This window comes from Acartia tonsa, chromosome 2 (assembly GCF_053477335.1).
Source record: "Acartia tonsa isolate MP-2025a chromosome 2, ASM5347733v1, whole genome shotgun sequence".
NCBI lineage: Eukaryota > Metazoa > Arthropoda > Copepoda > Calanoida > Acartiidae > Acartia > Acartia tonsa.
Genome location: NC_137261.1, coordinates 58,226,680 through 58,803,395, shown reverse-complemented (window position 1 = coordinate 58,803,395; position 576,716 = coordinate 58,226,680). Strand labels below are relative to the sequence as shown.

The 576,716-nt window shown below is 32.8% G+C and overlaps 3 protein-coding genes, 1 long non-coding RNA gene and 1 pseudogene across 4 annotated transcripts; 3 read left to right on the top strand and 2 right to left on the bottom strand.

Annotated features, from left to right (window-relative positions):
• Nucleotides 1-43,847: 43,847 nt before the first annotated feature.
• On the bottom strand, nucleotides 43,848-60,054 carry LOC145312634 (uncharacterized). The gene is made up of 3 exons (XM_080151895.1): nucleotides 59,196-60,054; nucleotides 56,862-59,157; nucleotides 43,848-43,855 (listed from the first exon to the last, which is right to left on the bottom strand). The coding sequence occupies exons 2-3, from the start codon at nucleotides 58,435-58,437 to the stop codon at nucleotides 43,848-43,850; spliced, it is 1,584 nt and encodes a 527-aa protein (XP_080008021.1). The 5' UTR covers nucleotides 58,438-59,157; nucleotides 59,196-60,054.
• Nucleotides 60,055-162,802: 102,748 nt separating this feature from the next.
• LOC145312633 (uncharacterized) lies at nucleotides 162,803-375,000 on the top strand. Its single transcript, XM_080151894.1, has 4 exons — nucleotides 162,803-162,992; nucleotides 357,354-357,423; nucleotides 370,821-370,870; nucleotides 374,498-375,000. The coding sequence occupies exon 4, from the start codon at nucleotides 374,503-374,505 to the stop codon at nucleotides 374,998-375,000; it is 498 nt and encodes a 165-aa protein (XP_080008020.1). The 5' UTR covers nucleotides 162,803-162,992; nucleotides 357,354-357,423; nucleotides 370,821-370,870; nucleotides 374,498-374,502.
• On the top strand, nucleotides 366,740-368,641 carry LOC145312228 (uncharacterized). The gene is made up of 3 exons (XR_013876961.1): nucleotides 366,740-366,964; nucleotides 367,518-367,613; nucleotides 368,495-368,641. It is a non-coding gene; the product is annotated as an uncharacterized LOC145312228 (long non-coding RNA).
• A 3,574-nt stretch (nucleotides 375,001-378,574) lies between the features above and the next one.
• LOC145312229 (uncharacterized) lies at nucleotides 378,575-382,660 on the top strand. The gene has a single exon (XM_080151453.1). The coding sequence runs from the start codon at nucleotides 378,656-378,658 to the stop codon at nucleotides 381,044-381,046; it is 2,391 nt and encodes a 796-aa protein (XP_080007579.1). The 5' UTR covers nucleotides 378,575-378,655; the 3' UTR covers nucleotides 381,047-382,660.
• Nucleotides 382,661-422,417: 39,757 nt separating this feature from the next.
• On the bottom strand, nucleotides 422,418-422,927 carry LOC145312227 (cellular retinoic acid-binding protein 2 pseudogene; annotated as a pseudogene).
• Between the last annotated feature and the right edge of the window lie 153,789 nt (nucleotides 422,928-576,716).

The window sequence follows — 576,716 nt, the reverse complement described above, 5'->3', positions numbered from 1 at the left end:
AATCAATATATCTGCTAAATGTAATATTAGCTGTAATGAAAAAGCATAATATTATTACCCAAGAAACTATTTTTTCTCCTCTTTTCTTTAGGTCAAGTTTACGCCATTAGAGTTAAACATTTTTTATACAATTTTCACATTTTAATTGGCAATGGAATACAATTTTAAATAATTAGTACAGGTCTTTCATATTCGATGATATATTTAGTAATTCTAAGGTAAAAAAAAAGCTACATATACGTTAAATATGTAAATAAAATATATTTTCCCTACTCATATTATAATATACTAGCGGCTTCGCCCCTAGCCTCTAGGGGCTTTGCCCCAAGAAAAAAAATAATTTTCTGCACCAGCACCAGCAGCACCAGCAGCACCAGCAGCACCAGCTGCACCAGCTGCACCAGCAGCACCAGCTGCACCAGCAGCACCAGGAGTATTTTTTGGGGGGGGGTAAATTTTCATTTTTGGAAGGGTTGGGGGTGTCCCACCCCCCAAGAAAATAGCTTAAAACCACCACAGGACCGATAGGTATATACCCTGAAGAGTAGAATCCAATCGGTTCAGTGGTTACCGAGATCTTAAGCTTCAGACAGACAGACGGACAGACGGACAGACATCAAGCTACTTTGTATTATAGATTATGCATGAATAATCCTTGGTAGGTCTATTTTCCCTAAATCGAACAAAAAGTTGGAAAAGTAACGGCTAACAGCTGACGGCTCAGCCGTTTTGCCATTTTTGGGGTATCTTAATAGGAAATTAGTCACGAAACCTATCTCCACATAATACTTTTGTCGCTAATAAACCTTATCAAACGGTTCTAGCCGGTAGCTGTTGGTACTAGAAATTTAAAATATGGTTATTGCTATCATTTAACATGAAAAAATATGTTTTAAAAAGTTGATTCCTACGTAATTAATGATGGATTTGCCCTGAAAATAGGCCAAAAACGGCTAAACGGCTGAGCCGCCAGCCGTTACTTCTCCAACTTTTTGATTGATTTAGGGAAAATAGACCCACCAAGGATTACTCATGTGAAATTTCAGATCAAAATTCGAATTCTAAGTGCCATTTAATCATTGATTACGAGATGGTTTGGTTGCATTATTAAACCCCCCCCCCCCCCACACTTTAAACACATGTAATAGTACCAACTATTTAAGAGAAAACTGCAGTTATTTCATAAAATATTTTAAATCCATAGAACGATTCCATTATGTCACAATTTGGCATTCAGTAAATATAAACAAACGGTTAAACATTTTGCAAATAAAATTTTCCAAATTTTTTACGTTTCAATACAGTAGATATATGTTGGTTAACACTTTCTTAAGATTTATCGCTGTTTTAAGCATTTTGGGAAGAAGGGTCAAAACATATATTACCCCATTCTTAATAAAGTTCCTTTAATTTAGCTAAAAAATAATAATTCAAGCCAATATAAAAAAGAGATATTAACTATTTTTTTAGCTATCGTAAATTAAACCTAGCACTTCAAATTAAAAATTAGAAAATTTTAAAATTATTCAAGAGGTTTTGCTCATAACATTATAGCTAGGCTATACTCAAAAAACGCCCATCTCGGAAAACGCCTATCTAAAAAAACGTCAATTTTAGAAAATGCCTACTACATATTCATTTGAAAACACCCTGTTTTATTCTAAGTCTTTAATAGATTTATAGTAATTATGGTCTTAGTAAATAAGAAAGCTAACAATCCTTCTATATAACAAGTTGAAAACGATAGGACAATTCTAACATGTTTAACTAATGATAAGAGTTATTCATTAACGACCGACCATAGATGTAGATAAGCTTCGTTTTGTTTGTAACATAAAGAAATCAGAAGTGAGTTTATTATTATGTTGTTTTGCTGGTCTACCTGTCAAAATAAGAATTGTGCACTCGTGTGTAAGTTTAATTTTACCATTATCCTTTAAAGGAGTGAAATTCATTATTATTATAAATAGGACCTTTGTCTTCCAGTCCTACAGATACAGACAAATATTCTAAAAAACGTTCCAAAAAATATATACGCAAGGGAGGGAGAGGACATTGTACTTAAATTACACAAGTTCCAAAAGATTTTATAAATTTTGATTGGCTGACTAGTAGTGACTGAACTTTTTTAACCAATAATCTTAATTTATGCGGCTTGTGTTAATAGTAGATAAATACTACGCATACCGTTAGAACGCTAAGAAGTCTATCTTTAGGAAATATAAAAACGATTCCTGTGCTACGCATAGTTCAGGAGCTAAAATTTACTCGCAAGTCAAGTTTTACATCAGTTGGGACATTTTAACACGTAGCTCCGTAACTATACGTAGCAGAGGAATCGTTCTTATATTTCCAAAAAAAATAGACTTCTTAGTGGTTCTAATGGTATGCAATTTCAATTTTTAAAAAGTCCGCATTTTTTTGCATACCCTTTACAAAAAGAATTATTTTGTCTATCATAATTGGGGACGTATATAGGTATACTTTTCATTGTCTTATCTCTTAAAATCACTTGAAAGACAGTCTTAAAGATAACCTTTATCTTTAGGTGCTAATAACAAATAGTGAAACAAGGAAGACAAAATTAATAGTTATTTCTCGCATCGTATTATAAACAGCTTTCCGCGGATATAGAATGTACATTTATAAGATTAAAACCAACTTTTTTAGCCCCGAGGTGCCGAAGGCACGGGCTAAAAAATAGTCTTAATCTTATGATTGTAAATTTTTATATTTGTAGAAAGCTGGATATAATACGTTGCTAGACATAATTTTTTCGTATGGATGAGAACCGGTTCTTTTCCACCGGATTCGAATGAATACGAGAAAAATCTTTCCTCTATGTAAGGGATGTCTGTCAGTACGTCTGGATAGCTCTTTAAAGATAAAAGAATCGCCTTATTGACTCAAAAAAACTTGTAAGATGATTTCTCTAATAATGAGGTAGCGTTATAAAAGTATAGCAACTCTATATTTACTATTTTGAATGTATCCTTTTATCTTAATCATATGATAGTCATTCATTCCTATGACGATAAGTTTTAAAAGTAAATGATGCATCTCTATCATAGTCATTCATAGGCAATCATTCTTTTTTTAGTCAATGTTCGTTTGTCCGGATTTCTAAGCTGTTTTACTATAGTGAAATAACATAAAACCATCCTGGGACCTTTAAAAAAATATTGCTCTGTCTGTTTTCAGATTTAAGTATGAATTTAAGTGGGATGTCCCAATATTTAATACAGAGAATTAAAAAATTAAATTGATACAAATCCACAATAATAATAAACAAAATTGCCCCTTATTTAGTTTAGAGTTATTGATTGTAAAGTTTAAACACTGATTGTTTGTACCAACCAATCGAAGTTCAACAAAAGTCCCAAAGGTTGTTGAGCCAACGAATAAGATAACGTAGTAACATAACAATTAAATCATTAAGACTATTTTTGAAATTGTTTCAGTTTTGACCAAGGCAACGTTAATGAATGTCCTCAAAAGATTGATAATAATTGCTTCAGATGAAAGGCCAAAGAAAACATCAATTAAACAAAACTCTTGTACAGTTAACAAAATGGTTAATTTATCAAAAAAGATTTTCTCCACTTTTCATGAAAATCAACGTCAAAAAGGTGTCAAAAATTTGTGAGAAAATAGTGAAGATTTTGAGTTGATTGCTGATAATTCATGGATCCAATAGGATAAGACAATGGCCGATAAATTGATGTCCATTCAAATAATGACACACAACATTGCCCCTTCTGTAGATTAGTGGTTGAAACGTTTGTAAACTCAACTTGATGAAACAACCGATCAAGATGCGTTAAAAGTCATTTAAGTTGTTAACCCAACGAATAAGAAATATTCTATCTTTCTATGTGATTGCACAGCACACCCCCGATCATGATAACATATTGTGGATTAATTGTATTAGTATAAATATGAGGATACTGCTAGTTGGTATAAAATATATAATATGTATGGATAGGTTTTTGAGCCAACGAATATAGGAACGTTGCTACTAGTGTAATTTAAATTACATTATCCCCTTCCACAGGTATATATATAGCACGCTTAAGTTCCATTTATTCCACTCAAATCCTTTACAGAAAAAAAATCTACAGAAAGTAAAAATTTCCCCCACTCTGTTATCCATGGTTTATGAACAGAGTGGGATGTGCTTACAATTTAGCTTTAATCGCTATTCTGATGCTAGAGTACATAGTAAATTGTTGTATATTAAACTAGGTATCACTTTAGGTCAGGTTAGGTTAGGTTATGTTGGTTAATGGGTAGCACCAAATTTAATATAATTATACAATTTTAAAATTTTCTTTGAATGTTAGCCAACAATATTGTTTTGTTTTATAGATGGATTGGATATTTTATTCAGTGATTCCTTGAGGGGGGAAGGATTGCACTCCATAATTATAATAAAAATCAGTACGTGGAACTTAAAGAAGCTTCATTGTCTAGGAGAACCATATCAGTTCAGCGGTTAGCGAGATCCTTTGATAAAGACATTTACAAACATCCTGCTACTTTTATAAAAGGATAAAAGATACTACAGGCAAAAAAATAAGATAGCTCTTTATATATTTTACTGTTTTATGGGATAACTGTATGAGCCTTTAGATATATTAGTAATGGAGACAACCGTTTAACCTTAATTATCAAAACTTTTATTTATTTAGATAGATACACATAGAATTAGATAGTTATATAGATAGGTAGATAGATATTAGATAGCTATAAAGAATATACTGTTTAACCTTAATTATCAAAACTTTTATTTATTTGGATAGATACACATAGAATTAGATAGTTATATAAATAGATAGATAGATATTAGATAGCTATAAAGAATATACGTATAACCTTAATTATCAAGACTTTTATTTATTTAGATAGATACACATATAATTAGATAGATATATAGTTATATAGATATGTATTAGATAGCTATAAAGAATATACAATTTAATCTTAATTATCAAAACTTTTATGTATTTATATAGATACACACAATTAGATAGTTATATAAGATAGATAGATATTAGATAGCTATAAAGAATATATTGTTTAACCTTAATTATCAAAACTTTTATTTATTTGGATAGATACACACAATTAGATAGTTATATATATAGATAGATATATTCTATATTTATTCTATGTTAAATCATATATAGATTAATTCGTTCTTGTTAGTTGGCTTAACAACTTCTGGGACTTTTATTGATACACACAGAATTAGATAGCTATATATATAGATAGATAGATATATATTAGAAACAGATAAATCTATTTAAGTTATTTTGGATATTTAGATGGTAAGATATTGTATTAAGGTATAAGAATGCTATACTTAAATAAAAATTACAAAATGTATGTCCGTCTGTGTGTATGTAGCTGTAGATCTTGCTAACCGCTACACAATTATGGTTCTCATTTACAGTGAATCCTCATATATGTCCAAGAAAAGCTGTATTTTAAAAACTAAAAAGAAAAAAAAGAAGAGTCGACTTCACAGTCCCTACTTCCCTGAACTGCCTATATAATGATGATTTAACGTGTTTAATTTTTTGGGACCTGTATAATTTATAATCAACTGTCCATTCACTGCTTGACTTTATAATTAAGGAGGGAGGGGACTTTTAACTGTTTATTACTCTAGTCCCCAAAGTTTTATAAAAACGTTATCTTATTCATCTGCTTTGGTGACTTTTTTGAATTTTGATTAATTGTTTATTAAGCTGATTGTCCAAACGTTTCAACCATTTATTGTAATTTACAAAAGGGATAATTTTTTGTATCACTATTGGGGATGTACAATCAACAAATATCAGCCATTGTCTTATCCTTTTAGAAGCTTTTTAGTAGGTTAAAAGTTGAATGATAGAAAAGTTCCCATGATCTATTCAGATACTTTTAAAGCACCACAGGGGAAAAGGATTTATAAGGTTTATCTTTTTATCATTCAAATAATCAAATTTTGCCTTTATAATATTAATAAATTGTTATTTTTGGGCTTTCTAATCCCCTGTTTTTAGATGGAAAATAAGGCTAATTTGTATTTAAATATAACAATTTCACTACAAGAGGGCCTTCTTATGCGAAGCCTTTACCTGCAGTTTCTCATAGCCATTTGAGGCTATAAAGTATCCGATAAAAACTAGCCTAACCTAATACAAAGTAATAAACAAATTACCAACCCATATATAACTAGGGAAAGCAACATTATTTTTGATGAAATAGGAAGTTTTACGATATCTTTCTTTTGCTCGTTAAATCACTTAAATCGTTGAATATCTTTAAATCTTTCTGTGGATCATAGGCTAAATCCGGGTCTAATTGTGTACAGTATATATTTATAAATAATAATGGTTTTTCTCAAAATTTATAAATATTTTATTGTGTAATTTATTAATATGTGTTTACAGTACTATTATTAAATCAAATAATAATTTCACTTTTAAAGACATAATAGATAAAACCTCAAAAAATTACTTTGTTTATAATCTAAAAAGAAAATAATAACATCATTCACTGAAAATATTTAGTAGTCTGATATTCTATCTCTTTTGCCGTGAAAATATGGTTTAATTATGGTATAAAAACCAATACTATAAAAAAGTATAGCTAACTATCCTTTCATCCATTTATCCCTGCAAATATGGTTTAATTATGGTGTCAACCACTACGACAAAAAGTCTATCCATTTATCCCTACAAATATGGTTTAATTATGGTGTCAACCACTACGACAAAAAGTCTATCCATTTATCCCTGCAAATATGGTTTAATTATAGTGTCAACCACTACTACAAAAAGTCTATCCATTTATCCCTGTAAATATGGTTTACTTATGGTGTCAACCACAACGACAAAAAGTCTAGTTACCTATCCATTTATCCCTGCAAATATGGTTTAATTATGGTGTCAACCACTACGACAAAAAAAATCTAGTTTCTCATCTCCTTTTCAAACTGACAAGAAAGATATGGCTCATTAGTAGCTAAGGTTTATGAATAACCATGTGAAATTTCTCGTAGTGTTTTCTGATTTATGCTATCTAAACATTGTTAAAAGAAGGAGGGATTTTTTGCCTTTTAAAATTTCACTAACCATGACTTACTGAATTCTCTTTTTTTTTGTGAAGTTTTTTGCATGTCTCGGGATTTTTTAAAGATATATATTTTTTAGATATTAATGGTAAAACCAATGTCTAAAAAAGTAAATAATTTCATTGAATTCGGATAGAAAAAAAAAATATTTGGGCATTTTATATAGACATTCTGACCCTGTAAATATTTATAGCAGCTTCGCAATAAGAAAAAAAGGATGAAAAAGAAAGTTTTTTAAGTACAAAGAAAAGTTCTTCCTGTTTTAATATTACATATCAAAATATCTTATATGTCAGACAAAGAGAGTAAAAGTTTTATTTCATAGAAAAAAAAGAACCAAAAAAGTTTAAAAGTAGCCAAAAAAGAAATAATAAAAGTTATCTGTTAGTCTGTCTAAAGCCTAAGATCTCGGTAAATTAATTAGGCTCTTCTCTCCAGATAATATAGATTATTAGATACTGGTTTATGGTGCTTTTTAACTATTGTTTTTTTTTTTTTTTTGGGGGGGGGGAGGGGTGATTTGGACACCCACAACCCCCCTAAAAAATTCTTTCTTTGTGATAAAACTATGATTTTTACTCTCATATAACGATGCCCATAAATGATAGGGGCGATGTCACTAAAAAAGCATTAACATGTGAAGAAAATGATGGATTGACGGACGTACATATCATTATTTTAAAAATCATTAAAGTAAAGATTTTTAATTAATGCATTAAGAGAGTCATGTGTTTATATTCGCAATGTTATAGATGACATTGAGTGTATAAAAAGATATTGCTAACAGCTGGACCTGGATTGGAATCTTGAATCATTATAGTGAAGCTTCTTATACGTGCTGACGTAGTTGCCTCTAGATGCAGTCAAATGAGTTGAAAAGGGCGAACAACCACATTTAAAATTAGATTTAAGAAAAAGAACTTCGGGACCTTTTAAAAGCTTAACTTTAAAGGAAAGCTAACAGTTAAAACTATTTTAGGTTCATTAATATATTTATCAATTTTAATATGTAATTGTTCAAAAGGCTGGAAAACAGAATTAAAGTGAAAAAAGTTATGAAAGTAACCAAAAATCCATTTATGTATATGATACAGTAGTAAAAAACTAATCTAGACATCATAAATTCAATTAAAACAAACAAACATTTTTTTAGAAACTTTTTGACCTTGTAGCTTTTTAAAACAGATACTGATAATATGAAAAGTATAAAAGTAACTAAATGTCTGTCTGTCGATTTTTCTGTACTTGAAGATTTTGCTAACCGCTGGAACGATATGGTTCTACTTTTACAGGGAAGTTTCTTACTTACTAATTTTAGTTCTTAGCTTAAGTAGCTGTCAAATGCTAATCTAATATTTTTTCTCGTATTCATTCGAATCCGGTGGATAGGAACCGGTTCTTACCCATACGAAAAAACTATGTCTAGCTTCGTATTATATCCAGCTTTCTACGAATATAGAAATATACAATCATAAGATTAAAACCAGTTATTTTAGGCGTTGCCTTCGGCACCTTGGGGCTAAAAAACTGGTTTTAATCTTATATTCTACATCCGCGGAAAGCCGTTTATAATACGATACGAGAAATAACTATTACATTATAAATTTAAAAAAAAGGAACATTTTCTTATTTGATTAACTTGTGTGTGAATTAGTTTGAAGAATATTATACCCTGTTTTGAACCTTTAAACTATTCTCATTAAGAACATCGTTACATTGATATATATAAAGATAGCTATTTATGTAAACATACGAAATTTGATTTTTATCTTATTAGCAGAAAAAATAAGGAAATGTATATAAAATATATGTGGATTAAATGAAAGGGTAAAATTTGTCGTCGATTTAGGTTGCTAACATGGACCATATTTATTGGACAGTTCGTTTGGATATCAAAAGCTTATAAAAGGACATTAAAATTAAATATATAAGCAAATTAAAATAAAAACTAGGGCTCGGCATCCGCTCGTCAGCTGCGGGCAATCATCATGGAAATCGTCATATAATAACTTCAAAATTTAGCTGGATGTCTGAACCTGTTGCCCAGCCCTAACATTGAAAACTAATTATAAAATTTAATTTCTTCAAATCAATATTATGGCAATTGAATTATTAAATGCTGGTTCCATGGTTATTATATTAAATATAATTATATCATATTACGTCTTTTAGTGGTGTCTCCCTTTTTTTTTATCAAGGGGTTCTTTATTCAAGGGGATCAGAAAAATAGCCTAAAACCAGTTTGTAACCTTCCTTTAAACTGAGAACTAAATAGGGTAAGTAGTTAACGAATTCTTGACGGACTAACAAACATAAAACTTTACTACTTTATATTGCAGGAAAGTATCAGGGACATTTATATCATTTGTATAAGTTGAACAATTTTGACACTAGTAAACTATTTTGTGGGAGGGCACCACCACCCTTCCATGAGAAATCACAGCAAAATCGAATTTTTTTTCTTCAATATTTGAAGGACTTGAACGCCACATAAAGAAGTATCGTAGAGACTTGAACAAAAAAAACATTTAAAAGTGCCACTAGAGGCATCCAGGGGGCGTAGCAGCTAGTTAATTAATTAATAAATTAATCTAACAAGAGTTAACAAAAGTACCCAAAGTTTTAAAGCCAACTAACCTTACATTATATTCCAATGTAATCCTTTTATAAAAGTAACAGAATCTCTATGTGTCCGTATGAACCGAAGGATCTCGCTAACCGCTGAACCGATATAGTTCTCCTTTACAGTGTAGTTTCTCCTGGAAAGCTATCTGATGGGACGTTACCACCACTCTCCCAAGATAAATCCCTGAAATTATTTTCAAAATCCGCTAAGCAGGCAGTGATTATACACATATAAAAATCCGCGGAACCAATTTAAATGAAGTCGCCCTAGGCCACGCTAATATGTTATAGCTTTAACTAATATTGGACAAATTATAATCAATGAGATTTAATATATTTCCTTTCATCAAATAAATCCCCATGTAATTGTTACTGGACCACCCACCCGTCTTTCCACAAAAAAAATCAGAAAACGAATCATTACTTTTTTTAAAAGCTAGGGTCGATCCATCCGTCTGTCCGTTCGTAACAAATAACTATTTTAGTTAAATTATATATGTTTGAATTGTCCTATGATTCCTATAACGGTTAGCTCGTTTCGTTAGAAAGCGTAGCAACTGTTTAATCGTTACCAAAAAGTCCGTCAAAACATTAAAAAACATGCTGATTATTAACAACAACTCTTTGTATAAAATCTTTTTTTCCTTCCAATAAATGTATAAATTATCATTAAAACTTTTTGAATGAATAATTTATTGTTTTTGTTATAAATATATTTAGTATAGATGTATATTCTAGACAACTATCTGACCCAAGTGGTTGGGATCTTTTTCGTCTGCCAGCAAATTGCTTTTTGCTCTTATGAAGCTTCTTGGCGGTTTTGATAATTACGACGCTATTGGCTGATATTTAAAGACCCAATTAAAAGTTGGCAAAAAGTGCACACACCCGTGAGTATAGTTAAAATAGCTAGTGCCCCCTCTATTATTTTACTTTTGTGTTCTTGTTTTAACAATATAAATAGAACCCAACTGTTTTTCAATTAAAATCTAATAAATATATCACCATAAAAAAAAATCCGGAAAAAAGTCGAGGAACTTTTTTGACGAAAATTGCATGAAAAGTTACATCTAAATGATGAGAACCTTGAACTTTTAATTAAAGTGGAATGTGAATGATTAAAATGTTCCTCATCGTTCCAAAAAGACTTATATGTCAGTTTTGATTTGATTGATTAAATTGGTGCCGGGACGTTTCATCTATATAAATCAATAAATTTTTTCTTAGATGTTGCATGCTATTTGTATGTACTCTGATTAAGTGGTGCTTGCAGCTGGCTAAAATAAGTATACTATCAGTTACCTAATCCCCTCCTCTCCTATTGGATGAACAAACTGACCAATAAAACTGTACACATTAGAAAAAAGGTTTCTTTTTGGTTGGTTGAGGGGGTAATCATTCCCAGCATATAATTATCTTAGAAAGGAGAAACTAACCTCTAACTTAATATATAAAAACCTGCCCAGGATCTGTAGGAAGCTTACTTGTAAAGGATATTTAGATTTTAATCTTGTTACTTGTGCTTCAATTTATCTGTATTCTTAATATTGTCATTTTGAATTTCACCTTAACCCATTAATGACAAGAGGGTCTTAAACAACGCACAAATTCAAACATATACTTTCACTCTATTTTTTTATGCTGTCCTTTTTAAATGTTTGTAAATAACTGAATAGAGCTTCAAGTTTTGTCCTCTACATTGCTTGGCCTCTCACTTCATTCGATGACCAGACGAAATCATATTTTCATGGCAGAAGTGGAAAAAATAGGAAAAAATTTCCACGCCAGGCCTAACTTTTTTCTTTTAAAGAATTAAAACATACTTATTTATAATTAATTATAGCATTTGTTATATATTTTTAGTTTCTGCTAAGTTTTTTTTAATTTTAGTTAGTTTACATACTTTTTTTTGATAAATTGTTGTGCGTCGTATTCGACTCATTCGGACTAATCATTTTAGCCATTGCGTCCTTTTTGACCTTATAGGACTAATCATTTTAGGATTTTACTGTATAATCTCCTATAATCTACTAGTTGCTACGCCCCTAACCTCTAGGACGTGTGGGGGATGTCAGGAAAATAGCTTAAAACCATCCCAAGGTATTTATAAAGCTTCCCTGATAAGTAAAACCAATTCAGACCTTCAATTTCTGTAATCTTTGGCTTGAGCCAAAAAACCTTACTACTTTATAGTATGGAATACAATACAAGCAGCGGCTACGCCCCTAGAGGCATCTAGGGCCCCTTAGATTGCAGGGAGAGTCAAATCCTCTCTTTCAATTACATTTTTTTAAAGAAAAAGTTTTTTTTTAATTTTGGTTTTTTTTATTTTCTAGGGATGATTTCTCTTAAGGGATGGTGGTGGTACCCTCCTTCAAAATATTAATAAACCTTACCAGGACCTAGTAGAAGCTACCATGTAACGGAGCACCATATAGGTTCAGAGGTTAGCAAGGTCCTTTGGTACACACACAAAGACATACAATAACCTGTTACTTTATTTTAAGGATATAAAAGTAGTAGCGCAGATAATCTACAACTAGGGTCTGTCTGTACGTCCACCTGTCTGTATTTCCATAATTGCATCCAAATAAATAATAGCTACCTTACAACTAGGGAATGTATGTATGTCTGTCTATATATCCAAAATTACTGCCAATTAAAGACTGTAAATATGTTTATACTTCCGTAATTTTTATTGCAGCCTAGCTGTTAATATATTCATAAAAATAGCACAAATACTCTACAATCATGGTCTGTCTGTACATCCGTCCGTCTGTATATATATAATTGCATCCAAATAATTAACAACTACCCTACAACTAAGAAATGTATTGGTTAGGGATCTAAAATAGTAAGTCAATGGCCGATAAATTGATGTACTTACTCAGGGATATTATACCATAAAATCTTTCTGTAGATTACATTTAGTGGTTGAAACATTTGGACACTTAATAAACCAACCAATCAAAATGCAAATACAATTCCCCACAGTTGGTAAGACAACAAATAAGAAAAAGTTATCATAAAACTTTAAGGATTAACAGGGGCTGGGGGGGGGGGGGTAGAGGGGTTGTCATGTATTGGGTTGTTCGATATAATTGTCGACAAAATCATATTTCTTTGCTAAACATTGTAATAAAGTGAAAGGGTATCTATCTGTGTATCTGCTTAACTGATATGCTTCTTTTTTTACTTTGTAGCTTCTCATAGGTCCTAGGAAGGTTTACAACTATTTTTGGGGAGGTTACCTCCACCCTCCAAAGAGAAATTGCCCCTTGAAAAAGACCCCCCAACACAAGAAAAAATAGAATTAACTTAATGAAATTAATTCTTTTTAAATAAAAAATATTGTTGTTGAATTCAATGACCTCTCCCCATCTCAAGTGCTCCTAAAGGCCTCTAGAGGCGTAGCCACTAGTACTAAATAATTATATTCTGAATTGTTTCATACAGACGAATGGACGTACAGACCGACACTGATTGTAGAGTATCTGTGTTATGTATCCTTTTAATAAAGTAACAGGATATACTTTCTACATGCGTCTGTGTGTTGTGTACCAAGGGATCTCACTAACCACTGAACCGATATGGTTCTCCTTTACATGGTAGCTTCTCATAGAACCTGGTAAGATTTATAAATATTTTGGGGGAGAGTACCACCACCCTCCAAAGAGAAATCGCCACTTAAAAAGACCCCCAACACAAGAAAAAATAGAATGAACTTAATGAAATTAATGACCTCTCCCCATCCCAAGTGCCCCTAAAGGCCTCTAGGGGCGTAGCCACTAGTACCAAATAATGATATTCTGAATTGTTATATACAGACGAATGGACGTACAGACAGACACTGATTGTAGAGTATCTGTGTTATGTGTCCTTTTAACCCATTAATGACAATAGGGTCTTAAACGACGCACAAATTCAAACCTATGCCATCACTCTATTTTTTTATGCTGTCCTTTTTAAATGTTTGTAAATAACTGAACAGAGCTTCAAGTTTTGTCCTCTACATTGCTTGGCCTCTCACTTCATTCGATGACCAGATGAAATCATATTTTCATGGCAGAAGTGGAAAAAATAGGAAAAAATTTCCACACCAGGTCTAACTTTTTTCTTTTAAAGAATTAAAACATACTTATTTATAATTAATTATGGCATTTGTTATATTTTTAGTTTCTGCTCAGTTTTCTTTAATTTTAGTTAGTTTACATACTTTTTTTTGATAAATTGTTGTGCGTCCTATTCGACGCATTCGGACTAATCATTTTAGCCATTGCGTCCTTTTTGACCTTATAGGACTAATCATTTTAGGATTTTACTGTATAATCTCCTATAATCTACTAGTTGTTACGCCCCTAACCTCTAGGACGTGTGGGGGATGTCAGGAAAATAGCTTAAAACCATCCCAAGGTATTTATAAAGCTTCCCTGATAAGTAAAACCAATTCAGACCTTCAATTTCTGTAATCTTTGGCTTGAGCCAAAAAACCTTACTACTTTATAGTATGGAATACAATACAAGCAGCGGCTACGCCCCTAGAGGCATCTAGGGCTCCTTAGATTGCAGGGGGAGTCAAATCCCCTCTTTCAATTACAATTTTTTAAAGAAAATTTTTTTTTTTTAATTTTGGTTTTTTTTATTTTCTAGGGATGATTTCTCTTAAGGGATGGTGGTGGTACCCTCCTTCAAAATAGTTATAAACCTTACCAGGACCTAGCAGAAGCTACCATGTAACGGAGCACCATATAGGTTCAGTGGTTAGCAAGGTCCTTGGTACACACACAAAGACATACAATAACATGTTACTTTATTTTAAGGATATAAAAGTAGTAGCGCAGATAATCTACAACTAGGGTCTGTCTGTACGTCCACCTGTCTGTATTTCCATAATTGCATCCAAATAAATAATAGCTACCTTACAACTAGGGAATGTATGTATGTCTGTCTATATATCCAAAATTACAGCCAATTAAAGACTGTAAATATGTTTATACTTCCGTAATTTTTATTGCAGCCTAGCTGTTAATATATTCATAAAAATAGCGCAAATACTCTACAATTATGGTCTGTCTGTACATCCGTTCGTCTGTATATATATAATTGCATCCAAATAATTAACAACTACGCTACAAATAAGAAATGTATTGGTTGGGGATCTAAAATAGTAAGTCAATGGCCGATAAATTGATGTACTTACTCAGGGATATTATACCATAAAATCTTTCTGTAGATTACATTTAGTGGTTGAAACATTTGGACACTTAATAAACCAACCAATCAAAATACAAATACAATTCCCAACAGTTGGTAAGACAACAAATAAGAAAAAGTTATTATAAAACTTTAAGGATTAACAGGGGCTGGGGGGGGGGGGGTGTTGAGAGGTTGTCATGTATTGGGTTGTTCAATATAATTGTCGACAAAATCATATTTCTTTGCTAAACATTGTAATAAAGTGAAACGGTATCTATCTGTGTATCTGCTTAACTGATATGCTTCTTTTTTTACTTTGTAGCTTCTCATAGGTCCTAGGAAGGTTTACAACTATTTTTGGGGAGGTTACCTCCACCCTCCAAAGAGAAATCGCCCCTTGAAAAAGACCCCCCAACACAAGAAAAAATAGAATTAACTTAATGAAATTAATTCTTTTTAAATAAAAAATATTGTTGTTGAATTCAATGACCTCTCCCCATCTCAAGTGCTCCTAAAGGCCTCTAGGGGCGTAGCCACTAGTACTAAATAATTATATTCTGAATTGTTTCATACAGACGAATGGACGTACAGACCGACACTGATTGTAGAGTATCTGTGTTATGTATCCTTTTAATAAAGTAACAGGATATACTTTCTACGTGTGTCTGTGTGTTGTGTACCAAGGGATCTCACTAACCACTGAACCGATATGGTTCTCCTTTACATGGTAGCTTCTCATAGAACCTGGTAAGGTTTATAAATATTTTGGGGGAGAGTACCACCACCCTCCAAAGAGAAATCGCCACTTAAAAAAGACCCCCAACACAAGAAAAAATAGAATGAACTTAATGAAATTAATTCTTTTTAAATCTAAAATAAAAAATATTGTTGTAGAATTCAATGACCTCTCCCCATCCCAAGTGCCCCTAAAGGCCTCTAGGGGCGTAGCCACTAGTACCAAATAATTATATTCTGAATTGTTTTATACAGACGAATGGACGTACAGACAGACACTGATTGTAGAGTATCTGTGTTATGTATCCTTTTAATAAAGTAACAGGATCTAAATACATTCTACATACATGTGTCTGTGTGTACTAAGGGATCTCACTAACCACTGAACCGATATGGTTCTCCTTTACATTTTAGCTTCTCATAGGACCTGGTAAGGTTTATAACTATTTTGGGGGAGAGTACCACAACCGCTCTAAGAGAAATCACCCCTAGAAAATAAGAAACCCCTCTCATTATTTTTTAAAAATTTTTCTTAAAAGAACTATAATTGAAAGAGGGGGTTTGACTCCCCCCAAACTCAAGGGTCCCTGGATGCCTCTAGGGGCGAAGCCGCTGCTAGTATAGTGTTCCATACTATAAAGTAGTAAGGTTTTTGTCTGAAGCTAAAGATTATAGAAATTTCGGGTCTGAATTGGTTTTACTTATCAGGAAAGCTTTATAAATATCTTGGGATGGTTTTATGCTATTTTTCTGACATTCCCCACCCACCCTAGAGGTTAGGGGCGAAGCAACTAATAGATTATACAGTAAAAGCCTAAGATGATTAGTCCGATATGGTACCTAATAGACGCATGGAAAAAATGATTAGTCCGAATGCGTCGGAAACGACGCAAAAAAAAAACTTCTTTGGTATGCCACAAATCAAAAAATCTAAAAATACAAATGTCTTACAATCCCTTAAGGAAGCTGTGTTTAAAATTTCAAGTGATTCTGACGACAGGGGGGAAGTTCGGCACTAATGGGTTAATAATGTAACAGGATCTAAATACATTCTACATACATGTGTCTGTGTGTACTAAGGGATCTCACTAACCACTGAACCGATATGGTTCTCCTTTACATTTTAGCTTCTCATAGGACCTGGTAAGGTTTATAACTATTTTGGGGGAGAGTACCACAACCGCTCTAGGAGAAATCACCCCTAGAAAATAATAAACCCCTCTCATTATTTTTTTAAAAAATTTTCTTTAAAAACTGTAATTGTAAAGGGGGTTTGACTCCCCCCAAACCCAAGGGTCCCTGGATGCCTCTAGGGGCGAAGCCGCTGCTAGTATAGTGTTCCATACTATAATGTAGTAAGGTTTTTGTCTGAAGCTAAAGATTATAGAAATTTCGGGTCTGAATTGGTTTTACTTATCAGGAAAGCTTTATAGATATCTTGGGATGGTTTTATGCTATTTTTCTGACATTCCCAACCCACCCTAGAGGCTAGGGGCGAAGCAACTTATAGATTATACAGTAAAAGCCTAAGATGATTAGTCCGATATGGTACATAATAGACGCATGGGAAAAATGATTAGTCCGAATGCGTCTGAAACGACGCAAAAAAAAACTTCTTTGGTATGCCACAAATCAAAAAATCAAAGTGATTCTGACGACAGGGGGGAAGTTCGGCACTAATGGGTTAATATTAGGATATATTTTTCAATTTTGTATCATTCTTATACCAATAAATATTTTCAAAGCCATTAGATGAAATAAATTATCACTGTGAATTAGAATGATAATGCAATAAAGTTTTGGAGATTCACCAATAAGATTAACTTACAAAACAACTTAATTCATTTTTTTGAAACATTTTTTTAAATAGAAGGTCTAGCACAGTTAGGGATAGCATTCATTTTTATCTATGCCAGTTAAATTTTTTTTACTTTAAAGTTTGCATGATGATTCCTAAAACAATTGAGTACAGTGTAACAACTGAATCATCTAAATGACCATGAGTTCATTGAACAAATTTAAACCTATAGATATAAAGACTTAACTTTTTACGTAATGTTTGTTATCATGATTTCTAGAACGATTGGAAACAATGTAATACTAATTTATATTATTGTATTTTATCATTAATTTAAAATTGTCTGAAATACGATTTTTAAAAGACTTTCAGTATGGCTGAGAACCGGTTCTAATCCAGCGGAAGTTAGTTGGTTTCAAGCAATACTAAAAAATTGATTCTTTTAAGGGACCAACAGATTTGAGTGTGGACAAAATTAAAAGGTTTTTCTGTTAATTTTAGCTGTTTTCTTTGAACTCTTCCAATAAATCCCCATCCCTACAACTCCCAACTACAATCTTTGAAATGATTTAATTATCGATGCTTTTTATGAAGATTACCAGTGAGTGATTGTGGTATATCATCGTTCACTCGAGCAGGGAAAAAATACTTTCGTTGTTATATAAAATAAGAACTAGCGGATGTTCTTTCTATCTAAACCTGTTGTCATTATTTATATTAAAGGTTGTTTTTTTTTATTAACCTCCCCTCCTATGGGCGTACAGAGCACTTAGTCAAAGGAGGGGTATTTCGACATTTTGCAAAATTTTTCTCCCCTTGAAAGCAAAGCATTTCGAAGGTATACCTTTGATTTTGGGGGTAGGGCACTTTGATTTACTACAAATATTTTCAAATAAGAACATTTTAATTTTTAAGGGGGGGGGGGGGCTGGCTTAAACCCCCTAAACTTATTTTGCGGATGTTGACATTAATCAATGATTAAGTAAAATGTTGACAAAATAATTCTTGGCCATGAAAATAAACGTACAATTATAGATGTATAATTCAGACAACTACCAGGCCCAAGACCCCTTCTGTTCATATTTCCAATGCTTTTAGTTGATTTCAAAGGCCCAATACAAAATAGAGACAGTGTCCCCATTCTGTGGGTAGAGTTACATATAGCTTGTGCCCCCTCTATTCTATTACTAATAGAGTAAAACACTAGAGGGAGAAAGTGTTAAATAACTGTATCTCCCCATCCCAACCACCTTGTGCAACCTTCCTATGGGTAATTGAAAATCAACCAATGGTGTCGCTTATATTAACAGAGCCAAGAAGCAGAAAATAATTTAGAAGGAGACGAAAAAGGTCTTTGAAAAAGTAAGGGAGGTAGTTGTCTGTATATACATCTATACTAAAGATCTGTTATATTACATTAATGTCTTCAATGGCGCATATGGCCACGAAAGTACATTTATGTTCCCCACTGTAGTGGAACACTGTGACTTGTCATGCACCATAAATTTAATCACAAAAACAGAGATCTTAATGTTCTGATTATTTTGGGGGGAATGTAGCTCCTCTGCATGTCTATATGTTCGATTGTTTCTACACACTGAAAAACCCATATAAGATAATAAACAATAAAATAATGTTCATCTCGAATGATGACAAACAATATTACCCCTTCTGTAGAATAGAAGATTAGTTGCAATTTTCGAAACCAAATAATTTCCAAACAGTACCCAAGTTTTTGAGCCAACGAGCAAGATTATAAAACTTTGGGTACCCGTGTAATTTAAAGGCTAATATCCCTTACACACTATATGACAAAATGGTTTTATCTGTCGGAGTTTTTACTATGAATGTTTTAGTCCTTGTTTTGAAATGATAATGAATATGAAGCTCCTTATATGTGGATATTTTAGGTGTGTTATGAAGGCAGTCTTGTTGCCATTTGTGTTACTAGGCGGCTCCGCCTCTATCATCTAGGGGCTCTGTAATCAAAGATTGTAAAACTAGCCTAATACCATCCACAGATTTAAATCTTAAAATAAAATAGCCTAAAACCACTGCAGGACCTATGTGAAACTAAATGGAAATACAATTACTTTAGTATTAAGCTTCCTTAAAACAAGGATGACAACATCCATAAAAGCGAAGCACTGAAACGGTAGGACAAACGGACATTAACACTTGTATAGTATCTGAACTGAAAAATCGGAACATAAATGTATAAATGTCGAATCAAAATTGTAGGTAAATTTGTTGAAAAACTGCTTAAAAACAGGATAATGTTTATTTTATGGACATACTTACATTTTTGGACTTGATTATAGAGTTGCTTCGCTTATAATATTGTTCTTTGTTGTCCCAGGAATCAATATACCAAAAATCAGATCAAACGGATAATTAAAACGCTTGAAAATTTGTTGTTAAAAAAGTAGAAAAATCAACATGTTTAAAATGGACGCACGGACATTCTGGTAATGATTATAGAGTTGCTACGCTTTCTAAATCGTACCCAACTACTACAGGAATCATCATGCAAAGTTTGAAATCGATAGAAAAATTCTAACATGCCTAAATTAACGAATAAAATCTATCTATCTCGGACGGACGGACGTACGGACCGACCCTAATTATAGAAAAGCTTCGCTTTTAAAAAAACCTTACTACGTTATATTATAGGATATGTAACTAGTATGATAACACCCATATAATCAAAGCTCTACTTATCAGGATTAGGAAACAAACAGAATATAAGGTACGAACTTTTAGAATGACATTTTAGACATGCTTCGTGTATAGCATTATTTATGATTGTTCTAGGAATCAGTGTTTCAGAGGGATATAAAGTTGTAGGGTTTTCGTTTGAAACAGCGTATAGTGGCCAATAAAAAATGACGTCACACAATACAAATGACAATGATAGGCCAGTATACAATTTATCATTAGTCAATTACAATTTATACTGGCCTATAATTGGCCTTTTGTATTGTATGACCCCTTTACACGATTTACGCACAAAAAAAATTCACAACTCTCAAAGAAAAACCATTAGAACACTAAGATTATTTCAAAAATTTGAGTTACAGTTAAAAAGCTCATTAACCTCCTTATTTTGATATTTTTACTTATTGATCAAAATTCCAAGAATTTAGCTTTGTATGTGAAATACTCAAAACATTAACTGGATATTTGAAATAAATAATTTATGTTTTATAATTATCAGGGATCTAGAGGGATGTGACAATGGCCGACAAAATGATGTACATCCCCAATGATATAAGAATACCCCATCTGTAGATTACGATTAGTTGTTGAAATGTTTGGACATTCAACATAATGAACCAATCAATCAAAATTCGTACTTAAATTGTTGAGCCTACGAATAAGAACAAAAAAATCATAAAACTTTGGGGACTAGTGTAATAACAACCTAATGGCCCCTCTCCCTCCCTGTATAGATATATTCTTTTATTCGTCGACATAAACCTTGATCTGCTGGTACAATATAGCAGTGAAAAAAATGTATAGAAAAGTATCATGATGTTTGTATCTGTTTTTATATATTAAAAATAATTTTTAAAAGCGAAGCTTTTCTATAATTAGGGTCGGTCCGTCCGTCCGTCCGTCACTGACAGTTAGCTCTTTTCGTTAATTTAAACAGGTTAAAAATTTCCTATCGATTTTAAACTTTGAATGATGATTTCTGTAGTAGCTAGATATAATTTAGAAAGCGTAGCAACTATATAAACAACAATTTTTTATATGTTAAAATTATCCGATTGATCTGATTTTTGGAATACTGATTCCTAGGACAACAAAATACAATGTTATAAGATAAGCATCTCTATAATTAAGTCCTAATAATGTCCTTATACAATACTCTGTTATTTTTAAATTGGAATAATTGGTGGAAAAGTTTAATCAGAATCAAGATTTAACAAAACAAGGATGACAACATCCATAAAAGTGAAGCACTGAAACGGTAGGAAAAACGGACAATAGTGTCAGAACTGAATAATCAGGTTGACAATGTATAAGAGTCTAAGCAAAATTGTAAGTAAATTTGTTGAAAAACCGCTTAATACATGATAATGTTTATGGACATACTTACATTTTTAGGACTTGATTATAGAGTTGCTTCGCTTATATTATTGTACTTTGTTGTCCCAGGAATCAGTATACCAAAAATCAGATCAAACGGATAATTAAATCACATAAAAATTTGTTGTTATAAAAGTAGAAAAATTAACATGTTTAAAATGGACGTACGGACATTCTGGTAATGATTATAGAGTTGCTACGCTTTTATAAAACGTTTCTAACTACTACAGGTATCACCATGCAAAGTTTGAAATCGATAAGACAATTCTAACATGCCTAAATTAACTTTAAAAAGCTATCTGTCTCGGACGGACGTACCGACCCTAATTATAGAGTAGCTTCGCTACTAAAAACAACGACTGAGAAAGCTTGAATATAAACTTAAGGTACAAGTATAATATCCAGTCTAATTATCCCCCCCCCCCCCCCATTGATATTTTATGTCACATTTGTCCTTCCTATCCTCCCCCAAAATATTGTAGCCCTTAGCGTTTTTTTGTAGCATCAGCCTCCCCCCTACCCCAACCTCTCTTCAACAAAATCGATATATTATGACTTGGATGTTGCAGCAGATTTCCATGTACTCTAATAAAGTGATACTCGCCGCTGGCTAAAATAACGATACGCCCCATCCACATCTTTTACATTATCTTCTCCTCTCCTACTGGATGAAGGAACTGACCAATAAATGAGGCCAGGACAAATTTTCTCCTGTCAATATATCCACTTACATTCTATATCCGTTTAAACACACACTCAGCCCATAATTATTCTCCCCCCCCCAAACTTGACATTGAATTTAGAAATTAAATAATTTTCTCCACCAATTTTGTGGTCTTGTTCCCAATGTTGTACGCCCCATGTTTCTCTCATTTTTAGTAGCGAAGCTACTCCATGATTCTCTTTGTCTGTCCGTTTGCCATTTTGGTCTCTCTGTGACGCTATGGGAGAAATGATATGTCAGATGAAGGGTATTCAGTAGGTAATTTATTTGTTCTGATGGTATATAGGTCATACTAGCAGCTTCGCCCCTAGCCTCTAGGGACTTTGAACCAAGAGGTAATTTTTAAAAAATTAAGTAATGTTGCCGCCAGTAATTTTATGTGAACTAACTTCCCCATAAGAAAAAAAAATTGGGGAAAAATAGGTACCTACGCAAGAAAAACAAAAAAAATGGGGGGAATTTTTTTTGGGGGGGGAGGGGTTGGGGGTGTCCCACCCCCAAAGAAAATAGCCTAAAACCACCACAGGACCAGTAGGTATATTCCCTGAAGAATAGAATCCGATCGGTTCAATGGTTACCGAGATTTTAAGGGACAGACGGACGGACGGACAGACAGACAGACATCGTTCTACTTTGTATTATAGATAACAAAGAACATGATTACTTCTTCTTTCCTGATTTTTAAGAGATATTGCATATTCTCTTTCTTTTCTTGTGTTTTTTATCAACTTAACATCTTCAATATTTTTCCCTTTGAACGTTTGTTCATTAATGTTTTTTTGTGCTTCGCTACTTATGGATGTTATCATCCTTGACTATCTTTGTCTCATTTTCTATCTATCTATCCATCGTTTTGGTAGCAAATATTTTCTCTAAACTAAGTCTGTACGCTTGCTGACTGTATGAAAATATATAAAAAAAATATCAAACTGTCCTATTTGCCAGGGAGGGAGGTGTTATTAGGCAGTTCACTTCCTTAGTCCCCAAAGTTTTATGATAAAGTTTTCTTATTCATCAGTTTAACAACTTTAGAGACTTTAATTATTGATAGGTAGGTTCATTAAGTTGAGTGTCCAAACCAATAATTGTAATATACAGAATGGATGATTTTGTGTATCATAATTGGGAATGTACATCAATATATTGTCCATTATTCCTTTGGATCCCTATAAAAGGTTGGTTTTAAAACACTTATAAATTTCTTGTAAATGACAATACAGTTTTCTGTATAACTTTTGTATTACAATAATTAATGTTCTTTATGATTTGTTGGTATTGATATTGCTCTGCTTCTTTTGGACATAAATATACTTGTCTGTCTTTGTTTCACTATCTTTCTACTAACGGAGGCCTCTAGGGGCACTTGAGGAGAGGAGAGTCGAATTTTAAAACCCAATTTATTATTTCAGATTTTGAAAGAAAAATTTAAAAAAAAATTGGGGGGGGGGAATTTTTTTTAGAGGCAATTTCTCTTGGGAGGATGGTGGTACCCTCCCCCAAAATAGTTATAAACCTACCCGGAACCTATGTGAAGCTACCCTGTTAAGGATAACCCGATCGGTTCAGCGGTTAGCGAGATCCTTCGGTACAAACACACAGACACACAAACATACAGACACACAAACACGCAGAGAAACAGACATCCTGTTACTTGAGTATAAGGATTTCATATCTATATAACACTTCATTATATGAATAGATGCGAAGCATCTGTATAATTATAGTATGGCCTCCAAATCGATTAGTATCCGCTGGATTTTAACCGGTTCTCAGCCATACTGAATAAACATTTATATCATCTGATTTCATCTATACTAGCAAATTGTTTTCTGTTCTTTTCTAGCGATTCGACTGTGTTTATATTTCCGATGCTATTGGCTGATATTCAAAGACCCAACCCCGTGTGTAAAGTCACATATGGCTTTTTTTTGTAGTTGTGGTGTTTTTTAGTAGCGAAGCTACTCTATAATTCACAATGTCCGTCCGTCTGTCCGTCCGTCTGTCCGTCTGTCCGTCCGTCTGTCCGTCCGTCTGTCCGTCCGTCTGTCCGTCCGTCTGTCCGTCCGTAATTAATGAATTGGGGGAAACGTGATTTTCTCGGCTCCTATAAAGAGCTGAAATTTTTTGACAACATTCTCATCAATAAGGAGCACAATTAACTTTAAAACATCAATGGCGGTCGGACTGCTTTTTAGCAGGTTTTAGGCTATTTTTTATATTTTCCAAATTTTCCCCATATCTTTGATGTTTATGGTCCGATTTTCAAATTTTTTTCAGTTAAAGATATCAAAATTAAATTTCCCGTCATTTGAAGAAAACAACAATGACGGTCATACTGCCTTTTTGCAGGTTTTTGGCTATTTTTATATTTTTCACATTTTTCCCCATATCTTTGGTGTTTATGGTCCGATTTTCGAAATTTTTTCAGTTAAAGATATCAAAATTAAATTTCCTGTCGTTTGAAGAAAACAACAATGACAGTCAGACTGCCTTTTTGCAGGTTTATGGCTATTTTTATATTTTTCACATTTTTCCCCTTATCTTTGGTGTTTATGGTCCAATTTTCATAAATTTTTCAGTTAAAGATATTAAAACTAAATTTCTGGCGTTTTAAGAAAAGAAACAATGGCGGCCAAACTGCCTTTTAGCAGGTTTTTGGCTATTTTTATATGTTGATATATTTCCCCATATCTTTGGCATTTTTTGGTACAATTTTAAAACTTTTTTGCATTAACAGTTTCAAAATATTTTTCCCATTGTTATGTGCATCTAGTATGTAATTTACTTTAACCATCTTCATCATACAAAATAAAACAAGGTTTCATGTTTATTTTCTCCAATAAATCTATTATTGATTTTAATAAATACACTTTAAATCTACTTCTACGTATTCCCATCCACAATTTTTGTGCTTCGCTACTTATGGATGTTGTCATCCTTGTTTTCTTCACTTTCCTAGATGTGAAATATAATATATTTGTTCTTGTTGTGTATGGTGTATATTATAATTAAGATTATTATTTCTATTCCAATTTTGGTATTATAGGTGGGGGCATGGTAACTAACATTTACACGTATAAATGACTTTTTTGTTCTCAAGTATTTCTAAGTATTTCATAGTGATTTTTTTTCAAATTTAAGTGCTAAACCTTAGACAAGTTGTCTAATTCGTTGACAATAGAAAATTATATAACATCTTTAAATTGGCTAATACAAACTAAGAGTAATTTTTCCGGCTACATTTTTAATTATAGGTAATTTTGTTTATTCTAATTGAGGGTGTACATAAATCTATCGTCCATTGTCTTATCCCTTATAAAATCTCTGTCAAAAAGCATTTCATGAATAATGTTGACAAATCAGCCCAGACCAATAGATAGATAATATCATGGATGTTGCACCAGATTTTCATATACTCTATTTAAGTGAAATTTGTTGCTGGCTAAGAAAACGAATCCCTCATCTACCCCCTTCACCCCCAACTCTCCCATCATACTTAATTACCTGACCAATAAATGAGGTCCATATTAGCAAACTAAGTTAACTGCAATTTTTAATCTGTCAATATATCCACGTATACTATTTCCATTCCTAGACTCAAATATTCTCTCGCCTAAGGCCAATAAAATATTAAAGTGTTTAGTTAATACTGTTTCTTTATAAAGAAAAGTAACAGGATGTCTGTCTTCAGCTTAGGATCTCCTTAACCACTGGACTAGGGTTGGGCCGGATACTTTTTTGGCCGGATACTGGATATCCGGCTGATTTCTAAACCCGGATATCCGGTTTCGGCCGGATATCTGGCCAACGTTCGACATCCGGCAAATTACCGGATATCCGGCTGGATAACCGGATATCCGGCGTCAAAAATCAGTTGGATATCATGTAACCGGATAGTTTTAATATCCGGTATCAGGCCGGATATTGAAAATGACCGGATAACCGGCCAGAGCGGATATCCGGCCAAACACTACACTGGACCTTTATTGTAACCATTTGCTGTAAAGAATATTTTAGGTCAGGAAAAAGTTTTTAACAATGTTTGGGGAAGAAGACCTCCACCCTTTAAAAACATTTTTTTTAAATATCTTTTTCTTTTTAAAGTAGAGGCTTGCCCCTCCCCCTCCCTCCCCCTTCCTTCTCTCAAATGCCTCTATAGCCTCTAGGGGCGTAACCGCTAGTTTTACAGCTAACAGCTAACTGCTTTTATTTGTAGATTTTTAATAAAATTTTTTTGCTAGAAAAATAATATGAAAAGTCAAATAAACACCAATTTCATAATATGTGTGTTTTATTTAATCTGCTTCCAATATATATTACTTGCTGATATACCCCTAGAGGCATCTAGGGGCATTTGGGTGGGAGATACTCCCTCTCATTTTTAAAAAGAAAAAGCAAAAAAAATATTTTATATAAAGGGGAGTATTTTTTTATAGGGGCTATTTATCTTGGGATGGTGATGGTTTTCATCCCAAAAATGATTTGAACCCTCCCGGGACCTATGAAAAGCTGTAAGAGTGAACTATAGGTCATGCTCAGGATGAATAAAAAGGACACAAAAAATATCTATCTACTTTTATGATAGAATTATGCGCAATTTTAAATGTAACAATGTTGACAAGAAATAAACAAGCATAGTTTTAGGCCTACAGAAGTAAGGCTACGAAAAAACATAAAAATTATTTTTAGTGGTAATACATAGATAGCACAATATTTTTATTATTAAACAATACACACTGATGGCTAAAATAACGATACCCCCATCCCCTCATCTCCTACTGGATGAACGACCTGACCAATACATGAGATCCATATCAGCAATCTTAATTGACGACAATTTTCCCCTGTAAATATATCACATATATCCTATATCCATTACTAGCGGTTACGCCCCTAGAGGCCTATAGTGGCACTTTATATGTTTTTTTTATATTTAAAATATGTCTATGTTGCGTTTGACGTTTATGTTTTCGTTGAACTCTCTTTCTAAAATCGAGAACGTAAAAAAAAATTTCTCTTGGAAGGATGGTGGTGCCCTCCCCCAAAATAGTTTAAAACCTTCCCGGGACATATGAGAATCTACCTTGTTAAGGAGAACTCGATCGGTTCAGCGGTTAGCGAGATCCTTCGGTACAAACACACAGACACACAAACACATAGACATCCTGTTACTTTAGTATAAGGATAGTAGTGCAGCTACTCGATAATTAGGGATAGACTAATGGAGGGAGGGCTCCAATAATATGTATGAGTGAAAGAACTGAATAGGTGATTATGTATGGACTCGCAATATCAACATTTTTGTATCAACAACTACCTTAAGGATCATAGGCTACTTGAGAGTCATATTTTGTACAGTATACACGGTTTTAAAAAAAATGTCTAGATATAGATGTATAACATAGACATCTACCCTAGTTACATTTAGCCAGTGCCCCCTCTATTCTATTGTTTTTTGTGTTTTAAAAGTTTTTATACTAAAATATATACCAAACAAATAGATTTTATTGTACATTATTGGTGTACAGTGTATCTGTAATTGCCTAAAGGTATTCTAAAACCATACAGATAATACACATCATATCAAACCATCAAAATTAGGACAAAACTGCCATTTATTTTTCTGAAAATAGCAAAAAGATTACAACATCCTATAAGTTGTGCTTATGTTTCATTTATTATTTGGTGAATATTTGTATATGCTTATTATATAAAAGTAACAGGATCTGTGTCTGTCAATCTGTTTGTCCCTAAGTAGGACCTTTTATCTGCTGAACGGATATGGTTTTCCTTTAAAGGTAGCTTCTCACATGTCCTGGGAAGGTTTAAACTATTTTGGGGGTAGGGTACCAACAACCTCCCAAGATAAATCGTTCCTAGATAAAGTAACCCCCCCCCCTTAATTTTTTTTCTGAGATTTTTAAAACTAAAATTAAAAGTTAGGGGGTCGACATCTCCCCAGCCCCTGCCTCAAGGGTCCCCTAAGGCATCTAGGGACGTAATCATTAGTTCAATTTCATTAAGTATTATATCATTGCAACATTTCTATCACTCAAAATATACAAGTTTTGGCTATATTAGGAAATTTTTCAATATTGTAAGAACATTTGAAGCATCAATTCAAGGACAGTTTTAGATTATCTTGTGGTGTTCATATAAACATTTAATGATAATACCTGCCAGAGTTTCAAAGAAGGATTTTATTTTAATAAAATTATCTAGGGAGGGGAAAGGTTATTTGACTGACCATAGATATAAACTTTCTCTTACCTCATTCGTTTTCTTAAAAGTTTTGGGTAAATTTAAAAAACTTAACTTGAGTTTGACAAAAAAAACATTGCTCTAAAAAGCCTATTTTTTCTAAAATAAGGAATTTGGGGGGGGGGGGTGGGCTCGCTGTGCACTGTTAAGGAAAGTATGAAAAGTTAATTTACTAAAAAAATCTTATAGTTGGAATGTGGTTACATTTTAAATAAAAATTCTTATGCAGTTTTTATTCATCTGTTTATATCATTTGTTTCTTTATATGAATGGATGGAGACAAAAATAAATTCGACTCTTTTGGACCTCCGTAACAGTTCCGCTTATATAGAATGTTGCGATACTGTCTTTATAAGATCACCAGGACCTATGTGAAGCCTCACTGTTAAGGAGAACCATATCGGTTCTGCGATGAGCAAGATCATTTTGTACATACAGGCAGACAAAGATCCTGTTAATGTCTTATCACTTTATATCCCTGAATTTAAGAGATAGCGTTATCTTTCTGAATGAAAGAGGGACGGAATTGTGGAGGGGGTTAAACAAACAAAATATTATCATCTCCAAAAACTTTTATAAATATTATTCACCAATTTAAAAAAAATGATTATCGTTTGTGTTAATAGCATAAAATCTTTTATATATTCAAACACTTTTTTTCATCATTTTACATATTCATATATTTTTTTAAGCTTCCTATTTTTATAATTTAGTGGCTACACACCTAGCTTTTAGTTTTTATTTAATGTAGTTTAATTTAATACCGCTAGAGTACTATAAGTTTTTAATTAAAATTAACAGTTGGACGATGTTAAATTATATAGCAGACTAATAATTTCTAAAATTTTCTTTTAAATTACAAAGTTTTATAATAATCCTATTTGATAAGTCTTAAGTAAAAATATCTATTGAAACACTTGTTAATCAATAAAGTTTTGTTTAAGTCTAAATAACAAACATCCAGCTGAAGAAATGAAGAAAAGTAGAACTTGTGTTTTCTACAATTTGTGTTGCCTACGGGCAATTAAAGAATTACTGATAAGTAGTTAACAGGATCCTAGAATATGATGTGTCTCCCTTCGGTGACTTATGGACGGACATTTCAAATTATGAAGTTGCTTCGCTTTTAACATACTAACTTGCAGAAAAGATGTTAATGATGTTAAACAAAATTTTCGGATCAACTGCAGTTCAAGGTAAAATATTCCTGGTAACGAATATTTCCAAAAATCTATAAATTTAATGGCTGCTAGCTGCCAAACGGCTGAACGTACAGCACCTTATTTTAAGCGGCATAAGAAAGCCTACAAATAATCTGGAGTAGCCAAGATCCAATGATGCACAGGGAAAGCTTCACTGAAGAAAAAACGAATACATTAGGTCTTTTTCGCGCATTTCACTGCGAGATAATTATGCATTATTGATTTATGGCTATTCTTATGTCGCTTGAAATGGTGTGCGGGCATGATCTGTACGTTCAGCCGTTTAGCAGCTAGCAGCCTTCAAAATTCATAGATTTTATGAAATATTCGTTACCAGGAATATTTTACCCTGAACTGCAGTTGGTCCAAATTTTCCTATCTGTTTATTAACAGTAATAATGGTAAAGTTTGAATAATTATACTTTAGAAAAACGCATTCAAAATTATATAAAAGTATTCAAAGTTTTAGAGCCAACGAATAAGATTACGCGGTTATAAAACTTTGGGTACCAGTATAATTTTCCCTTCCATCCTGATAAAGTGTGTAAAAGCATTCATCATAATCTAACCTAAACTTATCCAAGAAATTTAGTGTTGTTGTGGTATCCGCCTAGGATAAATGGCAGACACCAGAGTTCAAATGACTACGGCAGTGTGAACAGACGTGGACACCTATACTATAGAGAAGCTACGCTTCTCTAGCAATCACTAAATAATAAACAGAGTCTATTCAGTTGTTCCTTTATTCAGGGTCTAAGGTTTACTAACGTTATATACAACAAACAATAAATACACAGATAGGAATAAATAATCATAAACAGAATCAATATAATACATATACAATAGTCAGTTTGGGCAATAATGATCCCTCATCCCTGGAAAGGGTGGGGGGAATTAACAATACAGCTTAACCATAATAAGGCTGTCAGAATCTATCATTAATTTTAGGCATAGGGAGGGGGTCGGCAGACCCCTTCCCCAGGACTCGGGGGAGGGCCCTCGGCCCTTCCCCGAACCCAGGTCAGGGTTGCCATAGGCATGGCTCACGGTTGCCAAATACCACATTGTAACAATAATACTGAAATAGCTATTTATATTTTTTTCTACTCTATAAATAGTGCTTAGACGTCATGCTTCATCGTGAATTTGAAGAATTACTTTAGTTACTAACCAATACTTATCTTTATAAAAGCTAAGCTTTTCTATAATTAGGGTCGGTCCGTCCGTAACGGATAGCTTTTTTCGTTAATTTAGACATGTTAGAATTGTCCTATCTGTTTCAAATTTTGCATGGTGTTTCCTTTTCTAGTTAGGTACGATTTAGAAAGCGTAGCAACTCTATAATCATTACTAAAATTTCCGTACGTCCATTTTAAACATGTTTATTTTTTTACTTTTTTAACAACAAATTTTTATGTGATCTAATCATCCTAATGATCTTATTTTTGGTATAATCTTATTAGCAAAACAACTCTATAATCAAGTCCTAAAAATGTAAGTATGTCCATAAACATTATCCTGTATCAAGTAGTTTTTCAACAAATTTACTTACAATTTTGCTTTGACTCTTATACATTTATATTGTGATGATTCAGTTTTGACACTCTATAAGTGTTAATGTCCGTTTGTCCTATCGTTTCAGTGCTTCGCTTTTATAGATGTTGTCATCCTTGTTTTTTTTTTTATAAAATCTGTATAGTTTTTAGCCATCAGGCTAAATAGAATCTATATTATAAAAGCTTTATCCGAACACTTCCAAGCTATAAATTCATTCTAATGACGATTTAAATGGTTCCTGCATTTTTTGTTTTTCCTTCTTTTTATAAGAGACTTTAAAAGCAGGGAGGGAGGAGAATTGGAGACAATGTAAAGAGGGTGGTAGCCAAAACCTGCAACCCACCCCCTCAACTTAAAGTGAGTATTGAAAATAGATATAAAGAAGGAATAGGGTTTGGTTTACGGTGATTTATCCTTCTAAAAAAAGCCTAAAACTAAAGAAAAAAAAGGTTTAGACTTCATGACCCGCAAAATTGCTGAAACTGTCAGTGATATACTATGAAACAAATATAAATTTAAAATAAAAAAATGAGATTTTTGAGCTGTTCCGGTTAGCTCTAATACTTCCCCACTTATTTGAGAATAGATATATTATTACTTGGATGTTGCACCAGATTTTAATGTACTCTGATAAAGTGATCCTCCAGCTTCCACCCCCCTTTACAACCCCCCCCCCCACCCTCTATAACGAACTGACCAATAAATGAGGTCCATATTAGCAAGCTTAATTGATCAACTTTTCCCTGTCAATATATCCATTTATTTATGCCATTTTTGCACATAGATAATATTGCAAAAATGTTTTCCTTATTCAATCACATAATATTAGAGGCTGCGCTACCAAGCATCTAGAGGCTGTGCATTCTAAGGGTAAATAAAAGGCAGAAAAGTAGCCTAAAACCATTTTAATGCTTTAAAAAATGTTAAATAGCCTAAAATCATTCTGGGATCTGACAAGATTCTCTAAAAAGGAGAACTCAATCAGTTCAGCAGTTATTGAAATCTTAAGTTTCAGACAAAAAGAACCATACTTCTTTATATTTTAAGATAGGAGTTGTTTGTTTGTTTGTACTATAACCATTGAAGATTGAACTGATTAGTAGCTTATTTCAGGGAAGCTTCACATAGGTCTCAGAATGGTTTCAGCTATTCTATTCTCAAATTTCAATCTCAAAGTTTTAATTCTACGAATGAGAGAATACTTTTATGAATCTTTGTTTTAATTTACGGTCTAATATTCCCTTCTGTCCTGGTATAATGTCCTTTTAGTAAATTTTGCAGAACCTTTTTTGTTAAAATATTTTTTCAGATAACTTTTTGTTGCTTTGCTAAAATTTATATCTTAATAAAGATACTAGAGTTTTTTTTTTCATTATTTACAAGAATTCTTTCGTAGATAAGTTATGTATTTCCGTTATAGTTTCAAAGCTAATTTTTCTTTTTAATATCTGCGGAAAGCTGATGTATACATATGCTAATGATCTTTAATAACAACCCAACAAAATATATTTTGATCAGAGTCCTTCAAAGGTCCCAATTTTGTACAGTACATACAGAATACCTAGTGTTCCACAAATACTATAATAGTTATTTATAACATCGTATTGTAGACAGTTTTCCGCAGTAATCATAATGAAACATTAAAAGAATAAAACCAGTTTTGTTAGGCTAACAACACTGAAATAACACTAACACTGATTTTTTTTTATATTCTTTGAAAATTATCAGTAATATGCTATAAATATTGTCAATTCCAATTTTAGAAGTAATTTGTTAGTGGTTATTTGCCTTTGTACTTTTTAAACTTGCGTACATTATTGGAAGGTATCTACTACATAACCTGTATATAATGATATGTTTATATTTGACTAATGATTGTATCTAGCTACTAAAAGTGTGTCGTGTCAGTAAGAAGGGACATGCATTAATCGTTTCTCAGCTATAGAGAAAAATCATGTATAGCATCGTAATACAGACAATTTTCCACGAATATTAAAATAACAATCCTAAAATTAATACCAGTTTTGAAAGCCCGGGGCTAACACAATTGGTTTTAAACTTAGAATTTTTCTTTTTAATATCCACGGAAAGCTCTCTATAATATTTAAATAACTGTTAAGACATTGGAAGCGACTGTAGTTGGCTTTGCTCCCATTTTCTGGAGACTTTCCTAGTCATGGAAGAGAGTGAGACTTAATAGTTTGATTTACTTGCTAAATAGCTTAAAACATGCCCTATTCAAATTCAACAATTTATTGAGAAAATTCCGTCGTCTACGAGATGTTACTAATCAAAAATATTTTCAACTTCCGTGGTGTCTTTTAAAAGGACTAATGGTCTTGTATGTGTTTTGTATATTTAAACTACTCTAACATTATAGGTTTATTCAAACCTGTAGCGTGGTTTCTATAAAGCTAGCGGCTACGCCACTAGATACCTCTAGTGGCACTTGAGGGAGAGGGGAGGGGCGACTTTAACTTTAACTTTAATTTTAAAAAGGCTTTGTGGTATTTTTTCAGGGGAAATTTCTTTTGGATGAGAGGAGTACCCTCCCAAAAAAGTTATAAATACTGTAAATGAGAACCAATTCATTTCAATAGTTAGAGAAATATTAAGCTACACACAGACAGACATCTTGTTATTTTAATGATTGAAAGGATACAGACGGACAAACGCTGAAATATGTCACTAGTTAAACATACAAGAATAATGGATATTGGATATGCGTGGATATATTGACAGGGCAAAATTTCTTGTCAATTTAGTTTCCCTATATCTACATCTATTATTGGAGAGTTCGTTCATCCAGTAGTGGAGGGAATGGGGTAAATTGGGTTGATGGAAGGTAGTGTTTTTAAGCCAGCTACGAGCATCACTGTATAAGAATAATAAAATGGTGCCGCATTCAAATAATTACAATAATGTATATTTTAAATTTGCAGTTTTACAGTAACACTATTGTTATAAGTATGTCTTGCTTCTGAAACGGAAATAAAAAACTTGATGAATATTCTTCAAGTCTGTACTTTTATAAATGTCAAAATTTTCCTACTACTTTAAAACTTGAATGATTTCTTCTATTTAACTCGAGAGAAAAATTATGCCTGAATTAACAAAATCAGGGCCTTTATGCATATATGGACAGACAGACAGACAGATCCACCTTGAATATAAAAAAATCTTCGCTTTTAAAAAAGTATTTTATATTTACTTTACTTTTTTGTGTTTTTGTAAGTAGAGTTTTACGACGGAAATGAAAATTGTTCTAATAATTAGGCAAAACTAGACAATTTTACATATAAGGTGCAACAAAAATTAATAAAATAAAACATGAATGATAATATCCATAAAATTAAAGCTCTTAAATCAGAAGGAAAGAACAAACAATTTGTCTTAGAAATTGCCAGAGCTTATATAATAGGCGAACATTAATATGTAAGTCTAAACAAAATAGTACATAGATTTCTTACAGAACTGCGTAAATTCAGGATACTGGTCAGAGACATACTTTCATTTTTAGGATTTAATTATAGAGATGCTTTAATTGTTATATTGGAACTTGTTGCGGCAAACCCATATACGCGGATATAAAATAGAACTCGAGGCACCCCATGAAAACCATTAAAGCTCACATATTTTTTTGCGAACAAGCAAACTCACTTTTAGTGTGAGCTACTTTTGACATGCAGGCGTTTATTCAATGTTGTATATTATTTAGAAAAATAACGAGTGATATAATAATAGTTATTTATTGCATCTTATTATTGAAATCTGTCTGAGAATAATTAAACGAAGAATTATAAAATTTTAATATTCGTGGAAATTTTTTTGTAATACGTTGTTATACATGATTTGATATTATGGCTGAGAACCGGTTCTAATCCATCGGATATAATAAATTTCGAAGCCATATTGGAAAGATTATTCTATTCCCTTTTCTCCCCTTCTCAGAAACTTTATTTGCTATCTTTAACATTAGTAATTTTGTACCCACACTGTTTGACATAATTTTCTCATTAATGCAAGAAGCAGCACTATTTGGGACGAACATGGATATTTTCTCTGAAAAAAACAGATAGAAGCTTTATTCTTTAAAAAAAGAAATTTATTATTTTTTTAAATCTTACACTAGATTATCATATACTCTAAAGTGAAACTTGTAGCCGGCTAACAAAATGAATCCCTCATCTATCCCCTCTATTCCATCTTTTCTCCTACTACTGGATGAACGATATGACTAGTATATGATGTCCATGTTATTAGCCTAAATCGACGACAATTTTCCCCCTGTCTTAACCCATTAGTGCCGAGCGCCACTTTTATGGACCGATCGAGCTGAAAATCTCAGGGAAGCTTTATAATTGTAAAAACGGAATTCCAATTTTTTTGTTTTGCTCTAGTGGCATGCACAGGAAAGTTGCAGGAAAACCCGGTTCGGCGCGAGTAAAAAAACCGTTCGGCATTAATAACCGTTTTTGGCGTTTTTTGGTGCTTTCCCCCGGCATTAAAGCCCGTTTTCGACCTAAATACCCGGTTATTTGGCCCAAAAAATTAAAAATGTAATTTTTGAACGCCCAAAGTGAGATGAACACTTTTTAAAACTACGATACGATCCGTAATTGAAAACTACATAACCTCATGTAATTGATAGAGCTACAACTAACATACAAAACAATTTATATCACATTTAAGATTTTGGCTATAGGTACCACCCCTTTTTGGTTAATAAACCCGGTTTTTGTTGTTGTTGTAAAAAAGATCTATTAGTAAAACCGGGTAATAAAAATTTCAGACTTTCCCCCCATGCCGAGCCGGGCCTATATAGAACGTAAAAAAACGATAAAAAAATCATATAAAAAATAATAATTTGAATAAAACGAATTCACAAATGAATGTAGTTGCCAATAAAATTTAAATTTCACGAAAAAAATCACTAACTTTACTTCATAAACAAAAAAGTTAGGAGGGGTATTTTAAAATCACCTTGTTTTTCTTGGTTTTCAAATTTTGTTGAGCTATACCGTCAAACGGAAGTAAGCAAATCTGCCTGCTCCAGGGGGAAATGAAAACCAGGGTAGTAGAGGGGGGATTCATACTGAGAATGATGCAATCCTAAAACTGAGAACCGTTTTTTTTCGGCATTTTCTGGAACCGGGCGTTAAAAGCCGGTTCGTCACTAATGGGTTAATATACATGTAAGGGATAACATGCTTTAAAAACCCTGGGGACTTTGCTTACAGTTCAATGTTGTTATAACAAGAAATCTGCTCTTGTCGATAATAGTCAGTCATTATCATTTTTAGTCGGCATAAAATATGTCAACAAAGTTATTTAAAAATTTAAAGAATGTTTATCCATGTCTTTGAAGGCCATCCAAAATTTCTTTTTGTAGGTGACAAAATTAGAGTTTATGGAATCCTTACCCTTGACTTTTCTTAATGGGACCTTACTATACATATATATCAGAGATATAGAGATAGATAATATTAATATTTATGGAATTCTTACCCTTGACACTTCTTAATAGGACCTTACTATACATATTTATCAGAGATATAGAGATAGATAATATTAATATTTATGGATTCCTTACCCTTGACACTTTTTAATGGGACCTTACTATACATATTTATCAGAGATATAGAGATAGATAATATTAATATTTATGGAATTCTTACCCTTGACACTTCTTAAAAGGACCTTACTATACATATTTATCAGAGATATAGAGATAGATAATATTAATATTTATGGACTTCTTTACCCTTGACACTTCTTAATAGGACCTTACTATATATATTTATCAGAGATATAGAGATAGATAATATTAATATTTATGGATTCCTTACCCTTGACACTTCTTAATAGGACCTTACTATACATATTTATCAGAGATATAGAGATAGATAATATTAATATTTATGGATTCTTTACCCTTGACACTTCTTAATAGGACCTTACTATACATATTTATCAGAGATATAGAGATAGATAATATTAATATTTATGGATTCTTTACCCTTGACACTTCTTAATAGGACCTTACTATACATATTTATCAGAGATATAGAGATAGATAATATTAATATTTATGGATTCTTTACCCTTGACACTTCTTAATAGGACCTTACTATACATATTTATCAGAGATATAGAGAAAGATAATATTAATATTTATGGATTCTTTACCCTTGACACTTCTTAATAGGACCTTACTATACATATTTATCAGAGATATAGAGATAGATAATATTAATATTTATGGATTCCTTACCCTTGACACTTCTTAATAGGACCTTACTATACATATTTATCAGAGATATAGAGATAGATAATATTAATATTCATGGATTCTTTACCCTTGACACTTCTTAATAGGACCTTACTATACATATTTATCAGAGATATAGAGATAGATAATATTAATATTTATGGATTCCCTACCCTTGACACTTCTTAATAGGACCTTACTATACATATTTATTAGGGATATAGAGATAGATAATATTAATATTTATAAATTCTTTACCCTTGACACTTCTTAATAGGACCTTACTATACATATTTATCAGAGATATAGAGATAGATAATATTAATATTTATGGATTCCTTACCCTTGACACTTCTTAATAGGACCTTACTATACATATTTATTAGGGATATAGAGATAGATAATATTAATATTTATGGATTCCCTACCCTTGACACTTCTTAATAGGACCTTACTATACATATTTATTAGGGATATAGAGATAGATAATATTAATATTTATGGATTCTTTACCCTTGACACTTCTTAATAGGACCTTACTATACATATTTATTAGGGATATAGAGATAGATAATATTAATATTTATGGATTCTTTACCCTTGACACTTCTTAATAGGACCTTACTATACATATTTATTAGGGATATAGAGATAGATAATATTAATATTTATAAATTCTTTACCCTTGACACTTCTTAATAGGACCTTACTATACATATTTATCAGAGATATAGAGATAGATAATATTAATATTTATGGATTCTTTACCCTTGACACTTCTTAATAGGACCTTACTATACATATTTATTAGGGATATAGAGATAGATAATATTAATATTTATAAATTCTTTACCCTTGACACTTCTTAATAGGACCTTACTATACATATTTATTAGGGATATAGAGATAGATAATATTAATATTTATAAATTCTTTACCCTTGACACTTCTTAATAGGACCTTACTATACATATTTATCAGAGATATAGAGATAGATAATATTAATATTTATGGATTCCTTACCCTTGACACTTCTTAATAGGACCTTACTATACATATTTATTAGGGATATAGAGATAGATAATATTAATATTTATGGATTCTTTACCCTTGACACTTCTTAATAGGACCTTACTATACATATTTATTATGGATATAGAGATAGATAATATTAATATTAATGGATTCCCTACCCTTGACACTTCTTAATAGGACCTTACTATACATATTTATTAGGGATATAGAGATAGATAATATTAATATTTATGGATTCTTTACCCTTGACACTTCTTAATAGGACCTTACTATACATATTTATTAGGGATATAGAGATAGATAATATTAATATTAATGGATTCCCTACCCTTGACACTTCTTAATAGGACCTTACTATACATATTTATTAGGGATATAGAAATAGATAATATTAATATTTATAAATTCTTTACCCTTGACACTTCTTAATAGCCCCGTGGCTAACAAAACTGGTATTAAGTTTTATGATTTTACTTTAATATTCGTAGAAAATTGTTTGTAATACGCTGTTTTACATGATATCCCAGTTTTCAGTATGGCTAAAACTGTTTCTAATCCAGCTGATATTAATCAGTTTCTCATATTTTCAAATTGAACCCTATTACAGGAGTTCAAACCCTTTTGTGGCTTCAAAAAGAATTGTAACTGTATTTTATTCAAAAAATAATTGAGTTTCTTTTATTATTTATATGTTATTCTATTATAATATCAACACATAATTTTAAACTTGTTTTGGTTCATTTACATATCTTTCCTACTCCTGATTTTTCTAATTTCTTTTCCTTTCCTTCCTCACCTTTTTTGGGTTACACATTAACTTAAATATAATATATGAATATCATAGAAAACTAGGGGTTAGAATAGTTAAATAGGTAGATGTTTATTTTTGAATTACACATTAACTTAAATATAATATATGAATATCATAGAAAACTAGGGGTTAGAATAGTTAAATAGGTAGATGTTTATTTTTGAATTACACATTAACTTAAATATAATATATGAATATCATAGAAAACTAGGGGTTAGAATAGTTAAATAGGTAGATGTTTATTTTTGGGTTACACATTAACTTAAATATAATATATGAATATCATAGAATACTAGGGGTTAGAATAGTTAAATAGGTAGATGTTTATTTTTGAATTACACATTAACTTAAATATAATATATGAATATCATAGAAAACTAGGGGTTAGAATAGTTAAATAGGTAGATGTTTATTTTTGAATTACACATTAACTTAAATATAATATATGAATATCATAGAAAACTAGGGGTTAGAATAGTTAAATAGGTAGATGTTTATTTTTGAATTACACATTAACTTAAATATAATATATGAATATCATAGAAAACTAGGGGTTAGAATAGTTAAATAGGTAGATGTTTATTTTTGAATTACACATTAACTTAAATATAATATATGAATATCATAGAAAACTAGGGGTTAGAATAGTTAAATAGGTAGATGTTTATTTTTGAATTACACATTAACTTAAATATAATATATGAATATCATAGAAAACTAGGGGTTAGAATAGTTAAATAGGTAGATGTTTATTTTTGAATTACACATTAACTTAAATATAATATATGAATATCGTAGAATACTAGGGGTTAGAATAGTTAAATAGCTAGATGTTTATTTTTGGGTTACACATTAACTTAAATATAATATATGAATATCATAGAATACTAGGGGTTAGAATAGTTAAATAGGTAGATGTTTATTTTTGAATTACACATTAACTTAAATATAATATATGAATATCATAGAAAACTAGGGGTTAGAATAGTTAAATAGGTAGATGTTTATTTTTGAATTACACATTAACTTAAATATAATATATGAATATCATAGAATACTAGAGGTTAGATAGTTTAAAGGTAAAGTTTACCACAATTATAAATCTTTAGTTATGACGCTTTCAATCACATATTCAGATACAGCAGATGTTTTTTAGAGTAGAGCAGAGATGTTTTTTAAACCGGAGCCACATCAATCGATGAATTATTACTTGGATGTTGCACCAGATTTTAATCCTTATACTAAAGTAACAGGATGTTTGTGTGTTTTTACCGAAGGATCTCGCTAACCGCTGAACCGATCGGGTTCTCCTTAACAGGGTAGTTTCTCAGAGGTCCCGGGAAGGTTTATAACTAATTTTGGGGAGGGTACCACCACCCTACCAGGTGAAATTACAATAAATCAAATTTTTTTCCCTCTTATCGAGAATCATACGTAACATTGCAAAGTATTGTAGCAATTTGTGCACTCATAAAGTATTGCTCGCAACTGGGTAAATTAGAAATGATATCCATTCACTTTACCACATTCCCACCCCTTCTACTGGATGAACGAACTGACCAATAAATGAGGTCCACATTAGTCAATATAAATACCCTTTATCAATTTCCACATCACTGGAGTAGTGTGCATGGCAATGAAAGTTTTGAAGGGAAGCATACCTAAAAACTGATTTTTGTAGAATGATAATGAGTTTCTAAAGTAAAGTATGCTTGCAAAACAGCCACGAAAATATATAAAACGTGTCTTTAACACATATCATTATCAGCATAGCGTTATTCTTATCATCTCAGTCTCTAATACTTTTCCAAGCAGACTAATTGTCATTTACCTTGTTTATAGATGGATTTGAAAAAAATGATAATATTAGATGAAGTATTTAAGTAATTTTTCAACAATTCCTGCCGAAATATTTTTCTTATCATGAAGTTACTTATTGTTATTTCACTCAATTCAACAAGGATAACAACATCCATAAAAAAACACCCATAAAAGCGAAGCTCTGAAATTAAACGGTAGAACAAAAAACAAGATTACTTGTAGTATGTCAACACTTAATGTGCAGAATATTTATTTTAACATCTTTAAGACTTGATTATTGAGAACTTTTGATTATATATATTATACCTTGTTTTCCCTGGAATCATTGTTCCAAAATTTAGATTTATAGGATAATTATATCATAAAAAAATAGTTAAAAATCAATATGAACATTTAGAATTTCTGGTAACGATTTTAGAGTACCTAAGTTTTCAAAAATTATCATGCAAAGTTTAAATTGTAGTTATGCCGATTCTATATTAATGTAAAGGTCTAATCATTACTGACGTATGGACTATTATTATAAAAAAGCTTTCTGGATTTGAACAGTTTGCATTATTGGAGAAACATATAGTTTAAAGTTAATAATGTGTACCTTATTGATTGATGTGCACATAGTTAAATTTTAGCTACATATATAATCGATATATTATTACTTGGATGTTGCACCACATTTTTATGTACTCTAACAAAGTGATACTCACAGCTGGCTAAAATAATAATAATCATCATCCAGCCCTTTTATACCTCGTACTGGACGACAATTTGTCTATATATCCACGTATTTTTTACCCATTGCAATATATATGTGTGCAACCTAAATTAAGGCTTTGGAAGATTAAATTTATTTCGCAAGATTTCCCTTATTAAAATAAATCAGTCAAAATGCCGTATGGTGTTAAAGCAAAGTCTTTCCACTTTAAGGATGCAAACGTCCGTCTGTATCTTTGTAATGGTTAGCTCTCAGATCGAAAATTTGGGTATGTTAGAACCATCCTACTGATTTCATCCTTGTTTATATGTGATTAGGGTATAATTAAATTAAATATCTACTGTTATAGACATATATTAATTCTAATTCTAATTTTTTTTTGTAATAAAATTCTGCTATACATATATATACATCTTGCTTATTTCCAAAACGTATACTGGATATTTGGCATTTGAAAAGAGCTATTTTTAATCTTTTAGCGGCCTAGCTGCCACTGAAAAGTAAACAGCAGCAATTATTTTAGCAATGAAATTAATTTTGGTTAAAGTGGCTGCGGCAGCTGACCAATATTAAAAAGGATATCATTAAAATTCCAGAGTTCCATATCAAAGAGAAATCATCATATTAAATTTCTTTAATTAATTATCAAGAGATAAGATGTTAGATAAAAATAAAAAAAAACTAGGTATATAAGGATACCATAATTGGACATTATTTAAACACTTATAAAAGTAACAGGATGTCTCTCTGCCTAATGTATGTAGTTTAAGATGGTGCTAACCGTTGGAACGATATGTTTCTCCTTTTTATAATTGTAGGGTCAACTTTCTTCTTATTCCTTCCTAGAGGCCTCTAGGGGCGTATCGGCGTATATAGATAAAATAATTTCACAAAAAAGACTGTTTCATTTAATGATATACATTGCAAATGATGACACACAAAATAAATACCCCTTCAGTAGATTAAAATTAGTGGTTGAAATGTTTGAACACTCAACCTTATAAAAAAAACAATCAAAATTCAGTCAAAGTCCCCAAGAGCCAACAAATAAGAAAACATTATTGTAAAACTTTGGGGACCATTGTCCCCTCTCTCTCTCTCTCTGATGATACCCAAATTCCTGTGTTTATTGGACTATGCTGTTTTTATTAGCTGTGACATCAAAATATTTTATCATAAATCTTCAAACTTGAGGGATCGGACAATGAACGATAAATTGGTGTAAATCCCCAATTATGACAAACATTGTTACATAAATTATTGGTGGAAAAGTTACGATACTGCTGTGCTAGTCTGTGATAGCAAATAAGAATTTAATAAAAGTTCACTAAGTTTTAAGTCATCGAATGATAGAATGGGTTTCATTACACTTGAAAACCAATCTGCCAACCTAAGAGCAAGTTGTAGGAATAAACAGTAAATAAATTTCACCCATTTTTATTTTTCAAATCTAATGTTACTCTTATATGACCAAAAAGTTATTTTTTTTTTATCAAAATATATCCAATTTTTACGGAGTTTAAATGGCTTCCTGTATCTAATCAAAGAACTCTAAAAAAATCACAATTAAAGTTGTTGGAAAAGTGACTAGCAAAGTTTTTTTTCTCTCGAAAAGATTGATTTTACAGTCAAAAGTCATAAATTGTTTTTGGGACCCACAGTTTTATACACATGTTCTCTCATTTGATGGCTTAAATATTGGAAGTCTTTGTCAAAATTATTTTAATCTATAGAAGTGGTCATTTTGTTTATCACAATTAGGGGTGTTCAATAAATTGTCATATACCTCAAAATCTCTTGGACTTTGACAAAGAACGTGCAATAAAAGGGTTGGTTGTCTGCTAAGCTGGGAAAATTAGTGCCTTAAAACAACTCTTGAGATTAACCACCTACAATTATATAGTTTATATTTAGCATCAAAAGAATGTATATATCTGTAAAAGAAACAATTTGTAATCCATAATAAACTTCAAAGCTAAATACTTTTGTGAGTTTTAAATGTAATACAATTATTTTAGATAAAACTTTTTTTTACAGTGTAAACTATTTTTGGTGACAGTAATAAAGTCAGGTTCTAAGATGAAATACTCAAAATATAATAACACCAATAAAATTAGGTAGTCTAGGCTTCAATTGTACTGTAATACTAATGTAAAAAGCTACTCTGTAAACGGCTATGAAGGGTTGGTCGTGATATGAATTGAAAAGTTTACAATATCATAACATCTCTAAGGAAAGGTTCATTTCAATACTAAATCTTAGGGCGGGGGGAGTGTTCCAAAAAACAACTAATTTTAAATTTTATTAAAGCTATTATTCCTAAATGCTATGTTAATAATATGTATTTAATAATATTATTTCAGGAGGAATGTGGGGGGGGGGGGGGGGGGGTGGTTGGCTCCTAAAAACTCCTACATCGAGATTGGGAGGGTGAGGTTCCAACCTTGGAATATGTATAACCAACTCTTTAATTACACAGCCTTTGTATGGGAGTTATATAAAGTGCCTGTTTTTATTCCTATTTTTGTATCACTTGAGGGAAGGGCGTTAGTCTCCTCTAAACTTCCAATTTTATTTTTCTTAAAGGCAAAATAATAATTTCTTTGTGATAATTTTAGAATGATTTAAAATTTTGTTAAGAAGCTTTACTGTTCAGGGGGACCATATCGGTACAATGGTTAGCGATCTTCAAACTACAGAGAGGCAACTAAACATCTTGTTAAGAGGATTACTAGCCTGACTTAGCAGCAGTAGAAACCGTTTTTGATATCTTCAGTTATGACGAAGTTCAAGTATAAAACACAAAATCTCCACCTTCAATAAGGAACGATTTTTTTACGGCATCGTCATCACGTTTTATTATATTAGGGGTGTTTTTTACAACTATCCACCCCGCTAGGTTAGGAACTAGTGCTCAACATTTATTCTAGTTTTATTATCAAAGCGTAGCTAATCTACAACTTGTTTTGCTGTACGTTGTCACAATATATTTTGCCGTAATTTTTATGACTAAAAATATAGTTTTATATTTAGAGGAACTTATGTTTTGATCATGGATTTAAAGCGATAAGACAATGGCCGACAAATTGATAACATCTTCAATGATGCTACTCAAATTACCCATCTGTATATTAAAAATAGTGGTTGAAACGTATGGACATTCAACTAAATGAACCAACTCATCAAAGTTGTTAAAATACTTTGGGGACTAGTGTGAACAATGTCCCTCCCTCACTTGTTTTACTGAGCTTGATCTTTAAATCGTTTTTATGCCGCGCTGAATCGGGGCGATTCAGAGGTGAACTGTAGGCGCGCTGGTGGTAAGCCACAGCGCACCTGATTTTTAAAAGATTTTCGGTGCGGTGTTGTTAAATCGCTTGCGCACTCACTAAAATATCGATCCGCGCCAGTACAACTTTATTACTTAAGCAGTAAGGTATTTTATATAAAATACCGTGTCAGTATAGTATTTTATATAAAACATTAATATATAATTTATTTTAAAAATAACTATAAAAATGTTTTCACGATAGTTTTGCAATAAAATATTAAAGAAATTAAAAAAAAATATTTATTTATTAAATAAATCACCCCGATTTAAACCGCCAATGCCACTCGGTGAGTGGCATTGGCGCGCCGGGCCCGCGCCACTGCCCGATTCAAATCACCCATGCAAATTCGATTTAAAGATTGATATTAATAATTTGATGGTGCGCCAAATGAATCGCCCCGGTTTAAATCACCTATAAACGATTTAAAGATCGAGCTCTGGTAAAAAAGTTTCAATCGAATAGACAAACAATCATTAACAAATATATTTAGAGTAACAATACCTTTAATATTTATTATTATTTAGAAGGAGGTTGACCAAATTTTTGGAATAAATCTATTCGAAATTTAAAAAAAAAATATTGTTATAGAAATACCTCGCATCCTAAAAGTCCCAGGAATCGATATTCATAAAATCGAGTAATATTGATAATTCTATAATATAAACACACTTTTAGAGGAATTTTATTACAATTTTTTAATGATTGGTGATTCATGTGACAATTATACAATCATATGAACATTAGAGTAAAATAATAGAGGAGGCATATGTAACTCTGTCTACAGGGCGGGGACCTAGTTCCGATTTGAAATTTGGGTCTTTGAAATCTGCTAATATCGTCGGAAACACAGGCGGGTTCTTACAAAAGAACAGAAAGCAATTTGCTAGCAGATGAAAAGGGTCTCTGACAAGTGGGCTAGGTAATTATACATCTAAACTTATACATTTATTATATGAACGACCCTATTGAATATTTAGAAAAATATATTAAAGTATCTCCTAAAGATATATTTTATCCTTGGTGATTATTATTTTTAATTACTTTTTGTTCTAGGCGTTTATGACTCATACAATACGTTTAAGATCATTTATAACATAAATTTTCGGGTTGTTTCCCTTAAAGTGAATAGTCGATCTAAGAAAACCCTTCTCCTTATTCTAAAATATATAGAATATAGATGCAGATAGTTTTTCGTTTGTTATTATATCTATGATACAAAGAAGTACGATGTCGGTCTGTCTGTCTGTCCGTCTGTCTGTCTGAAGCTTAAGATCTCGGTAATCATGGAACCAACTGGGCTCTACTCTTCAGGGAATATACCTACTGGTCCTGGGATGGTCGACAAACTCCCCCCCCCTCAAAAAAAAATATTTTTTTTCTTTTTAAATCTAAAAATTATAAATTAGGTTGATCACCTCTTGGGGTGAAGCCCCTAGAGGCTAGGGGCGAAGCCGCTAGAATTAAAAAAAGTGTCAAAAAAGTTTTTAAAATTTACATATTTTAATTGGACCTACTGATTCTTATAAAGTTGCTACGCTTTCTAAATCGTACCTCTTTTTTACAGGAATCCTCATACCAAGTTTGAAATGATAAGATTACTTTGATATTTAAATTATAGAGCTATCAGTTACTAACGTACGTATTATTACGAGCTTTGTTAAAAGCGAAGCTTTTCTATAATTAGGGTCGGTCCGTCCGTCCGTCCGTCCGTCCGTACGTCCGTCCGTCCGTACGTCCGTACGTCCGTCCGAGATAGATAGCTTTTATTCGTTAATTTTTAAAAGCGAAGCTTTTCTATAATTAGGGTCGGTCCGTCCGTCCGTCCGTCCGTCCGTCCGTCCGTCCGTACGTCCGTCCGAGATAGATAGCTTTTATTCGTTAATTTAGGCATGTTAGAATTGTCCTATCGATTTCAAACTTTGCATGATGATTCCTGTAGTAGTTGGGCACGATTTAGAAAGCGTAGCAACTCTATAATCATTACCAGAATGTCCGTACGTCCATTTTAAAAAACGTGATTTTCTACTTTATTAACAACAAATTTTCAAGTGTTCTAATTATCCGTTTGATCTGATTTTTGGTATATTGATTCCTGGGACAACAATTAACAATATTATAAGCGAAGCAACTCTATAATAAAGTCCAAAAATGTAAGTATGTCCATAAACATTATCCTGCTTCAAGCAGTTATTCAACAAATTTACTTACAATTTTGCTTCGACTCTAATACTTTTAAATTCTGATTATTCAGTTCAGATACCATACAAGTGTTAATGTCCGTTTGTCCTACCGTTTCAGTGCTTCGCTTTAATGGATGTTGTCATCCTTGTTTTTGTACAATTCTTCCCAACCCTAAAAACATAAATAATCTGAAAATATATTTTTGAAAGATAATAATTAAAAGATCATTACCAAGGAGTCAGAGTTGAAAATACAACATTGAATATATAATCGATATATTATTTCTTGGATGTTGCACCAGATTTTCATGTAGTCTGATAAAGTCATGCTTGCAGCTGGCTAAAATAACGATACTCTCATCCCCTACCCGTTAGTGCATGGACGAGCTGACCAAAAAATGATGTCCATATTAGCAAGCTAAATTGACGACAAATATTCCCCCTTTTAATATATCCACGAATATATTTACATCTGATCATAGGCTATTCAAGGTTCCAATTTTGAACACTACATATTTTGTACATAGAAATTGTTACAAATATTTTATTCATATATTCATCGCATTGTACGTAGACAGCTTTTCGCGGATGTTAAAATAAAGAAATATAAGATTATAACCAGTTTTGCTTGCCCCATTGCGACCTTTCAGTGTCGTTTAAAATTCAAACAAAAAATCTTTTGCAAAGGAGAACCAAATCGGTTCAGGGGTTCGCAAGATCCTTCGCAACTGACACACATCACTTTATCTTTATATAATGACGGCAAAAGTGGGTAAGTTCTTGAAATGTTTGCTTTTACCCTGTAAGTGTAGAACACTAAATTACATACATAAATGGGGCCTCTTGGGGCCTAACCACTCATATACAAGTTCAATCGTTGTCTATGGGTGTTGCTTTGTTAAACATTTAACATTTAATGTTTAACTCTTAATGAAAAATAACATGCATTTTATACATTTTTCAAATTATTCCTTTTAGGATTAAGGATATTTATTCTATATAAAATTATTAAATAAAATAAACATTTATCTGTCTTTGATTTATATTCAAACAGTTAAAGATTTAATAAAAACCCCAACAAGTTTGTAAGCCAGCAAATAGAAATTTTTTTAGAGAACATTTAATAGTTATTTCTCGCATCGTATTATAAACAGCGTTCCGCGGATATAGAATATACAATTATAAGATTAAAACTAGTTTTTTTTAGCCCCTAGATGCCGAAGGCACGGGCTAAAAAAACTAGTTTTAAGCTTATGATTGTACATTTTTATATTCGTAGAAAGCTAGATATAATACGATGCTAGACATAGTTTTTTCGTATGGATGAGAACCGGTTCCTATCCACCGGATTCGAATAAATACGAGAAATTATATTCCTCTTTTTATATATAATCTTCTTGAATTCCGACTTTTTGTGAGGCATAGCTTTTCTTTAATTTTAATCAATTTCTAACCTTACAATTTCCTTTGTCCGTCAGTCTATCAGTCATGGTACAACATATTAATATTAAATAATATAAAATTAGGTAAAAAAAGGTTTTGCGATTTTTTCTCAAAGAAATCTATTATTGAATTCAACAAATACTCTTTAAATCTCCTTGTCCGTATTTCTTTCCATTATTTTTGTGCTTTGTATCTTATGGATGTTGACATCCTTGTTTTGTGAGTGCATATCTCTTTCCCTTAATATTCTACATCATGACCTTGACCGACAAAAATCATTAAGATTTAAATGAAAGGTTTTAAAATTTACTCCCAAGAAAAAAAGAATGACAACATTTATAAAAACAAAGCTCTATAATAAGACGGAATAAGAAACAAAAATTGCCACTTGTAGATTGTCAGAACTTAATAAGTAGAATATCAATCTATAAATCTAAACAAAGTTGTAAATAAATCTGTTGTAAAATGCGTAAATACTGGACAATGCACAAAGGAATTGATTATAGAGATGTTTTGCTTAAAATAGTGTACCATGTTGTCCTAGGAATCATTCTTCATATAAATAAGATAAGTACATCATACAAATTGTGAACAAAAGTTCAAAACAGCATGAAGCATGTTTTAAATGGACGTACAGACTTTCTAGTGACAATTATAGAGTTGATACGCTCAAATTGGAATTATTATGCCAAGTTTGAAATTGAATGGACAATTCTAATATGATCAAATTAGATTAACGATAAAAAGGAGTACATCCCCACTGAGAATTAACAAATTACCCCTTTTGTAGATTAAAACTATTGGTTTGACACTACTAATTTAAAGCAAGCAATGGATGTTTTTTTTAAATACTCAAAGTCTTTAAGCCAATAAATAAGAGAAGTGTTTATAAAAATTTGGGTCCAAGAATGATTTACAGTCCAATGTTTCTAACCTCCCTGTGTATAAAAGTAGTTTGTATTAATTTCTTGTGCCTAAAATTACCCTGCTATTTTGTAAAATTACAAATGCGCACCATTAAAGTTTTTAGAGTTTGTATTGTTGATACATTGTTACATCTGGAAGGGCTTTTTACTAGTTATCTTTTTTCTTAATTTTTGGCTTAATAACTTTGGGGCCTTTTTTAATATTGATAGTTTGATTCATTAAGTTAAGTGACGAAACGTTTCAACCACTAATTAAAATCTCCAGAAGGGATAATTTTGTGCATCATCATTATGGATGTACATCATTGGGTTTCACTAGTTTCTTTGGATGATTCTCCAATTTTAACTCAAATTTTCCACCATCATAAAAATAAAAATATTAAAATTTTTTAAATATTTTTTTAGTTGAAGAAATATTTATCATATAGGTACATACAATTATATGGTTCATTTTGATGAAATAGGAAAATGCTCTGATTATTGGGAAGCCAACCTCATATGATATAATCCAAACTGTTTAGTAACCAAACCAGTTGTGTTCGATGCCCCTTATATTTAAGATCAATTATCCCAAACATCTATTGTTTCCCGCCCTAAATCCCAGTCTATTTAAATCCTTGATCCGCTCCTCAACCTTCATAAAATTTTCTCCTCTCATCAGTTAAAAAAACTACAGATAAGAACTCTTATATGTTAAATTACTTATTTTGGGTATAGTCCCTCTCATGGCAACGCCTCTTAATGGGCGTTTTGTCGTATTTTCGCAGTACCTTTTGATAGGTTATCTAAGGTTAGGTTAGGTTAAGTTGGGTTAGGTGATTGCCCAGCAGGGTTAGACAATTGGCCCCGCAGGATTAGAGCCCACCGCCGCAGAGGCTAGAAAAGCAACTGTGAAAATATTACAAAACGCCCCTTAAGAGGCGTTGCCACGAAAGGGACTATACCCCATGAATTTTTTATGTAGAGTGTATTTTTGTTACTTAGAACACATAAAACTTTTAGATTTAGTTGGGCTTTCAAACAATAACTTTAAAATAAGAGGGGAAGAGTCATTTTTTTTCCTTTTCTAAAACCCGTCGGGGGCGCTACATCTTCCGGGCAACCCAATATAACCCAACCAAACATCTTATGAATATTTTTGAGGGTTTAAGTGATGTAAAATTTAGAGTGAATACACCATATTACTAATCTGTTGAACCCTGAGAGAGAATGATAAATTCACTAAGTGAAAAAGTCTTTGATACTTCCCAGCTATTTATTGAAATATATTTCGGTGGACATTGCACCCTCATCAGTCTTGAGTTTAGTTGGATGTTAAAAGTAAAGAGAAGTCATTTACATAATTTCCGGAAAGTCAAAACTCAAAGTTTCACAAGTTTTAAATATTTTATTATAATTGGGTTAGTTACCATACAAAACTGCAATTTTTATATTGTTTTCTGTATCTACTTAATCTACTTTTTTAAATGATAAAAACGACCCAGATCGTTAGGAAAATCCACGTATTACATCTTTAAATTTCAACAAATTGTTCGAATTGCTGCTATTTTTAAAAATTGGTTGTATTGTAAAAAGATGATATTAAAATTAGATAGCCTGATATCTAGTTGCCGAATGTGTACGCAGTTTCCTGAGTGTTTCCTCATCCTAGCTCAATATTTACTACTAGCTAAAAATCTTCAAACTTCCCTCAAAAAATCTAAATTTGAATGTATAAACGATTTATACATTATAAATTTGAATTTTTCAAATTTTGATATTTTTTTTAAAGTTTGAAGCTTTTTTAGCTAGTAGTAAATATTGAGCTAGGATGGGGAAACACTCAGGAAACTGCGTACACATTCGGCAACTAGATATCAGGCTATCTAAAATTAGGCAGTCTAATTAATGCCTCATACATACACATTATCAGTTATGTGGTTAGATGTTGGATCAATATTTTGCTATTTATTGCAGAACATTCATATGTGAGTTTAAACAAAATTTAACATATTTTTTAGTGCAAAATTGCTTAAATACGATACTTCGCTTATAATATTGTACCTTATTGTCTTGGGAAACATTTTCTAAAATCAGATTAATAGGATTACTTTATCATAAGAAAATCTTTAAAAAAGTTTAAAACATTGGCATATTTTAAATGAGCATACGGACTTTCATGCAAAGTTTAAAAGAGAGAGGACACTTCTAGCATGTCTAAATTAACGAAAAGACCTACGGACAGGCTCTGATTATGGAAAATGAAATATTAATCCATCTAATTAAGAATATTAATAAATTTAAATACTTTAAAAGATTTATTCAATACAAAATATTGATTTATCATATGCAACTATTTAGATTCTTAGTGAAAATAGGTAATTATTCTTCCTAATTATAAATCTCAAGTGGCTTCATACCTAGCCTCTAAGGGCTTCGTCCAAGACGTCATAGAAAGGAACACAGTAATAGTGTCTGACTGATTATGACGTAACAAAAAAAATTAGCCAATGAGAGGCCACTATAAATGTTACCATTGGTCAATAACAGCCTCTCATTGGCTAATTTTTTTTTGTTACGTCATAATCAGTCAGACACTATTACTGTGTTCATAGAAAGTCCAACCCCACGTGTTTTCTGTGTGTTATAATCTTTTGGTGGGAGTTATGAGTATCTCACCCCTAAGAAAATAGCTGAAAACCATAGCAGGACTGGTAGCTAAGTTTCCTGAAGAGTAGAGCCCAATCAGTTCAGCAGTTACTAAGGGTAAAACTGTGGTCAATAAATCGAACTAAGTTTAAGTTAAAAAATTTTCAAAGCAAGTAATGCTAGGACTTGTTTATAAAACTGTGGGTACAATGAATTAATTACAGTCCAATGTCCTCTCCCTCCCAGTTTTCTATTTGGTGTAAAAGAAAGTAACTTTCATTTACACCAGACACTGCAGGGAGGAAGGGAGGGGACATTGGACAGAATATTTTACTGGTACCCAAAGTTTTTAAACATGCTTACATCACTCGTTGGTTCAAGAAAGTTGGATACGTTCAAAATATTCTTCAAACTATGAAAGTCCAAATTTTATTACTAATATTTATAATCTGCAGAAAGGAGTATTTTGGGTATCATCAAAGATTATTTACATAAATTTAAAGTCTATTATCTTATCCCTTAGGATCCCTGACACAAAGTGACAGCAAAATTTATTGTAGACAAAATTCAAAATATTAAAACATAATTAAAAGTAAAAATATTTAAACACATGGCTAATTAATGAAATTAGTAAGGGTGTGAGTGAAAAAGAAAATTTGAATCAAATGAAGTTCACGCTAAATGGGAACGATTATGTCCAAATATCTATGAACCGAAAAGGCTACTAGCTGCCAAACGATAAAACACTATGAGCTGCATGTAAATGCCATCAACTTATAGTATGATATACATAATTATGCTATTCATTAGATTTTTGTATTAATGATGCCTAGGATAATAAGGTACAACTATGCAAAGCAAGGCATCTCTATAATAAAACCCTCTATTTATGTAATCTTATTTTGTTTATTTTGTTTAGACTTACACATTTATTTTTCTGTTTATAAGGCTCTGACATTCTCAAAGAGTTTTGTGCCTTTTTTTCTACTTTCTGATTTTAGAGCTTTGCTTTTAAGGATGTTGTAATCCTTGTTAATTATTACATAAGATAAAAAAACATGTAATACTATAATAGATAGAAAGCCTTCTAGTGTCATGTAAATAAGAGCAAATCATTACAAAAACAAGAATATACCATTAATAAAACATCTCATTACAGTGAATCTCTTATAAGCAGCTATCAAGACTTAAGAATATGTGCAAAATTTAATGATGCTCCACTCTGAATGAACATTTTAATTAGCAGAGTACTTTAAAGTGCATGGTTTAAATTGACCTAAAAGAAAGTAGAGGCGTCACTTTCTCAATATTGAGCATTGCATACTCTAGTTTTAAGATGGTAGAAACAGCTTAATATTAGAAATGGGCTAACTACTTTTATATCAGACTGAAAATAGGTTAAATATATTAAAATAATTACATTGTTTAAGTAAAGTAATTAAAAATAGCTTTAGTTAGTTACAATTAAAGGGTTGAATAAAGGACAAAAAAAAGGTATAATAAAATTATGTATCATTGAATATATATATTTTGATGTAGTTATAGAGATACTTCTCTAAATGACACGTTGGCCGTTTTGCCCTAAGTTTTTGAAAGATATATTTCTCAAACTTGAAACACAACGAGTAATAAATGAGTAACAATTCTTATAATAAAGTAACAGGATATCTATGTATGTGTCTGTACTGTAAGATCTTGCTAACCGCTAAACTGATGTGGTTCTCTTTTACAATGTAGCTTCTCATAAGTCCTGGAAAAGTTTATAACTATTTTGGGGGAAGGTACTACACCACTACCCTCTAGGAAAAAATAACACCCTAGACAATTTATTTTTACTTTTTAATTTTAAAACGAAAATCGAAAAAAATGATTGTCGATTTCAACCCTTCCCCCTTATTCCCCTCTCAAGTGCCCCTAAAGGCCTCTAGAGGCGTATTTGCTATTGAGATATTTTGATGGACTTGCATATTCAAGGTCCGATTTTGTACATTACATAGTTATAAATATTCAGTACATATGAGTTTTAAAACAATATAACACCAAAAGCAATTCAACTTTCAGAAGCAGTATTTTAGTTGTTAGTTGCCCTTGCACTTTTTAAACCTGTATACATTTTCAGAATACTGGGTACCTGTCATCGTCATAAAGAGAATAAAAAGGAGAAACATAAAGATACCTTACTCCCATACCACTTTTATTGCACACAATTAAATGGTCACACATACCCAGGGAAGGAGGGGATATTGGGCTGTAAATTTCACTAGTTTTCAAAGTTTATGATCTTATTTGATGGCCCTAAAAAATAGGATACCATTAAGATAGCGGCAGATTTTAATGAAATTTTAGTTGGTCATGTATAGTTGTTAGAATAGCTTAAGTTTAAAATTTGAGGTCTCTAAGTAAAAAAATTGAGGTAAAAGGAGTTAATTAAAGATTTCTGGAGACCTGCAGGATCATACCTGGAACCGGAAATTGACTTGAACACATTTATGTAGTAATATAGGATATTTTAGTATTTTGGTAAGATGAAATGTTAAGTTTAAGTCATAAAAAAAATATTTTTGCTCTTTACCTGTATGATCCTGCCAGGTATCCTGGCATCCTGTGCCCACCAGGATGGAGATATTCAACTTTCAGTTATGTGTCGTACCCATTTTAAACAAGTCACTCAGTTATAGCTCTCTATCTTTCACACAAAGAAAATGAGATAGAAAATACTAAAAGGGGGGAGGGTCGCTCCCCCCCCCCCGACTATAAGGGTTAACAAACATTGTTAGTTGGGTTGTGTAATATCTTTTGATATGATTCCCGTCAATGTTGCTTAGAAACAAAGGAAGTTACAGCTTCTGAAATGTGCTTATTAGACTAGCTTTACACCCCCCCCCCCTTGACGCCCCTTGTGTAAAACCCTTATTATAAGTATTTTCACCATTATTTTAAAAGATATATGTATACTTATTGCTATTTAAATAAAATTTCATCAAAATTTTCAAATATACACTCTCTATGATTTTTTGTCATTTTTCGGGATTTCTGGAATACAGTGCAACACAATAAAAGGGTTAATTTGGTTTATCATCAATGGGGATGTATTTTAATTTATCAATAATTGTCTTTTCCCTGAAAGTCCATAAAAACGAAGCTCTAAAATCCGAAAGAAAAGAACAATAACTGTTGTACAGGATTTGATTATAAAGATGCCTCGCTTATAATATTATACCTTGTTGTCCCAGGAATCTTTAACACAAAAATCAGATGAATAGGTTAGTTATAGCATACAATAAAAAATAATTTTCGAAAGTTAAAAATTACCATGATTTTATGAACGTATGGAATTTCCGGTAACGTGTTGCTAAATTGTACCTAAGTGTTGTATGAATCGATAAGCAAAGTTTGAAATCGATATGACAATGTTAACGAAAATTTTACGGACAGACTGACCGACTCTAATCATATACAATTTCACTTAAAAAGTATACATCTACTCTGAAAATATATGCGCATGTACTTCATTTGTAGATAAAGTGAGAAATTTTACTAATTAATATTCAGGTCGCATAAGAATTTGTAATAGTACATTTGTGGTATCCGCCTAGGGTAAATGGCAGACACCAGAGTTCGAATAAAGACTACGGCAGTGTGAACAGACGTGGACACCTTACTATAGAGAAGCTACGCTTCTCTAGCATTCACTAGACAAGAATCAACATCTATTTCAGTTGTCACTTTATTGAAGGTGTAAAGGATACTAAAGCTATATACAACAAACAATAACTACATGGATAGGAATAAATGATCATAACATAAAAGCATTATAATACATATACAATAGTCAGTTTGGGCAATCATGATTCCCCATCCCTGGAAAGGGTGGGGGGGATTAAGAATACAGTTAACCATAATATAAATACATATGGATTAGGAATAAAGATGGTTAAAGATAAATCATACAGTAAAACATAGATAATTGCAATGGTTAGGTAGATGGCTATCCCTGTCTGGGGCAGGCAGGATAGCCCATGGAGCAGCACAATAGGTAGATAAGCATAGAGGGGTTGAGTGGTAGGTCTGGGTACTAAAGAGGGAAGGTTTGATGATTACTTGTGACAACAACAGTCTGTGTGGGGGCAGGTTTAGATCCTTTATCCTCAGGGTTGAGGTGGTGCTGATAACTTGGTGGTTGAAGGGGAAGGTTCCGGTGCTTAAGATGGGAGAGGGAAGGGTAACACCCCTCCCTCCATTTGCAGGACAACTGAGAGGTAAAATCAGTACCGTTATCTGACATCTTTCCAGGTGGCTTCATAATTGTAGAATAACAGGATTTAACTAGGTGCGTAGCATCACTATAATGTCTTGGTTTCTGCATGGTCCAGAGCTGCCGCATACCACAACTCTCCCCTCGGAAGGCTGGAGGGGTTACGGACACCGGTCCCCTGTGGTTGCGGCTGAGGTCCAGGCCAACCCGGTTGGGTTCAGCCGCTCCTCCCAGCACGTTGATCCTGGCCACCATGGTCCCAATCTGAGACACAGACTCCTGGGTAGCCGCGGCCCCAGCGGCGGCAGCTAGTTGGGGTGACGGCTGGGCATCTCCCTCCAGGTGGACCTGGGTGGCAGACGGGTTGCATGCAGGTTGTTGGGCGGCCTGGTGTTTCTTCGTGGCCCGGTCCCAACCGGTTCTACACTTGGCGGCTGTGTGGCCGTTGAAGCGGCAGCGCCCCTTCGTCCAGCTGGGTCCCATCAGGCCGGCTTCCCCAGGGTGTATCAACCTGCCAGGTCTCTCCTCCTCCAGTTGGGGCACCAGCTGACAAACAGGGTCTCCCCTACTAGGGGTCAGGCGGTGCTGGGCTGCTTGTGGTGGCTCCTGGGTTACATTCAGCCTCCTCCCCATACACACAGGTTCCTTCCATCCAACAGCGGCTCTCCTCCCCTGGGTGGCGAGGCCAGCCTCGGCCTTAGCTTCTGCAGGTGCTTCTCCACATGAGGGATCCTGCCTCTGGGTATGCCAGGTGGTTGGTAGCAAAGGCTGTTGATGGTGCCAGTTGGAAAGGGGGCTATGATCTCTGGGGGGTACCTGTGGCCAGTGTGTGGACAGGTACCCACAGGTGGACCAGCAAGGCCCAGAAGATGCCATACTGATGGTAGCCTGAACTGTATTCCGGACTGTCAGCAGACTGTTGGTAGCCACCTGAGTTGGGCCAGAGTTGCCAGCTAGTATTGCGTCCCTGCCAGGCTCCGTCAGCGGCTGGTGGGGAGCCCCTGCGGTGGTTCTGGTTTTGGCAAGGGGTGGCCTTCTTATTGACTTTCCTAGTTGGAGCTCTGCATCCTGGTGGGCCTCCATCTTCAGCAGCATGGGGGAACTCGGCTGGGACATGTGCAGTGGTTCAACAGCGTAGCGGCATCTGGTCTTGGAATGTGGGGGAACAGCCTCACTGCTGCTGGTCAACCCTGCTCTCTCCGTGCTGGGTAAAGTCTTCCACTGCAGCAGGTCACCAGTCCCCATCCTTAGGCCGGTCCCCAGTCGTTCCATGCCTGGGGGCTCCCAGGGAGGCTTGGGTGGCGGCTCCCCCACCCCCAGGTACGCGTCGGGCATCTGGGTGAAGAGCCTATTCCCCTGGGACAGCTCCCCATCCTCCAGATTGGTGAGGCCAGTGCCAGGGAGGACCTTTCCACCCCAGAAACAGGTGGTACTGGCCCTAGGGCTGGGCCCCGTTGAAATCTCAGTTCTGGTAGTAGTGTCCATCTTGGGGCTGGCCACTAAGTCTCTGAAGCTTGTCACCTTCTCATTAGGCTCAGTTGCATTGTTCAACACCCCCAGGAGGACACCTACAGGTTCAGCAACCCCCAGTCCAGTATTGCTATTTCTCGTACGTTGAGCACCAACTGAACAGGAGCTGTGCAGCGGACATTCAGTCACCCTTCCAGACACGGGCATCTCAGGGACCAGGGGTCTGTGACCTGGCATGTGTTTGATGTTCACTGTACTCGACACAGTAGGCCAAAGTAATAACAGTTTAGTATCTTGTAGATATAGGAGCAGAGTAGAGTAGCCGCACCGCAAGGAGGTTCGAGCCGGCTCACCCCTAGTATAAATACTATAGCTGTGTAATTAGGGTGGTAGTCCACGTAGCCGTAGGCTCGGTCCTCCTGGCTCAAGAGTTTCTGTGGCTGGCGCGCCCCCATGATAAGTAGTAGGGGGTTGGTCTGTTGGTGCCAGCGTCTTGTTTAACTGTTGAGCCTGAGTTGTTCTCCTTTCCAGTATAGCTCTTGATTTCTGTGGCAACCAGCGGATCTTAGCTTAAAGGTAACAGGGAATATGTTAGGTATCACAGATGTCTCTAGGAGCGTATCCGCTAGTGGATATATGGATAGGTAGGTTATCTATATATATACATGGCTACACGCCCATATATATATATATACGTGTATAGGAATATCCCCAGAGCTAGATAGCTTTTCCTCCTTGCTTCAAAAAAATCACGCTTCCTCTGTATATAGTTCACAACTATGAAGGTCGATGGTCCAGGTACACACCACCACTGCCCAGTGTGGGGCAGCAAGTCAGGCTATGTCCACAGGGTGGGCGTACTTTCGTTCAGTTATCATATCAGTTTCCAGTGTTGTTTGGTGAGGTTAGTATTCACTTACTTGTACCCATGATACAAAAAAACAACCTTATTTATCACTTGGGTATTTATATATACATATATTTGTTTCACTGACCATTCAGCTTTGAAGTAGGGTTGGCAGGCTAGGAAGATGTTGAGGGTCTGAGCGGGTTTAAGGAACTGGTTTAGTTTTCCTTATCACACTGTAGACAGGGAGGGAGGAGCTTGCAAGTTTTTCTCCTAAAAAAATATCTCTGATGTATGCTATAGAATGGCCCCTCTCCTGTGTGGGTGTGTGTGTGTGTGTGTGTGCGTGGAATCTCCTGTCCTTGTAACGCGCGTCCGCGCCGTCAAATCCGCGCACACGGGGAAAACGCGCTCTCACCCCTCAACTCGCTCTCTCATTGGTCCGCTTCGTCCGTTGGATTTATGATATTTTCCGCACTCTGTTGCGCTATCCGTGAATGGCGCTCTGTGTGTCCGATCGCTAGCCCCACACTACAGACGGACTTAGTCTAGTGTGGGTAGGAAGGGGGAAGCGCGTGAGGGGACGGGGGTAACTCCGTCCGTTCCCCCTGTGAGGGAGGGGGGTAACTGTGTGCTGGTGTAATAGGGCCTTTTCTTCTTAATCCTAGGTTTATCTATTATATCACCCTGATTGTATTTGCCTTCAATGGAGAGGGGCCCCTCCCCTTCCCTTGGAATAAGGGGTGTATTGTTGTTGTTGTGCTGTGGGCTTGAGATTGTTTTGATTGTATATCAGGGTCTTTATTATGTTACATCTAGCTTCTATTTCTGTCCTTATCACAATTGCATAACAGATTTGTTTACCAACTCTGTTCTATTTTTAGCTGTTATCACAATACACAATAATCCAAGCCTGTTCTATTCTTAGATTTATCACAACACAACAATTTGTTTGCCAAGCTTTGCTCATAAATCTATTGTTTGGCCATCACACTAGGGTGGTAATCCCTGAAATGTGATATAATATCTGTTTTCTAGATGGGTGGCTGCGTTGTAGCCTCTCAGGATACTCGGAGTTGACGTAGTTTTTCTCTGTTCTGGTGCACTACACTCGTATGTTAGCTCGCAGCTTGCAGCTATGTGGCATGTTTCAGCCTATCGGCGGCAGGGAATGTCCCGTCCTGCTAGCGCCGCTTGCAGCTATGTGGCGTGTTTCAGCCTATCGGCGGCAGGGAATGTCCCGTCCTGCTAGCGCCGCTTATCCAAATCCAGCTGATGGCGGCAGGGAATGTCCCGTCCTGCTAGCGCCACTGGTTCGGATCCTGCTATCTCTTGCAGTAAAATTGGCCTATTTTCAGCCGTTTACACTTATTTGGCTTGTTTCAGCCGGTCCGCAGGCCTGTTTCAGCCCTTTTGGCGCTCAATTCTCCGTTAGATATCAGCGCTGCTCGCGGTTATTCATCAAATTTCGCTGTCTCGCTTCCACAACTGCCGGATGCAGAGTTAAACTTTGCTGTCCAGGGTGGGTAATTCAGGTTGCTTGCGTCAGTTTTGCCAGATTCACTGCTGGGAGTACCTTAGCCTCAGATGCGCGTCTGCTCTACACTTGTGGTTCGCCGTAATCTCACACAGCTGTCACCAAAGTTGTGGTATCCGCCTAGGGTAAATGGCAGACACCAGAGTTCGAATAAAGACTACGGCAGTGTGAACAGACGTGGACACCTTACTATAGAGAAGCTACGCTTCTCTAGCATTCACTAGACAAGAATCAACATCTATTTCAGTTGTCACTTTATTGAAGGTGTAAAGGATACTAAAGCTATATACAACAAACAATAACTACATGGATAGGAATAAATGATCATAACATAAAAGCATTATAATACATATACAATAGTCAGTTTGGGCAATCATGATTCCCCATCCCTGGAAAGGGTGGGGGGGATTAAGAATACAGTTAACCATAATATAAATACATATGGATTAGGAATAAAGATGGTTAAAGATAAATCATACAGTAAAACATAGATAATTGCAATGGTTAGGTAGATGGCTATCCCTGTCTGGGGCAGGCAGGATAGCCCATGGAGCAGCACAATAGGTAGATAAGCATAGAGGGGTTGAGTGGTAGGTCTGGGTACTAAAGAGGGAAGGTTTGATGATTACTTGTGACAACAACAGTCTGTGTGGGGGCAGGTTTAGATCCTTTATCCTCAGGGTTGAGGTGGTGCTGATAACTTGGTGGTTGAAGGGGAAGGTTCCGGTGCTTAAGATGGGAGAGGGAAGGGTAACACCCCTCCCTCCATTTGCAGGACAACTGAGAGGTAAAATCAGTACCGTTATCTGACATCTTTCCAGGTGGCTTCATAATTGTAGAATAACAGGATTTAACTAGGTGCGTAGCATCACTATAATGTCTTGGTTTCTGCATGGTCCAGAGCTGCCGCATACCACACATTCCCTAAAATGCACCGCAGACCCACCCTTTTCATCCTACTTGTAACTCAAGTTTTACAAACACTTTCCTTCATACGTGGGTTTAAAAACTTTTATTACTTTTCTCGTATTCATTCGAATACGGTGGATAGGAACCGGTTCTCATCCATACGAAAAAAACTATGTCTAGCATCGTATTATATCCAGCTTTCTACGAATATAAAAATGTACAATCAGAAGATTAAACCAGTTTTTTTAGCCGGTGCCTTCGGCACCTCGGGTTATAATTTTACATTCTATATCCGCGGAAAGCTGTCTATGATACGATACGAGAAATAACTATTATTAAATCTTGATTAATTTTTGGTTACAGAAGGGAAATTTTGTTTACCACATTTGATGATGCTCACCATTTTATTGTCTAGTGTCTTATCACTTAAGATCCCTGACTAATGTATGTCATTTCTTAAAAATCTAAACAGAGAATGGGGGGGGGGGGGAGGCTTATGGTTGCCGCACTTGCTCTTATAGGGATAGAAAATTTTGATAAGCTTTAGTATCAAGGACATGTACAATGCAGTGCTAATTTTATATCTTAATTTATACAATGGATATACAATATTACGTGGATATATTGACAGGGGAAAATTTTTCATGAATTTAGGTTATTTATATTGACCTCATTTATTGGTCAGTTAGTTTATCTAGTAGGAGGGGAGGGTATAGGGTAAAAAGGGTGGATGAAAAGTATCGTTATTTCAGCCATCTTCAATTATCACTCTATCAAAGTACATGAAAATCTGGTGCAACATCCATGTAATAATATATCGATTCTTAATTTATTCAGAGACAAAGAAAAGAATTTCCAGGGATCTGAAGGGATAAGACAATGGGCGATAAATGGATAAATATCCCTAATTATGATTGGAACCAACCAATCAAAATCCAAGAAAAGTACAAAAAGTATTTTAGCCAACGAATAAGCAAATATGGTTATTCTAAAAGAATTTAAACAAGGATTTAAATTGATCATTAAATTTTAAATATATTTGTTAACAAAACTGGTATTAATTCTTTGATTTTTAACCCTTACAGATCGGGGGGGGGGGGGGTCTCCAAGAGCCCCCCCCCCTCTAGTTTTTTCAATCTCATTTTTTTGTAGGTAAGATGGAGAGCTGTGACTTCATGACTTTTTAAGTTTAGTAATTATACGTCGGCAAGAGTTGATTTTATTAGGATATCTGGTCTGTGTCAGTCTTGGTGTCCGGTCAAAGTCAGTTGGGTAGAACCAAAATTAGAAAAAAATTCTAAATAAATCTTAATTTCTACATTATGACTTTTGTGTATAAGGTAGAAACCTAAAATTTTTTTGGTGAATACTTAGATATCAATGACCTTCTGAGAAAAGTGGTGTTATGACCGTTTGACCGCTCCCTGACCGACTTTATGACCGGTTTTTTTGTCCGGCTTTTACTATAGACATATATCATGAATGTTGTGGCTTCTATTACAGCTAGAGACCCATAATTTTTTTGGTAAATCCTTGAACAACAATAAACAGAAAAAGGGTTAGAAATATATTCATTATTGAATTTGTAAAAAAAAATTATGTTTGTTTTTTAGTAGAGAAGCTTCTTTATAATTCGCATTGGTATGTCCGTCAATGTATATTTGCTTTTTAGTTCTGTTTTTTGCTTATTTTGGAAATTGCCATCCTTTTTTACTCTAAAATATACATAGGTATATCAAACGCTTTTTAATCTAAATTGTAGAAAAAACTCGCTAAAAAATGTAGAGCAAGAAAAAACTAAATTAATAATACTGTTAGGTGTTAGAAAATTCGTGAATAAGACAAGAAGCTAAAGGGTATACTTCTCACAATAATACGAATATTTTAAAATAGCTAAATATTAATTTGGTCAATAGTATGAAAAGAACCATGGAGCGAGATCTTAAAGGACATACTTATATACAAACAAACATCCTGTTACTTTAGTATCCAGAATTATGTTATATCTTTTTTAATTATTTAGTAATTTTTAGATCCACTTTAAATTACTAAAACTTTTCAGAAAGAAAGTTTATAAACTATGAGTCAATCTAACACTCTAACTAATTTACTAAAATATGATGCTAATTTATAATTTTATGTTGGTTTGTGGGATTACTTAAAACAACCCGAAGGCTATAACAGGGATTAACTTTTTTGTCCATTTCTTAATTCTTTTACTGAGAATAAAGCGTTTTCAGTCTTTTTAGGTCATGTTCAGATGCTTATTAATGTGTAATAGCTAGGTTTGTGTTACTATATGCAAAGCTCATGACTTTGGCCTTAGCTTATATGTTTATTCTTGATAGTTATTTAACCTTCCAGAAATTGATATAAATATATATTTTTCTAAAAGGAAAACCCAATCGGTCAAAATAATTTTAAAAGTTATCATATGGTTAACATATTGGGTTATCATGTTGCCTAATAGTTTAAGGATTATCATTTCATGTTACAAGATTATTCCTTGTAATTTTATGAATCTTCGTTCACGATTTGGAATAAATATTGCTTTGAAATTATGATCAATATGTTGGTCACAACCTGAAATAAAGCTAAAGTAAAGCCTAATTTAAGTTAATGTTATTAAAGGGTGAGCAAAATAAAGTTAGAGAATAGAGGGAGCAAGGGTACATGACTATATAGAACTATCGCAAAGACCTATCAACTCAATCTCATTGCTCAAGAAATTTGACAGCTTAGACCGAAAAATGGCTGAGTTTTATACAGGGTTTTTCATTTTTAGAAACAATGCCATAACTACAAAATCTATTATGTATTTGTGTTTGTCCTTTAGAAATAATGCATATATATTAAAATTGATAAAGTAAAAAAACAATTTTGGCATTGTCAAAAAATTATAAAATTGTAAAAATCTGGATAATAATTTCATTACAAGCTGTCTTGAGTACAATCATTTTGGAAAGTAGACATTATTAAACCATTTTTTATAATAACAATGTTGATTGCTTATATTAACATGTTAACAGCATTATAGATTTAATTTGTTTTTAAAAATATATTTCTTTTTTGAGGAGGCTTTTAAATCTTAACCTTAGTACTATATAGATAACTTTCTTCCTTACAACTTTCCTAAATATTTTAACTGTCCGTAGCAATGTGAACTGAACCAGTGCGCAGGTCTATTTATATGTTATATTTAGTAGCGAAGCTAATCTATAATTCACTTTGTCTATTCATTAGAAAGTCCGGATTTTTTTTCAATGAATTTGTAATTAAAATTAATCTGTATTTGCCTTTCATAAAAGGATTTTACATCCTGATAAATATATAAATTGTAGCTCTTTTATGACACTATACATGCTATACTCTGCTTTTACAGCTACCAAATAAATGTAATTATTTAAAATTCCTGAAGATCATAAAAATCTGTAAATTGCTATATACAGTTTCAAATTTTATTCAATAAATCAATTGGTTTTTGAAAGACATATTTGTTAAATGTTGCTACACTTGATGTAATCATCCTTGTTAGAATGTACTATAGTATTTATAACACAGTACAAATAATAATAAAACAGGCTTTGCTTACAAAACTCAAACACATCAATGGAAACACATTTGAAAAGATAGCATTGATTTTAAATGATAAATATGCTCTAATTTTTTACAAAAACTAGGCAAAACATTTATTTTTCGTTGTTGATAACAATATCTTATTCTTATAGTCTTATTTACAAATAGTTTTACACTAAAATCGTTTGATTTAATTGTTTTAACTCTTGTACATTAGGTCACATGACTTTAATTAATAATAAAGGTCCCCCAAATCCTTATACCAAAATGTTTGGTGATTTTGATTAATAAGTAAAGTTCCTTTAAACCTTATTCCAATGACAGCTTATAAGCTTTCTAGCAGCTAAGTAAGAAAGCAAAATTTCTTCTGATAAACAACTTTCTGCATTTTCAAAGGTCTTTGAATAGAGAAAATGGTTTCATAGCTATTTATCACTCTATATATATTACTTTAATGTGAGCAAAAAAAATACTTACCTTTTTAAAATTGAAATTGCACGGCTTGTGTTAATTTTAGAAAAATACTATGCATACCGTTAGAACCGCTAAGAAGTCTATTTTTAGGAAATATAAAAACGATTCCTGTGCTACGTATAGTTACGGAGCTACGTGTTAAAATGTCCCAACTGACTTTAAATTTGACTTCCGAGTAAATTTTGGGACATTTTACCATCTGTCTCCTAGATTATTTGTAGCACAGGAACCGTTCTTATATTTCTAAAAAATACAGTTCATAGCGGTTCTAACGATATGCGTAACATTTTTCTACTATTAACACAAGCAGCGCAATTTGAAATAAAAAATGTAGGCATCTCTTTTTGCAAAATATCTTCTCTAATTTTTAGTTATATTTTAAAATTTACTCGCAAGTCAAGTTTTACATCAGTTGGAACATTTTAACATGTAGCTCCTAAACTATGCGTAGCACAGGAATCGTTCTTATATTTCTAACGGTATGCGTAACATTTTTCTACTATTAACACAAGCCGCGCAATTTGAATTTTAAAAAGGTACGCATTTTTTTTTTCCTCACCCTTTTAACATACCAACGAAATTGATTGTAGAAATACCTGTTGCTTTGCTATGTTTTAAACTGAAAGGGTCATTCTAGAATGCTTATATTATATGGACAATAAGTGTTAACAATTATGCATCGATTTTAAAAATGTTCTCTATTAGACTGTATGTATATACTCAAATTTACTGTAGTAGCGGTTACGCCCCAAAATTTTGCATTTCAGTTTTAAAAAGAACAAAACATGATTTTTTTAGGGGCATTTTCGCTTGGGAGGGTCGTGGTACCCTTCCCCCCAAAAAAAACCTTCTCAGGACCTATGTTGTAAAAGAGAACCATATCAGATAGACTTAGAGACATCCTGTTTCTTTTAAGCACAACTGTGCATAACTGTCCTTGTTTACTGCTAAACTGTGTATGTATAACGGTTTCAACCTTTTTTTTTGCATCCCCAAGATTTATTCAAAATGTTAATAAATGATTTTGCCCCCGGGGGAAACACGATAAAAATTGTTGTTTAGAGTCACCAAGGCGGTGTGCGCTCACATCTGCAAAAAGTCTTCTTTTGATTAGCACAGCTATGAAAAAAAAACTTTACAAGACGAATAACTTTTTTCGTTAATTTAAGCATGTTAGAATTGTTCTATTGATTTCAAACTTTGCATAATGATTCCTGTAGTAGTTAGGTAAGATTTAGATGGCGTAGCAACTCTATAATCATTATCATAATGTCCGTACGTTCATTTTTAACATGTTAATTTTTTACTTTTCAACAACAAATTTTTATGTGATTCAATTATCAGATTGTTCTGATTTTTGGTATACTGATTCCTGCATGCGACAACAAAGTACAATATTGTAACCAAAGCAACTCTATAATCAAGTCCTAAAACATTATCCTTTAACAAGAAGTTTGTCAACAAATTTACTCACAATTTTGCTTTAGAGCTTTTATGGATGTTGTCATCCCTGGTTTTTGAAACTATTAGATAAGGCGGAATTAAAGTTAAAATTTTGAGGGAATGTGATTCTACACCAAAAAGGCAACCTTTAATAAAGCTTATACGCTTCTTCAGGGTTATCGGATATTTATTTTAAAAAATATTAAAATTTAAAAGGTCTATATTATAATATTACCACGAGAAATTGTTTTTTATTTAAATACATAAAATTAGGTCATATTCATCACTTGTTTAAGATTTTTTCTTATTGGTAAAGCTATAACACGGGATATGATATGAATGATAGATTAATGTAAACCCCAATGTGAATAAACTTATTTACCCATTGTGTAGATTATAATCATTGGTTAAAAAGTTTGGACACTATCAGTGTGAAAACAGCCACTCAAAATCAAATAAGAAAGTAACGTTACCAAAGTTTTGAATTAACGAATACGAAAACATGGTTATAAAACTTATTTGATGGATCTAAATCCATTAATTTTTTTTTGTAAAATTCAAGAAAAATGTTATTTCTATTCCCTTACTCGTGTAAATTACGTATGCATAAAGCAAATTGTGGTCACAGCCAAAAAGATAATATTACTAATGGAGGGTGGGAAGGGGGGGGGGGGGTTATTAAAAGTACACCCCCCCCCTCTCTCTCACAAGTGCTGAAAAAATGTAAAATATCTCAAGAGAGGGAGAGGACAACGGAATATAAATTTTACTGGCACCCAAGGTTTTTATAATCATATATACTCCAATTGGTATTGCTTGAAACTTTGGGTATTATTAATATTAATAATAATATTACTAATGGAGGGTAGGAAGGGGGGGGGGGTTGTAAAAAGTACACCCCCCCCCCTAACAAGTGCTGATGAAAAGGTACATAATGGACTGGTACCCAAAGTTTTGTATATACTTTTCTAGTTGATTGGTTTAAAAACTTTGGGAGCGTAGTGATATTAAGTATTGATTGGTTGGCTCAAATGTTTCTAATATAAGATGTAATTTTGCCTATCAACTTATTTATTGTCTTATCCCTTTAGATCACTGTAAATTTGTTCGAAACTTTTATTTAATTTGCTTGAAATTAGTTTAATTTCTTGAATTTAAAAAAAGGGCTTCATTAGAAGAAATCAAATTAGTTATAATTGAAGGTACTCTAAAATTTACAATGTTATTAATGTTTTTGGGAGTCATACAGAGAGAGAGAGAGGGGACATTGGACTGAAAATTATCCTGGTAATCAACGTTTTATAACCATTCGATGGCTTTAAATGATTGGGTAAATTTATTGATTTATTATTGGTTGGTTCCAAACTAGCAGTGTCTAAACAATTTAGCTAATAATTTTAATCTACAGAAGTGGATGTGGATCAATTTATTGTCCATTGTGATATCCCTAAAATCCCTGGAAATTTAGATTTTCTTGGATGCTATTTAAAATAAACGTATATTCAAAAATTTGCAATGTACATCGTTGCTCATAATTTTTGTTTTTGCTCTAGGATTCTTGGGATATTGTCATCCTGGTTAATTTGTAATAATTGAACAGTTAAACAAATTAAGAGATGTGATTTAGAATGTCATATTAGTTAATTATTGCATCGTATTATAAACAGCTCTCCGCAGATATAAGAATAAAAAATTATAAGATTAAACGTGTTTTGTTAGCCACCAGGGACCGAAGGCCCAATGATGATAAACAATGTTTCTTTCTCTGAAGATTAATTATCGGTTGAAAAGTTTAAACACTGCACTGCTATAAGTTTAAGGCATCCAATCATGATTTTTTAAATGAACCCAAAGTTTTAAACCCAACAATGAGAGAAATGTGTTATTCAAGCTCTAGACACAATCAAAATTTACAATCCAATGTCTCACCCCTCCCTGTATCTAAGTTTTGTTTAAGAAAAATCAAAATTATCTATCTATCTGGAGGGAATACATACTTATTATACATAATGAGACCACACCGTAAAATAGGGGACATCTATCTATCTTATTAAATATCTAGCTATCTATCATTTACACCCAGGAATAAGTAGAGAGGTTAGCAAATCAAAATTCAAACTTTTTTCGTATAAAATATCAAGTTAAATGTTTGATATTTCCATTAAGCTCTACTTTTCAAAATTAAAGGTCTTCTGAATTGCTTTTGAAACTTTGAAGTGTTTAGCAGCCATTCTTGCAAAAGGTTGATTATTTGAGCATAAGAAAAATGCGCTAAAACCATTTTTAGATGTTGACACCTAAGTTTTTAATTTTCAACCTTACTGTACTTTTTCAACAAAAACTGTAATTTTTTTGTTGTTTCATAATTTCCCTTAAAAAACGAAGAAAATAAGCCATTAATCATTAAATTCTGATAACTATAAGTGGGGTAAAATTGCTTTCAAAAAAGTGCTCATAAAAAAAAACACTGTATTTGAAATATAAATATTTTTAAAAATTTATGTCAATGACCCAGGGAAGGAGGGGCCATTATTATTAAGCTGTTTATTTCAATAGTAGCCAAAGTCATATGAAACCATTTTCTTATTCGTTGCTCAACAACTTTTAGGACCTTATTAAATTTTGATTAAGTCGAGTGTCTAAACATTACAACCACTAACTGTAATATACAGAAGAGATAATCAAACATCATTGGTGGTGTACATAAATTTATCGGCTATTGTCTTATCTCATTAGATCCCTGTTATGACCACAGCAACGCTCTGGGCAATGTCAACCCAAAAAAAAAAACTACATAACAGGCGACCAATTTCAATATAGGGGAGAGAACAATATTTGGAAAAACAATTCTAAAATAAAATAACCCGCAACGCGTCTTACTAGAGACATTTTACAAAGTTATATACTGATTTTATACAATGTGTTTTAATTCAATAGTTAGAGCAGGGGAAATGCACTGGTTTATAAACAGGCGCAACTCACTTATTATTAATTGGAACTTCCAGACATAGTTTGTTTGTAGTTATGAAAGATACCCAATGTTTTTAAGATACAAATTATTGGGTACAAGCAACATTTACAATCCAATGTTCCTTTATGATTTTTTAAAGTGCTTGTCCTTTTCCTCGGGACCAATTTTAATTTCCAGACCATCTCTTTTTTTCATGGGAGCAAAGCTTTTCTATATTTTACGCAGGGATAAGGGATGGGAAACGTAGGAAAATATTATTTCAGGCCTATTTCAAGCCTAGGCCTAATAAACCAGTTTTGGGATGACGCAGTGGTTCGTCCTATACGCTAATGAAAAAGCTGTGTGTGTGTGTGTAGATAAAGTATAGAATCAAATTCAGGTTGCTAGTTTAAAGTAAAAAACATAACTTTTTATAAACCTATATATTAATGGCTTTTGTTAAAATGAAGTTTTTTCTCTCCCAAAATTTTTTTATCTTTTACTTTGGTAATTTGAACTGTCAGAAAGCTATCGTTGGGTTTCCCTCAGACAGATTTAGTTTGTATTATTTGCATTTTTATTAATGAGTAAAAATTTTATTTGAAAATTTCATTGCTAATTAAAATTCAAAATAAATAAATAAATATGCACTTGGGTAACATTCTATCAAGTTCTTTGGAACTATAATGTAATGATATTTCTGTACTGTGTTGTATTGTACAAAAATTAGGGTTAAAGTGTTGTATCAATTCCGTACTAAATTTTTAAAATTCAAAATACAACATCTAATTTATAAACTACCAAATGAAAATTCGTAGCTACCTTCTTTCCAAAATAATAATCCCGTTATTTTTGTTTTTTCTATATGGCCCTTTTTTAATGTTTAACTCGAAGCAGATTTAATAATTAAACTAATGTGATCTAACACCATTTATATTTATTTTTTCGTAGCAGACGAAATCATTATTTTTTCTAGAATTTTCTGCTTCTAAAATTTTCGCCAATTGGTGATTGGTTGATACAAAACAAGCCCAAATCACAGAACACTATTGGTTTAGAGCGGTAGCCAATATGAGCCGTCCGCCAGTAAGGTCATTAAATTAGCCCTAGTAATCTCTGTCTCAGCAATTTACCTTTTTTTGTGCTTATATAAGCATTTTTGTCAGATTTAAGTAGGACGTGCTCACATCGGGAAAGTCAGCACTTTACAACAAAAGTGGCTTACTTAAATCGGACATGTCGGACTAACGAGCCATTTTCGTAGGTTAATTGCTTACTTGAAGAACTATTATTGCCCTATAAACCCCTAAAAATCCCCAAAAATAAGGGTGGCTGATAAGAATCAGCCAAATCGGACACTTTTGACATAAATGTCTTACAGATTAAGATTTTAATCCGGATTATTTTTCCTCAAAATTTAATCCCTTCTCAGCCATTTAGGCTATATTTGTAGTTGATTGCTTACTTATATCTTCCATTTTTGCTACAAAATCCTTACTTAAACAAGCCATTTTTGTTATTAATGTCCTACTTATATCTTCCATTTTTGCTACAAAATCCTTACTTAAACAAGCCATTTTTGTGATTGATGTCCTACTTATATCTTCCATTTTTGCTACAAAATTCTTACTTAAACAAGCCATTTTTGGGGTTGATTGCTTACTTAAATCATCCATTTTTGCTACAAAATCCTTACTTAAATAAGCCATTTTTGGGGTTGATTACTTACTTAAATCATCCATTTTTGTTGCAAAATCCTTACTTAAATAAGCCATTTTTGGGGTTGATTGCTTACTTAAATCATCCATTTTTGCTACAAAATCCTTACTTAAATAAGCCATTTTTGGGGTTGAGTACTTACTTAAATCATCCATTTTTGTTGCAAAATCCTTACTTAATTAAGCCATTTTTGGGGTTGAGTACTTACTTAAATCATCCATTTTTGTTGCAAAACCCTTACTTAAATAAGCTATTTTTTGGGTTGATTACTTACTTAAATCATCCATTTTTGTTGCAAAACCCTTACTTAAATAAGCCATTTTTGGGGTTGATTGCTTACTTAAATCATCCATTTTTGCTACAAAATCCTTACTTAAAAAAGCCATTTTTGGGGTTGAGTACTTACTTAAATCATCCATTTTTGTTGCAAAATCCTTACTTAATTAAGCCATTTTTGGGGTTGATTGCTTACTAAAATCATCCATTTTTGTTGCAAAATCCTTACTTAATTAAGCCATTTTTGGGGTTGATTGCTTACTTAAATCATTTATTTTTGTTGCAAAACCCTTACTTAAATAAGCCATTTTTGGGGTTGATTACTTAGTTAAATCATCCATTTTGGTTGCAAAATCCTTACTTAAATAAGCCATTTATGTGATTAACTTCCTACTTATATCTTCCATTTTTGTTACAAAATCCTTACTTGAACAAGCCATTTTTGTGATTAAATTCCTACTTATATCTTCCATTTTGGCTACAAAATTCTTACTCAAACAAGCCATTTTTGTGATTAATCTCCCACTTATATATTCCATTTTTGTTACAAAATTCTTACTTAAACAAGCCATTTTTGAGATTAATTTCTTACTTAAATCTTCCATTTTTGCTACAAAATCCTTACTTAAACAAGCCATTTTTTGTGATTTTTTATTTCCTACTTTCATGATGAAAATTGGCAAAATTGAACCTATAATTAATGTAAAAAAAAACTTTATAAGTCAAATTATATTAAACTACATGATATTATACAGTATTACAATACATTCAAAAATTTTATATTCTTTTCATGTTTAAAAAATGACTGATGAAAGTTTGTTTTAAATTTATACAAATTAGATGTTTAAATCAAATTCATTAGTTTTCTGCATAAATCAATCTTCTATTTCTGATTTAAAGTTGTGTTATAAAGTTCCAGCAAAACCACTCTAACCACAGACTGAGACAATCTGTCTTTGAAGTGATTCTAATGTACTCTAATGATATCTTGATTGATTTATCAACTCTGTTCTCCAATGAAGGTAACTCCTGAGAAAAAATTACTAAAAATAAGATATATTTAATATTGATATGAAATACACAAAACTACTCTTTCTAACATATGTTTCTTTAATATTTACAATAAATATTCATGAATTATTATTAACATTTAGAATAAATAAATAATAGTAAAATATCTAATATAGTATTTGTCATTTGGGATTAGACTTTTATTCAAAAAAAATTTAAAGTTATTTTATATAAAAACAAGCAATGAAGTGCACTGATGTCTAAGGAGGGAGGGATGTACAGGTATGATAACCCCCACCCCCAATGAAATTTGGCATTTAGGAACTAAGACATCATTGTGGAGCTTCTATGTAATACAGCATGACACACAAAAAGTATTTTTTAGGGTTTACAGACCATATTACTTAGTGTATCAAATGAAGTAGCATATGTTGTTGATCTCTTAATATTTCCACACAAGAAAAAAGTTTTAGAAAGAGCCTAAATTTTGAAAAAGTAACTTAAGAAAAAGTAACTTACATAAGTTTTAAGTAAAAAGTTAAAATAAGTTTTAAGTTGAAAGCATTTTTTGAGTCTTGTAAGGTTAATGATATTTTCATGATCCTAACTTTATTAACAAAAAAGATATCAACAAAATAAAATTTCATCAAAATGAGTTTTGATTTTCAAAAGCATAATTTACCAGAGATCTAAAGAGATATGTCGAAAAGGGGGCCAAATAAATGTCGGAATTCATCCTTTATTATTCACATTGTGATGAAAAAATTAAGTTTTTAAAGTTAAAAGCATTTTTCTATTATTGGGATTATTTATACCCACAAATTTTAGTTCCAAGGTTATAAGTTTTAAGAATAAAACAGATTTACAACTTAAAAATGTAAGAATCGATCTAGCACCCCAAACAATTGGCAAAACTTAATGATACTTGGTAAAATATGAAGATTATTACCATAATTATCCCTAAAAACTTCAGCTCTGTATCTTTTATAGGAGTTGAAAAAATCATGTTTTACCCTTTCTGTCTCTGACAGATGGACAGATGGACGGACAGACAGATAGACATTTCATATAATAGAGTAGCTTCACTACTAATTATAGAATAGCTTTGCTACTAAAAATAAGCTCAGAACTCATATTTATAGTTTTAGAGGGGGTCTTTTGCTCCACTAGCCTCTAGAAAGGAAGTCCCAAAATAAAATCTGTAATGGTTAATTAGTTAAGTTATGTTAAAAAAGTTTTCTTTAAAAAATCAGATTGATATCTTTAAAAATAAGCTCAGAACTTACATTTTTAGTGTTTTCAGGGATCTTTTGTTCCACTAGCCCCTAGAAGAAAAGTCCCAAAATTCAATTTTTACAGTTTTACAGGTGGATCCAATCAAATAAATGAGCTTACAAGCTATAAAAACAAGCCCAACAATCCAGGGCAAAATTTGGTACTGAATTATAAATATTATTGTAGCATTTGCTGCATAACAAAAACACACACACAGAAAAACTTTAGGGTACCTATATTTTTGGGTACCTCAATGCTAAGAAATGATAAGGGAGTAATAAAAAAAAATATTTGTGTAAGAACCAATTATATTCAGAAAGTTTTTAAAAAACAGAGGGGGAGAGGAATGAGGATACTTTGTTAAATAGTTTAATGTTGCTGCCCTACTTATGGATATACTTATCCTTGGTAAATTAGTATAGTATAATGTTGTTGTTTTACATATGTATATAACTGTCCTTGTTAACATTAGAAGGAATAATGTTGCGTTACTTACAGATTGGGGGGGGGAGTCATATTGACCCCCCCCCCTCTAGTTATTTCAATGTCATTTTTTTTGTAGGTAAGATAGAGAGTTGTGACTTCATGACTATTTAAGTTTTGTAATTATACGTCGGCAAGAGTTGATCTTATAAGGATATCTGGTCTGTGTCGGTCGTGGCGTCCGGTCAAAGTCGGTTAGGTGGCACCAAATTTAGAAAAAAATTTAAATAAATCTTAATTTCTACATTATGACTTTTGTGTATAAGGAAAACCTAAAATTTTTTTGGTGAATACTTAGATATCAATGACCTTCTGAGAAAAGTGGTGTTATGACCACTCCCTGACCGACTTTATGACCATTTTTGTCCGGCTTTTACTACAGACAGATATAATGAATATCGTGGCTTATATTACAGCTAGAGACCTATACATTTTTTTGGTAAATCCTTGAGCAAATATAAACATAAAAAAATATTAATTGGCGTCGCCAACCGCCGTTTTACCGCCGAAAATGGTGGTTTCCGTTATTTGCCGTTTTTCGGCGATGATCAGAAAAAGTTTTTTTTTGTTATCAAAAATTAAAAGTTCGTCCAAAAATTTGGTCATCCTAGCTGCAAAATTGGCCGCCCTACAGCTGTTTTAATATTTAGCGGCTGGCCGCTAAAAAGCGGCTAAGGAGCGGTCTGACCGCTATGACTAGAAAAAGTAATTTTCTCTAAAAATACACATGAACCACCAGAAAAAAATTGTATGTCTCTAACTGTAACAGGTGCCGAGATAGAGGGGGAGGGTCAATATGAACCCCCCCCCCTCCCCCCAATCTATTAAGGTGGGAATTGGGGCCCGATCTGTAAGGGTTAAATTTAGATTATCATAATGTTGCTGACAAACTTGTGGATATAAATGCACTTGTTAAAATCAGTAATTTACCACAAAAATGGCACAATTAAGTAAGCAATTTACTTTTTTTCATGCTTACTCCACGAGGAGAGATTACTAGGGACAGCATAATATAATTTTGCCGCGCTATTTATGAATATACTTCAACATTACTTAAACATCACTATTGTATAATATTGCTGCTCTACTTATATTTATACTTGTCCATGTTAAATTCAGTATAGTAAAATAATGCTGTTCTTCTTATGAACATACTTGTCCTTATACCAGTATTACCTCTAGGGGCTTGGTGACGCTTTGGGTAAAAGTCCTCTCCACCCCACCTTGAACCTACTCTGTGTCTAAATTGCAATGTAACGCGCTCAATCGCCCAAGGGTATTAAGTAAGGTAACACCAAATAGATAGCCAAATCTTTAATTGCACGAATTTTGTCTAGAGGTCCTAGAGGCATGGTAATGAGTTGCACCTGTTTTAAACCAACACATTCTTCATACTAAAACTATTAATGTCACAAACCTCCCTCCTTGTTTGCTCAAACAAATGCATCTTAAAAAGTTTTAAGAAATAAAGCCAAACATTAACCCATTTACTAATTTAAAACAAGGAAATTTAAATAACAAAATGATTTGCTCATAAAAAAATTTAAAAGGGTGGGGTCAAAATAGGTAAACAAGGATGACAACATCCATAAAAGCGAAGCTCTGAAAAGGTGTGATAAATGAACAATAACACTTTTAGAGTGTCAGAACTAAATAATCAGAATATAAATGTTTAAAAGATGAAACAAAATTTTGAGTAAATTTGTTGAAAAACTGCTTAGATGCAGAATAATGTATAAGGACATACTTTCATTTTTATAGATGCTACGCTTACAAAATTATACTTTGTTGTCCTAGGAATCAGTATTTCAAAAATCAGATCCTTCAAAAAATTATATAACACAAAAATTAGCTGTTTAGAATGGACATACGGACATTCAGGTAACAATTATAGAGTTCCTACGATTTCTGAAGTCTACCTATCTACCAAAAGAATCACCATACAAATTTTGAAATTGATAGAAAAATTCTGACGTTCCTATTTTAATTTAATTTAATGCATAATTATAATTAACACTCAAAATATTCTTAAAAGTATATGTCCGTCTGTCTGTCCGTCAGTTTGTCTGTCTGTCCATCTGTTTACGTCTGTATGTCTGTCAATACCTTTTTGTTAATTTAGGCATGTTACAGTTATCCTTTAAATTTCAAAGGTTTTAGGATTTAGTGCTCAACAAGGTATCCTGAGTGAAAGTTACAATTTTAATTGGGATAAGACAATGAATGTTTCATTGAAATACATCCCCAATGATGATAATAGTTATTTATTGCATCGTATCATAGACAGCATTCCGCGGATAATAAATTTAAAAGATTAATTACGGTTTTGTTAACCCTGAGGGGCCGAAGTCCTGGGCTTACAAATCTGGTATTGATGTTATGTTTTTTTCATTTTAATATTCATATAAAATTGTCCAGTATGGCTTTGAACCGGTTCTAATCCTGCGGATATAAATAGGTTTCAAAGCCATACTGAAAATAAAATAACCCCTATTGTAGATTAAAATCATTGATTGTGCAATACTTGTCTGGAACCAACCAATCAAAATTAAATAAAAGTACCCAAAGTTTTTATGCTAAATATAGGCGAGGATGGTAATAAAACTTTGGGTACCTTTGAAAATATAGTCCAATGTACCCTCCCTCCTTGGGTAAAAATGTAATTTACTGCTCAATGATCCCTACATCCCTGGGTATGGTGTGTCTACAAAAAGGCAGTGTTCAAACTTTTACACCAATTATTTTAATCTACAAAAGTGGTCCCGTTTTATAATTGTAATTGTGCATATTGTAAACAGTTATCGCGCAAGTAAATTTCTGTTTTTCTACAATATAATATTTTTTTTTCATTTTGACTCAAAACCTATCAAATCAAGAGGGAAAACTTAGATTCGTAGCCACACTAAAATAGTTATTCATAGCATCATATTATATACACTAAACAGCTTTCCGTGGATTTTAAAATGTATAATTGTAAGAGTAAAAATAATTTTAGAATAATGCGTTGAAAACTTCATTTTATTTGCTCAAAGATGTGCCTCAAATTAAAAACGTTTCAAGAAAAATGCCACCCCCCTTCTCCTTATACAACCTATCCTAACCTGACCCAAAATTGAAGGTTTCAGTGCTCATCAAGGTACTTCGAGTGAAAGCGCCAATATTTTGTTTTAGAGCATTGCAGTTATATGGATTTATATTTCTTGTTTTTACTTTAAACTAAATTTTCGTTTTAACTAGGAATCTTAAAGACTAAGATAATGGACGATATTTTGATGAAAATTCCCTTTTTACAAACAAGTTTGAAAACTTATCTAATCAAAATTCAATAATCTATCATTATTATCTTTAGTGTTCAAACGTTTCCAACCCTAATTGTAATCTACAGAATGGGTAATTATGTTTACCATCAAACTAATTAGTTTTCCAACCCCAAAAAACCATACAAGTCAACAAACAACAGATTAGTTTTTGGGACAAGTATAATTTCCAGTCCAATGTGCCTTCCCTCCTAAATTGTAACACAGAAAGAAATTATCAGGGGAGGGGACCTTTGGCTGTAAATTACACTGCTCCACAATGTTGTGTTTGATGGCTCAAAAACTTTGGGTAATTTGAACCAATAATTTTAATAATTGTTTTTGGATGTATAAAAAAAATATTATTATCCATCGCCTGTTCTCTTATGATCGTGATTGGATAGTGTTAAAATTTATGATTTTATTAAATTTGGATTGGTTAATTAATTTACTTGCAATGTGCAAACGTTTCATTCAATAAAATTACAATTTCTGAGGGGTAGTTTAACATCCTTGAAGATATATATTAATTTATCATTCATTGTCTTATCCCTTTAGATTATTTAATGTTATATATTTAGTTCCAATAACATTTCTCTATACGCGGAAATCTGAAAATTAATATGTTTTGATAAATAACTATTACATAAATTATTGTTTCAGAGATCAACAATATACTCTGAGAAAAACACCAGTATTTTTTTAGCATTGCTTTCATGGATTCTACATTACCAAAGTCTTAAAATATTGTTTTCTTATTCGTTAACTTAACAACTTTGGGGACTTTTAAAATCTAATAAAAGTCCCCAAAGTTGTTAAGCCAGCGAATAAGAAAACGTTATCGTAAAACTTTGGGGACTAGTGTAATAAACATTGTACCTCTCTCTTTGCTAGTTCCCAAAGTTTTATAATAACGTTTTCTTATTTGTTGGTTTAACAACTTTGGGGACTTTTACTGAATTTTGATTGGTTGGTTTAAACACTTCTATACTTAATAACCTAACCATTCAAAATTTTATAAAAGTCCCCAAAGTTGTTAAGCCAGCGAAAAAGAAAACGTTATAGTAAAACTTTGTGGACTAGTGTAATAAACAGCCCATTGTTCCTCTCTCTTTGCTAGTTCCCAAAGTCTTACAATAACGTTTTCTTATTTGTTGGCTGAATTTTGATTGGTTGGTTTAACGGCTACTATACGTAATAACTTAAAAATTAAAAATCCAATAAAAGTCCCCAAATTTATTAAGCTAACAATAAGAAAAAGTAAAACTTTGGGGACTAGTGTAATAAACAGCCCATTGTCCACCCTTATTTCCGAAGTCTTATAATAACATTTTTTTATTAATTGGAGACTAGTGTAATAAACATTGTACCTCTCTCTTGCTAGTTCCCAAAGTTTTATAATAACTTTTACCTATTTGTTGGTTTAACAACTTTGGGGACTTTTACTGAATTTTGAATTTTTGGTTTAACCACTACTACACTTAATAACCTAACCATTTAAGATTCAATAAAAGTCCCCAAATTTATTAAGCCAGTGAATATGAAAACGTTATAGTAAAAGTTTGGGGACTAGTGTAATAAACAGCCCATTGTCCACATTACCAAAGTCTTATAATATCGTTTTCTTATTCGTTAACTTAACAACTTTGGGGACTTTTAAAATCTAATAAAAGTCCCCAAAGTTGTTGAGCCAGCGAATAAGAAAACTTTATCGTAAAACTTTGGAGACTAGTGTAATAAACATTGTACCTATCTCTTTGCTAGTTCCCAAAGTTTTATAATAACGTTTTCTTATTTGTTGGTTTAACAACTTTGGGGACTTTTACTGAATTTTGATTGGTTGGTTTAAACACAGCTATACTTAATAACCTAACCATTCAAAATCTAATAAAAGTCCCCAAAGTTATTAAGCCAGCGAATAAGAAAACGTTATCTTAAAACTTTGGGGACTAGTGTAATAAACAGTCCCCTCATTCTCTAATTCCCGAAGTTTTATAATAACGTTTTAATTTTTGATTGCTTAACAACTTTGGGGACTTACAGATGGGGTATTTTTAGGAATGTAAATGAATCTATCGGCTATTGTCTTATCCCTTTAGATCCCTGGTGGCGATAAACTTAAATTAAAGTACCTAGAGGTTTTTGGCCAGCTAAGAAGGTAATTTGCAGTTCAGTGTTCCCTACCTCCCTGGGTAGAGTAAAAGTTGTCTACAGGGAGGGAACAATGGACGAAAAATTAAATAAATTATGTCTATAATAACATGAGAAGGACAGTAGCGCCCTGTAATCGTTAACAGAAAGTCTGAACGTTAATTTGGCGAGGCTTTTTACATTAAGACAATATACATTAATAAGATACATACACAACGTTATTGTTTCTAAGCAACAAATAAGGTAATGTGGTTATAAAACTTTGGTTATCTGTGTAATTAACAGCCCAATGACCCCTACCGGTGAAGTATTATCTATCACATCGTTTTAAAGGCACTTTCCAGGGATAAAAAAAACTTTTATTACAAGATTAATTCAAGAATTGTTGGTTCTGGTAAAAAAATTTATTATTGGTGGAAAGTTATCTATAAAACGACATTATACATAATTTTAAGAGTTTCTCAGAAATGGTTTTTATTTTTTATATCGCAGAAATTAATTAAATTCACAGCCATACTGGACAGAGAGAGTAGGGACAATGACCTGTTTATTACACTAGTCCCCAAGGTTTTATAATAACGTTTTCTTATTCGTTGGCTCAACAACTTGATTTTAAATTTTGATTAATAAATTTATTAGTATAGTGTCCAAACGTTTCAACCACTAATGGTAAAAGACAGGGGTATTTTGATTGGTTGGTTAATTAAGTTGAGTGTCCAAACGTTTCACCCACTGATCGTATTCTATAGAAGGGGTATTTTTGTGTATGAAAATTGGGAATGTCTATTAATTTATTGGCCATTGTCTTATCCCTTTAGATACCTACTTAATGGAATAGTTATTTATCGCATCGTATAATAAACAGTTTTCTGTGGATATAAAAATGTACAATTATAAAATTGTTATTCCCGCGTTTCGATTATAATCCCCTGGATTAGAACCGGTTCTAATCCATACTGAAAAATAATGTATAGCAAAGTATTACAAACTGTTCTCCACGAGTAATAAAATAAAATTATCCTAAAATTAAAATAAGTTTTGTTAGCCAGGGCCTACGACCAATCAGAGCTTACAAAAATGGTTTTAATCTTAAATTTTTTTAGATTTAATATCTGTAGAAAGCTGAATATTATGATGCGATAAATAATTATTTTTTTATATAATCATATCCTTACAATAAAGTAACAGGATGTGTGTTTGTCTGTGTGTCTGTACCGAAGGATCTCACTAACCGCTGAACCGATCGGGTTCTCCTTTACAGGGTAGCTTCTCATAGGTCTCGGGAAAGTTTATAACACAACCCTCCTAAAATAAATCGCCCCTAGGAAAAAATTACCCGCCCTAAAAAAAAGAAAATTATTAAAAAAAAACTAAATTAAAAAATGGGGTCGGGTGGCGGGACCCCCCCCCCCCCCCCACTCTAATAAAATTTTTTTTACTTTTAAAAAGAATCTAAATTAAAAAATATGTTTTGAGATTCAACTCCCCCCTCCTCAAATGCCCTTAGAGGCCTCTAGGGGCAGAGCCGCTAAAAATATATAATACAAAGTAGAACAATGTCTGCCTGTCTGTCTATTTGTAATGAAGGATTTCGCTAACCACTGAACCGATTGGGTTTTTTTTTACAGGGTAGCTTCTCATAGGTCCTGGGAAGGTTAATAACTATTTTTGGGGAAAGTACCACCACATATACTCATCCATATGAAAAAACTATGTCTAGCACTGAATTATATCCAGCTTTCTACGGATATAGAATGTACAATCATAAGATTAAAACCAGTTTTTTAGCCGGCTCGGGGCTAAAAAAATAGTTTAAATCTTATAATTGTACATTCTATATCTGTGGAAAGCCGTTTATAATACGGTGCGAGAAATAACCAACATAAAACTTTGGGTACCAGTGTAATTTATGGTCCAATGACACCTCCCTTCTTTTTTGCTCGTACATGTACATCAAACGTTTTAAGTACCAAACATTAACCTATTTATAGTATTATGCAAGTTCGTTATCCAAACATTTCTTATATTTGTTTCTTATATATAGTAAATGTAAATAACAAAATGCTTAGCTAATAAAAATGTAAAAAGGTTTGTGTCAAAATAGTTTTTAAAAACCCATATATAACAGACGCACTGATGGGCTATATGTACTGTATATCATATATTACTAAAATAAAGTAATGCACAAATAAGGTCCAAAAAATACATATATTAATCTTTTGATTTTCATACAATTATATGTATATGCCGCTACCAAAGTAATGGTGCGTCCTACGTGGTTGCTAATGAAAACCACTTTTGTTGGGCTTGAGGAGTTCTAGAAAAAAGTATTTCTTGGTCAAGTCCGTAGAATGACTCCCAGGACCACTTTAAGGGGTCGAAAAGGTTACCCCGTTTTCGGCGGCAAGTTTAAAGCAAATAATGTTATGTTGTAATGGCCAGATTAAAACTAAATTTGGGTATTTTGCCGGATTTAAAACGTTTACTTTATTTCAGTAATATATGATCATTGATACTTAATAAAAAAGAGTCTAACCTTTCAATTAATAGAACTCCCATTATCCATGCATAGTTTCCTTTCAAGATAGCTTGACTTGGTTTAATTTGATGCGTAGTTTTAATTTAACTTTACGATTTTCTACAATTCAAATATTCTTTAAAGTATTATTGAATAGTTGAAATTGTTGATAATGTATAGTTAAAAGGAAATAGAATTCACTTGAGAATGTTTCTTGATTTATCAAAACACTTTTACTATAAATAAAAAGTACATTGCACAATCACATATACATAACAATAACATGTTTCTCTCTCGCTTACCATGAATGTACTGACTCGTCTTCGGGTCAGCCTAGTGCTGACCCTCGCGCTTACACCACATACACACACACACACACAAGCACGCACACACTCACAATTAAACACTTATTCCCGCATTCTAATGTTACTTTACTTGGGAGAGTGGAGTTAACCTTTTGCAAAACAGATAAAAACATTTGCAATAAAAAAGCTTCCCTGTAAAGCAAACTTCAGTTCACCTGCAAGATTGTTTTTTTACATACAGACATTCTGTTACTTTTGTATAGGAATAAAAAGATAGTTAATAGTTTTTCATTTTCCCGCCCAAATGTATAACATTTTCAAATCAAAACCTAATTATCTTTACAGCACAAAATGACTTTTTAGTAGTGAAGCTACTCTAGAATTCACTTTGTCTGTCCACCAGTCCGTCCGTAACGCTATGGGGGAAACGTGATTTTCTCTCATAGAAAAATGAGACAGACAAGAAAAAGACAGTATAATATCAGAGAAAATTTTTGGGTATAGTCTCATTTGTAGCAACGCCTCTTAAGGGGCGTTTCGTCGTATTTTAACAGTATCTTTTCTCCTATTTCTAGACCCTGCGGGGGCTCTAACCCTGCGGGGCCAATTACCTAACCCGGCGGGGCAATCACCTAACCTTACTTAACCTCTCAAAAGCTACTGTGAAAATATGACGAATCGCCCCTTAAGAGGCGTTGTCATGAAAGGGACTATACCCAAAATAAATTTTCCATGGTCCAATCCCTTGCATAGTTTCTCTATAACTTCTGTTAATTTATAAATGTTATCATGTTATAGATTTCAAACTTTGGGTAAAGATTCCTTTAACATAAATAAAACTTGGGAAGCAAAGCATTTCTATTAAAAACATATGGCAAAACTCTTTACATTAAAAATTAGTATAAACGTGGGTCCGCATATCTGGATTGGGTGTCCAAACTTTTCAACCAATTAATATAATCAAAAGTAACAGTTTTTAGTACCAAAGCTACTCTATATTTTGTAATGTCCGTCAGTCCGTCCGTCTGTCTGTCCGTCCGTCCGTCTGTTAGAGACAGAATGGGGGAAACATGATTTTCTTAGTAGCAAAGCTACTCTATAATTCGTAATGTCCGCCAGTCCTTCCGTCTGCCCGTCCGTCCGTCCGTCTGTTAGAGACAAAGTGGGGGAAACGTGATTTTCTTAGTAGCAAAGCTACTCTATAATTCGTAATGTCCGCCAGTCCTTCCGTCTGTCCGTCCGTCCGTCTGTTAGAGACAAAGTGGGGGAAACGTGATTTTCTTAGTAGCAAAGCTACTCTATAATTCGTAATGTCCGCCAGTCCTTCCGTCTGTCCGTCCGTCCGTCTGTTAGGGACAAAGTGGGGGAAACGTGATTTTCTTAGTAGCAAAGCTACTCTATAATTCGTAATGTCTGCCAGTCCGTCCGTCTGTTAGAGACAAAGTGGGGGAAAACTTTATTTTCTTAGTAGCAAAGCTACTCTATAATTCGTAATGTCCGTCAGTCCGTCCGTCTGTCCGTCCGTCTGTTAGAGACAAAGTGGGGGAAACATGATTTTCTAAGTAGCAAAGCTACTCTATAATTCGTAATGTCCGTCAGTCCGTCCGTCTGTTAGAGAAAAAGTGGGTGAATCGTGAATTCTTAGTAGCAAAGCTACTCTATAATTCGTAATGTCCGTCAGTCCGTCCGTCTGTCTGTCCGTCCGTTCATCCGTCCGTCTGTTAGAGACAAAGTGGGGGAAACATGATTTTCTTAGTAGCAAAGCTACTCTATAATTCGTAATGTTCGTCAGTCCGTCCGTCTGTTAGAGAAAAAGTGGGTGAAACGTGAATTCTTAGTAGCAAAGCTACTCTATAATTCGTAATGTCCGTCAGTCCGTCCGTCTGTCTGTCCGCCCGTCCATTCGTCCGTCTGTTAGAGACAAAGTGGGGGAAACATGATTTTCTTAGTAGCAAAGCTACTCTATAATTCGTAATGTTCGTCAGTCCGTCCGTCTGTTAGAGAAAAAGTGGGTGAAACGTGAATTCTTAGTAGCAAAGCTACTCTATAATTCGTAATGTCCGTCAGTCCGTCCGTCTGTCTGTGCGTCCGTCCGTCCGTCCGTCTGTTAGAGACAAAGTGGGGGAAACATGATTTTCTTAGTAGCAAAGCTACTCTATAATTCGTAATGTCCGTCTGTCCGTCCGTCTGTATGTTAGAGACAAAGTGGGGGAAACATGAATTTATTAGTAGCAAAGCTACTCTATAATTCGTAATGTCCGCCAGTCTGTTCATCTGTCCGTCTCTCTGTCCGTCCGTCTGTTAAAGACAAAGTGGGGGAAACGTGATTTTCTTAGTAGCAAAGCAACTCTATAATTCGTAATGTCCGTCCGTCTGTTAGAGACAAAGGGGGGGTAACGTGATTTTCTCAACTCCTATGACTGATAGAAGGCTAAAACGTTTTGATAACATTCCCATCATTAAGGAGCATAATTAACTTTAACACAACCATGGCGGTCGGACTGCTTTTTAGCAGGTTTTAGGCTATTTTTGTATTTTTCACATTTTTTTATATATGGATATCTAAATTAAATTTCCTGTTGTTTAATGAAATATCTATGGGGGGTTGGACTGCCTTTTAGCAGGTTTTTGGCTATTCTATATTTTTACATATTTCTCCATATCTTTGGGGTTTATGGTCCGATTTTCAAAATTTTTGTAGTTAAGAATATCAAAATAAGATTTCCAGTTGTTTAAAAGAAATATCCCTGGTGATCAGACTGCCTTTTTGCAGGTTTTTGGCTATTTCTATTTTTTTATATAGTTCCTAATATCTTTGGTGTTTATGGTCTAATTTTCAAAATTTTTGCAATGAAGAATATAAATTTTTTTTTTTACTTATTTAATATTGTACACTATCTTATCCCTGAGCAAAATAAAAAATCATTTTTAGGACCAATTATTGAAAAATATTTTATTTCACACCCTAGCAGCCAAGATTAGTTATTATCGCAGCATTCTATAATTAGCCTTTGCAGATAGTCAAACGATAAATTTTAAGATTAGTTCCGGTTTTGTTAGTCCTGAAGGGCCGAAGGCTTGGTCCAATGAAAACTGGTATGAATATTAGGATTTTAATTTTACTCTTCATAGAAAATGTCTATATTTTGATACGATACATGATTTTGCAGTATCTAGAAACAGTTCTAATCCGGCAGATATTAATTGATTTTGAAGCCATACTGGAAAATCAAATAAATTACAGACCGAATTATGGGAGGAAAAAAGTGAATCATAGAGTAGCTTTGCTTTTTATACTTTCTTGGTTAGTATTTTTTTTCCAAAGGGAGAGCGGAGACAATTGGCTGTTTATTTCAATAGTCCCCAAAGTTTTACAATAACGTTTTCTTATTCGTTGGCTTTGGGGAGTTTTACTGTATTTTGATTGGTTTATTAAGTTGAGTTTATAAACGTTTCAACCCTTAATTTTAATCTACAGAAGGGGTAATTTTGCGTGTCATATTTAGGGATGTGCATCAATTTATCGACTATTGTCTTATCTCTTTAGATCCCTGATTTGTTTCATAATTTTATTTGTTATCCTTGCTTAACCCATTAGTGACGAACCGAGTATTAAAACCTGGTTCCAGAAAATGTAAAAAAACAGTTTCCAGCTTCATAATTGCATCATTCTCAGTATGAATCCCCCCTCTACTACCCTGGCTTTCATTTCCCCCTGGAGCAGGCAGTTTTGCTTACTTCCGTTTGCCGGTATAGATGCTGTGAGTATTGGTGCAAAAAATATGACGTAACAAAAAAAATTAGCCAATGAGAGGCCACCATAAATTTTACCATTGGTCAATAACGGCCTCTCATTGGCTAATTTTTTTTGTTACGTCATATTTTTTGCACCAATACTCACAGCATCGCCGGTATAGCTCAACAATCATGAAAATTTAGGTGAATTCAAAATACCCCTTCTAACTTTTTTGTTTTTATAGTAAAGTCGCTGATTTTTTTCGTGAAATCGAAAGTTTATTGACAAGTACATCTATTTGTGAATTCGCTTTATTCAAATTATTATTTTTTATATGATTTTTCTATTGTTTTTTTACGCCCTATTATGACCCGGTTCGGCATGGCCATAAATACCCGACAGTTTTAAAACCCTGCTCGGTTTTGGTTTTATTACCCGGTTTTTAACTTTTCAACCATTAAATATTTTTTTATGATCTATTATTCTTGAGCCACCCTAATCAGTATAAACTAGTAATCTCTATATGTGTCCTCCAATATTGTTATGCTCTTTTTCTGATATGTAACACCCAAATTTTATATGTTCTTTTTTTGTAGTGTGTGTGTTTTAAAACTTCGACAAACGTTTTTTTTAACCAAAAACGGCGGCACCTACAGCTGAAACATTGGATATAAATCCCTTCGTATATTACTTGTAGCTCTTAAGATTACATGAGGTTGTGTAGTCTTCAATTACGGATGGTATCAAAGTTCTAAAAAGTGTTCATCTCACTTTGGGCGTTCAAAAATTACATTTTTCATTTTTTTGTCGAAATAACCTGGTATTTAGGAAAAAACGGGTTTTAATGCTGGCAAAAACCACCAAAAACGAGTCAGAATACCCGTTGTGCATTTATGGCCATGCCGAAACGGTTTTTTTTGCAACTTTCCTGTGCACGCCACTAGAGCAAAACAAAAAAATTGGAATTCCATTTTGACCATTATAAAGCTTCCCTGAGATTTTCAGCTCGATCGGCCCATAAAAGTGGCGCTGGGCACTAATGGGTTAAGAGAATGCTTTTTATAACACGACAACAACATAAGTTTTAAGTATGTGTAGTAACATATAATATAGGCTAAGCTTATTCTTGGAGGGATAGGACAATGGCTGATTGATTATTATACATTTTTACATAAAAATGAAATGGTTTGGCAAGGATAATTAATATTCCATCATCCTTCTCCAATATCCCAATGTTAATTAAATCTACAGACCTTTGAATCTAATTAATTAAGCTAGGTATATGAAATTTAAAGTTGAAATCTATTTTTTTCCGTTTTAAAGAATAATAAGATAATTTCTCTAATTTAAATGAAAACAATTAATTTTTAATGTTTTTCTCAATCCTTATATAAAAGTAACAGGATGTCTGCCTGTGTCCCTGTATGTATCTATGTCTGTCTGCAGTGAAAAACTTTGCCAAAAGCTGAACAAATATGGTTTTCCTGTATGAATTTTTAATTGTATATTTTTATTTTATAAGGGTACCACACTCCTCAAAATATAAATAGTTCCTAGAAAAATTGTATTCCCCCTCCCTAATTTTTCTTACTTTTTTTCTCTTAAAACTAATTAGGGGAAGGTCAATGTACCCTTTTTTCCGACTTCAAATTTATCTAGTGGCCTCTAGGGTAAGCCAAATAAGCAATAAATGTGATTGATTGATTGTAAGTAATCTATCAAAAAATTGCATGATCTGGTATATAAGCCAAATAAGCAATAATTTTCATTGATTACTTATAAGTAATTTATAAAAAAATTGCATGATTTGGTTTATAAGCCAAATAAGCAAATATTGTGATTGATTGCTTATAAGTAATTGATCAAAAAATAGCATGATTTGGTATATAAGCCAAATAAGCAAAAAATTTCATTGATTGCTTATAAGTAATTTATCAAAAAATTGCATGATTTGGTATATAAGCCAAATAAGCATTTATTGTGATTGATTGCTTATAAGTAATCTATCAAAAAATTGCATGATTTGGTATATAAGCCAAATAAGCAATAATTGTGATTGATTACTTATAAGTTATTTATAAAAAAATAGCATGATTTGGAATATAAGCCAAATAAGCAATAATTTTCATTGATTACTTATAAGTAATTTATCAAAAAATAGCATGATTTGGTATATAAGCCAAATAAGCAAAAATTTTCATTGATTGCTTATAAGTAATTTATAAAAAAAATAGCATGATTTGGTATATAAGCCAAATAAGCAAATGTTGTGATTGATTGCTTATAAGTAATTGATCAAAAAATTGCATGATTTGGTATATAAGCCAAATAAGCAAATATTTTCATTGGTTGCTTATAAGTAATTTATCAAAAAATAACATTATTTGGTATATTAAAATATGCAAAAATTTAGATTAAATAAAAACCTTAACATTCTATTTCCAATTTGTAGACCAACCATGCCCATGGAACATTGATCTGTAAATTACATTTATACCCAAGGTGGGAGTGTACATTTGACTGTATTTACACAGGTACCCAAAGTTTCATTACCATCCTCGCTCAATGGTTAGCTTAAAATCTTTGGGTACATGTAGTGCACTCGCTTGCCATCAGGGAGGTGAAAGCTATATTATATCTCTGCCTAAGCCCCGTGTCATAACTAAAGACGTTATAATGGTTCCTACTGCTACTAAGTCAGGTGCGCAACAATAATAGTTAGAGTAGGGGGAATGCCTGGGCCCAAAACAGGGGCAACTTATTACAAAGGTTGTGCAATCAAATGGTTGGTTTGGTTGAATGATTGGTGAATGGATGCTTTACACCAAACACATAAGAAGAGTATGTTTTAAGGTGTTTGGAGAGGTCTAGAACCCAAAGCAACACCAAGCAACCTACAGTTTTAACTCTTACTTTCCTTAGGATGCTACTTTGTCTGAGGCTGCTTTGTCCGAGGCTACTTTGTCCGGAGGCTACTTTATCTGAGGCTACTTTATCCAAGATCCAATTGCTGTCATACCAATGACTATTCAATTGTAAATTAGTTAATTACATTAATGTCTGAAACATCCAGCATAGAAGAATTTTCGGGGTTCCTTTCATGGCAAGCCTCCTAAGAGGTGTTTCATCATTTTTTCACAGTATATTTTATAGGTTATGTTAGGTTATTGCCCTACAGGGTTAAGCAATTGGCCCCACAAGGGACAGAAATAGAGGAAAAGTTACTGTGAAAATACAACAAAATGCCCCATAAGAGGTTGCCACAAAAGAGAATTTTCTTCTACAATTTCTATTTAACTATTGACTGATTGAATACAAGCTTATGCTCAGGTTTTTTTAAAGGGGGTGGGGGAAAGGGCATTTGCCAGAAGAAAAAAAACAGCCTAAAACTATACCTAGAGGTAAATTTGCAATTGCAGTAGCCTAAGGGAAACATCTCCAAAATGGAAAACTCAATTAATACTGCATTAGAATTTATCTGCTGAATGCATATACAACGTCAAGAGAAATGATTTAAAAAAAAACTTAATTATGCATAGAAAAGTCCAATTATTCCAAAGACCTTTTTTTCAAAGATTTGTGGATTTCAAGGTTGTGCCAAAATATTCACATTTTTTAAATTCAAATTGTACTACTTGTATTAATAGTAGAAAAATATTACTCATACCATTAGAATCTTCATAAGCTCTAGTTTTTGAAAATATAAAGACTGTTTTTGTGCTATTTGTAGTTTATGAGGTAAGTTGAAAAATGTGAGAAAAAGGTTGAAGTTTTCAGTAATTGGAACATTTAACCACGTAGCTCCTATACTATACGTAGCACAGGAATGGTTTTTATATGTTAAAAAACTAGAGCTTATGACAATTCTAACTATATGCATAACATTTTTCTACTATTAAAACAAGCCGCATAATTTGAATTTTAAAATTGTGCTTATTTTTTTAACAACCTTTAAATCAATAAATCCTCAAAAATAAGGCCTTTGGAAAAAATGTTTTTTAGCGCATAATTTGATGAAATAATCCTGTTTAGATATTTGAAATGTAAATGTCTCAATGGTTTTCCATAATAATTTTATTTTCTATGCATAATTAAGTTTTTTTTTATAAATCACTTCTCTTGAATGACCCTGTAATACAAAAGTTTTTTTAAAAATCATTTCTCTTGAATGACCCTGTAATACAAACACCATAAGATTTTTTTGATGAAAATTACTCCATAACACATATTACTTATAAGCAATCAATAACAATAAATGGTTATTTGGCTTATATACCAAATCATGCAATTTTTTAATAAATTATTTACAAGCAATCAATGAAAATGATTGCTTATTTGGCTTATATACCAAATCATGCAATTTTTTGATTAATTACTTATAAGCAATCAATGAAATTTATTGCTTATTTGGCTTATATACCAAATCATGTAATTTTTTCATAAATGACTTACAAGCAATCAATCACAATATATGCTTATTTGGCTTATATACCAAATCATGCAATTTTTTGATAAATTACTTATAGGCAATCAATCACAGTAAATAGTTATTTGGCTTATATACCAAATCATGCTATTTTTTGATAAATTACTTATAAGCAATCAATCACAATAAATGCTTATTTGGCTTATATACCAAATCATGCAATTTTTTGATAAATTACTTACAAGCAATCAATCACAATAAGTGCTTATTTGGCTTATATACCAAATCATGCAATTTTTTGATAGATTACTTATAAGCAATCAATCACAATAAATGCTTATTTGGCTTATATACCAAATCATGCAATTTTTTGATAGATTAATTATAAGCAATCAATCACATTTATTGCTTCTTTGGCTTATATACTAAATCATCCAATTTTTTGATAAATTACTTACAAGCAATCAATCACAATAAATGCTTATTTGGCTTATATACCAAATCAAGCAATTTTTTGATAAATTACTTACAAGCAATCAATCACATTTGTTGCTTATTTGGAATACATCAGCCAAATCTTCTCTTTTTTTCATAAACTGCTTACAGGAAGGAAGGGATTAATTATTACTCCTCCTTCTTTTTCTTCAGTTCAACTTATATAAGCCACTTTTACTGTAAATGACTGAGTATTTATTTACTCCACCCTCTTTTAACTCACAAGTAAGACCAAATTGTTGTTGAATGCTGATATAAGTAAGCAATTAGTATTTTTATGGCTTATCAGTAATTTACCACAAAAATGGCACAATGGCACATTTAAGTAAGCCAAAAAAAATGTTAATTGCTTACTTACTCGTTTTGAGATTACTTTTGAAATATATACTTTTCTAAAAGGAAAATCCGATCGGTCAAAATTAAAAAAAAAAATTATCATAAGGTTAACATATTGGGTTATAATGTTTGTTAAATTGTGCCTAATTGTTTTAGGAACCACCATTTAAGGATTATCATTTCATATTACAAGATTATTCCTTGTCATTTTAGGAATCTACATTCGCGATTTGGAATAAATATTGCTTTGAAATTATGATCAATATGTTGGCCACAACCTGAAATGAAGCTCAAGTAAAGCCTAATTTAAGTTAATGTTATTAACATACTAACAAAATTGATTGTAGAAATACCTCACGCCAGGCTACAATTGCCGAGCTCTGGGACCTATGTATGGTGAAATTAGACATAAAACCATGATGATTCCAGATAAAGCCAAAATATTTCAGCGGGGTCTTTTTGAAAATTTTGAACAACTTTGCTTTTATGAAGTCTTTTATAAAACCTCTCTATATATGATTTATTTAAGGCTGAATTTCCGTGACCTTAGCAAAGCAACTGATAAAAACGGCAATTAATTAACTCCCTTCAGGAGTTGTTTCATGAAAAACTTTATAAAAGCAAAATTGTTCAAAATTTTAAATATATAATCTTTGCTTTTCTTGTCATGATTATGCGGCAACTCCTAGGGGATGACAATTGAACTTGAAATTTTTAAATCTAATTTTCTCAAAAAGATCCCGCTGAAATATTTTGGTTTTACCTGGAATCATCATGGTTTTATGTCTAATTTCACCATACATAGGTTCCAGAGCTCGGCACTTATTTTTGTCTTGATTCAATTGTAGCTTGGCGTGACCTGTTGCTTTGCTATGTTTAAAACCGAAAGGGCGATTCTAGAATGCTTATATGGACAATACAAGAGTTAACAATTATGCATCGATTTTAAAAATGTTCCATATTAGACTGTATATACTCAAATCTACTATAGTAGCGGTTACGCCTTAAAATTTTGCATTGCAGTTTTAAAAAGAACAAAACATGATTTTTTTCAGGGGCATTTTCTCGTGGGAGGGTGGTGGTACCCTTCCCCCCCAAAAAACACCTTCTCAGGACCTTTGAAATCAGATAGACTTAGAGACATCCTGTTTCTTTTAAGCACAACTGTGCATAACTGTCCTTGTTTACTGCTAAACTGTGTATGTATAACGGTTTCAGCCTTTTTTTTGCATCCCCAAGATTTATTCAAAATGTTAATAAATGATTTTGCCCCCGGGGGAAACACGATACAAATTGTTGTTTAGAGTCACCAAGGCGGTGTGCGCTCACATCTGCAAAAAGTCTTCTTTTGATTAGCACAGCTATGAAAAAAAAACTTTACGAGACGGATAGCTTTTTTCGTTAATTTAATTATGTTATAATTGTCCTTTTGATTTCAAACTTTGCATGGTGATTCCTGTAGTAGTTAGGTACGGTTTAGAAAGCGTGGCAACTCTATAATCATTACCCGAATGTCCGTACGTCCATTTTTAACATATTAATTTTTATACTTTTTAACAACAAATTTTTATGTGATATAATTATCAGATTGTTCTGATTTTTGGTATACTGATTCCTGGGACAACAAAGTACAATACTATAAGCAAAGCAACTCTATAATCAAGTCCTAAAACATTATCCTGTAACAAGAAGTTTTTCAACAAATTTACTCACAATCTTGCTTTAACTCTTATACATTTATATTCTGATTCTTCAGTTCTGACATTATACAAGTCATTAACATTAAACAATTATTATAAAGTATTAAATTTAAAATTTGGGGGGAATGAGATTCTACACCAAAAAGGCAACCTTTGATAAAACTTATACGCTTCTTCACGGTTAATGGATAGTTATTACAAAAATATTATATATGATAAGGTCAATATTAACAAGAGAAAATAAAATTTTTTGAATCAAATACACACAATTATATCATAACATTTATAATGTTTTTGTCTTATTATTCTAGCAGATACTCTATAAAAGCAGGAATCTTAAGGGATGAGAAATTAATGTTAACTAAATTTAAACCCCAATGTCGATAAACTAAATTACCCATTGTGTAGATTATGATTATTGGTTAAAAGTTTGGACACTATCAGTTAGAAAACTTAATGAATGAGCACAACTTTAGAGCCAACGAAAAAGAAAATGTAATTTTAATACCTATCTAACAAAAATAGATAATAGGTAAACATTATTTATAATTCTGGAATTCAGTTTATGTATCTAAAAAACTTGAAGAAAAATACTATTTCTAGTCCCTTACCCGTGTAAATTACGTATGCATAAAGCAAATTGTGGTCACAGCCAAAAAGATAATATTACTAATGGAGGGTAGGAAGGGGAGGGGGGTTGTTAAAAGTATACCCCCCCCCCCCTAACAAGTGCTGATGAAAAGGTACATAATGGACTGGTACCCAAAGTTTTGTATATACTTTTCTAGTTGATTGGTTTAAAAACTTTGGGAGCGTAGTGATATTAAGTATTGATTGGTTGGCTCAAATGTTTCTAATATAAGATGTAATTTTGCCTATCAACTTATTTATTGTCTTATCCCTTTAGATCACTGTAAATTTGTTCGAAACTTTTATTTAATTTGCTTGAAATTAGTTTAATTTCTTGAATTTAAAAAAAGGGCTTCATTAGAAGAAATCAAATTAGTTATAATTGAAGGTACTCTAAAATTTACAATGTTATTAATGTTTTTGGGAGTCATACAGAGAGAGAGAGAGGGGACATTGGACTGAAAATTATCCTGGTAATCAACGTTTTATAACCATTCGATGGCTTTAAATGATTGGGTAAATTTATTGATTTATTATTGGTTGGTTCCAAACTAGCAGTGTCTAAACAATTTAGCTAATAATTTTAATCTACAGAAGTGGATGTGGATCAATTTATTGTCCATTGTGATATCCCTAAAATCCCTGGAAATTTAGATTTTCTTGGATGCTATTTAAAATAAACGTATATTCAAAAATTTGCAATGTACATCGTTGCTCATAATTTTTGTTTTTGCTCTAGGATTCTTGGGATATTGTCATCCTGGTTAATTTGTAATAATTGAACAGTTAAACAAATTAAGAGATGTGATTTAGAATGTCATATTAGTTAATTATTGCATCGTATTATAAACAGCTCTCCGCAGATATAAGAATAAAAAATTATAAGATTAAACGTGTTTTGTTAGCCACCAGGGACCGAAGGCCCAATGATGATAAACAATGTTTCTTTCTCTGAAGATTAATTATCGGTTGAAAAGTTTAAACACTGCACTGCTATAAGTTTAAGGCATCCAATCATGATTTTTTAAATGAACCCAAAGTTTTAAACCCAACAATGAGAGAAATGTGTTATTCAAGCTCTAGACACAATCAAAATTTACAATCCAATGTCTCACCCCTCCCTGTATCTAAGTTTTGTTTAAGAAAAATCAAAATTATCTATCTATCTGGAGGGAATACATACTTATTATACATAATGAGACCACACCGTAAAATAGGGGACATCTATCTATCTTATTAAATATCTAGCTATCTATCATTTACACCCAGGAATAAGTAGAGAGGTTAGCAAATCAAAATTCAAACTTTTTTCGTATAAAATATCAAGTTAAATGTTTGATATTTCCATTAAGCTCTACTTTTCAAAATTAAAGGTCTTCTGAATTGCTTTTGAAACTTTGAAGTGTTTAGCAGCCATTCTTGCAAAAGGTTGATTATTTGAGCATAAGAAAAATGCGCTAAAACCATTTTTAGATGTTGACACCTAAGTTTTTAATTTTCAACCTTACTGTACTTTTTCAACAAAAACTGTAATTTTTTTGTTGTTTCATAATTTCCCTTAAAAAACGAAGAAAATAAGCCATTAATCATTAAATTCTGATAACTATAAGTGGGGTAAAATTGCTTTCAAAAAAGTGCTCATAAAAAAAAACACTGTATTTGAAATATAAATATTTTTAAAAATTTATGTCAATGACCCAGGGAAGGAGGGGCCATTATTATTAAGCTGTTTATTTCAATAGTAGCCAAAGTCATATGAAACCATTTTCTTATTCGTTGCTCAACAACTTTTAGGACCTTATTAAATTTTGATTAAGTCGAGTGTCTAAACATTACAACCACTAACTGTAATATACAGAAGAGATAATCAAACATCATTGGTGGTGTACATAAATTTATCGGCTATTGTCTTATCTCATTAGATCCCTGTTATGACCACAGCAACGCTCTGGGCAATGTCAACCCAAAAAAAAAAACTACATAACAGGCGACCAATTTCAATATAGGGGAGAGAACAATATTTGGAAAAACAATTCTAAAATAAAATAACCCGCAACGCGTCTTACTAGAGACATTTTACAAAGTTATATACTGATTTTATACAATGTGTTTTAATTCAATAGTTAGAGCAGGGGAAATGCACTGGTTTATAAACAGGCGCAACTCACTTATTATTAATTGGAACTTCCAGACATAGTTTGTTTGTAGTTATGAAAGATACCCAATGTTTTTAAGATACAAATTATTGGGTACAAGCAACATTTACAATCCAATGTTCCTTTATGATTTTTTAAAGTGCTTGTCCTTTTCCTCGGGACCAATTTTAATTTCCAGACCATCTCTTTTTTTCATGGGAGCAAAGCTTTTCTATATTTTACGCAGGGATAAGGGATGGGAAACGTAGGAAAATATTATTTCAGGCCTATTTCAAGCCTAGGCCTAATAAACCAGTTTTGGGATGACGCAGTGGTTCGTCCTATACGCTAATGAAAAAGCTGTGTGTGTGTGTGTAGATAAAGTATAGAATCAAATTCAGGTTGCTAGTTTAAAGTAAAAAACATAACTTTTTATAAACCTATATATTAATGGCTTTTGTTAAAATGAAGTTTTTTCTCTCCCAAAATTTTTTTATCTTTTACTTTGGTAATTTGAACTGTCAGAAAGCTATCGTTGGGTTTCCCTCAGACAGATTTAGTTTGTATTATTTGCATTTTTATTAATGAGTAAAAATTTTATTTGAAAATTTCATTGCTAATTAAAATTCAAAATAAATAAATAAATATGCACTTGGGTAACATTCTATCAAGTTCTTTGGAACTATAATGTAATGATATTTCTGTACTGTGTTGTATTGTACAAAAATTAGGGTTAAAGTGTTGTATCAATTCCGTACTAAATTTTTAAAATTCAAAATACAACATCTAATTTATAAACTACCAAATGAAAATTCGTAGCTACCTTCTTTCCAAAATAATAATCCCGTTATTTTTGTTTTTTCTATATGGCCCTTTTTTAATGTTTAACTCGAAGCAGATTTAATAATTAAACTAATGTGATCTAACACCATTTATATTTATTTTTTCGTAGCAGACGAAATCATTATTTTTTCTAGAATTTTCTGCTTCTAAAATTTTCGCCAATTGGTGATTGGTTGATACAAAACAAGCCCAAATCACAGAACACTATTGGTTTAGAGCGGTAGCCAATATGAGCCGTCCGCCAGTAAGGTCATTAAATTAGGCAAATGGTAAAAGTTGCATGATCCCTTTCAAAACCAGGCCGAGACCTAATTTATGGCCAGGTTTCCTATCCCTTATCCCTGATTTTACGATCTTATCATATATTCTAATACTAACAGATATACCCCTAGAATCTAGGGGCTTTGCACTCAAAGTGACAAAAAGGGTTAGTAAAATAGCTGAAAACCAACCTACTAATAATATCTGAAAATAAAAAATAATAAAACCAATACAGGAACTATTGCTATCTTAAGCTTCAGATAAAAAAAAAACTTATAGGAAATTCGGTTATGTTCTTCATTTTATTTTCGTCTTTCAATATGCCTTCTAATATAAAGCTCGTGGATGCTAGAAACTCTGCCGCCAGTGTTTTAAAATATGATATTCATTCAGCTGTTGACTGACGCATCCTTGTATGTTTGTGTCTCTGCGACCCACCCATATCAATTTGATTGATTACTAAGGTCTTTTTAAAAGTAATATCACATAACACGACTAGATAATATATAATTTAAGTATGACAACATTCATAAAAGCGAAGCTTTACAAAACATGTATAAATTTTATAACTTGATTATAGAGATGCTTACATCATAATATTGCACCTACTTGTTCTAGGAATCAGTATTCCAAAAACCAAGGATATCATATTAGAATTATTACGTCAAGTTTTAAATCTAGGATGTCTAAATTGATGATATGTACTAGCCGTTACCTTTGGAGAAAAACTTTGCTTTTAAAAAAGGTACTGTGACAATACATATTTAATAACTTTAGAATTCCATCAAATTTTTGGCCAATTTGTCTCAAACTTTGTTTTGTTTTTATATAACAGTTTAGACTCAGTTTTTGTAGTTTATTCAGTAATCTTTGGGGATAGGACAATGGAGTCATTGGAGTGCACTGCCAGTCAATATCAATAATAGTTACCAAAGTATTAAGCCAGCAATTACATAAACTTTGGTTACCAGTATAGTTTGCAGTCAAATGTCCCCTTCATCTCTGAGATTATTCCAATCATTAAGTATAACACTCTCTGGATTAATGTTTTAATTAATAAACTTTATATTATCTTCAGAATACCTACACCCGACCATTATTACAAGGTGTTTTATCCAAGAAATAAAACTAAATAGTTGTATTCAGTATAACTCTATATATAAATATTATATAAACTTTATATTATCTTCAGAATACCTTTACCTAACCATGATTACAAGGTGTTTTATCCAAGAAATAAAACTAAATAGTTGTATTCAGTATAACTCTACGTATAAATATTATATAAACTTTATATTATCTTCAGAATACCTACACCCGACCATGATTATAAGGTGTTGTAACCAAGAAATAAAAGAAAAAAGTTGTATTCAGTATAACTCTATATATAGAAATTATATAAACTTTATATTATCTTCAGAATACCTTTACCTAACCATGATTACAAGGTGTTTTATCCAAGAAATAAAACTAAATAGTTGTATTCAGTATAACTCTACGTATAAATATTATATAAACTTTATATTATCTCCAGAATACCTACACCCGACAATGATTATAAGTTGCTGTATCCAAGAAATAAAAGAAAAAAGTTGTATTCAGTATAACTCTATATATAGAAATTATATAAACTTTATATTATCTTCAGAATACCTTTACCTAACCATGATTATAAGGTGTTGTAACCAAGAAATAAAACTAAATAGTTGTATTCAGTATAACTCTATATATAAATATTATATAAACTTTATATTATCTTCAGAATACCTTTACCTAACCATGATTATAAGGTGTTGTAACCAAGAAATAAAACTAAATAGTTGTATTCAGTATAACTCTATATATAAATATTATATAAACTTTATATTATCTTCAGAATACCTTTACCTAACCATGATTATAAGGTGTTGTAACCAAGAAATAAAACTAAATAGTTGTATTCAGTATAACTCTATATATAAATATTATATAAACTTTATATTATCTTCAGAATACCTTTACCTAACCATGATTATAAGGTGTTGTAACCAAGAAATAAAACTAAATAGTTGTATTCAGTATAACTCTATATATAAATATTATATAAACTTTATATTATCTTCAGAATACCTTTACCTAACCATGATTATAAGGTGTTGTATCCAAGAAATAAAACTAAATAGTTGTATTCAGTATAACTCTATATATAAATATTATATAAACTTTATATTATCTTCAGAATACCTTTACCTAACCATGATTATAAGGTGTTGTAACCAAGAAATAAAACTAAATAGTTGTATTCAGTATAACTCTATATATAAATATTATATAAACTTTATATTATCTTCAGAATACCTTTACCTAACCATGATTATAAGGTGTTGTAACCAAGAAATAAAACTAAATAGTTGTATTCAGTATAACTCTATATATAAATATTATATAAACTTTATATTATCTTCAGAATACCTTTACCTAACCATGATTATAAGGTGTTGTAACCAAGAAATAAAACTAAATAGTTGTATTCAGTATAACTCTATATATAAATATTATATAAACTTTATATTATCTTCAGAATACCTTTACCTGACTATGATTATAAGGTGTTGTAACCAAGAAATAAAACTAAATAGTTGTATTCAGTATAACTCTATATATAAATATTATATAAACTTTATATTATCTTCAGAATACCTTTACCTAACCATGATTATAAGGTGTTTTATCCAAGAAATAAAAGAAAAAAGTTGTATTCAGTATAAATCTACGTATAAATATAATATAAACTTTATATTATCTTCAGAATACCTTTACCTGACTATGATTATAAGGTGTTTTATCCAAGAAATAAAACTAAATAGTTGTATTCAGTATAACTCTACGTATAAATATTATATAAACTTTATATTATCTTCAGAATACCTTTACCTGACTATGATTATAAGGTCTTGTATCCAAGAAATAGACTAAATAGTTGTATTCAGTATAACTCTATATATTACATAAACTTTATATTATCTTGAGAATACCTACACTCGACTATGATTATAAGGTTCTGTATCAATAAATAAAAATAAAGAAAGAAAAAAGTTGTATTCAGCATAACTCTACATCTAAATGCATACAAATTAATGGCAATACAAGGTGTCCATACAACCCATAAGTTTTCTTTTATATTCATATATCAATAAATGTCACCAAAGTTTTAAACCAACAAATCAGAGATTATATTTATAAAATTAGTGTAATCTACAGTCTAATGTACCCTTTCTCACTGGAATGAAAGAAAAACATTGACAAATGGACAAAAAGACCTCAAAAAAGAAAGTCAGTATAACAGCTACTCTATATCAATTATGGATATGTATGTAAGTCTGTCACAACATTGAACAAAAGCCTACCATAGTGAGTCATTTATCGCATTGTATTATAGACAGCTTCCGCTAGGTATAAGATTAAAACTGGTATTGAGTTTAGGATTTTTATTTCAATATTTGTGGAAAATTGTTTATAATATAATGCAATATAATGCATGATATTTCAGAATGGCGAAGAACTGGATATAATCCAGCGGATATTTATCAATTTCGAGGTCATACTGGAAAATATGTTAAAAATTCAAAAGTCTATTATTATCATTAAATTTTGCTATGTAGGAACACTATTTATGCATTTTAAAGGCCTGGAGCAAACAAATCAAACTAGATCCTTATCTTAAAATAAAAGTATGATGTTTCCTTATCATTAACAACAGGGAGAGAGAGAGACATGTGGAGATGCGATCCCCAAATTTCAAAATTCTTTGAACGTACGAATAAGACTTTTACAGAAATGCTTCGCATCTAGTTCACTTACCTATGTTTACTATAAATTTTACACCATATAAAAGTTGAATCTGAATATTTGATTGACATGCCATGGTAATTATCGAGCGCAACTCAGGCACGAGATACAATTACTCTAGCTAGCCCTAAGGCACTTTTTATATGTTTTTAAGTATTTATTAGCCTATCTTTACCAATATAATACCTTATATGGGTAACGCTAGCCTAATCATAGTAAACTGTATGTGATTGATTATTGTTATATGCGTATTAAAACACTATGTTTATTGTTAAAGTAACCATGTAACCACTTTGTTCTAGTATGTATGCCTACAACCATAGTTTGATTTACGTCACAAGTTTAACATACAAACACTTTATTAAACAGACAAGGGCTTAGATCCTTATTAATAGTTGATGTTATAACTTGCACTTCTTAAAATATCTCAGTTATTTATTGACTCTCTAACCATCAAGTTCTTCTGGCTTTAAAGGTAATGACTTAGTTGTTTGGCATGCATTGTAGTTTAAATTTAGGACCCTCAGTACTTAGCATGAATTGAGCTTAGGCCTTATGTTAGAGATCTAACACTTAGCACAATTCAATGCTTTGGACTTGGGGCACTTTTCTGTCCTACACTACTTATGATTATTATCACTTATCCTGTAAATACTTTCATACTTAACTTATTCACTTGTAATGTAAATACACTTTATAAAACCATCTTCCTTCTTGAGTGCTTAATATACTTATATGATATAGATTGAATACCATAACCAACCATTTATTCTTAGTTTAAAGCAATATAATACCTCGCGTGGGTCTTTGTTGAGCTACCACGGGCTCAACCAAATTCGTATTATACTTGTGGGAATAGAGGGATAAGCATTCTAAATTGACGAACCGACGATGAGAATGTCTATGTGTATTGCAGTAAAAGTAGGATTTTTAGTAGTACTCATAGAAGAGCGATCTCTATACCATAATATTGGACAAGCGCCCCATTCGCACTACCACATGTGCTCTTGAAAATAAAGTAATAGGATGTATTTCTTTTATAAGAAACCTAATCCTTAAGATGTAAATCATTAGACATTTAAATATAAGGGGTTGGATGTCTTTCTATCTTGCTGAATCATTAGGTTTTATTTGAACAGGAAGCTTATTATAGGTCCTAATTCTAATTTTAAAAAGATGTAAAAATAAAATTTTAAAACAAATAGGATGTTTGTTTATATGTCTTGCTAGATTCCCCTTTATATTAATTGTAACTGCTATATTTTAAATATAAGGTTCACCGCATCATTTAGTTACGCTAAATTTATATACATCCCAATGATGGTAAACAAAATTACCCTATATGTAGATTAAAATTAATGATTTTAAAGTTTGGACACTTCTAGCTTGGCAACAACTAATCCAAACTCAATAAAAGTATCAAAAAATTTTGAGTCAGCAATTGAGATAACGTTGATATTTAACACCTTGGGTATCAGTGTAAATCACAGTCCAATGTCCCCTCCCTCTCTGATAAGAATGGCTTCATCCTAATACTAGACATGAATAATCAGGGGAAGGGGAAAATGTACTGTAAATTATATAAGTACCCAAAGTTTATAACAATTGTTGAGTTAAAACTTTGGGTACTTTATCCAATAATGATTGTTTTGATCAAAATAGTAATGTATAAACTTTTCAACCAATTATTTCAGAATATGACTGGAGATGTTTCTACATCAATTTATCTTCCATTGTCTTATCCCTTGAGATCCCACACCGCCCCACCTTGACCTCCAAGCTCATGATCACCAACTCTGCACGTCTATGCTCATGATCACCTCATCTCGCACGTCCATGCTCATGATCACGACTCTTGTTTAAACAAAGTGATGACAAATTAGGGTTTGTTTTCAAATTAACCGGAAGATACAAAGTCGCATCAGTAGGCGGAACAAAGTGTCTCAAAAATCAGCCATGTGACGTCAAATAAATGAGGGAGATGAGAAAAGTGTAAAAGAAAACCAATAAAAGAGAGATGGCCGATGATCTCTCATTTTTATGACGTCACGTGGCTGATTTTTGAGACACTTTGTCCCGCTCTGAAATCTTGATAGTTATTTGTAGAGACAGAAGTTAAAATGAAAAATTTTAAGATTAATACTAGTTTGTATTTACTTTCAGCAAAGAATATATTTTAATTGCTGTTTGTTTATGACATAAACCATCAAAGATGATAGAAAACAACAAGGATGAAATTATACAAAAATAGCAGAACACCCTATAATAAAATCCAATTATAAAACCAAGAAAAGGCAAAAAGAATATAGAATTAAAAGTATTAGTATTATTAAAACTTCGTAATCTGCAGTTCCGAATCTGGTAGTCAATATTATGAAAAAAGCTGATTAAGCTTAACTTAAAAAGCATAGAAAATAGAGTTTTATAGTAGCTTTATATAAGAAACTGTTCTCTGGACCTAACAGTAGCTTCACTATAAGAAATAAGATTATGTTACTTTTGTATAAGAATTAAACTTGATTATAGATCAACTTTTGTAACCCAGATGTAGAAAAATGAACTCTTTGATCCATGAAAAATGAAAATAAAAGCATTGTTTAGGGCTAAACTCTTTAGACCTTAAAATTTAGGGAAGGGTGTTTCTTTAAATTACAAAAATATCAATTAATTTCTTTTTCATTTTAATTATAAATATCTAATTTTGTCGAAGCAAAGCTACTATATCTTTCCGGGTTGTCTGTCGGTCAGTCAGTCCGTAACTAAAAGATGGACTTTTCACTTTTATTATTTAAGATAAAAGTCTGAAATTTTATGATCAGATTCCCCTTACCAATAGCATTCAGTATATAATTTACTTGGTCCGTCGGTCTGTTTGTCATGCCTAAAAAAATGGAAATCAAGATTTGATGGGCTGTTTTAGAGGACATCCGATTGTCCGTCTTTGGACAATAGTTGTCTAGGGATGGGGTGTTTACCTCCCTCAAACTCTAAAACTCATTTCTTTTCTAGGGGCTATTTCTCTTGGGGTGGTGGTGGTAACCTCCACAAAAAAATAAACATTCCCTGGACACATGAAAAGATGTTTTGTAATGGAGAACCATATCGGGTAAGCGGTAGGTGAAATCTTTCGGTACAAACAGACTCTCACAGTTTCTGTTATTTTATTATAAGTATAAATTAAAAAATAAGGCTATTTTTTTACTTAGCTTTTTTGTTGGGACACCTAAGAGGAACAATAATAATAATAGTAATATGTGTTGTAAAGTGAATTTCAGTTTTCACCCCCTTTTGTCGGCGGATAAGGGTTCCAAGTTGGCAAACAATGCAAAAAAAAATAATAAACAGGGATCTCAAGGGATAAGACTATGGAGGACAATTTGATAAACATCCCAGTTATCAAATTGTGTGTAGTTCAAAATTTGGCAACAAAAATTGGGAACAGCCAATCCAAATTCGATTAAAATACCCAATGTTTTTAAGCCAAAGAATAAAATAATGCAGCTTTTAAACTTTGGGTACCAGTTTAACCTACAGTCCAGCGTCCTTTCCCTTCCTGAAAAAAGGGCATGCACGCAGAGCACAAGAGTGCAAAAAATTGCAAAACAACGCACAAAAATGAAATACTTAACCGACAAAGATGCATATTTATAAATAGCGCCTCTGCTTTATAATCGGGGTATGTTCAACTAACATTAGGAATTTCTTCCAGTTTTACATTTTATTATTAAGATAAATCATAAAAGTTATACCAGTTTTGTTTTCCCTTAAGCCCTCAGGGAAGGGGTAAATTTTAAATGGGTGGGGGGGGGGGGGGGTAAAATGAAAAAATATTTTGGGGCACCCCCAAATTCGTTTGGGGGGGTAATCACCCCTTAACCCCCCCCCCCTTGGACGTCTATGCGAGAGCATGTAAGATTTTATACTGAAAAGAAAATCTTAATCGTTTAAATATATGATAATCCTTATTTAAAAGTAACATGATCTGTGTCTTTCTAGCTGTACTGAAGGATCTCTGTAACGGCTGAATTCATATATGGTTCTCTTTAACAATGTACTCCTCTCAATGTTGATAAACTTTTTTAAAACCGAAATAAAATTTACCGTATATCAGTTAACTGTTCTCCTTTTAAAAATTATTTTTTATCTTGACATAGCTTTGCTACAAATGTATATATTTATCCTTGTTTAGCTTGTTATTCCAAAGTTTTGATATGTGTATGGGGTTATGATTATAAATACTATTTTTCTTTATAATTAATGCAGTAATTAGGTATGTATTATGGGACATAAGTGGGGAGGGGGTGGGGGAAGAGTGATATTGGGCTATAAATTATGCTGGTCCCAAAGTTTTATGAAATCCTTCTCGTTGGCTTTGAGACTTTTTATTGACAAACTTCGCTTTTAATGATTATTATTGATATTTAAATATACTGTTACTAGCGGCTTCGCCCCTAGCCTCTAGGGGCTTTGCCCCAAGAGGTGATCAAAAAAAAATTAAGGTGAAATTCGTAAAAGGACCAAGGAAATCTTCTGCAAAAAAAATAAAGGACCTAGGAAATCTTCTGCAAAAAAAAATAAAGGACCTAGGAAATCTTCTGCAAAAAAAAATAAAGGGCCTAGGAAATCTTCTGCAAAAAAAAAAAAAAAAAAAAATAAATGGGGGGGGATTTTTTGTTTTTTGGGGGGGTTGGGGGTGTCCCACCACCCAAGAAAATAGCTTAAAACCACCACAGGACCAATAGGTATATACCCTGAAGAGTAGAATCCAATCGGTTCAGTGGTTACCGAGATCTTAAGGGACAGACAGACGGACAGACGGACAGACATCAAGCTACTTTGTATTATAGACTACTTTGTATTATAGATATGAAAAAAAATTAAAAGAATAAAGCTTTCTGCTATTTTATTAATAAAACTAAGTATTATCTTTTGCTTCTTGTAGACATTATTGCCCTTGTACGGTTATGAGTATGATAATAATGATTTATATGTATAAATATTGACAAAAACAATGAATATTCATAAAATTCATGTATAATCAAAATTATTTTCAACAATAAAGCCAAAATTATCTTGTGATAACCCTAAATGGTATAAAATAATCGTTATGTTATTATTTGAATGTTGCGCCAGATTTTCTTGTAATCTAATAAAGTGATACGTAAAGCTGGCTAAAAAAATTATACCCCAAAACCACCTCCTTATCCCATCTCCTCCACTCCTACTGAATGAACGAACTGACCAATAAATATACAACAAATATTCCCCTGTCAATATATCCACATATACTATATACATTGATAAATGGGGTCAGCTGATTTTGAGTTTCCGATTGTGTACATAGTTTCCTCATCCTATCTCAATAAATACTACTAGCTAAAAAAATCTTTAAACTTCAGAAAAAAATCAAAATATTTTAGATTAAAATTTTGAATGTATAATGTATGAATCGTTTATACATTATATCGCTTTTTCCTTTGATCTGAGTAGCTGAAAATAGGTTTTGCAATATTTGGGTTATCTGCTGTACAACTTCGGAAATTAGGGAAGAAATGGGCAATAAATTTCCAGTTGATCCCCCCAATTATATAAATTTGGTGTTCAAAGATATTCAAATATATACAATCACTTTAAAGTTAGAGCCCGTACTGAATAAATAGTCCCGAGCTAACAAATTTGGTATTGATTTTATGATTTGTATTTTAAGATTTGTCGAAAATTGTCTGTATTACGATGTTATACAAATTTTTCATTATAGCTGAGAACTTGTCTTTATTTTGTGTATAATAATCGGTTTAGAAGCCACACTGGAAAAAATATCATATATTAAAGATTTTACCTTCTACCACTTTGGTAGACGTTGTAAATATACTATACTGCCCCTTCTGTAGATTCAAATTATTGGTAAAAATGTGCCAAATTGATTATTTTAAGCAATGTGACAAAAAGGCTTTAGAATTAGCTGTGCATGTATATTAGCTATGCTTTTAATTTTTTTTCTAACGGATGGAGAAGACAATGGAAGAATGGACTTTTTATGCATATCAATATTTGATCTTTAGCAGGGTTGGAGCCTGGAGGGGACATCGAACTTTATAATACCCAAAGTTATAAACACCAGGGGCGTCCAAGCTTTTTATTTTAGGGTGGGTAAAATTTTTTTAAGGGGGGGGTAAAATGGTGCGCGAAGCGCGCCGCAAATTTTTTTTACCCCCCACAAAATTTTTACCCCGTGGGTAAAATTTGCTTGGGGGGGGGGTAATTACCCCCCTGAAATCTGTTGGCAGGGGTAAAATTTGTTTACCCCCCCCCCCAAAATTTACCCCCGGGGTAAAATTTTTTGTGGGGGTAATTTAAATTTATCCAAAATTTAGTATTAAAAATGTGCGCAAAGCGCGCAAAAATTTTTTTTGTTAGAGATTTTCTATTTTGCGGGGAAGTATTTACCCCCCCCAAATTATTTGGGGGGGGGGTAAACACCCCCTCCTAAATGGTTGGGGGTGCCTACGGCACCCCCAGGGTAGGGGTAAATTTTAAATGGGGGGGGTAAAATGAAAAAAATTTTGGCCCCCAAATTCGTTGAGGGGGGGTAATCGCCCCATTACCCCCCCCCTTGGACGCCTATGATAAACACAATCTGTTATTTGTAGGCTACATTCTTTGGGTACTTTATTGACTTTTGGTTGATTGGACTCAACTAGCATTGTTAATACTATTTTCACCAATCTTCAGTATGGGTAATTTTGATCATCATAATTGAGGGTGTATAGGTATTACATCAGTTAAACGTCTTATAATATTTTCTTATTCCTTGAGACCTGGCATCTGAAATTCAGGATTCTAAAGGGATAAGACAATGGCCGATAAGTTGATGTATATTCCCAATTTTGATATACAAAATTACCCTTTTGTAGAATGTAGATTAAAATTAATCATTCAAACGTTTGGACACTCAATAAAATGAACCAACCTATAAAAGTCCCCAAAGTTGTTAAGCCAACAAAGAAAACGTTAATATAAAACCTTGGGGACTTGTTTAATAAACAGACCTCGCTTCCTGTTTACAAATTATTGATAATTAGAAATGATATTCTAATAACTTTTAGGTTTTAATTTGATACTTTATATCTATTTTTAAACATCTTTGACTTGCTATAAAACCATTATCTCAATTAATACAAAATCAAGGTTAAAAATACAAACATATTTATATAGAATTAGGATGTAAACTCTATAACAAGAACAAAAAAATGTGTATTTAGCGATGCAAAATGAGCCTTTGAATTGAAAAATAGCTGTACAATACAATACAGAGGAGCTATTCATGACGTTTTTATAAATAAGTTCCCCGTTTTAAGGCAAATCGCTTTTTATCTCAAAAGAACTTTTTGAATAAAACATATATTTTATGCTTAAATTAGGTCAGGTTAAGTTAATGTAAGAGCCCCGTAGAATAAACATCTCTCTTGTGTGATTGGGGGAGTGTACTAGCCTGTACGGGTACCTTTGATAACAATACTTACTGATAAGGAAATTATTTTTTTTATAAACCCAGAACCACTTCATTATGCAATCTATATTTTCCTGGATATTTTGTCTACGGTAGTCCATAAGTGTACAGCTTTACAGTACATTGTTTCTATTTGTTAAAGCAACACATATGACAAAGAAAAAAATTCTTTTTAAAGTAAAATGCTTATTTTTCAATCAAAATCTATATTTTTGTATTTTTTACCGATGCACTTCATTATGCAAATCAAAAGAAAATCATTGGGAAAACGTTTGTTTTGCACTTTTCTCCACTTTTAAAAAATGATTCTGATCAAATAACAATTTTTTAAGGGATTTATGCATTAATTATAATGAAAAACAGTTTAAGGTAGATTTTAATGATTTTTCTAAATAAGAAATAATTGAAAAAAAGAAATTCTATCCCTATCACTTTAGAGGACAGCTGTTGACCCCCAGTCTTATGGATTACCCTGAAAAGTATACAAAAATGTTTTTTTAAGTGTTAAAAAATCCATTTTAAAATCTTGATTTTGAGGATGATGGCCTTTAAGATGCTCTTACTGGTGGTGAAGGTGAGCTAAATGTTAACTAATTACATGACCATTACAACAACTTGTCTATTAACCTATGTACCAATTTTTGTAGTCATAGCAGCCTCCAGTGGAGCCTCTCGACATGAAATATAACCATTATCTAAAAACTACATTATTTACTTTATGAATTTTAGTAGTTAAATTTGCAATTTTTTTCTTTTTTAATATTGCTTGGCTGGAGGCTGCTATGACTACAAAAATTGGACCATAGTTCAATATATAAGTTTTCTTCATGGGCATGCACTTTGATAACATTTAGCTCACCATCACCACCAGTAAGAGCATCTTAAAGGCCATCATCCTCAAAATCAAGATTTTAAAATGGATTTTTTTAACACATCAAAAAACATGTTTGTATACTTTTCAGGCTAATTTTTATTTTTAACATGTATTTAGCTTCATCCATAAGACTGGGGGTCGGCAGCTGTCCTCTAAAGTGATAGGGATAGAATTTCTTTTTTTCAATTATTTCTTATTTAGAAAAATCATTAAAATCTAGGGGCAAAACAAACGTTTTCTCATTGATTTTCTTTTGATTTGCATAATGAAGTGAAAAATACAATAATTTAGATTTTGATTGAAATATAAGCATTTTACTTTAAACAGAATCTTTTTCTTTTATCATACGTGTTGCTTTAACAAATAGAAACAATGTACTGTAAAGCTGTACACTTATGGTCTACCGTAGACAAAATATCCAGGAAAAAGTTAGATTGCATAATGAAGTGGTTCTGGGTTTAGTTTTTCATTTACGCATTCGCGGTCAAAATTTGATGTTTGTAATGTAATGATGAATGCTCAATGTCATATTATTAGGTGTCGTGTTAACAGAAACACTCCCTAATTGTATAATGTAAATAATTTCAGGGATAAGACTTAATGGATAAGACAATGGCCGATCAATTGATGTAAATCCCAATGATGATTCACATAATTAATTACCCCTTCAGTAGATTATAATTGCTGGTTGAAATGTTGCTTCGGACACTCAACTAAATTAACCAACCAATCAAAATTCAATAAAAGTTACCAAGGTATTTAAGTCAACGAATAAGAAAACGTTATTATAAGACTTTGGGGACTAGTGTAATAAACAGCCCAATAGATAGATGGACATAACTAGAGATAGATGAATAGACATAAAAAGATAGATATACTTAAATAGATAGATAGATGAATTGAATATTATTCAGACGCCTCTCTGTTAGCAAATTTGAACCACTCGCCAAGCTTTCATTCATTTTACAATTAGGTGTTCATACAATGAAATTTTCACCCAGTTTTTGGGTACCCCACCCTAATCCTTATATTAAAGTAACTGGATCTCTGTGTATATCTGTTTGTACCAAAGCATCTCGCTAACCGCTGAACCGATATAATTCTCCTTTACAGTGTAGCTTCTCTTAGGTTCTGGGTAGTATTTTAGGGGAGGGAAATCGCCAATAGAAAAGAAATTCTAAGAATATTGAAGTGTCGATAGATTTCGCCATTGTATGACTTACTTGCCTATTCAAAAAACAAAATAGTAATTGGGGAGGGGGGGGGGTTGACTTTCCCCCCCCCTTCCTCCTTTAGGACCCTAGAGACCTCTAGGGGCTTATCCGCTAGTAAATAAAATAGCAAGATTTTTTGAGTGAAGCTTAATATTTCAATAGAGTTTTCCAATAAAGGGAAACTTCACATAGGTCCTCGGATAGTTTAAGACTATTTTTTTAGATTAGGCAATGTGTTCTAATCTTTAAGTTGTTTTGTGAGAGTACCTATCACATTGAAATGAGCTTTCAAAAAGCGTAAACGATAAAAAGCGCAACAGTTTAAAATGTTTTTGTTGCTTGTACTCGTTTGATCTTATTAATATACAATTTAAAATCATAAACTCTTTATAATCTTTCTTTTAACATGCAACGTGTGTTCTTTACATCTTATTTGCCACCTATATATGCAGTAGCGAAGCAAGTATTATTTTAGGGTATGATCGCAAGTATACTTTCTATATTTCTCTTAAAATCGTGTAGAATGGATTTATAATATACGGGGATATTATGACAGAGGATAAATTGTCCTCAATTTTGGTTGCCAACATGTTCATCATTTATTGGTTAGTTCGTTCATGCAGTAGTAGACTAGGGGAAGGGGTACAGAGTTTGGATTGTGGAGGGTGGGTCTTTATTTTAGCCAGCTAAAAGTTTCACTTTATTAGAGAGCATGATAATCTTGTTTAAGATCCAAGTAATAATAAATCCATTCTCTTATTCTTTCCACATAGGGAGAATAAACATGATTAAATTATTATACTGATACCCAGTTTAAAATCACGTTCTCCTATTCGTTGGCGTAAATATCTCATAAGTCTTAAATTAAACTTGATTTGTTGGTTTAAATTAGCAGTTTCCAAACTTTTCAAACTAAATTATAATTTACAGTGGTAATTAAAATTTGACGTGGGTGATTTTGTTTAGCTTTTTGGGGAATTTCCAAGTTTATTGTAAATATATTACTAACTAAAGAAATTCCTTATTCATGATTGTTTTACTTACAAATCTTATCATTTGTGCCAATTATTATACATTTTTTATAATGTGTAGATAAATTGATTAAGATATTAATAAACACATTTAAGTATAAAGATTGACAAACGTCCATTTTGAAAAGATAGACAGATAGAATGACATAGCAATCATAGTGAAGATGTTTATCTGTATTAGAGAGCTAGAGAGTGATGATTTTTAATACAAGGCTTGCATTCAAAGTCGTAGGATTATTAGCAAGGAGCATAGCTTCTCTTTACCTAACTATTCAATGTTGTATGATTGTTAGCAAGGAGCATAGCTTCTCTATATCTAACTATTCAATGTTGTAGAATTGCTAGCAAGGAGCATAGCTTCTCTATAGCTACCCTCGGATAGCCTTCAGGGCGGGATACACCACGAGAGCTTATTTTAGTGTATCTATGAACCAAATCTTGCTTTTTGTTGTGCATTGTTATATAGACATGCGTTCTTTAGACAACCAACTCTTTGATTGCACAACCTTTGTCTTAGAAATCCTAAATGTGCATGGTAATATATGCGCCTATTTTAGATCAAGACATTCCCATATTCTAGCTATTTTGGTATTTTATGAAATAAGCTGCACCACAAATGATCGTTGGTATCCTTGTTATTAAGATAATAGTAATGAAGTTGAAAAATAGTGTTGAATATGACCTCAAGCAAATATTTAAACTGTTGCTATAATCAAGGGTTATATATCCTTTCATTTGGCTGAAAGTGTTGCGGAGTTAAAGGACAGTCAAAAATTTTTTACGTAGGTAACATTACTATAAATCATTTCATTTGGTTATGAATATTGCTAGTTTAGCGTATCCGCTCGTTGTCAAAAAGGCGATAGGTTCGAATCTTGGCCCGATACCGAGTCAAAGCTAAAGACGTTACTATAGTTTCTACTGCATATATGTCAGTTGGAAATGTTGCTGGTTTAAAGGACAGTAAATAAAAAAAAATTATAGACTAAAATTTATTACAATATATTTTTTTATAAATAATTTATAGCTCCAACCTGAAATTCTGATCATAGGTGCAGCTCAATGGTTGCAGGAGACCTGGAGGACCTGCAGGATAATACATGGAGCCTGGAATCGGAATGTTCACCAATATTTTGTATTTTAAAGACCATTGTAATATTTTGTAACTTCAAAGGCTTTGTTAAAGTAAAAAAAAAATCTCCCAATTTTTCAGGACAAAAATCAACTGTCCTTTTTAGTTTTAACAGTACAAGTTGTTACATGCATGTTTAAAATGAATGTTAAGGTTGTATCAGTGAAAAAATCTATATTATCATCATTAATCAGCTATACTCAGGGAGAGAGGGGACAATTGGCTGTTTATTACACTAGTCCAATGGCTTTGCAATAATGTTTTCTTAATGTTGGCTTAACAACTTTACGGACATTAATTGAATTTTAATTGGTTGGTACATTAATTTGAGTTTCCAAACGTTTCAACCACTTGTTGTAATCTACAGAAGGAGTAATTTTGTGTGTAATCATTGGGGAAGTACATCAATTTTTCGGTCATTGTCTTATCCCTTTAGATCCCTGTATAATAGAGGGGACAGGGAAATAGATAACAAATTAATGTGTAGGAAGCTATTGTCATTCAACATACACATACTTAGTTACAACAAAGCTAATGGTGGAGCAAAATCTTTCCTGTTATTTTATATTTTTTATATATTTTACTCAATACTCATATCGGCTTTCTCTTAGCCTTTAAGCTGTTGACTTAATTGTATATAGACACTCTCCTGAAAAGGATATTCCAAAAATGGAGCTTTTAGTGAGAAATTTAATGACATTTTTTAATTAGAATAATTTCCCTTAATTGTATGCAATACTAACAACTATTTCATTCAGATTCCTTTTGACAAACACGATTAGAGTGCACTTTTACAGGGAGGAAAGGGGGAAATTGGCCTAGTACGGAAAGTATCCATAATTATAAAAGTACGTTCTCCAATTCGTTGGCTAAAAACTTCGTGGACTTTTATTGGGTTTTATAAACTTTAATTGTTTGATATTATTCTTTAACAGTTTTAAACTACAAACAGGTGATTTTGTTAATCAAGATCAAGGATAAAAAACGATAATAATTTTTTTTTCTAAAAAAAAACAGAAGATAAATATTGAATTTAAAAGAAATGTTTAAATATCAAAAAAAATTAACATCAGTCACAATGAAAAACGGGGTTGGCACAAAAAACCCATTTAACAAACCCAAGGAGTATCATATTGAAACAACTTTACTTATAAAAATTAATAAAACATTTTTGTTTAATTACAAGGTAATAATCTTTAATAGTTATTTCTCGCATCGTATTATAAACAGCTTTCCGCGGATATAGAATGTACAATTATAAGATTAAAACTATTTTTTTTTAGCCCCGAGGTGCTGAATGCATGGGCTAAAAAAACTGGTTTTAATCTTATGATTGTACATTTTTATATTCGTAGAAAGCTGGATATAATACGATGCTAGACATAGTTTTTTCATATGGATGAGAACCGGTTCCTATCCACTGGATTCGAATGAATACGAGAAAAAACAATAAAACCAAAAGAAAACCAATAAAACCCGGGTTTTGTTAATAAAACCCACTGGGTTGTGTTATTTTTAAAAATCCGGGTTTTTACCAACCCTGACAAAAAAAACTGTTTTGTTATCCCTGAGGGACCAAAGGCACGGGCCTACCAAACTGGTATTACTATTCATATTAACATATGACAATTTCGACCCTTTCAAAATACTAAAATCATAAAAATGAATAAGTACGGTACTTACAACCATCATTCAATTTTCATTGATTTGGAATTCTTAAACATATCTTAATAGTAAAAATAAACGTATTGAATAGGTAATTAATTATGTTTGAAAAGAAACTCTATTTTGATTTTGATGTGTATTGGAGAAATTCAATATTTGAATGCCCCTTAGAAATATGATTTGTAATATTAATAATTTTAAATATATCATCATGTTAAAATGATGAGATGGTTACATTGAACCCCCCCCCTAATAACAGTCATTGACAATGTCCAGCAATTATATTTTTCTAATCTTGCACATCTGGGTATTCAACATGGTTTTCAGGTGTCTGGGCTTCCTGGAACGCTGACTCAAATTTTTCCATTATACTCTGTGGTTTAAAACCAAATTCAGACCATTGAGACCATTCAAGGTTGGCTTTCTTTTCAATTTTGTCTTTCCCTGCAATGTCTCCAGCAAGATGCAATTTTCCATCTTAGTAACCTTTGCCTCGGCTCTTCTGGTGAACTTGTCATTGATTCTTTTTCTTGTCGCAGAATACACTTGGCCCAAGAAATATCCATGGCCTTTCAGTGCCGAGTTTGGGTTTAACTCCTCTGTTTCCTTTTTTTTCTGTTTGATTTGTACCTGTACTGGGAAGAGTTTGATCATATAATTACATATATCCGATAATTTTAACTACTTCTGAGTTGTGGAGGCAATATCCTTGTCTGTTATAAAGCCCATGGCATAAATTTCCATATTTCCTCCATGTCTGCATTCTCTGTATGTCATCCCAGTTTTTGTCAGCAAATCTCTGATTTAGCTCAGCTAGTTGTTGAAGAGTCGTAATTGATTGCAGTACTGGTTTGGATGGCTTTTTTGTGGAGCTTCTGATACCTGCATTTTCTTAACTGCCTTTACTACTTTCACCAATTGATCAAGGATTTCCTTCATGTCTGCATTCATTCTCGCCCTAATACTGGCTTCCGTAGCAGCTAAACTTTTTTTTGTTACGGTTGTTTCAGGCGCAAGCACAGAATCTTCTGCTGGATTTTCTGGAGCTGGCAGGGTATATGGACAACTTGACGCTTCTAGATATACTGGCAGGGAGAGGAGTGTTGTAAACTGCAAACCAATAAGTTAGGCAAATCCGAATTTTTCATTTAGCAGCTGCGGTATTAATTTTCAATAGATGCACTATTAATATAATTTGTTGATATATCCCTTGATTAATAGTTTCCAATGTTGAATTGCTTAAAATTAACGTCAGTGAATCACAATGACTAAAAATATTTATTTAGAGGTAAAATAAGTGAACCAAAAAGAATATTCCATCAATTTATTGCTTATTATTGCTAAAATCAGTAAATTTCAATCAAATAACACATTAACATAAGATATATCATTAAAAAAGGATTAAATATTATGGAAATATATATTTTCTATAAAAACAGTGTCTGGGAAGGATGCTGTATCCCCCCAAGAGGTATGAGACTTACAGACAGGATAGTTATAGAGCAGCTATAGCAAAGATAATCTACCTGTGTCTGCAAAGCAGGGCTGATCAAAGTTACCACAAGAATCTCCAGAGGTTATCCAAAGGGTGCACGGCTGGCGGGACGGGAGTACAGTTAGGGTCTACAGAGAGGCGGGCAGGGCATTTAATGGTTCTGGAAATATTATGGAGTTCTTGATTTAAATACCTAAACAAGATATGTTATAAAATTGGCCAGGTGGTTGAAGCCTAACTTCACCCGGCCTAATCTACGTCCTATCCTCCCCCCAATTACATTATATTAGTGGGGAAAAGAGAAAGGGTCAGTGTAAGTGTATTATATAGAGAATTAAGCTGTACCTGGTTGTTAAATCTGGACAGCTTAGTTCTCTAAAGAGCCGGCGAACATTATAATTAAGCGGTCTGAAAAATGAAAATCTTTATTTGCTGTTTGCAACCGCGAAATTAGAATGTCTGCCACAGTGAGCCACAGGCAACCCGTGTTCTTCTCCAGTGATTTGGTGGCCTGAAAGTGTACATACATTAGTGTACATGACACTCCCGGCAAGAAAACGAAGAACATAGGGCTGCGGGTTGATCACTGCAGTTTACAATATGAAGACAGATGATAGGATACAATACCCCCAGAAGCATTTGCCCTAACGTGTCTTATCTTAGGAGGTGTATTATAGAGTGGCTGTGTGTTTCATTTTTGGATATTTATGCCATCTGAAAGACATTTGAGTTTGAATAAGAAATAGAAGGAAAACATTTGAAAAAGAAGCAAAACAATCTAGATTTACATGTTTTGAAATCTAATGCTGAGGTTGTCAATCTTGAGGGCCTCAATCTCTGCCCTGGCGGCTGTTGTCTCTGCCCGAAGCTGGGTGACTTGCTTGAGCGCCTGTTTGGAGGTTTTTTTAACCTTTCTAAATTTTGTTAATGAAATTTGGCGCAAAGGGGTCACAACCTTAAGGCGCCACCACGCCGGTGTGATAGACCAGTGATACGCCTCGGCAGCCGGACCCATCTCCAACACAAACCTAAATACTCTGTCCCGTATGACATTGACCTCATACCTGGCGAGGGCTTCAGGCATGCGGGGGGCCCAGGATGTCCAGCTATCCAGATCCTCTTCAATACTGGAGAAACGGCGGGCGTGGCGGTTCAGATACCGCGAGTTCAGTTTATCTTGTGGGAAAAGTCTGGCGTGTTCCTCCAGACCACGGCGGATCATCTCCATTGCGCCTTGGATGTCCCGGACTTCACAATTTATATGTTTCATCTGATTATAGGGCTTGAGGGAGGACAGCAAGTGAAACTGCACACTCATTTTTACGATTGAATTCAGATTTTTTCTGAAAGTATAAAATCATGATAAAATTATTTATTTATTTTTTTTGTTTTGTATAAAACATAAAATGCGATTTTTTTTCATTTGACACCTGGCATGGGGGTTCAAAGGATCCATCCCCATACTGCCAGTCAAAATGGTGATGGTGATCACGTTCACTAGCATAATGGCTAACATATCTACCCTCAGTTATGGGGGTGTTAACATGATGATTTTTAATGCGCCCTCCGTTGGCTCTCTTGAACTCTAGAAGTCTCTTATCCATTGAGGAGGTCAGTTTAAGCACTGTAGAGGCTGGTACAGAGGCTGCGGCCTCTTGTATAGCTTACCTGGCGACCATCTGCATCTATATGATGTTTTATGATACTACAGTAATTTTCAATGGGGTTAAGGTCAGGGGAGTTGGCCGGCCAATCCATAATTTTTGCTTCGCCAATACTTTTTTCTTAACCCTTACAGATCGGGGGAGGGGGGCTCAAAGAGCCCCCCCCTCTAGTTTTTTCAATCTAATTTTTTTTGTAGGTAAGATGGAGAGCTGTAACTTCATGACTTTTTAAGTTTAGTAATTTTACGTCGGCAAGAGTTGATTTTATTAGGATATCTGGTCTGTGTCGGTCGTGGTGTCCGGTCAAAGTCGGTTTGGTAGCAAAAAAAATTAGAAAAAATTCTAAATAAATCTTAATTTCTACATTATGACTTTTGTGTATAAGGTAGAAACCTAAAATTTTTTTGGTAATTACTTAGATATCAATGACCATCTGAGAAAAGTGGTGTTATGACCGTTTGACCGCTCCCTGACCGACTTTATGACCGATTTTGTCCGGCTTTTACTACAGACATGTATCATGAATATCATGGCTTCTATTACAGCTAGAGACCTATAATTTTTTTTGGTAAATCCTTGAGCAATAATAAACAGATATAAATATTAATTTGCGCCGACAATCGCCGTTTTACCGCCATAACCGCCGAAAATGGCGGTTTCCGTTATTTGCCGTTTTTCGGCGATGATCAGAAAAAGTAATTTTTTTGTTATGAAAAATAAAAGTTCGTCCTAAAATTTGGTCATCCTAGCTGCAAAATTGGCCGCTCTACAGCTGTTTTAAAATTTAGCGGCTGGCCGCTAAAAAGCGGCTAAGGAGCGGTCTGACTGCTATGACTAGAAAAAGTAATTTTCTCTAAAAATTCACATGAACCACCAGAAAAAAAATTCATGTCTTTATCTGTACCAGGAGCCAAGATAGAGGGGGGGGCTCTTTGAGCCCCCCCCCCCCCCCCCCCCCAATCTATTAAGGTGGGAATTGGGGCCCAATCTGTAAGGGTTAAGGTAATCCATAGAGTACTTGGAAAGGTGAGAACAAGCATTGTCCTGCATAAAAATCAATTTTCTTTTAGATGCAGGTTTGAAAGCCTTATACCAAGGGAAGAAGGCTCTGTCTAACAGGCTACAGTAATTTATGGAGTACCGTTTTACATCTTTTTCCATCTTGTATGGTCCAACAACTGTGTCCCCTATAATCCCTGCCCAAATCATAACCCCTCTACTCCCCTGTTGATGCCTATAGCGGGTTCCATTGTTTTGCTTGTTTAGAACCCAACCATCAGGGCCATCCAAGGTAGCTCGACACAATAAAGGTACTAAGAAAGAGAGGGAATGTCTGATTGAGCCAATAGGAGAATTGCATCGGAATTTACATTGGATCTCATTGGTTGAAATTATGTACACATTTTCCTACGAAGGCATGTTTTTTTTCATTTCGTACATACATAAAAGTCAGCTGTTAACAGTATATTTTCTTAGTAGAAAGCTTTGCGGAATCAGAATTAATTGCCCAAAAATTTCGTTTACAATTTGAAAGCTTGAAACAATGTTGGATTCTTAAAAAAAAGTTAGGCTGGCAACTCGCTGGTGAGGCAAAATTAATTTTGTGAAAAATCCTCCAAAATCGAATAAAAAAATTTACAAAAATGAAATTAAATCTTAAGAGGGTTATTAACATATGATTTTGTTTAATTTTTGTAGATTTTTAATGTGCTTTTGGATGATTTTTCATAAAAATAATTTTGCCTCACTATCGAATAGCGAGTCTATCATTTTTTAAGAATCCACATCAGCTTGAGTCAAAAGTAAACAATACTTTTGTCTGCTAGGAATGTTCTCTCTTAGATTTGACGAAAAAAGGGTTCAGAATATTCTTCTACTCTTCTATTTCTATTCTCGACACTCATCAGTAAAAACTACCTGGCTTAAGTCAGTCTTTAGGTACTTGACTACCCATTCTAGACGTTTGACCTTGTGGCTGTAGGTCAGGGGACAGGTAATGAGAGTTTTTTTTACCTCACCCATACTTTATAGCACATGGTTCCTAGTAGTCTTAGGAATATCAAACAGCTTCCTGAAATATAACTTGGCTGCTAGCATGTTGGTTTCTGGACAATTCTAGTTTAATTTTTCTCAATTCACGATCACTAATTGTTCTCCTACTCCCATTTTTTTCTTTTTTTCTTTTATTTCTTTTCAGCTTGCCTTTGTTAAAATATTTTTGCATTGTTCTGTGATCACGGCAAGTTTTTTGGCAATTTCTACACTGTGGGCTACAATTGAATCAAGACAAAAGTAAGTGCCGAGCCCTGGGACCTATGTAGGGTGAAAATAGACATAAATCCTTGATGATTCCAGGTGGAGACAAAATATTTTAGCGGGGTCTTTTGGTTTTTTTTCAATTCTAAGTTCTGAAAAAAAAAAAATTTTAAAATATGAAAATCTTTAATAAAAAACAAACAAAAAATAATTTTTAATATTTTTTTTTATTTAAAGATACAAACAACTTGTATAAATACTATAAGCTTTAAAAAAATCACAATTTTCAAATTTAGACTTTCAATAAAAAGATTTGTAGAAAAAACCTAACAACAAATTCTAACATATTTCTGATCAACATAGCAATAAAACGTCTTTTGCAAAATCTTTATCATCAAAAATAAATAGCACTTACTTAAGACTTTTTTTCATTTAAACTTATACTTTTAACATTAATTAACTTTAAAGATTGAATTTTTAAAAAAGAAAGGTTGCGTGATTTTTTATTCATAATTAATTGCCTAATTTTGAGATTCAGATAAAAAACTTTACTACTTTATATTAATTGATAATCTAATAGCAGCGGCTACGCCTCTAGAGGCATATGAGGCCGTTGGGTTGGGGGGGAAGTCGAACCCCCCTTACAATTACAGTTTTTTTTTAATGAAAAAGTTAAAAACATTTATTTTTGAGAGTTAATTCTCTTGGGATAGTGATGGTACCCTTCCCCAAAATAGTAATAAACCTTACCAGGACATATAAGAAGCTACCATGTAAAGGAGAACCATATTGGTTCAGTGGTTAGTGAGATCCCTTGGTGCACAAAGACTCACATAGAACCTGTTACTTTATTATAAAGATACATATATACACAGAAACTCTACAATCAGAGTATGTCTGTTTGTTCATTCGTCTGTATAAAAACAATACAGAATATATTTATTTTGCTAAAGCGGCTACGCCCTTAGAGGCCTTTAGGGGCACTTAAGAGGGAAAGAAGGGGTTGAATTCAACAACTATATTTTTTATTTTAGGCTTAAAAAGAAAAGGTTTTGTTTGTGTGTTGTGGTCCTTTTTTAAAGGGCGATTTCTCTTCTCTTTCTCAAAAAAGTTATGAACCTTCCAAGGACCAATGAGAAGCTACATAGTAAAGTAAAAAAAGAACCATATTAGTTCTTAAGCATTAGAAAGTTGGACAAACAGAAATCAATCTATTTTGTATCATAAATAGTGCTTTAAAGCAGGGAGAGAAATATATCGTTTAAAAGTTATATCCCTGTATAAAAAAGATAGGATGTCTGTGTGTTTTTTCTGTCTGTGCCTAAAGTTCTTGCTAACCGCTGGACCAATTTGGTTCTTCTTTATTGACCAATCTTTTAGACTGATATAGGATCAACATATTAAGGAGTAGTTCAATGTCTATTAATCCTTATATAAAAGTAACAGTTTCTGTGTCTGTCTGTTTGGATGTGTGTGTGTGTGTGAGGGTGTCTGTCGGTACCGAAGATTCTTTGTAACCGCTTAACTGATGTAGTTCTCCTTTTGGTTCCAGCTTTTCCAGAATTTAGAAAAAAATGAGTTCCTACCCAACATTTAAAAAAAAAACTTTTTCTTTTACATACTATAACTGAAAGTAGGGGAGGAGTCAACTTCCCCCCACTTATCGAGGGCCCCTAGATGCCTCTAGGGGCAAAACCGCTAGTGATAAAATAATTTTTATCTTGAATTTTGATTAAATTGTTCTTTTTCCATTTAATAAAATATAATTGTAATTATCAACCTCAAAGAATATCCAGAATTAGGTAATTGAATTTAACAAGGGAAAAAGACAACATCCATAATTAGTGAAGCTCTTAAGTTTAAAAGAATACAAATAAAGAAAATAGCAAGTGTAATATACAGATGCAAAGATATATTAATCAGAGCGAGATGGGTCAATGGACTGTTTATTACAGTAGTCCCCATAGTTTATTATAGCAATTTGTTATTCGTTGCCTTAACTACTTAGGGGACTTGTTGCGATTTTTGTTTGGTTGGATTATTAAATTAAGTGCCCAACGTTTCAACCATTAACTGAAACATACAGAAGGGTTATCCATGTATCATGTTTGGGAATGTAAATCAATTTAGCGGTCATTGTCTTATCCCTTTAGATCCCTGAATAGTAATTAACAATGATCAATGGTTTTTTTTTCTATGTAGCTTCTCATTGGTTCTTGGAAGTTTTATAACTTTTTTTGGGAGGGTACCTCCACCATCCTAGGAGAAATCACCCCCTAAAAAAGGACCCCATTTCACACACAAAAAATAACTTTTTCTTTTTAAGTCTAAAATAAAAATCTAGTTGTAGAATTCAACCACTTCTTCCCCTCTCAAGTGCCCCTAAAGGCCTCTAGGGGCGTAGCTGCTAGTACCAAATAAATATATTCTGTAATATTTTTATACAGACGGATAAACAAACAGACTTACTCTGATTGTAGAGTTTCTGTGTATATATGTATCTTTATAATAAAGTAATAGGTTCTATGTGAGTCTTTGTGCACCAAGGGATCTCACTAACCACTGAACCAATATGGTTCTCCTTTACATGGTAGCTTCTTATATGTCCTGGTAAGGTTTATTACTATTTTGGGGAAGGGTACCATCACTATCCCAAGAGAATTAACTCTCAAAAATAAATGTTTTTAACTTTTTCATTAAAAAAACTGTAATTGTAAGGGGGGGTTCGTCTTCCCCCCCAACCTAAGGGCCCCTATATGCCTCTAGAGGCGTAGCCGCTGCTAGTAGAGTATCCCATGATATAAAGCAGTAAAGTTTTTTATCTGAATCTCAAAATTAGGCAATTAATTATTAATAAAAAAATCACGCAACCTTTCTTTTTAAAAAGTTCAATCTTTAAAGTTAATTAATGTGAAAAGTATAAGTTTAAATGAAAAAAAATTATTAGTAAGTGCTATTTATTTTTGATGATAAAGATTTTGCAAAAGACGTTTTATTGCTATGTTGATCAGAAATATGTTAGAATTTGTTGTTAGGTTTTTTCTACAAATCTTTTTATTGAAAGTCTAAATTTGAAAATTGTGATTTTTTTATAGCTTATAGTATTTATATAAGTTGTTTGTATCTTTTTGTGAAAAAAAATATTGAAAATTATTTTTTGTTTGTTTTTTATTAAAGATTTTCATATTTTTTTCAATTTTTTTTCAGAACTTAAAATTGAAAAAAAAACCAAAAGACCCCACTGAAATATTTTGTCTCCACCTGGAATCATCAAGGATTTATGTCTATTTTCACCCTACATAGGTCCCAGGGCTCGGCACTTATTTTTGTCTTGATTCAATTGTAGCCCACAGTGTCTAATGTATCATTGCCCTGACTAAAAAGAGTATGAATTTGAGCCTTTTCTTGTTGACTCAAGTCCTTTTTACGACCCATAATTCTGAAAAGAAAGTAAATTTTTAAATTTTTTTTTTGTTTAGTAAAATTTACTAAAAACATGAAAATAAGTAAAAAAAAACACTAAAAATACCAAAAAAATTACATTTGCTTTTTTATGATGGTGTCACCTTGAAAACAAACAGCGTACTAAAACTTCTGTACAGAAACTTGTTCTATAACAAAATATCTAAAAAATAGATATCTGCATAGTTTATGGTTCGCAGTTTATATTGTAGTTGGGATGGACCTGGCTGATTTGATAAATATGGATCTTGAGCTTCTGGAGTGGATAAATCAACTGGAGCTTCTTTTAGTAACTCATCTTGAATAATACTTTTGGGTTTACACCAGCAAACAATGAAGCAAACTCCCCTGACGCCATAACACTAACAGTATACCCCTGATACATTTGCTTGTCAGGAGCTGGTTCCACTTTGGATTTCTAAGCTCTTACTGGTGGAGGTGATTTAACTCCTTGCCTGTAGCATAATTTGAATTATCATATCTTTTACTCTTAGCTGGTTCTTTTCTAGTTTCCTTTCCATTTTTTAATCTCTTAGTGAAGTGAATCAAGTAAATTTTGCTTGGTCATTTTATAAGATATATTCAAAAGTTAAATTTTGATCAGCCAAGCTGTTTAGGATACAACTTTGATATTTTATTTTTAGTGTCATGTCTCTTTGTGGATATGATTTGATGCTAGCAGCTGCGCCCTCATCATTTAGAGCAGAACAGGAAAAAGAATATCCTATCTGAAACTTAAAAACATACATAAAGCTCTTCTCTTATGGATAATTAAATTGGTTCGGTTTTAATGTGATCTTAACAAACAAACGAACGTATAAATCTTACCTACTACTTTATAAAATAAGAAAACAATGCATTATAAAGCACACGACAAATCTCAATTTAATATATTATGGGGCATACAGTAACATTATTATGAGCATTACAGACACTTTAACAAGGAACACAACATCCAGAGTTGAGTTATTATTATTTTTTTTTGGGGGGGGGGGGCTTGCTGTCTATGTTCATCGGCTATTGTTGCTAAAAATTTGGTCAACAATATATATAATACCGGTTATCATCGGCGGGATATCTGGCGAGGGTAATTTTTCATTGCAACACTGTCTTAACCTCTTTTCGAGGAAGCTTTGTGTTTGTCAAGATCGAAATTAATTTCCTTATTCTATAATTCCAATCCAGAAAAAATGTCGTCTTTGTTTAACTTTTCTTTTCCTAAAGAGTGGCGGCATTTGAATATTGTTTATGTTTGGGTCTCTCCACGTTACTTTTGAATTATATGTGTGTGGATAAAGATTTCGGAGAATTGAGTCGGGCCTATCATTGGTCTCAAAGTGCGTGAATAACCCTAGTATGCCAGGTGCTTTAACCATAAGAACTTCAGGACTTTGAAATAGTTTGTGTCAATAAATCTATACTCAAACCTGCTGTTGAAACTTGATGGTTCCTGGTGTTGGGGGTTTTGTCCGTAAGACTAAGATCTCTAGAACCAAAGTGTTATGGTTAAGACAAACACCCTAACCAAAAAGAAATGCCTAAAAAACAGTCAAATCAATGCATTTAAATTGTATTTTTTTAGTTTAACGCTTTTTTATTTCTCTTAAAATTATAAGTTATTTGACATTTTAATATATAAAGTCATTATTTATAGAAAAGGTTTGCTTTTTAACAGGTCATAATGTCATAATCATGAGGGTTTATATAACCCTTTGTACTTAGTGATGAGAAGATACTATTTCAAAAATTATAATCTATTTAGCTTGCTCATATGGACCTCATTTATTGTTTTATTATATATAGGGTAAAGAGGGTTTTAGCCAGCTGTGAGCATCCCTTTATCAAAGTACATGAAAATCTTATTCAAAAACTAGATATCATATCTGCTATTCTGAGAAATGTACTGCTCCTATAACGGAAATAAGCTATTTTTTGGGGGGTTTAATTCACCGAGAGTGACATAAATAAATTTAAGGGGGGGGGGGGGCAAAAACCCCTTAACATAATACAACTCTAAATTGATATTGTAAATTATAATGTATTCTAAGTTGATATATTAACAGCATACGTTTGTCTGTTGGTAAGTAAAAATAGTTGAGATTGTTCCAAAAAGATAATTTGGTAAAGCGCAATAATTTAAATGGCAAAATTGCATACACCACTTGCATTGCCATAGATCACAAATATGAACTATAGCCCACCCTTGCGATTAAACAATAGTGTTCATGCAATACACCTACATAATTTATTTAATTAGCCAAATTGTTTTGTATTTTTTGTTGTTGTTAAAGGATGGATTAAAAAATTATGAGCATGAAAATAATTTAAACCAGCCCAAACAAACGATATTGATTCAATGCGTCTAAATTCGTGTACTTATTTGGTTGGAAAGTACGAACACTGCGCCAACAGAAAATTGGCAAATCGTGAATTCATATTGCAAGGGTTTTCTGTACAGGTATTCTTACAAAACTGTTTCATCTATTAGATTTTAAGGGAAAAGGATACGCCAATGGACGATAACTTTACGTTGTTATAACAATAATAAACATATTTAAAGCAGCTGAAAAGCTAAAAAAACAGCTAGTTTGAATCAACCAATCGAGATTTAGTAAAATATTTTGTTTTTAGCGAACAAAAACTTTGGGTACCAATTTAATTTACAATTGAACTGTATCTCCATCCCTAATAAAATTACATTATCAAAAAAATGGTATGTTGTTTTATATAAACTTTAGCAGATTTTTGGATAAAAATGTCAAAACAAAGCATAAGAGCTGTATCAAGCTTTAAACACATGCTAAAATTTTATATGGGTCTTAATACTGGATTTTTATTAAGCCATTCTAAATTCCCCTACAAAATAGCTCAAAACCTTTCCTGTACCAATACAAAATTAACTTAAATTTATTGTTTAGCCATTTTTGAGATTGTACTGGACATACAAAGAGACAGACATTCAAACTAGTATTTATTGCATTATATTATACTAGCGGCTACGCCCCTAGAAGCCTCTAGGGGCACTTATGTCGACCTCATTCCATTCTAAATTTGAATGTCAATTGAGTAAAAAAACAATTTTTTTTTGGGGGGGGGAGGTGGTGAAGACACCCTCCCCAAAAATAATTAAAAACCTTCCCAGGACCTATAAGAAGCTTCACTGTAAAGGAGAACAATATCGGTTCAGCGGTTAGCGAGATCCTTCGAGACAGACAAAAAACGCTTACTACTTTATATAATAGGATACAGCTTTCCGCGGATAATAAAAATCATAAATTATATGATTAATACCAGTTTTGTAAGCCCTCGGTGTAAGCATAAATTTAGGATAAATTCATATTTTATTTATGATTTTTATTTTAATATTCGAGGAAAATTGTCTGTGATACTATGCTTTATGTTTTTCAGTATGACGGTTCTAAACCTCCTGCGTATGTTAATCGGTTTTAAAGCCATACTGAAAAGTATCTTTTTATGCAAGTATTAACGACGTTTTCTTTCCCACCGTTTAAATTACTTTTTAAAATTGGTTTGATCCTAGATTAAAAAATCCACGAACTTTTGTTGAAAATATGTATGATAGCTAAAACATTCAATTCATGGCAGAGATTTAGATGTATACATTTTTATATAATAAAATATTTTATAGAATAGAGGAATGTCCGTAGGTCTATCCGACAAAATTCCTGCAGTTGTATAGGATAGATATTTGGAACTTATCTAATAGTTATTTATCGCATCGTATTATAGACATCTTTTTGCTGATATTAACGTGAAAAATTTTAATATCAAAACCAGTGATAGACCTAGGGTGGCCGAAGGTCCCAGCTTTCAAGACTGCTATTAATTTGATGAAAATATGATTTTATTTTAATATTCTTGGAAAATTGGATATAATTCAATGCAATACATGAATTTTCAGTACTGGTGATTCAGCGGATATTCATCGACTTCGAAGCCATACTATCTATTAATTGTTTACAAAGCCCTTTATTTGCTATGAACGATGTCTGTCTGTCTGTCCTGGGAAGCTTTATAACTTTTTTCTAGGGGGTGGGACATCCCCAACCCCCCCAAAAATGAAAATACCCCCCCCCCCAAAAAAAAAAAAAAAATCTTTTTAAAACTAAAATTAAAATAGTAGGGTCGACTAACCAACCCCCCCCCCAAAAAAAAAAAATCCCCCCCCCAAAGAAATTTAAAAAACTATAATGGAACAAGTCATCCTTGTTTATACTAAAAAATTATGTAGTTTATTCAATTTACTCTATGCACAAACTGTTTTCATACAAAATGGTCAAACATAGTGTGTAATGTAAGATCTGCAGAACGGCAAGAGAAAAGTAGAAAATATGTAGAATTTCGCTTTACAATAGCTTAAAACCACCACAGGACCAATAGGTATATACCCTGAAGAGTAGAATCCGATCGGTTCAGTAGTTACCGAGATCTTAAGGGACGGACAGACGGACAGACAGACAGACGGACGGAGAGACATCATTCTACTTTGTATTATAGATATATGTAGATAACATTATTTGTTTACTAATTAATATTAAATCCCTTTCATATACAATAACAAGGATGGCAACACAAACAAGTAGCGAAGCTTTAAAATCAACTTACTTAAAGCGATGAATGGATATACGTCCCCAATGATTATGAACAAGATTACCTCTATCCATAATAAAATTATTGTTTGAAAAATTTAGATACTACTTATTTATAACCAACCAACCAATAAAAATTCGAATGAGTACCCAAAGTTTTTGATACAACGAATAAGATAAATAGGTTAAAAAACTTTGGGTACTAAAGTTTTTCTTCAGTAAAAAACTGTTGGGTCTAGCGAGTTATTCTTGTACAGAAAAACTTTCCTGTTCAATAGTAAATATGAGCAAGCTGCTCTCTACAATTTTAATTAATTTAAGATACCAATCAAAAGAGTAAAATATATTTAATAGAATCTTTGTCAAAACCAATAATATTGATTTACAGAAGGATTATTTTTAGATACATACTTATTAAGGATGTAATAGTTATTTCTTTCATCGTATTATAAACCGATAGAATGTACAATTATAAGATTAAAACCAGTTTTTTAGCCCCAAGGTGCCGAAGGCACGGGCTAAAAAAAAATGGTTTTAATCTTATGATTGTACATTTTCATATTCGTAGAAAGCTGGATATAATACGATGCTAGACATAGTTTTTTCGTATGGATAAGAACCGGTTCCTATCCACCGGATTCGAATAAATACGATAAAAAACAGTAAATGGATGATTTTAGGAATTTTTGAAAGATATCCAATGATGTAATTGACATTTTAAGCTAAACTAATTGGTTCAAAGATAACACAATGTATAGCAGCTCTATATACAGTAGACTATAAAAGTTTTAAAGATTTTTAATCAATATAATAGATTTGAAATCTGCATAAAATTTTAAGGATTTTTTATAAAATTAGTTTTTTATATAATTCTTTATTTAAAGGCGCAAATACAAATTAAGTTAAATAATTTTGAGGTCTGTGATTGGTGGATTGAAAACTATCTGCGCTCTGATTGGAGAAGCTTAAGTGACGTACATCATTCAACCAATTAGAGCGTAGGTAGTTTCCAATCCAGCTATCCTATTGGTCAAAATTTATTAACTTAAATCGTATTTGCGCCTTTGAATAAAGAAATATATAAAAAACGAATTTTATAAAAAATCCTTAAAATTTTATGCAGATTTCAAATCTATTATATTGATTAAAAATCTTTAAAACTGTTATAGTCTAATATACAGGTCTATTCGTTTGTCCGTTATAAATAAAAATTGTCAGTATTGCTGTTCCCCAGTGTATTTTTTTGTTAAAAAGGGCTACATTATTGAATCTAAAGTATTGTAATGAATTTATTATTATTTAGATCTTACACCAGATTAGCATGTGCTTAAATAAAGTGAAACTAGTAGCTGGCTAAAATAACGGCTCATCTTTATCCCGTCCCCTATTATCCTACTTGACTGAACTGACCAATAAATGATGTCCATGTTAGAATGACGTCAATTTTTCCAATGTCATAATATCTATGTATATTATATATCCATTGTAATCTATCTATTCTATCTATTTGAATATAGATAGAATAGTGTTTGTGTCAATATATTATGTAAAAGAAGCTTTAAGTAGCTTTAATAGGTTTTTTAGTGTAGGGTTAGAGAAAAATTTTGGTTATTTATTATTTTACATAAAAATATATATGAAAAGTTGCACATTTAGAACTTATAAACAAGCGTTGTGCAATAAAGGAGTCGGTTGGTTGTCTTTAAAAGTTGATATATTAAAAGCTTGTGACCTACGTTGTTACCAACCGTTTCAGAGGTATTAATCAGATATTAGTTCTTTAAAGACAGACAAGAAAACCTTGTAGTTATGGATAGGTCAAACATAATTTTTAGTTATATTCCAGTATGGCTGCGAAACCAATTAAAATCCATTGGATTATAACCGGTTCTATTCTGAAAAATCCTGTATAGGATCGTATTACAAACAGTTTTCCACGAATATTAAAATGCAAACCATAAAAATAATACCGGTTTTATACCTAAACTTTTTCAATACAACCCTATTTTGTCAAAATTGAAAGGAGAAGCGTAAAAAGATCTTACTTAGAGATAAAAATATGTCAGAGACCGTGTTACTTACAAGCTAGCTTAATCATGGATATGGATCAGAATTCTCAAAAAAAAGAAATAGTCGATACATATACGTCCAAGGGTGGGGGTAAAACATACAATATATTACTCTCCTCAAACCCAATTTTACCCCCATAAAAAAACAAAGCTTAGACATCCCTTGCTTGTGTGAACTGGACCCAACCCCCTACCCCCGCCTTTTGAGTGAAACATAAAAAAACTATGATAATATAACTTTTAAAATATCATGGATTAATGTTGTATGTAAAGAAATATAGTGTCTTACTAATTGTTTTTCAAAATACGTATCCATACTAGTAGAATTAGTTAAATAAGCTACTTAACAGTCAAGTAATAACAAGGATAATATATCTACAAAGTTAAGGGGTGATTATGTAGGAGTGTCTAAAATTTTCAGGGTTCGGAAGCCGCGCCTCATCCGCGCATAAGCCTCAGTTTTAAACCTGCTTGTGAGCAGAAAAAGAAATTTTTGAAAGAAGGATTGTCTACTAAAGAGACAGTTTTATACATCCAGCTAAATTTTATAGTGATAAAATGAAGATTTCACTGAGGCTTACACGCGGCTTACGCGCGGCTTCCGATCCCTGAAAATTTTAAATTAATTAGGTATTTCTATATAGGTTAGGTTGGGTTAAGATATGAATACAATAATAAGCCCTCCGCTGTGGTTTTGCATTTAAAAACCCCTACAAGGTGGTTTATAATAGGTTAGGTTAGGTTAAGTGTCCACTCCGACGTTTGTCCACTCCAACGTTTGTCACTCCTGCATTTGTACTAGAACCTTGAGAATTAAATTAGTTACAGAGATGCTACGCTTAAAAAACCTAATATATTGTAAACTACTAATTGGTAAAGGGCCTATTATTCCAACAACAACAACAGAACATCAATACAAAAATATGTCGTAAAAAAGTACCAAGACCACCTTGAATTGGCAATACGTTTTGTCATGAGAAAAACAAGGATGACAATATCCGACAAGGATCATGCTAACCGCTACATTGATAGGTTGCTTTTCTTAGGTCCAAAAAAATGAACCCCTCCCCACCTACCCCCTTAACACCTTCCCTTCCCCTCCTTCTTAATCATCGAACTGATCAGTAAGTGATGTACATGACAACAACAAAAATTCTATATCCTTACATATTCTTGGTAATAAAGGTAAAGCCATAAAAGGGTAAATGATTTTAATAATCATAAATAATCTTAATATTACTTTATCTCAAGCTTGCTAAAGCATAAACTCAAAATCAATTGCATTTAAATTTTTATTTCAATGGAATTTTTATTAAGCTTTAAATGAAATCTTTTTTATTGTAGAGAGAGAGAGGAAATTCGGACAATTGAGTTGAAGCTTAATTAGAGTGATCAATATTTTCATTTCAAAATTTTTAACAGGTTCGTGCACATGATTCTGCGTAGCTTATGTAAGTTTTAAAAGAGTATGCAGGTACTTTAAATCTTTGGGATCTCCAAAAATTATCATCTAGATAAGGAGCAAATCTGTTTATAATTATAATTATCAATTCTTTAATATTCATGGAAAATAACGATGCTACACATGATTTTTCAGTATGGCTGAGAACAGCGGATATTTATCGATTTCGAAGCGTGCTGGAAAAAAAGTTTGGGTCTAAAAAATATCTAGAATAAAAAGATATTAAAGTTGGTCACGGCTCAAATAAATTCAATATTCAAAATTATGCAATCAAAATAACGGATTTATTATTACTTGGATGTTGCACCAGCTTTTCATATGATCTAATAAATTTTTTTCTCACACCTAGCTAGAATAAATGTTTCCATCCATCTCTCCTACTGGATGAATAAACTGAAAAATTAATGTGGGCCATGATATCAAGCTAAATTAATAACAAATTTACCGTAGTCAAAATATCCAGGTATTGGCATCAAAATAATGGATAAAAGATAACTAGAATAAGAAAGGTTAATTTAAGCAAAGCTAAAATACCATATAAACTTATAAAGTAACATATAGTAAAACGATCTATCAAAAAAAATTTCTGAAGAGTTTAGTATTGCCCGTTGGCTGATTTTAGGCTAATTTAGGGAGGTTACGATAACTTCGAGATAAAAATTACCTCCCACCCTGACTGAATGAATTGAAGAATAGCTTTACTTTTAAAAATTATTGAATTCTTTAAGTGGAACGTTAGTTTGAATTAAGAAAATTAAATAAAACCCTTTAAAAAAGTTTTTTTTTCATCGCACCTCGTGACTAACAAAACTATTAATAACTTTTCATTTAATATCCAAGGAAAGCTGTCTATAATACGATGCGATAAATACAATTCAAGTTTCAAAATTTACAGAATAACCTTTGTAAATAATTTTGTACTTTAAGTTTTCGTGTCCTTGTTTAATGTTTACACAGTGACAGATACCTATAAGTTCCAGAATGTACACAAGTTATAAAAGTACAAGGTCAAATAAATAGTAAAATACTGCTTCTAAAAGTTAAATTACTTATTATCACTATGTAAATTTCAGTAAATAATTAAACATTTCTAAAAATATTTGCAAAACTCAAAAGAATTATTCATCCTGTATTATAAATTATTAGGGTTATATTTGTCTGAAGCTTAAGATCTAAATAACAACTTAACTGATTGGATTCTCTAATTTTGTAAAGCTTCATAAAGTTTTTGGAATGGTTTTAAGCTATTTTTCGATACCCTTTCTGATTCCTCGAATACAGAGCCTCTGGATGCTAGGAGCGCAGCGGCTATTGTACTACAAAATACTATGTACAAAAATGGACAGTGAATTTGCATGTCATTCTGTTACATCTCAAAGAAAACTTAGCGGAACGAAATGAAGACTAAAGAATCAAGAACGCTTTCGTCCATTAAAAAACAATAGTACAAGATTTATTAAAATTCTTTATTAGAACATATTTTTTCTTTGTATGAGATTAAAGATTAGAATGATAAATTGTATGGACTAATGGGAAGCTTGGAAAAATGGTAATGATTTTTCTAATGTTATAATAACCCTTTCTTATTCGTTGACTTTACATTTTTAGGGACTTTTATCAAATTTAATTGGTTGGTTCATTAGGTTTATTAATTTATTGGCCATTGTTTCTTTAGATCCGTGATTTGAAACACTTAAAGTGAATCTAAGTTTTATAGAAACAATTTTCATGTTAATAAATGAGTTACAAATGTTTTAAAACAACTAGAATTGTGTAAGGTGTTCAACCATTACCGCGCAAACTATTAAACACTCTGATTGATTTGAATACCATCTAATTACAGTTCATTGGCAAAAAGAGCATATATATTCTATTTACTAAAGTAAGAGGATGTCTGTTTTTCATATGTACATTAGTTTGTAGTTGTATCGAAATACCTCACTAACTGCCGGACCTATATGCAGGGGCGTCCAAGCTTTTTATTTTGGGGGGGTATTTACCCCCCTAAAATTGTTGGTGGGGGGGTAAATACCCCCTCCTTAATGGTTGGGGGTGCCTACGGCACCCCCAGGGTAGGGGTAAATCTGAAATGGGGGGGGGGGGGGTAATCGCCCCATTACCCTCCCCCTTGGACGTCTATGCCTATATGCCCCTTAATTACAGTGCAGTTTCTTTCAGGCACTGAAATGGTATTTGTCTATTTTTATGGAAGTTATCTTTTATTGATTGCTTTCATATTACTTGGATGATGCACCACATTTTCATGTACTCTCATATAATAATTCTCGCAGCTGGCTTAAATAACGGTACCTCCCATCCATTGGATAAACGAATTGACCAATAATTGAGGTCAATACTAGCAAGCTAAATTGACGACAATTTTCCCCCTGTCATAACATCCACGTATATTCTATATCCATTCTTATATTTGGTTATATTGCCGTCTTTTGATTTATACTTATTCTGATAATAAGAATTTTGTTTTTTTGTAATTTTTTAATATTTGGAGTAATTTTTTTGCGGTAGTGATAACACACTATTATGTAAGCATAATGATCAACTATTTATTATGATTTCTAAATGCTTTGTTTTTGCTTAATTTTCCGTAAGATGTTGCAAAAAATATTTAACAGGCAATTTTTAAAGATAGAAGATAATTAAACACTTGAAAAAATGATTCCTAATAAAAAAAAAGCATACTATCTTTTGATGTAATAAGAAAAGCAATAGACGAAGCACAATCTGAACCACTTTTGAACCAATTTTGATTTCTGTGACGTAATAAAATTGAGAGATTCTCCATCTCTTTTTTTAGGGGTTTCTTTTCCCACTTCTCCTACCACTCCCTCATTCATATGACGTCACAGGAATCAAAAGTGGCGCAAAAGTGGTACAGATTGGGCTTCGTCAAAGCAGTATACCGAGAGAGAGGGGACAATGGGCTGTTTATTACACTAATCCCCAAAGTTCTATAATAACGCTTTCTTTTAGGTTGGTTTAACAACTTTGAGGACTTTTACTGAATTCTAATTTGTTGGTTTATTAAGTTGAGTGTTCAAACGCTTCAATTAATAATTTTAATCTACAGAAGGGGTAATGATGTGTCATTATTACAGATGTACATCAATTTATCGGCCATTATCTCATCCCTTTAGATCCCTGATTAATATGTAATATATATACAAAGGTTGAGAGAAAGAGAAAGATATATTTAATAACTGAAATAAATATAGTCTTTGAAAAATGGATAAATGGATAGATATAAAACATGGGTAGATAGTACCCATAAGTTATTCTTTTGTATGAAGTAGTAAAATTATTTTGTCTGTAGATTTTGAAGGTTAAGTTCTCAATAACTACTAAACCGATTAAGTTTTCTATTTTAGGGAAGCTTCACACTGGTTCTGGTTGGGTTTTAGGCTATTTTTGTATTAATATTAATTGTCAGGATTGTTCTGTGCTATTTTTTTCTCTAGATGCTAAGGGCACATAAGCTAATAAGTCATAAAGACAAATATAATAAATGGAAAGACAGAAAGATAAAATAACTACAAAATAGATAGATAGAATAAGGAACAAGTAAGCTACTACAAGATTGATGACAGAACAATTCCGATTCCGATTTTATACAGTAGCTATGGGTTTTCTCCAGTTTTACAAATTGGTTTATGCAATAAAATTTATATAACAAAAGATCTTTTTAACATAAGGCTAATTTAAGTATAAGGAGCAGTATTTTGGTGATTATTTGCCTTTGTACTTTACAAATCTGTGTACATGGTAAGTAAACCAGGTTCCTGTCACCATGAGATTAGATATACTTGTCAGTTATACATATGTAAGTACATTCTACTAGCTTTCATAGATTAATCTTTAAAAGAGTAAGCAAAAGAAATATCTGTGTTGATATTAAAGAAGAAAGAGGACGTCGGGCTGTTTATTACACATTAAGTCCCCAAAGTTTTATAACAATGTTTTTTTATTCGTTGGCCTAACAACTTTGGGGACTTTTATTATGATTGGTTGGTTGATTAAGTTGTGGTCGAAACGTTTCAACTAATATTTGCAATCTACAGAAGGGGTTATTTTGAGGATGTACATCAATTTATCGGTCATTTTCTTATCCCTTTTGATCCCTTGTTTTATTGATAGGATTATTGTTTCTTTTTCCGTTAACTACTTATCGATTAATTTTAGGGAAGCTTCACATACCTCATGGCATGGTTTAAGGCTACATTATCATTAATCAAAGTTTTTAGATGGTTTTAGGTTATTTTCCGTCCCTTGACTTGTTATTAGCATCTAATAGCTGGACTACTTGTAGGCTGACCTATTCTTGTTTACATGTAAGTAAGTACATATAACAAACTTATGTATGTAAATGAATTTTAAAATCTTTATAAAACATGTGTATTCAATGAAACAAATATTTTTATATTAAATATATCCTATTATATAAAGTAGTAAGCCTTTTTGTCTGTAGCGAAGGATCTCGCTAACCGCTGAACTTATATGGTTCTCCTGGGAAGTTTCTTATAGGACTTGAGAAGGTGTTAGACTTTTTTATCTTTAAAAAATAGTATGGGTATGGTTTTAAGCTTTTTTTTGCCATTCCATATCCCTTCAAATACAGAGCCCCTAGATGTTAGGGGCTCATCCACTAGTATATAATAATTGGATTACATCCCGCTACCCACTGATGATAAACAAAATTACCGTTTCTGAATATGCAACAATGTATGATACATTGATGTGCATCCCCAATGATGATAATCAAAATTATCCCTACTCCAGATTGAAATTATTGTTTGAAAAGTCTGATCAATATTAAGAAGTTTACTACATTAAATTTTTTTTGTCGAATATTTGTGGCTTGTCAAACATATTTAAGATTTGATTTACGTCCGCAAAGTTATTAAACCAATAAATAAGATATTGTGCTTGTAACACCTTTGGGACCAGTATATTTTGGAGTCCAATATCTCATCCATTCCTAAATAAATTTGTTTTTTTTTATTTGTCAAGCATTTATGAGATCTTATTGGTAACGAATACGAACACCCAACTACTCTTCATGTACAGGGTGCGCCACATAAATCCGGACTTTTTTAAAACGGCCATAGCGCCAAAACTACTTGACCAATCAGGACGTTTGACCCCACTATAAAAAGCTTAGGTAATGACCTTTTTGCCCATGAAAATTTTTAGACGATGGAGGACGTGTATGCCGAGCTGGCCGCGCATATGTTCAACTAGGCAGATTTGAATTGCGCAGATAAATTACCGTGGATTTATGACTTGGGCCTACTAAATCTGACCTCAGCCCATCTGTAGGTGAGATGAACTAATGAAACTTGCTGGAGATACTATCAGATACCTAGTAAAAACACTAGAAAAGACTAGAGCTCTCTATCTCAGCTGACTTGGCTGTAGTGCTTCGACAAAGTGGATCGTGGTAGATTTTAAGATGTCAAAAACGTCAAAAATCTTGAAAATTTCTCGGTTCTTGACTTCAGGGGCCCATATGGAACCTTGAAACTCGTTTTAGACTATGTATTGCGCTAATAACCCTATCTTAATCTTCATGCCATTTTTAAAAAGGTATAAAACGTTGTTCTAGCTTAACTGTGGCCCAAATGAGAGCCACCGTGTCAAAGAGTAGCTTTAAAGATGGGTTAATTTGGATCCTGCTGTTACTCACTCCTTAAGGATATGTGGCCTCCCAGCAGCCCCGATCTTAATCCAATGGACTTTTGAGCCTAGAGCGCCATTAAAGCATGAACCAATAGACGCGCCCATACCAAGAAGACCTCTCTCACTGCTCCTATCATTGAGAACTTCGCCTGCTTGAACAGGGACATGGTGACCAAGGTCGGTGGGCGGTTCAGGGGGCGGGTAGAGGCGATGATTGAGGCTGGCGGCGATTTTATTGAATAATCTAATAGTCATATACCTGGTTTGCTTTCCAGTTTTTAAAATTCCATAAAATCTTTAAAATTGACGATTTTATGTTCATTTGTTTCAAAATAAGAAAAAGTCCGGATTTATGTGGCGCACCCTGTATATGATATTCTATTTGGCTAATTTACATGATAACTTTATACATATGTATGATATTGTTGTTGTAAATGTTACTACATCTAAATGAATAAAAAAAATACCTTCATGGGAATATGTTTAATATCTTTTTTAAAACAAGGAATTCCTTATTCCGGATTCCGTAACATCTCACAAGAAAAAGGGATTTGTATATTTAGAAAGGCATGCTTATGAAATGATGTCTTTGAGTCTGGTTGTCTGTATGTATCGAAGGATCTTGCTGACCACTGGACCGATATGTTTCTCCTTTGCATAAAGCTTCTCAAGGGTCCAGAAAAGGTTTATACCTATATAGGAGAAGGTTACCAAAACACTTGACAATTGACCTTCCAAACAAAATACTACAAAAAAGTAGATGAGGGACACACACACACATCCTAATACTTTTTATTAACAAATTTGTCATGCCGTTTTTCCCTTATAACAACTACAAACTAACAACACCATTTTTTCCCTTGCAAAAATACCAGTCTATTAAACAAATATTTTATTTGGAAAAAAACTAAAGCAGAGTATATCAGTCCTTCCTTGTTACACTTTAAGATGTTTTGTATTAACCCTAAAAAATCGGGTACTTGTAGAGTATTTAATCCATTTTTTTTGGGGGGGGGGGGGAGATTAAGGGGGCGTTAACGTTTACCTTTACCCCTATTTAGGCATCTTCTAGTTGAGTAGATGGCTGAAATTTTGTACAGTTTTCATTTTTGATATTTAAGTTTTGACTGTAAATGTTAAACTGATTTTTTGCTTATCTTTTTATTTAGCAACCTTTACCCGTAGGTCCTTTTTTAAAATAAAGAATCCTATAAATCTGCTCTCAATAAAGATATAGTTCTAATATTTTTTTTGTTTCCTTTTATTATATAGAATTACCGACTAAAATAAAGGTGTAGCTTTAAAGACATTTTAAGAGACAGACCATAATTGGTTGGCAGGGGGTGAGGGGGAAACGTTAAGGGTTAAGCGAATTATGAATTCATTTTTAAGACGTTTTGTTCCAAACGGCTGGCTAATAGACTGTGCCTGCATCTTACATAGGACAGAAATTGTTTAAATTAGGGAAGAATTGCGTGGCATAATATTTGATGTGAGAATATTTACACATTACAAGGGTTCAAGCAAATCTACCAATTAATCTGCGTCAAAAAAGCAAATATTTTCTTCATTTGTTAATAACATCCGTATATCTATAAGTTATATTATATTAGTTTGAAGATTTCTAAACAATTAGGTATAAGTTTAAAGTGAAGAATTGCATGGTATAATATTTGATGTGAGAATATTTACAGATTAAAGTGTTCATACAAATCTAACAATTACCTTAAAAAGCAAATATTTTCTACATTTGTTAATAACATCCGTATGTATGTAAGTTATATTATATTAGTATGAAGATTTCTGAAACAAATAGGTACAAGTTTTGAGGAAAGAATTGGGTGGCCTGATATTTGTATAAACCTGCAGATTAAACTTAAATGGGAATTTGATTCAGACAGACAAATCTAAGTGAAAATTTCCCCACAAACCACTTCCCTTATTTCTCCTTCTTCTTAACCATTTCCCTTCAGTTACATATAAAATATCTAATGTTCAGCAATAGCAGCCCCTTTCCTTATACAAAAGTGTTGCCTTAGAATAATTTTGCTACTGTATTGTTTAGCATCAATTTGTACGTTTGATTGAACATAATAAGAACCTTATTAAAAATCTGGTTTCTTTGTTTTTGTTTTATACAATAAAATAACAGCTGATAAAAGAATATAATGTATTGTCTTATGAGTTTTAATTGGACTATGATACCTTATTTATATCTGCATATGCTTTTATCAGGGAGGGAGGAGACATCGGGGTGTTTATTACACTAGTCCCCAAAGTTTTTTTTATTCGTTGGCATCACAACTTTCGGGGCTTTTATTGAATTTTGATTGGTTGTTTTTTTTAAGTTGAGTATCCTAACGTTTCAACCACTAATTGTAATCTACAGTTGGGATGATTTTGTGTATCATCATTGGGGATAAACATCAATTTATCGGCCCATCCCTATATTCCAGATATGTATGTGTGTGAAAAAAAGTGACTAATTGTCGACATGAGACTCACGTTATCGTGTTTATTATTTAATCCTATCCTTGTATAAAAGTAATGGGATGTCTAACAGTCTCTATGTGTGTCTTTTTGTGTTTTGGATTTTGCTAACCCTTGCACCTTGTTCTTTATTAAAAGCGAAGCTTTTCTATAATTAGGGTCTGTTCGTCCGTCCGTCCGTAACGGATAGCTTTTTTCGTTAATTTAGGCATGTTAGAATTGTCATATCGATTTCAAACTTTGCATGGTGATTCCTGCTGTAGTTAGATACGATTTAAAAAGCGTAGCAACTCTATATTACCATTACCATTACCAAAATGTCTGTATGTCCATTTTTATTATGTTGATTTTTTTTACTTTTTTAACAACAAATTTTTATATAATCTAATTATCCGATTGATCTGAATTTTTGTATGTATACTGATTCCTAGGACAAAAAACTCGATAATTAAGTCCTACAAATGTACATAAGTATGTCCATAAACATTATCCTATATCAAGCAGTTATTCAACAAATTTACTTACAATTTTGCATCGACTCTTACACATTTATATTCTGATTATTCAGTTCTGACACTATACAAGTGTTAATGTCCCTTAGTCCTACCGTTTCAGCGCTTCGTTTTTATGGATGTTGTCATCCTTGTTTACAGTAAAGCTTCTTAGAGGTCCTTGGGATATTCATAATTATTTTGTGGGATGGTAAGACCACCTCTCGAGATGAATCACCACTAGAAAAAAAAATATTCCAATCCCTAAAGATTTTTCATCTAGAAGTTCAGCACATAAATGATCATTTTGGGTAATAAATAAATCGTTTTTAATAGCGAAGCTTTACTATAATTAGGATCGGTCCGTCTATAATCGTTACCAAAATGTCCTTATGTCCATTTTAATCATGTTGATTTTTAACTTTTTTTAACAACAAATTTTTGTGTGATAAAATTATCCGATATGATTTTTGGGATACTGTTTCCAGTGGCGTGCGAAGCACTTTGTCTAGGGGGGGGCATTTTGAAGATTTTGTAAAATTTTGCCCCCCCCTAAATCAAAGTGCCCCGGGGGGGCACTTTGCTTTAGGGGGGGGCATTTTGATTATATATACTAATTTTAAATAAGGGCGTTTTAAGGGGAGGGATTATTTGATTATGGGCCTTCTAGTTCTTATCCCTTCTTCTCCATCCCTTCCCCCATCCCTTTTTCCCATTTATATCCCACATCTTTTCCCCCCCATCTCTTCTCCCCCATCCCTTCTCCCCCATCCCTTCTCCCCATCCTGCAATGACCGAAGGGAAGGGAGCTAGAAAACATCTTTGAAAAAAAAGTACAGAAGATAATTTAACCTCCCCCCCCCCCCACCACAAAACATTTTTTATGGGTGGAAGGGGATGTTATAAAATCTCAGCAGGAAGGATGAATAACCTCATTAAAAAAAATTTTTTGGGGGGGGAGATTAAAACACTCATTTTGGAAATAATTTACCAAAAATTAACCTAATATGTAAAACTGATTTTAAATATTTATTTATTGTATGACAACAAGGATGACAACATCTTTAAGTAGCAAAGCACAAAAAATCATGAATAAGAATACAGACAAGTAAATTTAAAGAGCATCTGTTGAAATAAATATATATTTTAGGTAGAAAAAGTCACAAATCCTTTTTCCTGTATGTTGTGTGATGACAGTCAAAGTAAATTACATACTGGATGCTCGAATCAGCGAGAAATTTTATTTTTTTAAATATTATAATCCACAAAAAAATTACTTGTCCTTTCATCTACAGATATAAAAATCTCTTAGAAATATAGGGTATAGTCTCTTTTGTGGCAACGCCTCTTAAGGGGCATTTCGTCATATTTTCATAGTAGCTTTTAAAAGGTTATTCTAGGTTAAGTTAGGTCAGGTGATTTCCCTGCAGGGTTAGGCAATTGGCCCCGCAGGAGCTATAAATAGGTGAAATTTTTTTCTTCAAATATGCAGGGAGGGAGGGGTTTTATGCTATTTATTACACTAGTCCCCAATATTTCATATAAAATTTTCTTATTCGTTGGCTCAACAACTTTGGGGACTTTAATGGAATTTTGATTGGTTGCTTAATTAAGTCGAGTTTCCATACATTTCATCCACTAATTGTAATCTAAATAAGGGTTTGTGATTTTGTGTATCATCATTGGGGATGTACAAAATTTCTTTGGTAAAAAGTTTATATTATACAAAATAAAATACTTCCTATTACCTGGTTTGTTATGTTCAGTGAAAAAAGATTATAACCTAATTTCTACACTAATTAAAAAAATTGGTAAGGTTAAATGAATAGTAACTGTCTGTTTGGCGCGAAGCGCCAAAAATTTTTTTTTTTAGTATTTCTTGATCTTTTTTTTTTGAAACTGGGATAGTTTTGCTTTTTGTAGGGTAGGGGGCAAAAAGGGGCATTTTTAATGACCAGGGGGGGGCAAAATGGGGCATTTTTCAACATTTAGGGGGGGGCAGGGGGGGCGGTGGCTAGGGGGGGGGGGGCAGGGGGAGGCGTTTTGGTCGCTAGGGGGGGGCGATTGCCCCAAATGCCCCCTTCGGTTCGCACGCCACTGACTGTTTCCTAGGACAACAAAGTACAATGTTGAAAGCGAAGCATCTCTATAATCAAGTCCTAAAAACGTAAGTATGTCCTTAAACATTATCCTGCATTTAAGCAGTTTATCAACAACTAACAATTCGTCATTTATACATTTATGTTTTGATTTTTCAGTTATATCACTCTATTAGTGTTAATGTTCGTTTGTCCTACCGTTTTAGTGCCTAGCTTTAATGGATGTTGTCATCCTTGTTTCATCTAAGAGTTAAGCACATAAATGATCATTTTTCAGAATTGTTTAGATTAACTTTATCTCCATTCTTGAATAGACAGGAATCTAAAGGGATGAATAAAGTGTCAGATAATTAAATGTCAATCCCCAATGATTACAACACAAATTTATCCCTTCTGTAGATTACAATTAATAGTTGAAACGTTTAGACACTCAACTTACTGTACCAACCAATCAGATTTTCAATAAAAGTTGTTAGGCCAACGCATAAGAAAACTTTGGGGACTAGTGTAATAAACAGCCCAGTATCCCCTTCCTCCCTGTTGAATAGAAGCAGTAACAACATAACAAAGTGTCAATCTTGACAATTGATGAGCTTCGTTTAAACATTTTAATATTCAGCTACAGTAACTTTTATGCCTTTTTTTTAGGAATAATGTTTTTTTCATAAATATCTATTAGTAGCCAAACTAATCTATAATTTTCTTTGTATGTCCGTATGTCAGTCCATCCCTTTGACATTCTAAAGACCTAGTTTTAAAAATAATCCATTATTTTACTTTTAGGTCCAGCAAGATCTAAAAAACCGTGGACCGAAAATTCCACTCTTTGTTGTGATTTAATATTTAGTTTTAACGGGTTTTAGGCATTTTATGCAATGAATAACCTATTTTACTTTTTTTGGAATAAAACTCTATGTCCAAAATTAAGAAATAACGAAGTTGCATTTTTGAAAAAAAAAAATATGATGAATTTAAGGACTATAAAACAAAACAAAAAGAAACAAGTATGATATGTTACAACGGAGGCAAAATAAAATATCACTTATATTCAAAACTTATTCTTACATAAAAGAAACATCTTGTGTGTGTATTAAAGGATCTCGCTAAATTAATATGGTTCTCCATTACTGTGAAGCTTCTTTTGACCAGTCTTAATATTATTTTAAAATTTTCTTTTTAAAACTAAAATGAATCTAGAGACGTTGTCGCTAAAGAGCCAAAATTGTTAAGATATGTAAAACACACAACAAAAATAGAGTAGCTAGACTCAAACTAACGAAGCAGCATTTTTTAGGAAACATAGGATTAATCTAAATACAATAAAACATTTTTAAATTGTAAATTTTTTTACTGTTTAATTTAAGTTTAATAATGTTTAAATCAAGATTTGATTTACAAACTAACATAATGATAGCTTTTTTCATTAATTTAGGCATGTTAGAATTGTCCTATCGATTTCAAACTTTGCATGGTGATTCCTGTGATAGTTAGGTACGATTTAGAAACCGTAGCAACTCTATAATCATTACAAAAATGTCCGTACGTCCATTTTAAACATGTTTTTTTTTACTTTTTTAACAACAAATTTTTAAGTGATCTGATTTTCCGATTGGTCTGATTTTTGGTATATTGATTTAACAAAATACAATATTATAAGCAAATTAACTCTATAATCAAGTCCTAAAAATGTAAGTATGTCCGTAAACATTATCCTGTATCAAGAAGTTTTTCAACAAATTTACTCACAATTTTGCTTTGACTCTTATTCTTTTATATTCTGATTATTCAGTTCTGACACTATACAAGTGTTAATGTCCGTTTGTCGTACCGTTTCAGAGCTTCGTTTTTATTGATGTTGTCATCTTTGTTTAAGTATTTTTCTTTTTGTACTTTCAATCTTCTTGATATTGTTAGTTTAATTTCCATTGGAATTTAAATAGAAATATGGCGTTGAGGGACAAAGCCAATATTATAGAATAGTTATTTATCATATTTTCGTAATATTGTGAATGCTAGAAAGGATATTAAAATTATTTCAACAATTTTGGTCATGTGATCAAAATTTGAATTTACCTTCTACTATTGCCCCCTCTGGGGGCGAAGTAGGTGGAAATTTAAATTTTTGTCACTTGACCCTAATATTGGTGAAATAATTTTGAATGACCTTTCTTGTATAAACAATATTAATAAAATACGATACTTGGTTTTGTCTCATTCTCTATCTTTTTCTTAAATTCAAAAAAGTCTATCAAAAAATTTACATCATCTAAGGGTGAACAATAAATATCTCTGTCTATTTTTCTCTATATTTCTTCCCCCTCCCCCCTCCCTCACTTTTTTGTCTATTTTCTTCTCTCTCTCCTCCTCTTTTGTACGTTCATTTATACAATAGAGATAACCTAGAGACAGCACAAGGGAATTTTGTTTACATTATGTATCAGCTATAAATTGTTGAATATCTTAGGTTAAAGCTTTCCTTGGGTGAAATATTTGAAGAAAATATTTCTTCCATCATATAATGTGAAGCGTATGACACAACATATAATAAGTTAGTTATAAATAATTTAATTTCTTATAATAAAGTTATCTTTCTAAAAATTATATCATTGCAAAATTTAGTTGCAAATAATGTTGCTTATAGGGCTGTATTTCATATACAACAAAAAGTGAACAAAGGTTTCTTTTTAAGAAAAAAATGGGGTCAGATTGACCATCTATGTCTAATGTTTATACCCACATCAAATATTAAATTAAAACAATGTACAGTAGAGTGGATCAAATTTGGACATTGAATTTGTAATCAACATCTACAGTTTAAACGTCATATAAGAAACCTAAATATAAAAAATTGATTTTGTCCTTGAGGGGAAATGGGGGGAAGGTGTTCCCATGCATTAAAAATTTTAGAAGTTTATTCTGGAGGTACAACTTTTTTTCTTTCAAAGTATTGCTTTATGCATCTTTTTGAATTTGTCTTGTTGATTAATATAAGAATATCAAATTGGTTTTAAAAAATATTCATCCAAGCATGAAAAATCTTAAATTAAATGTAAAATCTCTTGGTTTTAAAATTTATTTATGGATTTTTCTTGCTAGGATCAATAGTTTTAAAAACAGATTTTTTATTCTTATTCTACTCTTCAAGACAAAATTGGGAAGGTGCATAAAGCTATACTTTGAAAGAAAAATAATTGCCCCCGCCCCCCCCCAAAAAAAAAAAATTCTCCCCACAAGTGTCTTTCTAAAAGTTTACATGCATCAGCGAGCCTCCCCATTATTCAAAATATTTTCTTTTCATTTTTTGATCTCTTATATGATGTTCAGACAGAAAGTGTATGTAGCACATTTAAATTAGAAAATCATTGAAAATCAAGCCACTCTAATGTACAGCATTTATTTCTTCAATTCCACAGTACAAAATTATTCCTGTATTTTAATTTAACATATCATATAGGAAAAAATATTCTTGTATTTAAAATTAAAAATCATGTTGGAATTTTTTTTACAATTTTTAAATTTTTTAATAATGTACAGCAAATTATTTCCTTTTTATCTGATGTTTTGAAATTTATAAGATAGTTAGAATAAATTACAGAAATAATGAAAGATTTAAAGAAGAGAGCGTCAGGGGGGGGGTCGAGGGGGGTTTCCCCCCTCAGGAGAGGGGGGGTTGAGGGGGGTCTCCCCCCTCAGAAAAAGCTTGGGCTTAAATCTTCAACAAATAAAGAAAACAAAATTATTTTAAAAATTTCTTTTTTTTGTTAAATTTTATTATTTTTGTGACACTTGATTTTAAATGACAAAAAATGTTGAAATAAATATTACCCCCTGTATGAAATGTTAAATTAGAAATCAATAATGATGTTGGAAAATTTATTCTCATTTTATACTCTGAAAAAAGGAATTGACAAAAAATAATAATTTTTATTCCAAACTTTTAAAACAGCATGCATATTTCTTATTGGTTGACACTCGAATTAAAATAAAATAATGAATATTATTTCAAGACCAGAAATAAATTTGAAATAAATAATTTTCTTTCCCCTATATTTTTTATTCCAAAATGCCAAGAATTAATTTTGAAATAAAATAATTTTCTTTCCAATATTTTTATTCCTTTTTCTTATTGGACGTCATTTTGTGTCCAATGAGAGACTAGTGTTTAAATATTTTAAAGCTTATTACAGCATTTATTTTGAATATGATAATAGCAACATTCTCACATTAAATGTGATAAATAATACTCTAAAACTAAAAGCTTAAAATGACACAACAAAAAATGAAGAATGAAAATCTATTCTATTTAAACTATGACACATAGGGATTAGAGGTATATAATAAGGGATTAAACTGTTTTTAACCTATTTTTGAATGGGGGGTCAAAAATATACTAGGACACCTATAGAATCAGACTGCAGAGCCCAAATTTGAATTAAGTCCCCAGTAAACTTTTTTGGGGGGATTTTAAAATTAATTTTTAGTGTTGCTGTAATCATTTTGACCGAAGCAAAAGCTTTTTTTTACTTCGGGTAATATTGTGGCTTACAGAACATTTTTATATAATTCACTTTATATTGATACAATAAAAAAAACATTACTCTGTTCATTGGAAATAATTTTTTTTCCCAAAACAATTAATTTCATTGAAAAATCTAACATTTACAATAAAACAAATAATTCTGAAATCTAACCAATAAGAAGCCTTGTTTTATATAATTCTTTACAATTCAAAAAAAGAGTGTTTTCACAAAGTGACTTATTTCCAATGTAGTTAAATATTTTTTATTTAAATAAAATGAAAAGAATGAAAACCGTACACATAAAAGATACATACTTTTTAAAATTATTTTAAAAGATAAGTTTGAATAATCTTATTTAATAACACATTTGTATATGTGACAAAAATAAATTGGTTGTATTGCATAAACATTTGTTGTCATTTAACCCTTTACAGCCATTTTTTATGTTTTTAAAATAAGTGAGAGAACACAAACATGTTAATGTTAATTCGTTGATATATTATAAAGAATTAACTTTTTAGTGATTTTTTTTAGTAAAATCATAAGGCCTAATTTTACTTTATACCAGAATACAATATTTATGAAGCAAAACACTCTAAAAGCTACGAATTTTACCCAACTAAAAAAAAAACCTTTTGCTCGGATCAAAATGATCACGGCAACAGTAAAAATTAGTATTTAAATCCCCCCAAAAAAGTTTATTGGGGACTTAATTCAAATTTAGGCTCTGCAGTCTCATTCTACTGGTGTCATAGCATATTTTTTATATACGTTTTAAAAATAGGTTAAAAACAGTTTAAAGAGACCACATAATCCTTATACATAAATAGTTGGATGTTTGTTTATCGTCGATTGATTTAATTCTTATTATAATGTATAAGGCTCTCTTTTGTGTCTTAAAAGGTTCAGTGGTTACCAAGACGTTAAGGGACAGACAGACGGACAGACGGACGGACAGACAGACATCTTTCCACTTTGTATTGTAGATAATGGAAATTTAAAATCTAAAATGGTTGTTTTAGATATAACAACGCTCCCTTTATGGGAATAATATTTTGTTTAATATGCTATACTAAACAAGGTTGACAACATAAATAATAGCGAAGCTTAACAAACCAAAAAACAAACATTATAAGTAACAACGGAATCAAAATATCTAGGAGTATTAACAAAAATCTATCCCTAATTTACTTAAACACAATATGCAAAATTATTAAAGTCTAAAGTTGATAAAACTATCCGTTACTGACTGACGGACCGACCCATAATAACAGAAAAGCTTCGCTTTTAAAAGACTAAAGATAATGTAAATCTTTAAAAAATCATGACTTGGTGCTGAGGGTTTTCTTCCGAGTTCGGCAGCCGTTTAAATAGGTAAACCACAGCTGGCAATTTCAATTTCAACCGGATGCTTTAATTCCATTAACCCTTTAGAAAAAAAATCAGTTATCAGTATTAGAACACTAGCGGATACGCCCTTATTATTTAAGGGCTCTATATTTAAAGGGTAAGAGAGGCGATATACAAACAGCTTATAACCATCCCAGGACTTAAAAGAACTTTAAATATAATAGCTTAAAACCATCACCTTGCCTATGTGAATCTTCCCAAAAATGAAAAATTCAAAAGGTTCTGTAGTTCTTTAAATCTTAAGCTACAGACAAAAAAATCACATAATATGATATAAACGGAAAAAATCACTGTTATTAATTCCAACGATCTGCAGCCGCAGCAAGTGTAGCGCGGCTGCCGAGCCCAGGCTTAAACTATTAAATAATGAAGCATATTTACACTTTTTTAATCCTTATTGTGGAAAAATTAGATTGTCATTTCCTTCCTTATATTCTTATGGTGTAAGATAACTTTCACATAAATTATTTATGTTCATCAGCATATGCTTCTGAAATAATGGTTCCTAGAACAATAAGGTACAATAATAATTATAAATCAAATGATCAAATCCTAAAAATGAAAGTATGCCCTTTTACTACATCCTGTATTTACGCAATTTTGCAACAATTTTATGTACAATTTTGTTTAGACTTACAAATTACTGTTCTGCTTATCAAGTTCTGACACTTTACAAGAATTATTTTGCGTTTGTCCTGTCTTCTAAATTTAGAGCTTCGCTTTTATGGATGTTGTCATAATTGTTATAAAAGATTGTTTTAGTCTTGGTGTAAAGCATTGCGTTCTTAGTCTTGTATATTCTCGCTATATATTCATTAAACCTTACGAAATTATCAAATTCCTAAATTATCAATTTTAGTTTAAGGTAGGATCCTGGCAGACAAGCTTCCAAACGGATAAATGTTCTCTGGATTAGAACCGGTTCTAAGCAATACTGAAAAACAATATATCCTATAGTCAGTTCTCTAAGAATATCCGCGAAAAACTTTCTATAATACGATACGATAAATAACTATTATGAATTTGTTATTTTCATTAAAGCTCTATGCTTAATGCAAAAACTCTTTTTTTCTTGATATACTTGACACAAAAAGTTGTCAACTTACAACGCCTTTAATCCTTCTTCCCTATAAATTCCCTAAGTGTACTTTTTAGTAGAAATGCTATTCTATACATTTAAAAGTATTTCTGTATGTCCATCTGAAATGTTTCAGGAAAATATTATTTTCTTAGTAAGCCGTCGCGGGGAAGCTATATTTTGGTTCTTTTAGACTTTTGTCTCTTTTTAGGCCTGGATATCGTTCTTGGTTAGGTTTTAGTCTATTTTGGTAGGGAAAAAGAAACATATTCTTAAAGAAATATTACCAGATAAATTAGAAATTAATCGCTAAACTTTTTTTTTGTTAATCTCAAAGTTATACGTGTTCCGTTTTTGTTTGGGTTGGGGTAAAAGGGTGTTTACCCCCTTCAAAATTTAAAAAATGCATTAGATTACCTCCTAACACCTTAGAAACTCCAAAATTACCCCCCTTAAAATAAAAATCTTGGATGTCTCTTATTGGCGCTATTAGATTCTAGGGGAGCAGTCACTAGTGTTTAAATATTAAATTGATGTATTTGTATGGGATTATCTTGTAAAGAAGCTTAGACCAGTCAAAACATTGAAATCTGACTGTCTCAATTTATATCTGTTCTGGCTATTCCAATTTGAACATGTTTATTGTCTATCTTATAATTTAAAGTATTAAAGATCTCAGAAAATGCTGGTCCAAATTGGTTGTAATTTTCAGTAAAGCTTTATAAATATCTTGGAGTAGTTTCTGTCTATTTTTTTACATACTTGGCCCTTCCATAAGGGCTAGGGGCAAAGCAACTTTATATTCCTTTAACTTTTACTAGCCGCTAAGCGCCTAGAGGCCTCTAGAGTCGAATTTGATAACCCAATTTATTATTTAAGATTTAAAAAGAAAAAGTAAAAAAAAATTGGGGGGGATACATTTTTTTTGGAGGGGAGGGTGGTGGTACCCTCCCTTAAAATAGTTATAAACCTTCCCGGGACCTAAGGGAAGCTACCCTGTTATAAAGAACCTGATCGGTTCAATAGTTAGCGAGATCCTTCGATACAAACACACAAAGACAAACAGACATCCTGTTACTTTAGTATAAGGATAAACTTACACGGTTAGGTCGATAGTAGATTAATCATAAAAACTTTCGAACCATAAATTTAGATTTTTTTCTATATGGATTTTTCTATTTTAAGCGTACAGGAAGGGAGGGACATTTTCTTTAAATAATTTTCTTTGATTCGTTGTCTTAAAAACTTTGGAGACTATTCCCTTTATCTCTACTAACAATACGTCGTGCATGTTTAAGGTGTAAAACTAAAGTATAAAGACAACACGTATAACTAACAACATTCCTGTTAAACTGAGGTGCTGTTATTAACTTCAAAAATTTCATGAGTCTGTTTAATAGAAATATAAGAATAGAAGCATATTCTGAACCCTTTTTTCGTAAAATCTAAGAAGGGACATTTCTAGCAGACAAAATTATAGTTTACTTTCGACTCAAGCTGATGTGGATTCTTAAAAAATGATAGACTCGCTACTCGATAGTGAGGCAAAACTATTTTTGTGAAAAATCATCCAAAAGCACATTAAAAAACAACAAAAATTAAACAAAATCATATGTTAATAACCTTTTTAAGATTTTATTTAATTTATGTAAATTTTTTAATTCGATTTTGGAGGATTTTTCTCAAAAATAATTTTGCCTCACCAGCGAGTAGCCAGCCTAACTATTTTTAAGAATCCACCTTTGTTTGAAGCTTTCAAATTGAAGACGAAATTTTTGGGCAATTAATTCTGTTTCTGCAAAGCTTTCTACTAAGAAAATATACTGTTTACAGCTGACTTTTATCTATGTATGAAATGAAAAAAACATGCGTTCGTAACAAAATGTGTACACAATTTTAACCAATAAGATTAAATGTATGTACCGATGCGATTCTCCTATTGGCTCAATCAGACATTACCTCTCTTTCTTAGTACCTTCATTGTCTATTTTATCAACATTAAAATTTATAAAAATATTCGAATATTGGTTTGTCGAAAATATGTTATTTATTAATAGATTTAGGATATATTTATGTGGACATGGTAAATTTGTCGTCAATTTAGCTAGCTACCTATTTATTGGTCAGTTAGTTCATACAGTAAGAGAAGAGGGGTTGGGGGAAAAAGGTGGATGGGGAATATCGTTTTTTAGCCAGCTGCAAGCATCACTTTAACAGAGTCTATGTAAATATGATGCAACATCCAAGTTTTATATATATATATCGATTTTAAAAAATGAAATCTATCAGGGAAAAGAGGAACTTAGAATATAAATAAAATTGGTGCCCAAAGTTTTATAACACGATCTCGCATTAGTTGGCTTAAACACTTTGGGTTCATGTACTAAATCTTGACTTGATTCTAATCTATCGAAGGCGCGATTTCGTTGTCCATTGTCTTATCCCTTAAGATCCTTAAAATAATAATTTGTCAGCAAAATAATATCGTCGATAGATGTCAGTGAAAACACCTCCCAGTTCAACTGGTATTATAACACGACGAATTTGTAATAAAAGTCTTTCTTTACAATTCTCACAAAATAATTTTACATCTCACTTTAAGCAATAACAAGGATGACATGATAGTTCGTGGTCTGAAATTGTACAGTACAATTTTTTAACATATAGGTCTTTCTCCCGTTTTTTTATCGGCCACTAGGGGTACTCAGAAATTGCCAGGACCTATAAGAAGCTACATTGTAAGGGAAAACCATAGATTTTCAGCTGTTAGCGAGATACTTCCTTCAAGACAGTTAGAGATCCTATTACTTTTCTATTAGGATTAGCGACTGCGCTCTAGCATCTAGGAGCTATGTATTTGAAGGAAAGTAGAAAATATTCTAAAACCATCCAGAACCCTATAAAATGAAAACCCGATCTGTTTAGAAGTAATCATAATCTTAATTTAGAGACAAAAAACACGTTACTACTTTATCTAATAGGGTATGTTTAAGAAGTGTCATTTTCTTAAATAAAAGGATCTTTTAGAAACAAAATTACCACTTCTGTATGTAGATTTTAATTTGTGGTTGTAACGTATTGACACTCAACTTAATAAGCCAACCAAATTTAATTAAAGTCCCCAAAGTTGTAAATCAACGAATAAGAAAACTTTGGGGACTATAGTGTAATAAAGATTTTAAAGTCCTCTCCCTATTTTTGCAAAGTAAAGTCACAGATGCACTTATGAGATATATTGGAGGTGTTTTGATGATCTACACTTAAACACATTGGATTCTTTTCTATAAGGTTCTTATTCTCTGACAAACAAACTGGCACAAAACTCAAGAATATATAGTGATAAGAAAATAAATTGATGTAAGTCCCCAAAGAAGCTACACAAAATTACCTCTTCCGTAATTGTGTGGACACTCAACTTAATGAACTAACCATTCAAAATTCAAGAAACGTCCCCAAAGTTGTTAAGCCAAAGAATAAGAAACCTTATAATATAATACTTTTGAGACTGGTGTAAAAAACAGGCAAATATCCCCTCCCTCCGTGCACAATACATGCATTTCAAGTTAACATAAATTTAACGAAAAAAGGGATGTTAACATTGTTTTACTTTAAATACAATTTTTCCTAGGAATCACCATCTTGTTAAGTATCAGAACAACACTAAGCTTGAGGCAATTGAGATTAGTTTAAATGAATATATCCTCCTATAATGTCTTATTTTCTAGCGTTCTTGTAAATTATCCTTGGGCTGAAACAACACCTATAGTCATATAGGTCCAAAAATGGTAATCTTATAGCCGCAAAATTGCTCACATTAGAATCCTTTTTTAAGCAAGGAAACAAACGGCACCTTTATGAGTGGCGAAGCTTTTATACAGGAGTGTCGGTTGGTATTTGTTGTAATTGTATAAAAAGGCATTCCCCCTACTCTTACTATCTATGTCGCGCACCTAACATACCAGCTGCAGGAACCACTTTAAACCCTTACAGATCGGGCCCCTATTCCCACCTTATCAGATCGGGGGGGGGGGGGGGGGGGGCTCCAAGAGCCCACCCCCTCTATCTCAGCTCCTGTTTCAGATAAAGACGTAAAATTTTTTTTCTGGTGGTTCATGTGTATTTTTAGAGAAAATTACTTGTTCTAGTCATAGCGGTCAGGCCGCTCCTTAGCCGCTTTTTAGCGGCCAGCAGCTAAATTTTAAAACAGCTGTAGAGCGAATTTTAGGACAAACTTTTATTTTTCATAACAAAAAAATACTTTTTCTGATCATCGCCGAAAAACGGCAAATAACGGAAACCGCCATTTCGGCGGTTACGGCGGTAAAACGGCGGTTGCCAGCGCAAATTTAAATTTTTATCTGTTTATTGTTGCTCAAGGATTTACCAAAAAAAATTATAGGTCTCTAGCTGTAATAGAAGCCACGATAGTCATGATATATGTCTGTAGTAAAAGCCGGACAAAAATCGGTCATAAAGTCGGTCAGGTTGTGGTCAAACGGTCATAACACCACTTTTCTCAGAAGGTCATTGATAACTAAGTATTCACCAAAAAAATTTTAGGTTTCTACCTCATACACAAAAGTCGTAATGTAGAAATTAAGATTTATTTATATTTTTTTCTAATTTTGGTGCTACCCAACCGACTTTGAACGAACACCACGACCGACACAGATCAGATATCCTAATAAAATCAACTCTTGCCGGTTTATAATTATTAAACTTAAAAAAGTCATGAAGTCACAGCTCTCCATCTTACGAATGGATGCCACAATCGATGGTTTTCGTTCTTGTTACAAAAATTATCTTGGTATTTTTGGTTAAAATTGTTTGTATGTGGCCTATTTAGATTACCTTATTCTGTATACTTGTATTCTTAGCACTACTAGTAGCTTCGCCCAAAGCCTCCAGAGGCTTCGACCCATGTCTAATAGTAACAAGAAGAACAACATCAATAAAAGCGAAGCACTGAAACGGTATTAAACACTTGTATAATATCATCTGAATAATAAGATCAATCAGATCAATCGGATAATTAGACCACATAAACATTGTTGTTAAAAAAGTAGAAAAATCGTACCTAACTACTACAGGAACCACCATGCAAAGTTTGAAATAAAAAGGACAATTCTAAATTAACGAAAAAAGCTATCTGTCTCGGACAGACCGTATACCCTGATTATAGAAAAGCTTTGATTTAATAAGTGTATTAGTGTAAGTAGTGTATTTTTGTATGTACTGCTTCATAAGGAAGGCGTAATCTATCACTGAATAAATGCCTAATATATATATATTCCTTTATAGTAAATCTTTTCATTCAAATTCACGAAACCTTTTGATATAACATTATTAAATCAATTAAGTTTAATCAAAGTATAATTTCTTAGCTGATTTAATTCAAATTGCAAACATTGATATGTAGATTTTTTTAGTTGGGAGTAGATTTTTAAGGGTGATATTTCTCTTGGGAGGGTGAAGTTAACCCCCCCCCCCCCTCCTAAATAATTAAAAACATTCACTAGACGTGATTACGTCAATTTTAAACATATTGATTTTTTACTTTTTTAACAACAAATTTTTATGTGATTTGATTATCCGATTGTTCTGTTTTTTGATATGCTGATTACTGGGACAACAAATTACAATATTATAAGCAAATCAATCAAGTCCTAAAATGTAAGTATGTCCATAAACATTATCCTGTATCAAGAAGTTTTTCAACAAATTTACTTACAATTTTGCTTTGTCTCTTATTCATTTATATTCTGAATATTCAGTTCTGACACTATACAAGTGTTAATGTTCGCTTTTATGGATGTTGTCATCCTTGTTATAAAAGACTTAACGAGTTGTTATGCTTTAACCCTTTACAGTCGGGCCCCTTGCCGCACGTTAATCGGTCGGGGGGGGGGGGGGGCGTTCAACGCCCCCCCTAATTATCTCAGTTCTTATTAGAGCTAGAGGGCTAAATTTTTTTATGCAAGTCCCCTGTTTGATAATGAATTTCCGACCTTTAATAAGTCTAAGTCAATTTTCGCTTCCTTCACCCTTTTATTTAACAACCTTTGTTTTTAGGTCTTTTTTTATTTAAAAATTTCAAACGGTTGTAATTTTCTTATTTTTGAAGCTAGAAGAAAAATTTTTTCCCAGAAAATGTATATTTTTATGTAAATTTTACATTAGAAATATCAAATATAAATTTCAGCGGCCGCAGCTGTACTTGGCAGCTGCCAGCCGCCGCAGTCGGCGGTCGGCGGGAAAACGGCGGCGGATCTTCATGAAATTTTAATACGTTATGTAGACATGTAAGAAAAGCTTAAGTTTAAAATTTGAAGCCTCTAAGTCAAAAATTGCGGCCACAGGAGCCTTTTAAAGATTTCTGGAGACCTGGAGGATCAGGACCTGCAGGATCATACCTGGAACCTGAAAGTGACTTGAACACCTGTATTTCATATAAGGATGTACTACTAGAGGACTTTTTAGTATTTTGGTATGATAAAATGCTTTTTTTTAGTCAAAAAAAATATTTTTGCTCTTTACCTGGATGACCCTGCCAGGTTTGCTGGCATCCTGTGCCCGCCAGGATGGAGATATTCAAAAAATTCCAACTCTCAGTTATGTGTCATACCCATACTTAAAAAGTCAAGCAGTTTGGGCTCTTTATCTTTCACACACAGAAAATGAGATAGAAAAAACCGGATGGGGGGGCGTTCAACGCCCCCCCCCCCCCCCGACCGTTAAGGGTTAAAAATGAACATCTTCTGCTTTTGGAACCATAATTGCGTCCCATAATCATTATTCCCAAAAACAACAAGCAAAAAATGCGCACCAATTTTTGTATAAAAATCTGCCAAAAATTAGCACGTTTTTAGTTTTAGAAAAATATTTCCTATTTTAAATTTAGATGTTTATACAGTGTGTTTTTTTTATGAGAACTTTTTTGAAAGCAATTTTACCCCACTTATAGTTATCAGAATTTAATGATTAATGGCTCATTTTCTTCGTTTTTAATGCAATTTATAAAACAACAAAAAATATTACAGTTTTTGTTGAAAAAGTACAGTAAAGTTAAAAATTCAAAACTTAGGTGTCAACATCTAAAAATGGTTTTAGCGCATTTTTCTTATGTTCAAATCTTCTACCCTTTGCAAGAAAAAAAATGGATTTTCAGTAGTCCACTTTGGGGGGCCAGTACTCCTTCCCTGATTGAGATATGGCCTTCAAACTTTAACATATTCTAGTACATGTCCACAATAGTATCTGTATAAATTTATAGCTCTATATCTCAATTTTGAAGCGTTTTGCAGCAATTCTTGCAAAAGGTAGAAGATTTGAACATAAGAAAAATGCGCTAAAACCATTTTTAGATGTTGACACCTAAGTTTTGAATTTTTAACTTTACTGTACTTTTTCAACAAAACCTTAATATTTTTTGTTGTTTCACGAATTGCATTAAAAAACGAAGAAAATAAGCCATTAATCATTAAATTCTGATAACTATAAGTGGGGTAAAATTGCTTTCAAAAAAAGTTCTCATAAAAAAACACACTGTATTTAGGAGTAAATCATCTCTAAAGTATCGTCGTTTGACTGCCAGTCACTTTATAATCGTTACGCGGATTAAAGACAGTGGCCTATAACTTAATGTACTCACTCATTAAGATAAACAATATCACCCCTTCAAATGATAAATATTATCTAAAGTGGAACCTAGTAATAGTGTCTAACTTTTTATCTTCGTGACGTAACAAAAATCCATCTCTTTTTTAGGGGTTTCCTTTCCCACCTCCCCTCTCATCCTTCGATTTGTTACGTCACAAAGATAAAAAGTTAGACACTAATACTAGGTTCTCTAAAGTGTCTTAAAAAGTGTCATCATCATAATTTACATTTCATTGTCCCATCCCTCGCAACTTGAAATACATTCCAATTAAATCAAAGGTGATGTTTATTAACTTAGGCTAGGGCTGCAGCCGCTAGTATAATATCCAGAGTTTTTATCTGAATTTAGTATATAAAAAGAAAGACGCCTAGCCTATATATATATTTTCGTGCTTTTCTATATGTAGATTAAAAGGAAACTATTTTAACCATTCTTATAGTATTAACTAAAGTCGACGCACATAACATCTAGGGCCTATATAATAGCTTAAAACCATCTCAAGACTAAAATATGAAAATTGAATAGCCTTTAAACAACACAGGACAAAAAATACTTTGGATCATAAAAATAAAGAAGTAGCTTTTCTCCTATTTCTAGTCACTGCTGAGGGCTCTAACCCTACGGGGCAATCATTAACATTTACCCAACCTAACCTAATCTAAAATATCCTATCAAAAGCTACTGTGAAAATACGACGAAACCGGCTACTTCGTTTTCTTTTAATGATCCATTTATAAAATATGAAGATTAAACGATCGTTGGCGAGATCTCACAGTTGATACAGACTTCGAGACATCATGTTACTATAACCATTCAAATTACATATACACATATAAAAGTATCAGAGTATCCTTTTCTCTCAATGTTTATAGAATATAATCCTTTACACCTTGTGCTCAAAAATAAAACTTTTGGTGCTCATTCAAAACAACAAAATATTTAACACGGCTGCAATCAGGAATTTAAAGGAATAAGACAATGACCGATAAATTGATGTACATCCCCAATAATGATGCACTAAATTACCCCTTCTGTAGGTTAAAATTAGTGGTTGAAAAGTTTGAACACTCAACTTTATAATAAAAGTCTCCAAAGTTGTTAAGCCAACGAATAAGAAAACATTGGGAACTAGTATAATAAACAGCCCAAAGTCCCTCCCAACCTGGATGACAACCCTTGGTTGTAACTAATCATATAGCTGATGTCTAGAAGTTGGTGGGTTCGAAGCTCGGTTCATAATACGACATAACTAAAATCTACCATAGCTGCTATGTCAAGTGCATGACAACAACAGTAAGGTTAGAGGGGAGTGCCTTCGTATATTCACGCAACAAAGTCTGCTAAATTCAAGTTAGAATCTTATATCAATTAATGACTTGGTTTAAAGTAGGGTTGGGCCGGATACTTTTTTGGCCGGATACCGGATACCGGATATCCGGCTGATTTCAAATGCCGGATATCCGGTTACCGGCCGGATATCCGGCCAACGCCGGATATCCGGCAAATATCCGGTTATCCGGCCAAATTAACGGATATCCGGCCGGATAACCGGCCAAATTACCAGATATTAAATTAGTAAAAAAAAATTACTTCAGAAATCTTATATGAATTTACATAAAGTTAAACTTATTCAGAAAAAATGTTCTTCTAGCTTCAATAATAAGAAAATTATAGCCATTTAAGATTTTAAAAAGCAGAGATTTTTGGTGTAAAGTATAAAAAATTATAGAGCCGGATATCCGGCCGGATAGTTTCAATATCCGGTATCCGGCCGGATATTGAAAATGGCCGGATATCCGGCCGGATATCCGGCCACACCGGATATCCGGCCCAACCCTAGTTTAAAGTTGGATTTTCCAAATAAATTGCAGTTTTGATGGAAAACTTTAGAAAGATGGGCGATCCTCTTGAATAGAGAATAATATTCATAAAAAATAATAAACAAGTGATTCATTATAAACAAAATTACCCCTTGTTTTGTTTAAAATATTGGTTTTAAAGTTTGACACTAATAGTTTGTAAGATACAATTAAGATTTAATTTAAGTCGCCTATATCTTAAGTCAACGAATGGAGAATGAGAATTTAAAACTATCAAGTATTATTTACCATCCGATAATTTATGTTAGAAAAATTTTAATTAATGTTAATTCTATGAATATCTCAGATATAAATGATTATAAAGAACGTACGGACAAAGCCTTATTATATGATAGCTTCGCTTCTTACTAATAATGCTAGCTATTATAAAAGAAGTTGTTTTCTCAAAATATATTTTTTTATTTCTTCAGAAAACATTTCACTGTCCTCTTGGTGAACTAAGAGCGCCAAAATTATTTTGCTGTGCAATATCCCTACAATCATTGGAAAATCCCCCAAAATAGCTATAAACCTTCTAAGGACCTAGGAGAAGCTAAACTGAAAAGGAGAGCCATATCGGTTCAGTGCTTAGCAAGATCCTTTAGTACAGACACACACAGATCCTGTTACTTTATTATGGTAGGATATTCAACATAATTGAAATAAAATGTCGACAAAATGATGACAGTGTCGATAGGGAATAAACAAGGGGGCGGGGAGGTGTAATGGGTACTAATCAGTCACTGGGATTCTGCCTATTTTTGCTGCCAAAAAGAAGACACGCAACAATGAGCAAAAATCCCAAAACGGGTAAAAAAAGCTCCAATTTAGCCCTATCTCTTATCTCAGGGAAGTAGGGGATAATTGCTCTGAGATAAGACAAAAACACATCTTTCTCCACTCATTGTTTTCAATGCAAAATTATACATGCAAAAATTTTGAACATTTTTCCTTTTTGCGCGATTATTTTTTCCTTCCATTCCCTGATTTGATATTCTTATATAGATCTTTTCAAAAGCAAAGCTTTTCTATATTGGAGTCGACTCGTCGGTTCGACAGTCAGTACGTAAAGCTCTGGGGAGGGACTGTTACTATTGACGATAGCAAACAGTAAAGATTCCTATGACATATGAGCATCTGTTCTATAAATTGTCTTTGTCCGTCTGTATAGGGGTCATTCTTGAAAAGACATAAACCTTACCTTTAGAGGTTTTGTGATTTTCTTTGAGCTTTTGTATGTTCTCACTTTTAATATTCTTTGTCAAGACAACCTAACATTTGTTCTCTAACTCCCTTTGTCCGTTTGTCCATTTAATTATTTTTTAAATAATAAACTTTCAAAGGGAAACTACTTTTTAACTGTGTTTTGCACGCAAGTCTGTTATTAACTAATTTCTACAGTTTGTAATAGTATTAAAAACCTAAGAATATACTTTCCAAATTCCAGTATGGCTTTGAAACCAATTAATATCATGGATTAGAACCGGTTCTCAGCCCTGGAGAAAAATCATGTATAGCAGTATATTACAGACGGTTTCAACGAATTTTGAAAAATAATACATAAAATTAGTGCCAGTTCGTGTTATAATGTCTTTAAATTGTGCTCTATTGGAGAGAGAGGGAGAGAGAGAGAAAAAGAGAGAGTGGGAGAGTAAGATATCTATGGTATATTATAACAAGAACTATAAATACATATATGCATACATACTTATAATATTTACCCAATAATATCTTTAAATTGTGCTATATTGGAGAAAGAAAGAGAGAGAGATAGAGAGAGAGAGAGAGAGAGAGGGAGAGAGAGAGAGAGAGAGAGAGAGAGAGAGAGAGAGAGAGAGAGAGAAAGAAAGAAAGAAAGAGAGTAAGATATCGATGGTATATTAGAACAAGAACTATAAATACATATATGCATGCATACTTATAATATGGATAGTGACTTTTATTCAAAAATATAAAAAAAAAATCTATAAGATTACCAGGAGGTTGCATTAGATTTTCATGTACTCTAAAAACGTGATGCTTGCAGCTAGCTAAAATAACGATTAGGGTTGGGCCGGATATCCGGTGTGGCCGGATATCCGGCCGGATAGTTTCAATATCCGTTATACGGATATCCGGTGTGGTCGGATATCCGGCCGGATAGTTTCAATATACGGTATCCGGAAATCCGGTGTGGCCGGATATCCGGCACGATAGTTTCAATATCCGGTATCCGGCCGGATATCCGGCCAAACCGGATATCCGGCCCAACCCTAATAACGATACCCCTATCCATCCCCTTTACTCCTCTCCAACTGGCAGAACAAATAATAAATGAGGTCAATATTAGCAACCTAAATAGCGATACATTTTTCCTTGTCAATATATCACTTCCATAGGGACATAACTCTAATTTAAAATGTTATCTAGAATGTGTATTCCTGTGCACGCCTCTACATACCATAACATACTTAACCCCTCTTGAGTATTATCCACCCACCCCCCCCCCCCCCCACCCCAAGTCACCCATGCACCCCTTGAGCGATAATAAGTCAGTGTTCATATAAACTGTACAATAATTATAATGTGATTAAAAGCAAAACAAAACAATTTTGAAAAATTTGTCTTTAAAATCAAAGGGTATTTGTATCTTAAGTTACAAACAGACAGACTATTGAAAAGTTAGAGTTTATACATATATATTAGGATAGTGGCTTCGCCACTAAAGGTAAATTAGTCAGAAACGAAACTTTTTCTATAAATGAATATCGTCCATAATTTGTGTAGAAATAGTTGCTACACAAAAAAAAGTAAAGTTTAAAAATCTTACAAATTAAGTTTTAGAATAATGTTCTTTCATTTCTTGGCTTAATAACTTAAGGGAATTTTTATTATATCTTGACTGGTTAGTTCAAACTAGCAGTGATTTTCAACCCTTTTTTTTTAAATTTTGAAAGGTTTAATTATATTTAACATCATTGGCAATGTGCAACAATATATCGTCAATTTTCTTATCCCTTAAGATTAGTGCAAAAATCTAACCTTACTATTAGGAGCAGTATTTTAGTGGTTATTATTATTTTTTAGATTCTCGGTTAAATAGGGGCCTAAAATCACAGGGATCTAAAGAGATAAGACAATGCCCGATGAATTAATGTAAGTGACCAATGATGATACACAAAATTACAACATCTGCATATTACTTTAATTAGTTGAAAGGTTTGGACACATTTTGAAGCAACTAACCAAAATTCAATAAAAGTTCCCAAAGTTGTTAAGCCAACGTAATTAGTTAACTTTGGGGACTAGGGTAATAAACAGCCCTATGTCCCCTCCCTCTTTGTTAAAATATTCATTTATGATTTTAGCTATTTTATGAAACCATTAGGTAGTGTGAGAACGTTAATAAACGTATGAAGAACCACCTTTGTAGCATTGTATGTATGTAAGAAAGTCTGATCTATATTCGTAGATAGATACACACACACACACACACACACATAAGTATAGATAGATAGATATACACATGTTTGAAGATGATCACCCTTTACAACGCTTTATCATGAGGGATGAGTGGTAGGGGGAGGGGGTGGGGGAGAGCGCAAATATACGAACACAAGGCTCCGAGTTACGCACGTATCTCGGGCGCACGGCGCGCTACACATATCGTCCGACGGATTCTTTATTTCAGTTTACTATAGCAAGTCGCTGAGCTAATAGCGATACTGTCAAATTTTTCGTTAAAATTACCGAAAAATACTAAAAATAGTGAAAAATATATATGAATAATAAAACATATATTAGTATAAAAAATATTAAAAAGTGATAAAAACTAAGAAATTATAAGACGTGGAGAAAAAAGGTGTATAGTGGTGTTTTTTTAGTGATATAATGTGTGATTTTTAAAGGTAGGTTTTCGTAACTTTTTTTATATTTCAGATGTAGTGAAAATCATATATATCAGAGTTACATGGTCTATATAGGTTTCCTGTAGTAATGCATCGTATCGTATCGACGTAAAATTTCGTATTATCGACAAAACCATTTAATTTGCATATCAATATAAACGTCTAAGTTTATTTCGGATGATTTGGTTGACATTAAAATTTAATATTTCACGAGGGAGGGGCATTGGGCTGTTTATTACACTAGTCCCCAAAGTTTTTTGATAACGTTTTCTGAAAAATTTTGGGGACTGTATTGAATTTTGATTGGTTCAAACGTTTCAACCACTAATTATAATCTACAGAATGGGTAATTTTGTGTATCATCATTGGAGCTGTTTATCAATTTATCGGCCATTGGCCTATCCCTTTAGATCGCTGGAATATTTACCTAGGGTGTATATTTAACCAAATAGTAACCTTAAAATGTAAATAAACATTTTTAAAGTTCATATAAGCATAGGAGGGAGGGACATTGGGATGTATATTTTTCTATTTCCTTAAGTATTATATATAAATGCATTCCGTCGTTCGTTGATTTTAAAAAAAAACAAACTTTGGGGACTTTTATCAAGTCATGATCGAGTTTTAGTGTTCCAAGTTTTCCACCAATTATAATCATGATTGAAAGTGTAAATTGATTTATCGTTTTGCCCCTAATAAAAAAATGTAAAAAATATCATATTAAAATCCCCATAAAAAAGTAACAGGATCTGTGTCTGCCTGTGTGTACCGAAGTATCAATCGCCCGAGAAAAAAATCCCCCCAACATTTTTTTTAAATTTTCTTTTTAAAACTAAAATTCAATGAGATGGGGATGGTTAGGCAACTTCCACCCTCCATCTCAAGGTCCCCTAGAGGCCTCTAGGGGCGTAACCGCTTGTTATTAAACATATGATATTCCTAAATATAGAATCTAAATCTTAAAAATCTTATAAAAATAAATCATTTTTGGAAAAGTAGATCAAGTGCTTTGAAGATTCTCCTTGAATTTCAAATCCTTATTTTACATTTGTCCCCTTTTTTTAGACGCCCCCTTTATTTGAGCGTTTTTAATTTAGATGTATTTTTCAGCTTTGGACTATTTCATTTTCAATGTCATATTGTTGAGATTGGTAACGTTAGTAGAATAATGGCCAGTAGATAATATGTCAGTAATACGTACTTTGGTTTAATCTTGTATAGTTTAAATGTTTTAATTTGTTGGCTTTTAAAACTTTGGGCACTGTTATTGAATCTTGATTGGTTGGTTCAAATTGGCAGTGTCCAAACTTTTCAACAAATGATTGTAATCTACATTAGTGATCATTTTGTTCAACATCATGGGGAGCTCCGAAGTGGGTACTTTTTTACCGACTGGGGTCTTATTTTGCCCCCAATTTTAGTCTCTCTATGTAGGATTGGATATAGGATATACGTGGATATATTGACAGGAGAAAATTTGTCCTCAATTTAGCTTACTAATATAGGCCTTATTTATTGGTCAGTAGGAGAAGAGCAGATGGAGCTGGATAGTGTCGTTTTTTAGCCAGCTGTAAGCATCAATTTATCAGAGTAAATGTAAATCTGATGCAACATCCAAGTAATAGTATATCCATTTCTATGGGAAAGTGAATGGTGAAACGTGAAAATTGTTGTCCCCAACTTAAGAATGAAGATGATACTTGAGAACGCAGGAAAGCCCAAATTTGGACGTACTGCCATTAGACATTGAAGTGAAGAGTAGATTTTGTCGCTGTTTGCCAGTATGGCTTTGGATCTGCTTAATATCCGCAGGATTAGAACCGGTTCTCAGCAATACTGTAGAATCATATTACAGACAATTTTCCACGAGAAAAAAATAAGAATCATATAATTAATACCAGATTAATGGTTTTAATCTTATAATTTTTCATTTTAATATGTGCAGAAAGCTGTCTATAATACGATGGGATAAATAACTATTTTAGAACAGGAAAAAATATATGGATCATAAACATAACAATTTCACCTTTTTCAACAACAAAGAAACTTAAAAATCTTATTTAGATTATACCCATCCCTCCCAAAAAATTGTGTCAAGTAAACAATTTTTTCACAAAAAAATGCCTAAAAATCGCAAAATAGATCGCTGCACGAACAAGAATAATTTTTAATCTCATCGTATTATAGACAACTTTCCGCGGATGTTAAAATACAGATAATAAGATTAAAACCAGCTTTGTTAGCCCGGATGCTATACATGTTTTTTTTCATTATGGCTGAGAACAAGGTAGAATCCAGCGGATATTGGTCGGTTTCGAAGCCATACTAGAAAATAAATTAATTTTCAATTTCTTTTATTTAAATCTCAGCGCTTTTTAAATTATTATGCAGCTCAAAAAAGTTAATTTTTATTGTGTTAAAAATGCTTTGTTCTGCCGTCCAGCTTATGAATTTTTAAATATATTTTTAATTGAAATTTATGTATATTTGAAGTTAAAAGCGTATTTTTTAAACGTTGTTTAAGTTTTAGAAATTTTTGTTGCTTTTATAATGATGTTGTTGGAATTACGACAAGTCGATAATTTGTCGTCAGTCCTTGCCTCTTTATAAAATTTATCATGTACCAGGTGAAATTTGTAGCTTGCTAAGATAACGACCCCAACCATCCAACCTCTTTTTTTTCATGCCTTTCCCTCCCCTCGTACTGGATGAGCTACCAATAAGTGGTGTCCATGTTAAAAACCTAAATTGACGACAATTTTTTCCCTGTCATAATATCCATGTATATTCTATATCCATTCTGGAACTCTAACTGTAAAACCATGTTTTAATCTGTGTTAAAAACCCTATTCTTCGACTAACATAAGAATTGGGCCAAATTATGTAAAAAAAACAATGATGACAACTTCCATTTTAGCAAAGCCAAAGATAATTCATAATTGTATTATGATTATATGAGGAGCTACTCTCCTTCTAATTTGTATAAGAAATGGACATACTTACCTTTTTAGTCATACTTATAGAGTATCTGTCATATAAATATTCAGAAGTTTCACAGCAGTCGGATAATTCTTTCAAGTATTACGTTTAAAAGGTACGTTTATTTTTTCATTAGCTCTATTTTAAAAATTTTTGCATGGATGATGAAATTTGGCAGTACCCACACCTTTAGTTTAAAGGGGTAGTTTTGTTTAACATCAAATTGTCTTATCCCTTAAATGTCCCTGCCTTTGTGAATTTTAGAAAAGCTTGAATTTAAAAATAAACATTTAAAAATCATGAAGAAATTGATGTATTTTTCAAATGAAACTAAGAGGAGAAATTTTAGAATAGGTGAAACAACTCACGAACGAAAAACAAAAAAAAAATCTTTGAAAAGGATAAGTTAAGTAAAAAATAAAGAATTTAAATTGTTTTAATACAAAAAGTTTTAACTTAATACATCTATTCTATCATACAAATTTAATAAAATTCTAGTGAATTACATATTCAGTGATTTATTGACTAATTGTGGGCGGCGCCCCTGGCATTCGAAAAACCAGAAAGAAAACATCTAGGGACTAATGTGAAGCTTCCATAGAATGGAGATATCAATTGGTTCAGTAGTTATCGAAATTTTAAGCTACAGACTAGAAAACCTTACTACTTTATATAATTTTTTCCTAGTAATTATGCTCTTTCGCGTTCTTCCTTTCTCACTTTTAAATTATCTTTCTTTTCAGGGATCTTAAGTGATAAGATAAGGAATATATTTATATACATACCCAACTAATGAGATTCCACAAAAGTACCCAATATTTAAAGCCAACCAATAAGATAATGTGGTTATAAAACTTTTTGTAACAGCCCAATGTCCCCTCCCTCTCTGCTCCCTTCTCATTCTTTTAAAATATTTGGCCCTAATTTTTGTTACATATATACTGCTTAATTAACAAAGACTCGGTGTTTGTGTTTATAGCTGGATAAAAGAAATAAAGTGTTTCAACATGGTGTTACTATAATATAGTGAAATATTTTTAGCAAAATAAATATATTAATGATCTAAAGGGAAAAGACAATAGCCGATAAATGATGATTCACAAAATTATCTCTTCTGTAGATTTCAATTCGTAATTGAAACGTTTGGACTCTTAACTTAATGAATTAATCAATAAAATTCAAAAATTATTCCTTAAAGTTGTTAAGCTAACGTATAAGAAAACGTTTTTAAACTTTGGGGACTAATGTAATAAACAGCCCAATATCCACTCCCTTCCTGTTTATGTTGCATTTTTATTTTGAATTTTGTGGGCTGGTATAAACCCCCTTATCTGACCTAGGTATGATATTTGCATAATTACCCCAATCCATCATAATTTCTCCCCCGCCAAAATTTCTCCCGGGGGCCAAGCCACTCTTCCCCCTGTACCCCTTGAAAAAAATGTAGTAACCCTCCCCCCCCCCTTATTCACTCTTATAATTACAGAGTAATTTAATTACATAAAGAAAGACTTTATATTTTTTCCTGACTTTTTCTTTTAACAGTTGGTTAATATAATGCAATTGAATCAGGGATCTAAAGGGATAAGACAATGGCCTACACACATTGATGATACACATAATTACCACTTCTGTAGATTACAATTTGAACGTTTGGACAGTCAACATAATGAACCAACCAATCAAAATTCAATGAAAGTCCCCAAAATTGTTAATCCAACGAATAAGAAAACGTTTTTATATAGCTTTGGGAACAAGTGCAATAAACAGCCTAATGTCCCATGAAATTTTAAACTGACGATTAATTGATAATGTTTTGTATTTGGCTTCATGTAGCTTGGAAAGCCAAAAGAATTATTAATTTAAAAAGTTTGGGTTTAGTTTAATTTACACTTGAATATCCCCTCCCTCCCTCTTTGGTTTGTACGTCTTAATTAGTTGCGAAGCTACTCTATACATTAATAATTGTAAGAGATAATGGGGACAATGGGTTGTTTATTAAACAAAGTTTTATGATAACATTTTCTTATTCGTCAGCTTTACAACAATTTTTATAGGTTGCTTCATTAACTTGAGTGTTTAAATGTTTCAACCACTAATTTTAATCAACAGAAGGGATAATTTTGTGTATTTCATTGGGGATGTACATCAATTTATCGGCTAATGTCTTATCCCTTTAGATCACTGACTAATTGTCCTGTTTTTCTTTTTGTTCATTTTAAATGGTACTTCAATTCTCCAATAAGTTATTAAAATTATCTTCGCTATAGGAAAGTTATTTTATTTTCGTTAAATTATATAACGAACATTTCATCTTGGTTAGAGAGTTATAACAATTTGTTATGTGTTTAGTCGACATTAATGATGTGGATATTAAGTCATTTATGACTACTTTTATCCGACACACCACAAAGTCATTTATATTTATCGATATGAACAATCTGATCAAATGAATATTTTATTTGTTAGATTAAAAGCTTTGGTTACTGTAAATAAATTTTAACCAACTAATAGGAGTAATTTTGTATATCATAATTAGGGATGTGCATTAATACATCGCCCATTGTCTTATCCCTGCTGACAAAAACAAATGCACAATAATATGGTAAGCCAATTGCATCACTTCATAAATTAAAGAGACTGTGCGAATTTAAAAAAAAATATTTTGAGTAAAAATATTTTTAGAAAAAATATATCTTTCTGTAATGTATAAGTATAGATGTATAATCCAGACAACCACCTAGCCTAAGGGGTAGAGACCCTTTTCGTCTACTAGCAAATTGCTTTCTTTTCTTTTGTAGGGACTTACCTGTTTTTATATTTCCAATGCTATTGACTGATATTCAAATACAAAATTAGGACAGAGTAACATATAGCTAATTCCCCCTCTATTCTTTTACCTTAAGGTTTTGATTATAAAGTAAATTTTTGCAAGCAAAATTTGTCTAAAATTGCAATTACAAATTACATGTTGTTGTGAAAAAAAGGGTGAAACCAGCTTTTTTCATTGATTTTAAATAATTTTTAAAATCTTGACATATTGCATGATGGCAAAAAAACAGCATTTAAAAGAAATATAAAGAAGTGTTATTATAAAGCAAAAAACAAGCAAAATTATGTTTAATAGCAGCGCAGAAAAACAAGCTAACAAGGATGACAACATTCATAAAACCTCTAAAGATACTTGCATACTTACATTTTAGAACTTTATCATAGAAATTTTTTGTTTATAATATTGTACTTTGTTGTTCTTTGAATCAATATCCAAAAATAAATTACAGAAATCATATTTCATAAAAACATAATATTAATACTGAATGTTCATTGATAAAATGAATCTTTATACAATTACTTTTAGTCATTTATCCTGAATAGCAGCAGAGAAAATAAACTTGACGGACAGACGAACATTTCAAATTACAGAGTAGCTGCGCTACAAAAAAGAGTTTGAATAAAGAAAATTGATTGATATGATTGTTGATTTGTTAAGTCAAAAATATATTTTTTTAGTTTAGTGTGATATAGACAGACTTACATAAGTTAATGATAGAGTAGACTTAATGTTCAATTCAAAATGCAAACAGATTTTTAAGTATTTATTATATTGGATTAAATGCAGTTTTTGAGTAAATAAGATTATATATTGATACTATATTTAGAAATGATTAAATATGTTAATAAGTCAAAACTACTGATTATTCAAAGCTGGATAGTTCTGAAGTAGCAGGATGTCTGTCTGTATATCAGGACACCAAGCAACAGGATGACTGTCTGTTTAATTAATACAATGTATTAATTAACTGTGCACTTTGAAGGGGTAGAATATCTGCCTATGCAAACTATCTAAAGTAGTAGGATGTCTGTGAATAGCTGTATTGGTCTTAATAAAGACTCGAACCCAAACCAGATAATGTTCTGTGTTAGGACTCTCAATATCAACTGACTTAAATATATTTTCTCTTTATTCTTTCTGAGAGCAATTAAAGAGTAATTAAGAGTAACAACTAACATATATCTGCAAACTTAAATATATGACATCACAACATAAATATATGACATTTACCCCCTTCTGAAACCATCCAGCTAAGCATGGTTTCACCATCCATCAGGCTGATCCAATAAACTGGGATCAATGTCTTCACTGGGCGAACCTACATCGAAATTAACCCCGGCCTCAAGTCCTTCCTCTCCTTCACCCACTGGAGGAGGAGTGTTCAGCGCCCCTCCACCAACCTCAGCCGAGACACCCACTGTTGCCGCCATGACAGCATTACTCGCTGCAGCAGTTATGGGCCCTCCTACAGCAACCATCACAGCATCATTTACCGCTGAGGCGGTATCATTCGCAACAGCCACCTCTGCAGCAACCGCTGGCCCATCTGCCGGCATTGCCACCTCCATATCAACACCACCAGTGACCTGAACACCTCCCGAAACCATCATCACCCCGTTGTTAGCCTCAGCACCGCCAGAAGTTCCAGCCTGTTGCAACTGCCAATATGCCGCCGCCGGTAAGTCATTGTTTATTCTGCGCCGGATCTCGCTAAGCTCACTAAAAATATTAGACAGGTGCCTTTGCACTTCAGCCTCTTTTTGCGCCATCTCAGAAATAGCCTCTTGAACCTTAGTTCCCTGTCCTGCCAAAACACTTTCCACCTGTTGGCCCACCTGCTGTCCCAACTTGGTTGAACTACTTTCCCAATTATCAGTCATTGCTGTCTGTACACTCTGTACCATATAAGAAGCCTTTTGCCGTGCAGTAGTAGCCACCATTTGCTGCATCTCCGTATCGACCTTCCTTATACAGTCCATTAGATCCCTCTTATGCGAGGCCAACATATCTTTAATCCGATTATGACTGTCCGTCTGCCAAAGTTTCTGTGCAGTGTTCAAACTTTTGACTGATTCTCTTACAGCTTCACGAATTTTTTCCTCAATCATAGGCTTTAGAGTCACAGCAACAGAATTACTGATTCTACCTATATCTTCATCACTGAGCGGCGCCAAGCCACGTCTGTCATTCTTGCGTTGAATGAAATTTATATATCGAATCAATCATATCCATTACATAGGATATTGCTGAAAATTGTTTCTGGCTATGTCAGCAATCATAGCCTCATACTGTTTCTCATCTCTGCTCTTTTCAGAATCCACAACAGGCCCCACCTGATTGACTGTCTTCTTCAGAAACTGCTCAGGTATTACCCTATTATTAGGCACTCCAGGACCCTCTTTCTTTTCGCTACCGGCTGAAAAAAACTTAGCTTTGGTCTTTCCTATGCGAGAATCAGGAGCTGGCGGCTTGCCGTCTCTCTTCTGCCAGCAACTAGCCACTACATGACCTTTTTTCCCACAATACCAACAAATCATAGTTTTAGCCTTCGAATTCAGAGCCCCAATCACGTTCTCAACCTGATCCCAAGGAATATCATCATCCCCTTCAATCCACGCATTATTATCGCCAATCTCAGTCCTGCCCTCCATATCAGATACATGCACTTCACTGATTACAGGCCTAGCTTTTACCTCCCTAGAATCCTCTAGCCTCAACCCTTCCATAGCCTGAGAATAACAGGACGTTACATTTTCAGGTGAAACGTGTCCAGAACGAGCCCAGCTTATATAATGCTGACCTCTGCGAATCAAATAAGTCAAGAAAGCACTGTAATCTTCCAGGTAATGCATAGATTCAATGAAATTAGCCATATCTCTAGCTAAATCAGAAAACAGCAAATTCTTAGCCACATTATTGTAAAAATCACGCCAAGATTGTCTAGAAATTTGACCAGGATGCATAAGCCTAAACAGCCGCAACTTAGCATTGAAAAACACATCCACATTCTGACCACTCTTTTGTTTCAGGGCGTAAAAGAATTCGGTAGCCGACTCTGTATCAGCAAAGGGTATCACCAACCTTCTTATCAACAGGTAATAACCTAAAGCACTTAGGGAAGCATTAGCCTCCGGCGTAATAAGCCTCCCCATCTTCTTCCCTTTGCACTCAAAAATCCTATTGTACAAGACGTCCTTGAAAAGCATAGGATCCTCCAACTTTGCGAACCTAGCAACCCTCCATAAGGATAAGAAATAATCCTCAAAATCAATGTTTCCATCCCAAAATGGAGCATCCCGCACAAAATCACTATCCCACTTGACTCCTCTTACAAGACAAAACTCCTTAAACTGCTCCTCTACAGTCTGTTGGCTTACACTACCGCCGGCCACCTTTTTATAGGCCTTAAGCACTTCAGCCCTTTCCTCAATTAAAGGAAATATATCCAACAATTGATTCTCATATTCGGTCAGACAACTCTCACGAACATTCATCCAATTTCCATTCCCAACAGGACCCAAAAACTCAATCTGCGAAAACTTCAAATGTCCAGGAGCACTTTTCACCCTTTTAGCCTCAAAATTTGTAGAATCCAATTTAGCCTCCACACTCAAACGATTAATGAAAGATGTATTAAACGAATCATCTCCCGTCGCTTTGACTGCAGATACACTAGCCCCCATACTTGTCTCATACAAAAAACCGCTAATATCCCCATCCGCTGGCAATTGCGCCACCTTTTTCTTAATAGTAGCCAAATCAACATCATAACCTAACTTCTTATGCTCATCAGAGTTCTTAAACTCTTTCACCTTATTCTCCAGCCGTTTATTCGCCGCCGTTAACTTATCCACCTGACCTTTGACAGTCGTATGCTCCTTCAACATTGCCCTAACATATTTTTTTATGCTTTCAGGCACAACGTCATTCTCCACCTCGCCCAACGCCAACTCCACATTCGCATTGGCACCTGCACCAGCATCCTCAGCCGCAGCATCCTCCTCCTCCCAATTTTCGGGAGTTCCATCATCATCCTGACTGTCAGTTTCCCGAGGACGTTTAGGCGGCCGTCCACGCTTGCCTTCATTTTTACCCCGCTCTCCTTTTTCACCATCAGCCATATCCGAGCACTAGAACTAGATCCGCCGTGAAATTTAGATCAGAAGAGTTAAAGAATGAAATTCCACAGAAACCTGAAATATAAATCAAGTTAAAAATATAAAAGAATAAAACAAAACTGTGAAAAATCCGAGATAAAAAAATATCTCAAAAAGTGATTGACTCCAAATTAAACACCACTTCCCCCACCCTTAACTCAGCAGTAGGTCTAAATAACACGTAGCACAATAAGACTGCGCCAAATGTGATTTAGACAGACTTACATAAGTTAATGATAGAGTAGACTTAATGTTCAATTCAAAATGCAAACAGATTTTTAAGTATTTATTATATTGGATTAAATGCAGTTTTTGAGTAAATAAGATTATATATTGATACTATATTTAGAAATGATTAAATATGTTAATAAGTCAAAACTACTGATTATTCAAAGCTGGATAGTTCTGAAGTAGCAGGATGTCTGTCTGTATATCAGGACACCAAGCAACAGGATGACTGTCTGTTTAATTAATACAATGTATTAATTAACTGTGCACTTTGAAGGGGTAGAATATCTGCCTATGCAAACTATCTAAAGTAGTAGGATGTCTGTGAATAGCTGTATTGGTCTTAATAAAGACTCGAACCCAAACCAGATAATGTTCTGTGTTAGGACTCTCAATATCAACTGACTTAAATATATTTTCTCTTTATTCTTTCTGAGAGCAATTAAAGAGTAATTAAGAGTAACAACTAACATATGTCTGCAAACTTAAATATATGACATCACAACATAAATATATGACATTAGAGAAATCTTAATTTTTATTTGGCGGAGCTTTTCTATAATAAGTTCAAGAAATATTTTTGCACAGTCCCTTTAAATTTACTAGGGGTTGCAAAAAGGGCCGCTACTGATCGTAAACATATGAATAGGGGGTATTAACCTTTATCACCCCCCCCCCCCCTCCCACCACCAGCATTGTATCTTTCTATCTATACAAGAAAGCTTGCCGTTTAATTGTAAGAGAGGTTTATTAGACTGAATGCCAACGATGTAGAATAATCAAACCCATTAATATGTTTATAACTCATTATGTTATTTGTTGGCTTTAAAACTTAGGTTGGTTCATTACTCAATTATGATTTGGTTGCACAAAATGACAGTTTAACAATTAAACCTCTGAACGATATATTTTAATCCACTTTAAGGGTAATTTTGTTTGTAATAATTTTATTTGGGGGCAGGGGTTAAAATATTTACTGTAGTAAACTTTATTGTTCTTTTTTAATCCATAAACATGGCCACAATTGTCCTTGTTAAAGCTTGCTTTGAGAGCTCACATGTGATGAGCCTGTGTATGTATGTGTTAGTGTAGGGCAAAAAAAGTCTGAAAAAATTGGCAGACGGGAAATGCAGAAATTTCACTGCTATGAGAATTCCAGAAATGCTTCTAATTATCTATCTATCCATCTGTCTATCTGTCTATCCCTTAATCTATCTATCTATGTATCTATCTATCTATCTGTCTATCCATCTATCCATCTATCCAACTATCTATCAATCTTTCTTTTTATCTATCTATTTGTATGTTCATCAATCAATCAATCTATTTATCTGTCTATCCATCTATCTATCAATTTATATAAGTTTATAACAATTAGATTCTAAGAATTTAAATAATTAATTTTCTACAAATTTTTTTTTCTCGTATTTTCCTCTATTACTTAATAATTAAACATTTTTAAAGATAATAATTATGAAAATTCAAAGAATAGTTTAATATTTTGTGATTTGTCTATCTTTCGCTTTTAGATATTGCAATCGTTATATTATTACTTGGATGTTGTACCAGATTTTCATATAAAATTATCAGATGGAAAAATAACGATAGTCCATCCACCTCCTTTACCAAATCGCCCCCTCCCCCCCTCTACTAGAGAACAAACTTACAAATAATTGAAGTCGAAATAGCAAGCTAATTTGAGGACAAATTTTCACCTGTCAATATATCCACGTATATCCTATATCCATTAAGATATTGCTATTTTGATGAATAAAAGACAAAAAGATTATCTTGAGTGGTACTCATAGTAATCTTATATGATCATTGTTTACTTAGGCTTCCATATTTTTACTTTGTCTTTTCCTTTATGTAACTTTTTACCAGAGCTGGATCTTTAAATCATTTTAGTGGTGAGCCAGATCGGTGTGAGCCGAATTTCAGCCAATCACAGCGCGGCATTTCATAAAATGCTGTGCTCTCATTGGTGGTGAGCCAGATCGGGGTGAGCCGAATTTCAGCTAATCAAAGCGCGGCATTTCATAAAATGCTGTGCTCTCATTGGTGGAGAGTTGGTTCACCCCGATCTGGCTCACCACTAAAATGATTTAAAGATCAGCTCAGATATGTTAGGATTCTGTACAGGGATCTAAAGGGATAAGACAATGTCCGATAAATTGGTGTACATTTTCAATGATTTTACACAAAATTACCACTTCTATAGCTTAAAATTAGTGGTTGAAACAAACGTTTGAACACTCAATTTGATTAACAAACCAATCAAATTTCTCTAATGAACCTAAAGTTGTTAAACAAACGAATAAGAAAACGGAATTATAAAACTTTGGGGACTAGTGTAATAAACAGCTCATTGTCCTCTCTCTCTCTCTCTCTCTCTCTCTCTCTCTCTCTCTCTCTCTCTCTCTCTCTCTCTCTCTCTCTCTCTCTCTCTCTCTCTATCTATCTATCTCTATCTATCTCTCTCTCTCTTTCTCTCTCTCTCTCTATCTCTCTCTCTCTCTATCTCTCTCTCTCTCTCTCTCTCTCTCTCTCTCTCTATCTATCTATCTCTATCTATATATCTCTCTCTCTCTCTCTCTCTCTATCTATCTCTCTCTCTCTCTCTCTCTCTCTCTCTCTCTCTCTCTCTCTCTCTCTCTCTCTCTCTCTCTCTCTCTCTATCTCTCTCTCTCTCTATCTCTCTCTCTCTCTAAAATTTAATGCACTTTATAATAATGTATTTTAAATCTACCCTTTCAATTTTGCTTTCTCTGTCTATATACCTCCAGGGATCTTAAGGGATAAGACAATATAAATTGATATGCATTCACAATGATGATAAATAGAATTACCCCTTCTGTAGATTTAAATTATTGGTTGAAATGATTGAACAAACCAATTAGGATTCCAAACTTTTTAAGCCAATCAATGAAAAAACAAGTTTACAATATTACAATACTGTTGGTACTAGTGTAATTTACAGTCCTCTATCCCCTTCCTCCCATATATGTCTTATATATTCCTGAGGGAGGGGATATTATGCTGTTTATTACACTAGTCCCCAAAGTTTTATCATCATTTTATCGGTCATTGTCTTATCCCTTTAGATCCCTGTATTTCTCTACCTTTAGGCAAATTTTTGCACCGATTAGAATCGCGTCCAAATATCAATTACAAACTGGTTTCAAGAACCAGCCTAATCCCATTGTGACAGTACATTATTAGCATGTAATTAACTGTAATTATAAAGTGATTTAGCAGAATAAATGGGTGTCCAAAAACGGCTTCGGTGAAACGAAGATTTTGATTGTTGGAAAATTCTTATCACGATCAACTTTATCATCCTAACAATGGATATATTATTACCTGGATGTTGCACCAGATTTTCATGTAATCTGATAAAGTTATACTCGCAGCTGGCTAAAATAACGTTGCCCTCCATCCATTCTCTTTACCCTAATCCCTTCCACTCCTACTGAATGTAAGCAAACTAAATAAACGATAAAGTTTTCCCCTGTCAATATATCCACGTATATCCTATATCCATTATCCCATCAGTGGCTAGAAAACAAGGATAGGATTTATTAGAATCTGCATAGCTTTAGGATTAATTCTTGCTTTCCCTTTTAAAACACCTATCGAGCACTGAATCCTCCTTTATTTATATATGTATATATGCTTCCCCATTTTATGTACATACATCATCGGTAATTGGACACAAAATGTCTTAAAAATCAGCCATGTGACGTCATAAAAATGAGGGAGATGAGAGGAGAAGTGGGAAAGAAAATCCCTAAAAATGGGATGGATAATCCCTCATTTTCATGACGTCACATGGCTAATTTTTTTATTCATATCAAAAGTAGAAATAATTTTCAGTAAATTTCTAAGAAATTTAAATTTATAAAAAGTAGTCTGAAAACAATCTTTGTCTACAACAAAAGCAAACAAAAAGAGGATTCTAAAGCTGGTAAATCTGGATCCGAATTTGTACACTACATTTCTTGTGTATATTAGTTTTTCTCCAGTTTTACAAATAGTTTTTAAAATGTTTATTTATAAAATATACAATACATAATAAAAACATTTTTAAATTCAATTATAAACCTTATATTTATTAGCAGCTATACCCCTAGTCTCTAGGGGCTCTGTATTTAAAGATACAGAGAGGGGCTAGAAAAATAGCTTAAAACCATCCCACGGCTTAAATCTAAAAATAAAATAGCCTAAAACCATCACAAGACCTATATAAATCCTACCTAAAAAAGATAACACATTCGGTTCAGTAGTTAATGAGATCTTAAGATTCAGACAAAAAATAACCTTACTACTTTATAAAATAGGATGTGCCCTTGTACTTTTAAAACTTGTGTACATTTTCGGTCTTGTAGGTGTCTGTCAACAATAAAAGGGATTTTAGTATTTTGGTGGCAACGACCAAAATTTTAATTCAAAAAACTCACCCAGACAAATTATAATCGATATATTATTACTTGGATGTTGCACCATATTTTTATGCACTATAATAAAGTAATACTCTCAGCTGGCTAAAATAACCCCCTTCAACCCATACATTCCCCTGTTAATGGATGAACAAACTGACCAATAAATGAGGACCATTGTAGCATCATAAGTTGATGACACATTATCCCCTGTCAATATATCCACATATACTATATCCATTATTATTAGAAAGTCTCTACCTAACTAAAAAGATAATTCAAATTGAATTGAATTACCAAAAAATTAGACCACAATTTTTCAAATGGCTTTCCACAGAATTTCTTTCAAAAACTTAAAAAATTTTGTAATTTAAATCTTTGACGGCTAAATATTTGAATTATTTTTGAGGAGGGGGTACATTAAAAAAATATTCCAGAATGGCTTTGAAACCGGTGAATGTCCGCTGGATAAGAACCGGTACTCAGTCATACTGAAAAATTATTTTAGCATCATATTACAGACATTTTTTCACGAATATTAAAATAAAAATTAATACCAGTTCTGTAAGCCCGAGCATTCGGCCCCATCGGAGCAAACAAAACTGGCTTTAATCTTTAATTTTAATTTTAATTTTAATGTCCGCTGAAATCTGTCTATAATAGGTTGCGATACATACCTATTTTAAAATTGTGTATATGATCCTTCTATTTGCTTTGTTAAACCAAATTAAATATAGGAAAACATACAGACAAATCTAATAAAATTATAGCTACTCAACAAACAATTAAATCATCAGTAGCCTGTAGAATGTGGACGCTTCTTGTTGACAAACAAAGTTCAAATCGTGTATGCCGATATTTTTCTAATTTTACAAACTTCAAATAAACCAATTAACGCAATACTAATAATGTTATTAAGTCGATATAATATGAGCAACAAAAATTAACAGGGGAACAACAGTTGTAGAATAATCAATGACTTTTAATATTGGCCTTACTAGCTTTCAAACCGAACATGGTTTCTTTCTTAAACATTTAATTTAGGGGGAATGAAAGCTCTTAGATTAATTGCCTGGTTTATGTATTTAGTTAATTGTAAGTTTATCATAAGTCAATTATAATAACCTTAAACATATTTTGAATAAACGAAAAAACGTAGACATTATGACTGTATTTTATGATATAATCATATTTTTTTTAATTTTGTAGTTTTAAAAACTGTTTAAATCATAATCTATGTACAAGAATGGTTTTTGGATTATGCAAATTGGTTTTAAGCACCGGGTGTTCACACAAAAATGCGCGAAAAACAATTTAACTATCGAAAAATGGTAGAAATTTAGATTCTTTGTTCAGCTGTTATTATATTTTCACAAGAGTTTTCTTATATTAATTTAAATTTGCTTCTCCCATGGCTTCTAAATAGCCTAAAACCAGCCCAAGACACTTATAATGCTTTTCTGAAAAGTACAGCCAATTAAAATCTTCTATTCTGATATTGGCCAAAAATACAATTTATATAAAGAATTATATTGTTATTGTTGGATTTCTGCCTACGTAAAGATCAGATCTTTAAATCGTTCATAGGTCAATATAAAATGCCAAAAACTATTGAAATAAAACAACAAAAACCTCTTAGGCTAAGTTTCCTTATGCAGTTATGCACAAATTCCCTAATCATTTCATATTTCAAGGCTTTATGTTAATATGAATATAAATATACTCATGGAGGGATAGGACACTGGGCTGTTTATTACACTAGTCCCCAAATTTTTATGTTTCGTATTTGTTTGCTCAACACCTTTGGGAACCGCATTGAATTTTGATTATTTAATTAATCATAATCTACAGTTTTGCGTATTATCACTGGGGATGTACATCAATTTATCGGCCATTGTCTTATCCCTATAGATCCCTGATAAGTGTACTCATGGAGGGCGGGGATAATATATGGTATACAAATCTTCAATCAATATGTATTATTAACCAAAGGCATAATTTAACACAAAATGTGGAAATTTATCTCCATTGACCTTACCCCCCCTGGAATATATTTAAAAGTCTATAAAAATGACAAATTGTTCAGTTCTCTATAATGTTTTATTTAACCCTTTACTTTAGAATTATGTCTTTATAACCTATTAACTGTCAGTAAATCACAAAATATGAGTCGTGAAAACAGTTTAAACACTGAAAGATTGTATCTAACAAAAGTTCTATAAGTCTTTAAACCAACGAATGTGATATTGTGTTGATATTCTTTGGGGACTAGTATAATTTACAGTCCAATGTCTTCCCCCTACCAAATAGGTTAACAACATTTCCGTGTGGATTAGAACCAGTTCTCAGCCATACTGAAAAATTGTGAATAGCGTCGTATTACAGAGAATTTTCCACGAAAATTAAAGTGAAAATAAAAATGCATGTTTTGTTAGACCGGGTTCGGCTTAAAATATTTTAATATCCGCGGAAAGTTGTCTATAATACAATGCGATAAATAACTATAATAAATAGAACAAAAAGCCAATAAAAAATAAAAGATAAAAAAACTGACCAAAATCGAAAGCTAAAACCTAAGTTCCTAACAGCAAAAACCAAGATTGTTGGCAAAAAGAAAGTTCTGTAATGCATAAAAAAAAACAAGTATAATCATGGTCATAAGTAGCGTAGCTAACAACAGGTTGGCTGATAAATAAACATTCAAGTTATTATTTATGAATCATAAAAGACAATAAACGATAAACAAAACTACCCTTTTTAATTAAATTGCTGGTTTAAAAGTTAAGACACTGATAATTTAAAACAGATTTAGATAAGAGTATCCAAAGTTTTTATGTCAACCAACATGCTAAAACTTTGGGTACCAGTATTTTAAAATCCACGTTTGAATGGATAGTTTCAGTCTTACGACATAATGACATACGGACAGACCCTATTTAAAGAGTTGCTGCGCTATCAAAAACAAATTGGAAAGAAAAGTGAGATTTTAATGCTTTTCTGGTAACCATAGATATACATTTTTAAAGAGTGTGGATATTAAGTTAACTTTTGAAAACTTAAGCAAATAATTGGAAAAGGTAAATTTATCGTCAAAATCATGGACCTGAAGAGATAGGACAATGGCCAATAAATTGATGTACATCCCCAATGATGATTCACAAAAAAACATCTAAAAATTATGTAAATTACAATTAGTGTTTGAAACGTTTGAACACTCAACTTAATAACCCAACTATAATGTCTCCAAAGTTGTCAAGTTAAAAACTTTGAGGACTAATATATTAATAGATTATTTACATCAACAAGTAAAATCAAAATCCTCACTGAAATCTAGATGTACACGAACTCCCTTTCACTTTATCTTACCCAGGGAGAAAGGTACAACTGACTGTAAATTATACTGGTACCCAAAGTTTTACAGCCCGCTTATGTTATTATTTTCTCTAAAACTTTGGGTACTTTTTTAATTATTATACTTTTCCACCACAAATTTTTACCTTTAAATGGGTTATTTTTTTATGAACATAGGGGATGTTAAATTGTCTTATCCCTTTATATCCCTGAACTTAAATTTGTCTAATTTTCAATCTGTTACTCCATATTTTGGTCAACTTTTTTCTCTCATTTTCTTCATTTTAACATTTTCTATTTACTCTTTTGTATAATAAACTGGTTCTAGTATTCGTTGGCTTGAAACCAACAGATCCATAGTATAGATGTATATACAGACAAATACCTCCCTTCCTTTTTCATAGACCTCTTTCGTCTGCTTCTAACTTATTTTATGCTACTTGACTGTGTTAATATAAGCGATACCATATTGGTTGATTTTCAATGACCCAATAGAAAGGTTGCACAAGGCGGTTGCGATGGAGAGATACAGTTATTTAAATGTTTTCTCCCTTTACTGTTTTACTCTAATTTAAAACCTATGGGGGATTATTATAGGGTTTTACAAACAAATTGTGTCTAAACTTTTAACCAATAAGTTCAGATTAAGATAACTTTATTGATCATAATTGGGTGTACATTGATTTATCATTCATTGTCCCATCCCTTAAGGCCATGTTTAATAAGATTTGAAATATTTAATTCACACCAGTAAAATGTTATACAGTAAATTGCTTATGTATCAACATTTTTCCAATGTAATATTTATACACATGTATGGTTTTTCATGATTGGTTTTTTTAACCTATATATCTTTATATGCTAATAATGGATTTATTATTACTTGGATGTTTTACCAGGTTTTCATGTTCTCTAATAAAGTGAAACTTGCAGCTGGTCAAAATAACTTGAACTTTTTAACCATTATTTTTTAGAATATTTATCTTTTTTTAACTGGTAGGAAAAGATGAATTAATTTTGAATTCGGCACATAGAGAGAAATCTGCATAGTGTCTTTCCAAAACTGCGAGATAATTTTATCCTATCAATCATTTTTTTTAGGATATTGGGCTGTTTATTATACTAGTCACGATTGCGATGTTTTATAAATATAAGGTTCTTATGTACTCTATTAACAACTTTGGGGACTTTTATTGAATTTTGTTTGGTTGGTTCATTAAGTTGAGTGTTTAAAAGTTTTAACTACTAACTGTAATCTACAAATAGGTAACTAATTAGCTAATTAATTATGCTTTTATAATCCTGGATTTTTTTTGATGTATAATAACAGTAAACAAACAGCATATGCCATTTTTGTGTAGATTATTAAAAGACGTTTAACAGATTCTCTCTTTTGTTGGCTTAAAATGAGTATAATTTCATAATTAGTTTGTTTAAACTTGCAGTGTTGAAACATTTTATTTACAGAAGGGATAATTTTGTTTCTCATCATTGGAGAAATTCACCAATTTAATCCCATTGGCCTATACCTTGATAAACAAAGCAACGTTTTAAAAAACAGTTTTTTCCAAAGTAATTTAATAATCAAATAATTATTTAAATTTGTGTGGTTTCGAGACTTTGAATTTTTAGAAAGCCATGAGAAAAAATCTACACAAATTTTGAATTTTAAATAAGAATGATTCAATTTTGATGATGATAAAAAAAGATATTCTAGGAGATAAATTGATATTTACAGGGATCTAAAGGGATAAGACAATGGCCGATAACTTTATGTATATCCCCAATAATGTTAAACAAAATTAACCCTTCTGTAGATCTTAACTAGTGGTTGAAACGTTTGGACATTGAACTAAATGAACCTACCAATCAAAATGGCCACAGTAAAAGTGTCTGACTATGACGTCAGAAAAAATTAACAACTAACCAATGAGAGGCCGCTATATTTTTACCATTGTGAATACTGGCTTCTCATTGGTTAATTGTTAATTTTTTCTGACGTCATAGTCAGACACTTTTACTGTGGCCATCAAAATTCAATAAAAGTCCTCAAGGTTGTTAAGCCAACGAATAAGAAAACGTTATTATAATACTTTAATAAACAGTCCAACGTCCCCTCCATCCCCGGATTAATAGGATGACACAAATGCAAATGCCATGGCGTTACAATCATGGATCTTAAGGGATAAGACAATGGCTGATAAATTGATGATACTAAGTAACAACAAATTTAAAAGAATATAAGTTATGTTTCAACTCTATCATATGATTCAATAAAATTCACCCACATAACCATACCGTCTCTCTCTAAATTGCCTCGTTCCACGACTAATCGATTTCCTATTGCGATTTGCAAAAAAAAATCCGCAATTGATTTTTTTTGCATCAATTTAGCTTTAGAAATTTATCAGGGATAAAGGGAATAGATCATTAGAGGTTAATTAGGGCTGGGACGTCCAAGCTTTTTATTTTGAGGGGGGTACAATGAGGGGTTTGAGGGGGGTTATCACTTCTTTATTCCCATTGTCCTATCTCTTCTACCCCTGAACAAATGTATTCATTCTGAGGAAATGATTCTTGTAAAATTTTTAATAAAATAAACTAAGTTTTCATTAGCGGGGAAATATTCACTGAAGAGAAAAAATAATATTTATTTAGGTACACTCTTTCGTATTGGCCCCTAGCATTTTGGAGATGGAGTTAAAAATATCCTTAAACCACCCTACGACTTAGATTTATAAAAATCAACGGAAAAACAATAAAAACCTTACTACTTCATATTTTTACTACTTCATATTATAAAAGATACGCCCCTTTATAAAAAACAAATACAAATTTGACAAAATTGATATAAGAGTTGCTACGCTACGGCCAATGTGCAAAATAAACTTAACAGGATATACCCCTGCGAAATTTCTCTTTAGTTCTTTCTAAAAACAGTATTATACATATAATCACAGTACAATTATAGTCCTAGCTTACTGTATATTCAACTGTTATGCTATTGTAGCATAAACAGCCTAGAACCAGCCCCCACTGACCATTAAAGGTGTACTAATGAAAGGAAAAATGGACCTTTTGTTTAGAAGATCACCACATTTAGATGCCTTAACATACACTCACACGCACTCTAAAAAATGTAGTAATCATCGTAATTGGTGATTACTTATGTTCATTAGGATATATAAGTTGGAAGGAATTATAATGTCAGGGGAAGATTTAAAAACTGCATCAAATTTTAAGGGTTTTTTTTATAAAATTCGTTTTTTGTATAATTCTTTATCTAAAAGCGGAAATACATTTTAGGTTAATTAATTTTGACATCTGTGATTGGTGGATTTAAAACTATCTGCGCTCTGATTGGAGAAGCTAAAGTGTCGTACATCATTCACCCAATTAGAGCGCAGGTAGTTTCTAATCCACCTATCCTATTGGTCAAAATTAATTAACTTAAATTGTATTTCCGCTTTTAGATAAAGAATTATACAAAAAACGAATTTTATAAAAAAAAATCCTTTAAATTTGATGCAGATTTCAAATTTCCCCCTAACTTTAAAATTCCTTCCAACTTATATATCCTAATGTTCATCATACCCAATGATGATAAACAAAATTATACTTTTGTAAATTTAAGTTAATGGTTGAAGAGTTTGGACAACCCAATAGAAATTGAGTAAAAGTTCCAAATTTTTGGAGCCTACAAATAAGATAAAGTGGTTATTAAAACTTAGGGTGCCATTTATATTTTTTAGAGTATAATAATATTTACATTCTTTCACGTTTCATCACTTGTCCGTATATTTTCAGTGTGCTATCACGCCCGCAGAAAGATTCATAATTTTATGGCCTATCAAACTTCTAAATTTAGTAAATTAGCCTCGATGGTAGAAATGCCCACTTTTATGCAATCCCTTTTATGTAATATTAACAATTTAGATTGTATGTCGTCATAATGCAACAAATTATGATAACACTAACACTAATTTCAATATGGACCTAATATGTAACTAGCCTAAAACCATCTCAAAACTTAAATTTTCAAATACATTAACATGCATTAAACTGTAACGAAACCTGAATGAAGCTTTCCTAAAACGTATCTCAATCGGTTCAGTGGTTAGCGAGATCTCGATGGAAACTGTGTATGTGATTGAACTTTAGATTTTCTTCATTGTTCTGTACTCATTTAACAAAAAAGCTGGTTCTAAGAATATTATAATACAGAAATGTGACATCAAGTTTAAAGCTAGTTTAGTCCTACCTTCTTCTGGAATACAGTGCAGTGTCTAGTATATAAGATAATTACTAATATCAAATATTCGGAAAAATAGCCTAAAACCCGCCGCTTACAAAACACAGACATACACACAGTGACAAAATCTACCATTTTCTTTATTTTTTTTGTATTGTAAAAAAATGAAAAATAAGTTTGTCAATGGTGGAAAAATTCAAACATCTAATTTCTTTTATGAGGTACATTTTCCATGTTATTATATTAGATTTTGCATTTTGTCCGCTTGTAAACATGTAAATAACATGTTCAAAGGTATAACCAAATATCCTTTTACTATTTCATACCCCCCCCCCCTCCCACCTCGATAAATAGCTTAAAACCTTTCCTAAGCTAACTAAATGTCTGTAAAGCAATGCTATACATGTTTTTTTTTTTCAGTATGGATGGTTCTAATCCAGCAGATATTAATCGGTTTCGAAGCCATATTGGAAATATGATTATCATTTTAGTAAAGTCGTTATTCTGCTTTTTTTAGTTATGATTTGTAGACCTTAGTCATTTAACAAAATTTCTACTTTGGTTTTAATGACCTTTTTTAAAAATGGTCACGGCTGACTTTTTACCGACATCATTATGTCTAGTCTACTTTATTTCATTGAATAATAGACAGCTTTCAGCGGATATTAAAATGAAGGTCCGATATTTTATCGACGTAACATTTTGAGTACGTAAATCTTTTATATTCAGGCATAAAAATATAGGGGGGGGGGTTCATATTAATTCAAATGGAAAACTGCAAAAATAATAAGGCACACACAAAAATTTCTTTTAGGTATTTTGAAATCTTACTTTTGTAATAGTTTCTTTGTTAACAGTTTTAGCAAAATAACAACATCATAATATAAAGTGCAAAAACATCATAGGATTTACCTTAAAATGCACAGTTGAGCATACACCCGCCCCCCCCCCCATGGCTTTTTGAACAAGCATTAGGGTTCCCCGCAGGGATTAGGCATAAACTTAAAAATTATCTCCTTCCCCTTATTTTTTGTGTTGGACGGCTACTTTGAGAGAAACCACACACAGTTATGACAAGCTCAGTAGCGTAGACATACAGACAGACGAACGGACCATAGGCTAGGTCCCAGATATAAAGTAGCTGCACTAATTAAGATTTCGATGGAGAAAGGGTACATTGGGCTGTTTATTACACTAGTCCCCAAAGTTTTATTATAAAACAACTTTATTGAATTTAGAATGGTTAGTTAATAACGTTGAATGTCCATACGTTTCAATCACGTATTGTAATATAAAGAAGGGGTAATTTTGTGTATCATCATTGAGGATGTACATCAATTTACCAGCCATTGTCTTATTTGTGAAGATTTCACATACATTTTTAAGCATTCAATATAATTCTATTTTTTTTTTGGAATAGGTGTTTGAACTTTAAAGTTTTATGCATGATTTTGTATTTGTACTTAAAAGTATGTTTTTTTTTTTGTAGGCAAAACCACTCTATAACTAATAGTTAAGTTTATAATTTTAAAAAGAAAATATTTTTAAAGCTTTTTTACTAGTTTTTTTTTTATCATGGATTAGACAATAGACGATAAATTAAGGTCCACTCCCAATTATGAAAAACAAAGTTACTTTAGCTCGATATTATTAGTGGATAAGTATGAACACAGCTAGTTTTCTACCAACCAATTTGGATGTTATAAAAGTCCCAAAAGTCTTTAAGGAAACGAATAAGATACAGTGTTTATATAAACTAGGGACACCAGTATAATCTACAGTCCAATTATAGACCCGTCCTCCATGGCATAAAACAACTGAAACTTTTTTATATCCGCTGGATTAAAACCGGTTCTCAGACAAACTGAAAAATCATGTATAGCATTGTATCACACACCATTTTCTATTTAAAATAAAAATCACACAATTTAAAACTAGTTTTGTTAGCCTCGGAAAGATTTCGATAATACAATGTGATACACAACTACTTATATAATTTTTAAAAAAACTGTAGAGCGCTACTAACTCAACATGTCATCCTTGTTTTGGTCTTCATTCATTCATGACTGTAAAATGATGCAAGCATAAAAATTAGTTAGTGGGCAGTGCGGGCATAGGAAGGGCAATAACACAGTGGTAAAAACAGGGATTCTAAGTGATAAGACGATGACCGAAAAATTAATGTACGATGATACACAAAATTACACCTTCTGAAGATCACAATTAGAGGATGAAACGTTTGGACACTTTACTTGTTGAACCAACCAAGCAAAATCCAAAACCAAGTTGTTAAGCCAACAAATATGAAACTTTGAGAACTAGTGAAATAAACAGCCCCAATGACTATTCCCTCCCTGGGTAAAAAAGTGTATTAAAAATATACTCGTAGCTAAAATATTTCTTTGTAAATAAATCTACTTATATTAAACTGTGAGGTTCTAGGTAGGGTATAGAAAACAATATACTTCAAGGTGTTAAGGGATAAGACTATGTACAATAAATTAATGTTCACACAACTCAACTTATTATTTAAAATAACCCCTTAAAATAATAGGTTGAAAAGTTAAGACACTGCTATAATGAACAAACAAATCAAGTTGATAGCCAATAAAATATTTTATAAGATATTGGATAACATTATATTTTCCAGTCCAATGTCCCCTCCCTCCCTCCCTGGAGTACATGTAAGAGAAAGAATAACAGACAGAGAGGCATAATGAATTTCTTATTCATAGATATTAGAGTTGTTTTAGACTGCTTAAAAACAAAAACAAAATACTTACCTTATTATAGAAATCAAGGATCTAAAGGAATAAGACAATGCAATGGACGATAAATTGATGTACCTCCTAAAATTACTTCATATGCACATTGCATATAGTGGTTGTAACGTTTTTACACTAAACTTAATTAACCAATCATTTAAAGTTCAATAAAAATCCCAAAGTTGATTAGCCCATAAATAATAAAATCTTGGGACTAGTATAAAAAACAAAATATTGTTCCCTCCCTTTCTGGTTAATTTTGGTCATCTTAATTGGACGACACTATCTTATCCCTTTAGAATTAAATTACATTAGATAAATGGGGGTTACTATTGCTCCACTGTATATTATAAGGGAAACTGCTAAATTTCGTAAATTGTGCTAAAAAGAAAATTGTAACCTTTCACGTAGCGGGAATACAAATATATTTCACTTATGTACAATTTCGCAATAATATATCTTTCTATCCACCACCCATATTTGCAATTTTCATGCTTTTTTCAGTGAGTTATTAGTAGCAAAGCTGCTCTATAATTCTAAATGTATAAATGTACGTATGTCCGTCCGTCTGTAAGCTGCGTTTTTTTTAATTTACTGAACTTATTAACATACTTTTTTTGTAACTTTACAAAGTGTCTAAAAAATCAGCCATGTGACGTCATAAAAATGAAGGATTATCCATCTCTTTTCTTTGCCACTTTTCCTCTCATCTCCCTAATTTTTATGACGTCACATGGCTGATTTTTGAGACTTTTTGTAAATTTAGATTTTTTATATATATCTTTAAATTAATTGTTTATTTTTGTGTTTTAGGTACGTTACCATTCTTCAAGATTCTCGTGGATCTTAAGGGATAAGACAATGGACATAAAATTGATATTTCAAGTAGTTGCGCCCCTAAAAGGGGCTCTGTATTCAATTATTGAAAAATTAGCCTAAAACCATCTTGGGACTTCCCTAAAAGGATAATTCAATCGGTTTAGTAGTAATATAAATCTTAAACTTCAGACAAAAACCTTACTACTTTACATAATAGGATAACAGCTTTAAGGTCTAAATGGAAGCTTAGCTGCTTGGAATAATAAAGCAATCGATATATTATTACTTGGAAGTTGCTCCAGATTTTCTTTTACTCTTATAATATGATGTTTGAAGCTGGCTAAAATCACATTACACCTATCCATCTCCTTTACCCATTTCCCTCCCCTCCTACTGAATGAAAAAACTAACCAATAATGAGGTCCTGATTAGTAAACTATTTTTGCCACAACTTTTCCCCTGGCAATATATCCTATATCCATCAATAAAGCACTTGCATTTAAAAATTGAAATATAATTACACAAATTGATTACTTCCTGTAAGCCTAAAAGTTCTTTTATAACAGTTTTTTTTTGCAATTCAGTATTAATTACCATTTATAGCCCTAAGAAGTGATTAGCCATAGATAGATAGGTTTGCTGATTTTTATTTTAGAGGTTTGTACAGCCAATAATCGAAACTAGCTTTTGGTTTTAGATATTATATTATTTATTTTATTGATAACACAACATGCTCTTGAATAATAAGATGCAAAATCCAATTCATTATTGAAAATTTGAATGCATAATGTCTGGTTTAATGATAGATTTGCTTTCCTTAAAATATTGTACCTTGTTGTCCTGTGAATCACTTTCCGAAAATCACCATCTTAGAAAAATAAAGGCATGTTTCTGGTAACTATTATTGAATTGCTACGCCTTTTAAGGTGTACTTAACTGTAAAAGGAATCACCATGATAAGTTTAAATTACTTTTACAACTTTAACTATAAGAGCTATCCGTTCCAGACGAATGTACATACCTAATAATAGAAAAGCTTAGATATAAAATTTTTAAAAATGATGTACAAAACTTTAAGAATTTTGTTAATGACCTGAGCTTTAAGTATGGGCATAAGAAGTAATTAGAATAGAAGAGAGGTTTCAACATATTAATTGTCTATTAATTGATGAGTATATATCAGGAAATAACGAATATGACAATACAAGTTAAAAAATGTTCATCCTTAAGTTTGTTATGTAAAATTCAACCTTTTCTAGCTGCTGTATGTAAGAAAATTGAGATTAGATCAGGGAAGAAGGGGGACTTCAAATTATACTGGTACCCAAAGTTTTGTAACTACGTTATCTTATTCGTTTGCTCATAAGCATTGGGTACTTTGGATTGAAGCTTTGTTTAATTCTAAACTAATAGTGTAAAAACTTTTCAACAACTAATTTAAATCTATAGGGGTATGTTTTATCGTCATCGTTGAGGATTAAATAAATTTATCTTCCATTGTATTATCCCTTCATAGCTATTTTAGTAGCTGATGTTTTAAGAAATTCAAAAGTTTAAGAAGAATGTTTTAATTATATAGTTTCCAAGGGTTGAAGTAAAATATGTTTAAATTTTTAAACTAGTTTTCTTATGAGAATTTAATCTATGGAATTTTAATTATTATTATCTAAACTACTAGATTATTATACTTAGAATGGTTATTTAGCGCATAGTTTTAAAGACAGCTTTCCGCGGAGAGTAAATTAAAAAATATTAAAGCCAGTTTTGTTAGCCCCAAGGGGCAGAAGGCCCGGGCTAACAAACCTTATATTAATTTTATGATCTTATATACTATTCATGGAAAATACGATGCTAAACATGATTTTTCAGTATGGCTGAGGACCGGTTGTAATCCAGCGGATAATAATAGGTTTCGAAGCCATACTTGAAAGATAGTTAGATAATAGATACATAGATAGTAACATAGTTATATAGGTTAATTTAATAATACATAGATAGATAGATAGTTAAGTTTGTCAAGATGTACTGATAGATAGATCACAGATATACAGATGTTTATAACTAGAACAGAAAAACTTAAAGTCCATCAAATAGATAGATAGAGATGTAATGGTTAATTAAATTCATAAGTACATTCTGGTACAATTCAGCAATTCATGAATACAGGGATCTTAAGGACTAAGACAATTGTTTATATATTAATATCCCCCCCCCCCCACTAACTTTTGAGTGTTTTTTTAGGGAAATAAAAGATTTAGATGAATTTTACTACAATTGTCCTTACCGTTCCTGAAGAAATATTAAAATTTATTTTATTACGGAAGCCAGACTATGTCAAAATATAAACATTAAAAGATGTGCTTTTATTTCAGCAAATATATTACATTATTAGAATGGCGTTTTTTTTTACTACAGCATAAATAAACTACCCAAAAGCCTTTACTTATCTTCGACAATTAAACAATATCAATCGATATATTATTACTTGGATGTTGCACCAGATTTTCATGTACTAAAATAAATTGATATTCATAGCTGTATAAAAAACTAAACCTCCCTTCAACCCCCTTTTCACAATCCCCTCCTCTCCTACTGGATAAACAAGCTGACCAATAAATGAGATAAATATTAGCAACCTTTATTGACGACAATTTTTTCCCTGTCATAAATTTGTTTTTATGTAGATATTTACAAATATAAAACTGACGCTATCTAGATATTTTATCATGTAAAAAATGTATGGACATCACATAAAATAATAATAAAATTATAATAGTACAAATACTAAACTTTAATGACCTTCTCTAATTTATAAATTTCCCATTTGCTTAATTTGAGCCAATAAAACCACCCCTTGAAATTATTATCATTAATAGCTTTGGTTATGATGACATTATTAGACTTGCATTGCTTTGTAGATACAGGTTTCTAGATGTAACATTTAATGTTTACACAATGAAAATTACCATTAACTTAAAATGTCAATAATTGGGCACTTTGTTAATGAGTAAAGAATTTACGTGGATATTATGACAGGAGAAAAATTTTTGTTGAATTAGGTTGCTAACATGGACATCACTTATTGGTCAGTTCGTTTATTTAGTAGTAAGGGAGAGGATGGGGTAAAGAAGGTGAATTGGAGGATCGTTGCTTAAGCCAGCTACAAGTTTCACTTTATTAGAGTACATGATAATCTGTTGTAAGATCCTAGTAATAATAAATCCATTAAGACAAGGCTCCAATATTACTTGAGGGGGGAAGGGGAAAAACACGACTCCTCTTGTAGTTTTTGAGAAACTATTGCAAATTTTTTAATAGCTGCCAACTAACCAAAGCGAATTTTGGACAAAAGCATTTTCTAAACATGTCTAATCTTAATATTAGAGCTATATTAGAAAAAATTATGGTGACTTTTTATAGGAATCACATTTTTAGTGGAAGGGATAAGAAAATGGTCGATAAATTGATGTACATCTCTAATGATGATACACAAAAGTACCCCTTTTGTAGATTACAATTAGTGGTTGAAATGTTTTGACACTCATCTTAATGAACCAACCGCTTAAAAAAATTAATAAAAGTCCCCAAGGTTGTTAAGTCAACAAATAAGCAAACGTTATTAAAAGTGTCTGGGAATGGTTTAATAAACAGCGTATTGTCCCCTCCCTTCAAAACTTTCATGTACAGAAGGGATAATTTTGTTTCTCGTATTCATTCGAATCCGGTGGATAGGAACCGGTTCTCATCCATACGAAAAAACTATGTCTAGCATCGTATTATATCCAGCTTTCTACGAATATAAAAATGTACAATCATAAGATTAAAACCAGTTTTTTTAGCCCCGAAGTGCCGAAGGCGGTTTATAATACGATGAAAGAAAGAAATATTATCTTTCATTGTCTTATCCATTGCAGAGGTCAACATTTATTTGTCTATTTAATTAGTTTGAATGTTCTTTAAAATTGTTTTCAATTCAGGGGTCCTAAGGGAAAAGACAATGGATGATTGATTGATTGCAACAAACCCAATCATAATAAACAAAATAACCATTTAAAGAAGACTTTGGACACTGCTATGTTTGAAACCAACGAATCAAAATTCAATAAAAGTACTCAAACTTTTTAGCCAACAAATGAGATAACGAATTTATAAAACTTTGGGAACCAGTGCAATTTACAGTCCATTGTCCCCTCCCTGCCTGCTGTCAATTAAATTTCTGGCCACAAAGTGTTTGTTTAACCTACCTGTTAAACTCTGTAGCTATTGTTATATCAACACAAACCTTTAACATTACTTGGATCTTACACCAGATTATGTGTGTTAATATAGTTAAACTTGTAGATGGCTAAAATGACGATCCCCTTAATTCAACCCTCTTCTCCTAATGGATGGACGAACTGATCAATAAATGATGTCCATATAAATTGAAGACAATTTTTCGCATATTTTCCACGTATAATCGATATTCAATCAAAAGGGTTTAAGATTGATATATTATTTTAATAAAAGTGATCGTGTCTGACATAATATCGAAATATTAGTAGAATTAAAACTACATACTTTTGCTGGCGATAAACGATAATAGTTATTTCTCGCATCTTATTATAAACGGCTTTCCGCGGCATATAATACGATGCTAGACATAGTTTTTTCGTATGGATGAGAACCGGTTCTAATCCACCGGATTAGAATCGGTTTCAAATAAAAAAGAGAAACAAAATTACCCTTTCTGTAGATTAACTAATTTTGGTTTAAATGTTTGGACATTAATAGCTTGTACCAATCAATGAATATTTAATAAAAGTTTTCAAAGTTTTGAATCAACAATTTCCTTATACTACTGCAAATGTCCCCTCCCTCCACTCATGGTATCACCTTTTCTTTTTTGTTAATTTTGCGAATGAGAATGTACACTTGAAGTTGACCTTTTTACAGTGGATTTATAGCTATTTAAAAGAGTATTAAGATATCAAAATTCCTAGAGATAGCAGTTTTACGGCAATCAGATATGTTCTCCAAGGAGGAAGGGTACAATGTAATGTATATTACACTAGTACACAAAGTTCAATAATTACGTGTCTTATTCGTTGGCTCAAAAACTTAGATTTGTTGGTTCCAAACAATCTGTGTCTAAATTTTTCAAACAATAATTTTAAGGGGTATTTTGTCTATCAATGTATGTCAATAAATAAGAAAACTCGTATAATTTAAAGTTAAAATGTCTAAAAAAAACGGTTTTACTCAACCCCCCTAAATCTTTATTTTTGTTGTTGAATTTTTGAAACATACATTTTTGATATCATCTTTGGAACTCTAGGAGTTCTTTATATTTGTTTTAATGTTTTGGGTGGGTTGATGTAACTAGTAATTTACTTATTTGTGTTTTAGTTTATCTATTATCAGAGTGCGGGAGGGTACAATGGTTTGTTTATTACACTAGTCCCCAAAGTTTTCTTATTAATGTTTTCTCATTCATTGACATCACTTATTGGTCATTTCGTTCATCCAGTAGGAGGGGAGTTTTTTTTTATAAAGAGGTTGGATGAAGGATAACGTTATTTTAGCTGGCTGCGAGCATCACTTTATCAGAGTACATGGAAATCTGGAGCAACTACCAAGTCTTAAAAAATCAATTTTGTAAAGTTATAGTGGGGTTACCCCTCTGTTTTTTGGGGAGATATATAGAAAACATTTATTGAGACAGGTTTTGTCTTTATTGTTTGTTTGTCAACATATATATTACATATTTTAGGGGTCTTAAGAGATAAGACAATGGACGATAAATTAATGTTTATCCCCAATAATGATACACAAAAAGATCCCATCCATATAAGATTTCAATTAGTGGTTAAAACGTGTTATCACCAAACTTGATAAACCAACCAATCTAAATTCAATGAAAGTCCCCAAAGTTGGTGAGCAACGAGTAACAAAACGTTATCATAAAAGTTTGGGGACTAATGTAATAAACAACCCAATGTCTCCTCCCTCCCTGTGGTTTTCTTGTGTATGAAGGGATGTATTTTTGTTTTGACTTGTGTTTGAACTTTTTGTTTGATACAACATGGTAATAGGGGAAAATTTACAAACCTTTTTTTTAAAAAAAAACAAGGATGACAGCATCCATAAATTGAGGCATATCAAATCAGAAATTAAGACAAAAGAACCTTACATGCTTGTATTTAAAAACTTGATAATAAAGATGCCTCGCTTTTATCATTATACCCTATAGTTCAAGGAATCCAATTAAAAAAAGTTAAGTAAGTAGGATGATGATTGTTTTACATAAATGCTGTTTTTCAAAAAAGCCTAACATTATACAGTTTAAAGTGGACATTTTGAAAAAAAATTGGATTTCTAATTGATATAAAACAAGCAGATTAAACTATTCTAATTTATTTTTACCCTTGACTTTTCAAACAAACAAAAAATGTACTAACGTTATTATTACAATTGCGAAACCATACTTTTTAAACGCATTAATAATTTTTAAATGCTTGATTAAAAACCTTGATATATTACAGGATAAAAATTGGGTGTCCAAACGTTTCAGCTGAATTTTATGGTCCCTCTCTGAAAAGGTCTAGCCTCTAACTTTTAACTGGCCAGTGAAACATTAGAGTGAAACACTAGAGGGGGAAGGGTTCAAATAACTGTATTTCCCTATTCCAATGACCTTATGCCTGCTCTCATTAGGTCTTGGAAAATTTACCAATGCAATGGTGGGGAATATTAACACAGCCAAGCAGAAATTTGCTAGCAGACGAAAAAGGTTCTTGGAAAAGGGGAGGAGGTAGTTATCTGTATATTCATCTATACTATAGATCTGTTAGTGAAAAATAATTAAATACTTTCAATTTTTCTTTGTATTATAACCTAGAATTCTAATTTTTTTGTTTAGTATTTTTGTGGTTTAGTGATAATACCTTCTAAAAGTCAGCGTTGCGTGCAAAGTTAGAATCATTTAAACCTCTAGGTGAGCGATGAAATAAGGACCACGGACAGGCTTCCTCAAAAATTAAAATCCACACAACAACAGTCGATAAATTGATCGATAAATTGATGTGCATCCCCAATAATGCATAAAATTACCCCTTCTGTAGATTACAATTAGTGGTTGAAACGTTTGGAAACTTAACTTCATGAACCAACCAATCAAAATTAATTAGGTCCCCAAAGTTGTTATGCCAACAAATAAGAAAACGTTAATATAAAACTTTGGGGACTAGTATAATAAACAGAACATTATCACTGAAAAATCTATGTTATTTTTTTTTGTTATTTAAGAAAACTGTGAACTATCATGGAGAATGAAACAAAAAAAATCATCCGTTTAAAATTAGCTTTATACGTGGCTTTTTTCATCCTTAATCACATGAAATATATTTTTTATTTAAAAATTTTGACACTTCCTTTAAATTAGATTATTTTTATACAGTTTTTTTTATATATGATATCTAACGGGTATTTAAATAGATTGAAAATAGAAACATTATAGTTAGATAATAAAAATTAAAGGATACAAAAAAAGATAAATTATTTAATATCTGCTGGATTAGAACCGGTTCGGAGCAATTCTAAAAAAATATGTATAGCACCGTAATAAAGCCAATTTTCTACAAACATAAAAATAAAAATCCTAAAATTACCTTCTGTACTGGTTTCAATATCATAATTTTTAATTTTAATATCCGCGGAAAGCTATCTATAATACGATGATATAAATCCTTATACTAAAGTAACAGGATGTATTTGTGTTTGTGTGTTTGTTTGTACCGAAGGATCTCGCTAACCGCTAAACCGATCGGGTTCTTCTTAACAGGGTAGCTTCTCATAGGTCCCGGGAAGGTTTATAACTATTTTGGGGGAGGGTACCACCACCCTCCCAAGAGAAATAAAAATAAATCGAAATTTTTATTTTAAGTATAGAGACTCTTACGCAACATATCGTAGAAACTTGAACGCAACAAAAAAACAAACATTTAAAGTGCCACTAGAGGCTTCTAGGGGCGTAGCCGCTAGTAGAAATTGTAGGAAAAAATTGGATACTAATATTTCGCACCAACCAATCAATATCCCATAAATGTACCCGTAGTGTTCAAGCTGAAGAATAAAATAACTTGTTTATAAAATTTCGGGTACTATCATAATTTAAATGCAATTAACTAACCTTTTAAAGTATTCAGTATTATGTGTATGATGATTTACTGTTATTTTTTAGATAATAAAATTAGATTATTCTGCTGCTTTACTTATGAACATAATTGTCTATGGATGCAAGTGATATAAATCAATCGATATATTAATACTTGGATGTTGCACCAGATTTTCATGTACTCTCTTAAGGTGATGATCGCAGCTGGCTAAAATAACCCCATCACCTTCTTTCCTACTGGATGAACGAACTGACAAATAAATGAGGTCCACATTAGCAAGCTAAATTGACTAAAAATATTCCTGTCTATATATTCACGTATATCCTATATCCATTGAGAGATCTAATTGATGTTAAAATGATAATTTACTACTATGTATGTGAATTTTTATCACGCTTACATTATTTTATCATATTTTTTAGATATTTAAATAAAATATGTTTTAATTTGGTATTTAAAACTTTAATTAAGGAGTTTTAAAAAGTTTGATAAATACGTTTTCGTATTCGTTGGCACTAAACATTTGGACACCAGATTCTTTAAATCTATCAATGTCTACACTTTTTCACCAATAATCAAAATTTACATAAGGGGTAATTTGGTTAATCATAATTAAAGTTGTACATCAATCTATTCTCCATTGTTGTTTCCCCAAATCCCTATTTTTGAAAGCAATGCTTTTCTATAATTAAGGTAGGTCCGTCTATACGTCCGTAACGGATAGTTTTTTCGGTTATTTAGGCATGTTATAATTGTCCAATCGATTTCAAACTTTGCATGGTGATTCCTGTAGTCGTTAGGTAGGATTTGGAAAGCGTAGCAACTCTAAAATCATTACCAGAATGATTTTATTACTTTTTTAACAACAAATTTTTATGTGATCTAATTATCCGATTGATTGGATTTTTAGTATACTGATTCCTGGGACAACAAAGTACAATATTAAATGCGAGGCATCTCTAATTCAAGTCCTAAAAATGTGAGTATATCCATAAACTAGGGTTGGGCCGGATATCCGGCCGGATATCCGGCCATTTTCAATATCCGGCCGGATACCGGATATTGAAACTATCCGGCCGGATATCCGGCTCTATAATTTTTTATACTTTACACCAAAAATATCTGCTTTTTAAAATCTTAAATGGCTATAATTTTCTTATTATTGAAGCTAGAAGAACATTTTTTCTGAATAAGTTTAACTTTATGTAAATTTATATAAGATTTCTGAAGAAATTTTTTTTTACTACTTTAATATCTGGTAATTTGGCCGGTTATCCGGCCGGATATCCGGTAATTTGGCCGGATAACCGGATATCCGGCCGGTTACCGGATATCCGGCATTTGAAATCAGCCGGATATCCGGTATCCGGTATCCGGCCCAACCCTACCATAAACATTAACCTTTATCCAGAAGTTTTTCAACAAATTCACTCACAATTTTGCTTTGACTCTTATTCATTTATATTCTTATTATTAATGTCCGTTTGTCCTACCGTTTCAGTGCTTCGCTTTTGTGGATGTTGTCATCCTTGTTGGGGGGTAAAATTAACAAGTATACCCAATAAAAAAAAACATTACACAATACTTCTATATAAAGTCATACAATTTACGTTTATATAATGTAAAATAATAGCAAATATAATAGAGGATGTGCCAATAGTATTTAAGATTTAAAAGAAATATAGGACATAATAATATCCTAAAACCAAAAGACTTTACAATAAAAGTAATATGGACTAAACCCATCCCTTTATGTGACGCTTCCCTAAAACCTTACTACTTTATATAATAGCATGATATTTTCTGAAATTTTTCTTATTGATATTCCTCCATGTTATTACTTTATAACAGTTTGCTGTTCTTCTTTTATCCAAATTGAAGGTTAAGCCGTTTAAGAGATCTTTGTAGCAGTTTTGTATACACACCTATAAATGGTGTGTCTGTTTATTTACGAGAATTACGGATATCCTCAATATAAAATTTCACAGGGAGAGAGGGGACATTGGAGTAGTACCCAAAGTTTTAAATCACTGTTGTCTTGTAGGTTGGCACAAAAACTTTGGACACTTTTGCTAAAACTTGATTTTTACAGACTAGTAGTGTCCAAACTTTTTAACCAATGTTTTTACTCTACATGGTTTTCTGGATCTATATCAATTTTTCGTCCATTGTCGTATCCTTTTAGATCCCTGAAAATTTCGACATTTTCTTTATTGAATAAAAGGCTCTTGTTAAACCATGTCACTTCCCCCAATGCAATGGATATAAAATATACGTGGATATACAGGGGAAAATTTGTTGTCAATTTAGATTATATCCATAATCTATTGGTCAGTTTTTTCATCTACTAAAAGGGGAGGGGATAGGGTAAATTTAAATCATTATTTGGAAAGCTTGTACCAGCAAATCTAGGTTTATATAACTTTTGGTACTATTTTGATACTCAATTAAATTGTAGGTTTTTAAATGCTATATTGCATAAAAATCACTTTAAATATGGCTAAAGCAGAAACGGCTAAAATATATGATGAAACCCAGACCCTAAAAGGCATGTATGAGTTTTTAAAGGTGTAACAAGGTGTAGGAAAACGTCTTCAAAAAGAAAGGTATTATCAAACAATCATAGCAATTTGTAGGATATATAGAATGTCTAAAATAACTATAACATACGTATACAGGGATCTAAAAGGATAAGACAATAGACGTTTGATTTATGTACATTCCCAATGAAAATAAACAAAATTACCTATATGTAAATAAAAATTATGACAACCCAAATAACTTTTTATTAACGTATCCAAAGGGTTTAAGCTAACAAATTAGAGAAAGTGTTTATAGCCAGCTGCGCTTTTTATGTATTCTTTTTTTACCTGAGGTGGATTCTTAAAAAACATTTTGGCTCAATGTCTCACTTTTGTGAAAAATCCACCACAATCGCATTTAAAATCTACAAAAATTAAACAAAATCTTATGTTAATAACCCTTTTATGATTTTATTTAATTTTTGTAAATTTTTTTATACGATTTTGGAGAACTTTTCACAAAAAAATTTAGCAAGCAGTGAGCCAAAAAGTTTTTAAAGAATCTACTTCTATTTAATATGATGTAAAGAGGATATTACGTATTTGTAAGCAAGGAAAACTTACAAGGATGACAGACGTTCATACAAAATAGTCTAAAACCATCCCAAGGCTTATATAAAAGTATCTTAACCATCCCGGGACCTATGTAAAGCTTTCCTAAAAGGTGAGCTCATTCTTAAGCTAGGAATATTAAACAGCCTAAAACTATCTCAGGACCTATAAGAAGCTTCATCGTAAAAGAGAACCATATTGGTTTAGCGGTTTGCAAGATCCTTCGCTACAGACAAAAAGCTTACTACTTTATATAATAGGGTGATAATCGAAAGGTTATAGATATATAATAAGCAATTTTGATATAAAAAAATATGTATGTAATATGTATTTTTTTTCTCAGTAATTTATGTTTTTTTACGGACACTGTGTAAGGGCAAGGGATGAAATTAGAGGGTTTCCGCTAATCAAGAGAGTCAACAAAAAATTCTGCATCTTTCTGACACCCTTGGCTGTTGAGGGAGGAGAGGAGGGGGGAGGGAGGAAACTTTTTAAAATAGTAAAATTTCATAATTAAAGTACAGAGGGTTGAATGATATTTTCACAACCAAAGTGAAAATTTTGTTTATCGTAACATATTATAGAAACTAAACGATGTCTTTCTTTTTCGCGTTAAAATTTATCGATTTTTTTTTTTACTTTTTTTCTGTCCATTTATCTATCTATTTTACTATCTATATATATCTATTTATCTAACCACCTACCTTGCACAATATATAACTATATGTCTAACTACATCTATCTAACTATCTAACTAACTATCTATTCAACTATCTATCTTACTATCCATCTAAATATTCATCTAACTATCTATCGGACTATCTATCGGACTATTCATCTAAATATTTATCTAACTATCTAACTAACTATCTATTTAACTATCTATCTAATTACCTATTTAACTATCTATCTAACTATAAAACTACCACTCTATCTAACAATCTATCTTACTATCAATCTAACTATCTTATAAATAGATAGATAGATATATACAAAGCTTTGGTAAACTAATTATAGTGTTTAAAAGTGTAATAAATTGGCAGAAATAAAGAAAATTAAATGCTTAGATACCATAATAGTTGTGTTTTCATATACTTAACAAGGTCATAACCCAGGGATCTAAAGGGATAAGACAATGGCAGATAAATTGATGTACATCCCCAATAATGATACACAAAATTACCCCTTTTCTATTTTTCAATTAATAATTGAAAAGTTTGGACCCTTAACGTAATGAACCAACCAATCAAAATTATTTAAAGTGTCTAAAATTGTTAAGGTAATGTATAATAGAACGCTATCATAATACTTTGGGGACTAGTGTAATAAACAACCCAATGTCCCTTTCCTCCCTGAGGTCACAAGTACTGTAATAAAATTATAATGTAAACAAGGGTGACAACAACCTTTAGCTAACCTATGGAAATAAGAGTTTGTAAAGTTGATACAGGTGGATCTTGCATAGACGTCCAAGGGGGGGGGGATAGGGTGATTACCCCCCCCCCCCAAGTGAATTTGGGGGTGTCGTAGGCATCCCCAAAATTTTGGATTTTAAATTTTACCCCCCCCCCCCCCCCAAATAAAAAAAGCTTCCCTCTATGATATAAAGATTACATCCCCCCAAAATTTTTATTTTCAAATTTTTACCTCCCCCAAATGAAAAAGCTTGGACGCCCCTGGGATCTTCACTTCAAATTTTCGAAGCCTATCGTATTCTTTTTCCCTGGTATTAGATTTCAACAAAAACATGTAAATTTATATATTGTGAACATTTTCTTAAGTAAGTTTTAATTGGCCTTATTTTATTTATTTTAGTATATAAGAATTATGTAATAATTAATATTTATTTTATCATTATAGGTATGTATTTTTTCTCTTGATGAATACAAGAAAAGGCCTTTTAATGCTAGAATTAAGGTTATTCAAATTTTAAAAACACTGCTAGTTTTGAACCAACCAATCATGATTTAACAAAATTTACATTTTTTTGAGATAAACAAATGAGAGAGCAGATTTATAAAACTTTGGGTACCAGTATAATTTTCAGTCCAATGTCCCCTCCCTCCTCCTGACACGAACCCCATTGTTAAATTATTAAGTGTTGTATATTGAATAAAGTATGTAGAACATAAGTGTGTACATAAAACAACAAAAACTAGTCTAAAAATAGCAAATGCAGGGATAATACAATAGAAGATATATTAATGTATATCCCAAATGAAGTTACCTCTGTAGATCAAAATTAATGGTTTAAAAGTTTTGATACTGTTTGAAATTCACAAATTATTCAACCGATTATTATACCCTACTAAAGAGGGGATTTCGTTTAAGGCTGCATTTTACTTTATCACCTATTGCCTTACATAATAAGATCCCTGGCCAATATAGAAGAAATCTATATGTATTTAGCTACTTTTAGAAGGTAGAAATATTGGTTGATTTATGTGCACACCTTGTAGTTTTATTGTGTGGCAAGCAGCTATGGTTTATGTTGACGACTATACTACCCATATAAAGTCATGTTCATCTATCTATCTATCTATAATTATCTATGTCTCTAACTATTTATCTATATCTATCTATCAATTTATCTATCTGCCCAAATAATCTATCTGTCTATCTATCTATTCATATATATATGCCTGTATGTCATCTATCTAGTGTTGACTATAGTATATAGTCCAAATAAAGTAAATAACCTATCTATCTATCTATATACATTATACATATGTCTTTCTAACTATCTATCAGTCTATCAGTGCTGACTATAGCCCAAATAATTTATTATACACCTATTTATCTATCTATCAATGTAATCTATAGTTTATAGCCTAAATTACTTAATATAGTCTGTTATCTATGTCTGTCTATCTATCTATCTATCTATGTATAGACATATATATAATATATCTATGTCTGTCTATCGAACTATCTATCTATCAGTGTTGACTATAGTATACATATAGTTAAAATAAAGTCAAATAGATCTAACTATCTGTCTATCTATCTGTCTAACTATCAATGTCTATATTATATATATCTATGTCTGTCTATCGAACTATCTATCTATCAGTGTTGTTCTATAGTATATAGCCCAAATAAAGTCATAGGGCTCACGATCACCTCACAGAGGGATCCATTACCATTACAGGCACAGTGGGAAAAAGTTCTAAATAATGGAAATTATAAAATTAATAGATGATTTATTTTTTTATCATACTGTTGTTTATATATGAATTTTCATATTATGAAATTCATATAAAATAAATTTTAGCTTATCTGTTAGAAATTCCATAAATTATTGAAATTATCCCACAGTGTGTTACCCTTATTCACACCTGTAGTGTGTATTGTATATCATAGATTTTGTGGGTGCTCTTCCTTTTCCGCAAATTAACTTTTGTGCTTTAGTAATAATTCTCTGTTTGACAATGAATGAAAGATCTGTTTAATATCCGCTGGATAAGAACCAGTTCTCAGTTATACTGTAAAACCTTGTATAACATTGTATTATAGACAATTTTCAACGAATATTAAAATTGATAATGTTTTTGTTTTAATCTTATAATTTTCTATTTAATATCCGCGGAAAGCTGTCTATAATTCAAAGTGATAATTACCTAATAAGTGGAAGTGAAATGACACCCATAGATTTATACATTATGGTTTTGGTGTTATACATTCATATACATTGTTATAATTCTCGGATTAGGGATAGTTTATGAAATAAAATAATGGGAGGTAATTGGACTGTTAGTTAAACTGGTACCCAAAGTTTTATACTAGTACCTAAATAAGTCCTCAGACTTTGGGTACTTATACTTTGGGTACCTATATCCCTTGTCCCTGGGACAAAGTCTGGTACGTGTTGTATTGTTGTGCTGTATGACTAAATTATTCTTCAAACCCATATCTTTATACTCCTTGCAGGGTTGTGCAGACTAATTTTTTTACCCTGAATAGTTATTTTTCGCATTGTATTATATACAGTTTTCCGCTGATTTTGAAATAAAAAATATTAATATTAAAGCCAGTTTTGTTAGTTCGGGCCTTCGGGTATATTTTTAATTTATTGATTTTTATTTTAAAATCCCTTGTAAATGGTCTGCAATATTGATAAACAAATTGCCCCTTCTGTAGATTAAATATTCCATTAAAAAGTTTGAACACTACAAATTTGGAATCAACCAATAAAAATTAAAAAAAAGTACCCAAAGTTTTTAAGCTGATGAGGATATAAAACATTGGGTACCAGTGAAATTTATGATGCATATCCCATCTTCCTGACTTTCAATGACTAAAAGTGTGGAGCCTTAAAATTGGGTAGAATAATAATAATGCCAAATACAGCAGATTTAAGGAAATAATTAAGGCATTTAAAATTGGTGATAATGTATACAGCTAGACTTAATTTTAAATTGGGAGGGAGGGGGAAGGGCAATAGCAAGATACAGACGGCTGGTTTTGTGGAATAAAACAATTGCCTATAAATTGATGTTCATCCCCAATGATGATACACAAAATTACCCCTTCTGTAGATTTTAATTGGTGGTTGAAACGGTAGGACACTCAACTTATTGAACCAACCCATGAAAATTAAATAAATATCCCGAAAGTAGTTAAGCCAACGAATATTACTATTATTAAACTTTGGGGGCCAGTGAAATAAAGAGTCTAATGTCTCTTCCCTCCCTGGCCTGACTAGAATGCCCCATGTTTTATAACTAAACGAATAAAAGAACGTGTCTATATAAAGCTAGTATTATTTTATAAATATTAAATTTTTATAAGTTTTCAAAAGCTGTGACTTTAGGAAATATTTATTTATTTTACAGTTCCGGTTTTAAAAATATAAAGTTTGAGGAAACCAAATTGTAATTCTAATAACACTTTTCAATTTTAGTTTCACGATTTTTTGGGTTCTTTAGTGCAATGGTAAATGTATAATCCAGATAACTATCTAGCCCCTGTTGTGGATTTGCTTTTTGTCTGCTCGCAAATTGCTTTCTGTTTTTCTGTAGGGACTAGGTTGTGTTAATATTAGTTGATTTCAAAGACCTAATAGAAAATCGGAACAGGGTCCCCGCTCTTTTGACAGAATTACACATGCACCTTCTATTATTTTAATTTAATGGTCCTATAGTGCAAACCCTTATAAAACCAAAAACAACTTCAAAACCTATATTCTTTTTGAAATTATTTCAATAAAACAGTGATCTAAAGGGGTATGACAATCGATGATAGACTTTTGTCCAAAATCGTGATAAACAAAGTTTTGAGGACTGCTAGTTAAAAACTTTGGGTACCAGTATAATTTTCAGTCCAATGTCCCATGCCTCTTGGGCTAAAGAAAGATATGAAGTAAGATAAAGGGTTAAATTACTTTATATAATGGTTAATAAGGAAGTAATTAGCTGAAAATATTGGAGGATTCCTGAAGTGATTATGCATAAAACTGTTACATTATTGTACTGGATTAAATGTTGAAGTAATTTTATTGTTATTATAAGAAGTCATGATTTTTAGGAACTTTCAATGTCTGATTATTTCCTAAATATTATCATGATCAGTAATGACCAAGAAGGGAGGGATAGGACAGCCGCAGTTCAATTAATTCACACCAAAGTTATCCTCCATGAAACATAATTGGATACAAAAGTAGTTAGAAATATTAATTAATATCCCTTCATTCCTGCAACAATCAGACAATCATTAAAAGTATCTTTTTTGTTCAATGCTCATCTTTAGCTGAGATCTTTGGCAGCAGCTTTTTTTTAACAAATTCCAATCTTTTAGACAATTTTTTCCCTTTATGTCTGCCCTGACTGCTTGAATCACTATATTTATATTTTTTATGTGTATATTCCCTTAACTAAAAGACATTGTTTAAGCAATTTATATCAAAACAACATAAAGTCAATAAATTCTATAAAATCAACCTCTTATTTATTGCCTCGTAGATTTTTTCTTGTTTATTTTGTGGATTTTTCATCATTATTCTATAAAATGGTCAGTAGAAGGCTGGCAAATTCTTTTTTCTACGTGATACTTTTATTCACCTAATTTTTCTTGAGAAAACCTATCCCTACCCAAATCATTAAACATCTTTTGAGCTCTCTCCACCACTTCAACGTTTATTCAAAATTATTCAAAGACAGAGAAAATTATTTGCCAATGAAATTTATCATTTTTTAGACAAAGTTTTTGTTGTAGTTTAGAGTAATGGGCTGCTATTGGTATCAACAAAGAAACTATATGAGAAATAGAGTTGTGTCGATAATATATGCAATACAATACTATAACAGAATAGTAAGTGGCAGAACAGTTTTATTTTGAGAAGATATGTCCCTGTTCAAAACTTTATCCGTGTTTGGGCTTTTTTAGGGGGATTATCTTAAACATAATCGCGTAATCATCCATTCACACTATAGAGGGATAGATAGATAGATAGGTAGAAATATTGAAAGATAGGCAGATAAACAGACAGACAGACCGACAGTTAGATAGATATTTAGTCTTCAAGAATGATGAATTCTTGGATGGATTATAGAGATAGATAGATTTGTAGATAGATAGACATATAGAAAGACAGACAGACAGACCGACCAACAGTCAGATAGATATTTAGTCTTTAAATAGATGATTTCTTGGATAGATAGATAGATATATATAGATAGATAGATAGATAGATGGTAGAACATAGATAGATGGTAGAACATAGATAGATAGATAGATGGTAGAAAATAGATAGATAGATGTTTATAATGTAGATCAAGCAACACTTTATACGATTATTCATGTCGTTGTTTTCAGGGAGAGAAGTGACAATGACTCTATTTTTTTTCTTCTTTTTCTATAACTTAAGCTTTCCAGCTACCAAAACAGGATTTAGATTTAAAGGAATTTGGTGAATGATAATTTTTCTTCCATTGTCTCATCCTTATGGCCGTGTGTCCCACCTTTTCTATTGAAAGCATCCCAAGCCCTTTTATTATAATATTCCCTTCTTCCTCTTTCCTTATATGAATATCATCTTGGTGTGCAATTACTTCCACAAAAAATATTAAATTATACATTATGATTATATTCAAATCATTAGAACATTATTTTCTAAAAAAAGATTTAACTAAAACAGGTGAAATGTTTTTTATTTTGTAGGGGCGATTTCTATTGGGAGGTTGGTGGTACCCTGCCCCAAAATAGTTATGAACCTTTTCTGGACCTATATGAAGATACACTGTAAAGGAGAACCATATTGGTTTAGCGGTTAGCTTACAAATAGACACACAGATCGTTTTACTTTATGCGCATGTGGTTGCGCACTATAAGTTAGAATATAGGCCTTAGGCTCTTATATTACATGTGAAGTTCGCGACTATAGCTTAATAGTCTTTGAGTATTAATATGAAACTTTTGAAAATCAGCATCTTTACTATAACTCGCAACTTAAGTTTTATAGCAAGTATGTCCTTTTTGAACTAAGCTTCGCTACTTATAGAATCAAATTTGTTTTAATTTGTAGGGGGACAACGTGTCTCAAAAATCAGCCATGTGTCGTCATAAAATTGAGGTATTATCCATCTCTTTTTTATGGGCTTTCTTTCCTATTTCTCCTCTCATCTCCCTCATTTTTATGACGTCACACCGATGATTTTTGAGACACTGTGTCCCCGTTTAAGTCTACTTGAAGTTGTATGACATTTTAAGAAACTTTGTTTGTATATTTATTTAGTTTAAATTACATGGACCGGATGACGGGTTTGTTAACCTTCAGTATAAACAAACAAACCTGGGATAACGTTATTGAAAAGTTACGCAGCAAGTAAAATTATTAATTGGTCCTATAGGTTTACAAATTGGTTTACAAAAGGTTTTAGGGACTCTAATGGTGATGGTACCTACCCCCCAAAAATATAAACCTTACAAGGACACATGATAACCTACACTTTAAAAAAGACCCATGTCGGTTCAGTGGTTAGCGAGAACCTTCAGTACACACAAACATACAAACATACTGACCACGATTATGGTACTTTTTTATTAAGGATGACATTATGACTACACCCCTAATTTTATAAAACAAATTAATAGATTAATTTTTTACTTGTTTTAGGTATGTAAAAATAACGATTTATAGACACTGCCTGTTAAGAAAAGTGTACAGTTTCATAAGTTTTAATAGCTACTTATCACATCGTATTATATACAACTTTCCGCGGATATTAAAATTTAAAATTTTAAGATTAAAACCAGTTTTGTTATCCCCGAGGGGCCGAAGTCCTGGCCCAACAAAACTATTATCAATATTATTTTTTTTTATTCGTAGAAAATTGCTTGTAATACGGTGCTATACATGATTTTCAGTATGGCTAAGAACCGGTTCTAATCCAGCCGATATTAATCGTTTTTAAGACCATGATGCAAAATTAGTTATTAAAATTTTGAAAGTATTTTAGTTAAGTCATAAAGTAAAGATTATAACATCGTAAATTGGGAATATTGGTTACAGCATGTTTTCAAAATCCTGCAGATTTTTAAAAAAGTTTTAGGGCAAAAATATGTAAGGGGACAAAGTGTCTAAAAAATCAGCCATGTGACGTCATAAAAATGAGGGAGATGAGAGGAGAAGAGGGAAAGAAAACCCCTATAATAAATTTAATTTCATAAATATCCTTAATTTAAAGGTATCACTTATATCATATTTTATGATTTTTTTTCATAGTATCTATATAACTTATATATTTTATTGTTATTTTTATATGTATGTGTCGTTGTTAAGCTTATTTTTTTAACGATTATATGGCAACACTCTTATCTATTGTTTATTATGTATAAATTTATGTTTTTGGAAGCCACCATAAGCTACGGCCTGATCTCTAGGCACGAATTCTTGAGGGGGGTTGTCCTGCGATTCAGCAAATTATTTTTATACAAGTAACGCAGCAATAAGTAGATTAGGAAAATTGTCATTAAGATATAGTAAAGTATTATACAGTAAAAAGGATTTTAAATTTAATTCGATATATATGTAGTTACAAGGGTGTTGCACCAGGTTTTCATGTACTCTAATAAAGTGATACTCCCAGCTGGCTAAATCACGGATACCCTGCCATCCATCCCCTTTACCCCAACCCCTTCCCTCCTAATGGATGAACGAACTAATTGATAAATGAGGTTTATAGTGTCATTTGCTATTTATAGAATAATGTTATTCTAAAATATTTTAATAGTTTAAAACCTGACATTAAAAGCAGATATATTAAACTAGCCTATTCAGGATACACAATTAGCTGATTTATTTATTTTTTGTTTTTGTACAACATATGGACACTTGATATGTAATTAACGGGATACCTGTGGTCTACATTATAGGTACACTACACACGGTGTTTCTGCAATACAGCTAATGTCAATAAATCACGAATGATGACACGAAACCAGTAATTGATATATCATTACTTGGATGTTGCACCAGATTTCCTTGTACTCTGATAAAGTAATGCTCGTACTAAAACAAACATATACCATCCACTCCTACTATATGAAGGAACTGACCAATAAATGAGGTCCATATTAGCAAGCTAAAGAGATGACAAATTACCCTCTGTTAATATATCCACGTATATCTTGTATCCATTAAAATAGTTTACAAAATTTTATTGTCGTTTGTTGAATTAATCTGCTTTTTTGTTAGGGCATAATTTTTTAGTCTTTTGGTTTAAGATGAAAAAAAAACATAAAATGCTTAAACTGTTATTTTATAATTAAATAGCTTATTAGCATATATTGTATATTAAATAGTTCTTTGTTAGTTAAACAGGCTACTTTATAATTAAAAATGTCTCTACAGCCTTTTTGTATCCAGCAACCAAGGAGGAAGGGGACATTGGGCTGTTTATTGCGCTTGTCTCCAAATTTTTAAAATAACGTTGGGGACTTCTGAATTTTGATTGGTTGGTTCATTAAATTGGGCGTCTAAAAGTTTCAACCTCTAATTGTAGGTTAATTTTGTGTAGTCAAATTTGTGTGATGTTATTTTATCAACATAAGACTTTAAGCAAATTTGGTGAAATTTACCTGATTTTTAAGTCAACAAACTGAGCATTATGATCGAATATAAAGTATTTGAGCCAACGAATACGAGATATTATGTTTCTAAACATACAACAGTTTTATTTATACTCCAATAATGTCTCGTCCCACCATAAGGAAACCAGTCTATTGGGCCTGTTTAAGGAAATAAAAAAATATGTATGATAAAAAACGGTTTCAAAATGACTTTGAAAAATCAGTCAACTATACAGGGGATGAATATAAAAATCAGACACGCAAGTGACTTTTCCATACCATCAAATGATTATGTAAAAATTATTACATATTCTGTTAAACTTTAGAGTTTTTATTAAATCGAAATGAGACTGCAACATTAGAGTAAAACACTAGAGGGAGAAAGGTTAAATAACTGTATCTTTCTATGCAACTGCCTTGTACAACCTTTCTATTGGGTCATTGAAAATCAATCAAAGGTGTCGCTTACACTAACACATCCAAGTAGCAGAAAATAATTTAGAAGTAGACGAAAGAGGTCTTTGAAAAAGGAAGGGAGATAGGTGTCTGTATATACATCTATACTATATATCTGTTCAGCCAAGTAGCAGAAATTAATTTAGAAGCAGACGAAAGAGGTCTTTGAAAAAGGAATGGAGGTAGTTTTCTGTATATACATATATCTATAATATAGATCTGTTACTGCAACGTAAGTTAAGACTATATATATGTCGATATTCTCTAGATGCTAATGGTGCAGACGCTTTTGGTTTAAAAATGTTTATTATGTTAAAAACATACATAACTTAACTATAGAAAGCTTCGCTAAAACAAAAGCTCCCGTCTTCTTACCGTTCTTTTGTAATCGATGAAATGGGCGGAAAATTAAAAATTTTATCGCGACCAACAAAAGTGTCTCTCTTTGCTTTTCTTATACTCTAATCTGTATCTCCCCCTTTTCTCCCCTTGGTCTGTCCGTCCGTCTGTACGTCCGTCTATTGTATGGTTGTCTCAGCGATTAGGCTAATTTGGGCACTAAACGTGTAGTCTAAAGGGATAAGACAATGGCCGATAAATTGGTGTACAATGTACATCCCCAAAGATGATACACAAAATTATCCCTTTTTATAGATTACAATTAGTGGTTACAAAGTTTTGACACTGAACTTAATGAAACATCTAATTTAATAAAAGTCCTCAAAATTGTTAAACCAACGATAAATATTATAAAAGTTTGAGTACTAGTGCAATAAACAGACCAATGTCCCCAATCATCATGCGAGATGAAAAATTTGTAATGCAGAAAAGTTAATGTTTTAAAAATCAATAATAATCAGATAATAAGATCTCGCAAATAGCTGGACAAATAGGTTCAACATTTAAAGGGAAGATTATCATTGGTCCATGGCATGTTTTAGACTATTTTGAAGGGAAACTATTAGTTTTTTGTTACATATACCAATCCCTGTTTGCTACTTCTGTAGTCTTAAGTGTTTTTATCTCTTTCTATCTTTTTTTCTCTCCCTTTCTTTCTTTCTCTCTCTCTCTCTCTCTCTCTCTCTCTCTCTCTCTCTCTCTCTCTCTCTCTCTCTCTCTCTCTATCTCTCTCTCTCTGTCTAGCTTATCTTAAGCTCTCTCATTAAAAAAACAGTTTTAATACATATTCCTAATTTAGCTCTGTACATTTTCTAAGATGGGGGGACATTCTATGAAAAAATATCCATTTTTAAGGGGGAAGGGGGTCCCAAGGGCGTTTTCTCTTAAGAGGTTGGTAGTAACCTACAGCAAAATAGTTAAAATCCTTCCCTAGACATATAAGAAGCTTGACTGCCAAAGATAACCATTTCGGTCCAGCGGTTAGGAAGATCTTAAGCTGCAAACACTCACAAAAGACATTCTCTTACTATATCAGTCACTCAAATAGAAAATAAAAATAATTTTTTTTTATGAAATCTTATCTATATCAATGAAACTGTAGTACTCTGATAATTATCTATTATGATACTATTTAGTTAGCTCAATAAGATAACTTACAAATAGGGTTGTGGCCAGGGTTCTAAAGGGATAGGACATGGCAGATAATTTAATATAAAACACAAAATTACCCCTTCTGTAGATTTCAATGAGTGGCTTAAACTGAAAAAAACCATTAAAAAATCAAAAGAAGTCCCCAAAGTTTTTAAGCCAAAATGAAAAAATGTTATTATAAAACTTTGAGGCCAAATGTAACCTCCATCCCAGATTTTTTTGTCAAATGTCCTATCTCTTTATCACTACTGCGAATAGACAAAAAACACATATTTAAGAAGCACTTAAGTAATTCCCCCCCCCCCCCCTCCTAAAAAAAATTTACAAACAAAAAAGGGGCGGGGTGAGGTTAGCCATTTTCCACTGATAAAAAAAATTACTAAGAATTTCTTGAAACGGCAATGAAAGATAAGTTAAGGTTGCTATTATGAGCCTCATTTAAAGGTCAGATCGTTCATTCTGATGGAGGGAATGAGATGAGGTATATGGGGTTAATCGTTATTTTAGTTTCATATTTTAGAGTTTATGAAAATCTAATATATCATACAAGTAATAATATATTCCAGGTTTGAGTATCTTTCATAAAATGATTAGGTAAATTTCCATTTGACTAGCTATCTATCTAGCTATCCAATTGGATAGCAAAATAGATAGACAGACTGAAAGAATGAATGAAAAAAGAAAGATACATAAAGATTAAGAGCTAGAAAGGGTTAAAAATTAGGTAGAGAGCCAGATTACAATTAAGTCCTAAAGACCATCATTCCCTTCAAAATTACAGCTTACTTTTAATGTAAATATTTATGTTATTTTACTGTTACATTGTAATATCTAGATTTTTAGAACCAGTATTAAGCTTTAATTAAACACAAAGAAACGTCTTGATATTTGTTTCTGATAAACTAGGACAATTTGTACTTGAAGTGTTCATACAACATATTACTTTTAGTTTTTTATCGCATTGTATATTAGACAGCTTTCCGCGGTTTTTGAATAAAAAATGTAAAATTCAAAAAAAGTTTTGTCAGTTTCGAAGCTAGACTTTGTTCAGTAATATCATGATATAAAAATCTTTAATTTGCTGTTTCTATTTTCACAGAAGCTATTTCTGAAAACTTGCACACCTGGACCTACTATTTAAATAAAGTAAATACATATTTTTTTTGTCTGTAGCTTAAGATTTCGATAACTACTGAACAGATTGAGTTATCCATTGTATTTATATGTTGCTTGATGGTTTTATGCTATTTGTTTCTTACATCTAAATTAGGTTTTAGGCTATTTTCCTAATTTCCTTACTCATTCCAGCACATACCTCCAAGATGCTAGAAGTGCAGCAGCTAGTATTTCAAAGTGTGTAAATGTAAGACAATATGTTTTGCTTTTTTATAAAACACTTGCTGAAATGTATAAACATATTGGCTACAAAGCATCGTTGTCCAAAATCTCGTGTTGCACTTTCTTAATTACTTAATCAACTCTGGAGGATTAACTTAAAAAGTGTTCGAGTGAAACTTCTATTTTAAAATCAATCAAAATAAAGCCAATTTAATATTTCAACTTTCCTACTGCTACTATGTCAGTTGCGGGACATTAATAGTTAGGGTAGGGGGAATGCCTTGGCTCAAAACAGGCGCAACTCATTACCATGCAAAGTTATTAGTTATCATGCACAAAGGTCGTGCAATCAAAGAATTATTTGTCTGATGTATGTTATTTAACCTAATACCCCTTATGTTTGAACAGAAAGGAGACATTTGGCTCCACTTAGTTTTCCTTGGTTGTATGACCTGGCGTTTGAGTGCCATGGACAGCTTCCCCATCCGTATGAGGTAATTGATGAGGTACAGCATTCAGTTCTGGCTATTTTAAAGAACATATTTTCAGTGATTTTGAATGAACACTCAAAATGCAGAATTAGAAACAGAGTAGCGTGCTAGACTTACAGACTTTTGGATTAGCCACGCTATTTAAATCTTAACAGTAATTAGAATGGCTAATATGTTGATTACAGCAGGCATCTAAAAGGATAAGGCAATGGCCGATAAATTGATATACATCCTCAATGATGATACCCAAAATTACCCCCTCTGTAGATTACAATTAGTAGTTAAAGCGTTTGGACACTCAACTAGGTGAACCAACCAATCAAAGTTCAATTGAAGTCTCCTATAATAAGAAAATATTATTATAAGACTTAAGGGACTAGTATAATAAACAGCCAAATGTACCTAAAGTTGTAAACCAATAGTTTATATCATTATTTTACGTCCATTATCTTATCCCATAAGAGCTTAAATTAAACCTTTAACTTATTAATAAACCACCCCACCTCCTACCACTTCCAACCCTTTAAAAAGTTAGTATACACCCTTATTTGTTTAAATGTAAAGAGATATGTTTACAAAGAAGCCTTTGTTTTAATACCATATTACTACCATAGAATAATTATAGTAGAATACCAATTAGGAAAAGTATATAAACATAGAAAGATATTGTCCTATTTTATAAAGTAGTAAGCTCTTTTTTATCTCTAGCGAAGGATCTTGCTAACCACTGCACTGGACTGATATGGGTCTCCTTTACAGTGAAGCTTCTTGCAGGTCCAGGGAAGGTTTTTAACAATTTTTAGGTAGGGTGTCTTTACCCTCTCAATTGAAGATGCCCCCTCCTTAAAAACAATATTTTTAACAATAAGGGGGGGGGGTGCGACTTTTCTACCTCCTACCTTATTTCTAGTAGAATATAATATAATATATAAACACCTTTGATTGCACAACTTTTAACTGTGAGTTCTAACTGTCTATGATTATGAGATGTACCTGATTTTTAAGCAAGACATTTCCCTTACTCTTACTGTCTGTGATAATATTTCCGACACTGTTTGCTGATTTTCAAAGACCATATTGAAATCGGCACTTGGTTTCCATCCCGTGAACATACATTTATTTCACCCCTGTTCCCTCTATTATTTTATTTTAATCTACAGCCGTTCTTTCTTCCAATGGTCGTAGTACCCAATCAGAATTCTATTAAATTTATTCAATGTAGTTGATTGTCCACTAAAAGTAAATTTTCTTGTTAGCTAAAGCTATGCTCATAAAGAAATAGTTATGAAGCATTTATCTTTTGAGTGTCCAAACTTTTTCGCTGATTATGTTAATGAATAGCAAATATTGATTATAAATTCTTAGCCTTAGTTGCGTGCTATTATTTTATTAACAAAGGATGTTAAAAAATCGGATATAGGATATACGTGGATAAAATGACTGGTAAAAAATTGTCGTCAATTTAGCTTGCTAATATGGACCTCATTTAATGGTCAATTCGTTCATCCAGTAGTATGGGAGGGGATTGTGTAACTGGGGTGGATGGGGGGTTTAGGAAATTTAACCAGCTGCGAGTATTACTTTATCAGAGTTCATGAAAATCTGGTGCAATGTCCAAGTAATAATTTATCGATTGTCGATCTAAAGTAATCTATCAATTTCAAGAATCATATTTACCAAAATCGCTAAAATCATATTTCAGCTGTTAAGAGAAAAACACTAACTATCGTTTTAATCAACAATTTTTTTGGATGAGTTAATTAAGATTTTCATAACTTTTGCTGGACAAATTCATAACAGATATCAGAAAGGACAGTGAAATCCAGAATTATTTTAATATTTTAGATGAAAAAAAGAACAGTAAAGTAATATACTTAATTTAATTAAATCATATTATGTAAACATTGTTGTATACAGATATTGTAAATAAATCACTTAATGTCATATTTATGTATAACTAAAATGAATGTTTATTTTTAGGTATGTTATTTTCAGTTTTTGTATGCCTTGTTTCACGTGGATCATATCAAATTTTAATTTATTTCGACAATTTTTCTCAGTTTTATACACCAGATTTTCATGTTCTTTAATAAAGTGAAACTAGCAGCCCCCTTTACCCCTTAACGTCTTTTTCTACTAGATGAACGAACTGGCCAATAAATGAGTTCCACGTTAACAAGCCAAATTGACGACAATTTTTCCCTTGTCATAATATCCACGTATATTCTATATTCATTTTTGATATGGACATGGCAACTGACCATAATCTAAGTATGGGTAAAGCAACTAATTGATCAAAAGACATTAACAAATCAATCGACAGACAGACAGACAGATGGATAGATAGATCAGGAAATCCATATTGGATATCTATAGTTAAAGAATTCATCATGCAAAAAGAACTTTTGAAAAATGCTTTTTTAATGAGGACTAGAGGGGACATTGGGTGTTACACTAGTCCCCAAAGTTTTATATTAACGATTTCTTGTTCGTTTGGTTAAACAACTTTGGAGACTTTTATTGAATTTTGACTGGTTGGTTTATCATGTTGAGTATCCAAACATTTCAACCATTATTTATAATTAGTGGTAATTTTGTGTATCATCATTGGGGATGTACATCAATACATTAAGTATCCAAAAGCAGGTTTAATGCTATTTTTTAGTCGAACCTACAAACTTATTAGTTGCTAACAAGAGATAAATATGCACCTTTCAATTACAAAATCACTTATGTACATGTATGTGAGGTTTTTGCAAAACAGCGCAAAATTTTCAGAAAATTAAACCCAATGAAGGTGGTCACGGCTGACACTTTATCGATAGGTCAATTCTAGTTTTACCGCATCATATTATAGACAGCTATCTGCGAATATTAAAATATTAACTACAAAACTGATATTAATTTTATAATTTTTAATTTAATAATCGTGGAATGTTGTTTTTAACGATGCTACACATAATTTTTCATTATGGCTAAGAACCGGCTTTGGTTCAGCAGATACTAATCGGTTTGGAAGATATACTACAAAAAAGTCTTAACAAAACAGGTTTTGGGCTAAATAATTTTTTTGTTAATTGAGTAGAACACTAAAAAATGTTTAAAATGACATCTTAGTAAATTTGCAAAGCAATCAATATATGGCTTCAAGCTTAGTACACATGTGCATAATTTTCTGTGTATGTTTGTTTGTGTGTGTATGTGAAAAGACTTACCTAACATAAAAAAAATGGTACTTTAAATCAACTTCTAAATCTCCTCTTGATAATAAAAAATAGTAATTTATCGCATCATATTATAGACAGTTTTCTTCGTATATAAGAAATTATGAGATTAAAACCGGTTTTGGTAGCCCAGAGAGGCCGAAGGCTCAGTGTAACAAAACTAGTATGAGTTTTATACCTTTATTTTGATATTGTCCGTAAAACATGACTTTTCAGTATAACGGAGAAACACTTCAAATCAAGCGGATATTAATCGGTTTCGATGCCATACTTGAAAGATTATTCTAGTTTTTTCTTTTCCTTACATCTTTGTTTATTACGAAACATTTGGGGTAGGTTTTATTTGCCATTTATTTGCAAAAATATTTCCTTGATATTTTTAAAGAATACTTTTCCTATTAAGCATTTGATCTTGAATTTTAGCCCCTAAATTGGTGTTAAACCAATTCCACGTGTTAAATAAAGAAATAAAATAGCCAAAAGCTTTTACAACAGCAAAGTTAGTATTAGAATTTCTCTTAAACTCATAAACGTTCTTTTTAAAACTCAGTATAATTTATAGCCCAATGTCCACTCCCTTCTATAATAAATAAATTAATTCGGCGGGAGTGATGAAACACTTCCCTAAAAAGCTAAGGGCATTTGTGTGTGCATGACCCAGTTTTTTGTTTGTCAAACAGGCACACGGGGGTATAAAAAAATAATCATTATTTCAATATTTCAATGTATCAGACTGAATTTATGTTTTGAATTTGTCAGGAAGAGATGGGACATTGGTCTGTATATTACACTTGTCCCAAAAGTTTTATGATAACGTTTTCTTATTTGTTGGCATGACAACTTTGGGTACTTTTACTAAATTTTAATTTTAATTATAATCTACAGAAGGAGTAATTTTTAGTATCATCATTGGGGATGTACATCAATTTATCGGTCATAGAGAAAATTAATATTTGATCGTTTTTTTTTGAATTATATAAAATGAATATTTTTTTCCACTGTGATACATTGTAATATTTTTGTCTGTGCACGATTTTATTTTTGATTGATTTTAAGTCAAGTATTAAGTTCATCTTTTAACATTTTACATACTTTAATTGATAGTTTTGATGAAATTGTCCCATTAATTTGAAACAATTCTCATTTATGCAAGTTTTATAATCTAAGATAAGACAATGGACGATAAATGGATATCTGTAAAGCTCCAATGGTGACAAACATAACAACCCTTTTTAAAAAATAAAATATTGGTTTAAATATTAACCTATTAAATTTAACCTTTTACTTTAAGTCAAGTATTAAGTTTATCTTTTAACATTCTACATACTTTAATTGATAGTTTTGATGAAATTGTCCCATTAATTTGAAACAATTCTTATTTATGCAAGTTTTATAATCTAAGATAAGACAATGATGACAAACATAACAACCCTTTTTTAAGATTAAAATATTGGTTTAAATATAGATTAACCATATTAGATTTAATAAGAGTATTATAACCTTTAATTTTAAGTCAAGAATTAAGTTCATCTCTTAACATTTTATATATTTTAATGTATTTTTATGTATAGCTTCAATGGTGACAAACATAACAACCCCTTTTAAATTAAAATTATTGGTTGAACGATTAGGACACTGTTAGTTTTAAACAACTATTCAATATTTAATAAGAATAAGAGAACAAGTTTTAAAACTTTGGGTACCAGTATATTGAACCTCCTTCAGTTTAGATTATTATGTTACTACACTGCTTTATATTTTTACTAGGTTTAAATATGATAAGACAACTCTTTTTATCGTGTATTGTTTACTATCAATAAAGGAACCAACGGTCATATCCTAATTATAGAGCAGATTATAAAAAATCGCCCCAAACTTTTACTCCTAGCTATTTAAAGACAAGCGCCACTGTTTTTGTGTGTGCCTGTTTGTCTGTCTGTCCGTGTGTCCTTTGTCCGTCTGTCTGTCTGTCCGTCTGTCCGTGTTCTTTTGTCTGCATTCCTAAAATCTTTAGATCAAAATAATATGGTGCCACAAAGGGGTTTGCTACAAGTTTTAATATGTGCTTTAAAAAGGTATTATAAATGCCAGCAAAGGGAGGGTAAATTAGACTGTAAATTACATTAGTACCTGAAGTTTAAAAACCACATAATCTTATTCGTTGGCTCCAAAACTTTTTTTTAATATGTAATCTCTAAACTTTTTAACCAATAATTGTAATCTACAGAAGGGATAATTTTGTTTATCATAGATGGGAATGTATTTTAATCTATTGTCCATAGTCTTATCACTGCATAACCAGGGAAGTTAAGAAATTTTAAAAGCATATACATATATACTAATTTACTAAAGATTTTTAATTTTACATAAATATTACATAATTAATGTAAAGCTGAAGTAATAATTATCTAATTAATACCACAATATTTTTAATTATGTTTGAATTGCAAAATACTTTTTCTTAATTAGTGGTGTAAGTTTTTTTTTTAAATTTATTATCTTAAAATTACATAATAGTAAAGTATAATAGCATTTTAAATTTTTTAAATTTGCTTTTTTTCTGGGCTTTAAATTGTTTTGTCACTTAAGGTTTTATCAACACTTTCTCTAATTCGTTGGCTGATCAATTTTTGGCATTTTTTAAAAGCTTGATTGGTTGATTCAAAACTAGCAGTGTTTAAACTTTTTATTCAGTAATCACAATCTAATAACAGGATTATTTTGTTTATAATCAATGTAGATAATCAATATATTATTACTTGCATGTTGCATTAGTTTTTAAGTACTCTGATAAAGTGATGCTCGCAGCTGGCGAAAATATCGCTACCCTCATCCCTTCCCATCTTACTGAATGAATGAACTAACAAATAAATGAGGTCAATATTAGCAACCTAAATTGACGACAAATTTTCTCCTGTCAATATATCCACGTATTCTATATTCGTTCGAGGAGTAGACGTCCTGTTTTTTTTCGCGCATTTGTTAATTACTAAAAAAAACTTTGCTATTATATAGATGACCATTTATGGCGAGGGTGGTAATTACGAATTCTTAAACACGGACAACCAGGGTATGTGGGATAGACAAATGAAAGAAAAAATAATGGAGGGCATAGAACAATGGATGTATATTCCTAATATAAAACTTTGGGTAACAGTATGCTTTACAATCTAATTTAAATGTAAAAATCTAGACTAAAAACAAAACATCTTACAGAAAAACAACGAAGCTAGTAAAAGTGGCGGCACAGATTATGACGTCAAAATAAATTAACCAATGAGAGGCCACTATAAATTTTACCATTGGTCAATTACAGTGTATTTTGGCCTCTCATTTGTTAATTTTTTTTTACTTCATAATCTATGCCGCCACTTTTACTAGCTTCAAAACAACAATTTGATTTCAAAACATGTGTTTAAAAAATACTAAAATATAAACCTAACTTTAGTTTTCTACAATGAATGCAATATATTTTCTGTTATCTTATCCCTCCCCTAAAACTTTCACTGTGTGTACAAGTCTAAACAGCTGATTTAATGCTTTTGATTTATTGACCGATGTTAATTTTGTTCTCGTCAGTGTAGCACGTACAACTAATTTAGCTAAAGCAAGGTTGAGGTTGCTGTCTTCAAGATTTCGACAAGGTCTAGTTTTTTGCTAGTTCAGGATAAAACTATAGACGACAAATTGATTTCATCCCGAATTTTAATCTACAGAATGGGGTGATATTGTTAGTTGTGATTGGTTGTTATCATATAAACCCTTAAGATTCATGCAGTAGATAGTCGACATAAACTAAGTTACATGTAAATAGAAAACTTTAACTCCCATTGACCTAACCTTGTTCTAAAACCTTGATTCGCTTGCAGATTAAACTACCCTTTTAGAATTCGCAGTGACTGAGAGAAATCCTTTAAATTGCCAGTTGTACAATTCTACATTATATAATCTTTCCTGTGCCTAAATACTGCAAATACTGTTAAATATTGCAGAGATAAGACAGTGGATGATAAATTGCTGTACATCCCCAAAGATGATACACAAAATTACCCCTTCTTCAGATTACAATTAGTGATGGAAACATTTGGACCATCAACTTAATGAACCAACCAATCAAAAGTTTAATTAAAGTCCCCAAATATGGTAATCCGACGATTAAAAAACCTAATAAAAAACTTTGGGGACTAGTGTATTGAACAGCCAAATATTCCCTCCCTCCTTGCATTTTTCAATGGAAGAACCTACAGGGTTAAAGTACCGCATGGATGGATGGGGTGGAAAGGTCCAGTGGTTAAATAAGTGACTGTACCCTATGACGTGACAAAGATGATTGCTTTGACCGAACTTAACAAATGATACAAACAACAAATAATGAGGGGTGGAGATTTTGTCACGTTGGCAGACCAATTTGGGCAGATATTGCCATTCAACCTTTGATTTTAATTACAATACAAATCACACTTGTACCAAAAGTTTCATAATAATGTCCACTCATTCGTTGGCTTAAAAACTTTTAGTAAATCTTATGTCTGAATTTTTCCACCAATAATTTTTATCTGGAGAGTGGGTGACTTTGTTTATCATATTTTTTTCAAATCAACATTTTACTGTGGACATAATATAATTTGTTTTTTTGGTTTCCCTTAAAATCTTTGCATTAGGACTGTCCTTTTATCAATTCAACTTCCTAAAATTAAATATCCTAAACGATGCTCAATGAATAGACAGACACCCTGTTAGTATGGAGACATAATACTGACATAAAGTTGATGATTTTGCATTTGATGAAGGTATACAAAATTAGCACTGGAGAGAGGGAACATTTGACTTTAGATTATACTGAAACCCAAAGTTTAATAAACACGTTTCATAATTCGTTAGCTTAAAAGCTAAATAATTTGGAAGTCAATATATCTACATTTTAAATCGATAATATTACAACGTTTGCTGTTATTTGTTGCTATAATAACAGCACTTTCGTTCAACAGGGCGTAGTTAGAGATCAGAGATCTAAAGGGATAATGGCCGATAAATTTATTTTCATCCCCAATGGTGATACACAAAATTACCCCTTCTCTGGATTACAATTAATAGTTGAAACGTTTGAACATTCAACTTAATGTACCAACCAATTAAAATTCAATAAAAGTCCCCAAAGTTTTTTAGCTAACAAATAGGAAAAAGTTATTATAAAACTTTGGGGACTAGTGTAATAAACAGCCAAAAGTCCCCTCCCTTTTAGAGGTGGTTAGAGATGGTGAATAGTTTGAAAGAAAAGATTAAAGTGTGAAAAATTATCTTGTCATTAATTAATGTTTTGTCCCCACATAAGTACTTCTGTGTGTATGTGTGATTGTGTTTGTGTGTGTGTGTGTGTGTGTGTGTGTGAGTATGTGAGTTTGTGTGTATGTCTAAGTGCGTGTGACACTAAAAAGTTATTAGATGTGTTAAGGGGGATAGAAAATTTAACCATCATTAGACAATGGATGTAGAAAATACGTGGATAATATACCAGGGGAAAAAATGTTGTCACTTTAGATTGCTAATATGAACCTCATTTATTGGCCAGTTCTTTTATCCAGTATGAGGAGAGGGTATATGGGTAAAAAAGGTGTAAGTGGGGAATTGTTTTTTTTTTAGCCCACTCAAAGTTTCACTTCATTAGAGAACATAATAATCTAGTGCAACATCCAAGTAATAATATATCCATTTCTGAGTTGAACCTCTATTCTAATATACCTCTATATTGTCCATATTAGATTGATGCTTTTCAAGGGGTCAATTTATTCAGAGTTGAGAGAAAAAATAACAACACACCGTTAGTCAGTAAAAAGCAGGGATTTTAAGGGATAAGACAATAGATATATAGTCAAAATGATGAGAAACAAAACTACCCCTTCTTTAGAATATTATCATATATAAAGCTTGGACACTAAAAGTACCCAACGTTTTTAAGCGAACAAATAAAAAAACGTGGTTATAAATTTTTGAGTCCCAGTTTAATTTTAGGCCGAATGTCCTCTCCCTCCTTGGTTAATATAAGGTGTTCCATGAAATCCACAAAGATTCAGTTACACCTTAATAAGCCTTTAGATATATGCTGTAAAATCACAGCTTAAAAATCTATGGAACCAGCCTTTTGTAAGAATTTAATAAAAGAAGAATTGTATTGTATGTCCATACTAATTTGAGTATTTTAATGGGCTGTAATACTATATTAAATTTACTGTTTCTAATAGGTTACTTAAAAAAGAACAAAATTTGAAACTATTACGAAGTATAATGATGTATGTCCGTTCGTCTGTTTTTTTTTCTGAAATGGAAAGTTCTAGTGGATGCACCTCTAGCATATAGTAACTCTGTATTCGAAGTGGGAATAGTCTAAAACCAGCCCAGACTAAAGTTTAGAAATAAAATAGCTTTAAACCATCCAAGACCTATTCTAAGCTTCCCTATATAGTAAGACAGACTATTTTACATTTCTCTGTTTTATATAACAGTGGGTGATTGACTCCCAAATATAAATTTATGGGGGGAGGATTTATGGCAAACTCGCAATAAAACGGGATGTCCCCAGGGAGTAAGGGAGGGGACAATGGATCGAATATTCAATCTTTAGGAGTCTCAGACTTTGGGGACTGGCTTAAAGGGAATGTGCAAGAATTTAGCAGTTTCTGACTGAGTTTGGGGACTTGCGCAAGAAATGCCGTTACTCGCTATGTTCGTTTTGAATATATATAGTTTTGCAGACAGAGAGTAGTTCAAATATAAATAAACGGCCCCCCTTCCATACTATATTTCACTCCCTTCATCCCCACCTCCTTTTAAAAAGTAGACGAGAAAGGGAAATGGAGAAGGGAGGTGGGGGAAATAAACAGGATAAAAAGGGGCAGGAAGGCGTGCAGGTCATATACTTGCCCATCCAGCTACACGCCTGCCTGCCCCTTTTTTCCGTGTTCACATCACTTGCCCCCAAATCTCTTTTCTCTTTCCCTGTCATCTGAAGAGATCCAGGGAGATATTTCTAGTAATTAATTACAGAATGGTTATGTCAGTCTGTAATACTGGTAATCTTATTTTCAAATGATTGCTTTTTTTCTTGGAACTTTTTTCTTAGTTTATGGTTTTCTAGATTTAATCAACAATCACTTTACAATTTCCACCATATTTTCGGGATTATTCTGGTTTTCATGGCCTTTCTTCAAAAACTCTTAAATTGAATTAATTGCCCATTGTCCCCTCCCTTACTCCCTGGGATGTCCCCCATTTTTTATTTGAAAATTGAAATACGATGCCTTTCTACTCTTCTGTTTAAATCAAAATTGTAACACAATATCTTTAGTTTAGTTCAGTCGTAGAAAACGGTATTTAGATTAGTTTTATCTATCTATCTATCTGTATATCTATTTGTCTATTTATCTGTCTCTCTATATGTCTATCTATCTGTCTATCTATTTGTCTATATATCTGTCTATCTCTCTATCTGTCTATCTATCTATCTATCTATTTTACTGTATATCTATCTGTCTATCTATCTATCTGTCTATCTATCTGTCTATCTATCTATCTCTCTATCTGTCTATCTGTCTATCTATCTATCTATCTATCTGTATATCTATTTTTCTATTCATCTGTCTATCTATATGTCTTTCTATATGTCTATCTATATGTCTATCTATCTGTCTATCTATCTGTCTATCTATCTGTCTATCTATCTACCTATATTTCTATCTATATTTCTAGATATCTATTTATTTTTCTATCTATATATCTATCTATCTATCTGATTATCTGTCTATCTGTCTATCTTGCTATCTAGCAAGCTTTCTGCCCAAATTTGCGCCTGGCTTTCTCATGTTTGCAATTTGCCATCATTTTATTTTGCAAATGGGGAGGGTAGACTTGTAAGGGGTGTAATTTTATACCAAAAAATAATATTATACATCAGCTTTCTTAGAAGTTTAAGATGTTCTTCAAAACCCACGAAATATTTTTCTGTGTACAAACACAATTTTTTACACCATAAAAGGTTAATTTGATATAAATTATAATTATCTTTATGCATTTTATGATTCTTTTCTCAAAATAAAATTGCTTTTTTATATTAAAAAAATATTTTTTTTTGTAACTCTTTGTGTTAGATGTATATCAGTGACGTGATCCTGACTGTAAAAATATTTAAAACAACTACATCAAACATTTCACACCTTTCCCTGTTAACAAGAGGTGCTGGCATTAAATCAACAAATGAATAGCTTTCCAGTATTGCTTCGAAACTTAAAAATATCCTCTGGATTAGGACCGGTTCCCAGCCATACTGAAAATTCATTTATAGCAAGTATTATATCAATTTTCCAGGTTATATTGAAATAAAATGATAAATCTGGTTTAAATCTAAAAAGTTTCATTTCAATATGATCTATGTAATTTCATGAATCTATATATAATCGACATGCAATTGAATGTTAATAATATGATTCTAAGTTTAACATGATTTTTACAACAAAACTCAACATTTCTTGCCAAAAAAGTGATGTTCTTAGAAAGACAGCAATGCACAAGAAATAAAGGGAAAAAAAATATTTCATTTAATTTATATTTTAATCCTTTGATATAGACAATTTAATAAGATTTTTTTGTCCTTTTTTAGGTATGTTTTTAAGGATTCATAAAGAAGAGACAGTATATACTCTATATTACGTACTCTATGAAACTATATCCTCTCTAACTATATATACATTTACTCTATGGAAGATGATTTGTAAGAAAGGTCTATGTATGAGAGCAAAATTGTACTCTATATTACGTACTCTATGAAACTATACTCCCTCTATATATATTTACTCTATGGAAGATGATTTGTAGGAAAGGTTTATGAATAGAGAGCAAAGTTGTACTCTATATTACTTACTCTATGAAACTGTATCCCCTCTCTCTATATATATTTACTCTGTGAAAGATGATTTGTAGGAAAGGTTTATGAATGGAGAACAAAGTTGTACTCTATATTACTTACTCTATGAAACTATATCCCCTCTCTATAAATATTTACTCTATGAAAGATGATTTGTAGGAAAGGTTTATGTATGTCTAGCAAAGTTGTACTCTATATGACTTACTCTATGAATCTGTATCCCCTCTCTATATTTACATATTTGTGCTATGAATGAAGAGCAAAGTTGTACTCTATATTACTTACTCTATGAATCTTTATCCCCTCTCTATATATACATATTTGCTCTATGAATGAAGAGCAAAGTTGTACTCTATATTACTTACTCTATGAAAATATATCCCCTCCCTCTATATATATTTACTCTATGGAAGATGATTTGTAGGAAAGGTTTATGAATGGAGAGCAAAGTAGGATGACTGAATAATCCCACTTCATAATTGTTATTTTTCATCAAATCAACATTTTGTAATTTGTCATTTTAAACAATAATAGTTATTTATTGCATCGTATTATAGACAGCTTTCTGGGGATATTGAAATAATAAATTAATAGATTAAAACTAGTTTTCATAGCTTCGAGCTAACAAAATTGGTATTTTTATGATTTTTTTTTAATATTCAGGGAAAATTATTCTCAAAAATGATTAGAAAATTACCCTTTCTGTAGATTAAAATCACTGATATTATCAACCAACCAATCACAACTAGATAAAATGACTTAAAGTTTTTAAGCCAACGAATAATATAACTTTGGGTACCACTATAATATAAAGTCCAATGTACCCTTCCTCACTGCGTCCGACAAAACATTATATATTTTACAAGTGGGATCAAATACAAAATATTGATGATGAACAAAACCAACCCTGGAAGTATATTAAATGTGTTAGTATGCACATCTGAGCAGTTTGACTTTTAAACATGCTCATAGATAAATTAGTTTTTCTTGGAGCGCAGCTTCTCTATAGTTGTAGGGTATGTGTTCATTTTGACTATTAAACACACACACACACACACATAACACTATGTACATAGTTATTACTTGATCAGTGATCTTATATAAGGGATAAGACAATGGATGATGAATTGATAGACTTCCTAAAGATAATACTTTGGGTACCAGTGTAAATTACAGTCTAATGTCCCCTCCTAACTTAGGTTTAAACATATGCATTATTAATTTATTCTTTCAGAAAATTTAAATTTGTCTATGAAATGTTCTTAAAAATATAAAAGTCAGGCTCTTCAGCTGATTGGATTTAATCTTTAGTAGAACTATAACTTCATTGTATCTCTTTAAAATTGAAGAACTAGTATAGTACTTTATTTAAAATCAAAGCAATACCTTTTTTTATTAACTTTAGTAGCCAAGGTCCTTGCCTCTAGAAGCATGGTAGTTTGAACCAACCAATCAAGCTTTAAATAAAAGTACCCAAAAGTTGAAGTCAATAAATGAGAGAATATAATAATAGTTTACAGTCCAATGTCCCCTCCCACCCTGCATAAATAACATTACTTGTAAAACCACTGTTCAACTGTTCAATAAAAGTAAAAATTAATATGATCCATCATTATGACAATTGTCTAACAAAACTATTTTTAACTGTGTAATACCGTTTTATACAACCATGCTTTTTTAAAGTCTTGGCTTGTTAGTATTGTATTAGAGTTATTTAGAGTAATGTTAGATATGATTTGTTAGAATTTTATAGAGGTATTGTAAACTAATCACAATCTGTTTTACTGATGTTATTGTGTTGACATTATAGGGGGACAGAGTCAATTAAAAATCAGCCATGTAACGTCATAAATGAGGGATTATCCATCTTTTTTTAAAGGGTATTCTTTCTCACTTTTCCTCCCATCTCCGTCATTTTTATAACGTCACATGGAAAATTTTTGAGACAATTTTTAATTCACCAAATGTTGATATTTCGATAATTACATTTATTAACGCTGTTTTAATAATGACAATAGTAAACACTCTATTCTCATGTGTCAAATGACAAAAAGCAACAAATAATAATCTTTGTTTTATCTATAGCAAGCTAGCTAGCCATATAGCTAGATAGATAGATAGAATCGAACAATTGATTCAAATCATCGTTTTTGATATCTTTTAGCATAGTCATTAAAAAGCCATTCAAACCCAATAGGCATCCTTTTTTCTAGATGTCGTGCAAAACAACTAAATAATTGATTTTTAAATAAGATAAAATAACAATAAAGTTAAAACTTTACTGTTAGTGATGTAATATCTCCACGTAATTGATAGCTCAGTTATGTAAAATTTAAATTATAATTGCATCATACTAATCATATTTGCTATTTTATCCGCTGTTTTTTGTTGTTGTTTTAATGTATAACTTTATAGTTTACGGCTTTTGATACGGCTATTGTTTTCTAGCGATGCTTCGTTGAGAAGGACAGGGATCTAAAGGGATAAGACAATGGCTGATAAAATGATGTACATCCCCAATAATGATGTTCAAAATTACCCATATTGGGCTTGAAACGTTTGGACACTCATTTTAAGGAAACATCAAATCAATTAAAACACAATGAAAGTCCCCAAAGTTGTTAAATTAACTATTCTGAAAACGTTATCATAAAACTTTGGGGACTAATGTAATAAACATGCCAATGTTCCCTCTCTCCCGGGCGTTATAGTCAGAAAAAATGCTGATAACTATCCTTTCTTTATTTCTTCGATTGTTTCTTCATTGACAGTCACAATTATTAGGATAAATAGATAAAAGAAATTAGTTTAAATGAGACAATTAAAATTAATTATATCAATTTTATATTATATCAGATATAGGATATACGTGGATATAATGACAGGGGAAAATTTTTTGTCATTTTAGCTTCCTATTATGGACCTCATTTATTGGTCAGTTCATCTAGTAGGAGGGAACAGGATAGGGATAAGGGGGTATCTTTACTTTAGCCAGCTGCTAGCATAACTTTATCAAAGTAAATGAAAATCTGGTACAACATCCAAGTAATATATATCAATTGCTTTAATATAGCATAACTAATTTATTTTAGACATTTATTAAGAGAAAAATAAGAATATAACCTCTTTTTGGCTTTAAAATGGTTTAAAAATTGTTCAATCTTTTTCCTTTTCATAATGAATGTACCTATCAATTTTTGGTGAACAAAAATGTATTAAAAAAGGTTAGTGCAACGATGCAATAACAAGTTATGCTTTGATTCAAAACAGTTGGGTGGAAAAAAAACGGTTATTACACTGAAAAAGTGATTTTGAAAATCGCCAATTAAGTTAAATTTGTCAAAAATAAAGGCTTCCCAATACATTTTTGTTTTTAAATATGAAAGGTCCCTTTGAAAAATAATACTAAGGACCTTTAAGTTTTCTCTAAAACAGATTTATCAAATCAGCCTTGCGGTTTGTAAGATTTCAAAAGACTTAAAAAGGTCACTTCAAAAAGACGAATCTAATTATAAGAGCCTAATTAAAACAAAATATAGAAAATCCATAATTAAATATTTATCATTATTTTTTCAAATGGTTCAAAAATATTTTGATATTTTTTTAACATGATTTTTTATTGTTGGCTCATTAAAGAATAATGTAATTACAGCTGGTATATCACGACTAGGGGTACTACAGGGTGTCCAAACAATCCTGTAAAACATTATTTTTTTCACAGTATGGCTTCGAAACATATCAATGTTAGAACTGGATCTCAGTCATACGTGTTTAGCGTCGTATTAGAGACCATTTTCTACAAATATTAAAATAAAAATCATAAAATTAATACTAGTTTTGTTAGCCTAGGCCTTCGGCCCCTCGGAGTTTAACAAAACTGGTTTTCATTACCTAATTTTTATTTTAATATCCGCGGAAAGATGTTTATAATACGATGCAATAAATAACTATTATTTCATCGACACTAATCATATTTTTTATAATTAATTTTACTGTATTAAAAAATTGTTTTTGGCTCTTTCTAGCATTTAAACTAAACGTATGAACACCAATAAAGCTTTATTACAAAAATCAACCATCAAAAATTTTAAGACAGCCGTTTGCTTTAATTTTTATGAGCTATAGCACATTAGTAAACAGGGATCTTAAGGGATAAGACAATAAGTGATAAATTTGTGTACACAACCTGGAAGAAAAGTGTGTAGAAAGAGCTGGATAAGATGAAACTGACATGGGGAGAGGCAGAAGCATTGGCCAAAGACCGTCCCTCCTGGAGGATTGCAGTGGTTGAATTTGCTGAAACAGCAAGACGCAGATAATGATAATGAATGAAATTTTTATAAACAAAATAATCCCTTTAGTAGATGAAAATCATTGATGGAAAAGTAATTTGTACCGAAAACTTTTAGGAATGCACCCAAAGTTTTTAAGCCAACACTGAGAAAAAGATGTTTGAGAACTTGTTTAACCTAAATTCAAATGTCCCCTCTCTTCCTAACAGATTTACCACTAAATTGCACAGATAAAAATCAACAAATTTGCCTTAGAATTAATAAGAACTTAACTCAAGCATAAAAATGACCCCCCTACCCAAGTTTTAAAAATTAAATTATGAATAATTTTTGCATAAATTTCTGCAGGAAGAAAGGCCGGTCTATTTAGATCAATTAATGATTAAGAATTTGTGCATCAAAATTGTCCTCTATTGTTTTAAAATCAATTTTACAGTATTGCTTCGAAGCCGTATAATATCCGCAGGATTAGAACTGGTTATCAGCAATACTCATCCGCGGAAAGATGTCTATAATACGATGCGAAAAATAACTATTAGCAACCCTTGACCAATTCATGAATCTTAAGGTATAAGAAAGTGGAAAATATTTTTAACGATTAAAATTATTGGAGAAGTTGTTTTGACAGTTGTATTTTCTCTTAAACTTTTAAAACTTGTGTACATTCTCGGTACACTGAGTATTTGTACTCTTGAAACTTGTACATTATTGGTCTTTTGGGTATTTGTAGTCGAATTTTTCAAAAACACATACAAATGAACATACTTATATAATAAACTACATAAGACAGTAAACATTTTAGACTGGTTCTAAAAAGTAAATCTTTAATAAAATTACAGTATTTCATCTTAGGTTCTAGGTTTCAAATGTTCTGTTTTACCAGATTATTTATTCTTCTTAGAACCGTCTTTTAAGTCCACACCTCTAATAAGTATACATAATAAGTAAAAATAATATACATAATAAGCAAAATAATACATAAATTCACATCAACCCTTCATATATATTGCTCATGGAATAACTGAAAAAAATATCATGTTATAATGCATACATGAAAGGATAGAAAGATAGTTAGATAGATATGAAATATAGATGGATAAAAAGACAGACATACAAAAGGACATACAGACAGACAAACACATACACATATAAAAACAGACTAACAGACAGCTAGACAGACAGAGTGATAGACAAATAGTCAGACAGATAGACAGACAGACAGACAATCACATACACATATAAAACAGACAGACAGACAGCTAGACAGACAGAGAGATAGACAAATAGTCTGACAGATAGACAGACAGACAGATATAAAGATAGAAAGACATGCAGACAGACATACAGACAGACATAAATATAGAAAGACATGCAGACAGACATACAGACATATAGAAATATAGAAAAACAGACAGACAGGCAGCAAGACAGACATAAAGATAGAAAGACATGCAGACGGACATACAGACATATAGAACTATAGAAAAACAGACAGACAGACAGCAAGACAGACAGAGAGATAGACAGATAGACAAATAGGCAGACAGACAGACAATAAGACAGACATAAAGATAGAAAGACATAAAGACAGACATACATACATATACATACAAATACAGATATACAGACATTCATACAGACAGAGAGACAGACAAACACCTGAATAGATACAATAAAAATGTAAAAGAACATTGGTTTTTCTTTCATTGCCCTATCACTATATCATAGATAGATAGTTACATGTAGAAATATAGATTTATAGACAAACAGACAAACATACAGATAGACATACAGAAAGACATGCAGACAGACAAAGAGACAGACAAACAGACAGACAAACAAACAGACAAATAGACAGACAAACAGAGGAACAAACAGATAGACAAACAGACAGACTAACAGACATACCAACATACAGACAAACAGACAGACAAACAGACAGACACTCAGACAGACAGACAAATAGACACATGTATAGATACAATACAAACTAAAAAGAATAGTTTACCTAACATTATCCTATCACGCTATATCCTGCAGGGTATATCATAAGTTGTAAATTGTTGGGTGTTGCTCCTCAAAGCAGAGGCCCTAACACATTCCTACAAAGATTATTTTTACAGAGTGTCCATACAAATAAGCATAAAATTTCAGGGATGGAAATGACATTGGGCTGTTTATTATATTTGTTACCAAAGTTTTATGATTATGTTTTCTTATTTGTTGGCTTAACAACTTGGGGACTTTTATTAAAGTTTGATTGATTGGTTCATGAAGTTGAGTGTCTGAACGTTTCAACAATAATTGCAATCTACAGAAGGGATAATTTTGTGTATCATCATTGGAGAAATTTACTGTTAACTGGCTAAAATATTATAGGAAAAATTCTTTTAGCTATTTACAATACTTAATATTTTAACTTTTTTTCGGAAAACACCAAATTATTTTTAGTTTCTGATGGATTTTCTAGTCAATTTTAGAAGATTTTCTGCTAAATAAAAAACAGAAATAACACCCTTTCAAACATGTTCAGAACTTTTTACAGGTGTTCGTTCAATAATACTGAAAATATAAACGTTGGACCAAAACGATATTTTAGACACACTGAAAAATCATGTATAGCATCGCATTACAGACAAATTTTCGCAAATTTAATACAAAATCATAAGATTAATACCAGTTTTGTTAATCTTTTTTCTTTTTCATATTAATATCCCCGGAAAGCTGTCTATAATACAATGCGATAAATAATATACTATACAGACCAAAAGAGAGATTATTTCATAAAATAGTAGCTTTTTAAAACTAGATAATTTTTTATTTTTTTTATAAGAACAATTTTTTCTTTTTGTATCTATGTCTGAAGTTAGATTTAAAGAAGCTTTTCTAAAAGTTTCATGGAGGGAGGTGACATTGGACTATGAATTTTGCTAGTTCCCAAAGTAAACTATCTTACATTCAATGACATTAAAACTGTGGGTACTATCCTTAAAATTCAGTTCTGAACTTTTTGTTTATTATAATTTGGTATATCAATTTATCGTCCATTGACTTATCACTGCTTTTAGAAATATCCTAAGAAGAACGTGCCTTTCTTTAAACACTTTTTTTGTTGTGAAAATTTAAATTGTTGGTGCTTTTATAAACTTGAATTGTATCATATACTTAGATCTCAACCCAATTTATCATCAAATATTTACTCAGGGATCTTAAGGGATAAGACAATTAAAGATAAACTGATGTACATTCCAAATTTGAGATTGAAAACAATTAGTGAAAAAGACTAGTAGCTCGTTCTAATCAATCAATAATCGAATTTAAATAAGTCACCAAAGTTTTTGACTTTGGTAACTAGCATAATTTACAGTCCAATGTTCCCTCCCTCCCTGTACTAAGTACAAAACAAGGAAAATTAAGTTCATAAGTTGTACTGCAATTAAAAAGTAGCTTTGCTACTAAAAAAAATACCAAATCTAATTTTTCAGCCTTGAAAAAAATTTTTTAAACCATTTTTACCCTCTTAGCGTCGTTTTTGAAGCTCACTCAAAAATGAATAGGGATAGATATTCTAAACAAAAAAAGTTTTTGTTTGTTGCTTAAGACCTCTAAAACACAGGGAAGAGGGGAACAATTTAATGTAAATTAAACTGTCGCCCAAAATATTGGCTTAAAAACTTGGGTACTTTTTTAGAATCTTGTTGATTTGGTTCAAATTTGCATTGTCGAAACCTTTAAACTAATTATTTTCATCTACAGAAGAGGTAATTTTGTTTATCATCATTGGGGATTTACTTAAATTTATCATCCATTGACACACGATCAGTACTTAATGCTAAAAAGGTTTTAAGCTATTTTTGTTTTTCATAATATATGCCCTTATGGTTAAAGAAGACACAACTTTTTTTGGAAGGTAGAAAGTTGAACTTGTCACTTGTGACTTTAATGTCCCTGTTACGACGTTCTGGCAATGTAACTAAATTAATTATGGCAAATTAATTTATCTTTGTATGATATACCAAATTACCCCTCTAAAAATAAATTAATTGCAAGAAGGGTTTTGACACTTTTTGTTTAACTACAATTTCATGCCAAATGTAACCTCCCTCGCTGGGTAAATCTGGTAACCAATTAGCTTTCTTTAATAATTTTTTGTAGTTTAGTATGAGAACCTTGCCGTAGTAAAATTGTGACACTGTAAACAAAAACTTAAGCACTTGAGTAACACCAACTTTGAAGAAAATAATCTATCTTTCTATCTATCTATCTATCTATCTATCTATCTATCTATCTATCTACCTATCTATCTATCTATCTATCTATCTATCTATCTATCTATCTATCTATCTATCTATCTATCTATCTATCTATCTATCTATCTATCTATCTATCTATCTATCTATCTATCTATCTATCTATCTATCTATCTATCTATCTATCTATCTATCTATCTATCTATCTATCTATCTATCTATCTATCTATCTATCTATATATCTATCTATATATCTATCTATCTATCTATCTATCTATCTATCTATCTATCTATCTATCTATCTATCTATCTATCTATCTATCTATCTATCTATCTATCTATCTATCTATCTATCTATCTATCTATCTCTCTATCTCTCTATCTATCTATCTATCTATCTATCTATCTATCTATCTATCTATCTATCTATCTATCTATCTATCTATCTATCTATCTATCTATCTATCTATCTATCTATCTATCTATCTATCTATATATCTATCTAAATATTAATGCATGTTACAGCTATAAATTTAGTTGAAGCTAATGAATAAACAACACCACGAAGCTGCTTTACGATCTGTATCTTTATAATTAATACACACACACACAAACACACACACACACACTTACACACATACACACACACACACACACATACACACACACACAAACACACACATATTAATGAACATTAAACAACAAACAGCTTAGAACAACACATACTCATAAACTGTTGTTTTAAAGCATAGCTTTTCTATATGCAATAGTGTGGTCGATCATCGCAGGGATTTAGGGGTAAGACACATAGGCGTCCAAGGGGGGGGGGTAATGGGGCGATTACCCCCCCCAAACAAAAAATTTTCATTTCACCCCCCCCCCATTTAAAATTTACCCCTACCCTGGGGGTGCCGTAGGCACCCCCAACCATTTAGGAGGGGGTATTTACCCCTCCCAAACAATTTTGGGGGGGTAAATACACCCCCCCCCCCAAAAATAAAAAATCTCTAACCAAAAAAATTTTCGCGCGCTTCGCGCGCATTTTTAATACAGTTCATTTAATAACATTTAAATTACCCCTGCCAACAGATTTCGGGGGGGGTAATTACCCCCCCCCTCCCCATCAAATTTTACCCCCGGGGTAAAAATTTTGGGGGGGGGATAAAAAAAATTTTTACCCCCCCCAAAAACGAATTACCCCCCCCTTAAAAAATTTTTACCCCCAAAAAATAAAAAGCTTGGACGCCCCTGGTAAGACAATAAGCAGAATTGTCCTTTTATAGATGTAAAATATTGGTTGAAAAGTTTAGAAATTTCTAGTCTAAACAACCCAATCAAGATCGAATTAAACGTCTCCAAAGTTTTTTTATAACTGTTTTTAACACTTGGGTTAAACTTGTATAGAATAAGAATAGTTGGGCTTTGCTTTTTGGATGTTGTCATTCTTGTTTACTATATGTACTAAAATATGTATTATGTTTTAAACTCATTATAGGTTCTATAAGAGTATAAAACTATTTTAACAAGGACAATCAAGTTCAGAGTAGAATAATTGTAGAGTTGCTTCGCTGCTAAAATATATATTTTAATTAATTATTTTGTTATATATTAATTTTCTTTTCTTATTAAGGTATGTTTTGTAATAAAAAGGAAGATCATTTAGAAAAAAAGGTTTGTTCATGTTTAATACATATAAATATAGATGTGTAATCCAAACAACTGCCTTTGATCTTTTTAATCTGCTAGCAAATTGCTTTCTGCCCTTTTGGTAGGGACTTGGTTGTGTATATATTTCTGACGTTATTGACTGATTTCAAAGACCCAATACAGAGTCGGCACAGGGTTTCCACAACGTGGATAGGGTTATATCCCCCACTATTATTCTCTTTAATGTTTGATCTACTTATCTTTTTTTGGAAACCACTTCTTTACATGTTAAACCTGGTAGAATAATGTTGACAATTAATTGTAATATTTTATATGTCGATAATATGGTACCCAAAATGTTATAAACACATTCGTTAGTTTAAAACTTTGGAGACTTATATTAAATCTTGACAGGGGTTGTACATTTTACATACTAGAAGTGTACACACTTTTCTACCAATAGTTCTAAAAAAGAGATATTTGTCGATTATATGTCAACCATGACCACTTTTATTGCATACCATAAAGTCGATAGAGTAGCAATAACAGCTCCTTAGTCTAACCAAGATACTTGAAATAAGTGTACAAAAATTATATTTTTTTTTGTTATCTAAAAGGGCAAATAATTGTCTAAAAGGTCTCCAGCTGTGCTAAGTTCCTAGTTCTACTAAGTGATATCAATTAGAGTAATGGATGTATAATACGTGGATATATTGACAGGGGAAAATTTAGTTTGCTACATTTATTGGTCAGTTCATTCATCCAGTAGGAGGGAGGGTATGGGGTAAAGAAATTGGATGTTAATTTAACAAGCTGGGAGTATCACTTTATTAGAGTACATGAAAATTTGGTGCAACCTCCAAGTAATAATATATCGATTATTAGAAAAATCATGGGGTAGGGGATAGGTTACATGGGGAAAAACTAACAAACTTACTAAATTCAAATAGTATATATCATAAACAGTGTCTAATTTTTTCAACCAATGGTTTTAATGATTGGCTGGCAGAAAATTTTCAGGTAGTTATCCCTTAATTATAAAGAAATGCAATACTAGTGTTAACAAGGAGGACAACATACTATAAAGGCGAACCATAAGAAAACTAAATTTTAGGAGCTTTAAGCATTACAGGAATCTTAACGGATAAGCCAATGGATGGTACATTGGTGAAAAAGATTGGACAATGGAAAATTGTACGATCTAATCAAGATTATATAAAAAGTCCTCAAAGTTTTTAGTAATAAAACTTTGGGGACCAGTACAGTCTAATGTTCTCTTCTTTCATGACTATAAATATAGCCGGCACTTCAATATCACAACTAACCCTTTTAGTATAGTAGCTGCGCTACAAAAGACGTACTTACATATCCCATAAGCCTAATCAAAGAGTTGGCCAGCTGTGAAAACTGAAAACACACATATCAATAATAGTATTATTTGCGGTCTAGCTTTTATTGTTCTCTAACTTGAAAATATAGGGTTTAGGTTTCTAACAAATTTATAGAGCTCTACTAAGAATAAGATTTATATTATGATTAAAATGTTATCCTATTATATAAAGTAGTAAGATTAACGTTTTCTAGAAAAGGCCGTGTAGTTCAAGGGTCATTTGCTTGTCAATTATACATATTTAGCAATAATTATTAGATTATTTAAATAATATTAACATTAAAATGCATAAAAATACATTTTGTCCTTATAATGATTATTATCTTGTATAGATTTTATAATTGAAAAGATATTCCTACAATATATTCAAACATTTTGGTGATACTATCTTTACAACAACACATGGATGACAACATCCATAAAAGTGCAGCTATGAAACTGTAGGACATACGAACATTAGTACTTGTACCTTGTTGCAATAGGAATCAGTATTGCAAGAAATAGATCAATAAATAATTGTATCACTTAAAAAATTGTTGTTAAAATTATAGAGATGTTACTCTTTCTAAATCGTACCTAGCTATTACAGGAATTAACTTACCAAGTTTTAAATCGATAGGACAATTCTAACATGCTTAAATAAATGGAAAGAGCTAACTGTTATTGACGGACGTACGGACGAACCGACCCTTATTATAAAAAAGCTTCGCTTATAAATTTTGATTTAGTACACTTAAAGATGCATTTTCCTAATAGATTATTTTAGTTAACAAGGAAGTTGTTAATTTTGGAAACTACCATCCAATACAAATATCATAAATTTGTTACTCGGTCGTTAATGCAGGGAACGGGATAATAAATAGCGATAAGACAATGGTCGATAAATTGATATACAACCCCAATGAATGTAAACAAATTTATCCTTTTTGTAGAAGAAAATTATTGGTTAAAAATTTTAGAAAATGAAGTACCCAAAGTTTTTTTCAGCCAACATTTGATATAACTTGGTTATAAAACTTTGGGTACCAGAGTCACAATTTAGTCTTTGTTTACCTCACAACGCCATTCTGAAAATGATTTAGTTATTATATTCTAATGTTGATATTTTTTTTTGAGAACACCCCCCCCTAGTTCTATTTCTGATATTTATGCGTTCGTTGCTAATAATTGCAATAGCAATAAAGTAAAAGAATAGATGGGAATAAGGCATGCAGCTCTGTCCATAGGGCAGGGACCCTGTCCCATTTTTGTATTGGGTCTTAGAAATTAGCTAATATACCAGTTTACTAGCCGACAAAAGGAGCCTCCACCATTTGAGCCATGCAGTTGTCTGGATTATACATCTATACCCACACATTTATTGTAATACCATAAATAAACACATAAATTTGCTTTAATTTTCCGTTTTTCCTTGAAAAATTTAAAACAATTTGTAAAACCAAAATTAATAAGTTTTAGCATAGAAGGTCAAAACATAGAAAAAAAACTAAAACTGTTCTTAAATGTAAACAAAATTTCATTCTTTGAATAAAGAATGATCTTTTTATCTTTAGTGTTTTTCTAATTCTTAAGAAAAAAAACTTTTTTTCTTGGGCTTAAGGAATTCGGTTTAAAACTCTTTTGATCTATTGATCAAGATTTTAAACTTTTGTGTATCAGTTTTTTATTAGCAAAGCTTCTCTTTAACTCATACTCGATTTAGTAGGCTGCTATTCAAGAATTTGTATTGTGAAGATACTAGATTTAAAAACTAAGTATCAATTTTGTCTTCGGCATCTCGGGGCTAAAAAAATGGTTTTAATCTTATAATTGTACATTTTATATCCGCGTCTGTTTATGATACGATGCGAGAAATAACTACTATGATTTTGATTTTTAATACTCGTGGAAAATTTTCTGTAATACGATGCTATACATGATTTTTCAGCATGGCCGAGAAGGGTTTCTACCAAGCCGGGTATTAATCGGCCTCGAAACCATACAGAAAATTATAGTATTTTTTTTCATTTTGTCTGTCCATATTTTTTATATTATTAAACCTATACTTTACCCATTGAAGATGTACTCATTCTTGTTACAACTTTTATAGAGCATGTTTTCTTAATTTATAGGTTTAAGCATTTTGATAAATTTTGAGGTTTACACGGTCATGCAAACTTTTCAGGAAATTCCAAACTATTGTTTTCTTTTAGGCCTCTGTAAAAGACTTATTGTCAATAACATTTCCTGTAATAAAATGTTATTTTTGTGTTACCTAAGATCTCTAAAACAACGGTTTTATTTTGGTAGTAGTTTTTTCTGTTTAAATTTAATTCTATTTCCATGGGAGTTTAAATCAGCTTAAAGGTAAAGATTGCTTAATTTTAGTGAAAATGCATAAGGTTTTACATTAGACTAATCTTGTGTTTTTTTTCAAAAATGTGAAAGGTTGAAAGTCAATGATATTAACATTTTTGCAAATATGCTTAAGGCCTATTGAAGAAATATTACAATTTGCTGTACTTGATTTTTTTTCATTAAAATTGTTTTTTAAAGATCTCAAAACTTAAACCTAAAAGGGATCTTAAGGGATAAGACAATATACGACAAATTTATTTACATTATAAATGTAGATTAACCAAATTACTCCTTTTGTAGATTACAAATATACAACCAATTATGATTCAACAAAAGTTCCCAAGAATTAAGCCTGTAAGTGAAAGAGCTTGTTTTTAAAACTTTGGGTACCATCTCCAATGTGCCCTCCCGTCCTGCCTTTAGTACACTATGCTAAGCAGTGCGTTAGGGTTATACCTAAATCAAATAAGTTACGGTAAAATTACAGTAGATATTAGCCTGTCCTTTTTGTGTTTTTATAGAAAATTTTTGTCTTTGAACCCGGGTATGTTTACATAATTCGTAATTGCTGTTTGATCAGTTTCCCTGAACCGAACCGTGCTAAAATGGGATTCGTTCACTACTGCAAATTTTAAATCTTTTAAAAGTTTGTCAATATACTATTTATACCCTTACTAACGGCTTTGCCCATAGTATCTAGAGGCTCTGTATTCGAAGGGTAAGAAGGGGCTAGATGAATAGCTTAAAACCTTCCCTAATCTTAAATTTGAAAATAAAGTGCCTAAAACCATCACAAGACCTATGTAAAGCTTGACTAAAATAGAGACCCAATCGGTTTAGTAGTTATTGTGATCTTAAGCTTCAGGCATAAAATCCTTACTACTTTATGTAATAGGATATGATAAAATAAAACCATCAATAACAAAAACAAAATTATTTTTCATTTTTGCAATTTTGTGGGAGCACTAATTTTCATTTCATAATTCCAGTATTGCAATTTTTACATCTTTTTTCCCCTAGCATTCGAGTTATAGCGTCGAAGAGAAATTCAGCAAATTTTTTGATTATTGACAATTTTGCACAATTTTCTTGGTCAAATATCGGGAATTGGAATGGCCGATATTGACCTTCCTATAGCGCCAATATTTCATTGCGATTTTTTTTTTCGGAGCCCAGGGAGCAATATACTTGTAGTTGATTATTAAATAAAAGTAATATGATGTGTATAAGGCTGTAGCGAAGGATCTTGCTAACCTCTAAATTTTCAGTAAAGTTTTTTATATGGTTGGAGGGAGGGGTTATCTTACACCCTCCCAAGAAAAATCGCTATAAAACAAATGAACCCACTCTCCCAAGTTTTTAAACATTTAAATTTTCCCCATCTCCGCCTTCTTCATACAGGTGCCCATAGAAGCCTCTGGAAAAATAGCCTAAAACTAACCCTGTACCTGTACTTGAAGTATCTGTAAAACATAAACTCAACTGGTTAAGTAATTACAAATAACTTAGTAAATGACAATATACTTTTCTCTAAATTCTTTTACAACTTTAAGAAACAAGCATATTAGCCTTTAACTCTTGGAAGCATATTACCACACTTGAAAAATTTATATTGATTGGCGGAAAAAATCCGCTAAGCTTTTTTACTGAAAATGCATGATTTTTTTTTCACTTGGCCGTGTAAATTTGTGAAAGATGAGTTTTTTTTAAATATTGCAACATCTAGGGCCTGTTAGAATTTATGCTGTTGTTTTATCAACACAGAAGTCATAATTAAATAGAGTGTGGGAATGTTGGATTTGAAAATATACTGGTTCCCAAAGTTTTACAAACTTGGGGTACTTTTATTAAACCTTGAAGTTTTTTACTTTAAACTAACATTTTTAAAACTATTTAACTAATGATTTTAATCTAAAGAAAAGGTAATTTTGTTCTTCATTATTGGGAATGTAGATACGCTTATCGTCCATTGTCTTATCCCTTAAGAAAGTTGTTTATTAGCAAAATATCGACTAAAATTCAAATTGAAATGAATGTCAACAAAATGCCTCAACGTACAACTGGGAAGTTTCGAAGAAAACTTCTTGACAGTAAAGATAAATATTATTACTTCATAGATATGCATTTTAAAAATTATATATTTGATCCCTTCAGGGTGTTTTTACAATGTAGTAAGAATGAAAATTTGTAAACCATTAAAATTAGATATAAAGTAACTTAATTGATAATTAAGGATTTACGTGGATTTATTTACAGGGAAAAATTTGTGATCTTTTTAGCTTGGTTTATTATTGATCAGTACGTTCATCTAGTAGGAGAGGGGAGGAGATGGAGGTAAATGATGTGGATGGGAGAAATCGTTATTTTAGCCAGCTGCGATTTTTACTTTATCAGAGGACCTGAAAATCTGATGCAACATCCAAGAAATAATATATCGATTAGTGACTCCTATACTGTAATTAATGTTAACAGATTAAACCTAACTAGGCTTTTAAGTTTTTACTGGAAGATGATTAAAGTCCCTCCACAGATTATGATGTCATACGATAAAATATTCAATGAGAGGCCAGCATAAATTTTACCATTGGTAAATTACAGTGTATACTGGGCCTGGCCCCTCGATGGCTATTCTATCGTATGACGTCATAGAGGGACTTCTTTTACTGTTTTAATTTTTTCTTTCAAAAACGTAATTTTTTTTCTGATTTAAAGTAGCGTTTTTAAAGGAACACTGCTACCCTATGATGCAATGTAAATAGGTAATTGTAATAAGCATATTCATGCAGGGATCTTAAGGGATAAGACAATGGAATATAGATTTATGTACCCCTAATTATAATAAACAAATGTTGGTTGCTACTATGGCACGATAAGATTAGACACTGATAATCTGTTGTACAATCCAAATTTTTACTCCTACGAATAACAGAAATTTACAGTCCAATGTCCCCTCCCTCCCTAGATACATAACATATCAATAGGGGGGCTTCAGGTTAGTAGGGGGGCTAATAGATGCATGTATGTGGTGGGGCCACCATTTTTTGGTGACTCGAAACCAGAGGGTCATGCTTGATTTTTTTAACATAGATCTTTCGTTATCAATTTCTTAGAAAAGAAATTTTCAAGGATTGGAACCAAAATTGAAGAAAAAAATTAAATACAAAATCTAATAATTGTACCACCTTAAGAGGATAAAATGATATAAATAGATATTAGTCGACTTTTTTATCGCATCACCCCCCTTAGCTAGATTATGGGGGGCAGAGGGGTGTTTGAGGATGTATACAACCAACTTAATTTTTCCAGGGGGGTGGAAACAACCCATCCTTACCCCCCTTTAGCAATTTGATATGCTTATTTGTTGATTTAAGAATAATCGAATTGCAACTGATATTTTTTTTCATAGAAAATCTGTTCCCATCGCTGACTCTATGCAAGGGATAATATGACGATAATTTGATAAAAGATGCACATATTGTTTATTGGTTATGCAATAACCAAGGACTGTTAGACTGAGGTGCTGTTATTATATCAACATAATATCAAAGTCATCCTTAAAATTATAGAAGACAGATTTAAAAATACTCTTTTTTCGAATGGGGGATGGAAATAACCTATAGACAAACATTAATTAAAAATAAAATTCTTAAGTAAAATATCCGAAAACCATCCCAAAACCTATGTCAAACAAACATACGAAAAACTGCCCCCCCCCCCTTAATTAAAAAAATAAGAGAGTGGGATAATTTGTGTTAGAATGGGAACTTTTAGCTAGGAAAATCGCCTAAAATTTTGTCTTAAAGTTTTTAAAGGATATATTTTCACATAATTATGACTAAGAATAGTCGATAATCTATTTTAAACTTTGGGTAATTTTCTATTATTTTAAATCAGGACATTCAAAAAAAACTAAAATGTTTCACAAGGAAGGAAGGGGTGAGACATCAGACTCAAAATTACACTGGTACCCATAGCCACATAAGCTTATTTGTTGTCTTGATTGTTTTGATTGGCGTGTCCAACCTTTTCAACCAATAATTTTACAGAATGGGGATGTAAATAAATTTTTCGTTCATTGTCTTATCCCTTTATATCCTTGTGAAAGAGGTCAAACTGCCGACAAAAAAAAGTTAAAAGAAAAGTTGAAAATGTTTAAATTCACCACATATACTCGTTTTAAATTATCCCAGCTAGCCCCCGGGGCGGGTGAAAATTATCAATTTTATCATTTTTATACATTTCCCGCATATTTTTCTGTAAAGTTTTGATTTACACAGTCATGAAAGATGATGATTAATGACCATACTGTAAAACTGATTAAACTGCGTGAATAATACCGGTTATCAGCCATTCTGAAAAATCATGTATTGCATTATGGAAATTTCTATGGATAGAAAATGAAAAATCATAAATTAATACAAGTTATGTTAGCTCTAGACTTCGGCCCTTTTGGGCTGACAAAATCGGTCTTAATTTGTTATTTTACTATCCGCGGACAGTTGTCTATAACACAAAGCGATAAATAACTATTATAAAAATCACGAGAGACTAAAGCAATAATTCAATTATTAGAATATCGTTATTATTAGCCCCATCTCAAAATTATTTTTAGTTGATGTATTAAAATACATTGATTTTTTAGAGTGACTCTAAGTCAAAAATGCTTTGGTCGTTCTGTTTATGATGTTTCATCAGATTTTTCTTGACTGAACTTGAGAAAAAAAATCAAGGAAAAACGATTTTCCTCAGTGCCAATATGGACCATTTGATAAAAAAAAGTATTTATAAGCTTATTTTAGGTTAAATAAAGATAATAAGAGTCCTACAAAGTCATATCCTCTTTAAGGGCTTTAAATAAGATTATTTCACCTTAAAAAGTTCAAATGAAATGTGCTTTTCCGTGGTCTAAAAAAAGTTTGAATTAAAGCACCAAAGATTTTATACTGTGGAATTTTAAGCTACTCTATAGGTGATTTTTGTCTCTATTTAAATTCTCTATATATTTATTTCTCGTATTCATTCGAATCCGGTGGATAGGAACCGGTTCTCATCCATACGAAAAAACTATGTCTACCATCGTATTATATCCAGTTTTCTACGAATATAAAAATGTAAAATCATAAGATTAAAATTAGTTTTTTAGCCCGTGCCTTCGGCACCTCGGGGCTAAACAACTGGTTTAAATCTTATAATTGTACACTGTGTATCCGCGGAAAGCTGTTTATAATACGATGCGAGAAAAAACTATTATTTATCTATCTTTCTAGAGATAAAAGTGAGAGTAGAGAGCGAGAGAGATATGGAGAAATAGATAGAGAGAGAAAAGATAAAGAAAGATAGAGAACTAAATGATGATCATTCTTTATTTATTTGATAATGACTCCTAATCTGTTAATTTTATGATGGATTATTATAAATGATAATATTTCATACCTCATTAATTATCACAACAAACATTTTTTTTGTCTATTTTTTAGTTATTTAAATATATATTTTTTTCATATAATGTAGCTTCTCAAAGAGGTACTATCTTCTAATAATTGTTAAATCATTTTTTTCTGAAGATTTTTCTTTTTCTTTTGGCTTTGCATGGCACCAAATATTTAGACTGGATTTGTTTTCAAGAATTTTAAGGTATAAGACAATGCACGATAAACAAAATCATCCTTTTTGTGGATTAGAATTTTTGGTAAAAAGTTTTGAAATTACTAGTTTAACCAATTCTAGATTTAATAAAAGTTCCCAAAGATTTTAAGGCAACGAATATGAGAGAACTCATTTATAAACTTTGGGGACCAGTATGATTTACATTCCAATGTGCGCTCCCTCCCTGGTTATTATATTTTATAAATTACAATACATTTTCTTCTTTGTTCAAAAGAAGGTAAAACAAAAAATTTGGCCAAATTTTGAGTCATTTTACATTTTAGTCTAGAAGAAAATATTTGGAACATTTAAATAGAAAATTTGGGGTAGTATCCCACATTTCTGCTGTGGGCCACTTTCATTAAATCCACCCATTATGCCAACTATAGGTTAGGTTACATATGTCCAAGGGATCTTAATGGATATGACAATCGCCATTTAATTGATATACATTCCCCATGATATGATTTGCCCCTTCTGTAGATTACAATAAGTGGTTGAAACGTTAGGTCACTCAACTCAATAAACCAAAAATAAACTCAAAATTCAATAAAAGTCCTTAAAGTTGGTAAGCCAACAAATAAAAAGGTTTATATCTTTATGGACTAGAGTAAAAACAGCTCAATGTCCCCTCCCTCCAGAAGAGAGGGGGGGGGGTGGGGGGGGTGTCCAATTTAAATTCAAGGGGTTCTTTTAAAATTTAAATTTTGTCATGAAATTTTAACAGATGTTTCTTTAGATAAAATTACCCTTTAAAATCTATAAAGCATATTTTTTTTTGTAAATTATAAGTTAGAATAAATATATTATTGGTTTATTGTCTTTTGGATAAATAGATAGACATATAGACAAGAAATATAGCTAAACAGACAAACGTACTTCATAACACTATTAATTTTGGAAAATACTGTTTTGCCTTGAAAGTTTCATGAAGTAATTATAAATAACCAGACCACTTTTACTCAACATTTTCTCTTGGATTCCTCCTTAATTAAATCATTTGTATTAGTTATTTTTAGCATTTTATTATAGACAGCTTTCCGCGGATAGTAAATAAAAAATAGTAAAACCAAAACCAGTTTTTTTTAAATCGTGGAAAATTGTCTGTAATACGATGTTATACAAAATTTTTCAATATGGCTGAGAACTGGTTCTAATTCAGCGGATAATAATCGGTTTCGGAGCCATCCTGGAGAGTAATTCATTCATTATTTACTCATCCATTTATACGGGATCAAGTAAGTAGAAAAATAGGCTAAAACCAGTCGCAAGACTTTGATTTAGAAATAGAATGTTATAAAACCACGCCGAGAACTATATGAAACTTCCCTTAAATAGAAAATTGAACTACATCTAAATATATAAAAAATTTGTATACTTATATATATATACATTTTTGAAGCAAAATATTTTTGGATAAATTATAAAGGAATGGTTTTGCCAATGACCTTAGGTTGCAAGGCATTTACCTCCCACCCACGCTAAATTAAAGATTTAGATAAACAGATAGATATGTTAGAAGATAGATGGATAGATAATAGTTAGATAGATAGATATATGATTTAGTATGTATCTACACACCCCCTCGATAAATACAGATTTAGATGGATAGATAGGTTGTAAGATAGTTGGATAGAAAGATGAACAATTATAAATGTATCTGTGTAACCAAGCTAATCACATGTTTAAATAGATAGATAGATGGATTATGGTTAGATGGATAGATAGATATATCCATCACCCTCGCTTAAATACAGATTTAGATAGACAGATAGATTAATATATAAGTATCCATCAATAAAGATTTAGATAGATAGATGGAAAATAGTTAGATGGATAGATATTTGAACAATATGTAGGGGTTTTTAATGCTAACGGCTCAGTCGCTGGTTGCATAATAAAATGCTTAATGTATGTAGAAAAAAATAAGTTTTCTTTTGAAGCGTAATAATTCATAATTTTCTTTCTTTAACAACAATATTTCAAGCTTAAATAGGTTTCAATGAATTTTTTAAAACTTAACCTTCAAAAGTAAGAGAGGATTTTACAAACAAGTTTAAAAAAATTGGGATTTGTTTACAAATTAACTTAAGATATTTCATACTATAATTATCAGCTGTAATCATTATTTAAAGATCTGCGTCTGTCGGTGTTTCTGTCTGTTTGTCTGTCTGTAACGAAGGATCTCGATAACCTCTGTACCGATATGGTTCTCCTATACAATATAGCTTGCCATAGGTATTGGGAAGGATTATAACTTTTTTATACTTTTAAACTTTTAAGTATAAAAACCTTACAAAGAAACAACGATCATGAATACGAAATAAAGGATATTGAAAAAAATGGCTTGGATGGCTTTTTTTCATTTTTTCTTTAAAAGAAAGGAAATCAAGTTATATTATTTGATATCCTACTCGTTTTATTCTTTTATTTCTCTTAGATAGATAGATGGAGGTACCTACTCTCCCCCAAAATGGTTATAAACCATCCCTTGCCCTATAAGAAGCTTTACTGTAAAGGTTAAACATATTGGTCCATGTAAATCTTAAGCAAAAGACATCCTGTTACTTTTATAGAGGGATAAATCACAAAAATGACCAATAAAAACCTATACGTTCAAATATAAAAAAAACAAATATCATAACATCTATAAGTAGCGAAGCACAAAAAATCATGGAGAAAAATATCATAGATGGAAATACGAACAAGACTATTTATATTTGAGAAAACAATCACGAAACCCTTCTCGCGTATTTTTATTTGCAGCCTAAATGACGGACTAAATGACAAAATAAATTGCATACTGGATGATCATTGGAATAGAGAATCTTCACAAATTAAATCAGTCGTTTATCTTGAATAGCATATCATTGCGTTACGGACTGACTACTGAGGGACGGACAGACAAAGTGAATTATGGAGTAGTTGCGCTACTAAACAAAACTTTTTATTGATTACCAAAATAGGAATTAATGGGCCCCAACACACAAAAGAATGCGTGCAAAGTTTTTTTTCAGAATTTAATTTTACAAAATTTCTCACTTTCTCCTAGTTTTGTAGCGAAGCTACTCTATTATTAATATTGAATAGTATTGATTAGAGTAAAACACTAGAGGGAGAAAGGGGTTAAATAACTGTTATCTCTCCATCGCAACCGCCTTGTTCAACCTTTCTATTGGGTCATCGAAAATCAACCAATGGTGTCGCTAATATTAACACAGCCAAGTAGCAGAAAATAATTTAGAAGCAGACGAAAGAGGTCTTTGAAAAAGGAAGTGAGGTAGTTGTCTGTATATACAGATATACTATAGATCTGTTTAATATTGCTCAATAATTTTATTCATGTTGTTAAGCCTAAGTGCTGTTATTACATTAACATAATAAACTTGTTAAATGTTATTGTTAGAATAGTTATTTAATGCATCATATTATATGCAGCTTTCCGCGGATCTTAAAATCTTAAAAATTACAAGATTAAAACCAGTTTTGTTGGGCCTGAAGGATTAATAGTATGTCAGTTATGATCACTAAATTATACACTTAGTTATGCCACCTGTGAACAGAATTTGTCTTTGTATATTCAGGGATCCTAAGGGATAAGACAAGATCATAAATTTCAGTCCCACTGTATTTACTACTAGCGGCTACGCCCCTAGAGGCCTCTAGTGGCACTTTGAATGTTTTTTTTTATTTAAAATATCTAATTACAGAAATAATTGGTTTATGTTTCGTTGGAGTCTCTTTTTCGAGAGGGGTAATTTTTTTCTAGGGGTGATTTCTCCTGATAGGGTGGTGGTACCCTCCCCCAAAATAGTTATAAACCTTCCCGGGACTTCTGAGAAGCTATTCTGTTAAGGAGAACCCGATCGGTTCAGCGGTAAGCGAGATCCTTCGGTACAAACATACAAACACACAGACAAACACACAGACATCCTGTTACTTTAGTATAAGGATTGACAAAGTTACCCTTCTGTAGATGTAGGGTCACTGTTGGTTGGTACAACTTAATGAAGGTTGAATAAAAGTCCCCAATGTTTTTAAGCCAACAAATATAATTTTCACTCAATTGCCCCTACCTCCCTGTAAATTTTCCATATATAAATATATTGAGGAAAATTGTAAAAAAGCATAAAAGCGAAGGAAATGCTTTTTGTGTATATGAATTTTATATGGTCAATAAAAGTAACTTTAGTCGTTTGTACAGTTTTATTTTTGTTCAATGTGCTTTAAGTGTATCAATAAAAGACTGTAGTTTTAATATCATTAGAATATATGCATCGGTATTAGAATATAAATAAATAGCCGATTTATTGATATATATCCCCAATGATGATACACAAAATTACTCCTTCTGTAGATTTACAATTAGTGGTTGAAACGTTTGGACACTCAACCAATGAAAAGTCAATATAAGTTCACGAAGTTGTTAACCTAACAAATAATGAAACGTGAATATGAAAGTTTTGGGACTAGTGTAATAAACAGCGAAATGTCCCCACCCTCCCAGCATTAAACACTCTAAAGAACAAAACACACTGTACAAACACACGAAAATCTTTTTGTTGATGGACCGAATGGTTTTGGACAAAAAGTTTTATTGCAAAGAAAAATTCAAGGTGAGGATGAGAATAGATTCATATTAGACAACCATTTTGGGGGGCAGACTATTCTTAAATTGGGGAAAGTATTTTTATTATTTTGTGGGGGCTTTTTCTATTTCTGAAAATAGCCAAAAACCATTCAAGAATAAAAAATTTATGTGAGACCTAAACATATCTTATTTTTAGAATACGGAAATTTGTCTCTTAGTTAACTCTAATCCTTTGATAATTTTTTGTTCTTGAAATTTTCAGTTTTATGACTAAAAGAACGTTCAAAATTATACTTCAGTACGTCCATACTGTCAATTGATATGTTAGAAAAATATTTCTTGGTTTTAGTCAAATTTTAAAACAATTAACATTAAAATGAAGTTGTTTATTTCTGCTTTGCAATTAATGGATTTAATTATCAATGTATAATTAATATTTTTGTTGTTTATTTTAAGGTATGTACAAATTGCAAAGATAAGCTGGCCGGAAACTGAGAAGCATAAAATTGTTATTTATTGCATCGTATTATAGAGAACTTTCCGCGTAAAGTAAAACGATAGAATATAATATTATTTTCAGTTTTGTTAGCCCCTAGTGTGAGAACAGACCAAATATATATGTTTCTATCTAGGTATATGAGCAGGACCAGGGATACCAAAACTGGTATTAATATTATGATTATTCATTTACTATTCGTAGAAATTGGTCTAAATTACGATACGATACATGATATTTCAGTATGGCTGATAACCGGCTCTAATCCAACGGATGTTAATCGGTTTCGAAACCATACTGGAAAATAAGTTACATAAAAAAGCTCTTAAGTAACATTCACATATATGATAATATCATGCATGTAAAAAAGAACATAGCCTAAAAAACGATTAAATTTACGCCAATTGGGTGAACTCTATGATCTTTTTAGCGTTCCTTGTGAACTTTTTACAACGTTTTAACGATCGACAAAACTGTTTTTCCCGATTTATACAGCAAGAATGATTAAGGGTATCATTGTAGATAACTTACCTTTAATTGCAGCACCTCTGTTCCAGAGCCCTTTACTTATATTTCATGGTAATTAATTGTACCTCTTTATAAGAATTTTCATACGCCGGACATAGCAGCAGTAGAAACCATTTTAACATTTCGTGGATATACTCGAACATGAAACCTTCTTGACATATATCAGCCATTGATTGCTTTACTTTAAAATCGTCCAATTTAAATCTGAACAAATTTTCAAAATATACTCTTAGAACATTTTTAGCACTTCAAATTACAGATATACATAATTTCATGTTCTCAGAGTCCTTTTAAATTATAATATCACATAATAGACCTAACTTGTCTGAAATTCAGTTGTGATTAAAGAGTGTTTAAAGAAACCGGGTGATATTTGAAAAATAGTGTCAACTCCGCCCAATAATGTAAGAACAGCCAAAATACTCCGGGTGTTTGTACTTTGTAAATCACTTGCCATCTTTCAAAAATAGCTAAAAACATACAGAAACTGAGAAAGCCTTATTACTAAAGAGAACCCTATTGATTCAGTGGTTAGTTGGATATTTTGGTACATAATTATTATAAATTAATGAGCTATATTAAAAATTGTAGGCTTTGTATTTTAGGTTGGAGGGAGTCGGAATTTCCCTTATAATCGTCCCTGATTTGAAATTAAATATGAAATGGCCTGAAACCATCCATGGACTTATGTGTAGCATCCTTAAAATGGAGAACTTGATAAGCTTAGTTGACATTGAGATATGAACGTACAACCTTACTACTTTAAATTTTGCGAATTTTAAAATTTAGCATTTTTGTTAAAACACTAATAGGAAATATTAGGGCGTTTTTGGAGAGCTTGGAAAAAAGCCGTGCTACGCAAAAAAGGCGGCGATTATTATAGGCGGAAGGCGATACGGGCGTGGGAGATTTTTTTATTCAATTCACGCACTTTTGCTGCACTTTGAAACGGAATTATATTTTAAAAGAAAAATTAAAAGTTAAAGTTTTTAACTGTTTTTAAAATAAGGGGGCAGACAATTCAATATATTTTGATGTACACCCTAATGATGATATGCACAATTTACCCTTCTGTAATATAGAATTATATGTTGAAAAGTTTTTTGGAAACAACCAATCAAAATTCAATAACATCCAACAAATATCATAACGTGGCTATAAAACTTTGGGTACCAGGGCCATTTAAAGTAAGTTGTCCCCTCCCTCCATTTTTTTTACGAAATGCTTATCTAGATCTTTGATATAAACTGAAAAATGCAAAAATTGGTTTCGATGCGATGTGTCCTTATTAGTATTGCGTTACGTATACACAGTTTTTATCTTTATTAGAGTTACATTATAGAATAAGCAATTTCAGCATTTACACATTACTAATAGAAACCTATATGTACTATGTGAATAGTATTTTATAGATGACAATATCAGCAAGAATCTTAAGGGATAAGACAATTGCCGATAAAATTATAAATCTATAGGTAGAAAAGTTTCTATTAATAAAAGTCTACAAAACTATTAACCAACGAATAATAGAACGTGTTTATAAAACTTTGGGCACCAGTATTTCTTAAAGTCTATTGTCTTCTCCGTCCTGAAACAGAGAAAAAATATGAGATGATTCTAAATTAATACGTCTAATGTATACAACAAAAATGTTATTCCGTTATATATTTCTCAAAATTATTCCAAATAAGAGTTGAGGAAATACATAATATGAGATAATATAGGTATGACAAAATATATTATCTATCAATCCTTTCTAAAATTTTCGATACAGATAATGTAAAAAAAAATCTAGAATTTTAGTTTTCAATAACATTTTAAGTCATGTATTTACTTTATTTTTTTGTTCTTTGCCGAGTACCTACAAATGAACAGAAAGTAATATTCTTGCAGACGAAAAAGGTCTCCGCGACTTTGGCTAGGCAATTGTCTGGATTATACATCTTTATTGAGTTTTATATTGATACTAGCGGCTTCGCCCCTAGCCTCTAGTGGCTTTGCCCCAAGAGGTAATGTTTAAAAAAAATTGGAAATGCATCCACTTATTTCGAACATATTTTAAAAAAAAGACATATTTTGGTGCTGCGAATCATAAATTATGAATAACTCTTTCATGTCAATCCCACCCCCAAGAAAATAGCCTAATACCACTACAGGACCAGTAGGTATATTCCCTGAAGAGCAGAATCCGATCGGTTCAGTGGTTACCGAGATCTTAAGGGACAGACAGACGGACGGACGGACAGACAGACAGACAGACAGACAGACGGACAGACAGGCAGACAGACAGGCAGACAGACATCGTTCTACTTTGTATTATAGATTAAGGCCACTAAAATATTGTTGGTCATTCTTGTGCGAGAGAATGACCTAAGTCATCCAATTTACGATTGGGGTGTGTGACTTCAATGTCGCAAATATCTTATTATATACTTAAATACATAGAAAAGTAATGATAATGTAGAGAGAATATACATGGATATTATGACACGGGAAAAATTGCCGTCAATTTAGATTGCTAAAATGGACATCATTTATTGGTCAGTTCTTTCATCCAGTTTAGCTAGCAACATGTTCAATTTTATTATACATATAACATGGTAATCTAACTAATGTCCAAGTAATAATAAATCCATTGTTTAATTATGTTTGTGTATGTACGGGTCTGTATATGTATGCGTGTGTGTGTGTGTGTGTGTGTGTGTGTGTGTACGGGTGTGTGTGTGTATGTGTGTGTGTGTAGTGTATGTACGGGTCAGATAATTGAAACAGATTTATCAAACGTGCTCAGAATTACATATTTGAATTATCTTTTATCATAATGGATATATTTTTACTTGGATGTTGCACCAGATTTTTCATGTACTCTGATAAAATGACGCTCGCAGCGATGTCCATTTTTATCAAGTCCCAAAAGGTAGAATGTTATTTGATCAAAAATTTTACTGTTTATATAAAAGTTTAAGGATGTCTGTCTGTGGGTGTAGCTAACTAATGTCGTTCATAGGTTTTTATTTACAGTGTAGCTTCTTTTAGGTCCAAAAAAAATACTGAATTTCGAAACGTAATATGAAAAATAGTTTTTTCGTCATATGAAATCTCCCTTTGAATTAATATAGCTTGTCCTTATATAATACTTAAGTTAATTATTATTTTTTGGGCTGTTTCCAAGAACTTTTTTTTATATAAGAATCACACCACGGCAAGTAGCATTTTTGTAATCGATATATTATTACTTGGATGTTGAACCAGATTTGCATGTACTCTAATAAAGTGATGATTGCTGCAGGCTAAAATAACGACACTCCCCATCCACCCATTTTACCCTATTCCATTCCCTAGAAAGAACCAATAAATGGGGTCAATAATAGCAAACAAATTTGATGACAAATTTTCCCTGTTAATATATCCACGAATGTGTTACTATTAGAAATGCGTTAGTAAGAGAATTTGTGTCAGTCGTTGAGACATATTCTTTTCTAACTCTACTGTGATATAATCTTAGTAAACGTCATGGAACTCGTCTTAATTTGCTCACAATTCTTAATTGTGGGCCTATTCTTATTTTTTCAGGTGTGCATTTACTTCCGCAAAGGAATAGCCTAAAACCACGACCGGGGCCAATTTGAATCTTCCATAAAATGGAAAATAGCTAATGGATTTATTATTACTTAGATCTTACACCGGATTGTTATGTTCTCTAATATAGTGAATCTTGTAGCGGTCTTAATTAACAATCCCCCCTTCCTTTGTCCAATCCCCTCACCTTATACTGACTAATAAACGATGTCCATGTTAGAAATCTAAACTTTTCCCCTGTCGACTCATAATATCCACGTATATTCTACAATTAAATTTATTCTGAAGCTACAAATAATAAAACCTTACTATTTTTTTATAATAGGATTAGAATCGCATATTACAAATGTAATTAAATATATCATAAACCCATAATTGATTTTGCAATTGTTATATAATCGCGCATAATAAACACCATGCGAATATTACAGAAGTGATAACCCACCGTTTTATATACTTCTGAAATTATTTAACTATTATTCTTTCTACATACTGTTAACCGTTACGGACGTTTTAACGTTACAACTGGTTATTTTAAACAGCCAATTGTTCTTTTTTTGCCATTTAACTATCTCTAACCCCAAATTCTTATCAATTTTGTGTCTACCCCCTTTTGGAATGTTTTTTGCACTTCTTAACCTAACCTATAATAATCTTTGACAATATATGTTTTTATCAAAAGTATCTAACCAAATAAAGAACCATCATTGAAACTAAATGTGTTATTTTCTGTTGTTATTGCATTGATATCAACAAAGCAAATTAATATTTCGTAGTAATATGAAAACATTTTTGATACTAGCGGTCTGAAAAAATGAGTAGCTCAATAGCAAACTTAAACTTTCATGGATTAGGGGATGAGAAATGGCTTTAAAAAGAAATTTTTTTGAAAAATATTTTCTGTTGATTTAATAAATGTCTAAGTATAGATGTATAATCCAGACAACTACCTGGCCCAAGTGGTAAAGACACTTTTCTTCTGTTAGTAAATTGCTTTTTGCTCTTTTGTAGTGACTTGGCTGTGTTTATAATTTTAAACGCTATTAGCTGATCTCAAAGACCCAATAAAAATTGAGTGAGAATCTCCACCACGTGGACAACGTTGCAAATGGCTCATGCCCCCTCTATCCTTTTACTTTAATTTACACCCTATCCCAAAACTCCCTGGCAAGAGCTAATCTCTGATGAGGTCCTAGGGTTTAATTGTTTTAGACAATTACAATTTATATATCCAACATTACTGCTAATATTTGCTATCTTAATTTTTCTATCTTTCTTTCTTTTTATATTTACTCGATCTGTAATAGGTATTTACCGCATAGTATTATAGACAGCTTCCCAAGGATATTGAAATAATACTTATAAGAATAATACCAGTTTTAGTGGCATTGAGGGACCAAATATTACAATTTTCATCCTGTTTTTTTTTATATTGGTCAAAACGTATGAACACCAAATTTGATCTTTCCTAGGCCCTCTATTTGTATGTCTATAACTTTACAATAAAAGGGCGATTCCTAGATCTATTTGGTACTGTAAAATTACAACACAATGCAAATTTATAGTTTTAATATCGTATTGTGATTAATGTATGACATATCGACTAAGGAATCGGCCAAAGATTTGTAATTGTTTTTAGCGAAGGCTATAAATGATATTGCATTCAAAATGGATTCTAATCATTAGTACTTTGTTTGGTAAGCCTAGCGGCTTTGTCCCTAGCCTCATAGAGTTTTGTACTTTAGAGGGGTGTGTCTTGACTCCATAAATGGACTAAAATCACTTACAGGACTTACTAAAGCTGCCCTTAAAAGCTTAACCATGAGGGCATGGTAATTAAAGAGAACGTTTTTTGTTATTATACTGTAAAATCAATATAGAATTTATGTGGATATTATTTTATTACATGGAAAAAGTTGAGGTTGCTAACATGAAACTCATTTATTGGTCAGTTCGTTAGTTCAGTAGGAGGAGAGGGTAATGTTAGTAAACTTATGAAATTAGAGTTGCTGCGCTATTACAAATGTCTATTTTAGTTGTAATTTTTTGTAAAGTTGTAAAAGCTGAGAAAATCTAGAATAAAAGCCTTGGGTATAAAATTAGGGCCTTTAGATCTTAGGGTGTTATTTCAAAAAAGTAAAATAATTGGATAAAAAAGGAACTAGATTTACAATACAATTATTACTACAAGAAACCTTATCTACAAAGAAACGCTCTTCTATTAACGTATTGATAGTATAGACAGTCTTATGTTGATATAGAAAATTAAATCCTAACAGATTTACAGGGATAAGGGATAGGAAACCTGGCCATAAATTAGGTCTCGGCCTGGTTTTGAAAGGGATCATGCAACTTTTACCATTTGCCTAATTTAATGACCTTACTGGCGGACGGCTCATATTGGCTACCGCTCTAAACCAATAGTGTTCTGTGATTTGGGCTTGTTTTGTATCAACCAATCACCAATTGGCGGCGCCAATTGGTGATTGGCTGATACAAAACAAGCCCAAATCACAGATGGCGGAAATTTTAGAAGCAGACAATTCTAGAAAAAATAATGATTTCGTCTGCTACGAAAAAATAAATATAAATGGTGTTAGATCACATTAGTTTAATTATTAAATCTGCTTAGAGTTAAACATTAAAAAAGGGCCATATAGAAAAAACAAAAATAACGGGATTATTTTTTTGGAAAGAAGGTAGCTACGAAATTTCATTTGGTAGTTTATAAATTAGATGTTGTATTTTGAATTTTAAAAATTTAGTACGGAATTGATACAACACCCTAACCCTAATTTTTGTACAATACAACACAGTACAGATATATCATTACATTATAGTATCCAAAGAACTTGATAGAATGTTACCCAAGTGCATATTTATTTATTTATTTTGAATTTTTAATTAGCAATGAAATTTTCAAATAAAATTTTTACTCATTAATAAAAATGCAAATAATACAAACTAAAATCTGTCTGAGGGAAACCCAACGATAGCTTTCTGAAAGTTCAAATTACTAAAGTAAAAGATAAAAAATTTTGGGAGAGAAAAAACTTCATTTTAACAAAAGCCATTAATATATAGGTTTATAAAAAGTTGTGTTTTTTACTTTAAACTAGCTACCTGAATTTGATTCTATACTTTATCTACACACACACACACAGCTTTTTATACGAACCACTGCGCTATCCCAAAACTGGTTTATTAGGCTAGAAATAGGCCTAGGCTTGAAATAGGCCTGAAATAATATTTTCCTACGTTAACCATCCCTTATCCCTGAATTTTTAAAATATTTGTTGTTTTGTAGGAGCACTCTAGTATAAGCTTAGCCCAGGAATCTAAAGAGATAAGACATAGGCCGATAAAGTTATGAACATACCCAATGATGACACACAAAAATTAGCCTTTTTGTAGATAATATTTAATGGTTGAAACGTTTCAACACTTAAATTTATAAACAAACCAATAAAAATTCAGTAAAAGTCCCCAATTTGGTTGGCCAACGAATAAGAACAAATTATAAAACTTTGGGGACTAGTGTGATAAACAGCCCAATGTCCCCCTTCCTCCCTGGCCTAGCCCTGCAGTGTGTCTAAGTTGTTGTACCTAACTCTAGCCGGAGGGGTCGGACTACGTTGCTATTTTTATTTTAGATTCGCCACTCTTTATACTTATTTCAAGCAGGGATATTAAGGGATAAGACAATGGAAGAAAGGTTGCTATTTATTCCCAATCATGAACAACAATGTTCTGGGTTAAAAAGTATTTAAGATTTGATACAAAAAGTTTTTATGCCTGCAAATGATGTTTATAAAAGTTTAGGTCCAAATATAATTTACAGTATAAAAACCAATAAAATAGTCAGAAAGATTTTTCAATATAATATTTTTGTCATAATAATGATTTTTATTCTTTTATTTGACTGTCATATTATTCTGGGAGGGAGGGGACATTAGGCTGTTTATTACACTAGTCCCCAAAGTCTTCTAATAACTTTTTTTTATTTATATGGGACTTTTATTGGATTTTCCTTAGTTTGATTTAGTTGAGTGTCCAAACGTTATAATCACTCAATGTAATCTATAAAAGGGGTAATTTTGTAACATCATTCGGGATGTACATCAATTTATCGGCTATTGTCTTTTCCCTTTAGATCCCTGCATAATTTTAGTACTCTTATAAATTTTGACAACTTTGAAACCATTGTGCCTCAAATTTCTTGTGATGATTATAAAGTTTATGCCTTTGTATTACCCTATACTTAAAAATGCTTTCTTTTTACATATATAGACAAATTATTATAGAGTGGAAAAATGCAACACTTTTTTCCCCAAAAAATGATTTAAAATGTCAGTGATTGGTTGGTTTCAAACTAATAGTGTCCAAACATTCCAACCAATAATCTTAATCTACAGAAGGGGTAATTTTGTATACCAATATGGCAATTTTTTAGATATTAGCATACATTTGAGCAAACAGACAAACATCCTATTATTTAGATTGCTATAATTCAAACCCGTGAAGAATCAGGTTGATTTAGGGGCCCAATATTTTGACTACTCATACAGTGAGATAAAGATAAAAAGGTTCAGACATCAATATATCATTTTTATACATTATTTATAGGCTAAACTTCGATAATACCTTATAATGTTTCCAAAAAAACAAGGATGACAACGTCAGTCATACTTAAAAATCATGTTTAGCATCGTATTATATACAGCTTTCTGCTGAAATTAAATTGAAAAAAAATTAAAACCAGTTTTGTTTACCCAATTATATGATTTTTTTATTCGTGGAAAATCGTCTGTAATACGAAGCTATACATGATTTTTCAGTATAGCTGAGAACCTTTCTAATCCAGATATATATTATTGGTTTCTATCAATACTGTAATATATTTTATTAAATAATTTAGATAAAAGGACCAACTTACCTAACCCAACTCTAGAGAAGCTTCGCTCTAAATATAAATATAATACCCCGTATAAAAATTTGATTTATGTACATGTAATAATTGTACTAAAAGGGCCCCACCTCGTCAGGGGCGGATAAAAGTTCTCAAAATCAAAAGGTACCCAAAGTTTTGAAGCACATTTCATCATTCATTGGCTTGATTGGTCGGAACAAACAAGCAGTGTTCAAACTTTTCAACCAATTATTTTAATCTATTAAAAAGGTAATTTTGGTTTATCATTATTGGATGTATATATATTGATTTATCGTCAAGTGTCTTATCTCTTAATACCCATAGTTTATATGGGTTTCTGGTAGCAATACCAAATGTTGTCCAATTCTACAATTTGATTTTCATAAAAATTTTCACTATTTTGCCCACCAGAGTAAAATTACTTTTTTCATGCATCATATTAGGATTTCAGGCAAGAAAAAGGTACATCTCCAATTTTGTAAACAAATTCTTTCATTTTGTCTCAGAACCAATACGATAAACAATATTACCCCTTCTGTAGATTAAAATTATTGGTACAAAAGTTTGGGCACTGAAGGTTTGTACAACCCAATGCAATTTAAATCAAAGTCTCATTTTTTAGGCCAACGAATTGAGGATAGTGTTTATAAAACTGTGTAGGCCTGTATCAATTACACTCAATGGCCTCTCAATTCCTGAATTCTATAATATTTATCAATCGCATCGTATTACAAGCAGCTTTCCGCGGATATAAAAATGAGAAAACAATAAGTTTTTTGTTTTTATAATCGTTGAAATCGCCTGTAAGAGGATGCTATACATGATTTTTAATGGCCTAGAACCGATTCCAATGCAGCTGATATTATTTGGTTTTGAAGCCAGACTGAAAAGCTGTCTCTTTAATTTGATACCTTTATTATGAAGCAATATTTTTATGTTTACCCAAATTACTTGGTACATTTTCGTAGATTCCTAAGAACAAATTGTCACTTAAAAATCACAATAGAGTATTAGGCTAGTTTATTCTGGGATTCTATTGTGATTCTATTATGTCAAAACATTCGCGAAATCTTTTTTTTATGATGAAGGCATAATCAGATATCTTGGGGGCAAACTGGGATAATTTATGTGCAAAATCGCGCAAATGATGTTTGACATCTAAAAAGCTTTGCAAATTTAAATGAAAGTTTATTCATAAGTTGTTGGATAATATGTTGTTAATCGATATGCCATTATTTGGATGTTGCACCAGATTGTACTCTAATAAAATAATACTCACAGCTGGCTAAAATAACCTTTTTACTACTTCCCCTCACCTCTCATTGTCTGAACGAACTAACCAATAAATGAGGTCCATATAAATAACCTAATTTTCCTGTAATTTTTTCAACAAATAATTATAATTTACAGAATTGTAAAATTTTGTGTTCAATTTATCGTCCATTGTCTTATACCTTAAGATCTCTAAGAAAACTAGATCAAGAGCTAATAAAAAAGTACTTACATTCAATGACATTTTATATTTTTGAGATGCGAAGCATCTCTACAAATTTACCATATTTTCCAGTATGGATCGCAATAGATTAATATCTGAGCCACACTGAAAAATAATGTATAGCATCGAATTACAAACAGTTTTCCAGGAATATTAAAAAAAAACATAGATTTGATACTAGTTTTCTTAGTCCGAGACTTCGGAAACTCGGTGATAACAAAACTAGTATAATTTCATTTTTATATCCGCGGAAAGCTGTCTATAATACGATACGATAAATAACCATCATACAATTTTTTAAAATCAAGTTTATTATGTATTTATGTCAATAAAATGTATTTCAAAAATTATGGTATTGGTTTTCGAACCTTTTGTTTGACCGTCTGATTTATAATGTTTTTTTTTATTTATATTGTCATCCTTGTTTTCATCTGTCACTAATTTAATGTTGTATTATTATAGGTATGTGTCAATTGATCAATGAGTCGACGAAAACTTTGAGAAATTGTCCTACAAAAACATTAATAATCTTCAAGATTAATTATTTATCGCATAGTATTATAGACAGCTCTCCGCGGATAATAAAATGAAATATTATAAGATTAAAACAAGTTTTGGTAGTCTCAAGGTGCCTAAGGCCCGGGCTATCATAACTGATATGGTTTTTATGATTTTATTTGATATTCGTGGAAAATTGTCAGTAATATAATTATATTCGTGTTTTTTTTCAGTATGGCTGTAAACCGGTTCCAGCGTATATTATTCAGTTTGAAATCCATACTGGAAACTTTCTTGTCCTATAAATAATGTTGTTTTTTTTACTAAATTGTGCGAACGTATTTTAGTATTTTTAAGCAATTTCACCCCAAAACAGTTTTTGATGGTAAAATTGTCATTTTTGAAGTGTTTTTCTTAACACTGCACACAATACTCATTTGTCATTGTTTATAGGTGATAAAGGAGGACATATGGGTATTCATATAAAGCTGTAAATGTATCAACCTACTATTTCTTAAACTATAGGCTTGCCCCAAGTGTTAATTTTATTTCAGTATTTTAAAAGTAATAATGTAAAAAAATTCAATTGTCTGGGGTTTCTTTTATGAGGAGGGAAGAGTCTTCCTTTACCCCTCTTGAAAAATAGTCTAAAGCCAGTCAAAAGCTAATTTTGAGCGATCGGTCTCGTCATTGATAAGATCTTATGGGTCAAGTTTTTTTGTTACAATTTAGAAACGCCTTTAAGGAGAAAATTAAGATGACATCTACTTAAAAAAGTTTTTTTTTGAGTCATTGCTTAATTTCCTTTTTTAATTTTTAAATTTTTTCTTGAATTTTCTAAAAAGAAAATAAAGGTAGGTCTTAACTACTATTATTTAAAATGAGTAATCAATAAATAATTGATTAATGTAATATAATAAATGGCTTACTGTCGAATTTTACATAGAAGTATCATAAGACATTAAAATAAGACAACTTTTCTTAACCAAAAAGCCTACACTCTAAATTACTGAATTAAGCAGCTGACGTTACCAGGTTGCTGTAGGTGCTTTTCTTACTCTCATTAGATCATTTTTTAGCTCAGCGGCTTAATATCTGCTGCGGATGGCGGAAGATAAAGCGTCTGCGTGGCAGCTGAATCCTACTAACAGGCATGAGACATTGTGTGTCAATTTTTCGAAGCACATCCTCAATATATCCTTATATTGGGTATCCATACATTTACGCGAATATTATTTGGCTTTCTTGGATATTAAAATTAAAAATGATAAGATTAACACGAGTTTTATTAGCCTTGGCATTCAGCTAAAAAAACTGGTTTTAATCTTCAGAATTTTATTTTAATTTTCATGGAAAACTGTCTGTAACACGATTCTATACATATTTTTTCAGTATGGATGAGAACCTGTTCTAATCCAACAGATATTAATCGGTTTTAAATATAGAACACCATTATTATTACATTTTTGCTATTTTTCAAAGCAGACAATTAGCCAATTTTGTATGGACATACATCCTCATGTTTGTCTGAATAAGATAGTCAATCAAATTTTCTGATTATCATTCCAATACATCATTATATTCAGGAATAGTAAGGGATAAGATAATGAATGATAAATTGATTTACATCCCCCTAAAAATATAACAAAATCAACCGAATGTAGATGAAAATAATTGGAGGAAAAGTTTGAACACAACTAGTTTAGAACCAACACATTATAATTTAATGAAACATTTTAAAACCAACGAATAACATCGAGTAATTATTGTGAACCTAGTAATAGTGTATAACTTTTTATCTTTGTGACGAAACAAAAATCCATCTCTTTTTTAAAGGTTTCCTTTCCCACCTCCCCTCTCATCCTTCGATTTTTGTTACGTCACAAAGATAAAAAGTAAACCTAGTAATAGTGTCTAACTTTTTATCTTTGTGACGTAACAAAAATCGAAGGATGAGAGGGGAGGTGGGTAAAGGAAACCCCTAAAAAAGAGATGGATTTTTGTTACGTTGCAAAGATAAAAAGTTAGAAACTATTACTAGGTTCTAAAAAGTTAGACACTATTACTTGGTTCATTATTGTCCATTATAAAAGTAGTACGTTTTCGATTTCTCTATTTTTGGAAAGCATTAAATTGGTTCCTAACATGGTTTTTAGGATATATTATCTTTAGATTCAAGTCTTAGGGTGATTATAGACTATTTCTCCTAAGAATATACAGTCCCATAAGGCTTGGAGCGCATATATTCAGAGAGTTGAGGGGTGTACTTATTGAATTAACAATTTTTGATTATACATTCTTTGTCACTGAGTTGTAAGTAGGTGTGATGGGACATTAGGCTGTTTATTACACTAGTCCCCAAAAACGGCTTAACATTATACATTGGCTTAACAACTATGGGGACTTTAATTGAATTTTGATTGGTTAGTTCATTAAGTGTCCAAAAGTTACAACCACTTCTTGAAATCTACAGAAGGGATATTTTTTTGGTTTAATCATTGGAGATTTATTAGCCATTGTCTTATCCCTGTAGATCCCTGGTTGTAAGCCCATGCATGGGAAGAAAAATCTAACTAGTGACATAGAGACGATACACAATTGGATGTTTTTTTTAACTATTTTAAACAGGCATGCTTACATGTATTTAACTTCCCAATATGATCTTATTTATTGGTCAATTCATTCATCCATTAGGAGTGGAGGGGTTGGGATAAAGGCGGTTAAAGGGTATTGTTACTTTAGCCAGCTGCCAGCATAACTTTATCAGAGTCGTTGAAAATCTGGTGCAACATTTAAGTAATAATATATTGATTCATGCTTGTAAAATATGTCGACTATTTCTTTGGTCAACTATAGCTTATATATGACGTGTAAGAAAGTGGTCAGAGCGGACATACTATTACCATAATGTTATCCTAATAACTTCGTTATTTCTAATACTTATGTAAAGCTTTTCTAAAAAGAAAAACTTAATCAGTTCAGAGATATTACCGAACAAACAAACCATAAAATTTCTTTCTCGTATTCATTCGAATCCGGTGGATAGAAACCGGTTCTCATCCATACGAAAAAACTATGTCTAGCATCGTATTATATTCAGCTTTCTACGAATATAAAAATGTACAATCATAAGATTAAAACCAGTTTTTTTAGCCAGTGCCTGTGGCACCTCGGGGCTAAAAAAAACTGGTTTTAATCTTATAATTGTACATTCTATATACGCGGAAAGCTGTTTATTATACGATGCGAGAAATAACTATTATTTAATCCTTCAATAACAAAAATTATATTAAACATGCATGTTTAAAACATTATTTTAAAAAATCCTTCAATATGTCCTAAAGTGTGTGTTTTGATTTAAGATAGATACACTCAAGAAGAATGGGTTAGATTTTATTAAGGATCTTAAGGGATAAGACAATCTATAATACAAAGTAGTACGATGTCTGTCTGTCTGTCTATCTGTCTGTCTAAAGCTTAAGATCTCAGTAACCACTGAACCGATTGGGCTCTACTCTTCAGGGAATATAACTACTGGTCCTGTGATAGTTTTAAGCTATTTTCTTGATGGGTGGAACATCCCCAACCCCCCCCAAAAAATGAAAAATACCCCTTATCCAAATTTTGTTTTTCCTTTTTAAAACTAAAATTAAATAAGAGGTTGGTCGATCCCTCCCCCCCCCAAAATAATTTCCCCCCCCAAAATTTTTTCTTTATTTTTTTTCTTTCTTTTTTAATTCAAATAACACAAAAATAGGTTGATCAAATCTCTTGGGGCAAAGTTTGTACCTGCCAATCAAGAATTTATAAAACTCCGTAAAATTCTCAAACTAACCAATGAAAGATTGTTTTTATAAAACTTTGGGTACCAGTATAATTTACAGTCAAATATACACTATCATTCTCCCCCTTTAATATTTATTATGACTAATATATGGTTGTAAACTTTAAAACTCTGCCTATAAACAAGAAAAGAGGTCAATATACATAAATATTGGCAGGTAGTATCATCAAACCTTCTTAATTTTCCCAACACTTAAAGTTTATTCACGGATGTCGGATTGGTCATACACAATGGATATAACATGCGTGGATTTTTTTACAGGGGAAGAATTGTCGTAAGTATCTTGCTAATATGGAACTCATTTATTGGTCTGTTCGTTCATCAAATAGGAGAGGAGATGTTAAAGGGGATATCATTATTTTAGCCAGCTGCAAGTATCATTTTATCAGAGTACTTAAAAATCTGGCGCAACATCCAAGTAATAATAAATCCATTGATCATACAGAGGAATTCTAATTTCATTTTAATGAGTATCCACACATTACCAGGCAAGTAGGGATATGTTAATTGCTTGAAAAATAAGAAAAAAAAGAAAAGTAAAAAAATGAGAAGGAGATAAAGGGATAGAAAGAGAATTATAGAAATATTAAAATATATAAAGATGGAGAAAGTGGGAGAAAAAGATAAATAGACAGATAATATTATATGTGTGTGACAGAGAGAGAGAGAGAGAGAGAGAGAGAGAGAGAGAGAGAGAGAGAGAGAGAGAGAGAGAGAGAGAGAGAGAGAGAGAGAGAGAGAGAGAGAGAGAGAGAGAGAGAGAGAGAGAGAGAGAGAGAGAGAGAGAGAGAGAGAGAGAGAGAGAGAGAGAGAGAGAGAGAGAGAGAGAGAGAGAGAGAGAGAGAGAGAGAGAGATAGAGAGAGAGATAAAAAGAATCAGACATACATAAATAAAATAATAGGCAAAACGACAAGTAAAAATAGACTGTTCAGTAGCTTAACTTTTTAAAAATACTTATCTATTGATGTATCCCTGGCCCTTACCATTTGCCCATTTCGAATGTATATGCGTATTCCAAAGAGAAATTTCTGGTGTTTTATCAATGGCGTCAACTTTTATTACTGTTTTTTTTTTAAATTATTTTATAGTTGTCAAAGCCTTTCCAATATGGCTTCTAAAGCTATTAATATCCGTTGGATTCGAAGAGGCAATAATAAGAAAAAGGTTTATCATGGTATTATAGACTATTTTCCACAAATTTTAAAATGCAAATTTTAATTCTAATAAGAACAATTACTAAAATGGTTTAAATCTCATAATATTTCATTTTAATATTCGAGGAAATCCGTCTATAATACGATGCGATAAATAACTATTCCAGTTATTGCAATTTTGATTTTGTTAAGTTGTAAAGTCGTGCTACTTACGGTTATGATTGTTTAAATATGCAATTTTATGTATTTTGTACGTAAATGAAGGAACATACATTTGAGAAAATAGGAAAGGGGTAATATAATTGAGCTAGTCCTGGTGTTATATCATTTCCGCTAAAAACATGAATAAGATAATGATAAATTAATGTACATCCCCATTGATGATAAACAAAATTACTTCCTTAAATACATTGCCAATCAATCAATATTCAATAGAAGTATCTAAAGTTTTAAGCCAGCTTTAGGAGTGAACATGTCTATAATACTTTGGGTACCACAATAATTCGGGCCCCAATTTTACATTTTACGGTTGTGATATGACATCCTAAATGAGCGTATTCAGTATATTCACAATTAAATAAATATAATATGAGAAACTCTAAATGATCACTTGAAACAGTTTTTAAATTTTGTTAACAAAAATAGGAAAATCCTTATATAAAAGTAACAGGGTCTGAAACTGTCTGTGTGTATTTCTGTACCAAAGGATCTCGCTAACCGCTAAACTTACATAATTCTCATTTACAATTCATGAAGGTAACTATTTTAGGGGAGGTCACCATCAACCACCGAAGATAAATCGTCCCATAAATTAAATCAATAAATTTCATAAATAAACCAAATTTTCAAAAATGGGAAACAAATTTTTAAAAACCAAAGTTTATTTGCTGATCTATGCTTTTATTGGTGTTTTTGTAATATTTACAAAAAAACTAAATAGCAAAATTTTATCTTTTTATTTTCTAAATATTCTATATTCTAATAAGTATAAGGTCCTAGGACAAACGAAGGAGTGACAAACGTCGGAGTTGACACACTTAACCTAACCAAACCTATTTTAAACCATTTTATTGTTTTATTTGAATACCTAACCCCTGCGGGGGGCTATTTGTACATTAGTATCTTAACTTTAAGGTAATCCTATCCTTTTATATAAATAGTAAGTCTTTTTTTGTCTGTAGCGGAGGATCTTGCTAACCCCTGAAGTGATATGGTTCTCCTTTTCAGTGAAGCGTCTTAAAGGTCCTTATATGGTTTTGGGCTATTTTATTCTTTTATAAATAAGGTTGGTTATGGTTTTAGCCTATTTTTCTGCCCTTCCATATCCCTTCAGATATAGAGCCCCTAGATGCTAGGTGCGCAGCTACTAGCATGATATTTTGTATCAAAATATTCGCTTGATATTGCTTCGCTAATAAAAATACATAATTTTTGGTGGTTTTATGACAATACCATGATAAAATGTGTTGATAATGTATATGGCCAATTGAGTGCGTTAATTTGTTTAGGGGGGGGGGGGGGTTCTCCTCAGAGAGAGAGAAAGGGGACAATTGGTTGTTTATTACACTAGTCCCTAAAGTTTTCTTATTTGTTATTAACTTTGGTGACTTTAGTAAATATTGATTGGTTCATTAAGTTGATTGTTTAAACGTTTCAAGTTTCAATAAATAATTTTAATCTACAGAAGGGGTAATTTTGTGTATCAACATTGGTGATGTACATCTAGATCCTTGGGTTCTCATGCATGGCAGAGAGATCTTTAGAGACATAATTGGTAGATTCAGGGATCTTAAGGGATAAGACAATGACAATAAAGATGCACAAAAACACCCCTACTGTGGATTGCAATTAGTAGTTGAAATAATTGGACACTTAATCTAATTAATCACCTTATAAAAATTCAATAACAGCCCCCAAAGTTGTTAAGCCAACGGATAAGAAAACGTGATTATAAGACTTTGGGGACTAGTGTAATAAACAGCCCAGTGTCCCCTCCCTCCCTGCCAGTATCCTGTATGAAACCAAATCCAATAGTCAACTTCCAATTGGTGAAATTAGATAAATAGTTACATTTTTAAAACTGCGTTCTCATTCCTCTTGTTACTTTATATTTACAAAATTACAAAATGAGATTAATTAAAACACCAAAATAAGCCGACAAGAAGGAGAAATTGGGCTGTTTTTTAGTCCCCAAAGTCTTATAATAATGTTTACTTCTTCGTTGACTTAATTACCAACCTTGGGGATTTATATTTATCATTAAATTTTGATTGGTTGGTTCATTTAGTTGAGTGTCCAAACGTTTCAACCACTAATCATTAGCCAGTTTGAAATTAGGATAACAATTGAACCGATTGAGTTCTCCATTTAAGGAAGCTTCACACAGTGTACTGAATGGTTTTATGCTATTTAAAAATTTAAGTCTTATGTTGGTTAAAGGATTTCCTAACCTACCTTACTTCGAATACAGAGCACCTTGATGTTAGGGGCACAGCCACTCGTAGCATTAAATAATCATACTTCAAGCCAAAGAGCTTAAAGTGCAATCCTAACCAACAATATGAAATAAAGGGTTAAACATTAGAGTTGGGTTTGTGATACTTTATAACTAGGGATCAAACCACAACACTCAGCAGCCGATATTTAATACCTCTCTGGGAAATCACAGGGCGATATCCTGCATTAAGAAATAATAATTAATTTAATTTAAACTTATTCCTGTTATTAAGAAATAAGTTTAATTCAATTTAAATTCAATTTGTATATCTTAACTTAAAAAAATCTTTCTATATAGTGTAACCAAATTAATAAAGGATATACGTTTATATATTAATCGTCAATTTTTGGTCAGTTTGTTCATCCAGCTGGAGGAGAAGGGATGTGGTAATTGATAGAGGTTATCGTTATTTTAGCCAGCTGCAATCATCACTTTATCAAAGTACAGGAAAATCTGGTGCAAAATGTATTTGATAATATATCGATTTGTAACCTTCAAATTTTGTTTTTTCAGGTGAGTTTGATATTAGTTGAAGAAACCTTCTTTAAAAGGTGTCCTCATTAAAAATTATCAGCCTAATACTTCTCATGGAAGCTTTGTATATGGCTATGGGTGGTTTTATGCTATTTCTGTATGCTTCATCACTACAGACATTCAACTTTGTACTTAAATTTGTTTTATACTGTTGTACAAATACTACATCTACATTTTTTTTGGCAATAAATTATGAGATAAAAGTGGTCAATGCTGTCTTAATGTCTACTTAATAATATAAGTTAACAACATGATAACGGCATATTTTATGATGTAAGAGTCAGCACAATTTCACTAAGTCTAGCAGAGAGTGTCGACCTTGCAATAAAAAGCATATTACTCAAAGTCAGCACTATGTCACTAAGTCTAGCAGGGAAAGTGTCGACCTTGTAATAAAAAGCATATTACTCAAAGTCAGCACTATGTCACTAAGTCTAGCAGGGAGTGTCGACCTTGCAATAAAAAGCATATTACTCAAAGTACTCCTCAATTTGCTAAATTCGATGCCAAATGATAGATAGATATTTAGGTAACAAGGATCACAAAATTCATATTACTGTAATGTATTTTGTATGTGGACATCGACTGTAAATTATACTGGTATCCAAGTTTTAAACATTATCTCTCATTCAGAAGATCAAAAATTTTCAGGATTTTGGTAAATCTTAATTGGGTTGAACATACTAGCAACGTCCACATAATTATATAAATGCAACGCTAATAGCTAACTGGATACTGCGAACTAAAACAGACAAACAGTCTAGCCTAATCATAGATAAGCCACGCTCCTAACTAGATAGATACAAAGTGCTGAAATTTGCTAGTTTTTGGCAGGTTTTTGGTGCCAAAACCATTTGTGAATTGGGTGTTATTGCAAGCTTTTTCATTACACTACATCACAAAACATGGATATCTATCCATCTATCTATTCATTTATCTATCTATCTATTTATCTAAATATTTATTAGTATCATTTGTATTACACTACATCACAAAACATGGATATCTATCTATCTATTTATCCATTTATCTATCTATCTATTTATCAGAATCTTTTTCATTACATCACAAAACATGGATATCTATCTATTTTCTTAAATGTTATTATTTAAGCCTTTTCATTACACTATATCACAAAACATAGAAATCGATCCATCTATCTATCCGTCTATCCTTTTAACTAAGATTAGAATATTAGTAACAGTGATCATGTGGACAATTTTTCCCCTTATGCTAGGAGGGGGGGAGGGAACCTCTCAATTAGTAATATGGCCTCAAGAAAAGTTATCCTCCCCTCCTCCACAATAAAATGCAGAATATTAGTTTGGGGGGAATATCTACCCTGCAACCATTTTAAAAAATCCCTTCCCCAATTTGTTTTTCTTATTTAACAACAAAGATATATTTAGAGTGAGGGGTTCCAACTCCTACCACTTTTGACGAAGCCGCTAGAGGCTAGGGACGGACAATCCTAAATTATACAGTAGCTGCGCTGCGTCTAACAAACATACACACATTGTACATATATGTAAAATGGTAAGTGGGCAAAAAAAGCAATTTGGAATGTACAAGTTTTGGTATTGTACGAGAAAGGGATAACAATTAAGACGAAAAAAACGACCATTTAGGTTACTTGATTTCTAAACCTTTGTTTTTAAGTCTTGAATAAAGAGTTGCACCGTTTTGGGGGCCAAGTATTTCACCTTTCCCCTACACAATACATGCAGAGAGAGGGGACAATGGGCTGTTTATTACACTAGTCCCCAAAGTTTTATAATAACGTTTCTTATTCGTTGGCTTAACATCTTTGGAGACTTTAGTGAATTTTGATTAGTTGGTTAATTTAGTTGAGTGTTCAAACGTTTCAACCACATAATTTTAATGTATAAAAGTAGTAGTTTTTTGTATCATCATTGGGGATGTACATCAATTTATCGGCCATTGTCTTATCCCTTTAGATACCTGCATGAATACATGTCCCTAATCCCTGGCAAAAACGTATGTTCCATTTTGATAATAAATCACTGTTAAACATATGCATTGCGGGGCGCTCTTTTTGCCCCCAACACCATCACCCGGTGTTCCTTTAATATCTCACAAACTGCCGAGAATAGCATATATGTGTATATTTCTGGCTTGTTTTGCTGTTATTATTATCAACACAAGACTGGCATTTAAAGGTTTCTTGATAAAATTTGACTATTTTTATGTGAAATTTTTATGATTTATTTTAACCATATGACATTAAAGTTATATTATCGACTTTACGTTAATCTAATGCAGTGATCTAATAGGGATAAGACAATGACCGATAAATTGGTGTACATTAGATCTTTTCATGAAAATACTCTTTTTCGAATTTTAGTCTTCTGCTAACCTAAAAAGTTACTTTAGGAGCCTAGAAATACATGTACAAAATTTCAGCTCTCTATCTCTAATGGCGACCTAGCGCCAGGCATGTAAAATATCAACAGATAACGGTAGCACGGCGGTTTTAACAATATCTCAGCAATGTGCAGGTTTTAAGCTCTTCTGCATATTTCAATTTAAACACATAAGGACAAAGGTATATTATCCCAAAAATCTTTTGTCAAAGTCTACTCTACACCTAGCGCCAGTCAGTTTTCTAAAATCATGCATTTTATACCTGTGAAAATAGAAATCGCCAGCGCTAGGTGTAGAGTAGACTTTGACAAAAGATTTTTGGGATATTATATCTTTGGCCTTATGTGTTTAAGTTGAAATATGCAGAACACCTGAATTCATCTTCCAAGCCATTCTCTAGGCATTTTAATTTTTTTATGAAATAACGGGATTTCGAAACTGCCCTTTGAAAAGGCCCAAAAAATATTTTTTTTTTCACTTTTTTCACTGCTTATAGTTACAACTTATTAAGATATTATGCTCAGTTAAAAAAATCGGCGCCTCCAGCACAAAAACCGGCAAAAACTGGCAGTTAAACTTCTGTGCCCCTACTTGCCCCCCTCTTTGGTAAACAGTAGTTATCTCAAGAAGTAAAAGAGATATCAACACACAGAAAGAAAGCTTTTTAAATAAAACTGAACTAAGTAACTATTAAATATTTAATTTTGGGACTTTCCTTCTAGGGGCTTGTGGAGCAAAAGACCCACCAAAACACTAATAATATGAGTTCTGAGCTTATTTTTAAAGATATCAACCTGATTTTTTTTGAAATCTTTTGTTACCATAATTGAACTCAGTAACATTTACAGATTTCATTTTGGGACTTTCCTTCTAGGGGCTTGTTTGGCAAAAGACCCCCAAAAACTAAAAATATGAGTTCTGGACTTAATTTTAAAGATATCAACCTAATTTTTTTTGAGAAAACTTTTTTCACATAACCAAACTCAGCAACCTATACAGATTTCATTTTGGGACTTTCCTTCCAGGTGCTAGTGGAGCAAAAGACCCCCCAAAACACAAAAAAATATGAGTTCTGAGCTTATTTTTAAAGATATCAACCTGATTTTTTTAAAGAAAATGTTTTAAATAAAACTGAACTCAGTAATGATTACACATTTCATTTTGGGATTTTCCTTTGAGGGGCTTGTGCAGCAAAAGACCCCCAAAACACAAAAAAATATGAGTTCTGAGCTGATATTTAAAGATATCAAACTGATATTTTAAAGAAAATTTTTTTAACATAACCAAACTCAGCAGGGGCGTCCAAGCTTTTTTTTTGGGGGGGGGTAAAATTTGCTTGGGGGGGGGGGGGAAATCTGTTGGTAAACAAAATTTGCCCCCAGGGTAATTTTTTTTTTTTTTTGGGAGGGGTTATTTAAATTTTATTTAAAATTTAGTATTTTTTATTTTTTGGGGGTATTCAAAATTGTTTACCCATCCTAAAATACCCCCTCCTAAATGGTTGATATCTTTAAAAATAAGTCCAGAACTCATATTTTTAGTTTTTGGGGGTCTTTTGCCAAACAAGCCTCTAGAAGGAAAGTTACAAAATGAAATCTGTAAATGTTACTGAGTTTGGTTATGTTAACAAAGTTTTCAAAAAAAATCAGGCTGATATCTTTGAAAATAAGCTCAGAACTCATATTTTTGATTTTGGGGGTCTTTTGCCCAACTAGCCCCTCAAAGGAAAGTCCCAAAATGAAATGTGTAATAATTACTGAGTTCAGTTTTATTTAAAAAATTTTCTTTAAAAATTTGGGGGTAAATTTTGTGAAGGTAAACAAAATTTGCCCCAGCCAACAGGTTTCAGGGGTTGTAATTACCCCCCCCCCCCCAAGCAAATTTTACCCCCCCCCCCCAAAAAAAAAAAAGCTTGGACGCCCCTGCTGAGTTTGGTTATGTTAAAAAATTTTTCTTTAAAAAAATCAGTTTGATATCTTTAAATATCAGCTCAGAACTCATATTTTTTGTGTTTTGGGGGGTCTTTTGCTCCACAAGCCCCTCAAAGGAAAGTCCCAAAATGAAATGTGTAATCATTACTGAGTTCAGTTTTATTTAAAAAAATTTCTTTTAAAAAATCAGGTTGATATCTTTAAAAATAAGCTCAGAACTCATATTTTTGATTTTGGGGGTCTTTTGCCCAACTAGCCCCTAGAATGAAAGTCCCAAAATGAAATGTGTAATAATTACTGAGTTCAGTTTTATTTAAAAAATTTTCTTTAAAAATTTGGGGGTAAATTTTGTGAAGGTAAACAAAATTTGCCCCAGCCAACAGGTTTCAGGGGTTGTAATTACCCCCCCCCAAGCAAATTTTACCCCCCCCCCCAAAAAAAAAAGCTTGGACGCCCCTGCTGAGTTTGGTTATGTTAAAAAATTTTTCTTTAAAAAAATCAGTTTGATATCTTTAAATATCAGCTCAGAACTCATATTTTTTGTGTTTTGGGGGGTCTTTTGCTCCACAAGCCCCTCAAAGGAAAGTCCCAAAATGAAATGTGTAATCATTACTGAGTTCAGTTTTATTTAAAAAAATTTCTTTAAAAAAATCAGGTTGATATCTTTAAAAATAAGCTCAGAACTCATATTTTTGATTTTGGGGGTCTTTTGCCCAACTAGCCCCTAGAAGGAAAGTCCTAAAATAAAATCTGTAAACATTACTGAGTTTCATAGACGTCCAAGAGGGGGGGTAAAGTGGGGATTACCCCCCCCCCCCCAAACTAATTTGGGGGTGCGCCCCCCTCCCCAAAAAAAAAAGCTTGGACGCCCCTGCTGAGTTTGGTTATCTTAAAAAAGTTTCCTTTAAAAAAATCAGGTTGATATCTTTAAATATCAGCTCAGAACTCATAATTTTTGTGTTTTGGGGGGTCTTTTGCTGCACAAGCCCCTCAAAGGAAAGTCCCAAAATGAAATGTGTAATCATTACTGAGTTCAGTTTTATTTAAAAAAATTTCTTTAAAAACTCAGGTTGATATCTTTAAAAATAAGCTCAGAACTCATAATTTTTGTGTTTTGGGTGGTCTTTTGCTCCACTAGCACCTGGAAGGAAAGTCCCAAAATGAAATCTGTATAGGTTGCTGAGTTTGGTTATATGAAAAAAGTTTTCTCAAAAAAAATTAGGTTGATATATTTAAAAATAAGTCCAGAACTCACATTTTTAGTTTTTGGGGGTCTTTTGCCAAACAAGCCCCTAGAAGGAAAATCCCAAAATGAAATCTGTAAATGTTACTGAGTTCAATTATGGTAACAAAAGATTTCAAAAAAATCAGGTTGATATCTTAAAAAATAAGCTCAGAACTCATATTATTAGCGTTTTGGTGGGTCTTTTGCTCCACAAGCCCCTAGAAGGAAAGTCCCAAAATTAAATATGTATTGGTTACTTAGTTCAGTTTTATTTAAAAAGCTTTCTTTCTGTGTGTTGATATCTCTTTTACTTCTTGAGATAACTACTGTTTACCGAAGAGGGGGGCAAGTAGGGGCACAGAAGTTTAACTGCCAGTTTTTGCCGGTTTTGGTGCTGGAGGCGCTGATTTTTTTTAACTGAGCATAATATCTTAATAAGTTGTAACTATAAGCAGTGAAAAAAGTGACAAAAAAAAGATTTTTTTTAGGCCTTTTCAAAGGGCAGTTTCGAAATCCCGTTATTTCATAAAAAAAATTATAATGCCTAGGGAATGGCTTGGAAGATGAATTTAGGTGTTCTGCATATTTCAACTTAAACACATAAGGCCAAAGATATAATATCCCAAAAATCTTTTGTCAAAGTCTACTCTACACCTAGCGCTGGCGATTTCTATTTTCACAGTTATAAAATGCATGATTTTAGAAAACTGACTGGCGCTAGGTGTAGAGTAGACTTTGACAAAAGATTTTTGGGATAATATATCATTGCCCTTATGTGTTTAAATTGAAATATGCAGAAGAGCTTAAAACCTGCACATTGCTGAGATATTGTTAAAACCGCCGTGCTACCGTTATCTGTTGATATTTTACATGCCTGGCGCTAGGTCGCCATTAGAGATAGAGAGCTGAAATTTTGTACATGTATTTCTAGGCTCCTAAAGTAACTTTTTAGGTTAGCAGAAGACTAAAATTCGAAAAAGAGTATTTTCATGAAAAGATCTAGTGTACATCCCTAATGATGACACATAAAGTTACCCAATTAACAAAAGTCCCCAAAGTTGTTAAGCATACCAATAAGAAACGTTTTTGTAAAACTTAGAGGACTAGATCTAGATTAATAAACAGCCCAATGTCCCCTCAATTTCAGCTATTTTAAATAAACAGCTTAAAACCAATCTCACAATGAACATTTAATAGAATAATTGTGCAAAGTCACCGAGTTTTAAGGTTCCACGACAAACGTAAGAGTCCCAAACGTCAGAGTGGAAAAACATCAGAGTGGACAAACGCAAGAGTCCCAAACGTCAGAGTGGGACAAACGTCAGAGTGGGACAAACGTCAGAGTGGACAAACGCAGGATTTTTGGGACAAACGTCAGAGCGGACATTTTATAAGTAAAACGTATGAGTCTCGATTTTATAATCATTAAAGCGCTGCGGCTAGGTAGGCCAGGGTGCTGAGTGCTGCAGCCAGAGTCATTTTCTTTATGATTAGGTTAGGTTAGGTTATAGGCTAGGGGGCCGAGCGCCCGCGGCTAGGCAGGCTAGGGGGCCGAGCGCTGCGGCTAGGTAGGCCAGGGTGCTGAGTGCTGCAGCCAGAGTCATTTTCTTTATGATTAGGTTAGGTTAGGTTATAGGCTAGGGGGCCGAGCGCCCGCGGCTAGGCAGGCTAGGGGGCCTAACTGTCTATTTTTTGTCATATAATTAAAATAGCATAGACTCTGATGTTTTACTTAAGCAATGTCCACTCTGACGTTTGTCCCACTCTGACGTTTGTCCCACTCTGACGTTTGGGACTCTTGCGTTTAGGACTCTTGCGTTTGTCCACTCTGACGTTTGGGACTCTTACGTTTGGGGTAGGACCAGTTTTAATACTTTTTATATCATGTAAAAAAGATATTTTTATTATCTTTTATTACTCTGTAATAAAAGGTTTATTAGTGTAAAACATTTCATATAATGGCCGACTTATAATTATATAATTTTGCTGTTAATACATTAACATAGTACAACATAATATGATTTCCTTAATTATAGTATTTTTAGGGCATGTTGAATATTGATATTATTTAGGTAAAATTTAAAATGATAACTCTATAATACTATTGATATAACTTAAATGGGGATTCATATGACAATTGGACAACATTTGATAAGCCAAGCACCTATCTAATCCTATAATTTTTTGCATTTATTCAAAATAATAAGATACTTTTCTCTAATATTAATGTATGTCAACGTTCGTTTGTACGTCTGTTGCTAAGCTTAGCCTTTCATAGAAGTTTCATCCTTTATTTTAAGGCTAGCGGCTGCGCCCCTCTTTATTGAAACGTGTAGGAAATGGTAGAAAAATACTGTATATCATCCAAATACTTTAATCCAAAAATAAAACAGTCTAAAACCACCAGGGACCTAAAATGTATAACTAAATTATATTCACTAGTTATCGAAATCTTAAGCTACAGACAAAAAACCTTACTACTTTAAATTATAGGATATTACAAAGTATACAATTTTTGTCAACTTTCAGCCCATTTTTAGATGACAAATAATCGGGTTGTGCCACCGCGAAGTTGCAACAGCCCCCCCAAAAAGTAGTTGCAGACAACCCACCAACAATATGTTGTGGCGCGGTTTTCCGTTTTCCTTTTTAAACCTTGGGCGGTTTCTTAGGTCCATTTTTTGTAACTATCACAATAGACTTTCAAATGTAAAAGAACTGCTTTTCTTATGTGATTTACCTGTTATATAATATCTCTGAAACCAGGGTTGAATCTTTAATATTAGTTATCCCTTGTCGTGTTATACTTTTTGAATCATTGGTCTTAGAATAATCGTATAGATTAATAGACAGGTAATTAAAAGGGAGGGAGGTGACATTGGACTGTAAATTACACTGAAACCCAAAATTTTCTATCCACATTATCTTAAATGTTGGCTAAAATCTTTTAGTATTTTGATTGGTTGGTCTGGTAATGTCTATGCGTTTCAACCATTACTTTTAAACTAAAGAAAGGCGTTCCCCCCTTTACCCTATCCCCTCCTATCCAACTGTATGAACGAAACAGTAACCAGTAAGTAACCTAAATTGACGACAATTTTTCCCTGTCACAATATCTATAACTAGCGGCTACGCCCCTAGAGGCCTCTAGTGGCACTTTTTTTTGGTTGAAGTCTCTACGATACATACTAATGTTTCGTTGAAATTTCTTTTCGTAATTTTTTTTGGTGATTTCTCTTGGAATGTTACCACCTACCCTCCTCTAAAATAGTTAAAATCCTTCCCAGGACCTAAGAGAAGCTACCCTGTAAAGGAGAATCATATCGGTTCATTGGCTAGCGAGATCCTTCGGTACAAACACACAGACAAACACACAGACCTCCTGTTACTTTAGTATAAGGATATTTTGTATTTACATTATTCTGTGTTAGTTGATAAATACTCCTGGTACAGAAAACCTCAAAACTAGGAACAGAACAGCGCAGGGATCTAAAGGGATAAGACAATGGCCGATAAATTGAATTATATCCCCAATAATGATACACAAAACTATCCCTTCTATGGATTACAAATAGTGGTTTAAACGTTAGGACACTCAACTTAATAAACCAACCAATCAAAATTTTCCCAAAGTTGTTGATGCAACAAATAAGAATTCTCTTACAAAACTTTGGGGACTGGTGGTATAAACAGCCCAATGTCCCCTGCCTCCCTGGGTACTGAAACCTCAAAACAAGGAACAGAACAACTACTGTATGGTAAACTAATAAAAACAGACCCAAATGTCATTTAATATTATTTTTGGCAATTAATTTTAACCAAGGGCGTGCTTAAGGGGGGTTGTTTAACCCCGGACCCCCCCCCCCTCAATAGAAAAGTAAAATAGAATGTTTCTGGTTTAAATCCTAAAATTTTATGTGCACGTCGCCGATTCAAAATAATAATTCAAAGTGTTGCCTACTGCTGCTATGTCAGACTCATACCCTGTTAAAAAAATGTGTCGTTTTTATGTCATCATTATGCTGTCGTTAAAACGTATTCTCTCCCAACCCCCCCCCCCCAAAAAAAAAAAAAAAAATAAAATAAACTAAAATATGGGGGGTCGAATTCAATATGTTTTATAGGTTCAATAAAAGGAAATAAATGGTTTAAGCACAGCAATTAAAAAGATAAAGATACAAGATGTACCAAATTATTAGAACTACCATTAAAAATAGATTTCCGTTCTAAAAATGATAATAAATATATTTTTTCCCAACAGCTAAAATGAAGCTAATTATTAACTGAATAGCCTGTTTGGGATCTAAAGGGATAAGACAATGGCCGATAGCTTGAAAGTCTCTAAAGTTCTTCAGACAACAAATAAGAAAACGTTATAATAAAATTAGCACGTTCATACAAATTCATTCTATATGATAGTTTTTTTAATAAAATACCGGTAGGACTGTAAAAACACTGTTTATAAAATATTTTTAATCTAGAAGTATATCAATATCATATGTGACAAAATATTTTTAAAAATATATAAAAAAAAAGATAAAAACAGCTTTTAGGTTTTTAAGGATTGGGTATAAGTATGCTTTAAAGAAAATAGTCATTACCCAGAAGGGACTCCTTAACATCTTTACTTCGGGGGTTGGGAGTCTATTCAACCCCACCCTCCCCCCCTCCCGCAAAGTAAAAAATACCTGTCATAAGGAGGAAGATTTATATATATTTATTTTTAAATAATTTTAACATAATTTTCTATCCAAGTTTTATCCTTAATGATAATTAACAAAACTACCCTTCTGTAGATTATAATTATTGGTTGAAAAGTTTGAACTCCACTGATTTATAACTAAACACAAATCAAAAATGTAAAAAAGTACCAAAAGAGCATAATTGGTTATAAAACTTTGGATTCTAGTGTATTGTGCTGATTTTTTCATACAAACACAGAATGATTTTAATCAATTTAAATCGTTGAATGTGTGTCCCTTTCCTCATTGTGGTGCCCCGATTTCCGGCAGACGAATAGTTGATGTTGCGCGATGCCACACGATTTTTTAGAAAAAAAAGATGGTGTTCCTACATTCTGATAATTTTTTTTTTAAATCTTTGTTTTAATACATTCTTTATTAGAAACTTAACATGCATTTTTGGAAATAGTTATCCAAGGGTGGGGTTAAATGGGTTTTCACCCCTCTCAATCTTTAAAAACCTTCATTTACCCTTCTTAAAATATCTAAAAATAAATTGGTTTACCCCCATGAAACCCTTGATTTTACCCCCCTCTAAAAAGATTTTGACGTAATTGTAGTTCAAATGTATTTTGTTCATATGAACACGTTTTACTAAATAAAAGTATAATCATATTGGCTTATAAATATGAACACTCCACGATTTTCTGATCAAATCCCCAGCAGTGTTATTGCAATTGATATAGTATTACCTGGATTTTGCACCAGATTTTCATGTACTCTAATAAATTGAAACTCGCAGCTGGCTAAAAAAATATATCCTACATTCAACCCTTTTATTTCATTCTCTCCCCTCCTACTGTACGAAAGAACAAACCTATAAAGAGTCCCATATTAGCATGCTTATTTGACGATAAATTTTCCCCTGTCAATATATCCACATATATTCTATATCCATTGTTGTTGCCTCTTGCACGGGATCTGTATTGATCAACATTTATCAATTTGTTGTTCGCCATACCGATCCTACAGGTCATGGTACTCAAAAAGTGTTACAGCACATGTTCAAGGTACCCAAAACTAGTATGCTACTGTCATATTTATTTTTAATGGATGTAAGAATCAATTTTAGGTTGTAGCCATTTTTAACATCAATGTTACACTGTTGAAAAATATTTTCCAGTATGGCTTCAAAACCGATTAATATCCGCTGGATTAGAACTGGTTCTCAGTCATACTAAAAAATCAAGTTTAGCATAGTATTACAGACAATTTACCACGAATATTAGAATACAAATCATAAAATTAACACCAGTTTTGTTAGACCGGGCCTTTGGCTCTTTGTAATTTTTTTTAATATCTGCGGAAAGCTGTCCATAATACGATGTGAAAAATCAGTTATTAGACTAAAACAAACCAAAAAAAACAATACTTCTCATGACTTGTTAAACCATAGCGCTGTTACCTCAACCTACTAAAGGGATAATTTTGCTTATCATAATTGGGTATGTATACAAGTTTTACTTTAGTATCTTAGCCTTTTAGATCCTCTCTGTAGATAATAATATCTAATTTTTATTTAATGGCAATTATCTCCATTCAAATTGTATAGTTCCATTTTCTAACATATTTTTCCAACTGTGGCATTTAAATCACGTAATCTTGATCTAACCATCAATATCTATTTTTGGTATCCTGTGAACTATTTACCCAGGAACCTTGGGGTTAGGATAATGGCAGCAAAAAATATTTCTACCCCCTAATAATCTAAGTCACTTAAACTTTATTGTGCAGTTTAGAATGGGGGAAGTTATTTATTCTTACATTGTCATTACCCTATATCTCTGTGGTATATTTTAATCAAGGTTGCTAAATATCAGGGTAGTCTGTTTAATAGATATCAAATTGTATTATAGACAGCTTTCCGCGGATATTAATATGAAAAATTACAAGAATTATTATTGTAAGCACCAAAGGGAATGGTACTAATTTCATGATTTTTGTTTTAATATTCATGGAAAATTGTCTGTAATACGGTGCTATACATGATTTTTCAGTATGGCTGAGAACCAGAGCTAACCCAGTGGATATTAATCGGGTTCGAAGCCATACTGGATGTTAAGTTTACGAGATCTTAAAGGACTCATAAAAAGCATAATTTGTATAGCCAAATAAAGATACAATTATATAAAGATTTTCTTCATTTATAACAATTACAATATTAAATTAAAAATCTACTTAAATACATAACATTGATTTTACTATTTTACATGATAAAAAATGTAGTTTAGTCAGAAAGGTAGGGGACATTGGGCTATGTTTTACACCAGTCCCCAAAGTTTTATAATAACTTAGGCTTATCAACTTTGGGGAATTTTGATTGGTTCGTTCATTTAGTTGAGGTCTAAACTTTCAATCATTAATTTTAATCTACAGAAGGGGTAACTTTGTGCATCAACATTGGGGAGTTACATTAATTTAACGGTCATTGTCTTATCCCTTTTTTCCTGAATATGATTTGATTCAATTTTGTTTGATGCCTTTTTTATTGATTTGTAACTGTTGTATGCGGTGTAAACTTTTAAATTGATCTACATTTCAATTTCAGTGATCTTAAGGTATAGGAAATTAGACGATAAATTGATGTACACTGCCATACAATCAAAAACAAATTCACCCCTTCTGTAGATTACAATTCGTGGTGGAAAAGTTTGAACACTCAACTTATTAAACCAACCAATCAAAATTTAAAATTGTTAAGCCAACGAATAAGAAAATGTTATTATAAAACTTTAGGGACTAGTGTAAAAAAAACAGTTGTTATTTACACAAAACTATATACAAATTTAATCATTATATACAACACGAAAGTTTAATCCACCACGCTTTTGAACTGTTTTTAACAGCCCTTTTTATTATTTTTTCTTTGATTTTTGTCTCTCTTGTTGTTTTTTTTAAATAAACACTAAGTAGCTACGCCCTATAAATACTTTTATTTATTAACAAGGATAAAAACATCCATAAATAGGAAAGCACCACCTTAGTATAAGTAGATTATTTTTTTTATCTTACATAGAGGCTAAAACCTTTGTCGTTTCTCCAATAAATATATTAATATAGATTTAAAACAAGAAATTATAGTATAAGACAACTACCTTGCTCAAGTGGTGGCGACCCTTTTCGTCTGCTAGCAAATTGCTTTCTGTTTTATGTATGGCCTTGGCTGTGTTTGAATTTCAGACGCTTTTAGCTGATTTTAAAGACCCAATACAAAATCGGGACAGGGAAAACTTATATATAGCTCATGCCCCCTTTATTGAATTCCTTTACTTAAATGTTTATCCAAAGAATAAATTGCATTGAGGACAAACAGACAAATTGAGTTATAATATATGTAGATGTTTAATATTTAAGGAATATTCACAACAAAATAATTATTTTATTAAAACAGACAGAAGGACGGACAAACATTATCCCATTATTTAAACTAGTAAGCTTTTTTTTGTCTGAAGCTCAAGATCTCAATGACTACTGGATTTCAGTATTTCAGATAAGCTTCACATTGTTCCTATGATGGTTTTACGCTGTTTTATACTAAATCTTCGGATGGTTTTAAGCCCCTCTCTGCCAATTCGAATACTGAGCCTCTAGTTTCTAGGGGCGTGTAGCTGCTAGTTGTTTATAGAGTAGCTGTGTTATTAAAAATGACCTTTTAAGAAAAGGAGAAAGGCATAGCTAATACCCATAAAATTATAAACTTTTTGCTTTAATTTAGAAATATTTTCTCTTTATAATAAATCACTTTTATAGTCGATTATTTAAACACGTAGCTTTCTTTTGGGTTGGAACAAGTATTATAGTAGTACCCAAAATAATATAACAACTTTGGGTATTTTGTTTGTCTTGTATACTAAATAATACTAATCTTATTTTAACTGTATAATAGTTTACTATAATCTTTCTTATTAAAATGATTGTTAAAAGTTTTGATCGATCAAAATAAATTATATTTCTTTAAAGTTTCTTATTAATTAAAATGTATTTTTTATATTATAGGTAAGAGCTTAACAATAGAATAAAAGGCCAAAAGCCCGAGTCCACAAAACTGGTATGAATTTTATTATTTTTATTTAATATTTCTGGAATATTGTCTGTAAAATGATACACTACATGATTTTTCAGTATGGCTGATAACCGAATATTAATCGGTTCCAAAGCCGAAAATCTATATATAAATATAAAGAAAGGAATAGAAATAAAAATAAAAAAAGTAGGACAAAAAACGTTCAGCACTCTAAATAAGACCTCAATTCCCTAAGCTCAAATTTTCTTTATCTTTCTTTAAGCTAGTGGCTTCGGAATATTACTGTTTTTATTGCAATAAGTGTTTTGACAAAACAGTCAGATATAGACACATATTTTGCATTTTAAGATAATAATCCCTTTAATTTATATCTATTTAAAGACAGGTTTCTTAAGGGGTAAGACAATTAAGAATAAATTTATGCACATCCCCAATGACAACAAACAAAATTACTCCTTATGTAGATGTATATTTTTGGTTGGTTAGTTTAGACACTACTAGTTAGGAACCAATCAATTAAAATGGTTGTACCCAAAGTTTTTGAGCCGACTTTGGGTACCGGCAGTTTTATATGAATACCACATTATGGAATTAAATAATCCATCAAAATCTATGATAGAACAGTGACTTAGGGGATAAGAAAATGGAGATAAATAATATTCAAAAGGTTGAGTATGTTCATACTACCTACAGAAACTGTGTTCTAAAATTAAATCTATAGCCTTAAACGGATGGTTTTAATCCACAAAAAATGGTCTAGAACCTGCAAAAAACAGATATTTATCTTTACTAAAATGTAGATTAAAACTATTTTAAATATCTTAATTAACAAATCTATTTGATACAAAAATACTATTCGTTCTATTAAACTTTATCTCTTAATTGGCTACATTTATTATCAAATTTATCTTATTCGGTGGCTCAAAAAGTTGGGTATATTTCAATAAATTCTGAATGGTTGGTTCCAAAAATATCTGTTTCCAAACTTTTCTTCCAATAATCTTATTCTACAGAAGGGGTAATTTTGTTAAACATTTATTAAGCTTACATTGTCTTATCCCTTCAGATCCCCGAATTTCTCTTTAGGTTAAGAAAATGGATATAGGATATACATGGATATATTGACAGGGAAAAATTTGACTGTAAGTTTGTTAATATAGACCTCATTAATTGGTCAGTTCGTTCATCCATTAGGAGGGAAGGGGATAGATGGTTGTTTTAGCCAGCTGCGAGCATTATTCTATCAAAGTACATGGGAAACTGGTGCAACATCCATGTAATAATATTTATCAATTGTTAAGAATTAGGTCACATACATACATTTAAATAGCAAAAAGTAGCCGAACAAAAAGAAATTAATCGTTTTTATTCAAATCAAATATACGTATGTATATTTATATTATGAAATTTCTATTCTTAGTTTTGAATAATTTAAACATTATTACAATTTGATTTGGTTTTAATTGCTTAGTTTATGCATTGTTTGTGCTATCATTTTATTTTCTAGTATTATTTCGAAACCGATAGCACCTCAGTACTGGCAATTGTCCACGAATATTAAAATAGAATCAATACTAGTTTTGCTAGCCCAGACCTACAGCCCCCAGGGGCTGACAATACTTTTTTAATGTTATTATTTTTCATTTTATTATCCGCGTAAAGCTGTCTATATAATACGATGCAATAAATTAAAGGACGCCTGCAAGAAATAACATGCTTTAACTGCTGAAAGACTGCCACAAGAAGACCCAATACCCCAAATTTAAAGCCTTCAGCTTCAATAACAAAAAAGTTCTAGGCATTTTAAAATAGCATTTTATGTACAATGGAATTTTTGAATGATTTCCAATGCTCATAAAAGAAAAAACAATATTAAATTACGTTGCCTAGACATAAAATTATAACCTTATCTTTGTCAGAAACTTAGAATGCCTGTAACTGATTACATTTTTACAATAAAAACACCACATTTCATAGTCAAAATCTATGAAAAAAATTCGATTTAAATTGCATTTTTAAACGAAAATCATAGCGGAAACAAAGGGGTAAACTAATACAAGCTTAGCTGTGATTGGTTGTTAAGCTGACTCAGCCTTCTGATTGGCTACAGTACATTCGGTACAACGCAAGTAAAACTTAATTTTTTTTAATGATTTTGATTATAAAAATGGGTATTTTTATTGTAAAAATATAATTAGTTACTGGAAACCTAAATTTATGACAAAAATAAGCTTATAATTTTGTTTCTAGGCCACGTAGTTTAATTTCAAAGTTTTCAACATGAGCATTGCAATTCTTTCAAAATTTCCATTGTACATAAAATGTCATTTTAAAATGCCTAGAACTTTTTTGTTATAGAAGCTGAAGGCTTCAAATTTGGGGTATTGGGTCTACTTGTGGCAGTCGTCCAGCAGTTAAAGCGTGGTATTTCTTGCAGGCTTCCTTTAATATTTATATTAATATATTCATAACAATTACATAAAATTGTTCGTAAGCAATAGAAGGTAAAGCAAAATATTTTTTTACCTACTGTAAAATCTTATTAGAATGTTAGTTTGGCTATTACAATGCCTATATCAAAACTCTCTGTATTAAACTAATATTTTTAGAACTGATCAATTTAATAATAAATGACCTTAGACAAAATTTCCCTCCATTAGGATTTTATGTTTGACCATTCCTATGCTAAACATTATGTTTCTACAATTCAGTAGAAAAAAAGTAAATTATAATTAAAACAATATTTTGTTTTAATCTTGGAGATGTTCAGAATGTAGTTTTTAGTAAATAACAACCCTTTTATTTCATGGCTTTTTTATGGAAGCCATAACCTTCAACAACAGATTTATAGTAAAGGTGTATATATAGACAACTACCTCCTTTCCTTTTTCAAAGACCTCTTTCGTCTGCTTCTAAATTATTTTCTGCTTCTTGGCTGTGTTAATATAAGCGACACCATTGTTTGATTTCCAATGACCCAATTGTAATACACAAGGCGGTTGCGATGGGGAGTTACAGTTATTCAACCCTTTCTCCATCTAGTGTTTTACTCTAATCCTTCAAGAATAAATGTATAATTATAGATGTATAATGTGCACAACTACCTAGCTAAAGTGTTAGAGACCCTTTTCGTCTGCTAGTAAACTGCTTTCCGTCCTTTTGTAGGGACTTGACTGTGTTTATATTTCCGACGCTATTACCTGATTTTAAAGACGCAATACAAAATTGGGTGGACCTACTATAGCTCCTGCCCAAATATTCTTTTACTTAAATCTTTCAAAAAAAAAAGTAATATGCCTAAATTGGTCCAAACCTGCAGTTTTCAAAGAACACCCTGCTCAAAGGAGGCCTTTAATAAAAAATCAATGAATGTTAAATTGGGTGTGGAAAATTTGGTTAGTTTTGAAAACAGCCAATTTTTTGCTAAACTTGTGCAAAAAGAAGTTTGTAAATTAATTTTTAATAAGAAACTAACTAAAACGATGGCTTTAAGTTTCTAAATCTAGTAATAGACACAGATCAATACACCATTAAGTATTGACTATTTGATAAACTTTCATTATAATGTAAACACTATTTTAATATAATATGGAGAAAAAAAATCATTGAGGGAGAGGACAATGTTGAATAAATATTTATACAGTTCTCTTGTTATACGGTGAAATACACCACCAATTATGATAAACTAAAATACGAATTCTGTACTATACGAAAATTTTGGACACTAGTATAGTACAGCGGTTAAGCCAACAAATGAAAGAAAGTGTTTTAAAACCTTTGGGGACCAATCAAAATCAGACCAGTACCAATATCCAGCTTCCTTGCTAAGTTTTTCAATATCACAGCGGTTTTAGATATCTTAAGTAGCACAAGAAAGCACATACTAACCTCCAACTACTTTTTGAATTTTTCCCAGCCAGTATTTTTAACCATGCATCATATATAACAATAGGCACACACACACTCACACACACACACACACACACACACACACACACAAACATTCGTTGACGTCTTAAAAGGGATTTCTTAAAGCCCACACACATACACACACACACACAAACACACACCCAGAAATGAATTTAAATAGAAATGAAATTCCTCAAAGGTTGATTCTTATTGAGTTTCAAACGATGAAGCTAAAATAAATGTATTTAGCGAAATAAAAGTAGTATTATAGACAGCTTTCTGCGGATATGAAGATGAAAAATGATAAGATTAAAAAAGCTAAGAAGACTGGTAGTAATATTATGATTTTTAATTTTATTCGTAGAAAATTTCTTGTTATACATGATTTTTCAGTATGGCTGAGAATCGGTTCTAATCCAGTGGATGTTAATTGGTTTCGAAGCATTCTAAAAAAGAAATTCTTAGCTGTTTTATGGAAAATCTTTTATTTTTTAAATGGCCAAGCAAGGAATGGCATTTTATTTTAAGATATTCACAGGAAGGGAGGAGACTCTGGTACCCAAAGTTTTATGACCTGCCCCTTTGGGTACTTTTATTTGATTAAAGAACTAAAAGTGTTCAAACTTTTCAACTAATAATTTTATAAGTTTGTTTATTATCATTGAGGTACGGGAATAATCTATAAATCATTGTCTTATCCCTTCAGATCCCTGGATTTAAAAAAAAATAATGGATAAATAAAAATACATTTTTGGATAGAATTTTAAAATGGAATTACTGAAAATAGCCTAAAACCATCTAAAGATGAATATTTTTGGCGTTTAGGAGATCTTAGTGAGACAAACAAACATTGCATTATTTTTCCATATTTAAAAATCTTTATATTGTATGAGGTATTCTAAAAAGCCAATCAATAGAATTTTTCATAATATTTTTGAGATATCATCTATTCTTATATGTTATATATTCAGGAATTTAGAATAAGTAATTCGCTTATAAGATCTGCTAAATTAAAACCGGTTCTTAGCCATACTGAAAAATAATAGCATCGTATAAAAGACAATTTGGCCCATCGGGGCTAACAAAACTGGTTTCAAACTTATAATTTTTAAATTTCAATATACGTGGACAATAAGAGATTTAAGTTTTCCGGAATTTTAATGTAGGGAGTAGATTTGAAATCTGCATCAAATTTTAAGGATTTTTTATAAAATTCGTTTTTTGTAAAATTCTTTATCTCAAAGCGAAAATACATTTTAAGTTAATTAATTTTGACCAATAGGATAGGTGGATTTTAAACTACCTGCGCTCTAATTGGTTGAATGATGTACGACATCCAATCAGAGCGCAGATTTTTTAAATCCACCAATCACAGATGCCAAAATTAATTAACTTAATTTGTATTTCCGCTTTTAGATAAAGAATTATACAAAAAACGAATTTTATAAAAAATCCTTAAAATTTGATGCAGATTTCAAATCTACTCCCTACATTACAATTCCGGAAAACTTATATCTCTTAGTGGACAACTTTCCAGGATGCGATAATTGACTATTCCAGTTTTGCTTACAAACCGATTAATAGCCACTGGATTAGAACCGGTTATCAGCCATATTGAAAAATCATGTATAGCATATTATTGTATACTTTAAAAAACACTTTTTTGGAAGATTTAATGGATCCTATATTTGAATTTTATGTATGCTATCAAAATCTTCTATTGTATTTGTAAGCAAAGAAATTCATAGATAAAACCTGGCTTAAACACAACATGTTTTAAATTTTCTTGATTTTATAAAGTTTACATACTATAAAACATTCAAGGATAATATCATCCATAACATCAAAGATCCAAAAAATTACATTGCTCATAAGAACCTCATTTATTGGTCAGCTCGTTCATCCTGTAGAAGGGGAAATGGATTGGGTAAATGGGTTGTACGAATGGTATTGCTATTTTAGCCAGCTATGAGTATCACTTTCTAAGGGTATATGCAAATCTGGTGCAACATCAAAGTTATACTATATCAATTCCTAAACATACGCACTTACTGACAGACTCGCCGACAGACCAAACTAAAAGTAAGCTTCGCTTACAAAATTGTAGCTTGTATTTTTAAAGCCACACCACCGTTAAGCAAAAAGTATGACCATGGGGAAACGTGTAATTTTTATTCATTTAGCCACATCATATTATATGCTTATTCTTTTGATAATGGATGTAGAATATTTGTGGATATTTTGAATAGGCTGCTACACGGAATTCGCTTATTAGTCAGTTCGTTCATCGAGTATGGAGAGGAGGGGGAAAGATAAAATGGGTTGAATGGAGGGTATTGTTATTTTAGCAAGCTACAAGTTTCACTTCATTGGAGAGCATGCTAATTTGGTGTAAGATCCAGGTAATAATAAATCCATTTATATGCTCATTCTTTTGGTGAAGGAACAAGTCTTCTTTTACTTTATAGTTGGTATAATGTCGACATTGAAAAGTATTTACTAGTACTATTTCTTGTAGTCACAAATTACTTTTTTTATTAACACAAAGTCGATATAATGCATAATATTTTTCTAGAGACGTTTTATCTTTTGAGAGTGGAATAACAATTTTAAAAAAGTTATAATCCTGCCCTGGACCTATGAGAAGCTTCACAGTAAAGAAGAACCATATTGGTCTAGCGGTTAATAAGATCTTAAGCAACATACAATAGTCATACAGTCATGCTTTAACTTTTACATAAAACTATATGGAAAGTCACGTCCTAAGCAAAAGCTCAAATTAAAGTTACTTTAGACCTCAACGTCTTAAAGAAAAGCATCGTATTTGAAATTTGTAAATGTAGAAATACATTTGCTATTATTAATTGCGTAATTTTTCACGGTTTTGTAAAAACTTTGGAAGGTCATTTGACATGAAAGACAAAAAGACGACAAGATTTCGCTTGACCAACTTACAAGTTTCTCTTAAGGACACTAGAGGCACTCTAAAAAATATAATGTTTTTTTTACATAAAATTGTTCAACCAACTGTACTGATTTTCTAAATCTTCTGCAACAAAAGCATGCCTGAATTATTGTCAATAAAGAAAAATGACACTTTATAGCTATACTATAATGATTAATTTATAATTTATTGGTATATATAGTTATTAAGTAGTAATTAATTATATTAAAGTTACAGTTTGAAGACAATGGATGATTAATTGATATAAACCCCAATGATGATAAACAAAATTACTTCTTTTGTAGATTAAAATTAATAGGTTTTAAAGTTTGAACACTGCTAGTTTGGAACCAATCATTCAAACTATTATAAAAGTACCCAAAGTAAGAATTTAAAAAACTTTGGGTACTTTTTACAGTGTGGATACAGAGCTACCCAAAGTCATATTGACCATCATGCATGACAATCCTATGGGGGGGAATTCATGCAATCAAGTCAACTTTGGGGACATTTGACAGGTACCCAAAGTTTTTAGAGTGTGGATACTGAACCACCCAAAGTCATATTGACCATCATGCATGACAATCCTTAGGGGAAGAGTTCATGCAATCAAGTAAAATTTGGGGACATTGGACAAGTACCCAAAGTTTTATCACAATGATATCTTACCTTTTGCCTTAAATACTTTAGGTACAATAAATGAATATGGGGGGGGGGGGTGTTTAGGAGGATTTAAGTTTTTTTGTCGGAGTCATATATCTAATAGGGGGGTACCGTACCCCCTTCCCCTTCATCATTTCCTATAAATGTGGAGTCCAGCCGTTTACGAGGTCTTTCTGGACATACAAAAATACAGGCAGACCGACAGACAAACCTCCTTTTACTTTTGTCTAGAAGATACTTAAATAAAGGAACAGACAGACAGACAGAGATTAAATGTAAATGAAAGTGAATGACAGACAGACAGACAGACAAACAGACAGACGGATAGACAGACAGGCCAAATAAAAAGGAAAGTAAAAGGAGAAAATGAAAGAAAGAAAACGAAAGAAAGAGAGAGAGAGTGAATCGTATAAAGCTGAAATATGCAGAGAACGCACTTTTTCAAATTGAATAACAAAAAAGGAAAAATTAGAATAACAAACGGACATTTTTGACTGCATGCCCATTTGAATTTAAATTTTCACTTCAGATGAAAGTTGTGGTGTTTGCACACTTGCGCATCTTTTCAGAATAGGCAGTAACAGAATGCAGGGAAGGGGTGGGACACTGGGCTGTTTATTACACTAGTCCCAAAAGTTTTATGATAAAGTTTTCTTATTAGTTAAAACTTCAGAAACTATTACTGAAGTTTGATTGGTTGGTTCATTAAGTCAAGTATCTAAACATTCCAACAACTAACTGTAATCTACAAAATGGCTAATTTTGTGTATCATCATTTGGGACGTACTTCAATTTATCGTCCATTGTCTTATTCATTTAGATCCCTGAACAGAATGTATATTTATCCGTCTGTAGCCTAAGATCTCAATAACATCTGGTTCACCTTTCGAGTGAAGCATCTTACAGGTCCAGGAAAGGTTTATCACTATTTTCAGTTATGGGACATCTACCTTCGATGCTGTACGTATTGGTGCAAAAAATGGGGACAATTTTTAAATTGATTTGACGGGGCTGTTTATTTACGTCACAAGTGAGGGGAAAGAAAAGGGAAGGAGGAAAGAAACCCCCTAGAAAAGAGATGGGGGTATGACGTCACACGCCAAAACAATTTGAAATTTGTCCCCATTTTTTGCACCAATACGTACAGCATCCTACCTTCCAGAGATAAATACTCCATCAAATATTTGTTGTCCCTCGAAATTTTTTTATCAATAAAATAAAAATCAACGAATTTATTTGGATTATTTAATCATTTTAGGTAAGTTAGAGTATGGTGTTTAAAAGAGATTTGATTATTAATTTATTTAATAGTATTATCTACATTTAACTTCCAAAAGGGTATAATTTTAGATGAATTGATGTACATTGTACATCCCCAATGATGGGGCAGCATCCTAGTTTAGGAGTGGAGATACCCGGTATCATGAAAATTAAACCCCCCCCCGGGGGTATGCATCTATTTTGACACCCGGTATGCATCAATTTTGACCCGGTATATATTAATTTGGTCACCCCAATTTTTTTTTGCTTAAAACAGACAAATGGGTAATGAACAATACATAGTGGGTCAAAAATAAAGCATACAGGGTACAAAATTAAAGATAGGGGGTAAAAAGATAAAGGGTCAAACATATACCCCCCCCCCCCGGTATGCATCAATTTTGACCCGGTATATATTAATTTGGTCACCCCAATTTTTTTTTGCTTAAAACAGACAAATGGGTAATGAACAATGGATAGTGGGTCAAACATAAAGCATACAGGGTATAAAATGAAAGATACGGGGTAAAAAGATAAAGGGTCAAACATATAGCCCCCCCCCCCCCCGATATGCAACAATTTGGACACCCGGTATGTGTCAAAATGGATACCCCCCCCCCCCTTATAATCCTAGTGTCCATTGAGGTCATTCCGCACACAAATTTCCTCTGGACTGAGATTCTTCTTTAACCCCAATTCTATTTCATAAAGGGGAAAGGGTTGAATGATAAGGTGATATTCTATTCATAAAAAGGTATATATTTAGTTAACTGCCACTATCCATATGTTGTTTAGTATAAAACTGACTTTATTGTATAATAAAAAAGTTTTCTAATATGTGTGTGGTGTAGAATATGTCATTTTTTTTACCTAACATTGATGAAAGTTTGTAGGTTTGTGCCTTGTTTTATTTAAAAATTGAGACTCCTAGTGGGAGATTTTGTTACTAATATATAGGGCCTGAAATTTGGCCTGGAATAGCTGAGGCTTCATCCTCAATGGAGTTATGAGATGATTAGACTGCTCAATAAAATGGACCATCTCCTTCCCTTGTCATGTGATGGACACAAAAGAGGCAAGCTATTTGCAATAAAGCAAAGAAATTGGGGTGACCAAATTGATACATACCGGGTCCAAATTGATGCATACGGGGTGTCCAAATTGATGCATACAGGGTGTCAAAATAGATGCATACCGGGGGGGGGGGGGGGGAGGGGGGGTAAATGTTTGACCATCTATCTTAATTTTGTTGGTGTCATAGGAAAATGTTATTATAAAACTTTGGGGACTAGTGTAATAAACAGCCAATTGTCCCTCTCTCTCTCTATTTCTACTGGTGCAATTAATTCTTATATTAAAGTAACAGGATGTCTAACTGTCTTTCTTTTTCTCAGAGAGAGATGAGACAACAGATTGTTTATTACACTTGTCCCCAAAGTTTTTTTTAATAATGTTTATAAGAATTTTGGGGACCTGAGAGAATTTTGTTTGGTTGGTTTATATTAAGTTGAGTTTTCAAAGTTTAAACCACTAATCGTAATCTAAAGAAGGGTTAATTTTGTGAATCATGTACATTAATTTATTTTATATTGTCTTATCCCTTTATATACCTACTTTTTTTCTATGCAAGGATCAGCGGACCAATATGGTTTCTTTAATTCATTGAAGCTTTGGGTTGGTTTTGAGTATTTTTAAAAGCGAAGCTTTTCTATAATTAGGGTTGGTCCGTCCGTCGGTCCGTCTGTCCATCCGTCCGTCACGGATAGCTTTTTTCGTTAATTTAGACATGTTAGAATTGTCCTATTGATTTCAAATTTTGCATGGTGATTCCGTGAGTAGTTAGGTATGATTTAGAAAGCGTAGCAACTCTATAAACATTACCAAAATGTCCGTATGTCCATTTTAAACATGTTGATTTTTTTTACTTTTAAATATCTTTTTCCGTTAATTTAGGCATGTTAGAATTGTCCTATCGATTTCAAATTTTGCATGGTGATTCCTGTAATAGTTAGGTACTAGTTAGAAAGCATAGCAACTCTATAATCATTACCAGAATGTCCGTACGTCCATTTTAAACATGTTAATTTTTTTACATTTTTAACAACAAATTTGTATGTGACCTAATTATCCGATTGGTCTGATTTTTGGTATACTGATTCCTGGAACAACAAAGTACAATATTATAAGCGAAGCAACTCTATAATCAAGTCCTAAAAATGTAAGTATGTCCATAATCATTATCCTGTATCAAGCAGTTTTTCAACAAATTTACTAACAATTTTGCTTTGACTCTTATACATTCGCATTCTGATTATTCAGTTCTGACATTATACAAGTGTTAATGTCCGTTTGTCCTACCGTTTCAGAGCTTCGCTTTTATGGATGTTGTCATCCTTGTTTAAAAACAATTTCTATAAAAGTACCAAAAGTTTTTAAATACAAAAATAAGGGAGTATGTATTTAAAACTTTGGGCACTAGTATAATTAACAGTCCAATATCCCCTCCCTCCCTGTTTATAATACTGATAACCAGTGGACCTATTGGGTTTTTTATTCAATAAAGATTTTTCTCGTATTCATTGGAATCCGGTGGATATGAACCGGTTCTCATCAATACGAAAAAACTATGTCTAGCATCGTATTATATCCAGTTTTCTATGAATATAGAAATGTACAATCATAAGATTAAAACTAGTTTTTTTTAGTTAAAACCAGTTTTTTTAGTTAGTGCCTTCGGCACCACGGGGCTAAAAAACTAGTTTTAATCTTATAATTGTACATTATATATCCGCGGAAAGCCATTTATAATACGATACGAGAAATAACTATGAACAGTATTTTCTTAATTAACAAATCTTTATATAAAAGTAACATAATCAGTGTATATCTGTCTTTGTGTACCGAAGGATCTTGATAACCGCTGAACCGATATCCTTCTCCTTTACAGTGTAGCTTCTCATAGGTCCTGGGAAGGTTCATAACAAAACATAACATAATAACATAATAAAAAAATACACATATCCTCCCCCCCTCCAAAAAAAGATTTTACTTTATCTTTTTAATTTATAATAAACTAGCGACTTCGCCTCTAAGGGCACTTGAGATGGATGGGGAAATTGACCCTCCCCCCGATTTGAATTTTAGTTTTAAAAAGATGAATTTGGAAAATAAAATGTTTTTTTTTAAGAGTGGTGCGTGGTACCCTTACACAAAATAGTTGTAAACCTTCCCAGGACCTATGAGAAGCTACACTGTAAATGAGAACTATAACGGTTCAGTGGTTAGCAAGATCCTTCGGTACACCTAGACACACACAAATCCTTACTTTTTATATAAATAAGAAATGATTATCTAAATTCTTTAATTTAAAAAAACAAATTGGTCCACCGGTTATCATGATTTTGTATATCCGTATCATAAACAGGGAGGGAGGGGACATTGGACTGTAAATTAAACTGGTGCCCAAAGTTTTAGATACATACTCCTTTATTTATGTGCTCAAAAAACTTTTATTAGACGAAGCCCAATCTTTCCTACTTTCGATTCCTATGACGTCATGAAAATGAGGGAGATGAGAGGAGAAGTGGGAAAGAAAACCCTTAAAAAGAGGTGGATAATCTCTCATTTTTATGACGTCACAGGAATCAAAAGTAGGACAGATTGGGCTTTGTCCTTTTTATTATATTCTAATTGGTTGGTTAGCAGTAATGAAACACATATTTCAACCAAAAGGGATCATTTTGTTTATTATTATAAGGGATGTACATCAATTTTTCTTATACTAGCGGCCACGCCCCTAGAGGCCTCTCCCCCAAAATAGTTAAAAACCTTCCCGGGACCTATGAGTAGCGGCCCTGTTAAGGAGAACCCGATCGGTTCAGCAAGATCCTTTGGTACAGACAGACAAACAAACAAACAGACATCCTCTTTATGATAAGGTTTATCTAATCCCTTTAAATAAAAGTAAAATAATTTTATTTCAATATCAAATATCGGGACTTTGGTACCCAAAATTATATAACAAGGTTAGTAAAAAACTTTGGGTACTCTTGTTAAATTTTCATTGGTTGATTCTTTTAAGTATCTGATATTAGTGTCTAAACTAACCAACCAATAATTTACATCTACAGAAGATATTATTTTTGTCTATCATCAATGGGTACGTACACCAATTTACTGTCCAAAGTTTTAAATCCCGGACTTTGGACTCTAAATTATACTGGTACCCAAAATTATATAACAAAAAACTTTGAGTACTCTTAAATTATTAATGGTTATCCAAATTTTTCACCCAATAATTTTCATCTACAAGGGGTAATTTTGTCTTTCATCAATGGGTACGAACATCAATTTAACGGCCATTGTCTTATCCCTTTAGATCCATTAGTAAATCTTTATCATATACACACATACATAGACACACACACACACGCACACTCACACACACACACACAAACACACACACACACAAACAATCTTTATCAAATATCTTTATTTAATAAACAAAATTAAAAACAAGGATGTCAACATCCATAAGTGGCAAAGCACAAAAATCTTTTTTTTGACGGGTGGTGATGTAAAAAATCAGGATAGGGAGGGGGGGATACCAGGTATGTCCACTCCTAAACTAGGATTATCCCTTTCTTTTTTTTACAAGTTTAAATACAATTCTTTTAACTTTTTTATAGGAAACTTTTATATATTTCTATAAAATCCAGTATTTAGAGTAAGTCCTGTATGAGACTAGGTGTAAAGATATCAGTTATAAAACTTTGGGTACCAGGTGTAGTTTACAGTGAAATGTTTACTAATGGTTATAAAACTTTGGGTACCAAGTGTAATATACAGTCCAATGTTTACAAATTGTTATAATACTTTGGGTACCCAATGTAATTTAAAGTTCAATGTTTACTAATGGTTATAAAACTTTGGGTACCAAATATAACTTACAGTCCAATGGTTACTAATGGTTATAAAAGTTTGGGTACCAATTAGTCCTGTTAATATAATTAGCCTTATTCATTACAGGTTTATTAATTGAGAGAAAATTGTCTGTAATATGATGCATTTCAGTATGGCTGAGAACCGATTCTAATCTAGCGGATATTTATCGGTTGCGAAGCCATTTTTAACGTTAACTTTTCTTGCAAAAAAAACACTTAAAATATAGATAGGAGTCTGAAATTTTTTTGTGTAGATTCCTTAAACAAATTAGAATCGCCGCTCTTTTATGCTTTGTGCTCGATTTTTAACTTTAAAACCCTTTAATTATGCGATGTTTGTCCGTAGGTTATTTACGTTTAAATTTCGTATCAATTAAATTTCAACAAAATTAACGTTAACTTTTTTTGCAAAAAAAAACAATTAAAATAAAGATAGGAGTCTGAAAATTTTTGTGTAGATTCCTCAAACAAATGAAAATCACCGCTATGTTATGCTTTGTGCTCGATTTTTAACTTTAAAATCCTTTAATTATGCGATGTTTGTTCGTAGGTACTAAATGACACTAAAAATATCTCCTCAAATCACGATCCCCCTTTGAATGGCCCTAACTCGGTAGTTTTTCATCGTAAATCAATGAAATTTTAAACATAGTTAGTTTAAGTAGTTTCTAGTACACACAAAAAATTTTATTAATATCGAAGCAATACGAAAAAAGTTATCGCTTTCGTAAAAAAGGCACTAAAAACGATAAGAAAACAGCATTATAAACTCTCTCAAAACTGGTTTTTATCTGTACCTATTAAATTAGCTTAAAAATAGCATTAAATTTGACGATTTTAACGCGTTAAAACAACGTTGAAAACAGCAAAAAAGGCAGTTATTCTATAGCCATTACATTACTTTAAAAGTATAGTCAAAAAAATTTTAAAAATCAGGTTTTTTTATTCACCTATTGGTCTGTATTAATTCTCTATCTAGGGACTTACATCTATTGGGAGTAAAATCAAGAAAAAGTTAAAATATTTGTTTAGTTTAAAAATTCACACATAGATGTCTCCAAGTTTTAAGGAAACTTAGACTTGCCAAATTACAATATGACCATACAGGCATTAAAAACACATAACAAACACTAATAAACAAAGGCCAAACTATTTTATCCTATACTTTTATCATTTTAATCATCTTTTATATGTGATCAGAGCCTCCTGCTACTTCTATTTAGTACTTAAAAAGGTATTAACCACTCCTAACCAACCCTTTCCCCTCTTTGAAAAAGAATTGGGGTTAAAGATGATTATAAGTCTAGAGGAAATTCGCGCGAGAAATGACCTCAATAGACTTGACCCCCCCCCCCCCTGTATGTGTTGATTTAGACACCCGGTATATGTCTAAACGGACACCCCCCTACATATTGATGGGGGGTGTCCATTTTGACATTTACCGGGGGTCAAAAATGATGCATACGGGGGGTATCCATTTTGATACACACCGGGTGTCAAAATAGATGCATACCCCCGGGGGGGGGTTTAATTTTCATGATACCGGGTATGTCCACTCCTAAACTAGGATTATCCCGATGGGGGCAGCATCCTAGTTTAGGAGTGGAGATACCCGGTATCATGAAAATTAAACCCCCCCCCGGGGGTATGCATCTATTTTGACACCCGGTATGCATCAATTTTGACCCGGTATATATTAATTTGGTCACCCCAATTTTTTTTTGCTTAAAACAGACAAATGGGTAATGAACAATACATAGTGGGTCAAAAATAAAGCATACAGGGTACAAAATTAAAGATAGGGGGTAAAAAGATAAAGGGTCAAACATATACCCCCCCCCCCCGGTATGCATCAATTTTGACCCGGTATATATTAATTTGGTCACCCCAATTTTTTTTTGCTTAAAACAGACAAATGGGTAATGAACAATGGATAGTGGGTCAAACATAAAGCATACAGGGTATAAAATGAAAGATACGGGGTAAAAAGATAAAGGGTCAAACATATAGCCCCCCCCCCCCCCCCGATATGCAACAATTTGGACACCCGGTATGTGTCAAAATGGATACCCCCCCCCCCTTATAATCCTAGTGTCCATTGAGGTCATTCCGCACACAAATTTCCTCTGGACTGAGATTCTTCTTTAACCCCAATTCTATTTCATAAAGGGGAAAGGGTTGAATGATAAGGTGATATTCTATTCATAAAAAGGTATATATTTAGTTAACTGCCACTATCCATATGTTGTTTAGTATAAAACTGACTTTATTGTATAATAAAAAAGTTTTCTAATATGTGTGTGGTGTAGAATATGTCATTTTTTTTACCTAACATTGATGAAAGTTTGTAGGTTTGTGCCTTGTTTTATTTAAAAATTGAGACTCCTAGTGGGAGATTTTGTTACTAATATATAGGGCCTGAAATTTGGCCTGGAATAGCTGAGGCTTCATCCTCAATGGAGTTATGAGATGATTAGACTGCTCAATAAAATGGACCATCTCCTTCCCTTGTCATGTGATGGACACAAAAGAGGCAAGCTATTTGCAATAAAGCAAAGAAATTGGGGTGACCAAATTGATACATACCGGGTCCAAATTGATGCATACGGGGTGTCCAAATTGATGCATACAGGGTGTCAAAATAGATGCATACCGGGGGGGGGGGGGGGGAGGGGGGGTAAATGTTTGACCATCTATCTTAATTTTGTTGGTGTCATAGGAAAATGTTATTATAAAACTTTGGGGACTAGTGTAATAAACAGCCAATTGTCCCTCTCTCTCTCTATTTCTACTGGTGCAATTAATTCTTATATTAAAGTAACAGGATGTCTAACTGTCTTTCTTTTTCTCAGAGAGAGATGAGACAACAGATTGTTTATTACACTTGTCCCCAAAGTTTTTTTTAATAATGTTTATAAGAATTTTGGGGACCTGAGAGAATTTTGTTTGGTTGGTTTATATTAAGTTGAGTTTTCAAAGTTTAAACCACTAATCGTAATCTAAAGAAGGGTTAATTTTGTGAATCATGTACATTAATTTATTTTATATTGTCTTATCCCTTTATATACCTACTTTTTTTCTATGCAAGGATCAGCGGACCAATATGGTTTCTTTAATTCATTGAAGCTTTGGGTTGGTTTTGAGTATTTTTAAAAGCGAAGCTTTTCTATAATTAGGGTTGGTCCGTCCGTCGGTCCGTCTGTCCATCCGTCCGTCACGGATAGCTTTTTTCGTTAATTTAGACATGTTAGAATTGTCCTATTGATTTCAAATTTTGCATGGTGATTCCGTGAGTAGTTAGGTATGATTTAGAAAGCGTAGCAACTCTATAAACATTACCAAAATGTCCGTATGTCCATTTTAAACATGTTGATTTTTTTTACTTTTAAATATCTTTTTCCGTTAATTTAGGCATGTTAGAATTGTCCTATCGATTTCAAATTTTGCATGGTGATTCCTGTAATAGTTAGGTACTAGTTAGAAAGCATAGCAACTCTATAATCATTACCAGAATGTCCGTACGTCCATTTTAAACATGTTAATTTTTTTACATTTTTAACAACAAATTTGTATGTGACCTAATTATCCGATTGGTCTGATTTTTGGTATACTGATTCCTGGAACAACAAAGTACAATATTATAAGCGAAGCAACTCTATAATCAAGTCCTAAAAATGTAAGTATGTCCATAATCATTATCCTGTATCAAGCAGTTTTTCAACAAATTTACTAACAATTTTGCTTTGACTCTTATACATTCGCATTCTGATTATTCAGTTCTGACATTATACAAGTGTTAATGTCCGTTTGTCCTACCGTTTCAGAGCTTCGCTTTTATGGATGTTGTCATCCTTGTTTAAAAACAATTTCTATAAAAGTACCAAAAGTTTTTAAATACAAAAATAAGGGAGTATGTATTTAAAACTTTGGGCACTAGTATAATTAACAGTCCAATATCCCCTCCCTCCCTGTTTATAATACTGATAACCAGTGGACCTATTGGGTTTTTTATTCAATAAAGATTTTTCTCGTATTCATTGGAATCCGGTGGATATGAACCGGTTCTCATCAATACGAAAAAACTATGTCTAGCATCGTATTATATCCAGTTTTCTATGAATATAGAAATGTACAATCATAAGATTAAAACTAGTTTTTTTTAGTTAAAACCAGTTTTTTTAGTTAGTGCCTTCGGCACCACGGGGCTAAAAAACTAGTTTTAATCTTATAATTGTACATTATATATCCGCGGAAAGCCATTTATAATACGATACGAGAAATAACTATGAACAGTATTTTCTTAATTAACAAATCTTTATATAAAAGTAACATAATCAGTGTATATCTGTCTTTGTGTACCGAAGGATCTTGATAACCGCTGAACCGATATCCTTCTCCTTTACAGTGTAGCTTCTCATAGGTCCTGGGAAGGTTCATAACAAAACATAACATAATAACATAATAAAAAAATACACATATCCTCCCCCCCTCCAAAAAAAGATTTTACTTTATCTTTTTAATTTATAATAAACTAGCGACTTCGCCTCTAAGGGCACTTGAGATGGATGGGGAAATTGACCCTCCCCCCGATTTGAATTTTAGTTTTAAAAAGATGAATTTGGAAAATAAAATGTTTTTTTTTAAGAGTGGTGCGTGGTACCCTTACACAAAATAGTTGTAAACCTTCCCAGGACCTATGAGAAGCTACACTGTAAATGAGAACTATAACGGTTCAGTGGTTAGCAAGATCCTTCGGTACACCTAGACACACACAAATCCTTACTTTTTATATAAATAAGAAATGATTATCTAAATTCTTTAATTTAAAAAAACAAATTGGTCCACCGGTTATCATGATTTTGTATATCCGTATCATAAACAGGGAGGGAGGGGACATTGGACTGTAAATTAAACTGGTGCCCAAAGTTTTAGATACATACTCCTTTATTTATGTGCTCAAAAAACTTTTATTAGACGAAGCCCAATCTTTCCTACTTTCGATTCCTATGACGTCATGAAAATGAGGGAGATGAGAGGAGAAGTGGGAAAGAAAACCCTTAAAAAGAGGTGGATAATCTCTCATTTTTATGACGTCACAGGAATCAAAAGTAGGACAGATTGGGCTTTGTCCTTTTTATTATATTCTAATTGGTTGGTTAGCAGTAATGAAACACATATTTCAACCAAAAGGGATCATTTTGTTTATTATTATAAGGGATGTACATCAATTTTTCTTATACTAGCGGCCACGCCCCTAGAGGCCTCTCCCCCAAAATAGTTAAAAACCTTCCCGGGACCTATGAGTAGCGGCCCTGTTAAGGAGAACCCGATCGGTTCAGCAAGATCCTTTGGTACAGACAGACAAACAAACAAACAGACATCCTCTTTATGATAAGGTTTATCTAATCCCTTTAAATAAAAGTAAAATAATTTTATTTCAATATCAAATATCGGGACTTTGGTACCCAAAATTATATAACAAGGTTAGTAAAAAACTTTGGGTACTCTTGTTAAATTTTCATTGGTTGATTCTTTTAAGTATCTGATATTAGTGTCTAAACTAACCAACCAATAATTTACATCTACAGAAGATATTATTTTTGTCTATCATCAATGGGTACGTACACCAATTTACTGTCCAAAGTTTTAAATCCCGGACTTTGGACTCTAAATTATACTGGTACCCAAAATTATATAACAAAAAACTTTGAGTACTCTTAAATTATTAATGGTTATCCAAATTTTTCACCCAATAATTTTCATCTACAAGGGGTAATTTTGTCTTTCATCAATGGGTACGAACATCAATTTAACGGCCATTGTCTTATCCCTTTAGATCCATTAGTAAATCTTTATCATATACACACATACATAGACACACACACACACGCACACTCACACACACACACACAAACACACACACACACAAACAATCTTTATCAAATATCTTTATTTAATAAACAAAATTAAAAACAAGGATGTCAACATCCATAAGTGGCAAAGCACAAAAATCTTTTTTTTGACGGGTGGTGATGTAAAAAATCAGGATAGGGAGGGGGGGATACCAGGTATGTCCACTCCTAAACTAGGATTATCCCTTTCTTTTTTTTACAAGTTTAAATACAATTCTTTTAACTTTTTTATAGGAAACTTTTATATATTTCTATAAAATCCAGTATTTAGAGTAAGTCCTGTATGAGACTAGGTGTAAAGATATCAGTTATAAAACTTTGGGTACCAGGTGTAGTTTACAGTGAAATGTTTACTAATGGTTATAAAACTTTGGGTACCAAGTGTAATATACAGTCCAATGTTTACAAATTGTTATAATACTTTGGGTACCCAATGTAATTTAAAGTTCAATGTTTACTAATGGTTATAAAACTTTGGGTACCAAATATAACTTACAGTCCAATGGTTACTAATGGTTATAAAAGTTTGGGTACCAATTAGTCCTGTTAATATAATTAGCCTTATTCATTACAGGTTTATTAATTGAGAGAAAATTGTCTGTAATATGATGCATTTCAGTATGGCTGAGAACCGATTCTAATCTAGCGGATATTTATCGGTTGCGAAGCCATTTTTAACGTTAACTTTTCTTGCAAAAAAAACACTTAAAATATAGATAGGAGTCTGAAATTTTTTTGTGTAGATTCCTTAAACAAATTAGAATCGCCGCTCTTTTATGCTTTGTGCTCGATTTTTAACTTTAAAACCCTTTAATTATGCGATGTTTGTCCGTAGGTTATTTACGTTTAAATTTCGTATCAATTAAATTTCAACAAAATTAACGTTAACTTTTTTTGCAAAAAAAAACAATTAAAATAAAGATAGGAGTCTGAAAATTTTTGTGTAGATTCCTCAAACAAATGAAAATCACCGCTATGTTATGCTTTGTGCTCGATTTTTAACTTTAAAATCCTTTAATTATGCGATGTTTGTTCGTAGGTACTAAATGACACTAAAAATATCTCCTCAAATCACGATCCCCCTTTGAATGGCCCTAACTCGGTAGTTTTTCATCGTAAATCAATGAAATTTTAAACATAGTTAGTTTAAGTAGTTTCTAGTACACACAAAAAATTTTATTAATATCGAAGCAATACGAAAAAAGTTATCGCTTTCGTAAAAAAGGCACTAAAAACGATAAGAAAACAGCATTATAAACTCTCTCAAAACTGGTTTTTATCTGTACCTATTAAATTAGCTTAAAAATAGCATTAAATTTGACGATTTTAACGCGTTAAAACAACGTTGAAAACAGCAAAAAAGGCAGTTATTCTATAGCCATTACATTACTTTAAAAGTATAGTCAAAAAAATTTTAAAAATCAGGTTTTTTTATTCACCTATTGGTCTGTATTAATTCTCTATCTAGGGACTTACATCTATTGGGAGTAAAATCAAGAAAAAGTTAAAATATTTGTTTAGTTTAAAAATTCACACATAGATGTCTCCAAGTTTTAAGGAAACTTAGACTTGCCAAATTACAATATGACCATACAGGCATTAAAAACACATAACAAACACTAATAAACAAAGGCCAAACTATTTTATCCTATACTTTTATCATTTTAATCATCTTTTATATGTGATCAGAGCCTCCTGCTACTTCTATTTAGTACTTAAAAAGGTATTAACCACTCCTAACCAACCCTTTCCCCTCTTTGAAAAAGAATTGGGGTTAAAGATGATTATAAGTCTAGAGGAAATTCGCGCGAGAAATGACCTCAATAGACTTGACCCCCCCCCCCTGTATGTGTTGATTTAGACACCCGGTATATGTCTAAACGGACACCCCCCTACATATTGATGGGGGGTGTCCATTTTGACATTTACCGGGGGTCAAAAATGATGCATACGGGGGGTATCCATTTTGATACACACCGGGTGTCAAAATAGATGCATACCCCCGGGGGGGGGTTTAATTTTCATGATACCGGGTATGTCCACTCCTAAACTAGGATTATCCCCGCATATGCATATGCACAATAGCGGGAAAACATGTCCGCCGATAAAAATGACCATCCGTACAAAAAATATAATTTTCAGTGATTGGGACTTTTTCCCCCCGAAAACAGATATTTTTGATATGAGGGAAAAATATTGATGTTATTTTAAAAATCCTTATAGACAAAGAACCAAGGTTTTTCACACTAAATGGATTAAGTTCTACAATATTTTGAAGCTTCACATTGGTTCATGGGTTGTTCTTGGGCTGTCTTACCTTTATTTAAAATCCAGAGATGGTTTTGAGCTATTTTTCTGTCCCCTATCTGCCCTTTCGAATACAGAATCCTTAGATGATAGGGGCATAGTCGCTACTGTGAAATAAAGTATCATTGTATCCTGTCCCTCATGAAAAACTAAATAGATTGAGTTCTACATTTTAGGGAAGCTTTATATTGGTTTCTGGGTTGGTTTTAGGCTGTTTCATCATTAAATATACTTCTAGGAATATGTTTTAGGTATGCCACTGCTAGTATAATATATTATTGGCGAAAAAGTTAGCAGCAAATAAAATATTCTTCAGAAACTTTATCTCCACACATAATGGGTATTTGGAAAGCTGGCATAGAATTTGGACTATTTCTATTCTTTCTCATATACAATGTCCTACTGTGACACAATAGAGTTAGTTTTAGAGTATCTGTAAACCTTATTTTCCAAGCAAAAAGTTTCATAGTATTATATATCGATAAAAATAGTCTTCGCATATCGACAGTATGTCAGCGATGCCCGCTTTAATATTAATGTCATAAATTACTGTACATAATACTGATATAAAAGTAACAGGATGTCCATCTGTCTATCTGTCTGTCTATTTGTAACAAAGGATCTTGCTATCCACTGAACCGACATGGTTCTCCTTAACAATGTAGCTTCTTAGGGGAGATTTATAACTAGTTTGGGGGAGGGTACCACCACCCTCCTAAGAGAAATCGCCTTTAGAAAAAAATAAACCTTTCTTTTTTTTAAATAAAATGAATATAACGGGGCGTTCGACTCACCCCCCCCCCCCCCTTCCATCTAGATGCTTTTATGGGCGTAACCAAAAATTAAAATTAAAGTGTAAAAAACTTGTTCTAGGGAATCTAAAACTCATGGCCCTGAAAAACTTGGGCTAAACACTACATTCTATTATGTAAGTTATACAGATTAAATCTTATCTAGGGAGGGAGGGGACATTGTAATAAAAAACTCTGACATACACAAAGTTACTTTCAATTTCACTTGGGCTAAACACTACATTCTATTATGTAAGTTATACAGATTAAATCTTATCTAGGGAGGGAGGGGACATTGGTTTGAAAACTCTGACATACACAAAGTTACTTTCAATTTCACTTGGGCTAAACACTACATTCTATTATGTAATTTATACAGATTAAATCTTATCTAGGGAGGGAGGGGACATTGTAATAAAAAACTCTGACATACCTAAAGTTACTTTCAATTTTACTTGGGCTAAACACTACATTCTATTATGTAAGTTATACAGATTAAATCTTATCTAGGGAGGGAGGGGACATTGTTTTGAAAAAGTCTAACATACCCAAAGTAACTTTCAATTTCACTTGGGGCTAAACACTACATTCTGTTGAAGACGAAGAAAGTACCTAAAAAAATCAGCATGTTATGTCATAAAAACGAGGGACTATCCATCTCTTTTTTAGGGATTTTCTTTCCCACTCCTCCTTTCCTCATCCCTCATTTGTATGACGTCATTGACGGACTTTCTTCGTCTTCCATCTTATTTTGTAAGTTATACAGATTTAATCTTAAACTTATCTTATCTAGGGAGGGAGGAGACATTGTATTGTAAATTTTAACAGATTTTTATAACTATATTATTTTTCTAGTTTCTTCAAAACTTTGGACACTTTTATTAAATTTTGATTAGTAGTGTCTAAACTTTTCAACCAATAATATTAATCTATAGCAGGGATAATTTTGTTTATCATTATTAACAAGTTATACAATTTATCGTATATTGTCTTATCCCTTAAGATCACTGAAGTAATATCATAATAATTTGAAATCGTATAATTTCTTCATTATAAGACAACTAAAATAAATAAATCTTTGAAAAGAAAACGTTAGATTCTTAATGCTTTAATTTCTGAAAGAGGTATTCTTTAGAATTTTATTAGTATGCTTTAGAACTTTATATACTTAGAAATATAGGAATAAATTAATATTTATACTACTTGTACTAATAAATCATATTTGATTAATTAAAAACTCATTTTAACAAGGATAAACTTAGTAAAAGTTAATATAGCTAAATAATTAAGAAGTAGCATAAATGCTCGAAAAATACTTATTTTGCGCGTGTTTTCTTCAGTAAAGCTTTTTCTGTGCATCATCGGATCTTGGCTATTCCAGATTATTTATAGGCCTTCTTATGCTACCTAACACGGTGTTCGGGCATGCCATGTACGTTCAGCCATTTGGCAGCTAGCAGCCTTTAAAGTTTATAGATTTTTGGAACAAATTACAGTACTGGCTACAAATTTTTAAGAGTACCAGGTTAGTTATAGAGTAGCTTTCCTAAAGAGAAAGCTTTAGATTTTACTGATTGTTTAGTAGGATGAATTGGTTTTATGAAAAGAAAAATTTGTTAAAAACTTAACGTTAATGGGCAAGATGTTGCTTAGATTATATTGTTAATATAATATATAAAATAGTTTAGAACCCGTCTTAGGATGCGTGGTTTAGTTCTTACTTAAGCTTACTTATACCTTAATTATCTTACTTAGACTAAAAAGAAACCTCAAAGTTCACTCTAAAAAAATACATTTTTTTTAAAGCAAGACTTTTCTCAGGGTGGGAGGGGACATTAAGCTGTTTATTACACTTGTCCCCGAAACGTTTCTTATTCGTTGGCTTAGCAACATTCGGGACTTTTATTGAATTTTGATTTGTTGATTCATTTTGTATAGTGTCTAAATATTTCAACAAAAAATTGTAATCGACAGAAGGGGTAATTGTGTGTCATTATTGATTTTAAGCATTCTTTATTTTACAAGAAATTTTAAGAGTGTATTAATCTAGCAAAAAAATTAGTTTGAAAGCCGGAAACCAAAAAGATTTAATTACAAGTAACAACATAATACATTATTTGTGTCCAGGGATCTAAAGGGATAAGACAATGGTCGTTAAATTGGTGTAGATCCCAAATGATGACAGACAAAATTACCCCTTTTGTTGATTACAATTAGTAGTTGGAACGGTTGAACATTTAAAATAATAAACCAATCAATAGAAAGTCCCCAAAGTTTATAATCAAACGATTAAAAATCGTTAATATAATACTTTGGGGACTAATAAACAGCCCAATGTCCCCTCCCTCTCTGATTTGTGAGTGTGGTGTGTGTGTGGGCGTATGTGTGTGTTTATGTGTTTGTGTATGTGTATGTGTATGTGTGTGTGTTTTGTTTGAAATAAATGTTTGTGTTGATTTAAATATTTGATAATAATCTATTAATTAGACCTTTTATATTGATTTTATATCTATAGATTCATCTAGTAGTTCTAGTTTGTACTGCCCAATCCGCTTTCATAAATGTCCCCAAAGTTTTTAATAAGAAAAACTAAAGTATTTTTTTTATAAAACTTTGAGTACCTATACAAATAACAGTCTTTGGGTAAAAAAACTTTGGGTACTTCCAAACTAGTGTGTCCAAATTTTTCAACCAATAACTTTGATATACACAAGGGATAATTTTGATAATCATCATTGGGAATATATATATATATATCTTCGTTATCTTATCCCTTGTAAATACTGCAGTAGGCAGCTTAACTAGTTTATTTTTAAGTAATTTTAGATACTTAAGATATGTTAAACGGCTTTACAACTTTATGGTTGATTATAATAGATGAATTGTTGTACGTAAAAACTACCGAAGTAATAATTCACATCAAATTAAATATGCACCCATACAAAACATTTATTTTGTACAGGGTGTCCCCAAAAAACAGTAATTAAATCATCGCCTACTATTCTATTATATAAAGAAATAAGCTTTTTTGTCTGGAGCTTAAGATTTCGATAATTACTGAACCAATTGAATTCTTCTTTTTATGGAAGCTCCTTAAAAGTCCCTGGGTGCTTTTAGGCTAACTAATTTAAATATCTAAGTTTGGTTTCAGGCTAGTTTCCCGATTTCAATACTTACTCCTACGAATACATTGCTACTAAATGCTAGAAGCGCAGCTTCTAGTTACGAAAGTAAATTCTTGAAAATACATAAAGTCGAAAATCAGTAAACTTTTATGTTGTAATGTAAAAATACCTTATTTGATAATTAGTTAGATAGGGGGGGGGGGGGAAGTTGAAGAATAAAGCCCCTAAATATTGAGGGGGGAATGTGGTTGAGAAGATAAAAAGCCACCGTTTTCTCACAACAAATATCTTCTGCTTTATACAACAAACAGAGTATCTGTACTTAAAGCTTAGAAATCAAAAAAATCTAGTTAATATGCCAAAAAAATAGTGTATAAAAATCAATCTTTAGTTAGATTTATGACTTAATTTGAATTAAATTTTTCCCCAATATTGTATAAGTGAGCCTCTATACCTCATGTTAATAAAAATGGGGGAAAAGAAAGGCTGTAAATCAATTAAACCAGCATTATAATATAGACAGTTTTCCGCGGATATTAAATCAAAAAACATAATATAAAAATGATTTTAATCTAATGATTTTTCATTTTAATATTCGTGGAAAATTGTCTGTAATACGATGATTTACATGATTTTTCACTATGGCTGAGAAACGGTTCTGAGCCAGCGAATAATAATTTTCTTCGAAGCCTTACTAGAATATTGTTTTCTAAACTTTGAAAACAAAAGCCCTGCTTGAAACATGAAATATTTGCTGTTCTTGACCAATTTTGTTGCCAAAAGAGCGAAGCTTCTCCGTAAGCCATTTAATCATTCGTAGGATTGATGTCTTGGGAACTTTTATTGAATCTTGATAACGTTGTAAATACTACAAGTATACAAACTTTGCCACCAATAAATTAAATTGACAGCAATTGTAATCATCATTGGGGACGTACATCAACTTATCACCATATTCTTATCTGTGCTAGCTAGTGAGTAACATCATAATTGATATAAAATTCACGTGGATATATTGACAGGGCAAAATCTATTGTGAATTTAGCATGTTACAGGACCTCATTTATTGGACAGTTCGTTCATCTAATAGGAGGGGAGGGGATAAAGAAGTTTAACTGAGACACAACCCATCTGTCCCGATTTTGTATCACTTTGAAAAGTGCGATTCCAGTTACGTCATATACGTTTCGGGAAAGAAAAAGGGAAGGGGGGAAGAAAATCTCTTCAAAAGAGATGGGTGAAAAGGAAAGAGATTTCCTTCCCCCCCTTCCCTTTTTATATGACGTCACAGGAATCGCACTTTTCAAAAGTGATACAAAATCGGGACAGATTGGGTTGTGTCTTAACTGAGGGTATCGTTATTTTAGCCAGCTGCAAACATCACTTTGTCAAATTCTGGTTCAACATCCAAGAAATAATATATCCAATGCCATAATCTGATGAAATTAATGAACAAAAAATCCTTTGATTAACTAATAAGTTAAGATCACGAATAAATAAAACGGTTTCCGAGATTTTAATTGGAGAATTATTCTGTTTAATTGTGTAATAGTTGCATCCTAGCATCTAATAAGTGGTAAAATAGACTAAAACCATCCAAAAAACCGATGTAAAGATTCCCTAAAAAAACTTACTACTTTACAGGATACTATTTTAAAATATTTTAATTACTAAAACTTATTTTTTTGTTAAAATTGTCCCTTTTCTGATAAATATTTCATGTTGTAAAAATACATCTTTATTATCTCATATAAACAAAGATTTTGAAACAAATTAGCGATAAATTTAATAAAAGGATATAATATTGTTAAAGGGGTCCCCAAAGTTTTATAATAACGTTCACTCATTCTTGGGGACTTTGATTTTATTCGCGAAGTACAAAATAACAAATTCCATATTTTTAATCTTAGTAAGGACTAATTTTGTTTATAATAAATAGGGAAAAATAAGACAATAAACATATATCCATTACTATTACATCTAATGTTAAATGCTTAGTATTCCTAATTATTGTAATATTTCATTGAGTTATTATAAAACGCAATATTAACTAAGCACGATAATAGTCAGAGATGAGGGGACATTGGGCTGTTTATTACACTAGTCCACAAAGTTTTATCATAACGTTTCTTATTAGTTTGCTTAACAACTTTAGGGACTTTTATTGAATTTTAATTGGTTAGTTAATTAAGTTGAGAGTTCAAATGTTTCATCCACTAATCTTCAGAAGGAGGGGAAATTGTGTTTCATCATTGGGAATGTAAATCAATTTATCGGCCATTGTCTTATCCCTCTAGATTCCTGATGAGTTCACAAGAATTATCAGGCTTTTGATGGCAAAATTATCATATTCATATAAAAGTAACAGTATGTGTGTCTGTTTAACTGTCTGGTATACTTTTTAGTATTTTTTAATAATCTTTTCTCGTATTCATTTGAATCCGGTGGATAGGAACCGGTTCTCATGAATACGAAAAAACTATGTCTAGCCTTCGGCACTTCGGGGCTAAGAAAACTGGTTTTAATCTTATAATTGCACATTCTATATCCGCGGAAAGCCGTTTATAATACGATGCTAGAAATAACTATCAATTGCTTATAAAAGAAATTTATCTTACATGTACTCCAGGACTAAAACTTTAATACATGTTTTGCGCCATTTTTTATCAGACATATTAACGTATAAGAAATAAAGTTTAATGTTTCTATCATATAACAGGGATCTGAGGGATAAGACAATGAACGATAAATTAATCAAAATCTCCTCTGATATAAAGTAAAATGATTAAAATTGGTTAAAAGGTTTGAAACCAACCAATCAAAATTTAATTAAAGTACCCAAAGTTGTTAAGCCAACGAGTAAGACTTTAAAACTATGGGTAACAGTACAATTTACAGTTCAATGTCCCCTCCCTCCCTGGGTATAATGTTTCTATCATATAGGGATTAAATGGTTTCTTTGTCATATGATTTAAATAGGCTTTCTAACAAGAACGATTACTATAGTAAAACTAAAAAGCGCAGCTATTAAGTCATAATGTTGATAAAATTTCGGTATAATTTTGAAAGGAGGGGGGCATGAGATTGTTAATTATTATGGCACCCAAAGTTTTATAAACACATTATGTCATTCTTTGGTTGAAAACTTGATTGAAAACTTTTGATACTTTTATTAAACCTTGATTGGTTTGTTCAAACTAGTAGTGTCCAAACTTTTCAATTTTGTTTATCGTCATTTGAAATGTCTTATCCCAATAAAAAGCCAATCAAACCCTTTGATTACACAGTTTTGGTTTTATAGTTCCAAGGCATTCCAACAGCATTTACTTTTAAAACATTATAACTGACAAAGTAGCAATGAGATTTTTTTTATGTCTTTGATTATGATTTGGATTGGAATTCGTTCTTTAAAAGACAGAAATACGTTAACAGACGAATATTTTACATGGATTATAGAGTAGATTTTCTGAACTACTAACTTAATCTTTTCAAATGGTTGTTTTTGTTTTAAATCAGCTTTTTGTGCGTCCAAGAATATTCTATACATCTATCTATCTAAATACTTTGCTTTTTAAAGGAGTTTATACAAAACCAAAAAATATTTTAGCAAAATTGTGTATTATGTTCACGATGAGACCTTGTTCTTTAAAACATACTAGTACCCAAGGTTTTTATTAAACCATATTAAATCGTGATTGGCTGGTTCAAACTGGCAGTGTTCTATGTCTTACACCTGACATAGCAGCAGTAAGTTACCTATAGTATAATTACACATTAAGTTAATGCTATTCTCATAATGAAATCATTAAATGAACACTTTTAATGATGGTTTTAATCGTATATCTTTTCCTTTAATGATTATTTAAGTCTTTTGCAATTGTTTAAAATGCTTAAATTCAATTCGTGAAAGCAAAGATAATTTTTAACTGCTGATGGCTTCGCCGCAGATAAATAGTGAAGGATGTCCAAAGACATATAATAAATAGGCTAAAACTTTGCCTGGACCTTAATCTAAACTTCCCTTAAAATCTGTAAGGAAGTATAAATGGATTTATTTATAATTGGTTCTTACACCAGATTTTAATAGACTCAATAAAGTGGAACTTGTAGCTGGCTAAAGTATTTCCCTCCCCTTTTATTGGATGAATGTTTTTACCAATAAATGATGTTCATGTTAGCAACCTAAATTGATGACATTTGTCATATTATCAGCCTATATTCCATATTCTTTAAATTATGTGTAATAAAAATCGTCTGAATTTTATGTTATTAAAATAAAAATGAAATTCAGGATCTCACGGCTTTTTGACTTTAAATTAAAATTATTTCACAAAAGTGTATTATTACTCCATATGCAGGAATGGGATAATCATTCAAAAAAATAGTTTTTCTATTATAATGGATATAGAATATACGTGGATATTATGTTGGAACAAAAAAATGTTGCTAACATAGACATCATTTATTGGCCAGTGGATGGATGGGGGTGAATAATATTTAAGCCAGATACAAATTTCGCTTTATTGTGCAAGATAATCTGGTGTAAGATCCAAGTAATAATATCTTAGTTGCTGTTATAGTTATTACAAAGTAAATCACAAGGCAGGGAAGGGATATTGGACTAAAAATTATACTTTTCTAATATTTTCTAATACATGATCTTGGTTTTCACAGTGCCCAAATTTTAAATGTTTTAATTTAAATGGATCAATTATTTCAGAGAAATATTATCTATTTTTTCAGACTTTCATATGTGAAATTGGTGTTTTTTAAAAAATCATTTTAAAAATTTAAAAAAAAGGATTTTTTGCTTACATATTACTGTTACACAGCCGTGCAGAAAAATCATATATAGCATCCTAATACAGACAATATTCTACGAATATTAAATTAAAAATCAGAAATTGATAATTTAACTGGTTTTAATAATTTTTCATTTTAATATCCACGAAAACTTGTCTATAATACGATACGATAAATAGCTATTATTATCTAAAAAGACATATTTATTTGCTATTCTTACAGATAAAACGTATAAACACCATTTGAATTAGTTTTAAAAACTCGATGATACATAAAATTATATATTTTAAGGATCATTTCAAACATTTAAGATCACATTATTGAACTTTATTACAGGAAGGGGGAGGGGCTTTTCTTTTCTTTTAGAAATTCGAAGGGAGAGTTGGAAATAGTCAGTCGTAGAGATCTTAAGGGATAATATAATGGGCACTAATTATTGGTGGAAAAGTTTACACACTTATAGTTAATAACAACCAATTAAGACTTCCCAAAAGTACCCAAAGTTTTTTATCTAATAAAGAATAGAATGTTTTCATTAAACTTTGGGTACTAGTATAATTTACAGTCCAATATCCCTTCCCTTATTACTGTTTTTAAGTATGTCATAAATTCATAAAATAAGACTTAAGGACAAAGGTCAGAAGGGGTTCATATCCTAATTCTAAACCTGTCACATGAAGGCCCATCTCTCTTTCTTTGCTAACAGGGGTTGTCCTATAATTCAGCCAATATTCAGTTTAACTAAAATTTCATTAAAAATATCATAAAAAATACTGTGTTTATAATAATTACGGCCAGCATACAATATACTGTGTTTAAGTTATGCATCAAAGAAGAATAGAGGGGCCATGAGCTACATGTAACTCTGCCCACAGGGCGGTGACTCAATTGGATATTAGCTAATAACACATCCAAGTCTCTACAAAAGCACATAAAGCAATAAATCAGACGAAAAGGGTCTTAACCACTTGGGCCAGGTTGTTGTTTGGGTTACACATCTATACTTATATATATAATATTCATCCATCTGCTATTTTCCTGTTTTACAGAAACGCCGCCAATCTGCAGGAGGTTTAATTTCACTGGGGCATCCGTTTTCGTGATAATCCAGTAGCATATGATTTTTATTTCCGCCAGAATTAAAATATTTCTAATTATATCCCCATATGTATGCACGGAGAGAGGGGACATGGGGGTGTAAATGTCACCGGTACCCAAAATTTGTTGGTGTCTAAACTACTTAACCATTGATTTTGTTTATAATTATTGGGGATGTATATCAATTTATCGTGCATTGTCTTATCCCTTTAGATCCCTGCATATTTTTAAAAGAATGGGATATGAGAATAAATTTGAATTTCACTTTTTGGAGCTTTTAAAGAAAAAAAATGTATTTTAGGACTTTTTGGTGAAGGTTAAAAGATCATTTTTAAATATTTCTGTTAAGGAAAATTTAAGAATTTTTTTTAATCTTCTATCTTCTACATAATGAAAATTAAATGTGATCAATAAAATTTCTAGTATGGCGTCGAAATCGATTAATATCCGCTGGATTAGAACTGCTTCTCAGCCATACTGAAGAATTATGTATTACAGACATATTTCTATATATATTTCTAATATCAAAATAAAAAGAAAACACAACTGCTTTTAATCTTATAATTTTTCCTTTTATTATGAACGGAAAGCTGTCTATAATACGATGCGATAGATAACGATTTTTATAAAATATCTAATTGAAGTTTTTTTTGTGTTTATAGGTATGTTCATGTTCTGCACTGTATAACAGCTATAAAATAAGTCATAGTTTACAAAAATCAGTCTTCTATCTTAAATAACAGAGGAGCAAAATACATTTCCCCTAAATTTTGTCTTCTAGAACATTACAGACAAGCCGACGAACCAAGTCATTTATAAAATACACGCCCATTGTAAAACAGAATATTTACATACCAAAATCAGCTGTTTTATCTTAAATAGCAGTTGTGAAAATCACATTTACCTCTATACCTTACTTACCGTCGGCGGACTGACCCTAAATTAAAAAAGGCTTCTCTTTTAACAACGCATATCACTTAAATTGATTCAATTAAATTTAAATTTTAAATTAATTCAACCACCTGATATTCTTGAGCAAAGGTAGGGGGAAGTTAGGAGATTTAAAAATCCCCCATTGTCTTATCCCTATAATAAAACATGAGGACATATAAAAATAGCCATATAGAAAATAGGTGCATTTTTTGTTGGTTGGGGGGAGGGAGGGGGAATTGAAATTTGGATAACCTGATATCTAGTTGCCGAAAGTGTACGCAGTTTCCTGGGTGTTTCCTCATCCTAGCTCAATATTTACTACTAGCTAAAAAAGCTTCAAACTTCAAAAAAAAAAAATCAAAATTTAAAAAATTCAAATTTATAATGTATATTGTATAAATCGTTTACACATTCAAATTTTGATTTTTTTAAGGGAAGTTTGAAGATTTGTAGCTAGTAGTAAATATTGAGCGAGGATGAGGAAACACCCAGGAAACTGCGTACACTTTCGGCAACTAGATATCAGGCTATCGAAATTTGTCCGTTTATGATGACGGGTAATAAAAATCTGAAAATTGAAATGACGCAAATGACGCAAATTCTGAACGCAATTCTCACGTTTATCTAAAAATGCAACATATAATAATAGCTATTAAAACAATTTTCAAGCCTAACTTTTATCTTATTAGGATAACAATTAAATAAGAAAAATATTTTTAACATATGAAATTCGTGATCAAACACCTAATTGAAAAAAATGCAAGACATAGCTTTTATTTTAAGAAAGACTAGGGGCAACGGACGCCCCCAAGAAGCCTCTAGGTGTTCTTAAGGTGGGAGGGGGATAAGTCAACCGCCCTTCTACTTTTTAATTTGAGTTTTAATAAGAAATATTCAGAAAAAAAATTTGGGGGTGTGATTTTAAATTGGGAGGGTGGAGATACGCTCTCCCAAAATAGTTAAAAACCTTCCCTGTACCTTAAAAAAAGCTTAATTGCAAAAGAAAACCAAACAGATGTCATTTTTTAACAATTTTATAAAAAAAAAACATTGGCGCACTTGTATAAACACCTTATCGCTAACAAGTTTTGGAATAGACAATCCAGAACCATCCAGTTCAAAGGGAATGGAGAAAGAGAGGGGGTGAATCTATCCGAAAATAGTTATGATCGAGATCTTCCTTCATCCGTTTAGGGGCCCACCCGGGGAGTGAGAAATTTTGGGTAAGGAAAAGGGGGGGGATTTTTTGGCCTTGCCTTCTTATTGAATGCTTTCAATCATTCTTAAACTTTTTAAATGGGATATTTTTATAAAGCTGTAAAAATTATAAATAGCAAATGTTGATTATAAACTAATGATAAACTATTTTTTAATGTACAGTACTTTACTGTTCTTTTTTCATTTATATAGATGTTATAGCTACACTATTTATTGTAACAATCTCCAATTATATTACACATAATTGCCCCCTCTGTAGATTACAATAAGTTGTTGAAATGTTTGGATACTCAAATTAATGAACCTACCAATCAAACTTCAATTAAAGTTCCAAAAGTTGTTAAGCCATTGAATAAGAATACGTTATTATAAGACTTTGGGGATTAGTGTGATAGACAGTCTAAACCGTTTATTAACAGACTCTGTTTAACGTTGTTTTTGCTTAATTTGATAAACATAGATATGTAATATATTTTGATGCAACTAAAAATAAGGGATAGGTAGATACATAGTAATATTTTTTATGGGGGGGGGGGGGAGGAATCCCCGCTAGGAAAGTCAGAAAAACAATTTTTATACGCTTTTTCTTTTATTAATAATTTTTATGTCATAAAGGAATTTTGTTGTTTTCAAAATTTTAATCATTAATAAATGTTTAAATGGGAGGGGATAGGGAGGGTTTAGGTTGGTTTTTACACCCCCATAATGTCAGAAATTAAAAAGATTTTCTTTACTCTTAATGTACCCCCTCGAAGGCTAATACACTCTAGGGAAATTTATCTTATTTGATGTGTACATCCCCAATTATAACACACAAAATTACCCATTCTGTAGATTACAATCATTGATTAAAACATCTTGACACTCAAATTAATGATCAACCAAAATGCAATAAAAGTTCTTAAAGTTGTTAGGTCAACAAATAGGGAAACATTATTATAAAACTTTGGGTACCTATGTAATAAACAGCCAAATTTCCACTTCCTTCCTATTAAGTCCTTGTTCTTTTTAACCCAAAATCTTGAAACGGATTTTTATGAATAAAATCAATTAAGAAAATTAATTGATAGTTGGGAAATGTAGGTGAAATTTTTAAACTATACCGCACCTACATAACATACATAGGTGTTTCTTTGAAATAACTGTTTTTTTGTAGTACATAGCGCAATAGCATTCCAAAAAGTATCAGTTTTTAAAACTGGTGGAAAAAAGTAATATAAATTTCAAGTTTGGACTAGAACCGGTTCCTAGCCATACAGAAAAATCATTTAAAGCATCGTATTAAAGACAATTTTCTACAAATATTAAAATGAAAATCATAAGATTTAAATTTTGTTTGCCCGGGCCTTTGGTCTCTCGGGTCTACCAAAACAGTTAGAATCTAATATTTTTTTTATTTATTATCCGTGAAAAGCTGTCTATAATACGATGTAATAAATAACTATTTTTAACTTTTTGTCCATAGTTTTTTTTATATAAATCATGCTTATATTGGTTGAAATGTTATGACACCTGTCTATAATCCTAATTGGGTTTGCATTAATTTTCAAAAATGATGGAAGTTTTTTTTCTAAATGGCCCAACCTTTGGCCCTTCCCCCACCCCCAACCTTTGGCCCCTCCCCCCCCCCCCCCAAAAAAAAAAGAAAACAAGCCATAGACCACACAGTAGAATTTTTAGGGAGGAAGGAGCTGTTTATTACGCCAGTACCCAAAGTTTTCTCTAATTTGTTAACTTAACAACTTTTGGGGATTTTATTACATTTTGATTGGTTGGTTGATTAAGTAGAATGTCCAAACGTTTCAAACAAGAATCATAATTTATAGAAGGGGTAATTTTATGAATTATTATTTGGCTTGTACATCATTTTATCGGCCATTGTCTTATCCCTTTTTCATTTTAAATTGATATTTTTAATATATGTATAATTAGAAGTGCCATTATTCTATCCAGCCCTATATTTTATTAAAATTTACGTTTTAAATAATTTATATTTCACTGTGCACCTCTATGTGACCCCAAGGCTTGCAAGACCCCATTTTAAAAACTATTATGGACTTTTCAATCACCAAAAAGAAATTCTATGGGAAAAAGAAATTTTGTGCTATACTTTACTAATTAGTAGTGTTGAAAATGTTAGGCTAGGTTAAAAATACGTTTGGGGTAGGGAGGTGACATTGGACTTTAAATCATACTTAAACTTAAAGTTTTAAAACAACTTTGGGTACTTTTATCAAATCTTTATTTGATGGTTGAAACTAAATTTTAAGCAAATAATTTCGATGTACAAAATAAGTAATTATTTTTTTGAAAAAAAATACTTCACAGTAACAAGTTATGTTTTTCCAGTATGACTTCGAAACCGATTAATATCCGCGGAATTATAATCGGTTTCCGTCCATACTGAAAACTCATGTATAGCATCGTATTACAGACATTTTTAACGAGTATTAAAATAACATTATAAGATTCCAGGCATATTTAATCTTTACAATTTGTTATCGGCGCAAAGCTCTCTATAATACGATGCGATAAGTTGTTATTTCAAACTATTTATTTGTTGATTCTATGTAGCACCAAATCAAAAATTGATTATTGGTAGAGCAACGGATTTTATACAGAGAAATGGACATTTATTGTAAAGAAAATATATACTATTATATGTTTACAAAAAAACTACCAGGTTCATTAATACTTCCTATGAACATCTGAATAATCTTAGTCAGGTTCTAGGCTACTGTGCAAGTAATATAGGTCAGTCTAATCCATAAGGCCCCTCGCCTATCTCTTACTTAGCGAAGTATTAAGTCAAATAACATATATTTATGGTATTGGTAGATAAAACACATTTTAATGTTTTACTTTAATAAGACTAGCGGTTTAGTCCCTTAATCTAGGAGCTGTACAATGTATTTAAAGGTGAAATATACTCTATAACAATAAATATAAAAATAAAATAGCCTAAAACCACCCTGGGATTTATGTAAAGCTTCCCTAAAATAGGAAACCCCATCAGTTTAATTGTTATCGAAGCTACAGATAAAAAAACCTTACTACTTTACATAGAATTTTTAATTTTTTTTGGGGGGGAGGGGGATTCTTGTCCCTGTCCCTAATAGTTATGGGACAACAAAAAAATTGGGGAACGGGGGAGGATATTGATAATTTTCTGTTTTTGATATGTTTATCCTTCTAAAGGATATTACTGGCTGCGGAATTTTTAAACCTAAATGATTCAAAACCTGCATGTTTAGTTTTCATATGACTAACCCACAAGCACCCTGGGAGGATGGTACATTGGGATGTTTATTACATTAGTCCACAAACTTTATGGAATTTTCAATAGGTTGATTCATTTAGTTGAGTGTCCAAACGTTTCAACCACCAATTTTAATAATTATTAAAAAGTCATAATTTAGAATATTTTTAAGCAATTTGTATATTTGATTTTTAAAAAAATTTAACCCATTTACCCGTGTCAGAAATAAATAATTTTTTCATTAGCGGTTTTTACCAGTGCGGCTTCGAAAAAAAATCTGTTAAATTATATCCTGTTCTCAGCCATACTGAAAAATCATGTATAGCATCGTATTACCGACAATTTTTCACAAATATTAAAATAGAAAATACAGGATTAAAACCAGTTTTTTTAGGCCCAAGGTGCCGAAGTGATAAATAACTAATCAAAGTATTTTCATAGTACATGCATGTATGCTATAAAAAATATATAATATTAGGTTTAAAAATCCAGCATCCTGTATGACATTATATGACATATTTAGAAGAAGAAGATTTATATTTGATTATTATTATCTTATTGATTATCAAATACAAAACAGCTAAAAACCTTCATTGTAGAGTGGCTCTTGCTGACTTAATATTTATTATGTCTACTATAACTATATAGAAAACATGTGGATATTATGACAGGGAAAAGCTGACAGGTTACTAACATTTCACTTATGTATTAATCAATTCGTTCATCCAGTATAAGGGAAGGGGATGGGGTAAAGGGGGTATCAATATTTTAGCCAGCTGCTAGCATCACTTTACCATAGTACATGAAAATCTAGGCCAACTTCCAAGGAATAATATATCGATTATTTCAATAATTTACGTCGACTATATACATAGAAATAAAAGTGGCCCTAGCTGACATAATTATCCCTTTATAATATATTTTTGTCAACATTAAGCATTCTTGATTCTCTTTTTTTCTGATTGGCAGAAAAGAATAAACACCCTAAATTTAAAGCGGAAGCTCGATAGTGAATGATAGGATCATAAAACAATTTTATATCTTTTTATAGATAGATAGATAATTTGACATTGGTTTTGGTATCTATTGTAATGTATAGATAGATAGATAGTTAGGTATATTATAGGTAGATATTTAGACAGACAGATAATTAGTTTAGCTATATTTTAAGTTTGTATTATAGATATAGTATAGGACAATTTATATCAAAAGATATATTTTATTTAGACTAATGTATATTTTAGATAAGAAAAGACAGTTTAATTGGTATTTTTATCTCAAAAGATACACTAAAAAAAATTAAGATTCTATCAAATTTATTTTTAAACCCTGTTAAATGTTTGTGCTGTAACTATAATAAACTAATACTTTATAAATAGTGTTTGGCTAAAATGCAGGGATTTATAGGGATAAGGTAATGTAAATCCCCGATGATAATACACAAATTTACCCCTTCTGTAGATTACAATTAGTGATTTAAACGTTTAGACTCTCAACTTAATAAATAAAAATTTAATAAAAGTCCACAAAGTTGTTAAGACAACGAATAAGAAAACTTTATATATTATAAATCTTTGGGGACTAGTGTAATAAACAGCTGGATGACCCCTCACTATCTGCTAAAATGGCAATACTAGTTTTGAAATAAGCTTTATATAAAAAAAATATCTCCATTTTATAAAGTGTTTAATGCTGTAATAAAAAAACACTATTTATTTTTGTATATGTGTGTATGCCAAAAAAAGATATAAAATCTTATCAAAAAACACTCACATTACTGCTCTTTTAAACTCTCCAATAAATGGCATTAAACCAGCCTATAATCAACAAAAGTATTAGCTTTATATTAGATATTTTCATAAATAGATTAGGGAGTGGTTGTTTGATGGTCCAACAGCAATTGATGGGATATTTTCGAGACTTTTCACATAACAATAATTCTCTTACTTGGGGATAAGACTTTTAAACAACAATCATTAAATTATATTTTTCAAAAGCGAAGCTTTTCCACATTTAGGATCAGTTTGTCCGGAATACATAGCTATTATCGTCAATTTAGACTTATAATAATCGTCATACCTTCGTCCGACTTTGCATAGTGATTCTTGTAACAATATCGGTTCCTAGGACTAAAAGACATAAGGTTATAACTACAGAGTTGGTACGATCCTAAATTATGCTGGAAAAAGGATGACCTGTACGTTCTCATGAAGATTATAGTTACAAGGTAGCTGCGCTCCTAAATTCTGCTGTTAAAATGATAGGCCGTACGTCCTGCTAAAGCTTATTGACCAAAGCTACAGAGGAGCTACGCTCCTAAATTCTGCTGGTAAAATGATGGGCTGTAAGTCCTGATAAAGCTTAATGACCAAGCAATGAATAAACTATAAAAGTAATAAACTTTAAAACAACAGTAGGGAAATTGAATTAGTTTTATTGTTTTAAAGTATTTAGGTTTCTAAAAATCATTGCTATAGTTTTATATGCTCATTTCAAGGTTTAAAACTGCTAGTTTGTACTACTCAATCACGATAAGCAAAAAAGTTCCCAAAGTTTTATAGCAAACTGTTGAGAGAACGTGTTTATGTTACTTTTGGGATCAGTATGATTTACAATTTAAAGTATATTTGCTTTAGAAATAAAAGTTCAACTAAGTGACAAACTTTTGTAGACATGCCTTTTGGCAAATTTATAAACATACCAACCCCCTTTTTTTTACCAGGGAGGATTGGAACTGTAAATTATACAGGTACCCAACGTTTTATATACATGTAATAACATTCTTTAGCATATAAACTTTGGGAGAAAGACTAAACTACTTAACTTTTGTGTCACTTTTGAGGAAGACGATTCCCTTTTCTCCCATCTCTTTTAAAGAGATTTTCTTCCCCCCTTCCCTTTTTCTTTTCCCTTTATATGACGTCATATAGGACATCGTCTTCCTCAAAAGTGACACAAAAGTTTTGTAGCTTAGTTTTTCTCAACTTTGACACTTTAAAAAAAAACTTGATTGGTTGGTTTAGACTAGCAGAAATAATTTAATCTACAAAAGGAAGAATTTTTGTATCTCATAAATGTATCGTTCAATGTTTTAACCCTACAATATCCTGCCTTTAATAGGGGATAAAAAAAGGATTAAAGTAGTATATTGGATATAAAAATGTAGTTGTCTTTTTTTTTGTTATTAGGGATAATACAATCGACGATAAATAGATGTAAATCCCAAATGATGATACACAAAGTTACCCCTATTGTAGATTGGAATTATTAAAATTAACCAATGAGAGATTGCGGCCTTATATAATTTTGTATATTAGTGTAATTTATATTCTTATGTCCTCTCCCTCCTGTTTATACTAGTCCCCAATTTATAATAACGTTTATGTTAGCTTAAAAACTTTTAGGACTTTTATTAAATTTAGATTTTTTGGTTTATTCCGTTTAGTGTCCAAACGTTTCAACCACTAATTGTAATCTATATGATGAGTAATCTTGTGTATCACTATTAAGGATATACATCAAATTATCGGCTATTGGCCTATCCCCGTATCCATGAAAAATTCTTATTATTTAATGAAATCTGGATAAAACATTTAATACTATTCACACATGTACCTTTGTACAGGTGTTTCTCCTATACTGATAAAAATAATATATTTTAATATTAAAATTAGCTAGTATTTAATTAGAGTAAAAAACTAGAGGGGGGAAGGGGTTAAATAGCTGCATCTCTCAATCGCAATGTCCGTGTGCCGACTCTCAATTCGTTTTTTTAAAATCAACCAATAATTTCGTGAATATTAACACAGCCAAGTTGCAGTAAACAATTTGCTAGCAGACGAAAAAGGTCACTGGAAAAAAGGGGGGGGAGGTAGTTATCTGTATATACATCTATACTATTGACCATTTTTAATTCTCCAATTTAGAAATATTTATTTTTTTTTGTCTGGGAAGGTTTAAGACTATTTTTCAGCATTTAAACACCATTAAACGCTATTCTAAAAGCGATAATTCTGTTGTTTTTTAAGCTGAACTATTTCATGTGAACAACTATTAGAATTGTAAATGTTATATTTTATGGAGATGGCCACAACGTTTTAACAGTTCAGTAAATCAGGGAGGGAGGGGACATTGGGCTATCTATTACACTAGTCCCCAAACTTTTAAAATTACGTTTTTTATTCGTTGGATTAACAACTTTGGGGACTTTTATTGAATTATGATTGGTTGGTTCATCAAGTTCAGTGTCCAAACGTTTCAACTATTAATTTTAATCTAGAGAAGGGGTAATTGGTAATTATGTTTATTATATTTGGGGATGTAATCAAGTTATCGGCCATTGTCTTATCTTTTTAGATTCCTGTTAGCAAATACTTAAAAATAGCATAAAACCATCTAAAATTTAAATTTGCAAGCTTTTTAAATCTATTTTACGACAACATTGATTGTAATAATTTTGCGAAAAGACAAAAACACCTCATCTTGCTTTGCATGTTAAAATATAGTGGTCATAGTCAGAGATCTAAAGGGATAAGCCAATGGCCGATAAACTGATGTACATCCCCAATGATGATAAACAAAATTATCCCTTCTGTAATTGTTGAAACGTTTGGATACTCCACTTATTGAACCAACCAAGCAAAATACAAAAAGGTCCCAAGAGTTGTGAAGCTAACGAATAAGAAAACGTAATTATAAAACTTTGGGGACTAGTGAAATAAACAGCCCAATGCCCCCTTCCTCCCGGCGTCATTGTATGTTTGTGTATGTATGTGAGTGTGTGTATATGTGTGTGTGTTTGTGTGTGTGTATGTGTGTGTGTGTTGCGTGACCGACACCCCGCAACAATGACCGATATCATGATTGGTCTTTCTTCCATCTTCTACTACCAAGGAGGGAGAGGACAGTGGCCTTTAATTTACACTGGTACCCAAAGTTTTATAACTATGTTAGCTTTTTCGTTGTCATATTCAATTTTGGTGTGGGAGTTTCAAACTAGGGTGTACAAACTTTTCAACAGATTAAATCTTAATCAGGGGTAATCTTGTTTATTATCATTGGGGAAGTATAACAATTTATTCTAAACTAACAATTAAGATTCTAAAATTAGATCTAAAAAGTAGCGCAGTAAAAACAAGCTTACAAAAACTTAATTAGAATGAATTTAATTTTTAAAAAATACAATATTGTGATATTTTTACTTTTTAGGTATGTGCTTCTGCTCAAACTAAGATGAAATTATTAGTATCTACTGCTTTCTTGTCAGGCGTTTGACAATAAAGAGTAAATTAAAAAACTTTAATCTCTTTTTGTCTGTAGCGAAGGATCACGGTAATCGCTGAACCGATATAGTTCTCTATATACTAAGGTAAATGTCTATGTTTGGCCACTAAGAACTCCCAATCGACAGGTCTTAATTTCGAGGGCTATGAAAATATTGATCTTGGGCAAGTTTTAGGCCATTTTGAGGAGGTTAGCGGTGATGTTATTGCACTGAAAAAAAATTCTTTAAAATCATTATGAAATCTAATATAAACTACATGATGGGGTCAATGTGTTCATCATAGATTATTGTCCATTGTCTTATCCCTTAAGATTCCTGTATTTGATAAAAATACGGAAATGTTGACCAAACATATGTTTTAGAGAGATGCAAGTTAAGTAGTAGGGTGTTCGTTCATTTTCGTAAATATCGTGCTTTATTAACAGCACGGCAATAATATGATTATGGTTGATTTTATTTAAAGCTTCAAAGTCATTATATATTAATATGTTAATGCATAGTTTTAAGGTCTAACTTTGCTATTACTTACAAGATATTGTTGGATTTTATAAAGGACAGTTAGTTGGATGTTTTGTGGGACAACTTTTAAGTAGTAATACTTTTAGATAATGTCAATGATAACTTGACTTTACACAGTAATAATTCAGTCATAACTACCTTTAATTTTTAGAAGCGAAGCTATAAATGGCTTGGGTCTGTACGTCATTTCTTAAATTCAGAGATCTTATTAAACAATGAATGCTAGATTGAAACACCTCAAAAAACTATGAATAATTATATTGGTTGTCATGTTTGGACATACATAAAAGTCCCTAAAGCGTACCTAAGCCACCGAATTAAATAACGTGTTTATAAAGTAGTTTTTATAGGCTATGAAATTTTGAAATGCTTATTCTTGTTTTTATAGTCGCAACTCGTTAGGTCATATGCTGTAAGATTATGAAAAATACATAAAACAACATCAACTGTAGATTAATTCCCATAGAGGGAGGGGAAATATTTATTTTTAAACTCCCCCCCCCCCCAAAAAAAAAGAGAAAAGAAATTCTTTTGTTTAACAGGACGTTCGTCTGCCTTTGTTTCTTGTTTATGTGTGTCTGTGCCGAAGGATCTCGCTAACCGCTTAACCGATATAGTTCTTCTTTACAGTGAAGCTTCTTGAAGATCCAGGGAAGGTTTATTGCTATTTTTAGCAATGAAACCTAAACCCTCCCAAGAGATATCCCCTAATCTAGTTTTATTATTAAAGTTTAAATTTATGGACTCCTCCTCCCCCCCCCCCACCCCCTTTCATCAAGTTTAATTTTATATTAGAATATTAAACAATTAAATATTTAAAATATTTACTCAAAAATAATAAATTACCTAATTATTTTAAATAAAATTTACCTAGAACAGATGACAATTATAAATTACAATGCCAAAATTGTAATTCTAATTAAATATTTGAATTAAAAACTAATTAATTAATTAAATACATTTAATATTTAATCATAATATAAAAGGATCTATATTTTTTTAAAATTAAATATAATCAAGAAGTTAAAGGGATGAGACAATGGATGATTAATTGCTATACCGTCTCATTAAAAAGTTTTGACACTGCTAGAAAAAAAAACAATTAAGATTTAATAAAAAGTACCAAAATATTTCAAGCCAACTAATAAGAGATTAAGTTTAAAAACTTTTAGTACAAGTATAATAAACTTTCCAATGTATTTTCCTCTTAATATGACATAATACAGTGAAATAATAGAGGGGGCATGAGTTATAAGTAGGCGGAGATCCCCTACCAATTTTGTGTTCAGTCTTTGAAATCAGCTAAAAGCCTCTTAAATAAAACCACAGCCTAGTCGGAACAAAAAGCAATTTGCTAGCAAACGAAAGGTATATCCGCCATTTGGGCCAGGTAGTTGACTAGATTAAACATCTATACTTATACATTTATTCTTATTATTCGAGGGTTTGTCGATATAATACCAGCACAAACGCCTAACAGGGACGCATGGGAGAGCGGAAGTAAAAATCGTATTCAGATATCACACATATATTCACACACATCTTTTATTCCAGGAATCTCAAGGGATAAGAAGATGGATGAAAAAATGAAGTATATGAAAAAAATATCCCTTCTGTAAAAGAAAATTATTAGCTGAAAAAATGGTGGTCTGAAACCAACCAATCAAAGTTAATTAAAAGTACCCAAAGTATTTTAGTACTTTTAGTAACATTGTAATTTCTAGTCCAGTGTTCCCTTCCCTTCCTCCCTGCATCTTTTCTCACACCGTCAAGTGCAGGATTAAAGTATTTTTTCCTACTGGTATTTGCACATTTTTGCAAAAAAAAAATCTGTGCTATTTTTATATCAACAAAAGACTGTGGTCATTAGCAGAGAAAGAGTGGACAATAGGCAGTTTATTACACTAGTCCCCAAAGTTTTATAATAACGTTTTCTTATTCGTTTTCTTATTTGGGACTTTGGTAAATGTTGATTAGTTGGTTAATTAAGTTAATTGTTACAACATTTCAGCCAATAATTTTAATCTACAGAAGCGGTAATTTTGTGGATCATCATTAGGAATGTACATCAATTTATTGTCTGGGTCATTATGCAATTAACACACTGTAGAAAATATGTCAGAAATGCTCATGTTTATCCATAATAAATTTGTCATTTTTAATTTAAATTCGACATTTTAGCCATTTTTACAAGAAAAATGTTTCGATGGAATGCTGAAACACTCGTTTCTTTAGAAGCTGTTGTGCACAAAGTTGGAATTATAACATTGTTGTTGCAGACTATTCCATTAGGTCATTAGGTATACTTATACATTTTTATGTAAAACTAAACTTCCTATTTAGAGAGCTACGTGGTAAAATGCTCCAACTGACTTAAAGCTTTTTTAACCTTTCACCATAGCTCATAAACTATACGTAGCAAAAGAATGGTTCTTATATTTCTAGAAACTAGAGCTTACATGCATACGTTTAACACAAGCCGCGCAATTTGAAATGAAAAAAGCTTCGCATTTTTGCACACATTTTATATACCTAAAAAACTCGTGAATTATTTTTTGGCTCTTAACCCTTAACGGTCGGGGGGGGGGGGGGGCGTTGAACGCCCCCCCCTCCGGTTTTTTCTATCTCATTTTCTGTGTGTGAAAGATGAAGAGCCCAAACTGCTTGACTTTTTAAGTATGGGTATGACACATAACTGAGAGTTGGAATTTTTTGAATATCTCCATCCTGGCGGGCACAGGATGCCAGCAAACCTGGCAGGGTCATCCAGGTAAAGAGCAAAAATATTTTTTTGACTAAAACAAAGCATTTTATCATACCAAAATACTAAAAAATCCTCTAGTAGTACATCCTTATATGAAATACAGGTGTTCAAGTCACTTTCAGGTTCCAGGTATGATCCTGCAGGTCCTGATCCTCCAGGTCTCCAGAAATCTTTAAAAGGCTCCTGTGGCCGCAATTTTTGACCTAGAGACTTCAAATTTTAAACTTAAGCTTTTCTTACATGTCTACATAACGTATTAAAATTTCATGAAGATCCGCCGCCGTTTTCCCGCCGACCGCCGACTGCGGCGGCTGGCAGCTGCCAAGTACAGCTGCGGCCGCTGAAATTTATATTTTGATATTTCTAATGTAAAATTTACATAAAGATAAACATTTTCTGGAAAAAAAATTTTCTTCTAGCTTCAAAAATAAGAAAATTACAGCCGTTTGAAATTTTTAAGTAAAAAAGGACCTAAAAACAAAGGTTGTTAAATAAAAGGGTGAAGGAAGCGAAAATTGACTAAGACTTATAAAAGGTCGGAAATTTATTATCAAACAGGGGACTTGCACAAAAAAATTTAGCCCTCTAGCTCCAATAGGAACTGAGATAATAAGGGGGGGCGTTGAACGCCCCCCCCCCCCCCCGACTGATTAAGGTGCGGCAAGGGGCCCGACTGTAAAGGGTTAACCCTTCTTAAAAATACCATCTTACGTGTTTCCTTAATCAATTCGAAATTAAAATATTAATGTACATCTCTAATGTAGCTTAAAAGTATTGGTGTAAAAGTTTAGGTACTGGTTGTTTGTACAAACCAATCAAAATTTAATACAAGTTGTACCTTATTTTTTGTGCCGGCGGTTGAAAAGTCATATTTATAAAACTTTGGGTACTAGTATACTTAAAGTAGTTTTTTAGCTGTGTTGAATAAACATCCCAAAAATGGTTTTATTTTGCATATTAAAAATGGCACATATTCTGGAATTATCCATGGGGGGGAGGGGACATTGGGGGTTTTATGACACAAGTCTCTTAAGTTTTATAAAAACTTTTTCTTATTTGTTAGCTTAACAACTTTGGGGACTTTTATTGACTTTTGTCAAACGTTTCAACTACTAATTGTTGTCTACAGAAGGGATAATTTTGTGTATCATCATTGGGGAGAGAAATTACCCCATCCCCTCCCCAAATTCTCTAGACTAAATTATTATTCCAATAAATAGGAAGCTGCTATTTTGAACTTATAAGATATAATTAAGGTACCCAAAGAAACAAGCCAACAAATGAGTAAAGTATATATGAAACTTTGGGTACCTCCCTACCTCCCTTCCTTTTTCAAAGACCTCTTTCGCCTGCTTCTAAATAATTTTCTGCTACTTAGCTGTGTTAATATAAGCGACACCATCGGTTGATTTTCAATGACCCAATAGAAAGGTTTCACAAGGCGGTTGCCATGGGGAGTTACAATTATTTAACTCTTTCTACCTCTAGTGTTTTACTCAAATCTCGAAATGATAATAAAAAAAATTAATCTTCCATAGTCCTTTCCCTCTCGTAAAAAAACATGATGTCTATTAACTGTGAGTAAACACATAAACATAATTAGGACATGATCCCAAGGGTTGTCCAATAAAATAGCTAATTTTCAAATTTAGTAAATTAATTTTTTTCTTGAAAGGATTGTTCATATTGGAGGAGATATTGTAATGTAAATTGAACTGATACCCAAAGTTTTATAATCACAATAACAGATTGTTTGGCTTACAAACTTTGGGTACTTTTGATAATTATTGATTAGTTGGTTCAAACTAGCAGTATCCAAACTTTTCAACCAATAATGATTGATTTATGCTAAAGAGAAAAAGTAGAGGCTTAATAAATTTTCTTTTTATAAAATATTCAAGTTAAAAAACAAATGTTTTTGAAGATTGCATAAACACTAAAGTTTAAAAGATGTTTCTGAGATATTTTACTGTATATAATTATTGTACTAATACAGCCAGATTTAGGCTTGTAATTTCCTGTTACATTATAGAAAATAAATGGCCTAAAACCAGCCATACAGTAAAGCACGTTTCACTTGTTGAACTTGATAAAACAATTTTGTCATCATTATTTTAATGACATCTCTAACACAGTTAAGCTTAGAAGTTCACTAAGTTGACATACATTTTCAGTAAATTTTCATAAATGACTTTTTATCGAGTTTCTTCATCCCAAAAGACTATATGCTACGTATGGACGGACCTACCCTAATTATAGAAAAATCTTCGCTTTTAAACATTGAAATAGAATGACCCAAAGTTGTTATGGCAACAATTGAGTGAATTTGCTTATAAACCGTTGGGTATCAATATAATTCAAAGTCAATATCCCCTCCCTGCTTGCATATTTATCTTATCGGGGGATAAACATCAATCCATCGTTCATTGTCTTATCCCCTTATAACCCTGGTTATTGTTGTTGGGATATAATGTGATAGATTTTGACAGGGCTGAAGACAAAATAATTTGGATGCAATAATACCGTTTCTTCCAGGGATCTAAAGGGATAAGACAATAGCTGATAAATTGATGTGCATCCCCAATGATGATAATAGTTATTTCTCGCATCGTATTATAAACGGCTTTCCGCGGATTTAGAATGTACAATTATGAGATTAAAACTAGTTTTTTTATCCCCGAGCTTTATATTCGTAGAAAGCTGGATATAATACGATGCTAGACATAGATTTTTTCGTATGGATGAGAACCGGTTCCTATCCACCTGATTCGAATGAATACGAGAAACAATATTACCCCTTCTGTAGATTACAATTAGTGGTTAAAATCTTTGGACAATATACTTAATAAACCTATCAATAAAAGTCCCCAAAGTTGTTAAGCAAATGAATAAGAAAATGTTATTATAAATCTTTGGAGACTAGTGTTATAAACAGCCCAATGTCTCCTCTCTCCCTGCATTTCTTTACTGCCACACACACACACACACACCCACACATATATACACATACACATAACACAGAAATTCCATCTGTGTAACATTTTTTGGCAGAAGTGACAAATACCTGACAGAAAAACTGCACCAGAACAAACTTTTTTCCCCTCTGTGCAGCTTACACACGATTCTACGCACAGTGGGGAAAAATATAAATGAAATGTAGGTTTTAGACAAATATTTTTTTCCTCATAAATCATGTATCATTAAAGATGAATTACCAAGTAGCCCAAAGAATGAACTTACGTATTTAATTCTGATTTCAATTATTTTTTCCATAGTGTGGTTTTAAAACTATCCCACTTAACGTAATAGTAACGCATCTCAAATACCAACGAACATAAGGATTAGTAAACATATAAAGTATTTTTGTCTGTTCGTTAAGATCTCGGTAACAACTGAGTTTCCAGGATGGTTTAAGGCTATTTTTGCCCCCTGAATTTCCATTTAGAATGCAAAGCCTCTAGATATTGATGAAAGAAATTATGCATGATATCCTTTTGTTTGTCTGCTACAACTAACAGTTGATTTTAAGGAAAGATATTTTTGTAAAAATTAGGAGAAATACACCTCTCCCTTAATACCTGTATAGAGTTGCATAACTTTAAGTGCAATCATCAACTTACACAGTAATGGATATAGGATATACGGGGATATATTGACATGGGAAAATTTGTCCTCAATTAAGAGCTTGCTAATGTGGACCTCATTTATTGTTCAGTTCGTTCATCCAGTAGTAGGGGAGATGATGGATGGGGGTATTATTATTTAAGCCAGCAGCGAGCATCACTTTATCAGAGTACATGAAAATCTGGTGCAACATCCAAGTAATAACATATCGATGCAGTCAAAAGTAGGTTCACCTTAAAGACAAGTAAACAAACCACCAATTATATTTCTTCTTAATTTTAAAACATAGAAATAAAATCATTTAAATAAATCACAATAAATAATCTAAACTATGATAATTTTTAAAACAAAATATATGTGACAAATTATAAAGATAATTGTATCACAAGTCATGGATGGTTAACATTGAGAATCATCAAGGACAGTTTTTTTTATTTCAGTAGCGCAGCTACTCTAGAATTAATGTATGTCAGTATGTTTGTCCGAACGTAGAGCATTAGAAATGCTAACATTAGAAGGTAGCTGGACAAAGTGTCTCAAAAATTAGCCATATGACGTCATAAAAATGAGGGATATGAGAGGAGAAGTGGGAAAGAAAACCCCTAAAAAGAGATGGATTATCCCTCATTTTTATGGCGTCACATAGCTGATTTTTGAGACACTTTGTCCAGTTACTCAATTTGGTTATAATACTTTGGGAATCAGTGTAATTTACTGATAAAGGTCCTCTCCCTCCATGTTCATATTAGAAAGCTTATTATTGCCTTGCTAACTTCGAACAACAGATCTATAGTATAGATGTATATACAGGCAACTACCTCCCTTCGTTTTTCAAAGACCTCTTTCGTCTGCTTCTAAATTATTTTCTGCTACTTGGCTGTGTTAATATAAGCGGTATCATTGGTTGTTTTTCAATGACCCAATATAAAGGTTGCACAAGACGGTTGCGATGGGGAGATACAGTTATTTAACCCTTTCTCCCTCTAGTGTTTTACTCTAATCTTTGAACATAACATATTCTTGTTTTAATAAACGATGAAAGGTACATTTAATTTTTAATTTACCTCATTTAATAGAGTACAGATTCTAAACTATTAAAGTATGTTTGTGTGTGTTTGTAGTAAAGGATCTCGCTGAACCGATATGGTTTTCCTATACAGTTAAGATTCTCATAGAGCCAGGAAGTTTCTTTTAACTATATTGGGGGCGGGGTTTACCACCCACCCAAGATAAAAATAGTTCTGCAATATCGCTAAATATATGTTTTATTGATAAATATGATTTTGTTTTAGGTATGTTAAGCAATTTTTAACAGAAATTTAAGCAAGAAATTTTAGAGTATGAAACAATGGACGATATATTGATGTAATTGTACACCCTTGATTATGATAAACAAAAATATCCCTCCTTTATATCAAAAGTTTTTAAGTCAACGATGACTGGAATACATAGATCTATTATCTGATCAATATCGACAGAAAAAAAATACAATAAGTTTTTTTTACAGAACATTAAAGTCTTTTAACTCAAAAAAGGTTAATAAAAATGCAAGTTTATCGTCATGAAAAAATGATTTTTTTTATCATTTATAATAGCTTTTTTAGCCCAGGGATCATAAGGGATAGGACAATGGCCGGTACATAAATGTAAATCCCAAATGATGACGCACAAAATTTTCCTATCTGAAGATTAAAATTAGGGATAGAATAAAAGTCCCTAAAGTTGTTAAACCAATTAATAAGAAAAGTTATTATAAAACTTTGGGGACTAGTATGACAAACAGCTCAATGTCCTCTCCCTTTTTATCTGGATTAGTTATTATTTAAGCGTAGCAACTACATATATGATTGCTTGAATATAAAAGCCTTTGTAAATTTACCTCTTTTGTAAATGATAAATTGATGCACATTGTACATCCCCAATGATTATAAACAAAATTACCCCTTTTGTAGATTAATATTAGTGGTTCAAACGTTTGGACAATTACCCTCTATTGGTTTCAAAGTTTAAATACTACAATTTTTAACCAACCAATCAACATTTAATAAAAAATCCTTAGAGTTTTTAGGCAAATGAATTTATCTATAATATAAAGTAGAATGATGTCTGTCCATCCGTCCATCTCCCAAATAATGTTACAATTTAAATAAATATTAAAAAAACTAATCCTTTCTTAGCTTCGCTACTTATTTACATAATTTCTCTTGTTAGATTTCTTAAGATAAAGATTTTCCACTAAGGCTCATTAAAACGATTAGGTTGTCATACCTTTAAACTATAAATTAGTTTTTAAGTAATAGCACAAGATAAAACTAATATATGTTATAAATTAAACAATCTGCATCTGCTTCTTTTTTTTTACATTTTTTTCAGAGAGAGAGAGGGAACAATGGGCTGTGCATTACACAAGTCCCCAAAGTTTCATAATAACATTAGCTTATCAACTTTGGGGACTTAAATTGTGATTGGTTGGATTATTATTTTGAGTGTTCAATTGTATCAGCCACTAATTTAAATTTACAAAAGTGGTAAGTTTGTGTATCATCATTGGGGATTTACATCAATTAATTAGCTATTGTCTTATCCCTTTAGATCCCTGCATTTTTTTTACATTGTTATTTGTTAAAATGTGAAAACTCTGTCATAAATAAGAGTATCTCATTTCAAAGTCATGAATTTTTATTGAAAGCTGTTTCATTGTCTTTAGAAAGCTTTTTTATATTAAGAGATATATAATAATTAACAGAGTATTAATTGTTTAAATAAATATGTATTGTACCCATTTGAAAACTTTTTGACTGAAAAAAATATCTTAAAAGCATCTCTAGACTTAAATCTAGACAAAATAGCCTAAAACCATCAATGGAATTATGTAAAGCTTACCTTAAATTAAGCTACCAATCAGTAGTTATTGAGATCTTAAGCTTCAGACAAAATACCTTACTACTTTATACAATATGTTTTTAAGTTAGACATGATGATTAGACACATCTGAATAGTTTGTACCGACTCATCAAGGTATAATAGAAGTGATACTGACGGGGCAATCATTGCATATCTATATCTAATAATCTATTGTTAATGTCTATTGCCTATTTTTTGTTCTTTTATTTATGAACTTCTTGCAATATGGCCATTTCATTAAACTTTTTTTTCTTTTTTGTTTCATATTATATTGAAATAGACATAATAGAGACGTCAGACTGCCGGACAAAGGGTATTAATTTAAGAAGCCATACTGGAAAATCATGTACAGCATCATATTACATACAATTTAAATTTTGACAAATTTAATTTTCTAAAAGGTACAAAACTGTGAGTCGTAAAACCAAATATTAAATAAGTTTTTAAAGTAGTATTTTATTCGTTATATCCTTGTACGTTTTAAAATTGCGTACGTTTTCAGTCTGCTAAATGTCTGACATCTATAAGTTGTAAGCTGAAGCAATTATGCCCTAATTTATTTGACTTGGGTCATTTAAAGAACCATCCATACAATTAAGCTGGTTTTATGCTATTAGCAAAGTTCAGGAAATGAATAAGACAATGGATGATAAATTGATGTAAACTCCCAATGTTTATAAACAAAATTTACCCCTTCTCTAGATGATAATAAATGACAGAAACATTTGGAATCTTAACTACATAAACCAAACAATCAAAATTCAATAAAATTACCCAAAGTTGTCGAGCCAACGAAAAAGAAATCGTTATTACAATAATTTAGGGACTAGTGTAATAAACAGTTTAATGTCCCCTCCCCTGCTAACACTGCAAAATATTCTATCTTTAAACTAGATTGACGAGATTTTTATTTGTTTTAGCTGTTTTATGTGAACATATTTTTCAGTATAGAGAAATCTACAGAATGTGTCCATAAATAAGTAAAAGAAAGTGCACATAGTCACATTTATGAATATATTATATTTATAACTCAATTATACTTTTTAGTATTACCATATATTAGTATATATATATATATATATATATGTTCCAATTTCAACTAATTGACATAAGAAAAAGTTTAGGTGTCATTTTTTCTTAGTATACTTCAAAACCTATGAGAAGCTACATTGTAAAGGAGAACCATATCTTATTTGATATCAGTTCAACAGTTACAGAGATCCTTGAGTACAGAAAGACAGACACATCACTATTTCTATGGTCCTGAATAATTTAACTAATTTCTTCGGATATGTCTTGTAAATGAAAATATTTGTTGGAGGAGTTTAATATGCATCTATGTGCTCTAAAAAATTTATTAACACAATGATTATACACAAAATTACACCTTCTTTAGATTATAATTGTCTTTGAAACGTTTGGACACCAATGAACTAACCAATTAAAATATAAGAATAGTCACCAAAATTTTTAAAAAGTCATTTTAAAACTTTAGGGACTAGTGTAATGAACAGCCCATTATCCTGATTTTTAAGAGTGTTTAGCTTCTGGCATCGGGTGTGACCCTTTACAAGTTCCGCCCTTTTAAACCTTGGACAAACTCTAAACTTAAAAGATTAATAAGGACGGTATCAATATATTCTATTACTATCGGCTGCGCTCTTACCATGTAGGTGATCTTTTTTCTAAGGGGTAAGAAAAGGGGTAGAAAAGGCCTAAGACCACCCCAAGACTCATATCTAAAATTAAAATAGCTGAAAACCATTTATCATAGTGATGAAGTACCCAAAGTTTTTGGGCAAACGTGTTTATAAAACTTTGAGAACCAGTGTAATTTACAGTGCAATGTCCCCTCCCTCTCTGTGTAACACTGGGCAGAGCCCTAACAACTTCAACAAAATTATGATCTGCTTTAAGATAAGTTGATTACTAGGATTAGTGGATAGTCAAATTACACCATATATTTTAAACTAGTGGCTACGCCCCTAAAGTGTTTTAGGGGTACTTGAAGTGGTATTTGAATTCGACCCTTTCCCCCATTTTTTAAGTAAAATAAATAAGGGGGGTACTGTATTTTGGTGGGGTGTTTTTTCCCTACCCAAAATAGCTATAAACCTTCACAAGACCAATGAGAAGCTACACTGCAAAGAAAAATCTATTTTTGCTATTTGTAAAAAGAATTAAAAGAATTAAAACATCAGAATAAAACACTAGAGGGAGAAAGGGTTAAAATAACTGTATCTCTCCATCGCAACCGTCTTGTGTAACCTTTCTATTGGTTCATTGAAAATCAACCAATGGTATCGCTTATATTAACACAGCCAAGTAGCAGAAAATAATTTAGAAGCAGACGAAATAGGTCTTTGAAAAAGGAAGGGAGATAGTTGTCTGTATATACATCTATAATATAGATCTGTTATTAAAGCCAACGAATGTAAAATGTGATTGTAAAACCAGAATGATTTACAACAAAATTTATTTATCCATCAACTCCTGACAATCGATGATAATATTTGTGATTTTATCTTGTTGAAATATTTGTACATAGATTAACTCAAGAAAGTATTAAGTCTCAAGGATCTAAAGGGACAAGACAAAGGCTGATTAACTGATATACATCCCTTATGATGATACACAAAATAACCCTGTAGATTACAATTAGTGGTTTAAAAATTTGGACACTCAACATAATGAACCAACCAAGTAAAAGAAGGGTACATTTGACACTGGTAACCAAAGTTTTTATATTTTTTTTATAACAAAGAAATGCAATGTTTTTAATCTTGATTGGTTGATTTGTACTAGAAGTGTTTAAAAATGTTTACCAATTCTTCAACAAAAAAAAAAGATGTCTTTCCGTCCGTCTGTCCATCTGTCTGTCTGTTCCTTAAGATCTCGGTAACAACTGAACCGATTGGATTCCACTCTTCAGGGAATATACCTACTTGTCCTGTGGTGGTTTTAGGCTATTTTTTTGGGGGGTGGGACACCCACAACCCCCCCGAAAACAAAAAAATCTCCCCAACATTTTTTTTAAACAGGTGGTTTTTGCACCATTGGTACTGAATTTTTTTAATTGCCTCTTGGGACAAAGCCCCTAGAGGCTAGGGGGCGAAGCCGCTAGTTCTTTATAAAGTAGAAAAGGACAATTTAATAGTGTACATCAATTTAGCGTCCCCTATTATGAATTTGATTTAATAACGATACCTCTCTATACATGCGATGGACTTACTTTTGTGAAGTGTTTCTGATATTAGAGTAAAACACTAGAGAGAGAAAGGGTTAAATAACTGTAACTCCCGCAACCGCCTTGTGCAACCTTCCTATTGGGTCATTGAAACTCAAACAATGATGTCGCTTATATTAACACAGCCAAGAAGCAGAAAATAATTTAGAAGCAGACGAAAGAGGTCTGTTTTTTTTCTGATTTTGTTGTATTAGGAATTTAAACCTTGATTGATCATATATCATATAACAATGTTCTATTAATGATAATATAAAAACCTTTTTATATTTTAAATAAAGTTAAATTAAAAGATTTATACTTCAATTGCATAAGACAAGCCCAAACAGACCTTTAAATCACAAAAAAATCTTTCAATGTCATTACCAAAATGTCAAAAGTTATGAAAAATAAAAAAATGAAAGATTATGATTTGGGGCATAATTGGCATTTTCTATGTTTAAACCAATGATATGCATTTGTTTTTTAAAAAAGTGTTTTCATAGAATTGTTAAAAGAAAAACAATTTAGCGTTAAAGATAAATAAAACTAAACTTTAAATGCATTTTATATTTTCGTTTTCATTTTTAAGTTTTTTAAACATTTAATATAATATTATTAGCGACTTGGCTTGTTTATATTTGCGACGCTATTGGCTGATATTTGAAGACCAGATTTAAAGTACGAACCACAAACTGTCCCACTTTGAGAAAGACGATTCCAGTGACGTCATATACGTTTAGGGAAGGAAGGAAGTAAATATCTTCCCTTTTCTCCCATCTCTTTTGAAGAGATTTTCTTCCCCCCTCTCCTTTTTCTTTCCCAAAACGTATATGACGTCACTGGAATCGTCTTTCTCAAAGTGGGACAGTTTGGGGTTCGTCGATTTAAAGTCATAGAAATTTCTAACCCCCTCTCCCCCTCTATTGTTTTTCTCTAATTTTTTAAAACTAAACCTAGTAAGAAAAATAAGCCCTTTTTTACTACTTTGCCTAAACCCCTTATGATAAATGATATAAGGGTATCCTAGGAAAAATCGTGCATGGATCAAAAACTGTTTTATAAGCATTTTTTTCCTCCCCCTCCCTCGTTCGTTCTGGGTAAAACAAAGAGGTCCGTTACTAAATATGATATCTTTAACTTCACTATAAAAAAAAATTGGAAAAAAATATTACTTTTTGTACTGAACAAAAAACTAATAAATTGATCCAGTAGAGGGAGAGAGAATATGTCAAAGGAGGTGGATGGGGTAATCGTTATTTTAACCAGCTGCGAGTATCACTTTATTAGAGTACTTGAAAATCTGATGCAGAATCTAAATAATATATCGTTAGTCGACATAAACCATTAAATCTAAAAAATAATGCACAAAAAATGATTTTTTAGAGTGTACAAAGATGTGCATATCTTCTTTAGATATTTTTTTCTAGATGGACTTTACTTACAAGGTTATGATCTTTATTTTAAATCATATCATTACATATAAAAACAACAAGTATATATCTTTTCATGAGAAGCGAAGCACAGAATGGACAAACGGACAAAATAGCTTTTTATTAGTATGACTTCGTAACCGATTTATATCCACTGGATTAGAACCGGTTCTCAGGCATACTAAAAATCATGCATAACATTGTATCAAAGGCAATTTCCCACAAATATTAAAATAAAAATCATAAAATCAGTTTTCTAAGCCTAGGCCTTATGCTCCTCGGAACTATCAAAACTGGTTTTATTCTTACATTTTTTTAGTTTAATATCTGATTCCGCGGAAAGCTGTCTACAATAATATGCAATAAAAAAATTTTACAATTCATAAAAGTAAAAAAAAATATTTAATTTCTTTAAACTTTTTACATTTGAAAGGCGTATATATGTAAAACGAGTAGGGATATATATCAGGAAAAAAAGATGAAATAAAATTGTGTTCTGTAATTCATGGAGGGAGGGGACATTGGAATATAAATAACACTTGTACCTTTGATATCCGCGTTATCTTATTTGATGGCTTACAAACTTTGGTTGGTTGCTTGAAAAGTAGTAAAGTCCATACTTTTGAACCAATAATTTCAATTTACAGAAAGGGTTAACTTGAAATATTTGTAAAAATTTTTTCTTTCCTATTTTTAAGCAAACAGTTTAAGGCAATTATTATAATGGTAATTAGAAAAATTTCTAAATGTTTAGAAGAAAAAAGCCATAAACCCGAAGAAACTGGAAAGAAAGCCGTAAAAGTGATTTTTACACGAACAGTTACTCCCTTCGCTAGCTTTGCCGGCAATAAAATTCACCCAATTTAAGGGCGAAGCTTTTCTATAATTAGGGTCGGTCAGTCCGTTTAAAACATGCTGATTTTTAACAATTTTGACAACAACTTTTTGTATGACATTTATTCATTCTATTCATCTGATTTTTTAAATTATGATTCATAGAACAACAAGGTACATCATAATAATAGTCAATGCATCTCTATAATCAAATCCTAAAAACTAAATTATTACTTTTTATTGATTCTTGTATTTAAGCAATTTTGCATCAATTTTATGTACATTTTCGTTTAAACTTATAAATTGATGTTCTATGTATTAAGTTCTAACACTCGAAAAGAGTTATTATTCGGTTGTCCTTACTTCTGATTTTAGAGCTTCGCGTTTATAGATGTTGTCATCCTTGTTTATAAAAAATACATATAGAATACTAAAACGCAAACATATGCACAAAAGATTTTTTAAAGGATGGTAAATTGAAACGGATAGCATAAAAAGTTAAATGCAAAATTATTCTTGCTCTAGATAAAAGGTATTGGTAGAAAAATGTATACACTAAATGCAATAGCAGTACCAAAAGTTATTGAACCAACGAATAACATAACATGGTTATAAAACTTTGGGTACCAGTGTAATTTACAGTCCAATGTCTTCTTAGATGCTGTAAAATAAAAAATAAAAAAATGAAAACTCTAAAAGTCCAAAACAATGTAAAAAATCCTAAACAAACGAATTTAAATGTTTTGGGGTTATCTTTTTGAGCTTATTATGTTATTATATCATTTTGGTTATTTTTGTTTAAAATTGCGACGTTTTAGCAATGTTGGAAAAAATATTTGGTTGCAAAAAGTGACTATTTCTTTTGACATAATAACAAAAATCTGTATTCGTCTAAAACATTACTGATATAAACTCTTGGATGTTGCACCGGATTTTCATGTACTCTCTTTGATAAAGAGATGTCTGCAGCTGGCTAAAATAACGATACCCCTTTTAACTAATTCCCTCTTCTTTAATTGGATGAACGAACTGACCAATAAATGCTGTCCATTAACATTAACAAAATAAATTGACGACAATTTTTTCACTTTCAATATTTCCACGTATATACTATATATATTCACTAGCGGCTACGCCCCTAGAAGCCTCTACGGGCTCTTAAGGTAGGAGGGGGAAAAGTCGACCATCCTATTTTAAATTTGAGTTCAAAAGAGGGTTTAAGACACCCCCCCCAAAAATAATTTAAAACCTTCCCTTGACCTATAAGAATTTTCACTGTAAAGGAGAACAATATCGGTTCAGCGGTTAGCGAGATCCTTCGGGACAGACAAAAAACGATTACTACTTTATATAATAGGATTACCAAAAGTAAATATTGCAGTTTTTTGAAAACTCTGTTTAAAAAAATTGGAACATCACGACATATAAATGGCTACACTACAAAAGTAACACGCAAAACCATAACAAACATGGCCAAAATGTGTGCAAAAATATGTAAAAATTGTATTACTAAATAGTCTAAAACTTGACCTTAATCTATAGAAAGCTTGGATCTACTGCAGTTCACGGTAAAATATTGCTGGTAACTAATATTGCTAAAAATCTATGAATTTAAAAGGCTGCTAGCTGCCAAACGGCTGAACGTTTACATCATGCCAGAACACTGTTTTAAGCGGCATAAGAAGGCCTACAAATAATCTAGAATAGCCATAGATCAATAATGCATAATTATCTCGCAGTGCAGAGAAATGCGCGAAAAAGGCCTATTTTACGCACTTTTTCTTTAGTGAAGCTTTCCCTGTGCATCATTGGATCTTGGCTATTCCAGATTATTTGTAGGCCTTCTTATACCGCTTAAAATGGTGTGCGGGTATGATCGGTACGTTCAGCCGTTTGGCAGCTAGCAGCCTCTAAAATTAATAAATTTTCAGCAATATTCGTTACCAGCAATATTTTACCGTGAACTGCAGTAGATCCGAAAAATATTTTTTGTCCATTTCAACCCAATGTTAAAAAATAAACACAGAAAAAACGAAAAGGATGATTTCAGTAATTTTTTAAGGTTTTCATAATTATGCTGTTTTTGGGCTTTCTCTTTTTGGCACCACTTTTTTTATTTCTTTTTTAAGATCTCAATTTGGAGTCATAAATGATTTGAGACAAAAAAAGATATTTTAAAATCATTTTTAAACTAAACTAAAACTAAGATTACGGATTACTTCATTGATATTTTAAACCATACTTTTATTTAAAACTTTGAACTCTTTTATTAAATTATGATTGGTTGGTAGAAACTAGCAGTGTCCAAAGTTTCAACTCATAATTATAATCTATAGAACATTAATTTATTGTTTTTTTTAAAGAGGTTGTGGACATTGGACTGTTTATTATTTCTAGTCTCCAAAATTTCATAATGACATTTTCTTATTAGTTCGCTTAAGAACTTTGGGGGCTTTTATTTAATTTTGATTGGTAGATTCATTAAGATGAGTGTCCAAACGATTCAACCACTAATTTTGATTTGCAGAAGGAGTATTTTTATGTATCGCCATTTGAGAAGTCCACCAATTTATAGGTCATTGTCTTATCTCTTAGATTCCTAATTGTTCATTGTAATATTTTTTAATATCCTCAAGCTTATAAACTTGTAAGCATAATTATGTTTCGCTATATTTCAAGTATATCATTCTTGTTTATAAAAATGATTATTTGTAAAAGATTATCTAAATGAAATATCCTTTAACCTTTAATATTATTTTCAGAGAGAGAGAGACATGTATTCAAAATTATCTGCGTTATAATAAAAAAGTTAAATTTGTTAAAAGCTGCAATGTCAAGCGAATAACTTTGCTTAAAAACAGTTATAACTCATAACTAAACACAGTTTTAACTTCGAGATAAATGTTGTGCTATAAAAGGGGTGTTGGAAGTTTTTTGTTTGTTTGTGTATTACTTTAGGTCAGTTTATGTAAGGTTATATTGGGTACTAAGTAGCCCCACAGGGTTAGGGCCCCCAACAGAGGTTAGACGTCGAAAAAAACATTATAGTAAAACACTAGAGGTAGGAAGGGTTAAATAACTGTATCTTCCAATCGCAACCACCTTGTGCAACCTTTCTATTGATTCATTGAAAATCCACCAATAGTGTCACTCATATTAACACAGCCAAATAGCAGAAAATTTTTTAGAAGCAGACGAAAGAGGTCTTTGAAAAATGAAGGGAGGTAGTTGTCTGAATATACATCTATACTATAGATCTGTTATCAGTGCTCAACAAGGACTTTTTGTGAAAGGATAAACATTTGAGCATTTGATTCTCTATCTGTGTTAGTTGCTCTATAATTAGGGTACGTACGGCGAAATAGCTTTTTGCCATATTCCTCGAAGCCCGTATATAATCACCGAGTTTCGACGTTCATCTAATGTTGCAAAATACAATTCTATTGTAATGTAAATTATGCTGGTGCCCAATGTTTTATAAACACTTTGGGTACTTTATTAAATTTTGATTCATCTGTCAATATGATACTCAAAAAGAATTGCGTGATTTCAACTGATATGAAAAATTGAGCTGTAAAGTATGCACGTCCATTGGCCTATCTGTTTTTAATCGTGGGTCTGTCAGAATGTTCTTGACCCTTTTCAATTCAAAGTAAAAACTTTGCTATAATCGAGCTCTCAGCTGAGCTTGTGTTTCATTTAACCCGCGAATTGAATTTCATTGATATATATTAAGCTTCGCCCCCCCCCCCCTCCTCTAGGGGAATGTAGGGGAAGTCAAAAAAATAGCCTAAAACCACCCCAAGACATTTATACAATTCGAAAGAGCTTCAGATAAATATTTACAAATTCATATTGAACTATACTTAAACTTTTAGTTACACTGGTACCCAACGTTTTATCTTATTCGTTGGCTTTAAAACTTTGGGTTTTTCTGTTAAATTTCCTAACTTTTCAAACTATAATTTTAACCCACAGAAAAGGAAATTTGTTTATCATCATTGGTGATGTATGTCTTATCCCTTAAGACAGTCTGAATCGAGGAAGATTATCAAGATAATAGAAACACGCTGTGTTTTATGTATATTAACTTAAACAGTCAATTTTAAATTTACTTTGGTCAGAATATCAAGTCAGGAATCAAGGAGCTGAGATTATAAGCTTCAGACAACAGAAAACCTTACTACTCTATGTTTTTAGCGGCTACTCCCATAACATCTAGAAGCTTTGTTATCGAAGGGATAGAGAAAATATATCCTAAAACATGGCTTGTTTAGAATGGAGAACTCAATCTGTTCATATTTTCCTCAGTTATTGAAATCAAAATCTATAGATAAAAAAACTTTACATAAAATATTATTATATGTTTTGGGGTTTTGCTTATTTTATCTTATACTGTTGATGTAAATACCATGCCATTATTATAATATGTGAAAACTTTTTTTTTATATTTTTAAGTAATCCTTTTACTCCCTGAATTATAAGGCCAACGCTCAAGTTCGTTGAAAGCCGTTTTTAATATTGCCATCATTTTAGTTTTTAAGAGCGTAGCAAGGTTTTTGTTAGACTTGTTCGTATGTCTATCTGTAAAGTTTTATATAAGCATTAGTTGGCTTAAAACTCATCATTGGGGATGTACATGCGAATTACATTATTAAATAACCATGACTTTACACCAATATTTGCCAGCACCAATTGAATTGTTTCCCATCAACGATCATTTTATCGTCTATTGTTCTAATCCTGAATTCCTACAGTTTCATGCAGAGAGAGAGAGAGAGAAAGGACAATGAGTTATTTATTACACTAGTCCCCAAGGTTTTATAATAACGTTTTCTTATTCGTTGGCTCAACAACTTTGGGGACTTCAGTTAATATTGATTTTTACCTTTATTAAGTTAAGTGTTTAAACGTTTCAACCACTAATTTTAATCTACAGAAGGGATAATTTTTGGTATCATCAATGGGGATGTACATCAAATTATCGACCATTGTCTTATCCCTTCAGATCCTTGAAATTCTTGACACATATTTTATTGTGTAAAGTTAAAATGTGATAAAAACTAATGAGTATATCTCAAATAAAAACATATTTAATAATTTCTTTCTCATTTGTGCAGTGTTTTTCCAATTAAGCTAATTAAACAAATATGCATCATAGCTAAAGACATTAAAATATCTACACTTGTTGGATAATAAGAGTTGGAGTAGGGGGTTGCATATGCCCTCAAATATTTGGGTCTTCTTGAAAACGGTTAAATAATCAAAGTATTGATTGTTTGTGATTCTTAAAGGATAACGATAAAAAAAAGTTTCTAGACAAAAATTAAATAGCTAATAAAATATATTAACTAAATTCAATAAACATAAAAAAATAAACGTTGGTTTTGTTTTAGTGTATGGCAAAAAATTAGGTGTTAGATTAGTTATTTATCGCATCGTATTATAAACGGCTTATCGCGGATATAGAATGTACAATTATAAGATTAAAACTAGTTTTTTTAGCCCCGAGTTGCCGAAGGCACCGGCTAAAAAAACTGGTTTTAATCTTATAATTGTACATTTCTATATTCGTAGAAAACTGGATATAATACGATGCTAGACATTGTTTTTTCGTATTCATGAGAACCGGTTCCTATCCACCGGATTCAAATGAATACGAGAAAAGTTATTTTATAACGGTAATTGAAATCTTACTGAATTTAAATTAATGTTATAGGAATTTTAATCTTAGAAGACCACTTTTGTCTCTATAAAGTTTCTTTAAATAGCGTGTTATTGTCTTGTAAATAAAAAACATCATTAGTACCCAACTTGTATGTGATTATATTCAATTTGTTGTATTTTTTATAGGTAAGGGCTTTTTCTGAATGTAAAAAAGGTAAAACTATTTATGAAACATTTTTGTTCACCTTAGAAAATATTTGCAAATTTTTGATCCAACGAATGAGATATCATAGATTTAAAAACTTTGGGAACAAGTATAATTTGCAGTCTGAAGTTTCATTCTCCCCTGCTTTAAAACATGTCTTTTTTTTCTTCAAAATCTATAAAATCTATTTATTTTTTTCGTTGTGTGTGTAAAATCTACGACAATCGATGTATTATTACTTGGATGTTGCACCAGATTTTCACGTAATCTAATAAAATCATGCTCGCAGTTGGCTACGATATCCACCATCAACCTACTTTATCCCATCCCCTCCTTTATAGATAAAATAACTGACCAATAAATCAGTTAAATATTAGCAATCTAAATTGTTTTCCCCTGTCAATATATCCACGTATATCCTATATCCATTAAAATGAACGACAGATATACAGACCTAATTAAAAACCACACATAAATAGATAAAAAGTTGGGTTCGTTATCTGGAAAATGAGTTTTACAGGCTAGCAAAACCATTTTTACACACTCTTCCATTCATTTTGCAACGATAGGTTTCGCGTTAGACTTGGCGCATTTATATCGACAAAATTTAAGTTGTAATTTCTAATATATATAATTTTGCAATGAAAATACTTATTTTGAAATGAATTAAAAATAAGGGTAAAATAGATAGTTATTCTTTGTTTGTTTCTTTAGGTCTGAATTCTAATGACTATATCTAAATGTTGATTGAATATCAGCTACAAATACTAACAGGTACAAGTGTACCAATTAGCTAAATCTGTTTTTCTACCTATTGTTATTTAAGTGTTAGTTTAATTTTTTAAATTTTATTTTTTATTCTATATAACTAGTAGCTTCGCCATCTAGGAACTCTTTATTCTTAGGGGATGAAAAATAGCATAAACTTTCCCCTGATTTAAATTTCAACCAACTTTGGATTTTGATTAGTAGGTTCATAAAATTGAGTGTTTAAACTTTTCAATAACCCATTGTTATCTACAGAAGTGGTAATTTTGTGTATCACAGTTAGGGATGTGAATCAATTTATTGGCCATTGCCTTTGAAACAAAAAAGGACCAAATTATAGAGTAACTACTACATTTTAAAGATATTGCAAAACTTTTTTTTGAAAAATGTCGGAATACGGCAAAAGACCATCTCAACTTAGAGCTGCAATTTGCCAACCATTTTTTCTTTATTTCTTTTTGACGTTTATTTAAAGTTGCTAAATTTTTATTCATTTGTATTAGGTATTTTTAAATTCAATATGCTTTTTTATATAGGGGAAAACAGACATACAGATAGACAAATAGACAGATGGACAGATAGACAAATAGACAGATATATAGACAGACAGATAGACAAATAGACAGATAGACAAACAGACAGATAGACAAACAGCCAGATAGACTGATAGACAGATAGACAAATAGACAGATAGACGAAAAAACAGACATAAAAATAGACAGATAGACAGATAGACAAATAGTCAAAGAGGCAGATAGACAAACAGACAGATAGACAAAAAGACAGTTAGACATATAGACAATGAGACTGATAGACAAATAGACAGATATAAAAATAGACAGAGAGACAGATAAACAAATAGACAGATAAACAAATGAACATTTAGACAGATGAACGACAGACAAACAGGCATTCTGCTACTTTTTTATTTACTTCAACGCAAAAACAAGTTTTCTATCCTTCATTGTTGAAAGGTCTGATGAATTGAGAGACATTAGGTTCGCGCAATAACTTTTCATAAACTGTCAAAAGTTTTTCTCACATATAGCGTTACAACAATGTAAATAAATTGTTACATTTTGGATATACATACCTTTTATGATTTTAACATTTAAATCCATTACGCTTACAATATATAGAAAATAAAAGTAAAACATTTTCTCGTATTCATTCGAATCCGGTGGATAGGAACCGGTTCTCATCCATACGAAAAAACTATGTCTAGCATCGTATTATATCCAGTTTTCTTCGAATATAGAAATGTACAATCATAAGATTAAAACCAGTTTTTTTAGCCGGTGCCTCCGGCACCTCGGGGATAAAAAAAACTAGTTTTAATCTTATAATTGTACATTCTATATCCGCGGAAAGCCGTTTATAATACGATACGAGAAATAACTATTCTTGTATTCATTCAAATCCGGTGGATAGGAAACGGTTCTCATCCATACGAAAAAAAACTATGTCTAGCATCGTATTATATCCAGCTTTCTACGAATATAGAAATGTACAATCATAAGATTAAAACCAGTTTTTTTAGCCTGTGACTTCGGCACCTCGGGGCCAAAAAATCTGGTTTTAATCTTATAATTGTACATTCTATATCCGCGGAAAGCTGTTCATAATACGATGCGAGAAATAACTATTACAGTATGGCTGGATTTGAACCAGATGAAAATCTGTGTATAGCATCGTATCAAGACAATTTTCCACGAAAATAAAAATCTTAAGATTAATATCAGTTTAATCATACGGGGCCTTTGGACCGTTGGGGCGAACAAAACTGGTTATAATCGCAAATTTTTAATATTAATGTCCGTGGAAAGCTGTCTATAATACGATGCATTAAATAATTCTTATAAAAATTTTGAAGTTTTACAAAAACATGTTGTTTTTTACTTTTTTTGTTGACATATGAGAAATGATAATGTATGTGTGTTTAAAAGTGGTCTTTATCAACAAAAAAAGAGGATGCACTTATTACAAGACTAAGTCACAAATCCTAGACTTTAGGTTTAAGAATCTGACCTATGAAATAAAATTCAATGATCGAGAAGAGTCCCTTTCGTGGCAACGCCCCTTAAGAGTCGTATTTCTAAAATGGCTTTTGATAGGTTATTTTAGGTTAGGTTTGGTTATATTGGGTTAGGTAATTGGAGGCTAGAAATAGAAGAAAAGCTACTGTGAAAAAAACGTAGAATTGCCTCTTAAGGAGCGTTGCCACGAAAGGGACTATACCCCAATGATCATAAGTGATACGACGATTGACAATATATTGATATACATCGCCAATTGCAATTAACAAAAGTTACCCTTTCTGGAGATTATAATTATTGGTTGAAAAGATTGAACAGTTCTAGTTTGAAAGAAAAATCAAGATTTGGTAAAAGTACCCAAAGTTTTCAAGCCAACAAATAAGTGTATATAAAACTTTGGATACCAGTAAAATTTACATTCCAATATCCCCTCCCCTTGATTTATCTTAACGTATTAAAGACAGCTTTTCGCGGATATTAAAATGAAAATTTATTAGGCCCAAAACTGGTATTGGTGCTACGACTTTTATTTTAGTAATCGTATAAAAATATCTGTAATATAATGCTATACATAATATTTCAGTATGGCTGAAAACCGGTTCTAATCCATTGGATAGTATAGGTTTCGAAGTCAAACTGTAAAAAAATTGTGATGATTTGTGACTTGAAATACAGACTTTATATAAGATTAAGTTTTCTCCCTTTTTTTGAATCAAAGTGTTAAATTTTCAAAAGAAATTTTTAGACACATTTCAGCATTAACTAGTATAATTATGTTAATAAGTAGTACAGCAATAATCCTATCATAAAGTAGTAAGCTTTTTTGTCTGTAGCGAAGGATCTCGCTAAACGCTGAATCGATATGGTTTTTCTTTACAAGGTTGCTTCTCATTGTTCCTGGGAAGGTTTATAACTGTACCATCAACCTCCCAAGATAAATCACCTGTGTAAAAAATTACCCCCTCCCCCCCCCAACTTTTTTTCTCCTTTTTATTATAAATTTTTAGTTCTATAAGATAACGTTGTTAGCTGAACCGTTTGAGATCTCCATTTTCTGGAAGCTTTACAAAGATCCTGGGATGGTTTGATGCTATTTTATTACTATTTATCCTCTTTTGGATACTATGGACGCTGGGAGATACGGAAAGTGTCAAATGTGACCTCATAAAAATAAATCCATATGTTTTTTGGGCGTTTCCTTTCCCACTCCTCCTCTTATCCTTCCTTTAAGACGTATTTATATGACGTCACACATTACACTTTCCGTATCTCCAGGACGCAATATTAAAAACATTACGTTTATAGAGTAGATTCGCCTCTTTAAAAATCTAATTATCAGATAAGCACTCCCTTAGTTTAGGGGGGGGGGGGGCACACTTACCAATTAAATAACAACTTTAATTTCTTTGTTTATTCCCCGATGTTTATTGGTGGTTTTAACACTAGTTTAAATACATTTTAAGTAAACAAGGATGACAACATTCGCAAAAGCGAAGCTAAACTAACCATGAAGTTACTTAAATTGAAAATAAAGTACTTAATATTGCCATAGACTAAGCAACTTGAAAATTAAAAGAATTACCTCAGTGCATAATAATAAATATATGATCAAATAGGAGCTACAGGTTACAAATTTTTGCCTTGTAGTCATAAAAATCAATATCTTAAACTTCTAATTAAAAAAAGTTTTCATGTAATGTAAATTAAATAAACGAGATGTTTAAATCGGTATGACAATTATAACTAACAAATTTACCCTGTTTGCCTTATATAAAGGCATACTATATTAAAGAGAAGCTTCGCTACGAAATAAAACACTCCTTCTTAAAAGATTATTATCTCGAATTTATGCTTATTTAGTTCTATTAGTTTTTCTTTTTGTTAAATTCATCCACTCGCCTTTACTGAATGAACTAACTAACCATTAAATAAGGTCCATATTAGCCAAATAATTTCTCTTGTCATAATATCCACGTATATTATATCCATTATACACTTATGCTTAAGCACACACCATTTGCTTTACTTCTTTAGTCATAGAAAAATAATATCTAGATAGTATGCGGGGTACGATAGATCTATAGTATAGATGTATATACAGATAACTTTCTGCTTCCCTTTTCCAAGGACCTTTTTCATCTATGATAATATTTCTGATATTATTGGCTGATTGTCAAAGACCACATTGTCTTTGGGATGGGAATAGTTATTCAACCCCTTCTTTCTCTAATGTTTTACACTGATCGGGGTAAAACGAGTAAATTGTCAAAATTAAACAGTTCACAAAATTAAATCCTTTTCTAAAAGTAACAGTATGTCTTTCTGTAAGTATCTTTGTACTAAAAGATCTAACTGACCGTTGGACCAATGTGGATCTTCTTTTCTCTAAAGGTTCAGCAGGATACCCTCCCCTTATAGAAAAAAACCTCCTAAGAATGGGTAACAACCTTGGGGATTTTATTGAATTTTAATTGGTTGGTTCATTTAGTTAAGTGTCCAAAAGTTTCAACCACTAATTGTAACTTGAAAAAGGGTAATTTTGTGTATCGTCATTGGTGAAGAACATCAATTTATCGGTCATTATCTTAACCCTTTAGATCACTGCATTTTTTTCTAGTAATATTTTTCTGTGATGTTTCCCCTATGCAGAAATGTCATCTTGTCAATGTCATAATTTCAATCTCAGCCAACAATATGGAGATACTAGATAATAATGGATGGAAAATGGATAAAAAATAGATATAAAATGGATAAAATATGGATAGAAAATGGATAGAGAAATGGATAGAAAATGGATAGAAAATGGATAGAAAATGGATAGACAATGGATAGAAAATGGATAGAAAATGGATAGAAAATGGATAGAAAATGGATAGAAAATAGATAAAAAATGAATAGAAAATGACAGGGATCGGAAGCCTCACGTAAGCCGCGCATAAGCCTCAGTTTTAAACCTGCTTGTGAGCAGAAAAAAAAAATTTAAGAAAGAAGGATTGTCTGCTAAAGAGCCGTTTTATACATCCAGCTGAATTTTATAGTGATAAAATCACGATTTCACTGAGGCTTACACGCGGCTTACGTGAGGCTTCCGATCCCTGGAAAATGAAATAAAATGGATAGGAACTGAATAAAAAATGGATATACAATGGATAGAGAAATGGATAGAAAATGGTTAGAAAATGGATAGAAAATTAATTGAAAATGTATAAAATATGGATAGTAAATGGATAGAAAGTATATAGGAAATGGATAGAAAATGGATAGAAAATAGATAGAAAATTTATAGAAAAATGGATAGAAAATGGATAGGAACTAGATAAAAAATGGATAGAAAAAAAAAGAAAATGAATAGAAAATGAATAGAAAAGGTATAGAAAGAAAACATACATACTAAAGAATCGGAATGTATGTACGAATGTACATTAAGTTTATCTGTAGAAGGTTTAAGGCTATTTTTCTGTTTCTCTGTTGAATATTTACTATCTCAATTATTAATGTAACACAATACGGCACTGAATATGTGTCCCGCATACTAGGGATATTAAGGGATAAGACAATGGACGATAAATTGATTTACACCCCCCAATTATAACATGCAAAATTACCTCCCCTGTAGTTTTAAATCTCTAGTGAAGTTTGGATACTAGATTTTATAAAGTACCCAAATTTCTTAAGCCAATAATTGTTAGATTGTTTTTAATAAACTTTGGGGACCTTCTTGCCTTGTCACCATACCCTTAGTAATGTTTACCTAATTCTGCACTGGGAATCCTGTGCAAAACTGTTTCAAAATAAGTTAGAATTTAATTACAATTTCATGTTTGCTGCTTTAATACTGATATTATTTGATAATATCATTTCTAATATGGCTTCGAAAACGGTTAATTTCCGCTGGATTAGAACTGGTTCTCAGCCATTTAGAAAACTTATGTATTGCATCGTATTACAAACAATTTTCCACCAATATTAAAAGAATATTATAAAACCAAAAATTAAGCTTATAATTTTTATTTTAATATTTGCAGACAGCTGTATAAGTAACTATTACAGCATACTAAAAGAGTTTGGTTTGTTGGAGAAAAAAAATTACAATTTTATTTAAATCTCTATTTCTAATAGATTTTAGTTGTTTTTCAACCCCTGGGCAACTTGTTAAGTTAAAACAATGAGACTTTTAAACGCACATATGTTAACAAGTATGATTCCTGCTATAGCGATTGGACCAACCTTAACTACTCCCTTAATTAATAGCCGCAGTATAAGCACATCTCAGTCTTACTGAAAAGTCATGTATAGCATCGTATTAAAGACAATCTTGCACAATTATCGAAATAAAAGCATAAACTAATACCAGTTTTGTTATTCCGGGCCTTAGGCCTCTAAGGGCGAACAAAACTTCATTGAGTAGAAAAGCTTCAAATAATTCTTTGAATAGTCGTAAGTATTTTTTTTAGATTTAAGTATTGGGATGGTTTTTGGCCATTTTTCTGCTACCTCCATCCTCCTTTAAATAAAGAGCTTCCAGAATCAAGACGTGCAGTTGATAGTAAATTATACTTTCTTTTCGAACTAAAATCGGAGGAGGTGAGAGGGGTTTAATTTAGGTCTCACAATCGCTATTTGGGAAACTGCATGTTAACATGATAATTAATTTTGCAAATAAAGAGTATTTAAATTTCACCTAATTTATTCAAATTTCCTTTATGTTCCACTTTACAACGGAGGGAGGGGACATTTGACTTTAAAAGTTTACTGGTACCCAAAGTTTTAAAAGCACATTATCCTATTTGATAGCTTAACAACTTTGGGTACTTTTAAGTAAATCTTGATTGGTTGATACAAACTACCATTGTCCAACTTTTTTGCCAATACGTTTAGTCTATGAGGGGTAAGTTTGTTTATCATCATTGGGGATGTACATAAATTATTTATTGTCCATTGTCTTATTATGGGTCTTAAAATAATTTTTTATTAACTTTCTAAAAGCATATTTTTATTCTAAGCGAGACATGTCTTTAATCAAATCCTAAAAATTAAAATATGTCCCTTTACTGTATCCTGTATTTTTTAAAAACTTTTAACTTACAATTTTGATTAGACTTACAAATCAATGTTCTGACAATCTGTAGGAGTTTTTGTTTGTTTGTCCTTCTTTCTGATTTTAGAGGTTGGCTTTTTTGGATGTTGTCATCCTTGTTTAATTTACTAATCCGGGAGCAATTTTTGTGTTGTTAAATAAAAGAGTTTAAGAAAGAAAACATGATTAACTTTTATCCTCTTTTAATCAGGAAAGGTGAGTTGAATTCTTAAAAGAAAACAAAAAAGAACATTTAAGGATGGAACTATCCAATTACTTTAAGATTAACAGAGAAGGGAGAATTTGATGATATACATCCCAAATAATTAAATACAAAAATATCTCTGTAAATTACAATTTGTGGTCGAAACGTTTAAACACTCAACTTAATGAACCAACCAATCAATGTCAAAAAGTACCTAGAGTTGTTAAGCAACGTTTTTTTTTATAAAACTTTGGGGACTAGTGTAATAAACAGGACAATGTCCCCTACCTCCCTGCATTAAGATTGTTTTTTTAAGACATACAGAAAATTGGTGTCCCGCAGGGCTACACTTTAGGAATCTTTTTTTTCTAGAATATTTTTATTGATCCTTGATTATAATCCCCAACAAACATTAAGATTAAATATAAAAAAGTTGTTCCATTGTTAACATTTTATTGCAATTTTAAACAAGAATTTATACAAACATGCTAATAAAAGCTTCACTGAAAAGCAAATAGCGTTCTGGATATATTGTTTTTCAAAGATATAAAATAAATGGATATAAAATATAGTGGATATTATGTCAGGGGAAAATTTTTCGTTAATTTAGGTTGCTAACATAAAACATAATGTTTTGGCCAGTTCTTTCATCCAATATGAGAATATGGGAAAGGGGGTGGATGGGAAGTGCATCGATTTTTTAGCTGCCTTCTATAAAGAACATTAAAATCTGGTGTAATATCCAAGAAATAATAAATCCATTGTGGCATATTAAACTTTGTCAGCATTCTATATAATGGCAATCGTTTACATCGACTATATGACACAACATACAAGTGGTCATGGTTGACATTTTATCTATACGCTCTTTTTAAAATGATGCTAAATAGTTAAAATACCCTTTTAAAGCCTACTTCTAGTGTCTGTCAAATAAACCTGGGATCTAAAGGGATAAGACAATTCCTGATAAATTGATATACTTATCATATGATAATACATAAAATCACCCCTTATGTAGATTACAATTATTGTTTAAAAAGTTTTGTCTCGGACAGGCGGACGGACCGACCCTAATTATAGAAAAGCTTCGCTTTTAATAATAACAAACCCACTTTATATTTATTACTAGCGTCTGCACCCCTAGCATTTAGGGGCTCTTTATTCGAAGGGATATGGAAGAGCTATTTATTCGATGTGATATAGAAGGGCAGAAAATTAGCCTAAAAAATAGACAAAAATTCTTACTGCTTTATATAATAGGATTAAGGGAGGGAGGGGACATTGGAATGTAGATTATATTGGTACCCAAAGTTTTATAAATTCACTGATCATGATTGGTTGATACAAAAACTTACTTCGTTCCATCGGGGCTAACATCACTGGTTTGAACCTTATTATTTTTCATTTAATATTCGTGGAAAGCTGTCTATAATACGATGCAATAAATGACTATTCTATAATTAATCTTTGAAATTATTTCAGATAAGTCTGAATGAAGAAGTTATGGGAGGAATCTGGCCTTTGTAGAGAAGCTTCGCATCTTATAAGTCAGGTTAGTAGTTAGATAGATAGATAGATAGATAGATAGATAGATAGATAGATAGATAGATAGATAGATAGATAGATAGATAGATAGATAGATAGATATATAGATAGATAGATAGATAGATAGATAGATAGATAGATAGATAGATAGATAGATAGATAGATAGATAGATAGATAGATAGATAGATATATAGATAGATAGATAGATAGATAGATAGATAGATAGATAGATAGATAGATAGATAGATAGATAGATAGATAGATAGATAGATAGATAGATAGATAGATAGATAGATAGATAGATAGATAGATAGATAGATAGATAGATAGATAGATAGATATATAGATAGATAGATAGATAGATAGATAGATAGATAGATAGATAGATAGATAGATAGATAGATAGATAGAAAGATAGATAGATAGATAGATAGATAGATAGATAGATAGATAGATAGATAGATAGATAGATAGATAGATAGATAGATAGATAGATAGATAGATAGATAGATGAATAGATAGATAGATAGATAGATAGATAGATAGATAGATGAATAGATAGATAGATATTCAAGTATATTTTTCTATCTATCTATTCCTCATATAGACATCCATTTAAAAATGTGTTGAAAACCTAAAATACTTTTATGGATGAAAAGGATAAGTTTCCTAAAAAAATATTAAAGGAGTATTTCGTATGAAGAAAACTATTTTACCTCCATTATCTTCTCAGGCACAAAATTTCTTCTATTTCAAGATTATTTTTGCTTAACCAAAGTTGTTTGACAATAGTTTTTCTAGTATGGCTGCGAAACCGATTAATAACCGCTGGATCAACTGATTTTCGAGGCTAACAAAACTAGTTTTATTTTTTTAGAAAAAAAAATATTTTAATTACCGCGGAAAGTTGCCTATATTACGATGCGATAGAACTATTATGCACCAAGATTTAACAAATTTAGAGATCATACAAATTTTCTTGTTAAAACCTATCCCTGCTGGGTTATTAGCTTGGATGTTAATGTAGGATCATAATCGTGTGCCACGCTCTAGCCCCGAACCTACCCCACACGACCCACAGAAGGTTAGGCAAAAGGGAATGGTGATTTGGGTCTTTTGACGTTCATACAAAATTAATAAAAAATAATTGTTGACTTAAGTTTTTATGTATCTATGTTGCGATTTAATATCTCGTAAACAACTGTTTAGATTTTTGTAGTTTTCAGTTTTCAGTTCATAAACCCCAAATATTTTTCATATTTATTATATTTCTTTTAGATATAGACTACTACACTACTACTAGACATATTTATTTGATGTCTAAGTTTAGTTTAAATGCAAAGAAAATGTCAAATATCTTTAAAATCTAAGTTAGTGCACCATTGACAGAATGATGTAATATCTAAGTTTAGTTCAAATTCCAAAAAAATGTTAGATTAAGTAGTAACAAAAGAACGTTAAGGCTCTTGATGTGTCTGAAAGATAAACGAAATGGTTTAATATCAGGGAGGGAGAGAACAACGGCGTTTAAATAAATACTCAACCCAAACTCCCCCCATTCATTTATATCAGCAAAGAAACAGATCTGTAGAATAGATGTATATACAAACAGCTACCTACCTTACTATTTCAAAGACCCTTTTCGTCTGCTTCTAAAATATTTTCTGCTACTTGCCTGTGTTAATACAAGCGACTCCATTGGTTGATCTTCAATGACCCAATAGAAAGGTTGCACAAGCTGGTTGCGATTTTTTTACCCTTTCTCCCTTTAGTGTTTTACTCTAATAGCAAAGACATATAAAAAACCTTGGAGAATGTTTGTTTATCAATCATTGCCATAGCACTTATCCCTGTGTACAATATATACAATGATTATGCGTAATGATCCTAAAAATTGCGGGTATCCCGACAAAACGACAAAATATATTCAGTATGGATAATTTTATCCCTTAAAATAGTAATCTTAATTAATAATAAAAATTAGAATATTGTACTTTAGTTATGACATCATTTGAACTAATAGCTGTTCTTTATTGCCGTTTGTTAGATTTTAAGTTACAATGTCACAACACTTGAAATTTTTGTCTATCATGCTATGTTTGTTGTCATCGATACATTTACATCAACAAGTATAAGCATGTTTGTCTGTCTGTCTGTCTTTCTGCATGTTTGTCTGTCTGTCTTGTAAGTGTTTTTGTTTGTTTGGCTGTCTTTTATGCATGTCTGTTTGTCTGTCTGCCTTTCTGTCTTGGAAGTATTTTTGTTTGTTTGTCTGTATGTCTGTCTTATATATATATATATATTATATGTTTGTCTGTCTGTCTGTCCTGAAAGAATATTTATGTTACTATGACTTTCTTGAATTTGAAACTCATTTATTTCATTCATTCGAACCTAAGTAGATACCTTTTTCAATCAGGGACGTCCAAGCTTTTTTAAAGGGGGGGATAAATGGAGGTTTCAAAGGTTTGATGGGGTAATCTAATCTAAGTTTTATAATATTGAGAGGGGTAAAATAAGGGTATTCAAAGTTTAAGGGGTTGTAAACACTCCTTGACCCCAACCCCTGGACGTCTATGTTTACAAGTTTTAGGTTTTAAACTGGTCAAAGTCCAATTTATATCCCCGCTGCAAAATATTACCTTTTTATCTATTTACAAAGTTTAATTGCAATGCCAGAAAGTTGTTAAATAAAAAAATTATAAATTATAAAAAAAAGACAAAAATATGGGCAAATTTTTGGGAGTAAGTAAATTAATTTTATTTCATTGTCTTTCCCTCCTTAATAAATCATTATAATACCACTTTAAGGTTTTGAGAATTTTGAATATATGAAACAGGGCTAAAAGGTTATATATGTGTAAGATAAATTGATCTACCTCCTTTATTTTCCCAAAACACAAAATAAATGGCTAATTTATATAAAGTAGTAAGTATTTTTCATCTGTAGCTTGATATTTCAATAATTACTGAACAGATTGAGGTCTCAATTTTAGGATCTTGTGGTGGTCTTGTGGTGGTTTTAGGCTATATTATTTTTAGATTTAGAGCTTAGAACGGTTTCAAAGCTATTTTTCCGTCCTTCATTACATCTTATAAAGACCTTATAATATAACATTAATATTTAATTAGTTAGAAGAAAAATTATCTTGCAGTAACCTATGACTTCCTTTCCCCACTATAGGAAATGATCTTATAAATCCGTTATTGAAATATTTATATTTGTTTGACATTGAGATGATATGAAAATCAGTTAGTCATTTCATCTTTAAAAGCGAAGTTTTTCTAAAATTAGGGTCGGTCCGTCCGTAACGGATAGCTTTTTTCGTTAATTTAGGCATGTTAGAATTGTTCTATCAATTTCAAACTTTGCATGGTGATTCCTTTAGTAGTTAGGTACGATTTAGAAAGCGTAGCAACTCTTTAATCATTACCAAAATGTCCGTATGTCCATTTTAAACATGTTGATTTTTTTTTCTTTTTTGACAACAAATTTTTATGTGATCTAATCATCCGATTGATCTCATATTTAGTATATTGATTCCTGGGACAACAAATTATAATGTTATAAGCGAAGCAACTCTTTAATCAAGTCCTAAAAATGTAGGTATATCTATGAACATTATCCTGTATCAAGCAGTTTTTCAACAAATTTACTTACAATTTTGCTTTGACTCTAATACATTCATATTCTGATTAATCAGTTCTGACACTATGAAAGTGTTAATGTTCGTTTGTCCTTCCGTTTCAGTGCTTCGCTTTTATGCATTTTGTCATCCTTGATATTTATATCAATAATTTTAATATTTAGTAGTCATAATTTTGTCATCGTAATTATTTGGGTATAAGTTAATTTGTCGTCTTATTAACAGATCTATAGTATGGATGTAACTACCTTTCCCAATATTCCAATGACCTTTTTCGTCTTCTAGCAAATTCTTTTCTGCTACTTGGCTGTGTTAATATTCCCGACACCATTGGTTGATTTTCATAGGCCTAATTGAGAGTCGGCACAAGTTTATTTGGGATACGGAAATACAGTTTTTCACCCCTTTCCCCCTCTAGTGTTTTACTCTAATGTCTTATTCCTTAGGAATTATTTGGCTTGTTGAAAAGCTTCATATTGGTTTATTTACGTTTTTTAAAAAGACAGACTTATAGCTAGCACCTATCTCTTGAAAATATGAATTATCAAAACTTTGAACAAAGCTAATAAAGGATATTCAAAATACCAATTATAGGTTTTCAGTTTTCAAGTTCAACTATTTTTTAAATGCTTAGGAAATCACTCTAATCGGTGTTTGTATATTCCAACAAAAATTAGGAAAAGTAGTATATAATTTCATCATATGTGAATACTAACATGTCATTAATGTATCAGCCATGGTTACTTTTAACGATTGATCTATAAAAACATCTTTTCTTCAAAGTTTTTAGTTAATATTATTGGTTAATTTAAAGGAACACCCCCTCAAGATGGGTAAATCATGAAATCAATATAGATAGGAAGGAAATTAGATGGATAGATAGATAGACGGATGGATAAACAGACAGATAGATAGATAAATATAATGGGAAATCAATATAAATATAGAAGAAGGAAATTGGACGGATTTTTCAAGGTTTTTTCCTTTTCTTTGTTTTGAAAATATCAAAGTACTTGCGACAGCGACACAAGCATCTAGGGGCTCTGTATTTAATGGGACTAAGAGGGCTAGAGAAATAGCTTAAAACCCTCACAGGACTTCCGTGAAGCTTATAGAGAAAGATCCCAATCGGTTTACTAGTTATTGAGATCTTAACCTTCAAAAAAAACTTAATACTCAATTTATATAAAGTAAACGACATCTGTTCTTTGCGAGATCTTAAGGGATGAGACAATAGAAGATAAATTGATGTACATGCTCATTTATGATAAACAAAAAGGCCCACTTTGTAGATTATAATTATGAGTTTTGATACTATGTTTTTTAGCCAACGAATAAGACAATCTAATATTAATATCAGATAAAAAATTACATATGTATTTCTTAATAAAAGAAATATATACATATTTAAAACCTTTTTCTCTCATCTTTTATTTATGAAACACAAAAGAGTTTTTTTAAATCTTTTTTTGTTGTCTTACAGTAAAATAAGAGTAACATTAAAATAGCAAAAAAAGTAGGAAGGGTAAACTGAAAGAAAAACATTCATATTTTTATTTTACTTTTCATATTAATTTGTAACTTACATAAAATCAGTTAAGAAGGGGACATTGGGCTGTTTATTATATTACAGTAGTCTCTAAAGTGACGTATGAGGGGATGTACAGACAGACTGGAATACGAGTATAGAGTAGCTTCGATACAATTAAATATCAATAATATAACAAGGTATTTCTAAAAAATACACATTTATTAAACAATTAAAACTGGTTAGAAATAGGCAGATTAATGGGATTATTATTATAGGATATATTTAATATGATATCAATTAAAGGCTTGGACGTCCTGTTTCTTAATTAGGTAAGAAACGACGTACTTAAACACGTGGGAAATATAGATACCGCCAGCCTAGACTTATAGGCTTGTATCTAACCGAATGCAGACGGGAGGAAGCGTATTCACTCTTTGGCCTGCAACAATCAACTAGCCCTCAACACAGCAGGATGGAGTATAGTGGCGGTTACAAGTGGAGGTCTGACTCAGCCAGAGAAGTATAGGAATGTGAACAGGGATGGGGATACATAAACTTGGATGGTGAATACCACACTTGCCCCCTCTGAGGGAATATGAAATATTCCCTCACAGTTGACCTGCACGCCTGCTTCTGCGGGTTGATGTTGTACTCGCAGGTTCTTCGATTGCGGCCATAGCCCTCTCTACGATATCAACAGGATTGGGTTCTGAGGAAGTAGGATTTTCTGGAGCTGCTGGAGGCTCTGGAGCAACAGCATTCTGGAGGGCCAACATGCCCTCACAGGGAGCCGTGGCTACTGGATCTTCGGAGGCAGCGCCAGCCTGCGGATTAACAGGTAGATCAATTCCAGATGGAAAGAGCTCACTGATTTGAGCATCGAGCTCTGTGTCACTGTTCTCCTCTGCAGGATCCAGGACCTCTGGATTGCCTTCTCTATCGGTGGGCCTGTACTCATCAGAGCACTCAGAACCGCCATAATGAGAGATCAGCTCAACTCCATCATCATCTGGCCGGGGTACGTCCCCAGCGGGAAGAGATGCCTCTATGGTCGCCACATTCTGCCCAGGTACATTCATTACATTACAACGAGTATTAATATATTTAATTACCCTGTCAGAGTTTTGGTCCAACAGTCGACTAGTGGCCTCAATAACCGTAGTCATTCGTGATTTTAACTCAACGGTCGAGTCCTCAGAGACAGTGCGAATTTTTTCGCGCAAAGTTTTGCGGTTCCGCAGTAATTCTGCGGAAATTTCAATAAGGCGCTTGCCATGTTGTATATATGCTTTCTCAACAAATGAAGCATTGCTAGCAATTTTAGATTCCAGACTTCTCTGGAAGGGGAGAAGAGCTTCCTCCATTGCTTCTTTTACAGTGGAGGATAGGACTTTTTTCCATTCCTCAGCAGTCACCCAAAAAGCCTTAGGCTCACTTTTGCTTTCTGCTAATGTCTCTTTCTTTTTAGGGGGTAATGGAGGCGGTTGAATTTCCACCTTAGCCTTTTTGGCTACTGGGCCGCCGCTGCCTGTTGGTGTTGGCGGACGTTTTTCTACCGCTTTTGGGGCAGATTTTACGGCAACTACCTCCAATTCAGGTGAGGCACTACGTTTTGGTGGCGATTCCACCCGATTTTTTTGCGGTTCCCCTCCCCTATTTTGTTCCATTAGAGGCCTGGCCCTAGGCCTGGCTTTATCGGAATATTCGTTGGCCTCTAAGTTTTTAGCCTGCCGCAATTTTTCTTGCAAGTCAAGGAGTTCCTTTGGAACATCTTTTCTCGCGGTGCGGTAAACGTGGATCGATCTTGAGACACATTGCAGTTCACTGAGGTTTTCAGGGTTGCGCGGCGGTTTTATACGCGGCTGATACCTGTTTTCATCAGGTTCATAGTAGGCTTCCTCAGGGCCGCCCTGGGGATAGCCATGATTGCTGTCATAATAATAGTCCTCTTCATTGTAAAAGGGTGCCTCTTCATATTCTCGACGGTATGAAGAGTGACCGGCCCCATGGGAGTGGTGAAAACCCCTTGAAAAATTCCGCCTGGGATATCCTAAAACAAAAATAATAAACTTAAAATTAAGGGTCATTAATTCCTTATACCGAATAAGGAAATATTTTTACAAAGACGACCTTTAGGGACGACAATCTTATAGGTATATATGTTTGATACAGGTCGTCCGTTTTTGGGGATTAGTTTTCCCCATTATTTGTAAAATCCCGCAATTCGTGTGTTTCGCTCGTACCTCCTTCTTTGTACGCGTGAATTTTGGTGCAGGCTAATATGTAAATGATAAAAGCGACGCATAATAACGACCCTATTCCTGTAAGGATGGCTGCTACTACAAGCACTATATGATACCAAGTACTGGATAGGAAATCAACCACCTTATGATACGTTTGAATAAACCAGGAGTCAGTTATTTTTACTTCAAAATTATTGGAGTCTGCGGCAAGTTGGCTGAGGTATAATTCCTCGGCACTTTCTGAGAAATTAGTTTTTTCTAGGCTTTGCCAAGAATGATATAGAAATAGGCTAATCGGTTTATCCATAAGATATTGGTTTACATTTAGTATTTGCATACCCTGCCCTTGATTACCAAGGAATTTTCCTTGGTACAAATGTAAGAAAATTGGATTTTCGGAACATTTAGTCGGGGTTAAATGGGTGGTGTTAACCAATCTGCGTGAAAATGGTGATATTCCCATAGTCTTATTATTGATTGAAACCGAGAAATGATCCACAAAACAGGGTAAATTTTCTCCCAAAGAAACATTGATTTTAAGACTATCGCACTGTATTACTAAATCCAGCTCACCGAGCGCCCTAACTAGTTTTTTACGATGAGTCTGAATACTGCTTTTAGACAGAAAATGGTTTTGTAAACAGCGAGTTTCGGGGACAATTAATTTATTATATTGTTGGTAGGAATAGAAAATCTCTAGTGGTAACATATCATCTTTTTCTTTAGCGTTTAAAAGTGGGAAATATGGTTTTATAGAATTTGTGAACCATACCATTAAGTTATCAATATTAGTTTTGTAATAAAATAATTCGGGAATTAGACTTTCGAAATGTTTTTTTTTTCTTTAAGTTCTAGCGCTAGAGTAATTTGGGGATCGATCACTAGATATTTTTGGGCACCCTGTTCTCCTTCAAATGTAAACAATGAAATATTAAAGATGTCTACCGTTCGCCAAGGAGAAGTGAATTTTTGTGCGCTATCAGTTTTATCATCTGAGATAATTCTATCGTAGCCTATTCTCAGATTGTGATCTAAACAATTGTTTCCCACCCAGTGACTGCCCAGGTAACAGCCCGCTTTTGTTTGTAATAATTCAACAGGCTCAGCCTGGACCCCTATTTGTTTTTCCTCAAATGTCCCAGGGATAAAAATGCCGTTAATGTTTACGCCGTTTCCCTCGCAGGCGGGGTCGATGCCGTTAAGGAGGTCGTTGGGGTAAGTAAGTGTCCCGTTTACCAGGAAACGCGTGTATGACATCTGGTGTTCATACACTGAGACTGATTTCCCTTCAAAGTTAAATATTTTAGTTTTGGACATGGTGTAACAGTCTTCATAAGTTACGAGGTTCGGTATCTCCACGAGTGCTGGAGCAGCGAGGTGTATGTGGCTATATCTGCCACAATACCAGTAATGAGTACTGGTTCGGAGGTGGCAACGAATTCCAGGTATAATTTTTCTTTCAACCTTTTGCAGCAGGTGAAATTGTTTTTGTTCAATATTAGTAATATTAAGAAACGCAGCGCATTCAGAGATTTTCAAACGCGGGTTTTCGTTTGCTACACATTGAGTCGCATCTATTTGTATTATTTCGGACGCATTTGATTTTGCCAAAATAATAAAAAGCCCCAAGAATCCCAAAATAAATTTACCTCGAGCTCCTGGTGCCTTTGCCAAATGATGCTGCATTTTATTTTTATGCTTCTCGTTTTTCTCTGAAATATGTTAATTAGTTAGTTTTAACATATATTTTTTTGTTTATTTTCGTTATTATACATACGTAGATTAAGCTATATACATTTGCCACCTTGGTTTTATATAATTATACATTTTATATACATTTTATTTCTTCCTTTTAATTGGGTTATGCAGTCCGATTTGGACATGTATGCGGTTATCCCCCCCTTGTGACCTAGTTTTTCTTTCTTCTTCTAATATATACTTGGGTACTATGCTTTGTTTGTTAACATTAATAACCTTTTCAGGGCTGGATTGTTTGGGTCTTTGTGCGAAGAAAGAAGCCTCGGATGGGACGGTTTCTTCCAAGAAACTATTTTCGACGTGGATGTGAGGACCGGATGACCGATCTGCGCCAGGGGGTTCTTGGTCTTTGGGCTGTGACTCAAATGGTGAGTTTTTTTCCATTATATCCCCTCCCCCATCACAATCCACCTCCCCCTGGGGTAAGTCCTGACTAGTTTCAGGGTTTTCTATAAAATCGTCACCATCGTTATCTAGGTAGGTAAAATCGTCATTTTCCATACCTTTATTATCGTTTGTTTCGGTTTGCCCGGTATTATCTATGGTCAAGGTTATTTCCTCAGACGGGACGATTTCCTCAATTGGAAAGACGTTAAAGGAAAGTGTTTCCCCCAATAATTCTATTTTAGAATCTATTTTTCGTATTTTATCTCTACTAACAACTTGGTTAGTTTTTATTGGATTTGATCCAAAGGGACTGAGTTCAAAAAGGGCCTCTGAGAATTTTTTTGTTACAATAAAAGGACCCCCATAGAAAGATTGCAATTTTTTACTGACCCCTATCTTGACTAGGTTAAAAAATGCAAAGACCACGTCGTTAACGAAAAGGGGAGATAAAGCCTTCCTAGATTTATTTTGAAACTCTAAATAGATCTTAGATTTTTTGGAAACTTGTGCAATAATTTCTTCCAAATTTTTTAGGTAGTTTAAGTAAGACCTGCAGTCAATGTCCTGCCTTTTCTGCAAGATTGGAGAAAAGAAATCGAGATTGAGAGTTGGTTGTCTGCCGAACATAAGGTAATATGGCGTATACCCCGTTCTTCTAGACGTACTAGAGTTAATTACAAAAGTGGTCAAAGCTAATTTTCTTGCCCAGTCTTTACTTTCGAATCGGTCATCGGATCTTAGACCTGCATAAATGCTTTGATTATGCCTTTCACATGGGTTACTATTAGGGTTTCTTGGGGGAATAAGTTTAGTTTCGATACCTAGTTCATCCATAACTTTTTTGAAAACTTCCCCAGTGAAATTTGTTCCCCTGTCACTCCTCAATGACCGAAATAAGCCGTAGGTGGGTACCACCTGTTCAAGGATGACCTTCACCGTGCTTTCCACGGTGGCGTCCTTGATGGGGTGAGCGATAATGTACCTAGAGAATAGGTCAACTAGGATAAATATGTAACGGACATGTTGTCCTTGAAAATAGTTAGGGGTTAAAGGACCGATAAGGTCTACTGATACCTGGCCAAAAATCTCGTGACTAATGGCTGAATGGGTGATAGGTTGTTTGTGTTTAGGTACCTGCCCTATTTTTCTTAGGCAGGTAATACAATTTTTGATGCGTGATTCGACAAACTTATTAATTCCTATGAGGAAGAATCTTTCATTTATCTTGCGTGTTGTTTCGTTAACCCCCTTGTGACCTATACTATTATTATGTGCCAATTCAAAAACTTTATTATATAATCCAATGGGTACGACGGGTCTTTCAATGAATGTTCCATTGCTAAGAGGTTGCCTAAATATTAGAAGTCCTTCCATAACGTATAAATGTTCTATTAATTTAAAAAGGACCTCTTTCCGGCCGGTTAGTTCAGCTTTTTCAAAACTCGACAACTTCTTTTTTTCGAATATCCACCTACGAATTTCAGATAATACTTGATCTTTTTGTGTTTCAGATTGCCAAACATTGTTCACACCGACTTCCGAAGCCGAATGTAACTCAAAAATCTGGTCTTGGTATGGGCAATCCTGTTCATAAGGATCCAAGGTAAATGAGCTAGTACATTTTTCACAATCGGTTTCCTTATGTTCTTTGCATAAAAATTGCCCTCTAGATAGATTGTCGGCATTGCAATGATCCCTACCCTTTCGATGAATTACTGTAAAGTCAAAACTTTGGATAAAGAAAATCCATCTCAGAGTTACACCATTTATGGTTCCTTTTTGCCATTTTTTGTAATGAACTAAGGAAATCGAATCTGTACGCACAATAAAGTTTCTGAATCTTAAATAATGAAGAAAGGTTTTAAGAACAAATACTAGACATGCTAATTCGCCTTTATAACTTGGATAATTTTTCTCTGCCCCGTTACATTTTTTGGAACATATTCCAATAATTCTTTCTTCCCCCCCCTGGTTTTGGCAAAATTAAAACCTTTTACTGGCCAAAGTCAATAAATAAGGAAATTATGCCCCAAAACATGAATATCCCTGTAATAAGGTTTCCCCTCTGGTATACTGGATTTACTTGATTTACCTCACTCAACTTTCTGGCGTGTTGTACAGTGAAAAAACTACCCCCCCCTTATTTTTGATTTTCTTCAAAATTAAGGGGGGGGGGGGGTTAAAAACTACCCCCCCCTTATTTCTGATTTTTGTCAAAACTAAGCGGGGGGTTAAAAACTACCCCCCCCTTATTTTTGATTTTTGTCAAAACTAAGCGGGGGGGGGGGGTTTTCGGTGCTCCGGTCTTCACATGTAAGCAAGCACCAGATAGATAGATAGTTAGATAGATATATAGATAGATAGATAGATAGATAGATAGATAGATAGATAGATAGATAGATAGATAGATAGATAGATAGATAGATAGATAGATAGATAGATAGATAGATAGATAGATAGATAGATAGATAGATAGATAGATAGTTAGATAGATAGATAGATAGATAGATAGATAGATAGATAGATAGATAGATAGATAGATAGATAGATAGATAGATAGATAGATAGATACATGGATAGATGGATAGATAGATAGATAGATAGATAGATAGATAGATAGATAGATAGATAGATAGATAGATAGATAGATAGATAGATAGATAGATAGATACATGGATAGATGGATAGATAGATAGATAGATAGATAGATAGATAGATAGATACATGGATAGATGGATAGATAGATAGATAGATAGATAGATAGATAGATAGATAGATAGATAGATAGATAGATAGATAGATAGATAGATAGATAGATAGATAGATATATAGATAGATAGATAGATAGATAGATAGATAGATAGATAGATAGATAGATAGATAGATAGATAGATATATAGATATATAGATAGATAGATAGATAGATAGATAGATAGATAGATAGATAGATAGATAGATAGATAGATAGATAGATAGATAGATAGATAGATAGATAGATAGATAGATAGATAGATAGATAGATAGATAGATAGATAGATAGATAGATAGATAGATAGATAGATAGATAGATAGATAGATAGATAGATAGATAGATAGATAGATAGATAGATAGATAGATAGATAGATAGATAGATAGATAGATTGATAGATAGATAGATAGATAGATAGATAGATAGATAGATAGATAGATAGATAGATAGATAGATAGATAGATATATAGATAGATAGATAGATAGATAGATAGATAGATAGATAGATAGATAGATAGATAGATAGATAGATAGATAGATAGATAGATAGATAGATAGATAGATAGATAGATAGATAGATAGATAGATAGATAGATAGATAGATAGATAGATAGATAGATAGATAGATAGATAGATAGATAGATAGATAGATAGATAGATAGATAGATAGATATATAGATAGATAGATAGATAGATAGATAGATAGATAGATAGATAGATAGATAGATAGATAGATAGATAGATAGATAGATAGATAGATAGATAGATAGATAGATAGATAGATAGATAGATAGATAGATAGATAGATAGATAGATAGATAGATAGATAGATAGATAGATAGATAGATAGATAGATAGATAGATAGATAGATAGATAGATAGATAGATAGATAGATAGATAGATAGATAGATAGATAGATAGATAGATATATAGATATATAGATATATAGATATTTAGATATTTAGATAGATAGATAGATAGATAGATAGATAGATAGATAGATAGATAGATAGATAGATAGATAGATAGATAGATATAGATAGATAGATAGATACATAGAAAACTAATTATTTCTATTATTTTCAGAATTGAGTAATGACTTGATGAAAAGAAAAACTTCAACACTCTTACCCTAGGTTTAATAAAGTTGTTTTAATTCTAATAAAAATGATTATAAGATACCAACCAATCATTTTATAAATTAATATTGCCTTGCTACTTTCATCTATATTTAAAAACAAGGATGACAACATCCATAAAAGCGAAGCACTGAAACGGTAGGACAAACGGACATTAACACTTGTATAGTATCTGAACTGAAAAATCGGAACATAAATGTATAAATGTCGAATCAAAATTGTAGGTAAATTTGTTGAAAAACTGCTTAAAAACAGGATAATGTTTATGGACATACTTACATTTTGGGACTTGATTATAGAGTTGCTTCGCTTATAATATTGTTCTTTGTTGTCCCAGGAATCAATATACCAAAAATCAGATCAAACGGATAATTAAAACACTTAAAAATTTGTTGTTAAAAAAGTAGAAAAATCAACATGTTTAAAATGGACGTACGGACATTCTGGTAATGATTATAGAGTTGCTACGCTTTCTAAACCGTACCCAACTACTACAGGAATCATCATGCAAAGTTTGAAATCGATAGGACAATTCTAACATGCCTAAATTAACGAATAAAAGCTATCTATCTCGGACGGACGTACGGACGGACGGACGGACGGACCGACCCTAATTATAGAAAAGCTTCGCTTTTAAAAAGATTCAGCTTTTAATGCTGTACTAAAAGTCAAAAGATATAAATATCTTTATAATAAATGGATATAGAATATACGTGGATATATTAACAGTTGAAAATATGCCATCAATTTAGCTTGCTGATACGGACCTAATTTATTGGTCAGTTCGTTAATCAATTAAGAGGGGAGGGGATGCGGTAAAGGTGGTGGATGGAGTTGTCGTTATGTAGCCAGCTGCAACCATCATTTTAACAGAGTATATGAAAATCTGGTGCAACATCCAAGTAATAATAAATCGATTTTACAATAGCATAAAAGAAATGCTGCAATTCCCATTGTCAGCTACTTGTCAGGCGCGTGACAAAAATACGGAATGTTTAATTCCCTATAAAGAAGTGGTTGTTTTTTTCCGTTAATATCTCTTGGGATGGTTTTAGACTACTTTTTTTGTTCTTTTCCATTCAAATCATTATTACGAAGAGACGCAACCGCTAGTTCTACAAAATATTAATATTTTTCTTCAATTATTTTTGTCTGTTTTGCGGGCTACCTACAGAATTACAACATCATAAAATTGTTCACTGTGTTAGAAGAATAAATGAAAAATTTTAAAAGTTTTTAAATTTTGCACTTTTGTATCGCATCGTATTATAGACACCTTTCCGCGAATATTAGAATTATAAGTTTATTACCAGTTTTGTTAGTCCTTGAGAGCTGAAAAATCTTAAGATACTATACACGATTTTCAGTATGGCTGTGAACTGGTTCCAATCCAGTGGATATTAATCGGATTTGAAGCCATACTAAATTGGTAAATTTTCAGTGTATCAACCATTAATCGTAAATGACGTACATGAAATAAATATGTAAAAAATCCTTTTGCAAAATATCAATCCAAAAGCAATTTTAAAACTTGAAAATTATATACCAACTATATAACCATAAAAAAGGGGCACACTTACTGAATATAAAGTGGCAACTGGGTTTCTTGTTAAACCTAGACGTTGGGTACTGACTTTGGGTACTTTTCTTAAATTTAAGGACCCTAAGAATTGTCAGGGATCTTAAGGGATAAGACTATGGACGACAAATTGATTACATCCCGAATAATGACTAAATAAAATTAACCCTTCTGTACATTAAAAAACAGATATATAGTATAGATGTATATACACACAACTACCTCCCTTACTATTTCAAAGACCCTTTTCGTCAGCTTCTAAATTACTTTCTGCTACTTGGCTGTGTTAATTTAAGCGACACCATTGGTTGATTGTCAATGACCCAATATAAAGGTTGCACAAGGTGGTTGCAATGGGTAGATACAGTTATTTAACCCTTTCTCCCCTTTCTTTTGGGTGTTTTACTCCAATCATTAAAATAAGGCAACTAATAGTCAGGATTTGGTAAAGTGCCCAAAAGTTTTAAGAGAAATGTGTCTGTGACACCTTAGTGCAAGTATAATCCACACTCCAATATCCTATCCCTTCCTACACTGCACTGGATTAGTATGCTATTTTAATACAATAACAGCACCAAAGCTTAACTGGGGTTAGTAGGGTTTTCAAGGGTAATTTTACAACATCAAGGGGAGAGGGGAGAAGAAAAGGGATAAAACATTTCTGAGAGAGAAATAAGAATTCTAAATAAATAAGTTATTATCAACATAGCGTTATTCGGTTGCAGTATTGGACCTAAAATCGACATAAATATCAGTCAAATCAGTTTCATATTTATCATAAGTCAGTTTAGACCATTTCAAATAAAGTCATCTAGTCGAAATAAATCAGTTGAATTTACATATTCCCTTTTACATAATGCTCTGTAGTTTGATAAATTACAAGTGACTTCGCCTCCAAAAGCCTCTTTGGGTACTTGAGGGAGGAGTCGACTCTCCCTCCGCCCCCTCATTTTATCATTTTAGTTTTAAAAGAAACAGTAAACCAAAAAAGGATGGTTTTTTTCCAGGGATGATTTCTCTTGTTCCCTCAAAGTAGTTATAAAATAAACTTTTCAAGGAATCAAAGGAGATCCATATCGGTTCAGCGGTTTGTCAATATTATGTTATTTATTCCCTGTTTCCGGTAAGATATGTAAGTTAGGCGTAAAAGGTAGATAAATATCTTTACTATTAATTCTTCATCGCAAGTTCTATTATGAAGATTGATAAGATAGGCTTGATTGAAATAGCTAGCGCTGCAACCAGGGCTTTAAAGGGATAAGATAATAGCAGATAAATTAATGTACATCCCAAATGATGTTGCACAAAATTATCCCTAGTTAAGATTACAATTAGTTATGACCAACAAATCAAAATTCAATTATAGTCCCCAAAGTTTATAAGCTAATAAGTAAGAAAATGTTATTATAAAACTTTGGGGACTATTGTGATAAACAGCCCAAAGTTTCCCCCTCTCTGGTTGCAACCCAGTTAAACTTAAAGTTTGTGTTGACTTAAAGTCACAATGTCGACAAAGTAACATTACAGAAAAGTGACTATAATTACAGGGAGAAAGGGGACATTCAGCTGTTTATTACACTAGTCCTAACAGTTTTATATTAATCTTTTCTCATTCGTTGGAATTTACAACTTTGGAGACTTTTTTAAGATTTGGATTGGTTGGTTCATCAATTGGAGTGTCCAAACGTTTCAACCACCAAATGTAATCTATAAAAGGGGTATTTTTGTGTATCATCATTGGGGATGTACATCTATTTATCGGCCATTGTCGCATCCCTTTAGATCCCTGTATTCAAAGAGTTCCTTTGATAAATCCGGTGACATTACGTTCTGTGTAGATATAATTACAGTAACAAAGTTTAACATGGATTGTCGATAGATTGGATAGAATTGGTAGGGATAATGCACAGTTCATTCTAAAAGTAATGCATTTAATTATCTTATTTTTTTTTTTTTTTTCATTAGCTTTGTAATCTCATAATAGGTTATTTACAATTTTTAAAAATTTATCTTTTAAATAGTTTAAAACAACTTAAAATGTTCAGCTAGGATGCTAAACAACTCCCAACTGCCCAACAACCACCAAAGCAACAACCCCCAAGCTCACACCACCCCTCACCAAGCACCCCCTAGCGGCACCACCCACACCACCAACATGTCCTCGATGTCCGAGCTGTTTGAGCTGCTGGACAAGCTGCAGTCCTCCCGCCTGGATGATCAGCGCTGCGAGATGCCGCGCACTTTGAATCGACCAAATGTTGTCGGTGTTACAACAGAAAATGTGGGAAACTCAAATCAGCTGATTTCACAACAACAACAAAGGCCTCCGGCTTCACGCGTGTTGGACAACGTGTTGCAGGGTCCTAGTCCCTACCCCCAGGTTGTGGTGGAGGGGTCCAGCTACTGGGTTGACCCAGGGGACAGGGAGGAGGAGGGCGAGGGAGAGACGGAGGGCGAGGAGAGGGAGACTAGTCAGGGATGTACATTATGCCATTTGTTAGTATTATCGGTTGAAAAGATTGAACACAAACCAATCAAGTTTAGTTAAAGTACTTAAAGTTTTTCAAAATGATGTCTATATACATTAACAAAATGGACAGAAGTAACAAAAAAAGCGAATTATAATGTAGTTTCATAACATTATAAAAAGATTATTATTTTTAAGTTCTCTCTGGCCACGATTATAGCGTTGTCACACTTTTTAAATCGTACCCAACTGTTACAGGAATAATCATGTAAAGTTTGGAACTGATAGTGTAATTCTAAACATGACTAAATTAACGATAATATCTCTTCGTTATGTACGGATGGACGTACGGACGTATAGGGAAATGCATTACATATTTTGTAAGATTATGATATCTAAAACATCAATTAATTCTAAAAAGGCAAATTATTACATACCACAAAAACTGCATTTGGTAAAATAAAAACAAGGATTATATAATCTAAAAGTAGAGCAGATATGATTAACAGTTCAATAATTATTGTAGCAAGAAACGTCCAAGGATGGGGTAAAGGTTTGTCTATCTCCTAAATCGATGAAACACCTCATTTTTACCCCTCAATTAAAAAAACCTTACGAATAAAAAGCAAAGAAGAATCTGCCTTTATTTTGCATTATAAAAGCAAAAAAATTATTGTACATCATTTTAAAAGAATTTAGCAAAGGGTTTTAGCAGTTATTACCAATGAAAAGTATGGCTTTATGTAAAGGTTTTTAAAAATTTCACGATCATTTAGGAAATTACAGACAGGGACGTCAAAGCTTTTTACGTTAAGGGGGGAGGGGGATAAACACCACTTTCCCCCCACACTTGGACGTCTATGCTTACACACAGATAAACTCCAGTTTCTTAGTTGCCTCGCTGGAAATTAAAAATAATCATCCCACGTTAAAGTTTAACCTTCGTGAAGCCTTTTAAAAAAATAATTGACGCTTCAAAATTTAGAACATTTACTTAAATAATCATAAATTTTAGGATTCAGAAATTGGCTAAAAATTTAATTTTTAAAAAAAATTTTAATTCTTTATATAAAAGTAACAGGATGTTTATCTATGAGTGTGTACCCTTGGACTTTGGTTACCGCTGAACCGATATGGTTCTTCTTTATAATGTAGCTTATTATAGGTCCTGATTTATAATAATTTTGGGGGAGGTTACAACCACCATTTAAAGATGCTGCACAAAATGGTACAAAAAAAATGACGTCATACTATAAAGTTGTCCAATCATTGGTTATTTTATCATATGACGTCAATTTTTTTGTACCATTTTGCGCAGCATCCCATTTAAAGAGAATGATTTCCCCTCTTCCAAAAAAAATATTTCTAAAAGTGCACATTGAAAACTATACATACATTTATGCTATAATATATCTACATATATTTACACATTTTTCATTTAATTTGAAGTTTATACAAGTTAAATAGCCACAAAGTAGTCAAAATTAAGATTTCTAAGCAAAAAAATGTCCGTAAGTATTTCAAAGATTTATTTATCAAAATTATATTTTCCTATTTATATCTTGTTATTGCTGTGTTACTTATGGAAATAATTGTCTGTTGCATAAGACATTTAGGGGATATATAATATTTTAATTAAATCTCTAAAAGGTCCAAAATTTGTAATTTCAATTACACATTGAATAATGGATTAAATAATATGCATTTAAATCATGACATTATGTCAGATTATACAATGGAATAATATTAATGGAATAAGTCTTTTAAAATCCTAAAAGCCCAAAGCTCTTTGTCCCCTTTATACTTTTCTTTTAAATTTTTTTGCCTCTAACTTTTATAAACAATATAAAACCCTCAGATCATTAAAAAAGGAAGATTTCAATGCTTTTTCAATAATGTTATGCATTATTTTTTTGTAATATTTTATCCATATTTAAATATATCCACATGCAAGGCCTGGCCTTTGATAATATTTTTGCCCAATTATAGCCTCTTTGAAAGCATTATTTGATTATTATTTGGCCAGCTTACAAATAAATGCGTAAGAGCACTTCCTTATAAATTTCAATGCAACAAAAAATGTTGAGAAAAAAGAATTAGACATAGATTCAATTGAATGTCGATTTCAATATTCCTTTAACATTGCCTTTATAAAATTAAAATAAATACTATTTCAGTCATCTTTTTTATCCATTTTTATCCTGAAGATAGTCACTGTTATTTTACTTTTTAAAGGGGGTGTTAACCACCCTAAAACCTTTTTACCACTAATTTATATAAATTCATTAGATTACCCCTCTAAAACCTTTGAATCCCCTCAGTTTATCCCTATTAAAATTAAAAGCTTAGACGTCACTGCAAAAAATATTTAAAATTTTCAAAAATACAATTATCACCCCCCCCCCTTAAACCTTTGAAAGCCCATATTATACCCCCTTCAAAATAAAGACCTTGAATGTCCCTGCAAATAGATATCTCCTTTTTTTGTATGAACACTCTCTTCCTTGTATGTAACCTTTTTTCCCCATATGTGAGGCTTGAGCCGTATGCACATGAAAAGCTTTTTTTTTCATCAAAATTAGAGCCCGTATTCTCATTTAAAGCCTTTACATGTAGAATTTAGAAAGATTAAAGGGGTGTTTTTTGGGGGGGAAAATGTAACTTTAAAATGGCAATTAAATGTTCAATACCAAGTTTTTTTTTTCTTCATATTTTAAAATTAAGAAGTGTCAAATGAAAAAAAAATCGTAAAGAACAGAGAAAGGTTTTTTTTCCCCTAGTTAAATATTCCTTTTTCAGACAAAATATAATATTATAAATATTTTTGGGTAAAACATTTTACTAAAACTGTTTTAATTGACAGAAAAGTTAAAGGAAATCTTGTGACCACTAATTACAATATACAGAAGGTATAATTTTGTAAATAATTATTGGGAATGTGCATCAATTCATTAGCCATTGTCTTATCCCTTAAGAACTCTGACTGTTATTACATTATTTTTTTTGCATGTTATGAAATAAGATTGTGTAATATTTTTTAGATTATATGAAAAATTACACTCCTTAAAAAGGGCATAGCAAAAATATTTTTTGGGTTAGGGTTTACAAAATGTAAATTAATTTCAATTTTTTTTTTAATCATTGGGGACTTACATCATCTTGCAATTTTCATACTTTTTACACATGTAATTTTAATCTACAGAAATAATATTTTTTATTGTCTTATCTTTTAATACATTTGAAAAATTGACCCCCCCCGCCCATAAAAATGTTTAGAATACGCCCTTATTTCTATTTATTTTTCTCCCCACACAATATTATCATAAGATTTTATAATAATAACATCTTTTTTGAATAACATAATTTTTGCTAAGGTTTTTAGAGTCTACACTCTACATTTTAATGTATTTCTTACATTCAGCATTATATTATTGTACAAAATAAACAATCAGTTCATTTTCAATTGAACAATCCTTGTATTAAAAAAATACAAAATTAACAAATTACTATAAACCAAGTAAATAACTATTTTAAGAAAAAATGACAAATGGCCTAATGTACAATATAAAATCAGACTGTTGAGGCGAAATTCGAGATAGACGACTCTGCCCGCAGCTACCGCGCCCACTTTGTCGGCTACGAGCACCAGAACTTCACAGCTGTGGACGAGGATTATGGGCCCGTGGTGCTCTCACTCAAGCACTACAACGACAAGGCGGAGTCTAGCGGCGGTGACATGAAGGGCAACCACGTGCGTGTCATCCTACGCACCACGTCGGGCACAGTCCACCGCCTGCTGCCGTACTCGGACGTCCGGGAAACGCCGTCCCCCGTCCACTTAGCCAAATTTATCTGCCCCGACCTAAATATTGACAAGTTCGAGCCCATTCTAAGCCCCAGGGCTGGCGAATTAATCGTGAATTATGATGAACATGTTGTTGTGAATAATTACAAGTTTGGTTGTGTCTACCAAAAGCAGGGGCAAACAACTGAGGAACAATTATTCGGCAACCAAACCCATTCCCGGGCAATGGACGAATTCCTCGACATGTTGGGCCACAAAATCGACCTATCCCAACACAGGGGCTACAAGGGCGGCCTCGACACGGTCCACGGCCAGACCGGCAATTATTCTGTGTATCAAATATTTCACAAGCGCGAGATTATGTTCCATGTGAGCACGCTGCTGCCCTACAGTGAGACGGACAAGCAGCAGCTGCAGCGCAAACGCCACATAGGTAATGATATAGTTGCGCTGGTGTTTCAAGAGGCGAATACCCCATTCAGCCCAGAGATTATAGCATCCAACTTCCTGCACGCCTACATTGTGGTCCAACCAATTAACCCGTGCACAGACAACACCAGTTACAGAGTCAGTGTCACGGCCCGCTCGGACGTTCCCTACTTTGGACCCAGCCTGCCTTGTCCAGCCGTTTTCAAGAAGGGTCCTGAATTTAAGGAATTTCTGCTGACAAAACTGATCAACGCTGAAAATGCTTGCTACAAAGCTGAACGGTTCTCCACCCTGGAACGTCGGACCCGCTCCTGTTTGCTGTCCAACCTGACCGAACAGCTGTGCCAGCTAACTGCTGAATACCTGAACGCTCAGGTTCTGCAGACAACCAAAATTGTTGAAAAAGAATTCAGCCAGTCGGGGCTGTTGAACAGCGTCAAAAAGGCCCTGATTGGCCGGAGTAAAAGCTACGCCCCCTCCCAGATGGGGATCATCAATGGGGGGTCGTCTAATCAAAGTAACACAACCCTAGGACCAAAGAACAAGAAGCTGAGCCACGGCAGCGGCGCAGCCAACAACAACCACTCTAATTCCAACAACAACAAATCTTTAACACTAGCCGAAAATATTCGCATGTTATCGGGGGTTCAATCAAGCGGTGGCAGCACAGAAAATGACTGCATTAGTTGTAATAGTGAGTTCAGCGTGGGGCTACCAGAGAATCACCATCCATCCGACCGTTTGGCCGACGCCAGAGAGGCCATGCTGATGCGCGAAGACATACCAGACATTGACAGCCCGACCAAGTTTGATTCGGGCCGCGGCAGCGAAGAGTCAGGATCAGCAGGCTCCGCACATTCCAACTCACCGCCCGGGTCCCGAACCTCGTGTCACTTGTCCCCCGGGCCTGACACCAGGCTACTACTACAGACAACCAGCCAGGCAAGTTTGGACACCTCGGACGAGAGCTCCTCGTTAGACAGCCTTGAGTTGGACCAAGTTAGATACATTCTGAAACCAAAACTAAACAAATATTCAAATAATAACAATAATATGTCTTATACCCAGTCAAAGTCACAAAGTCACAACAGACAACAAAAAGTGTCTAACAACAACAGAAGTAGTAGTGAGAATCTATCAACAGCAGTGGGCACCAAATGTCATATTCACATTACCAACAATAATGTTGTCAACAACCACCAATCATCAGAGACAAAGACTATTAACAACAACAACATGAGGCCACAGCCGCAGCTACAGTCAATAAAACAACCACTGGACCCGCAGGAAAACGTTGGAAAAGCAATCCTGTTGTTGGACCCGCGTTGCCAGGAAGTGGTCAGCGGTCATGTGACCATGGTGACCGTGGAGGGCGGAGCCGTGGCCGGTCAACTCGAAAAACTTCAGGGTGAAATCACAAAGCTAAAGGTGGAAAAGTTAGAACTGTTGCGGCAAAATGTGGCCGCCCAACGGGAGGTTAAACACCTGCGGGAGCGGGAACTACAACTGCAGTGTGATCTGAGCACCGCCTCGCGGGAGATTAACAAACTGAGAAGTGGTCTAAAACAGCGGTTGGTACGTGAGCTGCCTTGGCCGGTTCCAACTTCAATTAGCAGCACCACTGCAACAACTGCCGTCAGTCAAGAACAAATATATGCTGTACCAATTAAAAACCACAACCAAAACAATCACAACAACAATATAATCCCACAACAAAAGTCAACATCCGTTGGTAATCTGAGCTGCGAAGTGAGTAGTAGCTCTATCTCAACAACCATTGGCCACAACACAACAACATTATCAACAGCCCAACAACAAATCCACAGCACAACAAACCACAGCACAGCTCTTGTCAAAATTTCACCCAATTTAGACAAAACTTGGCAAATTTAAGATGATTTGAATACATTATTTTTTTATTTATTTTTCTTTCCTTTTTATCAAAATCATTAAAAGATACTACAAATCATTAAATGTTGTTAATTTTTGTTTATTAATATTTCTTGCCTACTTTTGTTGAACATAATTTATTTTCTCCTTTTTTCAATAATTTTACCCTGTGATGTTAAATAATTTAAATTACTGATTTTTTTTATAATCTGGTGCTATTTGGATTTGAGAGATAGGAGAGGGATTTATTTTTAGTTAATTTTTATCTAATTTATGTGATTTCAAAATATTTTTTGATAATACACATAACATTTATACTTTTTGTTTAAATTATTTACAGGGTTTTCAAAAGTTATATTTTTTTGTGCAAAATTTTAGACAAAAAACAAGTTATTAGAACTTTTTCATTTAAATTTTTAGCAAATCTGTTTAAAAAAACAGATTTTTTATGTTGTTTTATACGAATAAAACATTATATTTTTCTCATATAAAGGCTTTAAATTCTTGTATCACGTCCAGTTTTCTTTTACAGTAAGGGATTTTTTATCTGAAAAAAAAACTTTTTTCTTCACACTTTTTAGCTTCTTAACAATATTTATATAACAGGGAGGAAGGGACATTGGGCTGTTTATTGCAATAGTCCTCAAAGTTTTATTCTAATAATTTTTATTCGTTGGTTAAAAACATTGGGAATTTTTTGAGAATTTTGATTGGTTTCTTCATCGAGTGTCCAAAATACTAATTGCAATCTACAGAGGGGATAATTTTGTTTTTATCATCAGTGGGGAAATACATCAATTTGTCGGCCATTGTTATATCCCTTTAGATCCCTGAATATTTTCACTTTATAAAAAGTTGGAGGCAAAGAATTTTTTCAGATGAAATACCCCTTCCCGAGATATTATACTTTTATTATTGAACACGGAACAAGAAATTTTTTTTCAGAGATAAAGTGAACAAGATTTTTGCAGTAATGGCTTTGAAACCAATCAATATCCACTGGATAATAACGTTTTTTCAGCAATACTGAAAAGTCATGTATTGCAGTACAGACAATTTTCATCGAATATTAAAGTAAAAATAATAACAGTTTTGTTAGCCCGAGCCTTTGGCTTCTGGAGGCAAACAAAACTGGTTTTAATATTATAATTTTTCATTTTAATATCCACGGAAAGCTGTCTATATTACGAAATAGACAATTAGACTTTTTTAAAATCTGCAATAGCTTTATTTCTGAAAAAAAAATCATGGTTCCATATTTAAAATGTCGCGTTGAGAGGTCATTTTTAGTGACACTTTAATACCATTGTCAGTTTTTTATGTCTTTTTTTAGATGATATACAAAATTTCATTCAAAAAAAGATTTCATAGATTTAAAAAAAAATTATTTTGAAAGCTAGAATTAAATATTCTGTCTGTGTACAAAGCACTGTAAGAGGTGTGTTTTAAACTAGTCATTCTATTATATTATTATTACATTATTCTATATTTTTTTCTGTATTTTTATACCTTTTTTTAGTATTTTATAATTATTATCTTTTTATACATGTAGTCTGTTAATTATTATTATCATAGAACATTTTTGTTTATCCGTTTTTACATAATAAACATGTTAAAATATAATTGTTTTATTTCTAGAAGCGAAGCTTTTCTATAATTAGGAACGTTCCATACGTGCGTCAGTCCGGAACAGTTAGCACTTTTTGTTACTTTAGACATGTAATAGTTGTCCTAATGATTTCAAACTTTGTATGATTCCTATTACAGTAAAGTAAGATTAAGGAAGCAAAGCAACTCTATGTTAGTTACCAGATTTTTAAAACTTTTTTGACAATATATTCATCCTATCCATCTGATTTTTGGAACAATGATTCTTTGGACAACAAGGTACAATATCATAAGTTAGGCATCTCTATAATCAAATCCTAAAAATAAAAGTATGTAAGGATGTATTTATCGTCACAGGAATATCTAGGGGAAAAACAGTTACACTTTTAGGTCAGTGTGTCAATTATTTAAAATGATTTAATTCTTGGGAGTTTTTAGCAAATCATGTTGTCCTTAAAAGCAAGATATGAAAACATGCCATCACAGTTATTTTATTAACAAATTTCAGGTTAACCTTTAAACAGTCGTAATAAAAAGGTGAACATCCTCCCCCCCCCCCCCCCTCCAAAGTAAAAGCTTACTCCTCCCATCAACGATTTGAGTTTTAAAAGAAAATTGAAGAAAAAAAATTTCAGGGTGGTCATTTTTTTAATAGGAGGGTGAAGATACCCCACCCAAAAATAGTTAGAAACCTTCCTTTGACTTAAAAGAAGCTTCAATGTAAAGGAGAGCCTTATTCCCCTTAATTTTTTTATGATTCAGATGATGAAAAACCCCTTCAATTTTTTTTTTGATAATGCAGATGAAGATAAAACACCAACTTTTTGGTGCTGCACCACATGTACTACATCTTTTTAATTACCTCTTGGGGCAAAGCCCCTAGAGGCTAGGGGCGAAGCTGCTAGTAAAATATATAAAGAGGTAAGTTTTTATTGTCTGTTGCTTAAAATTTCGATAACAAATTAACTGATTGAGTTCTTCATTTCATTGAAGCTTCCTACAGGCTCCTGGATGGCTTTAGGCTATTTAATTTATATATCTATATTTGGTTTTAGGATATATCCCCTTACTCGTTCAAATACACAGCTACTAGATGCTAGGAGCGCAGCTTCTACTTCTAGTAACCTATAGTAACAAAATTGCTTTTGAAAAATTATTGTCTTTTTTGTGCCATTCTGCAGATAGACATTCAGACTTTTTCAATATTTTTATTGCAAAAATAAGAATAATGCTACAACGCTTACTGGTTCTTGTTGCAAGAATGAAAAATGTTAACCATCAAAATGCTTTTTATCGGGGAGAGAGATCTTTTTAACACACCTAAGTCTCTTAGTATTTATTATGGACAGGGTGTTGTACATAAACATTCAAAATTAAGTTTCTATCCAGGGATCTTAAGCGACAAGACAATTTTCAATCCATTAATAAACCTTCAATCAAAGCTATCAGTGAAAGGTATGTTCACTTAATTTAAATCAACCTATTTTTTTCAAATGAATGTAACCAACAAATATGAGATTGTGTTACTATATTTTGTGTTTTTCCATTTCATTTTCCCAAATTAGTTCTAGCATAAAAAATATAATTAAACCAGTCCATCCCAGAGGCTAGAGACGGTTCCATTAGGTTTAGGAAAGGGAACTGTTAATTGTAGAAAATCGTATTTTTTTATTTTTTGAAAAGCGAAGCCTTTCTATAATTAGTGTCGGTACGTCCGTCCGTAACAGATAGCTCTTTTCGTTAATTTAGGCATGAAATATTGTCCTATCGATTTAAGACTCTGTATGGTGATTCCTGTAGTAACAAGTATGATTTAGAAAGTGTAGCAACTCTATAATATTTACCATAATGACCGTATGTCCATCCTAAACATGTTGATTTTTAACTTTTTCAAAGCAAATTTTTATGCATTATAATTATCCGATTGATCTGAATTTGGAATAATGATTCCTAGGACAACAACGTAAAAATTTATAAGCGAATCATCTCTATAATCAAGTTCTACATATCTAAGTATGTCCTTCAACATTATCCTGCATGTTAGCAGTTTTTCAACAAATTTACTTACAATTTGTTACGAATTTCATACATTCATATTCTGATTATTCAGTTATGACACTCTACAAGTAATAATGTTCGTTTGTCTTACTGTTTAAGGGCTTTGCTTTTTTGCATGTTGTTATCCTTGTTAAGTATGAAAACATAGAAAAGTTGCTTAAAGTTTTGGGGAAAAATCACACCTCCCGTTAAAGGAAATATATCTCTTTTGGATCGGTTGAATTGAATATCTATAAAAAATTCGGCGAGCTTCGTGCATCCCCGCTCACCCGCTCACCCTCTCATATTGATTTTCTTATTACCCCCCAACCCCCACCCCCTAAAAACCAAAAAAATGAAATTAGACGCCTTTGCGTACTTTCTTGGATATTTCACAACCTTTGAGAAAAAAATAATTTGGTGATGACCATTTACAAGTTCAAAGGGAGCCATTTGAATTATAATACAGTGAGTCCAAAATTTTATTGCTACGCTTCTGTTTTGAGGTGTAATATTCTCAAGGGGGGGTAGGCACATTGGAGCGAGAATTACACTAGTAAATAAAGTATTTTTAATTTCTTTGGTTGGATCAATATCTATAATACAAAGTAGTACAATGTCTGTCTGTCTGCCCGTCTGTCTGTCTGAAGCTTAAGATCTCAGTAACTACTGAACCGATTGGGCTCTACTCTTCAGGGAATATACCTACTGGTCCTGGGATGGCTTTAAGCTATTTTCTTGGGTGGTGGGACACCCCTAACCCCTCTAAAAAATGAAAATCCTTCCCCCCAAATTTTTTATTTAATTTTTTAAAATCTAAATAACACAAAAATAGGTTGATTAAACCTCTTTACCTAACCTAAAGTAATGAAATGCACTATGTCCCAATTTAGGTTCTGACACAAAAGTCAAAGCACCTTTATACGCACTGTGAAGTATTATAACTTTTTTGGTTGGATCAATATCCATAATACAAAGTAGTACAATGTCTGTCTGTCTGCCTGTCTGTCTGTTTGAAGCTTAAGATCTCAGTAACTACTAAACCGATTGGGCTCTACTCTTCAGGGAATATACCTACTGGTCCTGGGATGGCTTTAAGCTATTTTCTTGGGAGGTGGGACACCCCCAACCTCTCCAAAAAATGAAAATCCCCCCCAAATTTCTGTCACTGTGTTACTAGTAGTGGAGCATCTTTATAATCATACAAATATACGTCCATCTGTAATACACTTGGGGAAAAGTAATCAATGTAGATGCATAATAGACGTCTGACATTAATAGATAGATTCCCTTTGACCAATGAGCCTTAGAACATGTATCATAATAGTTCTTTTTTTTAAGATGAAATCATTCTTTCAGTATATTTATTGAAATGTGGATCCATTATAAAACATTACTTTTGATGTTTTAAGTTCGCAATGATAGAATGGATATAGAACAGGTGGATATATTGGTGGCTAATATGGACCTTATTTATTGGTTGGTTCTCTCCTCCAGTAAGATGAGAAGGGAGGGCGGTATCGTTATTTTAGCCAGCTGCAAGTATCGCTATATTAGAGTAAATGAAAATCTGGTGCACCATCCAAGTAATAATAAATGGATTTTAGCAATCATCAAAGTCTAACCTTGATTTTTTAAAGCAGTGATATATATTCTCAAATTAAATGACATTAATTCTTGTAAAAAGCTAAAGATTTTCTTTGTGTAGGGTCTGTCTGTTTATCTTTTACAGTTAATTTAGTCATATTAGAATTTACAAATGATTTTTATCCTTGGTTTTTAGTATATTGATTCTTTGGACGATAAGGTACAATGTTATAGGCTAGGAATCTCTATATTTGTATTTTGTTTATTTTCAATGCATCTCTGCGCGTTATGACCTTCTTATTTTGTAATCTTTAAGAAAGTTTTTTCTCATCCATGGAAATTTGTAAGTTTTTGGGTCATCAAATCACGATTTCAAATTATAACGTTTTTAAAATTTGCACTTTTGCAAAACGGATTGATCTATGGGTGTTTCTTTGAAACTACAAGATATTAAGGTACTGATATGTGGGAGTTTCTTTGAAACTACAAGATTAGCATTGATCTATGGGTGTTTCTTTGAAACTACAAGATGTTAAGGTATTGATCTATGGGTGGTTCTTTGAAACTACAAGATGTTAAGGTATTGATATGTGGTTGTTTCTTTGAAACTACAAAATTATTATTGATCTATAGGTGTTTCTTTGAAACTACAAGATGTTAAGGTATTGATCTATGAGTTTTTCTTTGAAACTACAAGATGTTAAGGTATTGACATGTGGGTGTCTCTTTGAAACTACAAAATTATTATTAATCTATGGGTGTTTCTTTGAAACTACAAGATGTTATAGTATTAGCATGTGGGTGTTTCTTTGAAACTACAAGATGTTAAGGTATTGATCCATGGATGTTTCTTTGAAACTACAAGGTGTTATATAAGGTATTGATATGCGAGTGTTTCTTTGAAACTACAAGATTATTATTTATCTATGGGTGTTTCTTTGAAACTACTTAATATTATGGTAATAACTTTTTTTCGATAGATCCACTAAAACAAATTGTTACAATGAAGCTTTTTGTGGGCCCATGGAAGGTTTTTAATTATTTTTGGGGAGGGTATCTTTGCTTATGTGGTAAGCTAAGAATATGAGATTAAGACCTCGTAAACGGCTAATTATAGAGATGCTATGCTTTAATTAGAGTGATCCATATTTAAACATCATATCAAACATGTTTCTGTTATGTTAATTCTTTACATACTTTTCATGGAAAAAGACTTCAATACTTAAATGGAAGGTTGTATGGGGGATTAAGATCTTGTAAACGGCTAATTATAAAGATGATTTGCACTAATTGCAAGGATATACATTTATACAACTTAATTTTTTGCATATTTTTTCGTGTTTTAAAAAGGATTCCTCTCAAAAAGCTTCAAAATAAAGGCATGACTCTTGATATTTTTGTCTAACGTTTTTGGTAGATCTTTATAGCTAAAAGGCTAACAAAACTGTTTTTTTTTTTCATTTTAATATTTGCGGAAAGGTGTCTAATACAATTCTCTCACACTATTTATTTATCTTTATTTCCATGATTTAGCGTGTATGAGTAATTTGATGATGAAAAATGGTCAAGCCCTGCTTTTGGTCCATATGTTTTCATGTGCTTTATATAGTAGCAAAGCTACTCATCATGATGTTTGCCTGTCTGTTATACATTTTTATTAGAAAGCACTTAGTCGTTGCGTTTTCATCCGAAGCTACTATATATGATAAAAGGTTTGTCTGTTTTTCAGAATTTTTGGAGCTACTTTACAAGATGTCTGTATGTTAGTTTGTCTGTCTGTTTGTAATACCTATTTACAAGTTTAACCCCTTTGTTTTCATATACTTTTAAAAAGTCAGTCATTTCGTTGATATATTTTTGTCTAATCAAGTAAAAAGCTAAATGTTTCTTAGTATGTAATATATAATAGATATGATTATGGATATTTTTGTTCTTGTTTGTTCTTCTTTGCAAAAATAAATCGTCGAATATATACACTTCCAAATATAGCATAAAAAGGATGACAACATTTATAAAAGCGAAACTCTAAAATCAAAAGGAGAGACAAACGAACATTAACTCGTAGAGTGTCATAAGAAAATCTACCCTATAAAGGAGAACCATATCAGTTCAACGGTGAACGAGATCCCACGGTACAGGCGAACAGACAGACAAAAAATCATGTTACTTTATTTTAAGGATTAATCCTTCCTAGCTATGTACGTCAGGCTTTATGAATAGATAAATGACCGTTTAATGATCTTCAATTATATTAGAAACAAGAAGGTATATTATTCAATAATATGTCAACCATAATACAGAGATTATAGCTTGTTGGTCAGTGCTTTACTCTGAAAGATCGGACCCTCTACGAGCTCGTAATCGAACGGAGGGGGGGGGGGGGGGACATTTACGCGCCCTTTCTCACTAAACCTTGTTTAGACAGTTCTAGATGAGCTAGAGGGTTAGAATAGTTATTTCTCGCATCGTATTATAAACATTTTTCCGCGGATATAGAATGTACAATCATAAGATTAAAACCAGTTTTTTTAGCCCCGAGATGCCGAAGGCACGGGCTAAAGAAACTGGTTTTAATCCTATGATTGTACATTTTTTTATTCGTAGAAACTGGATATTATACGATGCTAGACATAGTTTTTTTCGTATTGATGAGAACCGGTTCCTATCCACCGGATTCGAATGAATAGTAGGAAATATTTGTCCAGTTTCCTTTTGTTACACAGAAGATATGAATGTAATACTGTTAACACGATATTTTGCTTCATTACCCCTTTAATTTTACAACCTTTTCCTATAGGTCCTTTTTTTACATAAAGAAACCTGTAAATTTGTTCTTATAATTTAATATTATGAATAAGTTTAATGTACATGGATTATGTTAAATTCATAAATTGTTTTATTATGAAAAATATAAACAAGTTTTACTTCTGATAAGGTTCAGGTATCTATTGCATTGATTAAAAGCAGGAATCTAAAGGAATAAGACAATGGCCCCAATGATGATACACAAAATTACTCCTTCTGAAGAAAAACAACTCAAACACTCAACTTAATGAACCAACAAATAAAAATTCTTCAAGTCCATAAAGTTGTAAAGAAAACGTTATCATAAAACTATGGGGACTAGTGTAATGAACAACCCATTGCCCACTCTCTCTCTGGGTTAAAAGCATTATCTAACACTGTATATACTATATATATTATAGGAGTATGTTCGTAATGCTCCTCCCTATTTGCAAAATAAACTTAATTTTGGTCATAGATGCATGTTCCTGGGTATGTTTATACAATGTAGGGATAAGACAATGGTTGATAAATTGATGTACATCCCCAATGATGAGATATAAACTTAATTTTGGTCATGGATGCATGTGCCTTCAATCAAACCATGTTTTAAGGTTTGATCCAGGAATCTACAGGGATAAGACAATAGTTGAATAATGATGTACATCCACAACAATGATGACATAACCTATGACCCCTTCTAAAGATTACAATGAATGGTTGAAAATTTTGGACACATAACTTAATGAACCAACCAATCAAAATTCAAAAAGTACCCAAAGATGTTGAGCTAACAAATAAGTAACATTTTAAAACTTTGGGGACTAGTGTAATAAACAGCCCAATTTTCCCTGCCTCACTTGGTTTAATCCTAACCCGCGACCGTGGCTTAACAAGTAGCGCATCTGCTCTTCGTCGGGAAGGTCGTAGGTTTGAATGCGCGACTAAAATAGTTAGAGTATGGGGAATGCCCTGGCCCAAAACAGGCGAAACTCGTTACCATGCACAGTTGGGACCTCTCAGACAAACGTCGTGCATCACAGAGAGTTGATTGTCTGTTGGATGTTACTTAACCCAATACCCTTGGGTGTTTGGACTATGACATAGAAGGGTGGGTAACAGACATTCTTAGTTCTCCTGGATTGCTGGACCAGGACCTGGACAGTGCATCAAGTCGAAAAGGTCCTTGACTGCAATCCCGCCTGTACGAGACAATTAAAGGTTTAATCCTACCTTCTATCAATATTGTTATCCTTGTATAGAAGTAGCAGGATGTCTAAAGGTCTGTCTGTGTAACTGGACAGATTTGATTATCCTTTACATTAAAGCTTTTTAAATTAAATAGGTTCACAGAATGTTTATAAAAATGTCCCTTTCCCGAAAAAATACCATTTTTCATAACTGATTTTTTTAGGTTCCAATTAAAACCACCCCCCCCCCCCTCCCCCCCAACTTTTTTTCCCAAGTTCCCCTAGAGACCTCTAGGGACGTAGCCGCTTTTTCTGGTTAAAAATTAAGCAGTTTTCATTTTAGGGAAACTTTATAAAGCTCCTGAGAGGGTTTTAGGGTATTTTATTTAAAATTAAATTCTTGTAGTTGATAATAGGTTATTTTTCTACAGAAAACAAAAGTTAAGAACAAATTTGCCAATGTTTTCGTGTTTTTGCTAATTGATTATATTCGCTGTTTTTATGAAAACTCTTGTAAATTTGTTACAATATTTATATAAGTGCTCAATGCATTATTTTTTTTCTTTCTTGCCTGATACCAAAACAGGTGTTGGGTATCTAATCAGGAAGTAAGGGAGGGGACAATTGATCGAATATTCAATTTTAGGAGTCTCAGACTTTTGGTACTGGCTTAAAGGGAATGTGCAAGAATTTTTAATGTTCTGACTTACTTTAGGTACTAGCGCATCATTGCCGCTAACTCGCTGAGTTAGTTTTGAATATAGCAGACAGAAAAATTTGTTATGAGATGGCTGGTTTTCAAATTTTTTTCTTTCTAAAAAATATGATTTCATACAGGGAGTAAGGGAGGGGACAATGGATCGAATATTCAATTTTTAAGGAGTCTCAGACTTTGGGGACTGGCTTAAAGGGAATGTGCACGAATACAGCGGATTCTTACTGATTTTGGGGACTTGCGCATCAATGCCCCGCTATTTAGCTGAGCTAATTTTGAATATGCAGACAGAAAAGTTTGTTATTTATCGCTGGTTTTAACAAATATTTTTTCCCAATAAAATGTCTTTTCATGTATAGAAACTCTACTGTGATATTTATGTATTAAATAATCTAAGAACCGCTTGAATTTAGGGGTAAGTCATAAATAAATCAGAAGGGTTGAGGTAGTTTTAAACAAGATTTTTCTAGTGATTAATTACAGAATGTTTACTACATTGTGATGTGTTGATAATTTAGTTTTCAAGTAAATGATTTTTTTCTTAGAACTAATTTTGTTCTAAATTAGGTTACCATGATCCCTTTACAATTTTGGTAAAATTTTCTTGATAAATCTAGTTTTCATTGCTTTTCAGCGAACCCTCTTAAATGTAATTAATTGCCCATTGTCCCCTCCATTACTCCCTGGATTTCATAGATAAAAACTTTATTGTGATATTTGTGTAATAAACAACCTAATAACCCTTAATTTTAATTCTAGTACATAGTAACATTTTAAAATTTATTAATATGGGGTGAACAAGTTCCAGGGACAATTTTTCTAGTAATAAATTTAAAATGGTTCCATCAGTATGATGTACTGGTAATCTAATTTTCAAATGAATTCTTTTTTTTTAAACTTTTATCTTATTTTATAGTTTTCTAAATTTGAACATTATACCCTTTTCAATTTTCTTTCAATTTTTTGGATAAATCTGGATTTCATGGCCTTTCCGCGAAAACTCTACAATTGATTTAGTTGCACATTGTCCCCTCCCTTTCTCCCTGGTATCTAATGCAGTTGGGAGCATGAACTGGGGTTAGTAGTTACCCCATTTTAATCCTGTAAGTAACATATGTAAGTATGTAGATGTAAAATCCAAACAATTACCTGGCCCAATGGTGGAGACCTATTTAGTCTGCTTGCAAATTGCTTTTTTATCTTTTGTAAAGACTTTTTGTGTTTATATTTCCGACACTATTCTGTGATTTTAAAGACCCAATATAGAAGCAGCGTTCCTTGCTCCTGTAGGTAGAGTTACATATACCTTATGCCCTTCTAATATTTTACTTTAATCGGTAAATTTAAGCAAAATAATGTCAAGATTCTATTAAGGACTTTTTCTTAAGTATTAAAACTAAAAGAATTTCATAAAACAAAAAAAATACCTTATGATTTTGAACATTAAATACAAACCTTTTTAGTTTTCAAACTGTAACACAATATGATATAGAAAAATCGATATATAGGTATTTGGATATTGCACCATATTTTTGCCTACTCTGGTTAATATAACTATACCCCCTCCCATCCCCATTCACCCCTTTTACCGAATCCCTTCCCCTCCTATTTGAAGAAAAAGAACGAACCAATAAAAGAACTAAAGTAGCTAGCCAAATTGACATTCATTTTTCCCCTGTAATAATATCCAAGTATATTATATCCATTAACAGAGCAAAGCAAGTTGAGCAATTTGTTTACATTATTTTAATCTACATATGTACTATGACCGTTACTTCCCTATTCTTTTACCAATGGATGTTAAACTTGGATATATTGACAGGGGAAAATTTAAGTTGGTAATATTGACCTCATTTATTGGTCAGTTCTTTCATTAAGTAGGAGGGGATGGGGAAATGGGGTATAGCTTTTTTGCCAGCTGCCAGTATTACTTTAGTACAAGAAAATTTTGTTGCAACATCCAAGTAATAATATATTGATTCCCAAAATAGTTTTCTCAGCTACTCAGGGACAAGGGAAGGCTATTCTGGCAAACAATGCTTTAGAGCTGATTTCATAGATTTCCAGTTAAAACTAGATGATGAGATTATGCAACTTTTGGCAGAATTTGATGAGAAACTCAAGCATTATTTTATTAGTTTTTGCTCACTTTACTACAAGCCATGCAAAAAGGATAGTCAGAGATTAGTTCCATGTTCAGTTCTGAGATAAACGAGCTAATTAATGCTTTCTACTCGTAAATTATATGTTTAATAGTGAATAAAATTTATTGAAAATCCCAAAGAGTGGATAGCTGTAATATTTTCAAAAATATTTAAGATTGTTTAGATATTTATCTCATCTAAAAAAGTTTACATAAAAAAAGTTTTTACGACACCTATCAATAAAATTCTGAACTACATAACTATTCTTTTCCAAATCTTAAATTTTATAATATATGTTGTGGCTTAATTTGGTATTTCTTGACAACTTCTTGCCTCTAATTGTGAAACAAGTTGGAGGGAAGTGGCGAAATGGGTAATATAAATTAGAAGCTTCCCTGAAATCATGATTTATTATGTACTGCAATACTAAAAACAACTAATCTTCTTCGAATATTAATATTTACAAACTTTTTACAGAATTTAAAATATGGGTAATTTCCCCCATAGTGCCTTGTAGAGCACAGATTCCCCCCTTTCCTGACCATTAATTTAAAACAAATTGTAAACGACCAAAAGGTAGGGAGTCTTTTTGATATAGCATAAAAGAAACAAAAAGATATAATTCAAATAAGGAGAGGGGATCAGTGCTTGATAGGCAACTTTGTGGTAAGGCACCAAAATATGTTTTTTTTATGCTTATTTTAAATTAAGTTATGTTTCAAGGTCATTTATTTTTAAAAAGCGAAGCTTTTCTGTAATTAGGGTCAGTCCGTAAGTCCGTCCGTTACAGTTAGCTTTTTTGTTAATCTAAAAAGGTTAGATTGTCCTTTTGATTTCAAACTTTACATGCTAATTCCTATTGCAGTTAGGTACAAATTGGAAAGCGCAGCAACTCTTTAATCATTACTAGAAAGTCCGTACGTCCATTTAAAACAAGCTATTACGACAAGGTATGGTGTTATAAGCGAAGCTTCTCTATAACTAGTCTTAAAAACGTTAGTATGTCCTTAAACAGTAAAATGTATTTAATCAGTTTTGCAATAAATTTAATTACAATTTTGTATAGACATATGTTCAGTTATTTAGTTCTGTCACTCTATAAGTGTTAATGTTCGATTTTCCTTCAATTCAGAGCTTCGCTTTTATGGATGTTGTCATCCTTGTTTTAATAAGTAATGAGCAAAGGATTTTATTTTTGAGCTTTAAAGTAAGATGTTTTTTTTATTTATTGAATCAATTTGAAACTTTTACTTTAACTTGCTCTGAAGGGTTAATTAGGAAGTGTTTGAAAATGAGCCGAAGTAAAAATTTGTCAAAATATTTTGTTTTTCGTCTTTAAACAGTTACAAATTTTATGGGTAAGAAAAATATTTAAAGATTTTATTTTTAGGAAGTATTTAAAAATGTTTTTTAATCTCCCTACTGTGTTATTTTTTTTTAAATCGGTCTGCTAATAACATTAATAATCAGGGTTCGGCAGCCGCACCTCAGCCTCACTTTTAAACCTGCTTGTGAGCAGAAAAAGAAATTTCAGAAAGAAGGATTGTCTGCTAAAGAGCAGTTTTATACATATTAATATTAATATTATAGTGATAAAATGACGATATCACTGAGGCTTACACGCGGCTTACGCGCGGCTGCCAATCCCTGCTAATAATCTACACAATTTTGATGAGGTTTAGTGAATTTAGATTAACTAATTTATACTCTATCATAATCTACTACAAGCCCTTTTTAATAATGGTTGAATCATCGATAATATTACACACTCATAAAGGTTTCGTGATTAGATTGCATGATTTTAATAGACTTTTTGTTCAGACAGACCTTCCCTTGTCCCTGGCTAGACCGATTCCTAGATTTTTACATTATAAATGCTACAAGTTTTCTTGATTTTTTTAATGTTTATTTTTTTATAAAGCTGCTCTATAATTATTTTTTTTCAGGATATCCATCCTTAAATTTTCAGCTTCGCTACTTATGGATGTTGTCATCCTTGTCTGTTCATTCTTTGGCTCAATACAAATTATGAATTAACAATTATAGCATTTGGCTCTAGCAAAATAGTTAGCATATTTTCAATTTTAATTTCAAACAAAAATGCTTAAATCTATGAATATATATTCGCATAGTCACTGACAACTGAGAGACTGATTAGAACAGATTACTTATGTATCTGGTGGTGCATTTTAAATTATTCTAGTCCCCAAAGTTATTTAGGGACGTTCTCATATTTCTTTGATTATACATTTTACTAAACATATCCCCCAAGGACATCCAAGGGGGGGAGGCTAAAGTGGTGTTTACCCCCAAAAACGAATTCTTACCTCGGGATATTTACCCCCCAACAGATTTCAGGGGGGGTAGTTCCCCCCCCCCCAAGTAAATTTACCCTCGGTATAATTTTTTTTGAGGGGGGGATACAAAAATTTGCCGCGCTTCGCACACCATTTCCCCCCCCCCGCTCCCCCAAATAAAAAAGCTTGGACGCCCCTGAACTCAGAGAGCTTAAGCGACAAGACAATAGATGACAAAAATCATCTTTTATAATAAACAAAATTACCACATGTGTAAAAGTTTAAACAGTAAAATATTTCAATAAAGTACCCAAAGTTACTAAGCTAAAACTTTGGGTAGCGTTATAATTTACAGCACAGAGGATCATCCAAAAGTAAAATGTGAACAAAATGTAATGGAGATTTATAACTAAATTATAGCTTCAAATTTAACTTCATATTTTTTTTTAAATTAGCCCTACAATGAAAATAAGACTAAGGTATTTTCTACAGATTAGCTCTAAATTTATATAGATAAGGCGAACTGTTTTGTTTTTAGTAAAATCAACGGTGCTGTGTATAATATTTCAAACTACATATAAATATACACGGTGTTTCAAAAAAACAGAAGGAACATACAAATAAATTAAGGTCCATATTCTGTGTAAAAATGTACATAAAATTTATTTTAATAACCCTAAAAATGTGGATGTACTGAGAGGTACATATAGGGGGAAAATGCCTAGTGTTTAGTCTAATGACGAAGCAGCTTATAGTGCAGTCGTCGTGCAGTACATATGACTAATGATAGGCCAATATACATTTTACCATTGATCAATTCAAATGTTTACAAGCCCATGATTGTTTGTATTGTTTGACGTCATTTTTATTAGGAACTATAACCTGCTTCAGTAATGACTTTTCCCACTTTGATTTTTAACTGTTCAACAAATTTGTTAGAAAATAAATGAGTTAATTGAATCTAATAGTAATCACAGATTAAGCACCAGGCATTTTCCCCCACATGTACTTATCAGTGCAGCCATATTTTTAGAGATTTAAATTTAATTAATGTATATTTTTACAGAGAATATGGACCTATAAATATTTTTTAATGCTTCTTCTGGTTGATTCCAAAACTGCATTTTTTGGAACACCATGTATGTGAATGCACTTTGAAATAAGATACCCTTATGCAATATTGCTTCAGAACACATATGTATGTAAATATGATTAAATTCCCTCCACAAATTATGACGTCACACGATAGAATAGCCAATGAGAGGCCAGTATACACTGTAATTGATTAAAGGTAAAATTTATGCTGGCCTCTCATTGGTTATTATATGGCATGACGTCATAATATGTGGAGGGACTTTAATCATCTTCTTTAGAACACATATGTATGTACTTTGCTTACCCCGTAGCTTCAACGGTCACCAAATACAGTTAAATATAAATGTTTTGAAAATAGGAAAAAATATATCAATCTACTATAAAATTTCTTTATTCCTCGATAACCATCTGAAAATTGTCGTTCCATTAATCTTTAATATATTGTACAAAAAGTAAAGTCGCAATAATCAATTAAAAACCACAAAAAAATATTTTAATAAAGAAGGTGTATCAACTATTTTTTTTATAGCTAGCCGGTTCTTTTAGTAAGTAGTAGATGTAAAATTTTTCATAGAATTCAGATATGCAATCGGTTTTTTTGTAGACCTCTTATTTTTTAAGTAATTTAAGTTTAAAAAAAAAAAAATTAAGTCGATTTTAAGGTACTAAAATGCAACAAAAAAAAGAAAGAAAATGGTCATTATGAACAAAAATAGTAAGATCTTTAATTTGACACCTTACTTTTTCAATTCTGTCAGGTAATTATTGAAAAAATCGATTTTTTTAAACCCACGAGAATAAAAACTTTGAACTTAATTTTATTATTTCACAAATAAAAAAATATGGGTTCATATATACCATTAGAATCAGAAAAATATTACGAATCCATTGTAAGCAAAATTGAAAAAAAAGTTTACAATATAGTATATAAACTACAATAAAAGGAATTATATGAAAATATCATATTATGTTGTACAGGCAACGTCTTAATTCTTCAATTGAGTATAAAAATGGGAAGGGGGTAAAGAGGGGGTAAAGAGGGGGTAAAAAAGGAAAGACAATAGTGTTGTCTGAACAAAAAAAATAATTGGCCATTTCTGTAATTTTTTAATTTTTTAATTTTTTTCAATTTTGCTTACAATGGATTCGTAATATTTTTCTGATTCTAATGGTATATATGAACCCATGTTTTTTATGTCTGTTTGAGAAAATATTTAGGTCTAAAGTTTTTATTATACCGAGGTTAAAAAAATAGATTTTTTCAATAATTACCCAACAGAATTTTAAAAGTAAGGTGTCAAATTAAAGATCTTACTATTTTTGTTCTTACTGATCATTTTCTTCTTTTATTTTGTTGCGTTTTAGTACCTTAAAACCGACTTAATTATTTTTTTAAAAAACTTAAATTACTTAAAAAATAAGAGGTCTACAAAAAAAACCGATTGCATATTTGAATTCTATGAAAAATTTTACATCTACTACTTACTAAAAGAACCGGCTAGCTATAAAAAAAAAAGTTGATACAACTTCTTTTACTTTTTATTTGCTTTATGAAGCTTTAATATCTGTTTATCGATAATGGATGTAGAATATATGTGGATATTAAGTCATGGAAATAATTGTCGTTCAATGTAGTTTGTTAACATGGACATCACTTAATGGTCAGTTTGTTAATTAAGTAGGAGGGAAGGGAATGGGGTTATGAGGTTTAATAGGGGGTCGTTTTGTTAGCCAGCTACAAATTTCACTTTATTAGAATACATGACAATCTGGTAAAAGATCTAAGTAATAATACATCCATTTTTTAACGATAAATGTCATCAAGATAAAATTATATTTTCCAATGCTAAGCTGCGCGTTATTTTACTCTAAATTTGAAAATACGATGTTTGTTTATTTTTCGTTTATAACTTTTTACATACAAGCGGCAACGCCCCTAGAGACCTTTGGTAGAGACATAAACGCACAATCAGATATCGTGTTACTTTGTAATTTAGATAAAAAAAAAGAAACAAAGTCGGTTTCCCTCAAATTACCAATTAGAGTTCATAACCCTCCCCCCCCCCCCCCTTGTTATTATTTATTGTTATTTTAGGTCAGTTAGGTTATATTATGTACAGGAAAGCCTCGCAGGGATAGTGCATTAGAGGTTTTGGCCCCGCAGGGTTACCAAAAGTATTGGATGTATAGACTGTACATGGAAAATAAGACAGGAGAAAAATTGGTCAAATAGTGGTCAATTTTTTTCCAGTTGGAGGCGAGGGTAATGGGTAAATGGAAGATGGGTAAAATTTTTAATTTAGTCCGCTGAAAGTTTCACTTTATTAGAGACCATGAAAATCCGGTGTAACATCCAAGTAATAATAAATCCAAACTTAAAATTTTTGAAAATTTATATTCTTGTTACCAATAAAATGTGTAAATGTGATAGTTTAAAAACCTTTGAACTTTTGTGTATATTTAATGATCTGGAAAATACCAAAATAATAAAATCATTAAATTAGAAATTTGTAAAGTTGAAAAAGAATAAAAAAATTGCTGTGCTATGATTTCTTGTTAGTTTATTTATATAACCCAATCAATATTCAACTTTGTTATTAAAGTTTTTAAGTCATATAGGGAACAGTATAGTATAAATTAGACTGAAATGTCCAAAAGAGGAAGGGATGGGACAATGGATCTACAATTCATATTTCTGACAGTCTAATGGGTACCAGAACGCATGAAACTTTTATTATTTTGCCAAATTTCAAAGAATGCCGCTAAAACAATTATTCCCGAAGCAGACGACTCTTACTTAACTAACCAATACAAATACTAGCAGACCGAGGCATTATTTTGTACACTATTAAGAAGAACTACATGAAGCTTGTCGTCAATATCAGGGAGGAATGGGATAATGGACTGTAAATTATACTTAAAGTTTTTTTAACGCGTTCTTTAATCATAGATATTTTTGGTGTTTAAAAAAAATTTATATCAGGATAGTGTCCAAACTATTCCTGCAATAATTTAAATTTACAAAAAAGGGTAATCTATTATCATAATTGAGGATTTAAATTAAAATTATTAACTAACTACTACAGGAATCACCATGAAAACTTTGAAATCTATAGGACAATTCTAACATGCCTGAATTAATGAAAAAAGCTATCAGTCTCAGCCGTACGGACAGACGGACCGACCCTAATTATAGAAAAGCTTCGCTTTCAAAAAGTAAAATTTAAAATTTCTCTTTGTTTATTTAGCATCAATATGGACTGGTGTTTATGCAATATATTCAAATTAGTTCTTGTATGTTTTCAACTCTTTATTTATATTCTAACTAGTGGCACTTGAGGTAGTTTGGGAGGGGGGGGGGGAGTGAATTTAACCCTGAATTTTCTATTTTATTTTCTAAGACAAAAATAGGAGGGAAGTTTTTTGGGGAACCGTTGATACCCTACCTTAAAAAAGCTATAAACCACCCAGGACATATGAAAAGCTACACTGCACTGTAAAGGAGAACCGTATTGGTTCAGCGGTTAGACAGAGAGACACACAAATACACAGACTCTATGATTCTAATTACTAATGCTACTATTGTAGGATTTACTGATTATATTGTGATCTAAAGAGTTGGTATTCTGCAGAATGAAGTCTTTTTTGGTCCATTAGATGTTTACTTTAGAATGAAGCTTCTGATAGGTCAAGGGAAAGTGTATAACTATTTTGGGGGAGGTTACTTCCCTCCTCCAAATAATCACTATTAGTAAAATTTTGTTAAAGTCGCCAATATGTTAGCAGTTTTGTATAAATATGAATAATGCAATTAATTATGTAATGTTCTATCATGCATTTCATAATTATATTATTTTTTGTTTGTTTAATTTAAAAAATATTTAAGGATAATTCAAATTTTTAAAAATATTAATTACAATTATAAATAATCTAAATAATTATGTCTCAAATATATATTATTTGATTTGTTAGATTTATTGGAAGCTGTATAACTCTTTCCAGATTATAACAAGTTAAAAATAAATCTTTGTAGATTTTCTTCTATTTCTAGCCCCTGCGGGGGGCTCAAACCCAGCAGGGCAATTATTACCATTTCCCAAACCTAAAAATACTGTGAAAATACGACGAAATCCGTTACTTCGTTTATTTTTCCATGATCTGATATCTCTAATAATGGCGAAGACAAAACCTGTGATATTATTTTACAAATCAAGGAATTAACCCGCCCCCCCCCCCCCCCATCTTTATTTTCTTTCTTTGAAACATCAAAAAATCACCACAGGACCATTATTAAAAAGATCTTAATTTTCAGATATCGTTGTACTTTGTATAACAGATCCATAGTATAGATGTATATACAGACAACTACCTCTCTTCATTTTTCAAAGACCCCTTTCGTCTGCTTCTAAATAATTTTTGCTTCTTAGCTGTGTTAATATAAGCGACACCATTTTGGTTGATTTTCAATGACCCAATAGAAAGGTTGCACAAGACGATTGCGATGAGGAGATACAGTTATTTAACACTTTCTCCCATTAGTGTTTTACTCTAATCTTTGTATCAATATGAGAATAAGCCTATAATTTTGAAATACCTATATCCCCATTCCCCATATTTTGATTATTCATAGAAATGAACATCAGGAATCCTGTTTTTGTTGCCTTGGTGTTCTTAACATGTAAACAATTTATAAAAAGTTAGTTATAGTCAGCTTTCCGCGGAAACCAAAATAAATAATTCATAAATTTTAAGACATACTGGAAAATTATTTCAATAAATACGTTTATCATAACCTTTTCAAAACTAAATTTTACTTACCTTAACCCAGCCGAGCGCCACTTTTATGGACCGATCGAGCTGAAAATCTCAGGGAAGCTTTATAATGGTAAAAACGGAATTTCAATTTTTTTGTTTTGCTCTAGTGGCGTGCACAGGAAAGTTGCAAAAAAACCCGGTTCGGCCTGGCCATAAATACCAACCAGGCATTATTACCCGTTTTGGGCGGTTTCCGCCGGCATTAAAACCCGGTTTTGTAGTAAAAACCCGGTTATTTCGACCCAAAACTGAAAAATGTAATTTTTGAACGCCCAAAGTGAGATGAACACTTTTTAGAACTTTGATACGATCCGTAATTGAAAACTACATAACCTTATGTAATCTATAGAGCTACAAGTAATATACGAAGCGATTTATTTCAAATTTAGTGTTTAGCCGGCGATTTTGGGTAAAAAAACCCTGTTTTGTTGTTGTTGTCAAAAAAGATCTATTAGTGAAACTGGGTAATAAAAATTTCAGACTCCAAATGAAAATGCCGAACCGGGCTTATATAGGGCGTAAAAAAACGATAAAAAATCATATAAAAAATAATAATTTAACCCATTAGTGCCGAGCGCCACTTTTATGGGCCGATCGAGCTGTAAGTTTCAGGGAAGCTTTATAATGGTCAAAACGGAATTCGTATTTTTTTGTTTTGCTCTAGTGGCGTGCACAGGAAAGTTGCAAAAAAACCCGGTTCGTCTTGGCCATAAATACCAATCAGGCATTAACACCCGTTTTTGGTGCTTTCCCCCAGTTTTAAAACCCGGTTGACCTGTATAAACCCGGTTATTTTGACCAAAAATCGAAAAATGTAATTTTTGAACGTCAAAAGTGAGATGAACACTTTTTAGAACTTTGATACGATCCGTAATTGAAAACTACACAACCTCATGTAATCTAAAGAGCTACAAGTATAATACGAAGCGATTTATTTCAAATTTAGTGTTTCGGCTATAGGTGCCGCCGTTTCGGGTAAAAAAACCCGTTGCTCGAAGTTTTAAAAGACACACACTACAAAAAAAGAACATATAAAATTTGGGTGTTACATATCAGAAAACGAGCATAAAACTATTGGGTGACACCTATAGAGATTACTAGGGTTATTAGGGTGGCTCAAACCCTTACTAATGACGTAAACTGTTATTTTTATTGGTTGAAACGTTAAAACCGGGTAATAAAAACCGAAACCGAGCCGGGTTTTAAAATTTTCGGGTATTTATGGCCAAGCCGAACCGGGTCATAATAGGGCATAAAAAAACAATAAAAAAATCATATAAAAAATTATAATTTGAATAAAACGAATTCACAAATAGATGTACTTGTCAATAAACATTAGATTTCACAAAAAAAATCAGCGACTTTACTATAAAAACAAAAAAGTTAGAAGGGGTATTTTGAATTTTCATGATTTTCAAATTTTGTTGAGCTATACCAGCAAACGGAAGTAAGCTAAACTGCCTGCTCCAGGGGGAAATGAAAGTCAGGGTAGTAGAGGGGGGATTCATTCTGAGAATGATGCAATTATGAAGCCGGAAACCGGTTTTTTTTCCATTTTTCGGAACCGGGTTTTGATGCCCGGTTCGGCACTAATGGGTTAAATAAAACGAATTCACAAATAGATGTACTTGTCAATAAACATTAGATTTCACAAAAAAAATCAGCGACTTTACTATAAAAACAAAAAAGTTAGATGGGGTATTTTGAATTTTCATGATTTTCAAACTTTGTTGATCTATACCGGCAAACGGAAATAAGCAAAACTGCCTTCTCCAGGGGAAAATGAAAGCCAGGGTAGTAGAGGGGGGATTCATACTGAGAATGATGCAATTATGAAGCCGGAAACCGGTTTTTTTACATTTTCTGGAACCGGGTTTTAAAACCCGGTTCGGCACTAATGGGATCGTTCTGTCAGACAAATTCTATAGTATTTTGCTTTTCTAGAAAGCACTAGATTATCTCTTGAAATTTTTCTATATTTACTTCTCTCTGTTTTTTTGTTTTTTTGGTGATTTTAGATAAACTCTAGTTTTTATAGACATATGATATCTTTCTGATGAAAGAAAATTAATTTAATTTTTTGCTGGGCTAGAAAGATGAGTTGACCATATCATACGGTTCAGTTGTTAGATAAATAGATAGATACAAAGACGAGATAGATATTTTTTGCTGGACTAGAAAGTTGAACTGGTCATATCATATGGTTCAGTGGTTAGATAGATATATACAATATAAAGACTAGATAGATAGTTCAGTAGTTGGATAGATAGATAGATACAATGTAAGGACTAGATAGATAGTTCAGTGGTTGGATAGATAGATAGATACATTGTAAAGACTAGATAGATAGTTCAGTGATTGGATAGATAGATAGATAGATACAATGTAAAGACTAGATAGATAGTTAAATGGTTAGATAGATAGATAGATACATTGTAAAGACTAGATAGATAGTTCAGTGATTGGATAGATAGATACAATGTAAAGACGATATAAATAAGTTTTGTTGGGCTAGAAAGATGAGTTGACCATATCATACGGTTCAGTGGTTAGATAGATAGATAGATACAATGTAAAAACTAGATAGATAGTTCAGTGGTTAGATATATAGATACATTGTAAAGACTAGATAGATAGTTCAGTAGTTGGATAGATAGATACAATAAAAAGACTAGATAGATAATTTTAGCTGGGTTAGAAAGATGAGTTAACCATATCAAACGGTTCAGTGGTTTGCTAGATATATAGATACAATGTAAAGACTAGATAGATAGTTCAGTGGTTAGATAGATAGATAGATACATTGTAAATTCTAGATAGATAGTTCAGTGGTTGGATAGATAGATAGATATATACAATGTAAAGACTAGATAGATAGTTCAGTGGTTGGATAGATAGATAGATAGATACAATAAAAAGATTAGATACATGTTTTTGTTGGGCCATAGCATAAGGTTCAGTGGTTAGATAGATAGATAGATACATTGTAAAGACTAGATAGATAGTTCTTTTTATTATTGTATAGATAGATACAATAATAAAAAGACTAAATACATAATTTTTGCTGAGTTAGAAAGATGAGTTGACCGTATCAAACGGTTCATATATGGATACAATGTGAAAAATTTTCGTCCATTTAACTTGCTTTTCCCCCTGTCATTTAATGGTCATTTCATTTATCCAGTAGAAGAGGAGGGGATGGGGTAAAGGGAAAATCAGACATTCATAGAAAAATTTTAATATTTAGAAGCCTGGATACTCTATACCTCTTTGATGAATCCCCTTGAGGATAGGGCGCAACCACAAACAAACCATAAAAGAATGTATACAGGATATATAAGGATTTATTAACAGGGTAAAATTTGTCGTCAATTTAGCTTACCAATATGGACCTCATTTATTGGTAAGTTCGTTCATCTAGTAGGATTGCAGGGGATGAAAAACTTATGTAACACCCAAGTAATAATATATCAATTAATAAAAGAAAACAAATAAATTTCGCCCCTTTGGAAATTATCAATAAATAGTTGGATTTACATACTTGCATTGCATAATAAATACTGTATGTCTATGAACCCTCTTATCTATAAAGAATCTGCAGGGTGTCCCTCTAAGAAATACCTAATATTTCAGCTACCCAGTCAGACAGATTTTGTGTAACACACTGTAAGCAAAAAATGTGGTCTGGTAGCTGGAATAGTTATTTCTCGTATCGTATTATAAACGGCTTTCCGCGGATATAGAATGTACAATTATAAGATTAAAACTAGTTTTTTTAGCCCCGAAATGCCGGAGGCACCGGCTAAAAAACTGGTTCTAATCTTATGATTGTACATTTCTATATTCGTAGAAAACTGGATATAATACGATGCTAGACATAGTTTTTTTCGTATGGATGAGAACCGGTTCCTATCCACCGGATTCGAATGAATACGAGAAATTTAATTAAAGGGGAAATAAATTTATCAAGATATTTTGGTATTGAAAAGGGTTATTATTTTTTCTAGGTTTAAAAGTACATGTCATTATATCCAATCCTATTATATATAGTTGTAGGGTATTTTTGTCTGTATCTTAAGATTTTGATAACTTTTGAACCAATTGAGTACTCAATTTTTAGAAAGTTTCAAGTATATACCGAGATGGTTTTATGCTATTTTCCTTCTCTTCCGTAACTTTTCGAATACAAAGGCCCTAGATTTTAGGGCTGTAGCTGCTAGTTCTCATAGGTCCTGGGCACGGAAGGTTTATAATTATTTTGGGGTAGGATACCACAACCTTCCAAAAATAAATCACTTAAAATTCGTTTCTACTTCTAAAGGAGAACCTTATCCTTGTATTGTTGAGATTAGAAGGGAATGCATAATTTTTAGCATATGCCAAAGTATTGATATCATACTGCAGTGTTCATATAAAACCATAAATATTAAATAGCAAAATATAATATAACTTTATTGGTTGTCTATTAACTGAATAGTTAGGTGATCCAGCTATTACCTATTCATTCTTACATTGAAGTAAAAGAATAGAGGAGTACTCTGTGCCGACTTTCAATATGGTCTTTACTCTTTGAATAACAGCCATTAACGTCGGAAATATAAACACAGCCGAGTCACTACAAAATAACAGAATGCAATTTGCTAGAGGACGAAAAAGGTTCCAACAGGTAGTTGTTTGGATTATACATCTATACTTATACGTTTATTATTCACTGGAAATTAAGGTGATCCAGCTTTTACCTAAATGTTTTTACATGTATTGTAAAGTTACAGGAAACAAAGCAGAACCTTTTCTTGGTTCACCCTAGGATATGAGTACACCTCAAAATCTTGTTTTAATGTCAAGTGACCTGGATAATCTAAATGGAACACACTTAGGTAATGTACCTGATAAAACTAGTTCTAAGGCACATGGATAACAAATAAATTAGTAACTTATCTAACTTTTTGGCCACTTAAAGTTGTCCTTTTTCGTAAGGGCACTCTAAAGGGTTTAAATGGGATATCTTGATTAACACAAAGGATATCAGATTACTCTAGTCTTAGATAGAAACATCATACAGTTCATTTTTATGCCATAGAATACTATGAATAGTTTGTGGGACAGGTAGATATTTATACGATGCATAGAATAACTAGATATACAGATAGAAACATCATACAGTACATAACATGTATGCCATAGAATACTATGGATAGATTGTAAGACAGAAGGAAAGAAACATCATAAAGTTCATTTTTATGCCATAGAATACTATGAATAGTTTGTAGGACAGGTATGAATGTGTACTATTTTATTTTTATAAAATAACAAGATATACAGATAGATTCTAAATCTAATTACTTGTATTAACACAAAGGATATCAGATTACTACAGTCTTAGATAGAAACATCATAGTTCATTTTTCTGACATAGAATACTAGGAATAGTTTGTTAGACAGGCAGATAGAAACATCATACAGTACATACACTTGTTTCTATCTTCATAGAATAACAAGATAGAAAAACAGTTAGGTTGTCTACCTATTAACCCTTATTCTGTGTGTGAAAGATAAAGAGCCAAAACTGCTTGACTTTTTAAGTATGGGTATGACACACAACTGAGAGTTGGAATTTTTTGAATATCTCCATACTGGCGGGCACAGGATGCCAGCAAACCTGGCAGGGTCATCCAGGTAAAGAGCAAAAATATTTTTTTGACTAAAACAAAGCATTTTATCATACCAAAATACTAAAAAATCCTCTAGTAGTACATCCTTATATGAAATACAGGTGTTCAAGTCACTTTCAGGTTCCAGGTATGATCCTGCAGGTCCTGATCCTCCAGGTCTCCAGAAATCTTTAAAAGGCTCCTGTGGCCGCAATTTTTGACTTAGAGACTTCAAATTTTAAACTTAAGCTTTTCTTACATGTCTATATAACGTATTAAAATTTCATGAAGATCCGCCGCCGTTTTCCTGCCGACCGCCGACTGCGGCGGCTGGCAGCTGTCAAGTAAAGCTGCGGCTGCTGAAATTTATATTTTGATATTTTTTATGTAAAATTTACATAAAAATAAACATTTTCTGGGAAAACATTTTTCTTCTATCTTCAAAAATAAGAAAATTACAGCCGTTTGAAATTTTTAAACAAAAAAAGACCTAAAAACAAAGGTTGTTAAATAAAAGGGTGAAGGAAGCGAAAATTGACTTAGACTTATAAAAGGTCGGAAATTTATTATCAAACAGGGGACTTGCAAAAAAAAATTAGCCCTCTAGCTCTAATAGGAACTGAGATAATTAGGGGGGGCGTTGAACGCCCCCCCCCCCCCAACCGATTAAGGTGCGGCAAGGGGCCCGACTGTAAAGGGTTAAATGTTCTACATATCTATAATCTATGAATGCACATGCAACATAAATATTATGTTGCTTATTATTTCATCGACAAACTACCTATATATCTTCTACGAATTTCTAATCCATGAATGCACATGCAACATAATTATTATGTTGCTTATTATCTCATTGACAAACTACCTATAAATCTTCTATGTATTTCTAGTTTATGGATGCATATGCAACAGAAATATCATGTTGCTTTTTATCTCATCGACAAACTACATATATGTCTTCTATGTATTTCTAATCTATGGATGCATATGCAGCAGAAATATCATGTTGCTTATTATCTCATCGACAAACTACCTATATGTCTTCTATGTATTTCTATTCTATGAATGCATATGCAACAGAAATATCATGTTGCTTATTATCTCATCGACAAACTACCTATATGTTTTCTATATATTTCTAATCTATGAATGCATATGTAACAGAAATATCATGTTGCTTATTATCTCATCGACAAACTGCCTATATGTCTTCTATTTATTTCTTATCTATGAATGCATATGCATCAGAAATATCATGTTGCTTATTATCTCATCGACAAACTACCTATATGTCTTCTATGTATTTATAATCTATGAATGTATATGCAACAGAAATATCATGTTGCTTATTATCTCTTTAACAAAGCTGCCAATTATGAAAGGAAATATTTTCACTGTTGCTAAGCATTTTAGAATATTTGCAGTTGCGAAGCTACTTTGTTATTTACATATAGAGGTATGTTAAGCTATATGACTGTAAATTTGTTGCCAGAAGAGTTTTTTAAACTGTTTATGAATCCACCGGACTAGAACCGGTTCTCAGCCATAAAAAATCATCAATAGCAAAGTTTTTCAGACAAATTTTAAATTTTACAATAAATAACTATTGATCATAGGAAAGCTGTCTTTAATATTATGCGATTAATAACTATTATTAAATACTGCTTTTATTTCTCCCTATAAATCAACTTACTTTTAATTAGTTATTCTACTACAATTTTATAATACATTGCAGTAAGATTATCGAAGATAATTTATAAATAAGTATTCAATTATAAAAATAGATAAAACAAAATGAAAATCAACTATTTTGAAGTCATCTTCTGATCTAGAGATAATAGAAAGATTGACGCTATTACCATCAGGGATCTAAAGGGATAAGACAATAGATAATAAATTGATGTACACCCACAATTATGATCAGTACAGTGCTAGCGTTTACAATTTATTCATGATCTAATAAAAGTCCAGACAATGTGTTAAAGAAAGTTTGGGGACCAATATGATATACAGGCCATTGTTCCCCCTCCCTTCTACCTGATTACCACACACAAAATCAAATTGAATTTGAATAGAAAATTACTCAGTAATTGGCCACAGAAAAAAGTAAAGATAATAGTTTTTTTTATCGCATCGTATTATAGACAGCTCATTATAAATGGATTTTAAAATAAAAACTATAAAATTAAAAACATTTTTGTTAGCCTCGTGGTTGTACTGTTAAGGAAAACTTTTTAACTATTTTGGAAAGGTTTTAGGCTAATCTTTAACCACTCTCACTCTCGTCTAAATGCTGGGTGAAAAAAATAGTATTACATCATCTATTAAGGTTTTATTGTCTGTAGGTAAAGCTTTCGATAACTACTAAACCAATTAAGTTATTCTTTTTAGGAAAGCTTCACAAGTCCCGGGTTGTTTTTTTTACTGTTTCATTGCCCTTCATACCCTATCTATTTGAATACAAAGGCCCAAAATAACAGATGCGTAGCCGCTAGATTTAACAAAGCTTTATTATTGCTCTAATATTCTTGACTACCGTTATTTTATATCAATTCCTAAGTCCATGGTATAATTGGGTATCTTTACAATTCTATCTCCTTATTTATATCAAATTGGTGAATACATCAGAGAGGGAAGGGATATTGATGGACTAGAAATTTTATATTGGTTTATTAAACACGTTTTCTCCTGCATTAGCTTCTAATCTTTGGGAACTTTTGAGTGGGTTGACAAACTAGTAGTAGTAGTAGCAGTGTGTATAATTATACAATATAAATTTTAATCTAAACAAGGGTAGTTTTGTTTTCAGATCTATAGTTTAATAGATGTATATACAGATATCTACCTCCCTCCCTTTTTCATAGACTTTTTTCGTATGCTTCTAAATTATTTCTGCTACTTGGATGTGTTAATATAACCGACACTATTGGTTGATTTTTAATGACCCAATTGAGAGTCGACACAAGGAGACTGTTATGGGGAGATACAGTTATTTAACCCCTTCCCCTTCTAGTGTTTTACTCCAATGTTTTGTTTTCATCAATATTTGTCTTATCCCTTAAAATCCCTGGAATACAGAGATGGAGGAAGAGGATAGGGTTAGATAATCTGCAATGTTGATATAAATAATAATATATTAACTTTATGGCATTAAACTATGGATTTATTAGTATCCGCGGAAAACTGCTTGTAATAAGATGCAATAAAATAACTATATAACCTCTCTGATGAAGCCCCTTGAAGTTATGGGAGCATCCGCATGCAAGCAAAACAGTTGATTTATTATGACTTGGATCTAACACCAGATTTTCATATACTTCGATAAAGTATTTCTCGCAGCTGGCTAAAAACACGATATCCCTCATTAAATCTCCTACTAGTAGATGAACGAACTGACCAATAAATGAGCTACAAATTAGCAAGCTAAATTAACGACAATTTTTTCCTGTTTATATATCCTATTTCCATTACCCTACAATATTGGATCAATAAAACTTAATAAAATCTGAGCAAAAATACCCCTTTCCCTAGACGAATTGAGTTTGACATACAGTTTAGATATAACTGTAAAGTTAGCAAGGGAGGGAGGGCACATTGGACTGTTAGTTTTACTGATATCAAAATTTTAAACATTTCTCATTCATTGGCTAAAATAGTTTGCGTACTTTAATTACATATTTATGGTTTCTTCAAACTAGAACAAAAATTTTAATATACAGAAGGGTTAATTTTTTAACATTATTGGGGGAGGTACATCAATTTATTTTATACTTGCTTATCCCTTAAGTTCCAAAAGAGAAAAACTCAAGAAAATTGAAATATGATGAGAGAAAAAATAAGATACTCGACTGCTGATTCTGACTTACTAGCAGCTGCAATAAATGGCTGCTTGGCTGTGGATTGTTTACTGACTTGCGGCTGCAGCTAAAGCATTTGATGAAAAGCGGTTTTCTACGATTTTCAAAGAAGCTAGCGTACCCTTATATTAGTACAAAGAGGTTGCATGTGTGTTTAAAATGTCAATTACATAAATTGACCTAATTGACTAAATATTTGACTAATTTTCTTTATTTTTGATTGTCTTTTCTTATATACTGTTTTTTTACTCGCTTTTTTTTCTCTCTGTCTCTTTCTCTCTTTCTCTCTCTCTCCATCTCCATCTCCCTCTCTTATCTCTCTCTCTCTCTCTCTCTCTCTCTCTCTCTCTTTATCTTTCTCTCTTCACTCTCTCTCTCCCTTTCTCTATCTCTTTCTTTCTCTTTCCCCTCTCTCTCTTCATCTCCATCTCTTTTTTTCTCTCTCTTTCTCTCTCTCTCTCTCTCTCTCTCTTTCTCTTTTTCTCTCTTTATCTTTCTCTCTTCACTCTCTCTCTCCCTATCTCTATCTCTTTCTTTCTCTTTCCCCCCTCTCTCTCTCCATCTCTTTCTCTCTCCATCTCTATCTCTTTTCTCTATCTCTCTCTCTCTCTCTCTGTTTTTCTCTCTTTATCTTTCTCTTTGCATTCTCTCTCTCCCTATCTCTATATCTGTCTTTCTCTTTCCCAATCTCTCTCTCTCCATCTCCATCTCTTTTTTCTTTCTCTCTCTTTCTCTCTCTCTATCTCCATCTCCATCTCTTTCTCTCTCTCTATCTCTCTCTTTTTTTTCTCTCATTATCTTTCTCTCTGCATTCTCTCTCTCTCTCTTTCTCTATCTTTTTTTTCTCTATTTCTCTCTTTATCTTTCTCATTGAATTCCCTATCTCCCTATCTCTATCTTTTTCTTTCTCTTTCCCCCTCTTTCCCTCTATCTCCATCTCAATCTCTTATTTTTCTCTCTCTCTTTCTCTCTATATCTTTTTCATTTAATTCCCTCTCTCCCTATCTCTATCTTTTTCTTTCTCTTTCCCTCTCTCTCCATCTCCATCTCTTTTTTTTTCTCTCCCTCTCTATCTTTATCTCTCTTTCTCTCTCTCTCTCTCTTTTTTTTCTTCTCTCTCTCTCCCTCTCTCTTTTTTTCTTCTCTCTCTCTCTCTCCCTCTCTCTCTCTCTCCCCCCCTCTCTCTCTGGTTCTCTCTCTCTCTCCCTCTTCCTCTCTCTCTCTCTCTGCCTCTCCCTCTCTCTCTCTCTTCCCTCTCCTTCTCTCTTTCTCTCTCTCTTTCTCTTTCTCTCTCTCTCTCTCTTTCTCTTTCCCTCTCTCTCCATTATATTAATTTTCTTTATTTTTTTCCTCTTTTTATTCACTTATACTTTAACTATCTCTCTCAAACTTTTTCGTTCCTCTTTTCCTCTCTCACTTTATCTCTCTCTCTCTCTCTCTCGCGCTCTCTCTCATTCACTGTTTTTTTTCTTAATTTAATGTCGCTCTCTCTCTTGCTCTTTCTTTTTAAGTCTCTTTTTCTCTCTATCTTTCTCTCTACAAAAAAATTTTTTTTTGCAGACATTAATATAAAAAAAGTGGTTATGTGAGACATATCCAAACCTTCCATGAATTCAATAATGAAGTAAAATTTTGCTAGCAGACGAAAAGAGTCCCAACCACTTGGTTTAGGTATACCATTATTGTCCCATCATTCAATGAATTCAATGATAGTAGTCTATAGTCTAGTCAGTGTTATTTTTTACAACAAGGTTCATTCTATGATATCGATATATTATTACTTGGATGTTGCCACACATATTCAAGTACTCTCTGATAAATACTATAGTGATGCCCGCAGCTGGCTAAAATAACGATATCCCCGGCCCATATCCTTCTCTCTTACTGGATGAACAAAATTATTATACTATGGTATTGGCAATCTAGATGGGACTACAAAATTATCCCTTTTAAATATCCACGTAAATTATATCCATTATTTTACAACAAGGTTGATCTGCTGATAACTGATTGAAAATGAAAGTACATTCAATTTGCTCGCTGTTGCGAATTTAATGATAATTGACAAATAATTAAAGAAGAATCAAATAAATCTTTTTAAGCGAAGCTTATCTTATTATGGTCGGTCCGTCCGTCCATATTAGAAAGCATTTATAGTTAATTTAGACATGCTAGAATTTTTCTTTCGATTTCAAACTTGAAATGCTGATTTCTGTATTATTTATGTACAATTAAAAATGAAAAATTATGCTTTTTTAGATAAACTTAGAACGTGTTGTTTTGTATGATACATTCATTATATTCCTTTGTTTTATGGAGTATTGATTCTTAGAACGATTAGGTACAAACGACATTGTTTTTTCCCGTGTATTTCGAATTAATTTTTAGACTTGTATGTTCTTATGTCCGTACGAGTTAATATTAATAACTAATAGCAAGCAAAATTATTTTAATTCAATAATTTGAAGAGCTACTCTTTTAATCCTTATAATAAAGTAACAGGATGTGTGTTTGTACCGAACGATCTCGCTAACCGCTGAACAGATATGATTCTCCTTTACAGTGTAGCTTCTCATAGGTCCTGGAAAGGTTAATATATATTACCAGCACCGTCCCAAGAGAAATCGCCGCGGATAATTTTGTAATTAAATAAAGTAATAACTTACACCATCTAACGGCAAAAAAAAAAAAATTATCATAAACTGAAAAAAAAACATTTTACGTGCCTCTTGAGGCCTCAAGGGGGTGTATCCGCTAGTTTACAATATCTTATGTAACTCTAATGTTAACTCTATTGTCTAATATAAATTCACAACACATTAGATTGGTTAGAATCAGAGAAGCAGGGATAATTCAATAGGAGAATATTTAAATATCCTCTTTTTCATAAAATAAAATAATCGCATTCTTATATAAAAGCAACAGGATGTCCATTGTATAACAAATTACAACTGTGGTTTTTATAAGTAGCGCATCCGTGATTGGTTCGAATCTCGGCTCAACACCACGTCCAATAAATGTATAAGCATATGTAGATAATTAGACAACTATCTGGCCCAAGTGTTGGGGACCTTTTTCGCCTGCTTGCAAATTGCTTTCTGTTCTTTTGAAGTGACTTGACTGTATTTATATTTTCGACTGATATTCTAAGACCCGATTGAAAGTCGCAGGGTCCCATAAACCGATACCTGTAAACCTGACTGAAATCAGTGGTATTCATCTAATGTGGGGCAATTTAGACCCGGTTTTAGGGTCAATTTTAATCCAAAAATCACATTGAATATAACGTTTATTTAGCCAGAAATGTAAAGTAATTTGTATTTTAAGTTATCTTTGGCAATAGAATTTGATTTGAATAAAAATACAGCAGTAAAAAGAATAATGGTAACACGATTCTCTTTGCTGTCGGAGAGGAACAAACATTGGAGAAAAGAATTGAATTCTTATCCTTCTAAAAAAGTAGCAGGATGTTTGTCTGTTTGTTTGTTTATCTGTTTGTTTGTCTGTAAGTTTGTCTGTGTGTTTAGATGTTTGTACCGAAGGATCTCGCTAACCGCTGAACCGATCGGGTTCTCCTCATCAGGGTAGCTTCTCATAATTTTAAATAATCTGTGTCTTTGTCAAATGATTCTCACAGCTGGCTAAAATAATGACAATTCCAATATTCCCCCTTTTACTCCATCCCCTCCCCTCCTACTGGATAAGGCCCATATTAGCAAGCTAAATTTTCGACAAATCTAATAAATACGATATTATACTTCTTTCAGTTTTAAATCTGTTTTAATTGGGTCGAACTAGCAATGCCAAAAATTTTCAACCAATTTAATTTTAATGTTCACACGCGTTCAAATTATTTGGCAAAAACTGAACTGTTACTCACTTTTATTAATAACCTTAGGAACGACTTCATTTTTTATCCGAATGAAATCTACTCTCAATAAAAATACATTCATGTTGATGTTTCTATGTGTTCATACCTTTACGCTTAGCTTTACCATAATTAGGGTCTGTACGTCAATCTGAACGTTACGGCTAGCTATTTTTATCAATTTAGGCATATTAGAATTTAGTCCTATCAATTTTAAACGTTGGATGATGATTCCTGTAATAGTTAGAAACCACAGCAACTCTATAGTATTGCCAGAAAGATCGTTGATGATTATTTTTAACATTTTCAGCAATTCTTTTTCTTGAAAGATATATTTATCCTATTTATATGATTTTTGGAACAATGACTCCTAGGACAATAAATGGCAAGTGAAAAAAAATTATATTTTATTAAAATTTACACTTTTGCTGGAATACTTTTTCTGTGGTATTGAGTGTAAAAGGGTGGAAATGTTGCCAATTTTTTGCTTTGTACATTGTGTTTTTGATATCATTCAGACAACAATTTTCATGAAATATTTTAAATCTTGAAATATCATTATATTTATTAAATTTTAAAGTAGAAGCAGCTACGCATTTGAGTGGGGGGGGGGAGGAGGTTGAACACCGCCCCATATTTTCGATTTAAAAAGAAAAAGTAAAAAAATTCTTTCAGGGTTCTATTTTTAGAGAAAATTTATCTAAAGAGGGTGGAGCTACCATCCGCAATAATAATTCAAAACCATCTGTGGACCTATGAGTAGCTTAACAGTAAAGCAGACCCATATCTGTTCAGCGGTTAGCGACATCCTTCGCTACAGACAAAAAATATCTTTATATAATTGGATTTAACACTTATGTCATTCGTTGGCTCAAATTTTTAGAAACCTTTATGAAATCATGATAGATTAATTTGCCAACTTTAAACCATGATTCTCATCCACGAAAGGATAATTGTATTTATCGTCATTGGTGGCCTTGTGCATCAATCCTACAATAAAAAGCTTCATGTATGAAGCTTAAGAATTTAATAACTACTAAGATGATTAAGTTCTCCTTTAATGAAAGCTTGACATATGTCCCAGTACAGTTTTAGACAACATTATTTTTAGATTTAACCTTTAGTCTTTTCTATTTTCTATTTGACTATTTTCTGACCCTTACACAAACCCCCTCGATGCTAGGGGCGCAATCAGTAGTAATACATTAAGGTATATTAAGGGAGAAAAAAGGCTACAGCTTTGAAGATGTTTACATACAAACAGTCCTCCTTAGTGATGTTTCACAGTTATTAGAAACCTATATATACCTAACTTTTATTCAATATGTGACATGTTTCACAAGTTTTTAATATGAATGAAAAAATGTTGATAATATTTTTGTGAATGTTGTGATCAAATAATCAATGATTTGTCAAAATAAAAAATAACAATAATATTGTCCTCATACTTCAATATTAGTCATACAAAACTACATAAAATTAAAAGAGCAATTATTTGAGAGTTTATCGTTAAAAGCGCATCTAAATCTAAGTTAATGTTGCGCAATGGATGTATTATTACTTGGATCTTACACCAGATTATTATGTACTTTAATAAAGTTAAACTATTATCTGGCTAAAATAACGCTCCCTTCCCTTACTATTGGATGAACGAGCTGACCAATAAATGGTGTCTATGTTAAAAACTTAAATTGTCTACAAATTTTCCCTGTCATGTATAAGCTGTACATAATTATGAATTTGTACAGCTTCTATTGACATATCTCTATATTATCTAGCATTATAATATACTTAAGCTATAATCTTAATTTAAAGATAAACGACTTATTAGTGGAGCCTGTTATATTTTCAGTAAATGTAATGTTTAATTAGTGGTTGGTCAAATGATGAAAAAGCTTCTAACACCAATACAGATCAGGATTCGATTTTGTATTCGTTTATAAATCTATTCGAAAAATAGTAACTTTGTTTAAAGAAGTTATAGGAAATATGTGATAAGAAAAAAAATATTTTGAATTTATGATCTTCATTGTGAAAACACCTAATCATAACACTCTATACATGCAATTATTAACAGGACAATCATTAATTCAAGCTTTTTTATACATATATTTTACCAGTATGGCTTCGAAACCGATTTATATCCGCTGAATTAAAACCGGTTCTCTGCCGTACTGAAAAATCATGTATAGAATCGTATGACAGACAATTTTCCAACAATATTAAGATAAAAATCATTATAGTAATTCCAGTTTTTATCTTAACTTTTATCATTTTAGTGTCTCTAATAGAATGCGATATATAACTATTATAAACCTATGATGGAGTCGGAAATACAAACACAGCCAAGTCGCTACATAAGGACAAAAAGCAATATGCTAGCAGAAGAAACAAAATGGGACTAATTTAAAGAGATAATATCCTATTATCTAAAGTATTAAGCTTTATTTTCATGTAGCGAAGGATTTCACCAACCGCTGAACCGATATGATTCTCCTTTACAGTGGAGCTTCTTAAATGTTCAGAAAAGGTTTATAGCCGATAGTATGCTTTGAAGGAAACCATGCCTAGTTTAGTTGCATAAAAAAACCTGCCCCACATCCCTTCTTAAAAATAACAAATAATGAATATTGAAGAATACTGAATGTAAGAATGTCCTCTGAATATGATGCAATTCCAATTCAAATATTTTTATTCATTGGTGTAAAGGATAAAAAGTAAAATTTTTGCATAATAAAATGACAGGGGGTATGTTATGATATGTCATGGAAGGGGTGGGAGGGGGAGGGGGTAGGTAAGTAAATAATGGTGTTTCTCGGAAACAGCTAGCCATAAATGGAGGTGTTTAAACTAAAAAAATATAAACTAAATTTCCAGTAAGGCTTCCAAACCGATTAATATCCACTTGATTAGAACTGGTTCTCAGACATACACCCGGGCCTTTGTCTCTTCGGAGCTAACAAAACTGGTTGGTGATTTTTATATTAATATCTGCAGAAAGCTGTCTTTAATACGACTTCCTGGTGACTTCGAAATATTTAAAGATTATCATTCTTAATTGAAAAACTACTTTAACTTTATTTTTTTTTAAATATTTTATTGGCTGTATGTTATTTTTGCTCATTTACATGAAGGCAGCCAATAATGATAACTTATTGTTTATTGCAAGTGTTAGGAGGTTGTGCCAATATGACAACTAGTTGTTTAAAAACATAGATAATTATTGATATCCAGCCAGGTAGTATTGTTTATTACAAGTGTTAGGAGGTTGTGCCAATATGACAAGTAGTTGTTTAAAAACATAGACAATTGTAGATATCTAGTCAGGTTGTAATTTTTCTTGCAAGAGGGTAATAGAATCTTTAGAATAACTGTTTTTTTGAAGTAGAATATGTTTAACTTTCTACATTGATATTTAACAATATTAATCTATTTATATTCATTATAACATAAAACAGTTTTAATCCTAAGTATTTTCTATAATATTTTTATATGACTATGGATTGTAGAACATGTACAAAGTTGGCTAAAGTATTTTTCTATAGTTATAAATTTCATTCTATGTACATATATTTGTCTACCATTTGTCTACCCAAATGGTATTCTACAGTATTTTTTTATGTTTATTAATTGTATAATATAAATGTTTGTCTACATAAATGATAGTCTATAATATTATTCTATGTTTATTGATTGTATAATATGTATAATTGTCTACCTAAAAGATATTCTTCAATATTTTTTTCTGGTTTTTAACTATATAATATGTATAGCTGTCTACCCAAATCATAGCTTGTAATATTTTCTATGGTCTACCTATATGATATTCTATAATATTTTCTATGTTTATTGATTGTATAATATGTATAGTTGTCGCTTAAACTTGTCAATAAACAAGGTCACCAAAAAAATTTTCTCGAATTTTGTAATTGCGAATTACATTTGATTGCAGACATTTTTTGCGCTTATGAATGAGAATATTTTTGTAATACAAGGACATGCAATATGTAATTGTGCATAATAACATTGATTTGTCATTGAAATTAAAAATTTTAAAAACGATTGATTAATTACTAGGTAGAAATTAAGTCTGCGACTGTGACGTAACAATATTCGTCGAGTGGGTGATTGGTTCGAATACCCACAACTTCTTGTAAAATGAATTTTAAAGTGTACAATTTAGCTTGCTAATATGGACCTCATTTATTTGTAAGTTCGTTCATCCAGTAGGCAGGGGGTAATGGGGTAAAGGGATGGGATGGAGGGTATCATTTTATTAGCTATCTGCAAGCATTACTTAATCAGAGTTCATGAAAATATGGTGCAACTTCCAAGTAATAATTTATCGATAATCTTTAGGCATCGTGTAATAAGAAAAGCATCCCTATATTAAAGTGTTTGTATGTTGACGTTCTTTCTTTTCTATTGAGCTTCGCTTTCATGGATGTTTTCATCCTTACTCTAGATTAAAATTTTTGCTTTTTTATTTGGGTTGTTTACTTTTTATCCTTTTTTCTCTAAAATTTCATGAATATCTAAAACTACAGTTAATGAACAAATTTACAAAAATAAAATTTATTCTAACAAGGTTGACAACATCCATAAAAATAGCTCTAAAATCAGATGGAAGGACAAACAAACTCCTGTGTCAGAAAGAAAATTAATTTGTTACTCTAAACAAAAAGGCATTAATACAAAATACAATAAAGGAAACATATTTTCATTTTTAGGGTTTGATTATAGAGATGCTTCGCTTATGATATTGTGCATTGTTGTCTTAGGAATCTTTATTAAAAAAATCAGATGAATAGGATAATTATGTCATACAAAAAGTTGTTGTCAAAAAATTTATAAAACACCATATTTAAAATGGACGCTATCGGACGTACGGACTTATTGGCTTTAATTACAAAAAAAGTTATAATTTTAAAAATGAATAAATAAAATATGTATTTAAAATGATAACAAACAGAAAATTTGAACAGAAAAAAAATGCATAAATTTCATAAAATATGCAGTTATATGTGTTATGTACGTGAATAAGAACGGAAGTTACACGCCATCACCTACAAAGATTACATGCAGAGCAGGGATCTAAAGGGATAAGACAATGGCTGATAAATTGATATGCATCCCCAATAATTATACACAAAATACCCCTTTAGTAAATAAGTTAGTAGTTGAGACGTTTGTACAATCAACTTATTGAACTAACCAATCAAAATTAATGGAAGTCCTTAAAGTTGTCAAGCCATCGAATAAGACAAAGTCAATTTAAAAATTTGGTATCTAGTGAAATAAATAGCCCAATGTCCCCTCCCTCCTGCATTCAAAAGCATTAGGATAGGTAAATAAGTTATTTTTTTTGTAAAGGATTCAATATATTATTACTTGGAAATAGCACCAGACTTTTATGTAGTCTGATATAGTAATACTCGCAGCTGGCTAAAATAACAATACCCAGATCCACCCCCTTAACCCCATCCTCTTTCCTACTTGATGAACGAACTGATCAATAAACGGGGTCAATATTAGGAAGTTTAATTTACGACAAATGTTTTTCAATTTCAATATATATCCACGTTAAGCCTATATACATTTGTAGCAAATTTTAAAATAATAACATGCAGAATATGTTAAATGACAACCAAATTCATAGTAGTCCATGGGGGATTTAGTTAACTTCCCTCAAACTTTATTTACTATTCCCTTCCTTAGCGAAGCTTTTCTATAATTAGGGTCGGTCAGTCCGTCCGTCAGTCCGTAACGGATAGCCTTTTTCGTTAATTTAGGCATGTTAAAATTGTCCTATCGATTTCAAATTTTGCATGATGATTCCTGTAGTAGTTAGGTACGTCTATCATACCGTTTCAGAGCTTCGCTTTAACGGATGTTGTCATCCTTGTTTTGCTTGTAATTACGATCCTCTTCACTACTATTGGACGTGATTGTCCTTATTTTCCACACAAAGTTTTTAAAGGAATTTAGATGCTAAAGTGCAATTTTGTAGAAGGCCTATTGCTTCAATAAATTTGCACAGCTCAGCTGTAACAATTCATTCAAAAGCGCAACAATAACAGATTCAATATTATTAGAATACTAAATGTATTATTTAGAGAGCTAAAATGTTTATCTGATTAACATTTTGAAAGTATTATTTTACACCAGATTACCATTTATTTGAATAATGTGAAACTTGTAGCTGGCTAAAATAACAAACAGTCCATCCAACCCATTTACCCCATCCCCTTCTCTCCTACTGGATAAACAAACTGACCAATAAATGATGTTAAAAACCTGACAACAATATTCCCCTGACATAATATCCACGTATATTCTACATCTATTATTTTAGTCCTCTGGTATCCAAATTTAATAAACATAATCTTTTTTTCATTGACTTTGGGTACTTTTATCTAATCTCGATTGGCTGGTTCAAACTTGTCCAAACTTTTCAACCTATATCATAAAACTACAGAAGGGGTAATTTTGTACATCTTTTGGTTTCAGGGATCTAAAGGGATAAGACAATAGATGATAAATTGATGTACATTGTACATCCCCAATGATGACACACAAAATTACACCTTCTAAGTTCTGTAGATTACAATTAGTGGTTAAAACGTTTGAACACTCAACTTAATGAATCAACCAATCATAGTTCCATAGTTGTTAAGACAACATATAAGAAAACTTTGGGGACTAGTGTAACAAAAAGCTTATTATCCCCTCTTTCTCTGGGTTGGTTGTCCGCAGTTGAATGAAGCTCTATAGCCGCAAACAATCCATGATAAAATAGTTTTTACAATGAATTTATTGACCCGTATGCTGAAACTAAATACTTTACATAAAACAAAAGGATTGGATAGATTTTATCCTAATATATAAAGTAGATGAATAATAAAGTAACAGGATCTGTGTCTGTGTGTGTCATAAAAGATCTTGCTAACCACTGAACCGATATAGTTCTTATTTGCAATTATGCTGGGAAGATTTATAACTATTTGGGGAAAGGTTACCAAGAGATATCGCAAAAAAATACCAAAAAATAATATTAAAAAATAGATAGGTTAAACCAGTTTTGTTAGTTTTATTTTGATATCACTGGAAAATTGTCTAATACGTTGCTATACATGAATTTTCAGAATGGCGAAGAACCGGTTCTAACCCAGAGTATAATAATCAGTTTAAAATAATTTGTTAAGAGAAAATTTGTCTTTATCCTGGACAAAAAAGTCGAAACTGTAGGTTATATTTTTGCATCAAGGTTAAAAAGCTAGAAACGTTTTCTCATACGTTGGCCTTAAAGACATTGAGGACTTACAAACATATTCGGGTATAGTCCCTTTTGTAACATCGCACCATATGGAGCGATTCTTCGTATTTTTCACAGTAGATTTTCTCCTATTTCTAGCCCTTGCAGGGGGCTTTAACCCTGCGGGGCCAATTACCCATCCCTGTGGGGCAATCACCTATCCCAATATAACCAAACCTAACCTAAAATAACCTATAAAAAGCCATTATAAAAATACGACGAGTCGCCCCTTATGGGGCGATGTTACGAAAGGGACTATTCCCACATATTATAGTGACTTTAACTAACTCATGAAAAGGCGTTGTATTTCAACTAGGATGACAACATCCATAAGTAGCGAGGAAGAATAAAAATCATGGATTGACAAAGTGAGCTATAGTGTAGATGTTCAGTTGACATAAAATAGAAAAATTTACACATAAAATTACATATATTCAAAACCTCAATACAAACACTATGACGATATTAATTAAGTATTAAATAAAGAAGACAATCATAGCAGCTGCTTAAACTCTCTTGAACTTCTGCACACAGACGAGGTCGTCGTTGCCTTCGATGGTCATGGTGTAGATGCACTCGTCAGCGGTGAACTTACGGATGCTCTTTGTGCTCTTCTGTCCATCCTTCTTGGCCTTCTGAACACAGACAAACTTGTTTCCATCCAGGGTGACCACGGCGCTCACGTCACGGCCGTCGGGAGTTGTCTCATCAAACTCCTTTCCAACCTCAAACTTGAGTTCCATGGTCTTGAGTGTGGTTGAGGTCTTGATTGTCCATACACCCCCCTCCTCTGTCACCTCCATGACGGGGGTGGACACTGTGGCAGCCTTGCACAGCAGGAAGTTCACATCAAGGGCCCTTAAGAAATTCTTCATAGTTCTCGGCAGAAGTTCTCTCTTATTTTCCCTTGAAAGAGTCCATTTTATTAAACAGAAGCTGCTGACTGTACCACGTTGGAAGGAGTATGAACAAATAATAAATATAATTAAAAAATTTATAATTAATCATTTAAATTTCCTATGCTCTATCTTCTTAGTGGTTAGAGTGATCTTAAAGGACAAAAAAAAACTTTAATTTTATATGATAATACCCCAAATGTAAAAATATGAGCATTCCTTTTAGTCAGTTTTAGATGCATTTCTATTGGTTTGCCTTCACTTGCGTATTTTATTAGTTTCATATTGGCAACAAGACACAATCCTTATAGAAAAGTAACAGGACCTCTGTGTTTGTCTGTCTGTACCTAAGGATCTCTCCAACCGATAAGGTCCCATTTTACAATGTTGCTTCTTTAAAGTACTGCGAAGGTTTGTAACTATTTTGGAGAAGGGTTCCACCACCCTCCTAAGAGAAACGAAGTACTGAAGGAAATTTAAAAGTGTTGCTAGGCGGTGCCACTGCATGACTTACTGAACTCCCCTTCTTTTATTTTAAAGTTGGGGTCCTACTCCCCCTCACCAACGCAAAGGCCCTTGTAGCCTCTAGGGGCCTAGCCGCTAGTATTATAAAAGTAAAAGTTTGTGCTATTGTAATGTTATGCTGTTTTTTGATGTTTTTAAAATATGAAACATGCGCGAAAGCACACCATTAGAAATATTTGCATATAAATGTTACGTCCAAACAGTGTCCTTATGCCACTGATTCGGCAGCCGCTAATTTCAATGGCAGCCGCCAACTGGCAGCTGGTTGAATGATGGCTGATCTTTCTTTTAATTCATAGTTATTGGATGGTTCGTTTCTTTTTAAGCAAAGATAAAGGGGACATTGGATTGTAAATTACACTAGTACCCAAAGTTTTATAAAATATTATGTAATTTGTTGTCTCAAAACTTTGGGTACATTTACTGAATTTTGATTTGTTCCAAACTAGATGTGTAGAAACTTTTCAATCAATTATTTTGATCTACATTTTTTCTATAAACTATCCTTAAAGATCCATAATTTTTTGTGCTTAGTAACACAATTATGCGGGCATTTGCGGATAAAAATGCGGTATATGCGGCTGTTTTATCTTCATTATGGCACACAATTGAAACTAATAAGCTGAACTTTGTGCTTTATTTTAATCAATAAAAAAATATCTTGAATTTCAATTTAAAGTCAAATACCTTGTAAAATACTAGTGGCCACGCCATTAGAGTAAAACACTAGAGGGAGAAAGGGTTAAATAACTGAATATCACCATCGCTACCACCTTGTACAACACTTCTATTTGTTTATTGAAAATCAACCAATGATGTCCCTTATATTACCCAGCCAAGTAGCAGAAAATAATTTAGAAGCAGAAGAAAGAGGTCTTCGAAAAAGGAAGGATGGTAGTTGTCTGTATATACATCTATACTATAGATCTGTTGCCACGCCCCTAGAGGCACTAAATAGAGGTCTGTGGGTGGAGGGGATAGAGTTATCCTCCATCAATATAAAACAGAAATCTTGCCAGATAATTGTAAAGCAAAACCAAAACATCCTAGCGATTTTGATATAGAAACATATACTAAAACCCAACCAAGCCAACAAAAGCCTTTTTAAAACTTTGAGGACCAGTATAATTTACGGTCCTAGGGCAAACGCAGGAGTCCCAAACGTCAAAGTATAGAAACGTCGGAGTGGAAACTATCTTATAGGTTTTCAATTCCCAATTGGTTTGTTAATTAAGTTCATTAAATATACGTTTCTACCACTAATTGTAATCTACATAAGGGGTAGTTTTGTTTATCAACATTGGGAATGTACATGACTTTATCGGCCCTTATATCTTTTCCTAGAAATTTCTAAAACGGATCTAAAAAAGCAATAAATGTCCGTATTGACCACACCTTGCCCCACTCAACTTTTAATAGGAAAAAAATCAAGGGAATGCCCAAAAAAGAAGAAAATATATGAATTAAATAGTTTATGCGTAGCCAATGGATGTAATAGAAAATGGAAGATCACATTGTTGAATTAATTAATTTATATCAAAGACACTCATAGATTAACAATCGCTATTATAATGATTTAGTCTTTAAATTAAACTTTGACATTTAAACATGTATTACAAAATATTTGTTGTCATTTATTTAGACTTTTAGTTTAGAATTAGTTGTTAAAAATTTATCTAGTGCTAAAAAATGTCAACTTTAACCTTATTGTTTTATCCTTAATTTCTAGATAACATAAATTTAGTAATTCTATAACGTTTAACATGAATTAATGCTTAATTTGTAAAAGCCAAAATATGACATCCAGTAACTTATTATATCTAATATCGTGTCCTTCCTGTGTTATGAGATTTCTCCATATTTGTGAGTTTGAAAAATTTAGGATGTTCTTATCTTTCAACCAATATAAAAAGAGCTAAATAATTTTCCAGTATGGCTTAGAAACCGATTTATATCCGTCAAACTAGAACTGGTTCTCAGATATACTAAAAAACATAGCATCGTATTCATACAATTGTCTACGAAAATTGAAATATAATTCATTAGATGAAAGCCATTTTTGTTAGGCCTTGTCTTCGACCTCTCGTTTTGTGTTGGAATGATTTTTCTTGTATTCCCTGGCAAGTTCGAACCCATTAATTCCCTTTTCCTTACACCAGAGAATGTGTGTGTTACGCGGCATTCCTAACTATCTCCGCGCTTCGCTTGTAAACAAACAAAGAGGCGCACATTTTTTTCCTTGATGATTCCCATGTGAAGAGCTACGTGAATAAAAATAATGTATTGGTTGAATATACATGCGCTCTAATCCGTGGAAGATCTCAAATAAGCCTTCCTGCTTAGTTTGACATCATAATGTGGTAAGAATTTATCTTTAATTCTTAATAATAAGTGTAGTATGGTATATTTTTACGAAGAAATTTAAAACATTAATTTTTCAACAAATAGACCATTTAACTGCTAACTTTTGACATACGAATATTTTCCTTAATTTTATTGATCATTTGAATCTAAAATTATCAATTTCTGATGCTATTTAATATGTTTCGTGCCAATTTAAAGTTTTTTAGAAATTTTATATTTTTAATTAAATTGAAATCACGCAACCTCGATCTACAAAAATAATAAACCATTAATATTATGTAATTAATTTTTATATTTTTGTTTTAGATTCACTGTTTTCATGGTAATAAATACACATTCGTAAACATTCACATGTTGGTCATTCGGAGGGCTTGAGATTAAGATTTCGAGAACGGCAAGGCATGCGTTCCGAAACAATGAAAACAAGACAGAACAGATGCGGCTAAGAAAATATCTGTGAAGTTTTGTGAATGTGTTGGTTGTGATACCTTACCACGCATTATTATAATCGTAATCAGTACAGTTAATTATTGTGACAATCATGGGTCCTAAAAAGAATAAAGGCGCTCAACTGGGATTGCGGCTGCGCCCAGCCGTCGAGGCCCTAACCAGTGAACTAAATAAAGTGATGAAGTTGGTCAGTGAATCTTCAGAGCTTGATGTTAGACATTTCACTAAGGAGTCAATCCTTGCCCATGACAAGTTCGAGACATTCGATAGCATTATGGTCGGTTTTAGCAAGCTTGGTGTGAGAATCCAAGAGCTTGAGGAGTTTAGTGACATTTATTCTAATATAATTACTGTGCAAAAGGATTATAACGCTCTGAAAGATGCTCTAGATGCTATGGAAGAGCTTAGTGACATTCAAAGTGTTGTTGATTTAGTTGGTGATAATTTGCCTGACCATAAGGCTGAACTATATGATCGATGCTTAAAGATTGTGAAAGTTATAAAAGGGTCATACTTTCCCTTACCAGAACCAATTATAAACACTTTGTCTGCTTTGATGAAACGGCTGGCCGAGGTTAAGCTTGAACCTGTGAAGCCGCCTACAACAACAGCGGGTGCTTCGACAGCATCGCCATTTGTGTCGCCGTTTGGCACACCACAGTTCGGCACCAGTTCTATATTCACGCCAGGATATATGAATCGTGTCGACGAACGCCTTCTTCCAAGCTTTGACGGCTCAGAGTCAGCCTACGTAAGTTTCAAGGACAATTTTAAAAAGCTTACTGTAGGACAGGACCCGTCATATTTACAGTTATTGTTGAGCAGTGAAAAGGTCTGCAAAAATAAAGAGTTGAGACTTCAGTTAATTCAGATTCAATCGCATGAATCTCAATGGGCTTACCTCGATGCACGTTTTAAGTCCAAAACACGTCAGATGCTCTGCCTTTTCAACCAATGGGAGAAGAAGCCTAAACCGTCGGACTCCAACCAGATTGTGACAGTCTTAGCAGAGTTTGGTGGTGCAGTTAGCCAGCTCGAGCAGCTGACTAAAGATGATGATGATGAGGAAGTCACCACAAGCCAGTGGTTGACTGTGATCCTTCTGGAGATGTTATCCAAGAAGTTGCCACGTGATTTCCAGGACAAGCTCAACCTGGCGTTGGGCTCGATGGATACCCCAAATATTCCTAAGCTGTTGAAGATTATAGAGGAACAGCGTGGCGCCATTTTGATGAGGTGTTCAATCGATGTAGACACCCCCTCCAAGAAGAAAGGTAATCCTGCGGCCGCAGCTACAGCCGTTGGTAAACCTGGGTCTCCAGCTAAGACCAAGAAGAAACAGCCTTGCCCGTCGGAAGGTTGTAACTCTGATCACCTGTTGTTTAAGTGCTCCAAGTTTAGGGATATGTCTGTTCCTGAACGCAAAGTCTTCATCAAGAAGATAGGCGCCTGTTTGCTCTGCTTACAAAAAGGGCATCGGGTGGCCGATTTTCCCAGAGAGTGATAAGCTTGGCAGCTGTACCATAGACAGTTGCAACCAGCCCCATAATTCATTGTTACATGAATCAGTTGCTGGTGGACAAGTTGCGGCAGCGTATGAATCACAATTGTTTAGCAAGAACAATTTTATGCTAATGTTGCAGCAGGTCCCGGCATTGGCGGCTGACAAACGTCAAGTCACCGTCAATGCCATGTGGGACTCTGGAGCAAATTTGACGTTGATTTCTAGAAGTATTGCCAAGAAGTTAGAGTTGCCATCAACTGGTCGCACAGCTACTATTTCTCTGGCAGATGGAAAGAGCCAAGCATGTCCTACAGTCAAGATTTGTTTGGTTGACCGCAACCGGAATTCACATATTCTGGAGGCAGCGGTAGTGCCCAGCATTGGTACTGAAGAAGGGTTGCGTTCTATTGATCCTACAGCCGCCGCCGACATTTTCAACATGAAGCCTGATAATTTTTCTATGGTCGACGGTAAGATTGATATTCTTATCGGCCATTTAACACCAGCTATGTTCCCGTGTGCAGATAAAATGGTTGGTGATTCTAGACTGTACAGAAGCTTATTTGGTACAGGCTATTTAGTTGTGTCTGCAGATGGCAGGACTGTTGCTAATCCTGTCGCCTGTAAAGCTGTGAAGTTGGAGGTCAGCAAGATGGAGTTCCTGAGTACTGAGAGTTTGGGAATACAGCCGCCATCAATGTGCAGCGGTTGTAAGAACTGCCGTCATTGCGCCGCCATAGCCGCCGGGCAGTCCGCCTTGGACGTGCGTAAGCGGCAGCTGATTGAAGAAGGTCTGACATTAGATCTTGAGAACCATATTTGGACGGCCTCATATCCCTACAAGCAGCCGCCAAGTGTGTTATTTGATAATTCAGAGCAGGCCTATAAGATCTGCTTACGTGACCGGCAGAGAATGATTAAAAAGGGTGAATACAACACCTTCTGCCAAGTGTTCCAAGAAGCTGTGTCTCGTGGAGTATATCAGAAAGCTTCGCCAGAAGACCTAGCTTATACTAAGCCCGTGTATTATTCGAGCCTAGTCTGCGCATATAAAGAGTCTATTTCCACGCCGTTGAGGATATGCGCCAATTCTAGCCTATGCTGCAAGGGGCTAAGCCTCAATAGTATTATGATGGACGGCCCAGTTCCATTATATACTCTGATGCACAATCTTATCCGGTTCAGAAGTTATAAGTGTGCATTCGTGGCTGATATTCAGAAGTTCTACAATTCATTATTAGCTACCTATGAAGATTCTCAGCTGAAACGTGTTTTTTTCGCTGATACAGTTGATGGAGAGCCAGAAGTCTACCTCACCAAAACCATCAACTTTGGTGAGGCCTTGGCTGGCGATATGGCCGTGACCGCCCTCAGACTCACTGGTCGTATTTTTGGTGGACGTTCCCAGCAGGATGTTCAAGATGTTTATGGATCTGAGATTAGAGGTTGTGACGTTGTAGCCCAGCAGGATGTGTGGAGAGATGTTCAGCAACCACTCAGTTCTGAATTTATTTTGTATCAAGATCCTCCATCGGTCAAATTGGAGACTTGTACTTACGTGGATGACTGTTTGAGCGGTCATAACAGTAAACCTGAAGCTGTCCAGCTGGTCCAAGAGCTGGAAGATATGATTGCACCTGGCAATTTCAAGTTTAAATCTGTTGTTTATTCTGGAGATGATGTTGACAGTGTAAAAGTTCTGGGCCTTGTTTGGGACCCTAAACAGGATAAGTTGTTCCTACCTGTCAGAGCCAACCACGGCGAGAAGATTAAGGGTAGAAAGTTACTAGAGGATTTGGACCTGGAGGACCTCTGGAGAAGTCTACCTGAGTTGATAACTAAACGTGAAGTTTGGAGGATTGTGCAACAACTTTATGACCCAATGGGTCTAGCAGCGCCATTGCTGCTTAAATCCAAGCTTTGTCTGCGCTCAGTTTGCATACATGGATGCAACTGGGATGATGTTATACCTGGAGAGTTGAGGTCGGAGCTCGTGTCCAGCCTCCAGGACCGTTCGGCACTTGGAAATGTGTCGTTCAGACGTTCGATGGTTCCTGATAAGCCGTTGGGGCTTCCAATGCTTGTTGGTTTCTGCGATGCATCTAACCAGGCCTATGCAGCCATCACCTACCTGAGATGGCCAGTTCCTGGAGGATATGATGTAGTTTTGTGTTGCGCCAAGTCACGTGTCGCACCAGTGAAGATAGAGTCTATACCAAGGTTAGAAATGCTTAGTTGTCTAATTTTGGCCAGGCTTGTGGATACTGTTGCCAGAGCCCTACCTTTCAACATTTCTGGCAAAGTATTTTTTAGTGATAGCAGCTGTGCCCTGGCTCAATTATCCAGTGACAGTGTCATGCTAAATGTTTTCAACAGTCATCGTGTTTCCGAGATACAACAGTTGACGAGCCCTGAAGATTGGAGATGGGTTCCAACCCAGCACAACATCGCCGATCTGGCGACGCGTGGTTTGTGTACGATTGAGGATGTACAACCTGGATCTACATACCAGGAAGGTCCAAGCTGGTTGCGCCTGGAACAGGACCAGTGGCCCGTTAAGACGGCGGGTGAGGTAAATGCATCCATTCCCGAGAGCGAGCTAAATCCCAAGATGGCGAAGCTCAAGGTAATGTTCACACAGGTGGTGGATAATGATTTTTGGAGGTCCCTGGCAAGAAGGACCTACAGGCAGGCAAGGAGGACTGTGGCCGCAGTTCTTAAGGCTGCCAACTGCTTTAAAACGCTGCTTGTCAAGAAACGTGGCGTTGCAACAATTGAGGATGGTGTTAGCAACAATGATAGTTCTAGGTATTTTGAGAACTATACTTTCACAAATACATACATGGATTCTGTTTGTGACCTGTTTTTGACTTCCTTCAACCAAGAGAAGGAGATGACCATGGACGCTGAGGGGAAATTCGACTCCCTTCAACCCTATCATCACAAGGTCCAGGTTTGTTGGCCCATAGTGGGTCATGATGGATGTTTTCCTCTTAGGACATTTACAATATTAAAAATGTCCGGAAGAGGAGATGGGGCTCTTGAGGCCGCTGCTGGAGGCCCTAGGAAGATTATGAAGGACAGCCCAGGTGTTGTCTTGCTCAGCCGCCACAACAGGCTGGCGCGGCTCATCCTTCAACAGTCCCACGATGAATTGGGGCATGGAGGCCATCGTAAAACGTTGGCGCAAAGCCGCAGGTATGCATGGATCACACATGGCCGCATGGAGGCTATGAAAGTGGTCAAGAGTTGTGCTGCATGTTCCATTGAATATGCCAAGCGTTCGAGTCCCGCAATTGCTAATATTCTGCCAGATCGTGTCGAGCCCTCTGTGCCCTTCAAGGAGGTGCATATGGACCTTGCGGGGCCGATAGAAGTTACGAAGCCTGGCGTTGGCACCAGGAGTTCCAAGACTAAGTACAAAGTCTGGTTGTTGATTGTGGCCTGTAGATTCACACAGGCTGTGTTTGTTGACGTGTTGACCGATTATTCAACTGAAGCCGTGCTGGTCGGCTTGAGAAAACTTCAGGCGTTTTACAATATGCCTAGAAGGGTTACTACAGACAGAGGCACCAATATGGCTGGTGCCAAACGAATTATGGATGAACTTTTGAAGGATACCAGGATGCATTTTGAATGGCATCTTGTGCCCACTGCAGCACACTCGTTCGTGGGTACTGTGGAGAGGCAGGTTGGGCTGGTCAAGCGTGTGTTGAACAAGAAGTTGGCTGGTGCTACTGTGACCTTCAATGATTTATTGGTGTTGTGTGCTGAGACTGCAAGAGTCTTGAATTCTAAGCCATTGACCTATGCCACCCAAGGAGATGACGTCAATTGCTGGAGAATAATTTCACCTGCTGATCTGTTAGGCGGCAGGACCAACGATGCAATCTGCACCTTGAGACAGGTTGTAAAGAGCCCATCACCAGGAGGCTGGAGAACTTGGAGGAGTTGACCCGTCAGTTCCATCAGGTGTACAAGGAGCAGCTCATGCCTGAGCTACTCAAGTCCGTCAAGTGGCGCAGCAACAAGGTGCTGCTCGAGCCGGGAGACGTGGTGCTGATCGACGATAGCACGAATTTGATGAAGAAGTTCAGATTGGGGCGTGTGGAAGAAGTGCGCCCAGGTGGGAGGACCGTGGTTTGCAAGTTCAAATTATCAGATGACGCAGCCGCCACGAGTAACGAGACTTCCGCAAGACGTCTGCTCAAGATCAATCTACCCAAAGTTTAGTATAAGTATCGTTCTTGTTTAACTTTGAATTTTCATTTTTACGGTAGATTTATCAGATTTTTTTTCGAAAGACAAAAAACGCAAATTCTGACGCAATTTCGTTTAAACTTTCAAATCGACACAAGATTTTTTTCATTTGAAATGCAAACTTAAGTTATTTATACGTTTACGCAAGTTTTTTCAATGATTTAAGTCTTTCCGGGACCAGGGATTTTTTTCGCGGAAATTTTCCTAGGTACCTACGCAAATACGAACATTTTCATCCTTGTTTGATTGAAATTCGATATGATAAAAAGTAACACAATGAGATTTTACATCATACAAATATTTCTTTAAGATTTATTATAATCACATAGATAATTTAATATTACATATATATTAATATTATTTCTATTTACCTTTTAACCGATGTACCTAAAGAAAAATGCAGATTTTTTTTCGCTTTGAATTAAGTAGATTCTTTGAGTTCGAAGATTTAAGCTTAATAAGACCGCTCTATAGTGTATCTTAGCTCTGTTACCTCGGCCAGACATACTACAGAACGGCAAAACTAAAGCATAAGATAATTTTATTTTGATTGCTTTGACTGATGATTTTAAAGTTTCTTGAATTATTCATGATTCTTTTAATTTTTAATTTGATTTAAACATCACTAATTATGTTTATTTTCAGTTGATGGAGCCCTGCGCCAGAAATCCTGTCGGAAATTATGCAGTATCAAAAAATTGTGATGGAGAGACATAACGTCCGTCAGGATAGCTGGAACATGGCATTATTAATATTTGAAAGATTGGTTAGTTTGTATCTTGAGGGGTTCATTCTAACTGAGGCCCCAAATTGCCTTAATTTTGACTGTATGAATATGTACAAGTTGCTTTCTTCTTAAAACAGAGAGAAATTGCAAACTCAGCATTTAGAGAAGTTCTTTTCTTATAATTGAGCTTTTGTTTTATTTTGGTAATTTAATTTGCATATTTCAATTGCAATTTTATTTTACGCAATTTTGATTCACGAAGATTTAAAATTATGAAATTTTAATTTTCCGATGTTTGATGATTTTTTTTACAGTCATATTTTATTTAGATTTAAGTATCTATTTTATTAAAACATGTTAGATTTAAGGATCTTACCTATCTTATCTAAGAATGTCTAGATGTAAGCCCGAGTATTTTTCCGTTGGAGAAAATGCTAATTTTTGAGAAGTTTTTCATGAAATTTTACTTTTCTTTTCTAGCAAAAGATTTAGTAGAAAAAATGTCATTATTTAATCTTTCTTTCTTTTGATTTAAAAGTTTGAGTTGATTATTTAATTATTGATACGATTTTTAATATAAAAATCATTGCCTATTATTATGTAGGTACCTAATCAAAGTTTAGGTACTATTGATTATTAATTCATGTATTCGCAATTACATGGTCTGTAATTCTAACTTTAATTGAGATTATGAGGCCATGATATAATGAGATGTGTGAGTGGTAAATGTGCATTTCATGAATGTTGAATGCTTTTCCCATTCCTTATTCCTATCCTTATGTGGTAGTGGAGTCGGTTTGAGTTATTGTGGTGTTCGTAAGTTACCATAATTAATTTTGGGCCTGATGGCCATGCCATTTTAAACTCTTGTAATTTATGCGTTATGAGATTGTAATTTTGTGGACACTGTCTGCATGCATGATGCTAAGATGAGTTATTGTGTTCGATTCCCAGTGACTAGACGGGTGTGTGTTGGAATGATTTTTCTTGTATTCCCTGGCAAGTTCGAACCCATTAATTCCCTTTTCCTTACACCAGAGAATGTGTGTGTTACGCGGCATTCCTAACTATCTCCGCGCTTCGCTTGTAAACAAACAAAGAGGCGCACATTTTTTTCCTTGATGATTCCCATGTGAAGAGCTACGTGAATAAAAATAATGTATTGGTTGAATATACATGCGCTCTAATCCGTGGAAGATCTCAAATAAGCCTTCCTGCTTAGTTTGACATCATAATGTGGTAAGAATTTATCTTTAATTCTTAATAATAAGTGTAGTATGGTATATTTTTACGAAGAAATTTAAAACATTAATTTTTCAACAAATAGACCATTTAACTGCTAACTTTTGACATACGAATATTTTCCTTAATTTTATTGATCATTTGAATCTAAAATTATCAATTTCTGATGCTATTTAATATGTTTCGTGCCAATTTAAAGTTTTTTAGAAATTTTATATTTTTAATTAAATTGAAATCACGCAACCTCGATCTACAAAAATAATAAACCATTAATATTATGTAATTAATTTTTATATTTTTGTTTTAGATTCACTGTTTTCATGGTAATAAATACACATTCGTAAACATTCACATGTTGGTCATTCGGAGGGCTTGAGATTAAGATTTTGAGAACGGCAAGGCATGCGTTCCGAAACACGTTTAATTCCATGTTTCATTTTAATTTCCGTGGAAAGCTGTCTAAACCAGTACGGACTTCCCTGAAAAGAATGAACATAGTAGTTCAATTTCTGTTTTTATTTTAGTTTTTAAAGGTTTTGGGAGAAGATTTTTGTAAAATTCGATTGCTCTTGGAGGGGGGGGGAATAACCATCCCATATTATAGTTATAAAACCTCCCTGTAGTAGTAGCTACGTTGTAAAGAAGAACCATATCAGTTCAGCGCGGTTAGCAAGATCCTTCGGTACAGATAGACAGACACACACAGGCAGACAACATGTTACCTTTATATAATGATAACTATATAAGAATGTGGACTAAAGTTTTTTTCTCAATAATTTGTTGAAATGTTTGAACATAAAAATTCAGAAATTATCATTGAATCTGATCAATGAATATTCAAAACTTTGGCGTAGGCCACTGCAGAGATGTTCACACAATAACACAAAAAATTATGAACTTATACTAAAAATTAATCTATAAGTATAGTTGTATAATCAAGACAACTATTCCAAGTGGTGGGGACCTTTTTCGTCTGTTAGCCAATTCTTTTGTAGCGACTCGGCTGTACACCCGAAGCTATTGGCTGATATTCAAAGACCCAATTGCAAGTACGCACAAGGTTCTTACCCTATGCTTGTTCCCCTATATATACTTTTACTTTCATAAATTAAATAAAAAATTTCAGTATGTTTGAGCATAACTAAAAATTATAAAAATTAAGATAATTATCATTTGGTAAGAAAAAAAGGCGTAAGAAATTAAAATTGCGTAATAGCTATTCATAACATCGCATAATTTTCTGGTTTTTATTTTAATATTCTTTTTAAAAAATAGTCTGTAATACGATGCTATACAATATTGTTAGGTATGGCCGAGAGCCGTTTCTAACTAACGGATATCATTCGGTTTCAAAGCCATACTGGAATACATTTTTTGTACCAAAAGTAAGAACTCTAAATTTTTCTAATATAAAATTATAAATAGTCAAGTTTAAAATTTTACTTTGGTGCATTTTTGCAAAGTTTGCTTGTTGTAATGAAAGTCTTTTTAAACAATAATAGTCTTGAATGAGCATACTATTTTAGGTTTTATGTTAGTATAATTTGTATCAATTCTTCATAAATAACTTTTCTCTTGCTATCAGGGAAGTTCAAGTGGAGGGGTGTAAAGAGGTGATTAACCCTCCCCCCCCGCAAAAAAAGCTTAGACGTCTTTGGACGTTCTTTTTATCATAATAATTATCCTTTTAAATGTATCTTCAAACAATAAATAACAAATGTATTACCGAAATACAAATAAATTTTTAAGATTTTGAATCTAGATATAAAACTGTGTTGAGAACCATGTCTGGTCTCTCGCCAAGACAGGTCTAACAGAGGTTAAATAGTTATTTCTCGTATCGTATTATAAACGGCTTTCCGCGGATATAGAATGTACAATTATAAGATTAAAACTAGTTTTTTTAGCCCAGTGGTGCCGAAGGCACCGGCTAAAAAAACTAGTTTTAATCTTATGATTGTACATTTCTATATTCGTAGAAAACTGGATATAATACGATGCTTGACATAGTTTTTTCGTATGGATGAGAACCGGTACCTATCCACCGGATTCGAATGAATACGAGAAAAGTTTTTAGAATACAAAAGAAGGCTTGTTGCGATTTTTAAATTCAATTCACCATTCTATTACAAAAAGTAGTTAGGTTTCATTTGTCTGTAGGTAAGATATCAATATTTATATTTTAGTCATGCTTCACATAGGTCAAGGGGTGGTTTTAGCTACACAATTTTTAGATCAAATCCTTAGGATGCAATTCTGTTCCCGTCTTACTAATCCATTAAAACTTAGAGCCCTTAGATGCTAGGGGCACATACGCTAATATGTCTGTTGAAGGTTTTAATTCATTCAGTTTTACAACTTCAGTCCATTTTTAAGTACTTAATATAAATTAACTTCGTTTATTTTTTAATCTTAAAAAGGATGACAACATCCATAAAAGCGAAGCACTGAAACGGTAGGACAAACGGACATTAACACTTTTATAGTGTCTGAACTAAATATTCAGAATATAAAAGTATAATATTCGAAGCAAAATTGTAAGTAAATTTGTTGAAAAACTGTTGGCACAGGATAATGTTTATGGACATACTTACATTCTTAGGACTTGGTTAAAGAGTTGCTTCGCTTATAATATGGTTCTATGTTGTCCCAGGAATCAATATACCAAAAATCAGATCAAACGAATATTTATGTCACATAAAAATGAAAACAGTAAAAGTGTCGAACTATGACGTCAGAAAAAAATTAACAATTGACCAATAAGAAGCCAGTATTCACTGTGGTAAAATATATAGCGGCCTCTCATTAATTGCTAATTTTTCTGACGTCATAGTTCGACACTTTTACTGTTTTCCATAAAAATTTGTTGATAAAAAAGTAGAAAAATCAACATGTTTAAAATGGACGTACGGACATTCTGGTAATGAATATGGAGTTGCTACGCTTTCTAAATCGTACCTAACCACTAGAGGAATCATAATGCAAAGTTTGAAATCGATAGAACAATTCTAACATGCCTAAATTAATGAATAAAAGCTATCTATCTCGGACGGACGTACGGACGGACCGACCCTAATTATAGAAAAGATTCGCTTTCAAAAAGGAAAAAAAACATGAACTGTTAACCATTTGTCTTCTTTTTCTAATATATTTTTATATAAGCCTAGCATCGACCTGAGAAATGACAGTGAACTTTGATACATATTACAAATCATTAGAAATATAAATTATACATATAAATAATGATTTATTTTCATTTTTGATAAACTATCATATAAAATAGTAAAATTAATTTTGTCATTTGCTTAAGTTATTGAAAAAATAGAACAGATAGAGTTCTCTGTTTAAGGAAATCTTCCCATAGGTCCTTGGATGGTTTTAGGCTATCTTATTTTTAAATTCAAGTCCAAGAATAGTTTTAAGTTATGTTTCTGTACAGCCTTCCCTTTCTAAAATGAATTTCCTAGATGCTAGGGGTACAGCCACTTACAAGAAAATACTAAAGTAACAGGATGACTGACTTAGGATTTTCGGAGGGGGTATGCCATTAAGAAATATGACCCTTAGAAAAGGTCACGCCCCCCCCCCCCCATTAAAATCAATTCTGTGAAGCTCTTAGAGACTAGGGGCGAAGTACCAATTTAAAGAAATGTGCAACTTTTTATTTCTAAACATTGGGTTTTAAAAATTACAATTTTATTTCTATTTCTGGAAAAGTGCCAAATTTTTATTGATGTGTGTCTTAAATTTGGTGTCAGATTTTTAATTGGAGAAATCTTGGAGTGTTTAGACAAAAAAAAATAATGATAATCTAATTTAAAGTTATCACAAAGTTTTCTCCTTCATAAGTTCTAAAGGATATGGTAAGTTAGATTCAAAGTTAGATTTTTCGCAGCATATTGTAAACAGTATAAAATAAAAACAATATAAGATTTAAACCAATTTTGCTAGTCCCTAGGGACCGAAGAAGGACCAAGCGAACATTTATTTTGTGGTTTTCCTTTATTATTTGTGTAAAATTGTCTATTCTATGATGCTATACATACATGCCTTTTCAGTATTACCGAGAACTTGTTCTAATCCAGCGGATATTTGATTCGAAGCCATACTGGAAAAAATCATCCATTTCTTTCTTTTCCTTTTAAAATGATTGTTTTGTATGAATATACATCAATATGTGTTGGAAACAGACACAGAAATTTGAATGTCAACCAAAACTTTTAGGTCAATGTCATCTTTAAGATTGACATTGGATTAAAATCAAGAATAACAACTTTCATAGAAGTTCAACAAAATACAAATTTGACAGTATTTTACTAGCTGCTATGCATCTAAAGGCCTCTAGGGGCACTTAAAATGGTGAGGGGTTGAATTCAACCAAATCTTTTATTTCATTTTCTAAAAGAAAAAAGTAAAATACCACCCCTCCAAAAAATAGATTTGCTACATTGAAGAAAGTAGAACCATATCAGTTCAGCGGATTATTTGAAAGAAGTCAGAGGTTTCTATGACCCTATAGACAATGTGTTTTAATGTCATTATAACTATCAATATATCCTTAATATGTCATAATATTACTTGGATCTTACAACAGATTTCCATTTACTCCAATATAGTGAAACTTGTAGCTGGGTAAAATAATGATCCCCCCTCCTCAACAAACTTTGCAACATCCCCTCCCCCCCCCTGACCAATAATAGAGTTCCATGTTACCATGCACCTTATATTGACAATTTTTCACAATTTTTGTGTCATAATATCCACAGATAGTCGATATACATTTCTACAGATAATAAAAACAAGGATGACAACATCCATAAAAGCGAAGCTTTGAAACGATATGACAGACAAACATTAACTTTTGTTGAGTGTCAGAACTGAATATACAAAATATGAAAATATAAGGTTTGACAAAATTATACGTAAATTTGTTGCAAAACTTCTTAAATACAGAATTCTGTTTATGGACATACTGACATTTTAATACTTGATTATAGAGATGCTTTGCTCATAATATTGTACCTTATTGTAATAGGAATCAGTAATCAAAAAATCAGATCATTCCGATGATTTTATCACATAATTTCTTTTAAAGTAAAAAAAATGAACATGTTTAAAATGGACGTACGGACATTCTGGTAACGATTGTAGAGTTGCTACGTTTTCTAAATCGTACCTAACTACTACAGCAAATTTTGAAATCGATAGGACAATTCTAACATGCCTAAATTAACGAATAAAAGCTAACTATTGGACGGACCGACGCTAATTATAGAAAAGCTTCGCTTTTAAAAATTATTTTAGAATAGTATGTCCATGTTATGTCAGCCCCGACCACTTTTTATAAAAGTTATATAATCGTCATAATACACTACAATTATAAATAAAAAACCTCATAGGACTGGAAAAAAAGCTTTAATAAAAAACACAGATAAATTACTGATTCTGTTCCTAAGATTTCACGAAACAAAGAATGATAATTAACACATAACTGATTTTTTAAATTAAAACATTAAGAAAAGATTAATTATCTAAAGTTTATTTATATTTATCTTAAGTTCAGATCTAATTAATATTATTTTTTCTTTATATATCCTTATATTTAGTTTTAATCATTAATTTAATACATTCGAGGATAGAAATCTATAATAAAAAGTTAAACAATGTCTGCCTGTCTGTCTGAAGCTTAAGATTTATGTAACCACTGAACTGATTGGGCTCTACTTTTCAGGGAATATACCTACTGGTCCTGTCATGGTTGTAAGCTATTTGCTTGAGTAAATCACCCCATTATAAAAATTCCCCCACAAAATAAAAAAAATTCTTAATAAAATTTTAAATTTTAATTTTTACTTTTTCATTTTTCATTTTAATTTTGGCAAAAAGTAATTTTTAATGGGGATTGGGGCGAAGCCGCTAGTTACTATTATAAACAAACAAATCATAAAAGGTCTATAATATGTGACTGTTGTGCTCAAGGCTCGAACCCTACACCGAATCAAAACGTATGCCATAAAATCAATTTTATTTTCCAAAATATTTATCTCTTTATTTATGAAATTGTCGATTTATATAAATGACTATTTGGCTTATAAGTTATACATTTACGATTTTTTAGATAATATTTGTTAACAGAAATAGTTTTGTCACTGAAGAGCGTAATATGATATTTATCTTTATTTACCACAAGACAATAATAATCTTGTGACATATTTAGTAAATATAATCCTTATACTAAAGTAACAGGATGTTTGTTTGTGTGTCTGTGTGTCTGTACAGAAGGATCTTTCTAACCGCTGAACCGATCGGGTTCTCCTTAACAGGGTAGATTCTCATATGTCCCGGGAAGGTTTTTAACTATTTTGGGAGAGGGTACAATCACCCTCCCAAGAGAAATGACAAAAAAATCGGGAGACTTCAACGTAATATAAAAAAAAATATCGTAACATAAAGAAGTAACGTAGAGACTTTAACAAATTAAAACATCTAAAGTGCCAATAGAGGCCTCTAGGGGCGTAGCCGCTAGTGTAATATAAATCATAGGGAGGGTCTATGCATGACGTTGGTTTGGATGCTAAGGATTAAGTTATATTTTAGAGTCATAGAGTAGCTATTAATATTAATTACTTATAGTTAAGAACACTTAATCAACTGACTTTCAAACGAATTATTTCGATTCCCGTTTTATTTTTTTACTAGCAGCTACGCCCCTAGAGGGCTCTAGGGGCACTTGAGGAGGGAGGAGTCAAATTTGATAACCCAATTTCTTATTTTAATTTTTTTAAGTAAAATCAATTTTTAGGGGTCGAAATTATTTTTTTGGGGGGGGGGGTATTTTTCATTTTTTTTTGGGGGGGGGGTTGGAGGTGTCTTACCCCAAAGAAAATAGTTATAAACCTTCTCTGAAGCTATCCTGTTAAGGAGAACCCAGTCGGTTCAGCGGTTAGCGAGATCCTTCGGTACAAAACACAGACAAACAAATAGACATCCTGTTACCTTAATATAGGGAATACTTTAGTTAAATATCAGCGGCTACGGCTCAAAATGAATCTACGGTTACTTGGGAAGGAGGAGTATTTTTTTTCTAGGAGTGTTTCCCTTTTGAAGTTAGAGGTACCCTTCCAAAAGATAGTTATAAATCTTCCCTGTACCGTAAAGAAGAACTTAATTTTTCAAGCGGTTATCGAGATCTTTTGTACAAAAGACACAGACAGACAAACAGAAAGACATCCTGTAACGCTTGCATTTATATAACGTATTTAGCCAAATATGTAGAGCAATATCAAAGAAAGCCATATTGTGTTTTATAACAATGGATATAGAATATTCGTGTATATCATGACAGGGGAAAATTTGTCGTCAATTTAGGTTGCTAACTTGGACTTTATTTATTGGTCAGTTCGTTCATCCAATAGGAGGGGAGAGGATAAAGTAAAGGGGGCGGATGGAGAGTACCGCTTTATTAGAGTACATTAAAATCTGGTGTAACATCCAAGTAATAATATATCGATTTTCATAACGGAATTTCTTTAAAACCAATCAGGTCAACAAAATATTTATTGGTCATATACTTTAAACATTTTAAATTTATTTTCTAAATATAAAGGTATCATGTGGAGACAATTTTAATGTTATTTTCAAATTTGACGCTTCCACCAAGTGGGTTGTCCGTTCTTCCATAAAAGATAAATTTAAAAACGTCCTATCTATTGCAAACCAAGAGAGATGATTCATGTGACAATTTGAACTACTTTACTATAGTAATAACTATTAAAAGACTCCTAAAAGCATCTTCTTTTGGTTAGATTTTTTTGCTTATGTCTTTCTATGGTTTTGAATAATGGCGGATATACTATCGAAGTATTTATATTCTGATAACAATATAAATCCATAAACTTTGGCTGACTTAATAACTATGAATATCCTCTTATTTTATTTGAAGAAAAAAATAATATAATTAATACTTTTTTATATACTAGTGGCTCTGTATTTGACTTGACTTAAAGTTAAGTCTATAAAAAAATGGTATTAAACCATCTTGGGACCTCTGTGAATCTTGGAGAACTCAATCGGTTCAGTTGGTATTGAAATCTTGCGCTTTATTAAAAAATATCATTAATAATTTATATAAGAGGATATTTATTTTTTTTATTTTTCTACTACCTAAATTTGTGAACTAGCTACCTAATATGAAAATAGCCCAGGACCTTATTTGGATAATTTGGTGTCAGTTTTCTATTTAAAGTGCCCTCACAATCTCGCCACTAAACTGTATACAAAAATAGCTAGCTAGATAAAGATTTTGTTTAATTTATTTCCATACTCAAATCAAGGATAACAAATACATAAAAGCAAAACTTAACAAATAAGAAAATTAGAAGTTCTGTTTAATTCCATCTCAAAATTGCTAACATACGTGATATCTAAAATGGACATACTTTAAATTAAAGCAAGAAACTAAAGTAAAACAACTATTTTTTATTCATATTATGACATTGCTAGTTTTAACCCACAAATCAAGCTTTAATTAAAATACACAAAGTTTAATCCAGCGGATGAAATAGCTTGGGTACCATACCCATTCGTAATCCATTGACCCCTTCATTCTGAACATATATGGAATAGATAATTCTAAGTTGTATTTTCTGGTTGCTGTAATGAGTGAACACTCATATATATAATTTAAAGCCCACGCCTTAATTCTCTCTTCAATTTGTTTTCCTTAAAAGCAGGGAGGAAGGGGACATTGGACTATAAATTATACTGGTACCCAAAGTTTTAAAACCATATCATCTTATTCAGTTACTCAAATACTCTGGGTACTTTTAATGAATTTTGATTGGTTGTTTCAAAACTAGTTGTGTAATGACTTTTTAACCAATAATTTTAATCTATAGAAGAGGTAATTTGTTTATCATCATTGGAATGTTCATCTACTTATCGTTTATTGTCTTATCCCTTAAGATCCCTGCTTAAAAGAAATTAGTTGGGTAGACAAATGACCTGAATATCGAGGCTCGGATTTTTTTTAGCAAAAGCGCTACTTAATTATAAGTTTGGTGGTTGGATTATCGTTATATGTGGCATGGGCATGGCTGCTGCTTTCATGGCTACATCTAATAAAACTGCAGCTTTTCGGAGCCGTTTGATTTTGGTGCGGCTCCGGCTCCAGCTCCGACCTAAAATCAAGAAAAACTCGACATATTTTTTCCCCCATAAAATGTTTTTTTTATTATTGACTTTTGAAGGTTTTAAAAGTTAAATTTTTGATAAAAATGGACTTAAAACACCTAAAAAGGGCATTTGCACATGACAAAACAGAGTTACCAAATTATAATTTATTAAGAATCTCTTTATTTATCTAGTCCGGAGCCGTTTTTTAACGAAAATTACAGCTCCGGCTCCAGCAAAATATGGCGACTCCACGGCTCCCGGCTCCGAAACACTGAATATAAGTATGAACAAAATTGAACATAAATCTTTTAAATACAGGATAAAGTTTAAGGACCTACTTACATTTATGGGACTTGTTTATTAAGATTATTGTTGTACCTTAATGTCATAGGAATCATCATATTATTTAGAAAAATAGGATGATAAAACCATATAAAAAAATTATATTAAAAAATAATATAAAAAATTTAAATGGACTCCAAGTTTCGAAATTGTATCAAACTGTTACAGGAATCATCATGCCAGCGATAGGACAATTCTAACATACCTAAATCAACTATACGATCTATCCATTACGTACATACTCACCAATATTGTAAAAAGCTTCGCTTTTAAAAATACACAATCATGCATTGCATGATATTTTTTAAAATCTATAATAGGAATGAATAAAAATATTATATATACTTATACACAGGGAGGGATGGAACAATTGGAGATTAATTATTGTACATACATATTTTCCCCAATATTTACAAGATTTCAGAAGCAGAGTTGGAGAAATATCAATTTACTTACATTGTCTTATCCCTCATAGCTCTGTTACGTGTATATTTATTTTCCATAAATTCACTCTCATTCGTTCATCTTTATTTTCAAGAAAAAAACTTACACTGCACTGTAAAATTTTGGATCAAAGTTTACATGAGGATTCATATAACAAACAAGAATATTCTTCGAAGTGTAGTAGTTAAAATAGTTCATTTAGCATATAGTTACTTCACAATATATTGATATTGAAACAAGTGGAAAAATGTTGTAAATTTAGGTTGCTAATATGGACCTCATTTATTGGTCTAGTAAGAGGGGAGGGGATGGGGTTAAGTCTGTGGGGTTGAAACACATTGTTATTTTAGCCAGCTGCGAGCATCCCTTTATATCAGAGTACATGAAAATCTGGTATAACATCCAAGTAATAATTTAGCGATTGTTTTAATCTTATTTAAAATATGAAAATGATATGAAATATTTTAAGAGTGGTATAAGTTGTAAAAAATGATTTTATCCTGTGTGTATGTTCCTTTTTATTATCAGAGGTATAGGGATAAGAATATAGTCTGAAAAAATGTTTATACCAATGGTTATAGAAGGAAGGGGATGGGGTAAAAGGGTGGATAATTAAGGGTATTCTTATTTTAGCCATGTACAAGTTTTACTTTATTTCAATACATGATAATCTGGTGTAAAAAGCAGGTAATGATAAATCAATTTCTAAGAAAACTATAATAGTTATTTCTCGTATCGTATTATAAACGGCTTTCCGCGGATATAGAATGTACAATTAAAAGATTAAAACTAGTTTTTTAGCCCCGAGGTGCCGAAGGCACCGGCTAAAAAAAATTGGTTTTAATCTTCTGATTGTACATTCTTATATTCGTAGAAAGCTGGATATAATACGATGCTAGACATAGCTTTTTCGTATGGATGAGAACCGGTTCCTATCCACCGGATTAGAATGAATACGAGAAAATATTTTAAATCCATAGGTCAATTTCATTATGTCACAATTTGGACATTGTAAATATGGACAAACGGTCATTTTGTAAAAAAAAAATTTAAATTTTTTTTACCTTTTAATACAGTAGGTATATGTTAGTTAACACTTTCTCAAGATTTATCGCTGTTTTAAGCATTTTGGGAAGAAGGGTCAAAACATATATTACCCCATTCTAAATAAAGTTCCGTTAATTTAGCAAATAAACAATAATTCAAGACAATATATAAAAAGAGATATTAATTATTTTATATTGTAAACTAAAATTAGCACTTCAAATTGAAAATCAGAAAGTTAGAAAATCATTTAAGAGGATTCGCTCATAACATTATAGCTAATGGTCTTAGTAAATAAGAAAGCTAAGAATCCTTCTATATATCAAGTTGGAAACGATAGGACAATTCTAACATGTTTAACTAATGATAAGAGTTATTTATTAACTACCGACCATAGATGTAGATAAGCTTCGTTTTGTTTGCAACATAAAGAAATCAGAAGAGAGTTTATTATTATGTTGTTTTGTTGGTCCACCTGTCAAAATAAGAATTGTGCACTCGTGTGTAAGTTTAATTTTACCATTATCCTTTAAAGGAGTGAAATTCATTATTATTATAAATAGGACCTTTATCTTCCAGTCCTACAGATACAGACAAATATTCTATAAAATCATTTTAACTAATTACACTGGTATCAAAGTTTTATAACCACGTTCTTATTCGTTGTCTAAAAACTTGTGTATTTTTTTTTGAATTTTCTGAACTTTTAAACCAATAATTTTAATCTACAAAAGGGATAATATTGTCTATCATCATTGGGAACGTATATTAGTATACTTTTCATTGTCTTATCCCTTAAAATCCCTGAAAATAATCAATAAGACAGTCTTAAAGAGAACCTTTATCTGTAGGTGCTAAAACTAACAAAAAAGTGAACTACTGAAGACTGAAATTAGAGTCTGAATAAAAATGGGATATGTATTTATGGGATGTGGATTGAAAAACAAGCTAGAGGATTTCTTCAAAAACGTGGTAATTTATTTCAAATCATATACAACCTATATTTTTTATATCTTTTTTAAATTGCACAGGTTAAAATTTAACTGAGCTAAATATAATGGTCATTAGGACTATAACACTGTAATACAAGTAAATGACTGCATAATATATCAATTGAAGTGTAACAGAGATCATAAAGAATTAGAAAATATAAGATAAAGATCCACATTAGTAATAAACAAAATTACCCCTTCTTTAGTTTAGAGTTATTGTTCATAAAGCTTAAACACTAAGTCCCAAGTTCAACAAAAGTCCCAAAGGTTGTTAAGCCAACGAATAAGATAACGTAGTAACGTAATTTCATTTACGATCAAATTCTCCTCGCTCCCTAATATAATCTAAATGATTAAATCATTAAGACTATTTTTGAAATTTTTTCAGTTTTGACCAAGGCAACGTTAATGAATGTCCTCAAAGATTGATAATAATTGCTTTAGATGAAAGGCCAAAGAAAACATTAATTAAACAAAACTCTTGTACAGTTAACAAAATGGTTAATTTATCAAAAAAGATTTTCTCCACTTTTCCTAAAAATCAACGTCAAAAAGGTGTCAAAAACTTGTGAGAAAATAGTGAAGATTTTGAGTTGAATGCTGATAGTTCATGGATCCAATAGGATAAGACAATGGCCGATAAATTGATATCCATTCAAATAATGACACACAACATTGCCCCTTCTGTAGATTAGTGGTTGAAACGTTTGTAAACTCAACTTGATGAAACAACCAATCAAGATTCCATAAAAAGTCCCCAAAGTTGTTAACCCAACGAATAAGAACGAATCTATCTATCTTTAAAGAATTTCCCCTTCTGTAGATTCTATAGTCATAATAGTTTTGAAGCCAACAAATATAGGAAAGTGGCTAATAGTGCGATATAAATTCCATTATCCCCTTCTACCGTGGCAAATCATAGATACATTTAGCCCTGAAAGATTTTTCATAAATCAAAAGTAGATAACACGCTCAAGTTAATTCTATTCCACTCAAATCCATTACAGAAAAAATCTACAGAAAGTAAAAATTTCCCCCACTCTGTTATCCATGGTTTATGGACAGAGGGGGATGTGCTTACAATTTAGCTTTAATCGCTATTCTGATGTTAGAGTACATGTACATACATTGTAAGATATTGACTAGATATCACTTAAGGTCAGATTAGGTTAAATTATATTGAGTAGTCCCGCACTTTTATTTGAATTTTTTTCGAGGTGATTCTCCTTCAAAATTAATATGTAGTTATATTTTTTTCCTAGAACCATAAGAAGCTTCACTGTAATGGTTCAGCGGTCAGCGAGATCCTTTGATTACAAACATCCTGCTACTTTTATAAAAAGGATAAAAGATACTACAGGCAAAAAAATAAGATAGCTCTTTATATATTTTACTGTTTTATGGGATAACTGTATGAGCCTTTAGATAGATTAGTAATGGATACAACCGTTTAACCTTAATTATCAAAACTTTTACTTATTTAGATAGATATACACAATTAGATAGTTATATAGATAGATAGATTAATTAAGAAAGCTATCAGTATCAAGAATATACCGTATGAAATATAATCTTAATTATCAAAACTTTTATTTATTTAGATAGATACACACAGAATTAGATAGTTATATAGATAGATAGATTAATTTAAGAAAGCTATCATTAATATACCGTTTAACCTTAATTTTCAAGACTTTTATCTATTTATTTAGATACACACAATTAGATAGATAAATAGATAGATAGATATATTTAAGAAAGCTATCAATAATATCCCGTTTAACCTTAATTTTAAAGATTTTTATTTATTTAGGTAGATACACACAGAATAAGATAGTTATATAGATAGATAAATTTATATTATATATTTTTAATATTTAGATGTTAGGTATTTATAAGAAAACTAATAGAATGGATCTAATATTATTTATTGGATATTAAATCATCATATTATGTACTCTTATAAAGTTAAATTTGTAGCTAGCTAAGATACATTCCCTCTCCGTACGTACACCCCCTTTACCCCATCCTCTCCTATTCGAATGAATAAAAGAACTGACCAATAAGTGATGTTCATAGTAACGACAAATTTTCCCCAGTCAATATATCCACGTATATTCTATATCCATTGTCCTATCCTTGTTGACTTTTTATCAGGTAAAAAGTTGAATGATAGAAAAGTTCCCATGATCTATTCAGAGACTTTTAAAGCACCACAGGGGAAAATGATTTATAGGATTGATCTTTTTATTATTCAAATAATTTAACTTTGCCTTTGTAATTATTAACTGCTATTTTGGATCTTTTTCTCAAAGTGCCCGTACAGCCATGAAATACCCCCCCGTCCCCTACCTTTTTTTGAAATGGAAAATAAGGCTCATGGGTAGTTTTATCTATATCTAACAAATTCAATACAAATTACATTCGGTATTCTCTAGCCCTGCGGGGCTATAAAGTACCTAAAATAACTTAACCCTTACCTAATCCAAAGTAATAAGCAAAAAAATCAATTGAAAGGTACCGCCTTATTTTCAATTTATTTAAAATAAAGGTGGAGGGGGTTTCTGTGCTCAACTATGTACTTTTAGGGAAAGTACATTATTTTTTTATGGAAAATAAATTCTTACGATGCCTTTCTTTTGCTCGCTAAAGTCTTTTAAATCGTTGCATATTCTTAAATCTTTCTGTGGATCATAGGCTAAATCCGAGTCTAGTTACATACAGTACATTTATAACCTTCAGCACCTCGGGGCTAAAAAACTGGTTTTAATCTTATAATTGTACATTCTATATCCGCGGAAAGCTGTTTATAATACGATGCGAGAAATAACTATTCTCGAGTTTTCTAAATATTTTTATGAAAATATACTTACATTACGATTTTTAAAATCAAATAATAATTTCACTTTTAGAAGCAGTATTTATGCATTATATATTTTTAACTACATTTTCGGTCTCTTGGTACATAGTTTTTATGCATATTAGTTTGTAAGAATTAATTTGTTTCTAAAGCTATAAAATATCCATTTTCCGTGAAAATATGGTTTAATTATGGTGTCAACCACTACGACAAAAAGTCTATCTACCTATCTATTAAGCCGTGTAAATATGGTTTGACTATGGTACAAACCACTAATATAAAAAGTGTAGCTACCTATCCATTTATCCCTGCAAATATGGTTTAATTATGGTGTCAACCACTACGACAAAAAAAATCTAGTTTCTCATCTCCTTTTCAAACCAACAAGAAAGATTGGGTTTGCTAATAGCGAAAGTTTTTTAACAATCATGAGAAATTTCTCGTAGTGTTTTCTGATTTATGCTATCTAAGCATTGTGTAAAGTAGAAAAATCTTGCTAACCATATATCTAAGTCTCTATTTTAGAGAAGTTTCTTATATGTCTCGGGATTTTTTAAAGATATCTATTTTTTAGATAATAATCGTAAAACCAATGTCTAAAAAAGAGATGAATAATTTCATTAAATAAGATTCGGATAGAAAAAAATTTATTTGGGCATTTTATGTAGACATACTGACATTGAAAATATTTACTGTAGCTTCGCAACAAGAAAAAAAAGGATGAGAAAGAAAGTTTTTAAGTACAAAGAAAAGTTCTTCCTGTTTTAATATTAAATCTCAAAATATCTTATATGTCAGACAAAGAAAGTAAAAGTTTTATTTCATAGAAAAAAAAGAACCAACAAAGTTTGAAAGTAGCGCAACAAAAAAAAAATAATTAATAAACTGTCCATGTTTCAGTCTGTCTAAAGCCTAAGATCTCGGTAATGGCTAAATTAATTAGGCTCTTCTCTCCAGATAATATAGATTATTAGATACTGTTTTATGGTGTTTTTAAACTATTTTCTTTGGGGGCGAAGGGGTGATTGGGACACCCACAACCCCCCTAAAAAATTCTTTCTTTGTGATAAAACAAATATGATTTTTACTCTCATATGACGATGGCCATAAATGCTAGGGGCGATGTCACTAAAATATCATTAAGATGTGAAGAAAATGAAGGACGGACGGACGTACAGATCCTAATTGTAGAAAAGCTTCTCTTTTAAAAATCATTAAAGTAAAGATTTGTAATTAATGCATTAAGAGAATAATGTGTTTATATTCACAATGTTATAGATGACATTGATTGTATTTTTGTATAAAAAGATATCGCCAACAGTTAGAATATTTTTTGATTCAGTCACTTTCATATATTAATAAATTTTTATTATCTAATTGTCCAAATGGCTTGAAAACATAAAATTAAATTTAAAAAAAGTTATGAAAGTAACCCAAAATCCATTTATGTATATGATTCAGTAGTAAAAAACTAATCTAGACATCATAAATTCAATTAAAACAAACAAACATTTTTTAGAAACTTTTTGACCTTGTAGCTTTAACCCATTAGTGCCGAGCGCCACTTTTATGGGCCGATCGAGCTGTAAGTTTCAGGGAAGCTTTATAATGGTCAAAACGGAATTCGTATTTTTTTGTTTTGCTCTAGTGGCGTGCACAGGAAAGTTGCAAAAAAACCCGGTTCGGCTTGGCCATAAATACCAACCAGGCATTAACACCCGTTTTTGGTGCTTTCCCCCAGTTTTAAAACCCGGTTGACCTGTATAAACCCGGTTATTTTGACCAAAAATCGAAAAAGTGAGATGAACACTTTTTAGAACTTTGATACGATCCGTAATTGAAAACTACACAACCTCATGTAATCTAAAGAGCTACAAGTATAATACAAAGCGATTTATTTCAAATTTCGTGTTTAGCCGGCGATTTCGGGTAAAAAAACCCTGTTTTGTTGTTGTTGTCAAAAAAGATCTATTAGTGAAACCGGGTAATAAAAATTTCAGACTCAAAATGGAAATGCCGAACCGGGCCTATATAGGGCATAAAAAAACGATAAAAAATCATATAAAAAATAATAATTTAAATAAAACGAATTCACAAATAGATGTACTTGTCAATAAACTTTAGATTTAACGAAAAAAATCAGCGACTTTACTAAAAAAACAAAAAAGTTAGATGGGGTATTTTGAATTGTCATGATTTTCAAACTTTGTTGATCTATACCGGCAAACGGAAGTAAGCAAAACTGCCTGCTCCAGGGGGAAATGAAAGCCAGGGTAGTAGAGGGGGGATTCATACTGAGAATGATGCAATTATGAAGCCGGAAACCGTTTTTTTTTTTACATTTTCTGGCACCGGGTTTTAAAACCCGGTTCGGCACTAATGGGTTAAAAAACAGAGACTAATATTTTGAAAAACATAAAAGTAACTAGATGTCTGTCTGTCGATTTTTCTGTACTTAAAGATCTTGTTAACCGCTGGATCGATATGGTTCTACTTTTACAGGTAAGCTTCTTACTTACTAATTTTAGTACTTAGTTTAAGTACCTGTCAAATGTTTGGCGGTTTATCTAATACTAGCGGCTACGCCCCTAGAAGCCTCTAGGGACACTTAAGTTAGGATGGGGAAAAGTCGACCTCATCCCGTATTAAATTTGAGTTTCAAAAGAATAAAAAAAAATTTGGGGGGGGAGGGAGTTTAAGACACCCTTCTCAAAAATAGTTTAAAACCTTCCCAGGACCTATAAGATGCTTTACTGTAAAAAAGAACAAAATCGGTTCAGTGGTTAGCGAGATCCTTCGGGACAGACAAAAAACGCTTACTACTTTATATAATAGGATTTTATCCCGACCTCAAATACGAAATAAATATTTGTAAAGAGTTTTACATTATAAATTTCAAAAAAAGGAACAGTTTCTTATTTGATTTACTTGTGTGTGAATTATTTTTAAGAATATTATACCCTGTTGTGTCCCTTTAAACTATTCTCATTAAGAACATCGTTACATTGATATATCTAAAGATAGCCATTTTTGTAAAACATACGAAATTTTGATTTTTATCTTATTAGCAGAAAAAATAAGAAAATGTATATAAAATATATGTGGATATAATGACAGGGTAAAATTTGTCGTCAATTTAGGTTGCTAACATGGACCATATTTGTTGGACAGTTCGTTTGGAAATCAAAAGCTTATAAACGGCCATTAAAATTAAATATATAAGCAAATTATAAATAAAAACTAGGGCTCGGCATCCGCTCGTCAGCTGCGGGCAATCATCATGGAAATCGTCATATAATAACTTCAAAATTTAGCTGGATGTCTAAACTAGGGTTGGGCCGGATATTTTTTTGGCCGGATACCGGATATCCGGCGTCAAAAATCAGCAGGATATCCTGTAACCGGATATTAAAAATATCCGGTATCCGGCCGGATATTGAAAATGGCCGGATATCCGGCCGGATAACCGGCCACACTGGATATCCGGTCCAACCCTAGTCTAAACCTGTTGCAAAACACATAATCCCTTTTTGCACACAAGAGGCTGAAACGCGGCTGCCCAGCCCTAACATTGAAAACTCATTATAAAATTTAATTTCTTCAAATCAATATTATGGCAATTGAATTATTAAATGCCGGTTCCATAGTTATTATATTAAATAAAATTATATCATATTACGTCTTTTTAGTGGTGTCTCCCTTTTTTTTATCAAGGGGTTCTTTATTCAAGTGGGATCAGAAAAATAGCCTAAAACCAGTTTGTAACCTTCTTTGAAACTGAGAACTAAATAGGTTGAGTAGTTAACGAGATATTGACAGACAAACAAACAAAAAAGCCTTACTACTTTATATTATAAAGTAACAAGAACAATTATATCAACGGGTAGATTAAAAGTATTGGTTAAAAAGTTTTTACACTGGAACCAACCTAACAAGTATTGATAAAAGTACCCAAAGTTTTCAAGCCAACTTTGGGTACAACCTTAATTTACATTCCAATGTAATCCTTATATAAAAGTAACAGACTCTCTATGTGTCTGTATGAACCGAAGGATCTCGCTAACCGCTGAACCGATATAGTTCTCCTTTACAGTGTAGTTTCTCCTGGAAAGCTATCTAAAGGGACGTTAATACCACCCTCCTACGAGAAATCCCTGAAAATATTTACAAAATCCGCTAAGCAGGCAGTGATTATACACATATAAAAATCCGCGGAACCCATTTAAATGAAGTCGCCCTAGGCCACGCTAATATGTTATAGCTTTAACTAATATTGGACAAATTATAATCAATGAGATTTAATATATTTCCTTTCATCAAATACGTAACATAAATAAAGGAAATCCCCATGTAATTGTTACTGGACCACCCACCTGTCTTTCCACAAAAAAAATCAGAAAACGAATTATTACTTTTTTAAAAGCTAGGGTCGATCCATCCGTCTGTCCGTTCGTAACGAATAACTATTTTCGTTAATTTAGATAAGTTTGAATTGTCCTATCAATTTTAAACTTTGCATGACGATTCCTGTGACAGTTAGCTCGTTTCGTTAGAAAGCGTAGCAACTGTAAAATCGTTAACAAAAAGTCCGTTAAAACATTTAAAACATGCTGATTATTAACAACAACTCTTTGTATAAAATCTTTTTTTACCTTCCAATAAATGTATAAATTATCATTAAAAAATTTTGAATAGTGAATTTGTTGTTTTTGTAATAAATATATTTATAGTATAGATGTATATTCTAGACAACTAATTGGCCCTAGTAGAGAGGACCTTTTTTGTCTGCCAGCAAATTGCTGTTTGCTCTTATGAAGCTTCTTGGCTGTTTTGATAATTAAGACGCTATTGGCTGATATTTAAAGACCCAATTAAAAGTTGGCAAAAGGTGCCCACCCCCGTGAGTATAGTTAAAATAGCTAGTGCCCCCTCTATTATTTTACTTTTAAGTTCTTGTTTTAACAATATAAATAGAACCCAACTGTTTTTCAATTAATATCTAATAAATATATAACCATAAAAAAAATCCGGAAAAAAATCGAGGAACTTTTTTTACAAAAAATGCATGAAAAATTACATCTAAATGATGAGAACCTTGAACTTTTAATTAAAGTGGAATGTGAATGATTAAAATGTTCCTTATCGTTCCAAAAAGACTTATATGTCAGTTTTGATTTGATTGATTAAATTGGTGCCGGGACGATTCATCTATATAAATCGATATATTTTTTCTTAGATGTTGCATCCTATTTGTATGTACTCTGATTAAATGGTGCTTGCAGCTGGCTACAATAACTATACACCGCTTTACCAAATTCCCTCCTCTCCTATTGAATGAACGAACTGATCAATAAAACTGTCAACATTAGAAAATGTTTCTTTTTGGTTGGGTGGGGGGGGGGGGGGGAATCATTCCCAGCATATAATTATCTTAGAAAGGTAAAACTAACCTCTAACTAAATAGACAAAAACCTGCCCAGGACCTGTAAGAAGCTTAAATGTGAAGGATATTTTAAATTTTAATCTTGTTACTTCAGTTGCAATTTATCTGTATTCTTAATATTGTCATTTTGAATTTCACCTTAATATTAGGATATATTTTTCAATTTTGTATCATTCTTATACAAATAAATATTTTCAAAGCCATTAGATGAAATAAATTATCACTGTGAATTAGAATGATAATGCAATAAAGTTTTGGAGATTCACCAATAAGATTAACTTACAAAACAACCTTATTTACATTAATTTTTTTTTTAATACAAGATTTTTATTTATGCCAGTTAATTTTTTTTACTCGAAAGTTTGCATGATGATTCCTGAAACAATGAACGATTGGGAACAGTGTAAAGATAAGATTTATATCACTTTAATTTGATTGAGCAACGAAAAGGGCAAATAAAAACAGTTGAAGCTTGAACTACAGTAATAATCAAGATTAAAATGAAGAAAAAATATTTTATTAAGGAACCCATGAATATGAATGGAGACACGTTGTTTTGTTTTCATAATGAAACAGTTTAATTTAGCTGTTCCCATTAGAACGCCTCTAATAAATCCCCATCCCTGCAACTCCCAACTACAATCTTTGAAATGATTTAATTATCGATGCTTTTTATGAAGATTACCAGTGAGTGATTGTGGTATATCATGGTTCACTCGAGCAGGGAAAAAAATACTTTCGTTGTTATATAAAATAAGAACTAGCAGATGTTCTTTCTATCTAAACCTGTTGTCATTATTTATATTAAAGGTTGGGGGGTTTTTAATTAACCCCCCCTCCTATGGGCGTACAGAGCACTTAGTCAAAAGGGGGTTTATTTCGACATTTTGCAAAATTTTTCTCCCCTTGAAAGCAAAGCATTTCGAAGGTATACCTTTGATTTTGGGGGTAGGGCACTTTGATTTACTACAAATATTTTCAAATAAGAGCGTTATAATTAGTAGGGGGGGGGGGGGGGGCTGGCTTCTTCATACAACCCCTAAACTTGTTTTGGATTAATTAATGATTTAGTAAAATGTTGGCATAATAATTCTTGGCCATGAAATTAAATGTATAAGTATAGATGTATAATTCAGACAACTACCACGCCCAAGACTCCTTCTGTTCTTTTGTAGGGACTCAGCTGTGTTCATATTTCCGATGATATTAGTTGATTTTAAAGACCCGATACAAAATAGAGACAGTGTTCCCATTCTGAAGGTAGAGGTACATATAGCTTGTGTTCCCTCTATTCTATTAATAAAAGAGTAAAACACTAGAGGGAGAAAGGGTTAAATAACCTTATCTCCCCATCGCAACCACATTGTGAAACATTCCTATTGGGTAATTGAAAATCAACCAATGGTGTCGCTTATATTAACAGAGCCAAGAAGCAGAAAAAAGTTTAGAAGGAGACGAAAAAGGTCTTTGAAAAAGTAAGGGAGGTAGTTGTCTGTATATACATCTATACTAAAGATCTGTTCTATTACATTAATGTCTTCAATGGCGCATATGGCTACGAAAGTACACTTATGTAGCTCACTACTGTAGAATACTGTGACTTGTCATGCACCATAAATTAAATCACAAAAACAGAGATCTTAATGTTCTGATTATTTTTGTGGGAGTATAGCTACTCTGCATGTCTATATGTTTTATTGTTTCTACCCACTGGAAAACCCATTTAAGATAATATACAATAAAATGATTTTCTTCTAGAATGATGACAAACAATATAACCCCTTTTATATATTAAAAGATTGGTTGCAATTTTTGAAACCAACCAATCAAATTTCCAAAAAGTACCCAAAATTTTGAGCCAACGAGCAATATAACTCTGTTATAAAACTTTAGGTACCCGTATAATTTTAAGGCTAATATCCCCTACACACTAAATGACAAAATGGTTTTATCTGTCGAATTTTTTACTATGAATGTTTTAATCCTTGTTTTGAAATGATAATGAATATAAAGCTCCTTATATGTGGATATTTTAGGTGTGTTATGAAGTCAGTTTTGTTGCCATTTGTGTTACTAGACGGCTCCGCCTCTATCATCTAGGGGCTCTGTAATCAATGATTGAATAACTAGCCTAATACCATCCAAGATTAAAATCTTAAAATAAAATAGCCTATAACTACTACAGGACCTATGTGAAACTAAATAGAAATACAATCGCTTTAGTATTAAGCTTTCGAAAAAAAACCTTACTACTTTAGATAATAGAATTTGTAACTAGTATGATAATACCCATATAATCGAAGCTCTACTTATCAGGATTAGGAAACAAACAGAATATAAGGTTCGAACTTTTAGAACGTCATTTTAGACATTTTAGAAGAATATAAAGTTATTGGGTTTTTGTTTGAAACAGCGTATAGTGTCCAATAAAAAATGACGTCACAAAATACAAATGACAATGATAGGCCAGTATACAATTTACCATTAGTCAATTACAATTTATACTGGCCTATAATTGGTCATTTGTATTGTATGACCCCTTTACACGATTTAAGCGCAAAAAAATTCACAACCCCTCAAAGAAAAACTATATTAGAATCTGGTAAGCCGAGCGTTCTCGGCCCACGGGGTAACGAGTTCGGATTCAACGAGCCCTAGCCTTTAAGTATTCTACCAAACAAACAAGCAGGATTCAATCATACAGAAATTATATATTTAAACTGAATAATATTTACAAGTTATGTTTACTATATATATACAACAAAATATAACTATGGTTAGGTTTGAAGGGGGTGTGGGGCGCTAGGGCTTAGCGCCCGACGGTAGACAGGCTGTGGGGGCAGCGGTGGTAAAAGGGGAGGCAACGCCTCCCGATTATATAAGCGCGTGAGGGACTCGTGATAGTTGCATGTTTGAGTCCCCTCCCCACATTTAGGCAGGCTAGTTTGACCGCTGGGTGCGGGGTCAACAGCGGTCATGAGATGGATGGTGATATAATAGGATTAGTGCAGGGGGTTTGTTATCATAAGTCACAGTGAAGCAACTCTGTAAACGGCCTGTCCGTCTGGGTGTCGTATTACCACAACCTCCCCTTCAAGGGTTGCGTGGCTCCTGAGCCACCAGGCCTTGAACCTGGGGATACGACAGCCTATGCCTGCGCCGGACAGGCAGTTCTTGGGGCACAGCTCGATGGAGGACAGCTCGAGCTACACAGGCTCCCTGGGACACTCGTTGCTCGGTCTGACTGTGGTTGGTGATCAGCATTGTCAGCTCCTGGTTGGCTTCTAGGCGTGGGTTGGCGATGGCCAAGCCTCGCCGCTGGAAATTTTGCCTCGTCTGCAGGATCAGTTCTGTCGCGGCTGGTAGCTGGACACGGAGGCCTAGGCAGACTCTGGTGGTTCCTAAGGGTGGAATGGTGATGGCAAAGGGTGCATAGAACTCCATGGGGGCGCCTGCTTGATTCAGGTTGCTTGGTCTCCTAGCTCCTACCCGGATGGGGATGGCTGTCATCAGCAGGGGGCACATGGCTTCTTCCTCTTCTTCTGGGGCGGCCTCTTCCATTGCAGTGGCTGGCTCTTCTCCTACAGGCTCGCTGCTGGCTGGCAGGTTCTCCATGTCCGCGTCAGGGTTCCAGATGGCATCTCTGAGTGGCTCTTGAGCGGGCGGCGGCGGCGGTGGTTCGTTGGGCTGCTCCTGCAGGTTCTCCTCCACTGGGTCAAGATCTTGGCCGCTAGGCTGTGGGGCGGCTGCGGCTGGCTGGTGCACTGGGAGCTCCCCTGGGTTGCTAGCTGCGGGCGCCGCCGCTCCAACTGGCAGCTCGGTGGCATCCTCGTCGCCGTCCATGTCAACTTGGATGTCTTCTGGGATCTGGTGGGCAGTCACATCTCCAGTGTATTTGCGCAGTCGGCCTACATGCGCGGTAACTTCTGAGATCCTGGCTACTGGAGAGGCAGGTTTAATGACATAATGGACTTCTGTAGCTTTCCTCACTACTTTCCAGGGGCCAGTCCATCTCTTGGTAATCTTGGCTGCCTTCCCTGGCACCAGGCGGGGGGCCAGGTACCAGACCAAGTCTCCAACCTCATACTTGGCCGTGCCTTCGTAAGCTGCCGCGCTCCTCCTGATGGCTCCCTCCTCCTTCTGCTGGATGGCATCATACACTGCATAGTAGCGCTGTAAGAGAGCTTGGACGTTGGCTGGAACTGAAGCATATTCGGTCTCTGGCAGCCGTAGCACCATGTCCACCGGAAGTTTGGCCTCTCTCCCAAAGAAGGCCAGGAACGGGGTCACGCCAGTGGATCTGCAGGCCTTGGTGTTGTAGGCAAAGGCGATGGCAGGCAGGTGTGGCTCCCAGTTGTTATCGTCTCTGTCTAGGAACAGGCGCATGCCTGTGTTGAGCGTCCGATGAAACCTCTCCACTCGGTTGGACTGTGGGTTGTAGGGTGGTGGATGTGTCAGGCCAATCTCAAGCCTGGAGGCCAGTTCCTGGAATACCTGGCCGGTAAATTCCATTCCATTGTCGGAATGGATCTTCAGGGGGCATCCGAACGTGGCCAGGTGGCGGTGCAACAGGGCTTCAGCCACCATGAGGGTGCGCTTGTTGGGGATGGCGTAGAGGCTGACAAACCGGCTGAATCCATCTTGGCAGGTGAGGATGTAGCGGTTCCCAGCTGGGGTCTCTGGCAGTGGCCCCACCAGGTCGATGAATAGGACTTGCTGTGGATACCCCTGGCGGGAGGGCACGTGGATCCCCTGCTTCAGCCTCTCCTTGGTAACTTTCTGGACACACTCAGGGCAGGTTTGTACCATCAGGCGGACGTCACGGGCCAGGTTGGGCCACCAGAAGTGCATGGCAACGCGGGCGATAGTTGCGTCCATCCCAAAGTGCCCAGCCATGGGGGTCCCATGGGCTAGAAAGAACGCGTCCTGCTGGAGGGCCGAAGGCAGCAGGTATCTTGTCCTCTCTCCTGTCAGAGTCTGGTCAGTGGTGGTGAGGCAGCCGTTCTCGTCAAGCCCCAGGGCTGGGAAGCGGCTGGCGTACTGCTGCTCGTCTCGTTCCTTGCCACGCAGCTCAGCCTTGGTTGGGGCTTTGCCATCAGCCACCCATTGGCGGACACGGAGCAGGAGGGGGTCCTGTGTCTGGGCCTCCAATACTCTAGCTGAATCCAGTCGGGCGGCAGGAGGCCGGCTAGCTGCGGCCTCCCCTAGCTGGCAAAGGTTGTGGATATACTCAGCCTGCTCGGCTAATTCTTCGGCGCTAGCCGTTGGCATGTTGGCATCTTCCCGGCGGCTGAGGGCGTCGGCGTTGGTATTCTGGGTGCCAGGCCTGTGGCAGACGGTAAAGTCTAAGGCCGCTAGCTCCTCCTGCCAGCGGGCCACCATCCCTGTGGATGTGTTCAGTGATTTCATCTGTAGCAAGGCAGAGGAATCAGTGTTGATCTGGAAGCTGCGGTAGGACAAGATGCCGTGGAATTTTCGGATCCCATACATAATGGCGGCCATCTCTCCCTTCCAGGACGGGTAGCGCGTCTCAGGGTCGGTTGTCTTGCGCCCCACGGCGGCAATCAGCCTCTCCTTGCCCTCCTGGCATTGACTCAGTATGGCAGAGATGGCGCGGCTGCTGAAATCTGTGGTGAGCTGGAACACCGCTGGCAAATCAAACCTGGGCGGCGCTCGGATGGGGGCCTTGCGGAACTTGTCCTTGAGTTGCAGCAGCTGGGCTTCCATCTCAGGCGTCCAGGTTAGGGCCTTGGCCGTCTTCTGCCGATTCATCTCATAGGTGAGGTCTGCATACTCTGGGATGAACAGGCGGTAGTATCCAAAGAACCCCAGCAACGCCAGCAAATCCTTGGGGGTGCTAGGGGCTGGCCAGTCCAAGATACGGTCAATATAGTCCTCTTGCATGGCTATCCCCTCACGGCTGAGGGTGTGACCCAGATAATCCACCTTGGATCGGAACAACTTGGTCTTGGCTGGCTTGAGGCGGATCCCTCCCCTACAGTGGGCTTCCAAGACCTCTCAGAGCCTGGCCAGGTGGGCCCAGGTATCCTGGTGGAAGGTCAGGACGTCGTCAAGGTATGACTGGAGGTTGGCTGTGCCTAGTGGGTTTAGGACCCCTGCAATAAACCTGGAATAGACAGACGGTGCCGTAGCCAGGCCAAAGGGCATCCTTTTCCATTGATACAAGCCCCTGGGGGTGGTGAAGGCGGTGCAGGGCCGGCTGTCCTCGGACACACGGATGGTGTAGTATGCGGCCACCGCGTCTAAAGCACTGTAGACACGGTGCCCGCCAGCTCGTTCCACCAACTGCTGGATCCTAGGCAGGGGGTAGCTGTCCAGCTCCAGACACTTGTTGAGGGCTCTGTAGTCGACGGCCCAGCGGGTGCTCCTGTCCTTCTTCTTGATGGGCACCAGGGGGCTGCTCCAGGCGGAGTCTGACGGCTCTATAACTCCCTCCTGTAGCCAGGTGTCCAGTTGTTTCTCCAGTTCAGCCTCTTGCCGCGGGTTCAGATCCCTAAATCTCTGGCGGATCGGCTGGGTCCCTGGCTTGAGGCGCAGCTGCAACTCAACCACATCTGTGCAGCCGGGGGTAGAATTGGAGAAGACGTCCCTGTACTCTGACAACATAGTCCAGACCTCCTTCTTGAGCAAGGGGTCCTTGCGTAGGAACTCATTGTCTTCCATCTCCAGGGCCTCCCACAACTCCTGCATGTCTATAGGCTCAGCAGGTTCTTTGAACGAGTGGAGACGCGGGGGAGGCGTATCAGAGACCTCTAAAATGTCAGGTTTGACCAGCTCCCCTGCCACTGGGAGGCCAGCATCCAGCAAGAGGGGCACCTCCCCCTCATTGACCACCAGTACTCTAAACACAGTGGCAGAGCCAGGCCTGTGGGCATACAGGCCCTCTGGAATAACAAGATCCTCCCCAAACCTCTGTTCTGGGGCAGCTAGTTGAATGGCATCCTTGGTGCGATGGCCTACTAGCTCAACAGGGACCGCCATAACCCCGCGGCCAGGCAGGACCACCCGCTTGGCTGTGCGGAGCTTGGGTGGCTGGCCATCAGTTGGAGTGACAGCGCTTAGCCTATACGTGGCTGGTGCGGGGTCAGCTTTGGCTCCGGGACCCACCGGCCGCGACTTGACGGGCTCGGCTTCTGGAGGGGCTGACGTGTCGGAGCCAAGTGTGGCTCCGGGGGCGTCCGGCCACGATTTGACGGGCTCGGCGCTGGGAGAGGCCCAAGTGCTGGGTCCAGCTTTGGCTCCGTGGGCGTCCGGCCGCGACTTGACGGGCACGGCGCCGGGAGAGGCTGGGGCCTGAGAGTTGAGTGTGGCTCCGGGTACATCAGACCGCGACTTGATGGGTCTGGACTCGGGCTTGGCTGGTGGACTGGCTGGAGGTCCCAGGTAGAGGGGGCCAGGTGGACACGGCTGGCCGTTGATAAAGGTGTCGGCGGAGAAGATTGGTTCTGGAGGGCTGGCAATTTCAGGAAACGTTGTTGGCAGGCTCTCCCTTGGCACCTTGGGCACTGGGGGCAACCCCATGGCTAGCAGGTTAGCTCCCTTGTGTGCGTTGAGCTCAGCGTCCACCCAGTGTGTGCCTTTCTCAACCACACGCGGCTGCTCAGGCAGGGGGCCTGGCAGAGGCCCCTCATAGCTTAGCTCTCTCTCGGCTGTCTCCCGGTCAATGGGGACGCCACGGAGTGGGATAAACTCCCCACGCACCCACAAGCAAGGTGGTTGCATGTCGAAACAGAGCCTAGTTCCGAACTCCTTGAGAAAATACCCTCCTAGGTTCAGAGGGTGAGAGAGATTCCGGACCACAGTCACGTGGTATAGATGGAGTACAAGAGTGTGTGAGACTGCCATATATAACTCTTTTAACTTTCCGATTACCTGGAGGGGCTGGCCTTCCTCATTAGCAGTCAGGATCTGGGTGTTGTCCGGAATCAACATGCGTTGCACGCCCATCGCGTGCATGAGATGCTCAGAAATTACAGCAGACCCTGGTACACGGTTGCCAGAATCAATCATGGCATCAACCTGTACATGCTGGGCAGGGTCAGGAGTAGGAAACCTCACCCTGACATGGCAGGGGAAGTGGAGGTCCTGCCCTTGAGACAAGGGGGCCTCTCGTTCGGCTGGGGTTGGCAGAAACTTTGGTGGTGGCCGCACCGCAGCTATGGTGGTATCGCTTACCATGGTGGCTTAGACTGTAGCTTCGAATCACTAGAGCTTATTAATTATCACTTGGTCAACAATTTTATATTTATTTTTATCACTTGGTTGACATTTATACACACTTATGTGTTGTTATCACTAGGAGCTCTAGGTGTGATTCTGGAAGCACTGGCAGCAGGGAATGTCCGTCCTGCAAGGTTCAGAGGGGTGACGGCGGTAGGGAATGACCCGTCCTACAACGCCGCTGGTTCGAATCCCGAAAATGGCGGCAGGGAATGGCCCGTCCTGCAGCGCCTCGGGTTCGAATCCTGGGAGGCAGCGGCAGGGAATGTCCCGTCCTGCCGTGCCTGTGGCTCAAAATCTGCTATCCGTCGCAGTGGTAGGGCTTACTTGTGTGCTGAAGCTTCGCAGCCACACATTGCCTTCTTAGGGAGACCAGCACCCAGCTGTCTGTCTCGTAGGTTTGGCCTGGGTGTCCTGGTGCTTGTCCCAGCTACACTTGCCAATTTAGACTCAGTTCTGTAGCCGTCTGAGCTAAATTATCCGATTGCCGTGGCTGCGCACCTAGCGCTACTCCTACACGACACGGAAAAAGCGTCTTAACTGGCGCTTTTAGCAGGCTAAATCTGCTTGCCGTAGGCCAGAGGCCCACATATTGCGTTCAAAATGATGGAAATTCGACCTAAAAAGGCCGTCTCACGGGTCAGTTGGCGGCTGATTGTCCCCTTACTTGCCAAAGGGTCCAATCAGAGGTAGAATAGGCTAGTTTCTGTAAGGCTCGATTGAAACACGCTGACACCAAGTTCTGGTAAGCCGAGCGTTCTCGGCCCACGGGGTAACGAGTTCGGATTCAACGAGCCCTAGCCTTTAAGTATTCTACCAAACAAACAAGCAGGATTCAATCATACAGAAATTATATATTTAAACTGAATAATATTTACAAGTTATGTTTACTATATATATACAACAAAATATAACAATGGTTAGGTTTGAAGGGGGTGTGGGGCGCTAGGGCTTAGCGCCCGACGGTAGACAGGCTGTGGGGGCAGCGGTGGTAAAAGGGGAGGCAACGCCTCCCGATTATATAAGCGCGTGAGGGACTCGTGATAGTTGCATGTTTGAGTCCCCTCCCCACATTTAGGCAGGCTAGTTTGACCGCTGGGTGCGGGGTCAACAGCGGTCATGAGATGGATGGTGATATAATAGGATTAGTGCAGGGGGTTTGTTATCATAAGTCACAGCGAAGCAACTCTGTAAACGGCCTGTCCGTCTGGGTGTCGTATTACCACAAGAACACTAAGATTTTTCAAAAATTTGAGTTACAGTTAAAAAGCTCATTAACTTCCTTATTTTGACATTTTTACTTATTGATCAAAATTTGATCAAGAATTTAGCTTGGTATGTGAAATACTCAAAACATTTACTGGATATTTGAAAAAGAATAATACATGTTTTATAATTAACAGGGATCTAGAGGGATAGACAATGGCCGACAAAATGATGTACATCTCCAATGATATAAAATACCCTATCTGTAGATTACGATTAGTTGTTGAAATGTTTGGACACTGAAATTAATGAACCAACCAATCAAAATTCGTTGTTGAGCCTACGAATAAGAAAAAAAAATCATAAAACTTTGGGGACTAGTGTAATAAACTACCTAATGGCCCCTTCTCTCCGTGTATAGATATACTCTTTTATTCGTCGACATAAACCTTGATCTGCTGGTACAATATAGCAGTGAACAAAATGTATAGAAAAGTATCAGGATGTTTGTTGTTTTTATATATTAAAAATAATTTTTTAAAGCGAAGCTTTTCTATAATAAGGGTCGGTCTGTACGTCCGTCTTTTCGTTAATTTAAACAGGTTAGAATTGTCCTATCGATTCTAAACTTTGAATGGTTATTTCTGTAGTAGTTAGGTACGATTTAGAAAGCGTAGCAACTCTATTAACAACAATTTTTTATATGTTAAAATTATCCGATTGATCTGATTTTTGGAATACTGATTCCTAGGACAACAAAATACATTGTTATAAGCAAAGCATCTCTATTATTAAGTCCTAATAATGTCCTTAAAAATATCCTGTATGTAATAAGTTTTTCAACAGATCTACTTACAATTTGTTTCGATTTTTATACATTTATATTCTGCTTATTCAGTTCTGACTGACACTCTACACGTGTTAATGTTCGTTTGTCTTACCGTTTCAGAGTTTCGCTTTTATGGATGTTGTCATCCTTGTTGTAACCAAAAATATAATATTAAGAATAAATACATCCCCTATTGATCAAAATAACTCTGTTATTTATAAATTGGAATAATTGGTGGAAAAGTTTATTCAGAATCAAGATTTAAAAAAACAAGGATGACAACATCCATAAAAGCGAAGCACTGAAACAATAGGACAAATGGACATTATAACTTGTATAGTGTCAGGACTGAATAATCAGAATATAAAAGTATGAGAGTCGAAGCAAAATTGTAAGTAAATTTGATGAAAAACTGCTTGATACATGATAATGTTTATGGACATACTTACATTTTAGGACTTGATTATAGAGTTGCTTTGCTTATAAAATTGTACTTTGTTGTCCCAGGAATCAGTATACTAAAAATCAGATCAAACGGATAATTAGATCACATAAGAATGTGTTGTTATAAAACTAGAAAAATCAACATGTTTAAAATGGACGTACGGACATTCTGGTAATGATTATAGAGTTGCTACGCTTTATAAAACGTACCTAACTACTACAGAAATCACCATACAAAGTTTGAAAGACAATTCTAACATGCCTAGATTAACGAAAAAAAGCTATCTGTCTCGGACGGACGTATCGACCCTAATTATAGAAAAGCTTCGCTTTTAAAAACAACAAATGAGAAAGCTTGAATATAAACTTAGGGTACAAGTATAATTTTCAGTCTAATTATCCCCTCCCCCTTGATATTTTATGTCACATTTGTCCTATCCTCCCCCAAAATATTGTAGCCCTTAGCGTTTTTGTAGCATCAGCCTCTCCCGACCTCTCTTAAACAAAATCGATATATTATTACTTGGATGTTGCAGCAGATTTTCATGTACTCTAATAAAGTGATACTCACCGCTGGCTAAAATAACGATACGCCCCATCCACCTCTTTTAACCTATCTACTCCTCTCCAACTGGATGATTGAACTGACCAATAAATGAGGCCAAGACAACTTTTCTCCTGTCAATATATCCACTTACATTCTATATCCATTTAAAACACACTCAGTCCATAATTATCAGGGATCGGAAGCCTCACGTAAGCCGCGTGTAAGCCTCAGTGAAATCGTGATTTTATCACTATAAAATTCAGCTGTATGTATAAAACGGCTCTTTAGCAGACAATCCTTCTTTCTGAAATTTTTTTTTCTGCTCACAAGCAGGTTTAAAACTGAGGCTTATGCGCGGCTTACGTGAGGCTTCCGATCCCTGATAATTATTCTCCCCCCAAACTTGACATTGAATTTAGAAATTAAATAATTTTCTCCACCAATTTTGTGGTCTTGTTCCCAATGTTGTACGCCCCATGTTTCTCTCATTTTTAGTAGCGAAGCTATTCCATGGTTCTCTTTGTCTGTCCGTTTGCCATTTTTTTCTCTCTGTGACGCTATGGGAGATATGAGCTGTGAGATGAAGGGTATTCAGTATGTAATTTATTTGGTCTGATGGTATATAGGTCATAACACGATTACTTCTTCTTTCCTGATTTTTAAGAGATATTGCATATTCTCTTTCTTTTCTTGTGTTTTTTTATCAACTTAACATCTTCAATATTTTTCCCTTTGAACGTTTGTTAATTAATGTTTTTAATGTTGTGCTTCGCTACTTATGGATGTTATCATCCTTGTCTATCTTTGTCTCATATTCTATCTATCTATCCATAGTTTTGGTAGCCAATATTTTCTCTAAACTAGGTCTTTACGCTTGATGACTGTATGAAAATATATAAAAAATACTAAATCTCAAGCTGTCCTATTTACCAGGGAGGAGGGGTCATTAGGCAGTTCACTTCCTTAGTCCCCAAAAGTTTTATGATAAAGTTTTCTTATTCATCAGCTTAACAACTTTTGAGACTTTAATTTAATTATTGATTTGTAGGTTCATTAAGTTGAGTGTCCAAACCAAAAATTGTAATATACAGAATGGATAATTTTGTGTATCATCTTTGGGAATGTACATCAATATATTGTCCATTGTCTTATCCCTTTGGATCCCTATAAGAGGTTGTATTTAAAACACTTAATGCCGCATAAATTTTAAAAGAATTCTATTGTGGCGACACTTCTTGTGAGTTCAAATATTGAAACTAAAATTTTAATCATATTAACCCTTTGATGATGGTAAACTGAAAAAAAATATAATTGAAGAAATCTTAATAGTTATTTCTCGTATCGTATTATAAACGGCTTTCCGCGGATATAGAATGTACAATTATAAGATTAAAACTAGTTTTTTTAGCCCCGAGGTGCCGACGGCACCGGCTAAAAAAACTAGTTTTAATCTTATGATTGTACATTTCTATATTCGTAGAAAACTGGATATAATACGATGCTAGACATAGTTTTTTTCGTATGGATGAGAACCGTTTCCTATCCACCGGATTCGAATGAATACGAGAAAATCATTTAAATTAAATATTCACTACTTTCTTTTAGATAGTACTGGCGGGGGCGGAAAATTGATTTATTGAGAAATAGATAAATAGATATATACTTATAGAACACTAGCCAATAGCGAGAGAGTTATATCGAGCCAACTCTATTTGAATAGATGCGAAGCATCTGTATAGTTATAGTATGGCCTCCAAATCGGTTAGTATCTGATAGATTATAATCGGTTCTCAGCCATACTGAATAATCATTTATATCATCTGATTTCATCTACTAGCAAATTACTTTTTGTTCTTTTCTAGCGATTCGACTGTGTTTATATTTCCGACGCTATTGGCTGATATTTAAAGACTTAACCCCGTGTGTAAAGCCAGATATGGCTTTTTTGTAGTTGTGGTGTTTTTTTCACTTTCATAGATGTGAACTACGGATATATTTGTTCTTGTTGTGTATGATGTGAAGAAGATATTATTATAATTAAGATTATTATTTCTATTCCAATTTTGGTATTATAGGTGGGGGCAAGGTAACTAACATTTACACGTATAAATGACTTTTTTTGTTTTCAAGTATTTTTAAGTATTTCATAGTGTTTTTTAAAAGCGAAGCTTTTCTATATTAGGGTCGGTCCGTCCGTCCGTCCGTAACGGATAGCTTTTTTCGTTAATTTAGGCATTTTAGAATTGTCTTATTGATTTCAAACTTTGCATGGTGATTCCTGTAGTAGTGAGGTACAATTTAGAAAGCGTATCGACTCTATAATCATTACAAGAATGTATGTACGTCCATTTTAAACATGTTGGTTTTTTACTCTTTTTTTATGTGATCTAATAATCCGATTGATCTGATTTTTGGTATACTGATTCCTGGGACAACAAAGTACAACATTAAAAGCGAAGCAACTCTATAATCAAGTCCTAAAAATGTAAGTATGTCCATAAACATTATTCTGTATCAAGCAATTTTTCAACAATTTTTCAGTGCTTCGCTTTTATGGATGTTGTCATCCTTGTTTCTTCAAATATAAGTGCTAAACCTTAGACAATTTGTCTAACTCGTTGGCAAAAAAAAATTAGTTAACATCTGTCAATTGGCTAATGCAAACTAACAGTAATTTTACCAGCTACATTTTTAATCAGCTATATGGGGTAATTTTGTTTATTTTAATTAAGGATGTACATAAATTTATTGTCCATTGTCTTATCTCTTATAAAATATCTGTCAAAAAGCATTTGATGAATAATGTTGACAAATCAGCCCAGACCAATAGATAGATAATATCATGGATGTTGCACCAGATTTTCATATACTCATAAACTCAAATTTGTTGCTGGCTGAGAAAACGAACCCCTCCTCTACCCCCTTTACCCCAAACCCTCCCTTCCTACATAATAAATGAACTGACCAATAAATGAGGTTCATGTTAGCAAACTAAGTTAACTGCCATTTTTTAACTGTCAATATATCCACGTATACTATTTCCATTCCCAGACTCAAATATTCTCTTGCCTAGGGCCAATAAAATATTAAAGTGTTTAGTTAATACCGTTGTTTCTTTATAAAAGAAAGGTAACAGGATGTCTGTCTTCAGCTTAGGATCTCCTTAACCGCTAGACATATATGGTACCCATTTGCTGTACAGCTTCTTTTAGGTCAGGAAAAAGTTTATAACTATGTTTGGGGATGAAGACCTCCACCTTCTAAAAACATTAGTAAAAAATATCTTTTCTTTTTAAAGTAGAGGCTTACCCCTCTCCCTTCCTTCTCTCAAATGCCTCTATAGCCTCTAGGGGCGTAACCGCTAGTGTTACTAGAAACTAGTAACTAACAGCTAACTGCTTTCATTTGTAGATTTTTAATAAAATTTTTTTGCTAGTAAAATAATATGAAAATTCAAATAAACACCAATTTCATAATATTTGTGTTTTATTTAATCTGCTTAAAATATATATATACTCCTAGAGCCATCTAGGGGCACTTGGGTGGGTGATACTCCTTCTTATTTTATAAAAGTAAAAGCAAAAAAATATTAGGGGGAGTAATTTTTTTCAAGGGGCGATTTATTTTGGGCTGGTGATGGTTTTCACCCCAAAAATGGTTTGAACCCTCCCGGGACCTATGAAAAGCTACATTGTAAGGAAAAACCATAGGTCATGCTCAATATGAATAAAAATGACACAAAAAATATTTATCTACTGTTATGCCAGAATTTTGCGCAATTTTAAATGTAACAATGTTGACAAGAAATAAACAAGCATAGTTTTAGGCCTACAGAAGTAAGGCTACGAAAAAACATAAAAATTAATTTAAGTGGTAATAGATAGCACCATATTTTTATTATTAAACAATACATACAGATAGCTAAAATAATGATACCCCCATCCCCTCCTCTCCTACTGGATGAACGACCTGACCAATAAATGAGATCCATATCAGCAAGCTAAAATGACGATAATTTTCCCCTGTCAATATATCCACATATGTCATATATTCATTTTGGTAGTGCAGCTACTTCATAACTAGGGTCGGTCATTCGCTCGATTAAAGTCAAATAAAATTAGTAAAGTGCAGAGCCGTATTTACCCCATGTAAAAAAATAGGGGGGTGGATTTCCCTACTCCCCAAACCCTGTACACGCCACTGGTTGTGATATTGGGTTCGATGGTCCAATAATAAGTATGAGTGAAAGAACTAAATAGGTGATTATGTGTTGACTCGCAATGTCAACATTTTTGTATCAACAACTACCTTAAAGATCATAGGCTACTTGAGAGTCATATTTTGTACAGTACACACGGTTTTAAAAAAAATGTCAAGATATAAATGTATAACATAGACATCTACCGTAGTTAGATATAGCCCTATTCTATTGTTTTTATGTTTTAAAAGTTTTATACTAAAATATACCAAACAAATAGATTTTTGTGTACATTATTGGTGTTCAGTGTATCTGTAATTGCCTAAAGGTATTCTAAAACCATACAGATAATACACATCATATCTAACCATCAAAATAAGGAAAAAACTGCCATTTTATTCTGAAAATAGCATAAAGATTACAACATCCTAAAAATTGTGCTTATGTTTTATTTATTATTTGGTGAATATTTGCATATGCTTATTATTAAAGTAACATGATCTGTGTCTGTCCATCTGTTTGTCTCTAAGCAGAACCTTTTATCTGCTGAACGGATATGGTTCTCCTTTAAGGGTAGCTTCTCTCATGTCCTGGGAAGGTTTAAACTATTTTGGGGGTAGGGTACCAACACCCTCCTAAGATAAATCGTTCCTAGATAAAGTAACCCCCCCCCCTTAATTTTTTTCTGAGATTTTTAAAACTAAAATTGAAAGTTAGGGGGTCGACATCTCCCCAGCATCTGCCTCAATGGTCCCCTAAGGCATCTAGGGACGTAATCATCAGTTCAATTTCATAAAGTATTATATCATTGTAATATTTCTATCACTGAAAATATACAAGTTTTGGCTATATTAGGATATTTTTCAGTGTTGTAAGAACATATGAAGCATCAATTCAAGGACAGTTTTAGATTATCTTGTGGTGTTCATATAAACATGTATTTAATGATAATACCTGCAAGAGTTTTAAAGACGGATTTTATGTTAATAAAATTATCTAGGGAGGGGAAAGGTTATTTTACCATAGATATAAACTTTGTCTTACCTCATTTGTTATCGTAAAAATTTTGGGTAATTTTAAAAAACTTAACTAGAGTTTGACAAAAAAAAAACATTGCTCTAAAAAGCCTATTTTTTTCAAAAATAAGGAAATTGGAGGGGGGGGGATGGTTCGGTTTTGTTAAGGAAAGTACTAATAGTGTATTTACTATAGAATAATTTGGTTAGAATGTGGTTACATTTTAAGTAAAAATTCTTATGCAGTATTTATTCATATGTTTATATCATTTGTTTCTTTATACGAATGGATGGAGAAAAAAATAAACTCTATTCTTTTGGACCCCCGTAACAGTTCAGCTAATATATCAATTTAAGAATGGTGCCATACTGTCTTTATAAGATCACCAGGGCCTATGTGAAGCCTCACTGTAAAGGAGAACCATATCGGTTCTGCGATGAGCGAGATCCTTTGTTACATACAGACAGACACAAATCCTGGTAATATCTTATCACTTAAGATCCCTGAATTTTAGAGATAACGTTATCTTTCTAAATAAAAGGGGGATGTAATTGGGGAGGGGGTTAAACAAACAAAATATTATTATCTCCAATAACTTTTATAAATATTATTCACCAATTTTAAAAATGATTATCGTTTGTGTTAATAGCATAAAATTATTTTTTTTTATTCAAACCATTTTTTTCATCATTTTACATATTCATATATTTTTTAAGCTTCCTATTTAGATAATTTAGTGGCTACACACCTAGCTTTTAGTTTTTATTCAATGTAGTTTAATTTAAAACCGCTAGAGTCCTATAAGTTTTTAATTAGAATTAACATTTGGACAATGTTAAATGATATAGAAGACTAATAATTTCTTAAATTTTTTTTTAAATTACAAAGTTTTATAATAATCCTAATTTAATAAGTCTTAAGTAAAAATATCTATTGAAACACTTGTTAATTAATTAAGATTTGTTTAAGTTTAAATAACAAACGTTTAGTTGAAGAAATGAAGAAAATAAGAAAAAGTATTTGTCCACCATTTGTGATGCCTTCGGGCAATTAAAAAATTATTGATAAGTACTAAGTAGCTAACAGGAGCCGAAAAAATGATGTGTCCACCTTCGGTGACTTATGGTAAGAAATTTCGAATTATGGAGTAGCTTCGCTTTCAACAAACTCACTTGCAGAAAAGATAATGGACGATAAATTTATTTACATCCCCAATGATGTTAATCAAAATTTTCCTATCTGTTTATAAACAGTAATGGTGTTAAAGTTTGGATAATTATAATATGGAACCAAACAATCAAAATTATATAAAACTATTTGAAGTTTTAGAGCCAACGAATAAGATTACGCGGTTATAAAACTTTGGGTACCAGTATAATTTCCCCTTCCTTCCTGATAATGTATGTATGAAACAAGGATGAAAACATCCATAAAAGCAAAAATCTGAAATGGAAGAACAAACGAACATCATCACTTGTATATTGTCAGAACTAAATTAGCATAATATTAATGCATCAGTACAAACAATATTGAAAGTAAATTTGTTGCAAAATTGCATAAATAGATGATACTGTTTAAGAACATACTTACATTTTTGGGACTTGTTTATAGAGATGCTTTGCTTATAACATTGTATCATGTTGTAAAAGGAATCAGCTTTCAAAAAATCAGAAAATCGGATAATTTTAACATGCAAAAATTTGTTGTCAAAAGAGTTAAAAATCGACATGTTTAAAATGGACGTACGGACATTCTGGTATTGATTATAGAGTTGCTACTTTTTATGAACGAATAAAGCTTACTTGACGTACGGACGGACGGACGTACGGACAGACCGACCCTAATTATAGAAAAGCTTTGCTTTTAAAAATCATTCGTCATAATCTAACCTAAACTTATCCAAATAGATATAGAATACGTGGATATATTGACAAGGTAAAATTTGTCCTCAATGGAATCTTTTATTGATCAGTTTGTTCATCTAGTATGAATGGTTAGAATAGGATAAAGAGGTTAGAAGGGAGATATCGTTATTTTAGCCAGCTGTAAGTATCACTTTATTAGAGTACATACAAATCTGGGGCAATATCCAAGTAATAATACATATCCATTCTTATACAAGAAGTTTAGTGTTGAAACAAAACTACTACATACAAAAAAAATAGTTTAAATTCCTTAAAAGCAAAGCTTTTCTATAATTAGGGTCGGTCCTTCCGTCCGCCCGTTACAGTTGGCTTTTTCCGTTAATTTAGGCATGTTAGAATTGTTCTATCGATTTTTAACTTTACATGATGATGATAGTGAGGTACGATTTTGAAAGCGTAGAAACTCTATAATAGTTACCAGAAAGTCCGTACGTCCATTTTGTACATACTGATGTTTTACTTTCTTGACAATAATGTTTTATGTGATATAATTATCCTATTTATATGATTTTTGGAATACTGATTTCTAAGACAAAATAGCACAATATTATAAGAGAAGCTTCTCTATAATCAAGTCCTATATGTAAGTATGTACTTAAACAGTTTCCTGTATTTATGCAGTTTTGCAGCAAATTTACTTGACATTTTTTTATAAACTCATATATTTATATTTATTCCTGACTCTCTACACATGTTAATGTTCGTTTGTCCTTCGGGTTTATGGATGTTGTCATCCTTGTTTTGTGTTGCATTTACTTTATCAAAATTATTTTAACATCAAATATAATTATGAATAATCTGTATTGTTTTTAACCAGAATCTTAATTTTAAAAGTTCTGTATGATCACACCCGTAAAATTTTTAAAACCAGAAAATCAAAGTTTATCTATTTTTATTCCCAGTTTACTTAACACTCTACATCATGCTTTTATTTATCCAAATTCAATTCTAGGAATTATTTTTCGTCACAAACATGTAGATTTAAATAACCTTTTAAGTAACTTTGGTTACTCTACTTTTCTTCAAAATAAGAACTCCATTAAATCGATATACCCTAACTGTAATGATAGATATTTTAATCAAATTATATCATTTTTAAAAGATTTGGAAACTAATAAAAACACTTGTTTAAAAATTTCATTAACCTCTACTTCTATGCTTAAACACAAATTATCATCAAATGAAATTTCCCTTCTTAAACAAAATAATATCATTACAGTTGCAAATATTTTTGACCACAGAATAATTGGAGATAGAATTATCATACTTCCTACTATACATACTAAAATAACAAATAACCCTGCATGTACTACTCTAGTTAATAAATTAAATGTTTTGAAATCTATTGCATCCCACTTTCCAGTAGTCACCAAAAAAGAGTTTATGAATTTAGGAAAACCCCTCATTAACCTAAACAATTTTAATCCACAAATATTTTCTCTACACTTCAAAATCATGTTAAGAAATAAATTCAAAAAACAACATCCTGCAATAAAAACTCGTTTGAGAGATGGTCTATTTTTTCCTGACACTGAGTCTTTTGAATTGAGTTTCAATAAATTATTCTCTCTTCCTCTACCCCTATATTTTAAAAGTTTCTTTTTTGAACAATTATGCCGCACTCTTGTATCAAAACGAAAACTAGGTCTTTTTGGTCATAGTGACTCTACCAAATGTAATCTATGTAATGTAGAAAGTAGTATAGAACATTCATTATTTTTTTGCCTTTACCCAAAATTCTTCATAAATGCACTTGCTTTATATTTAGACTATTATTTTAATAATGATACCCCTGAATTCATTTATCTCAAAGAAAATTTTTATCTTTTTAATGTTTGGTACCCTATATTTGCTAAAAATGAAATATTTTTTCAACTATCATTGCTAATTCTAATTGCCAAAGATCGCTCATTAAAAATTAGTAAAGATGAATGTTTATCAAGATGGACCATTCTAAACTGTTTCTCTCAATCATTGTTTGTTGTAAAATCTGCTTTATCAATTTTAAATAATATGGGTCTAAATTCTGATTTTCTTAATGATTTTCTTGAGTTTCTATTAAAACAAAAAAATAATATCTCATACTTCAAATGTACATGATTTATATTCCGTAATTCGTAATTTATCTATTATAAACATTTAAAAATACATAAATTCATAGTTTGTTTCATGTTTAACTCGAAATAAATTATATAAAAACAAACAACAACAACAACCCGTAGCTATAAATCCATTCTAATGACGATTTAAATGGTTCCTGCATTTTTTGTTTTTCCCTCTTTTTATGATAGACTTTAAAAGCAGTGAGGGACGAGACATTGGAGACAATGTAAAAAGGGTGGTAGCCTAAACCCGCAACCCAACCCCTCAACTTAAAGTGAGTATTGAAAATAGATATTAACCCATTAGTGCCGAGCGCCACTTTTATGGGCCGATCGAGCTGTAAGTTTCAGGGAAGCTTTATAATGGTCAAAACGGAATTCGTATTTTTTTGTTTTGCTCTAGTGGCGTGCACAGGAAAGTTGCAAAAAAACCCGGTTCGGCTTGGCCATAAATACCAACCAGGCATTAACACCCGTTTTTGGTGCTTTCCCCCAGTTTTAAAACCCGGTTGACCTGTATAAACCCGGTTATTTTGACCAAAAATCGAAAAATGTAATTTTTGAACGCCAAAAGTGAGATGAACACTTTTTATAACTTTGATACGATCCGTAATTGAAAACTACACAACCTCATGTAATCTAAAGAGCTACAAGTATAATACGAAGCGATTTATTTCAAATTTAGTGTTTCGGCTATAGGTGCCGCCGTTTTCGGGTAAAAAACCCCGTTGCTCGAAGTTTTAAAAGACACACACTACAAAAAAAGAACATATAAAATTTGGGTGTTACATATCAGAAAACGATCATAAAACTATTGGGTGACACCTATAGAGATTACTAGGGTTATTATGGTGGCTCAAACCCTTACTAATGACGTTAATTGTTATTTTTATTGGTTGAAAAGTTAAAACCGGGTAATAAAAACCGAAACCGAGCCGGGTTTTAAAATTTTCGGGTATGTATGGCCAAGCCGAACCGGGTCATAATAGGGCGTAAAAAAATGATAAAAAAATCATATAAAAAATAATAATTTGAAAAAAACGAATTCACATATAGATGTACTTGTCAATAAACATTAGATTTCACGAAAAAAATCAGCGACTTTACTATAAAAACAAAAAAGTTAGAAGGGATATTTTGAATTTCATGATTTTCAAATTTTGTTGAGCTATACCATAAAACGGAAGTAAGCTAAACTGCCTGCTCCAGGGGGAAATAAAAGCCAGGGTAGTATAGAGGGGATTCATACTGAGAATGATGCAATTATGGAGCCGGAAACCGGTTTTTTTTCCATTTTTCGGAACCGGGTTTTAATGTCCGGTTCGGCACTAATGGGTTAAGAAGGAATGGAGTTTGGTTGACGGTGATTTATCCTTCTAAAATAGCCAAAAACTTGCCTAGTACAATGGTTAAGACTTCACGACGAGCAAAATTGCTAAAGCTGTAAGCGAATTCTTATGAAACAAATCTAAATTAAAAAATTTAAAATAAAAAAAAAGGAGATTTCTGAGCTGTTCTGGTAAGCTCTAATACTTCCCCACTTATTTGAGAATAGATATATTATTACTTGGATGTTGCACCAGATTTTCATGTACTCTAATAAAGTAATGCTTGAAACTTCCACCCCTTTAACCACATCTCCCTCCCTCCTATTGGATTAACGAACTGACCAATAAAGGAGGTTCTTATAGCAAGCTAAATTGACAACAAATTTTCCCCTGCCAATATATCCATTTATTTATGCCATTTTTTGCACATAGATAATATTGCAAAAATGTTTTAATGTTTTGAATCAGAATGATTTCCTTATACAATTACATTATATCAGCGGTTGCGCTCCTAGCCTATAGAGGCTGTGCATTCTAAGGGAAAATAAATGGCAGAAAAGTAGCCTAAAACCATTTTAATGCTTTAAAAAATTTTAAATAGCCTAAAACCATTCCGGGATCTGTGAAGCTTCTCTAAAAAGCAGTAATTGAAATCTTAAGTTTCAGACAAAAAAACATACTTCTTTATTTCAGGAAAGCTTCACATAGGCCTCAGAATGGTTTTAGCTATTTCATTTTAAAATTTCAGTCTCAAAGTTTTAATTCTACGAATAAGATAATACTTTTATGAATCTTTGTTTTAATTTACGGTCTAATATTCCCTTCTGTCCTGGTATAATGTCCTTTTAGTATATTTTGCAGAACCTTTTTATGTACAAATATTTTTACAGATAACTTTTTGTTTTGCTAAAATTTATATCTTAATTAATATACAAGAGTTTTTTCTCCATTATTTACAAGAATTCTTTCGTAGATAAGTTATAGATTTCCGTTACAGTTTCAAAGCGAATTTTTCTTTTTAATATCTGCGGAAAGCTGGTGTATACATATGCTAATGATCTTTAATAATAACCAAACAAAATATAGTATGATCATAGTCAATCTGAGGTATAAAATTTGTACAATACACAGTATACCTAGAGTTCCACAAGTACTTTATTAGTTATTTATAACATCGTATTATAGACAGTTTTCCACGGAAATCATAATGAAACATTAAAATATTAAAACCAGTTTTGTTAGCCCCGAGGGGTAAAAGTCTAAGGCTACCAACACTGAAATAACACTAACACTGATTTTTTTATATTCTTTGAAAATTATCAGTAATATGCTATACATATTGTCAATTCCAATTTTAGAAGTAATTTGTTAGTGGTTATTTGCCTTTGTACATTATAAACTTGCGTACATTTTTGGGAGGTAATCTCTCTATACATAATGATATGTTTATATTTGACTAATGATTGTATCTAGCTACTAAAAGTGTGTCGTGTCAGAAGGAAGGGACTTGCATTAATCGTTTCTCAGCTATAGAGAAAAAGCATGTATAGCATCGTAATACAGACAATTTTCCACGAATATTAAAATAAAAATCCTAAAAATAATACCAATTTTGAAAGCCCGGGGCTAACAAAACTGGTTTTAAACTTAGAATTTTTCTTTTTAATATCCACGAAAAGCTTTCTATAATATGATGCGATAAATAACTATTAAAATATTGGATGCGAGGGAGAGACTAGAGAGGTTGCTAAATAGCCTAAAACATGGCTTATAGAGAGCTTACTAATCAAAAATACTACTTTTTGGCTTATATACTTTCAAAATCAACTTCCTCAGTGTCTTTTAATAGGACTAATGGTCTTGTATGTGTTTTGTATATTTAAACTACTCTAACATTATAGGTTTCTTCAAACCTGTAACATGGCTTATATAAAGCTAGCGGATACGACACTATATACCTCTAGAGGCACTTGAAGGGACGACCTTCAACTTTAATTTAAAATTTTTTTGTGGTGTTTTTTTTCTAGGGGCGCTTTCTTTTTGAGGATACGAGGTAGTTATAAGATGATATAAATACTGTAAATGAGAACCAATTCATTTTAATAGTTAGGGAAATATTAAGCTACACATAGACAGACATCTTGTTATTATTATGATTGAAAGAATATTCTCAAATGCAGACGGAAAACACTGAAATATGTCACTAGTTAAACATACACGAATAATAGATATTGGATAGACGTGAATATATTGACAGGGCAAAATTTCTCGTCAATTTAGTTTCCTTATATCTACATCTATTATTGGAGAGTTCGTTCATCCAGTAGTGGAGGGAATGGGGTAAATTGGGTTGATGGAAGGTAGTGTTTTTAAGCCAGCTGCGAGCATCACTGTATAAGAATAATAAAAATCTGGTGCAGCATTCAAATAATTACAATAATGTATTTTTTAAATTTGCAGTTTTACAGTAACACTATTGTTATAAGTATGTCTTGCTTCTGAAACGGAAATAAAAAAACTTGATGATTCATGAATATTCTTTATGTCTGTACTTTATGAATATTAAAATGGTCCTAATACTTCAAAACTTTCAGATTTTTCTATTAAACTATTATCTTGATTTGTTATAAAGTACTATTACAGGAATCATCATGTAAAGTTTGAAATCAAGAGGACAATTTTAAAAGGTGTGAATTAATAATCCTTTATGGACATACAGACAGATCCACCTTAAATATAAAAAACTTCGATTTTTAAAAAGTATTTATATTTACTTTGATTTTATGTGTTTTTGTAAGTAGATTTTTACGACGGAAATGAAAATTGTTCTAATAATTAGGCAAAACTAGACAATTTTACATATAAGGTGCGCCAAAATTAATAAAGAAAAAACAAGGACGATAACATCCATAAAATTAAAGCTCTTAAATCAAAAGGAAAGAAACAACCAATTAGTCTTGTATAATCTTAGAACTAATATAGTAATCAGGAAATTAATTTGTAAGTCTAAACAATATTTAATATAATAACATACTTTAATTTTTAGGATCCAATTATAGAAGTGCTTTAATTGTTATGTTGGAACTTGTTGTGGCAAACCCATATACGCGGATATAAAATAGAACTCGAGGCACCCTATGAAAACCATTAAAGCTCACACATTTTTTTGCGAACAAGCAAACTCACTTTTAGTGTGAGCTACTTTTGACATGCAGGCGTTTTTTCAATGTTACATATTATTTTTAAAAAATAGCGAGTGATATAATGATAGTATTTATTGCATATTATTATTGAAATCTGTCTGCTGATAATTAAACGAAAAATTATAAGATTTTAATATTCGTGGAAAATTTTCTGTAATACGATGTGATACATGATTTGATATTATGGCTGAGAATAGGTTCTAATCCGTCGGATATAAATCGATTTCGAGCCATACTGGAATAGATATTTCTTATGATTATACATTTCTATATTCGTAGTAAGTTGGATATAATACGATGCTAGACAAAATTTTTTCGTATGCATGAGAAAGATTATTCTATATCCTTTCTCCCCCTCTTAAAAACTTTATTTGCTATCTTTATTATTTGTATGTTTTGTAGCCACATTGCTTGACATAATTTTCTCATTAATGCAAGAAGCAGCACTATTTGGGACGAACATGGATATTTTCTTAAACAAACCATCGAAGAATTTTTGTTACTTGGATCTTACACCAGATTATCATGTACTCTGATAAAGTGAAACTTGTAGCCGGCTAACAAAATGAATCCCTCATCTATCCCCTCTATTCCATCTTTTCTCCTACTACTGGATGAACGATATGACTAATATATGATGTCCATGTTATTAGCCTAAATCGACGACACTTTTTCCCCTGTCTTAATATCCATGTAAGGGATAACATGCTTTAAAAACTTTGGGGACTTTGCTTACAGTTCTATGTTGTTATAACAAGAAATCTGCTCTTGTCGATAATATATCAGTCATTATCATTTTTAGTCGGCATAAAATATGCCAACAAAGTTATTTAAAGTTTTAAAGAATTTTTTATCCATGTCTTTGAAGGCCATCCAAAATTTCTTTTTGTAGGTGACAAAATTAGAGTTTATGGAATCCATACCCTTGACACTTCTTAATAGGACCTTACTATACATATTTATCAGAGATATAGAGATATGTAATATTATTATTTATGGAATCCTTACCCTTGACACTTCTTAATAGGACCTTACTATACATATTTATCAGAGATATAGAGATATATAATATTAGTATTTATATATTCCTTACCCTTGACACTTCTTAATAGGACCTTACTATACATATTTATCAGAGATATAGAGATAGATAATATTAATATTTATGGATTCTTTAGCCTTGACACTTCTTAATAAGACCTTACTATACATATTTATCAGAGATATAGAGATAGATAATAATATTTATATATTCCTTACCCTTGACACTTCTTAATAGAACCTTACTATACATATTTATCAGAGATATAGAGATAGATGATATTAATATTTATGTATTCTCTACCCTTGACACTTCTTAATAGGACCTTACTATACATATTTATCAGAGATATAGAGATAGACAATATTAATATTTATGTATTCTTTACCCTTGACACTTCTTAATAGGACCTTACTATACATATTTATCAGAGATATAGAGATAGATAATATTAATATTTACATATTCTTTACCTTTGACACTTCTTAATAGGACCTTACTATACATATTTATCAGAGATATAGAGATAGATAATATTATTATTTATATATTCTTTACCCTTGACACTTCTTAATAGGATCTTACTATACATATTTATCAGAGATATAGAGATAGATAATATTATTATTTATATATTCTTTACCCTTGACACTTCTTAATAGGACCTTACTATACATATTTATCAGAGATATAGAGATACATAATATTAATATTTATAAATTCTGTACCCTTGACACTTCTTAATAGGACATTACTATACATATTTATCAGAGATATAGAGATAGATAATATTAATATTTATGGATTCTTTACCCTTGACACTTCTTAATAGGACCTTACTATACATATTTATCAGAGATATAGAGATAGATAATATTAATATTTATGGATTCTTTACCCTTGACACTTCTTAATAGGACCTTACTATACATATTTATCAGAGATATAGAGATAGATAATATTAATATTTATGGATTCTTTACCTTTGACACTTCTTAATAGGACCTTACTATACATATTTATCAGAGATATAGAGGTAGATAATATTAATATTTAAATATTCTTTACCCTTGACACTTCTTAATAGGACCTTACTATACATATTTATCAGAGATATCGAGATAGATAATATTAATATTTATGTATTCCTTACCCTTGACACTTCTTAATAGGACCTTACTATACATATTTATCAGAGATATAGAGATAGATAATATTAATATTTATATATTCTTTACCCTTGACACTTCTTAATAGGACCTTACTATACATATTTATCAGAAATATAGAGATAGATAATATTAATATTTATGTATTCTTTACCCTTGACACTTCTTAATAGGACCTTACTATACATATTTATCAGAGATATAGAGATAGATAATATTAATATTTATATATTCTTTACCCTTGACACTTCTTAAAAAGACCTGACTATACATATTTATCAGAGATATAGAGATAGCTAATATTAATATTTATATATTCTTTACCCTTGACACTTCTTAATAGGACCTTACTATACATATTTATCAGAGATATAGAGATACATAATATTAATATTTATAAATTCTGTACCCTTGACACTTCTTAATAGGACCTTACTATACATATTTATCAGAAATATAGAGATAGATAATATTAATATTTATGGATTCTTTACCCTTGACACTTCTTAATAGGACCTTACTATACATATTTATCAGAAATATAGAGATAGATAATATTAATATTTATATATTCCTTACCCTTGACACTTCTTAATAGGACCTTACTATACATATTTATCAGAGATATAGAGATAGATAATATTAATATTTATGGATTCTTTACCCTTGACACTTCTTAATAGGACCTTACTTTACATATTTATTATGGATATTGATTTTCAATTTGCATATTATTGTATTTGTTTAAATATCTAGATTAAGCCAGTTTTATTAGCCCCTGGTATTAAGTTTTATGATTTTACTTTAATATTTGTAGAAAATTGTCTGTAATACGCTATTATACATGATATGTCAGTTTTCAGTATGGCTAGAACTGTTTTTAATCCAGCTGATATTAATCAGTTTCTCATATATTCAAATGGAACCCTATTAAAGGAGTTCAAACTCTTTTGTAGCTTCACAATGAAATTTAAATCTATTTTATTCATAAAATAATTTAATTGAGTATCTTTTATTAATTCTATGTTATCCTGTAATACTATCTTTAAATTATTTTATATTAATTTTAAATTTGTTTTTGTTCATTTACATATCTGCCCTACTCCTGTTTTTTATAATTTCTTTTCCTTTCCTTCCTCACCTTTTTTGGGTTACACATTAACTTAAATATAATATATGAATATCTTAGAATACTAGGGCTTAGATATTTTAATAGGTAGATGTTTATATTTAGTTTACACATTAACTTAAATGTAATATATGAATATCATAGAAAACTAGGGGTTAGATAGTTTAATGGGTAGATGTTTATTTTTGGATTATACATTAACTTAAATATAACATATGAATATCATAGAAAACTAGGGGTTACATAGTTTAAAGGTAAAGTTTACCACAATTATAAATCTTTAGTTATGACGCTTTCAATCACATATTCAGATACAGCAGATGTTTTTTAGAGTAGAGCAGAGATGTTTTTTAAACCGGAGCCACATCAATCGATGAATTATTACTTGGATGTTGCACCAGATTTTAATCCTTATACTAAAGTAACAGGATGTTTGTGTGTTTTTACCGAAGGATCTCGCTAACCGCTGAACCGATCGGGTTCTCCTTAACAGGGTAGTTTCTCAGAGGTCCCGGGAAGGTTTATAACTAATTTGGGGGAGGGTACCACCACCCTACCAGGTGAAATTACAATAAATTAAATTTTTTTCCCTCTTATCGAGAATCATACGTAACATTGCAAAGTATTGTAGCAATTTGTGCACTCATAAAGTATTGCTCGCAACTGGGTAAATTAGAAATGATATCCATTCACTTTACCACATTCCCACCCCTTCTACTGGATGAACGAACTGACCAATAAATGAGGTCCACATTAGTCAATATAAATACCCTTTATCAATTTCCACATCACTGGAGTAGTGTGCATGGCAATGAAAGTTTTGAAGGGAAGCATACCTAAAAACTGATTTTTGTAGAATGATTATGAGTTTCTAAAGTAAAGTATGCTTGCAAAACAGCCACGAAAATATATAAAACGTGTCTTTAACACATATCATTATCAGCATAGCGTTATTCTTATCATCTCAGTCTCTAATACTTTTCCAAGCAGACTAATTGTCATTTACCTTGTTTATAGATGGATTTGAAAAAAATGATAATATTAGATGAAGTATTTAAGTAATTTTTCAACAATTCCTGCCGAAATATTTTTCTTATCATGAAGTTACTTATTGTTATTTCACTCAATTCAACAAGGATAAAAACATCCATAAAAGCGAAGCTCTAAAATCAAACGGTAGAACAAAAAACAATATTACTTGTAGTATGTCATCACTTAATATGCAGAATATTTATTTTAACTTTAAGACTTGATTATAGAGAACCTTTGATTATATATTATACCTTGTTTTCTCTGGAATCATTATTCCAGAATTCAGAAGAATCGGATAAATATATCATGAAAAATGGTTGTCAAAGGAATGAATATTAAATAAATTAAATAAATATTTTTTTTGGTAACAATTCTATAGTTGCTGAGCTTTGGAATCATTATCTGAAATTTGAAATCGATAGGACAATTCTAACTGAAACGCCCAGAATCTAATTATAAAATCGCTTTGATTTTAAAACTTTTGCTTTTTTTGCATGCACATATAGTTTAAAGTTAATAATGTGTACCTTATTGATTGATGTGCACATACTTAAATTTGAGCTATATAATCGATATATTATTACTTGGATGGTGCACCACATTCTATGTACTCTAATAAAGTTATGCTCGCAGCTGGCTAAAATAACGATAATCCTTATCCAGCTTTTTTATACCTCGTATTGTTATTTGGTAGTTAAACCAGATCTTTATTAAGTCTAATAAAGTGAAACTCACAGCTGGCTCAAATAACAATAATCTTCATCCAGCCCTTTTATAACTCGTACTGGATGACAATTTGTCTATATATCCAATTATTATATATCCATTGCAATAAGTATGTGCAACCTAAATTAAGGCTTTGGAAGATTAAATTCATTTCGCAAGATTTCCCTTATTAAAATAAATCAGTCAAAATGCCGTATGGTGTTAAAGCAAAGTCTTTCCACTTTAAGGACGCAAACGTCCGTCTGCACCTTTGTAATGGTTAGCTCTCAGATCGAAAATTTGGCATGTTAGAACCATCCTACTGATTTCATCCTTGTTTATATGTGATTATGTTATAATTAAATTAAATATCTACTGTTATAGACATATATTAATTCCTATTCTAATTTTTTTGTCATAAAATTCTGCTATATATATATATACATCTTGCTTATTTCCAAAACGTATACTAGAGAGTTGGCAGTTGAAAAGAGCTATTCTTAATCTTTTAGCGGCCTAGCTGCCACTGAAAAGTAAACAGCAGCAATTATTTTAGCAATGAAATTAATTTTGGTTAAAGTGGCTGACCAATATTAGAAAGGATATCATTAAAATTCCAGAGTTCCATATCAAAGAGAAATCATCATATTAAATTTCTTTAATTAATTATCAAGAGATAAGATGTTAGATAACAAGGATGACAACATCCATAAAAGCGAAGCACTGAAATGGTAGGACAAACGGACATTAACACTTGTATGGTATCTGAACTGAATAATCAGAATTTGAAAGTATTAGAGTCGAAGCAAAATTGTAAGTAAATTTGTTGAAAAAACTGCTTGAAGCAGGATAATGTTTATGGACATACTTACATTTTTGGACTTGATTATAGAGTTGCTTCGCTTATAATATTGTCCGTTGTTGTCCCAGGAATCAATAAACCAAAAATCAGATCAAACGGATAATTAGAAAACTTGAAAATTTGTTGTTAAAAAAGTAGAAAAATTAACATTTTTTAAATGGACGTACGGACATTCTGGTAATGATTATAGAGTTGCTACGCTTTCTAAATCGTGCCAAACTACTACAGGAATCATCATGCAAAGTTTGAAATCGATAGGACAATTCTAACATGCCTAAATTAACGAATAAAAGCTATCTATCTCGGACGGACGTGCGGACGGACGGACCGACCCTAATTATAGAAAAGCTTCGCTTTTAAAAATTGAAAAAAACTAGGTATATAAAGATATCATAATTAGACATTTTTTAAACACGTATAAAAGAAACAGGATGTCTCTCTACCTAATGTATGTAGTTTAAGAAAACGCTAACCGTTGGAACGATATGTTTCCCATTTATGATGAAAGCTTATATTGATTCAGAGAATATTTTTTTTAATTTAAAAATTGTAGGGTCAACTTTCTTCTTATTCCTTCCTAGAGGCCTCTAGGGGCGTACCGGCTAGTATGATAAAATAATTTCACAAAAAAAAATGTTTCATTGAATGATATACATAGCAAATGATGACACACCAAATACCCCTTCTGTAGATTAAAATTAGTGGTTGAAACATTTGAACACTCAACTTTATAAAACAACCAATCAAAATTCAGTAAAAGTCCCCAAGATCCAACAAATAAGAAAACATTATTGTAAAACTTTGGGGACCATTGTCCCCTCTCCCTCTCTCTGAGGATACCTAAATTCCTGTGCTTATTGGACTATGCTGTTTTTATTAGCTGTGACATCAAAATATTTTATCATATATTTAGGGATCTTAGGGGATAGGACAATGAACGATAAATTGGTGTACATCCCCAATTATGACAAACATTGTTACATAAATTATTGGTGGAAAAGTTACGACACTGCTGTGCTAGTCTGTGATAGCAAATAAGAATTTAATAAAAGTTCACTAAGTTTTAAGTCAACGAATGATAGAATGGGTTTCATTACACTTGAAAACCAATCTGCCAACCTAAGAGCAAGTTGTAGGAATAAACAGTAAATAAATTTCACCCATTTTTATTTTTCAAATCTAATGTTACTCTTATATGACCAAAAAGTTTTTTTTTTTTTATCAAAATATATCCAATTTTTACGGAGTTTAAATGGCTTCCTGTATCTAATCAAAGAACTCTAAAAAAATCACAATTAAAGTTGTTGGAAAAGTGACTAGCAAAGTTTTTTTTCTCTCGAAAAGATTGATTTTACAGTAAAAAGTCATAAATTGTTTTTGGGACCTACAGTTTTATACACATGTTCTCTCATTTGATGGCTTAAATATTGGAAGTCTTTGTCAAAATTATTTTAATCTATAGAAGTGGTCATTTTGTTTATCACAAATAGGGGTGTTCAATAAATTGTCATATACCTCAAACTTTCTTGGACTTTGACAAAGAACGTGCAATAAAAGGGTTGGTTGTCTGCTAAGCTGTGAAAATTAGTGCCTTAAAACAACTCTTGAGATGAACTACCTACAATTATTTAGTTTATATTCAGCATCTGAAGAATGTACATATCTGTGAAATCCATTTGTAATCCATAATAAACTTCAAAGCTAAATACTTTTGTGAGTTCTAAATCAATACAATTATTTTAGATAAAACTTTTTTTACAGTGTAAACTATTTTTGGTGACAGTAATAAAGTCGGGTTCTAAAATTATTTAGTCACAATATAATAACACCAAAAGAGTAAGGCAACAAAGACTTCAAGTGTAATGTGATAATGACGTACAAAGCTACTCTGTAAACGGCTATGAAGGGTTGGTCGTGATATGAATTGAAAAGTTTACAGTATCATAACATCTCTAAGGAAAGGTTTATTTCAATACTAAATCTTAGGGCGGGTGGAGTGTTCCAAAAAACAACTAATTTTTAATTTTAATAAAGGTATTATCCCTTAATTTGATGAATGTCATGTTGACAATATGTATATGTTTATTACCTCTATTTCAGAGTTTGGGACGGTAAAGGTACCCTCTCAAAAATTCGCTCCTCTTTATTTTAAAGCTTTTTATAGGCGCAGGAAAGGTCTTTTCAGTTTGGCTTAGAACCAGTTCTAATCAAGCGGATATTAATCTGTTTTGAAGCCATACTGAATCTGGAGAGATCTTAAACTACAGACAAACATCCTTTACTATTACTTTCATTATAGGATTACATGCCTGAGAAGCAGTAAAAACCGTTTTTGATATCTTCAGTTATGACGTAGTTCAAGTCTAGAACACATAATCTCCACCTTCAATACGGAACGATTTTTTTTACGGCATCGTCATCTCGTTTTATTATATTAGGGGTGTTTTTTACAACTATCCACCCCGCTAGGTTAGGAACTAGGGCTCAACATTTATTGTAGTTTTATTATCAAAGCGTAGCTAATCTACAACTTTTTTTGCTGTAAGTTGTCACAATATTGTGCTGTAATTGTTATGGTTAATTTATATTTACCTTTATATTTAAAGGAACTTTAATGTTTACTGGTTAAATCGAATAAACAAACTAACACTACAATACCTTTTAATATTCATTATTATTTAGAAGAAGTCTGACCAGATTTTTGAAACAATTCTATTCAAAAATATAGGACGATTTATATGAATATACATTTTATATATATTTAAAGAAATGCTTCGCATCCTAAACGTCCCAGGAATCGATATTCATAAAATCGAGTAATATTGATTATTTAATACTTATATTTGCGATTACTTTTATTTAATGAAATCTTCCAATTTTTAACATTTACAAAACGGCCTGCTGTATTGCATCAAGATCCATGACAGATCTATATAGGAAATAAATGTCTATAAACAAGCTCAAGTTTTCCAAAGGTCAGATGTTAAAAACTCATACTGGTTCAAAAATCAATAATAAACTCTCAATGACCAGAATGATAAGACCCATTATTTTACTCTATGAAGAATAAATTAAATTTTTTATTTCATGTTGCTATTCAAATTATATTGAAGTACTAAATTTCTATTCATAAAATAGAAAATTTAAGTTTATAATATAGTAAATCAAGGAAAACTAAGTTTTAATGTAATATGATACTAGCGACGCGCCCAAATGTGTTCAGATATTAAACTAAAATTTAACATTTAGCTAAATAGTTTAACCCTTTCAGGACGATAATTTTAAACAAAAAAACATTGGGATCCTAAAATATTTTAAAAAAAGAGAGACAAAATTTTAAATACGGTTTTGAATAAAAATAATGAAATTTAAATAAAGATGGAAGAAAAGGGAAGTGAGAGAGAGGGACATTTAATCTTTAAAAAATGATGAATAAACGAAACTATAGAAGTCGTAGTAATCTTTATGAGTAACTTGATTTGTAGTACGGTTCGGGGAGATAGAGAGATTGAGGGATAGGTCAATGGAAGAAATAAGATTAATAGTTGGGGATAGGTCAATGGAAGAAATAAGATTAATAGTCGGGGATAGGTCAATGGAAGAAATAAGATTAATAGTCGGGGATAGGTCAATGGAAGAAATAAGATTAATAGTCGGGGATAGGTCAATGGAAGAAATAAGATTAATAGTCGGAGATAGGTCAATAGAAGAAAAATGATTAATAGTCGGGGATAGGTTAATGGAAGAAAAGAAAGTTAATAGTCGGGGATAGGTCAATGGAAGAAAAAACATTAATAGTCGGGGATAGGTCAATGGAAGAAAAAAGTTAATAATCGGGGATAGGTCAATGGAAGAAAAAAAGTTATTAGTCAGGGATAGGTCAATGGAAGAAAAATGATTAATAGTCGGGGATATGTCAATGGAAGAAAAGAAAATTAATAGTCGGGGATAGGTCAATTGAAGAAAAAAAGGTTAATATTCAGGGACAGCTCAATGGAAGAAAAAAAGGTTGATAGTCGGGGATAGCTCAATGGAAGAAAAAAATGTTAATAGTCGGGGATAGGTCAATGGAATAAAAAAGGTTAATAGTCGGGGATAGGTCAATGAAAGAATAGGGTTAATATTCAGAAGTGAGATAATGTAGAATATAAATTTTTAGGTGGTGCCTGCACCACCGATTCACTAGTTCTATAATATAAACACACTTTTAGAGTAATTTTATTACAATTTTTTAATGAAAGATGATTCATGTTACAATTATACAATCATATGAACATTGGAGTAAAATAATAGAGGAGGCATATGTAACTTTGACTACAGGGCGGGGACCCTGACCCGATTTTGTATTTGGTCTTTGAAATCTGCTAATAGCGTCGGAAACGCAGGCGAGTGAGTTCTTACAAAAGAACAGAAAGCAATTTAATAGCAGATGAAAAAAAAGGGCCTCCACCACGTAGGTCATCTATACTTACACATTAATTATATGAACGACCCTATATTATATTTATAAAAGAATTAAAGTATCTCCTAAAGATATATTTCATCCTTGATGATTATTATTTTTAATTGCTTTTTGTTCTAGGCGTTTATGACTCATACAAAACGTTTAAGATCATTTATAACATAAGTTTTCGGGTTGTTTCCCTTAAAGTGAATAGTCGATCTAAGAAAACCCCTCTCCTTATTCTGAAATATAAAGAATATAAATGCAGATAGTTTTTCGTTTGTTATCATATCTATGATACAAAGTAGTACGATGTCTGATGGTCTGTCTGTCCGTCTGTCTGTCTGAAGCTTAAGATCTCAGTAATCACTGAACCGATTTGGCTCTATTCTTCAGGGAATATACCTACTGGTCCTGGGATGGTTTTAAGCTATATTTACGGGGGGATGAAACAACCCCGACCCCCCTCCCCCCAAAAAAATTCATTTTACAAATAAAAATAAAAAAGAGGATTGACAACCACCCCCCCCCCCCAAAAAAAAAAAAATCTTTACTTTTTGGTGAAGCCCCTCGAGGCTAGGGGCGAAACCGCTAGAATTAAAAAAATTGTCAAAAAGTTTTTAAAATTGACATATTTTAATTGGACCTACTGATTCTTTTAAAGTTGCTATGCTTTCTAAATCGTACCTCACTTTTACAGGAATCCTCATACCAAGTTTGAAATGATAAGACTACTTTGATATTTAAATTTTAGATCTATCAGTTACGAACGTACGTAATATAAAGAGCTTTGTTTTTGTACAATTCTCCCAACCCTAAAAACATAAATAATCTGAAAATATATTTTTGAAAGATAATAATTAAAAGATCATTACCAAGGAGTCAGAGTTGAAAATACAACAGTGAATATATAATCGATATATTATTTCTTGGATGTTGCACCAGATTTTCATGTAGTCTGATAAAGTCATGCTTGCAGCCGGCTAAAATAACGATACTCTCATCCCCTCCCCGTTAGTGCATGGACGAATTGACCAAAAAATGATGTCCATTAGACTGGCCCAAAAAAACATGAATTTTTAAATCTTTACCATATTAATTTGCGGCTACCTTGAAGTTGTTACCGGCTCAAAAGTAGACCTTTTAGTGAAAACTAGACCTCTCTACTATGAAAATTGATCTCGAAATTTCAATCTTAAGCTTTTTATCAAAAACTTCATATTTTCATGATTTTAACAAGAAATAAGTAAAGAACTGCCAACCTAAAATAATGTAACAAGAGTTTAAATATTAAGCAATCATAAAAAGTAGACAGAACCGCCATTCCTGCCGAATAATTCCAAAAAACGTCTAAAAACATTGTTTTATTTAAAATGATAATTTGTGTAAGAAATTTAACTAAAACAGTAGTTATTAGTCTTATGAGAAGAGAAATGATGAAAAACTCTAAAAAATCTACATTTTAAAGACATAAAATAGGAAAAAGAGTTTTTAATAAATTTCATGGCTCAACAGACATTGTTGCCAATAAAGAGACAATTTATTTAAAGAAGAAATTAAATGAAGGTAAAAAAATATGTAAAACACTTATTCTCTTATCCAACTTTTAAAAAAAAGGATACTAATAAAAAAATTAATATTGCAAAAAATAATTTGATTGTTTATTATCAAACCAGGAATAAAGAGTAAGGCATATCTTTAATTATTTTTCTTCAATGATTTTGCTGTATGAATTAGCTTTCCCAAATTATTGTAATTGTACATAAAAAATATTTAATACTTTCTTTCTTCATATGTTTATTCCTGGTGATTTTAATATCTTATTTCAATGTTTGTAAACAAACAGACAGAAAATTTGATGTTTTGCTTTATATCTTGGTGTAAGGCTATATTAATTGGGGAAGAAAGAATGAAAATAAAAATGCATTTGACGAGATAGCGATAGATTTTTTCTTAGAATCAATTATAGGGCTAAAATCTACAAACAATGCATAACCTATTTTTACTTAACGCACATTGAAAAGCGATTTAGACCTTCATTTGGGCCACACTAATGTCCATGTTAGCAAGATAAATTGACGACAAATATTCCCCCTTTTAACATATCCACGAATATATTTACATATGATCATAGGCTATTCAAGGTTCCAATTTTGAACACTACATTTTTTGTACATAGAAATTGTTTCAAATATTTAATCATATATTCATCGCATTGTAGACAGCTTTTCGCGGATGTTAAAACCTATAAGTGTTTTTCAGCTGTCGTTGGGGGGCAACTCTTTGTAAAATTCACGACCTCTCCATTTGCCCCCCAAATATTATTCTATATTTATTTTCCTTGTTGGTTATACCCTATACCTGGTTCGCAAGATCCTTCGCAACTGACACACTTCAATTTCTCTATATATAATGACGGCAAAAGTTCTTGAAATGATTGGTATTACCCTGTAAGTGTAGAACACTAAATTACATAAATAAATGGGGCCTCTGGGGGCCTAACTACTGATATACACGTTCCATCGTTGTCTATGGGTGTTGTTTTGTTGAACATTTAACATTTAATGTTTAACTCTTAATGAAAAATAACATGCGTATTATACATTTCTCAAATTATTCTTTTTAGGATTAAGGATAATTATTCTATATAAAATTCTTAAATTAAAATAAATATCAATCTGTTTTAGATTTATATTCAAACAGTAAAAAATTTAATAAAAAAAACAACAAGTTTGTAAGCCAGCAAATAGAAATTTGTTTTTTATAAAACTTTGGGGACTAGTGAACATTTAAATTAAATTCCTCCTTTTATTTAAAATCTTCTTGAATTTCGACTTTTTGTGAGCCATAGCTATTCTTTATTTTTAATCATTCTAACTCTAAAGTTACAATTTACTTTGTCCATCGGTCTATCAGCCATGGTACAAAATATTAATATTAAATAATATAAAATTAGGGAAAAAAAGGTTTTGCGATTTTTTCCCAAAGAAATCTATTTTTGAATTTAACAAATACTCTTTAAATCTCCTTGTCCTTTTTAATCTCCTTCCATGATTTTTGTGCTTTGCATCTATGGATGTTGACATCCTTGTTTTGTGAGTGCATATCTCTTTCCCTTAATATTCTACATCATGACCTTGACCGACAAAAATCATTAAGATTTAAATGAAAGGTTTGAAAATTTACTCTGAAGAAAAAAAGAATGACAACATTCATAAAAACAAAGCTCTATAATAAGACGGAATAAGAAACGAAAATTGCCACTTGTAGAGTGTCAAAACTTAATAAGTAGAATATCAATCTATAAATCTAAACAAAGTTGTAAATAAACCTATTGTAAAATGCATAAAAACTGGATAATGCAAAAAGGAATTGATTATAGAGATGTTTTGCATTAAATATTGTACCATGTTGTCCTAGGAATCATTCTTCATATAAATAAGATAAGTACATCATAAAAATTGTATACAAAAGTTAAAAACAGCATGAAGCATGTTTTAAATGGACGTACATACAGACTTTCTAGTGACAATTATAGAGTTGATACGCTCAAATTGGAATTATTCTGTCAAGTTTGAAATTGAATGGACAATTTCAATGTGATCAAATTAGATTAACGATAAAAAGGAGTACATCCCCACTGACAATTAACAAATTAACCCTTTTGTAGATTAAAACTATTGGTTTGGCACTGCTAATTTAAAGCAAGCAATGGCTGTTTTTTTTAAAAACTTAAAGTGTTTAAGCCAATAAATAAGAGAAGTGTTTATAAAATTTGCCCCACTAATCGCTTAGTGGGGCAAAATTGTTTTCGTGATAAATTCACCAAAATCACATTAAAAATCTACAAAAAATAAACATAATCATAGAAGGGTTATGAACATAAGATTTTATTTAATTTTTGTAGATTTTTTATGTGATTTTGGAGGATTTTTCACGAAAACAATTTTGCCCCACTAAGCGATTAGTGGGGCAAATTATATTTAAGAATCTACCTCTGGTTGTTTCCCAAAACTAGAAAACAATGTTTAATTTAGGACATGCAGTATATATATTTTTAAGAATTTAAAGTTTGATTGTGCTCCCAAATTTAGCGACATTGTATAAACTCCATCAGAGGAAATTAATGAACTAAGGTAAAAATATACCAAGAAATAGGAATGAAGATATAATCAAATAGTAGAAATTATAAAGGAAAATAATAGATGTTTCTTTCTTATTTTTTCATTAGTTTTTAAACATAACAAAAATAACTAAAACTCTTTAGTTAGGTTTGAAGTATAAGATCTTCTAATGGTGTAAAAAAGGATAGTAATTACTAACTTTGGCTGCAATTTAACTTTTAAAATCATTTAATAGGTAAACTTAAACTACAGTTAAAAAACTTCAGATTATTTTACTCTTAACATATAAGATCTTATGTGTAAATTACTTTGGGTATAGTCCCTCTCATGGCAACGCCTCTTAAGGGGCGTTTCGTCGTATTTTCGCAGTAGCTTTTGTTAGGTTATCTAAGGTTAGGTTAGGTTAAGTTGGGTTAGGTGATTGCCCAGCAGGGTTAGACAATTGACCCCTCAGGATTAGAGCCCACCGCAGAGGCTAGAAAAGCAACTGTGAAAATATGACAAATCGCCCCTTAAGAGGCGTTGCCACGAAAGGGACTATACCCCATAAATTGTTTATGTAGAGTGTATTTTTGTTACTTAGAACATATAAAACTTTAAGAATTAGTTGGGCTTTCAAACAATAACTTTAAAATAAGAGGGGAAGAGTAATTTTTTTCCTTTTCTAAAACCCGTCGGGGGCTCTTCATCTGCCGGGCAACCTAATATAACCCAACCAAACATCTTATGAATATTTTTGAGGGTTTATGTGATGTAAAATTTTGAGTGAATACACCCACTGTGGGCTAGAATTGAATCAAGACAAAAGTAAGTGCCGAGCCCTGGGACCTATGTATGTGAAAATAGACATAAAACCATGATGATTCCAGGTAAAACCAAAATATTTCAGCGGGGGCTTTTTGAGAAAATTAGATTTAAAAATTTCAAGTTCAATTTTCACCCCCTAGGAGTTGCCGCAAAATAATGACAAGAAAAGCAAATATTATCTATTTTAAATAATGAACAACTTTGCTTTTATGAAGTCCTTCTTAAAACCTTTTTATATATGATTATTTTTAGGCTGAATTTTCGTGACCTTTGCAAAGCAAGTGATAAAAATGGCCATTTATTAACTCCCTTCAGGAGTGGTTTTATGAAGAACTTTATAAAAGCAAAGTTGTTCAAATTTAAAATAAAAAATATTTGCTTTTCTTGTCATGATTATGCGGCAACTCCTAGGTGGTAAAAATCGAACTTGAAATTTTCAAATCTAATTTTCTCAAAAAAACCCCGGCTGAAATATTTTGGTTTTACCTGGAATCATCATGGTTATATGTCTATTTTCACCATACATAGGTCCCAGGGCTCGGCACTTACTTTTGTTTTGATTCAATTCTAGCCCACAGTGCACCGTATTACTAATCTGTTGAACCCTGAGAGAGAAGTCATTTACATAATTTCCGGAAAGTCAAGACTCAAAGTTTCCCAAGTTTTAAATATTTTATTATAATTGGGTTAGTTGCCATACAAAACCTCAATTTGTAAGCGGAATTTTTTATATTATTTTCTTTGTGAATAAGTAAATGGAGAAAGTCGCTCAATGTGACGTCATAAAAATGAGGGATATGAGTGGGAAAGAAACCTCCTAATCACTTATTTTTATGAAGTTACACGTCTTTCTTTGAGCGACTTTCTTCATTTATTTCTCCAATTGTTTGAATTTCTGCTATTTTTGGAAAATTGGTTGTATTGTAAAGATGATATTGAAAATAGGCAGTCTAATTAATGCTTCATACATACACATTATCAGTTATGTGGTTAGATGTTGGATCAATATTTTGCTATTTATTGCAGAACATTCATTTGTAAGTTTAAACAAAATCTATCATATTTTTTAGTGCAAATTGCTTAAATACGATACTTCGCTTATAATATTGTACCTTATTGTCTTGGGAAACATTTTCTAAAATCAGATTAATAGGATAACTTTATCATAAGAAATTCTTTGTAAAAAAAGTTGAAAACATCGGCATATTTTAAATGAACATACGGACTTTCATGCAAAGTTTAAAAGCGAGAGGACACTTCTAACATGTCTAAATTAACGAAAAGACCTACGGACAGGCTCTGATTATGGAAAATGAAATATTAATCCATCTAATCAAGAATATTAATAAATTTAAATACTTTAAAAGATTTATTCAATACAAAATATTGATTTATCACATGCAACTATTTAGATTCTTAGAGAAAATAGGTAATTATGCTTCCTAATTATAAACAAAGAGGGAGTGATGATTGGGCTGTTTATACCACTAGTCCCCAAAGTTTTATAATAAAATTTTTTTAATTCGTTATCTTTAACAACTATGGGGACTTTCATTGATTTTGTTTGGTTGGTCCGTATAGTTGTGAGTCCAAAGGTTTTTACTTCTAATTGTAATCTAAGGGATACAATTGTGTATTATCATTGGAGATGTAAATCAATGTATCAATTGTCTTATCCATTTAGATTCCTGTTATAAATCATTGTAAGAAACTATGATACTATTAGTCCATTGTTCTAATATGATTTCTTTCGGGATTTTTCCAAACCTTTTAAAAGCAAGAACCTGGTTATACAACTCTGGGTACCATGGTAAAAATATAAATTATGTCAAATGTCCTCTCCCTCCCAGTTTACTATCTGGAGTAAAAGAAAGTAACTTTCTTTTACTCCAGACACTGCAGTGAAGGAGGGAGGGGACATTGGACAGAAGATTTTACTGGTACCCAAAGTTTTTAAAACATGTTCACCCACGTAACTCGTTGGTTCAAGAACGTTGGGTACCTTCAAAATACTCCTAAAACTATTAAAAAAGATGATTAAAGTCCCTCAACAGATTATGACGTCATTCGATAAAATAACCAATGAGAGGCCAGCATAAATTTTACCATTGGTCAATTACAGTGCATGTATATTGTATACTGGCCTTTCATTTGGCTATTCTATTGTAAGATGTCATAATCTGTTGTAGGACTTAAACCATCTTCCTATTAAAGTCCTATTTTAAAGAAGATGAGTAAAGTCCCTCAACAGATTATAACGTCATACGATAAAATAACCAATGAGAGGCCAGCATAAATTTTACCATTGGTCAATTACAGTGTATACTGGCCTTTCATTGGCTATTCTATCGCATGACGTCATAATCTGTTGAGTCACTTTAATCATCTTCCTATTAAAGTCCAAGTTTTATAACTAATATTTATAATCTACATAAAGAGTATTTTGTTTATCATCATTGGTTATATACATAAATTTAAAGTCTATTGTCTTATCCCCTAGGATCCCTGACACAAAGTGACATCAAAATTTGTTGTAGACAAAATTCAAAATATTAAAACATAATTAAAAGTAAAAATATTTAAACATATGGCTAATTAATGAAATTAGTAAGGGTGTGAGGGAAAAAAAGAAATTTTAGCGTAACTACTCCATAACTCAATTTATAACTTAATTTCTTGTGTCTTCTACAATAAGGGTCGGTCCTTCCGTCGTAGGTACGATTCAGAAAGCGTTGCAACTCCAGAAAGTCCGTTCGTCAAATTAAAAACTTGATGTTTTACTTTCTTACCAACAAATTTTAGTGTGATACAATTATCAGATTGATCTGATTTTTATAATACTGATTCCTAGGAAAACAAAGCACAATGTATAAGCGAAGCATCTTTATAATCAGGTTCTAAAAATGTTAGTACGTCCTTAAGGATTATCCCTTTATAAGCAGTTTTGCAAGAAATTTACTTACAATTTTTTATACTTATACATATTACATTTATATTCTATTATTCAGTTTTGATACTCTACAAGTGTTAATATTCGTTCGTCCTACCATACATTAACGTTTACTTTAAAGTTTGGTTTTAAAAATTTAAAAATTGGGAAGTTTTCCTAGTTATATTTCTCTTAAAAGGGTTTGGCAAGACCTATAAGAAGCTTTATTGTAATCAGATCGGTCCTTAGCTAAGTCATCCAGACACACTTGCAAATATTCTGTCAGTTATGGAGTGAAAAAATGAGCACGCCACAATTCACCTTCCAATACTAAACTAGTGATTAATGTCCTCCCTGTTAATATAATATTCATTTTTTTATAATATAGGAAGACATGTTAGAAATAATAAATAAAAAGCATTCTAGTGTCATGTAAATACGGAACTGTAACATTACATAAACAAACAAGAATTCACCATTAATAAAACATCTCCCCACATAAATTACCTCAAAAGGAAATCTCTTAGAGGGATGCAGCCATTGTGCAGAATTTACTAATTCGGCGGCAGTGAAAATGAACATTAATATCAAGGAGGGTACTTAGAGGTGACCAAATGTGATACATTTATGATTAGTAACACTTATTTCATTTTAAGTTAGAATAAATAAAAATTTAACAAATCTACAGTGCTTATTATAGGTCATCTCATTAATGTACGTACTCTAAAGTGCATGGTTTAAATTGACCTAGAAGAAAGTATCTAGGCGTCACTTTCCCAAATGCAAACAAAAACAATTTTTTTAACCATTGCTTCGACCCTAAGAGTACATATGGGCTAACTTCTTTTATATCAGACTGAAAATAGGTTAAATATATTAAAATAATTACATTGTTTAAGTAAAGTAATTAAAAATAGCTTAAGGTAGTGCAATTGAAGGGTTGAATAAATGACAAAAAATGGTATAGTAAAATTATGTATCATTGAATATATATTTTGATGTAGTTATAGAGATGCTTCTCCAAATGACACTTTGGACGTTTTGCCCTAAGTGTTTTAAAGATATATTTCTAAAATTTGAAACACAACGAGTAATAAATGAGTAACAATCCTTATAATAAAGTAACAGGATATCTATATGCATATGTCTGTAATGTAAGATCTTGCTATTTGCTAAACTGATATGGTTCTCTTTTACAATGTATCTTCTCATAAGTCCTGGAAAAGTTTGGGGGAGGGTACCACTACCCTCGAGGAAAAAATAACACCCTAGACAATTTATTTTTACTTTTTCATTTTAAAACGAAAATAAAAAAATTGGTTGTCGATTTCAACCCTTCCCCTTTTCTCCCCTCTCAAGTGCCCCTAAAGGCCTCTAGAGGCGTATTAGCTATTGAGTTATTTTGATGGACTTGCATATTCAAGGTCCGATTTTGTACATTACATAGATATAAATATTCAATACATATGAGTTTTAAAACAATATAACACCAAAAGCAATTCCACCTTCAGAAGCAGTATTTTAGCTGTTAGTTGCCCTTGTACTTTTTAAACCTGTATACATTTTCAGAACACTAATTACCTGTCATCGCAATAAAGAGAATAAAAAGGAGAAACCTGAAGATACCTCACTCCCATACCACTTTTATTGCACACAATTAAATGGTCACACATACCCAAGGAGGGAGAGGATATTTGACTATAAATTTAACTAGTTTCCAAAGTTTATAATCATATTTAATGGCCCTACATAAATAGGGTAAAATTAAGATTGGATTGGTTAGTATCAAAACTTAATAACCTATAATTTTTGTTCAACATAATAAAAGGGTTAATTTGGTTTATCATCAATGGGGATGTATTTGAATTTATCAGTAATTGTCTTTTCCCTGAAAGTCCATGAATACATGGTCTTAAAAAGTAGGACGGTTAGATCGTCAGCTTTTAAAGAAAAGAAAAAAGGATGACAACATCCATAAAAACGAAGCTCTAAAATCCGAAACAAACGAACAAATACTGTTGTAGCCTTGTAGGATTTGTTTATAGAGATGCCTCGCTTATAATATTATACTTTGTTGTCCCAGGAATATTTAACACAAAAATCAGATGAATAGGTAAGTCATAACATACAAAAAAATATAATTTTCCAAAGTTAAAAATTAGCATGTTTTTAATGAACGTATGGAATTTCTCGTAACGAGTTGCTAAATTGTACCTAAGTGTTGTATGAATCGTTAAGCAAAGTTTGAAATCGATATGACAATGTTAACGAAAATTTTACGGACATACTGACCGACTCTAATCATAGAAATAGCTTCGCTTAAAAAATATACATCTACTCTGAAAATATATGCGCATGTACTTCTTTTGTAGATAAAGTGAGAAATTTTTCTAGTTAATATTCAGGTCACATATGAATTTGTAATGGTACATTCCCTAAAATGCACCATTGAACCACCCTTTTCACCCTACTTGTAACTCAAGTTTTACAAACACTTTCCTTCATACGTGGGTTTGGAAACTTTAATTACTTTCATTAAATCTTGATTAGTTGGTCAAAATAAGCAGTGTCAAAACTTTTCAACCAATAAGTTTTATCATCAGAATTGAGGATGTACATTATTTTATTGTCTAGTGTCTTATCCCTTAATATCCCTGATTAATGTATGTCATTTCTTAAAAATCTATACAGAGGATGGGAGTGGGGGGAATTATGGATGCTACACTTGCGCTTTTAGGGATAGTGTTAGAAAATTCTGATAAGCTTTAGTATCAAGGACAAGTACAATGCAGTGCTAATTTTATATCCTAATTTCTACAATGGATATAGAATACGTGGATATATTGACAGGGGGAAATTTGTCATCAATTTTGGTTGCTTATATTGATCTCATTTATTGGCCAGTTAGTTCATACAGTAGGAAGGGAGGGGATGTGGTAAAGAAGGTGGATTGAAAGTATCGTTATTTGAGCCATCTGCGACTATCAAAGTATATGAAAAACATCCAAGTAATAATATATCGATTATTAATTTATTCAGGGACAAAGAAAAGAATTCCCAGGGATCTGAAGGGATAAGACATTGACAATGGGCGATAAATTGATACACATCCCTAATTAAACCAACCAATCCAAATGCAAGTACTAAGAGTATTTGCGCCAACAAACAAGAAAACATGGTCATTCAACATGTCGCATCAAGGCTTAGTAATAATTTTAACAAGGATTTAAATTGATCATTAAATTTTAAATATATTTGTAATGTAATAGTTATTTATCGCATTGTATTACAAAAATATTTCTACGGATAGTAAAATGAAGAAAAAAATAAGATTAAAGGGTCCAAAACTGGTATTAATTCTTTGATTTTTGTTTTAATATATATGGAAAATTGTTATTAATATGATCAAATAAATATTAGATAAGAGTTGTTAGACCTATGTGGTAACTAGGTATACCAATGATGAGTTGAATGTACTTCAAATTGAATTTAAAAATATATTATATTCATTATTGAATTGTAAAAAAAAATAAGACCACTGGGTATAGCTGCCAGCTCACAGTGTCCCAGTGGACATTCAGGTGTGGCGTCTGGGGCCACCTGAAGGTGACGTCGGTCCCCACCCTCATGCGGCCAACCAAGATTGACCCAGAAACTTGCCGGGACCTGGCCCCGAACCGAGTCTACACCCTGCCAGGCAAGACCATGCCATTGACGTTCCAGCTGAACCATCCCCTGTTCTTCACCCTTGATATGGTGGGGGCGCTGGTAACCACCTGGGACCACCTGGGAAGAGATTGCCCCTTGAGGCTGATCCGCAGCCTCCAGCCCATGTATAGCATCAAATTATATCCAGCTTTCTACGAATATAAAAGTGTACAATCATGAGATTAAAACCAGTTTTTTAGCAACGAGGTGCCGAATTGTTCATTCTATAATCCGCGGAAAGCTGTTTAAAATACGACAAAAGAAATAACTATTATTAAATCTTGATTAGTTGGTTAAATTAATCAATGTCAAAACTTTTCAACCAATAATTTTTATCATCATAGTTGTCCATTATTTTATTGTCTAGTGTCTTGTCCCTTAAGATCCCAAACTAATGTATGTCATTTCTTAAAAATCTAAACAGAGGATAGGGGGGGGGGGGGAATTATTGATGCCACACATGCGCTTATAGGGATATTGCCAGAAAAAAATTGATAAGCTTTAGTATCAAGGACATGTACAATGCAGTGCTAATTTTATATCTTAATTTCTACAATGGATATACAATATTACGTGGATATATTGACAGGGGAAAATTTGTCATCAATTTAGGTTATTTATATTGACCTCATTTATTGGTCAGTTAGTTTATCTAGTAGGAGGGGAGCCTGGGAGGGTATAGGGTAAATAAGGTAGATGGAAAGTATCGCCATTTTATCCAACTGCAAGCATCATTTTTGTAGAGTACATGAAAATCTGGTACAAAATCCAAGTAATAATATATCGATTCTTAATTTATTCAGGGACAAAGAAAAGAATTCCCAGGGATCTGAAGGGATAAGACATTGGGTGATAAATTGATACACATCCCTAATTAAACCAACCAATTCAAATGCAAGTACTAAGAGTATTTGCGCCAACAAACAAGAAAACATGGTTATTCAACATGTCGCATCAAGGCTTAGTAATAATTTAAACAAGGATTTAAATTGATCATAATTAAATTTTAAATATATTTGTTATGTAATAGGTATTTATCGCATTGTATTACAGAAATATTTTTACGGATATTAAAGTGAAGAAAAAAAATAAGTTTAAAGGCTCCGGGTTTACAAAACTGGTATTAATTCTTTGATTTTTATTTTAATATATGTGGAAAATTGTTTTTAATATGATCAAATAAATATTAGATAGGTATACCAATGATGAGTTAAATGTACTTCAAATTGAATTAAAAAATATTTCATATTCATTATTGAATTGTAAAAAAAAAATATTAGCAGAAAAGCTACTTTATAATTCGCATTGGTCTGTCCGTCAATGTATATTTGCACTTTAGTTCCGTTTAAATTTGTTTTGATTCTTATAGAAATTGCCATCCTTTTCTAACCTAAAATATACATATATCAAACGCTTTTTAATCTAAATTGTAGAAAAAACTCGCTAAAAAAAGTAGAGCAAGAAAAAACTAAATTAATAATACTGTTAGGTGTTAGAAAATTCGTGAATAAGACAAGAAGCTAAAGGGTATAGCTCTCACAATACTACGAATATTTTAAAATAGCTAAATATTAATTTATCCAGTAGTATAAAAAGAACCATTGAGCAAGATATTAAAGGACATATATACAAACAAACATCCTCTTACTTTAGTATACATAATTATATTATATCTTTTCCAATTATTTAGTAATTTTTATAGGTACTTTAAATTACTGAAACTAACAATCTAACTAATTTACTAAAATATGATGCTAATCTATAATTTTATGTTGGTTTGTGGGATTACTTAAAACATCCCACAGGCTATAACAGGGATTAACTTTTTTGTCCATTTCTTAATACTTTTACAGAGAATAAAGCGTTTTCAGTCTTTTTAGGTCATGTTCGGTTTTATGTGTAATAGATAGGTTTGTCTTTACTATATACAAAGCTTGTGACTTTGGCCTTAGCCTCTATGTTTTTGTTTGATAGTTATTTTACCTTCCAGAAATTGAAATATATATTTTTCTAAAAGGAAAACCCGATCAGTCAAAATTGTAAAAAAAATATTATATGGTTAACATATTGGGTTATTATGTTGCCTAATCGTTTTAGGAACCACCATTTAAGGATTATCATTTCATATTACAAGATAATTCCTTGTCATTTTAGGAATCTTCATTCACAATTTGGAATAAATATTGCTTTAAAATTATGATGGCCACAACCTAAAATAAAGCTCTAGTAAAGCTTAATATAAGTTAATGTTATTAACATACCAACGAAATTGATTTTAGACATATCTATTGCTTTGCAATTTGCTATTTGTTTTAAACCGAAAGGGCGATTCTTCTAGAATGCTTAAATAGACAATAAGAGTTAACACTTATGAGTCGATTTTAAAAATGTTCTCTATTAGACTGTATATAATCAAATTTACTGTAGTAGCGGTTACGCCCCAAAATTTTGCATTGACAGGGCATTATTCGCAAAATTGATTATTTAACAATGTTTTTAACAATTATAATGATATATGGATGGGTAATAAAAATAAACCATCATGTTTTTCAAAAATTGTAATTATAAATATATAATATATATGATATTTATTTATTTATGCCCTGATGGCGGAAAATTGTCCAAGATCAGTGGAATGTTGTGGATCTGCGGTTAATAATAAATTTGATTTGATTTGATTGAAAAGAACAAAACATGATTTTTTTTCATGGGCATTTTCTCTTGGGAGGGTGGTGGTACCCTCTCTAAACCTTCTCAGGACCTTTGTTGTAAAAGAGAACCACATCAGTTAAACGGTTAATGAAATCCGTCGGTAAAGACAGATAGACTTAGAGACATCCTGTTTTTTTTTAAGCACAACTGTGCATAACTGTCCTTGTTTACTGCTAAACTGTGTATGTATAACGGTTTCAACCTTTTTTTTGCATCCCCAAGATTTATTCAAAATGTTAATAAATGATTTTGCCCCCGGGGGAAACACGATAAAAATTGTTGTTTAGAGTCACCAAGGCGGGGTGTGATCATTTCTGCAAAAAGACTTCTTTTGATTAGCACAGCTTTAAAAAAAATTTCGAAATAAAATTCTTCCAAGAAATGAAGATCCTAATCAGTTAAGTCGTTAGCAAGATTTTCTTGGACAGACAAAAAAAAACTTTATTAATTTTAACATAAAATAGCTGCAATATGCTCCAAAAAGTACTTTAAAGGGAGTAGTGTAGTTTATATTTGATTTTGATTCCAAAAAATAACCATAGGCGGATAGAGGTGCCTATTAAAATACCTGGGACTGTAAAGAATATCCATATCAGTCCAGCAGTTAGCAAGATCTTGTAGTACAGACGTAACCATTTTTTTTACAATGGGACAAATACATGTTTTTGTAACAATTAGATAATGCAGAATTAAATTTAAGATTTTGGTTGATTGTGATTGAACACCAAAAAGGCAACCTTTAATAAAGCTTATACGCTTCTTCAGGGTTATCGGATAAATAATAAAAAATCTTAAACATTAAAAGGTCAATATTACCAATATTACCAATATTATTATTTTTTTTTCTCATTCAAATACATACAATTCTATCATCACTTCTATAAGATTTTTGTCTTTTTACTATAGCAGATAATCTATATAAAAGGAAGGGTCTTACGGGATAATATATTAAGTTGATGTAATCCCCAATGTGAATAAACAAAATGACTAACTGTGTTAACTATAATTGATTGTTGAAAATTTAAAAAAAAAACACTCAAAATGCAGTAAAAATATTCAAAGTTAATAACCAACGAGTAATTAAACTTGGTTATAAAACTCTCCCAATGAATCTAAATCCATTTTTTTTCTTTGTAAAATTAAAGAAAAATGTTATGTCTAGTCCCTTATCCTTGTAAATTACGTATGCATAAAGCAAATTGTGGTCACAGCCAAAAAGATAATATTACTAATGGAGGGTGGGAAGGGGTTGTTGTTGTTGTTGTAAAAAGTACACCCTCCCCCTACCAAATACTGAGGAAAATTTTAAAATCTCAGGGGAGGGAGAGGACATTGGTTTTACTTGAAACTTTGGTTACGTGGTGATATTAAATCTTGATTAGTTGGCTAAAAACAGGGTCAAATGTTTGGATATAGTCCCTTTTGTGGCACAAAGGAGCGATTCGTCGTATTTTCAAAATGGCTTTTGGTTATTTTAGGATAGGTTAGGTTATATTGTTGTGATTGCCCCGCAGGGTTAGAGCCCCCCACAGGGGCTAGAAATAGGTAAAAGCTACTGTGAAAATACGAAGAAACGACCCTTAAGGAGCGTTGGCACAAAAGAGCCTATGTGGTAATACGACACCCAGACGGACAGGCCGTTTACAGAGTTGCTTCGCTGTGACTTATGATAACAAACCCCCTGCACTAATCTTATTATATCACCATCTATCTCATGACCGCTGTTGACCCCGCAACCCAGCGGTCAAACTGGCCTGCCTAAATGTGGGGAGGGGACTCAAACATGCAACTATCACGCGTCCCTCACGCGCTTATATAACCGGGAGGCGTTGCCTCCCCTTTTACCACCGCTGCCCCCACAGCCTGTCTACCGCCGGGAGCTAAGCCCTAGCGTCCCACACCCCCTTCAAACCTAACCATTGTTATAATCTGTTGTATATATATAGTAAACATAGCTTGTAAATATTATTCAGTTTAAATATATAATTTCTGTATGATTGAATCCTGCTTGTTTGTTTGGTAGAATAATTAAAGGCTAGGGCTCGTTGAATCCGAACTCGTTACCCCGTGGGCCGAGAACGCTCGGCTTACCAGAACTTGGTGTCAGCGTGTTTCAATCGAGTCTTACAGAAACTAGCCTATTCTACCTCTGATTGGACCCTTTGGCAAGTAAGGGGACAATCAGCCGCCAACTGAGAAGCCAACTGACCCGTGAGACGGCCTTTTTAGGTCGAATTTCCATCATTTTGAACGCAATATGTGGGCCTCTGGCCTACGGCAAGCAGATTTAGCCTGCTAAAAGCGCCAGTTAAGACGCTTTTTCCGTGCTGTGTAGGAGTAGCGCTAGGTGCGCAGCCACGGCAATCGGATAATTTAGCTCAGACGGCTACAGAACTGAGTCTAAATTGGCAAGTGTAGCTGGGACAAGCCCCAGGACACCCAGGCCAAACCTACGAGACAGACAGCTGGGTGCTGGTCTACTTAAGAAGGCAATGTGTGGCTGCGAAGCTTCAGCACACAAGTAAGCCCTACCACTGCGACGGATAGCAGATTTTGAGCCACAGGCACGGCAGGACGGGACATTCCCTGCCGCTGCCTCCCAGGATTCGAACCCGAGGCGCTGCAGGACGGGCCATTCCCTGCCGCCATTTTCGGGATTCGAACCAGCGGCGCTGTAGGACGGGCCATTCCCTACCGCCGTCACCCCTCTGAACCTTGCAGGACGGACATTCCCTGCTACCAGTGCTTCCAGAATCACACCTAGAGCTCCTAGTGATAACAACACATAAGTGTGTGTAAATGTCAACCAAGTGATAAAAATAAATATAAATTGTTGACCCAGTGATAATTAATAAGCTCTAGTGATTCGAAGCTACAGTCTAAGCCACCATGGTAAGCGATACCACCATAGCTGCGGTTCGGCCACCACCGAAGTTTCTGCCAACCCCAGCCGAACGAGAGGCCCCCTTGTCTCAAGGGCAGGACCTCCACTTCCCCTGCCATGTCAGGGTGAGGTTTCCTACTCCTGACCCTGCCCAGCACGTACAGGTTGATGCCATGATCGATTCTGGCAACCGTGTACCAGGGTCTGCTGTAATTTCTGAGCACCTCATGCACGCGATGGGCGTGCAACGCATGTTGATTCCGGATAACACCCAAATCCTGACTGCTAACGAGGAAGGCCAGCCCCTCCAGGTAATAGGAAAATTAAAAGAGTTATATATGGCAGTCTCACACACCCTTATACTCCATCTATACCACGTGACTGTGGTCCGGAACCTCTCACACCCTCTGAACCTAGGAGGGTATTTTCTCAAGGAGTTCGGAACAAGGCTCTGTTTCGACATGCAACCACCTTGCTTGTGGGTGCGTGGGGAGTTTATCCCACTCCGTGGCGTCCCCATTGACCGGGAGACAGCCGAGAGAGAGCTAAGCTATGAGGGGCCTCTGCCAGGCCCCCTGCCTGAGCAGCCGCGTGTGGTTGAGAAAGGCACACACTGGGTGGACGCTGAGCTCAACGCACACAAGGGAGCTAACCTGCTAGCCATGGGGTTGCCCCCAGTGCCCAAGGTGCCGAGGGAGAGCCTGCCAACAACGTTCCCTGAGATTGCCAGCCCTCCAGAACCAATCTTCTCCGCCGACACCTTTATCAACGGCCAGCCGTGTCCACCTGGCCCCCTCTACCTGGGACCTCCAGCCAGTCCACCAGCCAAGCCCGAGTCCAGACCCGTCAAGTCGCGGTCTGATGTACCTGGAGCCACACTCAACTCTCAGGCCTCAGCCTCTCCCGGCGCCGTGCCCGTCAAGTCGTGGCCGGCTGCCCCCGGAACCATGCATGGCTCCGCTACCTCAGCCTCTCCGAGCGCCGAGCCCGTCAAGTCGCGGCCGGACGCCCACGGAGCCAAGGCTGGACCCAGCACTTTGGCCTCTCCCAGCGCCGAGCCCGTCAAATCGTGGCCGGACGCCTTCGGAGCCACCCCTGGCTCCGACACGTCAGCCCCTCCAGAAGCCGAGCCCGTCAAGTCGCGGCCGGTGGGTCCCGGAGCCAAAGCTGACCCCGCACCAGCCACGTATAGGCTAAGCGCTGTCACTCCAACTGATGGCCAGCCACCCCAGCTCCGCACAGCCAAGCGGGTGGTCCTGCCTGGCCGCGGGGTCATGGCGGTCCCTGTTGAGCTAGTAGGCCATCGCACCAAGGATGCCATCCAACTAGCTGCCCCAGAACAGAGGTTTGGGGAGGATCTTGTTATCCCAGAGGGCCTGTATGCCCACAGGCCTGGCTCCGCCACTGTGTTTAGAGTACTGGTGGTAAATGAAGGGGAGATGCCCCTCTTGCTGGATGCTGGCCTCCCAGTGGCTGGGGAGCTGGTCAAACCTGACATTCTAGAGGTCTCTGATACGCCTCCCCCGCGTCTCCACTCGTTCCAAGAACCTGCTGAGCCTCCAGAAATGCAGGAGTTGTGGGAGGCCCTGGAGATGGAAGACAATGAGTTCCTACGCAAGGACCCCTTGCTTAAGAAGAAGGTCTGGACTATGTTGTCAGAATACAGAGACGTCTTCTCTAATTCTACCCCCGGCTGCACAGATGTGGTTGAGTTGCAGCTGCGCCTCAAGCCAGGGACCCAGCCGATCCGCCAGAGATTTAGGGATCTGAACCCGCGGCAAGAGGCTGAACTGGAGAAACAACTGGACACCTGGCTACAGGAGGGAGTCATAGAGCCGTCAGACTCCGCCTGGAGCAGCCCCCTGGTGCCCATCAAGAAGAAGGACGGGAGCACCCGCTGGGCCGTCGACTACAGAGCCCTCAACAAGTGCCTGGAACTGGACAGCTACCCCCTGCCTAGGATCCAGCAGTTGGTAGAACGAGCTGGCGGGCACCGTGTCTACAGTGCTTTAGACGCGGTGGCCGCATACTACACCATCCGTGTGTCCGAGGACAGCCGGCCCTGCACCGCCTTCACCACCCCCAGGGGCTTGTATCAATGGAAAAGGATGCCCTTTGGCCTGGCTACGGCACCGTCTGTCTATTCCAGGTTTATTGCAGGGGTCCTAAACCCACTAGGCACAGCCAACCTCCAGTCATACCTTGACGACGTCCTGACTTTCCACCAGGATACCTGGGCCCACCTGGCCAGGCTCCGAGAGGTCTTGGAAGCCCACCGCAGGGGAGGGATCCGCCTCAAGCCAGCCAAGACCAAGCTGTTCCGATCCAAGGTGGATTATCTGGGCCACACCCTCAGCCGTGAGGGGATAGCCATGCAGGAGGACTATATTGACCGTATCCTGGACTGGCCAGCCCCCAGCACCCCCAAGGATTTGCTGGCGCTGCTGGGGTTCTTTGGATACTACCGCCTGTTCATCCCAGAGTTTGCAGACCTCACCTACGAGATGAATCGGCAGAAGACGGCCAAGACCCTAACCTGGACGCCTGAGATGGAAGCCCAGCTGCTGCAACTCAAGGACAAGTTCCGCAAGGCCCCCATCCGAGCGCCGCCCAGGTTTGATTTGCCAGCGGTGTTCCAGCTCACCACAGACTTCAGCAGCCGCGCCATCTCTGCCATACTGAGTCAATGTCAGGATGGCAAGGAGAGGTTGATTGCCGCCGTGGGGCGCAAGACAACCGACCCTGAGACGCGCTACCCGTCCTGGAAGGGAGAGATGGCCGCCATTATGTATGGGATCCGAAAATTCCACGGCATCTTGTCCTACCGCAGCTTCCAGATCAACACTGATTCCTCAGCCTTGCTACAGATGAAATCACTGAACACCTCCACAGGGATGGTGGCCCGCTGGCAGGAGGAGCTAGCGGCCTTAGACTTTACCGTCTGCCACCGGCCTGGCACCCAGAATACCAACGCCGACGCCCTCAGCCGCCGGGAAGATGCCAACATGCCAACGGCTAGTGCCGAAGAATTAGCAGAGCAGGCTGAGTATATCCACAACCTTTGCCAGCTAGGGGAGTCCGCAGCTAGCCGGCCCCCTGCCGCCCGACTGGATCCAGCTAGAGTATTGGAGGCCCAGACACAGGACCCCCTTCTGCTCCGTGTCCGCCAATGGGTGGCTGATGGCAAAGCCCCAACTAAGGCTGAGCTGCGTGGCAAGGAACGAGACGAGCAGCAGTACGCCAGCCGCTTCCCAGCCCTGGGGCTTGACGAGCATGGCTGCCTCACCACCACCGACCAGACCCTGACAGGGGAGAGGACAAGATACCTGCTGCCTTCGGCCCTCCAGCAGGATGCGTTCTTTCTAGCCCATGGGACCCCCATGGCCGGGCACTTTGGGATGGACGCGACTATCGCCCGCGTTGCCATGCACTTCTGGTGGCCCAACCTGGCCCGTGACATCCGTCTGATGGTACAAACTTGCCCTGAGTGTGTCCAGAAGGTTACCAAGGAGAGACTGAAGCAAGGGATCCACGTGCCCTCCCGCCAGGGGTATCCACAGCAAGTCCTATTTATCGACCTGGTGGGGCCACTGCCAGAGACCCCAGCTGGGAACCGCTATATCCTCACCTGCCAAGATGGGTTCAGCCGGTTTGTCAGCCTCTACGCCATCCCCAACAAGCGCACTTTCACGGTGGCTGAGACCCTGTTGCACCGCCACCTGGCCACGTTCGGATGCCCCCTGAAGATCCATTCCGACAATGGAATGGAATTTACCGGCCAGGTATTCCAGGAACTGGCCTCCAGGCTTGAGATTGGCCTGACACATCCACCACCCTACAACCCGCAGTCCAACCGAGTGGAGAGGTTTCATAGGACGCTCAACACAGGCATGCGCCTGTTCCTAGACAGAGACGATAACAACTGGGAGCCCCACCTGCCTGCCATCGCCTTCGCATACAACACCAAGGCCTGCAGATCCACTGGCGTGACCCCGTTCCTGGCCTTCTTTGGGAGAGAGGCCAAACTTCCGGTGGACATGGTACTACGGCTGCCAGAGACCGAATATGCTTCAGTTCCAGCCAACGTCCAAGCTCTCTTGCAGCGCTACTATGCAGTGTATGATGCCATCCAGCAGAAGGAGGAGGGAGCCATCCGGAGGAGCGCGGCAGCTTACGAAGGCACGGCCAAGTATGAGGTTGGAGACTTGGTCTGGTACCTGGCCCCCCGCCTGGTGCCAGGGAAGGCAGCCAAGATTACCAAGAGATGGACTGGCCCCTGGAAAGTCGTGAGGAAAGCTACAGAAGTCCATTATGTCATCAAACCTGCCTCTCCAGTAGCCAGGATCTCAGAAGTTACCGCGCATGTAGGCCGACTGCGCAAATACACTGGAGATGTGACTGCCCACCAGATCCCAGCAGACATCCAAGTTGATATGGACGGCGACGAGGATGCCACCGAGCTGCCAGTTGGAGCGGCGGCGCCCGCAGCTAGCGACCCAGGACAGCTCCCAGTGCACCAGCCAGCCGCAGCCGCCCCACAGCCTAGCGGCCAGGATCGTGACCCAGTAGAGGAGAACCTGCAGGAGCAGCCCAACGAACCACCGCCGCCGCCGCCCGCTCCAGAGCCACCCAGAGATGCCATCTGGAATCCTGACGCGGACATGGAGCACCTGCCAGCCAGCAGCGAGCCTGTAGGAGAAGAACCAGCCACTGCGATGGAAGAGGCCGCCCCAGAAGACGAAGCTGAAGCCATGTGCCCCCTGTTGATGACAGCCATCCCCATCCGGGTAGGAGCTAGGAGACCAAGCAACCTGAATCAAGCAGGCGCCCCCATGGAGTTCTATGCGCCCTTTGCCATCGTCATTCCCCCCTTAGGAACCACCAGAGTCTGCCTAGGCCTCCGTGTCCAGTTACCAGCCGAGGCAGAGCTAATCCTGCAGACGAGGCAAAATTTCCAGCGGCGGGGCTTGGCCGTCGCCAACCCACGCCTAGAAGCCAACCAGGAGCTGACAATGCTGATAACCAACCACAGTCAGACCGAGCAACGAGTGTCCCAGGGAGCCTGTGTAGCCCGAGCTGTCCTCCATCGAGCTGTGCCCCAAGAACTGCCTGTCCTGCGCAGGCATAGGCTGTCGTATCCCCAGGTTCAAGGCCTGGTGGCTCAGGAGCCACGCAACCCTTGAAGGGGAGGTTGTGGTAATACGACACCCAGACGGACAGGCCGTTTACAGAGTTGCTTCGATGTGACTTATGATAACAAACCCCCTGCACTAATCTTATTATATCACCATCTATCTCATGACCGCTGTTGACCCCGCAACCCAGCGGTCAAACTGGCCTGCCTAAATGTGGGGAGGGGACTCAAACATGCAACTATCACGCGTCCCTCACGCGCTTATATAACCGGGAGGCGTTGCCTCCCCTTTTACCACCGCTGCCCCCACAGCCTGTCTACCGCCGGGAGCTAAGCCCTAGCGTCCCACACCCCCTTCAAACCTAACCATTGTTATAATCTGTTGTATATATATAGTAAACATAGCTTGTAAATATTATTCAGTTTAAATATATAATTTCTGTATGATTGAATCCTGCTTGTTTGTTTGGTAGAATAATTAAAGGCTAGGGCTCGTTGAATCCGAACTCGTTACCCCGTGGGCCGAGAACGCTCGGCTTACCAGAACTATACCCAAATGTTTTTACCCATCAACTTTAATCTACAGAAGATGTAATTTTGATCATCATTGAAAATGTAAATCAAAGTATTGTCTTATCTCTTTAGATCACTGTAAATTTGTTCGAAACTTTTATTTAATTTGCTTGAAATTAGTTTAATTTCTTAAATTTAAAAAAGGGCTTCATTAGAAGAAATCAAATTAGTTATAATCGAAGCTACTCAAAAATTTACAATGTTATTAATGTTTTTGAGAGACAGAGAGGAGACATTGGACTGAATTTTATCCTGGTAACCAACGTTTTATAACCATTCGATGGATTTAAATGATTTGGTAAATTTATTGATTCATGATTGGTTGGTTCCAAACTAACAGTGTTTAAACAATTTAGCCAATAATTTTAATCTACAGGAGAGGATGTGGATTAATTTGTTGTCCATTGTCATATCCCTAAAGACTCTGCCCAAATTTTGTCAAAATTGTGTCAAAAATGATACTTGTGACGTCTAAAAATGAGGGAGATGAGAGGAGAAGTGGAAAAGAAAACCCCTAAAAAAGAGATAAATAATAACTCATTTTTTATGACGTCACATAAATGTTTTTTGACATAATTTTGGCTTTGTAATTTTTAGAAATTTAAATTTTCTTGAATGCTATTTAAAAAACAACCAAAATTACAATGTACATCAAAGCTCATATTTTTGTTTTGTTTTTGCTCTAGGATTCTTTGGATATTGCCATACTGGTTAATTTGTAATAATTGAACAGTTAAACAAATTAAGAGATGTGATTTAGAATGTCATATTAGTTAAATATCGCATCGTATTATAGACAGCTCTCCGCGGATATTAGAATAAAAAAATATAAGATTAAACGTGTTTTGTTAGCCACCAGGGACCGAAGGCCCAATGATGATAAACAATGTTTCTTCCTCTGAAGATTAATTATCGGTTGAAAAGTTTAAACACTGCTATAAGTTTAAGGCATCCAATTAAGATTGTTTAAAAGTACCCAAAGTTTTAAACCCAACAATGAGAGAAACGTGTTATTCAAGCTCTAGACTCAATCAAAATTTACAGTCCAATGTCCCACCCCTCCCTTCATTTAAGATTTGTTTAAGAAAAATCAAAATTATCTATCTATCTGGAGGGAATACATACTTATTATACATAATGAGACCACACCGTAATATAGGGGACATCTATCTATCTTATGAAATATCTAGCTATCTATCATTTACATCCAGGAATAAGTAGAGAGGTTAGCAAATCAAAATTCAAACTTTTTTCGTATAGAATAACAAGTTAAATGTTTGATATTTCCATTAAGCTCTACTTTTCAAAATTAAAGGTCTTCTAAATTGCTTTTGCTGTTATTATTACCAATATTACGTTCACAAGGCCATTTTCTAAATAGATTTTTTATAGGTATATTGCGTTTTTAGTATTACAAAATTAACGACGCATACTAAAAATAAAATGACATTTCACGAATTATTAATATATTTGAAAAATAATTAATTTTAAAATTTATGTCAATGTGAATGACCCAGGGAAGGAGGGGACATTAAGCTGTTTATTTCAATAGTAGCCAAAGTTTTATAAAACCATTTTCTTATTCATTGCTCAACAACTTTTAGAACCTTATTGAATTTTGATTAAGTCGAGTGTCCAAACATTACAACCACTAACTGCAATATATAGAAGATATAATCAAACATCATTGGGGATGTACATTAATTTATCGGCAATCTTATCTCTTTAGATCCCTGTTATGACCACAGCAACGCTCTGGGCAATGTCAACCCAAAAAACTACATAACAGGCGACCAATTTCAATATAGGGGAGAGAACAATATTTGGAAAAACAATTATAAAATAAAATAACCCGCAACGCGTCTTACTAGAGACATTTAAAATACTGATTTTAAACATAGTGTTTTAATTCAATAGTTAGAGCAGGGGTATTGCACTGGTTTATAAACAGGCGCAACTCACTTATTATTAATTGGAACTTCCAGACAAAGTTTGTACACTGCTTGTAAGATACCCAATGTTTTTAAGATACAAATTATTGGGTACAAGCAAAATTTACAATCCAAGGTTCCTTTATGATTTTTTTAAAGTGCTTGTCCTTTTCCTCGGGACCAATTTTAATTTCCAGACCATCTCTTTTTTTCATGGGAGCAAAGCTTTTCTATATTTTACAATTTTATCACATAAATCGTAATAGAATCTAGGGGCTTTGCACCTGAAGTGACAAAAAGGGCTAGTAAAATAGCTGAAAACCAACCCACTAATAATATCTGAAAATAAAATAGACTAAAACCAATACAGGAACTATTGCTATCTTAAGCTTCAGACAAAAAAACTTATTACTTTATAGGAAATTTGGTTATGTTCTCCATTTTAGGAAAGCTTCACATACAGGGATGGTTTAAGGCTATTTATCTTGTTTGGCTTTGGATGGTATTAAAATATTCATATTTTAGATAGAAGTCTTAGGATGGGTTTAGGATGTATTTTCGTCTTTCAATATGTCTTCTGATATAAAACTCGTGGATGCTAGGGGCTCAACCGAACGTATTTCCAAATATTATATTCATCCAGCTATGGATAATTGCATCCTTGTAAGTTTGTGTCGCTGCGACCCACCCATATCAATTTTATTGATTACTAAGGTCTTTTTAAAAGTAATATCACATAACACGACCATGATAATATAAAAAAACAAGTATGACAACATTCATAAAAGGGAAGCTTTACAAAACATGTATAAATTTTATAACTTGATTATAGAGATGCTTACATCATAATATTGCACCTAATTGTTCTAGGAATCAGTATTCCAAAAACCAAGGATATCATATTAAAATTATTACGTCAAGTTTTAAATCTAGGACAATTCTTGCATGTCTAAATTGATGATAAGTGCTAGCCGTTACCTTTGGAGAAAAACTTTGCTTTTAAAAAAGGTACTGTGACAATACATTTTTAATAGCTTTAGAATCCCATTAAATTTTTGGCCAATTTGTCTCAAATTTTGATTTGTTTTTATATAACAGTTTAGACTCAGTTTTTGTAGTTTATGCAAAAATCTTTAGGGATAAGACAATGGAGTCATTGGAGTGCACTGTCAATCAATATCAATAATAGAAACCAAAGTATTAAGCCAGCAAATACATAAACTTTAGTTACTAGTATAGTTTGCAGTCAAATGTCCCCTTCATCTCTGAGATTATTCCAATCATTAAGTATAACACTCTCTGGATTATTATTTTAATTAATAAACTTTATATTATCTTCAGTATACCTTTACCTGACTATGATTATAAGGTGTTGTATCCAAGAAATAAAATAGTTGTATTCAGTATAAATCTACGTATTAATATTATATAAACTTTATATTATCTTCAGAATACCTTTACCTGACTATGATTATAAGGTGCTGTATCCAAGAAATAAAATAGTTGTATTCAGTATAACTCTATGTATTAATATTATATAAACTTTATATTATCTTCAGAATACCTTTACCTGACTATGATTATAAGGTGCTGTATCCAAGAAATAAAAGAAAAAAGTTGTATTCAGCATAACTCTGCATATAAATATTGTAAAAACTTTATATTATTTTCAGAATACCTTTACCCGATTATGATTATAAGGTGCTGTATCCAAGAAATAAAAGAAAAAAGTTGTATTCAGCATAACTCTACATCTAAATGCATACAAATTAATGGCAATTCAAGGTGTTCATACAACCCATAAGTCTTCTTTTATTTTCATAGATCAATAAATGTCACCAAAGTTTTAAACCAACAAATCAAAGATTGAATTAAAAACAAGGATGACAGCATCCATAAGTAGCGAAGCTCAGAAATAATGAATGTATATTATGAATATATTTACCATATACCAGTGTCATTCTATATATTTGATGAAATAGGGAAATGACGAAAACTTCAAAATCACGCAACCTTTAAATCACGAAAAATTTAAAATCTAGGAATCGATCTAGCACCACAATATATAAACAAAACTTAAGAAAACTTGATGGAAATATGTAGACTATTAGCATATTCAATCCCTGATAATTTCAGCAGTAAATTTTGAATAGGAATTGAGAAAACAATAGGAAACCTAAAAATCTAGGAATCGATCTAGCATCCCTATTAATAAAAAAAATCGTAATAAAACTTAAGGAAAAATGTAAAATGTAAATTTAAGCAATCCCTGAAAATTTCAGCCCATTATCTTAAAAAGGAGTTGAGAAAATCAGAAAAACATGAAAATGTAGGAATCGATCTAGCACCCCAAATGACAGACGGTTGGACAAACAATGTATAGATTAGATGGGCATATGTTATAAGAATCTTCACTAAAAATTTCAGCTGTTTATCTTTTATAGGAGCCGAGAAAATCACGTTTCCCCCACTTTGTCTCAGACGGACGGACAGACGGACGGACAGACGGACGGACAGACGGACGGACATTTCGAATTATAGAGTAGCTTCGCTACTAAAAATAGTGTAATCTTCAGTCTAATATACCCTTTCTCATTGGAATGAAAGAAAAACATTGACAAATTGACAAAAAGACCTCAAAAAAGAAAGTCAGTATAACAGCTAATCTACACAACATCTAAGTCTGTCACAACATTGAACAAAAGCCTACCATAGTGAGTCATTGTTAAAATTATTTATCGCATTGTATTATAGGCAGCTTTCCGCTAGTTATAAGATTACAACTGCCATTGAGTTTATGATTTTTATTTCAATATTTGTGGAAAATTGCTTATAACATAATGCATGATTTTTTAGAATGGCTGAGAACTGGTTCTAATCCAGCGTATTTTAATCAATTTTGAAGCCATACTGGAAAGGATTTTAAAAATTCAAATGTCTAATTAATCATTCAATATTGCTTTGTAGGAACACTATTTATGCATTTTAAAGGCCTGGAGCAAACAAATCAAACTAGATCCTTATCTTAAAATAAAAGTATGATGTTTCCTTATCATTAACAACAGGGAGAGAGAGACATGTCTTGAAAATAAAGTAATAGGATGTATTTCTTTTATAAGAATCCTAATCCTAAAGATATAAATCATGAAACATTTAAATATAAGTGGTTGGATGTCTTTCTATCTTGCTGAATGATACGGTTTTACTTAAACAGGAAGCTTATTACAGGTCCTAATTATAATTTTAAAAAGATGTAAAAATTAAATTTTAAAACAAATAGGATGTTTGTTTATATGTCTTGCTGGATTCCCCTTTATATTATTGTAACTGATTTATATTTTGTTTTATTTTAATTATGGGGTTCACCGCATCATTTAGTTTCGCTAAATTTATATACATCCCAATGATGGTAAACAAAATTACCCTCTATATATATATTAAAATTAATGGTTGAAAAGTTTGGATATATTTAGCTTGGCAACAACAAATCCAAACTCAATAAAAGTACCAAAAGTGTTTGAGTCAACAATTGAGATAACATTGATATAACACCTTGGGTATCAGTGTAATTCACAGTCCAATGTCCCCTCCCTCCCCCGGATAAGAATAGCTTCATCTTAATACTAGACATAAATAATCAGGGGAAGGGCAAAAGGTACTGTGAATTAAGATAGTACCCAAAGTTTATAACAATTGTTGAGTTAAAACACTAGGTACTTTATCCAAAAACTAGCGGATACGCTCCTGGAGGCCTCTAGGGGCACTTGAGGAGAGGGGAGTCGAATTTTATAATCCAATTTATTATTTTAGATTTTAAAAGAAAAAGCAAAAAAAAAGAAGAAAAAAAACTTTGGGGTGGTGCCCCCCCCCCCATTTAAATCATTTATTTTAGTGAACAAAAAATATATTTTTTTTTTGGGGGGGGGGGATTTTTTTTCTAGGGGCGATTTCTCTTGGGAGGGTGGTGGTACCCTCCCCCAAAATAGTTATTAACCTTCCCGGGACCTACCCTGTTAAGTAGAACCTGATCAGTTCAGCGGTTAGCGAGATCCTTCAGTACAAACACACAGACAGATAAACATACATCCTGTTACTTTAGTATAACGATGATTTTCAACCAATTATTTCAGAATGTGACTGGGGATGTATCTTAATCAATTTATCTACCATTGTCTTATCCCTTGATATCCCACACCATCCCACCTCGCACGCCCAAGCTCATGATCACCCCATCTCGCACGGCTATGCTCATGATCACGGCTCTTGTTTAAACAAAGCGATGACAAATTAGGGTTTGTTTTCAAATTAGCCGGAAGATACGAAGTGTTTGTATGTATGTAGCCTTGATTCTCTGAAGTTAGGATTCAGATGCACGAGGAGATTTGAGGTGAGAATCCTTTGGCTAATCCTAGGTTGGTTCATTCATTCATTTAGCCCACTTCTCTACTCATCCATTATCGTCATGGTTTAGGGTTGCCAGGTTCCAAAATCTGGCTGCTTCCATTGGTCTGGTCCACAGGTCTCGTACTGTAAGATCTGTCCTATTGTTGGGACATTCAAAGAGGTGTTGTGTTGTGTGTCCGGCGTTCAAACAGAGGGGGCAGGTGTCTTGTATTGTTGGATTCAGGCGGGACTTGAAACTATGCAGGTAGTTGCTATATCCAGAGCGGAGCTGGGCCAAGGTTGCTCTGGTTTGTCTAGGAAGCTGTTTCTTGGCGGCATTTATAGGGGGAGGAACAGCATTTAGAACTTTATTGGGTAGCATGTCACTTATAGCTTGAGAGACAGATTGAGTGTGAATTTGTTTTAATTTCTGTTTGTACTCGTCCTCAGGGAGATCAGGTCTGGACATTTGCCTGATAACAGCTCCAAATCTGGAGGACAGGGTCTGTTTCATCTGTCAAGGGGGGGGGGGGGCTTGGCTTTGACAGCTCAGTTTTGTTGGGATGTTGGGGCTTCTGAGTGGCAAGCAGAAACTGTTTACTGAGCATTTCACAGTGTGGTTTTACCTTCATGATTTTGGTCTCGGAGTGTAGATGATCAGTGTCAGACATTTTGTGGCATCCTGTGGCCGCTCTAAGAGCGCTGTTTTGCGCTGTCTGAAGACCTTTCCATGACGTTTCACTCAATGAAGGTGTCCATATGTGGCAGCAGTAATTTAGTTGTGACTGACCAATGACTTTATATGTATTGACAACTACTTCTTTTTCATTGCCCCAATTGGATCCAGTGAGAGCTTTTAAGATGTTAGTTTTGGACTGAACTTTTGTTTTGAGGTCTGTAGCGTGTTGTTTGAAAGAAAGAAGGTTGTCAAATGTTATGCCAAGAATCTTAGGTTTATGGACAGTAGGAACAATTTCACCATCAATTTTACAGCTAACTCTGTTTTACATTCATTGGAAGAGGTAGTGAAGAGGGTAGCAGATGATTTAGATGGCGAAATTTCCAGGTTTCTGTTCTTAAACCAAATGTTTAGTGTTTCCAGATATTCATTGATTTCTTCAACAACAGGTTCTATCTTAGGTCCCGAATTTAAGATATTTGAATCGTCGGCATAGGTTTCCAGTCTAATGTTACCTGGGGGAGCAGGCATGGAGGACATGTAGAGGTTAAAGAGTATTGGGGACAGGACACCCCCTTGGGGAACTCCTTGTTTAACCTTTCTGTATTTAGAGGTGGAGTTTCTAAATACTACATAGGTCTGTCTTCCACGCAAGTATGCGCACAGGAATCTCTTAATATGTTCATTAAGATCAAGCTGTTTAATGTCTTGTAGAAAGATGGTGTGGTCCACAGTGTCAATGGCATGTGACAGGTCAATTGCTACACTGACTGTTCTGTGGACTGGTATATTCCTGTTTAATCCATTGTTGATGTGGTCAAGAATACATTGGAGGGCTGTACCTGTTGATCTTCCCTTACGAAAGCCATGCTGGTGGTCTGCTAGCTGGATGGCCTCTGTCACAGCGGGAAGTAAAAGGGCTTCCAGAATCTTGATGGCCGGAGACAGGAGGGATACAGGGTGGTAACTGGTTCCTTTGTTAGCAGGTTTACCTGGCTTAAGTAGAGGGATAATTTTACCGGTCTTCCATAAGTTCGGAATGATCAATAATTTCAAGCACTTGTTGAAGATGTTGGTCAAGAATTCGATGGCATTTGGACCAATATGCTTCAGCATAAACGGTGACAGACCATCAGGGCCCAAGGCTTTTGAATTCTTGGACTTTTTGATGGCTGCCAGAGTCTGCGCGGGGGTGAAAACTACAGGTGGATCCTTTGATTTACACTTCAATTTACGAAGTCTGCTTAGCAGAATCTTTGCTGGTTTTTTGTCAGATGTTGTTGAAAGTGTTGGTGTTGATTGCTTGCAGCATGGTCCAGTCCAGGTTTTAAGCTTTTTCCGTTCTTTGGATGATTTTAAGTTGGAACATTTGACGTGGAGCCACTGCAGACAATTGGTACATTGAACAGATGTTGGTGAAAGAACTTTTGAACAAATAATGCAGTGCCTTTTTTAGGGGCTGGATTTTGTTCAATGCCAGCTCTTATCAGAAAAAGCTGAATAAGACAGGCTGGTGTTGTCTTATTCTTTGTCAAGCATATTAAAAACTCTGTTTAGCTGAGGGATGTTCCTCTTTGTCTGTGATGTTAAAAAAACCAAATGGAAGCATGATGGTGGTTGACGATGTTGGTAAGGTAGGTGGGAGATTGTAAGTGTTTGCTCTTGGCTTCTTCTGCTGCTGCTGATGGTGTTGATGCTGCTGTAGAAGGTGGTTCCACGGCGTAGACACGGCAAACATAGGAACCCCTAGGTTGGTAAGCTTCGTGCATAGCTGAGTGTATTCTGTTACATTACAAGCTGACCCGCGATTCTCGTGGAAGCTACTTAATTATTACATCACCCTGGCCTAGAGTTTGGGCATGTGTTCCATATTAAGCCACCCTAATTAACCCATTAGTGCCGAACCGGACATTAAAACCCGGTTCCGAAAAATGGAAAAAAACCGGTTTCCGGCTCCATAATTGCATCATTCTCAGTATGAATCCCTCCTCTACTACCCTGGCTTTCATTTCCCCCTGGAGCAGGCAGTTTAGCTTACTTCCGTTTTATGGTATAGCTCAACAAAATTTGAAAATCATGAAATTCAAAATACCCCTTCTAACTTTTTTGTTTTTATAGTAAAGTCGCTGATTTTTTTCGTGAAATCTAATGTTTATTGACAAGTACATCTATATGTGAATTCGTTTTATTCAAATTATTATTTTTTATATGATTTTTTTATCGTTTTTTTACGCCCTATTATGACCCGGTTCGGCTTGGCCATACATACCCGAAAATTTTAAAACCCGGCTCGGTTTCGGTTTTTATTACCCGGTTTTAACTTTTCAACCAATAAAAATAACAATTAACGTCATTAGTAAGGGTTTGAGCCACCATAATAACCCTAGTAATCTCTATAGGTGTCACCCAATAGTTTTATGATCGTTTTCTGATATGTAACACCCAAATTTTATATGTTCTTTTTTTGTAGTGTGTGTCTTTTAAAACTTCGAGCAACGGGTTTTTTTACCCGAAAACGGCGGCACCTATAGCCGAAACACTAAATTTGAAATAAATCGCTTCGTATTATACTTGTAGCTCTTTAGATTACATGAGGTTGTGTAGTTTTCAATTACGGATCGTATCAAAGTTCTAAAAAGTGTTCATCTCACTTTTGGCGTTCAAAAATTACATTTTTCGATTTTTGGTCAAAATAACCGGGTTTATACAGGTCAACCGGGTTTTAAAACTGGGGGAAAGCACCAAAAACGGGTGTTAATGCCTGGTTGGTATTTATGGCCAAGCCGAACCGGGTTTTTTTGCAACTTTCCTGTGCACGCCACTAGAGCAAAACAAAAAAATACGAATTCCGTTTTGACCATTATAAAGCTTCCCTGAAACTTACAGCTCGATCGGCCCATAAAAGTGGCGCTCGGCACTAATGGGTTAATGGCACTCTCATATGAATGAGGAGCATGGACGAGGGAAAGCAAAGCACGATTACAGTTGCTTGATAGGTAGAATCCTAACTTCCTACAAACCTCCCTCCTTACAACCTAAGGGCATCTCAGGGAAGGTTGTGTAATTATATTCTGACAAATTGCAACAGCATTTGTCATCCAAGTGCAATATACTTGAACTCAGATTTTCCCAACCACAGCGTAGTGCACTAACCACTACTCTATGGGACACCCTATAAGATACGAAGTCGCATCAGTAGGCGGAACAAAGTGTCTCAAAAATCAGCCATATGACGTCATAAAAATGAGGGAGATGAGAAAAGTGGAAAAGAAAACCAATAAAAGAGTGATGGATGATCCCTCATTTTTATGACGTCACATGGCTGATTTTTGAGACAATTTGTCCTGCTCTGAAATCTTGATAGTTACTTGTAGAGACAGAAGTTAAAATGAAAAAGATTAATACTAGTTTGTTAGCCATAAGTAGCCTAATTTTATTTTATTATACGTAGAAAAGTGTTTGTAATATGATGCTATACAAGATTTTTCAGTGTGGCCTAAAACGAGTTCTAATCCAGCGGATGTTAATCCGTTTCGAAGTCATACTTGAAAAAATATAACACACATTTTTACTTTCAGCAAAGAATATGTTTTAATTGCTGTTTGTTCATGATATTAACCATAAAAGAAGTTAGAATAAAACAAGGATGAAAGTATACAAAAAAAAACAGAACATCCTATAATAAAATCCAATTATCAAATCAAGAAAAGCCAAAAAGCATATAGAACTAATAGTATTAGTATTATGAAAACTTCGGAATCCGAATCTTGTGGAAATTATTATTAAAATTTATTAAGGATTAACCTTTATTATAGATCAACTTTTCTAACCCAGATGTAGAAAGATGAACTCTTTGATCCATGAAAAAATGAAAATAAAAGCATTGTTTAGGGCTAAACTCTTTAGACCTTAAAATTTAGGGAAGGGTGTTTCTATAAATTACAAAAATTTTAATTAACCCATTAGTGCCGAACCGGGTTTTAAAACCCGGTGCCAGAAAATGGAAAAAAAACCGGTTTCCGGCTTCATAATTGCATCATTCTCAGTATGAATCCCCCCTCTACTACCCTGGCTTTCATTTCCCCCTGGAGCAGGCAGTTTAGCTTACTTCCGTTTGCTGGTATAGATCAACAAAGTTTGAAAATCATGACAATTCAAAATACCCCATCTAACTTTTTTGTTTTTATAGTAAAGTCGCTGATTTTTTTCGTGAAATCTAATGTTTATTGACAAGTACATCTATATGTGAATTCGTTTTATTCAAATTATTATTTTTTATATGATTTTTTTATCGTTTTTTTACGCCCTATTATGACCCGGTTCGGCTTGGCCATACATACCCGAAAATTTTAAAACCCGGCTCGGTTTCGGTTTTTATTACCCGGTTTTAACTTTTCAACCAATAAAAATAACAATTAACGTCATTAGTAAGGGTTTGAGCCACCATAATAACCCTAGTAATCTCTATGGGTGTCACCCAATAGTTTTATGATCGTTTTCTGATATGTAACACCCAAATTTTATATGTTCTTTTTTTGTAGTGTGTGTCTTTTAAAACTTCGAGCAACGGGTTTTTTTACCCGAAAACGGCGGCACCTATAGCCGAAACACTAAATTTGAAATAAATCGCTTCGTATTATACTTGTAGCTCTTTAGATTACATGAGGTTGTGTAGTTTTCAATTACGGATCGTATCAAAGTTCTAAAAAGTGTTCATCTCACTTTTGGCGTTCAAAAATTACATTTTTCGATTTTTGGTCAAAATAACCGGGTTTATACAGGTCAACCGGGTTTTAAAACTGGGGGAAAGCACCAAAAACGGGTGTTAATGCCTGGTTGGTATTTATGGCCAAGCCGAACCGGGTTTTTTTGCAACTTTCCTGTGCACGCCACTAGAGCAAAACAAAAAAATACGAATTCCGTTTTGACCATTATAAAGCTTCCCTGAAACTTACAGCTCGATCGGCCCATAAAAGTGGCGCTCGGCACTAATGGGTTAATTACTTTTTTTAAAATTTTTATTCTAATTGTAAATATCTAATTTTTGTAGAAGCGAAGATACTCTGGATCCAACTTTGGTTGTGCGTAAGTCAGACCGTATCTATAATAGGGATATGTGATTTTCACTGCTGTTATTTGAGATGAAAGTATAAATTTTAAATTTTTAGATTCATCTTACCAATAAATATCAGTATATAAATTACTTGGTCCGTCGGTCTGTTTGTCATGCCTAAAAAAATGGAAATCAAGATTTGATTGGCTGTTCTAGAGGACATCCGATTGTCCGTTTTTGGACCATAATTGTCTCAGGATGGGGTAAAGAGGTGTTTACCTCCCTCAAACTTTGAAACTCCTTCTTATTTCTTTTCTAGGGGCGATTTCTCTTGGGTTGGTGGTGGTAACCTCCACAAAAATAAACATTCCCAAGACGCATGAAAAGATGTTTTGTAATGGAGAATCTTATTGGTTCAGCGGTTATCTAGATCCTTCGGTACAAACAGACTCTTACAGTTTCTGTTATTTTATTAGTAAAAATTAAAAAATAAGGCTACTTTTTTACTTAGCTTTTTTGTTGGGACACCTAAGAGGAACAATAATACTAATAATAATATGTGTTGTAAAGTGAATTTCAGTTTTCACCCCCTTTTGTCGGCGGATAATGGTTCCAAGTTGGCAAACAATGCAAAAAAAATAGTAAACAGGGATCTCAAGGGATAAGAAAATGGATGATAGATTGATAAACATCCCAGTTATCAAATTGTGTGTAGTTCAAAATTTGGCAACAAAAATTGGGAACAACCAATCAAAATTCAATTAAACAACCAATCAAAGGTTTGAGCCAACAAATAAGATAATGTGGCTATAAAACTTTGGGTACCAGTTTAACCTACAGTCCAACGTCCTTTCCCTCCCTGAAAAAGGGCATGCACGCACAACGCACAAAAGTGCAAAAAATTGCAAAACAACGCACAAAAATGAAATACTTAACCGACAAAGATGCATATTTATAAATAGCGCCTCTGTTTCATAATCAGGATATGTTCAACCAGCATTAGAAATTTGTTCCAGTTTTATATCTTATTATTAAGATACATCTTAAAAAATATGCCAGTTTTGTTTTCCCTTAAGCCCCTTACGGCTAACAAAACTTGTTTTAATCGTATAATTTTCATTTTAATATCCGCTGAAAGCTGTCTATACTACGATGCTATTAAATAACAATTACTACTTACCTTATGATGAAAAATAACAAGAAAAAAGAGAGGGGGGGTTGGAGTTAACCTCCCCCTCACCCCCCAATAAAAAAAATCGAGAGCATGTAGGAATTTATACTGAAAAGAAGACCTTAATCGTTTAAATATATAATAATCCTTAAAAATGATATGATCTGTGTCTTTCTATCTGTACTGAAGGATCTCTGTAACGGCTGAGTTCATGTGGTTCTCTTTAACAATGAAATCCTCTCCCCAATATTATTAAACTTTTTTTAAAACCGAAATAAAAATTTAACGTATAGCAGTTAATTGTTCTCCTTTAAAAAATCCTTGTTATCTTGATAAAGCTTTGCTACAAATGTATATATTTATCCTTGTTTAGCTTGTTATTCCAAAGTTTTGATATGTGTATGGGGTTATGATTATAAATAATATTTTTCTTTCTAATTAATGCAGTAATTAGGTATGTATTATAGGACATAAGGATAGAAGGGGGGTGGGGAGGAGGAAGAGGGATATTGGGCTATAAATTGTGCTGGTCCCAAAGTTTATGAAATCTTTCTCGTTGGCTTAAAGATTTTTAGAAATGAAGTCTAAAAAAAATGTTAAGGAAATTTTAAAACTTCTTAAATACAGGATGCATTTTTAGGATTTGATCATAGAGATGCTTCGCTTATAACATTGTACCTTGTGGTAATAGGAATCAGTTTTCCAAAAATCGGCTGAATATTATGATTATGACATACAAAAATAGACTTGCGGACTTTCTGGTAGCGAGTTGCTATGCTTACCACATCGTACCTAATTGTTATAGAAATCATCATACAAAATTTGAAATCGATGAGACAATTCTAACATGTTTAAATCAACGTAAAAAGCTGTCCCGGACAGACGGACCGACCCTAATCTTTTAATGATTATTATTGATATTGAAATATACATACTGTTAAATTGAAACATTTTTAATTAAAATATTAAAGGTCACTTGAATATTATAACTTTTTAATAAAACTACATTATTTTGTGGTAATTATGGACATTATTATCCTTGTACGGTTATGAGTATGATAATAATGATTTATATGTATAAATATTGACAAAAACAATGAATATTCATAAAATTCATGTATAATCAAAATTATTTTCAACAATAAAGCCAAAATTATCTTGTGATAACCCTAAATGGTATAAAATAATGGATGTATTATTACTTGGATGTTGCATCGATTTTCATGTACTCTAATAAAGTGATACGTAAAGCTGGCTAAAATAATTATACCCCAAATCCACCTCTTTATCCCATCCCCTCCACTCCTACTGAATGAACGAACTGACCAATAAATATACAACAAATATTCCCCTGTCAATATATCCACATATACTATATACATTGATAAATGGGGTTAGCTGATTTTGAGTTTCTGATTGTGTACATAGTTTCCTCATCCTATCTTTATATTTACTACTAGCTAAAAAAATCTTAAAACTTCAGAAAAAAAATCAAAATTTTTAAAGGGCGAATATAGGTTTGATATGATATGGGCTTATTTCAAGCGTGCAATTATATAGATTATAAGTAACTTAAAGACATTGACATATTTAACTGTATAAGTCCGTTTCTAGCCTAAAACCGAACTGATTCGTTGATATAATTACGCCATTTCGCGTAACTTGTGTGGTTCCCTAAGAAATCCAAACATCCCTGCATCACACAAGGGTGCGTCGGAAGGTTGTATTATAAAGCTTTTGTTCAATCATAGTCATAATGAAGACGAAAGGAATGGGAAAAAAAAGGATGCTGCAACTTTTACTTTTGATCAAATAAATTTTTCATAACATAATTTTGTAAAAGTACATTGAAAAAGGGAGGGCTGAAAACTAATTTTAAAAAAATATTTCAAAATTAAAATATTATGTTTGTTTGCTAAAAGTTGCATCATGTTTGTGTCTTTACCCAGGCTACAAAAGGGTAAATATATTTTACATATTATATATTTTTATATAAATAAATTGTATTCATCATGAATAAATCTAAAATCTTAGTAGAGAAAATAAATTTAAAAATTTAATATTTATCTTTATGATGCACTATAAAGCAAAATTTTTGACGCTATTTAAAATTTGAATAAAATACTATATAATTAAATAAAATAAACATTTTAATTATCATTTAAGATGCATGCCAATGAAATAATCAATTAAACTTAAGAAAACTAGTCAAAAAAAGTCTTGTAAAGGGCTAAAATAAACGATTTTGTAGGCCATCTCATTTATTATATGTTGAAGAAAACACGAAAATTGTAAAATCTACTTAAGGATTTTTTTGAATTTTTAAATTTAACATAGATATTCTAAAACTATGCAATGGCACCTTTGATATAAGCTCATATCATATCGAACCTATATTCGCCCTTTAAGATAAAAAATTGAATGTATAATATATGAATCGTTTATACATTATATCGCTTTTTCCTTTGATCTGAGTAGCTGAAAATAGGTTTTGCAATATTTGGGTCATATGCTGTACAACTTCGGAAATTAGGGAAGTAATGGGCAATAAATTTCCAGTTGATCCCCCCAATTATATAAATTTGGTGTTCAAGATATTCAAATATATACAATCACTTTAAAGTTAGAGCCTGTACTGAAAAAATAGTCCCGAGCTAACAAATTTGGTATTGATTTTATGATTTGTATTTTAAGATTTGTGGAAAATTGTCTGTAATACGATGTTATACATAATTTTTCATTATAGCTGAGAACTTGTCTTTATTTTGTGTATAATAATCAGTTTAGAAGCCACACTGGAAAAAAAATCATATATTAAAGATTTTACCTTCTACCACTTTGGTAGACGTTGTAAATATACTATACTGCCCCTTCTGTAGATTCAAATTATTGGTAAAAAAGTGTTGACACTGCTAATTTGTACTAAGATTCTTATAAGCTATAGAGTCCGCAAATGAGAAAATGTGCCAAATTGATTATTTTAAGCAATGTGACAAAAAGGCTTTAGAATTAGCTGTGCATGTATTTTAGCTATGCTTTTTAAAAGCGAAGCTTTTCTATAATTAGGGTCGGTCCGTCCGTCCGTCCGTACGTCCGTCCGTACGTCCGTCCGTCCGTCACGGATAGCTTTTTTCGTTAATTTGGACATGTTAGAATTGTCCTATCGATTTCAAATTTTACATGGTGATTTCTTTAGTAGTAAGGTACGATTTAGAAAGCGTAGCAACTCTATAATCATTACCAAAATGTCCGTACGTCCATTCTAAACATGTTGATTTTTTTTACTTTTTTGAATAGCTTTTTTCGTTAATTTAGGCATGTTAGAATTGTCCTATCGATTTCAAATTTTGCATGGTGATTCCTGTAATAGTTAGGTACGAGTTAGAAAGCGTAGCAACTCTATAATCATTACCTGAATGTCCGTACGTCCATTTTAAACAAGTTGCTTTTTTTTACATTTTTTAACAACTAATTTGTATGTGACCTAATTATCCGATTGGTCTGATTTTTGGTATACTGATTCCTGGGACAACAAAGTACAATATTATAAGCGAAGCAACTCTATAATCAAGTCCTAAAAAGTAAGTATGTCCATAATCATTATCCTGTATCAAGCAGTTTTTCAACAAATTTACTTACAATTTTGCTTTGACTCTTATACATTCGCATTCTGATTATTCAGTTCTGACATTATACAAGTGTTAATGTCCGTTTGTCCTACCGTTTCAGAGCTTCGCTTTTATGGATGTTGTCATCCTTGTTTTTCTAATGGATGGAGAAGACAATGGAAGAATGGACTTTTTATGCATATCAATATTTGATCTTTAGCAGGGTTGGAGCCTGGAGGGGACATCGAACTTTATAATACCCAAAGTTATAAACACAATCTGCTATTTGTAGGCATACATTCTTTGGGTACTTTATTGACTTTTGATTGATTGGACTCAACTAAGCATTGTTAATACTATTTTCACCAATCTTCAGTATGGGTAATTTTGATCATCATAATTGAAGGTGTATAGGTACTACATCAGTTAAACGTCTTATATTATTTTTTTTCTATTCCTTGAGACCTGGCATCTGAAATTCAGGATTCTAAAGGGATAAATTGATGTACTTTCCCAATGATGATATACAAAATTACCCTTCTGTAAAATTTAGATTAAAATTAAGGGTTCAAACGTTTGGACACTCAATAAAATGAACCAACCAATAGAAATTTAATAAATGTCTTCAAAGTTGATAAGCCAACAAAGAAAACTTTAATGTAAAACTTTGGGGACTTGTTTAATAAACAGACCTCCCTCCCTGTTTGAAATTATTGATAATTAGGAATGATATTCTAATAACTTTTAGGTTTTTAATTTGATACTTTATATCCATTTTTAAACATCTTTGACATGCTATAAAACCATTATCTCAATTAATACAAAATCAAGGTTAAACATACAAACAAATATATTTATATAGAATTAGGTTACAAACTCTATAACAAGAACAAAAAATGTGTATTTAGCGATATAAAATAAGCCTTTGAATTTAAAATAGCAGTCTAATACAATACAGAGGAGCTATTTATGACATTTTTATAAATAAGTTACCCGTTTTAAGGTAAATCGTTTACTTTCGCAAAAGAACTTTTTGAATAAAACATATATTTTATGCTTAACTCCAGCCAGGTTAGGTTATTGTAAGAGCCCCGTAGAATAAACGACTCTCTTGTGTGTACTAGCCTGTACGGGTACTTTTGATAACAATACTTACTGATAAGGAAATTAATTTTTTTTATAGTTTACGTATTCGCGGTCAACAATTTATGTCTTTGTTTTAATGTAGAATGTTCATTGCTCAATGTCATATTATTAGGTGTCGTGTTAACAGAAACACTCCCTAATTGTATCATGTAAATAATTTCAGGGATCTTAATGGATAAAACAATGGTCGAAAAATTGATGTAAATCCCCAATGATGATATACAAAATTACCCCTTCTGTAGATTACAATTGCTGGTTGAAATTGTTTGTTCGGACGCTCAACTAAATTAACCAACCAATCAAAATTCAATTAAAGTTACCAAGGCAGTTAAGCCAACGAATAGGAAAACGTTATTATAAGACTTTGGGGACTAGTGTAATAAACAGCATAGATGGACATAAACAGATATATAGATGAACATAACTAGTGTTAGATAGATATATATTATATATAGATGGATAGATATAAATACATAGATAGATAGATAGATAGTTATACATAGATAGATAGATAGATATACATAGATAGATATATATATATATATACATAGATAGATATATATATATATATATATATATCTATATACATAGATAGATAGATAGATATATATACATAGATAGATATATATATATATATACATAGATATATATATATATATATATATATATATATATATATATATATATATATACATAGATAGATAGATAGATAGATATACATAGATAGATATATATATATATATACATAGATATATATCTATCTATTTATGTATATCTATCTATCTATCTATGTATATCTATCTATCTATCTATCTATGTATATCTATCTATCTATCTATGTATATATATATATATATCTATCTATGTATATCTATCTATCTATCTATCTATCTATATATATATATATATATATCTATATATATATATATATATATATATATATATACATAGATAGATAGATAGATATAGATAGATAGATAGATAGATAGATATACATAGATAGATATATATATATATATACATAGATAGATAGATAGATATACATAGATAGATAGATAGATAGATATACATAGATAGATAGATAGATATACATAAATAGATAGATAGATGAATTGAATAATATTCAGACGCCTCTCTGTTAGCAAATTTGAACCACTCGCCAAGCTTTCATTCATTTTACAATTAGGTGTCCATACAATGAAATTTTCACCCAGTTTTTGGGTACCCCACCCTAATCTTTACATTAAAGTAACAGAATCTCTGTGTGTATCTGTTTGTACCAAAGCATCTCGCTAACCGCTGAACCGATATAGTTCTCCTTTACAGTGTAGCTTCTCATAGGTTCTGGGTAGTTTTAATAATTATTTTAGGGGAGGGTACCACCACCATCCAAAGAGAAATCGCCAATAGAAAATAAATTCCAAAAATATTAAAGTGTCGATAGATTTCGCCATTGTATGACTTACTTGCCTATTCAAAAACCAAAATTAAAATTGGGGGGGTTTACTTACCGCCCCCCCCCCCCCTCCCTAGGACCCTAGAGACTTCTAGGGGCGTATCCACTAATAAATAAGGTAGCAAGATTTTTTGAGTAAAGCTTAATATTTCGATTAAGTTTTCCAATAAAGGGAAGCTTCACATATTTCTTTGGATGGTTTCAGACTTTTTTTTAGATTAGGCAATGTGTTCTAATTTTTAAGTTGTTTTGTAAGAGTACCTATCACATTGAAATGAGCTTTCAAAAAGCGTAAACGATAAAAAGCGCAACAGTTTAAAATGTTTTTGTTGCTTGTACTCGTTTGATCTTATTAATATACAATTTAAAATCATAAACTCTTTATAATCTTTCTTTTAACACGCAACGTGTGTTCTATACATCTTATTTACCACCTATATATGCAGTAGCGAAGCAAGTCTTTTTTTAGGGTATGATCGCAAGTATACTTTCTATATTTCTCTCAAAATCGTGTAGAATGGATTTAGAATATACGGGGATATTATGACAGTTCGTTGATGGAGTAGTAGACTAGGGGAAGGGGTACAGAGTTTGGATTGTGGAGGGTGGGTCTTTATTTTAGCCAGCTACAAGTTTCCCTTTATTAGAGAGCATGATAATCTTGTGTAAGATCGAAGTAATTATAAATTCATTGTAGTAAAATTCTCTGATTTTTTTCCACATAGGGAGATTACATATGACTAAATTATACTTTTTATTACTTTTTTACATTAAAATCTAATTATATATTTTATCATTGTGTAGATAGATTAATTAGGATTTATATAAACAAATACAAGTATAAAGATTGACAAACGTCCATTTTGAAAAGATAGACAGATAGAATGACATAGCAATCATAGTGAAGATGTTTATCTGTATTAGAGAGCTAGAGAGTGGTGATTTTTAATACAAGGCTTGCATTCAAAGTTTTAGGATTGTTAGCAAGGAGCACAGCTTCTCTATACCTACCCTCGGATAGCCTTCAGGGCGGGATACACCACGAAAGTTTATTTTAGTGTATCTCTGAACCAAACCTTGCTATTTGCTGTACATTGTTATATAGTCATGCGTTCTTTAGACAACCAACCCTTTGATTGCACACCCTTTGTCTTAGAAATCCTAATTGTGCATGGGAACATTTGCAACTATTTTAGATTAAGACATTCCCATATTCTAGCTATCTAGGTATTTTATGAAATAAGCTGCACCACAAATGATCGTTGTTTTACTTGTTATTAAGATAATAGTAATGAAGTTGAAAAATAGTGTTGAATATGACATCAGGCATATATTTAAACTGTTGCTATAATCAAGGGTTATATATCCTCTCATTTGGCTGGAATTGTTGCTCTTTAAAGGACAGTCAAAAAAATGTTTTGTTAAAGTATTATAAATCATTTCATTTGGTTATGAATATTGCCAGTTTAGCGCATCCGCTTGTTGTCGAATAGGCGATAGGTTCGAATCTTGGCCGATACCGAGTCAAAGCTAAAGAAATGTTGCTGGTTTAAAGGACAGTAAATAAAAAAATGATAGACTAAAATTTATTACAATATATTTTTTTATAAATAATTTATAGCTTTAACCTGAAATTCTGGTTAAAGGAGCAGTTCAATGGTTGCAGGAGACCTGGAGGACCTGCAAGATAATACCTGGAACCTGGAATCGGAATGTTCACCAATATTTTGTATTTTTAAAGACCATTATAATATTTTTGTAACTTCAAAGGCTTTGTTAAAGTAAAAAAAATCTCCCAACTTTTAAGGACAAAATCAACTGTCCCTTTTAGTTTTAACAGCACAAGTTGTTACATGCATGTTCTAAAATGAATGTTAAGGTTGTATCAGTGAAAAAATCTATATTATCATCATTAATCAGCTATACTAGAGGGGAATGGATAAAAAAATACAAGGATATTATGACAGTGAAAAAATTGTCGTTTTAAATTTAGGGTGGAATTTATTATTGAATTTATGGAACATGGAGAGGGAGAAGATGTGGTAAAGAGGTGGAAAGGGGGGTCGTTATTCTAGCCCGCTGCTTGTTTCAGAAAATGCACGGCTAGAGCTATATTGCACAACAAGAACACACATCTTGTTTCTCTTTATTAAAGAACATGAAAATCTGGTGTAACATCCAAGTAACAATATATCCAAATAGGGAGGACAGGGATACAGATATGACAAAAAACTAAGTAGAACGCAACTGTCATTCAACAGACCAATACTTACAAAGCTAATAATGGAGTATAATCTTTTTTACTATTTTAATAAATGAAAATATTACATGTAATGAATGTTTTATAACTTTTTTATACTCATATACTTATATTAGTACTCATATAGGCTTTCTTTAAGACTTTAAGCTGTTGACTTAATTGTATATAGACACTTCTATTTTAAAAGTGCATCTTTTTGTGAGAAATTTAATGACATTTTTTAATGAGAATAATTTTCCTTAATTGTAAGCAATACTAACAACTATTTCATTCAGATTCCTTTTGACAACACGCAAGAGTGCACTTTTTACCGGGAGGAGGGGAACATTGGCCTAGTACTAAAAGTACCCAAAATATTATAAAAGCACGTTCTCTAATTCGTTGGCTTAAAACTTCGTGGACTTTTATTGTGTTTTATAAACTTTAATTGTATAATATTATTCTTCAACAGTTTTAAACTACAAAAGGGTGATTTTGTTAATCAAGATTAGACTTTTATATAAATTTTCGGTCTATTGTCTTATCCCTAAAAATAGCTGATGTAATGCATTGGATTTGATTTTTTAACAGTCTTTAAAAAATATAAACCAAAGGATTAAAAACAATGATAATTTTTTTTTTATAAAAAAAACAGAAGATAAATATTGAATTTATTTAACGTCAGTCACAATGAAAAACAGGGTTGGCATAAAAAAAAAACCATGTAACAAACCCAAGGAGTATCATTTTTATCATCGGGCCGTAGGCAAGTCTTAGTCGATTGGGGGGTACGGAGGTTTTCTGATAGCAAATATTGCGTTATTGGTATACAAGGTAAAAAAACAACATTTTAAAGAAATTCTTTAAATAAAACCCAACGTGTATAGACAGACATCTTAATGCTAGCAGACATATGTTTATCAATATTAGAAGAAAACTATTTCCACAAGAAGAATTATTCAGGTTTCTACTTTATAATTTTAAATATTTTTTTTCTGATAAAATGTTTGACATATATCGTATAATCATTTACAAAAAAAATATTTTGATAATTTAGATTTCAGAGAAGATGAATCCCTTCAAAAAACTAAGACGACATTTTGCATCTTCTGCTATGACATTTTAGAAAAAAATATAAAAAACCAAAATTTAGTATGAAAACTATTTTCATCGATTTTTCTGAAGGTATTATAGTATTCTGTGGGTTTGTTATTATCATTAACTTATATCGAAAGTGCCAAACATTTTACCCTAACTTATTCATTTAATATAAAATGAACCGTGAGCTGGATATAATACAATGCTAGACATAGTTTTTTGTATGGATGAGAACCGGTTCCTATCCACTGGATTTGAATGAATACGAGAAAAAACAATAAAATCAAAAGAAAACCAATAAAACCCGGGTTAATATGAATATTTCAAAATACTAAAATCATAAAATGTACAGTACTTACAACAATTTTTGTTGATTTTTAATTCTTGAAAATATCTTAATAGTAAAAATAAACGTATGGAACAGGTAATTAATTATGTTTGAAAGGAAACTCTTTTTTGATTTTGAAATATTGGAGAGATTCAATATTTGAATGCCCTTTAGAAATATGATTTATAATATTATTAATTTTAAAACATAATATTATGTTAAAATGATGAGATAGTTGCATTGACCCCCCCCCCCCCCCCCCTCAGTAACAGTCATTGACAATGTCCAGTAATTATATTTGTCTAATCTTGCACATCTGGGTTTTCAACATGGTTATCAGGTGTCTGGGCATCCTGCAGCGCTGACTCAAATTTTTCCGTTGTACTCTGTGGTTTAAAACCAAATTCAGACCATTGAGACCATTCAAGGTTGGCTTTCTTTTCAATTTTGTCTTTCCTGCAATGTCTCCAGCAAGATGTAATTTTACCATCTTAGTAACCTTTGCCTCAGCTCTTCTGGTGAACTTGTCATTGATTCTTTTTCTTGCCGCAGAATACACTTGGCCCAAGAAATATCCATGGCCTTTCAGTGCCAAGTTTGGGTTTAACTCCTCTATTTCCTTTTTTTTCTGTTTGATTTGTACCTGTACTGGGAAGAGTTTGATCATGTAATTACATATCTCCGATAATTTTAACTCCTTCTGAGTTGTGGAGGCAATATCCTTGTCTGTTAAAAAGCCCATGGCATAAATTTCCATATTTCCTCCATGTCTGCATTCTCTGTATGTCATCCCAGTTTTCGTCAGCAAATCTCTGATTTAGCTCAGCTAGTTGTTGAAGAGTTGTAATTGATTGCAGTACTGGTTTGGATGGCTTTTTTGTGGAGCTTCTGATACCTGCATTTTCTTAGCTGCCTTTGATACTTTCACCAATTGATCAAGGATTTCCTTCATGTCTGCATCCATTCTCGCCCTAATACTGGCTTCCGTAGCAGCTAAACTTTTTTTTGTTACGGTTGTTTCAGGCACAAGCACAGAATCTTCTGCTGGATTTTCTGGAGCTGGCAGGGTATATGTACGACTTGACTCTTCTAGATATACTGGTAGGGAGAGGAGTGTTGTAAACTGCAAACCAAAAAGTTAGGCAAATCCGAATTTTTCAATTAGCAGCTGCGGTATTAATTTTCAATAGATGCACTATTAATATAATTTGTTGATATATCCCTTGATTAATAGTTTCCAATGTTGAATTGCTTAAAATAAACGTCAGTGAATCACAATGACTAAAAATATTCATTTAGAGGTAAAATAAGTGAACCAAAAAGAATATTCCATCAATTTATAGCTTATTATTGCTAAAATCAGTAAATTTCAATCAAATAACACATTAACATAAGATATATCATTAGAAAAGCATTAAATATTATGGAAATATATATTTTCTATAAAAACAGTGTCTGGGAAGGATGCTGTATACCCCCGAGAGGTATGAGACTTACAGACAGGATAGTTATAGAGCAATTATAGCAAAGATAAACTACCTGTGTCTGCAAAGCAAGCCTGATCAAAGTTACCACAAGAATCTCCAGAGGTTATCCAAAGGGTGCACGGCTGGCGGGACAGGAGTACAGTTAGGGTCTCCAGAGAAATATTATGGAGTTCTTGATTTAAATACCTTAACAAGATATGTTATAAAATTGGCCAGGTGGTTGAAGTCTAACTTCACCTGGCCTAATCTACGTCCTATCCTCCCCCCAATTAGATTATATTAGTGAGGAAAAGAGAATTATAATTAAGCGGTCTGAAAAATGAAAATCTTTATTTGCTGGTTGCAACCGTGAAATTAGAATGTCTGCCGCAGTGAGCCACAGGCAACCCGTGTTCTTCTCCAGTGATTTGGTGGCCTGTAAGTGTACATACATTAGTGAACATGACACTCCCGGCAAGAAAAAGAACATAGGGCAGTGGGTTGACCACTGCAGTTTACAATATGAAGACAGATGATAGGATACAATACGCCCAGAAGCATTTGCCCTAACGTGTCTTATCTTAGGAGGTGTATTATAGAGTGGCTGTGTGTCTCATTTTTGGATTTTTATGTCTTCTGAAAGACATTTGAGTTTGAATAAAAAATAGAAGGAAAACATTTGAAAAAGAAGCAAAAAAATCTAGATTTTCATGTTTTGAAATCTAATGCTGAGGTTGTCAATCTTGAGGGCCTCAATCTCTGCCCTGGCGGCTGTTGTCTCTGCCCGAAGCTGGGTGACTTGCTTGAGCGCCTGTTTGGAGGTTTTTTTAACCTTTCTAAATTTTGATAATGAATTTGGCGCAAAGGGGTCACAACCTTAGGGCGCCTCCACGCCGGGGTGATAGACCAGTGATACGCCTCGGCGGCCGGACCCATCTCCAACACAAACCTAAATACTCTGTCCTGTATGACATTGACCTCATACCAGGCGAGGGCTTCAGGCATGCAGGGGGCCCAGGATGTCCAGCTATCCAGATCCTCTTCAATACTGGAGAAACGGCGGGCGTGGCGGTTCAGATACCGCGAGTTCAGTTTATCTTTTGGGAAAAGTCTGGCGTGTTCCACCAGACCACGGTGGATCATCTCCATTGCACCGCAGATGTCCCGGACTTCACGATTTATATGTTTCATTTGATTATAGGGCTTGAGGGAGGACAGCAAGTGGAACGGCACACTCATTTTTACAATTGAATTCGGATTTTTTCTGAAAGTATAAAATCATGATAAAATTATTTTTTATTTTTTTTTTTAAAGTTTTGTATAAAACATAAAATGCGATTTTTTTTCATGTGACACCTGGCGTGGGGGTTCAATAGATCAATCCCCATACTGCCAGTCAAAATGGTGATGGTGATCATGTTCACTAGCAAAATGGCTAACATATCTACCCTCAGTTATGGGGGTGTTAGCATGATGATTTTTAATGTGCCCTCCGTTGGCTCTCTTGAACTCTAGAAGTCTCTTATCCATTGAGGAGGTCAGCTTAAGCACTGTAGAGGCAGGTACAGAGGCTGCAGCCTCTTGTATAGCTTACCAGAGGCTATCAACAGAGGAAAACTGGCGACCATCTGCATATATATGATGGTTTATGATACTACAGTAATTTTCAATGGGGTTAAGGTCAGGGGAGTTGGCCAGCCAATCCATAATTTTCGCTTCGCCAATACATTTTTTCTTAAGGTAATCCATAGTGTACTTGGAAAGGTGAGAACAAGCATTGTCTGCATAAAAATGAATTTTCTTTTAGATGCAGGATTGAAAGCCTTATACCAAGGGAAGAAGGCTCTGGAGATAAAATCAACCTTATTCGACGTTCACTCAAAGCCCCAAAAATAATGGACTTAAAAGTGTATTAAACTGTATATAAGACATTTGAGAATATATTGATACCATTAATTTGCCTCTTAAATAAAAAAAAGTATGTTTTTTTAATATTTTTCTCTTGCTACAAATCAAATTTCAAATTTGAGTCACCAAAAATCCTAAACTAATTTTTGCTCTAGAAGAATCAATTTTTGGAGTTAGAATGTGCTTAATACCTCATTTTAATCGCCTGGCATTGCTTTATAATATATAGGAAATAACTTGGTTGTTTATAGAACAGCTGACTAAAAAATCAAGGTTTTGTGATAAACCCACTTTAGTTGTTGCTCCATAAATGATATTTTTTTCCCCAATTTTTTTGGTTGTAAAGAAGCTATATATATTCATATAACATCCACCTAAATTTGACTTTTGGTATTTTATTTATAACATCACCAGAGGGAATTGAATTTTGGAAAAAAAATATCAATTTATATTTTACACTGCTATGCATTGTTCTTGTTCTTGTTTCTAAAAAATATTTATATTATTAAAAAGAGAATTATTTAACGCTTCTATAGGTATGTTTATCATTTTTCTAGGCTAAATATAACTATAATTACACCATTTTAAAGTTAGACATCATAACATATTAACACAATTATTGAATCGGTCTGTATTATTAAGCTGGCAACCCTTAACCCTTACAGATCGGGCCCCAATTCCCACCTTAATAGATCGGGGGGGGGGGGGGCTCAAAGAGCCCCCCCCTCTATCTCGGCTCCTGGTACAGATAAAGACGTAAAAATTTTTTCTGGTGGTTCATGTGTATTTTTAGAGAAAATTACTTTTTCTAGTCATAGCAGTCAGACTGCTCCTTAGCCACTTTTTAGCGGCCAGCCGCTGAATTTTAAAACAGCTGTAGAGCGGCCAATTTTTCAGCTAGGATGACCAAATTTTAGGACGAACTTTTATTTTTCATAACAAAAAAATTACTTTTTCTGATCATCGCCGAAAAACGGCAAATAACGGAAACCGTTATTTTTGGCGGTTACGGTGGTAAAACGGCGGTTGGCGGCGCAAAATAATACTTTTATCTGTTTATTATTGCCCAAGGATTTACTAATAAAAATTATAGGTCTCTAGCTGTAATAAAAGCCACGATATTCATGATATATACCTGTAGTAAAAGCTGGACAAAAATCGGTCATAAAGTCGGTCAGGGAGCGGTCAAACGGTCATAACACCACTTTTCTCAGATGGTCATTGATATCTAAGTATTCACCAAAAAAATTTTAGGTTTCTACTTTATACACAAAAGTCATAATGTACAAATTTAGATTTATTTAGAATTTTTTCTAATTTTTTTTGCTACCCAACCGACTTTGACCGGACACCACGACCGACACAGACCAGATATCCTAATAAAATCAACTCTTGCCGACGTATAATTACTAAACTTAAAAAGTCATGAAGTTACAGCTCTCCATCTTACCTACAAAAAAAATGAGATTGAAAAAAACTAGAGGGGGGGGCTCTGTAAGGGTTAAAACAGCTGCATTTCATTATCCTATTATATAAAGTAGTAAGCTTTCTTGTCTTCAGCTTAAGATTTCGACAATTACAGTACCTATTGAGTTCTCTGTTTTATGGAAGCTTCTTATAGGTCCCTGGATAGTTTTGGAATTTTGAAAAAAATATCAATTTATATTTTACACTGCTATGCATTGTTCTCGTTCTTGTTTCTAAAAAATATTTTATAATTAAAAAGAGAATTATTTAACCCTTACAGATCGGGGGGGGGGGGCTCCAAGAGCCCCCCTCTTTAGTTTTTTTTTGATCTCATTTTTTTTGTAGGTAATATGGAGTGCTGTGACTTTATGACTTTTTAAGTTTAGTAATTATACGTCAGCAAGAGTTGATTTTATTAAGATATCTGGTCTGTGTCGGTCGTGGTGTCCGGTCAAAGTCGGTTGGGTAGCACCAAAATTAGAAACAAATTCTAAAAAAATCTTAATTTCTACATTATGACTTTTGTGTATAAGGAGAAACCTAAAATTTTTTTGGTGAATACTTAGATATCAATGACCTTCTGAGAAAAAATGTGTTATGACCATTTGACTGCTCCCTGACCGACTTTATGACCGATTTTTGTCCGGCTTTTACTACAGATATATATCATGAATATCGTGGCTTCTATTACAGCTAGAGTCCTATAATTTTTTTTGGTAAATTCTTGAGCAACATCAAACAGAAAAAAATATTAATCGGCGCCGCCAACCACCGTTTTACCGCCGTAACCGCGGAAATTGGCGGTTTCCGTTATTTGCCGTTTTTTGGCGATGATCAGAAAAAGTAAAAGTTTGTCCTAAAATTTGGTCATCCTAGCTGCAAAATTGGCCGCTCTACAGCTGTTTTAAAATTTAGCGGCTGGCTGCTAAGCAGCTAAGGAGCGGCCTGGCTTCTATGACTAGAAAAAGTAATTTTCTCTAAAAATACACATGAACCACCAGAAAAAAATTTTACGTCTCTATCTGTAACAGGAGACGAGATAAAGGGGGGGCTCTTGGAGCCCCCCCCCCCCCCCCCCCAATCTATTAAGGTGGGAATTGGGGCCCAAGCTGTAAGGGTAAATGCTTCTATAGGTATGTTTATCATTTTTCTAGTCTAAATATAACTATAATTTCAGTATTTTTTAAACATTATATTCAAGTTATTGTAATTTTAAATAAAATATCAATATCAAGAACTATTGGAACAATTTTTACCTTGCAAAACAAGGTGTTATAAAGTGTAAGATCCCTTACAATACCTATCTGTCTGTCTATAATGCATTACACATGTAATGCTAATAAAGAGGATGCTATAAGAGTGCTATTATAATGTGAACTTCTCATAATTGAATGGGCTTCCTGAAACCAGAGACCATGAAGTTGGCCTAGTCACTACAAGAGGGAGTGCAGGAATATCCAGGGGGAGGTGCTTGCAAAAGGGTAATTTTTTAGGGATGGGGGTAATCACCCCCTATAATATATTATGGGGGGTATAAACCCAGCCGAGCGCTGCAGCCATAGTCATTATTTTGTAGACAGAGGTATAAAAAATTTCAAAATTGTAATATTATTAAAATAGCAGTCACTCCTAGGTTTTATTTAAGCAATGTCCACTTTAATGTTTTTTACTCCGAGGTTTGTCCACCTCAATGTTTGTCCACTCTGACGTTTGTCCCATTCCTACATTTGTCCACTCCGATGTTTGGGACTCCTGCATTTGTTCACTCCGATGTTTGTCCCACTCCTGCGTTTGTTCCACTCTGACGTTTGGGACTCCTGCATTTGTCCCTCCAATGTTTTTCCACTCCTACATTTGGCATGGAACCGATTATTGGTTGGGGTGCTAGTTTGATTCCTAGATTTTTAAGTTTTCAGGATTTTTTACTTCTATTAAAAAAAATTTAAAAGGCTGGGTTTATACCCCCCATAATATATTATAGGGGGTGATTACCCCCATCCCTAAAAGAATTACCCTTTTACAAGCACCTCCCCCTGGATATTCCTGCACTCCCCCTTGTAGTGACTAGGCCAACTTCATGGTCTCTGGTTTCAGGAAGCCCATTCAATTATGAGAAGTTCACATTATAATAGCACTCTTATAGCATCCTCTCTATTAGCATAACATGTGTAATGCATTATAGACAGACAGATAGGTATTGTGAGGGATCCTACACTTTATAACACCTTGTTTTGCAAGGTAAAAATTGTTCCAATAGTTCTTGATATTGATATTTTATTTAAAATTACAATAACTTGAATATAATGATGTTTAAAAAATACTGAAATTATAGTTATATTTAGAATAGAAAAATGATAAACATACCTATAGAAGCATTAAATAATTCTCTTTTTAATTATAAAATATTTTTTAGAAAAAAGAACGAGAACAATGCATAGCAGTGTAAAATATAAATTGATATTTTTTTCAAAATTCCAAAACTATCCAGGGACCTATAATAAGCTTCCATAAAACAGAGAACTCAATAGGTACTGTAATTGTCGAAATTTAAAGCTGAAGACAAGAAAGCTTACTACTTTATATAATAGGATAATGAAATGCAGCTGTTTTAAGGGTTGCCAGCTTAATAATACAGACCGATTCAATAATTGTGTTAATATGTTATGATGTCTAACTTTAAAATGGTGTAATTATAGTTATATTTAGCCTAGAAAAATGATAAACATACCTATAGAAGCGTTAAATAATTCTCTTTTTAATGATATAAATATTTTTTAGAAACAAGAACAAGAACAATGCATAGCAGTGTAAAATATAAATTGATATTTTTTTTTCCAAATTTCAATTCCCTCTGGTGATGTTATAAATACAATATCAAAAGTCAAATTTAGGTGGATGTTATATGAATATATAAAGCTTCTTTACAGCCAAAAAAATTGGGAAAAAAAATATCATTTATGGAGCAACAACTAAAGTGGGTTTATCACAAAACCTCGATTTTTTTGTTCTATAAACAAGCAAGTTATTTCCTATATATTATAAAGCAATGCCAGGCGATTAAAATGAGGTATTAAGCACTTTCTAACTCCAAAAATTGATTCTTCTAGAGCAAAAATTAGTTTAGGATTTTTGGTGACTCAAATTTGGAGAAAAATATTAAAAAACATACTTTTTTTTATTTAAGAGGCAAATTAATGGTATCAATATATTCGCAAATGTCTTATATACAGTTTAATACACTTTTAAGTCCATTATTTTTGGGGCTTAGAGTGAACGTTGAATAAGGTTGATTTTATCTCTCTGTCTAACAGGCTACAGTAATATTCGGAGTACTGTTTTACATCTTTTATGGTCCAACAACTGTGTCCCCTATAATCCCAGCCCAAATCATAACCCCTCTTATGCCTATAGCAGGTTCCATTGTTTTGCTTGTTTAGAACCCAACCATCAGGGCCATCCAAGGTAGCTTGACACTCATCAGTAAAAACTACCTGTCTTAAGTCAGTCTTTAGGTACTTGACTACCCATTCTATACGTTTAACCTTGTGGCTGTAGGTAAGGGGACAGGTAATGAGAGTTTTTTTTACCTTACCCATACTTTATAGCACATGGTTCCTAGTTGTCTTAGTAATATCAAACAGCCCAGCTCCCTGAAATATAACTTGGCTGCTAGCATGTTGGTTTCTGAACAATTCTAGTTTAATTTTTCTGAATTCACGATCACTAATTGTTCTCCTACTCCCATTTTTTTCTTTTATTTCTTTTCAGCTTGCCTTCGTTAAAATATTTTTGCATTGTTCTGTGATCACAGCAAGTTTTTTTGGCAATTTCTAATGTATCATTGCCCTGACTAAAAAGAGTATGAATTTGAGCCTTTTCTTGTTGACTCAAGTCCTTTTTACGACCCATAATTCTGAAAAGAAAGTAAATTTTTTTGGTTTAGTAAAATTTACTAAAAACATGAAAATAAGTAAAAAAAAACACTAAAAAATACTAAAAAAAATACTTTTGCTTTTTTATGATGGTGTCACCTTGAAAACAAACAGCGTACTGAAACTTCTGTACAAAAACTTATATAGACAAAATATCTAAAAAATAGATATCTGCATAGTTTATGGTTTGCAGTTTATATTGTAGTTGGGATGGACCTGGCTGATTTGATAAATATGGATCTTGAGCTTCTGACGTGGATAAATCAACTGGAGCTTCTTTTTGTATCTCGTCTTGAATAATACTTTGGGTTTTACGCCAGCAAACAACGAATCAAACTCTCCTGACGCCATAACACTAACAGTATACCCCTGATACAATTGCTTGTCAGCTAAATTTTGATCGGCCAAGCTGTTTAGGATACAACTTTGATATTTTATTTTTAGTGTCATGTCTCTTTGTGGATATAATTTGATGCTAGTGGCTGCGCCCTCATCATTTAGAGGAGGGATGGAAATAGAATATCATATCTGTGACTTAAATTACATATATGAAGCTCTTTGCTAATGAATAATTAAATTGGTTCCGTTATTAATGTTATCATAAAGAACAAACAAACGTATAAACTTTACCTACTGCTTTATAAAATAAGAAAACAATGCATTATAAAGCACACGACAAATCTCGATTTAATTTATTACGGGGCATACAGTAATATTATTATGAGCATTACAGACACTTTATCAAGGAACACAACATCCAGAGTTGGGATTTTTTTTTTTTTTTGGAGGCGGCTTGCTGGCTATGTTTATCAGCTATCGTTGCTAAAAATTTGGTCAACAATATATATAATACCGGTTATCATCGGCAGGATATCTGGCGAGGATAATTTTTCATTGCAACACCCTAACCAAACAGTAATGCCTAAAAAACAGTCAAATCAATGCATTTGAATTGTATTTTTTTAGTTTAACGCTTTTTTAGTTCTCTTAAAATTTTAAGTTATTTGATATTTTAATATATAAAGTCATTATTTATAGAAAAGCTTTGCATTTTAACAGGTTATAATGTCATAATCATGAGGGTTTATATAACCCTTTGTACTGAGTGACTAAAAGATACTATTAAATAATTATCATCATTTTAGCTTGCTAATATGGACCACATTTTTTATTCAGTTCGTTCATCCTGTAAAGGAGAGGATATAGGGTAAAGAGGGTGAATTGTTTTAGCGAGTATTCATTTATCAGAGTATATGATGCAAAAAGTAGATATAAGATCTGCTATTCTGAGAAATTTACTGCTCCTATAACGAAATTAGGCTATTTTCTTTGGGGTTTAATTCACCGAGAGTGACATAAATAAATTTAAGGGGGATTGGGGGGACTATACAAAAATCCCTTAACACAATACAACTCTAAATTAATAATGTAAATTAGAATGTATTCTAAGTTGATATATTAACAGCATACGTTTGTCTGTTACTATGTAAAAATAGCTGAGATCGTTTCAAAAAGATAAAGTGCAATAATTTAAATGGTAAAATTGCATACACCACTTGCATTGCCATAGATCACAAATATGAACTATAGCCCACCCTTGCGATTAAACAATAGTGTTCATTTAATACATTTTTTTATTTAAATAGCCAATCGGTTCTGTGCTATTTTCTCTTTTGGCTGGATTTAAAAATTGTGAGCAAAAAAATAATTTAAACCAGCCCAAACAAACGATATTGATTCAATGTGTCTAAATTCGTGTATATATTTGGTTGGAAAGTACGAACACTGCGCCAACAGAAAATTGGCAAATCGTGAATTCATATTGCAAGGGTTTTCTGTACAGATATTCTTACAAAACCGTATCATCTATTAGATTTTAAGAGTTCGGGGGAAAAGGATACGCCAATGGACGATAACTTTACGTTGTTATAACAATAATAAAAATATTTAAATTAGCTGTAAAGCTAAGATACAGCAAGTTTTACCCATCCAATCAAGATTTATTGAAAGGATTAAATAAAGCGCGTGCTAAAAAATACACCCTTTAAAAAATTCTTATTGCATTGTATGTGTCAATAGTAGAAAAATGTCATGCATACCGTAAGAAAAATATAATGTCCATTCCTGTGCTAAGTAAAATTTTGGAGCTACGTGGTAAAATGTCCCAACTGAATTTTAAAAAATACCCCATTAGTTTCTGAACAATCTTTAGAACTCATTTATAAAACTTTGGGTACCAATTTAATTTACAGTTTAATTGTCTCTCCATCCTTAAAGACCTCGCATTTCCCATATATCAGAGAAAAAGTGAGCTTTTATGATGATTTGTTGGTTTAAATAAACTTCATCAGATTTTTGGATAAAAATGTCAAAACAAAGCATAAGAGCTGTATCAAGCTTTAAACACATGCTAAAATTTTATATGGGACTTAATACTGGATTTTTATTAAGTCATTCTACATTCCCCTACAAAATAGCTCAAAACCTTTCCTGGACCCAAACTTAAATTTATTGTTTAACTGTTTGAGCCATTTTTGAGATTGTACTGGACATACAAAGAAACAGACATACAAACTAGTATTTATAGCATTATATTATAAACAGCTTTCCTGGGATTATAAACTCATAAATTATATGATTAATACCAGTTTTGGAGGCCCTCGTTGTAAGCATAAATTTAGGATAAATTCATATTTAATTTCTTTTTAGAAATGGTTTGATTCTAGATTGAAAAATCCACGAACTTTTATTGAAAATATGTATGATAGCTAAAACATTCAATTCATGGCAGAGATTTAGATGCATACATTTCTATATAAACATGATTTTATAGAAATAGGAATGTCCGTAGGTCTATCCGTCAAAATTACAGTCTTTTACTGCAGTTGTATACAAATAGTTATCTGGAATTTATCTAATAATTATTTATTGCATCGTATTATAGACAGCTTTTCGCTGATATTAACGTGAAAAATTTTAAGATTAAATCCAGTGATAGACCTAAAGTGGCCGAAGGTCCCAGCTAACAAGACTGCTATCAATTTGATGAAAATATGATTTTATCTTAATATTCTTGGAAAATTGGATATAATTCGATGCAATACATGAATTTTCAGTACGGATGATTCAGCGAATATTCATCGACTTTGGAGCCATAGTATCTATTAATTATCTAAAAAGCCCCTTATTTGCCATGACATAAAATAGAAAGCAATCCATTTAAATAAAATATTTCATGTTTATTAAACTGTAATGGAACTAGTCATCCTTGTTTTATACTAAAAAAATATGTAGTTTATCAAATTTACTCTATGCACAAACTGTTTTCATACAAAATGGTCAAAAATAGTGTGTATTGTAAGATCTGCAGAACGGCAAGAGAAAAGTAGAAAATATGTAGAATTTCGCTTTACAATATTTTGTAAGAAAAAAGGCATCGAATGTCTAAAGTTTTTCTTCAGTAAAAATAAACTGTTGGGTCTAGCGAGTTATTCTTTTACAGAAAAACTTTTCTGTTCAATAGTAAATATGAGCAAGCTGCGCTCTACAATTTTAATTAATTTAAGATACCAATCAAAAGAGAAAAATATATTTAATACAATCTATGTCCAAACCAATAATTTTCTTATCCATTAAGATACCTGTGTCTAATTGAGTAATTGACATTTTAAGCTAAACTAATTGGTTCCAAGATAACACAATGTATAGCAGCGCAGCTAGTCTATATCCAGGTCTATTCGTTTGTCCGTTATAAATTAAAATTGTCAGTATTGCAGTTTCCCAGAGTATTTTTTGTTAAAAAAGGCTACAGCATTGAATCTAAAGTATTGTAATAAATTTATTATTACTTAGATCTTACACCAGATTAATATGTGCTCAACAAAAGTGAAACTAGTAGCTGGCTAAAATAACGCCTCATCTTTATTCCATCCCCTATTTTCCTACTTGACTGAACTGACCAATAAATGATGTCCATGTTAGATTGACGTTAATTTTTCCAATGTCATAATATCTATGTATATTGTATATTATATATCCATTGTAATCTATCTATTCAATGATAATCTATTTGAATATAGATAGAATAGTGTTTGTGTCAATATATTATGTAAAAGAAGCTTTAAGTAGCTTTAATAGGTTTTTTAGTGTAGGGTTAGAGAGAAAATTTGGTAATTTTAAATATAAATATACAGAGCTGGATCTTTAAATCATTTTTGTGGTGAGGCAGATCGGGGTGAGCCAACTTTCCACCAATGAAAGCACAGCATTTTATGAAATGCCGCGCTGTGATTAACTGAAGTTCGGCTAACCCCGATCTGGCTCACCACTAAAATGATATAAAGATCCAGCTCTTGCAAAGTTGCAAAGTTAGACCATAAAGAAAAAATCGGGCAATCAAAGAGTTGGGTTGGTTGTCTTTCAAATTTGGAATGTTGGTGCCTTAGGACCTACTATAAGATCTGGCACTTCATTGTTATCAACCGTTTCAGAGGTTTTAATCAGGCAGTAGTTATTTAAGGACAAACACGAACCCTAGCGTTTAAGAAAAAGTCAATTATAAGTTTAAGGAATGTTTTAGTATGGATGCGAAACTAATTAAAATCCACTGGATTATAACCGGTTCTGTACTGAAAAATAATGTATAGCATCGTATTACAAACAAGTTTCCACGAATATTAAAATACAAACCATAAAATTAATACCGGTTTTATACCTAAACTTTTTCAATACAACCCTATTTTGTCAAAATTGAAAGATGATGCGTAAAAAGATCTTACTTAGAGATAAAAATATGTCAGAGACCGTGTTACTTACAAGCTAGCTTAATCATGGATATGGATCAGAATTCTCAAAAAATGAAATAATCGATACATAGGCGTCCAAGGGCGAAGGTAAAACATACAATAGATTACTCCCCTCAAACCCAATTTTGACCCCATAAAAACAAAGCTTAGACATCCCTTGCTTGTGTGAACTTGACAACCCCCCCCCCCCCCCTACCCCCGCCTTTTGAGTGAAACATAAAAAAAACTAGGATAATATAACTTTTAAAATATCATGGATTAATGTTGTATGTTGTAAAGAAATAAGTGTCTACCAATTGATTTTTTTCCTCAAAAACATATCCATACTAGTAGAATTAGTTAAATAAGCTACTTAACATTCAAGTAATACCAAGGATAACATATCTACAAAGTTAAGGATGGTGTGAATTTATTTGGCTTGCTTCCTGCATCAATTTACAAATCAAAGAATGCGTGTTGGACTATTGAGAATATTTAGGGGATGTATCAGCCCCATTGACAATGAAATGGCACCACACGTGTTGTCTGTATTACATCCCCCTCGATTTTGGTTTAAGAGGGGTGACACCTTTTTCGGGAACGCTTCTCTGGCAAAAACCCTGGACACGCCAATGCATTGAAAACGGTTCCAGGACAAACGAAGGAGTGTCTAAAATATTAAATTAATTAAGTATATCTATACAGGTTAGGTTGGGTTAAGATATGTATACACAAATAAGCCCCCCGCAGTGCTTTTGCATTTAAAAAGCCTACAAGGTGGTTTAGAAGAGGTTAGGTTAGGTTAAGTGTCCACTCCGACGTTTGTCCAATTCTACGTTTGTCCACTCCGAAGTTTGTCACTCCTGCATTTGTACTAAGACCTTGAGAACTAAATTAGTTATAGAGATGCTACGCTTCCAAAAAAATCAATATATTGTAAACTACTAATTGGTAAAGGGCCTATTATTCCAACAACAACAACAAAACATCAATACAAAAATACGTCGTAGAAAAGTCCTAAGACCACCTTGAATTGGCAATACGTTTTGTCATGAGAAAAACAAGGATGACAATATCCGTAAAAGAGCGAAGTTGGTCAAATAATAGGATGTCTTGTTGTCTGTATGTAGTAAAGGATCGTGATAACCGCTACATTGATAGGTTGCTTTACTCCTTTACAATAAAGCTTTTCTTCCAAAGAAATCAACCCCTCCCTTACACCATCCCTTCCCCTCCTTCTAAATGAACGAACTGATCAATGAATGATGTACATGACAACAACAAAAATTCTATATCCTTACATAGTCTTGGTAATAAAGGTAAAGCAATAAAAGGGTAAATGATTTTCTCGTATTCATTCGAATCCGGTGGATAGGAACCGGTTCTCATCCATACGAAAAAACTATGTCTAGCATCGTATTATATCCAGCGTTCTACGAATATAAAAATGTACAATCAAAAGATTAAAACCAGTTCTTTCGGCACTTTGGGGCTAAAAAACTAGTTTTAATCTTATAATTGTACATTCTATATCCGCGGAAAGCCGTTTATAATACGATGCGAGAAATAACTATTAAAAATCATAAATAATCTTAATATTACTTTATCTCAAGCTTGCTCAAGCATAAACTCAAAATCAATTGCATTTAAATTTTTTATTTCAATGGAATTTTTATTAAGCTTTAAATGAAATTTTTTTTATTAGAGAGAGAGAGAGGAAATTCGGACAATTGAGTTGAAGCTTAATTAGAGTGATCAATATTTTTATTTTAAAATCTTTAACAGGTTCGTGCACATGATTCTGCGTAGCTTATGTAAGTTTTAACCGCGAGGGAGGGTATGCAGGTACTTTAAATCTTTGGGATCTCTAAAAATTATCATCTAGAGAAGGAGCAAATCTGTTTATAATTATCAATTCTTTAATAGTCATGGAAAATTACGATGCTACACATGATTTTTCAGTATGCCTGAGAACAGGTTTTAATCCAGCGGATATTTGTCGATTTTAAATCATACTGGAAAAAAGTTTGGGTCTAAATAATATCTAAAATAAAAAGATATTAAAGTTGGTCACGGCTCAAATAAATTCAATATTCAAAATTATGCAATCAAAATAATGGATATATTATTGCTTGGATATTGCACCAGCTTTTCATGTGATCTAATAAATTTTTTCTCACACCTGGCTAGAATAAATGTTTCCATCCATACCTTCCTCTCCTACTGGATGAATAAACTGAAAAATAAATGTGGGCCATGATATCAAGCTAAATTAAAAACAAATTTACCGTAGTCTATATATCCAGTTATTGATATATACTGTATCCATGGCAATAAAAAAATTGGATAAAAGATAACTAGAATAAGAAAGGTTAATTTAAGCAAAGCATTAAATAAAGATTGATAAAAAGGCTAAAATACCATATCTATAATACAAATAAACTCATAAAGTAACATATAGTAAAACGATCTATCAAAAAATTTCAGAGGAGTTTAGTACTGGGCCTTGGCTGATTTTAAGCTAATTTAGGGAGGTTACGATAACTTCGAGATAAAAATTACTTGCCACCCTGACTGAATAAATTGAAGAATAGCTTTACTTTTGAAAATTATTGAATTCTTTAAGTTGAACGTTAGTTTGAATTAAGAAAATAAAATCAAACCCTTTTAAAAAGTTTTTTTTTCACCGCACCTCGTGACTACCAAAACTATTAATAACTTTTCATTTAATATCCAAGGAAAGCTGTCTATAATACGATGCGATAAATACAATTCAAGTTTCAAAATTTATGGAATAACCTTTGTAAATAATTTTGTACTTTAAGTTTCCGTGTCATTGTTTAATGTTTACACAGTGATAGATACCTAGATAGTCCAAAAGCGTACACAAGTTGTGAAAGTACAAGGTCAAATAAATACTGAAATACTGCTTCTAAAAGTTTTGGTAAATAATAAATAAAAAATATTTGCAAAACTCAAAAGAATTATCCATCCTGTAATATAAATTATTAGGGTCATATTTGTCTGAAGCTTAAGATCTAAATAACAACTGAACTGATTGGATTCTCTATTTTAGTTAAGCTTCATAAAGTGTTTGGAATGGTTTAAAGCTATTTTTGAGACCCTTTCTGCTTCCTCGAATACAGAGCCTCTGGATCCTAGGAGCGCAGCGGCTATTGTACTACAAAATACTATGTACAAAAATGGACAGTGAATTTGCATGTCATTCTGTTTACATCTCAAAGAAAACTTAGCGGAACGAAATGAAGACTAAAATATCAAGAACGCTTTTGTTCACTAAAAAACAAAAGTCTAATAAGAATTCTTTATTAGAGCATATTTTTTCTTTGTATGAGATTAAAATGATAAATTCCATGGACCAATGTGAAGCTTGGAAAAATGGTAATGATTTCTCTAATGTTATAATAACCCTTTCTTATTCGTTGACTTTACACCTTTAGGGACTATTATTAGATTTGATTGGTTGGTTCATTAAGTTTATCAATTTATTGGCCATTGTTTCGTTAGATCCGTGATTTGAAACACTTAAAGTGAATCTAAGTTTTATAGAAACAATTTTCATGATTATAAATGAGTTACAAATGCTTGAAAACAACAAGAATTGTATAAGGTGTTCAACCAGTGCCGCGCAAATTTTAAACGGGCAAATTAATGTTATTGCTTAGATTTGAATATCATTTGACTATATATGTATATAGTCACATTGTGCATTTTTAATAAAACTAGCGGCTGGGGGCGATTTCTCTTTGGAGGGTAGTGGTACCACCCCAAAAATAGTTATAAACCTTCCCAGAACCTATGAGTAGCTACCCTGTTAAAGAGAACTATGTCGATTCAGTCGCTTGCGAGATCCTTCGGTACAAACATACAGACATCCTGTTACTTTATTATAGGGATATATTTTAATGACACAACCCAATTACAAAATTATACAAAATCGGGAAAGATTGGGTTGTGTCTATTTTAATGGATTTATAGTTGTACCGAAATACCTCGCTAGTTGCTGGTCCTATTTGTCAATTTTATGTACTCTCATAAAATAATTCTCGCAGCTGGCTTAAATAGCGGTACCTCATACCTCCCATACATTGGATGAACGAACTGACCAATAATTAAGGTCAATAATAGCAAGCTAAATTAACGATAATTTTTCCCAAATCCTAATATCCATTTTTATATTTGGCTATTATGTACTTTTATGATTTATAGCTATTCGAATAACAATTTTTTTTTTTATTATTTGTAACACTATATAATTTTATGGCGATTTAAACTGTTTTTAAACTATTTTTGAAAGGTATATCAAAAATATACTTTGAAACCTGTAGAATCATACTGCAAAGCCAAAAATGAGAACAATTGCCCACATCAATTTTTATTAGGATTTTAAAGTTTATTTTTTACTATGGATTAAATAATTTTTACTGAATCGTGATGTTTCTTCCCTTTGAAGTTAAAATACTCAGCTTTTAAGGTGTCTTGCTTCGTAAATATTGTATGCTAGTATACAGTAAAGTTAGGTCTTTTGATTTTATCTATCAATACTAATTAAAAAATAATTCTTTACAATATATCAATTAATTAACATAAAAAAGTTTCATGTCTATTATACATTAAAACACATAAAAATTGGCTGTAAAGGGTTAAATAAATTAAGATGACAACAAATGTTTATGCAATACAACAAATTTTTTTTTGTCACATATACAAATATGATATAAAATAAGATTATTCAAACATATTTTTAAAAAGTATGTATCTTTTGTGAGTAGGATTTTCATTCTTTTCATTTTTATTAAATAAAATTATTTAACTACGTTTGAAATAAGTCTCTTTGTGAAAACACTCTTTTGGAAATTATAAAGAATTGAAATGAAAGAAGATTTCTTATTGGTTTAAATTCAGCATTATGTTTTTTATTGTATTATGTCAGATTTTTCAATGAAATTTATTGTTTTAAAAAAAAAATTATTTCCATTGAACAGAGTAATGTTTTTTTTTATTGTATCAGTATAAATTGAATTATATAAAATTGTTCACTAAGTAACAATTTTACACGAAGTAAAAAAAGACCTTTTGATCTGGTAAAAATGACCAGAGCAACAGTAAAAATTAATTTTTAAATCCCCCAAAAAAAGTTTTTTGGGGACTTAATTCAAATTTGGGCTCTGAAGTTTGATTGTATAGGTGTCCTAGTATATTTTTGACCCACCATTCAAAAATAGTTTAAAAACAGTTTAACTAAGCTTACATTTTTGTGTGGTAATTATAACACACTATTATGTAAGCATAATGATCAACTATTTATTATGATTTCTAAATGCTTTGTTTTTGCTTAATTTTCCGTAAGATGTTGCAAACAATCTTTAACAGGCAATTTTTAAAGAAAGAAGATAATTAGACACTTCAAAAAATGATTCTTAATAAAAATAAAGCATACTATCTTTTGAGGTAATAAATGTAGGGTTAGAAAAGCAGTAGACGAAGCCCAATCTGTACAACTTTTGCACCACTTTTGATTCCTGTGACGTAATAAAATGAGGGATTCTCTATCTCTTTTTTAAGGGTTTCCTTTCCCACTTCTCCTCTCATCTCCCTCATTTATATGACGTCACAGGAGTCAAAAGTTGCGGAAAAGTGGTACAGATTGAGCTTTGTCAAAGCAGTATACAGAGAGAGAGGGAACAATGTGCTTTTTATTGCAGTACAGGTCCCCAAAGTTTTTAAATAACGTTTTCTTGTAGGTTGGTTTAACAACTTTGAGGACTTTTATTGAATTCTAATTGGTTTGTTTATTAAGTTGAGTCTTCAAACGTTTTAATTAATAATTTTAATCTACAGAAGGGGTAATTTTATGTGTCATCATTAGGAATGTACATTAATTTTTATGAGCAATTGTCTTATCCCTTTAGATCCCCGATTAATATGTAATATATAAAAAAAGGTTGAGAGATTGAGAAAGATATATTTAATAACTGAAATAAATATAGTCTTTGAAAAATGGAAAAATAAATAAAAAAGATATAAAACATGGGTTGATAGTACCCATAAGTTATTCTTTTGTATGAAGTAGTAAAATTGTTTTGTCTGTAGCTTAAGATTTTGAAGGTTAAGTTCTCAATAACTACTAAACCGATTGAGTTTTCTATTTTAGGGAAGCTTTACACTGGTTCTGGTTGGGATTTAGGCTATTTTTGTATTAATATTAATTATCAGGATTGTTCGGTGCTATTTTTTAAGGGCATATAAGCTATTAAGTCATAAAGACAAATATAATAAAGGGAAAGATAGAAAGATAAAATAACTACAAAATAGATAGATAGAATAAGGAACAAGTAAGCTACTACAAGATTGATGACAGAACAATTCCGATTCCGATTTTATACAGTAGCTTTAGGTTTTCTCGAGTTTTACAAATATCTTTAATTGGTTTATGCAATAAAATTTATATAACAAAAGATCGTTTTAACCTAAGGCGTAATAATTTAAGTATAAGAAGCAGTATTTTGGTGGTCATTTGCCTTTGTACTTTACAAATCTGTGTACATGGTAAGTAAACCAGGTTCCTGTCACCATGAGATTAGATATACTTGTCAGTTATACATATGTAAGTAAATTCTACTAGCTTTCATAGATTAATTTTTAAAAGAGTAAACAAATAGAAATATCTGTGTTGATATTAAAGAAAGAGGACGTCGGGCTGTTTATTACACAAGTCCCCAAAGTTTTATAATAATGTTTTCTTATTCGTTGGCCTAACAACTTAAGGGACTTTTATTATGATTGGTTGGTTGATTAAGTTGTGGTCGAAACGTTTCAACCAATATTTGTAATCTACAGAAGGGGTTATTATGAGGATGTACATCAATTTATCGGTTATTTTCTTATCCTTTTAGATACCTGGTTTTAGTAATAGGATTTTTGTTTCTTTTTCCGTTAACTACTTTTCGATTAGTTTTAGGGAATCTTCACATACCTCATGGCATGGTTTAATTTAATTTAATGGATTAATCAAAGTTTTTAGATAGTTTTAGGTTTTTTTCCTCCCCTTCCCTTGTTATAAACATTAGAGTAAAAAACTAGAGGGAGAAAGGGTTAAATAACCGCATTGTGCAACCTTCTTTTTTGGTAATTGAAAATCAACCAATGGTGTCGCTTACATTAACACAGCCAAGTAGCAGAATATAATTTAGAAGCAAATGAAAGAGGTCGTTGATAAATGAAGGGAGGTAGTTGTCTGTATATACATCTATACTAAAGATCTGTGTTATTAACATCTAATAGCTGGACTACTTGTAGATAGACCTATTCTTGTTTTCATGTAAGTAAGTACATATAACAAACTTGTGTATGTAAATGAATTTAAAAATCTTTATAAAACATGTGTATTCAATGAAACAAATATTTTTATATTAAATATATCCTATTATATAAAGTAGTAAGCCTTTTTGTATGTAGCGAAGGATCTCGCTAACCGCTGAACTGATAAGGTTCTCTTGTGAAGCTTCTTATATGACTTGAGAAGGTGTTAGACTTTTTTATCCTTATAAAAATAGTATGGGTATGGTTTTAAGCTATAATTGGATTACATCCCGCTATCCACTGATGATAAACAAAATTGCCATTACTGTAGATGCAACAATGTATGATAAATTGATGTACATCCCCAATGATGATAATCAAAATTATCCATACTCCAGATTGAAATTATTGTTTGAAAAGTCTGATCACTGTTAAGAAGTTTACTATTTATTCAATTTTTTCTGTCGAATATTTGTGGCTTGTTAAACACATTTAAGATTTGATTTACGTCCCCAAAGTTATTAAACCAATGAATAAGATATTGTGCTTGTAACACTTTTGGGACCAGTATAATTTACAGTCCAATGTCTCCTCCATTCCTAAAAAAATTTGGGTTTTTTTTTGGATTTGTCAAGCATTTATGAGATCGATGGTAACGAACATCCAACTACTCTTCATGTATATGATTTTTTATTTGGCTAATTTACATGATAACTTTATACATATGTATAATATTGTTGTTGTAAATGTTACTACATCTAAATGAATAAAAAAATACCTTCATGAGAATATGTTTAATATCTTTTTTAAAACAAGGAATTCCTTATTCCGGATTCCGTAACATCTCACGGGAAAAAAGATATGTAATTATAGAGTAGACATGCCTTTGAAATCATAAAGCAATATGGTGTCCGTGAGTCTGGTTGTCTGTATGTGTCGAAGGATCTTTCTAACCACTGGACCGATATGTTTCTCCTTTGCATAAAGCTTCTCAAGGGTCCAGAAAAGGTTTATACCTATATAGGGGGAGGTTACCAAAACCCTTGGGCTGGAATTAATCTTCCAAACAAAATACTACAAAAAAGTAATTGAGGGACACACACAAACACATCCTCATACTTTTAATACCAAATTTGCCATGCCGTTTTTTCCTTATAACAACTACAAACTAACAACACCATTTTTTCCCTTGCAAAAAGACCAGTCTATTAATAAATATTTTATTTGGAAAAAAACTAAAGCAGGGTATATCAGTCCTTCCTTGTTACACTTTAAGATGTTTTTGTATGAACCCTAAAAGATCGGGTACTCGTAGAGTTTTTAATAATTTCTTTTTTTATCTGTCAATGCGGAATTTTTGACGTTTTTTGCCGTTCCCGAGGTTCTAATGAGCATTTGAGGTAAGAAGACTTTGAATTATTAAGATAACTGCGAAATACTTTTATTTAGGCATTTTAATTTACTAAATTTCATGTAAAGTAATTTTTTTTGTATATTCAACCGATTTTTGTCAAAAGGAATTTTAAATGCACATGATTTATGTTTCTTTTATTACTTATGTTATAGCAATTATTTATATTATATTATTTTATTATTTTTTATAATATTATTTTATATTATATTTATATTATTTTCTTGTTTTTACAATTGAAATCCATCTCGACGAAAAACGGTTAGCTGCACAAAAAATTTGACTTCACATGAAATTTAGTAAATTAAAATGCCTAAATAAAAGTATTTCACAGTTATCTTGATAAATCAACATCTTCTTACCAAACATGCGCATTAGAACCTCGGGAACGGTTCGGTTTTTGCGGTTTTTGCATAAATAACTAATGATTTGTCTTGAAAAGATCTACAAAATGAATAAATAGTCTATGGCCCTAAAACGACTCCTTCCCCCAAAAAAGAGGCAAAAACCATCATTTTTTAAAAACATGCACAGGGTGTCCCAAAAGTGTAAAAACTTGTAAAATAGGCAAATATTATTGTTATTAGTCAAAATCTGTATCTATATGACAGTTTTAAGTAACTTAAAGTGCAGAAAAGTGGTACACTTGGCAAATAATGCACCCCCTATTTAGGCTTCTTCTAGTTGAGTAGATGGCTGCAATTTTGTACAGTTTTCTTTTTTGATATTTAAGTTATGACTGTAAATGTTAATCTGTTTTTTTGCTTATCTTTTTATTTAGCAACCTTTACCCGTAGGTCCTTTTTTAAAATGAAGAAACCTATAAATCTGCTCTCAATAGAGATAAAGTTCTAATATATTTTTTGTTGTTTCCTTTTATTATATAGAATTACCGACTAAAAAACATTTGGAGCTTTAGGACAGGCTAAGAGACAGATAGTCAATCACCCTGTCAAGTAAGATAACGTATTGACCATTTTACCGTTTTCAGTGAAGCTTAGCATATAATATGGGCAGAAACACTTAACAGTCGTGCACTTTTCCAGACCTTAATTGGTTGACAGGGGGTGAGGGTGAAACGTGAAGGGTTAAGCGAATTATGAAATTATTTTTAAGACGTTTTGTTCCAAACAGCTGGCTAATAGACTGGGCCTGCAACTTACATAGGACAGAAATTGTTTAATTTAGGGAAGAATTGCGTGGCATAATATTTGATGTGAGAATATTTACAGATTAAAGTGTTCATACAAATCTACCAATTAACTTGCGGCGTTAAAAAGCATATATATTTTCTACATTTGTTAATATCATCCGTATGTATGTAAGTTATATTATATTTGTATGACGATTTCTGAAACTAATAGGTACAAGTTTTGAGGAAATAATTGGTTGGTATAATATTTGTATAAACCTGCAGATTAAACTTAAAAGGGAATGTGATTTTGACAGACAATTATAAGTGATAATTTCCCCACAACCCCCTTCCCTTATTTTTCCTTCTTCTTAACCACTTCCCTTCAGTTACATATAAAAACCAGTTTTACGCCAACAAAATATCTAATGTTCGGCAATAGCAGCCCCTTTCCTTATACAAAAGTGTCTCTTTGGAATAATTTTGCTACTGTTATGTTCAGCATCAATTTGTACGTTTGATTGAACATAATAAAAACCATCTGGTTTATTTGTTTATGTCGTACAATAAAATAACACCTAATTAAAGTATATAATGTATTGTCTTATGAGTTTTAATTTGACTATGATACCTTATTTATATATATCTGCATATGCTTTTACCAGGGAGGGAGGAGACATCGGGGTGTTTATTGCACTTGCCCCCAAAGTTTTTTTTTATTCGTTGACATCACAACTTTGGGGGCTTTTATTGAATTTTGATTGGTTGGTTTTTTAACGTTTCAACCACTAATTATAATCTACAGTTGGAATGCTTTTGTGTATCATCATTGGGGATGTACATCAATTTATCGGCCATTGTCCCATCCCTACCTCCCTGATATGTATGTGTGTGAAAAAAAGTGACTAATTGTCGACATGAGACTCACGTTATCGTGTTTATTATTTAATCCTATCCTTGTATACAAGTAATAAGATGTCTGACAGTCTCTTTGTGTGTCTTTTGGTGTTTTGGATTTTGCTAACCCTTGCACCTTGTTCTTTATTAAAAGCGAAGCTTTTCTATATTTAGGGTCGGTCCGTCCGTCCGTCCGTAACGGATAGCTTTTTTCGGTATTTTAGGCATGTTAGAATTGTCCTATCGATTTCAAACTTTGCATGGTGATTCCTGCAGTAGTCAGGTACGATTTAAAAAGCGTAGCAACTCTATAATCATTAGCAAAATGTCCGTACGTCGATTTTAATTATGTTGCTTTTTTAACAACAAATTTTTATATGATCTAATTATCCGAATGATCAGATTTTTGTATACTGATTCCCAGGACAACAAAGTACAATAATATAAGCGAAGCAACTCTATAATTAAGTCCTAAAAATGTAAGTATGTCCATAAACATTATTCTGTATCAAGCAGTTTTTCAACAAATTTACTTACAATTTTGCATCGACTCTTATACATTTATATTCTAATTATTCAGTTCTGACACTATATATACAAGTGTTAATGTCCCTTTGTCCTACCGTTTCAGCGCTTCGCTTTTATGGATGTTGTCATCCTTTTTTAATCTAAAAGTTAAGCACATACATGATCATTTTTCAAAATTGTTTAGATTAACTTTATCTCCATTCTTGAATAGACAGGAATCTAAAGTGATAAAAATTACCGATAAATTGATGTACGTACAACCCCAATAATCATACACAAATTTATCCCTTGGTAGATTGCAATTAGCGGTTCAAACGTTTAGACACTCAACTTACTGTACCAACCAATCAGATTTTAATAAAAGTTGTTAGACCAGCGAATAAGAAAACTTTGGGGACTAATGTAATAAACAGCCCAGTGTCCCCTCCCTCCCTGTTGAATAGAAGCAGTAGCAACATAACAAAGTGTCAATCTTGACAATTGATGAGCTTCGTTTAAACATTTTAATATTCAGCTACAGTAACTTTTATGCCTTTTTTTAAGAAAAATGCTTATTTCATAACTATCTATTAGTAGCCAAACTACTCTATAATTCCCTTTGTATGTCCGTATGTTGTTCCATCCCTTTGACATTCTAAAGACCTAGTTAGTGTCAAAGCTTCTCTATAATTTTAAATGTCCGTCTGTATGTCTGAAACGTGTTGGGGGAAACGTGATTTACTCGGCTCCTATTCAAGATAGACAGCTGAAATTTTTAGTGAAGATTCCTTTGACATATGCCCATCTAATCTATACATTGTTTTGTCCATCTGTCTGTTTCTTTGGGTGCTAGATCGATTCCTACATTTTTAGGTTTTCGTGATTTTCTCTATTCCTATTCAGAATTGAAGGCTGAATTTATCAGGGATTGAATATGCTTTTATTTTACATAATTCCATCAAGTTTCATTAAGATTTGTCTATTAAGTAGAGTGCGATCGATTCCTAGATTTTTAAGTTTTCGTGATTCAAAGAATGCGTGATTTTAAAGGCTTCGTGATTTACATATTTTATCAAGTTTAATGATTATTGTATGATACTGCTCTATCATAATTTTTTTCTCGATATAAATTTATCATTTATGAGTTTGCTACTTATGGATGTTGTCATCCTTGTTTTAAAAATAATCCATTATTTTATTTTACTTTTAGGTCCAGTAGGATCTAAAAAAATCATGGACCGAAAATTCTACTCTTTGTTGTGATTTTATACATATTTTTAACGGGTTTTAGGCTTTTTTTTGTAATGAATAACCTAATTTACTTTTTTGGAATAAAACTCTATGTCCAAAAGTAAGAAATAACGAAGTTGCATTTAAAATAAAAAATATGATGAATTTAAGGACTATAAAACAAAACAAAAAGAAACAAGTATGACTGGTTACAACGGAGGGAAAATAAAATATCACGTATATATTCAAAATGTTTAAACACAAAACTTATACTGACATAAAAGCAACATCTTGTGTGTGTATTAAAGGATCTCGCTAACCACTAAATTAATATGGTTCTCCTTTACTGTGAAGCTTCTTTTGACCAGGCTTAATATCATTTTCAAATTTTCTTTTTAAAACTAAATTGAAAAATTGAGGCTCTACTGTGTGAGGGTACAACCCTTGGACTCTTCCTTAAAAAATGTAAGTGAAGGGTCAACACCCAACCCTTTTCTCAAGTGCCCCTAAAGGCATCTAGATGTGCATTAGCTAAAAACAAAATTGTTAAAATATGTAATACACACAACAAAACTAGAGTAGCTAGACTCAAACTAACGAAGCAGCATTTTTTAGGAAACATAGGATTAATCTAAATACAATAAAACATTTTTAAGTTGTAAAATTTTTTTTAACTGTTTTGATTTAAGTTATGTTTAAATTATGATTTGATTTATAAACTAACAAAATGATATAAAAATCTATATATACAAATGTAAATTATCTTATATTCAAAAAAATTAACCCTTAATGGATAAATCTTTTTTAAAAGCGAAGATTTCTATATTTAAGGTTGGTACTTACGTCCGTCCGTCCATACGTCCGAGAAGGATAGCTTTTTTCGTTAATTTAGGCATGTTAGAATTGTCCTATCGATTTCAAACTTTGCATGGTGATTCCTGTGGTAGTTAGATACGATTTAGAAACCGTAGCAACTCTATATTAATTGCCAGAATGTCCGTACGTCCATTTTTTAATATGTTGATTTTTTACATTTTTAAGTGATCTAATTTTCCGATTGTTCTGATTTTTGGTATATTGATTCCTAGGACAACAAAGTACAGCAAAGCAACTCTATAATCAAGTTCTAAAAATGTAAGTACCTGTACCAAGAAGTTTTTCAACAAATTTACTCACAATTTTGCTTTGACTCTTATCTATTTATATTCTGATTATTCAGTTCTGACACTATACAAGTGTTAATGTCCGTTTTTCCTACCGTTTCTGAGCTTCGCTTTTATTGATGTTGTCATCCTTGTTTAAGTATTTTTCAAAGTGTTTGTCCATCCATTTTTGTACTTTCAATCTTCTTGATATTGTTAGTTTAAATTCCATTGGATTTTAAACAGAAATATGGCGTTGAGGGACAAAGCCAATTTTAGAGAAATAATACTCTAAAACTAAAAGCTTAAAATGACACAACAAAAAATGAAGAATGAAAATCTATTCTATTTAAACTATGACACACTGGGATTAGAGGTTTATAATATAGGATTAAAGATATATAATCCTTTTAAATAAATAGTTGGATGTTGAAGATGATTAAAGTCCCTCAACATTTTATGACGTCATACGATAGAATAGCCAATGAGAGGCCAGTATACACTGTAATTGATCAATAATAAAATTTATGCTGGACTCTTGGATGTTTGTTTATCGTCGATTGATTTAATTCTTATTTTAAAGCTCTCTTTTGTGTCTTTAAAGGTTTTTGATTGTCCCCTTTCTTCTTAAAAACTTAAAAATAGCCTAGAACCAACACAGGACATTTTTAAAATAATTAACTCAGTTGGTTTAGTGGTTAGTGAGATCTTAAAGTACTTTATATAATACTAGCGGCTTCTCACCTAGCCTCTAGGGGCTTTGCCCCAAGAGGTATAATTTACCTACCCAGCCGAAAAAAAATGCGACTGGGTCGCAAATTTTCGCGAATAAATGGCGAATTCGCAAAATTCGTAAAATTTAATTTTGAAAAATCAGGGGGGAGGGAATTTATTGTTTTTTTTTGGAGGGGGGAGGGGGACCCACCCTCAAAAAAATAGCCTAAAACCACCACAGGACGAGTAGGTATATTAATTGAAGAGTAGAATCCGGTCGGTTCAGTTGTTACTTAGATCTTAAGGGACAGACAGACGGACATACGGACGGACAGACAGACGGACGGACAGACGGACGGACAGACGGACGGACAGACGGACGGACAGACGGACGGACAGACGGACGGATAGACGGACGGACGGACGGACAGACGGACGGACAGACGGATAGACAGACGGACGGACAGACAGACGGACGGAAAGACGGACAGACAGACATCATTCTACTTTGTATTATAGCCAATGGAAATTTAAAATCTAAAATGGTTGTTTTAGAAGCAACAACCCTCCCTTTATGGGAATAATATTTTGTTTAATATGCTACATTTAACAAGGATGACAAGATCTATAATAGCGAAGCTTAACAAACCAAAAAATGAACATTATAAGTAACAACGGAATCAAAATATCTAGGAGTATAAACATAAATTTAATTGAAGTTGATAAAAGTTTATTAAAGTTGATAAAACTATCCGTTACTGACTGACGGACTGACCCATAATAACAGAAAAGCTTCGCTTTTAAAAGACTGAAGATAATGTAAATCGAAAAAAAATCATGACTTGGTCTGAGGGTTTTCTTCCGAGTTCGGCAGTCGTTTAGATAGATACGCCACAGCTGGCAATTGGCAATTTCAATTTCAACCGGACACTTTAATTTCATTAACCCTGTAGAAAAAAAATCAGATATCAGTATTAGAATACTGGCGGATGCGCCCCTATTATCTAAGGGCTCTGTATTCGAAGTGTAAGAGAGGCGATATACAAACAGCTTATAACCATCCCAGGACTTAAAACTGAAAACATAATAGCTTAAAACCATCACCTTGCCTATGAAAAGCTCCCCAAAAATAGAGAATTCAAAAGGTTCTGTAGTTCTTTAAATCTTAAGCTACCGACAAAAAAAATCATGTAATAGGATATAAACGACAAAATCACTGTTATTCCAACGATCCGCAGCCACAGCAAGTGCAGCGCGGCTGCCGAGCCCTGGCTTAAACTATTAAATAATGAAGCATATTTACACTTTTTTTAATCCGTATTGTGGAAAAATTAGATTGTCATTTCCTTCCTTATATTCTTATGGTGTAAGATAACTTTCACATAAATTATTTTTATCTATCAGCATATGCATCTGAATTAATGGTTCCTAGAACAACAAGGTACAATAATAATTATAAATTAAATGATCAAATCCTAAAAATGAAAATATACCCTTTTACTACATCTTGTATTTACGCAATTTTGCAACAATTTTATGTACAATTTTGTTTAGACTTACAGATAACTGTTCTGCTTATCAAGTTCTGACACTTTACAAGAATTATTTTGCGTTTGTCCTTCCTTCTGAATTTAGAACTTCGCTTATATGGATGTTGTCATCCTTGTTATAAAAGATTGTTTTAGTCTTGGTGTAAAGCATTGCATTCTTAGTCTTGTATATTCTCGCTATATATTCATTAAACCTTACCAAATTATCAAATTCCTACATTATTAATTTCAGTTTAGGTAGGATCCTGGCAGACAAGCTTCCAAACGGATAAATGTCCTCTGGATTAGAACCGGTTCTAAGCAATACTAAAAAACAATGTATCCTATAGCCAGTTCTCTAAGAATACCCACGGAAAACTTTCTATAATACGATACGATAAATAACTATTATGAATTTGCAATTTTCAAGTTCTATGCTTAATGCAAAAACTCTTTTTTCTTGATATACTTGACACAAAAAGTTGTCAACTTACAACGCCTTTAATCCTTCTTCCCTATTAACAAAGTGTACTTTTTAGTAGAAATGCTACTCTATACATTTAAAAGTATTTATGTTTGTCCATCTGAAATGTTTCAGGAAAGTACGTTTATCTCAGTTAATCATCTAAAAATCCGGAGAAAGCTTCGTATTGGTTCTTTAGATTTTATGCACTTATCAGGCTTAGATATTGTTCTTGGTTAGGTTTTAGGCTTCTTTTGGTGAAATGGGGGAGTATACTTAAAAAGAAATATTACCCAATGAATTAGAAATGCACCCAAGTATCTACGGGATAAAACAATGGCCGATATATTGATGGTATCCCGCATTATGATATATAGAATTACCCTCTATTTATAGATTACAATTAGTCGTTGAAACGTTTGGATACTCAACTTAATCTATCAAAATTCAATAAAAGTCCCCAAAGTTATTAAGCCAACGAATAAGAGAACATTATTACAAAACTTTGGGGACTAGTGTAATACACAGACCATTGTCCCTTCCTTCCTGAATAAACCCCTCGACCGTTTTTTTTTGTTAATATCAAAAGTTAAACATGTTACTTTATTATGATTGGCGTCAATTGATTCTAGGGGAGCAGTCACTAGTGTTTAAATATTATATTGAAGTATTTGTATGGGATTATCTTGTAAAGAAGCTTACACCAGTCAAAACATTGAAATCTGACTGTCTCAATTTATATCTGTTCTGGCTATTCCAATTTGAATATGTTTAATGTCTATCTTATAATTTAAAGTATTAAATAGCTCAGAAAATACTGGATCAAATTGGTTGTACCTTTCAGCAAAGCTTCATAAATATCTTGGAGAAGTTTCTGGCTATTTTACCTACTTGGCCCTCCCATAAAGGCTAGGGGCAAAGCAACTTTATATTCCTTCAACTTTTCTTTTACGTAATTTATTTTTATTTTTTGTAAGTTCTCTTGGGAGGGTGGTGGTACCCTCCCCCAAAATAGTTATAAACCTTCCAGGGACCTATGAGAATCTACCCTGTTAAGGAGAACCCGATCGGTTAGCGGTTAGCGAGATCCTTCGGTACAAACACACAAACACAAAGACAAACAGACATCCTGTTACTTTAGTATAAGGATAAACTTACACGGTTAGGTCGATAGTAGATTAATCAAAAAAACTGAATCGAACCATAAATCTAGATTTTTTTCTAAATGGATTTTTCTATTTTAAACGTACAGGGAGGGAGAGACATTAGACCAAAAAGTAAATTGAAACCTCTAGAATTATTTTCTTTGATTCGTTGTCTTAAAAACTTTGGAGACTTTTCCATTTAACTCTATTAACAATACGTCGTGCATGTTTAAGGTGTAAAACTAAAGTTATAGATACAACACTATTGTACTATATCTATATCCCTGCTAACAATACGTCGTGCATGTTTAAGGTGTAAAACTAAAGTATAAAGACAACACGTATAACTAACAACATACCTGTTAAACTTAGATGCTGTTATTGACTTCAAAAAATTCATGTGTCTATTTTATCAACATTAAAATTTATTAACCCTTAACGGTCGGGGGGGGGGGGGGCGTTGAACGCCCCCCCATCCGGTTTTTTCTATCTCATTTTCTGTTTGTGAAAGATAAAGAGCCCAAACTGCGTGACTTTTTAAGTTTGGGTATGACACATAACCGAGAGTTGGAATTTTTTGAATATCTCCATCCTGGCGGGCACAGGATGCCAGCAAACCTGGCAGGGTCATCCAGGTAAAGAGCAAAAATATTTTTTTGACTTAAAAAAGCATTTTATCTTACCAAAATACTAAAATATCCTCTAGTAGTACATCCTCATATTAAATACAGGTGTTCAAGTCAATTTCAGGTTCCAGGTATGATCCTGCAGGTCCTGATCCTCCAGGTCTCCAGAAATCTTTAAATGGCTCCTGTGGCCTCAATTTTTGACTTAGACTTTTCAAATTTAAAACTTAAGCTTTTCTTACATGTCTACATAACGTATTAAAATTTCATAAAGATCCGCCGCCGTTTTCCCGCCGACCGTCGACTGGCAGATAACATGGGGGGGCGTTGAACGCCCCCCCCCCCCCCCCCGACTGATTAAGGTGCGGCAAGGGGCCCGACTGTAAAGGGTTAAAAATATTCGTATATTGGTTTGTCGAAAATATGTTTTTTATTAATAGATTTAGGATATATTTACTTGGAAATATTGACAGGGGAAATTTGTCGTCAATTTAGCCAGCTACCTCATTTATTGGTCAGTTCGTTCATTTTTTAGGAGGAGAGGGGTTCGGGTAAAAGGGGTGGATGGGGAATATCGTTTTTTAGCCAGCTGCAAGCATCACTTTAACAGAGTCATTGAAATTATGATGCAACATCCAAGTTTTATATATATATCGATTTTAAAAAATGAAATCTATCAGGGAAAAGAGGAACTTAGAATATAAATAACATTGGTGTCCAAAGTTTCATAACACGATCTCGCATTGGTTGGCTTAACCCCTTACAGTCGGGCCCCTTGCCGCACCTTAATCAGTCGGGGGGGGGGGGGCGTTCAACGACCCCACCCTATTATCTCAGTTCCTATTAGAGCTAGAGGGCTAAAAATTTTTGTGCAAGTCCCCTGTGTTATGATGAATTTCCGACCTAAAGTAAGTCAAGGTCAATTTTCGCTTCCTTCACCCTTTTATTTAACAACCTTTGTTTTTAGGTCCTTTTTCACTTATAAATTTCAAACGGCTGTAATTTTTTTTATTTTTGAAGCTAGAATAAATATTTTTTTTGCAGAAAATGTTTATTTTTATGTAAATTTTATATTTGAAATATCAAAATATAATTTCAGCGGCCGCAGCTGTACTTGGCAGCTGCCAGCCGCCGCAGTCGTCGGTCGGCGGGAAAACGGCGGCGGATCTTTATGAAATTTTATTACATCATGTAGATATGTAAGATAAGCTTAAGTTTGAAATTTGAAGTCTCTAAGTCAAAAATTGCGACCACAGGAGCCTTTTAAAGATTTCTGGAGACCTGGAGGATCAGGACCTGCAGGATCATACCTGGAACCTAAAATTGACTTGAACACCTGTATTTAATATGAGATTGTACTACTATAGGATATTTTAGTATTTTGGTAAGATAAAATGCTTTGTTTAAGTCAAAAAAAATATTTTTGCTCTTTACCTGGATGACACTGCCAGGTTTGCTGGCATCCTGTGCCCGCCAGGATGGAGATATTCAAAAAAATTCAACTCTCAGTTATGTCTCATACCCACACTTAAAAAGTCAAGCAGTTTGGGCTCTTTATCTTTCACACACAGAAAAAACCGGATGGGGGGGGCGTTCAACGCCCCCCCCCCCCTCCCGACTGTTAAGGGTTAAACACTTTAGGTTCATGTACTAAATCTTGACGGTTGGTCCATATCTTACATCAAATGATTCTAATCTACCGAAGGGTCGATTTTGTTGTCATTTGTCTTATCCTTTAAGTTTCTTAAAATAATAATTTGTCAGCAAAATAATATCGTCGAGAGATGTCATTATAATACCTCCCAGTTCAACTGGGATTATAACACGACGAATTTGTAATAAAAGTCTTTCTTTACAATTCTCTCAAAATAATTTTACATCTCACTTTAAGTAATAACAAGGATGACATGATAGTTCGTGGTCTGAAATAGTACAGTACAATTTTTGAACATATGGTTTTTATCGGCTAAGTCCCTAGAGGCCACTAGGGGTACTCAGAAATTGCCAGGACCTATGAGAAGCTACATTTTAAGGGAAAACCATTTATTTTCAGCTGTTAGCGAGATCCTTCCTCCAAGACAGTTAGAGATCCTATTAATATAACTTTTCTATTAGGATTAGCGGCTGCGCTTTAGCATCTAAGAGTTGTGTATTCGAAGGAAAGTAGAAAATATCCTAAAACCATCCAGAACCCTATAAAATGGAAACCCGATCTGTTTAAAGTAATCAAAATCTTAATTTAGAGACAAAAAAACGTTACTACTTTATCTAATAGAATATGTTTAAAAAGTTTTATTTTCTAAAGTAAAAGAATCTTTTAGAAACAAAATTACCCCTTCTGTAGATTATAATTTGTGGTTGTAACGTATGGACACTCAACTTAATAAGCCAACCAAATTTAATTAAAGTCCCTAAAGTTGTAAATCAACGAATAAGAAAACTTTGGGGACTAGTGCAATAAACATTTCAAAGTCCCCTCCCTATTTTTGCAAAGTAAAGTCACAGATGCACTCATGAGATATATTGGAGGTGTTTTAATGATCTGCACTTAAACACATTGGATTTTCTAAAAGGTTTTATTCTTCGAATAGTAATAGTAGGAAAAAATGCCCTGACCAAAATCATGCATAAATGAACTCTAAAGTCAACTCAAATTTCACGAAAAAAGGGATGACAACATTGGTTTACTTTAAATACAATTTTTCCCTAGGAATCACCATCTTGTTAATTATTGGAACATCAATAAGGCAATTGAGATTAGTTGAAATGCAAATACCCGCCTATAATGTCTTATTTTCTAGCGTTCTTGTAAATTATCCTTGGGCCGAAAAAAACACCTATAGTCATATAGGTCCAAAAATGGTAATCTTATAGCCGCAAAATTGCTCACATTAGAATCCTTTTTTAAGCAAGGAAACAAACGGCATTTTTATTGGTGGCGAACATTTTATACAGGAGTGTCGGTTGGTATTTGTTGTAATTTTACTTGAAGAAAGTATAAAAAGGCATTCCCCCTACTCTAACTATCTATGTCGCGCACCTGACATAGCAGCTGCAGGATCCACTTTTAACTTCCTTGCTTATGACGCATTGATTGGTTGAGATCACCTTCCCCACAACTAAAGGATGAGCTCGTGGTACGCCACAATCGCTTGTTTTCGTTCTTGTTACAAGAATTTTATCTTTTATATTTTTGGTTAAATTTGTTTGTATGTAGCCTATTTAGATTACCTTATTCTGTATACTTGTATTTTTAACACTACTAGTAGCTTCGCCCAAAGCCTCCAGAGGCTTCGACCCATGTCTAATAGTAACAAGGATGACAACATCCATAAAAGCAAAGCACTGAAACGGTATTAAAAACGGACAGTAACACTTAAATAGTATCATCTGAATAATAAGATCAATCAGATTAATCGGATAATTTAGACCACATAAACTTTGTTGTTAAAAAGTAGAAAAAACAACATGTTTAAAATGGACGTACGGATATTCTGGTAATGATTATAAAGGAATCACCATGCAAAGTTTGAAATCGAAAGGACAATTCTAAATTAACGAAAACTGTCTCGGACGGACCGACCCTAATTATAGAAAAGCTTTGATTTAATAAGTGTATTGGTGTAATTAGTGTATTATTGTATGTACTGCTTCATAAGGAAGGGCGTAATCTATTACTGAATAAATGTCTATATAATGTATATATATAGTAAATCCTTTCATTCAAATTCACGAAACCTTTCATATAACATTATCAAATCAATTAAGTTTAATCAAAGTATAATTTCTTAAATGATTTAATTCAAATTGCAAACATTTTTTAGATTTTTTTATTGGGAGGGGTAATTTTCAAGGGCGATATTTTTATTGGGATGGTGAAGGTAACCTCCCCCTAAATAATTAAAACAATCACAGGACCTATAAAAAGTTTTACTGTAAAGGACAACCCTATCGGTTCAGGTGTCAAATATATATCCTGTTATTTTTAAAAGCTTTTCTATAATTAGGGTCGGTCCGTCCGTTCGAGACAGATAGCTTTTTTGTTGTTGTTAATTTAGACATGTTAGGATTGTCCTATCGATTTCAAACTTTGCATGGTGATTCCAGTAGTAGTTATGTACGATTTAGAAAGCTTAGCATGCAACTCTATAATCATTACCAGAATGTCCATACGTCAATTTTAAACATATTGATTTTTTACTTTTTTAACAACAAATTTTTATGTGATTTGATTATCCGATTGTTCTGTTTTTTGATATGCTGATTCCTAGGACAACAAATTACAATATTATAAGCAAATTAATCAAGTCCTAAAATGTAAGTATGTCCATAAACATTATCCTGTATCAAGAAGTTTTTCAACAAATTTACTTACAATTTTGCTTTGTCTCTTATTCATTTATATTCTGATTATTCAGTTCTGACACTATACAAGCGTTAATGTCCGTTTGTCCTACCGTTTCAGTGCTTCGCTTTTATGGATGTTGTCATCCTTGTTTCGTATAAAATATCAAGTTAAATGTTTGATATTTCCATTAAGCTCTACTTTTCAAAATTAAAGGTCTTCTAAATTGCTTTTGCTGATATTATTACCAATATTACGTTCACAAGGCCATTTTCTAAATAGATTTTTTAATAGGTATATTGCGTTTAAGTATTACAAAATTGACGACGCATACTAAAAATAAAAGGACATTTCATGAATTATTAATATATTTGAGATATAAATATTTTTAAAAATTTATGTCAATGTGAATGACCCAGGGAAGGAGGGGACATTTGGCTATTTATTTCAATAGGTAGTCGTCAAAGTTTTATGAAACCATTTTCTTATTCATTGCTTAACAACTTTTAGGACCTTATTGAATTTTGATTAAGTCGAGTGTCCAAACATTACAACCACTAACTATAATGTACAGAAGAGATATTTAAACATCATTGGGGATGTACATCAATTTATCGGCTATTGTCTTATCTCTTTAGATCTCTGATATGACCACAGCAACGCTCTGGGCAATGTCAACCCCAAAAAAAAACTACATAACAGGCGACCAATTTCAATATAGGGTAGAGAACAATAATCGGAAAAACAATTCTAAAATAAAATAACCCGCAACGCGTCTTAGTAGAGACATTTTACAAAGTTATATACTGATTTTATACATAGTGTTTTAATTCAAAAGTTAGAGCAGGGGAAATGCACTGGTTTATGAACAGGCGCAACTCACTTATTAATAATTGGAACTTCCAGACAAAGTTTGTACACTGCTTGTTTGTAGTTGTGAAAGATACCCAATGTTTTTAAAATAGAAATTATTGGGTACAAGCAAAATTTGCAATCCAATGTCCCTCCCTCCCTTCGTTTCTTTTAAAGTGCTTGTCCTTTTCCTCGGGACCAATTTTAATTTCCAGACCATCTCTTTTTTTTCATGGGAGCAAAGCTTTTCTATAATTTTCAATCTTATTACATATCGTAATAATAACGGATATATCCCTAGAATCTAGGGGCTTTGCATTTGAAGTGACAAAAAAGAGGCTATAAAAATAGCTGGAAACCAACCCACTTTTAATATCTGAAAATAAAATAGACTAAAACCAATACAGGAACTAATTGCTATCTTAAGCTTCAGACAAAAAAAAACTTACTACTTTATAGAAAATTTGATTATGTTCTCCATTTTAGGAAAGCTTCACATACAGGGATGGTTTAAGGCTATTTATCTTGTTTGGCTTAGGATGGTATTAAAATATTCATATTTTAGATAGAAGTCTTAGGATGGGTTTAGGATGTATTTTTGTCTTTCAATATGCCTTCTAATATAAAGCACGTGGATGCTAGGTCCTCTGCCGCCAGTGTTTTAAAATATGATATTCCTTCAGCTGTTGACTGCAGCATCCTTGTATGTATATGTCTCTGCGACCCACCCATATCAATTTTATTTATTCCTAAGGTCTTTTTCCAAAGTAATAACACAACCATAACAATAAATATAAACAATTATGACATTCAAAAACCTAAAGCTTAACAAATAATGGTATACATTTTAAGAATTGATTATAGAGGTGATTCGATCATAGTATTGCATCTAATCGTCCTAAGAATCAAAGTTCAAAAAAAGAGAAGATTTTATGAATATATCAAAATCAAATCATATCAGGAACCATCATGCCAAGTTTGAAATCTAGAACACTTCTAACTTTATGATAAAAACTAGCCATTACCTACTCTATTTTAAAAAACCTAACTTTAAAAAAAGGTACTGTGACATAATATTTTAAATAACTTTAGAATTCCATCAAATTTTTGGCCAATTTGTCTCAAATTTTGTTTTGTTTTTATATAACAGTTTAGACTCAGTTTTTGTAGTTTATTCAGGAATCTTGATGGATAAGACAATGAAGTCATTGGAGTGCACTGCCAATCAATATCAATAATAGTAACCAAAGTATTAAGCCAGCAAATATATAAACTTTGGTTACCAGTATAGTTTGCAGTCAAATGTCCTCTTCATCGCTGAGATTATTCCAATCATTAAGTAAAACACTCTCTGGATTATTATTTTAATTAATAAACTTTATATTATCTTCAGAATACCTTTACCTGACTATGATTATAAGGTGCTGTATCCAAGAAATAAAAGAAAAAAGTTGTATTCAGTATAAATCTACGTATAAATATAATATAAACTTTATATTATCTTCAGAATACCTACACCCGAACATGATTTTAAGGTGTTATCCAAGAAATAACCAAATAGTTGTATTCAGTATAACTTTACGTATAAATATTATATAAACTTTATATTATCTTCAGAATACTTACACCTATTATGATTATAAGGTGTTGTATCCAAGAAATAAAACTAAATAGTTGTATTGAGTATAACTCTACATATGTATAAATATTACATAAACTTTATATTTTCTTTAGTATACCTTTATCTGACCATGATTATAAGGTGCTGTATCCAAGAAATAAAAGAAAAAAGTTGTATTCAGCATAACTCTACATCTAAATGCATACAAATTAATGGCAATACAAGGTGTTCATACAACCCATATGTTTTATTTTATTTTCATAGATCAATAAATGTCACCAAAGTTTGTAACCAAGAAATCAGAGATTGTATTTATAAAATTAGTGTAATCTTCAGTCTAATTTACCCTTTCTCACTGAAATGAAAGAAAAACATTGACAAATTGACAAAAAGACCTCAAAAAAAGTTAGTTTAACAGCTACTCTATATGAATGTAAGTTTGTCACAACATTGAACAAAAGCCTACCATAGTGAGTCATTGTTAAAATTGTTTATTGCATTGTATTATAGACAGCTCTCTGCTAGGTATAAATTAAAATTGGTATTGAGTTTATGATTTTTATTTCAATGTCTGTGGAAAATTGTTTATAATATAATGCATGATATTTCAGAATGGCGAAGAACTGGTTCTAATCCAGCGCATTTTAATCAATTTTAAAGCCATACTGGAAAGGATTTTAAAAATTCAAAAGTCTAATTAATCATTAAATATTGCTAGCTATGTATGAACACTATTTATGCATTTTAAGGGCCTGGAGCAAACAAATCAAACTAGATCCTTATCTTAAAATAAAAGTATGATGTTTCCTTATCATTAACAACAGGGAGAGAGAGACATGTGCTCTTAAAAATAAAGTAATAGGAATCCTAATCCCAACTTTAAAAATCATACGGTTTTACTTGAACAGGAAGCCTATTACAGGTCCGAATTATAATTTTAAAAAAGATGTAAAAATAAAATTTTAAATCAAATAAGATGTCTATCTGTTTTGCTTGAATTGCTTGGTTTTACTCTTTGTCTAATGCTACTGCTTTATATTTTTTCTTTATTTTAAATATAGGGTTCACCGCATCATTTAGTTACGCTAAATTTATATACATCCTAATGATGATAAACAAAATTACCCTATATATAGATTAAAATTAATGGTTGAAAAGTTTGGACACTTCTAGCTTGGTAACAACCAATCAAAACTCAATAAAAGTACCAAAAGTGTTTAAATCAACAATTAAGATAACATTGATATAACACCTTGGGTATCAGTGTAATTCACAGTCCAATCTCCCCTCCCTCCCTAAATGGCTTCACATAAAAATTCCAAAAACAATATAAATAATCAGGAGAAGGGGGAAAATGTACTGTTAATTATAATAGTACCCAAAGTTTATAACAATTGTTGAGCTAAAACTTTGGGTACTTTATCAAATGAATTGGTTACATTAAAATAATAAAGTCGAAACTTTTCAACCAATTATTTCAGAATTGATAAATTTGTTTATGATTGGTGATGTGTCTTGTTAAATTTTTCTTGCATTGTCTTATCCCTAAAGATCCCTGCCTCCTACACCCCACCACGCACGTCCAAGCTCATGATCACCCCATCTCGCACGTCTCTGCTCATGATCACAACTCTTGTTTAAACAAAGTGATGACAAATTAGGGTTTGTTTTCAAATTAACCGGAAGATATGAAGGGTGTGTCATCCATTCCGCAAAATTTACTTTCATATCTAAAAACCTTTGTTTTAGGGCTCTTTTTTACTTGAGAATTTTAAATAGCTGTAATTCTTTTTGAGTTGAAGAACAATCTTTGTGTAAATTTCATATTAGAAATCTCAAAATATAAATTTTGTAAAGAGGAAGTGAAAGTACAACAATGCTAAGAGCAAAAGAGCAATATGTTTTAACATTCCTATAAAAAAACTTTATTGTTACATTTTTAAAGTACATGTTTATTTGTCAGAGAATCTTCACATACTTTAATAGTAGCCGAATAAATAATAACATACAAAGTAGACTAGCTAAAAATTTATATGCTATTTCAACATACTTGGCTGTTTTGTAGGGTTATTTTTAAAAGAACTTAAAGAAGATTGGATATAGATTTCAAGCTTAATAATCACATAAAAATTTAGAGCACAAAACATAATAATAGTCCAAAGAGGGAGGGGATATTGGGCTAGTTGGGTTTATTAAACTAGTCCCCAAAGTTTTATAATAATGTTTTGTTATTCGTTGGCTTAGCAACTTTGAGAACGCTTTTGAATTTTGATTGATGGGTATATTAGGTTAAGTGTCCAAACGTTTCAACCACTAATCAACATAATTTTGTATATCATTATTGAAAATTAATTTATCTGCTATTGACTTATCCCTATAGATTCCTGATAATAGACAGACTTTAAACAATTAATGAAAAGGGCTATAATGTACACTTTGTTGTCCACTGATAATAAGATAAAAAAAATAGTATGTTAATTCTAGAAGGGTCCAAGCCTACATACAAGAAATAAAAACCAAAACGAATTAGAAAACGAGTCTTTAAATTTCTATGAAAAAAAAT

Coding starts and splice junctions, on each gene's coding strand:
- LOC145312633 (XM_080151894.1), top strand. CDS start 374,503: ATGCTAAACAACTCCCAACTGCCCAACAACCACCAAAGCAACAACCCC.
- LOC145312229 (XM_080151453.1), top strand. CDS start 378,656: ATGAAGGGCAACCACGTGCGTGTCATCCTACGCACCACGTCGGGCACA.
- LOC145312634 (XM_080151895.1), bottom strand. CDS start 58,437: ATGCCAGGTCACAGACCCCTGGTCCCTGAGATGCCCGTGTCTGGAAGG.